Source organism: Vulpes vulpes, chromosome 14, assembly GCF_048418805.1.
Source record: "Vulpes vulpes isolate BD-2025 chromosome 14, VulVul3, whole genome shotgun sequence".
Lineage (NCBI taxonomy): Eukaryota > Metazoa > Chordata > Mammalia > Carnivora > Canidae > Vulpes > Vulpes vulpes.
The window spans coordinates 120,804,901-121,367,745 of NC_132793.1; the positions used below are offsets into that span (position 1 = coordinate 120,804,901).

Here is a 562,845-nt window from a genome sequence, read left to right on the forward strand (position 1 = left end):
ATAGCACCCATGGAGCTATTTCTACAGATCAAAATGATTCATAACAAGAATTCCAATATGAAGACACGGTTGAGCATCAGTTCTCTGCCAGTCTTTGCATTAGGAACAAAAGTAAAGAAGACATGATTCCAATCCTTAAAGAGGAAATGACTGACATGAAAACAAATTGCTAATGCAGTGTGATGTGCATTATAATAATCGCTTACCAAAAAAATATGAGTCTAGAAAAAATTTACTGTGCCTGAGAGGGAGTTTAAAGAAACATACAAAGGTTCCAGAAAAGTAATTTAGTAAAATAGGATTTCATCAGAAAGGAGACAAGTATTTCAGGCTGGGTAGGGAAATGGGGAGAATATAGATTTGGGAATAGTTCAAATCTCAGTTATATGATTCATTAACAACTTTTAATGACCTTAGGCAAATCATAATTCACCTTGAATTTCTCACCAGCAATATGAAATTTGCCTCAAAGATCTCATTTCTCCTACTGACAGTGTATAATTGCAGCCATCTATACTTCAGATAATTATTCCTTCAAAATAATTACAATACATACATTCCACTTTTCCTCACCAAGAGATTATTTTCCATCTTCCCAACATCTTCAACTTCTCTCTCCCCAGTGAGTTTTCTCCTTTTATCACAAAATGTGCCCATGCACAAGTTTCTCTCGCTTTAGAAAGCAAATAATTACAATACTTGGTAATTATTTTAGTTCCCTTTTTAACAATTGAATTTCTCTTTTAGCTCACCATTCCCTAACTTCTAAGCTGATTAATTCCATCAGTTTATCAAACTGCTCAGATACTTCAAGAAAACAAACAAAATGCTGAAATTATTGCCAATACGCAGTAACTAGCTTTCATCTGCTCCATCATTCTGATACCATTAATGTTAGCACCATTTTTAGTCCTATTTCCTCTGCTTCTCGGTATTTCTTAAGTGCACATTTGACATTTATTAAGCATCAAGATGTGTTTAAGGAGTTTACAATCAACCAGGGTAAACAACAAATAAGAACATAAAGTAGAATGTACATATGTCGTGGAACTTACAAATTCCTGTAAGATCTGGTAAGGTTCATTGGAGGTGGGAGCATTTGGGGGTAGATTTGAAGGATAGGATTTCAATTTCTAGAAATGAAGGAGAATCATATGCAAAAGAAGAAACAGTAATTTTATATTTATTTTTAAGTTTTTAGTTAAGAGAGAGAGGATAGGCAGGAGGGGCAGAGAGAGGGAAGAGAGAATATCAAGCAGACTCCCTGCTGTGTGTGGAGCCTGACTCCGGGCTCAATCCTAAGACCCTGAGATCATAACCTGAGCTGAAACCAAGAGTCAGATGTTAAACTGACTGCATCATCCGGGTGCCCCCAAGAAACAAGTTTAATTTTAAACATATAAAGGCAGGAAGCACAATGCATACTTAGAGAAACATTAGGGAGAAAATAAAAGATATTCTAATATAAATTCTTATTTTTATGCAAATAATAAAGTGGTTAAAGAAAGAACAGGTTTATAATGAAAATATCTCTTCTGCCCAGATCTTTCCAGTGTCTGGCCTATTCTTGAGAGACAAGCTTTCTTAACCATTTCTTTACAGAGTTGCCATATTTTAGTTTATTTGAGAGTGCCTACAGGAACGGGTGGGAGAGGGAGAGAATCTTTATCAGGCTCCTCACCTATCACACAGTCAATTTGGGGCTCAATCTTACGATTCTGAGATTGTGACCTCAGCTGAGGTCAAGAGTCAGATGTTTAACCTACTAAGCCACAGAGGCGCCTCAAGACTTGCCATTATTTTTAAATAATATCCTTTGAATACTATTTCTTACTATATAAATTCTGGATATATCTACAATGTACTCTAAAAGATGAAAGTTCGGCATTCTTAGAGGTCCCCACAACTTGCAATACTGATTTATCACTACTTTTGGTTAACTTGATTATCAAGTATTTATTGTCTTGCAAGTGTTCGCTCATGAGCTAAGCTGTGTATTTATTTTTAAAGACTTTATTTGAGAAAGAGAGAGTGCAAAAGCACAAGTAGGGGGAGGTGCAAAGGAGGAGGAGAAGACTCCCCACTGAGCAGGGAGCCCGACGGGCTCAATCCCAGGACTCAGAGATCATGATCTGCACTGAAGGCAGATGCTCAACCAACTGAGCCACCTAGGCACTCTTGTGTGTTTTACATTAATTATATTTAGAAAACTTACAGAATATTAGTTAAGAGTATCAGCTCTGCAGCCATACTGAAGTTCAAATTCTGGATGTGGCACTTTCTAGCTGTCTTAACTGTGAGAAAATTATTTAATCTTTCTGCCCATTTCCTCATCCGTAAAATGAGGACAGATCTACACGATTGTTGTAAAATCAAATTAAATGACTTAACACATGTAAAAATACTCAGAATGATTATTGGCATGTAGTATATAGGGTAAAAAAAAAGCTATTACTATTGTTATAGGATTTTTTTATTTTTAAAGATTTTATTTATTTGAGAAAGAGAGACAGCAGAGCAGGGGGAAGGAATAGAGGGACAAGCAGACTCCTCATGGAGCAGGGAGCCAAATGCAAGGCAATCCCAGGACCCCAAGATCATGACCCAAGCTGAGGGCAGAGGGTTTACTGACTGAGCCACCCAGAAGAACCTACTACAGGGTCTTGTCCTAATGTTTACAATGGTTTTTCTCTTGCGCATTTCCAGTTGCGTCATCCATGTAGAACATGAACTGCAAGGGCCCCACTCACATGATAAGAATAAATGAGGTTATGCAATAAGGCAGTCTGTTTTATCAAGTCCTCTTTTCTAAGAGTCTTTCTACCCAAAGCCCCGTGTCCTGCTCTAATAAAGCTGAGGGCTTTGTGTTTGTTACCATGGGTTCTTCCTGTATTAGCTCTTCTGGATTAGAAACTGTTTCTTTGACTCAACATATCTTTATTTTATTTTTTAAAAGTTTTTATGTATTTATCCATGAGACAGAGAGAGAGAGAGAGAGACAGAGACAGAGACAGAGACACGGGCAGAGGGAGAAGCAGGCTCCATGCAGGGAGCCCGATGTGGGACTTGATCCTGGGTCTCCAGGATCATGCCCTGGGCTGAAGGCGGCACTAAACCACTGAGCCACCCCGGCTGCCCAGTATCTTTATTTATGGATACATTCTCATTTTCCTACAGCAGAATATCTACAAGCAATTTCTTATAATGGTATGTAAGTAATACTTCTGAATCTTTTCACGTAAAAAAAAAAAAAAGGTTTTATTCCATCCTAATAAAAGACTAACATAAACTATACGGAAAAAAGTTTTTTATCAGCACTTAAAAACTGTTACACTGTCTTCTAGAATACAGTAAGTTTTTAAGAAGTCTGATGCTATTGATTCTTGCCGTTTTCTTTCAAGGGACATTTAGGATCTTTGTTTCTGCCAACTGCTCTAAAATTTGACAAAGATATGTTTCTTTTTTTCATTGATAGCAATGAGCTGGTGAATCTTTCAATCAGAAAATTTGTGTCCTTCAGCTCTGAGGTGTTCTTGTACTATTTATTTGGTAATATAATCCACATTTTAAAAATTCTCTTATGATAGTTTGTCTTTGTATTTTGATCCGTTGTTGACCCTTCTGAGTTGATTCAATACATTTCTCATATTCTTGCTTCTGTTTTCTGCCTCCCCCACACCAACAATTGACATATCTACTTTATTTACTATTCGTTCATTTGCTCAACAAGTATTTACTGATGACTGACCTACTATGTTTTTCTGTGTTCCCAGCAATGTTATGGGCATTGCAGATAAAGTAGTGAATAAGACAAATCTCAAATCTCAATCCTCATTTTGGACAAAACTTAAAAAGTAGGTTAATTTAAGTGCCTTTAAAAAAATTAACAAGTAGAGGGACAACTGAGTGGAGGCAAAAGTTGATTTAGTTAGGATGGTCAGGAAAGATCTGACATGAATGAAATCACAGAGCAAGATATGTCAGGATCCGGGCAAAGGGCATTCTAGGTAGATAAAATAGGCTTTTCAAAGGACCTGAGGTTGCAAGAAACCTGGGGTATTTGAAAAATACCATGAGGCTAGTATGTCTAATGGACAGTGAGCAAGGGAGAGGAGAAAGGGATAAAGCTGGAGAAATAGTCAAGAGCAGAACAGGTAGTAAAGTAACATAGAGTATTGTGGCCATGGTAAGGAACATGGCCAAGGATTTTATTCTAAGGAACATGGATTAGGTAAGGAACATGGATTTTATTCTAAATTTAGTTAAAAGTCATTTTGAACTGGAAGTATCACTTAAAAAAATAACATTCTGGCTGCTATATGGCAGATGGACAACAGAGCTCAAGAGTGGAAGGAGGGAAGATGTTTAATAGTTAAAGTAAATGTGAATAGTGGCTTGCTTAGGGACGTAGGGACAAAGTAAGGGGAAATCAGAACCAGAATGCAGTTGACCCCTGAACAGTGTAGGAGTGAGAGGTACCAAATCCCTGGGCAGCCGTAAATTCACTTACAATTTTTGACTCTGACAACTTATTTTTTCTTTTTAAAGATTTTATTTATTTATTCATGAGAGACACAGAGACAGAAGCAGAGATGTAGGAAGAGGGAGAGGCAGGTTCCCTGCAGGGATCCCAATGTGGGACTTCATCCTCGAACTTCAGGATCATGTCCTGAGCTAAAGGCAGATGCTCAACTGCTGAGCCACCCAGTCATCCCCTGCAACTTAACTTCTAATAGCCTACTGTTGACCAGAAGCCTTACAGATGACACAACAGTTGTTTAACACATATTTTCTATGTTACACATATTATAAACTGTATTCTTATAATAAAGATAGAAAAAATAATATGTTAAGAAAATTATAAGAGAAAATATATTTATAGTACTTGTACTATATTTGTTGGGAAAAAAAAAATCCAGAGTGGACAGGCACAGTTCAAAGCTCTGCTGTTCAAAGGTCAGTTTCATACTTAAAGCTTGAGCTAGTAAGAGTTACTAATGTATATGGGCCATAAGGCAGAGAAAGGGGTAAATGGTGATTTGGGGGGTTGGCTTGAGCAACTTGGTAAATGATGGTACTTTTCAAATGTCTAAGGAAAGATGGAGGAAGCAGCAGGTTTGGGTGGAGGTGAAGAGGGAACAAAGATTCTGTCTTTTTAAACTGAAGTTTGAAAAGTCCTGCATAGTGGTTAAAAGTGTGGAGATGATCTGCATGAGTTTAAATTCTGAATCAGATGGGGTATGGAGTCTATAAATAAATCTTTCCTTTTTCTCTTTAAGATGGAGATATTATAACTTTGCTGGTTGAAGTAAAAAGAGAAATTTACAACATAAGAGAAAGAGATGGAAGGAAAATCCTAAAACAGAGGAGATGGAAGACAGAGTATATAACAGCAGATGAAGGTTAGATACATTTGATGATGAAAAGATGCAGTGCTCCTTGCTCCTATCTTTCAGTAACATAAGAAATTAGTTCATTAGCTGTGAGGAATTAGAAGTAGCTGCTGGAGATTGGAGGCAAGTAAGTTGTACAATAGTCACTTCAGAGAACAGATTTGAAATGATCAGGGAGATAGAAGATTGAAGCTAAGAGCTAAAAGCACACTCGAAAATAGTGGTTATCAGCTCACAGTGAGAATAGTCAGTTTAACCACATGTGTTTTTCTCCAGGTAATTCTGATAAGAAAGTATAGGAGTTGAATAGGCAGACACATGAGGCTTTCAAGGAAGATCAGGAAGCAATAGATAAGGGACAATTATGATGATGGCGCATGGAATCTAAGTCAGGTAGAGGAAGGTGTATAACAAATATACATGTCTCACCTTCAGGAATTAGGACTGTGAAATTAAAAACAGCTACTGAGAATTTTAAATCAACCATATCAATGATCACATTAGATGTAAATGGTCTAAACACACAAATTAAAAGCCAGAGATTGTAAATAAAATCTCTTAAAAGGGTGGGGGGCTGGTGGTGTCTGGCTGGCTCCAGTTAGTGGAGCATGTGACTCAATCTTGGAAGCTCAAGCTCAAGCTCAAGCTCAAGCTCCACAGTGGGTGTAGGGATTACTTTAAAAAAAAAAAAATCTTTAAAAAACTTAAAAAATAAAGAGATTGTAAGACTGGATTAAAAAGCAAGATTCAACTCTATATACACTAATTATAAGAAATCCACTTTAAGTATAAAGACACAGATATGTTAAAAGTAAAAGTAAAAGGATGCAAACACTAGCCAAAAGAAAGCTGGAGTAGTTAATTTTAGATAAACAGACTTCAGAAATAGGAATACTAGCAGAGACAAAAAGGGACATGAGAGGGACGCCTGGGTGGCTTAGCAGTTGAATGTCTGTCTTTGGCTCAAGGCATGATCCCACATTGGGATCCTTGCATGGAGCCTGCTTTTCCCTCTGTCTATGTCTCTGCCTCTCTCTGGGTGTCTCTCATGAATGAATAAATAAAATCTTAAAAAAAAAAAAAGGGACATGAGAAAATGATAAATGTCAATTCTCCAACATAGCACAATCCTAAATTCATGCACCTAAAACTACCAAACTTCAATGTACACAAAGCAAAGACAGATATAAAAATTAAAATATATAAATCCATAAGTATAATTGGAGACTTCAACATTCTACTCTCAGTAATTGACAAGTAGGCAAAAAATTAATAAGGATAAAAATGACCTCAGCAACACTATCAACCAACTTGATCTGACATTCAGAATTTTCCACCAAAAAATGTCAGATTATATACTCTTTCCATGTACACATGGAACTCTTTCTAACATGGACCATGTTCTGGGCCATATGGCAAATCTTAACAAATTTAACTAATAAAAATCTGAAAAAAAATGTTCTCAGACTACAACAGAATTAAATTAGAATCAAATATTTAGAAAATCTCCAAATATTTGGAATTAAACAATAAACTATCTAGTTCTTAGATCAGAGAGGAAGTCTCAAGAGAATTTAACAATTTAGTCTGAAAGAAAATGAAAATACAACACAGTAAAATTTGTGAGATACATCTAAAGCGTTGCTTAGAGGAAAACTTAAAGCATTAAACGTTTCTGATAGAAAAAAAGAAAAAAGAAAGGGGCGCCTGAGTGGTTCAGTTAAATGTCTGCCTTGTCAGCTCAGGTCATGATCTCAGGTCTTGGTATTGAGCCTCATGTCGGGCTCCCTGCTTAGTGGGGAGTCTGCTTCTCTCTTTACCTCTTCCCACTGCAAATGCTCATGTGCCCTCTTTAATAAATAAAGATCTTAAAAAAAAATCTAAAATCAGTAACTTAAGCCTCCACCTTAAGAAAAATAAGCAAATTGGGCAGCCCGGGTGGCCCAGCAGTTTAGCACTGCCATTGGCCCAGGGCCGGATTCTGGAGACCCAAGATCGATTCCCATGTTGGGCTCCATGTATGGAGCCTGTTTCTCCCTCTGCCTATGTCTCTGCCTCTCTCTCTCTTTCTGTATCTCATGAATAAATAAATAAAATCATTAAAAAATAAAAAGTAAAAAAAGAAAAAGAAAAAGAAGCAAATTAAACCCAAAGCAAAGAAGATTAAAGGGAAATTAATGATCGTAAAAATAAAAAAAAATAAATGAACCCAAAAGCTGGTTTCACAAAGCAGTAAGATTGATAAACCTCTAGCCAGAATGACTAAGAAAAAAACGAAGAAGAAAAAAAAGAAAAGAAAAAAGAAAAAAAACCGAAGAAGATATAAATTACCAGTATCAGAAATGAAACAGGATGTATTACCAGAAATCCCACAGACATTACAAAGAACACTAAGGTAATACTACAGAAATCTCTCTATATAGAGATAGATAAGGTTTCATCTATAAGGTTTCATCTTAGATGAAATGGACCACCTTCCTTCTTTGAAAACAAAATTCACTCAAGAAGAGACAATCAGAATAGTTCTATATCTATTAATGATATCAAATTGGTATCTAAAAATCTTTCAAAAAAGAAAATCCCAGATCTAGACGGTTTCACAGAATTATATGAAACATTTAAGGAAGAAATAATACTAATATTATATGACGTCTTTAAGAAAATGAAAGAAGGGACAACTGGGTGGCTCAGTGGTTGAGCGTCTGCCTTTGGCTCGGAGCATGATCCCAGGGTCCTGGGATCAAGTCCCACATCCGGCTCCCTGCATGGAGCCTGCTTCTCCCTCTGCCTGTGTCTCTGCCTCTGTGTGTCTCTCATGAATAAATAAATAAAATCTTAAAAAAAAAAAAAAAAAAGAAAGAAGAGGGAACCCTCTCAATTCATTTTACAAGACCACCAAAGACATTTACAAATGTTTTAGCCATACCAAAGGCATTATAAGAAAACTACAGAACAATATCTCCCATGAACACAGATGTAAAAACTTTCAATAAAATATTAGTAAATTAAAAAAAATATTAGTAAATTGAATCCAACATCATATAAAAAGGATAATACTTAATGCCCAAGTGGAATTCATTCCAAGAATGTAATGCTAGTTCACCATTTGAGAATTAATCACATCAAAAGACCAAATAAGAAAAACCACATGATCATTTCAATAAATGTGGAAAAGGCATGTAATAAAACTCAGCATCCATTACTTTTTTTTTATTTTTTTTTAATTTTTATTTATTTATGATAGTCAAAGAGAGAGAGAGAGAGAGAGAGGCAGAGACACAGGCAGAGGGAGAAGCAGGCTCCATGCACTGGGAGCCTGATGTGGGATTCGATCCCGGGTCTCCAGGATCGCGCCCTGGGCCAAAGGCAAGCGCCAAACTGCTGCGCCACCCAGGGATCCCTCAGCATCCATTACTAATAAGCATTCTCAGTAAACTGGAAATAGAAAGAAATTTCCGTGGGGCACCTGTGTGGCTCAGTTGGTCAGGCTCCTGCTTTCGGCTCAGGTTTTGATCCCAGGATTCTGGGATCCTGCATAGGGCTTCCTGCTCAGTGAGAAGTCTGCTTCTCCCTCTCCCATTGCCCCTCCCAACAATATGTGTTATTCTCAGTAAATAAAAATCTTAAAAAGAAAAAAAAAAGAAATTTCCTTATCCTAATAAAGGTCATCTATAAAAAAAGCAACAACCAAAAACCTATAGCTAGTATCATACTTAATATGAGACTAAATGCTTCCCCCTAATATTGGGAACAATTCAAGGATGTCCTATCTCATTACTCATATTCAACATTACACTGAATAATTAGGCAATCATAAACAAAGAGACAAAATATATGCTGGAAAAGAATTATAACTTTCTATTCACAGATGACATCATAATAACAAAAGATAAAACTACCCAGGTACTTGGCTGACTCAGAGCACAAAACTCTTGATCTGGAGTGGTGAGTTCTAGTTCCATGTTGAGTATAGAGCCTACTTTTAAAAAAATTGAAAATTAAAAAAATTATAAACACCAACTAAGGAAACTGGTCTCAGTAAGTAATCAAGATTGAATATTGCTCCTGAGAATTCTATGAATTAGGGCATGGTGGAAGGAGGTGAAGAGAGGGCCAGTTATTAAGATTGGGTCAGATCAAGGAATAGCTTGATAGAGTTATAAGTCTAACTTATCAAATAACTTTAATCTTGAACTGGGTGAATAAAGTAAACCAAGATGAAAAGTATAATGGGATTAAGCCTTGTAGAGTTTTAGAAGTTGGATAATCAGTTATGACTACAGCTTCCTTCTTAGCATCAGTTTCTTAGGCAGTTTGTTGTGATAAAGTGGGTGACAGATGGTGGTGGTCTGATCAGTATTACAAAGAATGCTCTGGATGTCCTTAGAATGGGGGGAAATCTAATTTACTTTTTTAAACTATGCAACCATTAAAAAACTTCAAGAGCTTTTTGTTATTGTACGTTCCTTTTTCATAACATCTTGCTCTTTTTGGAGGGGTGCAAAGAATTCTTAAACATTAATAACTAGATTTCTGTTTCAACTACTCTTCTCTTCCCTGTATTATTTCCTCCAGGTTTTGTTTTGTTTTTTTTTTTTTTTTTTTAAAAATTTATTTATTTATTTATGATAGTCACAGAGAGAGAGAGAGAGAGAGAGAGAGAGAGAGAGAGAGAGGCAGAGACACAGGCAGAGGGAGAAGCAGGCTCCATGCACCGGGAGCCCAACGTGGGATGCGATCCCGGGTCTCCAGGATCGTGCCCTGGGCCAAAGGCAGGCGCCAAACCGCTGCGCCACCCAGGGATCCCTCTTTCTAATTTTTATCTTAGTTTTCTGCATGTGGTTAACAATGAGGCACTGAAAGATTAAGAGTACTGTGACTATAGTTATGGACTGTCAGGCTTTTTCTTTAAGATAATCATTCAGGGGAGGGGCACCTGGTTCAGTCGGAGGAGCATGTGACTCTTGATCTCGGAGCTTTTGAGTTCACGCCCCTTGTTGGGCATAGAAATTACTTAAAAATAAAACCTTTAAAAAAAAAAGAGAGAGAATCTGGGGATGCCTGGGTGGCTCAGTGGTTTGGCGCCTGCCTTTGGCCCAGGGTGTGATCCTGGAGACCCAGAATCGAGTCCCACATCAGGCTCCCTTGTATGCAGCCTGCCTCTCTTTCTGCCGGTGTCTCTGCCTCTGTGTCTCTCATGAATAAATAAATAAGTAAAATCTTTAAAAAATAAAAAAGAGAATCTGTTAACTAAGTAAAGCTCAAATTAAAAAAAAGATAATCATACAAGGTGGGGCTTATGAGTTATATATCTTCATTTTCTTTTTCTTAAGATTTTATTTATTTATTCATGAGAGACACACAGAGAGGCAGAGACATAAGGCAGAGGGAGAAGCAGGCTCCCTGTAGGGATCCTGATGTGGGACTTGATCCTGGAATCACGCCCTGAGCCGAAGGCAGATGCTTGATTACTGAGCCACCCAGGCGTCCCATATATCTTCTTTTTCATTTAAGTCCCATTTTTAGCCTCTTATCCAACTTGTATCTTCACACAGTATCTAGTTCCTTCAAGGCTCATCCTTCCCAACAGTTCAAAGCTCTCTGCATTATAGCTAAGCAGAGGCTTTTTCCACATGTAGCATTAGTTCACACTCACTGGTTCCTACTTTGCAGGACTTTGCTTCATCCATTGTTGAGTCTATCCTATTTTCTTCATTGTTATCAAGTTATATGCATTATTACCTTGTATTCTTTATATGTGGTCTTTTAGGAGAAACGAAGAATAAATATGCCAATCCATTTTAGCTTTACTCAGAAGTCAGCACTGAAAATGCTAAAAAGAAAAATCAGATGTAGTTTTGAATATAGTCTTGAAATAACTAAGATGTCTCTTAACAAGATGATAAAATAGGGAGATAAGTCTAAGTTTGATATCTGGTTAGGTTGGGTCACTATTCAATAAGTCCTGGTCAGTTGCTCAACCTGTTTCTTCAGTTGTAAAATAAATAGAATTTAAAAAAATTTCAAAGTACTCCATTTCTTTTGAAGTATTCAGTGAAATAATACATAATATCTAAAATGCCATATGATAAAGTAAAAACCCAATATTAATATTAATTCCCATTTTTTTCCAAAACAATGCTAAGATTGTTTTTTTTTTTAATTTTTATTTATTTATGATAGTCACACACAGAGAGAGAGAGAGAGAGAGAGAGAGAGGCAGAGAGAGAAGCAGGCTCCATGCACTGGGAGTCCGATGTGGGATTCGATCCTGGGTCTCCAGGATCGTGCCCTGGGCCAAAGGCAGGCGCAAAACCACTGTGCCACCCAGGGATCCCTGCTAAGATTATTCTTAAAGAAGTATTCTAATTTCTTGAAAAAGACTGCAAATTCAAGTGAACGAGGAACCTGAACAGAGAGGAGTAACAAGGCAAATTAAGCCTTGAAATGATGCCCAATCAGTGTATATTAAAAACAAATTCCCATTACTTGCACCTTCATAGTATTTTTTAAATGAATGCTTACATTTCAGAAAAAGTGGGGTGACCCTTTCATGTATGTTAGTGGTAATATTTATTAGTACAACATCATAGGAAAGTATCTTAGCAATAAAGCAAACCCCTGCAGATTGTCCTTTTTAAGTTTTATTTTTAGGGATACTCGGGTGGCTAAGCGGTTGAGCGTCATGCCTGTGGCTTGGGGCGTGATCCCAGAGTCCTGGGATTGAGTTCCCACATCGGGCTTCCTATGTAGAGGCTGCTTCTCCCTCTATGTCTCTGCCTCTCTCTGTCTCATGAATAAATAAACCAAAAAAATTTTTTAAATTTCTTTTATTTAAGGATTTATCTATTTGAGGGAGGGAGAGAAAGAGAGAGCGAGTGTGAGCATGGGGAAGGAAGGACAGTGGGAAAGGAGAGAGTCCCAAGAAGACTGGCTGAGCACGGAGCCTGATACAGGGTTCAATCTCACGACCCTGAGATCACGCATTGATCTGAAACCAAAAGTCAAGATGTTCAACCAACTGGGCAGCCCCGGTGGCAGAGCGGTTTAGTGCCACCTGCAGCCCAGGGCGTGATCCTGGAGACCCTGGATGGAGTCCCACGTCAGGCGCTCTGCATGGAGCCTGCTTCTCCCTCTGCCTGTGTCTCTGCCTCTATGAATAAATAAATAAAATATTAAAAAAAAAGTTCAACCAACTGTGCCACTCAGGCATCCCTTTAATTTTTACTTTTTAAATAACCTTTACATCTAACATGGGGTTCAAACTCATAACCCCAAGACCAAGGGTCACATGCTCCATTGATTGAGCCAGCCAGGTGTCCCTGCAGATTGTGCTTAATTAAGGAAATAATCTGAAATGCATACAAAATGGTTCAATATAGCATTTTTCATTTTATCAAAGTAATAGGTATAGTTTTTAAGTCAACTATTACCAAAAATCACCTTTAAAGGGGATCCCTGGGTGGCTCAGCAGTTTGGCGCCTGCCTTTGGCCCAGGGCGCCATCCTGGAGTCCTGGGATCAAGTCCCGCATCGGGCTCCCGGCATGGAGCCTGCTTCTCCCTCTGCCTGCGTCTCTGCCTCTCTCTCTCTCTCTGTGTGTGTGTGTCTATCATAAATAAATAAATCTTAAAAAAAAATCACCTTTAAAAAACATGATTAGTAAAGGCTGAGTAGTTTTGTTTTGAAGTAATAAAAATGACTAAATGTGAGCTAACACATGCACGACTCTGAATACACTAAAAGCCATCGAACTGTGCATTTTAAGTGAGCAAATGATAATAGGGTAGGTAAATTATATCTCAGCAAGTCTGTTAAAAACACATAGGGTAGCCTGGGAGGCTCAGCGGTTTAGCACCTCCTTCAGCCCAGGGCCTGGCCTGATCCTGGAGACCTGGGATCAAGTCCTGCGTCAGGCTTCCTGCATGGAGCCTGCTTCTCCCTCTGCCTGTGTCTCTGCTTCTGTGTGTGTCTCATGGATAAATAAATTAAAACACACACACACACACAGCATATCTTGACACACATATCCCATTTCATTAAGGCAAACGTTTTTAAAATAATATGCTTACACTACTATATTTGTCTTCAATGACTTAAAACATAATTTAAAGGTAGACAAGTTCTCAGCTCTCTTGTATCATCCATCCCCTTCCACTTTTCATGTCTTAGTTTTTGCCAAGTCTGGTATAATGGTTTACATTGTAACTATATGGTTATTGACTGGCAAATGACCATACATTTAATGTTTTTTTTACATCTTTGTTTTCCTAGAACAATTACGTCCTTTTTCTTTTTTTACTATTTTAGAGAAAAAGAGAGCACAAGCAAGCAGGAGGAATGGTAGAGGGGGAGAGAATTCTGAAGTAGGCTGCCTGCTGAGCACAGATCCCAACACCAGGACCAATCCCAGGACACTGAGATCGTGATCTGAGGGAAAATAGTCAGCCACTTAACCAAACTAAGTCACCTAGGAGCCCCAAATCTTTTTTTCTTTTTGATTAGTTTTCTGCATACCTACTACTGTCAGTTTTTTCCTTGCATTCTAATTCCAATGTAATATCACACATGGTAAAATATACTAGACAATCTATCAGTTCCTTTCATTTTGTTGATCTTATCCAGACTACTTCAGCTTTCTGGTCGGTCCTCTATGTAATGGAATGAATACTCAAGACTGCTACACAACTGGCATTCTGGATTTCTCTTCACTCATTCTAGAAACAACCAGTTCCTATGTTATATTCTATGCCTTTCTTTTGGATGGCTTATTCCTCAATTTTGGTGAATTTATCATTAAGGTGCTTCCCAAGAAAAAGACAATGAAAGACAAGTATGTTTTGAGACTTCAATATATCAAACTATCTTTAGTCTACACTGACACCTCAGCTAGGAATAGAATTTAGAAATAAATTTTCATTCAAAACTTCTCTGTCACTGCTTCATTGTCCTAGCTTCCCATATATATCTCTGTTGAGAAACGAGGACATTCTTACCCCAGTTCATTTAAGGGACCCATTTCCCACACTTCCAATGCCATTTCTTTTGGCGCTTTTCCTCATGTTTAGAAACCAAACATGCCTTACTGTGGATCTTTTTCCATTCATTGTTAGGATGTTCAATAGGCTCTCAAAGTAGAATGTCCTTAAGTGTCCCAAATTATTTTCTTAATACTTTGTCTCATTGCATTTTCTTTAAGTTCCTATTAGGGGTGCTTGGGGGGCTCAACTGGTTAAATGACTGACTCTTGATCTTGGCTCAAGTCACTATCTCAAGGTCGTGAATTTGAGTCTTACATCAGGCTCTGTGCTCCGTGAAGAGCCTGCTTGAGATTCTCTCTCCTTCTCCCTCTGCCCCTTTTCCAGTTTATGCTATCTCTAAAATAAAATCTTTAAAAACTTCCTATTAGGTGTTGACATTTTGGAGTGATCCCGTAATTTTAAAAGATTTTATTTATTCATGAGAGAGACAGAGAAAGGAGGCAGAGACATAGGCAGAGGGAGACACAAGCTCCCTGCAGTGAGCCTAATGTGGAACTCGGTCCCAGGACCCCAGGATCACAACCTGAGCTGAAGGCAGACACTCAACCACTGAGCCACCCAGGCAACTATTTATGGTTTACTTTTTGAAGTTCAAATGTTTTAGCTAAATTTTAAGCATTATAATAACTTACAAAATCTGGTTTTATAAAGCATTCTGTACTTTTCTCATGGACACAATAGCTGTATCTTATCTTTGAAAACGTTTTTTTTTCAGATTTTCATCTGCCTGTACTGATCTTGTTTTGGTCTTGATCATTAGTGTTGGGGCAATTTTCATAAATCTGATGATTCTTGGGGGCACCTGGGTAGCTCAGTCAGTTAAGTGATTGACTCTTGATTTCAGCTCAGGTCATGATCTCAAGGCTATGAAACTGAGCCTCACATTGGGCTCTGTGTTCAGTGCAGAGTCAGCTTGAGATTATCTCATTCCCTCTTTCCCCACTTTTGTGTGTTAAAATATATAAATAAAATCTTTTTAAAAAATCTGGTAATTCTTGAGTTTGTTCATACTTTGAGGTTCAGCTCAGGTCTGGATCTCACAGTCATGAATTTAAGCCCCACACTAGGCTCTATGCTGGGCATGAAGACTACTTAAAATAAAAAAAAAAAGGATCCAATCTCCTTTTCCCTGAGACATAACTGTCAGCATTCTAAAACTAGTAATCTATTATCCAAGTATACAGAATTTTACTTTTATTTTTTTTTTTAAGATTTTATTTATTCATGAGAGACACAGAGAGAGGCAGAGAGATACAGGCAGAGGGAGAAGCAGGCTCCATGCAGGGAGCCCGATGTGGGACTTGATCCAGGGACTCCAGGATCACACCCTGAGTCAAAGGCAGATGCTCAACTGCTGAGCCACCCAGGCATCCCAGTATACAGAATTTTAATTGATCTTCATTTTCAATGTAACTGGCATCTCAGTTTGAAAACCTATTTTAAATTCTCAAAAGAGTACTTCTCCTTCCATAGAAGATAGAGATAAGCTATTTACCTAACTGGGTAGAAAGGAATATATTTTCAACAAATACCCACTCCCAGCCCAACTCTCATATCCACATTCTGCAAGATCTATTCTGTCCCATTTCTAAGTCTGGGTTTTAAGGAACAAATCATCTCCCTTGCAAAATAAACACTCCTGTAAACAATTAGGTCCGAACTACATCTAATATACTAAATCAGGTTCTATTCCTCTATCTTCCAAAAAGTATTTTTAAAAATATTTAAGTAATGTCTACACCTAACATAGGGCTCAAACTCACAACCCTGACATCAAGAGATGTATATACTGATTGAGCCACCTAGGCACCCCCTTGAAAAAAGTATTTTGACATTGTTTTATTTTCCATGGTCTCTATTGATTTCCATTTTTAAAAAAGATTTTTATTTATTCATGAGAGACAGAAAGAGAGGCAGACACAGGCAGAGGGAGAAGGCTCCATGCAAGGATCCCAATGTGGGACTCGATTCTGAGATCCCAGGATCATGCCCTGAGCCAAAGGCAGACGCTCCATGGCTGAAATACCCAGGTATCCCTGATTTCCACTTTTAAAAATGTCATTTCAGTTGAGTTTTAGGAGAAGCTAGTATTAAAAGCATTTGTGGTACTCATCATGTTTAATCAGAAGCCCATGCAGCATAATGTGTAACTGAAAACAATCTACACATCCAATAGGGTAACTGATATGTAAAATATGATAACCCTATTCAATGGCTATCCTTAGCCAAAGTTTTTACATAAAATTTTAGTCAAGAGCTGTGATTGGGCAGTCCCGGTGGCACAGAGGTTTAGCACCGCCTGCAGCCCAGGGCGTGATCCTGGAGACCCTAGATCGAGTCCCATGTCAGGTTCTCTGCATGGAGCCTGCTTCTCCCTCTGCCTGTGTCTCTGCCTCTCTCTCTCCCTCTGTGTCTCTATGAATAAATAAAAATCTTAAAAAAAAAAAAAAAGCCGTGACTATCAGTTTTTAAAAGGTGAATATTGGCAATCATACACTATTACCTGCATAAAAACAGTACATTAAAATAAAATAATACTCCAGGATATTAAGTAAATTCTAGGAGGAAATAGGATTAGGACCTTTTTTAAAATTTCTTTTTTAAGTCTAACTTTCCTGAATTAGCACATTTTTATCACACACACACACACACACACACACACACACTTTAAAAAACAAAGTAAGAAGTGTAGTGGATAGTCTGGGCAAGTAAAGACCTCATTTTTTTGTATCTGCAATTTGAAGGACTGCAGAGTTTTCAGACCAATTTTAGCATTATGGAAGCCAAGAGCAAAATTGGGTGTATTAAAGAATAAAGAAAAGGTTAAGGAAAGAAACTATTCAGGAAGCAGCATTTTGTAAGTGTGGCAAAGTAGGGAAAAGAGAAAAGCATAAAGTTTAATGGAAAAAGGCATTGGGAAAAAAACTGCTGGATGATGGAAAAAAAAATCTAATGACCATGAAAAGTAATAAAGAGTATAAGGAGGTATATCTGGGAGAAGCTTCTCAAAGACCCAGTGAAGAAAATACTAATCTACTCAAGAGAGTTGGGGATAGAAGGTTAGAGCACATTTTGAGCACATTAAGAAAATTACCAAATATTTAGGGCTCAGGTTTTTGGTTGGACTCTCTACATGGATGTCTTCCAACATAGCATTTCTTTCCCTTCCTATCCTGCCCTCCTCAGATTTTTTATTTTTTTAAAAGGGGAGGCATCTCTTTTTTTTTTTTTTTTTTTAATTTATTGAGAAGAGAGAGAGGCAGAGACACAGGCAGAGGGAGAAGCAGGCTCCATGCAGGAGCCTGACGTGGGACTTGATCCCGGGTCTCCAAGATCACACCCTGGGTTGCAGGTGGTGCTAAACCGCTGCACCACCAGGGCTACCCCCTCCTCAGATTTATAACTAACTTCATCCTTTACTATATTTTGCCTTTTCTATCTCCCTTTCATAGTATCTCTCCCTTACATCTTCACCTAATTATTATCCCAATCTAATTATCATAATTTCCTTATTTCAGTTTACTTTTTTTTTTTTTAAAGATTTTATTTATTTATTCATGAGAGACAGAGAGAGAGAGGCAGAGACACAGGCAGAAGAAGCAGGCTCCATGCAGGGAGCCCGACATGGGACTCGATCCCAGGTCTCCAGGATCACACCCTGAGCTGCAGGCGGCGCTAAACCGCTGTGCCACCAGGCCGCCCTTATTTCAGTTTACTTATTCCTTATCTCTACTTCAGTTCCAAAGCAATTTCTGCTCCAATGAATATGATGTCCCTTATCTATACATGTCCTGCCCCGAAGTCACCCTACTTTCTCAATGCTTTCATACATGGAACAGCCCTCCCTCAACCTAAATTCCACTGTAGATCTTCCTCAATTTATGATAGAATTACATGCCAATAAAACAATAGTAAACTAAAAATATAAATTGAAAATGCACTTAATATACCTAATATCACAGCTTATATATATATTTTTTGAGAGGAAGTGAGTGATAGAGAGTACCAGTGGGGGAAGGGACAGAAGGAGAAGCTGATTCCCTGCTGAGCATAGAGCCAGACTCAGGGCTCAATCCCAGGACCCTGGGATCACCCCTGAGTCAAAGGTAGACGCTTAACAGACTGATCCACCTACGTGCCCCAGTTTAGCCTATTTTATTTTTTAAAAGATTTTATGTATTTATGAGAGACACGGAAAGAGAGAGAGAGGCAGAGACACAGACAGAGGGAGAAGCAGGCTCCATGCAGGGAGCCTGACGTGGGACTCGATCCCAGGACTCTAGGATCAGGCCCTGGGCTGAAGTAGGCGCTGAGCCACCGGGGCTGCCCAATTTAGCTCATTTTAAATGTGCTCAAAACACTTACATCAGCATATAGCTGGGTAAAATAATCTAACATCAAACCTATTTTATAATAAAGTGCTGAATATATCAAGTAATTCATTGAATACAGTACTGAAGGGAAAAACAGGATGGCTATTACATATACAGAATGGTTCTAAGTATTATTTACCTTCATCAAGTGGCTAACTGGGAGCTGCATGCAGCTACTGCCACTGCCCAGCATAACAAGAGAGTATCATACTGCATACCACTAACACAGGAAAAAGTCTTAATTCAAATCTCAATGTGTAGTTTCTAATGAATGCATACTGCTTTTACACCATCATAAGGTTAAAAAAAAAAAGTAAATCAAGCCATTCTAAGTCAGGGATCATCTGTACTAAATGAAGGTTATGGATAAAATTAGGGATACTATACGTAATTGTGGAACAGAAATGTAATTAATGTAGGTATTACAAAGCCTAAAGTTACTTACAGATATAAGTCTATGACTTAGAGACCTGGAAGTAATCTAAAAATGAAAACCAGAAACATTTTAAATCTGTTGTCTCAATGGATTAGTACTACAGGTAGGAAGAGGATTAGAGATTTCCCATTATAAATTCTTCACTACTTCTGGTTCTTAAAACTAAATGTTTATCATTTGGAAGCATATTTTTTAAAGGAAAATAAACCGTGTTAGTAATCACCTCAGCTGGGGTGCCTGGGTGGCTCAGTGGTTGAGCATCTGCCTTTGGCTTACATCATGATCCTGGGGTCCTGGGATGGAGTCCCACACTGGGCTCCCCACAGGGAGCCTGCTTCTCCCTCTGTGTTTCTGGTTCTCTGATGAATAAATAAAAAACCTTAAAAAAATCATCTCAGCTATTACCCTGAATTTATTTATTTATTTTTTAAGATTTTATTTATTCGTGAGAGAGAGGCAGAGGGAGAAGCAGGCTCCAAGCAGGGAGCCGGACATGGGACTCAATCCCAGGTCTCTAGGATCATGCCCAGGGACAAAGGTGGTGCGCTAAAACGCTGAGCCACCTGGGCTGCCTGTTACTTCTTTTTTTTTTTTTTAATTTTTATTTATTTATGATAGTCAGAGAGAGAGAGAGAGGCAGAGACAGAGGCAGAGGGAGCAGCAGGCTCCATGCACCGGGAGCCCGACGTGGGATTCGATCTCGGGTCTCCAGGATCGCGCCCTGGGCCAAAGGCAGGCGCTAAACCGCTGCGCCACCCAGGGATCCCCCCGTTACTCTTTTTTTAAAAAAGTAAACTCTAGGGCAGCCCTGGTGGCTCAGCGGTTTAGCGCCGCCTTCAGCCCAGGGTGTGATCCTGGAGACCCAGGATCGGGTCCCACATCAGGCTCCCTGCATGGAGCCTGTGTCTCTGCCTCTCTCTCTGTATCTCTCATGAATAAATAAATAAAAATCTTTAAATAAATAAATAAATAAATAAATAAATAAATAAATAAATAAATAAGCTCTACACCCAACGTGGGGCTTGACTGACGACCCCAATATCAAGAGTCACATACTCTACCTAGTGAGCCAGCAAGGTGCTCCAAATCTGTTTTTGTCTTTTGATTTTATTTCTATGTCATGACATCTTAAGGTTAATCTGAAAGGAGCTACACATCTCCTCATATACAAAGACAGATGGAATGATGCATTTATGAATCAAAGCACCTATAGTGGAATAAAATATTAAAATAAAAATAAAACAAATGGAATAAAATGGCTTTCAGGGCTAATTAGATTTTTGTGGTTTAAATGACCATTTTCTATGTGTTCCATAAACCAAGAAAATTGCTATTTATTCTATTACTCCAAAGACAGAGAAAAGTATGTTTGGTGCATGTGAAGTAACTTCAACTGAAGTCATGGAACCTTACAGTTGAAGCTAGTTTATCAAACATTCTGTTCACTTCATACCATTGATTTGACTGGTTTGGGTACACTTTCCTTGAAGACCTTACTCCCACCTGAACTGCTTTTCCTTTTCATGCTTGCAAATGATCCCTCCATATTTCCTATTTTCAAGGAAAACAAGAATAGCATTATAGGTCTTAAAATGCTACCGAGTTTAGTAGGCACATAGAAATACAATACCATGGGGTTTCTACAACAAAACCCCTGTGACTCTAGGTATCCAACTCATGTCATTCATCTCATAATATAATGCAAACAATAATGTGCACAAAAAGGAAAAATGTATTTCACATATTAAAAACTGAGGAATAAATACAGTAACTAAAGAGCTGTATGTTAGCTGTGTAAGTGAAGAAAAGGCCTGTGGGGGGGGAAAAAAAAAAGGCCTGTGACTAGTTGCTCTTACATCAAGTTAGTCATATTCTGTACATGCAGCAAAGCTTTTATGCTGTAAATGAGAAACAAAGTATTAGGTATATTAACTCTGTAAGAAAATACTTTGGGTGTCTCAAATGTCCAGTTTTATTGTATTTGTTTTACCTATATGTATTTATAAAAGGCTCTATATATTGTACACTGAGTATTTAAACAGCTTGGCCTTCTTGATTTTGGTTCTGTATCTTATTAAAAGGTCAGTTTACAACAGGGAGATTAAATAGAATAAAGTTGTGCTTTAATGTCTTTTTACTAAAATTAAATGGGGTAAAAGGAACATTACAACATGAATACATGAGTAGATAGTATATTACTATAGGACATTACTTCTAAAAGGCATTAGAGAATTCATGTTATTTCACTGAAAATTTTCAATTCTTCAATGATTGAAACAAAACACATACCAAGTGTTTACTACCCTTGAATCTGACCATCTTTTGCTAGGGGTTGGTATGAGACCTCACTTGAATTCCATCTGTTATTCTTGATTTAATATGTAAAGATCCAGCTTGCTCCATGAAAAGAGCACTTCATACTGGTATTCCAGTCAGGAGGAATTCCATCTCCAGGCTACAGAAAAGTCATAGGTCTGCTGAGAGCTGGTTATGAATGCCCTAGAGACATAAAGTAACAATCAGTTTTGCCATGTGAAAAAACTAGTACAAAACCTAACCAATAGAGCTTTTTTTAAATTATCAGTATTGGAGGCAGGGGGTAATCCAAGGATAGTAACCCAGGACTTCCTGAAACAATTCAGTCTTTTCCATGGGAACGGGCACCTTCTTTCCAGAATGACTTGTGTGCATATATGAAAACAGAATAAACATTACTTTCAGTACCAACTCACTCTGGATTACTCTGTATTTTGGATTAGAACCTAGCCAAATAATGTTCTATTTTCAAATAAATAACTTTAATTAAACAGTTTCAACACATTTTTAAATTCAAGGATCCAATATAATTTATCTCATTTATCATCATATCCTCATCACTATGAACCTTGTCTAGGAGACAGATCTACCTGGTTCTTTTTCTTGCTCAAAGTAATGTGGAAGCTTAACTGCCTATCCTTAGAGGAGTACCCAGAAAGAAGATATAAACCATTTTCAGGGGAAAACATGCATGCATTTATTTTTAAGAATTCCCAGTAAGGGGGGAAAAAAAATTCAACATCTTTAAAAATGTGTTTATTTTTAAAAAAATCAGTTGTGTACAAAAGTGTTTCGTAGTTTTTAATTCTCAAGACAAATACCCAACCCTCCACCCACAGCCCACCCTGCTTCAATGGTCTTTCTGGTAACCCTCCCATTTTCCCCTTACAGGAAGTTAATGGCTCAGAATAGACCCTCCTACAGAATTTATCATCACTAACAGATTGTTTAGAATAGAGATCTAGAGAAGCTAACAAGCAAGGTTCTTTTCTCAGTGAGGTTAATGAGAATCCCTATAATGGCAGTAGACTTCCAGCAGACACCACAACAAAGCACCATCAATTGCTGAAAGCTAAAAAATAGATATTATTTTCAATAGCATTTCATTTTCTATTGGAAAAGTCTTTAAATTACATTAAATAAGTCTCTTTCCCCCCAAAGAAATAGTCTAGCTTTTATTATGATGCCTGTAAAAAGTAGGTAACAGCAAGCACACAAGGATCGTTTAACAGCACAGTGCAATGATTTGTATTCACTCACCCCCTAGAACCAAACTGATAAAACTGTGCCACACCTGATATATATAGCAGCATGGTTGAAATAACCAAGCAAAAGGTGACACATTCACAACTTACATTTAGGTGAAGATCACAGGTTTATGAGGGTAGATCAGTCCAATAAAGCAGTAACAGAACAAACAGGACAAGGGAGATACTAACATTCCCCTATCCCTATGCCACAAGATTTTTGATCCATATTGCAACAGTGCAAACAGAACATGTGACATTATATGTTAGACACGGCAGAAAAGTAACATTGGGAAAAGGCTATTTATCAGTAAATACTTCAAGTTACCTTCTTCCCCAGTGATAGCAAACAGCTGATGTTAAGCATTTATATTAAACTGGTACTAAAGGAATGGAAATGCGAATTTTTAAAATCAATGGTTTGTACCCTGGAATTGAAATTTCTTTAACTAGAAAAAGTGATTAATACAACATCATTTTGTAAAAGTCCATGAAATAAAGTTAACTGTAAACAGACGGCTTCCTTTATCATCATATCCAAACATTGTTTCCATCTATGTACAAGAAAGTATACCTGACTCCAAAGCTTCCCTGCCTGAATCCATCTTAAATTTTTAAAACAAAAATGCTTTATTTTTTCCTGTGTTGCTATAAGTACTGTGGGAACATTATCATATCCCTACTGCAGAGTTTTAAAAGCTCAAATCAGGCATACACTTATAGCCAAGATCTGCTTTTCATAGCGATAAACTTATTAATAAGCAGCCTAAACAGTAACACAATATGCTGCAATCTATAGTGCATAAATAAGCAATATCCACTTTAACTGCCAATTCTTTCTCATAGATACTTTAAAAATTATTTTTGCATAGTTTTAAGCGCCACCAACAATCGTGAAATACTTCCAAAAAAAAAAAGTCAGTCTTACTTTCATTTCATAGATTACTCTCCTCAAAAGAAAAATACCCAGAATCCAAACATATATATATACTTGAATGTATTATGTGTTTAAGTAAACCACAGTCACAATTCCAAATATTTCGGGGAGCCAACTCAAAGAATTTAATTTAGTACAAAGTTCCTCAAATATTTATATACCACCTACTTTATACTTACTTGGGTGACAAATTGCTATTCATTCATTCAGTCAGTAATCTGTACTGAAATACTATACAACTAAGTATTTGTCTTTTTAAAAGTTGGGGACATACCCAGGAAACACCCAATTATAATAAAAGCCTACTGGAATATCAGTGACCTCTAGCAAATCTGCCTGCCCTAAATGAGGTATCATTTAATATATATATATATATGCATTAAATATATATATATTTAACCATCATTTTTGAGGCCTTTACAACTGATGAATCACAAAAAAGTCAGAAATATAAAAATAATTTCCACCAGGGTATCTTTTCTCTAGACCTGCACTTTTAGTGTCCTTTTCCCAAACACGTTAAGACCAGAGGGGGAAAAACTGCCTTAATTTTTATGTTTGGGGAAATACATTTATCTGTAGAAGAGTGAAAAACAAGAAACTGAAAGACGGTGGGAAATGCACCAGAAAAGAGAGAGGGATTATCACATTTAATGTAAAGGAGGTAAGTAAATTTTTGAAATGAAAATGCATTATGGAGAACCTCTCATACCAAATATTATTCTTTTCAATTTCCTGGGCACTGAGGATGTTTAAGTATAGTTGGATGAGATTACCTATGGGGCTAATGTGCATAAAAATCAAAGGCAAGGTATAAAGGTATAGCTGCCTCCAAGAGCTAAGTATGTAATGCTTGACCTTAGTAACCTCTGAGTTCATTCTCTTTTTCTAACCACAGGACAATTAAATATACCCTGATAATATAGGCAAATAGTTAATTGGGTAGATGTGTTTGATATTTAAAATAATCCAAATATTACCAAACCAACCCTCCACTAAAACAAAACAAAACAAAACAAAACAAACTAACCAATAGTGGAACAAAGCTGCCCACATTTTCACACAATCCCAACCTTACTTCAAAATATAAAGAAAAGTACAAGGTTTTAGCTATTTAAAATAAATAAAGAAAAATCTTGTTTCCTTTGGCATCTTTAGAAAGTAACTAAACTATAACAATTAAAGGAGGTGATTGTATAAAGAAATTTATGCTTAAGCAAATATATAGGGGAAAAAAACATAGCAACTTGTGTTTAGTATGCAATAATATCAACTACAAGAGTTTACTATTAATTAGGAAAGCCTTACAAGTTTTTGGAAGAACCTTCACATCTTTAATATTACAATATATTTAATAATGGTTCTTTTATTGCTTCTAAGATTATGGAGAAGTCAAATGAAATTATGCTGAATTTATGGTTCAAAACTATTTTCCAAACACTTAATGATTATAATTTAGGATAAATAACACTTGAAGAAAGCAAACCTTTTATAAATATGACTTTCAATATACAGCCTTACTTTAATTCATTCTCATTCCATTACATTTTTGTTATTCTGCATTGGTCCTGAAAATTTAATAAGAACTGTTTCTATGTATAGAACTGCCTGCATAAATCCATTTCAGTCTTCATAAAATGGTCACATTAGTGTTTGAGCTTGCAAAACTAATAATTTTCAAACTTTTGAACTTAGAATGAAATGTAACTTTAATACGAATAGAAAGTCTGACTATGTACAAGAAAAGGTAAAGTTTTCAATTCTCATATTATCAGAAACATCATAAAGAAAGCTAGATTTATAACACACTTCTATTCCTATGTGTATCTGAAGTATGTACAGTAGAACACCACACAGCTTTCATGTGTCAATAGGGGCAAATGCAATCAAGAGTGACTTTTAAAGTACCTGATAAAGTAATCTCTGTAAAGCCAAAATTAGGCTAAAAAACTGCCAATAGTTGATTGCATCATTTCAAGTTCTCAAAGAAAATTTCATCAGTTTAAAAATAGAAAGATGTCAAATTCACTGAAAAATTAAGTTAGGTTCTTTCATTAAATCTTGGGAATACTGCAACAAGTATTTACTATTTTTGCAAGAGGAACAAAATTGGCAGCTCCATTTTTACATTATTACTCACATTGGAAAGTTTTAAGAGTGAAGAGCTATAACAAAACATTCCAAATGTATGACCTAAAAATGGAGCAAGGGATACTGTCCCTCGGCATATTTCCCCACCAAATATAGAGAAATTTACTATTAGAATATTAGCTGTGTGTGGTAAGAAGGGGAAAAATAGATATGGTGTCCTAGTCTGTTGACAAGGACAAAAAGGCTCTGAATAGGTCACCATCTTCAATTCTGGATAAATCTCATATTAAGAATTCTCAAATGCTTAAAATGGTGGTCTTTTCAGCTACCCATCCTAAGAAGTCAAGTACAAGCATGCAAGTAAATTCACAGGCACAGAGGATCCATGTTAAAAACAGTTAAGGTAGCTGTGATGCAACACCAACAATTTGAATGGCCCTGACACACTCAAAATATTATCTTAATTATTCAACGAAATCCTGAAGCAAACTCTTGCTAGTCTTGGTACACTGCTAAACACTAAAGTAGCATGTTTTTTCCATGGTTTTAGCTTAGCTCAAAGAATTTTTACACTATTAAGAAAAAAAAAATTAAAGTATTTCCCCTTTTTAAATTTACACAGACGTTTAATTAGCTTTATTTACAGAGCAGGGATTTTTTTTTTCAGTCTCCAATGGTGCCTAGATAACATCATTAGGCAAGAATGCCAGTTTAAAAGAAATCTATGCAGAATCCTAAAAATAACAGATGTTGATGCTCCTCAAGAAGGGGCAAGCTTGACTATATCAGCAGCTCTTTCTCTATGCCTCAGTTACTCAGAAGCAATTCTGTTGCAGTCTCTACATCCCATGATTTTGAAGACAAGGCCACTATTACCGCATTCTGTAGGGAAGAAAGGGGACAAAAAAAAAAATCAAATCTCAAAATATTTTTAAAATACTGAATCATGCACTGTCTTCATATTGAAAAATCACACCTTGTATCTGTAGTGCATAACAAGCTTCTAAACCAATGACTGGAATTAGCCAAAGGAAAAAAAAATCACTGATTATAATAACAGAAGAAAGTTTATAAAACCTGATTTATAGCATCTTTGAACGACTTTTGTCAGCCAAGGATTTGCAGCAATAATTTGAAATCAATAACTACATCAGAAAAGCAAGCTTTTTGGTACTTACCCTATCAAAGCCCATAGCACATAGGTTTTCTATTTTTTTGGTGTATTCTGGACTAGAAACTGGTGCACCAGCATACACATGTGCCCAAAGTCGAGCTGTCTGTTTGAACATTTCGGGATTTTGTTTGTACTATAATGAAGAAAAAAATTGAACAACATGACAATGCAGTCACAATATTCAATACTTAATGACCTAAGAACTGGCTTTTTCTAAGTAAAAATAATTTACATTTAAAATATGATTGATTCTAGGTAGCCCTGGTTGCTCAGGGGTTTAGCATCGCCTTCATCCCAGGGCGTGATCCGGGATAGAGTCCCACATCAGGCTTCCTGCATGGAGCCTGCTTCTCCTCTGCCTGCGTCTCTGCCTCTCTATCTTTCTCTCTCTCTCTTTCTGTCTCTTATGAATAAATAAATAAAATAATAAAATAATAAATAAATAAATAAAATGTGATTGATTCAACTTTCTGTTGCAAACAAGGTCACTCAAGAAAAAAAGTCTGACCTGAAGCTCTGATTCACAAATGTTGACAAAAAAAAAAGAAAAGAAAAAGAGCAATTATACTTACCAATTTTAATCTCCAATTTCAATAGATGTAAGTAACAGAAAACTAATACCAGTGAAGTGATGTACACACATTTTTCTAAACACTGCAAAGTGTCAAACATTATACAACCAAAGAGAATTATTTGCTTCTAAAATTGTAGGGACATTAACTAACAAATGTGACCAACTTTCATATATATATATTTTTAAATTTATTTATTCATGAGAGAGACAAGAGAGAAAGAGAGAGGCAGAGACACAGGCAGAGGGAGAAGCAGGCTCCATGCAGGAACCCGATGCAGAACTCAATCCCGGACCCCAGGATTATGCCCCAAAGCCGAAGGCAGACGCTCAACCACTGAGCCACCCAGGCGAACCAACTTTCATATTAACCACAGCTCAGAATAGAATACAAGTGGACTTTGCTATTTTGCTGAAACTGTATTAGTATACAGTGATTCAAGAAAATACCATGTGCAAAGGCTTTTCAAAAAGATTTTATTTTGGGGGCACCTGGCTGGCTCAGAGGTAAAGCATGCAACTCTTTTATTTGGGGTTTTGAGTTCTGGCTCAATGTTGGGCATGGAGCCAACTTAAAGGAAAAAACAAGATTTTTAAGTAATCTCTACACCCATCATGGAGCTCAAACTTACAATCCTGAGATCAAGAGTTGCATGCTCCACAGACTGAGTCAGTCAACCAGATGCCCTAATATGCAGTATTTTAATTTATACCATGTTTTGAGATGTTTATGAACCCACCATACAGTACTTTTATTTTTTTTAAAAAGATTTTTATTTATTTATTTATTCATGAGAGATACAGAGAAAGAGAGAGAGAGGCAGAGACATAGGCAGAGGGAGAAGCAGGCTCCATGCAGGGAGCTTGACGTGGGACTTGATCCTGGGTCTCCAGGATCACACCCTGGGCTGAAGGTGGCACCAAACCACTGAGCCACCCAGGCTGCCCAGATAAATTTATTCTTAAATACTTTGGAACCAACATTACTTAATAATGGAAGTATATATATATTTAAAATAACTGTTCAATTCACTTTAGTATTCCTTTTAAAAGTACTTTACATGGGGATGCCCGGGTGGCTCAGTGGTTGAGCATCTGCCTTTGGCTCAGGGCCTGATTCTGGAGTGCTGGCATCCCTTGCAGGGAGCCTGCTTCTCCCTCTGTCTATGTCTCTGCCTCTCTCTGTCTGTCTCATGAATAAAGTAAGTAAAATCTTTTGAAAAATAAGTAAAATTATATGTATTGAATATTCTAAGACTGATATGCTTCTATTATATATTAAAATAATACATCTAGTTTCTACTTGTATTAAGAATTCTTGCGAATTCTAAACAAGGAAATATGTCAAATTATCGAACTGTTCTAGGAGCTGGAGAAAGTTCTATGTCCAGCCTCAGCCCATGAGGCTCATAACTCCACAGGAAATCAAAGCTGAGATTTCAAGCCATGCTGACTACCAAAAGCAAACGAACAGCACATATATATAGCATGTAAAACCCTAATTCTAAGCACTCTGAAACAAATATTATATTAATAAGGATACACACAAAATAAGGAGTGAACAGATTTTTTTTCAGATCTTAATTATTCATTCATGAGAGAGAGAGAGAGAGAGAGAGAGGAAGAGAGAGAGGCTAGCCTGATATAGGACGTGACCCCAGGATCACGACCTGAGCCAAAGGCAGATGCTCAACTCTGAGCCACCCAGGTACCCCAGAGCAAACAGCTTTTCAAGGGAAAGGAACAGGTTTATTAATAGGAACCAGGCAGAGGAAACATAGCAGACCAGGTGAACTGACGGGTAGAAATGAATGACATCTTTTTTTTTAAATCTTTTTTTTTAATATTATTTATTTATGATAGTCATACAGAGAGAGAGAGGCAGACACAAGGCAGAGACATAGGCAGAGGGAGAAGCAGGCTCCATGCACTGCGAGCCCGATGTGGGATTCGATCCCGGGTCTCCAGGATCGCGCCCTGGGCCAAAGGCAGGCGCCAAACCGCTGCGCCACCCAGGGATCCCGAAATGAATGACATCTTAAAAAAAGCAGGAGTCCATAAAAAACAGGAGTCCGAGGAATAATAAGAAATTAGGATATGAAGCTGGTTTTGTGGACAGTTCAAATCATGGAAAAACTCTGCAAATCAAAGAATCTGGATTTACCAAGTAGGTGATATCCGAGCTTCTAATAAGTTTTTAGTAGTAAAGTAAGATTTCTACTTTAAAAAGCTCACTGCTATCAAGTAGATAAAGGAAGGGACAGCTATCAGAGCAGTTGAACTAAGACATTTTTTAAAATGTGAACTAAGGCCAATCAGAGAAGTATGAGAGAGATATTGGGAATGGAATCACCAAGAGAAAAGAAGGCACAGAGAATTTCAAGTCTGTGGCTTGGATACTTAACTAAACAAGCGATGGTATCATAGAAGGATGGTCACGTTCGCAGGATTTAAGATTCTTTTTTTTTTTTTAAGATTATTTATTTATTTATTCATGAGAGACACGGAGAGAGAGAGAGGCACAGACATAAGCAGAGGGAGTAGTAGTCTCCATGCAGGGAGCTGATGTGGGACTCGATCCCAGGTCTCCAGGACCACGCCCTGGGCTGAAGTCGGCACTAAACCACTGAGCCACCCGCACTGCCCCAAGGATTCAAGATTCTACATTCAGTTTTGGGAATGCTATGCTGAGTTATCCATGAAACATATATAACTATTCAGTTCTGAACAGGCTCTTGCACTCAAGGAGAGGTAATGCCTAAACATTTTCTCAACTTACAGGTGATAGTATCAGTGTAGATATGATCATCCACGTGACCATATACAACAGTAAAAGTAAAAGGAATGAGGTCTAAACCAAGGAACTCTTTTTAGGAGGAAGAAAAGAAATACTTGTAGGAACTAAGAAGGAACAACTACAACTACCAAGATGAGAAGAGAGTAGTATGTTAGAAGTTAAGAGAAGAAAAAAATTCCAGGTGGGGGACAAAAAAAAAGCTCAGTAAATCCTAATGGCATAGAACAGGGTTTCTCACAGGACCAGATAAGTAAACAAATGGAATTGGTCGTATTCCAATAAAACATTATTTACAAAAACAGTAACTCTAGGTGTAATTTGCGGACCTCTGCCTTGGAGATCACATCAACTGAAAGATCAAAACTAAAAAATATTTATTCCATCTGGCAATTTTAAGATCCTTCGTAACTTTTACACTATGCCACTTCAGTCACAGCAAGAGCTGGTTAAAATTACCAGGGAAGGATTATCACTAAATGGAGGGATGGATAGATAGATACGCACATTATAAAGCACGTATAGTAAAATGCTAATAACAGAATCCAGATGCAGGTAGGAATATGCGTGTTCACTATATAAATCTTTTGACATTGTGCTTGAAAACTTCCATTAATAGTTTTTTAAAAAGCATCATATACTCAATTAAAGTAGTGTATTAAAAATCAGTAGGTTTTCACTATTACATCTGACAAAATAATCTTACCATGAGAAAGAAAACCATTTCCAAATTTAGTCTTTCTAAATAGAACTATGCTCATGTGTAAACACTGCAATCACTACAGTAATAGAAATTCACAGGTAAGTACAAGCAAGTCTTACCTGATTTGCTACTACTGCATCTTGTGGATCATCCGGTTCTGCAGCTGCCAAAAGGGCTTGCAATGACAATAATACCGTGCGGAGAGTCATTGCTGCAGCCCTAAAAAACAAAACAAGAAAATATCTCAGTTAAGAACATGCAGCGTGACAAAAGTTAAGTGATTTTCTGAATATAAAAACTACTGGAGCTAAAAATAATCTAGATTTTTATCTTAATCATATAACTAAGTTATAGAAATTTATATATCTGCCTATCATATTTTTTTCTCCTTGACTTTATAATGAACGAATGAGTCTTTCTATTTCTAAGAGCAATTCAAACCATCCTGAACTGGACTTACTTTTCTTATTGTTGCCAATATCCTTTTGGTCAGCTTTACTCACTGACTTGACTTTCTATCCATTTCTCTAGACATAAAGTAGTAAACTAGTACATGTAATTTTCTTTCAATGTGACTCTAAAAACACATAAGATACCATCAAGCAAATATTCCTTATTTTCAAGAAAGCCTGAAATCATTTCATAACATTCTGAACTAGAGCAAGTTATTTGCTTTAAATATATCAGTTAATTTATGCACCTATATAAAGCAAATATTTATCTAAAAAATGGTATCTACAATCAGCAAGGATTCTTAGCATTTCTGTTAAGGAACTCTTTGATCAATACAGAAATATTTATAAATACAAACACAACAATGAAATACATAAAATGCTGAAGAGTATTAAATAATAAGCCCATTTTATTAAGTCATTTCTACACCCAACGTGGGGCTCAAACTCAAAACCCAGATATCAAGAGTCACATGCTCTACTGACTGAGCTAGCCAGGCACCCCCCAATATACCCATTTTAACCATACAAATTAGATCATTCTAAATCTTTTTCAAATGGATCCTTCATTATAACCATGGAACAGAGAAAATTACTGAGTCACTTTTTTTTCTCAATTTTCCAGGACGTCACCATCCTAGATGATTACAGTAAAAGTTAATTTTTTTTACCAACAACGGACGCCTTAAGGCACTGTATCTCATAAAGTGTAGTTTCACCAACCAGTAGTGTCAACATCACCTGGGGAACTTTAAGAAATGAAAATCTTCAGTCTCATCCCAGACCTACTGAATCACCCAGAAACTCTAGGGTGATTTATAACAAGCACTCCAAGTGATTCGTATGCAACCTAATATCTGAGAAATACTGCTTTAACGGATTACAGTTTGAGCTAATTAAGAAAGGCTGTTCTAGGGGCATGTGGGTGGCCCAGTCAGTTAAGTGTCCAACTCTTGGTTTTAGCTCAGGTAGTGATCTCAGGGTTGTGAGACAGATCCATGTCAGGCTCTCTCAATGCAAAGTCTGCTTAAGATTCTTTCCCTCCCTCTCTAAAATAAATAAATCAAAGAAAAGGAAAGGAAAGGAAAGGAAAGGAAAGGAAAGGAAAGGAAAGGAAAGGAAAGGAAAGGAAAAAGAAAGAAGGAAAAAGAAAGAAAGAAAGAAAGAAAGAAAGAAAGAAAGAAAGAAAGAAAGAAAGAAAGAAAGACTGTTTTAAAACAATATAATAAAATCAGTACACAACTGTAGATCTGTATCTTATATATTAATTAAAAATCACTTACAAATGAACCATCTAAAATGCAATCAGAGTAAAATTTTTTATTGATCAATCTACCCTTTTAGAAAGGCTTACAAGAATAGGAAAAATTGGTCAGAACACAAAAATTAGCTGAAATGCTAAACTAGCATAAAAGAGAACAGAATTTTTTTTAAAGATTTTATACATTTATTTAAAAGAGAAAGAGCACGAGTCAGGGGGGAAAATGAGGGGGGCAGAGGGAGAAGAAGCAGACTCCCCTGAGTACAGAGCCCAATGCAGGGCTCAATCTCAGAACCCTGGGGCTCCCTGGTCAATGGGGAATCTGCTTCTCTCCCTCTACCCCTCCCCCCCTGCTCACGCGCACCCTCTCTCTCTCTCTCTCAAATAAATAAAATCTTAAGTTATATAATTTTTAACTAATACAATTACTTCTTTCAAGGAAATTTATCTGAATACTAAAGAAAAATCTTCATTCAAGGAAGGTTTTTTTTGTTTGTTTGTTTGTTTGACAATTTTATTTGACAGAGTGCACACAGGCACACACAAAAGCAGGGGGAGTGGCAGGTGGAGGGAGAGGGAGAAGCAGGCAGACACTTAAACCAAGACACACAGGCACCCTTCAAGGAAGTATTTCATACTAAAACAATTATTAAACTAACAATAATTTGGGGCACCTGGGTGGCTCCTTCTGTTAAGCACCTGCTTTTGGCTCAAGTCATGATCCTGGGATCTGGAATGGAGCCCCACATCTGGCTCCCTGATCAGTGGGAGGTCTGCTTCTTCCTCTGTCCCTCCCCTCACTCATGCATACTCAGTCAGATGAGTAAATAAAATCTTAAAAAAAAAAAAAAAAAAAACTCACAATAATTTTAAGTTGCAATAAAAATAAGAAAACATAAATAAAAGCTATTTAAATCTCACAAATCTGAGCAAAACCTAATAACACTACATAGCTTTATATATTATATCTCAATAAGCCAAAATATTTTTAAAACTTGAGCCCTCAAAAGCATGAATTTGGATCCTTGTTTTACACATACATAAAAATTAAGTGAAAATGGATCAAAGACCCAAGTGCAAAAGCTAAAATTATACAACTCTTTTTTAAAGATTTTATTTGTTTATTCATGAGAGAGAAGAGAGAGAAAGAGAAGAGAGAGAAAGAGAGAGAGAGAGAGAGAAGCAGACACAGGCAGAGGGAGAAGCAGGCTCCACGCAGGGAGCCCGACATGAAACTTGATCCCAGGTCTTCAGGATCATGCTCTGGACTAAAGAGCGCTAAACCGCTAAGCCACCTGGGCTGTCCCAAATTATCCAACTCTTAAAAGAAAACATAGGGGAAGGCTTCATGACACTGGAGTTGACAATGAGTTCTTGGATAGGACATCAAAAGCACAGGCAACAAAAGAAAAAACAGGGAAATTGGTCTAATAGCAAAATTAATTATGTAGAGAGAAAAACCTCCTATGCAAAGGATAAAATGAAAAGCACGTCAGAGAATGTGAGAAAATATATGCCAATCATTTATCTGATAAAGGGTTAATCTCTGAAATATATAACTCCTATCACTCAACAACAAAACCCAATTAAAAAATAAGAAAGGACCTGAACAAACATTTCTCCAGAGAAGATATACAAATTACCTGATAGGTGCATGAAAAGATGCTTAGTATCACTAACCCTTAGGGAAACAAATCAAATAATGAAATACTACCTCACATCTGTTAGGAAGTTAACAAAACAAAAATAACAGCTGATGGTGAAGATGTGGAGTCATTGGAATCCTTATGCATGGAACAATTACAGAAAACAGTATAGCAATTCTTTAAAAAAAATTAAACATAGAATTACTACATGATCTAACAATTCCACTTCTAGGTACATATCCAAAATAACTGAAAACAGGGACTCAGATATTTGTACACCCATGTTCATAACAAGCATTATTCACAATAGCCAGAAGGTAGAAGTAACTAATTTCCATCAACCCATGAACAAAATGTGGTATATACATACACACAATGGAATATTATTCAGCCTTAAAAAAGGAAGACAAATCAGACACATGCTGCAATGTGAATGAAGCCTGATGACATCTATGTTAAGTGAAGCCAGGAATACTATGATTCACGAAGTACTGAGAAAAGTCAAATTCAGAGAGACAGAAAGTAGAACGGTGGTTGTCATAGGCTGGAGGGTGAGAAAAATGGGAAGTTATTATTTAAAAGGTATAGATTCAGGTTCAAAAGATGAAAAGGTGGAAGGGAGTAGGGTAGAAGGATGAAGAGAGCACAGAGCACATTTTTAGAGTGCTGAAAATACTCTGTACACAATGATGGATACATGTCATCATACAGTTGTTCAAATGCACAGAATAGACAATACCAAGAGTGAATCATAATATAGACAAAAGGACTTTGGGTGACTGAGAGATGTCAATGCAGATTCATCAGCTGCAACAAATTTACCATTCTGATAGAAGATGTTGATAATGGAGGAGGCTATGCATATGTATACGGGAAGTTTCTATACCTTCTTCTCAATTTTGCTGTGAACCTAGTACTGCTTTAAAAAAATTAAGTCCTAGAGACTGGTAGCACGACACTATGAATATACTTAATAATACTCATCTGTACACTTACCACTTACTTGAAACAGTTAAGATTTCATGTTATATATGTCAATTAAAAAAACTAAGATGATAAATTGTGTCATATGTATTTCACAATATAAAAAACTTTTTTTTAAAGTGAGAAGCTCTTCCCTTACAGATTTGTAAATTCTTATTATAATACTTTCTACTTCTTTTATTTATAGTATCTTAATTTGGAATACACAAACTATTATAAACCCCCGGACTTACAACTTCAAAAAATCAGAAACTAAGGACCTAAAGATGAATGCTGAAAGGGACACTTTGCTCTCAATATGGAAGAAAGAAAAAAAATCTTAGATTTGATTCATAACAATCTCAATGAGAAAAAGTTATGTTTTTTTGTATGCTTAAAATTTTTCATAATGAAATATTAGGGGAGGTATTTATCAGCTATTAAGAATTAGTTGGTGGGATCCCTGGGTGGCTCAGTGTGGCGCCTGCTTTTCCCTCTGTGTCCCTCATGAATAAATAAATAAAATCTTAAAAAAATTAGTTGGCTAAAAGATACGTAAATGAAACCTGAAACTAATATTGTATGTCAACTACACTTCAATAAAACAAAAAAATGGACTCAGCTGGTTAAGTGTAGGACTCTGAATTCTCTCCCCTCTCCCTCTCCTTCTGCACCCCTCCCTTAAAACACACACACACACACACACACACACACACACACAATTTAAGAGTGGGTGCAGGTAAAATGAATAAATAAATAAATACTAGATGCTAGAGGGAAAAAATACCCTAAATGCAACGTTTTAAAAAGCTGGACAAAAAATTAATAACCAGTTGTAATTAAATTATTATCAAAGCAAAACCTAGTCTTCTGGCTTTAAATACTGTAGAAAATATAGCATCTTTGATAGTGTAAAGAAATGTGCGTATTTTTTGACTGCTCTACATTAATTTTTAAATCTAAATTTAGTAATGTGAAAAAGTATACAAGTGAAAATACAATCTTTCATTACATTTACTGTTCTTTTTACGTAGTACTGACTAAATTCATAATACACTGAGATTTTTAGGATTGTGTGGAAAAAACAAATCCTAACAGGCAAATAAGAATGTAAAATTTCAAAATGTGTCAGCTAATTTTAATAGTCAGTGGATGATGTACCTTGCAAACCTATCTTCAGTAAATTAATTTTGCTCAGATCTCAATAAACAGTTAAGAGGACTAATTAAATATTTATGCACACAGACTCAGTAGGGCTTTCAATCATCATAAATTAGTTTTGGTTTATTTTGAATTTGATAACAGAATCATACAATATTTGCTTCTTTGTGTCTGGCTTTGGTCACTCAGCATGTCTGTGAGAATTATCCATGTTGTTCATGTTAATATGCTTTTTTCTTTTAAACTGCTGTGTAGCATTTCATTGTATAATTATTCCATTAGTATCCATTTTCTTATTGATAGACATTTGGGTTATTGATTAAATGTGCTATAAATACTCTTGTACAAGTCTTTTAGTGGACAAATGCATTCATCTCTCTTGCATAGAGACCTAGGACTGGAATTGCTAGGCCATATCAAAGGTACATATTTAGCTTTGATGGATACTGCAGGTTGAGTGGTTGAACCACATTCCTACCATCAGAGCACGAGAACTATTTATAAGTGTGTAGTAGTATCTAATTGTAATTTTAATTTGCATCTCCCTGATGACTAATAATGCTAAGCACTGTTTTTCAACCATCTAGGTATTCTCTTAATGCCTGTTCATGTCTTTTAGAAGGACAATATCACTTAAGTACAATTTTTTTTAAAGATTTTATTTATTTATTCATGAGAGACACAGAGAAGAGAGGCAGATATAGGCAGAGGTAGAAGTAAGCTCCATGGAGAGAGCCCGACGTGGGACTCGATCCCAGTCTCCAGGATCACGCCCTGGGCTGAAGGTGGCGCTAAACCACTGAGCCACCTGGGCTGCCCACATTTAAGTACAATTTTTATGTATAGTTGTTTTCTTCTACTTCCCCAGGTAAATAGACACCTATAGTCATAATAGGTTGTCAGTGGAAAAACATCAGAAAATAGTTTCTACATAGGACACATTGTGGAGTTAAAAAAATAAACCATACTAGCATAGAGTTGTTAAACATTAAAGGTAACTCACCATCTACATGTATTAACAAAAGACCAAGACAAATTTTTTCCAGTACACCTAGAAATTACTCAATGTTTATTCAATTTATTTTCTTTTTAAAAAATATTCTATTTATTTATTCAGGAGAGATAGAAGTAGATTCCCCGTGGGGAGCCTGATGTGGGACCTGATTTCAGGATCCCACGATCACGCCCTGAGCCAAAGGCAGACACTCAACGACTGAGCCATCCAGGCATCCCTTGTTTTTCTGAATATTATTATCCTGTAGTTTTCTTTACCAAATTCCAGCTCTGAAGCTAAAGAAACATGAATAACCACTGCCAATTATACCTCAATAAATCTGGTGGGAGGCAGCTTAGGGTATTAGATATCCATGTATACCTAATCTCACCTATTTTTATCCATTGTGTCTTTGACATTTTTAAATATTACAATTATATAAATATGAAGTGAGACTAAATTCAGCTATTTCACACCAGCCTAAGGAAATGGGACAGTTGACAAAAAGTGTTTCAGTACAAAAGTGCCAAGTTCTCTTTCTACATAATATACCATAATCTTTCAACTGTCTATAGGGAGATAATCAGAAATGCAGTTATTGCTGGCTTAATTCTGAACAAAAAGGGAAGTCAGTGGAAAATTTTAGTCTGGAGCTTTATTTGTTTTTAAAAGGGGATGTCAGGAGGAGCAGAGAGATAAGTATCATTCTGGCTGCCGAGAACTGCAGAGGAGGGTAAAATCAGAAGCAGAGAGGCAGGCTACAGTAATCATCCAAGAAAGAGGTAATGTGACTCGGGCCAGGTAGTAATAGTGAAACTGCTAATAAAATTTTGGAGGTTTTACCAACAGATTTATAAACAGAGTACAGGGTACCAGAGAAATAAGAACCAAGGATCATGATGAGGTTTTGACCAGAACAAATGCAAGAATGGAGCTGCCAATAACTTAGATGAAGTGATACAGGTTTTGGGTTGGGGGAACATCAATTCAGTTTTCAACATGTTTGAGATGTCTACTACACACATATTGAAGTAGAGATGTTAAGCAGACATGAGAATATGAGTCTGGAGTTCAAGAAAGATAAATTTGTGAGTTGCTGGTATTTAAAATCAGATGAGCATACCAAGGAAGTGAGTACAGATGAAAAGCAGCAGAAGTAAAGAGAGGCCCAAGGTATTCTCATTTGCAAAGCTCCTAGAAACGAGGGAGGAAATAGTTAAGGAGTCCAGGAATAGGCACAGAAAGGGGAGAATAGAAGAACTAATGTCCCAGAAACCAAGTGAAAGAAGTACAATGTCTGCAAAAATTCATTAGTATCACTGAATGACCAATCTACTATAAGAGGACTCTGAGATAACTTTATGGATAAAAACACTGAGGCCTACAAAATGTGAAAAGTCACAAAATAAAAGAATGACAGAATCTAATCAAGAAATGGGCAGAAAACATGAAAAGACATTTCTCCTAAAAAGACATACAAATGGCCAACAGACAGATGAAAAAACACTCAACATCACTCGGCATCAGGGAAATACAAATCAAAACCACAATGAAATACCACCTCACGCTGACGAGAATGGCTAAAATTAATAAGTAAATAAAAGACAGATGTTGGTGAGGATGTGAAGAAAGGGGAATCTTCTTACACTGTTGGTGGGAATGCAAACTGGTGCAGTCACTCTGGAAAAAAAGTATGGAGGTTCCTCAAAAAATGGAAAATAGAGCTACCCTATGACCAAGCAATTGCACTACTGGATATTTACCAAAAGATACAAATGTAGTGATCTGAAGGGGCACGTGCACATAGCAGCAATTTCCACAACAGCCATCATGTCCATCAACAGATGAGTAGATAAAGAAGATGTGGTATGTGTGTGTGTGTGTGTGTGTATACTACTATTCAGCCATCAATTTAAAAAAATGAAATCTTTCATTTACCATGACACGGATGGAACTGGAGTATATTATGCAAAGCAAAATAAGTCAGAGAAAGACAATTACATGATCTCACTCAGATGTGGAATTCAAGAAACAAAACAGGATCATAGTGGAAGAAAGGAAAAAATAAAAGAAGATGAAATCAGAGAGGGAGACAAATCATAAGAGACTCTCAATCAAAGGAAACAAACTGACAGTCGATGGAGAGGAGGAAGATGGAGGGATGGGGTAACTGGATGATGGACACTAAGGAGGGCATGTGATGTAATGAACATTGGGCATTATATAAGGCTGATGAATCACTGACCTCTATACCTCTGAAACCAGTAATACATTATATGTTAATGAACTGAATTTAAATAAAATTTTAAAAATTATTCAGTATAGCTACTGTACAGATTTTAAAATAAATAAAAGAGTGACAGAATAAAACAAGGTCTATTACACACTATTCAATGTTTAAGGGTATGGACTACAGATCACGAAATCAGACCCCAAGAGATGTTCTGAGGGAGGAGGCTTTACTCAGATGTTCTATTAGAATGGAAAAGCAAAACCATACCAAGAGTTCTTGTCTGTTTATCCAGACTAAATAAACCAAATCACACAAACATTATATGTTATTCCTGTTTCACTCTGTTCAGGTTCCATTCTTTCCCTTTCTTAACAAATCAAACACATAGCTTATTAGTGTTTTTGCCCATTCTGATGTCCTTTTATATACTTCTTGTCTTAGTTTTTTATAGTCATACTGTTAGAATATGCCAGGTTCTACTCTAAGAAAATTACATAAAACAATTCACTTAATCCTTTTAATATCCTATGAAGTAGGTTTTAACCCCATCTTGTGAGATGAGGACACTAAGGCACAAAGTCTAGGTAATTTGCTCAAGACCCCAGCTGAATTAATAGGAGAGTGAGGATTTGAACTTAATGGCTCCAGGGTAGGAACTCCTAAACACTCTGCTACTAACAGCAAATCAGACAAAACATGTTGAAAGCACTATAAAGTGCTATGCAAATAAAGATATCACTTACAAAGATAGGTACTCGTTTCTTTGAATTTGAGAACCTTGACTAAGCTCACTTAACATAACTTTTAACATTTTTGTTGCCTATATTCCATCCAAATCAGAGCTGATTACTTCAATACTTAATTTTTTTAATCTTTCACAAGTATCTTCCAGAGATCGCAAAGAACCAAATTTACCACAATAAATGAAATCAAGACTTTTCAAAATATAAAGCTAGCATCTGACATTACCTAATAAGTCACTATGTAAATCACTGTGATCTCAATTCTAACACACTTCAAAAAAAAAAAGATTATTTATTGAGAGAGATCATGAGTCCAAGTGCGCATGCAGAGGTGATGGCAGGGGTAAAGGAAGAGGTAGAGAGAATCTCAAGCAGACTCTGAGCTTATCTTGGGACTCAAAGTGGGGCTGGGGCTATGACTCTGAGATTGTGACCTGAGTTGAAACCAAGAGTCAGACGCTTAACCAACTGCGGCACCCACACATCCCAACACATTTTTGAATATGCACTTAAGAGATGTCATAAAGTTTTAAAATCACAGCCCAAATAAGAGAAAGTATAATATATGCTTATGTTCTGAGGCAATTACATGTGTAACATTCTAAATATAGCCTTGGAATTGACTGAGAGGAAAGAAGGTGAATTCAAAATCTCTTACCATTGATCTTTCAGGATATCCAAACAAATAGCCCCTGTGACGGAACTAATATTAGGATGCCATATTTTAGTGATAAACCGGACCTAGAATATAAAGCACACTTGAGTTTTTAAGTAACAGAAATAAAACACATATAGTTCAAGTATAACTACAAGAAAATGAAAACTTCAGATTAATATTAGGATGCCATATTTTAGTGATAAACTGGACCTAGAATATAAAACACACTTGAGTTTTTAAGTAACAAAAACACATATAGTTCAAGTATGACTACAAGAAAATGAAAACCTCAGATTAAAAAAAAAATCCATACTTACATTACCATCATTTTGCCTAGCTGAAGGGAGGGACGTGGAAGACAAAGCATTCAGTAAACTGAATGTTGTCAATGACATAAATTCTTTTTAAACCTTTTAATAAATGCTCCACCTCTAAAGAAACCCAACAATTCCAGGTGTTTACAATTTATTTGAAAGGCACTGGCACTGAGGAGAGACTGAGGCTTTGAGTCTAAGAAATTTATCCAAAATCAAATAGCTAGTTAGCAATAGAATAACATGCAAACTTACACAATATCATTTCAGATTCTAAGTCTCTAATCACCTATTTGTCTTAGCATGGATGAATAAGAAGCCAACAAAGTGAAAATGCTAACTCTAACAGATCACCTTGAAATGAAATTGATCGAGTCCATCAGTTCTTACTTATGAGCATTTGAAGGACCAATTACAATTATTATTTTGGGGGGAACCTATTACTATTATTTTTATATCTGACACATATAACAGTCATTTGAGTCAAAACTCCTTTACAATTAATAGATTAATTACTACAAGTCAAGCAATGTCCTTTTTTTTTTTTTTTTTAAAGTAGGCTCCATGCCCAGAGTGAAGCCCAATTAGGGCCTGACCTCACCATACTGAGATTAAGACCCGAAAGGCAGATGCTTAACCAACTAAGCCACCCAGGTGCCTCAAGTCAAGTAAGTACTCTACAAAAATTAACTCGTCAATATGTGCTCCAAATCTAAGACATTTATGGAAAGAAGCTAAGCAGATGGCTTTCACTCCTTGTGACTCGATTTGTCTATACTACTTGTTACTACTTCCCTACCTAATTACTAACTTATATGCTAAAAAAACATTTCAAGTTACCAATTACTTCAAAACACCTAAAATTGATGGAATTTTTTCATTCCTTGATCCTTTTGAATTCTTAGAATAATTTTACTGCTTTCAAAGATATCTACTTCATCCACAGAATCACCAACTCATTAAACAAGACCATAACTGTATACTTGGGTTACTGTACAGTTTACAGACTTTAATACCTTCAGTTCTGCTTCCTTCAATCCATTTTCGATATTGAAACCAAGAGGATACTTTAAAGTATAACTGACTCATTACCCTACTTAAGGCCCCTGAATGACTGCTCATTCCCTTTATGTAAGCCTGCACCCTTAAACTAACCCCTAGCCTATATCTCAAATCATCTTTAAAAAAACTTTTTTTTTGCCTTGGGTCTTTTATATCTGTTTCTTCTCTCAATAACACATCTTGATGCCCTCTTCGAGTTAACTCCTATTTAATCCTTCAATTTTTAGTTTCCATATCACTTCTTCCTATCTGTTCTCATAGCACCCTGCATTTTCCTATGTCATCATATTGGTGACACTTCTATGATCTCTACCTTTTATGTCTGGCCTTCCCTAAAAGGCTGAGTATATATCCTGCTTACTAGATATATAGCATCCCAAGTATCTAAAGTGTCTCACACTCAATGAATATGCTATCAACATTATAACAAACCTATTACACAGCTAACCAGCATGCCTCTCAAATATAGAGCAGATCGAAGAAAGGCGAAAACGGCATATGTACAACAAATATCTCTTCATAACAGATATAACCACAATATCCATATCTTAATTTCTACCATTCACTGAGTTTAAAGCATAAAGATATAAAATAACCATATGCCATAATCTCAAGGACATAATCTCAGTAACTCAAGGACACTACAGCATTTTGTGACTTTAAGATGAAAATCGGGGATGCCTGGGAGGCTCAGTGGTTGAGCATCTGCCTTTGGCTCAGGGCATGATGCCCTTGCAGGGAGCCTGCTTCTCTCTCTGCCTATGTCTCTGCCTCTCTTTTCATGAATAAATAAATAAAATCTTTAAAAAAAAATGAAAATTGGTTTAATCTTTTCAACACTGGAAAAAGAATTTTATTTCATTTTTTGAAAAGTTTAAGTAACTTCTACACTCAACATGGGGTTCAAACTCACAACCCCGAGATAAACAGGCACACGTTACACTGGCTGAGCCAGCTAGGGGCCCCAAGAATTTTAAATTACTACTTAAGTCATTAGAAGGTTTATGGGATATGCAAGTGATCCAAGATGTCTTGATTTCTTTTTTTAGATGTCTTGATTTTTAAAGAAGAGTCTTTAATACATGATCTCTATAGAATCTATATGAAAACAAATATGCACATATGCAGGATCAAGAAAATTTTTAAACTACTTTGTTACTTTGTACTAATCTATAGTTTTAGGAATAGACACCTTTGAACTTGCAAATGATGTAATAAAAAAATTTTCAAGAGGACACTCCATTATCCACTAGTATGGATATAACATAATTATCTTAGTTTTTTCTGTGATCAACCACTCTTCATCTCCCATTCCTCTTTTGTTATTCTGTATCAACTACCTCATTTCTTAGATTTTTCATGTCTTTCTCTTTCTCAAGCCTTAATATCACTAGTGGTATCCACATGTGTCCCAGAATTTTGTCCTATTATTCCAAACCCAATTAATATCTACTGTATTTGTCACTTTCTCTCATAGTGCTAACACCTCTGTTGTATATCAACAAAAATGTAGAATAAAAAAAAACTTGGAAGGGGTGAAACATAAAAGTAAGAATTCAATGACATTTATTATAACCTACTTCATAGTTGACATTGATTAAAAAACAGGTACAGGGATCCCTGGGTGGCGCAGCGGTTTGGCGCCTGCCTTTGGCCCAGGGCGCGATCCTGGAGACCCAGGATCGAATCCCACGTCAGGCTCCCGGTGCATGGAGCCTGCTTCTCCCTCTGCCTGTGTCTCTGCCTCTCTCTCTCTCTCTCTCTCTCTGTGACTATCATAAATAAATTAAAAAAAAAAAAAAAACAGGTACAAAATATAGTATTAAGACGACTTACTAATTATAATTCAAGCTTCCTTATTTTCACAAATGAAACTAATGGCGCCATCTGGGTAACTTCAGAACACCTCATTACTTTTGAGGGGCACTCAAGGAATAGAAATAAATCTTAACGCCATGTACATAGTGTTACCAGACCAAAATGAAGGAAAGAGACTATTATTATCTATACTGGCACACCAATACTGAGGTCATCACTAATCTTCTCTTCTCCTGGAGGACAGTATCCTATTCATTCACTCTTTAGTTCAAACATTTCAGGAACTATTTCACGGTAACGTGAGTTCACACTCCCACATGAATTTCCGGTTTCAACCTTGGAACTCAAGGCTGTTATGATATTAAACCAGCCTTTACTAAACTTATTGTACAAAAAAAACTGCTATTTTAAATATGTGTATATAGATGGGCAGACGCATTAAAAGTTATTAGCAATGGTATTTAGGGATGCCTGGGGTGGCTCAGTGGTTGAGCGGCTGCCTTTGGCTCGGGGCGTGACCCCGGGATCCAGGATCGAGTCCCACACTGGGCTCCCTGGGAGCCCTCTGCCTGTGTTTCTGCTCTACTCTCTCTGTCTCTCATGAATAAATAAAACCTTTTTAAAAAAATCTTTAAAAAATGGTATTTATACTCAATTTCACATATAGGGACGCCTGGGTGGCTCAGTGGTTGAGTCACTGCCTTTGGCCCAGGGCGTGATCCTGAGATCCGGGACTGAGTCAGTCCCACATCAGACTCCCCTCAGGAAGCCTGCTTCTCCCTCTGCCTATGTATCTGTTTCTGTGTCTTTCATAAATAAATAAAATCTTAAAAAAAAAAAATTTGACATATACAACTACGTTTATAATATCAAGAAAAAAAACAGGAAAATTCACAACCTAACCTCTAATACATACTGGACAAATCACAGAGCTACAGTTTTCCTATTTTAATGAGTTTTTCATTAACAGTTTATTATAATTCACCTTAGAAATAAAACTGATTGTATGCATTGATTAAATTCCTTCTACACTATATTCAGCTGACTCAAAAGATATATCTTCTCTGTCTAGAAGCAAACATTCTGCTCTTCAGGTTAATAATATACTACAGAATAATAAACAGGAAATACTCTGTGACCACTGTTATCAATGTAAGTTTCAATCAATCTTGTACAATTTTAGTTGCACAGAAGAGAATATAATCAACTACCTTCAATACTTTTATCTCATGAAGCTTAAAATTAAACCTGAGCCTACATACTAAACATATATGAACACAATGTCTTCACAAGAAATTTACAAATACTCCCCACTTTTTCCATTATATTTACTAATCAGTAAAAATTTGTATCAATGTAATACATATCTAGAATATATTTATATTATGCTCGTTAACATTTACTGCAAGAGCTTAATGCCATAAATGGGATGAATATCATATTTAAAAGAATACTAAATTATAACTAAGGTTAATTAGTTGAAGGCAGAGGGAGACACATTAGAATGATTAAAGGAAGACTTTTCCAAATCTTGAAGCTACCTCAATATGGAATGTCTGGAATTAGGATAGTAGTGGCCTGAAGAGCAACAGTTCTATTTTTATATTACAAGAGATTGAGTCCCACACCAGGCTCCCCGCAGGGAGCCTGCTTCTCACTCGGCCCCCCACCCCCGCAGGGAGCCTGCTTCTCCTCACTCCCGTGCCTCTGCCTCTCATGAATAAATAAATAACACCTTTTAAAAAACAAATGAAAAAAAAAACTGATTTCAATGATTAAATAAAATATCAAGTCTTGAAAAAGAGCCAGGGCTATGTAATCACTTTGGAGCTATATAAGATTACAAAGGGAAATGTTTAAACACTTACACTGAGAGATCATAATTCATCCATTTAAAGTGCACAACTCCATGATGGTTTTCAGTATATTCACAGAGCAAACTGTGTAACCATCAGCAGTAACTCCCCATTCCTTCACAGAGCCCCAGTGTTAAGCAACCACTGACCTAATTTTTGACTCTCTGGATTTGCTTCTTCCAATGTTTCATATAAATGAAATCTTACAATATGTGAAATCTTACAATCTTTGTGTCTGGCTCCTTTCATGTAGCATAATGTTTGCAAAGCTCACCTATCTTATACCACATTATCAGTACTTCATTTGTTTTTATAACCAAATAATATTCCATGGTATATACCTACCACACTTTATCCATTCAGTTGATGGAGATTTATGTCATTTCCACTTTTTGGCCATTATGAATACTGCCGGTATAAACATTTGTGTACCAATTTGTTGTGTGGACATGTTTTCATTTCTACTAGGTAGATAACCGAGAAGTAGAATTGATAGGTCAAAAAGTAACTCTATGTTAGTTGTTGTGTGGACATGTTTTCATTTCTACTAGGTAGATAACCGAGAAGTAGAATTGATAGGTCAAAAAGTAACTCTATGTTGGGGCAGCCTGGGTGGCTCAGTGGTTTAGCGCCGCCTTCAGTCCAGGGCATGATCCTGGAGACCTGGGATCGAGTCCCACGTCGGACTCCCTGCATGGAGCCTGCTTCTCCCTCTGCCTGTGTCTTTCATGAATATATAAAAAAAATCTTAAAAAAAAACAGAAAAACCTCGGGATCCCTGGGTGGCGCAGCGGTTTGGCGCCTGCCTTTGGCCCAGGGCGCGATCCTGGAGACCCGGGATCGAATCCCACGTCGGGCTCCCGGTGCATGGAGCCTGCTTCTCTGCCTGTGTCTCTGCCTCTCTTTCTCTCTCTCTGTGTGTGACTATCATAAATAAAAATTTAAAAACAAACAAACAAAAAAAAACCTCTATGTTTACCATTTTGATCAAACTATGTTCCAAACAGCGCCAACATTTTACATTCTCACCAGCAATGAACGAGAATTTCAATTTATACAGGAAACGTAAGTATCAATGCTGTATTCTCAAATGATGTCACAGAAGGAAGTCAACAGATTACTTTAAGGAAGGACCTTTTAGAGTGGTAGTCACTGGTTAGTGCTAATATTTACATAATGCTTACTCTACGTAGGCAGTTATAAGTATTACTATTTCAGGGACACCTGGGTGGCTCAGTGGTTGAGCGTCTGCCTTGGGTTCAGATCGTGATCCTGGAGTCCCGGGATTAAGTATGGGTCTCCCTGCAGGGAGCCTGCTTCTCCCTCTGCCTATGTCTTTGCCTCTCTCTCTGAGTCTCATGAATAAATAAATAAAATCATTTAAAGAAAAAAAAAGTTTTACTATTTCATTAAATCTCAGATACCATGAATTAATACACCATTACTTTATGTACCCTAAGAAAAAAACCTGCAAATTAAATTATGACACGTCATCACCGAAAGGTATATCTTGATTTTGGAAATATTAAATATGTGAAATAAAGTTTCATAGAATTATTGTAATAATTTGTACATGGATTAATTCCTTTAATCTTTATAATCCTAAATGAGGATTTTATAGATAGGGCAACTAGGGCACACAGCAGTGATACAGCTTGCCTAAAATTATAAAGCCAGGGTGTTGGCTGGCTCAGTTGGAGCATGCAGCTCTTGATCCTGGGATACAAAGTTTGAGTTCTACATTGGGTATAGAGATCACTAAAAAATATATATATATAAAGCAAGTTAAATGACTGAAGTAGATTTGAACTTTGGTGGACTGCTCTTGTTCTTAGTGGAGTCATATGCACTGTTTTAGAGATTTTGCCCTCACTCCTTCCTTATTAGGATCAAAAAAGTAGTGCACACTGGGTCCCATCATTTAAAATTTTCCTTTGTTAAATTTATGGTATTCAAACAATTAAACTATCCTCAAGTGAGTATTCATTCCAATGATAACACTGAAACCTAGACTGAATCCAGTGGAGGGAAACCAAGATGAGGATAAAAATTAAGTCACAGATACAAGGTAACAGATCAATAGTGGTCATCTCTAAATGTCATGTTGAAAAATGTTCTCTTTTTTTTTTTTTTATAACTCACTACGTAACTCAAATTTCTATCAAAGCACAAACTATCTTTTCCCTCAAATGTATATTTATTTATTTTAGAAAGAGAAGAGAGGAACAGAGGGAGAGAATCTTTTTTTTTTTCCACCTTTGCACAAGTAATTTTATTATCTCCTGTGGGGAGGGAGAGAATCTTAAGCAGGCTCCATGCCCAGCATGGAGGAGCCCAACATGGAGACTTGATCCCCACGACCCTGAGATCATGACATGAGCCAAAATCAATAGTCGGATGCTTAACTGACTGAGCCACCCATGCGCCCCCAAACTACTTTTATAATAGGAAAAAAAGAATCAACCAGCTAAAAAGGTAAACAACCAAAATGTCCCCTTGATGGTTGGATGGATAACATGGCATATATGAACACTGACTACAATTTGACCTTAAAAAAGAATGAAATTCAGATATATGCTGTAATATGGATAAACTAAATACAAAAGGACAAATATTGTGTGATTCCACTTAATTGAGGTATGTAATCAAATTCATACAGAAAAAGAACAATGGTTACAGAGCTGGGGCATGGAGTAGGGGAAGTTACTGTTTAATTAGGTAAAATGAAAAAGTTCTGGAGATGGATAGTGCTGATGATTGTATATGACTGTATTCAATACCACTGAATGACACACTTAGAAATGGTTAAAATGGTAAATTTTATGTGTATTTTACAACAATTTAAAAAAATCAAATGGGTACTATGAGAAAATAGATGTACATAAGATACAGAATAAGAGACACTCCACCCAACAGATGATCCCAATGCACCCTGGAACTTCCATTACTATGCCTATTCTTAAATGGGAAAAAAACCAATAGACTGAATGAATTCCAGAACATTTTCTGAGTCACTGCTATCAGATGCTCAAGGACACTCAAGGAGCCACAGAAAATGCAAAGGCGTATAATACATGATCCTTCACCTCATTAATTGGTATTGTACTTGAGTTGGTACCATAGTTGACCCTCAAACGGTATGGGTTTGAACTGCATTGGTCAACTTATATATGGATTTTTTTTGATACAGTATAGTACTATAAATGGATTTCCTCTTTATGATTTTAGTATTTTTCTCTAGCTTTTATTATAAAAATAAAGTATACAATATATATACAAAATATATGTTAAATGACTTTGTTATTGGTAAGGTTTCTGGATGACAATAGGCTACTAGTAGTTAAGATTTTGGGGAGTCAAAAGTTATATGTGGATTTCTAAGGCACAGGGAAGTCAGTGCACCTAACCTCTGCATTGTTCACAAAGGCAATTGTATATAAATTATATAAAATGTTAGTGAAGGAGTAGAGGAACAATTTAATGGATACAGCTTAACATGAAAGGTGATACTTTACCTAGAACTCAAAAAGAATCTAGAATTTTAAGTGATACAGATAATGACTCCAGTGAAAATGAGAGAAAAGTATGAAATAATAAGCAACATCTACAAACAGCAAATAGTCTAGATTGGAAAATGAGATCTATGTTTCGGGTAGAGGTGGTAAAAAATTAGGATCGAAAAGACAACTTGGGTCAGGCTGTAGGAGGTTTTAAATGCCCAGTTAAGGAGTTTAGACTTATAAACAAAGAAAGAAAAACAAAACTGCACCTTAGGAAGATTTACAAAACAGCACTGCAAGGAATGAATAGGAATGGCAAAGATGGATTAAATTAATAGGCAAAACAGGAACATAATAAAGCTGAATTAGCCTAAAGTGATAATAGCAAAATTAAAGACATAAAGGAACTATTCAGTGAGAAAGTTTAGGTTAGGTCGTCTTGTTATACATGATCTAGGGCATTCCATTTCCTCTTTTAATATTTCTCTGTTGCGCTTATTTGTTCATGATTTTTTTCCTGCTAGAATGTGAGCTCCATGAAAGCAAGGACAGTATAAGTCTTATTTATCGCTACATTGGCACACAGTACTCAAATAACTATTGAATGAATTCAGAATACACTCTTCCCTAAAAAAACAAAACAAACCATCAAAAAAAACAAAAAACAAAAAACAAAAAACAAAACAAAACAAAAAACAACAAAACTTTTTCGAGGCAAGTAAGAATTTGTATAAGGATTCTCTAAATTTGGGAACATTGCAAATTTTTCCAGACCTAGAATTTAAGCCATTGTCAGATGAAAATCCTATTCCTGTCTATAGCCATTACTAGATGCTTCTGAGTAAGCTTGCTTTTCATTCTAATTCCAGAAGCAAACCATCTGCCATTTCCTGAAATCTTGTCCATACTAAATTCATAAGACAATTCAAAAAGCTGTAATCTTAATAATAATAAGCACTAAAATATAAATCAAATGGGAAAAAAATTTTAGAAGTTCATGCACAAAAAATAGGCTTACAATACCTTAGGGGGATTAAATGGATATGTTTCTGGTATTTTTATCTCTAGCTGATATCTTCCTCCTAAAAAATGGGGAAAACAGAAAGTTAAGAAGGCTACTCACCCCAAATATGTGAAGCCAAACATAGTGAAATAGCTTTTCAAACCATGTACTATTTTATATTCAGTTACAACAAATTCATTTAAAAGTTGATATTCAAAAAGTAAATAATAAAAACACTAGTTTTTCATTTAGAAGTTATTTAAAACATATAGCCATTTTACACAACTATATTAGTTTATCAGTGAAAAACAGAGCTAGAGATAGATGAATATATTAAATCCAAAGACAATGCAATGCGTCACTGGGACAATTAATACAGGTTCTGTCTCCTTTTGTTTCCTCTAGTTCACACTGAGGAGAGTCGCTAAGTAACAGAAAATACAGAAAGAATAAAAAGACATAAAGAACACAAGAAGTATAAAGGCATAAATGGTACAGAAAAAAAGTACATATGGTTATGTCATAAACTGGAAAAATCTACTTCGAGCTCGTTTCTCTCAAATACAAAAATGCCTCCAAACTTTTAACTTGTGCCCAAAATTAAAGGCCAACACTTCTTGTTAAAATTTTAAAAATAAAGTTCAACAATACCAGGTAGGCATAAAGATAAAAACAAAACAAAACAAAACCAAAAAACCCTATTATCGTCCTCTCAACAGGTATACAAAAAGAAACACTTTACAAAGAGGTTGTTTTTGGGGATCCCTGGGTGGCTCAGCAGTTTAGCGCCTGTCTTCGGCCCAGGGCGTGATCCTGGAGTCCCAGGATCAAGTCCCGCATCAGGTTCCCTGCACGGAACCTGCTTCTTCCCCTGCCTGTGTCTCTGCCTCTCTCTCTGTCTCTGTCTCTCATGAATAAATAAATAAAATCCTTAAAAAACAAAAACAAAGAGGTTGTTCTTGCCAATAATATGTAAAGAGAAGGCAACATTCTGTTTTGAAGTTATCTTGAGCAACTAGCAGCCAAATACATATTTTTAAAGAAGTTTATCTAGCATCCCGTAACTGGGTAATTCAAGGGGAAGATAACTGTCACTCAGGGAAACTCTGAAGGGGAAAGTCTTCCATTGGATGAGAGGGTGGATTTGAATTCTAACTTCAAGGAACCTTCCAATCCTAAGATTTTATGATTCTTTAACATAGAATACACACTATTCCAAAACGGAACAAATAAAACTGTCCTACTGAAACATATATGAAACTATGCCTAGGATTTGCTTCAAAATAATAAAGGGATGGATGAGATCAAAGACTGGCCTTAAGGTGATAGTTATTAAAGCTAGATGATGAGCACACCAAAGATTCATTATACCATTTGTCTTCTATATATAACACTTTCCACCATAGTAAAATAAAATAAAAGTATGCATTAGCATTAACTTCATAATTTCATAATTTCATAATTCAACTCTCAGTATATCCTGGGTTCTCTCAAATCCACCTCCCTCCATTGTTAGGAATACATGAATGTGGACCTGGGAGAAAAACAAAAGAACAATTCACTTGGTACCACTTTTTTCAAGTCCTTTTTGGTTCCAATTCTTATTTTCTTGCTAATTCTTTTTAATGGTATCCCACAATGACTGATGCATGAGTTGAACTAGATGCCTAAACCAGAGCATACAGCAATAGTGAAATCAAAATAAAGGAAAGTAGGAAAATAGGAAAGCAGGAAAAGAACAAAAAGAAAAAAAAGAAAAGAAAAGAAAAGAAAAGAAAAGAAAAGAAAAGAAAAGAAAAGGAAGGAAGGAAGGAAGGAAGGAAGGAAGGAAGGGGTAAAAGAAGAATACCGGAGAAAATTTTGTGTATATGGATACACCTGTTTTTGTTTAGAGTTATAACTGCTAGCTTCAAATAGAAGTTTGGCCTAAGTAATACATAGGTTCTTTTTCCTTTCTAAGAATCTTACTTTTTCTGATAAATTCTAAGATTACTGTCTCTATAAACTTTCATATAAAGTTCTTCCTTCTTGGATGCCTAAAAGAATTTCTTGTTAGTGTGAAAGTCCAGAGATACTATCTAAGTAATGTTGGACCCTAGAGTCCCCCCAATCCTATTTTTACTCCACATGCTATTAATACCATCTATCAATATGCTCTATCTTGCCTTATTATCTGACAACTCTCAATATATAACCACTGTAACATTAACCATAGCATTATTTGATATATATATATATATATATATATATATATACAACAGAGCAACAACTAAGAGAGCTTTATGATAACTACATTACTCATAAGTTTTCACTATAAACCATTTCTTTTTAAAGAATAGCTTTTTAATATTAAAAATTTATAATCTTTAACTTCATCTAAAAAGAAGATAGGGAAGGGATGGAATTTTTTTAAATATCAACTATTCCATAAATTCAAAACAACTATTAGGAAGAAAGGTTCAAGAACTAAACTGTTCCTTTGCCACTATTATAGCAAAAGAAGAAAATAGATTTAAGTATAGTATGTGCAATATGGTAATTTTAACATGGGTGTTCTACTTTTCAATTTGATTACTTGTAACACACATAAAATAGTTTCCTCATTAGTTAATAATTATAAACAGTTTAACATTACACATGGAAACACTTGCCTTGGCTATAAGATTGAAAAAAACAACAAAAGAATTCTCAAAAACTAGCAAGAACCCGCAATAAATATCAAATACTTCTCATGTTCATGTTTCAAAAAAAAGTACCTTAGTTTATGCCCTTCAATAGTGCTTTTCCTAAATAAAATGAACTTCTCAACAATCATTTTATTTATGATAAAAAGAATATGATTTATACTCAAAAAGCATATTGAAACTAGGCTTATCAAAACAAAAACAATTAGTATTATCAAACATTAATATCTTATTTAGTGGCAGCAGCAGAAATAAACACTTAAACATAACCAAACTTGTTTCTAATTAATAAAGAATATAGTACATTTATAACTCAATTATCAAAAAAAAATAACTCCATTGTACTATCCAATTTTTTAAAATTTGTCTACTTTTCTGCCTACCTAGCTTTAGTTCAGGAGGTGCTTTGTTTATAAATACCAGTTTGCTGAAAGAGTCCTAGAATGATAATGCTACTGCCATACTGTCTTTTAAAAATACATCTAAACAACCTAAAAAAGATTCAAGAATATTCATAATGCCTGCTTTTAAGAAGTTAGTGTATCATTCCATACAATATCTACTACTAAGAACTTGATTTTTATAAGATAACTAAAGATCTTTTTTCCATCTAATGAATTGTCAAAAGGACTAAGTGAACAGCAGCCATCAAAGTATCCAGACAAGGCCTGGCATATAGGAGGCACTCAATAAACAATATAATACTAAAGGATTTCAAGAAATGGTTCATATGAACTATAAAACAGTAAATACAATTTTATCATTTAAGATTTAGTAGAATATGCTAAAGACGTTCTAGGATCTTTAAAAATTTAAATGAAAACAAAGATATTCTAGAATATTGGACTTTTCTGATAACTTTTATCTGTTCATTACAGAATTATAGAACCACCTCAGAGTAGACATAACCACCATTTCCAATATTCAGTCAATCCTCATTTATTCAGAAGCAGAGTAATTGGAAACATTGGCTTTGAAGTCAAAGGCTATTAGGACTCAAATTCCAGCTGTGCCACTTAGATGTGTGACCTTAAACAAGGCACTTAATTTCTCTGAGCTTAAATTTCTTCATCTATGAATCAGTGATAACTACTTACCTCATAAGATTTAAGGATTCAATGAGAAAACGCATATAAAGCTCTATTACCACAAATTCTGTTATTATGATTTCTACTAAGCATATATTTGAATGCCTATTATATGCAAGAACCTTGGTTATGCTACATAACCCAAAATTACAATAATATTCATTACTGAAGGTTATGCCTAATGAGGAAATAAAAAGCTATAAAGCTTGTTTCTGTATCTTACCACCCAATTAGTCTAAAGTAGCTACAAACTTAGTTTGTGAACACAAAGTTCAACAAAGTTGCCTCCTTTCTTTTCTCGGTCTTAAAACGATAACTCAAAGCTTTCCTGAATAAAGAAAATTAAATATCTGGAATATAGCCTGTGTGAAGACATATGAATGAATGAAATGCTAAATGACAAACAAGGGAGAAGAGCTTTAAAAAAAAAATTTATCAGAAATTTAAGGCAAGGTTTGTTATAGATACCATATGAAGGGTAACTGAGCATCTATATAGTCCATATATTTGAGGCTTAACATGCTAGATGTTTTCTACTGCTAAATTCTAACCTGTATAACTGTAACTTGGCTCCACTAAATCTATATTGGGGAAAGAAAAAAAATCAGCTAAAATTCAGTAAGAAAAATCCATCTATATAAATATCTAAATTTATTATTTAAATGTTGTAATATCCTAAGCCAAATGAAGTTATCTTCCATGTAGTTTATAGATGCTTAAGATTATTCTGATTTAATGTTCCAGATAAGTTCTAATACGCACAATATTTTGATACAGAAAAAAGTACTTGCCTTCATATGGTGTGTCTGGAGGTCCTGCTATTTCTCCTCTTAATTCTGTAAAATTCTCATCTACAAGATCTACTTTAATTTGATTTTTGCTCGTCTTAAAAATAAACAGAAAATAAATGTTAGTTATATCAGCAAGAAAAAAGCCTGTTTTAAAGTATTATCTATAAAAAATTTTGAAACCCCCTCTTAAATAAACTTGATTTTCTGCTCTAGTAAAAATAATAGCCTGTGCTTTTCTAGAATTTAATTAGCCAATTTTAAGAATATTTAAAACAAAAAAACTAACAAATTTTCACTTCATTGTTTTTAATGAAATAACACCACTTTGAACAACACTACAATGGCTTGTTAACTTTATTAGAATGTTTAGAAAAGAATAGCAGACACCTATTTTATATTTGCCAACTTCATGTAAGTTAGGTCCAAAGTGATAAGACTATTCATCTGCAGATGAACACTGCTATACTATACCCCCATGTTACATGAGTTCTATCCATATAAACAGTGAGTTCTATCCACATAAACAGAAAACTCAGGATCATTAAAAGTCATTTAGGGTATAAGCTCTCACTTAAACTGCAACAACTTGGCTGTTCTGGTTAACTGAAATACTATTCCATCCACCCAGATGGTGAAAACTCTAAGCATCTAATTTCCTTTTCCATAAAAAATTACTAAAGCCTAAATGCCTCACTAGAATCATCTAATGCCTTCTTCAATTTAAGTTGCTTAAACTTTTTAGTTACTTCAGTGGCAACTACCTACTTTTCAAAACAGACTTATTTTAAATTTATCTACATCTATTTATTTTGCAATTTACATATCTCAAAGTCCTTTCACATCTACAGTATCATTTCAATTTCTCAATCCATTCTGAGTCAATGGTGACCTTAAATGATTTAGAAAAATCTCCAGTGGAATTCACATTAACGTTCAAAAGTACCTGTCTACAAACGAGCTCTCCACTTATATTATCTAATCTATACTAGTACCTTACTGGTCCAAGTCTATATTCCTAATATGGTAAATTTTCTCTCTCAATGGTTAAAAACCTAAGTCCTTAATTTACAAGTTATGTTTTCATTTTTTTGGTTAGGATTTCATATTTTTACCTAAGTAACACAATATAACCACTTTTATGAAAAAAAGCCTTGCAATATTTCAAGAGTAAACTTTTTGCTTTCAAACCTACCTTCTTAAGCTTGCTTACTGGATGTACAATGTAAGAATTACTGTTTTAAGGTCCTTGGCTTCCTCCCCCCAAGCCTCCAACAAGAAGATAGCATTTTACATTTTCTCTACTAGTTTGTATTAATACAGAAATGTTAAGAACTGAAAACATATATCTTAAAACCCAAGTTTTAAAGATTTCATGACTTCTAATTAATCTTTTAATGACATAAGATTAAAAATTTATTTTATGCACTTAAAATATTCTAATTAGTAGGTTTATTTCATAACCTTTTACATTTGGGATTGTTTTTCATATTTTTCTGAAGTTAGTTTTGCCCCCAAACTAAAATTAATTACAAATCGACACATGAAAAACTTTTCCCTGTGCTCTCAAAAATCATTATCACCTTTGGTATTTGTGGTGGAGGATGAAATATACAATTTTACCAACAATAAATACGTTTCCAGTATGCACAGGAATGAAAAATGTTAAAATGAAAATCAGAGGCATCACGCTTTCACGGACCAAGAAGCCCCAAGTAGAACTATAGGACTTCCATTTCTCCCCTGAAAGTTCTAAGTAAAACTAGAGTAATCGATCTTGCAAATCATCAATGCCTTCAAAGTTCTTTATAGCTTCCCACAATACCCACTTTCCAAAAGTACATAACCCTAAAATGTGAAGATAGTAAAGGATGATTAAAGTTTTGGGGAGGAAAAGAAGAGATAAGAGAAATAAGAGAAGCTGCCTTCCAGATTGCCCCCAATTCTTGAGTTAGTAAAATGCTAAATAAACAATTATTAATTTTATTAGTATTCCTCTGTCCTTATTTCTGTCACTACCTCCAAATTATAATTTGAGAAAAATAGGTCTTTTTTTTTTCCTCTAGAGAAAGCACACTATTAGTGTATGAAAAATGTACTAAATTAGCTAAAAAAAATACAATCACCATGATGAATCCATTATAAAGAAGAATCCTATATGGTCTAGAGTAGGGCCTTTATCTGCAGATAACCAAAGATAAAAAGAAAATGGAAAGTTAAAAACAGACTTTTCACAGCTTAATTTTTCTATCACACAACAATTATCCTTTATTATCTTCAGTTTAACATCCAATTACTCCATAATACAAAATTCTGTTCCCAGTGCCCAAACTACCTTAAAATCCGACTTAAGACCAAGAACTGTAAGGAATATAATGAAAAATGGCAAGAGATGTGACAGTATTTTAAAAAGTATGGCCTTTGAAGTTAGATGGGAGTTGAATCCAAGTTGTCACTTACTTGTGGCATTAATTTAGGTAAGTCACATAACATCTCTCAATTTTATTACTGTAAAATAAGAATACAAATCTCAAATTTAAATGAGAATCTTCTGGAAAGAAGCAGCATAGTTACCCTTTCTCTAATAATATTAGTTACAAAAACCTTTGATTTCAAAGCCCTATTTTAGAAATTTCTTTTCACAGCTCTGTTTCCAGTATAAGAAGGAAATGTTATTCCTAAAAATAAATAACAAAACAATGTGTTATTCATTTTAATGACCAGGAACACTATGGCTTTGGTATGAAACCTTGAAGAACTGTGTTACACATTTTTTGTGAGGACAGCTACAAAATCGCTTTTCTATACTTTCTTCTCCCAACTCAACTAAACACACAGTGGGACCTCTAGTAGTCCTGGTTTTTCTGATGTTCCTTTGTGGCTCCAATGTGTTTCTAACATGTAAAAGGAAAAGAGATGAATAAAAGCTACAGTTCCTAGTAAAAATTTTAAATGAACTATTAAAATGTAATACAAAATATGCAAAATAGCACATAAGATCACACCTAATCTGAATTTGGTAAATTAGCATTACTGCCAATAAGCAATAGTGTGGAATTTAAAGCAATTCTAATAGATTTCCAAGGCCACGGCACATCTCTTGGTGAATTGACATCATCATCACAAAATTCTTTCAAATTCCTTGAGTATACTATATGCCAGAAAGAAATCTCAAGTGTTGAAGTCAACAAAACTAAGTCCTTGCCCACTTAGAGCTTACATTCTAGTAAGAAAAACTAAAAACTAAAAGATTTCATCATAAAAGCGCTAAGTACATTGTTACTTAACCTGTTTAAACTTCCATGGGACCTCAAGAAAGTTAATTAACAACTATGAAACTCAGTTTCATCCTCTATCAACTGGGGATTATAATAGTACTTACTATATACAGTTCCTGGGGGACTTTAATGAATACAGTATATAAAACAGTATATAATAAATGCTGAATGTATAGTGGTCATTTAACACTGGAATATGTTGACTTTTGACAATGATGTAGGAGCAGAAAACTTCCACCTAAAGCAAATATTGGTTGTTGTTTTTTAAGGAGCCCTTGTCACATTATCCTCACGTGTATTTATTCTGTAAAATTTATTCGAAAACAAAATTTCAATCTAAATTTCAGATAGACAAATATAACTCTGAATTACCCCTAACATTACAGAACATTCTCACATTCTCATATGCTATAAACTATTGGTTTGTTTCCCAGTCAGATCACAAGAACCAAAATTGAGGAGCACTGTTTATCAGTATCATGCAAACAAATGTGAAATTCAATTCTCCCTAAAATTTGCTGAAAATGCAGATGAAAAGGTTTAATAGTTGCCATTGTTTTCCCCAAATTTAATATGAATGACTTATTTTCCCCTACTAAGGCCCCTCAGGGCCTTATAAGAAAGATTCCCTTATAGAATTTCCCTTTTAAGAAAGATTTCCACCTTCCAAGCAGTTAATAATATTAAAAAAAAAAAAAAAATTCTGAAGGTTAGGGCATGTCACAAATCCAAAGCAGGCTGACATGGAAACTGAGAGTAGAAGGAAACTGAAGCCATGGGGAACATTTACGACACTCACTAAATACAAGTTCTAGATCGGTTCTGTCTAACAGATAGCTAATATGAGCCACAAAATTTTCTAATAATCACACTAAAAAGAATAACATGCAATCAAAATAAAATTTCCTGAGATATTTTCATTTTGTAAAAAGCTCACGTCTTCAAAATCCAGTGTTTAATTTACAAATCATATTCACATTTCAATTTGGATTACCCACATTACATGTGTTCAAAAGCCACATGTGATATTCAAATTCACAGGTATAGAAAGTAAATTATTGGCTGTTAAGAAAGGAGAGGGAAGGAAGAGATGGGAAGGATCTGCTAATGGGCATGAGAATTATTTTAGGGGAGATGAAATGTTCTGAAATTTCATAGTGGTAAGAGTTGCACAACTTTGTGTGTGAATATACTAATGACTGCTGAATTGTACATTCTAAAAAATCAAGAACAATTTTTAAAAACTTGAAAAAAAAATCACATGTGGCTAGAGGCTACAGTATTGGACAAGTACAGCTATAGAGAACCAGGAAATAACAGCCTTTCCAATTAAAACAGTCTGTCATTAAAATTTTATTTTTTGGACTTCTGTCCTCATATTTCAGACAATATGTAATTCGGAATAATTAAAGTTCTGAACATATTAATCCCATGAATACTTACTGAGTACTCATACTATTCACAAGGTTGTAGCATTTAATAGAATGCTACAAACAAAAATAAAGGAGTATACTTCTGGTTTCCAATCCAACATGTAAAAACTTAGAAATCATCACTCCCATCCACAAAAGAAGCTAAACACACTGGAAATCATCTCTTCTAAAATCCACCAGAGAATTGAAGCCACAGGACAAAATGCTGCCCCCAAATCATGGATACACAATGGGTAGAAAATAAAACTCAAACTTACCAGGGCAAAAGCTCACAAGTATGAAGCATTACCCAGGCAGGAAAGCCTAAACTGTAATTGACAAACTGCTGGAGGCACAGTCTGGATGAATTTGAGACTGAAAAACTCTCAAGGGGCCTTCCTGCTTTTTGTTCAGTTTTTACCTCCAGGATCCCTACTGGTTCTCACAGTGAAAATCAGAAGAAAATGCCCTCATGCTCCTAGCAGGGGGAAGGTAAAGAAGCCATTTTGAAATAAACCTAGAGTTTTCTGATTTCCAAGGCCTGTCCTCAAGAGAAACTTCCAACAGGGGTCTTAACGTATCTAACCAACCTGAGGGAAGAGAAGTACCCTATTCCAAACCCCTCTAGTCTTCCAGTATTATATGAGGGGGAGGGAGAATGAGAAGCACTTTTGAAGGTCACAGCTTAGGGGTGTAGACTCCCTAAAACACTAAGACCCAATTACAAGACTACAGAATGCTTCCCCTCCTCAAACCACCACTTCAATAGGCCTCCTGTGTAATAACAGGGGATTACAACTCAAAGAACCTCGTCTCAGACCTGACTTAAGATGTCTCTAAGGAGCCTCAGAGGCAACAGGGAAGACAAAAACAAGAGCATCAGAGATTTTGGATTCTGATATATACAGCAAACCGTAAACAGAGACTAATCCTCCCTGGACAGATAGACATAAAGTCTCACACCAAAGGCCTATTTATTTACTTCAGTTCCTTTTACCCATGACATCATGTATGGCTTTGGCTTTCAAAAAAAAAAAAAAAAAAAAAAAAATTAAGGCATACTAAAAAACAAAACCACAGAAAAAGACTCAGAAGGTAGAAATGCTAGAATTAGACTAAAAATTTAAACTATGGTTAATATGCTAAGTGCCATTAAGGAAAAAGCTGACAACATCCAAATCAAATGGGTAATGTTAGCAGAGAGATGGTAACTCCAAGAAGGAATTAAAAGAACATGCTAGGGATCCCTGGGTGGCGCAGCGGTTTGGCGCCTGCCTTTGGCCCAGGGCGCGATCCTGGAGACCCGGGATCGAATCCCACATCGGGCTTCCGGTGCATGGAGCCTGCTTCTCCCTCTGCCTGTGTCTCTGCCTCTCTCTCTCTCTCTCCCTGTGTGACTATCATAAAAAAAATAAATAAATAAAAAAAAAAATAAAAGAACATGCTAGATAATTTTTAAAAATATGGTAAAAGAAATTAGAAATGCCTTTGATGGGCTTATTAGTAAGTGAACACAAACAAAAAATGAGTCCGTAAGTTAGAAAAAATGTCAATAGAAACTCTAAAAACTGTAATCAAAGGAAAAACAAATGAAAAAGATAGAATAGAGATGCTTGGGTGGCTCAGTGGCTGAGCATCTGCCTTCAGCTCAGGGCATGATCCTAGAGTTCAGGGATCGAGTCCCACATGGGGCTCCCTGCATGGAGCCTGCTTCTCTCTCTCTGCTTATGTCTCTGTGAGTCTCTCATGAATAAATAAATAAAATCTTAAAAAAAAAAAAAACCCACACAATATGATACACAGATCTATCAGGATGGCTACTATCAAAAAAACTGAAAATAACAAGTGTTGACATAGATATGGAGAGACCGGGACCTTGTGCACTACTGGTGGGAATGTAAAACAGTGCAACCACAGTGGAAAACAGTATGTTGTTCATCAAAAAATTGAAAACAGGTGCACCTGAGTAGCTCAGTCGGTTGAGTGTCTGCCTTTGGCTCAAGTCATGATCCCAGCATCCTGGAATCAGGCCCCACATTCGGCTTCCTGCTCAGAAGGGAGTGTGTTTCTCCCTCTCCCTCTGCTACCCACCCCCCCCCCCGTTGCTTGTGCTCTCTTACTTTCAATCAAATGAACAAACAAAATCTTTTTTAAAAAATGAAAATGGACTGACCATGTGATCAAGCAATTCCACTTCCAAGTGCATGCTCAAAAAACAGGGTCTCAAATAACCTGCACACTCATTTCATGGCAGCACTATTCAAAACAGCCAAAGGGGTGGGGGGTGCAGCTGGGTGGCTCTCAGTTAAGCATCTGACTCTTGATTTTGGCTCAGGTCATGATCTTAGGGTCCTGGGATCAAGCCCCACACTGTGTCCCACACTTGGCACGGAGTCTGCTTGAGGATTCCCTCTCTCCCTCTCCCCCACCAAAATAAATAAATCTTTTTAAAAAATCCTTAATGTATATATCAGTGTAACAATGGAGTTTCAGAGGTGTCTGGGTGGCTCAATCGTTTAAGCATCCAATTCCTGATTTTGGCTCCGGTTACAATCTCAGGGTTGTGAGATCGACCCCACATTGGGCTCCATATTCAACAGGGAGTCTGCTTGAGATTCTTGCTCTCCCTTTCCCTCTGCCCCTCTCTCTCTCTAAAATAAATAAACAATTTTTAAAAAGTGGAATATCAAAATACATAAGGCAGTAAGAACAAAACTGTAATGAGAGGGTGCCTGGGTAGCTCAGTCAGTTAAACGTCTGCCTTTGGCTCAGCGCATGATCTCAGAGTCCTGGGATCAAGTCTCACATCAGGCTCCAGCTCAGTGGGGAGTCTGCTTCTCCCTCTACCCATTCATTCCCTCTGCTTATGCTTTCTAATGCTTTGTCAAATAAATAAGACCTTAAAAAAAAAAAACTATAATGAGAAACAGATGAATCCACTACTATCGTCAATCTTTAACATCTCTCTACCACTATTTAATACATCCAGCAGGCAGGCATAGATGGATTGACCAACAAACACTAAACTGAACCTAATGTACATCTACAGACTACTTATGCAACAGTAGCAGAACATACACTCTTCTCAAGTTTACATAGAACATTCATTAGACCATACTCTGGGCCATAAAGCACAAATTCAAAAGAACAAGAATCATAGAAAGTATGCTTTTAGACCACAATGGAATTATGTTGGAAATCAGGGACATGGGGATCCCTGGGTGGCGCAGCGGTTTGGCGCCTGCCTTTGGCCCAGGGGGCCATCCTGGAGACCCGGGATCGAGTCCCACATCGGGCTCCTGGTGCATGGAGCCTGCTTCTCCCTCTGCCTGTGTCTCTGCCTCTCTCTCTCTCTCTCTGTCTCTCTCTCTCTCTTTCTGTGTGACTATCATAAATAAATAAAAATAATAAAAAAAAAAAAAAAGGAAATCAGGGACACCTGGCTGGCTCAAATGGTAGAGCATGCAACTCTTGATCTCAGGTTTGTGAGCTCAAGCCCCACATTGGTTGTAGAAATTACTTAAAAATAAAATATTTTAGGGATCCCTGGGTGGCGCAGCGGTTTGGCGCCTACCTTTGGCCCAGGGCGCGATCCTGGAGACCCGAGATCGAATCCCACGTCGGGCTCCCAGGGCATGGAGCCTGCTTCTCCCTCTGCCTATGTCTCTGCCTCTCTCTCTCTCTGTGTGTGACTATCATAAATAAATAAAAATTAAAAATAAAAATAAAATAAAATAAAATAAAATATTTTAAAAATAAATAAAAATAAAATACATATCGGGGCACCTGGGTGGCTCAGTGGTTGAGCATCTGCTTTTGGCTCAGGTTGTGATCCCAGGGTTCTGGGATTGAGTCCCACATCAGGCTCCTCGCAGGGAGCCTGCTTCTCCCTCTGCCTATTATCTCTGCCTCTCATGAATAAACAAAATCTTAAAAAAAAAAAAAAACAAACAAACAAACTAGAAATCAATGATGCAAAGAGAACTAGAAAACCTCAAAACACTTGGAGATTAAACAACATGTTTCTAAATAACACATATGTCAGAGAAGACATCTTAATAGAAATTTTAAAATATTCTGAACTAAATGAAACAATAAGACAACTTATCAAAATCTACAGGATGTGATAAGAATAGTACTTTGAGGGAGATTCACATTGAATGCATATTAGAAAAAAGTCAAAATTAATAATCTAAGATTCCACCTATGAAATCAGAAACAGAACAAATTATAAACAAAGTAAAAGGAAAATAATTTAAAAGATGGAGCAATGAAAATGAGAAAAATTAAACTGAATTCAATTAAACTGAAAATAAGAAATAGAAAAGCCAACTAAACCAAAAATTGGTTCTTTGAAATAATCAACTAAATTGATAAACCTCTAGACAGACTAAGAAAAGAGAGAAAACACAAAGTCCTAAATACCACAAATGAGAGACCCATCTCCACTAATCCCACAGCATTAAAAGGACAAGGTAATATTGCAAACAACACTATGCTCACAAATCTGATAACCTAAGAAGTGAACGGATTCCTTAATAGACACAATCTGCCAAAACTGAAGACAGACTATCTGAATAGACTAAATAGGATTATATGTATTAAGGAAATTGAATCAATAATGAATAACTTTGGGGCACCTGGGTGGCTCAGTGGATGAGCATCTGCCTTCTGCTTAGGGCGTGATCCCAGAGTCCAGGGATGGAGTCCCACATCAGGCTCTCTGCATGGAGCCTGCTTCTCCTCCCTCTTTCTATGATTCTGCCTCTCTCTCTGTGTGTCTCTAATGAATAAATAAATAAAATCTTAAAAAAAAAAAATAACTTTACAGAAGAAAAAGCACCAGCCACAGATACTGTTAATGATGAATTCTACCAAATATTTAAAGAAGAAATTATGCCAATTCTCTACCTCTTATAATCTCTTTTGTAAGGTAGAAACAAAGCAGGAAGTATTTCCTAACTCATTCTATGAGGCCAGTATTACCCAAATACCAAAACCAAACAAATACATGACAAGTACAGACCAGGGTCTCTCATGAACATGTCCGCAAAAATCCTCAAAAAAAATTAGCGACTTTACTCCAACAATGAAGAGAATCATATGGTTACCCTTGAACAACATGGGGGTCAAGGATGCCAATACCCTGCACAGTTGGATATCTGCATGTAACTTTGGATGCCCCCAAAACTTAAGTATTAAATAATAGCCCACTACTGACCAGAAGCCTTACTAGTCCAACAATCAATAAACACTTAATTTGCATGTTACATGCATTAATGCTGTATTCTTATGATAAAGTAAGCTAGACAAAAGAAAATACTAACAAGGCCAAAAGGGAGAGAAAATACATTCACACCACTGTATTATATTTGTCAAAAATGCATAAGAGAATCTGTGCAATTCAACTCTGTGTTGTTCAAGGGTCAATTGTATACCATGACAAGTGGAATTTATCCTGGGAATTTATGCTGGCTCAATGTTCAAAAAATCAATTAACATAACCCAATCACATCAACAGGCTACAACAAAAACCACACAATCATATCAATAGATGCAGAAAAAGAATTTCACAAAATCCAAAACCCATGCACAAAAACACTCTACACACTAGAAATAGAATGGAACTTTCTTAACTTGGTAAGTAGTATTTAGTATTTACAAAAAAACCTTACAGCTAACTAACATACTCAATGGTGAGAAACTCAAAGCTTTCTCAGTTAAGATCAGGTATAAGGCAAGGATATCCCCCTCTTACCACTCCTTTTCAAAATTACACTAGTTCTAGCTACTGCAATAAGAAAACGTATACAAGTTGAGGAAGAAAAAATAAAACTTTGTTTGCAAATGATACCATTGTAGAAATCTGGAAAACATGACAAAAGTTAATTCTAAGAATAAGCAATTACAGGAAGGTTGCAGGATACAAGGTAAACATATGAAAGTCAACCATTTTCTTATATATCAGCAATGAACAATTGGAATTTAACATTAAAACACAATACTATTTAACATTAGCACCAAAAGGGCAGCCTGGGTGGTTCAACGGTTTAAACACAATACTATTTAACTTTAGCACCAACAGGGCAGCCTGGGTGGTTCAGCGGTTTAGCACCATCTTCAGCCCAGGGCGTGATCCTGGAGACCCAGGATCAATTCCCACATCAGGCTCCCTGCACGGAGCCTGCTTCTCCTTCTGCCTGTGTCTCTGCCTTTCTCTCTCTCTCTGTCTCTCTCATGAATAAATAAAATCTTAAAAAAAAAAAATAGCACCAACAAGCCAACATACTGAGGTATATAAATCTAACAAAATATGTGCAAGAACTATATGAAGAAAACTTACAAAGCTCTGATGAATAATATCAAAGAACTAAAAAAATGGAGTGAACTTCAAGATTTACAGTAAAGCTACAATCAAAAAAATGGTATTGGCCAAAGAACAAAGGGATCCATGAAACAGAATAGACAACCCAGAAATAGACCCACCTAAATATAATATAGTCAACTTGACAAAAGAACAAAGGAAATACAACAGAGCACTGTCTTTTCAACAAATATTTCTGAAACTAGATACACACATGCAAAAAAAAAAAAAAAAAAAAGAGAACCTAGACACAAACCTTACAACACCCTTCAGGAAAATTAACTCAAAATGGATTAGAGGGGCAGCCCCAGTGACACAGTGGTTTAGCGCCACCTTTGGCCCAGGGCCTGATCCTGGAGACCCGAGATCGAGTCCCACATTGGGCTCCCTGCTTCTCCCTCTGCCTGTGTCTCTGCCCCTCTCTCTCTGTGTCTCTCTCATGAATAAATAAAATCTTAAAAAAATGGATTAGAGATGTAAATGTAAAATACGGAAGTAAAAAACTAGAAAAGAGCAAAGGGGGAAATCTAGATAAACTTGATATACCTATGACTTTTTAGATGTAATACCAAGGTACAATCCATGAAAGAAAGAAGTGGTAAGTAGGACTTCATTAAAATAAAAAACTACTCTGCAAAGGACAGTTTTGTCGCGAGAATAATGAAAAAAGGGACTGTGAGAAAATATCTGCAAAAGACGTATCTGATAAAGGACTATTACTCAAAAAACACAAAGAATTCATAAAACTGAATAAGAAAACAACACAATTAAAAAATGAACTTAACAGACATCTGACCAAACAAGATATATAGATTGCAAATAAGCATATGAAAAGATGGTCCACTTCATATGCCATGGGGGAAATGAAAATTAAAACAATGAGATACTGGGGCAGCCCGGGTGACTCAGCGGTTTAGCACCGCCTTCAGCCCAGGGCATGATCCTGGAGACAGGAGATCAAATCCCGCATTGGGCTCCCTGCATGGAGCTTCTCCTTCTGCCTGTGTCTCTGCCTCTCTCTCTCTCTCTGTGTGTCTGTCATGAATGGATAAATAAAATCCTTAAAAAAAAAAAAAAACCACTATTAGAACAGCCAAAATCTGGACCAAATGCTGGCAAGGATATGGAGCAGCAGAAACTCTCAATCAATGCTGGTGGGAGGACAAAATTATGCTGTCACTTTGGAAAACTGAGTTGTGGTTTCTTTCAGAACTAAACATACAAAAAAAAAAAATAACTAAACATACTCTTTACCATATGATACAACAATTATACTCCCTAATTATTTACCCAAAGGAGTTGAAAACTAACATCCACACAAAAACCTGCACACAGATGTTTATAGCAGCTTTATTTATGATTGCCAAAACTTGGAGGCAACCAAGAGGTACTTCAGTAGATGAAGGGATAAACTGTAATATATTCAGATAACAGAATATTAAATATATATTAATTACGTATACAACAAATATATAATAAAAAGAAATAGCTATGAAGCCACAAAGATACAGAGGAAACTTAAATGCTTATTGCTAAGTGAAAGAAGCCAAAATGAAAAGGCTACATATTGTGAAATTCCAACTATATGCCATTCTGCAAAAGCAAAACTATGGAGACAGTAAAAATGTCAGCAGTAGTGGTGGTGGGATGGAAATAGGATGACACAAAGTTTTAGGGCGATGAAAATACACTGGGCGGGAGTGGGAGAGTGTGCCTGGTTGGCTCAGTTGGAAGAGCATGCAACTTTTGATATTGGGGTCATTAGTTCATGCCCCATGTAGGGTGTGGAGACTACTAAAAAATAAACATTAAAAAAAAGAAAGAAAAGAAAATACTCTATAAGAATTATAATGATGCACACATGTCATTACATACATTGTTTCCAGAATAAAAACCACCAAGAGTGAACCTTAAGGTATGGACTTTGGGTGATTATGATCTATCAGTGTATGCTCATATTATAACAAATGTAACCCTATATCTTGGTGGTTTGTAGGGAATGCTGATAATCTAAGAAGCTATGCATCTGTGGGAGCAAAGGATGCCAAAAAGTTGTTAAGTCTTGTGATACTGCGCAAGCTTTCCTTTACAGTAACTGTCACCACACACAGAGCTGAAATACTTTTAGTGTGGCTGTACACTTGTTCAAATTTATGAAAGTTCATAAACTGAAAATTCCTGTATTTACTAAATATATAAATGCATAAAAAATTATTCAAAGTTACTACTGAAAGAGAGGATTAGGACTGAGGAGAGGAAGGAAAGAGTAAGTATGGATAACTTTTACTCTGGGATGCGTGGGTGGCACAGCTGGTTAAGCAACCATCTCTTGGTTTTGGCTCAGCTTGTGATCTCTTCCACGTTGGGCTCTATCTATGCTCAGCATACAGTCCACTTAAAACTCTCTCCCTCTCCCTCCCACCACGCGTGCTCTCTCTCTCTCTCTCAGTAAATAATTAAAAAAGAAAAAAAAAAGAAAACTTTTACTCTGGGGCAACCCTCTCAGGTCCCCTCCCACTTCAGATGCTTATCACTAAATAAACTTCATCGTCCACCAAAAACAAAACAAAACAAAACAAAAACAAGAAAAAACCAACAAAAGCTTTTACTCTGTATTTCTTCTTTGAAAAAATTTTCACAGGGATGCCTGGATGGCTCAGCGGCTGAGCATCTGCCTTGGGCTCTCAGGTCGTGATCCTGCAGTCCTGAGATGGAGTCCCACAGTGGGTTCCCCATAGGGAGACTGCTTCTCCCTCTGCCTATGTCTCTGCCTCTCTCTGTGTCTCTCTCATGAATAAATAAAATCTTTAAAAAATTACTGGATTTATTCCAAGAATTCAAGAATCATTTTTCTTTTCTTTTCTTTTCTTTTCTTTTCTTTTCTTTCTTCTCTTTTCTTTCTTTCCTTCTTCTTCTTCTTCTTCTTCTTTTTTTTTTTTTTGTCATTTCCCTTCTTTAGGAAAATAAAATTTTGTCTCAATTTCAGGTCTGTATTTGTCGGGGGTACCTGGGTGGCTCAGTGATTGAGCAACTGCCTTTGGCTCAGGACGTGATCCCGGGGTCCTGGGATCCGGTCCTGCATTGGGCTCCCTGCAGGGAGCCTGCTTCTCCCTCTGCCTCTCTCTCTCTCAAAAAAGGTCTAAGTCAAATTAAGGCATTTCCAAGTCCCTTTTTTTTTTTCTTTAATTTATTTATGATAGTCACACACAGAGAGAGAGAGAGAAAGGCAGAGACATAGAAAGAGGGAGAAGCAGGCTCAATGCACCGGGCCCCGACGTGGGACTCGATCCGGGTCTCCAGGATCGCGCCCTGGGCCAAAGGCAGGCGCTAAACCGCTGCGCCACTCAGGGATCCCGTCCCTTTAAAAAAAAAAAAAAAAAGATTTTATTTATTTATTCATGACAGACACAGATAGAGAGGCAGAGAGATAGAGGGAAAAGCAGGCTCTTTGCAGGGAGCCTGATGCAGGACTGGATCTCGGAACAGGATCACGCCCTGAGCCAAAGGCAGATGCTCAACCTCTGAGCCACCCAGGTATCCCTCCATGTCCCTTTATAAAAAAAAAAAAAAATTTTTTTTTGTTCATTTTTAATACTTATTGGGACACCAATAAAAAAAAAATCACTTCTACCACTTAAGACTAATCTTCCACCTAAACACTTTTATAAAATCCAACGTGCAAATCCAAGTTTGCATAAATGTTATTTTAACCACAAGAATATTAAACAACAGAGACAAAGCTCAAATTACTTTTGAAGCTGTAACTTGAAGTCCCCAACCTCCAGAACTTCGTGAGAAAACTAATTTCTGTTGTTTATGCCATCTACTTTATGGTATTTTGTTATGGTAGCCCAAGTTGCCTAAGATCCACACATTCAATCATAAAAGAAGAGAAAGGAAAAAATCATTATTGCCATTGGAGGGGACTATTAAACCAAATATTTACTCTGATAGTAAGTAATTTTCATTCCAGTTGATGATGGAAAACTCTTCTTTCTAGTAGAATATTAGCTAACCAAATTTAAAGTTGGCAATTAGGAAAATCAACTTTCTACAACCCCCAATGAAATAACTAATGCAGGCAATGATGAAATGACCTAGCATTGCTAACAGCTGAGGACAACCTGATATTATTACACATTTATTAATCATTGAATATGAAACATATACTACAAGTCTTTTTGTCAAAAACATTTATCCTGAATCTAGTCAAACCTTTACACATAAACTCCTAGTTTACAAGAATTATAAAAAGCACCACCATAAAGAAATCTCCAAGATTTTCAGTGTCAAAAAGAAAAAAAAGGGTGCGTGTGAGAGAACCACTGTAAATTTTAAATGACTAAAAATAACATTCACATGCAATTTGTAAACCTTAAATAGATTCTGCTCTCCCAAAAGGCTAATAAACCTGAGGAAATATGAATGTTAGATACCAAGGAATTAACATTTTCTCTGGTAGAATAGTAAAAGAATGTTATTTTTAGCAGATGCAAACTCAAGATTTTGGTAACAGCAATATTAACAATTGTAAAATCTCAGTAGTGGGAATGTAATTATACTTTAACTTTCCATTTGAAAATTTTCTTAATAAAACGTTAAGTAGGGATTCCCTGGGTGGCTCAGCGATTTAGTGCCTGCCTTCAGCCTAGGGCGTGATCCTAGAGTCCCAGGATCGAGTCCTGCATTGGGCTCCCTGCATGAAGCCTGCTTCTCCCTCTGCCTGTGTCTCTGCCTCCCTCTCTTTTCTATGTCTCTCACAAATAAATAAATAAATAAATAAATCTTTTTTTTAAGTTAAGTAAAATTAAAATATAAAATTGGACAATTAATTTTCCTATTTCGTTCTTAAAAAAGATTGTTTTAAAGGTGAGAATCTGATGAAACTGGCTGCCCCATTCAGGGCCAGTGCTAGAGTAATTTACAACAAACTTTCTGGGAAGCACTTTAGTCATAAGCATATGAAAAGTTCAGACACTATGATCCAGGATCTTTTTTCCAGGAAATCTATCTTAGAGAAATAAACTCATATAAAAATTATACAAAGATATTCCATTCAGTACACACACACATGCACATAGTGGAATAAAACAGAAACAACTTTTAAACATTCAACCAAAGAACAGTTTAGGGGTACCTGGCTGGCTCAGTCAAAAGAGCATAAGACTCTTGATCTCAGGGTTTTGAGTTCAACCCCCACATAGAAATTGTGTAAATAAGTTTTATTTAAATAAAACTTTAAAAAATATTAAATATATGAATTAAATACTATTAATATTTAATACTACTTAATATTTAAATATTTCATTTTTTAAAAAGATTTAAGTAATCTCTATACCCAACGTGGGGCTCAAACTCATATTCCCAAGATCAAGAGTTGCCCACTTCACCAACTCAGCCAGCCAAACCTAAAGAGGAAACATTTTAAAAGAATATTTAATGCCACATAGAAAATATAAGATGTCTCGGATGCCTTGGTGGTTCAGTCAATTAAACATCTCACTCTTGATATCAACTCTGGTCTTGATCTTATCAAGGTGGTGAGTTCAAGCCCCTCTTGGGCATAGAGCCTATGAAGGAAAGGAGAAGGAAGGAAGGAAGAAACTAATGAAAGAAAGAAATATAAAATATATTAAGAAAAAATACAAAACAGTATACTACACACTAAGACCTTGATTTAGTAAAAAGAAAAAGTATGTTAATAGCAATGGCTATATTTGGCCTATGAGAGACTGCTACTTCTATCTGTCATCTTTGTACATTTTTAAATTTTTTTAAAAAGGTAAGGAGACAGAGACTGTTTCTAATATTTATAGACTGTAAGCTCTTATCCCCATGGTCATACACATAATTTTGTCATCACCAAAAACTGTACTTTCTCTGAAATCCATTTCAAGTTTCTCAGATTTCCAACATCCTTAGATCAAGTTCACTATTTAGTATTCCAAATTCAGCTATTAGCTGGATTAATTGTACATCACCACTGTGTCATTATCAATCACTCCCTTGCTAACATTGATGCTTTTGTTCCTTCACGGTACTCATATGGCAAAGCCCCACTGCTAGTTAAACTCATTCCTCAATTAACTTAAAACAAAACAAAACTACCTCCTGTGTCTGCCCCAAGCAGCACTGCTGGGGAAAGAAACACACACAACCATCATTAATTGGTTTCATGTTCAAGTGAAGACCACAAATCCCAAATGAAAACTTAACATTGCCCTAAGTGTTTCTGCTCCTATTAAAGATTAATCCTTTCATTTATGCTAGTAATACCACTCCTGTTATTCTCAAGGACTCTGCAGGCTCAATTACTCCTCCTTCCTAGCATAATCAATTTCTCCCATCCATCAACATATAAACATCATCAATATAATATTAGAAAATTTTTAAGAGGCACTTAGGGGACTCAGTTAAGCACCTGACTCTTGATTTGGGCTCAGGTCATGATCTCAGAGTTATGAGATCGAGCCCCACATCAGGCTCCAAGCTCAGTATACAGTCTGCCTTTCCCTTTCCCTCCTTGAACTTGGGTACATACTCGCTCTAAAATAAATTAAAAAATTTTTGAAGCCATATTCTTCTGCAGCTCCGCCTCTTCTCTGCTCTCTGTCAGAGTACAACTTTAAAAAGTTGACTACAGCTGCCAGTTCCCCACATTATTCCCTCTTACTCTGTCCAATCATATATCCATCTTCACCATTCCAATGAAAATATTATAGCCAAGGTCACCAATGATAACTGCGCTGCAAATTCACAGTGGTCATTTCTCTCACTCAGCAGCATGACAAAGTTAACCACTCTTGGATCTGTCTCGGTTTCAGAGATACCACATTCCGCTGGTTTTCCTAATATATCACTAATAGCTCACTTTCTTTATCTTTCCATGTTTTTTCTAAGCTCAACTACAAAAGATGCTTGGGGTTCATGGTGAAAACCAGAGCTTTGTCCTACTAGGTTCCCTCCTTTTCTAACCAAATTCTCCTAGAGTTAGGTTACCCAGTCTAAGCTTTAACCTAACAAGAATGAAGCAAAAATTTTGTATCTCCCAACTTTTAATGTGCTCCACCCACTCTTTCCAATCTCAGAAATTAGCACCACCATCTGTCTGGTTGCTAAAGACAAAAGTCTAGGGGTTCTTCTAAGTTCTTAACTTTCCAACTACACCATCAGCAAGCCCTTGTGAATCTACCTTTAGGTTTTTTTGTTTTTTTTTTTTAAGATTCTATTTATTTATTTACTCATGAGAGACCCACAGAGGGAGAGGCAGACACAGGCAGAGAGGGAAGCAGGCTCCATGCAGGGAGCCCGACGTGGGACTCGATCCCAGGTCTGCAGGATCATGTCCTGGGCCAAAGGCAGGCACTCAACTGCTGAGTCACCCAGGCATCCCTGAATCTACTTTTAAAACATATCCCCAATACTCTTCTTTAGCCTCCTATTCAACTGTAACCCCCAAGCTACAATCATCTCTTGCCCTGGCTATTTAGAAAGACTTCACAAAAGGTCTTCCTAAGAGACACCTGGGTGGCTTAGTGGTTGAGCATCTGCTTTCGGCTCAGGACATGATCCCAGTCCCGGGATCGAGTCCTGCATTAGGCTCCCGCAAGGAGCCTGCTTCTCCCTCTGTGTATCTGCCTCTCTCTCTCTCTCTCTCTCTTGTTTGTGTGTCCCACCTTGCCCCACTCATCACTATATTCCCAGCACATATCATGGCACCAAGGATAAAAGGAGCCCTCAAATATTTGTTAAATAAATTAAAGAGCGGGATCCCTGGGTGGCGCAGCGGTTTGGCGCCTGCCTTTGGCCCAGGGCGCGATCCTGGAGACCCGGGATCGAATTCCACATCAGGCTCCTGGTGCATGGAGCCTGCTTCTTCCTCCGCCTGTGTCTCTGCCTCTCTCTCTCTGTGACTATCATAAAAAAAAAATAAATAAATAAATAAATAAATAAATTAATTAATTAATTAATTAAAGAGCTGTTGGTACTGAATATACAAAGATGAGCCACAATGCCTATTCTTGAACTTCTCAAGAATAGGGAGTCTAGTAGGGAAAGACAGCTTCAGATCACTAAAAAAAAAAAAGCACATTAAAAATTACAAATTTGGGTTGAAAGTCAGATTGGAATTATATTCAAAAGTCTTTTAAAAACTTCTATATAGGGATGCCTGAGTGGCTCAGCAGTTGAGCATCTACCTGCCTTTGGCTCAGGGCATGAATCCTAGGGTCCAGAATGGAGTCTCACATCAGGTTCCTTGCGGGAAGCCTGCTTTTCCCTCTGCCTGTGTCTCTGCCTCTCTCCCTGTCCCTCATGAATAAATAAAATCTTAAAAATAAATAAATAATAAAAACTTCTAAATAAGTGTGTATATATACATATGTAAAAAAAAAAAAATTAAAGAAAAAAAGTGTAAGGAAATAACCAAAATTAAGATGTATCTCTACATGTTTGAAATTTCACAGACAGACAAAAATATTTTAAAGGAAAGAATTAGGGCGGCCCAGGTGGCTCAGCAGTTTAGTATAGCTCAGGGCCTGATCTTAGAGTCCTGGGATCAAGTCCCACATCGGGCTCCCAGCATGGAGCCTGCTCTTCTCCCTCTGCCTGTGTCTTTGCGCCTCTCTCTCTGTGTCTCTTGTTAATAAATAAATAAAATCTTAAAAAAAAAAAAAAAAAAGAATTATCCCTGGGGTGTGATTACAGATAATTTTTCCTTTATTATAGTTCTTTGTATTTTCAAAAATTCAATAATAAGCAAATGTTTACTTTTGTATTCATAGAAACTGGGTATTTATTTAAAAGGAAAAAGCAATTAAATGGTTTTATATTCTTGACTGTATGATTACTCGTGCTTTTGGTATGCGTGAAAAAATCGATCAACTTAATATATGACTAAGTTAATTCCAATTTACCCTCCCAAATACCAGTTTAAGGGTTATTCCCAAGGATCTTTCCCTGAGGTTTAGGTTACCCCACCCCAGACAGTTCTCCTTACTTAAACTCAATAAACAAATAACTGTTGAATGTTTCACTGCCTTACTAGGCTATAATTTATTCCATAATAGCATGGACTATGTCTATCTTATTAACAACAATAGAGGGCATTCAATAAATATTTGTGGAACAGGGACAGCTGGGTGGTTCAGCAGTGGAGCATCTGCCTTGGGCTAAGGGCGTGGTCCCAGGACCTGTGATCCAGTCCCACATCGGGTTCCCTGCAGGGAGCCTGCTTCTGCTTCTCCCTCTGCCTATGTCTCTGCCTCTCTGTCTCTCATGAATAAATAATCTTTAATAAATAAATATTAAGCATGTAGCCTTAAAATAGTTAACCCATAGTGATACACCAGAGATCATAAAGAACACTAAACAGATGGCCCCTAAGATCTTTAACAGGGAAAACTACAGAATAAAGCAAAAAAAGGCTGCCTTCCTACCACCTTATTTCCCAGTTTTTGCCTTTTATATTATATCACTTCAAATCATGGCCTGACTACATTATCAACACTTAAAATGAACAGAAACCCAACTTCATCTACAGGCCACCTTTCTCAACATATTATAAAGTCCCTAGTCCCAGAAGTAGGATAAGTGGTTACACTTTCATAATGGTTGATGATGAGCTCCATGGCACTTAAAAAAAAAAAAAAAACAACTTAAACTCATTTAGGAAAACAAGTGCCTCCTGCTACCTGGTAATGAGCTAAGCAATGGAAAATTAAAAATATAAGATAGGTCTCTGCCTTCAATGACTCTCACTCACAGTTCGTAAGAGTAAATAAAACATTTAAGTAAACAACTAAAGATATAATCAAAGTATAACCAACCTACAGATATAAATAATGTCTGACACATATAACCACCTAATATCTTACCCAAATACCTAACATCTCATCCAAACACTCAATGGCCTAGTAATACGACTCTCAGATATACACCCAAAATTCTTATATATGTGCCCCAGCAAAAACTGGAAATTACCAGATGTTCAATAGATGAATGAACTTCAGTATATTCTACATATGTAGAATAAAACTGAGCTGGGTGGCTCAGCAGTTGAGCGTGCCTTTGGCTCTTCCCGGGATGGAGTCCCACATCAGGCTTCCTGCACAGAGCCTACTTCTCTCTCTGTGTCTCCCATGAATAAATAAAATCTTGCAATAAATAAATAAATAAATGAACAAAAAAAATAAAAAGATGGAAATACTACAGAAAGATTTAAGAAAAATGAAGCAAAGTGTATTATCACTGCTGAAAAGCAATAGTATCAGACAACCAACTCTTGAACTAGTTCACATAAAACATGGGCAGCCCCGGTGGCCCAGCGGTTTAGCACCGCCTTCAGCCTAGAGCGTGATCCTGGAGATCCGGGATCAAGTTCCATGTTGGGCTCCCTGCATGGAGCTTGCTTCTCCCTCTGCCTGTGTCTCTGCCTCTCTTTCTCTCTCATTTTGTGCCTCTTATGAATAAATTAAAAAATCAATAATCTTAAAAATAATAATAATAAATATAAAGTACCAACCGTCACTTGAGAGAGAAGGCTACATATACTAGCCCTGAATTTGTAATCACTAGAAAAATATGTAATTCCAAAAAGGCTAAAAATAAGTAACAGAGTACTAGGCCCTCCCTAAAACCTATGAAAGTTTATGCACTTTCAGCAGCAGCTCCAAAAAAAAGTACACGCCTATCAAAAATTTTTTGGCTTACGGTAAATGTCACTAAGCCTACTAATTCCAGGCACTATATAGAAAAAAAGATGAGTAAGTATCCTCAAGGAGCTCAAGGATATATAGCAGGAACAGAAAGACATATGTACAATTACCAATAATACAGTAACTACTCTTAACTAAATCCTCAGAAACTGACACTGGAGAAGAGGGGTAAATTGTGTTTTCACAAAAGGTTTATCAGGAGTGGCATTTTAGGATAAGTATATTTCAAAAGGCAAAGGAGGAGGTATGGGCTTGTTCCAGGCAGAGCAACTAAACAGTGAGTAATTTAGTGTAGCTGAAGATATGAGAGAGTGAAGTATGCATAGGCATGCAATTGTGTTGAGACTTGACAGGAAGTAGGTCAAGAAAAGTAGGCTAGAACAAAAGTATAAAAGTTTTGACTTTATACAACAGGCGGTAGAGACCCTAAAGGAAAATGATCATATTTTAAAAATTAAATCCTGTGGCACAGAGGCACCCAGGTGGCTGAGTCAGTTGGGTGTCTGCCTTTGGCTCAGGTCATGATCCCAGAGTCCCTCGATGGAGCTCCACGTTGGGCTCCCTAATCAGCGAGGAGTCTGTTTCTTCCTCTCCCTCTGCTTCTGCTCTCTCAAAAAAAATAAAATATTTTTAGGTTAAGTAAGTAAGTAAGTAAATAAATAAATAAATAAAACGAATAAATAAAACGAATAAATCCATCCATCCATCCATCCATCCATCCTGTGGCATGGCACCAAGAGGGCTGAACAGAAATTGCAGAGAAATACATGTAAATAAAACTGTTTTTACTATAGTCTATCTGAGATATGAAAACCTGACCTAGAGTGATTAATAACACAGGATGAAGGAAAACCAGCAGCATCAGAGCAACCCCAAGAGGAAACCTCTGAGAAATGAAGAGAATGGTATACAAAATGGATTGCTGAGAAGTTACTCTGCATTTGACATATCAGAAGATACTGGTAATGCCTGAAGAAATAGTTTCCATATGATATGGTAGAGACAGAAGCTTGAGTATAGAGGTTAAGGAATACAACCTACAATTGTTCCTAAAACCAAATATGAGGTATCTTTATGATAATCAAAGTAAAGATTTCTTAATGAAATACAAAAAGCATACCATACAAGAAAAAATAGAAAAATGTGACTTACTTCTTTCTTTCTTTCTAGGTCAACTCTACCCCCAACGTAGGGCTTGAACTCACAACTCCAAGACAGAGTCACACGTTCTACCAACTGAGCCAGCCAGGTGCCCTTCTAAAAATGTGACTACTTAAAATTAAACTTCAGTTATATAAAGAATATGCCAAAGTTAAGCCAAATAAAATAGTCACAAGAGAACAAATAACATATAATAGAGTAGTTCATAAAGACAAAAGTAGAACAATGAATGCCATAGGCTGGGCAACAAAGAAGTAACAAGCTAGCATTTTATAGATACAGTTTCAATTTTACAAGATGAAATAAATTCTGGAGATGGACAGTAGTAATGGTACAATAATGTACACTGAAACTGTACACTTCAACATATACAAGATAGTAAGTTTTACATGTGTAATATACCACATTAAAAAAAAAAGCATAAAAGTTAAAAAATCAAGCCACATAATGGAAGTAGACAAAATTACACAAACACATAAAGAATTCCTGCCCATCAGTAAGAAAAATACAAACCATCCAAATTTTTTTAAATGGATAAGAAATGAAAACACTAAATTTGCAAAAGAAAGTCTAATGGCCAAAACACAAAAATATGCTTAATATCTCTACTGGCAATGGAAATTAATTAAAATAAGCTACAATTTCACATCCATCAGACCGAAGAATGTTATCTTAAAAATGTCAGGTCACTAGAACTCCTATACACTGCTAGAAGAGCATAAATTGATACAATCACGGGTAGAATGAAGTAATATTCAGTAACGCAGAAGATGCAAATACGCTCAAATCCTACAATCCTATTTCCTAGGAAACTCATAAGTATAATAATGTTCAATCCTTTTTTTTTTTTTTAACACAACTAAAAGTTGAAACTACATGCTGTCCACAGAGAATAAACAACAACAACAAATCTGATGTGAGGGACTCAGCTGATTAAGCATCTGCCTTCAGCTCAGATCATGATCTCAGGGTATGGGGATCGAGCCCTCTATAGGTCTCCCTGCTCAGCTGCAAGTCTGCTTCTCCCTCTCCCATTGTACCATTGTGCTCTTTTGCTCTCACTCTTTCAAGTAAATAAATAAAATCCTAAAAAAAAAAAAAAAAACTGATGTGAAATACTACAATAATTTAAAGAACTAGGGATGCCTGGGTGGCTCAGTGGTTGAGCATCTGCCTTTGGCTTAGGGCATGATGCCCTTGCAGGGAGCCTGCTTCTCTCTCTGCCTATGTCTCTGCCTCTCTCATGAATAAATAAAATCTAAAAAAAAAAAAAAAATTAAAGAACTAAAACAATATGCATTGTCATAGATAAATTCTCAAAAGAATAACACTAAGAAGAAAAACTGCAGAAGATGCAGAATATTATAATCATCTATGAAAAAAATGTTAAACTTTTCAAAACACTAAAAAGTGTTTTCACACTCAAAAATACTATGGTTTCAATAGTAAAAACAAACGTATGAATGGGAAGAATAAAGGCATCTTCAGCACAGTGGTTACTTCTAAAAAAGAGAATGGAAGGGCGGCTGGGTGGCTCAACGGTTTAGCGCTCCCTTCAGCCCAGGGCCTGATCCTGGGGATACGGGATCGAGTCCTGCGTCGGGCTCCCGGCATGGAGCCTGCTTCTCCCTCTGCCTGTGTCTCTGCCTCTCTCTTTTTCTATGTCTATCATAAAAAAGATTTTATTTATTTATTCATGAGAGACACAGAAAGAGAGATCCCGGGACTCCAGGATCACGCCCTGGGCCAAAGGCAGGCACGAAACTGCTGAGCCACCCAGGGATCCCCAATAAATAAAATCTTAAAAAAAAAAAAAAAAACCGGAAAAGGGAAAAGGTTACAAAGTTAGCTTCATCTGTATGTTTTGTTTTATTCCTTGGGGGAGAGGCAAGTTAACCTAATATGAGAGAGTTAAGATCTGTTAAATCTATACCATGAACATAAAGGTATTCACACCAATGTTTTCTGAACTTTAAATGTAAATTATTCCGTAATTGTTTAAAATTTTTCAAAAATAATGGGCAGGTAGCAAGCAGCAGACATATTTGTATGCTATTCTTTCCACGATAATCAGTAAATATTTGGGAGACTTGGTTTCCAATCCCTGTTCCACCAACAAGTTCTTTGAGACTGAAAAAGTTAAGTAATTTCTTCGGAGCTGCAATTTTCTAATCTGTAAAACAAGAATAACATCAATCTCATAAAGCTGCCATACATATAAAACATCAGATAGTAGGCATTCAACTGTAGGTATTATTTTAAATCTGCAATAAAAGCAAAGAACTAGGGGAGAAAAAGGACAAGGGTTTGTTTTTATTTTTATTTATTTTTTATTTTTTTTAAATTATTTATTTATTTATGATAGTCACACACACAGAGAGAGAGAGGCAGAGACACAGGCAGAAGGAGAAGCAGGCTTCATGCACCGGGAGCCCGACATGGGATTCGATCCCGGGTCTCCAGGATCGCGCCCTGGGCCAAAGGCAGGCGCCAAACCGCTGCGCCACCCAGGGATCCCGGGTTTCTGTTTTTAAAGATTTTATTTATGTATTCATGAGACACACACAGAGAGAGAGGGAGAAGCAGAGACACAGGCGGAGGGAGAAGCAGGCTCCATACATGGAGCCTGACATGGGACTTGATCCTAGGTCTCCAGGATCCCGCTACCCTGGGCTGAAGGCGGCGCTAAACCGCTGAGCCACCAGGGCTGCCCAGGACAAGGGTTTTGAATGAAATTTCTCTCCTTTGCAAAATTATAAAAGAGAACACCATGGATGTCAGACGGATGTGACTGCCACTTTTTATCTTTCAAGACCAATTTTATGTTTTTATTTAAAAAAAAATTTTTTTTTTATTTATGATAGTCACAGAGAGAGAGAGAGAGGCAGAGACACAGGCAGAGGGAGAAGCAGGTTCCATGCACCGGGAGCCAGACGTGGGATTCGATCCTGGGTCTCCAGGATCGCGCCCTGGGCCAAAGGCAGGCGCTAAACCGCTGCGCCACCCAGGGATCCCTCAAGACCAATTTTAAAACAGGAATTTTAGGGTCACTTGAATGGCTCATTAGTTAAGCATCTGCCTTCAGCTCTATCCTGAGATGGAGCCCTGCCTCAGGCTCCCTATTCACCCACCCCAATAATCCCCACCCCAGCTCAGGCTCTCACACTCTCTCAGATAGATAAATATTTTTAAAAATAAAATAGGAATTTTACACGGGATTCAAGATTACATAAACCATAGGATTAGAATCTAGATTTCTTAGTCCAGAGCCACATGAAGAAATCCCAAATAATCCCATAAAGCTATATTATTTGAAAGGCTTCCAAATAATGTACTTTTTTTTTTCACTTAAAAAGGTCACATTTAGGGGATCCCTGGGTGGCTCAGCGGTTTAGCGCCTGCCTTCGGCCCAGGGCGTGATCCTGAAGACCAGGGATGGAGTCCCACATCAGGCTTCCTGCCTGGAGCCTTCCTTTCTCTCGAATACATAAACAAAATCTTAAAAAAAAAAAAAAAGGGTCACATTTTTTAAAAAGTCACATTTTAACACAAACTCTTCCTCAATTTATAACTGGCCCCTAAAGAAAGATTAATTAACCCCTTGAGAATAAGGCCCACATATATTCTTTTGTATTCCCCTTGGCCACAGTTGTTTGCACATAGATGACAAAGAAACACTATCAGAAGTACTAAACCCCCTTCATTTTAAATCTTTTCTTCAGGCAAATTCACATAGAGCTATCACTACACCACTGTAGGAAACCTTTATGATCCAAGAACAATAAGCAGAATATGAACATACAGGTAATTTTGACATCTTAAGAGCTATGCATTCACATAGCCCTGGAATTGCTCTGAGCACTGTAAAGACTCTCTTATATTCCTATATTCTTACAGATAAGAAAACGAAGATACAGAGTCAGTCCTGCAGGTATTAAGTAGAAAAGCCAGGACTCAAAGCAAATCTAATTCCAAAGCCCTCGCTCTTAATCACTAAGCTAAATTTACTGTATCATGCTTAAGGAGTGAAATATCTCTACCTCCTGCCAGATTTAAGTTCTCACACCAAGAGAGGAAAAAAAAAAAAGGTATACTTAAATACAATAACCAATTTTTTTTAAAGATTTTATTTATTTATTCATAGAGATGCAGAGAGAGAGAGGCAGAGACACAGGCAGAGGGAGAAGCAGGCTCCATGCAGAGAGCCTGACGTGGGACTCGATCCAGGGTCTCCAGATCACGCCCTGAGCTGCGGGCGGCGCTAAACCGCTGCGCCACCGGGGCTGCCCCCAATAGCCAATTTTTAAAAATTTTTTATTTATTTACTCATGAGACAGAGAGAGAGAGAGAGAAGCAGAGACATAGGCAGAGGGAGAAGCAGGCTCCCGGTAGGGAGCCCAATGTGGGACTCGACCCCAGGACTCTGGGATCATGCGCTGAACCAAAAGCAGATGCTCAACTGCTGAGCCACCCAGGCGCCCCTACGATAGTCAGTATTAAACGTCACTCCTTCTTGGAAGTTTTATTAGCATTCAGCACTTACAGTATTATGGGGGGGGTGGGGGGGTGGGAGAAGTCCCATAAAGCAACCATATATAATGGTTAGAATGGACCAGTATGCCAAAAGCCTGGGTTCATTAACCAGATCTGTATCACTGAATAACAATCAATGTCTTCGGGTCTCAGTTTCCTAATCTTTTAGGTGTGGGATTTGGCCTAGATCTAAGGTCTCTTTCAACTTGAATACCTAATGCATTTTAACACATTTTCTAAGATACCACTAATACATTTTTTGAACAAAGATTTTTTTGTTTTGTTTTTTAAAGATTTTATTTAATCATGAGAGACACACAGAGAGAGAGGCAGAGACACAGGCAGATGGAGAAGCAGGCTCCATGCAGGGAGCCCGACATGGGACTCGATCCCGGGTCTCCAAGGATCATACCCTGGGCCGAAGGCAGCGCTAAAATGCTGAGCCACCCAGGCTGCCCCTTGTTTTTTTTTTTTTTTTTAAAGCAGGCTCAATGCCCAGTGTGGAGCCCAATGGCAGGGCACAAACTCACAACTGTGAGTTGGAGAACTGAGCCAAGATCAAGAGTCGGAAGCTTAACTAACTGAACCACCCAGGCGTCCCCTGAACAAAGAATTTGAAGGGCATCTTTTGAAGACCTTTAGAATTAAAACAATCAGGGCAGGCGTGATGGCACAGTGGTTTAGCGCCACCTGCAGCCCGGGGTGTGATCCTGGAGACAGGGGATTGAGTCCCACCTGGGGCTCCCTGCATGGAGCCTGCTTCTCCTCTGCCTGTGTCTCTGCTTCTCTCTCTCCCTGTGTCTCTATGAATAAATAAGTAAAAAATCTTTTAAAAAATAAAAATATTTAGAATTAAAACAATCATATAGTATATACTTGTATCTATTCTTTTACTCAAACATATCCTAAGCTAATCTGTACTATTAGAAATCACGAAAATGCCTGGAAAGGGATGGCTGAGGGTTCCTGTGGTGCTGGTACTACTGTTGCACACCTGATCTGCGAGCTGGTCACACTTTATTGTTACCTTTTACTTTGACGTGAAAAAGATGTTTTTTCCTAAAGATAGTAGTGCAGATACTTAGGTGCTAATTCCACAACTATGTGTATATCAGAACTGTGCATATAACCTTTCTAAATATGCAAAAGTTTCTTGCCTACTTTTGTCAATAATCTCTGTTCCCTAGTTTCAATTCAGGTGCCTACAGAAAAAAATCATTTACTTATAAATTCCAGTACTCCTGAAATTCCTTTGGCACTGTCTTCTGAAATTTTAGGTCGGTCTTAACCCTCCTTTGGAACATGACTCAAAAACCTCCCTCCAATATTAAAGACCTGAAACTAATATAACCCTGTATGTTAACTAACTGAATTAAAATAAAAACTAAAAAAAAAAAAAAAAAAAAAAAAAAAAAAAAAAAAACCCTCCTCCATACACATACCCTCAAAACTCCCATAACATTTACCCTTTGCATCTAACATTTTTATCTATATCCAACAAAGTAAGTCTTCTTGGGATGTGGTCAATCTGCTCAATAACTATTGATAACATTATTTACTGGAAAGTAAATCTATACCTGACAGATAGAGATCAGTCTTTTTATAACAGTAAAATGAAACAAAAAAATGTACCCCAAACAATATTACTTGACAGGCACCATTTTTTAATCCAATCAAAAGCTTTCCTCACTCAACCCACACCCAGAACCCCGTAAGGTAGACTATTTAAATGTTACATGGAGCTGTAACTTACACAACTATAAAAACCGCTTTTTGACTGAAAAAATTGTTCACATTCTAGTTACATTCATTCTGAGCGGGGAATTTCACCTTTTCCTTTAAGTCAAAAAGGAAAAAGTTTAGAAGAAAAAATAATCATTAATTTACAAAGGGAAAAATATAAAATCTTAAAAACAAAACACCACTCAAAACTAGTAGTAGCCATACTACAAACTTTTTTTGTACCTTTACTGTCCATTCAACTTTTAGATAAAATATACTACATATCTTACACAGATAACTGTCTGAGATGTTCTTCTAAAGAGTTCTGTCTACAGCAGTGGTTCTCAACATTAGGCAAAGTCTGGAGACATTATTAGTTGATACAACTCGCAGGGAAAGAGGGCAAAGAGGTAGGGAAGAGCGTTGGTTGTGCTACTGGCAACTAGTGATAGAAGCTAGGGATACTACTAAACATCCTACAAGGCAAGGGAGAGCCATTCACAGCAAAGAATTCATTATCTGCCTAAAATGTCAATAGAGCTAAGGACAGAAACTATGGTCTACAAAATCAACAGACTTACTTCTAAAGACTCACCAATTAGTTTTTTGGATCAAATCATATGAAATATATTAAATTTAAAATGACACTAAAAGGGACATCTAGGTGGCTCAGTGGTTGAGCATCTGCCTTTGGCTCAGGTTGTGATCTCGGAGTCCTGCATCAGGTACCGCAGGGAGCCTGCTTCTCCCCCTGCCTATGTCTCTGCCCCTGTGTCTCTCATGAATAAATAAAATATTTTAAAAAATTAAAAAAAAAATTAAATAATGACACTGAATACAAAATCCACTGAAACAGAAAAAAACTTCACAATAGCAGTTTTCATGAAATCAACTTGTAATGCCATAAATTACATATGGGAATTTCACGAATCAACTTTTAATTGCCATATCCCTTATTATTTTTAAAATATTTTATTTATTCATGAGAGACACACAGAGAGAGAGGCAGGGACACAGGCAGAGGGAGAAGCGGGCTCCATGCAGGGAGCCTGATGTGGGACTTGATCCTGGGTCTCCAGGATCAGGCCCTGGGCTGAAGGCGGTGCTAAACCACCTGGGCTGAGCCACTTGGGCTGCCTAAATATACCCTATTAGAATCATAGCAAATGTTAGCAAAGTACAGCTACAATATGAAAAAACTACAGATAACACATAACAACAACAACAACAAAAACCCCAAGAGTCTGAGCATTGACTTGGGACATATTATTTTATTGAGCTTCAAATTTAAAAGTATTTTGCTGGGGTGTCTAGGTGGCTTAGTCGGTTGAGCATCTGATTCTTGGTTTTGGCTCAGATCATGACCTCGAGGTCATCAGGGCTCTGAGGTCCAGGGAGTATGCTTAAGATTCTCTCTCTCTCTCCTTCTGCCCCATACCCCCCCTCCCCCACCCCCTGCCCCTGCTGGCTTGTAAGCATGGGTGCTCTCTTTCTCTCTGAAGTAAACAACAACAAAAAACATGTTTTAAAGTACTTTGCATACTGACATGCAAATAAATATTTAAGTTACTTAACAAGTAATACTTCTTTTAATGTTTAAACTATTAAATTAGGTTGTGTTTATATCCTTTAATCAGTAATACAAACCAGTCTCAGTTATTTTTAAATAATTAAAGCATGCCTATCCTTGGAAAGTAATGACACTGTGTACAATATAAACACAAGCACACCTAGATCCAAGTCCCAAAGCTACATGTTTGCAGACAAATAATTTAACTTCTTTGAATCTCAATTTCCTCATCGAAGAAACAAGAAATCTAATTCAAAGAACTGTTCCTGAAAATTAGCAAGAATGCATAAACAAATGTTATTAAGAGTCAATCTACAAATGGTGCTTAGTTGTTAACAATAATACAACCTGAATATAAATTATGGTTTTATTATATCCTCACAACCAACATTTCACTTAGTAATTCGACTCATAAAATAACTATAAAATGTAGTTTAAAAAAATGTAGTTTAATCAATTTTCCATTCCTGGCAATTTGAAATATTAAAATTCACACAGATTTAAAATTAGTATCTGAAACATAGAGGATGGATTTCCAAACAGTCTCAAGGAAAAAAGACCTAGATGCCTTTATTATTTTATTTAAGTAAATAATATATATGCATGACTCCAAACTCAAAAGGGATCCTTTGATGCCCATTACCCCAGACCACCCAATTCCCTCATACAGAAGTAATCAATTTTCCAATTTCTCACGGAGAAAAATACACGTATTTCCCCCCTTATTCCAATACAAATGGTAGCCTCCTCCACACTATTCTGCACCTAGCTTTTCACATTTATCTTCAAGGTTAGATTTTAATTAACACACTCCAAGAGTGACTACTTATAACGTCTTATGGTTAGAACTCAGCAAACATCAGCTATCTTTAGAAAACAAAACACACACAAAAAAAATCCTTAAACCAATCAGTATTCTTAGTAAACAAGACCATATGAAACAAACTTTGGGAACCTAAAGATTTATGTAGATGACATGATGAAATACTTAATTACTTGACCAGACACTCAAAATACTACATTTCCACACTTAAAAAGGAAAACACGTGGACTCTACTACAAGTCATTCAATGAGCTGAAAATAATCAACATAATCCACTTATAAAACTGGACCTACTAAAATACCGATGAAAATAAAGCTATTTATTGGTTATAATCCAAGATTAAATTATCTGACCCTTTCCTAAATGTACTCTGCAATTTATTTTCTAGAAGAAATTTCCTTCCAGGTTTATAAAGGTACTCTTCTTAAAACAATTTATTAGCATTTCCTATTCTCTTTCTCTGAAATACCATAATGCTTACTTGAAGCAAGACTTCAACATCCCTTACAGAGCAGTATTGTTTTAACAATATGCATACTAGAGTTGATACAAGATTTCTTTTAAGCTTTAATTGAAGTACTAAAAATATAGTGAAAGTCACCTCATATGAAGCAAAGAGACCACATGAATTATGAAGCAGTAACTTACCATTTTTAATAGAAAATAAAGCATTAGAAAGAAGTCATATTAAGTCTCAGGCTTATACAACTTTATTAACAGAAGAAATGTTTTAGGCTGTTGGCAACAGTATTAGCTGAATATTTCATAGGATTATATATGTCGACTATCCTGGAATATATTTCTTGCGAATAAAAAGGTAGAATCATTGTTTCACTGTATATCAGTACAGACATTTATGACCCTATTTCTGCATTGTACCACAAAAATACAAAGTCATCCTTCCATTCAGAGTTTTGGCACTTGAACAAATACAGAGGTCAGAGTTCATACACATGCTCTGTAAAACAGATCATTTCTTATAGACTACTACATTAGTAAATCGCTAGTATTTGTTATTTTAAGTTAATCTTAAAGAATTATATTCTCCATGTCTAATTGGAGAAATGATTACTATAGAATCAGTGACATAAATAAAGCTCAAATACTACCACTTATGTCAATTACTCATTAGAATGCTGAATTTCACAAATCATTGAGATGATCAACGCTCCAACATAAAAGAAAAATACAAATAGTAATGATACACCCAATAATGGTATGTGACATCTTGAAAATAATAACTATTTCAGTATTACTTTTTCATCTCTCTCTTTGTTAAATCCAAGGAGAAAAAACTTGGCATTCTTGTTGTTGTGGGTATAAAAAATTGTACTGATCCTTGTACAGTTTTGAGTCAAATCACTAGAATATTCTGAATATACTATATAAGTAAATATGGCAAACAGCAGAGTATTTAAATTCTGCAGGACTCAAGAGCAGCTTGAGACAAAAAAAAAAAGTGTTTCCAATAATTTCAATTATGATACAAACCTACTCAATAAGGAGGTATAATAATATATTAATCCGGGGGAAATCCCATGTTTTTAATAGGGCTGGTTTTTCAAAAGTAAGAATCAAGTTAACTATGAGAGACATCATAATGAAGTTTCATGGCATAACACAACAGTCACAGAGCATTGTCTTAGGAGAGACTCTGCCCTGTAACTTGTAAACAATATTTTGAAATAAGCTACTCTTACCCTCCATTATTTTTTCCTATCGAAAAATACCTAAATGCCTTTAATACACCAAACAACATGCCTTCGACCCAATCAGAAAGCTTTAGATGTCAACAGAAAAGAGGCCTAGGAATTGGGGGTGGGGTGAAGGAAGGGTTGGGGGGGGGGGGAATCGGGAAAAATGAGATAATGATCTATTTTGGAATTAATTCCCTACCTCGGGTGAAAATTCCCTCATTCCCCACTCCAATAGAATAGTATCCCATTACGTCTCCTCTTCTCTCCCAACACCGAACTAAGGAGGGAGTAACTCTGAAACGTCCTTCTTTCATCAGTACCTAAGGTCTTTTTACCGCTCCTTCCCAAAAGAAAAGGACAGTGGAGGCCAAACAGGCTGTAACGTAGAAAACCCTCAAAAGTGTGGGCCTCGGAGCGGCGCGGCTCTCGGGATCCAGTTACCACCTTTCCCCTTCCCCCAACCCACTTCCCGGGTTTTCTCAGGCCCGGCCTGCTCCCTCCCCACCCTGCATCCACACTTCCAGCTGTTGCCACGGCCTCGGGGCTCTCTCTAGAGCTCACACCCCTCCAGGAAGCGCCCCCTTCTCCATCTGCCCCCAAACCGTGTTCCTCTCCAGACCGCCCGCCCGCGAGACTGTCCATCCCAGGGCCCGGGGAGGGGAGGGGAGGGCGACGGAAGCAGGGGGGAGACTGCTGCTTCCCCACAGGCAGAAAGGGCGACCGCAAAGAGGGCCACCCAGGGGCTACCGGGGGGGCCGGGGTCGCCGCTGGGAGCACCCTCCCGCCCAGGGCTGGGGTGGGGGCATGTCTGGGAGTTCATTTCTGACCTCCTCGCTCTTCAGCACCTCCTTGAACTCCCGCTTGATTCGCTGCACCGCGATGTTGGCCATGTCTCCGCCCGCAGCTGATTCGTACCCGCCTCCTCCGCCACCGCTACGACCACCGCCACCGCCGCCACCTCTTCCACCAGCGCCTCCTCCCTCGGCGATTCACACCCGAGCACACGAACGCTGCCACTGCCACCCCGGCCGCCGCGCTCTCCTCAGTGTGGAATCACCTCCGCGCCCGGCCACCAAAATGGCGCCGGGTCCGCGCATGCGCAAGACGCTGACCCGGCCGGGCGGCGCAGCCGCTCCCGTTGTAGCCCCATACGCCTCAAACGCGAGCCCGCGCCGCGCTGCGCCGCGCGTCTCTGCCGGAGCTGCGGCCGCGTGGCTCCGCCCTGCCGGCGTCTGAGGCCAGGAGGGTGCGGCTTCCGCGCTGGCCGGCCCTGCGCGGGCCTCCCGGGTCCTCTCGGGTGCCTCCGCCCCTCTTCCAATCGCCGTGGTGCGGCCGAGGCTTCCCACCCGCGGCCTCTGACGGAGGGCTGAGCGCAGGCTCGCGGGCTCTCGCGGCCCCAGTCGGCTGCGAGCGCCGTCCTGACTCAGCCAGACCCAGGACCCCCGGGCTTGCTGCGCCTGACTGTGTCGAGGGCACAAAAACGTTCCAGAACTCATCCGGCCCATTTTCTGTCGGTGTAGGCCCAGAAAAATCCCACGGCGGTCCGTTTTTGTTCTGAAGCCATTAAAGTGCCACTACTAACGCGATTGTTCCAGATACTCCACGTCGCTGAATTCAAAGTGGTCATTGTTGGGTCGCATCAGGTGTATTTGAAACAGGTAACTCCGTGTAGATGCCTGAGGTAGATTTCGAAGGCAGATGTTGATCTTTGAGCTACTTAGATCATCAGTACCGAGGTGTAATAGTTTTTAACCTTGGGGGCACCCTGGGTGGCTCAGCAGTTGAGCGGCTGCCTTTGGTTCGGGTCATGATCCCGGGGTCCTGGGATCGAGTCCCACATCGGGCTCCCTGCATGGAGCCTGCTTCTCCCTCTGCCTGTGTCTCTGCCTCTCTCTGTGTGTGACTATCATAAATTTAAAAAAAAAATTTTTTTTAATTTTTAAAAAAAGAGAACAGGGTTTCTTAACCTTGACACTAGTGACATTTTTTTAAAAGTTTTTAACATTGAATCTACATCAGAATCCCTCAAGAGTTTGTTTAAAAAAAAACGAAACAAAACAAAAACAGGTTGCTAGACCCCATCCCTAGAGTGTGGGGTGGGCCTAATAATTTGCTTCTCTAACAAGTGCTCAGATGCTGCTGCTCTTGCTGCTGGTTCAGGGACCACACTACCAGCACCACTAAACTAAAACATGTGAAAATAGTTTGTATGTTAAAGTGGAAAATGGAGAAATAAAATAAAATAAATAAATAATTTTTTTAAAAAATGGAGGAATAGATGCTTCTTGCGGAGGAATGGTAGCTTTACTTCTGTAAACCTAAGGGCCTATGACTGTCTCGCACTAGTAGGCACTCCATAAATATTGAGTGAACAAATGAAGATAAGAGTAAAATGTTTTACGTATATAGTAAGTTTGAAAGGCAAATTGAAAATGGTTGCTAGGGTTTCCGGAAGTGATATGGTTTTGGTGCTGAGCGGTACTTTACATAGAACATTCTGGAATAAAGTAATAAAGTTTATTTAGAAGTTTTTTATTTCATGAGCTGCTTTCTCCTCATCAGTTAGTAAAGTATCCTCCGAGAAAAATATCACAAATACACGGTCTTAGCAAGAATTACTAAAATTGTGTCACCAAAGTGATTCACAGGCAGTGAATCATTCAAGTGGAGGCACATGGAAAAAAAGTTCTTGAACTTCTGCCATCGGAACCAAGAGGAAATTTTTGATTCCAGCTCTCCTCCATGCTAGCTATCTTGGCCAACCTTGGTTTCCTCATCTGTAATATAAGGAAGCTGGACTGGATGTTCTCTTTCAGGTTTTAAGAGGTTAGAATTCTAAAGCATCGTTTGGAAACACCTCCCTAGTGGACTAACATAAATTATAAAAAACCCTTCCAGCAGAGCCCCCTAGTGGTCCGCAGAGGTTATACATGTGGGTCACGGTACAATGAATTATTGGTGTAATGTAAATCATTGCAATGCTATGTGTATTTGTGTCAATACATTAAAATTAATTATTTGGGGGGCACCTGGGTGGCTCAGTGGTTGAGCATCTGCCTTTGGGTCAGGTTGTACTCTCAGGGTCCTGGGATAGAGTACTGCATCACTGCTCCCGGCAGGGAGCCTGCTTCTCCCTCTGCCTATGTCTCTGCCTCTCTGTGTCTCTCATGATAAATAAATAAAAACTTGAAAAAATAAACAAATAAATAAAAATAATTATTTTGAAGTGTTTTGAGTACTTTACATTTATCAACTTCATTCAGTACCCAATCTTAATCTTGGAACTTCAAGGAGACGTGCAACATTCAAATCACAGGGGGACTACTTTGGAGAGTATGGTCATTTCTTTGATGGAGAGGGATTTGTTGGGGGTTTGTTTTTTTTGTTTGTTTTGTTTTGTTTTGTTTTGTTTTTGTTTTGTTTTTTTTCTTGAGAGAGAGAGAAAGAGGGAAAGGGGCAGATGGAAAGGGAGAGAGAGAATCTTAAGCAGGCTCCCTGCTTAGCATGGAGCCAGACATAGGGCTCCAACGCTTAAACGACTGAGCCACCAAGGCGCCCCATGTCGTTTTTAAATACACATAATCATTGGCTCTGAAATTCTACTTCTAGGAAGTCATTCTACAATCCTTCCAGAGAATGAGACAACTATATATTAGCTGATATGAGACAATCCCCAAAGTACATTTTAAGGGCAAAAAAAGCGATATGCTAAATGCAACGTGGTATCTTGGATTAAATCTTAGAACTGAAAGGACCTAACTAGTAACTAGTAAAATCTAAATAAATCCTGTAATTTAGTTAATGGTATTGTGTCAATATTAATTTCTTAGTTTTGATGTGGTACTATGGTTATATAAGATGTTAACATTAGGAGAAGTGAACAGTGTACAAGAATCTCTGAAACTTTTCTATAAATCTACAATTACTCCAAAAGAAAAAGTTTACTTTTAAAAAACCACTATGCAGTCCATATTGTGTATAGGATACCACCATATGTGTGAGGGAAGAAAGGAATATGCTTGTGTTTATAATGCTTGCGAACCCTCAAAATATCACTAGAAAATTGCATAAGAAACTGACAGTAGTGGATATCTCTGAGAAAGCAATTTAAATGCCTTGGAGAAGGCAAAGTGGGAGAATTTTCACCATGTACCCTCTTGTATATTTTACCTATTCAAAGCTAAATTTTTAAAAATGAGTTTCCAGGAATGTAGATTCTAAGTTCTCCACTATAATGATCTAGTTCCAGTTGATTACTTCATTAAAATTAACTAAACAAGTATGTATTGAGTGTCTACTATGAGCCAGGCATGATGTAGGCCCTAGAGATAAATCAGTGAACAAGAAACAGAAAACCTTTGGAATTGCAGGATTTACATTCTATCAGGGATAGGGAGAATTCATTTCAAAAGTATAGCCCACAGAAATACAAGGGTCCCTGATAATGTTTTCAAGGGTTGGGCTGCAATAACGTTTTAACTATTATCATAATACAACTAAGACATTATTTGACTTTTACTGTGTTGACATTTGCACTGATGACATAAAAGCAATAGTGGACAAAAACAATTACTGTACTAGTAATAATTTGATTAATGCCACCCACTCACTATTAAAAAATATCAGTTTTGGGGCTTTTGGGTGGCTCAGTCAGTTAAATGTTTGGTTTCAGTTCAGGTCATGATCTCATAGTTGGTGAGATGGAGCCCTGCATCTGTTTCTGTGCTTCTGTGCTCAGTGGGGAGTCTTTTGAGATTCTCTCCCTCAAAAAAAAAAAAAAAAAAGAGATTCTCTCCCTCTGCACCAGCGCCCCCGCCCCCTCGCCCCGCCAAATAAGTAAATCTTTAAAAAGAAAAAAGTACCAGTTTCCAGGGCACCTGGCTGGCTCAGGTGGTAGACCATGCACCTTGATCTCAGGGTTGTGAGTTCAAGCCCTGCATTGGGTATAGAGTTTACTTTAAAAAAAAAGAAAAACAGTTTCACTTTTTTCTTTTTAATAAGAATTGCTTGTTTGTTTGTTTGTTTGTTTGAGAAAGCACAAAGGGTGGGCCGAGGGAGAGAGAGAAGCAGGCTTCTCACTAAGCTGGGAGTCTGATCTGGAGATCATGATCTGAGCCAAACCAACTGAACCACCCAGGCACCCCTCACTTTTTCTTTTTTTTTAAGATTTTAAGTAATTGCTTACACCCGTGATGGAGCTCAAACTTAACAATTGCAAGATCAAGAATTGCATACTCTACTTACTGAGCCAACAAGGTGCCACTCTTTTTTTTTTCTTTTTACCAGTTTCACTTTAGAATGTGTTTGATGAAGCAGTAGAAATTGATTTTATCAAACTTCAGCTTTTGAATACATGCCTTTTTAATACTCTGTGTGATTCATGGGAAGGATCGAGAAAGCACTTCTATTGCATACCAAAGCACACGATAAAGCACTTGCCAAACTGGTTGAGTTGGGAGCTAAATTAGCCACTATTTCCATGGAACACCATTTTTATTTAAAATAATTATTGAAGCAAACTATGTTTATCAAGGGTTGGGTATTTGGCAGACATTTTATCATAAATGAACAAGGTAAGCCTGTCACTTCAAGGAAAACAGCTGGCAGAATTTGTTGCCAATGATAAAATTCAAACTTTCAACTGAAAATTAGAGTTTTAGAAAATATTTGTCACTGTGACTTGACAGCTTCCCAATATGCTTAAAGATGTTTCTGATTAAATTGGTGGTGATATTAACAAATGTGGTTGCTTGATATTGTACAATGAAATATATTAATATTTTAAAAATCTGCAGAAGTCAGTGAACAAATATTTTCCAAATGACCAATACATGATGTTACAAAACCATGCATAGGTATAACATCCATTCAAGGTTTGAGAGAGACCAATGCATTTTAATGTAACAGAGTACGAAAAATTCACTGGGTACATTTCAGATTCCACATTGCAACTAACCTTTGAGGAATGACCCCCCTTGTTTGGAGTTAGTGTAGTACTGAAGAATAATATCCACAATTATTTGGAAAAATTATTAAAATATTTCTTTCCTTTCCAACTGAATTTGTATGAGATTGGATTTTCTTTATATACTTCAACCAAAACAATATATGCACATACTGAATGCAAAAGTATATATGAAAATCCAGCTGTGTTCTATTAAACCAGGCATTAGAAAGAGATTATATCTTGGGAAATATAATTATTTTTCACTAAAGATATATTATTTATGTAAGTATGTAATAGGTTTATTATAGTTTTTTGTTTATTATAGTAACTGTATTATTAAAGGGGGAGAGGGGCAGAGGAAGAGAGGGAATCCCAAGCAGACTCTGTACCAAGCATGACCCTGAGATCATGACCCAAGCGGAAATCAAGAGTCAGCTGCCCAACTGATTGAGCCACGCAGGCACCCCTATTATAGTTATTTTAAAATAAATATTTCAATAATTTGTTTTAATTTCTACCACAATGTTTAACCATGTAAACTAGTGCTTTTTGGAATCCTCAGTATTTCCAAAGAGTATAAATGAGTCTTACATACATTTGAGTATATACTGTACTGCTTAGACACAAGGGTTAGATATAAAAAGTCACACACTCTCAGAGTATAATTTACAAAAACATTATATATGTGAACGTTTGTCAACTTGGTTTTAGACTGATGGAGAGTTAATCTGGTAACTCTTCTGTTGCCTCTAACTGAACAATGTGTTTTTATGTGTTGATTCACAGTAAAAAAAAAAAATGCAGCAAGGCGTAATGCTAATCCTTGGTTCATCTGACCCTGATAATAATCACCAGTGTTTGAAATGTGCAAGTCTTCCTTTTTGTAGCTCCTGCTACTGTTACTGCTCTTCAGATTCAAATTTCCTCTTCTTCCAAATGCAGAGCAATTTTTTTTCCCTACCACTCTTTCCTGATCTTGTGTTTACCAGCTTTTTGAGACTTTTTTCTTTTCTTTCTCTCATCACTGCCTGTTTTACCCAAGCCTCTCATTTAACTTTCTTTTGAAACACCCAGTCCTAACTCTGAGGTCATTTTGCCTTCTTCTTCTTTTCTTTTCTTTTTTTTTTTTTTCACTGAATTTTGCCATTCCCATCTTGTTAGCTTCTATCTCCTACTCACCCCAGCTGTGGTGAGGAGCTCTAGCGGCAAGAATGGAAAGCAGCATTTAGATCCACAGTCTGAACTTCTAAACTTTGCTCCAGGCCAGTGAGCACCACAGTATTGATTGTAATGCACGTTATATTATTCCAGATTTGGAGAATAGAGCAGAACTCCCACCATTGTGGCTTTCAGAATACCTGAAGTATGGAGTGGAAGGCTATTTTGATAGCACAGAATATGTTTCCTTGTCTTATGTTACTGATTTGGTTCCTGTTAGGCACAGGGATTCTTTAGTTGGGAACTTTTTAAGGGAAGAACTTTATAATTTCACTCCTTCCAAGGAATATCTGGCTATAACTGGGACATGGCTATAGAGCCTTCACACTTTAAGACACTGGCCAACTTTCCGGTAGACTGCCCTCTGCTGACCATCTCAGTTGTTTTTGCTGAGTTAGTTAATTAATTCTTTTCTGTCCTCTAAACCAGAGTCCTCTCTGTTAGACCAGACCCTAGAATCGCTGGGGCCCCAATGCAAAGATCCCAATCCTTTAGAAGCTGTTCTTCAAAAGCTGCCCCCTTCCTTTGGTCATATCAAAGGCCATGGACTTCCCACTAAATAAAATCCACAACCAGCTTCTACCTACCTGACCACTCAATCATGTCAATTATCTATCATCCACTTAGAATACAGAATTTCATAAATCATATAAGCCTTGTTAAGTTGGTCAGATAGTCTTCATTTGCTCCTGCAAATCCACTCTCCAACATTCTCTACTCTGTGCCCCTAGATGCTGGAAGTATCATCTGATGTCTTGACATCAATAAGACTTCATTACCTTCTGGATTCCAGCTGAGTGTGGCTAGGCTCTGGCTGGAGATGAACCAAGGATTAGCAATGCTATATTTCCCTACTAAAGGTTGCAGTTCTTGTCCAATAGCTCTCTCTTTCAGCTGTAGCTAAAGCTATTGCTATGGCTCTTTAAGGATTCTGGTAATCTTGGGGCACCTGGGTGTCTCAATGGTTGAACATCTGCCTTTGGCTCAGGTCATAATCCTGGGGTCCTTGGATTGAGTCCTGCATCAGACTCCCTAGAGGGAGCCTGCTTCTCCCTCTGCTTATGTCTCTGACTCTCTCTGTGTCTCTCATGAATAAATAAATAAAATCTTTTAAAAAAAAAAGTATTCTGGTAACTTGCTCCCTCTACCCCTTCAAGAATGGAGGTGCCAAGTGGCCCCTGCTATTGTTAGCATTTGTCAGCTTCCTGTAACTTTTATAGTCTCTTAAACTCTTCTGATTAACCACTAGCTTCCTGCCAGGACCCTATCTGATACAACAAGGTACAACCATAATTTCTTACTTTCCTGAATATTGCTGTTATGAGGAGGGCTACACTCTCCCTGCTGTTCTGTAGCCTCTGCATTAGGATTAGAGGAGCATGCTGTAACAACTTTCCCCACTAGGGTGATGACCTAACTCAGAAGGACCAAGTGAGAGTGACTACAGTAGGTAGTGTCCTATAAATAATAGATAAATATCTTTCCCTTTCTTGATGCTCCCTGGGGTGGAAATTCATAGCCACTTGCAGATCTCTGTAGCTGAGCATTCAACTCTACCATCCTAGGGAATGACTCCCTTCTATGTTGAATGATCCAGCTTTAAGTCTTTCTTCCCAGAGGTTTAGGAAAGCATATGCAAACAATTCTCCCTGTGCCCTCTGAAGCTAGCAAGCAGCATGTCTTAGGCACTCTCAGGAGATCCCACAGAGGCCAAGCTTCTCTGTATAGGAGAACAGTAATGAAAAGCATAATCCAAAGTAGCAGGAGATAGACTTATCATATAAAGATCTCAGCAAAAGCACTGTGTTCTGATTTGATGCAAGTAGATTTTATCCTCCTTTTTATGATTTCTATGTATTAACAAGGTTGTGAATTCTTACATATCTTTAACCTATTAATATAATATGTATATATATTTTCAGAGGTTTTATTCACAAGAGATACAGAGAGAGGGGCAGAGACACAACACAGGCAGAGGGAGGAAAAGCAGGCTCCATGCAGGGAGCCCAATGTGGGACTCGATACCAGGACTCCAGGATACGCTGAGCCAAAAGCAGATGCTCAACCACTGAGCCACCCAGGCGTCCCAATATAATATATTTTTAAGTTAACATTAGGAAAGACAGTTTTGTGTATTTATTTTTCATTTTTCCCTCCTCCCCAGGAAGTTAGTTAAAAAAAAAAGTTTAAATAGCATTTGATAATATATTATTCCACAATTTTGTATATTTGATTAAGAAAGATACATTCCCATATTTCCCCTCTGAAAAGTGCAGGAAAAGTATACTACCACAATTAGAGCTTCAAAAGTATCTGGAGTAGTATGTAGTCTTTTTTTTTTTAAGATTTTATTTATTATTTATTCATAGACAGAGAGAGAGAGAGAGAGAGAGAGAGAGAGAGGCAGAGACACAGGCAGAGGGAGAAGCAGGCTCCATGCCGGGAGCCCGACGCGGGACTTGATCCCGGGACTCCAGGATCGCGCCCTGGGCCAAACGCAGGCGCTAAACCGTGGAGCCACCCAGGGATCCCCTGGAGTAGTATGTAGTCTAAGCACACTTATTGATAAAGAGAATAACTTTTTTAAAACAACAAAACCTTATTCTCTGCACTAGACAATTAGATTTTTAGATTTCTGTCCTTATATAAAACTAAGCAACAAGGATTTCTATCAGGCTCACAAGGCTTTGTTCCAATTCATCATCTCAAGGTTTTGGGGTTTTTTAAAGATTTAAAAAATATTTATTTATTCATGAGAGCATACAGAGAGAGGCAGGAATATAGGCAGAGGGAGAAGCAGACTTCCTGCTGGGAGCTTGATGCAGGACTCAATCCCAGGACCCCGGGATCATGACCCAAGCCAAAGGCAGACATTCAACCACTGAGCCACCCAGGCACCCCAATCTCAAGGGGTGCACAAGGATTCCAATTTCTTCACATCCTCACAAAAACTTGTTATTTTTGTTGTTGTTGTTGTTAATAGCCCTAAAGGCAAGTGTGAGGTGATATCTTATTGTGGTTTTTATATGCATGTCCCTAATAGTTAATGATGTTAAGCATATTTTTATGTGTTTATTGATCATTTGTATACTTTCTCTGAAGAAATATTTAAGTCCTTTTCTTATTTTTGAATCAGTTGTTTGTTTTGTTGTTGTTGAGTTGTAAGAGGTTTATTTATTTTTATTAAAACTTTTTATTTTGGGGGGAATCCCTGGGTGGCTTAGTGGTTTAGAGCCTACCTTTAGCCCAGGGCATGATCCTGGAGTCCCGGGATCGAGTCCCACGTCGGGCTCCTGGCATGGAGCCTGCTTCTCCCTCTGCCTGTGTCTCTGCCTCTCCCTCTCTCTCTCTCTGTCTCTTGTGAATAAATAAAAATAAAATCTTAAAAAGATTTTTTTTACTTTTTAAATAAAGCCCTGTGGGACTCAAATTTACAACCCTGAGATCAAGATTTGCATGGTCTAGGGGGCCCTGGGTGGCTCAGTCAGTTAAGCATCTGCCTTCGGCTCAGGTCACGATCATGGAGCCTGCTTCTCCCTTTGCCTGTATCTCTGACTCTCTCTGTGTCTCTCTCATGAATAAATAAGTAAAATCTTTAAAAAAATAAAATAAAATAAAAAATAAAATAAATTAAAAAAAAAAGAAAATCCTTTGACCATATATGTAAGGGATCATCTCAAGCTTTTTTTTTTTTTTTTTTTTTTTTAAGATTTTTATTTACTTATTCATGAGAGTCAGAGACACAGAGAGAGAGGCAGAAGCAGGCTCTATGTAAGGAGCCCGATGTGGGACTCGACCCTGAGAATCCGGGATCACACAGAGCCAAAGGCAGGCGCTCAACCGCTGAGCCACTCTGGCATCCCGTCGCAAGCTTTTAAACACAGGTTATTCTCATCTTTCTTCCCAGGCAAAGCTTTACATGTGAAGAAAAGCTGCTATTATCAACATTTATGAGTATGCTCATAGATGCTCATAGATACATAGAAGAATAAGATGTAGATTCTGCTGAAGACTCTGAAACTATCAATTTATTGAGGGAAATAGAATATTTCATTAACATACATGCAAATAACACAACATATGCTAATTTAAAAATAAGTGCCACTTGGTGGCACCTGGCTCACTCAGTCGGTGGAGTGTGCACCTCTTGATCTCAGAGTTGTGAGTTCAAGCACCAAGTTGGGTGTAGAGATTACTAAAAAATAAACTCTTTATAAAGAAAAAAAGATAAAAAGAAATTACCAAACTGTCTTCCAAAGTTGTGATGCCATTTTGCATTGAGAGTTCCTGTTGCTCTACATCCTCACCAACATTTGGTATTGTCAGCAGTTGAGATTTTAGCCATTCTATTAATATATTTTATTGTTTTAATTCACAGTTCCCTAACAACATATATTTTTCTTATTGTTGAATTTTAGAGGTTCTTTCTATATTCTTTTTTTTTTAAAGGTTTTATTTATTTATTCATAGAGATGCAGAGAGAGAGAAGCAGAGACACAGGCAGAGGGAGAAGCAGGCTCCACGCAGAGAGCCTGATGTGGGACTCGATCCAGGGTCTCCAGATCACACCCTGGGCGGCAGGCGGCACTAAACCACTGCGCCACCGGGGCTGCCCTCTTTCTATATTCTGAATATTAAGTGCTATATCAGATATGGATTTTGCAAATATTTTCTCCCAGTTTATGGCTTATTTTTTCATGACTATCTTTTGCAGAAAGGAAGTTTTAAATTTTAATTAAGTCCAATTTATTAATATATTTCATAGATATCCATTCTTTTGGTGTTATTTCTAAAAATTCTAGTTTTACCTAGAATTATCTGAATATTACCTTCTAGAAGTTTTATAGTTTTGCGATTTTTTTAGTTAAGTCCATTTGAGGTAATTCTTCTGAAAGATTTAAGTAAGGTTAGTATCTAGATTCATTTATATGTATGTGTGTATCTAGTTATCCAGCACTTTTTGTGAAAAGACTATCTCTTCTCCATAATTTTTTTGCAGGATTGCCTTTGCTCCTTGTCAAAGATCAGTTCACTATATTCACTATACATACAAATATATGTATATATTTGCATATATTTGTATGGGTCTATTTCTGGGTACTCTGTTTCTCTTTGTCCATTCTTTCATCGTATCACCCTGTCTTGATTATTGTAGCTTTATAGTAAATTTTGAAGTCTGCTAGTGTCTGTCCTGCAACTTTGTTCTTCTTTTTCAATATTGTGTTGGCTTTTCTGTGCTTCAGCACTTTTTTAGAACATGTTAAAGTAAACTGCCCAGGGATCATCTCTGACTCAGAAATTGTAACACTAACCAATAATTGATTAGGGACTAGATGTCTTCCTATAATAGTTGAGCTTAATTTATAGAAATGAATAGGATGTAATTTTTTTTCTGTTAGGAGTAAGGATAAGCCCAAGATTATATTTTATTGTTCCTAGAACAGTAAAACTGACCGGTTTTGCATCTAATTTAGCAATCTTATTTCAGCATTATTTTCCCACTAACTCTATGCTTCTACTTCTCCTTTTCTTTTTCTTTTTTAAATATTTTATTATTTTTTAAACATTTTATTTATTTATTCATGAGAGACACACAGAGAGAAGTGGAGACATAGGCAGAGGGAGAAGCAGGCTCACTGCCAGGAGCCTGATGCAGGACTTGATCCCAGGATCCCGGGATCACCTGAGCCAAAGGCGCTCAACCACTGAGCCACCCAGGTGCCCCTTAAAGACTTTATTTATTTAAGTAATATCTACATACAACGTGGAGCTCAAGCTCACAACCCCAAGATCAAGAGTCATATACTCTGGGGTGCCTGAGTGACTCAGTCATTTAAGTATCCAACTCTTGATTTCTGCTCAGATCATGATCTCAGAGTCATGAGATGGAGTGTTGCCTGATTAAGATTCACTCTCACTCTCCCTCTGCCCTTACCACTCTCCAGTGCATGAGTTCCTCAAAAGAAGAAATAAAGAGTTATATGCTCTTCCAACTGAGCCAGCTAGGTGCCCATAGTTCTTTTCTGAAGGACCTCAATTTTACTGATTGTCTCATTAATGAATTAATTAAAACTTTGACATGAATTCACTATGTATTTGTATAATAATTTTAAGAATCAATTTCAGGGGCACTTGGGTGGCTCAGTTGGTTAAGTGTCTGCCTTTGGCTCACGTCATGATCTCAGGTTCCTGGGGTTGAACCCTGCATTGGGCTCCCTGCTCAATGGGGAGCCTGTTTCCCCTTCTTTCTCTACCATTCCCCCTGCTTGTGTTCTCTGGCTCTATCTCTCTGTCAAATAAATAAATAAAATCTTAAAGAAATAAAAAATTAATTTCATAATTGTGTTTTCATAAAACAAAACTAAAATAATTATCTAGCAATAAACATTATAATTGTATAGCACATAAACATAAAACTTTATTGAGAAGACTCAAATAAAAAGACACATTTCTTTATTGGAAGACTCAAAATTTTAATGATTTTCCCATCTACTTAAGATACTTTATAAATTTAATGTTATTCCAATTAAAATTCCAAGGGGCTTTTTTTTTCCTCATCTGAACCATTTCATTCTAAATCTAAGAATCTTTGCAAAAGAAAGACACTATTAGACATCAAAATATTTAAAGTTGTTGAGAAACAAATCATTTTCTGAACAGGTAGTAAAGCAGGAATGGGCTGATCTGACAGTTTATAAAGATTTAGTATGTAATACATGAGGCATTTCAAATAGGTAGAGAAATAATGAATTATTTAATAAGCAACTTGAGGATAATTTGAGAAAAACAATGCTACCCTCTACACTACAACATGCACCATGTACAACAGCTATGTCATTCTATTTACTGCTTCCCAAACATATGATGCTATTTTCATGCTTCCATGCCCTTGTGTATGCTATTCTCTTTGCTTGGAATTCCTTCTTTGCCTCAACCATTTCTTGATCCAAATTAAACACTTGTGAAACTTTTCTTCCTTCTCCAAACAAACTTACATTCTCTTGTGCAGCCACTGTATCTACCACATATATCTACTATTGCAGTCATAATGTTCCATTATGATTATTTATATTTCTACACCCTTTACTAGACTGTAATCATTTTATGGTCAGGGAGCATGTCTTTTTAATGTCTTTTTATATCTAGTACAAGGTGTTTCATATGGGTGCTCAATAAATATTTTTTAAATTAATGAATGAAATTAAATGTGATGATACTTTTTTCTTTATTTTTTACATTTCTTATTTAAATTCAATTTGCCAACATATAGTATAATACCCAGTGCTCATCCCATCAAGTGCCCTCTTCATTGCCCATCACCCAGTTATCCCATCCCCCACCCACCTCCCTTTCTGCAACCCTTTGTTTCCTAGAGTTAGGAGTCTCTCATGGTTTGTTTCCCTCACTAATTTTTCCCACTCAGTTCCCCTCTTTTCCCTTATAATACCTTTCACTATTTCTCATATTCCACCTAGGAGTGAAACTATATGATGATTGTCCTTCTCCGATTGACTTATTTCACTCAGCATGATACCCTACAGCTCCTTCCACATTGGCTATTCTTCTCTTCTGATGGCTGAATAATATTCCATTGTATATTTATACCACATCTTCTTTATCCATTCATCTGTCGAAGGACATCATGGTTCCTCCCACAGTTTAGCTATTGTGGACATTGCTGCTATGAACATTGGGGTGCAGGTGTCCCAGCATTTCACTAAAACGTGATGATACTTTGACTGAAATGTAGTGATGAATAAATAAATGGTTGTCATAAGCCTATGTGGTGGTCGTGAGCATGGGCTCTGACACCACACTGCCTCAGTTTGAATCTCATACTCCCACTTGCTAGTTGTGTGATCTTGGGCAAATGACAACCAGTCTGTACCCAGTTTCACCATTTGAAATGGCTATAATAATAGTTACCACATAGGATTGACATGAGGATTTTAAAACTTAGCATAGACTTCTACATACCCTACCTACTCTTTCCACTAAGTGCAACTAAAATCCCTGGATACATGGAGAGGATAAAGCAGACCAGCTAATGATGGTAAGTCTCAAGGAATAACATGGTGCTGAGTTGTTGGGTTTTCTTTTCACTGCATATATTCCGGACTGTATACTGGAAAAGCCAGCAACATGGAACTACCAATGGACACAGATTTAAAAAATAGTGTCCCCAAGAAAAGCCTGTTCTCTTTAGCCAAAGGACTGGGAAGGGGATATTTGCTAGCCAAAAACTCTTTAATTTTTATTTATTTAAAATAGTCACAGAGAAAGAGAGGCAGAGACACAGGCAGAGGGAAAAGCAGGCTCCATGCACCGGGAGCCCGACGTGGGACTCGATCAGGGTCTCCAGGATCGTGCCCCGGGCCAAAGGCAGGCGCCAAACCGCTGCGCCACCCAGGGATCCCCCAAAACTCTTTAAATAATAACTGCCATACTTGGGATCCCTGGGTGGCGCAGCGGTTTAGCGCCTGCCTTTGGCCTGGGGCACGATCCTGGAGACCCCGATCGAATCCCACGTCGGGCTCCCGGTGCATAGAGCCTGCTTCTCCCTCCCTCTGCCTGTGTCTCTGCCTCTCTCTCTCTCTCTCTCTCTGTGTGTGACTATCATAAATAAATTTTTAAAAAATTAAAAAAAAAATAACTGCCATACTTTATACAAACATCAAAGGAAAAAAATCTGTGGCTCCACCCACATAATCACCAGCAAAGGCCCGGTAGGGAGCCTAGACTTCCACTTTTTCCAGGCTGTAATGAATCATCCCAATCTCCCTGCTTGGGTAAGGGTCAGAGAAAGCCAAATGAAGAGCTTGGTGGTTAAGAACATAGGGATTCCCTGTGGTGTCAGTGAAGACCATATGGAGAGCCTGGACTTCCATCTGTACCCAAGACATCCCTCCTCCTTGCTGAGTGGTGTCAGAAGAAGCCTAATAGAGATTCAGGACTTTCACCACCTCTCAGTAGTAACAATACAATACACACCCCCATGGTGTCAGCAGAGGCCATGTAGGAAGCCAGAACTCTCACCCTTACTCAGGAGTAATCAAATGCCTCTTATCCACCCAGGGTATCATAGAAGATAGAACATAGAACACTTCCACCATCACCTGGCAGTAATGAAGTAGTGTTCCCCCCTTTTCCCACCAGCGCAGAGAGGCCTGCTAAAACACAAGATCTAAATAAGATCTGGAGTCTTGTAATAACTCAAATGTCCAGGTTTCAGTAAAAAAATCGCTCATACTAAAAACCAGGAAGATCTCAAAATGAATGAAAAAAGACAATTAACAGATGCCAACACCAAAATGACAAGGATGTTAGAATTATTTTACAAGGATTTCAAAGCAGATATCATAAATATGTTTTAACAAGCAATTATGAGCATGCTTAAAGAAAAAAAAGTTTTGCAAAGAAACAAAGTCTTAAAAGAGAAATAGAATATATAAAGGAGAACCAAACGGAAAATTTAAAAAAAAAAAGATTTTATTTATTCTATGAGAGACACAGAGAGAGAGAAAGGCAAAGACACAGGCAGAGAGAGAGAAGCAGGAGCCTGATGTGGAACTTGATGCCAAGACTCCAGGATCACGCGCTGGGCTGAAGGCAGGCGCTCAATCGCTGAGCCACCCAGGCATCCCCAAATGGAAATTTAGAGCTAAAAAGTTCAATAACCAAAATAAAAATCTTAATGGATGGGCTCAACAGATTAATGGAGAGGACAGATGAAGAATTGGTGAACTTGAAGATAGAAGAATTAGGAATTACCCAGTCTAGGGTGCCTGGGTGGCTCAGTCAGTTAAGTGACTGACTCTTGATTTCAGCTCAGATCATGGTCTCAGAGTTCCTGGGATGGAGCCTCATGTAGGGCTCTGCATTCAGCATGGAGTCTGCTTGGGATTTTCTCTCCCCCCTCTGTCAGCCCCTAACCCTGCTTGCACTTTCTATTTCTAAATAAATAAATAAAACGCTTTAAAAAGAAATTACCCAGTCTGAACAATGAGAGGAAATGAATTTTTAGAAAAATTAGCAATCTTGAGGACTTGTGGGCTTATAACAAAAAAGACTAATGGTCATGTTTTCAGAGTCCTACACAGAGAAGTAGAAGAAAATAGGGCTGAAAAAGTATTTGTTAAAGAACTGAAAAGTTCCTGAATTTGGCAAAACCAACCAACCAACCAGCCAACCAACCAAAAAACCCATAAGTAGTTGTCAGAAACTGACTGAACTCCAAACAGGATAAACTTAAAGAAATCTATGTCAAGGCATATCATAGTCAAACTTTTGAAAACTGAAGACATGGGAGAATTTTGAAAGCACTCAGAGAGAGAAATGAAATATTATATAGAGTAAACAATTGGAATAATAAATTTTGTATCAGCAACTGTAGAACCAAAAGTAAATGGCAAAACATTATGAAGTTATGAAAGAGAAGAAGAGTCAAATCAGAATTCTCTATCCAGAAGCAATATCCTTCAGAGTAAGCATCGATCAAGACATACTGAGATGGAGAACTAAAAGAATATGACATCAAATTCATGAAATTAGACCTACCCTAAAAGGGTAGGTAGCTAAGGGAAGTTTTATTTAGTTATTTTTAAAGATTTTATTCATTTATTCATGAGAGACACAGAGAGACAGAGATATAGGCAGAGGTTGAGAAGCAGGCTCCATGCAAGGAGCCCAATGTGGGACTCGATCCTGAGACTCTAGGCTCACACCATGGGCCAAAGGCAGGCACCAAACCGCTGAGCCAACCAGGGATCCCTGGAAATTCTCTTTTATTTTATTTTTTAAAAAAGATTTTATTTATTTATTCATGAGAGACATACAGAGAGAGGCAGAGACACAGGCAGAGGGAGAAGCAGGCTGCACGCCAGGAGCCCAACGTGGGACTCGATCCTGGGTCTCCAGGATCACGCCGGGCTGAAGGCGGCACTAAACCACTGGGCCACCCGGGATACCCCTGGAAGTTCTCTTTTAAATAGAAAGGAAATGATAAAAGAATCTTATAACATCAGAAAGGAAGAAAGAACACAGAAAGAGTAAAATAGGGCACCTGGATGGCTCAGTTGGTTAAGGGTCTGCCTTTGGCTCAGGTCATGGTCCTAGGGTTCTGGGATCAAGTCCTTCATTGGGCTTCCTGCTCCATGGGGAGCCTGCTTCTCTCTTTCCCTCTGCTCCTCCCCTGCTTGTGCTCTGTCAAATGGATAAATAAAATCTTAAAAAAAAAAAAAAAAAAAAAGAGGGATCCCTGGATGGCGCAGCGGTTTGGCGCCTGCCTTTGGCCCAGGGCGCGATCCTGGAGACCCGGGATCGAGTCCCACGTCGGGCTCCCGGTGCGTGGAGCCTGCTTCTCCCTCTGCCTGTGTCTCTGCCTCTCTCTCTCTAAATAAATAAATTTTTTTTAAAAAAGAGCAAAATATAGGTAAATAAAACAGTCTTCCTTTGTAATGGGTTTTCTGTTTGGCCATTGAAACAAAAATTATAACACTGTCTAATGTGGTTCTCAATGTATATAGAGGAAGTATTTAAGACAGTTATACTATAAATGTGGGATGGTAAAGGAACATAAAGGGAGGTAAGCTAAAATGTCAACACCAATAGATTTGATTGTAGCAGTGGTTACACAAATCTACACGTGAGAAAATGACACAGAATTAAACACACACTTTGTACTAATGTCAGATTCCTGGTTTTGTTTTTGCACTATAATTATGTAAGAGGTAACCATTGGGGGAAACTTGACTTTACATTAACCCATATTAAAATGCTTTTTTGTATCACCCTTTTCAGATCTTCTGGAATCTTGGTTTTATCATTAAGCTTGTCATCTATTCACCACCACCCCCCATTTTATATTAACTACAAATTTGATGAGCATGTGTCTAATACCCTCCTTTATGTTAAGTGATTCATGAAAATGTTTAACAGCATAGGATCATAGAGGCCTCTGACAAACTACTAGAAACTTCTATTTCACCTTTGTGAAATGTTTCAACTTCCAGTGAACTGTACTATCATCCAACCCTCCTCTTCCATGAAGATTAGTCAAACACCTTGAAAAAATAAGGATATACAGAGTCCGTACCATTTTCTTGCTCTATCACAGCAGTGAGAGTAGTGATGAATAATAATGGCTACTACTTATTGTGTGATGAGACCAAAACTTTTTCACATATAATTGGTAAGCTAGTCCTATCAAAGTTTCTGACATAGGTATTATAATTTTAATTTTTGATGTGACCAAATTCAGGCTCCCTAGGGTACACATGAGTATGGTCTGGTTTTAGCTAAGCACAAATTCATTTCCTAAATATTGGCATTTTATTGAAAGCAGAAATATACCTGGAGAAGCTGTGTAGAGTGGAATTTTTTGGTGTTTTGTCTGTTTGTTTTGAGGGAGTTAAAGTGAAGGAGATGATGTAGATTCCTGAGGGGAAGAATTTTAGGGAAAGAGTCAGGTTAGTTAAGGGGATTTTTGAGAAGTTTTGTTGTGTCATGTATAACATAATCCCCATTATTTATCAATGCCTTCAAAGTTTGAATTGTTTTGTAATAAGACCACACATGTGAGATTGGTCTCAAGTAAGTCCCTGGGTGAGAGCAGAGCCAGCTCAAAGAAGCTCCATCACATTTGGGTTAAAAGACAGGCTCCAAGAATTTGAGTGGCCAAGTCTCACTTTTGGTAAGTAGGGGAGCTGGGAAGGGAATTCAGCCTCATTCCACTCCTACGCCCACCTTCTTCCCTCGTGTCACCCTGAAGGGGTCAGACCAGGGAGAATAGGAACCCTATTAGAAAGGAAGAATGCTTCATTCATTTAGATCCACTTGTTTTTTAGTGAATTCATGCTGTGTCTTATTTTCACCACTTTTAAAAAGATTCACAAACCATTTGTCTAATTTTCCATTCCAGAATTTTGCCAAGGAAAAAAATGTGTTCACAGGCTGATAGTTTCTTCTTTTAGAAAATGAGGACATTTGTCCATCTCCAGTCTTCTGGCACTTTTCCCGTTCCCAACAAAGTTACCACCACATTTCAAGTTTTCTTAGTACACCAGAGAGGTGAAGTTACACTAAAGAGCTGGATGCTTTCTCACATCCTCACCTGCCTTTCATGTGTAGCTCTTACCTTTTCTAATTTGAGGATAATTCTTTGTGATGGAAAATGAAAGCAAAGTAGGAACTGATGAATTCTTTTTCCTCATTCATCTGTTATCATTACACCTTCTGTTCCTTGTTCTTCTTGCTGAGGACATCAATTTTCCTGACACTGCCTTTATGTATTGGTGCTCTTATTTTTTTTTATTTTTTTTTAAGATTTTATTTATTCATAGAGACACAGAGAGAGAGAGGGGAAGAGACACAGGCAGAGGGAGAAGCAGGCACCATGCAGAGAGCCTGACGTGGGACTCGATCCAGGATCTCCAGGATCACGCCCTGGGCTGCAGGCGGCGCTAAACCACTGCGCCACCGGGGCTGCCCTATTGGTTCTCTTAAATATTAATATTACAAGGTAGTATTTTTGGATTAATTTATTAAAACATATCATAGACAGTTTGGTACAAAATCTTGCTTTTAAAATTATTTTGCCTATCTCACAGCATTTTATTTTATTATTTTTAAAAAAATATTTATTATTTATTTATTCATGAGAGACACAAAGAGGCAGAGATACAGGCAGAGGAAGAAGCAGGCTCCATGCAGGGAGCCCAATGTGGGACCTGATCCCAGGACTCCAGGATGCCCTGGGCCAAAGGCAGACACTAAACCGCTGAGCCACCCGGGGATCCCCTTAACGCATTTTAGAGCTGTTCTGCTGCATAAAAAATAGTAGCTACAAAATATCCTATTTACAATGTTTCTTGTAAAATATAAAGTTTCAGGCAGTAATTCAACAACTTTATTGATGAAACAAAGACCTTTTTTTCCAGCTTCATTGAGATATCAGTGACATATCTTACATTGGGTAAGTTTAAACTATACACATATATTGCAAAAATGATAACTGCCAAAGAATTAGCTAACACCTCCATCCTGTCACATAATTACCATTTCTTTTTCTGTGGTGAGAACATTTAAGATCTACTCTTTTTTTAAAAAAAAATATTTTATTTATTTGTTCATGACAGACACAGAGGGAGAGAGAGGCAGAGACACAGACAGAGGGAGAAGCAGGGAGCCTGACATGGGACACGACCCTGGGTCTCCAGGATCAGGCCCTGGGCTGAAGGCGGCGCTAAACTGCTGGGCCACCGGGGCTGCCCAAGATCTACTCTTTTAGCAATTTTCAAATATATAATATTGTATTATTAGCTGTAATCACCATTCTATACATTAGATCCCTAGAAATTAGCCATCTTATTACTGGAAGTTTGTACCCTTTGACCAATATCTCCCCATTTCCTCCACCCACCTCCAGCCTCTAGCAACCACTACTCTATTCTATCTTTATCTGACTTCAGCTTTTTTAGATTAAAAAAAATCTAAAGGATTTTTTGGAGGATTTTTCATCTTTTAATTTTTTTTAAAGATTTTATTTATTCATTCGCAGAGGCACAGAGAGAGAGAGAGAGAGAGAGGCAGAGACACAGGCAGAGGGAGAAGCAGGCTCCATGCAGGGAGCCCGATACAGGACTCGATCCCGGGTCTCCAGGATCACACCCTGGGCTGCAGGCGGCTAAACCACTGTGCCACTGGGGCTGCCCTGGAGGACCTTTCAAATGATAGGAATAGAAATTGAGTTCTAGCTCTCAGAGAGTACAAAATGATAATGCAAGAAAAAAAGATACTATATTAATAATAGAAATTTTGTTTATACCATCTTGCTCCTTCCAAGTTATTCATTCTCTCTGTTCATAAACTAGCCTTATATTTTAACACTCGATTTGAATTTCCATAGATTTCCTGTTTTAAAAAAAAGATATTTGCCATCATTTTGTATTTCCCCAAGTAGCTAGCAAGAAATCCTCTTAAAAGTAAGTGGTTAAAATGCTACATTCAGTTGCTTCATTTATGTGTTTTCAAACCTCAAAAGATGTGACTCAGAGCTGACTCTTTGGGTGGGCATCCTAGAATTCAGCCACGCAAAGTTTATGCTTGGCATTTTCAGTATTTCATCTCTTCACTGCTCTTCCTAAATTCTCTTAATGTGACAAGATTTTTAGTTCACTTCAACGAGCTGTTCTAGAACACCTGCCACATGGAGTACTTGTCCTTTGCATTGGATTACAACTATGAGTCAGTCTCTGTAAGACACAGCCTCGTTGGGAAGACAACCATGTCAATAAAATAACGGTGTGTGATGTGTAAAACAATTGAAGTATGTGCAAGGCTATGAAATAGTGCAGAGGAGGAAATTCTCACTGCAAGGTTTGGGAAAGTGTCTCAGCACCAGTGAGTGATGCAGTCACCAGATGTGAAAGGATGAACAGGTTCTCGAGAAGTCAAAGTGGGAATAATATTCCAGACAGCAGAAACACTATGTACAAGAGTGTGATGTGTATGGGAAACAAAGATGTGACCATTGTTCTGGTGCATGTGTAAGTCAAGTGTGTGGTCCAGATCATGAGGCCATGTGGGCCATGTAAATGAATTTGAACTTTGTCCTGGCTACTGAGGGTTTTGAGTGGGGAAATGACCTGGTCAGAAAAGATCTTTGAAGATTATCCTGGCAACAATTTGGATGATGACTTGGAGAGGGCTGGATTGGAGGCAGGATCACCAATTAGGCTAATTTTATTAGCCTTCCCCTAATCTAAGTATTGGTACTGAAGCAGAGATTCTGCCCAAATTTAAGCTGACTAGGAGGTTACATTAACCCGGTGACCTGGTGATAGTTTGGATGTGGGAAAGAAAGTTGATAAAATGGCTCCTAGATTTCTGTGGTTTGGCTCTCTCCTTAAGACTTCCAAACTAAGATCCCTGCTTCAACTCTTCCCACTCTACTGTCTCACATAGCAGTCTGGGTGATATTTCCCTTTTGACTTTCTACTTTGTAAAATTTCAATTGAAAGAATAGTATAGGGGGAACCTGGGTGGCTCAGTCGGTTAAGCGTTTGACTCTAGATTTCAGCCCAGGTCATGATCTCAAGGTCGTGAGATTGAGCCCCATGCGGGCTCTGCACTGAGTGTGGAGTCTGCCCAGGGTTCTCTCTCTCCCTCTCTTCTGCCCTTCCCCTGCTCTCTCTCTCTCTTTCTCAAAAAAAAAAAAAAAATAGTGTAATGAACACCCACATAGCTTTCATCTGGATGTACCAATTGCTAACATTTTACCACATACTCCCTCCTTCTCTTGCCCCTTAGACCTCTCCCTTTGTCTCTCTGCAGTGGATTTGTGTTGTGATACAACACAAATTTATTGAAGCTGGAACCACATTTTCCAGATTTTACCCTCTTAAAAGTCTGCCAGAGTTCATGGATCTGGTGTAAGACGTGAGATACCCAGGTTAGAGATAGAGGACTTTATTTCTCATGGCATAAGCAGTCAGCATGAGCTTCATGTTCATACAGCTCCTTTTGCCCTCATGCCCACCCCCACCAAGCCCTGCAGGGGCAACATGGAGGTGGACTCAGGTGGGTGCTACATATGTCATAGGTTTGTGTCACAGCTAAGGGACTTTCAGTTTAGGAAAACTCCCAGTCTTTTATAATGAGCAGCAAGCAAACCTGCCCAACCTTTGCCTTGGAAATGTCATTATTACATTATTGTCTTATATTGGAGAGCAAGTAAATGTAACTTCTGTCCCAGAGGTAGACACTACCTCTTTCTTTCAAGGCTGTTCACTAGACAAATATCTCTTAAAAGATATTCCCAGGCATTCCCATGGCTCAGATGGTTAAGCATCTGCCATGATCATGCTCAGGTTATGATCTCAGGGTCATGTTGAGCTCCCTGCTCAGTGGGTAGTCTGTTTCTCCCTTTCCGTCTGCCTGCCACTCCCCCAAAATAAATAAAGAAATAAGAAATAAATGATATTCCCAAATAAAGTCTGACACTGCCTTTGCTCTAAAAATGTATAGAAAAGTGAGAGGGATGCCTGGGTGGCTCAGCAGTTGAGCATCTGCCTTTGGCTCAGGGCATGATCCTGGGGTCCTGGGATCGAGTCCCACATCGGGCTCCCTGCAGGGAGGCTGCTTCTCCCTCTGCCTATGTCTCTGCATCTCTCTCTCTGTGTCTCTCATGAATAAATAAATAAAGTCTTTAAAAAAAAAAGAGAGAACTATGGAGAATAGTTGCCCAACACATAGTTCCAGGGCCATGAGGGATTTCTTTGCATGAGATTTAGAAAGCAGAAGCGAAGTAGCAGCTATTTTCTTCCTATACTTGTAATGTCAGTGCAGAGCACCAGCAAATGTTACAGTTGTTTCTTATCTGCTGGTGTGGACAGTACAGCAACTCTAGCTCCTGCCAGATCTCCTCCTGCAGCTTCTTTGCCTCCTGGGGAGGGTACCTGAATAGCTCTTAGATAAAAGGCAGCAGCTGGATTCCTTGCATGCACTCCCATCATTAAAATTGGAAGGCGATAAAAGGCCTACCTAAGTTCCAGTCCATCTTATTGGCATCCAGCTCAACCTTACAAATTTCAATTTGTTCTTGCCTCCCCCACTTCACATCCATTTTCCTTTCCTGAGTACTTGCCCTGTGGACTGCAGGCTCTAGAACCAGTCATACAAACAACAGTCATATAGACCAATCAAGATAGTGTGGTACCAGCATAAAATCAATAAATAGATCAATGGAACAGAATAGCGCCTTAATAGATCCACACTTATAAGATCAGTTTTTTTTTTTTTTGAAGATGTCCCAAGTGTCCCAGATCAGTTTATTTTTGACAAGAGCATCAAAGTAATGGAATGGGGAAACAAAACTCTTTCAACAGATAGTGTTGAAATAACATAGGTTATCCAAAATTGTTTTATTTTAGTTTCTTACATTTCCATATAAATTTAAAAACGAGCTTGTCTATTTCTCCAAAGAGTTTTCAGACACTTAGATTAAGATTGCATTGATTCTATAGACCAATTTAGGTACAACTGATCTCTTAACAATTTTGAATTTTTCAATTCATGAATATGTTATATTTTTCTGTTATTTAGATCTTTAATTTCTCCCAGTCATGCTTTACTTTTCTTCAGTGAAGAAGTCTTAGGCACCTTTTGTTAAATTATTCCTAATTATGTTATTTTTAAATACTATCATAAATAGCATTTAAATTTTTTTTATTTTCCAGTAGTTTGTTGCTGTCATATTGACATACAAGTGATTCTCTAACCCTGATTCCCTGCGAAATTTGTTCTTAATTATAGCACTTTTGGGATCTCTGGGTGGCTCAGCGGTTTAGCACCTGCCTTTGGCCCAGGGCGTGATCCTGGAGTCCCGGATTGAGTCCCGCATCAGGCTCCCTGCATGGAGCCTGCTTCTCCCTTGGCCTGTGTCTCTCATGAATAAATAAATAAAATCTTAAAAAAATATATAGCACTTTTTTTGGGATATCCTCTAATTTTCTATGTAAGCAATCAATAATGTGATCTGTCAATAGAGACACTTTTATTCTTCCTTTTTAATTTCTGTATCTTTTTTTCTTGCCTTATTGCATCAGCTAAGACCTCTGATACAATAATACTAGATATGTTGAATGTGGATATCCTATCTTTATGCCCAGTCTTAGAGGGAAAGCATTCCTTTGTCCATCAAGAAGTGATATTATCTGCAGTTTTTGTACATGTTTCTACACAGACTAAGAAAATTTCTATTTTTAAAAAATATTTATTTGTGAGAGACACAGAGAGAGGCAGAGACATAGGTAGAGGGAGAAGCAGGCTCCCCCCAGGGAGCCTGATGTAGAACTCGGTCCCTGAGCCCCAGGATCACGCCCTAAGCTGAAAGCGGAGCTCAACTGCTGAGCCATCCAGGCGTCCCAGAACATTTCTATTTTTAATTTGATAAGAGAATTTATGTCATGAATGGTTATTTTATCAAATTCTCTTTCTGTGTTGATAGGAGATATATAACTATATATATTTATATATCTATACCTAGCTGTTCTCCCCCGCTGCTCTGTTGCTACATATGTATGTGTGTGTAGTGCTATATAGTTCAGTGTAACAAAAACAATATATAGCTTTATAGATCTAGATAGCTATATGTAAATGTATCTGAACCCCCCTTTATGTACAGCTGTACCTTTACCTCTCCAAAGCCTTGCCCCTGAGATTTTAGCCAACCCAAGGTGCCACAGAGTGTCATGTCTGCCTTCTCAGTTCAGCAGGATCTCTATGCTCTTTGCAAATTCAAACTCTCTGCACTATAGTTAGGAAATTTTCCCTATGCAGAGAGCTGACCAATCATGAGACTCACTTCATGAGTTTTCTTTCTCTCAGAAACTGCAGTCTACGCTGTTAATTGTACACTGTCTGAAAATAGTTGCTGAATATGTTTAACGCAGGTTTACAGTTGATTATTCCACTATAACCAGAAGTGAAATTCAAACACAGCAAAATTTTCAAAAGTAGTTTTCTCTTTCTCTTAATTAAGGAATAACAGGTTTATTTTTTCTTATTTCCAATATTTCTGTATTTTCCAAATTGCTTCAATGACAAAATTTTCCCTGTGTTCAGGAAAACACTATGGTTTTAAATATATGTATATTTATTTTCGCACAACTATACTCATTTTGATTCTACCCTGGGGTGAACACACTGTCTGTACTTTGAAGGCCAACATTAGACCCTGGAATGAAATTGAAAAGACTGTTAGCTAGGAGAACAGTAGAAAACAAATATTGCACCAAGGAATTGGGACATGCTGTTTCTCTTTTAGCATCATGTCTGAATTCAGGTAGGAATAAGGGTAAAGGTGAAAGTGTGTTAAATGAGTTTGTCTCTATTTTATTTGCAAGGATGAATAGGTTAATGGATATTGGGTAGATAATTGGAAATGTCTGCCATGAACTCTAACAATTGAGACCTAAGAAATCATCTAGTTTAAGGGCACCTGGCTGGCTCTGTCTGCAGAGCATGTAACTCTTAATCTCAGAGTTGAGTCTGAACCCCATGTTGAGTGTAGATTACTTAAAAAACAAATTTAAAAAAATCACCCAGTTCATAGTCATTTTGCAAATAAGAAATTTGCAAGGCCTTAAGAAGTTAATTAGTTTTCTTTAGTAATATAGCTTGTTAATGATAAATTGAGTAGAAAGAATATGGGCTTTTGAAATCTGTTTCTTTTTTTAAGGTTTTATTTATTTATTCATGAGAGACAGAGAGAGAGAGAGAGAGAGAGAGAGAGAGAGAGAGGCAGAGACACAGGCAGAGGGAGAAGCAGGCTGCATGCAGGGAGCCCAATGCGGGACTCGATCTGGGGACTCTGGGATCATGCCCTGAGCTGAAGGCAGCCACTCAACTGCTGAGTCATCCAGGCATCCCTAATATTGGTTTCTATTTCTAGAATCATATTCTGCTCCTTTGGAGCAAGTTATTTAACCTAAGTCTCCGTTTCTTTGCTCTAAAATAATAGTAATCTTACCTACCTCAGTTGATTATTGTGAAAATTAAATGTACAAACAACTAATTCCAAATAAATGGTTAGTACTCAATGAATATTATCTCCATATTCTTTCCAGTTATTTGTGGAGTAAAGACACTGTCTACAATAACTCATTTAGAGATTGTACAGTCTACTTCTTTGAAGAAAGAAATTTATAAGACTCAAACAACGAATACTAAAACAATATGCTCATTATAAAACAATTATGCAGTAAACATTTTAAAGAGTATGCAGGACAAAGAAACATATTTTAATATGTATATGATGATAATACCTGTGATTTTATGTATCTACTCGACTGGGCCATGGGGTGCCCAGGTATTTGGCCAAACATTATTTTGGGTGTATCTGTGAAGGTGTTTCTGATGAGATTAACATTTTTTTTTTTAAGATTTATGTATTTATTCATGAGAGACAGAGAGAGAGGCAGAGACCTAGGCAGAGCCCAATGCGGGACTCCGTTCCCGGACTCCAGGATCACAATCTGAGAAGAAGGCAGACGTTCAACCGCTGAGCCACCCAGGGTCCCGAGATTAAAATTTGCATCAGTGGACTAAGTAAAGCACATCCCCCTAAACGTGGATGTGCCTCAACCAAACAGTTGAAGGGTTTGAATAAAACACAAAGGCTAACCTTCCCTCAAGTAAAGGAGAATTTTTTCTGTTTGGACTCAAACTGAAACACCAACTCTTCCTGGAGTCTCAAGCCTGTCAGGCTTTGAATTGGAATTGAAAATTGGTTTTCCTAGTTCTCAGGCTTTGAATTTGGACTAGAATTGTACCATCAGCTCTTCTCCATCTCCAGATGCCAACTTACCCTGCAGATCCAGGGACTTGTCAGCTTCCATAATTTCATGAGCAAATTGCTTATAACAAATCTCTTTATAAATATAAATATATAGGGGCACCTGGGTGGCTTAGTCATGATGCCTGGGGTTTTGGGATCAAGCCTCTCACCAGGCTTCCTGCTCAGCAGGGAGTCTGCTTCTTCCTCTCCCTTTGCCCTTCCTCTGCTTGTGTGTTTTCTCTCTCAAATAAATTTTTAAAAATCTTTTAAAAATGTCATTAAAAAAATAAAGATATGTAGAAACAGAACCATTAGGATATGTGTATATGTAGATACATAAAAACATAGACATGTATATAATTATATATATATGTATATATATATCTATATTTGCATCTGTATATCTAGAGAACCCTAATACAATACATAGATAATACACATTCACATACTTATTCCTCATGTTTTCATAATAGTCAACAAGTGAGAATCCATTTCAGGGAATGCTTATCCAGCCACAGGAAATTGGGAAATACTGGACAACAGTTAACTTCTCACAAATGATAAATTGCGTAAGGAATATATTTGCTTCTCTGAGAGAACGGCTCTTCTCCCAAAGAACATGGCCAGTTGTAGGAGAAATAGAGGTGACTTAGGAGCAGCAGAACCAAAGAAGACATGTCAGTCAAATCCTTTCAAAACCCATGTCAAGGGATGCCTGGGTGGCTCAGCGGTTGAGTGGTTGAACGGTTGAGCGTCTGCCCTCAGCTTAGGGCATGATCCCAGAATTCCTGGGATCTAGTCCCACGTTGGGCTCCCTGCAGGGAGCCTGCTTCTCCTTCTGCCTGTGTCTCTGCCTTCTCTCTGTGTCTCTCATGAATGAATAAATAAAATCTTTAAAAAAATTTCAAAATCCAAAAAGGATACCTTGAGCAACCCTTCTGTAATATTTCCTGTTCATGGTGCCTTCAAGCATTTTTGCAATTCTCTATTTATGGTATCTTTTTAGAGTCCTGGCAATATCATGAATCAAATTTTTGTGATTTGTTTCCTCACCTGTTGGTGACTGATGTCAGTTAAATGGGCAATGCATTAAGTAGGATACATTTTTCTAATCCTTTCACATATTTGGACTAAGTGCTATTATCAACTCATTAAAGAAATGTTTTATGGTCCTTACTTTTAAGTCTCTAAAATGAAAATATTATTAATATATTTAACAAATAAGTAGAACTATGAAAAGTAACTATCATTTTACTTTTCAGAATGGAAATGGTGCAAATACAAAATGTTACTGCAAACACTAGAAGGCACTATTTCTCTACTGAGGCAGAAAATGAATATAACACAAATGTCTTGTATCCTAAACTCTTCCTTTTATCTATTAAAGAACAAAAAGTACAGCATAACAAATTTAGAAATATGCATTTCTACAATGTACTAAGCAGTGTAAAAAAAAGGGAAAAGGAGAACTGGTGAGATAAAGGACACAATGAAAAATGTAAATTCAATAAAAAGACAAAAACCTGCAAAATGCGATAAAGGAGAAAAGGGATAATGAGAAGAAAATGAGGTCAAAGCAAGTTTTATTATTTTTCTATATAACATAATATATGGGAACTGTTTTCCATGTCATAGCTCTCCATCATGTTATGTTGAAAAATGCTAATTTATAATTAATCAGTGGCTCTGTAGGAACACACTGGCTCCTCTTTCCAATTTTAGCCATCCTGTTTCTCTCAACTGTACCTTATAGGAAAGAAAGTGGAAAGGCATCAGAATCCATAACGAAGGGGATCCCTGAGTGGCTCAGCGGTTTAGTGCCTGCCTTTGGCCCAGGGCGTGATCCTGGAGTCCCGCAATCCTGGAGTCCTGGGATCCTGGAGTCCCGGGATCAAGTCCTGGGATCGAGTCCTGTGTCGGGCTTCCAGCATGGAGCCTGCTTCTCCCTCCTTCTGTGTCTCTGCCTCTCTCTCTCTCTCTCTCTCTCTCAAATAAATAAATAAATCTTTTAAAAATATATTTTAAAAAAAGAATCCATAATGAAGGAGGACAAAGGGGAGGGGTTTGGAGTTACCATGGAAATGCAAATACTGTTTGATAGTACTGGCTGGTAGGAAGAGGAGTAGACAAATGTCCTACTTATCCCTCACTAAATGATTGTATCTGAACACTTGGTTGAGACTTACAAAGGGATTGAAAGGAGTCTGAATGCCAGAGAACAAGACTGGCCTGGACTCTGGTTGGAAGCTCTCTTTCTTTTTTTAAGTGTGTGTGTGTGTGTGTGTGTGTTTTTTTTTTTCTTAAGTAAACTAACTCTACACCCGGCAAAGCATACCAACTCACAACCCGGGTCACATGCTCTACCAAATTAGCCAGCCAGCCCCTAGAGGCTTTTCTTTTCTTAAACTTTTGGGACTTTAGGTTCCACAATAGCTAAGATTCATTTGTTCTTGTTTTTTATTTTGTTTTCTTTTTCTCTCTCTCTGAAAGAATGCTTCCTGAACCTTTTAGTTCTTGGCAACCAAAGGCAACCAAGAGAAGGTGACATAGAGCTAGCTGCTTAGGATTTGATCTAGTTTTAAAGAGGAATCTTGAGTGGCACCTGGGTGGCTCAGTTGGTTGGTATCTGCCTTCTGCTCAGGTCATGATATAGGATCCTGGGATGGAGGCCCCTGTTGGGCTCTCTGCCCAGTGGGGAGCCTACTTCTCCCTCTACTTGCCACCCCTCCTGCTTGTGCTCGCTCTCTGTCAAATAAATAAAATCTAAAAAAAAAAAAAAAAAAAAGAGGAATCTTAGTCTATCTTTGAAATTGATTTAGGAAGCAGGAATTAAAGATCACATATTTGTCCAAATCAAATATTGTACACTTACGAATGTAGACTCTGAGGAAGTTTTACTAAGTGTGGACAAGGAATTTGAGGACAAGGAAATCAAAGGGGCTCACTTAGCAAACTGAGGATTAGACTGGAGATTAAAACATCTGGCCAAGCAATTTATCAATAATCAATCCTCTATTAAGCTATCAATTCTCAGAGAATCATGTGGTACATGTTTTACATCTTACTTGTCTTTGTACCCAGAATGCCTGCCATATAGCAGGCACTCAATAAATAGTATTTGAGTGAATAAACATGAAAATATTCTCCTGGAGTTATGCATTTAAGCTATCAACTTGTTTGTTTTTCTCTGATTTTTTTTTTAGTTCATTTATGTAATCTCTATACCCAATGCGGGTCTAGAACTCATGACCCAAAATCAAGAATCACATGCTCTTCTGACTGAGCCAACCAGATACCCTTTCCCTGATCTTTTCCATTCTTGCTTTCATTAGACCATGCCCTAATGATGGAAAGTATCAACAATTTCCTTCTCATCTCTTTTTTTTTTTTTTAAGAATTTATTTATTTATTCACAGAGACCCAAAGAGAGAGAGAGAGAGACAGAGACATAGGCAGAGGGAGAAGCAGGCTCCGTGCAGAGAGCCCAACATGGGACTCAATCCCGGGTCTCCAGGATCAGGCCCTGGGCCGAAGGCGGCGCTAAACCACTGCGCCTCCGGGGCTGCCCATCCTTCTCATCTCTTATCAGGAGGAGTGTCTGAGTCTAAAGAACACAACTGAGGCTGGTGCCAGTCTCTGAGTTAAAGAGAAGGAAGACTTTAAAAGCCACTAATTTTGTAATGGCTTAAGCTACTTGGAGGAGTAGGAAAGAAACCATTGGGAACTTATTAGCACAACAGGGAATCTTGATGACAGAGCGCACATTCTTTCTTCAGTATGAATTTAGACTTTGATATCTTCAAGATAAATCATTAATGCAAGGTCCTGGGAGATATACTTACCTCCAAATGACCAAAGGACTGGCAGTGTTGCTGCTCATCTAGCTGAAGTTCAGAAAATTACTTGAGACCAGAATCACTAAGAGTGGGTACCCCACAGATGAAAAATTCTTACTCAGCAGAAGATTAGTATTAATAGGCAATATAGGGATCCCTGGGTGGCGCAGCAGTTTGGCACCTGCCTTTGGCCCAGGGCGCAATCCTGGAGACCCGGGATAGAATCCCACATTGGGCTCCCGGTGCATGGAGCCTGCTTCTCCCTCTGCCTGTGTCTCTGCCTCTCTCTCTCTCTCTCTCTATCATAAATAAATAAAAAATTTTAAAAAATAGGCAATATAGTTAGACTTCTTGTAGTGATTTGAGCTGACTTCTTCTCTTAGAGTCCCTTTTTGAAACAATATGGCCTAGATTGTAGGGAGATGGTAGGAGAAAGGTCCAGAGAAGAAATCTTTTCCTATTGAAAGAGCAGGGCCAGGTTTTTTTCCAAGGATAGTGTGGGGTTGTAGGATTATCTTGAAGAGGAGATGTTTGGAGCAGAGGCAAGGGCAAGGGCCTGGACTATCCTGTTAGGAATGGAGGGAACAGCCCCATGAGGGCTCCCTCCCAATGAAGTCTTTGGATGCTTTTCCTTCTGGGATATAAAGGAAAATTCAAGTTAGTTGATATGTTAACTCTTGTCTCTTGCATATTATAGTTCTCCTTTATAAATAATTATTTTTCTATTCCAGTACAATCTGTTGTGTTAATCTGTGGAGGCTCAATGGACAGGGTGGTAAGGAGGGAAAGGCTCCTCCATCATTGCTCTTTTAAGCCCCCAGTAGAGAAAGATTATAAGCTTATCAGGTAGACCCTGGCTGTTGGCTGAAGGCCTTGGTTCTTTGCCATATGGATCTCCTCTCATGAAATGGCAACTGGCTTCCCCATGATGAGTGATCCAAGAAAAACCAATACAGAAGCTAACCTCTATGACCTAACCTTGGACTGACATATCATCATTTCTACCATAATCTAGTGCTCACATAAACCAATCCTGATTGAGTATGGGAAGGCATCACAGAACGGAGTAAGTACCAGAAGACAGGAAGGATCATTGGGGACTATCACAGAATTTGGCTACCACAGATGAAATTTCTAAATGTATTTAATCACAAAGCCCTTTCTTTGATATTTTCCTGAAACTATTGTTGTATGGAACACATTTAGGAAATATTGTTATAGGCAATGAAATCCATTGGAATCCTGCAAAGTTATAGCATCAATCTTGTCTATGTTTTATTTTTAAAAATCTGTTTTCATTCTATGTTTTAAAAACTTACTAGAAGAAAGAAACACGTTGAATGAATTGAAAGAAGAGGAAAGATTAAAAGTAGAGAGACTCCAGTTAGGAAGCATTGCAATGTTGTAGGTCAGAGGTAATGGCCATGGGGGATGACAACAGGGAATAAAAAAGAGGAGCTATGGTGAGATAGATTATGGAGTCAGAAACAACAGAGCAATGTGATTGTGAAAGAGGGAGGCATCTCCAGTGTCTTTGATTTCTAGTGTGAGTGTGTATATGATGATTCCATTAACCAACAATGAGTATATGAACTAGAATGCTTTTGGCTACAAGCAACATAAGCCCTTAAACAGGCTGGAATAATAAGGATAGTATTGGGCTCACAATCAGAAATCCAGAAGTGGGATGGGCTCCAGTTCCATTTCCCTTCTCTTGCTCTGTCCTCTTTCTTGTGTCAACCTCTTCCTTAGGCTAGTTTTTATGATTCCTGCAAATTTTCTGGCCTCATACCTGCATAAGACGTTTGATAGGGTTTGGGGCATGCTACCACCAAATATGCCACTTTGGCATCTAGATTCTTTTGAATTATAGTTACTTAAGAAAGAATCAGTGCACGAAAGGCACTCTAACCTTCTGTCCCCCTCAAGACAGAAAATAAATTGCCTATGTGAAGTGTGCCCTCCTTGCTCCTGGAGGGTAGAAGGCATCCTGATTGCCAGAGATAAGAAATTCGGGGCTGAGAAGGCTTTATAAACAAACTTAGTTATGCACTCACTCTTCATGAGTAGTGCATACAAACCTCTTCATGTATTTTACTATCCCATGCCCAAACTTGTCTTGTCAGTTCTTCACAAATTTATTTTCTTTTTTCTTTTTATTATTTTTTAAAGATTTTATTTATTTATTCATGAGAGACACACACAGAGAGGCAGAGACACAGGCAGAGGGAGAAGCAGGCTCCATGCAGGGAGCCCAAATGGGACTCAATATCGGGTCTCCAGGATCAGGCCCTGGGCCGAAGGTGGCGCCAAACTGCTGAGCCACCCAGGCTGCCCACAAATTTATTTTCTATTTGTCTAAAAGGTATAAAAACTGTCTGCTTTGTCACTTCTTTGAGCTTTATGAGCTCCCATTAGTATGAAATTAGATTTTTCTCCTGCTAATCTGTCTCATGTCAATTTTATTATTATACCAGCTGAAGAATGTAGATAGGAAGAAAAAACAAGTTTTCCTCCCTTACACTATATTGAGGAAGAAAGAGGCCATCTCTCCATGTGGTGCTCTCCATTTATTTGCTTGTCAATGCCTAGATTGAGTCTCAATACCCAGCACTAAATCAGTCTGAGACCTAAAAGAATGCTTTGTGCTCATTTAAACCAGTAACTAGCAAGAGAGGTAGACAGAATTCTTGGCCCAGTGAAGCCTAGCTCTGGACCTGGGATGTGATGCATGTAAGGAGATAACCACAAAGTCCACTGGAATGAATCCAGCAGGCAGTTGGAAATGTGATTCCACAGCACAAAGAGGTAGAGACATGGGAGTCATTTGCATTGACGTTAATTTGAAGACTTGGAAGAATTGAGATCATTTAGGGTGACCGTGTATAGTGAGAACAAGAGAACATTGAGGAGGAGTTACATTAAAGGGTGAGTGACAGGAGCCAGCAAAAGAAAGTGAGGGGTGGCCAGAGTCAGGTATTTGTGGAGTCAAGATAGTAATGGGATGAATGTTTTAAAAGGAATTCATTTTTCATTTGTTTTTTTATCTCTCCCACTCAGTGTAGTTCTTCATAGGCAAATGCCCTGTCATCTATTTCTTTTCTCTCTTACAATGTCCATCAAAGTCTTATAAATAGTAAATGCTCAGTAATTAGTATATGTGCTGCTGAAGCGAGCACATCAAATGCTCAGTAATTATCTGTTGATTGTTTATGGTGGGAAATTTGGCTAATAAAGCACATTGTATGAATGTATACGGAAAAGTGTAACTAACTAAAAGCAAGAACACTTGAAGAACTATGATCTTAGTTAAATTCAAGTGTGGGTGTCATATCTCACAAAAATTTTTTTAAACTAAAAGTTATTTTTGTGCTAGTAAAACCACTGGAAGCATCTCCTGAATACACACTGGGGACTTTAGAAATGTTGTTTCTAAATGTAATAAAATGGTTAATATAACAAAAATGGTTAAAATGTAAAATTTCAATTAAATGTATTAGATGCCTATCTGTTAAATTTGAAAACATCTACCTTACATAATGTCAATTCAGTGGTTCTCTTGTTACTTTTTTTCCTCTCAGAATAGGAGTTTAAATGTGTAATCAAAGAATCACCTCTTTATCAGACAGCTCAGTCTCTGTTTTACACATTTTAATTTTGCATTATTTTGTGTTGTGCATCTTCTCAAAATTTGTGTAGGTGGGGATTGTTTTGCTTTATTGAAGGGGAGTGGGGATCTGTTAAAATCCTTAGCATACCAGGAAAGCACAAGGTAAGGACTTTTTGATTGATTCTTTGACGAAGATTTAGTATATTAGTGCAAAGCACAGTTTACAGTTAACACTGAGTGATGATGAAGAAGAAAGAAATAAACGAGTGGAATGGAGAATAAAATACTTTATAAAAGTGGTAATTTAATTGGTGCTGTGATTCATATAAATTATGCATAATGTATAAATTAATGTATAGAAGAAGAGATAGAATAAATTCTTACGAATTCTTCGTTTGAAGTAATCACTTTTGGTGATGAAAGTCTAGTGAGCCACTTTTTTCCTTTCAGATACTCTTTCTCCTTCGCTGCCACTAGCCACTCTGCACAGATCATTAAACAATGGCCTGATGTCAGAAAACTGGAGTGACTTTATGGCTCTCAGTTTTCTCATCTGTGAAAAGGTAATAATAATGTTATCTATTGCATTATTGTTAATCACATCCTATACCTAGCACATAGTGCAAGAACTTGCATATCAGGGGCGCCTGGGTGGCTCAGTGGTTGAGCATCTGCCTTCAGCTCGGGTCGTGATCCCGGGGTCCTGGGATGGGGTCCCATATCGGGCTCCCCTGCTTCTCCCTCTGCCTGTGTCTCTGCCTCTCTCTGTGTCTCTCATGAATAAATACATAAAATCTTTAACAAAAAAAGTACTAGCACATCAAAAATGCTCAACTACTGCCGGCTAATGACTATCAGGTTTTATTTTAGACTGTCTCTGATGACCTATCTACTCTGCTTACAAGTAATTGGTAGACAGAGTCATCCAAAATTTAATGGCAGTTGCTCCTTATGTGTATTTGGGTGGAGAACTATTTATCAAAGCCAAGTACTGTATGTTCTTTTTCTGTGTCATGTTTATTCAGTCATCAAATAACCACAGTGTCTGTCTTATATTACTCAGTAGGTCCTATGATTTAATTGTTGAAAATGATATCAGGACCTAAATTATGTTTATAGGGTCAGTCTTCCAGTAGGAAAAGCAGGCCTCCACCCATATAGATCATTCAGTTAAGGAAAACTTTTGTTCCTAGTTCAGCTATGAATATGGTTTCTATGATTTTAGGGTAAGATTTTTGTTGCTTTCCCACTGTCCTTTCAAAATATTGTCACATACCATCTCTTTTTCATTCTTATCTGTTGGATCTAAGATTATGCTCTGTTGAAACTTTTGCTCTAGTCCTAGATAACTTATATTTAAGAACTGAAAATTTTTCTATGGTAGGGTTTCTAAATTCTTCCCATTTCAACTCATGTGGGATGCTACAAAATATTTCACCAAACAATTCAATTTATTCATGAGTATCTCTCCTTAAATTTCCCCACCGTCTATGTGAAACATGGTGCCCTTAGCTTGGAGTTACGGGAAACTCTAGGATTTAATAGGAAACTCTAAGTTTAAATATCATAAGATAATTCTCTGGAATCTGACCAAATTCTTGGTCAACCACAGTGTGATATCATAACAGCTGAAAGTTTAGTCAAGTTTTAAAATTTCAAGTTAACTACTATGTGTTGAGGATAGTTCTAATTGGAACAAGAACAGCCAGTTTTGACCCCCTCTTAAGTAGTGGGGTTCTGGAGTCAAAATATTCTGATTATGTTTCTCCTAAATTAGGTAATATTACAACCTTTTGTCATCCTTTCTATCTTTTCTTATCTTCTAAACAGAGTCCCTGATGATAACCTATATTGCACACCCTTATTTTCTTAGAATATTTTTAATGTATAATATCTATACATGCATTAACAGTGATAAACAGGGTTTTATTGCTCAAGAAAAGTCACAAGACTCAAAATCACAATGCTTACAAATTTATACTCTATTAAAAAAAGAATATATTGATGGCATTAAAATAAAGATTACATCACATCAAAGGCTGCCTCACTCTCAGGGGTCCAGAGAGGCTAGGGTAGGCTGCTTTGTTTGCCCTACGTAAAGGTTGAGGCCAGATGCAGTTTCTCTCCCAGATCAGGAGCCACTGATGTGTGCACAGAATATCATGGAAGCAAAAAGCCCAAAATAAAGTTTGGGTGGAGTTTGTTACATTTTACTGATCATATAGGTATATTCCTGCTAAATAGCTAGTCCCAACAGCAGAGCTGAGACCAGCTATAAAGCACTGGTCTCAATGATATTAATATTCAATGTCGACCAAGTGGTACAAATCACAACTACCCCAAAGTTCCTCAGACCTATGGTTACTAAACAACACTATCAATCAATATGTTTCATGCCTTGTCCAGGGGTCAGTGCCATACAGTAACTAGCAAAACAATGCAGGCTCATTTCTGGCCTGTGGGAGTCAACTGTCACAGTATATAGTCCACCATTCTAATCTATGGGTCAAGACCTCTTTATAACAAAACTATCCTTATTTTGAAAGAAATTAACTTTCTGTACAATTGAAATGCACACACAGGGGTACCTTGGTGGCTCAGTCAGATGAGTGTCTGCCTTTGGCTCAGGTCATGATCGGGGGTCCTGGGATGCCACCCTATATCGGGCTCCTTGGTCAGTGGGGAGCCTGCTTCCTCCTCTGCCCCTCTCCCTCAGCTCGTGCTCTGTCTCTGCTTTCTCTCTCTCAAAGAAAAAAGAAATGTACACACAGATTCTAAATAAGCATTTGCAATAACTAGTAAGGAAGAGGTATGATTTCAAGCAGAAACCAAACCAGTAAATAATATCAGCATACATTTTCTTATATTTTTATACCAACTTTTATCATTCTTCTGCCTCCTGAATCTAAAGCTATCTGAACTTTAAGCATACATCTGCTGAATGATTAAGAACTGTAATCAACCTATCATTAATCAAGTCTACCTCTTCCTTGGAAATGCCAGTTCTCTTCCATAGGGATAATGTCCTGTGATACAAAAACCAAAAGACACAGCCACATTAGTATTTTTCTATATAGTCATAGTTAAAACTTCCCACTTTTTGATTCATTTTGAGAATGTTAGACTGTTCCTGGTAGATTGTTTTTCTTCATCTCACTTCCTGGCTTTTCAAACGAGGAAGAGGTTTTGGCAGACTGCTTCCCCTAGAACAGGCACCTGAGTCTAAGCTAAGACAGAATATTATTCTCTTATTCTAAGTCTCTGTCTAAGCCTCATGGACACTGTTAGATTTTCCCTTCTGCAAAAGCCATTTGTTGGCTCCTTTCCCCTCAGCAATAATTTCACTTTTCTTTCAATAGTCATTAATTTTAGTTCAAACCTTTCCCCTGAAGAAGATCTCTCTGCTTTAGTGGCTAGGCTAGTCCATGTAGTTGGTAACAAGATGAGATGAGATGTGTTTGGACTTAGCTTCCAGTCTGCTCCAAATTTAGGGGATCAGATTCAAGAAGTAGAGAAAACGGAGCTATCTTGTCCACTAGCAACAAAACATTTGCATAGTTAGCCCCAATTTGGCAAAGTGGGGGAAGGGATAGTCTATCCCATCAATGTCTTTGAAATTCTTGCGTTAGGTTCAAATCAGTAGATACTATCTTGTTTTACATTGTTGGCCTTGGGAGCCCTTAACTATACATCCAGTCCAGGGACTACCAGTCCAGTGTGTTTGTTATGGACTGATTGTGTCCATACCCATCCCCCAAACTTATATCAAAACCCTCCCCTTGGGGCCCTTGGGTGGCTCAGTCCATTAAATGGCTGCCTTCGGCTCAGGTCATGATTTCAGGGTCCTGGGATAGAGCCCCGTGTCAGATCGCTGCTCAGCAGCAGGTCAGCTTCTACTTCTTCCTTTCCCTCTGTGATTTCTCTGGCTCATACTCTCTTTCAAATAAATAAATAAAATCTTTAAAAAAAAAAAAGCCCCTCCTCATTGTGATGGTTGGTACTAGGAGGTGGAGCCTTTGGGAGGTGATTAGGATTAAATGAGGGTTGTTCCCTCATAAATGGGATTATTGCCCCTATAAAAGTCGTAAGGGAAATTGTTGGTCTCTGCTCTGTGCCTTGTGAGGAGTCAGTGAGAAATCAGTGGTTTACAAACTGAAAGAGGGCCCTCATTAGAACTCAACCAAGCTGGCATTGTGATCTCTGACTTTCAGCCTCCAGAACTGTGAGAAACAAATTTCTGTTGTACATAAGCCACCTAGTCTATGGTACTTTGTTTTAACGACCCAAAGGGACTAAGACAGCATTAAAAAAGAAAACTGTCATGAACTATGAAAGACCTGTTCTTATGTTCCTCTATTATTCCCCACTCTCTTTTCCCTTCCACTGTAAAAGTGTAACAGTTTGTTTTTAACTGAGACCCAAATACAGTCTCCTTGATGTTAAGTTGCAAAACAAGCTACAAGTTTGTAGACCAATCCTTCAATCCATCGTCATCCCTGCATCTTTTTAAGTAGTTGCTGTGTTTAGTCCAATTCTAATTGTCTATTAATCTACTCCTTTGAGGGTAATAAGGAATATGATAAGCCCAGTCCATTAACTGGGATGTTTCTTTGCCCATTGTTGTACTATGTGGGCAGAGAAGTGAGTGCTTTGATCTGAGGAGGTGTAACTAAGAGGGCCAAATGGGCACAATATTCTCGTTCCAGCTCTTTGGAAATTTTAAAGACAGTGGCTTTAGTCACTAGGTATGCAAAACCCAACACAGAATATGCATCAAGTTCTGTCAATATTCATCTAATTTCCCCTAGAGCAATAGCTAAAGGGTCAATATTATCTACTTGCCAGCTCTGTACTGGACCTTCTCCCCTGGGAATACTTCCAAAGGCTAATTGTAAACAGAATTGTTATTAACAGCATTTCAGCGAAGGCCACCAGTACATTTTGTCATGTGGTCCATTGCTGCATGGCTTGAATTCCCTAATGTCAATTCATTTCGTGAACCCAGATTGCCCCTTCAAGAGATCACACTTCTTGACCCTTTGCATAAAGTTTCTTTGGTGAGCAGCAACATGTTTCACTTTTATCTGCCTTTGGAATTCATGTAAAGATTTCCAAAGAGCGGGTACCCCTTTTATCATCCAGTTATTTTTGGCCCACTTGCTAGACCAGATTACAAATCCATAGGTAACAGCCCAAGAATCAGTAGACACTCAAGAGTAGGGCTTCTATTTGTATCTAATTCTATCACTGCCAGGAATACTGCCTGCAAGTTAGCCCCCTGGACCAACTTGTTCTTTTTCTTCTTTCACAAGAATTTTGCCATCTGCTGGACACTGGGCCACCGCTTTCCATGACCCTGTGTTCTGGAACTGATACCAGTGAACCAGGTTGATTGGCAGATATCCTTGAACAATCAGTTGAAATGAGGCACCCAATTTTGCAATAACAGCAGGCAAGGGCTGGATTAAGTAACTCTAAATCTTCTCATTTCACATCCCCAACTAGTACTGGTTAAATAATCAATTAATATATTATTCTTTAAAATTTTACCCATTAGGGAGAGAAATAAATCACATTTTAATTTGTATCCCGGGATCCCTGGGTGGCGCAGCGGTTTGGCGCCTGCCTTTGGCCCAGGGCACGATCCTGGAGACCCGGGATCGAATCCCACATCGGGCTCCCGGTGCATGGAGCCTGCTTCTCCCTCTGCCTGTGTCTCTGCCTCTCTCTCTCTCTGTGACTATCATAAGTAAATAAAAATTAAAGAGAAAAAAAAATAATTTGTATCCCTTTTATAGTGGCATTTCATATCCCCTAAATTAATTCTATCACCCTAAGAGGCTGATTAGTAAGCTTAACCAGTATTGTACATTGTACTCCTATATTCAATAGAAATAAACGTTTATTTTTTACCCCCAGGCCACTTCATCCAGTCTTGGTGTTCATCTGATATACTAAAGCAGAACATGGGGGAAAATCCAAGTGATAATCTCGAGCTGAATATCGTAAAAAACAAGAGCTCACAAAAAAATTATTGGATAAGACATCTTCTGGGCAGGTATTTTTGAATAAAGAGTGAAGATCGTATAGGCCGTTAACTCTTCATTAATTATACACTTAGATGCCTTATTGACAGAAAGTATTCTCAAATTGTAAGTGTGTAATGATGTAACAGGATTTGATCAGAGAACAGTATCCCTGGAAATGATATAGGATTTGTTATATACAGGAATTTGACCTCACACAATTAATGGAAGCTGGTTAAATAGTTTACGCATGGCTTTTGCTTCTGTGGTGCTAAGCCTGATGGCAGGCAGTCTAGAAAGAAAATGGACCAATGTCAAAAACTAGTAGGAGAGGACAAGCTGGAACCTGCTTCGGTCCCTTACCACCTCTAAGCCTTTAACTTTAGTGGTACAGGTAACCACAAGAGAAGCTAGAATCCTTCATTATGAAGCTAATGTGCAGCTGACTCAGGAGTCAGAGTTGGAGAAGCTAAAGGAAGAGATTCAGCAGGAAGGTAGAGTTGCTTTACACCCGCTGCAGTTTCATACCTCCAAACGAGCCAACAAATGGGTGACAATGTGCGTGAACTGCAACAGTACGTAGTGCACTGCATTGACCCTTCCTGTGTAAAAAGAAGAGGATAATGGGCTAGTTATATGGTTATTTGGAGAGTGAACTATGTTGCCATAATATTTTTTTAAAGATAGCTCCTTTTCACCTCTGTCTTCCAAATTTTGCTCTTGTCCAAAATGTCTCCTGTGGCCCAGGTTAACCTGTAACTATGTAAAGAAGAAAATTTCTGGGACTCAGTTCTTGCTCAACTAAGTTAACACAGTACAAGACCAAATGTTTTCTGTTAATGTATGCAAATTTTGCTTAAAAGTACATTTTTTTCTGTTAACATAAGTAAATTTTGTTTATTTATTTTTTTTTTAACATTTTTATTTATTTATGATAGTCACAGAGAGAGAGAGAGGCAGAGACACAGGCAGAGGGAGAAGCAGGCTCCATGCACTGGGAGCCCGACATGGGATTTGATCCCGGGTCTCCAGGATCGCGCCCTGGGCCAAAGGCAGGAGCTAAACCACTGCACAACCCAGGGATCCCGATTTTGTTTAAAAGTAAACTTTGAAGCTAGTTGTTCTAGCTCTAATGAAGTTATGACTGGATATAAGTTAAGGTTCTACCAATATCTTTGCAATTTAAAAAATGATACATTTATACAAGAAACTATAGGACTAAATAATAATGCCAAGAGTTACATTTTCTTGTTTCTAAAGAATAATAGAGCTATTGCTGTACTAGGAAACATGTTTTTTTAAAAAAGCAAATCTAGCTTAGTTCCTGGACATCTTTCAGATGTGAAAGCAAACTAAACTATGACTATTCATGTTCAAGTCATAGGATGACAGATAACTCCGGTAGACATTAAAGTAAGTATGATGATACTGAGCTTTGAAATTAAGTGATGCATGAGTTTTGCACAGACATATGCCCAATTAGAGATTAAAACTATTAAAAAGATGTTGAAAGGGCAGCCCTGGTGGCGCAGCGGTTTAGCGCCGCCTGCAGCCCAGGGCGTGATCCTGGAGATTGGGGATCGAGTCCCACGTCAGGCTCTCTGCATGGAGCCTGCTTCTCCCTTTGCCTGTGTCTCTGCCTCTCTCTCTCTCTCTCTGCATCTCTATGAATAAATAAATTTTAAAAAATCTTTTAAAAAATTTAAAATATTAAAAAAAAAAGATGTTGAAAGTTTTTTCAACAAATGGTACTGGGACAACTGGATATCCATAGGCAAATGAATGAAGTTGGACCCCTAATTCATAATACATAAAAATTAATTCAAAATGGATCATAGCCCTAAGAGTTAAAACAATAAAACACATAGAAAAAACATAGGGGTAAATTTTCATGACCTCAGATTAGACAATAGTTCCTTAGGTATGACACCAAAATACAAGTGCCAAAGAAAAAAATACACAAACTAGATTTTACCAAAATTAAAAACTTTGAAGCATTCCATTTCAAAGAAATGCTGCTTCAAAGCCACTATCAAGAAAGTGAAAGGATAATCTACTGAATAAAAAAAATATTTATAGGGACACGTGGGTGGCTCAGTGGTTGAGTGGCTGCCTTCAGCTCAGGGTGTGGTCCCAGTGTCCTGGGACAGAGTCCCTGCAGGGAGCCTGCTTTTCCCTCTGCCTTTGTCTCTACCTATCTCTTTGTGTCTCTCATGAATAAATAATTAAAATATTTTTAAAAAATTTACAAATGATGTACCTGGTAAGGGAGTTGAATCCAAAATATACAAATAACTCTTACAGAGATGCCTGGGTGGCTCAGTGGTTGAGTGTTTGCCTTCGGCTCAGGGTGTGATCCCAGGGTCCCGGGATCGAGTCCCACATGAGGCTCCTCGCAGTGAGCCTGCTTCTCCCTCTGCTATGTCTCTACCTCTCTCTGTGTCTCTCATGAATAAATAAATAAAATCTTCAAAAAAAAATCTTTAAAACCAAACAAAAAAGAAAATCGCTAAAAAATAACTCTTACAAATCAAAAATAAAAAGACAATTTGATTAAAAGATGGGTGAAAGATATGAATAGACACTTCTCCAAGGAAGATATACAAATGACCATTAAGTGCATGCAAAGATGCCCTCACATAATTAGTCACTAGGGAAATGCAAGTCAAAAACCACATTGACATACCACTTCATACTCAATAAGATGGCTAAAACCCAAAAGACAATAACAAGTTGATGAGAATGTAGAATGTACGTGGAATGCAAGGAACTTCCATACATTGCTGGTAGGATTGTAAAATGGTATAGCCACTTTAGAAGCAGTTTGATAATTACTCAAATGCTGAACCTAGAGTTACCGTACGCCTGAGTAATTCTACTGCTAGGCCAGAATAGGCAAATCCACAGAAACAGAAACTGTAGTAGTGGTTTCCAGGGCAGAAAAAGGAGGTGCATGGAAAGTGATTCTTACTGATTATGCGGTTTTTTTGTTGGAGTGATGAAAATGTTCTGAAAGTAGACAGTAGTAGTGGTTGCACGAATCTATGAATATACTAAAAACTATGAATTGTACACTTTAAAAGGATGGATTTTATGGTGTATGAATCATATCTCAATAAAGTTATCATTTAAACCAACTATTAAAAAGGAACTCTTAGAGGAAATAGTAAATACCTGGAAGTTTAAGTTTTATGTTTGTATCTCTTGAAAGCTACTTCACTAAAATCTTTAGACTTACTTGACCAAAGACGGTATATAATATAGCAAATAAACACATGCTAAGATGCTCAACATCATTAGATATGAGGGAAATACAAATTATTATCACAATGAGATAACACTCCACACAAACATCTAAAACTGAAAAGACTGTACCAGTTACTGGTGATAATAAGAAGGAATTAACCCTCACACATTGCTGATGGGAATGTAAAATGGTACTTTGGCAGTTTGATAGTTTCTTAAAAGTTAAATATGTGCCTTCCATATGACACAACCATTCCACTCTTAGGTATTTATACAAGAAACATGAAAGTATATATTCATACAAAGACATATACACAAATGTTCCTAGTAGCTTTATTTTTAATAGCCCAAACTGAAAACCCAGAGATTCATGGATAAACAAATTATGGTATACCCTACAACAGAATGTTACACAGCAATAAAAAGGAATGAACTCTTGATACACGAAACAGGGATAAATATCAAAATAATTATGCTGAGTGAAAGAAGTTAGACAAAAAAGGAGTACATGTTGTGTGAATACATTTATATAAAAGTCTATAAAATGCAAAACAATCTACAGAAACAGGTAGTGATTGTTTGGGAAAGAGGGGATAGAATGAAGAGGAATTAGGGACTACAAAAATGACGCTTAGGTGTGATAGTTTTCTTGCATGTGGTGGTTTCATGGTTGTCTACATATGTTAATACTTAGGAAATTATACTCTTTCAATTTGTGCTATTTAAGTTAATTTTACTTCATTAAAACTGATCTAATGGGACACCTGGGTGGATCAGTGGTTGAGTGTCTGCCTGCGGCTCAGGACATGACGTGATCCCAGGGTCCTGAGATTGAGTCCCATGTCGTGCTCCTATGGGGAGCCTGGATTCTCCCTCTGCCTATGTCTCTGCCTCTCCCTCTCTCTCTCATGAGTGAATAAATAAAATATATATTTAAAAAAAACTGTTCTAAAAGATTGTTGATCTTTCGTGCACAGGTGTAAGAGACATCTTAGAGAAAGACTGGTATGGTTTTAAAGAGCTTCACTTCATGCAACAGATTTATGAAAACTTGTAACTCAATATGGATAACAAGGTAGCATTCTTTAAAGCATCAAGGATGCTTTTTATGCAGGTAATTATTTTTTCTGTCAAATAAAAAAATACATAAAAATTAATGTTTTCAGTGTATGTACAGATCTATGATATGTTATGCATATGTAGATTTTCTTTTTTGCACATGTATCTTTTTGTAACCACTATCACAGAGAATGAAACAATTCAACACCTGAAATAATTCTCTCCTGCTGTCTGTATGACCCTTTTCCACTCCTAATCTTGGAAACCAGTGATCCATGTGCATTATATTTGTTCCTATATTTTTTTAAAAAAAGACTTAAAATTTTTTAAAATGTTTTTTGAAAAAGATTTTATTTGAGAAAGACAGAGATAGCAACAGAGATAGTGAGAGAGAGAGCACAAGTAGAAGGGAGAGGGAGAACCAGGTTCTTCACTGAGCAGGGAGCCTAAAGTGGGGCTTGATCCTAGGACCCTGGAATCATGACCTGAGCTGAAGGCAGATGCTTAACCAACTGAGCCACACAGGCACCCCTATTTTTACTTAAAAAAATATTTTATTTATTTATTTGGGAGAGAGAGCAAGCATGAGTGGGGAAGTGGCAGAAGGAGAGGGAGAAGCAGACTCGCCGCTGATCGTGAGCCCACATAGGACTCCATCCCAGGACCCTGGGATTGTGTCCTGAGCCGAAGTCAGACGCTCAACTAACTGAACCACCTATATTTTTACTTTTATCAGAATGTTGTAAATGGAATACTACAGTATGTAACCTTTGACATGGGGTTATTTCACTTGGCATAATGCATTTGAGATTTATCCATGTTGTTTTGTATATCCACAATCCATTCCTGTTTATTGCTGAGTAGTTTTCTTTGTGTGTGGGGGGGGGGGGGGAAGGAGAGGCAGAGGGAAGGAGGGGGGGGAGGGGGGGGAGAGAGAGAGAGAGAATCCTGAGCAGGGCTGATCTCATGACTCTGAATCATGACCTGAGCTGAAATCAAGAGTCAGATGCTCAACTGACTGAGCAACCCAGGCACCCCTATACTTAAGATTTTAAATATGGATTCCCAGTTATTCCAGCACCAGCACTCCACACAATGATTTCCTTTTAGAAGGCACTATTTATTTGAACTTAACCATGATGCAGCAGCAGAAAGACTTGACCTTCTATAAGTGCTTTATACATATTTGTTAATGTTGCTGATAATGATGACTACTTGTATACTCTGAACTTTCTTATGGTCCAAAAAACATTTTGCCTAGAAGTCAGGTACATAATGATTAATTAAAATTACAGTTATTCCAAATGAGTACTTTTTGGGGGAAGGGATCTTCCATAAATATAACTTATTAGAGAGATAAAATATGTAACCCTTTTGCCAACTACAGTTATGTCATAATGGCAATTAAATTTTATATTAAACATTATTTGATATTATAGGACAATGACATTATTCTTCAGATTTTTACCTCAAAATGGAAGACTCAGTCAGGAAATGGAACATATCTTCTTTTACAATGGACCAGTTTCCCCAATTTTGTTATCAAAATATATGTATCTTTTAAGGTTTTGTTTATTTATTCATGAGAGACACAGAGAGATAGAAAGGCAGAGACATAGACAGAGGGAGAAGCAGGCTCCATGCAGGGAGCCCGATGCAGGACTCTATCCTGGAACTCCAGGATCACACCCTGAGGCGAAGGCAGACACCTAACCGCTGAGCCACCCAGGTATCCCATCATCAAAATATTGGTTGCAGATAACTGTGCTATCTCTTTTACCTTCCTTTCATTCACTTTTTAAAATGAGCTTGCCCATGCCTCCTTCTCTAAGAGTTTGCTCATTCATAATACTGCTCTTGAGCCCCTAGTTAATTGGACCAGGAATGGACTAAGCTGGGCTAATTGGTTTTTCTCTCCTCAGAATTTGGAATTGGGAGTTTCTTTTGACCGCTTGAGCTGGAAATAATACACAGCTGATATGGGTATGCACCGCACGTGCATTTGTGCATGTGTGGTGATGGGGCAGTTGTCTAGGGCCCTGCTATACCATCTAGTACAACTTGAGTCTTGGGAAACTTGCCATTCCAAACAGTAGGTATGCAGACAGCTCCACTACTCAGCTGATACCTCCCTCTCTCAGCTTTACCCAGTTCCTCATGTCTTTTTAAAAATATTTAAATTTTTATTTATGTACTTATTTTTTATGTTTCTTTAAGCTCTATGCCCTATGTGGGGCTTGAACTTATGATCCTAAGATCAAGAGTTGCATGCTCTACTGACTGAGCCAGTTAGGTGCCCCTCTCATGTCTCTTTTTCTACATCATCAGGGAACATCAGGGAAATAGCTTAGCAATTTTTAGACCAGAGGCAATCACTGATTCTCAACTTATTGAAGCAGGTAATAGTTCAGAAGGTTCAAGCGCCTCTACTTAGTGAATGGTTCTTCTTAGAAAAGGGGGAAATTCTCTACTCTCCCTCACAATGTAAGGAAAGAAAATACCCTCTATAATACTGTATTCCCTCTAAAAGGCAACTTTCACTGTTCCTTTCTTCTCTTACATGAGGGATGGAATAATGGTAGGGGTTGTGCTAATTTTCTTAACTGGTACCTCTCACTTAACCCAATGGCGGAAGGGATAGCCTCCAAAAGCTGATGCTTCTTCAAACACAGAATGAGTTAGGGGAGGATAATCTTTTTTTATTTTTTTTATTTTAAGTAATCTCTACACCCAATGTGGGGTTTGAACTCATGACCCTGAGATCAAGAGTCCCATGACCCACTGATAGCCAGCCAGGTGTCCCAGGGGAGGGTAGTATTTATCATGTATCAAGTATTTTTAGTTGTGGGGTCAAAATCAGGACTCCTTTTCACTTCAAATGAAACAATCCCTGATACAATGATTTGACCTGGACTCCTTTCAAACTGTTTTTTTCATTTTCTTCTTCTTTTTTTTTAAGATGTTTTGTTTATTTATTCCTGAGAGACATATAGAGAGAGGCAGAGACATAGGCAGAGGGAGAAGCAGGTTCCCTGTGGGGAGCCTGATGCACAATTCAATCCCAGGACTCCAGGATCACGACCTGAGGCAAAGGCAGATGTTCAACCACTGAGCCACCAGGTGCCCCCCCTTTCAAACTGTTTCATATAATTAGAAGTATAAGTACATCTTGCAAATATGTATATAAGACTAATTTTATAAATCATTCAGAATTGGTTTTTTAATAGTCTAGTTTATTATTGTTTACAGAGCATTTAAGATATACTGTGCCATTTAGTTACATGTGTGGGCTTGTTGCTGACTCACAATCCTATGAAATTGAATCTATGAACATTCCAGATCATCCCTGATATCCCAGTCTACTTTTTAATTATCTTTCCTCCTCAAGGTCCACAGCCTTCTTCCCAGAGCCCACGGATTTCTAGTCATAGCTAATCCTAGATTAAAGCCTAGTTAAGGAAAGGAACATCCTTTCATCTATTTTAATCTCCCATTAATTTGGCATTTAGATAAAGTTGATTTCCATTAGCAAGGAATTAATAGGTGGCATTTTGGAATGTGGCTGAAGCTAAAAGTCTGTGGATTTAGTCAGATAAAGAGATAATATAACAGCCAGGAATAGAAAAGGGGCACCTAAAATCCTCCTGCAATGCTTTGGGGTCTCCCAAGATTTATAGTTCTACGTATCACATTAGGAGAAAGAATATCTCCATAGCAGAATATGGTATCTTTTAAACTTTAAAGAAACTGAAATACTTTGGTGAGGAGTTAGAGATTGGGGAATAAAAACAGACATAGCTTACTCACTATTAGAATTCAATAATCTCTAGTTTTGTGTGTGTGTGTGTGTGTGTGCGTGTGTGTGTGTGTGTTTAATGTGTTCCAGAGAATAAGTAACATTTTCTTTTTTAAAATATTTTATTTTTAAGTGATCTCTACACCCAATGTGTGACTTGAGCCCACAACCCTGAAATCAAGAAGTTGTATGCTCTACCCACTGAGCCAACCAGGTGCCCATAAGTAATATCTTCTAAAAGGAAGAAATGTGGAAGGGCAAGTTGCAACTATACTGAAGCTATCACACTGCTTCTCCACACTTATTAAACATTATCCACATGTACTTCCCCCCCCCCCCACTTACTTATTAAACACTATCCCCAAGGTCAGGGGACAAATAGTTTGCTTTTTATTTTATTTTATTTTATTTTATTTTATTTTATTTTATTTTATTTTATTTTATTTTATTTTTTGCCTTTTATTTTCCTAACCCCTTAGAAATGTCTTTACTTTTCCAATTTCTACTCATGAAACTTCAATATTTTCCTTCACCAAGTCCCCATCTTCAATATCTATTACACAAAAATTTTGAAAAATCATTCTATAAATTCCATCTTTATTACTTTCTAAAAAATTAATAAATAGAATATTATCTATTCATTATTACATAGAAAAAGCAAACATACTAAATTTTTTTTGGTTCCCTTTGCAGTTTGAAATTATGAAGACACAACTTAAGTGCTCTATCTGAGGAAATAGCATGATAGTAATGAGACAGCAAGCTCTTAAAAATGTAAGAGCAAACTAATTTATTCTGATGACTGTAAAAGTGAATATACTTTCTCAAGATTGAATTCTCCTAGATTTAAGTTGTATAACTATCTTCAACTGGCTAACAGTGAAGGTTTTATACTGAATAATAAAAGAGGTCTAATGTGAATTTGAAGTGCCTCACTAACTTTCAAAAAAACTATAAAAGCATGTTGTCCAAAATTAATCCTAAGTAAATTAAGAGTTTACATATAAAAAAATAAATAATTGAGAATTTAGAACTAAATATTGGATCTGTATTTTCTTTGTAGGCCACATGATTTTCTTTCTTTTCTTTTCTTTTCTTTCTTTCTTTCTTTCTTTCTTTCTTTCTTTCTTTCAGATTTTATTTATTTATGAGAGTCAGAGAGAGAGAGAGAGAGGCAGAGGGAGAAGAAGGCTCCATGCAGGGAGCCTCACATGGGACTTGATCCCAGATCGCCAGGATCACACCCTGGGGTGAAGATGGCGCTAAACCGCTGAGCCACCCTGGGTTCCCCATGATTTTCATTCATCAATGTGCCCATAGTGTCCCACTGCATAAGAGGTATTTAACAAACACCTGCTGAACTGAAAATAACCTAGACTTAGGAGTAAAAAAACAAGGATGCCTGGGTGGCTTAGCAGTTGAGCATTGGCCTTCGGCTCAGGGCCTATGACCTGGGATCCAGGATTGAGACTGCATTGGGCTCCCTGCAAGGAGCCTGCTTCTCCCTCTGCCTATGTCTCTGTCTCTCCCTCTTTGTGTCTCTCATGAATAAATAAAAAATCTTAAAAAAAAAAAAGTAAAAAAACAAAATCAAACGAAAAGGAAAATAGAGAATATTGGACTAAATTTTAAATTTCAGCACATTAAAAATTATAGTTAAAAAGAAGACTGCAAACTGTAAAAGCATTGGAAGTAAATATAATAAAGCGCAGAAATTGTTAAGTATTTTATCCAAATTGCTAAACATAAAAACATAGACCTCTCTGAACTTTAAGGTATCTCAGGCATTTTAAGAGTTTGTAAACTGTTTTAATAGGTGCAAAACCTTCAGGTCTGAGATAAAACATCAATCTCCAATACTGTTTGAAATGAATGGATTAATTTTAAGAACAAAGCTCAAAATCTTTAGAATATTAATATTAAAAAGCATAGTAATTCTTAGTATGCTCAGTTCAGACTATAGTTCAGCTGTTGAAATATTTTTAAAATTTCAAACGTGAACAGGCCTGGGTGGCTCAATTGAGCATCTGACTGTTGATTTTGGTTCATGTCATGATCTCAGGGACCTGGGATCAAGCCTGGGTGTGGCCCTGTGCTCAGTGTGGAGTCTGCTTGAAATTCTCTGTCTCTCTCTCCATCTGCCCCTCTCCTGGCGTGTGCACTCTCTCTCTAAACAAATAAAATTTATTTTTTTTCTTTTAATTTATTTATGATAGTCACAGAGAGAGAGAGAGAGAGGCAGAGACACAGGCAGAGGGAGAAGCAGGCTCCATGCACCGGGAGCCTGACATGGGACTCGATCCCGGGTCTCCAGGATCCGGCCCTGGGCCAAAGGCAGGCGCCAAACCGCTGCGCCACCCAGGGATCCCTAAACAAATAAAATTTAAAAAAAAATTTTCAAATGTAAGATCAAGAATTATCTCACTTCCTAACACAACCATCTTCACTTTTTAATAATCCTCTTTTTAGTGTTTATTCATCGGTGTAATATTCTTTATCCATATATAAGTATAATGTGCATGTTGTGTCACTTTTTCCTTTAACAATAGGTCCATAAGCATTTTTCCATGTGCTGTATGGTAGTCATAATTAATTCACTTATGCTTTCTATTCAACATTGTACTAGAAGTCCAAGCTAGACTCAAGGCAAGAAAAATAAATAAAAGGTGTCCAAATTGGAAAGCAAGTAAAATTATCTCTGTTTGGAGGTGATATGATCTTATATGTAGAAAATCCTAAAGATTCCACAAAAAAACTGTTAGAACTAATAACTTCAACAAAGTTCCAGCATACAAAATCAACATTCAAAAATCAATTGCATTTGTATACACAAATAATGAATAATCCAAAAGAAAAATTAAGAAAACAATTCCATTTATAATAGCACCAAAAAGAATAAATTATTTAGGAATAAACTTAACCAAGGAAGTAAAAAACTACAATGCTGAAAACTAGAAAACAATGCTGAAAGAAATTAAAGATACAAATATATGAAAAGACATCCATTCTGTGTTTGTAGGTTGGAAGACTTTATATTATTAAGATGTCTATATTACCCAGACATCTGGGTGGCTCAGTCAGTTGGGCATCTGCCTTTAGTTTGGGGCGTGGTCCCAGGGTCCAGGCAGGGGTTGAGTCCTGAATCAGGCTCCCTGCTAATGGGGAGCCTGCTTCTCCTTCTCCCTCCCCTTGCTCATGCTCTCTCTCAAATAAATAAATAAAATCTTTAAAAAAAGAGACATCTATATTACCCAAAAGTGATCTACAGATCAACATTCCCTATCAAAATCCCAATGACATTTTTTGCAGAAATAGAAAAATCATTTCTAAAATTCATATGGAATCTCAAAGGACCCTAAATAGTTAAAACAATCTTAAAATAAAAAAGTTGAAGGTCTCACATTTCTGGATTTCAAAACATACTACAGAGCCACAGTAAAAATCAAAACAATGTGATATTGGCATAAAAATGGACACACACACACAATGTGATATTGAACCCAGGAATAAATACTCACATATATAGTCAGATGATTGACAAGAGTATTAACATTATTCAATAGGGAAAGTACTGTCTTTTCAACAAATGGTGCTCAGAGAGTTGGATATCCAAATACAAAGGAATGAAGTTAGAACCTTACCTTACAGTATATATAAAAATCAGCTGAAAATTGAACAAATATTTAAATTTAATAGCTAAGGCTATAAAATTCTTAGAAGAAAACAGAGGGGGGCACCTGGGTGGCTCAGTTGATTAAGCATCAGCCTTCAGCTTGGGTCCTGGTCTCAGGGTCCTAGGATTGAGTCTGTGTCAGGCTCCCTGCTCAGCGGGGACTCTGCTTCTCCCTCTCTTCCCTCTGTGTGCTCTCCCTCTGTGTTCTCTCTTTCTCTCTCCTTCTCTCAAATAAATAAATAAATACATTTTAAAAGAAGAAAACAGAGGAAAAGCATCATTGAATTTGACAATGATTTCTTGGATATGACACCAAAAGCATAGGAAACAAAAGAAAAAAATAAATTGGACCTTACCAAAATTTAAAACTTTTGTGCAAAGGACATTGTCAGAGTGAAAAGTGAAAAAGGACACTTTGCAACAGTGCAAAGGACACATGCAATGAAACAAAATATTCGCAAATTATATATCTATCTTATAAGGGATTAATATCCAGACTATATAGAGAAATCCTATAACTCAACAACAAAAGAACCACCCAATTAAAAAATGAACAAAGTAGTTGAATAGACAGTTCTCTAAAGAAGATATATACAAATTGCCAATAAGCACATGTAAAGATTTTCAACATCACTAATTATCAGGACAACACAAATCAAAGCCATAATGACATACCACCTCACACCCATTAGGATGGATAATATGAAAAAAAAAAAAAGTATCAAGTATTTGTGAGGATGCAGAGAAATTGGAACCTTCATACACTGTTGGTAGGAATGTAAAATGTCTAAAGAATGTCTAAAAGAATAACAAGCAGAGACTTGAATAGATATTTGTACTCATATTCATAGAAGTTTTACAATAAGCCAAATGGTGAAAGTAACTCAAGTTTTTATCAGTGGATGAACAAATAAACACAATGTGGTATATACATGCAATGGAATATTATTCAGCCTTAAAAAGAAAGGAAATTCTGCTATAAGCTACATGGATGACCCTAAATTATGCTAAGTGAGGGGCACCTGGGTGGTGCATGAATGTATTCAATGCCATAGAACTGTATTCTCAAAAATGGTTGGAATGGTAAACTTTATGTTATATATATTTAACCACTCCTATGGATTAAATTATGTCTCAGATTCATATATTGAAGCCCTACCACCCAGTGTGACTATATTTGAAGATAGGGCCTATAAAGAAATGATTAAAGTTAAATGAGATCATAAGGGTAAGCCCTAATTCAATAGCATTAGCGTCCTTATAAGAGACATCAGGAGGGCCTTTGCACAGAAGAAAGGCCATGTGGGGACACAGCCAGATAGTGGCCATTTGTAAGCCAGAAAGAGAGATCTCATCAGAAACCAACTCTGTGGGCACCCTGATCTTGGATTTCCTACCACCAGAACTTTGAGAAAATAAATTTCTGTTGTTTGAGTCATCCAGTCTGTGGTATTTTTGTTATGGCAGTCTGTATACAGACAGGCAGCCTAATGCAACCATAAAAAAAAAGTAAAAAAAATTAATAATTGTTTTCATTGCAAAACTAACGTATGGATCTGTAAAAATTCAAACCATACAAAGGGGTAAAATGTCATAAGGAGTCCCTCACCACTTACTCCTCTCCACTTGCCTCCCACCCCTAGTAACTAATGTCAGTAGTTTTAGGAAAATCTCTCAGAATGCTTTCTTTTTTAGATCAAGAATCAAAGTTGGGTTTGGTTCAGAAAGGGAAGAGACTTTTTGAAGTTTGTTAATCCCTAACACACAATTTAACATATTCATCCATTATATTACCATTATGTTTAGATTATTTCTAGATTTTTTCTCCATCATATAAAATGTGATTAAGTTTCTTAAAATCTGTTTTAAATTACTTCTATACTCAAAGTTTCTTAGATCCTGGGATCCCTGGGTGGCGCAGCGGTTTGGCGCCTGCCTTTGGCCCGGGGCGCGATCCTGGAGACCCGGGATCGAATCCCACGTCGGGCTCCCGGTGCATGGAGCCTGCTTCTCCCTCTGCCTGTCTCTGCCTCTCTCTCTCTCTCTGTGTGACTATCATGAATAAATAAATAAAATCTTTAAAAAAAACAAAAAACAAAGTTTCTTAGATCCTAACATACAATGCAACAAAGTTATTCATTCCATAACCATTGTTCAAATAGGTCATTTCCACATTTTTATTCCATCATATAAATGCAATTAATATCTTTATAATCTTACTAACCTTTTTTTTTTGTTAATGATTTTGTTATTCATGAGAGACACACAGAGAGAGGCAGAGACACAGGCAGAGGGAGATACTCCTCACAGGGAGCCCAATGCAGGACTCGATCCCAGGACCCCAGGATCATGACCTGAGCCAAAGGCAGATGCTCAACCCCTGAGCCACCCAGGCATCCCTCTTACTAACTTTTTAATTAAGTTCCTAATAGTGAAATTGAGCCAATGGCTGTGATTTTTATAGAACTTTGTATATATTCTCAAATTGACTTCCAAAAAGCTAAATGTCAACTTAAATTTCTACCAATAGTGCTAACAGTATCAATATTAGATACTATTTAAAAATATCTCCAGGGGTGCCTGGCTGGCTAGGTTGGTAGAGCATGAGATTCTTGATCTCAGGGTTGTAAGTTCGAGCTCCATGTTGGGTGTAGAGATTACTTAAAAACAAAAAATCTTTAAACTCTCCATAGAGTAGTAAAAAAGACCTTACTTTAATTTGCATTTATTTATTTAAGTAGGGTCCATGCCCACCACCAAGGCCAATGTGGGGCTTAAACTCATGACCCTGAGATCAAGACCTGAGCTGAGATTAAGAGAGTCCTGATGCTTAACTGATTGAGTCACCCAGGTACACCTTAATTTGCATTTTGATGAGATTGACAATTTTCAAAATTAGTTATTTGTACCTTTTTGTGTGTGAATCATCAGTTTATACTCTATACTTACACATAAATTACACATGTATTAGAGGCATTAATATTTTCCTTATCTATTTGTAGGAGTCCTTCATATATTTTGGTGTTACTCCTTTATCAATATTTCCAGCATTTTCTTACACATGTATTAGAGGCATTAATATTTTCCTTATCTATTTGTAGGAGTCCTTCATATATTTTGGTGTTACTCCTTTATCAATATTTCCAGCATTTTCTAAATGGTGTGTCTTTTAATTTTATGTGTCCACTCAACAAATATTTATTCAGAGGTGAGATAGAGCCCTGCCTTGGGCACTGGAGCTCAGCAGGAAGTCTGAAGAGATTCTCTCCCTCTGCCCCTCCCCTGACTCAAGCATTTGTACATAATCTGTCTCTAAAATGGATAAACCTTTAAAAAAAAGTAATTATTCAGTATCTACTATGTTCCAGGTACTGTGGTAGGAATTCTATATTATTCTTCAAATTATGAGTAGAATTACACACATGCTTCTTGTTTTCTAAACTGTTTCAAGTTTAGAAACATTGATTGAACTTTACTATTGTGCAAAAACCATGTGAGATCCCACATCACTGTGAGTAAAGCGGGCCCTTTCTGTCTCTCATGAGATTGCAAGCAGATGCTGGGGCAGGGATGCAGTCATCCAATGCTTGGCTGGGTTTACAAGATCAGCCCAGTCACTCACATAGCTGGCAAGTTGTTGCGGCCGTTGCTGGAGGCTCTTGTTCCTCTCTACATGGTCCTTCATAGAGCTGCTTGAGCAGAGTGCTGTATACACTAGCTCCCTCCAATGCAAGCAACCCAAAAGAATGAGGTGAAAGGCTGCAATCAGTGCCTTTATGACCTAGTCTCAGAAGTCACACACCTTCAGCTGTATTCTATGGATGGGACTAGTACTGATTCAAAGGGCTGGAGGGGACTACATTTCCAGAGGTGAGGATCATTGGAGGTTACCTTGGAAGCTGCCTGCCTACCACGGATCCTAATGTCTTAATTTTCCTATAAGTTACTTCATAAAGCAAGTATTGATAATTTTGCAACAGCCCATACAATTTTAGTTTTGTGACATACTGTTTTTAAACAGGGTTCTCAAACACATCTGTGCACATGAGTGCGCCCAAGCATTTAAGACTTTCTGTTCCACAAATGAAAATTCCCTCTGCTATAGTGTCAGCACCTCAACTTCATTAGGGTACTAGATTCCACCTCAAGCTCTCTAGATTTGAGTAAATCGAGTTCAAGATGGCAGATTCAGGGTCAAGTAGTTTGGCTTCTATTCACTTGTAATCTGCTAAATAACTAGGAAATACTTTGGAGTCTTACCAGAAATCTTTCATTTTCTAGAAGTCTTTATCTGTGTGCAACATCCACGTACATTAAAAAGACCTTGCAGATCCTACGACTAATGTGCCGCAGGCGACTCAGGTGAGAGGATTTAATAATAATAATAATTGATGGGTAGCAATTCGGAGAGGTGAAAAGCCCGTCCTGTCGGTGTAAGGAAGAGGTTTTGTTTTGTTTTGTTTTTTAACAGCTAACTTTTACCTCTTCTGCAAGATTGGCAAAGATACGCTTTTGTGAAATCTTTGCTTGGAATCCCGAGTTTGCCACTGGTCCTGTTCTCATTAAAAAGTCTGTTAACTCATGGTTCTAAAGCAAAGTAGCTCCAAGTTTTGCCAAACTGGGCATTTTCTAGGGCCCCAAAGGTTTAGCTGGGAAACTAGGAAGGCCAGAAGGGTGGGAGAGTAGGAAGCACCAACCAGGTCCAAAAGAAGCGAGGTTCTCACTCCTCACCCAGCATCCCTGTCCCCGCAACAAAGCCTCGCCCCTGCCCATTCTCCACTATCTCCCCTGCTCGCTGATAGTCCCTTTAACATTTCTCTTGAGTTTCATTTCATACAGCTCTCCGGCTGTGAGAACGTCAGGGAGGCTGAGGGGGTCCGGGGACTTCTACATTTGACATCCTTTTTTTTTTTTTTTTTTTACATTTGACATACTTTTGTGCATAGGACTAAATTCTATTTTCGTCGGGGCCAGAGGGGGGGGAAAAAAACAACCACAACAAACCAACTCTCCAGAGGTATCCTTCCTTCGGCAAACGCGAACTTGCGGCCGCCTCCACTTGTCCCCTCGCTATTCTAAGCCCTCGGGTCTGAGGAAGCCACCAAGTCCGGCAGAGGCAGACGCCCAGCCCACGACGTGGTTCCCCCAAGACGAAACAGAGGTCAGGCGGGCCACTTCCCCAGAGCCGCGGGGCCTCGCCCTCCTGGCTCCGCCGCGCTCGGCCCCACCCCTCCCAACCGGAACTGCAACCCCCGCGCGCCGCGCCCCCGCCGAGAGCGCGTCGCTCGCGCCCATAGCGCCCGCGCCCGCCCCGCCTCCCCCGACGCACTGGGCAGGCGCGGGGCGCGCGCATGCTCCGCAGGCGGGCCGCTGGGGTCTCGAGTCGCTGCAATCTGTTGCGCCGCCGCCCGCGGGAGCCGGCAGATCCGGGTCTCGTGGCTTAGAGTGACGTGGTCAATCGAATCAAAACAGAGGAGGGGAGGAAGCCAGCGGCCAGGAGCAGCAGCGGCCGCGGCGTCCCGGGCAGCCGCAGCGTTCCGGAAGCGTCAGGCGGTCTTTCTGCCGAGCCTTGGTCCCGGCCCCCATCCTCCCCGCCCCGTCGGTTGTTGTCTGGGCGGGTGAGTGTCTCCCCCTCCGCCACCGCCGTTTGCCGGCCCACCCTCCCCTCACCCTGGGGGCTCCTCAGGCTCTGGGGGACTGCGGCGGCTGCGGCAGAGCGGGGCTGGCTTCTCGGGCTCGGCGGTTCTCCCGCCGGGCTGGTGCCTGTGCACCGGGAGAAGCCCGCGGCCGCCGAGCCCGCCCCCCCCGCCCCCCGGCGAAGAGCGAGGCGGAGAAGAGCCTGCAATTTGGCTTTCTCTGCAGGAAACCAGGGTCGGGGCTTAGCAGGAAAAAGTGGACGGGTAGCTACGGGTGGTTTTATTTTTAGGGCAAGACCGTCAGCTCGGGTGGAGGCGTATAATGGGAGTAAAAAGAGAGTCGTAGCTGGAAGGAAAACCCCACAGACCCTGAAATCCACACTGTTCTCCTTTACCTCTTGTTTCTCTAGGTTTGATGAAGTCATTAGGACGCGTCCTTTGTTGTGATTGACGAGACAGGAAAGCTGCCATCCCGAAAGCGGGAGCTTTTTTGGTCCTGACTGTGGTGCGAATTGAAAGTATTCTTTTTCTGTTTGTTCAGTAAGTGGAACCAGAGCTGACAGTAAAAAAAAAAAAAAAAAAAAAAAAAAAAAAAAGAGGTAGCACCCTTTATAAAAGCAAACTGGTTACCGGAGTGCTTGCAAGTCCAGCGTGGCCGTTTAAAGCCAAAGTTTTCCAAAGTGGCTGTTTCTGTGTGCGGTTCGGGTTTGGGCCAAGATGGTATTTGCTAGCTGTAGAAAGTCAGTAGGATGTTTTGAGTTGTCCTAGTTTGGAGAATCGAAGGTAGGGCCTTACTAAGAGAATGTCTTGGTTTGGCATCAAGAAGTCAGATGAGCCTCACGCACGTCATACCTGTGTTTGTTGAGGAGACCTTCCAGTTCCTGTGTGTTGTCAGAAACCGTTGGCGGCTCCACATGCACAGTAACTTGGATGGTGTAAGACCTTTCGGGTGTTTTAGTTTTATCTTAGGAGGCGATCTCACCGCCCAGTTCAAGGGGTGCTGCAGAAAGCTTGCCTTCCCTTCCACTTCAGGTGATCTGCCACGCAGATGCCTCTGGTGTAGACGGCTTCAAGCCCTGCCACCCTGCGCGTCCCTCGACAGCACGGAGGAGACCAGAGGACCCGACCTTTTTGCCCTAACTTGGTGTTTGAAACCCTCCCCTTTTAAAAAATGTCCCCAGAGAAGTGATTAATGGAGGTGTTTCTTTGGTAAATGGCAAGAAAGAAGAAGCATGTGCCAATTGATTGCCCCTTATGAAATCCAGGAAGAGAGCTTAGGCATTTAGACTGCTTCCTTGAAGGGTATATCCTTGTGTGGTGTTCCAGGGACCTCCTCTTAACAGCTTGCTTTCTCCTGTGTATGCAACTGAGCTCTTTTTTTCTTAATACCACAGTTGAAATCCTGCTGATCTAGATAAATGAAATTGTTTTCTTGAGGTTTTTTTTTTTTTTTTTTTACCTTTTATGTAACTTGAACTGAATATTTTAGCTTATACGAAATAACTTATAATTGGTAAGTCATTACAATGGATAAGCAAAAAAAGAAAATAAGTCATTGATAATCCTGCCATCCAGAGATAATCAAAATGTTATTAGTGATTTATATATCCTTCCAGGCTTTTTTTTTTTTTTTTTTTTTTTTTTTTTGGGCCGTTAACACATTTTACACAAAAATGGTATCATACTGCATGTGCTTTTCTGTAACTTGGTTTTTCTACATGGTAGCACTTTGTTTTTTTTTTGTTGTTGTTTTTTTTTGTTTTTTGTTTTTTTATTTATGATAGTCACACACAGAGAGAGAGAGGCAGAGACATAGGCAGAGGGAGAAGCAGGCTCCATGCACCGGGAGCCCGACGTGGGACTCGATCCCGGGTCTCCAGGATCGCGCCCTGGGCCAAAGGCAGGCGCCAAACCGCTGCGCCACCCAGGGATCCCTACATGGTAGCACTTTGGAGTAAGAAAATTTCTATCTTCGTAGAGAGGGACTTTTGGACCTTAAATTTTAGGATGTATTCACTGTATGTTTGCAAAGCCATAATGATTAAAATATTGGTTTTAAAAGATTTCCTCCCAGACTTCTATGATAATATTAAGAAGTGAATATGCTTTGTGTGATAGTATAAGGTTTTCTTGTTTAACTCTTGGGAGAGCAGGGACAGAATAGCATAAGTTGATAATAGAAGTTTAAAAGGGTTTTGCTAATTTAGTGATTTGATTTGGGTAAAGCTTTACTTCTTTTTCCATGGCTGTGTTCTCCAAAGGCCGACCACCTGGCCGGGCCTCTGTCAGTAAGGTCCCGAAAGATTTTACTTTATGAATCACACGTAAGAGTCTTGGATGTATGCCCATTTAGTCCAGTGCCTTCTAGGTGGTGCCAAAAGAGAAGGAAATGTCCCCTGCACCTCAGCTTCAGAGGATACTTACTAGGAAGTATCGTCAATATACTAATAACCCATTCATGTCCCTTAGTCACAAACCTAAAACCTTTCAATCTCTATTTTCATTCTGTATCTCTTGGGTAATCAGTCTCAGGTGCTTACTACTTATGTGTGACTTAGTTCTTTCTCTCTGATTTGCCTTTAATGATAGTGTTTAATATATGCATTCTAAATTTGCCCACTACTTCTCATTACTATTGCCTCTACCTTTGCCAGCTCTCATTCTCACTCTCACCTCCTAGTCTCCCTGCCTCCACTTTGGCTTTTTATGGTGCATTCCTCTTAACAGCCTTAATAAGAGAATATCAGAGAATATAAGAGAATATTACAGCCTGAGATATCCTTTAAAATGTAAATCAGATTATGTTACCCTTTTTTTGGGAAAGCCTTCCGGCACGGTCAGAATAAAATCCAAACTACGTGTTTTGGCCCTGCCTCCTTCCCTTAACTCACCTTGCTTGTATCCCTCTGCCTACATTAGTAAGCTGGAGCCTGGCCACGTCACTTTCTTCCTGTTTTCCAGTCCTGTTGGCACTGTCCCTGGAACTTGCCAGGCTTGTTCCTGCCTTAGGGTATTTGCACTTACTGTGCCCTGTGGCTTCAATATTCTCCCAGACTTTCCAGTGGCTGATTTCATGTCATTCAGGTCTCAGTTCATATGTCGTTTCTTTGAGGAGTTAGCTCCCCAATTATCTTTCCATTTTCTTCATAACATTTTGTATTACCTGGAATTTCCTTGTTTTTTTTTATATTCCATTTCTTACACTAGGAATTAAACAGAGAAAATAGGGACCTTCTCTGTCCTTTTCACTGCATAGTAGGAACTCAATGGATGTTAGCTGAATGAATGAACTTGCTGAACAAGTGTGTATTTCTCTTGAACATGCTGTTTTAGATCAGTTCTTTATATGGAAAAACCCTAGTTTTTAGCCCCCCCCCCCTTTTAAAATAGGACAGTGCCTTGGTTCTTTTCAGTAATTCTTGGTGTTTGGGCCAGAGAACGGCCACATTGTATTATATTTTTTATTATTATTATTTTTATTTATTTATTTATTTATTTATTTATTTATTTATTTATTTATTTAAAGATTTTATTTATTTACTCATGAGAGACACACAGAGAGAGTCAGAAACACAGGCAGAAGGAGAAGCAGGCTCCAGGCAGGGAGCCTCATGTGGGACTCTATCCCAAGTCTCCAGGATCACGCCTTGGGCCTGAAGGCTCCCAAGTCTTCAGGATCCCTCCTTGGGCTGAAAGCGGCTAAACCTCTGAGCAACCCGGGCTGCTCCCCTCTTGATATTTTAATGACATTTCTCTAGGAGATTTACTTCTTGCTTTATAGTAGTAATGATAGCTACCATTTTGGGGAACACCCTTAAGTACTATGCTAAAAAATTACATGTTTTTCATTTAATTGTACAACAACTCAAAGGTAGGTATTCCTACTCCCATTTTACAAGTGAAGGAACTGTGACATGGTAAGTGATAGAAAATTGGATTTGAACACGTCTATTAATCACTGTACCCTGCTGCCTCTGAACTAGTGTTTAGAACTGTACATAGTACTTCGTTTTGAAAGGCCATGTTTTTGTTAAGGGCCAGATAATGTATTCTGCGCATTTCCAATCCAGTCTTTAATGAAGTCCAATTGTTTGTTTTTGGTCTGTTTGCCGAAGTTGGACAGGCAAAGCTGCAGAAGGAGGTGACGTCTGCAAAGACTTCTAGGTCTTCTTGCTTTGTTGTATCTAGAGCCTACCAAGCTTACAGTAAATTTAAAGTATTTGAAGTGTTTTCTCTTTGTGTTCCACATACCAAAAAACCTATCACTTACTATCTGTATAGTCATTTTGAATTCTTCCTACATTCTCTCCATTGATTTGGGTGATTTACTACTTGAACTATTATTGGGTCATTATAAACTGAATAGATTTCTCACTGCAAGACCCCTTTCCAAATAAGTTTAAAAAAAAAAAGTTAAATTTGATTGGTGTGTTGATTTTTTTGTGGTGGAGGAACTTAGTTAATCTAGAGAAACATTGGTTGTCTTTAGACTCTTCCCGGTCTTTTTTTTTTTTTCTTCCCGGTCTTTTAAGCCTGGCTGTTTATCTTTGGAGGCTCAGGTCGCACATGACCTTTACCAGAGCTCTGTCCTTGCCCACCTCAGGTTTCTGTAAATAGCCATATGTCTGCTCCCATCACTTCACCTTCTGTATTTAACTGTTTGTGGCTATCTTGCCTTTTTCTTTTTTCTTAAAGATTTTATTTACTTGTTCATGAGAGATGCAGAAGGAGAGGCAGAGACAGGAGAAGCAGGCTCCATATAAGGAGCCTGATGTAGGACTTGATCCTGGGAATCCAGGATCACGCCCTGAGCCAAAGGCAGACTCAACCATTGAGCCACCCTGGCGTCCCTATATTCCCTATTTGATTGGAAGGCCCATGAGGTCAGGGAGGATCAATTAGGTAATCAGTAGGCTTGCTAATGGACAAGCCTAATAAATGACAAAAAATTACAACTTTAGGTTTGTAAAAGGTGCATTGCTAAAAGAAATTATTTATATCTTTTTCCATATAATTTAATAGGACTTAGAACAAAACCTCAATATAAGACACTAAATTGTCTAAATTGGTAATGATGAATAATATATTAGTATGTGGAATGTGAAGATTTTGCAAAAAGTTTAGCACTCCCAACTGTTCTTTGTTATATTTTGACTTATATTAAGATTTTTTAAGATTGTAAAACTTCTTAGACAGTTATTTTATTTTATTTTTTTAAGATTTTATTTATTTATGAGAGACACAGAGAAAAGGCAGAGACCTAGGTAGAGGAAGAAGCAGGCCTCCAACAAGGAGTCAGATGTGGGACTCGATCCCGGACTTTGGGATCAGGCCCAGAGCTGAAGGCAGACGCTCAACCGCTGGTGTCCCAACTTCTTAGACAACTGCTACAGGCTTATAAGTAAAGGTATTTTTTTGTTTTGTATTTATATGTATATTCATGCTTTGACCCATATAATAAATACTAACCATATGAATGATTGTTTCTATAGTTGAGCACATTTGAGTTGATCCTGTATTGGGTAAAGAGCATTTTGGGCACTTTCAAAGCCATTTTGAAAAAGGGCTGAAAATTATTTGAGTCTGAAATTAAAAAACAGTTACCTGCTTGAATATCATAATGATATTTACTATTAATGGTTATATTTGCTGGTCCTTTGAGTTCCTTTACATACTTTGTTTACCTGGTTACATCAGTCCTCTAAGTCAGATACTGTTATCCCTAATTTATACTGGAGGAAATAGGCTCTGGCTGGTTAGGTAGGTTGTCCAGGGTAAAGGTACTGGTACTGTTGGGATTCAAACCCAATTCTGCCTTGACCCAAAGCTTATGGACTTCGTTACAGCAGTATTGTGTAGTCTTTTTGTCTTAGATTCTTGGAAGTTATAATAAATAAACCTACTTGTTACAGGTGTCAGAATAGGCTGGTAGAACTATTTTCATGAATTGTTTTGTTCTATTTAAACTTGAACTGGGGGAGAAAAAAAATAAACCTGAACTGGATATGGATTTCTAATAGCCCCTCTTTTTTTTTTTTTTTTTTTAACACAAGACATACTTGTTACTGAAAAGCTGCAAGAGATAGTACTATATCATGCGCAAAACAACAAAATCTATAATCTCATTCAAAAGTTATTTCTGTACATGTATTTTATTTCATTCTTATGTAATTATTTAAAATGCGTCTTTGGTGTAAATGAGATATGATACCCATATAAGCTTGTATCTTAGAATTTTGTTTGATTTAAAGATATTTATTTATTTGAGAAAGAGAACACCAGCAAGGAGGACAGGCAGAGGAAGAAGCAGGCTCCCCACTGAGCAGGGAGCCCAATGACAAGGGCTTGATCCCAGGACCCTGGAATCATGACCTGAACCAAAGGCAGACACTTAACTGTGCCACCCAGGCACCCCTTTTTTTTGGTTTAACTTAATGAGCTTTTTACCAAGGCCTTAGAAATTTTCTAAACTTCATTTTTTACTGGCTACATTTTTTTTAAGTTTTATTTTGTTAGTGATGTCTACATTCAGCAGGGGGCTTGAACTCATGATCCCAAGATCAAGAGTTCTATGCTCTTTGGATTGAGTCAGCCAGGCACCCCTTAACTGGCTACATTTTAGAAGATGCTTTGAATAAAAGGATTACTTAAAGTTTTCATTTGAGGTTGAATATGAATGTAGTTTCTGCTTTTCACCATTATAAGTGATGAAACATTAGCTTTAAAAGTTAACCTAAGCTCTGAATAATTAGAGCAACCAGTCTAATTATTTTTTGAAAAGTTCTATTTAAGGCATTTTAGTGATTTGAAAGATAGTGACTTTAATCATAATTTGATGAGTAATATACAACATACATATACTTGTACTGCCTAGAAAATTTGCATGTTTTTATTAGAGGTTGCTTCAGAAGAGAGGAGAGTTACCTTTTTGCATTTTTTTAACCTTTTTATATTTGAATTTTAAAACTATAAATGTGTATTGCTTTAAAAAAAAAAAAAAAAAGCTCCTGGGCAGCCCGGGTGGCTAGCACCGCCTTCAGCCCAGGGCCGGATCCTGGAGACCCAGGATCAAGTCCCGCATCGGGCTCCCTGCATGGAGCCTGCTTCTCCCTCTGCCTGTGTCTCTGCCTCTCTCTCCCCCGCTGTGTGTCTGTCATGAATAAATAAATAATATCTTTAAAAAATAAAAATAAATAAAAATAAAAGCTCCTTTGAAAAAGTAAAATCTTGGTTCCCAACTTAAAACCCAATTTTTAGATATATTATAGGGTTTTTATTTTGTTTATGACATTATGAACTTCAGTGCTTTTGTTTTGGAGAAAGTTACCTTCTCATTGCTTATTTTCATATTGAATTTTCATTTCCTTTTTTAAATTTAGATCAAAGCACAGATGTGAGTCTCAGCTTTGTAAAAATACAAAATGAAGCTGGTTTTTGCTTGACTGCACTCATTGACAAGTACTACATGTAGTGTTTTCAAAATTTAACAGCTAATAAAGATGTTTCAAATCAAGATAGGAGTGTAGTAAGCATCTTTATGGTATTTGCACCAAGCTTAGAGGTCAGTGTTCTGGCTGCTATCTTGCTTTATCTCTTATGCTATGCTTTTTAAAATACAAGTTAATTTCTTTTTTTTTTTTTTTTTGCATAGTATGTATTTTGTTTCTTTGTTACTCTTAGCAAAAGTGATGTAAAACAAACTGACAAAATTTTGAGGACAAAAAAATTTGTATTCTAATTTCATTTTTTGATAATATTGGTTTCTTTATCACAGTGGTTCTAAGCATTTTTCCTGTCATCATGAATGGCATTTATGTGCATCTATGTACAGACATGTTACCTAGCCATAGCATGGATGAGAGGAGTTCCGTGAGGTGGGAGAGCAATAACCATAACTCCTTTCTGTTCAAGAAATCATATAGGCAAGTAGATGAGTGAGAGGAAAAAGTCTTGATTCCACTCTAATTTACTTGAATGGTGTAAATCATTCACAGACTTGTAACATTCTTGTGATATACTTCACAATTTCAGAGCACCTTAGTATTTTGTAATACAGCTATTGAAAACTGCTTTCTTAACTATGTAACTTCTATCCACTGTGATTTGGGGTCACATGGTATGGAATTTTTGTGTCCTCTTCTGTTGAATTTTTCCCAACTTAGGGAAAAACAGCCTTTTTCCCTTAGTTAAAAAAATTTTTTTTAAAAAAGATTTTTATTTATTTATTTATGAAAGACAGAGAGAGAGAGAGAGGGGGGCAGAGACAGGCAAAGGGAGAAGCAGGCTCCATGCAGGGAGCCTGATGCGGGACTTGATCCCCAGACTCCAGAATAACGCCTTGGGCTGAAGGTGGCGCTAAACCGCGGAGCCACCCAGGGATCCCCAGTTTAAAAATTTTTTATTCAGAATATAACTAATAAGTACTCCTGAGTAGAAATTTTAGAAAACATTTTAGAATATGAAGATTTTGGTTATGATATTGAATATAAACCAAGATCATTCACTTGGAAATTTTTTTTCCTTTGACCATTCATAATAAATTTTACTCCAGACCTTGAGAGAATCTTTGGGATTGTAGAAAAGTAAGGAAAAGCCAGAAGAGGACAGGAAATCCATAGGTGAGGGGCCAAGAACAGAAGACTTCTTTCTGCTCTTTCTCTTGTATGCAGAAGAGTGATAGCTGAGCCCAAGGGGCATACATGCCAAAGGAGTATACAAAGATCTTGGGCTGAGAGTTGAAGATAAATTTCAAATCTAAGGGCTTAGAGTTGAATTGGCCCAGAGCATTTTATAGCTTATCAAGCACTCTTACACATTCTCACTTGATCCTCGAAACAACCCTTTAAAAAGAATAGTTTCAGTTATCACTCCTGGTTTATAGATAGTGAAACTGAAGTCACAGAGAAGCTAATATATCCTTTTCCCAGTAGTGCCATAACTTGAATTCTATATCTAAGATATATTCTTTCTGCTATCCCATGATGTATTAGCCTAAGGTGATTCCTAGAGTACAATCAAATAGGTAAGGGAGAAAAAGGTCACTGAGGAAATAGAAGGTAGTGTCTCAGATATAGGGAAAGTGGGTCACAGTAACTGAGTTTCTAGAAAAGTGTTGGCCACCTTAGAGGTAGACCTATAACAGAGCCCTGTGCTGCAGATACAGAGGAATTGAGCTGAGGAAATTCTTGACCTTGAGGAGTTAAGCTTTTAGAAGCAATGGGATAGGTTAGTTGAGAAGAGAAGTAGGTCCTTTCTTTGATTTTGAGCTTTCTCCTGAGAAGTCATTTGTCTGTGACATTTATTTTGGCTGTTAATTATATACTGGTATGTAATTATTATTCTATGAGTTAATTATAATTAATAATTAATTTGATTGCAGGCTCTTAGAGGTAGGGGATGCCCTTTATTTTTTTTTATATCCTCCTCAACTCTTCTGCCAGTTACTTAGTCCCCTGAAGACTTGTTAGATATATCCTCCTTAGGAAAGGAGAAGTGAGAGAAGACATGGGTTTGAATTTGACCTTTGCTTTGTGACAATGGTAAGTCCCCAAAGCTGTCTGGACCTCAGTTCTTTTTAAGTGAGTAGGTGAGAACTGCTGCATCCCCAAAGTTTTAATAGTACCACTTGTCAAGTTGTGATTTGTTGAATTATGAGTAAAGGACAACTTATCATCCTCTAGTATATATCTTATCTCTACAGTGATATCTTACATGAGCCTATTGATCATACCTTGTTTCTTGCATTCCACTCTGTGGAAAATAAGCGTTTTGTTATCCTTTCTAGCCTGCTTTAATCTCTTCCTTTTGAATAGTATGATCTCTCTGAAAGAGTGTCTTGAAACTTTTAGTTATTTGTAAAAATATTTTGTAAGAATTTCAGAGATGGTTCTTATTGTATTTTCTCTTACAAATGGCTCATTCTAGGTGGAACAATATATGGTCACCCTGTTGGATTAGTACAGGAAATATTATAAGGGATTTGTACCTATAATTGTTTGGCTAATAATTTGAGTTTTAAAACTTGTCATGTTAGGGCAGCCTGGGTGGCTCAGCGGTTTAGCACCGCCTTCAGCCCAGGGCCGGATCCTGGAGACCCAGGATCAAGTCCCGCATCGGGCTCCCTACATGGAGCCTGCTTCTCCCTCTGCCTATGTCTCTGCCTCTCTCTCTCTCTGTCTCTCTCTGTGTCTCTCATGAGTAAATAAATAAAATCTTTAAAAAAAATAAAAAAACTTGTCATGATAGAATTCAGGGAATCTTAACTCCTAAGCACAAAGAATTGATATTTAAGGTATAGATAATGGAGTTTATTTCAATATTTAAATTTTTAAAATGTCTTTAACTTCTCCCAGTCATAGCTTTAGCACAGTTTTTAGCAAATGATTGACCAATTTGAACTTGTGTCTGCATACTTCTGTGACTTCTTTCCATCAGAGATGCAAATGTGTTTAAAAGTACATCATTAGTAAGAAGTAATAGGAAGTCAGTTGATAGTTATGTAATTTCTGTACTGCTCTAAAGTGATCTTTGTAAGAGTGAAACAAATGTCACTAGCGTGATTGGTCATGTCAAGACAGATGTGGAATGAATCCGGGTCAGGAATTTACATTGTGACTTCCTGTCCAGAGTCTTATATTAGATGTGTGACTATGGTCAAATTGCTAGTTTCCCTTAACCTATTTTCCTCATTTAAAAATAGGGATAATTGGGGTGCCTGGGTGGCTCAGCAGTTGAGCATCTGCCTTTTTGGCTCAGGTTGTGATCCTAGGGTCCTGGGGTCAAGTCCTACATCAGGCTACCCGTGGGGAGCCTGCTTCTCCCTCTGCCTATGTCTCTGCCTCTTTATCTGTGTCTCACATGGATGGATAAATAAAATCTTAAATAATAATAACAGGGATAATTTTCCTGCTTTTGACTTTGTCAGAAGGGCTGTTGTTAGCATGTGAAAGTAGTTAGCCAAGCTACAGGCAAATATAAACTACAGGTATGGCTTTTTTTTTTTTTTTTTTTTTGGTATGGCTATGTTTGGTTGAGATCCATTTTTGATAAAAGAATAGAGTAAGTGGGGCAGCCCCCGTGGCACAGCGGTTTAGCGCCACCTGCAGCCTGGGGTGTGATCCTGGAGATCCAGGATTGAGTCCCACATCGGGCTCCTTGCATGGAGCCTGCTTCTCCCTCTGCCTGTCTTTGTCTTTCTCTCTCTCTCTCTCTCTCTCTCTCTCTCTGTCTCTCATGAATAAATAAATAAAATCTTAAAAAAAAAACTTTCCTTAAAAAAAAAAAGAATAGAGTAAGTGAATATGTTAAAAAAATGTGTTGTATGTTAAGTTTGAACACATTATTACATTGAGATGTTGGGTCCTCTGATGAAAGTAATCCCAAATACTTAATTGTAGTATATTAGTCTATAGCATCGTAATGATAGTATTGCTAGAAATGATAGACAAATATTTTGTTCTTCATGTTTAATATGAAAGATAGCCAAAGTTTTGGGATATCTCTCTACTCTTTTGTTTGGTCACTTATCTAATTTACTACTGGATAAAAACCTCTGCATAAAAACTTGGAGCGGGAAAGCCAAATAATGTTTCTAGAAACATTATTTTTAGAAGTGAACCGTTACCTCTGTGATATAATTGGGAATAAGGTTAAAAATAGAGTAGAAATCAAACTCAGGTGTGGGCTCTCTGAATGACCTGGAGGCAGTGCCAGCAGTTTCTGGCATATTTCACTTTCTTGGTTTTATAACTTTGGAGCTTTCATCAGTAGAACTGATACCTTTTAGAAGAAGTGCATAGAATACTTACTCTGAATTCCCCATTTCATTGAACATCCCCTCTGTTAGATTTTCTGTTTTATTTTTTTATTTTTTTAGATTTTCTGTTTTAGAAACAAATTGCATTCTAAATTGTTACTTTGCATTTTGCTCTTGCTGTGAGTTTTTATTTTTTTAATGGAAAGAATTTTGATATGATTCTTGATGACTGTAAAGATTTGGCTGACTCTTTGAAAGGATGATTTCATTGTAAGTCACTTTCTTAAAATCACAGAAGATAATTTTCATCCTCTGACCTTGAATCAGCCTGGTTATCCCTGATTTCTCAAGTAGAACCCCCTACCTATGTTTGCATGGGGAAAGCAGAAGAGTGTTTTGTTTTTCTGTAAAACTGTATTTTAAAAAAACTTTGAGTATGTTTGAAATTTTTGGTGCAAAAAGATAAAATAGTATAATGAGTTCTTGTGTACCCATCAACTGGCTTCAACAATTACTTAACTCATGGCTGTTTTTTTTTTTTTTTTTAAGATTTTAAAAATTTATTTATTCATGGAGACAGAGAGAGACAGAGACACAAGCAGCCTCCATGCAGGGAGCCTGACGTGGGACTCGATTCCAGGTCTCCAGGATCACGCCCTGGGCTGAAGGTGGCGCTAAACTGCTAGGCCACCAGGGCTGCCCACTCATGACTGTTTTATTTTGTCTGTGCTTCTCCCTTTGCAGGATTATCTTCAGCTAGATCCCAGGCATTCTCTTCCTTTAACTGAAAATACCTAGTGGGATCTCTCAGAGATAAGGACTCTTTTTAGGTGTGATAATTAACATTGCAGTTATGCTAAAAAAAAAAAAAAAGTATATACATAAATATTAGTAATTCCTAAATGTCTTTTAATCCAGTCAGTGTTCAGAGTTTTTGTTCTTAACATAAATGTTCTTTTACAGTGTTTGTTTGAATTAGGATTTAGGGACGCTTGAGTGGCTCAGCGGTTGAGCATCTGCCTTTGGCTCAGGGCATGATCCCGGGGTCCGAGATCAGGTCCCACATCAGGCTCCTTGCAGGGAGCCTGCTTCTCCCTCTGCCTATGTCTCTGCCTCTCTTTCTCTATATCTCTCATGAATAAATAAATAAAATCTTTTAAAAAAATAAAACTAAAAAAAAATTATGAATCAGGATTCAAATAAGATCTGTACATTGCATCTGATTGATGTCACCTAAACCTCTTAATTATATCCCTGCCATGTTTTTATTTATTTACTTTTTGCCATTTACTGATAAATCTGAGTTAGTTTTCCTGGGTTTAGCTGCTGCATCTGAAATTTTTTTCCCTTATTTTAAGAGTTAATGTATGATCATTATATGATACTTAAAACGTGTAAAGCGCAAATTAAAATCAGGTTACCCAGAGATACCCAATGTTGAAGTTTTGGTATGCATTCTTTCAACTTTTTTGAGCATGTGTTTTCCTGTGTTTTTTAACCGTGTACATGTGCTTGCTTATTTTTATATCCTTTTTGGTATATACTTTAATTTTGTATTGTGATCATTTCCCCATGTCATTATGAGAGAAAATGAAGCATTTGGCTGCATAATACTTCAGAGTATGTATCATAATTTAAACATTCCCTTTTATCTAGACATTTAGATTGTTCCAGTTTTTCACTCTTATAAAATTAAGAGAACCATCTTTGTATTTTAGATTTTTTTTGCTAGAAGCAGAATTAATTCAGAGGGCATGAATATTTTTTAACTTCTAGATTCATATTGCCTTAAAAGTTTTTATAGTTTGTCTTTTTTAAGATTTTTTTAATTTTTAATTTATTAATGAGAGACATAGAGAGAGAGAGAGGCACAGAGACTCAGGCAGAGGGAGAAGCAGGCTCCATGCAGGGAGCCCAATCCCAAATCTCCAGGATCAGGCCCAGGGCTGAAGGCGGAGCTAAACCCGCAAAGCTACCCAGGCCTCCCAGTTTTTATAGTTTTGTAATCTCAAATCCGGTCTGTAGCTTACTTAATCTGTTTGCATATGTTCTATGTTATTAAGATGTCTTTGCCAGCCATATTAGTCAAATCTGTTTTTTTCCCCAATTCTTTTGCTCTTTTTTATTTTATTTGGGATTTTCTTTTTTTAAATGCACACAGTATTTTTTTTTAATTTATACTTTTTTTTTTAAGGTTTTTTTTTTCTTTATTTATGATAGACACAGAGAGAGAGAGGCAGAGACACAGGCAGAGGGAGAAGCAGGCTCCATGCAGGGAGCCCGACGTGGGACTCTATCCCGGGACTCCAGGATTGCGCCCTGGGCCAAAGGCAGGCGCTAAACCCCTGAGCCACGCAGGGATCCCCTGCACACAGTATTAAGTTGTAGATTTGTTGGTGTTTTCCATTGTATGTAGTAATTCTTACACAACAGTCAAATAAATATTCGCCTTAATTGTTTTCTAGCATTACTGATGGGCTTTTTCCTTCTTAATTGCTAGGAGGTTTTCCTAGGACCATTTATTAATATATTGATACTGTCATTTATTTGTAATTCAGGCTTTGATGTATAAATAAATTCGTTTTGTCGTTGGTATGTTCAGAAAACTCTATAAAAAAGAATTTATTTCTTATTTAAGGTTATAGTTATTTCTTACCCTTACCCTTCTTCCTCTACCTTCTTTTTTTCCTTCTTACCATCTCAGCTATGGTGTGTATCCAGATGTCTTTGATTCTGGATATGCCTTGGGAAAATGCCTGAAGCAAAACTAGCTAGTCCTTTTTCCTTTTGTTCTTTTTCATGTGTATTTTTAAAATGAATTTAAAAGTGAATTCCCATTTGCCTTTATTTATTATTTTTAAAAAAGATTTTATTTAGTTATTCATGAGAGACACAAAGAGAAGCAGAGACATAGGCTGAGAGAGAAGCAGGCTCCCTGTGGGAAGCCCGATGCAGGTTTCTAACCCCAGACCCAGGATCACGCCCCTAGCTGAAGGCACTCACTCACCCGCTGAGCCATCCAGGTGTCCCCCATTTGCCTTTATTTTAAACTCGATTTGACAAATCATCATATCAACATTAGTAGTTTGTAGTATTTACAGTTTCAGTATTTTGATTTTTCTTGTTAAAGCTTCCACCAAAGAGTGACTAGGAGAAAAGAAAGGTAAACTCTTTTTTTTTTAAGTTTTTAATTTTAATTCCAGTATAGTACACATAGTGTTATGTTAGTTTCAGGTATACAATATAGTGATTCAACAGTGCTGTACTTAGAGCTCATCATAAGTGTACTCTTTAGGGAAAGGTTATCTTTTCCAAACAGAGTTTGCAAAGAATGATTATCCCAGATTTAGGACAAAGGCTGATTTTAAAAGTACCCTTTGTAATTCTAAACCACCTTTGTGTGGTCTGTTTATATACTTAGTCATTTCTTGATGATGGGATTTGGTTCATTTTTTCTTTCTAAGATTTTATTTATTTATTCATGAGAGACATAGGAGGCAGAGACATAAGCAGTGTGAGAAGCAGACTCCTCACAGGGAGCCCAATGTGGGACTCGACCCCCAAACTGAGCCGAAGGCAGACACTCAACCACTGAGCCACCCAGGCATTCCTGGTTCATTTTGTAATATGTTTACTTACAAAGTTTATTTTATTTTTTTTTTTTATTTTTTTACTTACAAAGTTTAGAAACCCTTTAAAAATATATCTATATATCTATATCTATATCTATTGCCTAGAGTGGAACCTGATACGACTATCTTACAACCCTGAGATCATGCCCCGAGGTAAAATCAAGAGATAGATGCTTAACCGATTGAGCCACTTAGGTGTTCCAGCTTTTTATTATATATTAAGTCTGGCCAACAAATTCAGTGATGACAAGGGGTCAGATAGAGGGTTCAGAAAATTTAGCATATTTAGTACAAGAGAAAATTGAGATGCAATTATTGTTCCTAGAGCTAATGGTCATAGTAGGGGGAAGAACAAGAAGAAGCTTATTGTATGGTTATTCTTTTAAAAAGTTAATATTTGTTTGAATAGTTCAGAAGCCACAAAATGGTATATGATGAAGTGTCCTTACTACTTCTGTCCTTAGCCATTTAGGGTTATATAAATATAATTATTTTTAAATACTAAATTCTTAAGATTTTAGACTATTTGCAAGCATCTCTCTATAGATAAAAATTTACTAATGTGTGGGACTTTCGACATCAACCCTTAGTATTTTGGGTAGAATCATTTGTTTAATGTATGTAGGAATGTTTACATATATATACAGATTTACATACTCTTATGTAAATAAATACATAATTGATTCAAGCAGTAAAATGTAGTATAGAAACTTAGGAAAACAAGAAAAAACATCATCTGATCACCTTAACAGAACCTAGACTATCATTTTAATGTAGCCTAATTCTTCCCTGCGTTTAATTTCTGGGCATATAGTAATTCTACATTACTTTTTTCCCGTAACCACAAGAATTTCACATTGAGCATACTGGATTTCTGACTCATTTCTTGTGAGGGAAATGAATTTTTAGTAATATTGCTCTTGGAAGCAGGGCAGAAAACTAACCTTTATTGAAGAAGAAAACTAGAGATTGGCAACAAAGTAGGGAGGTTGAATAAGGGCACATATTTTTATAATGCAGCCTTGAGAAAAATAAAGGAAAACTCAAGTTGCAGTAATTCTGGGTTCTTGGACCTGATTGCTTTACTTTGCTTTTGTCCTCTTCCTCCTCCTCCTTTTCTTCTTTCTTTCTTTTTTTTAAAGTAAACTCTATACCCAATGTGGGGCTTGAACTCATGACCCCAGGTTTAAGAGTCACATGCTCTACTGACTGAGCCAGCCAGCACCCCCCTCCCCCTTTAGAGAATTAATTTGAGATGTATAGAGGATAAGATGCCATTTTGTTATGTTTTGATGTAGGTACTAGGAGGATTTATTTTAAGAAGGAAAGGAAAACACCTTTCCAAGTCCTGCATTCAGTTTTCATTGGAACCTCAGTGGAGCAGAGGCAGCAGAGGCAGCAGAGGCCAGAGACTCCCAAGTTATAAAATGTAAAGGGGGTAAGGGGGAGCCCTGGGTGGCTCAGCGGTTTGGCCCCTGCCTTCGGCCCAGAGCATGATCCTGGAGTCCTGGGATCGAGTCCCATGTCGGGCTCCCTGCATGGAGCCTATTTCTCCTTCTGCCTATGTCTCTGCCTTTCTCTCTCTCTGTCTCTCATGCATAAGTAAAATCTTAAAAAAAAAAAAAAACTACTTAAATTACTTGGAATTCTATAGGGAAGATTTATTCCTTTCCAGCCTTCTGTTTCCCCTCCTCTGTTGGAGTATTTAAAAATAAACCACAAATAATACATGTCATTAGTAGGAATATTTTTATAGTCCTTTTTTTTTATGTTTATTTTTTAGTAACTTTACACCCAATGTGGGGCCCAAACTCACAGCCATGAGTCTAGAGTTTTTAAGAGTTGCATGTTCTGTGACTGAGCCAGCCAGGCACCCCTGTGGTTCTTGATACATATCCTCAAATTATTTTTTAGAAGTGTTGTAGCAGTTAACTATAGGACTAGCAGTGTATGAGTAAACTTTCATTGTACTGTTGTACTTTCTGTGTTCTGTTTAAGTGAAAGTTCACATTAATTTGCATGTATTCAATGACTTAGTTAAGGTGACCTTTACTTTTTTATTTTTTAAAGATTTTATTTATCGGGCAGCCCAGGTGGCTCAGCGGTTTAGTGCCGCCTTTGGCGCAGGGCGTGACCTGGAGGCTCTGCATCGAGTCCCACATTGGGCTCCCTGCGAGGAGCCTGCTTCTCCTTCTGACTATGTCTCTGCCTCTTTTTCTCTCTGTGTCTCTCGTGAATAAATAAATAATTCGTAAAAAAAAAAAAATTTATTTATTCACGAGACACACAGAGGGAGAGGCAGGCTCCCTGTGTGAAGCTTGACGTGGGACTCAATCCCAGGACCTCAGGATCACAACCTGAGCCAGAGGCAGACGCTCAACCATTGAGCCACCCAGGTGCCCTATTTTTTTTTAATTAAAAAAAAATTTTTTTTTTAAGTAAACTCTATCTCCAGTTTGGGACTTGAACTCAAGATCAAGAGTCACATGCTCTACGGACTGAGGCAGCCAGGTTCCCCCCAGGGTGACTTTTTTATGTTTGTTAATTAGCTATAGTGACTCATTTAGGAATTATCTTTTCTCTTGGGCTTTACCTATTAAAAAAATTTTTAGAGACTCTTGGCTATTTTAACTCTTTTGTCTCTTAGAGATTTAAGAGATTTATCTATCATTTTGCTTACAAGCCCTTAATTTTTAATGATCCTCACAGTTTTGTCTTTTTTAAATTAAATATTTTATTTATTAATTTGTTTATTTATTTATTTGACAGAGAGCACAAGCAGGGGGAGCAGCAGACAGAGGGAGAGGGAGAAGCAGATTCCCCATAGAGCAGGGAGCCCTTTTGAGGGGCTTGATCCCAGAAACCTGGGATGATGACCTGAGCTAAAGACTGCCGCTTAAGTCGCTGCGCCACCCAGGTGCCCCAGGGTTTTTGTCTTTTTTTTCTTTGTTTTTTTTTTTGTCTTTTATTCAGATTTCATGACCACATCTTTCTCGGTCTTGCTGTTTTTTTAATTTTTATTTTCCTGTTTATGTTATATTTACCTACTTGTAGGAAATTTGTTATCTGTTGGTGAAGCAAGAAGTAAACAGTTTAAGGCCATTTATAGGTAAAGGTCATGTAATGGTAGTTCCATTCCAAATTAATGTGAGAACTATTATTGGTTAATTTAGCATATGACTGGATTATTTCCTTTAAAAATTCATGACTGAGGGCAGCCCGGTGGCTCAGTGGTTTAGTGCCTACCTTCAGCCCAGGGCGTGATCCTGGAGACCCTGGATCGATTCCCACGTCAGGCTTCCTGCATGTGGCCTGTTTTTCCCTCTGCCTGTGTCTCTGCCTCTCTCTTTCTCTCTCTGTCTCTCTCATGAATAAATAAAATCTTAAAAAAAAAAAAAAAAAAAAGACTGAGTCTTCCAAGCATTTTGTATTAAAAGCATTTTTGAATATTTACTGTTTTGCCGTGTGTTATAAAAATCACTCATTTAAAAATGACTTTTATAACCTTCAAACCTATGTTAACATTTTATTATATTTTGGGATTTTTTTTTTTTTTACCCCTAGGCATTTGTAAAGTTCTCTCTCTCTCTCTCTCTCTCTTTTTTTTTTTTTTTTTAAAGATTTTGTTTATTTATTCATGAGAGACACAGGCAGAGAGAAGCAGGCTCAGTGCAGGGAGCCAGATGTTGGACTCAATCCCTGGACTCCAGGATCACACCCTGGGCTGAAGGCAGGCACTCAACCACTGAGCCACCCAGGCGTTCCAAGTTTTCTCTTTTAAAGGCTTTTCGAATTAAAGGCATTTCGAATATTATAAGTTTTTGGTTTTGTTTTTTAAAGATTTTATTTATTTATTCATGAGAGACATAGAAGCAGAGACACTGGCAGAGGGAAAGCAGGTCCCCAGCAGGGCGTCTGATGTGGGACTCTATCCCCAAACTTCAGGGTCACACCCTGAGCCTAAGGCAGAATCTCAACGCTGAGCCATCCAGGCGTCCCGAATATTATAGGTTCTTAAAAGGATCTAACCAAACCAAATATTTTCTTCTGTAAGAGGAACCAAAGTGAATTCACATACACATACTAACATAGAAATGCTTTTCTCCCTAAATCTTTAATGGCTTGGAAGACATTTTTTTCCTTCATGGGAGTCCTTAACCTCTATAGTAACAAAAAATAGCTCCAAAATGAAAGAGCTTAAGTAAATTATCAAAAAAAAAAAATCTAGAGTTTATTGTTACCCTTCAGTTCTGTCAGCATATCCCTGGAAGAAATCAGTGTTAGTTAAAATATTAAAGGAAAGTAAAATACTTTCCAAATATTATTTCATATTGTCATTGGATGTTATTTTCAATGACTGTCTTAGGATTTTAGATCTGTTTTTTATGATTTGTAATTTTAACTCTTTGGCTAATAGTCTGAGAAGATAGATAAATATTTAAATAGAAAAATATGTAAAAATAGACCCTTGCGAATCTGGCTTTGGAGCCAGCTAGAAGGAAGAGAAGCAAATAACCTATAAAAAGTTCTCAATCTGGGACGCCTGGGTGGCTCAGCGGTTGAGCATCTGCCTTTGGCTCAGGATGTGATCCCTGGGTCTGCGGATTGAGTCCCACATTGGGCTCCCTGCGAGGAGCCTGCTTCTCCCTTTGCCTTTGTCTCTGCCTCTCTTTCTGTGACTCTCATGAATAAACAAATAAAATCTTTAAAAAATAAAAAGTAACTAATCTTACTATGATACAACAGTGGTTTAATACCAAATAGAAAGCTGTAATAAATAAAAAGAAGCTATAAAGAACTGCTAACATCAGTAAGACAAGTTTGAAAAAGAAATATAAATGCCAATAAACTTGAAAAGATATTGCAGCCTTATTGGAATTAGGAAATAACAATGAGATATATTTTTGGGGTCTGACATTCTGGCACAAATTTTTTTGAGCGTATTCATGTTATTGTACTATCAGTCACACAATTAGTAACATGTACTACTTACTGTTGATAGCATTAGAATTGGCAAAAGCTCTTTGTGTATGACCTTAGGTCTAGAGATGTAATGTTTTTGTACTCAGCCCCATAAAAATATAAGCACAAAGATGTTTGTTGCTATGTTATATTTATTTAAAAAATTGTAAAGTTTCATGGGCGACTGGCTGGCTCAGTCAGTAGAGCATGCAGCTTTTGATTTCAGGGTCATGAGTTTGAGCACCACGATGGGGGTAGAGTTTGCTTAAAACATTGGCAAGTCCCTATGTAATCTCTACTAAAGGAATGCTAAAATTGTATGTTCATGTTTTTGGAGTATTGTGTAGACTTTAAAAAGAATGAAGTAGGGGCGCCTGGGTGGCTCAGTTGGTTAAAGGTCTGCCTTTGGTTCAGGTCCTGATCTCAGGGTCCTGGGATTGAGCTCCAAGTCAGGCTCCCGGCTCAGCTGGGAGTTTCTCTCTCCTGCCCCTGCTGCTCCCTGTTCATGTGCTCCTCTCTCTCTCTCTCAAGTAAATAAATAAATTAAGTAAATAAAAATCTTTAAAAAATAAGTGAAATCCCAATAAATAAAATATTTAAAAAATAAAAAAACAATTGAAGTAGAGCTTTTTATGTATTGACAGGTGTGAGGGCTTTTTATGCTACAAAAAGGCAAGTTGGCAGAATGTGTATCTTTAAGATCCACCAAAATGATTAATGTGTATACATATTTATAAGAGTATAAATATATATGAAAAAACCTTGGGTATTCACACAAGACTATCAGCAGTGGTACCTCTGGGGAAAGGGAGGAGAGTTGGGGAGGGAGGAATGGAAAAGTTGACATTTTCCATTTTACTTTGTATACTTCTGGGGATACCACTGATACCACGTGGTCTGATAAAAATAAGTAACACTGATAACTTTACAGTTTTATGATTTGCTACAAAGAGTGTTTAGCATCATTAAGAACCACTTTTAATGGGACGCCTGGTGGCTCAGCAGTTGAGCATCTGCCTTCAGCCCAGGGCGTGATCCTAGAGTCCTGAGATCAAGTCCCACATCGGGCTCCCTGCATGGAGCCGGCTTCTCGCTCTGCCTGTGTCTCTACCTCTCTCTCTGTGTGTCTCTCATAAATAAATAAAATCTTAAAAAAAAAAAAAAACCACTTTAAAGAAGTTTACTTCCTAAGGAATCAATCCTGTATACAAGCATGTAATTCCATGGCATAATTCTAGAAAATAGAGGTATGAGACCACACTATCTACTTTTTCACCTTTTCCAGAGTTATAAGTAGACAATTAAATTTGGCTCCCTGCTCGAACTTCAATTAAAAATAAATAAATAAATTTGGCTCCCCGAAGGTGAAATCAGGTAAATTAAACCCACACAGCATGAACTGGAGTGTTAAAGGTTCTAACAGCAGATAATAAACTGTTTAACAACCCTGGAAAGTTCCCTAAGCATGTAGAAACAGGATGACTCAACTGACTTCTTACTGCTGAACTCTACTAGGAAATGTCTGCGTTGCAGTGGAAGGAGGAAATGACTTGGATCTGAGGGATACAGGGAATTGCATTTGCCCTCCCAGCATTCAGAGTGTTTCCTTTCACTTCTTTTCTATGACAGGAGTTGTTTGAGAGCTTTAGATGTATGCACTTGTTTTGTCCTTTATGCGGCATAAAAAGCAACCTATAAATTGTTGGTTAACTTATGCCTGCAGTCAGATTGCTGTTGCAAATATTAATTGTAATAGGAAAGTACTGATGTAAAAGTTATATGCTTATTAAAAATTTGAAAATATGAAAAAGTAGAATTGTATAGGAACTCTGTAGAAGCTGTCACCCAACTTCAATAATTGTCAACAAGTGGCCTGTTTTATTTCATCTATGTTTATCTATGCCCACATTTAATTCCTTCCTCCTCTGGATTATTTTGGATTTTGAATTTTTTCAATGTATTCATATTTTCATGACTTAGGCATTGCAATAAAGCTGGTTGTCTTCATGAGTCAAGTCTGTGACTTTGGTATTTAGCATAGATAGATCTCTTGCATTAGGGACATGTTATTTAAGAGAAGGACATCAGAGCCATTGTTTTAATACCCTTATAAGTATTTGTAAAATACCCTCCTGTACCCTAAAATAAATTCTAGGTATTTGTAAAACAACCCAAATAAATTCTGATATACCAGAATTCTGATTTAGTAACCCAATTCTGTCTTGCCCACGATACAGCAGCTTCTTAATGTCTCTGGACACAAGAGATTTAAATGTGAGATGGGATTAGTTAAGTTTTTTGCTCTAGTGCTTAGCTGCTGGTGTGCATTGACACTTGTTCGGAGATCCTAGCCAAGAGAGAACTCTTTCCATTGTGTTTTCAGAAAAATAAGGAATCTTATTTTTTAAAAAATATTTTATTTATTTATTCATGAGAGGCAGAGAGAGACAGACATACGTAGAGGGAGAAGCAGGCTCCCTGCAAGAAGCCAGATGTGGGAGTTGATCTAGCATCCCAAGATCACATTGTGGGCCAAAGGCAGATGCTCAACCCCTGAGCCACCCAGGCATCCCCGAAACAAGTAATCTTAAAGTGGAAACTACTAAGTGAAAACTGCTGAGGAGTACTTAAAACAGCTCATTTATGTGAAGAAATCTCCACAGAAGCATAGCACTATTGAGGAATGTCCTATTTATAAATACATTTTTCTCATTTTACCGGAGGCTAATTAATACTACCATATACTTTAAATTCTTGTTGATTTACATGCTTCTGGCATATGTAGATGCAGAGAAAATAAACGTCAGAGATTCAGCAAATATTTATTCATTGCTGTGGCTTAAACAGTGAAGGAGGTATTTGGAGACAGTGATGACTAATACAGGTTCCTGCCCTCAAGAAGCTGGGCTTTTTGGAGGTGGGAGGTACTGGTGGTATTGGTGGAATCCAATTTTGTTAATCAAATGGATTAAGAGCTGTTTTACAATTTTTATAGGTGATAGAAACAGGTCTCCCTTTAGTTATAAAAGGCAAATTGTTAGCACTTCTGTGTTCAGAAGTTACAGAACTGGGTAGCTATTAGGCCTTTTAGTATTTAAATTTCATTAAAAAAAAAATCTTATGATACCTTTTAATTTCAACTGACATTTTTTTTTTTTTTTTTTTTTTGCCTGGGGTGGCACAGATAGGAAAGAAAGGAGGGAGGGAAGGAGAAGGGAGGACCAGTACTTGTAAGTGGACATTTGCTTGTGGATTTGAAAAGACAGGTGAGAAATAGGCTTTCAAGAGTGAATTTTATCTGTTTATAAAGATCTTATTTATTCATAAGAGACAGAGAGGCAGAGACATAGGCAGAAGGAGAAGCAGGCTCCCCACAGGGAGTCCAGTATGGGACTCGATCCCCAGACCTAGATCACACCTGAGGCAGACGCTCAACCGCTGAGCCACCCAAGTGTCCCTTATCTGCCCATAAAGGTGGGATATATTTACTTTCAGAGTGTTTTGTGTTGGATATGTGCAGTAAGTTCTCTGACATGAAAGCTAATCATTTTTAAGATTTTATTTATTCATGAGACAGACACACAGAGAAACAGGCTCCCTGCAGGGAGACTGAAGTGGGACTCCATCCTGCAACTCTAGGATCACTTCCTGAGCTGAAGGCAGATGTTCAACCACTGAGCCACCCAGGTGTCCCTAATCATTTTTTTTTTTTTAATGGGGCTCGCACAAAACAGTAAAGTAGTCAGAGTTCATTTTTGGAATTTCCTGCCTTCTGGAGAATTAGGCTCTCCAGCTTAGATGGCCTGCAACTTCTGTTTCCCCTTCCAGTTCCCACCTCCCCTTATCTCAGGCATACAGATCTCAGAAGGTACTAACTAGGTGGGAAGTAGGTTTGCCCCGACTGTTCTGCAACTTGCTTTCACCTCAGTCTATCTTGGATATTTCCCCAAATCATTACAAAGAAATCTGCCTTGTTTTTTTTTTTTAAGATTTTATTTATTTATTTGAGAGAGAGAAAAAGAGCATGAGCAGGGGGAGAGGAAGAGTGAGGACAAACTGACTTCCCGCTGAGCTCTGGAGCCAGCTGCGAGTTTCCATCCTAGGACCCTGAGACCATGACCTGAGCAGAAGTCAGATGCTTAACTGATGAAGCCTCCTAGGTGCCCCATGCCTCATTTTCAACAGCTGTGGAGGATTTCATAACTCATACTATTATTTATTTAATCAGAACTATAGTGATGAAGGATACACATTTTTTTGCTCTCATAAACAGTGAACATCCTTATAGCATTGTATGCTTATTTGGATATGGATATACAAGTTGACTAGATAAATTAATTTTTACCAATCTTCAGATAGATGAAAGTGATAATTTGCACCTCTTTTATTTTTTTGTTTATTGGCTCTGTATTTTCCTATGAACATGATCTTTGCTTTTTTTTTTTGTAAGATTGCCATTTCTATATTGATTTTTCAGAGTTCACTATAAATTAAGGAAATTAACCAGATATATGTTGCAAGTGTTTTTCCAAGTTCTTTGTCTTTTTATTTCACAGTATATTTTTGGTGTGTGAAAACTTTCATAATTTTTGGCTGTCAAACTTATTGATCCTGTATAGTGTCTTGGATTTATGTTGTTTTGCAAGTATTCCAGTTGTCTTCTTGTTACATATTTGTGACTTTAAAAAATTAAACTTCTGTGTTTTGAAAGTCTTAATATATTAATGCACACACATTCATTGTAAGAAGTATTTAAAAATTAACAAAGTGAAAGTCTGTTTTAAGATTATATTCTTTTCCCTAGAGCTAACCACTTACTAAGTTGGATGTATATTTTTCCAATCTTTTATATATGCATCATACTTCAATTAAAAAAAAACAGTTATCTTACCATTTATTAAATAGTTGATGGTTGGAAGTGGCACCTTTGTCATATTCTAAATTCCCCTTAAAAATCATGGGTCAGTTGTGGATATTCTAATCCATTGCTCTAGTTGCTTTAGTTGCTGTTTCTATGTGTGGCCTTATTTTAAGAAGTTAAATCAGTAACACGTCTAGAATTTATTTTGGTTTAAGGAATGAGGGTGGAGAACCAGCTGTGCCCTTCATCATTTATGGAATAATTTGTCAATCTCTGCCCCCCTGTGATTTAATATGCTGTCATCAAACCTAGATAATTCTAGAAAGGACATCATTATCTCTGACCTATTGAAAGAGCATTTTGTTTAGGCTTCCTATATTGACTAGCTTCCCTTATATCAGTTTTCCATAATACAGCCAAGGTGATCTTTTCAGAACATCCCCTTTCTGGGCTTCACATTACTATTTGGATGAAGACCTAATCTTGAACATGGCCTAGAAGACACCCAGTGTAACCTATACCCTTGACCTCCCTGGTCTCCTTTCAGACTACTCTTGTTCTCTGGATTCCAGCACATTCGTGCCAGGGGCTTTACCCTATTTTTCCTTTTGTGTCTGGAATTCCCTCTAGACCCCAATCTTCATACCTCTACTTCTGTCTTGCCCTGTTGTGTTCCAGTACATCCTTCCACTTTCAACTCAAAATTAACTTCTTGATAAAATCTTCTCTGACTTTCTAGCTAAGTTTTTTTTATTTTATTTTTATTTTTTTTCCTAGCTAAGTTTAGAACCTGTATGTGCTCTCTCTCTCTCTTTGTATATTTATTTAATCTCTACTTCCAACATGGGGCTCGAACTCAAGACCCTGAGATCAAGTCACACGTTCTTCCAACTGAGTCAGCCAGGTGCCCCTCCTTTTTTTTTCTTTAATGACAGCTTTTTTTGAGATGCAACTCACATGCCATATGATGCATCATTTAAAGTGTAAAATGCAGTGGTTTTTAGTATAGTCATGGAGTTGTGTGACCATCACCATAATCAATTTTAGGTCATTTTTTTAATCCCAAAAGAAAACAGGTACCAGTTAATAGTCCCCATTTCTCCCCAAACCCTCTAGTCCTGGACAACCAGAATTTAAAAAAAATTTTGGCAAAATATAAAATATGTATAACAAATTTTGCTATTTTAACCATTCTTTCAAGGTTATAATTGAGTTGCACTAATAACCTTCATGATATTGTACAATTACCACTATTGTGCATTTCTAAAACTTTATCACCCCAGACAGAAATTCTGTATTCTTTAAGCAATGACTCTCTATTCACTTCTTCCTCAGCCCCTGGAAACCACTGTTCTGCTTTCTGTCTGTATGAATTTTCTTATTCTAGATATTTCATGTAAGTGGAATCATACAGTATCTGTCCTTTTGTGTCTGGCTTATTTCACTTAGCATAATGTTTTCGTGGCATAATCCATGTGTCAGAACTACATTCCTTTTTATGACTGAATAGTATTCCATTGCATGCATATACCACATTTTGTTTATCCATTTATCAGATGATGGCCAAATGGGTTGTTTCTACCTTTTGGCTATCATGAATAATGCTGTTGTAATAGTATATAAATATCTGTTTGAGTCCATTTTCAAATCTTTGGGGTGTATACCTAGAATTGGAATTGCTAGGTCATTGAAAAATCTTTTTTTTTTTTTTTTTAAGATTTTATCTGTTCATTTTAGAGATAGAGTGCAAATGTGACCTGGGGTTGGTGGGGGAGGAGCAGAAGGAGAGGGACAAGCAAGATTTCTACTGAGTGCAGAGCATAACTTGGGCTTGAGATCAAGCCTGAGACCATGACCTGAGCCGAGATGGAGAGTCAGACACTCAGCCGACTGAGGTTTCAGCCCTGGATTATTGATAATTCTTTGTTTAACTTTTTGAGGAACTACCAAACTGTTTTCTAGAGAGACTACACCATTTTATGTTTCTACCGGCAATATAGAAGTGTTCTAATTTCTTCACATCACTTATTTTATTTTTTTTTATTACAGTCATCCTAGTAGGTATGAAGTGGCATCTCATGGTTTTGATTTTTATTTCCCTAATGATTAATGACATTGAGCATTTTTTCATATGCTTATTGGTCATTTGTGTATCTTTAGGGAAATGTCTGTTCAAGTCCTTTGCCCATTTTAAAATGGATTATTTTTTTCTTGTGTTACATTCTTCATATGTTCTGGATATTAAGCTTCTCAGATATATGCAAATATTTTCTCTTATTTTGTGGCTTATGTATTCAGTTTTTTGGTCCATTTCTCTTTTATTTATAGCATTTACAAATTTGTATTTATAATTTAAAGAATACTTAGGTTAATATTTGTCTTAACCATTAGAATGTGAACACTGTTAGGGAAGGACTGTATCCATTTTTGCCCATTTTTATATTTCTAATGCCTAATTAGTTTTTGAATGAATGAAGTTCCTTTAAGTTAATTTATGAATTGTTTCATTGATCTCTTTTTTCCATCTTAAGTATTAGTTATATTCCATCTTAGCTTCTCACTTGTTACTCTTATTTTTCAAAATCTTCCCAGTTATTTTCTGGCTATTGTTAAGTTACTTCATGCACCACTCAACATTGGTATCATTTTTAGATAACTTTGTCTTTTTTATTTCAGAGGGCTTTCTTGGTAGGATGAAGACTGCAGAGTTCTTTTTTTTTTTTTTTAATTTTTTTCTTTTTTAAAGATTTTATTTATTTGTTCATGAGAATACAGAGAGAGAGAGAGAGAGAGAGAGGCGGAGACACAGGCAGAGGGAGAAGCAGGCTCCATGCAGGGAGCCCCATGTGGGACTCAATCCTGGGACTCCAGGATCACGCCCTGGGCCGAAGGCAGGCGCTAAACCGCTGAGCCACCCAGGGATCCCCAGTTCTTTTCATTAGTTTAGGCTGTTACAACAAAATACCAGAGACATTGATTTGTCATAGTTCTAGACTCTGGTAGGTCCATGATCAAGGTGCTGGCAATGTCTGATGAGGGCCCTCTTCCTAATTTGTAGATGGATGCCTTCTTGTTGTATCTTCACATGGTACAGAAAGAGATCATCTCTCATGTCTCTTCTTTAAGGACATTTATTCCATTTATAAAATCCACTCTCATAACCTAATTACTTCCCAAAGGCCCTACCTTCAAATACCATCAAATTGGGGGTTAAGGCTTCAACATATTGTTAAATAACAAAAATTCAACTGAGTAGATTTATTTATTTTTTAGATTTTTATTTTTTTAAAGATTTTATTCATTTGAGAGAGTAAGAGCACAAGTTGGGAAGAGAGGGAGAAGGAAAAGCAGACTCCTCACTGAGCAGGGAGCCCAATGTGGGGCTCTATCCCAGGACTCTGAGATCAAGACCTGAGCCAAAGGCAAGGTGCTCAACTGCTGAGCCACCCAGTCCCCCAAGATTTTTTTTAAGTGATCTCTATACACAGTGTAAGCTCGAACTTATAACTCTGAGATCAAAAGCTGCATGCTCCACTGACTGAGCCAGCCAGACACCCCTCAACTGAGTAAATTTAAAAATGAAATTAGTTTTATCTGACAGTTCATGAATTAGACAGCATCCTGTGTAGCAAATAGAAAGGAGCTCTGCTGAAGTATAGAAAAAGAAAGATTTTTAAAGACAGAAATGGAAATGATTAGCAAAAGAATGCATTGTTTTAGGCAAGAGCACATTCCTTTTTTTAAGATTTTTTTTTTTTATTTATTTATTCATAGAGACGCAGGCAGAGACACAGGCAGAGGGAGAAGCAGGCAGAGGGAGAAGCAGGCTCCATGCAGGGAGCCCGACGTGGGACCCGATCCCGGGTCTCCAGGATCACACCCCGGGCTGCAGGCGGCGCTAAACCGCTGCGCCACCGGGGCTGCCCTAGGCAAGAGCACATTCCTAATGGGAATAGTAGGGTTTATCAGGAAGATTATCTCACTAGTGCTAACTAGGTAATTCCATGTTGACTGGTTAAAGGTTGTATTCCTGGGAAGTCAAAACTTCAGTTAGGTTGTATAGTAAGTTTTGGTTTGTTGGTGTGTGATTTAGCACAAGTGACTCCATTTTGGTTTGCTGTCTCCTTTTTAACAATTCACCTCTTTTGATGAGACTTGCAGCTTAACTGAGAGGTGTGATCAAAACTTAAAGCATTAGTGCCACTTTTAGCTCTGAGGATCTCACTCTTCTGTTTTTTGTTTGGGATATTCACAGGTTGTGACATTTTTTTTCTTTTTTGTTTAATCTTTGTGATAGGCCACAACTTGAGGTTCACAGTATTTTTTAAAAGATTTTATTTTTGGGGTGCTTGGGTGGCTCAGTCAGTTAAGCATCTCACTTCACATCAGGTCATTATCCTAGGTCATTATCCTAGCAACCTCAACAGGGAGCCTGCTTCAGATTTTATTTTCAGGTACTCTCTACATCCAACATGGGGCTTGAACTCACAACCTCAAGATCAAGAGTCATACGCATTACCAGCTGAGCCTCCAGGCACATGGATTTCACAATTTTTAAGTCAGTCATTCTCTTTGTTCCTTTTTTTTTTTTTTTCTTTTTTTATTTAAGCAATCTCTACACCCAACACAGGGTTCGAAATCATGATCCTGAGACAAGAGTTGCATGCCTCTTCTGAGTGAGCCAGCCAGGCACTCCTCTTTGTTCTTTTTCTGATGTTCTCATCTTAGATCATTTGCATGGTGGTTAGCAGCTAGGAACATTCAGGTAAAGCTTTTGAAAAAATACAAGGTCCCAGGGAGATTATTATGATTATTAGATTCAGGATGATTTCCCAATGTTTAGAATACGCTTTAAAGCTGTGGTTCCCAAGACTGAAACCATCAAAATCAACTAACTCAGAGAAAGACCCTGCTGAAGGAGGGCAAGTTTTAAAGCCAAGTGGCTTGCCTAGTGATCTTATATAACTGAGTTTCAATGTTCCCAGAAATGTTAATCAAGGTGCAGCAGGTAGTGGTGGTCACAGCATGCACACCTCCTTGCTTAGCTAAAAGATAAATAAGGGCCATTCTATTATAAAAAAAAAACAGCTGTAGGGGTTAAAAAAAAAAGCAACTGTGGCCAGTCAGCCTTAAGAACTGTTGGGTAACACCTTTGACTCAGCAGTTGAGCATTTGCCTTCAGCTCAGGGTGTGATCCTAGAGTCCGGGGATCTCCCTGCAGGGAGCCTGCTTCTCCTTCTGCCTGTATCTCTGCCTCTTTCTCTCTGTGTCTCTCATGAATAAATAAATAAAATCTAAAATAAATAAAAAAGAACTTCTGATGGACAGCTATTTGGATTTTGCAATACTTTTAAGAGTAAAGGAGAGGTTTCTAATTGTAGCCTCATTTAGACTTACTCCTGACTGTGGAAGTAGGGCCCCGCCAAAGAAACTGAATCTTGAATCATGAAAGCCTCCTGGTGGGTTTTTTCTAACTTGGCTCTGTAAATTCAGGGGAATTGATCAATGAAGTATAGCAGTTAGGGGCACACTGAGATAACCAAAGAGGCACTGCCCGGCTGTGTACCAGCGCTCTAGTCATTTACAGGCCCCCAGGATAATGATGACCACCATAGACAAAGACAAACCTTGTCCAGACACAAACCATTCCCATTAAGGTAGTACTGTTACTAGATTAATTCATAGGGATGACTGTGTTTGTTCATTCAAGGCACAGGTCAGTTAGGTTTTCTTTTTAGCTTGAAATAAAAAAGCTTTTTTTTTTTTTTTTTTTTTTTTTTTTAAGGTTTTTATTATTTATTCATGAGAGGCAGATACTGGAAGCCCCATGTGGGCCTTAATCCCAGGACCCCGGGATCACAACTGGAACCGAAGGCAGACATTCAACAATGAGCCACTCAGGTGCCCCTAAAAAAGCTGTTTTAAATTCCAGAGGTTACCCCACTTGGCAGTGGCCTGGGAAATATGGATGATGGTATTATGTTTCCAACCCAGTACCGCAGTAAAGAAGAGAAAGGGAAGAAGGGTTTCATGTTAAGTATGAGTGTTAATCCAGTGTTTGGGAGGAAGCACCTCCATGTCAGCTAATCTTCCTAATCAGCTTGATTTGGAGGTCTCCAGTGTTTGCATAGGCCCAGATGTCAGGTGCAGTTTTTGTCAGTTGTGAGATGTGTATCCAGGGTTCAAGTTCCTATCTGGATAGTGAGGAGGACCTAGTATAGTCCCTTCCAAGGAGATTTGAGGGCAGTCTTTGTTCTTAGTGATTCCAAATCAGGAGAGTGGAAGAAAACTAGTAACAGTAGCATGGTATGTTTTAGCCAGATATTTGAGGGAACCTGGAATTTAGGATCCAGTACCAATTTACATGCCTTTTTTTTTTTTTAAAACCAAAAACACACTTCCTGGTTTCCTTGCGTAGGGAGATGTTTCCCTTATTTCCTAGAGCTTAATTACATATGTTAAAGTCTTTCAGCTCTAGAAACCTTAATTTCTTGTGAAAGTAAATAGTGGTGAACTGTCATTGCATTAGCATCTGTGGCTTGGCAAACTTTAAATACTTTATGTAATTTCTAGAAACGTACTTTTCCCAAGTATCTTTAGTTCTTCTGTAAAAGGAAGCCAAAAATCGATAAGCCTATGTTCAATAATTAGTGTTTTAATATTTTATCTTATTTGGAAACGATCTGGATATTAAATGAATTTAACTTAAATCATTATCTAAATTAACAAAACTTCACGGTTTCAGGTTATCAAAAAGGTTTGGAGGAAACTAAAGTTTACCCTACAACTTTTTATTCTATATAACGTCTTTTTAATTGTTTTTAACAATCATGTTTAGATTATACACACAAGCCATTAGACAGAGTCAGCCATCACCCCCAAGCTTTTTTTTGGCTGACAGATTTTGTGAGAGATCAAATGAATTTATTTGATTAGTAAACCCAGGTAGAATAAAAGTTTTATATTTAATATGATAGCCCAAAAGATATGTCTGTTTTAATTAAATCAACATACTTAAGCTAGCTTTTATACTGAAAAATTATCCTAGATCATGTTTGGATTCATTTCTGAGATTTACAGATACTTAAGCACTTATTTTTAAGACTGTTAAACAGAATTCTTTTTAATTTTTTTTTTTTTTTATGATAGTCACACAGAGAGAGAGAGAGAGAGAGAGAGACAGAGACATAGGCAGGCTCCATGCACCGGGAGCCCAACATGGGATTGGATCCTGGGACTCCAGGATCGTGCCCTGGGCCAAAGGCAGGTGCTAAACCGCTGCGCCACCCAGGGATCCCAACAGAATTCTTTTTTAAAGTGAGCTCTATGCCAAACGTGAGGCTTGAGCTCACAACCAGAGATCAAGAGATGCATGCTTTACCAACTGAGCCACCCACGTGCCCTATAGAGAAGATTTTTGAGATTTGTATTTGTTGAGGCACCTGGCTGGCTCAGTAGGAGGAGCATAGGGTTGTGAGTTCCAACCCCATATTGGGTGTAGAGATTACTAAAGAAATTTTTTAAAAAGGTTTTATATTTGTAGAGACAGGAAATCTTAAGGAGGCTCTCTGCTTTAGAGTTTGGGCTAGAGAGCTTTGTTTGCAATTTGAATTTTAAAAAGTGTCCCCCCACCCCCTTTTATTTTCAGTCTTAGGAATTGGGATGGTCTAGATAAGAGTTACTATTTAATATCAAAGGCACAGAGGAAGAATGCAAATTCCTCCCAGGACTTTGGTTTCCTATGGTCAATATTTATAAGCCTTTTGAAATAATAGGGGAAGTTTTGGAATTGGTAATAAAAGGAATTAGGTAAACTTTGAATTGCCTCTGGAGTTGCATTTCAAATTTTGCCAAGATTTGTAAGATGTAGACAGTTGCTCTAAATTCCTCAAAGAATTTGTTTGCAATTTGAATGAAATCATAGGTTGATCCACCCATCTAATTACATTCTTCTCTCCCCCCCCCCCAGTAAATACTTTTACAAAGGCTTTAGGTGATTTTTTTCTTTCCTTCTGGAGACTTACTTTCATTTTAGCTTATGGGAGGAGTCCTAAAAAAATACTCTTACCAGGCTCTGAATATCAGCTCTCAGTCTGACCAATCTCCAGTCACAGAACTACTTAAAGATTCTTTTAGGTATCTTGTCAGTTTTCACCTGGGACCAACTGCAAGCATTTCTGCCATATCAGATAACCCCCCCCACCCCGGACGTCAGAGGGATCCCCGGGGAGAATGCAAAAGATAACTTATTTTTGTGTCTTTACTGGGTCTTACAGACAGATCTGGGAGAGCTGACTCTCTGGTAAGAATTTTTTTCCTTAGCCCACTTTACCAGTTTTCCTGGGATCCCATCTGTAGCTCTGTTTCTTACAGGAATTTGGCAAGATTTTTTTATTTTTAATGTTAGTTTTCCCTTGGCTATTTAAGAGAATAGTGTAGCAGTTTACCAGAAAATCTTAAGAGTCCCATTTGGGAGGAGCCCTCCTTTTTTTTTTTTTTTTTCTTTTTAAAATGCCTTTATTACAAATTTAAAATCTAAGGAAGCTTCTTTCCCCCCTACTCAAAGAGTTCATTAGTATAGACATCAGAACAAGTTCTTCATTTTATTTTATTTTTTAAGTTCTTCATTTTAAAATATTATTTATAAATTGTTAAAAGATGATGTCCATGGGCACCTGGCCAGCTTCTACCATGCAGTGCAATCCTCAGACAGCCACCATGCCAAGGGCCAACAAGGTTGCCTCACCATCCAGAATTTATAGGTCAATTCCTGCCCTTTGAGTGTAGCAGGATATCGGAAGGTAACCAGTGATATTTAAATTTGTTGGCACATAAGTGATTGAATTTTCGATGAGAATACCCCATGGGCACTCCTGCGGAGAGCTGCGGAGAACATAAATCTTCAGGAGTCTCACCACAAAAAAGAGCTGGTTAACACCTCGTCAGCTCACAAGGTGACCAGCTGTGCCGCGGCAATCCCGTCCCGGCACGTCCACATACCAGGTCCTCGCCGGACACCTTCCACTCACATAGCATGACTTCAAGTGCAGCTCAGATATGGGAGTGGTGTCTATAAGGTCATTAACGTGGTTTACAGTCCATAAAGGAGGCTCAGACAGTAGTACTAGAATGAATCCTCAAATAAAGGAAGATAGAAGGAAGCAGTAAGAATTAGGGGATCCCTGGGTGGCTCAGTGGTTTAGTGCCTGCTTTTGGCCCAGGGCATGATCCTGGAGACCGGGATCAAGTTCCGCGTTGGACTCCCTGCATGAGCTGCCTACATGGAGCCTGCTTCTCCCTCTGCCTGTGTCTCTGCACCGCCCCCCCCCCATGTGTGTCTATCATAAATAAATAAATAAAATCTTTTTAAAAAGATTAAAGCTTTTTGCTTTTAGGTATCATTTCTGTCTTAGTTTTTCACTAGCCTTTTACAACAAATCTTTTAATGAGGCTATTTTGGAATTTTGAAGCCTTTTGGTGTCTCTTGCATACCAATGAAAATAGGCATCCCATTCTGTTTGATTTGGAAGGCTTGCTTTTAAATGTATTTATTAAATGATCTTATCTAATTGGAACATTTCTTGAAATGGCCATTATAATTCTAGGTTGTAATTTCTTGGAGGGCAATTTGGTAGGACCTTAGCCACAATTAGAATTTAACCTGCCTTTTCTGTGCAGCCATATCTAGCCATAAATGGAGTAAACTCACATTTTTGTCTGGCCACATTTTGGGGCTGCCAATCTGATGGTTACCAAATCAGGATGTCAGGACCCAAAAAAGCTTAGTAAGATTTTGCCGGTTTTGTCGATGTATCTTCTGGACCATAGTTCTTAGGCATAAAATAAGCAGGAGTACCAGAAGGAAGTAAGCTTTACTCTCTAGAGTTTAAGGATCCCATTACCCAACTTTGGTTTTCTTAGAAAGCTAAGCCTAGTACCTAAAAGGGATGTGCTTCTGGATTGGGAATTGCACAGTGTTACAGTGTACCTCATTGCACAGAAATTTTCTTGAGGTTGCCAGGTGACCTAGTGTCAACCTAACTAGTTCTGCGACCCACTTAATACAGGAATCTTTGGGTTGGGTGATGAGTACTTTTAACAGCTTTTTTTTTTTTTTTTTTGCTTTTTTTTTAAATAAGATTTTATGTATTTATTCATGAGAGACACAGAGAGAAAGAGAGGCAGAGGGAGAAGCACGCTCCCTGTGGGGAGCCTGATGTGGGACTTGATCCCAGGACCCTGGGATCGTGATCTGAGCCAAAGACAGGTGTTCAACCACTGAGCCTCTCTAATAGCTCTTAAATGCTTCCATTGCCTACCAATTTTTGTGGCTTTTTCCCCCCTGAGATTCCTGTTAGCCATAACCCTTTATGCACACAAAATAAGACAAACAAACACATGCACCCTAACATACCAGCAGCAACCAAAAGATGTTATTGTGGACTGGCCAAGAGATGGCCTTGCATACCATCACCAGTTCTCAGCATGGATTAAACCAGCAGACTTCAGTAAGTGGAGACTGTGGATTGGAATTGAGGAAAGGACTAAACCACCAAATCCCAGTAAGTGGGTACTGTGACCAGAACTGAGGAAAGGAATTCCAAACAACTGGGGAATTGTGGACCAAATCAAGAGGTAGAGAATCAGGTTCCAGATGGAACTGTGTGTCAGATGAAGCTGACCCACTAAGCCCTGGATTAAAAAGCCAGTTAGTTTAGGAGTTCAAGAGAAAGAGAGTAGAGCTCAGAACTGACAGGAAATTCCCAATGGCCCTCAGAAATGACTGGAAAGAAAGTGAACTAACTTCAGCAGTTCATGGGCTCCCACACCTGTGTTTCTTGTCCCCAAAGCTGTCAGAAGTCTCCTTTGATCCTGTTGCTTTCACCAAATTTGTTAAATAAGAAAAATTAAACAGTAAATGTAAAGATCGTATTGGCTTTATTCAACAGTTCATGACTTGGGCAGCATCCCATCTAGTAAATAGAAAGGAGCTCTACCAAGCTGTAGAAAAGGAATTTTTTTTAAGATTTTATTTATTTATTAATAAGAGAGAGAGAGAGGTAGACACACAGGCAGAGGGAGAAGCAGGCTCCTTGCAGGGAGCCCGACGTGGGACTCGATCCTGGGTCTCCAGGATCAGGCCCTGGGCTGAAGGCGGCGCTAAACCGCTGAGCCACCCTGGCTGCCCGAAAGGAACGATTTTTAAAGCCATAAATGGAGGGGCTCCTGGGTGGCTTAGATGGTTCAGCATCTGCCTTCGGCTCAGGTCATATTCCCAGGGTCCTGGGATCAAGCCCCACATTAGTCTCTCTGCTCAGTAGAGAGCCTGCTTCTCTCCCTCTGCTCACTGCACCACCCGCTTGTGAGTGTGCTTTCTCTGTCTCATTCTTTGTCAAATATGTAAAAAAAAATCTAAAAAAAAAAAAAATGCAGAGGGAGAGTGTAAAAAGGAACTTATTAGCAAAGAATACATTTTTTTATGCAACGTCACCTTCCTAAGGGGAATGGAAGGAGTCTCTGGATGGATTATCTCACTAGTGCTGACTAGGTAATTCCATGTTGACTGGCTAAAGGTTACAGTTCTTGGGGTTGAAACTGCAATTAGGGGGCGCCTGGGTAGCTCAGTTGGTTAAGATCTACCTTCAGCTCAGGTCAAGATCTCAGGGTCCTGGGATTGAGCTCAGCTCCCTGCTCAGTGGGGAGCCTGCTTCTCCCTCTGCCCCCTCCTTGTGCTCTCTCTTGCTTCCTTTCTCAAATAAATAAAATCTTAAAAAACTCTGCAGCTAGATTGGGTATTAAGTCTTGGCTTGCTGACGTGGGTTTTAGCATGAGCGACTATTTTTTTGGCCCGCTGTCTCCTTTTTAACAATATGAATTTTAAGGAGGACACAAGCTTAGTCTTATGTACATTATATAATCAATTCATAAATATAGGTCATTAATAAATATGAAGTGTCCTTAATTTAAGAGAATTACTATAAATCTGTATGATAATATGAATTTTTCGTAGCTCAAGAGAATTAGTAATGATGAATAGTAGTAGTCTTACAATATTTTTTTCTTCCTCCTAGATTTCAACAGTCAAATTAAATCAAGCTGGGCAATCATGGCAGAAGGTGGATTCGATCCTTGTGAATGTGTTTGCTCTCATGAACATGCAATGAGAAGGCTTATCAATCTGGTGAGATAAATGGGATAGTCCTATTTATCAGAATTAAACTGTACCCCTTTCTGTCCTATTTCTGTGGGAATGTTGGTTATTGGAGGATTTTCATCTGATTGTCACTAAAATTATTTCATAATTGAAATTCCACAATGGTTGAAGTCATAATGGTCAAAGTTTGCTGACAATTCTTTTATTAGAGATAAAAACAGATTGCTGTCTTTATTTATGGTATATTTATGTTGGTGATATCACCATCATAGGTAAGTAACACGTGTATAGCCTTTTCTGTCTTGTATTATTGAATATAGTGTTTAGCTATATGGAGCTTATTTACCTGATAAATTGCTATGAAGACACAGTTCCTGTTGTGACATGGTTTAGATCCTACTGCAACAAATGACATGACAATAAAAATCTCTATAGAAAGCATTTCCAAATCCAAATCAATTATTTGATAGAGGCAGTTTTCTGAACAACAGGTTTTAGATAGTCTCATTGAATTGATGTGAGATTTGAATTTATAAGGTTTTTAAGACTCTCCTAAGTCTCTAGAATCTTAAATACAGGACATTTTATATATTATACTTTATACTTTTTATGTGGAAAAGAAGAAATTTGATTATTAAAAAAGTATATTATTGGGATCCCTGGGTGGCGCAGCGGTTTACCGCCTGCCTTTGGCCCAGGGCGCGATCCTGGAGACCCGGGATCAAATCCCACGTCAGGCTCCTGGTGCATGGAGCCTGCTTCTCCCTCTGCCTGTGTCTCTGCCTCTCTCTCTCTCTGTGGGACTATCGTAAATAAATAAAATTAAAAAAAAAAGACATAACATTTTTTTGTTCTAGAATATTATACACAGGTGTATTATCATAGACCAGTTAATAAAGGCAGGAATAAATATTTGCTCAAATATATGAATTGGTGGTTAATAAGTAGGTTTTTTGCTGAGTCAGTGTCTGTATATAGTGATCAGAAGTGTGTTTTCTGTGAATGATTTTCCTCTTAGAGTCAGCATATGTTAGGACTTAATGATCCTAAAGAATGTCTTAGAGGGAAATCAATAAAATAAGAACTTATAAATTAAATTAGACTTGTGGCTATAGAAATAAAATGGCAATTTCATATCTGTGATAACTTGATATACAAATAGATGAGTCTGAATAGAGAATATTTAAAGTATTTTCTCCGATTTGTGACATTAAATATAAAATTTTATGTCCAAATTTAAACTTAAGGCAAATTTTTTTTTTCAAATTACTGTGATACTAGGAACAAAAAATAGACTTGTAATTTAACTGGTAAATTTTCCCAGGAGATCAGTTTTTGATAAGAATTACTACCTCATTTTTTCTTAGTATAGTATTTTTATTTTTAACATACTACCATGCTTTTTTCTCTTAGCTCTGCTGCTTGTTTTTTAGAGATGGCTAAACCTAAGCTCTACTTTTTAGGATTTCCTGTACATTTCTGTTCTCTTTAGTAGAATGTCAGGAAACCATATTTAGCTTTTGTTTTGTTTTGTTTTAAATAGGTACATTCATGCCTGATGGAACATTGTTTATAGCAATTCTAGTGTAAAATCTATTTTATATGAAAATTTTACAAACCTTTAAAACTGTACACTTTTTAGTCTGCGCTGGATATTTTCACACGATGTAAATCACTGATGGGTGATCCTGGATAGGTGATCCACTGATGTATAACATGCTGATAGTAGTATGGAAGATGCCAGGAGAGAGGAGGAACTCATTTGATTCAATAAGGAAAGTAGCTGATTAGGCTTGATAGACATTTGCTTGATTTGAATTGTGCTTTATAATTTTTTTCCTTTTCTTTAAACTCCAAATCAAGCAGCATTTTGGAGCCATATCTACTTAGTAGATATTAAGTGCTTTCTAAAAACGTTTCTGAAAGAGAGTATCTTTTGAAATAACATCTCTAACTTCAGAAATTAAAAAATAAGGTCTAACAGTGTTTCAGTGTTGTATAATAGTCTTTATTATAGCATTATTTCTAGTGTGAATAGTTAAAAACAAACCTAATTGCCTACCAGTAGGGCACTGTTTATATCGTGGTATGTTCATATGCTGGAATCTTAAACAGATGTTTAAAATAATTATGTCTTTAAAGAATATATTAAAAAAATAATAATAAAAAATAATTAAAAAATAAAGAATATGTAATAACCTAAGGGAAATTCATATACAGAATGAATAAAAGCAAGATATAGAAATGGCATTTAGTTTGGTCTTGCTTTTCTGTACCCACACATACCATATATATATGTGTGCCTAGGAAGAAAAGACTTGAAGAAAATATGTCAAAATGGTATAAAAAGGTGAGACTTTTTTTTTTACAGTTTTCTGTATTTTCTGTGATATCTTATAATCAGAAAAAGGTTACTTAACAAAAACTATTTTTTTTTTTGTTTAAATATGGTCAGCACTCTTTTATAATACACTAGGCTTTTCTACTTCTCATGCATTCATTATCTTGTACTCTTATACTTTTTTTTAGTACCTTTATCTTATTACTCTGTGGAAGTCTAACTCCTTAGCCTATATTTTACAAGCAGTTTATCTGAAGGTATAGTTTTTCTGTATTAGTTATAACCACTAGGATTTAGATGTCTGCATGTTCAGGAAACTCATAGATGCAATAATAATGTATTACAGTATGACGATAGAGCAGAGATTTTTTTCTCATCTTTCTAAACATGGACATTTGATTCATCCTTGCAATAGAGTAGCATCTCATTAATTCTAAGTACTAATTTGGAATTTTTGTTTTGTTTTTACTTCATATAAACTGGATTTTCTTATAGGTTAGAATATTACCAATTCCTGAGGACTTAAAGTGCTGATAGTAAGTAAAAACCTGAGGAAACTTGAGGATTTTATGATTATTTATGGTTAGCTCATTAGTTGTATGCTGGGCTACAGTATAGTTTTGCCTACTCTATGGAAATAGATGGGTTTTGCTATGGCTTATATTCACCTTAGGAGCAGTTAAGATTTTACCATTATTTCCTTTGTATTTTAATAAAGTTCTTTTTATTTACAATTTAAAACTAACTTCTGTTCCTAGTGTAGTAACAGTATCAGTTAAGGTTCTTTATTATAGGTTATAGATGTTCTGGCTGCATTAAGCAGAAAAAGACATATTAAAAGGATATTATGTGGCTCACACTGAACCAGGCATGGAAAATGAATAGGATCAAAGGGAGGGTAAGTGCCAAAACAGAAAGAGCCAAAGTCATACCATAGAATGAAAGCAGCCAAGGTGCTGCTTGTTCCTGAATTCCAGAGTTTTATATGTCCAAGTGTTGATGCACTATCTCCATTTAGATAAGTAGTAGATATCTTATATCTGATATGTGTATTACCAAATTTTTTTCTTGCTCCCAAGCTTAAACTTTGTGTCTTCTCTTTTCACTCCATTATTCTGATTGCTTAGGCAATACCTTTTTTTTTTTTTTAAAGAAAGGATTTTATTTACTTATTCATTAGAGACAGAGAGAGAGAGAGGCAGAGACACAGGCAGAAGGAGAAGCAGGCTTCACACAGGGAGCCCGATGTGGGACTTGATCCCAGGTCTTCAGGATCACACCCTGGGCCAAAGGTGGCGCTAAACCGCTGGGCTACCGGGGCTGTCCCTAGGCAATACCTTTTATATCAGTTTTTAATCCCTCAACCTCATAGCTAATGCCGAAACATCCTTTTGGCTCAACTTTAAAAATATATTCAGAATCCAGACATTTCTCATACTTCTGATGCAACATCCTCATCTGGTCTACCATCAGCTCTTGCCTGGATTATTGAAATTAGCCTCCTTATGATCCTCCTTGTTTCTACCCTTCTTGTCATTCCCCACTTTCTTCAAGTTTAGTTCTCACTATAGCAGCTGATCTATTTTTGATAAATCAGATAATACTCCTCCTTCTCTCAATATCCTACAGTAGCTCTGCATAACACTTAGAGTGAAAAAACAAACAAACTTTATGTAGCTCTACATGATCTGTCCCCCCCCCACCACACTTTTCCACTTTGCTCACTTTGTTCTAACAATTCTGGCCTTCTTACTGTTATTGGAAAATACAGGTCACATACAAAGGATCAAGAGTATAAAGACTTCAGACTTTTCAGCAACAGAACTGGAAGGCATTGGAACAAGACGTTAAGTTTTGAAGGGAAATTATTACAAATACAGCATTTTTTTAAAAGATTTTATTTATTTATTCATGAGAGACACAGAGAGAGACAGGCAAAGACAGAGGCAGAGGGAGAAGCAGGCTCCTTGCAGAGAGCCTGATGTGGGACTGGATCCCGGGACCGCGGGATCACGCCCTGAGCCGAAGGCAAATGCTCAACCACTGAGCCACCCAGGCGTCCCACAAATACAGAATTTTGTATTCAACCAAAGTATTGGTCAAATAGGAGGGAGCCTTAAAGAGAAGAAGTGGTACCTCATGTACCATTTCTTAGATAGCTGTGCACCAGGACAGGAACGCAAGACAGCTGGTTTCATTAAGAGGGTGTCACATGGCTCTAGCAGAGATTTTTCAGAAAGATGAATTGATAGAGTATCTGGTGAGTCTATGTATCTGGTGATCTAGAAAACTGAAAGCAAATTGTCAAAAGTCATAGAAAACCAAGTAAATGGGGGAAAGAAAGAATAAGGAGGTACAGAAAAGAAAAAAAGTAATTATAATTCACTACATGGTTTAAGAGCATTTACATAGTGATAATATTTAAATTGACTATTGAGCTAAACTAATTTACCATGTAACTATTAGGAGATGGCAAGAGTGTACATGTGTGGTGAGTTCAGAAGAGAGAGAACTAAGAACTAGATTTTCATATTTTATACTGGTGAATCCATGGATATTGCTTAAAACTGAAAAATTAGGGGTCCCTGGGTGGCTCACTTGGTTGAACCATATGCCATTGGCTCAAGTCAGGATCCTAGGTTCCTGGGATTGAGACCCATGTCAGACTCCCTGTTCCAGGGGGAGCCTGCTTATCTCTCTCCCTCTGCCTGCTGCTCCCCCTGCTTGTGTGCTCTCTCTCTCTTTCTCTCTGTAGAGTAAATAAAATCTTTTAAAAAATGGAAAAATCAAGAAGTAGCAATAATGCATATTTATATATAAAGACATGGAGGTAAATACTAAAACGATCAGCTAAAAGTTGAAAGTTGTTGCCTCTGTGAGAGGGGAAATAGGAAGAGATGAGGAACTGCTTTTTTTTTTAAAGATTTTATTTACTTATTCATGAGAGACACACGGAGAGAGAGGCAGAGACACAGGCCAAGGGAGAAGCAGGCTCCATGCGGGGAGCCCAACATGGGACTCGATCCCAGGACTCCAGGATCATGCCCTGGACCAAAGGCAGGCGTTAAACTGTTGAGCCACCCAGGGATCCCCGAGGAACTGCTTCTTTTGGGAACAAGCTTATAGCACTGTTTAACTCTATAAATTGTATATGCGAATAGCTAATAAAAATTAAAACAATAAAACAAAAAGCAAAAATCTTTCAGTTTAGAAAGTAAAAACAAGAGGTATACATCTGTTGAGTCGCTGGGTGTGTTGCCTTTCTTTTCCCCTGCATGGACTATAAAGTGACTGGCTAAGGGCTTTGCTATTGGCTAAAACTAGATTACTGCTTTCTAAGAAAAGTAGAAGATACTCCTAAGGAGAGCTCCTACTTGGATGTTAAGGACAATAAAGAAGCCAGATCTCTAATGGTTGTAGAAGGGGAAGGAAAAGGAAGAATGCCTGGTTCAGTAATGAGGTGTACTGTATATATAAAGCCTTAGAATGAAGTGTTCCCTACTTTGAGCATTAAACGGTTCGTTCTCTAGCCTGCCTGCATGCTTTTTTGATAAGGGAAGCTGTCTGCGTATCCTAACTGCTCACCGACCGAGTCTTTGTTTAGTAACGCTGAAGAGAAAAACAAGAAAGCAGTCGAAAATAAGAGGAGCACCACAATGTGGTTGGACATTGCTACATTCAAAGACAAGATGAAATAATTAGGTTTGTCTAATAGGAAATCATTGTGAAGGTTACGGCTATCATTGCAGACTTACACAAGTAAGTTGTGCTAGTCTTAAATTTCACCAGCAACATGATTTTCTGAAATGCTAAATAACACTTCATAAAGTTGCACACAAAACTGAGTATAATCTTCCCTTGATTTAAATGCTGGAGTCTAGTTAAATTCCTTGATAATTCAGTGTGAAGTAAAAGCATACAAAAAATAACTATTGCTGTTATTTTTTGATGGACTTAGATTATAAAGGCTCCGATTTTTCCCTCATGTGAATATGTGGCAGGACATTTCTAAGTCATGTGGGATGTAAGCCAATCACAACAACCAAAGATCTGCCTCTCAGATCCAGGGTATCCTGGTACTCCCATATTGGAGAACATTTGAGTCAGGTGAAAAGTAGAGTTTAAAAAAAAAAAAGGACTGGCAACCCCGGTGGCCTAGCAGTTTAGCGCCGTCTGCAGCCCAGGGTATGATCCTGGAGATCCGGGTTTGAGTCCCACATCGGGCTCCCTGCATGGAGCCTGCTTCTCCCTCTGCCTGTGTCTCTACCTCTCACTCTCTGTGTCTGTCATGAATAAATAAAATCTTTAGGAAGTAAATAAATAAAATAAAAATTTTTTAAAAAAGGATGCCTGGGTGGCTCAATGGTTGAATGTCTGCCTTCGGCTCAGGGTGTGATCCTGGGGTCTGGGATCAAGTCCCACTTTGAGCTCCTTGCAGGGAGTCTGCTTCTCCCTCTCCTTAGGTCTCTGCCCCCCTCTCTCTGTATCTCTCCTGAATGAATAAATAAAATCTTTAAAAAAAGTCTATAAATAAATAAATGCCAAATAATCTTATGAAGGCAGGCAAGAATAAAAAAGAGAAGGCATAATTCATAGAAAACGTAAGTAAATTGTTATGTATGAGTGGGTTATAATCCCCTGTTAAAAGAGACAGATTGGAGTTTTGAAATGCTATTTACAGGGCAGACAGACACTGAAAACAAAATATCATAGATAAGGGATAAAGGAGTGGGAAGGAGCTATCTCAAAAGAATGGGATACCTCTAATCTCAAACAAAATATAATTCAAAGCCAAAACAAATGGAACACATAAATAATATTGACAAAAGATAGCATTCATCAAAAAGATATGGACCTCTATGTCTTGAACAACAGAAAGCACAAAGACTATTAGAAACACAAGAAGAAACATACTTTAGAAATATTTGAGAAATGATAGTGAAAGCCATAGAAATGCTTTTGCAGGTTGAGTATGAGAGTGTATATGGGAGGAATATGTGTAGGTCAGTATGTTTGTAAATACATAGAAATGAGGGGATCCCTGGGTGGTGCAGGGGTTCAGCGCCTGCCTTTGGCCCCAGGGCGTGATCCTGGAGACCTGGGATCGAATCCCACGTCGGGCTCCCGGTGCATGGAGCCTGCTTCTCCCTCTGCCTATGTCTCTGCCTCTCTCTCTCTCTCTGTGTGACTATCATAAATAAATAAAAATTTTAAAAAATACATAGAAATGATTTCCAAGGGATATACCTTGGCTCCTAATAATGCCTAATAATGCTTGAGGAGAATTTGAAGCTAGTCTAGGTACTAGTTTTAAGCCCAAAGGAAGTCTCTGTTGTAAGTTTTCCTTTTACAAATGAGGACACTGAGGCACAGAGAGGTGGTCACTTTCCCCAGATGTTAGAGCTGACTAGAGAGTGGCAGAGGCATATTCAACCCTGGCAGTTTAACTCTAGGCCCTGGGCTGTTTCTTTAATTCCATGTTTAGTTATGCTACTTGTTGGTCTACTTCAAGCACCTTTAAGAACACTATATTTGTGATCAGTGGGGCTCTAGGGGAGGATAGGAGAAAGCAGTAAGTCAGAGACTCTTGACTGCATTTTGACATTTTAAAACTATGTGAGTGCATTACATAGTCAAATAATTAACCCTAAAAATAAAACTTTTTTAAAAAAAGATATATTATTTGTGGGAGAGAGAGCGTGCGTGCACACACGTGCTTGCAAGCAGGAGGAGGGGCAGAGGGAAGAGGGAGAGAGACTTTGAAGCAGATTCCCCGCTGAGCATGGAACCTGATGTGGGCTTGAGGCCACGACCTGGAGATCATGACTTGAGTCAGAAATCAAGAGTTGGCTGCTTAACTGAGCCACTCAGGCACCCCTAAAAACAAAATTTTATAAGCTACTTCAAAGGCATTATAAGCAGTAAAATAATATACACTAATCACAGACTTTTTCACTGAAGAATAAAATTTTTGAATGTACTACTGTTACATGATTTGAAAAGAAAATACATTCTATGATGTTTACCTTTCCAGTAATTCTAATAAGACTTTTTTCTGTTTTTACATACTTTGATTACTAAATTGATAGACTTTTTCTCATCAGCATGTGAAAAAAATATATAAAAATAGAAAACCTTGTATGTTTCCTAAGGAAAGATGGACACAAACAGCAATTCAAATTCTTTACTATTGCCTCACCAGTGCTTATGTAAGTTCTGATTCTTTAACTGCTAAGCTCTACTGGTACAAAGAATATAAATCTGATTTTCATTTATTTTATTTTCTGTATGCAATATGGACTTTATGTTCTTTAACATTTTATTTATTTATTCATAGAGAGAGAGAGGCAGAGACACAGGCAGAGGGAGAAGCAGGCTCCATGCAAGGAGCCTGATGTGGGCCTCGATCCCTGGTCTCCGGGATCATGCTGGAGGCAGCGCTAAACCCACTGAGCCACCAGGGCTGCCCGCAATATGGACTTTATTTATTTATTTATTTATTTATTTATTTATTTATTTTTAAAAAGATTTTATTTATTTATTTATTCATGAGAGACACACATAGAGAGAGGCAGAGACACAGTCAGAGGGAGAAGCAGGCTCCCTGAAGGGAGCCTGATGTGGGACTCGATCCTGGGACTCCAGGATCACATCCTGGGCAGGCGCTAAACCGCTGAGCCACCCAGGGATCCCCGCAATATGGACTTTAAAGCAGATGACTGTATCTCTAATTGTTTTATAGGGGTGTTTTTAAATGATACATTATAAACAATTTAAGTTTGATAAGACTGCAGTACAAAGAATGCCCATTTTGGGGTGCTAATGACAAAGTTTTGCTTACTCGGCATCTCCTTCCAATGATTTAATTACTTCATTGAGTTACACACTTGTTCATAACAAGGTTGTATTTTACTAGGTGTATGTATGTATCAATTTGTCTCAGGAATGTTCAGAGACATTAATAAATAGAGGCAATATCTGACATTAAAGTCTATTTCTATCCTATTCTAATTAGTGCTTTTTCACTAAATACTGGCTGATCAGACTCAAAAGAAGTAGATAAGAATATATAGTGAGTTCCTTTCAATCAAAATCATATATCTTTATCAAGTTATTTTGTTTCATTACTTGATTTAATATGGGAATATGCCCAATGATAAATATGGATTTTTCTTGACATAGTAGTAGAATATTCTACATGTGTAGAAAGGTGCCAACACAAAATTTTAATGTAATTATAAATCTTTTTTATTTTAACTCTACTTATTTATTTATTGAGAGAGAGAGAGCACAAGCAGGGAGAGGAGCAGAGGGAGGGGGCAGTTCAGCTCTGGGCTGAGCATGGAGCCCTATGCAGGACTTGATCTTATGACCCTGAGATGATGACCTGAGTAGAAATCAAGATTTGGATACTTAACTAACTGAGCCATCCAGGTATCTGATTTAAAATTTTAAATCAGGGATCCCTGGGTGGCGCAGCGGTTTGGCGCCTGCCTTTAGCCCAGGGCGCGATCCTGGAGACCCAGGATCGAATCCCACATCGGGCTCCCGGTGCATGGAGCCTGCTTCTCCCTCTGCCTGTGTCTCTGCCTCTCTCTCTCTCTGTGACTATCATAAATAAATAAAAATTAAAAAAAAAAAAAATAAATAAAAAATAAAATTTTAAATCAATTTTTTAAATTTGGTATTTTTTGTGTGTGCCCTTTGGGAGCCTAATATTCTTAAAAATTTTTTTTAAAAAGACATTTCCTTATAATTACTGTATTTAGTTGTTTGGGGTTTGGGTTTTTTGGTTTCTGTTTTTTTTTTTTTTAATGATTAATATTTCCTTACAATAATAAAAGTGGCCTGCAGAGGGACTTTTTCCATTCCCATTGATGCCATTTGCAGAATTATTTGTGGGTTTACCCTTATTTACTCTCTTGCCACCTCCTCCTTCTCCTGTTCTCCTTGAATGGCTGTCTCTTGGCATAAAATTTCTTCTATTAATGATAGTTCCAGAAAGAGAGAACAGGTAGATTTAGTAATGTGAACTTGGATTATCCTCTGTATCTTTCCTGTTCTCTGTTGTAACCTAAGATTTAGAATACAGATAATCCCCCCCCCCCCTTTTTTTTTTTGGTTTGTTGAGCTCTATATTTCAATTCTAAACAGTGTAACTGAAGCATGAACATTTTTAATTTACTTAAATTTGTTTTCTTATTAAAGTAGTATAAACACGTGATCTGGGAGATCCTTGGTCAGATTCCTATTTATAGGCCCAGAGGCCTTGTAAATTGTGGCTAATGTTCATGGTACTTAAATCATTCACATTAAGATTCATTGGACTTTTTCCCAGATGAAAAATATGTGTGCCTGAAAAATTTTTTGAGAAACTTCTCTAGCAAATAGAGCTATTGCTAGTATCTTATTTAATTGTAAAACATTCAGTTATTGAAATAATATATAAATATGTTCTTTAAAAAAAAAAATCAATATGGGATGCCTGGGTGGCTCAGTGGTTGAACGTCTGCCTTTGCTCAGGTCATGATCCCAATCTTAGGGATCGAGTCCTACATCAGGTTCCCTGCAAACAGTCTGCTTCTCCCTGACTATGTCTCTGCCTTTCTCTTTGTGTCTCTCATGAATTAATAAATAAAATCTTTTTAAAAAATTCAGTACATTAAAAATAAGACTAAACTCCTCACTCCTCTATATTTGGCTTATTCCCTACTTCCCTAAATGAATTTGGTGTGCATCTTTTCAGATCTTTCTAACAAATACATATTTAAATACTATGGTATGTGTGTGTGGGGGATTGTGCGTGTGTGTGTGTATATATATGTATATATATATAATATATTTAATAATAATAATATATTTAGCATTTTACATGTTGCTCCAAAACCTTTTTAATCATCTGATTAACTTTTGGGTTCTTTTTGGTCAATAAAGGAAATTTTTGTCAATTTTTTTCTTTAAAACCATAATACTTTTTATGAGTATCATTCAGGCACTAGAAGACTAGTTAGTCCTTCTTTGGTTAGAGGTATAATTCACTTTACCAATTAGGAAGTGAAGTTATGTTTTACTTAAAAGATAAAACAGTGGGGGCGCTTGGGTGGCTCAGTTGGTTAAGGGTCTGCCTTCCACTCAGATCATGATCCCAGAGTCCCCGGATCAAGACTCACATCTTCACTTCAGGCTCCCTGCTCAGTGGGGAGTCTACTTCTCCCTCTGCCCCTCACTTCACTTGTGCTCTCTCTCTTTCTCAAATAAAGAAAGAAAATCTTGAAGAAAAAAAAAAAAGATAAAACAGTGATTGCACATCAGTATATTTAATTCAATAATTCAGGCAATGTACAGTAAATTTTAAAAGAGAAAGTAAAAATCTTGTATTTTTCAACCTCTCATGCTTCTTTACTGAATATGAACTATTAACAGTTTTTTTAAAATCTCATTCCAGTCACATGGCTACATAGCAAATTAGTTCAACACTTAGTGACATAAAACAACCTTTTATTAAATTGACAAACTGTGTATCTGGAGTTCATACAGTGCATAGTAGAGATGACTTGTGTGCTGTGCCACGTGTGGGTTTTTAGCTGTACGTCTCAGGGCTGGGAGCAGGAAGCGTCTGGAGGCTGACTTATTCACTGTCTGGCAATTGACAAACTGTGTATCTGGAGTTCATACAGTGCATAGTAGAGATGACTTGTGTGCTGTGCCACGTGTGGGTTTTTAGCTATATGTCTCAGGGCTGGGAGCAGGAAGCGTCTGGAGGCTGACTTACTGTCTGGCAGTTGACAAACTGTATCTGGATTTCATACAGTGCATAGTAGAGATGACTTGTGTGCTGTGCCATGTGTGGGTTTTTAGCTGTACGTCTCAGGGCTGGGAGCAGGAAGCGTCTGGAGGCTGACTTACTCACTGTCTGGCAGTTGATACTGGTAGATGACTGAAACCCTACCTAGTATTCTCAACCAGAACACCTACATATGGCCTTTTCATGTGGCTGCTTTGCTTCCTCGCAGCGCTGGTGGCTTGGTTCCAAGATTGAGTATCCATATTATACTATGGTTGGAGGAAGGTGAGAACCAGGCAACAGGTGGATACTTTTTTCTTTAAATTTCCTTAGGTAATCTCTACACCTAACATGGGGCTCAAACTCACCCAGATCCAGAGTCACATGGTCTCCTGCCTGAGCCAGCCAGGCACCCTAGCAGCTGGGTGCTATCTATGACCTAGCCTATGGCACTTCTGTTATACTTAAAGAAAAAAAAAAATATATATTTTATATATGTATTATATATAATTTTATATTTTTCAATTTTATTAAAATTTTAATTACATATATTTTATATATTTATATATATATATATATTTTAAGATTTTATTTATTTGACAGAGCATGCAGGAGCAGGCACAGCAGCAAGCAGAGGGAGAGGAAAAATCAGGTTCCTTGCTGAGCAGAGAGCCCATTGTGAGGCTCCATCCTCTGACCCTGGGATCATGACCTGAGCCGAAGGTAGATGCCTAACCAACTGAGCCATCCAGACATCCCTTTTTTTTTTAATTTTTTTTAAATTTTTATTTATTTATGATAGTCACAGAGAGAGAGAGAGAGAGAGGCAGAGACACAGGCAGAGGGAGAAGCAGGCTCCATGCACCGGGAGCCCGATGTGGGACTCGATCCCGGGTCTCCAGGATCGCGCCCTGGGCCAAAGGCAAGCGCCAAACCACTGCGCCACCCAGGGATCCCCCAGACATCCCTTTTTTTTAATTGTAATTTTAAGTAGGCTCCATGCCTAACATTGGGCTCAAATTCATGACCCTAATATTAAGAGTCATATGCTCTACTGACTGAGCCAGCCAGGTGCTCTCTTTATAAAACTTTTTTGTTTCACTTTTTTGAAAGTTCTTATTTATTTGAGAGAGAGAGAGAGAGCCTGAGTGGAGAGGATGGGCAGAGGAAGAGGGGAGGGACAAGAAGATTCCCTGCTGAGCAGGGAGCCTAACCTGGAGCTCTAACCCGGGACCCTGAGATCATGACCTAAGCAGAAGTCAGATGCTTAACTGACTGAGTCATTCAGGTGCCCCTGTACTTTTTTTTTTTTTTTTTTTTTTTTAAGATTTATTTGAGGGAGAGCCCGCACTCGAGCACAGCAGGGAAGGGCAGAGGGAGAAGAGAGAGAGCGAACCTCCACCAGACCCCGTGCTGAGTGCAGAGCCTGCTGTGGGGCTCAATTCCACAATCCCAACATCATGACCTGAACTAAAATCAAGAGTTGGTCATTCAGCCGACTGAGCTACCCAGTTGCCCCTGTTATACTTTTGATTGTAACAGTCAACAAGCCTGCTCAGGTTCAAGAAGAGAGAAAATAGACTACACTTCATTTTTTTCAACTAAAGTATAATTGACAAATAATACTAATCAGGTGTGTAACAAAATGATACTTACACATTACTAAATGATCACCATAGTAAGTCTGGTTAACATCTGTCATCATATGTAGTTACAAAGAAATTTTTTGCCGGGGACTTTTAAGATCTACTTTTTTAGCAACTTTCAAAAAAGCAGTGTTTGACTATATTATAATTGACTATAGTCACCATGCTATATCCCCTTGACTTATTTTATAACTAGAAATTTGTACCTTTTAACGCCCTACATCCATTTTGCCCACCCTCTACCACCAATCTGTTTGTTCTCTTTATATATTAGCTTGGTTTATTGTTTCAGTTCCACATAGAAGGCAGATTATACAGTATTTGTCTTTCTCTGACTTATTTCACTTAGCTTATGTCCTCAGGGTCCATCTGGATTGTCACAAATGGCAAGATTCCATTCTTTTCATGGCTGAATAGTATTCTTCTGTGTGTGTGTGTGTGTGTGTGTGTGTGTGTACACACATCATTTTTATCCATCAGTGGACACTTAAGTTGTTTTCATGTCTTGGCTATTGAAAATAATGTTGCAGTGCACATAGATGTGCACATATATTTTTGAATTAGTGTTTTCATTTTCTCCAGATAAATACCCAGAAGTGGAATTGCTGGATCATGTGGCAGTAATTCTATTCTTAATTTTTTGAGAAACCTTATGCCATTTTCCATAGTGGCTGCACCAGTTTACATTCCCATCATTAGTGCACAGGGTTTCCTTTTCTCTCTATCCCCACCAATGCTTGTTATTTCTTGTCTTTTTGGTAATAGTCATTCTAACAGGTAAGAGGTGATGTCTCACTGTGGTTTTCCTGATGATTTGATTTGCATTTTCCTGATTTGCATTTTCCTGATGATTAGTGATGCTGAACAACTTTTCATGTACCTGCTACCCTTTTTTTTTTTTTTAAAGAAACCAGGCTTTTTTTTTTTTTTTTAAGATTTTATTTATTTATTCATGACACACACACACACACACACACACACAGAGGCAGAGACACAGGCAGAGGGAGAAGCAGGCTCCATGCAGGGAGCCCGACATGGGACCCCATCCCGGGGTCTCCAGGATCACACGCCGGGCTGCAGGTGGCGCTAAACTGCTGCACCACCAGGGCTGTCCACCTGCTACCCATTTGTATGTCTTCTTTGGATAAATGTCTATTTTGAATTTTTAAATCAGATTGATCTTTTGTTGTTGAGTTGTAGGAGTTTTTAAAAATATTTTGGGTATTAATCCTTTACCAGATAGGTGATTTATAAATATTTTCTTCCTTTCAGTAGGTTATCTTTTCTTTTCTTTTTTTCTTTCCCTCCCTGCCTCCCTCCCTCCCTTCCTTTCTTCCTTCCTTAGATTTTATTTGTTTGAGAAAGAGAGAACACATGTATGTGAGCTTGTAGGGGAAGGTTGGCAGGAGGAGAAGCAGAGGGAGAAGTTGACTCCCCACTGAGTAGGGACCCCAGTGCGGGGCTTGATCCCAAGGCCCACGAGATCATGACCTGAGCTGAAGGCAACTGCTTAACCCACTTAGCCACCCAGCACCCCAGTAGGTTATCTTTTCATTTTATTGGTGGTTTCCTCTGTTGTGCAAAAGATTTTTAGTTTGATGTAGTCCCACTTATGTTTGCTTTTGGAGTCAGATAAAAAATTTATCACTAATACCGATATCAGGGAGCTTACTGCTTATGTTTTCTTCTAGGAGTTTATGGTTTCAGGTCTTACATTCAAATCTAACCCATTTTGCATTAATTTTGATTAATTTTAATTAATGTTAATCCATTTCTTAGTTAAGACCATTCACCTCTTAATAGGGAGTAGAAAGATCTGGAAGAGCCTGTGTGACTATAAGTAGTGCTGTGGCTGCTTTTGGAGAATACAGTCTGCTACATACATCTTTCTAGAAATTTGTTTTACATAGGAGGGATCCATAGTACACAAACATTTCTGCAACTTTTTTTTTTTCACCTCATAGATCTTTTCATGTTAGCAAATGTCTTAGTTTTTGGTTTTCTAAAACAGTACCATAGACTGGGTGGCTTATAAACAACAGCAATTTATTCCTCATAGTTCTGGAGACTGGAAGTTCCAAGATCAGGTGTCAGCATGGTTGGGTTCTGGTGAGGGCCCTCTTCCAGGTTGCAGACAGCTGTTTTCTCATTGGGTCCTCACATGGTAGAGAGAGGGCAAGAGCATTCTGCGGTCTCTTTTAAAAGAGCATGAGTCCTGTTCATGAGGGCTCCATCCTCATAACCTATCACCTCTGAAAGGCCCCACATCTGAATATTAGCACATTAGGGATTAAGATTTCAACATTTTTCAATAGTGTAATGGTATTGGAATCTTCTTTTCTTTTAGTAACACGTAAATATCTAAGTTGTGAGTACTTGAAATAATGTAGGAAATAGAGCAAAAAGTCAAAGTCTCCCTCTTGCCTACTCCTTACCACTCTGACCCCATGATCACTATTGCTTGCTTGGCCAGAGATTGGATTTAGTTTGTGGACTTTCCAATTATGTATCTATGTATTTATGTATCTCTACATATACATATATATGTGTATATATATATATCTTTATATTTGTATAAAATCAAAATCACTTGTACCATAAGGGTATAACATATGGATTATACTGTTCTCCTGTCAATGGCCTTAAATTGTATGGTGATTTTTGGTTCGATAAATTCAAAATAAGAAGATATTTTGTAGGAGTGGAAAAAGTATATGTTTTTCATTTGGGCAAAGTAGCCCAACCTATTAGTGTTAGAGGTTTAAAAAATATTTTCAGGGACACCTGAGTGGCTCAGCGGTTGAGCGTCTGCCTTTAACTCAGGGCATGATCCCGGAGTCCTGGGATTCAGTCCTGCATTGGGCTCTCTGCATGGAGTCTGCTTCTCCCTCTGCCTGTGTCTCTGCCTCTCTCTCTGTGTCTCTCATGAATAAATAAATAAAAATATTTAAAAATAAATATTTTCAAAATATTCAGACTTGCCTTTAACTCAGTTATTTGAAGTCTTGAGGCTTAAACATGCATGGATTATTGTGGGTTGCTGCAGATTATTTTTGTTTATGTTATAGGAAAATATGTAGAAATGCTACTTAGTCGTTAAGAACTAAGTTTGATAAAAAATACTAGGTTCTAGCTGGTCTCCCAGTTGAAACATTGGACTTCTGTATGGTGTGATTATGTAGGAATATTTTAATGTTCTTTATTTGTGTTTTGTCATTTCTTTAAAACATCCCTCCTGTAATTTGGCAGCATATATGAAAACCTAAAATGTGTATACCTTTATTCTAGCAATTCCTCTCCTTATCCTAAAGAGATTAAATACGTAAGAATGTATTTGTAGGAATATTCACTGCAGCATTGTTTTCATGTACAAATTTGGAGATGATGTAATTAAATGGAATGCTCTGCAGCATTAAAAGTTATATAAAGCTGGTTTTTGACCTTAAAAGATTTGTTACTAGGTGTGTGTGGGTGACTCAGTTAAGTATCTAACTTGATTTCAGGTCGTGATCTCCGGGTCATGCCCCACACTCAGCAAGGAGTCTAATTCTCTCTCTCTCTCTCTCTCAAATAAATAAATAAATCTTTTAAAAATTTATAACTAGTTTCTGACTATGGCAAAAAGATAGCAAAATAACATGGAGAGTGTTCTGTTTTGTAAAATTATATACATGTACATACATGCAATTAACTGTGTGGATCCACATATACACAGGGTTTTTTGGTTTGTGTTGTTTTTTTTTTATTTGTTCATGAGAGACACAGAGAGAGGCAGAGACATAGGCAGAGGGAGAAGCAGGCTCCCTGCGAGGAGCCTGAGGTGGAACTCGATCCCAGGACCCTGGGATCACGACCTGAGCCACCCAGGCTCCCCAAAAGGGTTTTTTTTTTATATAGATACAGTACTATGCTGTATTTTTCTCTTATGATTATCTTTTTTTTTTTAAGATTTATTTATTTATTTATTCAGAGAGAGAGAGAGAGGCAGAGACACAGTCAGAGGAAGAAGCAGACTCCGTGCAGGAAGCCCGATGTGGGACTCGATCCCAGGTTTCCAGGATCACACCCCAGGCTGTAGGCGGCGCTAAACTGCTGCACCACCAGGGCTGCCCTCTTATGATTATCTTAATAACGTTTCTTTTCTTCAGTTTTCTTTTTTATAAGAATACAGTATATGATACATATAGCATACAAAATACATGTTAATCAGCTGTTATCAGTTAAGTCAGCAGCAGCCTATTACTAGTTAAGTTTTGGGGGAGTCAGAACTTATACACGGATTTTTGACTATGCCAGGGGTCAACGTTCCTAACCACTCATTGTGTCATTCAGGTGTCATCTGTATTACAGATATGTATGTCTGGAATACATTAACCAGAATGTTAATAAAGAGTTATCATCATATGGTAGGATTTTATCCATTTTGGTCACTGCTCTATCCCTAAGAACTACTGGAACATGACTGAACCACATTAGAATGTAGGAAATGTTCTGTTTTGTTCTTTTTTTTTTCCCCCTTTAAATAGTGCTTTGTGTCATTATTGTCTCTCTACTAGTAGTAGGCTCTCTACTATGTCTACGGATCCATAATATATACTTGCTATTTTGTGACTGTATTTCCCAAACCTCACATTGGAACTCATGACCTGAGACAGATGATCAGTTAGAGTACCTAAACATGGGCATACCTATTTCTCGTCTTCACTTTTCAATATCTTGCTCTCAAGCTGGCAAGGAATTTAGTTGTTGCAAATGAAATTCATTTATATAATTCCTCTGAGGAGTTTGAGGAAAAAATAGTCTCTTAAAATCTTTGACAAAATGCGCATAAAAATCACTCAATATTTCTCAAAGAAATGAATACTTTGCTATATTTATGTTTTGAGAAGAGCCACAGGAATCTCACTGCTCAGAGATTTTCAAGCCAGCCTTACAACTGTGAGCTGTGTGAGGTCTGGTTAGAGAGGACATTGACTGAACTATTTAGTTACTGCTTTGAAAGTATTTTTTTGTTGTTGGTTTTAGAATTTCATTTTTTAAAAAATTGTAGTGATAAAGTTGAGCATGCTTATTTCACAAACAGGCAGCTCTGTTTAATTGTATTATTTTTTTAAAAAAGATTTTATTTATTCATGAGAGACACACAGAGAGAAAGGCAGAGATACAGGCAGAGAGGAAGAAGCAGGCTCCATGCAGGGAGCCCGATGCAGGACTTGATCCTGGGACTCCAGGATCATGCCCTGGGCCGAAGGCAGGTGCCAAACCACTGAGCCACCCAGGGATTCCCTCTGTTTAATTTTCTCCCCCTTTCCTGAATATTGCTGTGATGCTATAATCTAAAAACATTATCCCATGGGCCACGAACTGGATTTTTTATACACATGTTTAATTTTATATATGTTTAATTATATCATTTAATTCTTAGAATGCCTTAAGGTTCATAATGTTAGGTAGGTAGTGATGGGATGAGGGATAAAGCAGATGCTGGCCATGCTCTTGCAGCTACTTCTGAGGGTTAACAGCCACACCTTTGAAAGAGCTACCTCTACAGGCTAACAGAACAAGAAAGGCCTAGCCACAAAGCTGGCTCAGAAGCCATAAGGAGACTTTGAAGACCTGAACAGGCACACAAAAGGTACAGCTTGCTTTAGGGTCACAATAGAGGCTCGTAAGAATCTCATACAGTACATAAATACAATTATAATGACGCATCATGAATGGGGAGATGCGCAGAAGCCAAAATGATATCTGACCACCAACTGTCAATCAAAAATGTCAATTAAAGCCAAATTTACATATACAAAAACAGGCTTAAAAGAATGCAGCTAGAGCCACTCTTACTCTGGCCAGGCCCCGCCTTCTCACTTGAAAATGTACTTGGTTATCTACTCAATAAACTGTCCCCATTCTGGTCTCGGGTCTCTAATTCATTGGTGCATCTGGGACAGGAACCAAACAACCCATAACATCAATGACATCAATAGGTCATATTTATGTCTCTTATATTTTGAAGAAGCTTTATAGAAAGTGACAGACACAGAATTTGAACCCAAATACCTCTGACTTTAAAGCTTTACTTTTAATTTTTTTTTAATTTTTATTTATTTATGATAGAGAGAGAGAGAGAGAGGCAGAGACATAGGCAGAGGGAGAAGCAGGCTCCATGCACCGGGAGCCCAACGTGGGATTCGATCCCGGGTCTCCAGGATCGCGCCCTGGGCCAAAGGCAGGCGCTAAACCGCTGCGCCACCCAGGGATCCCTAAAGCTTTACTTTTAATAACTGTTCTGTTTACCAGTGCATAGATAGCTCCATGGGAAAGAAGGGGACTTCCCATATATGTGAAGTTCTTGGGCAGACATAGAAAAATAGCAAATAAGGGGCACCCGGGTGGCTCAAGGTTGAGCATCTGCCTTTTGCTCAGGGCATGATCCTGGGGCCCTGGGATCAGGTCCCACATCAGGCTCCCCACAAGGAGTCTGCTTCTTCCTCTGCCCATATCTCTGCCTCTCTCTATGTGTTTCTCATGAATAAATAAATAAAAATTTAAAAATAGCAAATAAGTTCTTGTTTAGGTAGTGTCTTAGCGCAGGCTGCTATAGCAAAATACCGTAGACAGCTGGCTTAAACAGCAAACATTGATTTCTCACAGTTCTGGAGTCTGGAAAGTCTAAGAACAAGTGCAGGCAGATTTGGTGTCTCATGATAACTCTCTATTTGGTTGACCAGATAGTTGCCTTCTTGCTATATATTCACATGGCATGGAGAGAATGAGGGCTCTAGTCTCTTCTTCAAGGGCACTAATCCCATCATGGGGACTTCACTCTTAGGACCTCATTTAACCTAAAGACCTCCCAAAGGCCCCACTTCCAAATACCATCACATTGGGGATTTAGGACTTCAGCATATGAAGTTGGGGCACAGACATTCAGTCTCCCTAACAGGTACATTTTGATAACTCCAAAGAGAAACATTCTGTTCTTTGTAATTCTTATCAGTAAATTTTTCCAAAGTAAGATTCTTCATAGAAGATCCATTTATCTCCTTTTTGTTATTAAAATCTCTTTGGTCTACATTTTTCCCATAGGCCGCCTCTGACAGCCAAGGTTTTATATCAGGCTCCTGGGATATCCTAACAAGACTGTTTGGATTCTTCAGTGTTCCCTAACGTGAAATCTCTGCACCAGATCTTTTTTATTCTTTCAGTTTCTTTTAATATCTGCCTATTTCCCTAATTTAGAAATACATTTATTCATACTGTGCTTTCTCTGTGATTTTGAAACTAACTCACTTCAAAAACTTTCCTTGACCATCCTAGTTAGGTAGAGAGATCTAAATCTACTTTTATTTCTTTTCTAGTATCCTAGGGTCAGTGTTGACATGAAATTTTATCTGGACAGCAACAGTAGGCTCTAGATAGTTCACATATGATTCCTCCCTTCCCCTCCACCATAATACGAAAAATATTTGAAGTCTGTGACCATCCTGTAGATACTGGCATTTCTGTTTCCTTCACATATTATCCTTTTTTTTTCTTTTGTTTTCACAAATAGTTTCCTTTTGGAGTAAGCCAAAATTAGCATCAATATGTATTCTCCAAATAAGTCCAGAGAAAACTGAGATGTATTGTAAATTAGGCCTTTGTTTAAAGAGTTCCATCAAAACAGTAAAATTTTCTTGTACTGAAAATACATGGTTTTTTGAATTTTTTAAAGAAAATTATTTAAAGAAATTACTTTTTTACTCATCATAGGTGTTTGAATCTGAACACTGAATATATATTCCAAAAACACTTAAGTGCTGGGCTAGGAATGTGATCATGCTACTTTGGCATCTCATTATTCAAAGTTAGCAGCGTTGCTTGCTGGTGAACATGAAGAATGTCACCAGGAACTCATAGAAAACCAGCCAGAAGAGCAGGATCCAATCACAGCTCTTGGTGGAATGTCCCAAAGATTCGATGCAGCTTGAACTAGGGATAAAGAGCTACCCTCAGCCAGGCTCCCAATGGATAAATTCTTCTCATTCTTGGTTGTGTGTGTGTGTTTGTGCACATGCTTGCAGGCACTCATTTTTAATTTTCTTAGAGCTGAAGGAACTCCTGCTTGTACACCATGAGCCAAAGGGTTTATCCTTGCGTGCTGAAAATCATTTGACTCCCAGTCTTCTGGCTGTCTTTACCTAGGAAAAATCACTTATTATGAGCCATTAGAGCTTCCACATTAAATTGATTTAATTTCTTGTTTTACCTTATATATGAATGAATTAATTTTCTAGAAACTCCTATAACAGGACAAATTGTACATTACCTTTTTTTAAAAAAAATTTTATCATAATCCCAAAGGGAAACCTGCTCTTTCTTCTCATGGCACTTTGTTCCCATGGTTCTCTCTCTCTCTCTCTCTTTTTTTTTTTTTTTTTTTTTTTGAGCAATCTTTATACTCAGTATGGGACTCCAACTCTCTACCCCATGATCAAGAGTCACTTGTTCTATGAACTGAGCCAGCCAGGCATCCCAAGAGAGATTTCTTTTAGTGCAGAAGGAAACATTGGTTATGTTGGTCTTATAGAGTCTATTTAATAACTATACCTATGGTTATTTTCACCTCAATCTGAATTTGCTTCAGTTCAGTTATACAGTTGGTCAATTCATAGAAGTATTTTGTAACCATAGAATTATGCTTGAGAGGATGTAATGATATGTTAACAAATTATGAAACAGAATTTTGTACATTGTGAAGTAGAATGGAATTGTGTTAAGAATTTAGACTCTTGGGGATCCCTGGGTGGCGCAGCGGTTTGGCGCCTGCCTTTGGCCCAGGGCGCGATCCTGGAGACCCAGGATCAAATCCCACATCGGGCTCCCGGTGCATGGAGCCTGCTTCTCCCTCTGCATATGTCTCTACCTCTCTCTCTCTCTCTCTGTGTGTGTGACTATCATAAATAAATAAAAAAAAATTAAAAAAAAAAAAGAATTTAGACTCTTGGGATGCCTGGGTGGCTCAGTGGTTGAGCGCCTCCCTTCGGCCCAGGACATGGTCCTGGAGTCCTGGGATCGAGTTCCGCATCAAGCTCCCTGCATGGAGCCTGCTTCTCCCTCTGCCTGTGTCTGTCTCTGTGTGTCTCAAGAATAAATAGATAAAATCTATAAATAAATAAATAAATAAATAAATAGGTGAAATCTTAAAAAAAAATTAGACTCTGGAAAAAAAAAATTGAGAATTTGAAGTTTATATTGGGTATCTAACCTTCTCCAAAACTCAAGTTTTATCCATTGGGAAAATAGCAATAATAGAATCTGCCTCCAGCCCTTGGTTGAAGATTAAAGAAGATAACAAGTTAAAGTGCTTAGTACAGTACCTATCACATACAGTTTTCCAATATTTGTTATTATAATTGTAATTATGTGAAAGTGTGCATATTTTAAGACTAGAAAAGAATACATGGGGCAGTGAGTTAATCTACATTAATTTTTAAATATTCGGGCAGCCCTGGTGGCTCAATGGTTTAGCACCTGCCTTCAGCCCGGGGCATGATCCCGCAGACCTGGGATCAAGTCCCATGTCAGGCTCCCTGCATGGAGCCTGCTTCTCCCTCTGCCTGTATCTCTGCCTCTCTCTCTCTCTGTCTCTCATGAATAAATAAATCTTAAAAATATTTTTTAAATATTCATAATTGGAGTACTCTCTCATTATGTAATATTTAAGATATATTTAAATAAAATATATTTTAATAATATGTTAAAATTCACAATTACTTTTAAAGTGAATTATAATTTAAATGTATAATTTATATTACATATTACAATAAAAACATTATCAGTGAATAACCCTACGATGACCTCAGAGTGTTCAAGTGAAAGGAAGAGTCCCATGTCTCACACTTTGATTCAAAAACTAGAAATGATGAAGTTTAGTGAGAAAGGCAGGTCAGAAACTGAGACTGAAAGCTGGTGTCTTGCTCCAGTCAACCAAGCTGTGAATGCGACAGAAAAATTCCTGAAAGAAAATTAAAGTTTCTACTCCAGTGAAAACATGAATGATAAGAAAGCAAAACAGCCTTATTGCTGATAATGGAGAAAGTTTGAATGCTCTGGATAGAAGACCAAAGTCACCACCTTCCCTTAAGCCAAAGCCTAATCCAGAGCAAAATCCTAACTCTTTAATTCCATGAAGGCTAAGATAGGTGAGGAAGCTACAGAAGAGAAGCTGAAGCTAGCAGAGGGTGGTTCTGGAGTTTTGTCTTTTTTTTTTTTTTTTAAGATTTTATTTATTCGTGAGAGAGGCAGAGACATAGGTAGAGGGAGAAGCAGGCTCCCTGTGGGGAGCCTGATGGAGGGGCTTGATCCCAGGACCCAGGGATCACGATCTGAGCTGAAGGCAGAAGCTCAACCACTGAGCCACCCAGGCTTCCCTGGTTCATGAGTTTTAAGGAAAGAGATCATCTCTATTAAAACACACACACACACACACACACACACACACACACACACATAAGGTAGAGCTGCTAGTGCTGACGTGGAAACTGCAGCAGGTTACCCAAAAGATCTAGCTAAGGTAGTTAATGAAGGTAACTACTACTAAATTATAGATTTTCAGTGTAGGTGAAACAGCTTCTATTGGGAGAGGATGCCATTTAGGACTCTCTTAGCCAAAGGAGAAGTCAATGCCTCGCTTCAAAGGACAAGCTGTCTTATTAGAGACTAATGCAGGTGGTGATTTTAAGTTGAAGCCAATGCTCATTTACTCTTCCTCAGATTCTAGGGTTCTTAAGAAGTATGCTAAATCTACTCTACCTAAATGGAAAAACAAGCCCTGCATGACAGCACATCTGTTTACAAAATAGTTTACCGAATATTTCAAATCCATGGGTGAGACCTATTTCTCAGAAAAAAAAGGTTCCTTTCAAAATATTACTGCTCGTGGACAGTGCACCTGGTCACACAAGAGCTGTGATGGTGATGTATGAGTGTTGTTTTCATGCCTGCTAACACAGCGTCCATTCTGCAGCTCATGAATTAAGAAATCATTTTAACATTCAAGTCTTAGTACTTAAGAAATACATTTCATCAGGCTAGAGCCTGATAAATCACAGATAGTGTCCTGTGCTGGATCTGGGCAAGGTAAATTGAGTCTGTTCTCTATCCTTAAGCTCTGTTTGTTTTTTGTTTTTAGATTCCACACATAAGTGAGATCATACAGTATTTATCTTTTTTGTGTGTGTGTGTGACTTTCTTCACTTAGCCTAATGTCCTCATGGCCCACCTATGTTGTTGCATATAGCAAGATTTCATTTTTTTAATGGCTGAATAATATTCCATTGTATATATATTTGCCACATTTTCCTTATCCGTTCATACATCAGTGGACATTTACATTGCTTCCATGTCTTGGCTGTTATAAATAATGCTGCAATGAACGGGGGGGGGGGCGTATATTTTCAAATTACTATTTTCCTTTTGGATAAATACCCAGAAGTGGAATTGCTGAATTATATGGTGATTCTTTCTTTTTTAAATTTTTTGAGGAACTTCCATACTGTTTTCTATAGTGGCTGCACCAATTTACATTTCCACCAACAGTGCACAAGGGTTACCTTTTCTCTACTTTCTCACCAGCATTTGTTGTGTTTGTCTATGGCCATAGAATGTATAATTTTTAAAGAATATTTTGATTAATTCCCTTCATATTTAGAATTAGGATATATGCCATATTTTTACATTAAGTTCTGTTTTCCTGGGATGCCTGGGTTGCTCAGCAGTTGAGCATCTCCCTTCAGCTCAGTGTGTGATCCTGGAGTCTGGGGATCAAGTCCCACATCGGGCTCCCTGCATGGAGCCTGCTTCTCCCTCTGCCTGTCCATGCAAGGAGCCCGATATGGGACTCTATCCCGGGTCCCCAGGATCACACCCTGGGCTGAAGGTGACACTAAACTGCTGAGCCACCTAGGCTGCCCACAAAACATATTTCTAATATAGATTATCCATTTTCGGTTAAGTCCAATGGCTAATTTTCCTTTCTTCTTTTTCTTTGTAGTTGAGGCAGTCCCAGTCCTACTGCACAGATACAGAATGTCTTCAGGAATGTAAGTAATGATGGGACAGGAGGAACCTTGGCACTGTGGACAGAAATAGAGGACAGATGACTATGAATATTTGTTGGAAGTTTTTCTTACACTTTGATGCTTAAGGAAGTGGTTTTCAGTAATGTGTTTCCTCATTAAATATTTCACTTTTTAACTTAACCTTTTTTGCCTCAGAAACAAACTCTGGTCATTGAAGAAAATTTTATTTATTTATTTTTTTGAAGAAAATTTTGAAGTCATAGATAAGAAAAAACTTCCAGAATACTAAAAGATAACCATTATTGACAACTTGGTGCAAAATGTTTCAGACCTTTTTCTTGGCAAATGTATGTGTAACAGTGAAGTTTTGGCTAGTCACACTGGAAAATAATCAAGGCTGCTAGGCACAAACCCCTCACCCTTTCTCTAACATCTCGTTGCATCTATAGCAGCTTTGGGAACTTCCGAATGAAGGAAGGAGGCCTTCTTTCCTATGGTTTGGAAGCTTTGGGCCTTTTGGCTCTGACATTGGCATTCTCAAGAGAGCATAGACAGTTGGGAGGTTTCTCAGTGTGGCTTTATGAGCAGTAGTGATGCTAAAGTGAGAATCCAAGCAGGAAGATGGACCCTGCATTGTTAATATAGCTGATAGACTTGGTGGCTTTTTTTTTTTTTTTTTAAGATTTATTTATTTATTTAAGAGAGAGAGAGAGAGAGAGGGAATGTACAGGTGTGTGTGCATGCATGAGTAGGGTAGGGGCAGAGGGAGAGGGAAAGGGGAGAGAATCTCAAGCAGACTCCCCACTGAGTGCAGAGCCATTTTGGGGCTTGATCTCATGACCCATGGGATCACACCTGAGCCGAAACCAAGAGTTGGACATTCAGCCAACTAAGCCACCCAGGTACCCCTAGACTTGGTCGCTATTAGGTGAGGCACCGTTTTTTTTTTTCAGGACACAAATGACTTTAGGGGAACTAATAATAACATTTAAGCCAATTCTGTCTTATGCCATAATAATTTATAAGAATGGAAGTATGACATTAACAGGAGGGTGAAATCTGACACAATTAATTTCAAATACACTAATGAAATGGGATCACTTTGTAAGTGTTGTTTTTCATTACTGTATTATAAACATACCAGTATATATTTGTCTTAAAAATAGTTACTAATATAAAGCATTAGGGGGATACACCAGTGTTTATTTTTTTTTAAAGATTTCATTTATTTATTTTAGAGAGAGTGCATGAGTGCTTGCATACAAGTGGGAAAGGAGCAAAGGGAGAGGGAAAGAGAATCTCAAGTAGACTCCATGCTGCGTGTGGAGCCTAATACAGGGCTCAGTCTTAAAACCCTTAGATCATGATCTGAGCTGAAATCTAGTTAGACACTTAACTGACGGAGCCATCCAGACACAGAGTTTAAAGTATTTGCTTTTGCTGGAATCTTAGGCTGCCGATACATTTTTTTGCTATTACAAATAATAGTTGAACACACATCCTTTGTATGCATTTTTAAATTAGTTAAATTGTTTTTTTACCTTTTCATTCCATTTTACCCATTTCTCCCACCCCACACCTCCCACCTCTGGCAACCACCAGTAGGTTCTTTGTGTTTAGGAGCTTGTTTTGTTTTGGTAGATTCCACACATAAGTGAGATAGATTGTTTCCATATCTTAGCTGTTGTAAATAGTGCTGCATTGAACATGGGTTCATATATCTTTTTGAGTTAATGTTTTCATTTTCTTTGGAAAAAAAAACAGAAGTGAATTGCTGGATCATATAATGGTAGTTCTTGTTTAAATTTTTTGAAGAACCTACATACTGTCTTCCATAGTGGCTGCACCAATTTCTATTCTTACCAGCAGTGCACGAGGGTTCTTTTTCTCTACATCTTCACCAACACTTGTTATTTTTTGTCTTTTGGATAATAGACTTTCTTACAGGTATGAGATGGTATCTCATTATGATTTTGTTTGCATTTCATGATGATTATTGATTTTAACCTGTTGGCTATCTGTGTCTTCTTTGGGAACATGCCTATGTAAATCATCTGACAATTTTTTAATCAGATTGTTTTTTGCTGTTGAGTCGTATGGGTTCTTTATATATTTTGGATATTAACACCTTGTCAGATACATGATTTGCAGTTTCTTAAAAAGATTTTATATACTTATTTGATAAAACACACAAGTAGGTGGAGCAGAGGAAGAGAGGGAGAAGCAGGCCTGCTGAACAGGGAGCCTGATGCGAGGCTTGATCCCAGGACCCTGGGATCATGACCTGAGCCAAAGGCAGATGCTTAACTGACTGAGCCACCCACACACCTCTTTTCTTTTTTTTTTTTTTTTTAAGATTTTTTAAATTTTTAATTAAATTTTAAAATTTTATTTAAATTCAATTTGCCAATATAGTATAACATGCTCATCTCATCACATGACCTCCTTAATGCCCGTCACCCAGTTACCCTATCCCTCCATCCACCTCCCCTTCTGTAACCTTTTGTTTGTTTCCCAGAGTTAGGAGTCTCTCATGGTTTGTCTTATTTATTTTAGAGGCCGCATGCATGGTGGGAAGGGACAGAGGGAAAAGCGGAGGGTGTCTTAAGCAGACTGCACTGAATAGAGAGCCTGATGCAGGACTTGATCTCATGACACTGAGATTATGATCTGAGCTGAAACCAAGAATTGCATGCTTAACTCACTGTGCCATCCAAGCACACCCCCCCTTTTTTAAATATATATTTTTTTAAATTTTTATTTATTTATGATAGTCACACAGAGAGAGAGAGAGAGGCAGAGACATAGGCAGAGGGAGAAGCAGGCTCCATGCACTGGGAGCCCGATGTGGGATTCGATCCCAGGTCTCCAGGATCGCACCCTGGGCCAAAGGCAGGCGCCAAACCGCTGCGCCACCCAGGGATCCCTCACCCCCCCCCCCTTTTTTAAGAGCAAGTATTTTCTTGTATTCAGTAGGTTGCCTTTTTATTTTGTTGTTTTCTTTGCTGAGCAGAAGTTTTTTTATTTGATGCAGTCCCACTTATTTATTTTTGCTTCTCTAGGTTTCACTTTTGGTGTGACATTCAGGTCATTGACAAGACCTTTGTCAAGGAGATAACTTGCCTGTATTTTTTTCTAGGAGTTTTGTGGTTTCAGGTCTTACATTCAGATCTTTTATTCATTAAGAGATCATTTTTGCGTATTATATAAGATAGGGGTCCAGTTTTCTACTACCATTTAGTGAAGAGATTGTCCTTTCCCCATTGTATATTTTTGGCTCCTTGGTCATAAATTAATAGAGCATAAATGCATAAATTCATTTCTGGGCTCTATTCTGTTCCATTGAGGTATTTTTTTTTAAAGGGAGAGATCATAAGCCAGAGGGGAGAGGGAGAAGGAGGCTCCCCGATGAACAGGGACCCTGATGTGGGGCTCTATTCCAGGACCCTGGGATCATGACCTGAATCACAAAGGCAGATGCTTGACTAACTGAGCCACCAGGCACCCCAACTATGTATCTGTTTTTAAGCCAGTAACATACTGTTTTAATTACTATAGCTTTGTAATAGAGTTTGAAATCAGGGAGTGTGATGCCTTCAGCCTTTTTTTTCCTTTCTCAAGATTGTTTTGGCTCTTTGGGGTCTTCTGTGGTTATATACAGATTTTAGGATTGTTAGATTTCTATGAAAAATGCCATTGGACTTTTTGGTAGAGATGGCATTGAATCTGTATATTGCTTTGAGTAATATGGACTTTTTAGATTTTTTACTTATTTATTCATGAGAGAGAGAGAGAGAGGCAGAGACATAGAGGGAGAAGCAGGCTCCCTGCATGGAGCCTGATGTGGGACTCGATCCTGGAACTCCAGGATCACGCCCTGAGCCAAAGGCAGATGCTCAATCGCTGAGCCACCCAGGCATCCCTAATATGAACATTTTAACAATATTAATTGTTCCTGTCCATGAGCATAGAATGTCTTTTTATTTGTGTCATCTTTAATTTCTTTCATTAGTGTCTTACTGATTCAACATAAAAGTCTCTAACTTCCTTGCTTAAATTTATTCCTAGGTATTTTATTCTTTTTGATGTAATTATAAATGGTATTGCTCTCTTAATTTCTCTTTTTGCTAGTTATATTTAGTATATAGAAACACAACAGATTTGCATATTGATTTTGTATCTTGCAATATTACTGAATTTGTTTATTCTAACCTCTTTTCAGTGACTTCTTCAGGGTCTTCTATATGTAATGTCATCTGCAAATAGTGACACTTTTACTTCTTCCTTTGAAATTTGGTTGCATTTTATTTCTTTTTCTTTCCTAATTGCTCTAGCTAGGATATCCAATATCATGTTGGATAAAAGTGGCCACAGTGACCCATTCTTATTGTGTTCCTGATTTTAGAGGAAAAGAGTTCAGGTTTCACAGTTAAGTATGTCTTACATACTTACACAGTTAATATATTGTTGAATTCTGTTTGCTAGGGCACCTGGGTGGCTCAGTGGTTGAGCATCTGCCTTTGGCTCAGGTCGTGATCCCGGGGTCCTGGCATCGAGGGGAGGGAAGAAGAAGGGAGCCTGCTTCTTCCTCTGCCTACGTCTCTGTCTCTGTGTGACTCTCATGAATAAATAAATTAAATCTTTAAAAAAATAAAATAAAAAGAATTCCATTTGCTAATATTTTGTTGAGAATTTTTGCATCTGTGTTCATAAAAGACTTTAGCCTGTAACTTTTTTTCTTGTGGCATCCTTGTTGGTTTTGGTATGGTATCAGGGTAATGCTCACTTCATAAAATGAATTTAGTAGGTTAACTCCTATCTTTGGATGAATTTGAAAAGTGTTGGTATTCTTTTTAATTTTTTTAAAAGATTTTATTTATTTATTCATGAGAGACAATGTTAAATGTTTGGTAGAACTCACCAGTGAAGGTTTTTGTTTTTGATTACTGATTTACTCTCCTTACTAGTTATCAGTCTGTTAAGATTTTTTTGTTTTATGATACAGTCTTAGTAGGCTCTGTTTCTAGGAATTTATTCATTTCTTCTAGGTTGTCCAATTTGTTGGTATATGATTATTCATACTAGTCTATTATAATCCTCTGTATTTCTGTAGTATCAGTTGTTACATCTCCTCATTAATTTCTGATTTTAGTTGAGTCCTGTCTCTTGTTTTGGTTAGTCTGAATAAAGGTTTGTCCATTTTGCTTATCTTTTCAGAGAATCAGCTCTAAGTTTTACCAGTCTTTCCTGTTTTTAATTTCTATATCATTTACTTCTACTCTAATCTTTGTTATTTCCTTCTATCTACTGACTTTGGACTTCATTTGTTCTTTTTCCCTAGTTTTTGAGATACATAAAGTTAGATTGTTTGAGATTTTTCTTATTTCTTGAAGACATTTATCATTGTGAACTTACCTGTAAAACTGTTTTTGCTGCATCACATAAATTTGTGTGTTATATTTCCATTTTTGTTTGCTTCGGGATATTTTTTATTTTATAAAAAATTTTTCTGGGGTGCCTAGGTGGTTCAGTTGGTAGAGCATGCAACTTTTATCCCTTAGTCCAGAGTTCAAGCCCCATGTTAGGTATGGAGCCTATTTTAAAATAAATAAATAAATAAAATTAAAATGGGTGAATACTGTCTTTAAATATTTTTTTTCTTTAATCTACTGGTTGTTCAGTAGCAGGTTTAATCTCTACATATTGTCAGTTTTCCAGCTTTTTTGTGAAATTAACTTTTAGTTCTATATTGCTGTGGTTGGAAAAAATGATTTCAGTCCTCTTAAATTGATTATGACTTGTTTTGTAGTCAATATCTGATCTATTCTAGAAAATGTTCTATGTGCACTTGAGAAGAAAGTGTATTGTCTTTCTTTTGGATGGAATGTTCTATATATACAGTTAAGTCCATCTAGTCTGGTGCTTCATTTAAGGCTGATGTTTCCATATTGATTTTCTGTCTGGGTGATCTATCCATTGGTGTAAGTGAGGTATTAAAGTCCCCTACAATTACTGTATTGCTGTCTGTTTCTCCATTTAAGTCTGTTAATATTTGCTTTATATATTAGGTGCTCCTATAAATATTTATAAATGTTATATCCTCCTACTGGATTTATCCCTTCAACATTATATAATGCCCTAATTTGTTTCTTATTATAGTCTTTGTATTAAAATTGATTTTGTCTGATATAAGTGTAGCTACCGCTTTCTTTTGATTTCTATTTGCATGGAATGTATTTTTCTGTGCCTTCACTTTCAGCTTATGTATGTCATTACATTTGAAGTGAGTCTCTTATAGGCAGCATATAGATGAGTCTTGTTGTTTTACCCATCGAGCCACTCTATTATGCCTTTTTTTTTTTTTTTAAGTAAGCTCTACACTCAGTGTAGGGCTCCTGAATTCATGACCCTGAGATCAAAAGTCACATACTCTACTGACTCAGCCAGCCAGGTGCCCCACCACTCTGTATCTTTTGATTGGGGAATTTACTTTGTTTTACAGTTAATTAGTGATAGGTATATACTTGTTGCCATTGTGTTCATTGTTTTCTGGCCATTTTTATAGTTCCTTTCTTCTCTTGCCCTCTTCATTTGTGGTTTGATGACTATCTTTAGTGTTATGCTTATATTTCTTTCACTTTATCTTTTGTGTATTTACTATAGATTTTTTTGTGTGTGGTTGCCCTGATGTTTACATATAACACCTTTAAGAGTCTATTTTAAGTTGATAATAGCTTAAGTTTGATCCCATTCTGAATCCCAACATTTTAACTGCACGTCTTACATTTTATGTACATTTTAAGGCTTTTGTCATATTACCAGATTTCATTTATTAATTTTATACTTAGCATTCCTGAAGCTGAGCTCCACTTTATTTTGTATATGAAGCTAAAACACAGTAAGGTACTATTATAAAGTGTTATATATAACACAGTAAGGTACTATTATTAAAATGTATAAAAAGTATACTTGTTATTACATTATTAATTATTATTACCACTGTGTGAACTGAGTGTCCCATTAAACTCTGTAAATATAACAGCTTAGAGGAATAGGAGCTAGTACAGTATGTTTTTAGCCCAAAGTAGAAATTTTACCAGAACATTGTCCATTGGTGCAGCAGGGTGGTGATGATTATATGCTCTGGATAGGAAGGTAATGGTAATGTGCAGATGTTGTGTTAGATTGTTAGGATGATGGGTGGTGGTGGTGGTTCCTCCACTCCAGATTTCTTTAAGTTGCTTTTTCAGTAGCATTCATTAATCTACAATGTGCCCTCTAATAAGCAGCTCAAAATTTTCTCCTAGCCGGTAAAGCTAAAACCTGTTTTTCTAGTTGAAAATAATCTTATTGAACTCCTTATGGAAAAACAAGTATTTATTACATTTGTGGTATTTGTGATGCTTGAGCCAGCCCCACCTTAAACCTCATTTCTTTGAGTGAAATTTCATTTCTTTAATCTAAATTTTATAAAGACAAAATTCTAGAGCTTAAATATTTACTTATATTGCCCAGCTTTTCTCCCCTGCTTCTTTTAGCATTTGATGGAAATCCTTTCTGAAAGCCATGTTTTTAAATGGTTTATACAGTTGTTTCCTGTGGGTGATAGAATTACTTTTCTTTGTATTCTAAATTATCTCTGGTGAGTTTATGCTGTTTTCATAAAATATATATTAATCTGGCGTTCCCACAATTACCTTCTCAGGTTAAATAATTTGCTAGAATGGCTCACAGAACTCAGGAAACCAGTTTACTTACCTTACGAGTGTATCATAAAGGTTACAATGCAAGAATGATCAGATAGAAGGGTTACACAGGGCATGGTATGTAGTGGAGGGGTGCAAAGTTTCCCTTTTTCTCTGGGTGTGCCACTTTCCCAGCACCTCGAGGGATTCACCAATTAGAAAGCTCTCTCAACCCCATTGTTTAGTTTTTATGGAGGTTCCATTCTGTAGACATGAATGAATAAATCATTGGCCACTGGTGATTAACTCTATCTCCAGCCCCTCTCCTGGCTGGAGGTTAAGGGGAGCTGAAAGTTCTAGCTCTCTAATTATATGGTCAAATTCTGGCAACCAGGCCCTATCCTGAAGCTCTGTAGGGGCCCACCAAAATCACCTCATTAGCATAAACTCAGGTTTATTATTAATAATAAATGACATTTCTCTCCTATGTCTCAGGAAATTCCAAGGGTTTTAGAATTTCTGTGCCAGGACCTGGAATGAAGAATAATTACATATTTCTTATTATGTCACAATACCCATTGTGCCTGCCATGGTGTGTTGCATGTATTTGAGATGATTTAATTGAATATGGAGCTCATTACTTTGTATGGTAGCAGAATTTAGCTGCCATGTATTAGCAGATTCAGTTGCTGCATGATTCTTTATATTGAACTAACCTCTACTTCACTGTGGTGTTCACCCATAGTTTTGTTCTCTAGAGCAGGACACCAGTCTGCTTAATCTTCTGAAAGATTGCCTTTCAGATAAAGTGTTGTATGGAAACCAGCTCTATCACTAGCTTACTTCTGGAGTACATCAACTTGAAAACAGGTAGCCAAGCTGAGGATAATGTAATTATTCTCTACAACCCCAAAATTGTGGAGTTAAAGCCTCCTGGTGCTAATACACCACTTGCACTGTTGTTCTATTTCTACTTTTCCCCTGGAAACCTGTATCAGTTTACAGAAATAATCTTTTGGGAGCATCCCTGTCTACTCTTCCGTCTTTCTGGTATCCAGCTAAGTTAAGAGCGTCATTGTGAATATTCCATTTGGCAAGCTATTTGTAATACATTTGCTTGTAACTAAACAGTTAAACCTAAAGCAAACAGAATGCTGTACTTTGATATATAGAGCCCTTTTATGTTTTTTGATTTGACATCTTACGAGACCATAGAATAAAAAGTGTTTACTCTCTGAAGGCAGATAATTTCCAGGCAATGAGAAAACAGATTTATATCTCCCATGTGATTGTGCCCATTAATATTTGTAAGCTTTACAAATATCATTGGTTCCTGATGGCATCCCTGAGCTGCTCCAGAATTTAGATGGTGTGAAGGTCCATACAATTTGTGGTACTGATGTCATCGTAAGCCATTCTGATGCATAGTCAGGCCAGGGAACCACTGGCTAAAGAAGGTGATAATGGGGTTGACTAGAGCAGGAGGATGCTTTTTCTGAGAAATATTAAGAGTTAATATGATGAGTAGGGCCAAATCATATGAGGTAAGACCAGGCTGAAGAGTTCAAAGTTGAAGCAGTAGGCAGTAGAGAATGTGTCACTGGGTTAGTCAACAGATGTGTTACAAGCAGGATTCTAAGCAGGGTATGCAGGAAGGAAAGGCAGCAATAAGAACCAAGCTAGGAGACAGTTAAAGAGAACTGAGAAACCGTAACATCACTATGAGAATCTTACAGGGGAGTAGGCATTTTGTTAGGGCTGCTTTGTCTAAGATGTGAATTAGTAAACTGATGATCTGAGGTGCAAAGAGTATCAAAAAATAAGAGACCTGGGGCACCTGGCTCTCTCAGTCAGTAGAGCATATGATACTTGATCCTCAGGGTTTTGAGTTTGTGTCCCGTGTTGGATGTAGAGTTTACTTAAAAAAATAAAGTCTTAAAAAAAAGGGAGAGAGACCTACTTTCCAAATTGTATAATTTGGGGTTGTACTTCTGGCCTATGCAATTAATCTAGCATTTTATTTCTGAAAGAGAGGGGTACTATAAGAAATGATAATGTATAGAAGTCATAGTTATCTTTCTTTGACTAGCTTTAAATAACCTGATTTTACCTAGTTATAAATTTATGCGTCAAAAATCCCTTTTAAACCATGAGAGACTCTTAACTCTGAGAAGCAGAGTTACAGAAGGAGTGGGGGGTGGGGGATGGGATTACTGGGTGATGGGCATTAAGAAGGACACTTGATGTGATGAGCACTGAGTGTTATATGTTGGCAAATTGAATTTAAATAAAATATTTTTTAAAAAAGAAAAATATCTCTTTTAAATCTGTATTTTCCAATTGCACTACTCACAGGACTAATACCTTTCAGGGTTCTATCCCACTCTGTGGTAATATCACTCTGTGGTATTGTCAGAGATTCTGACATGGCGAAGTGATTAAAAATACAGGCTCTGGAATGAGACCAGCTGTATTAAAATCCCAGCTTGGCTACATACTAACTGTATGACATTGGGATTTAAACCCCCTTTTCCCTAGTTTCCTCATCTATAAAATGAAAATATGATAGTACTTACATAAAATAAGATTGCTAGGATTAATAGTTGGGGTGCCGGGTGGCTTAGTTGGTTAAGAGTCCAACTGTTGATCTCAGCTCAAGTCCTGATCTCAGGGTTGTGAGTTCAAGCCCCATGTAGCCTACTTAAAAAAAAAAAAAAAAAGAAAAGGATTAACAGAGATTATGTCTGGTTCAAAGTAACCACTCAAATTTTAGGTATTAGTAATAAAAATAGTATTTGCTATTTTAAAAAACACCACTCTTGGAGCAGCATAGAGGATAGAATTAGGGACGGCAAGAATAGGTATAGGGAGATGAGTTAAGAGGCCATCACAATAAATCAGACAAGAAGTGATGCTAGCTTGAGCAGGTATGGAATGCCAGTATAAATAAATTTGATGGGGCCTCTGGATGGCTCAGTTAAGCATCTGACTCTTGATTTTAGCTCAGGTTGTGATCTCAGGATTATGAGATCAAGTCCTACATTAGATCTGCCCTGAGCATGGAGCCTGCTTAAGATTCTTCTCTCCCCTCCTCCCTCTGCCCCTCCCTCCACCCCATTCACATGTGCTTTCTCTCTCTCTCAAAAAAAAAAAAAAAAAAAGTAGATAGATTTGAGTGATATTTAGAAAGTAAAATTGACAGAAAACTTCATAATGGAGTGAATAAAAGGTCATTGAGAGAGAACAATAGATGTTTTCTTAAGTTTCTGGCCTAGGCAGCTGGATGAATGGAGACCCAATTTGGGTGGGGCATGGAGGATGGGGTTGGGAGAGATTTTCATGATTTTAGTTTGGGATATTGAGTATTTTAATTGCAAGGTGAATTTAGTCCTCTGCATTTTTAAGAAGCTGCTGAATGTCTGGAATGTATACTACAGTTTAAGACTATTGGTATGAAGATTAAAAAAATAGGCAACTGTTGATCTAAACATTCAGTTGAGTATTTGATCTGAAGTTCGGAAGAGTTGGGATTGAGTATATATAAATTTAGAGGTGGTCTGCATACAGAAGGTAAATGAAACCACAGGTGAGGATGACGTAGAGCCAGAAGAGAAGGAAACCTAAAATTGACCAAGAAAATTCCAAGATTTAAAAGCCAGGAAGAGGAAAACGAGCATGTATGGAGTGGTAAGTGTAAGAAAGAAAATGAGGCAGTGGTAAGGTATAGAAAACAAAGGAGAGAATGGTCATGGAAAATGAGCACTATAATTTAGTATAATGGGAGAGAACAAAGAAGGGAATGGATGTGGATATAGAGGGGAAAAAATACTGTTGCATTGTGTGATAACCCATTGTGTGATAGGGCAGTTTAGATTACCTGGAGTCCTCTGTTAGCTGCTCTGGGGAAGTGATGGAGGTTTGGGCAAGAGGCCCCATTCCTATCCAGCCTGCTATTGGGCCAACCCAGCAATTTGCTTGACTGCTGTTCCCTTTGGTCACTAACCCTTTGGCCTCAGTAATGCTATCCAACCCTTCCCTTCTTGGGAGTGAGATCTGGGTCCAAATACCCCAGTGCAGTACATCAGCTTCATTTGAATATCTTGCCTGGATTTCTTTTACTTTTTCTCCAGGCAAGGAAACCAAAACAGTTATAGTCCTGAACTTTAGTAACCACGTAGATATACTATGTTTTACTTTAGAAATCTAATCTATGGGGTCCCTGGGTGGCGCAGCGGTTTGGCGCCTGCCTTTGGCCCAGGGCGCGATCCTGGAGACCCGGGATCGAGTCCCATGTCGGGCTCCCGGTGCATGGAGCCTGCTTCTCCCTCTGCCTGTGTCTCTGCCTCCTCTCTCTCTCTCTCTCTCTCTCTGTGACTATCATAAATAAATAAATTTTTAAAAAAAAGAAATCTAATCTATAATTTTCATTTTTGACAACTGAGTTCTTTAATGTACATCAATTATAAGTCTGTTTCATCAGAAATTTGTTAAGCTCATATTGTGGGCCAGGCACCGTTCTAGGTACTTGTTACAATGGATTAAATAAGATATGGCCTTAAGGAGCTGGGAGAGACTACTATCAATACACATAGCCCTGACTTTTTTTCTCTTGATAATGCATAGACTTTAGAATATCTATATCTGAATCCAACTTCTTTTTACAAAAAAAGGCAGCCAAATTACTATCTCTGTTTGAGAATATCAGGAAAGGGATCTTTATATATTATACAGCCCAGATGGTCCCTTTTCCTTAAGCTCTATTATTTTTTCATGTTGCTTCTATAATTAAAATGCAGAATTTTCCTCTCCTGAAGGTAGAGTGTTTTTATTGTATATCAAGTGGTTTTAGCCTGGGTTTTGTAGATCTCAGTATATCTAGGAATTGGTGGTTTTGTGGGTTCATGAACCTTCCCAAATTATATGCAGAATTAAGAGTGTACTTGGATTCTTAGAGTAGAAAGAGTTCTTAATTTTTCTAAACTCTCAAAGAATTCAATCACACCAAAATATTAAAATCTTCATATAATAGGTTTTGTCCTATGACTATTTTATACTGTTTAGTATATAGATTTTCTCACAAGAGGAAAGGGAAATTGAAAATGTAATATTTCATAATTGTACTTCTTAAGATTATTTATAGTCTTTAAAAAGATTTTATTTATTCATTTGAGAGGGAGAGCACAAGCAGGGGAGAGGAGTAGAAGGAGAGGGAGAGGCAGACTCCCAGCTGAGCTGGATGCCCAATGCAGGGCTTGATCCCAGGACCCTGGGATCATGACCTGAGCCAAAGAAAGCAGCTTAACCAACTGAGCCACCCAGGTGCCCCTATTTATACAATTTTTAAATTTTAATACAATTTTTGAAATTGACACTTAAACATTAGAATTTCTTTTTACATTATCTAACAGTATTATAACCATGCTACAGTTTTTGTTGCAAATATATTTTTTGTTTGTCTTTAGTACCAGGGCCCTCTGGTGATAATGGCATCAGTATTACCATGATCTTGATGGCCTGGATGGTTATTGCAGTGATCTTGTTTCTACTGAGACCTCCTAATCTAAGAGGATCCAACCTAACTGGCAAGCCAACCAGTCCTCATAATGTAAGTGTTATGGATTAGAAATTCATTTGGGTAAGGGACGGGTGTGGCCTGGGAATGAGATAAGTTTGTTTCGACTGAAATACCAAAATTAGCAAAAGGAAGATTTAACTCACAGAATAAGTTCTTCCAGGGCAGTCCTCATAAATCTTGCCACCCCAAATGGCTTAGTCTTCATGGAGTTACATACAGAGAAAAGCACAGACCAGTAGCCCAAAAAGAATTTTAAAATAAATTCCAATCTTCACCTGCATTCTGGTCTTTCTTAATATAAAAAAGGATCCAGTTCATAATAATACACGGCAGTATTTCTCAAATATCAGCGTTCTACTCCCCAGTTCCTCACAGTTGACCCCCTCCTCGTGGTTCCAGCTCCCTAAATTCTCTTATCAGCTACAGTTCAAGTGTTTTTCCCTCTACTTTGGTTTCTCACCTTCTGTTCTAGCTATTAAATGCAACAGAGGCCGTGAGCCTATCTGGTGAAATCCTGTTTCCCCATCCAGTTTCTCTTAAGCTCTTCCAGTTCTGTAGCATAATAGATCAACTGAACTGACAAAGGAGAAGTAGGATGATTCATGTTGGTAACTCTTGATAGTCATGATTACTACCATTTTTAGAACCTTCTAGATAAAAAATATGATAAATAAAGTGACCCAATAGGGAGTTTTTGGTGCTGACTTCAACAGAAACTTCATTGAAGGATTCATTTTAATCGTTTTGAGAACCAGTATCTATATTTTTTTTCCTTTTCTATTTTTTTAAAGATTTATTTATTTATTTATTTATTTATTTATTTATGGGGGGGGCAGAGACTCAGGCAGAGGGAGAAGCAGGCTCCATGCCTGGAGCCTGATGTGGGACTTGATCCCGGGACTCCAGGATCTCGCCCTGGGCCAAAGGCAGGCGCCAAACCACTGAGCCACCCAGGGATCCCCCTCCTTTTCTATTTGACTTGGATATTACCTCTTTAAAGGTATTTATTTACATGATGAGTTCACTTGTTGAACACCAAATTATCCCACTAGTTCCCTTCTCCAACCTTCATGTGGAATTCCTAAAAGAATTTCTTTTCTATGATCTTATTTTGTTAATAATTAGAAGTTAAACTAATTTCTCATGTAGGAGAAAGCAGATGTGGATTGATAATTGCCCAGTGTTTTTTTTTTTGTTGTTGTTGTTGTTTTTTGTTTTTTAGGAATAAAACATTTAGATATGTAGCCATGTTGACTTTAAGAAAGAAGGCATCATTAGCTCGATATAAAAAGCCTAAATTTATTTTTTGTTTCTCTTGAAGAAAAGGTATCCATAAAATATTATCTTGATGAGATGCTTTCTCGTCAATCTTTTTTCTTACTTTCTACATACAGTTTTGTTCCTTTAATATCAAAGAGAAACTTCCTCAACATTTGGAGCTAAAGAAATCCAACTTAATAAGCTGGTCTAGAAGCCATTAAAAGTAACAAATTTAAGATGACAGCCCCTAAACCTTATTTCATTGTAGGCCAGTAGTTCTAGGATAGTAGGGCAAGAAATATACTGCCCTAAGAATAAGCAAGAAAACATACTGACTAATTTCAAGCAGAAAAATTGACCACTCTCAACTGGGGCCTCATATAGCACATCAGAGTAAAATAAATAAATGAAATCTTCCTGAAGATTCCTAAAAGCTCTGATCTTTCCTTTCCAGTTCAAATACTTCCTCTTGCAAATAAAAAAGATCAGCTCCGCCTGGTTTAAACAAGTGGCCTTATTGGTTTTCACATCAGAAAATCCAGAGAGGTAGGGTCAGTGTTTAGATTGCTTAACAGTATCCTCAAAAACCTACTTTCTTTCTTCCTATCATCAGCTTCATTTCAAAGTGGGTTCCCTTTATGGTCATAGAATGCTTGTCAGTAGCAGCTGGAGCCACATGCTTTCCTCATTGACATTCTGTAGTGAGAAGCAAAAGTCTCTGCCTTCACTTTGATTATAGTGTGTGCCCAGTCACCTTAAGCAGGAGAGATGCTTTGTTGGTTTACATGTCACCTGTGGTGCTGTGAGGGAGAGCAGTTTCTTCCAAGTCCTATTACTTCTGTGCTACAGGGAGGAATGAGACAACCATTGGTGAATTATAGTATTAATCTAAGTTCCTCATACAAAAACATGAAAAGTCCCAATAGGTATATGATTAGAGATTGGAGGGTGGGGGCACGCTGCTCAGTTCTTACTGTGTGTGTTAGATTGGTTGCACTGGGATTCAAGAAATCAGTTCCATAATTTCTGTCTTTCTAATGCCAGGGACAAGATCCACCAGCCCCTCCTGTGGACTAACTTTGTGATACGGGAAGTGAAAATAGTTAACACCTTGCACGACCAAATGAACGAAGATGACCAGAGTACTCTTAACCCCATTAGACTGTTTTTCCTTTTGCATCTGCAATATGGGATGGTATTGTTTCCATGAGCTTCTAGAAATTTCACTTGCAAGCTTATTTTTGCTTCCTGTGTTGTCACCATTCCTTTTTACAGTATATTTGAGTAAATAATTATATTAAAAAAGTTACATGGGCTTTTTTGGTTATCCTAAACTTAAACATTCCACTCATTCTATTTGTAACTGTGATCATAATATTTTGTGATGATTTCTGGCCTGATTGAAGGAAATTTGAGATCTCTGCCTTTAAATATTTTAAATAGTTTTGATAGGTTTTAAAATTGCTTTTTTTCATAAGGTATTTATAAAGTTACTTGGGGTTGTCTGAGATTGTATGAAAAAAAAAATTAGAACCACACTGTATTTACATTTACCTTGATAGTTTATTTGTGGGTGGCAGTTTTTTCTAGTTCTTAGGACTGTGGCAGCCTTTGGAATATTTTACAAATCTGTGTCATCCACTACAACTGGCTTTTGTGGCTAGGAAAGGAGAGGAAAAGAAATGAAATAGTTGTTTACTAAGTTTTTTATTCCCACAAAAATGTCTAATATTAGGAGAACTTTAAATAAACGTGATTTAAATATGGTGGAAGATTTACAGTCCATTATAGCCTTACAAGGTTTGCAAAAGGAGGGAAAAAGTTAATTCTTTCTGCCTTTGCCAGGTATATTCTATACAGTAATAATTTAAGCTATAATTTATTTGTTAAATGGGTGCCTCTCAGGAACCTTCTTTTCCGTTCTAACACTTCCCTGTTAAATGGAACTATCTTAAAGCTGTAATGGGGGCCTATTTCGTTACTGACATTTGAATGCTATTTACTTATTTAGTCTGTTTTTTTTTCTGTGAAGAAAAAATTGAGTCTTTTGTTATCCTTCTGACTTAGAAAATATTTGATGAATTCTTGGTTTACTCCAAGGGAAAAGGAGGAAAATGAAAACGCAATCAAGGATCTTTTTCTCACCCCTTATCTCATTCTTCTTTAGTAATAAGATGGATTGGGGTGGGGAGCTCCATTAATAAAAGTAAAATTTTGAAATGTATAAAAAGTAAAAGGTTGCATTGTTTTGCTCACTTTGAAAGAAAATGAATATACATGGCATAAGAAGTCTGCATGACCTATGTGGTTATGGAATTTTTTTCTTAGCAAGTGATTACAGATGGTTTATGGGGACTAGAAGATATTTTGCTATCAGTGTAAGGATTTTCCCCCCAGATCAGTCTAGCTTTTCACTGTATCGATCTGAGAAATTACTTGTATGAACTAATAAACTTCTCTATATCATTGTACTGTTTTAATAGAGTCTCTGATACAATTGTGTGACGCTCCTAGGGTATTTTTTCCCCTTTATTATGATTACATTTTAGGCCATACACTTTTTAAGGGCTTCATTTCATTATATAATCCAATATTGACTGCTTGCGTTCCTTCTGTGCATCTTAGCTTTGTGCTCAACTTCTTGACGTAATATAACCTACTCTTAATTAGTTGTGCTAATTGAGAGATATCATAACAAGGTAAGTGAAAACTTGGATAAATGAGCACCATAGATTTAAGGTTCTTTGTCTTGCTGTGGCCTACTGGAAGCCTTCCCAGCTTTATAGCTATTCTAGTATTTAATGCAGAAAGGGCAGGGATGGCATTTGATGGAGCTAAATCTCCATAAGCATTCCTTTTTCTGCCCTTGCCCCCAGGACTTTGAAGGCTTGCACATATATCCTAATACTCTGTTGTCTAAGCTGCTAGAAAGCCAGTCTGTGGCAGAGATACTGATGCATTCACTGAATCTGTGGCTCACAAATAATTGAGAACTGGCTTTGGTTGGAACCAGTTGGCCTTGACATGGAAACAGAATGTCTAGTGTTAGCTAGAGACCTACAAATCTAGATTCTTATTCCTGGTTCTTCATTTCTGTCACATACACTAAATTGACAGTACATCTCTAGTGTATTAACCTTTTCTATATGGACCATCTAATTAGTAACAAAAGTTCCTAGAGAAATACTTAGTTTTGGGTTTTTTGCTTGTAAAATTTCTCTGCATTCCTGAGAAAGACTGAGTACTACTGCATATAAAGTATTCCTGGTAATCTAACTAGTAACTTATATTATTCTATTTAATTCTTAAAGCTTCTACATGTGGCCTTTTTATTTAGCACATTCATATTCATTACTTGGCTTGTAAACATTCACCTGAACTGTGGCTATAATCATTTTTAAATCTGGAAAAAAGAAAGATAAAGCTTCATATTTTAATCACTTTTGGCTCTTAAATATTCCACAAATAATATTACGTTTATATTGTTTTAGAGTCATTTAATGTCCCTTATACAAAATGTTTTCTTGCTTTCCATATGGAAAAAGTTAACATTGAAACTGTGTATAGTAAAAGATTTTATCATGTATCTATCTAAGCACTATCCCATGGCCAGCAAGTCATTTTTTAAATAACTTGCAGAGATTTTCCAAAGTAAGTATTAGGTTCAGCTATTCCCTGGTTACTTTTAGTGTCATTGTGGTATGTGATGTGATAGTGTTTATAGAATTACTGATTTCTCATATTTTCAAAGGAACCTTGGAAATTGATCACTCTGAATTTGTCACTCTAAATAAATATGTGCTAAAATTTGACCAGCTTATCAGCTTAAGACATAAAACAGCAACTTGAAGGAGAAATGAAGAATTTACACATAATGGGTTAAATTTTTGTTGTAATAGTAGATTTAGTCTTAACATAATATTTCTAAAGGAAAAATCAGATGTATTTGTTGCCATGTCTGATTACTTTGTTAAAAGCGAAAGTGGTCATGTGATGTACTCAATATTAATTGCTGTTTTTAAATGTTTAAATCATGCCAAACAAATCATGTCTGTGCCATCCAGGGTTTATTGTAATCTTTTACTGAGTACTTGGACTGGGATAAAGGGCTTGTACTATGCACTTTTTATTAATGAATAAATAGAAAACATTAGTAATGTATTGTTTTGTTTGGCTTTTGTGGGAAATGAAGCAAGCATCTTTTGCTTAGTAAAATGCTTACATCCCTTATTAAACAGTTTCTTTGTAAGACTTTTTACCCCTAACTAAAAACATTCCATAGAGAGAACTTTAAGTTACAAGAAGAATATTTATGTAATAGCAATGGGGCCAATATTCAGAAGTAGGGATTCTGAGAATCTCTAGGAACTTAGATTGCAATTATGTTTCTTTAGTTCTTTTTTTTTTTTATTTCTTCCTAGAATACAGGATTAATGGACATTTGCTTTGAGAGAATAATATCTAATAGTGTTAAGACATGTAACTACTGAACACACACAAAAGTAAAAACTTTGCTTTTGTTCTATGACCTGAAATGCACCCAGATACTAAAGATCATTAATTCTCATATACATGTAAAAATGGTAAAATTGCTCTGGCATGGTTATGATGTCAGTGTCTATGTGATACTTAAGTATTCTTTAGCAAAATTTGTGAAATACATAATTTGCTGGAAATAATTAATGATTTTAGGCTAAAGTTTTTCATTTATATGTCAATAGATATCTGAACTCCCATAAAACTAAGTTTTCATTAAATGTTTTTGCAATATTAGTTTTCCTCTCGGAAAGAATTCTAATAAAATAAGTATTTTTTTTTTTGCTTCCTGCCATTTCATTTGATAGTTGTCTCAGTTCCAAATCTGTTTATAGAGTTGATTTTTCTCCCCACTAAAAAGTTCATAAACACTACATGTGATTATGTGATGCTCAGATTTTTAGAAACTGGAGTTATCAACGTGATCTTTTCCCCTGGGGAACTTAACTTTGCATACATATCTTTTCTCAAACAAATGGGCTATGTTGGTTCAATAAACATTTCAACAGTGTTTGTATTTACTTTTTGCTTAACTATTTCTGCTTTAGAATGGGTGTTAATCAGAATTATTATACAGAAAATATTTTTAACATATTATTTATTTGAGAGAGAGCAGGAGCAGGGTTAAGGGCAGAGGGAGAGGAAGAGGGACAAGCAGACTCCCTGCTGAGTGAAGAATCAGGTGCACTCTGGTGCCCCTACAGAAAACATTTTCAATCATCAGATGCCAAACTAAGATGTCTCTTGAAAGGGAGGTGGGAGAAGATGTTTGGGAAGCAGGGAATATGTAGAGATGAAAAATAGTATGTGTAGTTTTAAAAATAATTTTCATATCAAAAAAGAATATTCCCAGGGCACCTGGGTGGCTCAGTCAGTTGGGCATCCAACTCTTGATTTGGGCTCCGGTCATGATCTCAAGGTTGTGGGGGATTAAGCCATGTGTTGGGCTCCTTACTTAGTGGGGAGTCTGCTTGGGATTCTCTCTCTTTCCTTCTCCCTCTGCCCCTCCCCCTACTCTCCCTCTAAAATAAATAAGTCTGGGCAGCCCTGGTGTCACAGTGGTTTAGCGCCGCCTGCAGCCCAGGGTGTGATCCTGGAGACCTGGGATAAAGTCCCGCGTTGGGCTCCCTGCATGGAGCCTGCTTCTCCCTCTGCCTGTGTCTCTGCCCCTCCCCCACCCTGTCGCTCATAAATAAATAAAATCTTTAAAAAAATAAAATGAAATAAGTCTTAAAGCAAGGGGCGGGGGTTGGATGGCTAAGTCAGTTAAACATCAGCCTTCGGTTCAGGTTATGATCCCAGGGTCCTATTTAGCAGGGAGCTTGCTTCTCCTTCTCCTGTTCCCTCTGCTTATGCTCTCTGTCAAATAAAATCTAAAGAAAAGGAAAAGCATATTTCCTTGTACAAAACTGCTTCTTTCTAGGAAATATGGGAATGAGAAAAAAATACTTATAATCCCTATAATACCAGAGGCCTTACTTTAAAATATCTGGTTCCTATACTGCTCATAAGCTCAAACAGGCTATGTGTTCATGATGAATGGATTTGAATTGCATTGTTTTTATTTATTTTGAACTGAGCAGAATTAAAGAGCACGAGGGACGCCTGGGTGGCTCAGCAGGTGAGCACCTGCCCCTGGCTCAGGGCGTGATCCTCAGTCTCAGGATCAAGTCCCACATCAGGCCCCCTGCCTGGAGCCTGCTTCTCCCTCTGCCTACGTCTCTGCCTTTCTCTCTGTGTGTCTTTCATGAATAAATAAATAAAATCTTTAAAAAAAAAAAAAACATGAATACTACATAGCAGATTCAGCATCATGGAATAAGTCTTCTATGTTGTTTTTATTTTATTTTTAATCGCAATAATTAACATTTTTTATACAAAGAGCCATCTCTTAAGTACCATACACATTTTAAAAATTTTTTTTGAAACATTTTATTTATTTGACAGAGCAGAAGCAGGGGGTGTGGCAGGCAGAGGGAGAAGGAGGAGCAGATGCCCCTCAGATCAGGGAGCCTGCTGTGAAGCTCTGTCCCAGGACCCTGAGATCATGACCAACCCGAAGGCAGACACTTAACCAGCTGAGCTACCCAGACACTCCCCATGTTGTTTTTAAAGAAATGAATCTTTTGGGGTGTCTGGGTGGCTCAGTCATTTGAGTGTCCAACTCCTGATTTTGGCTCAGGTCATGATTTTGGGATTGTGAGATCCAGCCCCATGGGGCTCCTCCATGCTGGGCATGGAGCCAGCTTAGGATTCTCTTTCTCCCTCAGCCTCCCCAACCCATCCCCCCACCAATAAATAAATAAATACATAAATATCTTAAAAAAATGAATCTGTTACATAGTCACTCATTAATTCAGTGCCAAAGGAAGAGGCATTGTACATTAAAAAGGCATTACATAAAAAATAAAAAATAAAAAATAAATAAAAAAGGCATTACAGACCCTGGCCTGAATGCAGCTTTCCCTGATAACTAGTATATAAACATTAAACTGGAAGTCTGGGTGTCTTAAAGGGGATTCCTTACAATTAATCCAGCAAGTAGAATTTTGTGGTGACAACATACAGAACAGATACAAATCAGATAGCAGAGCCTACACTCCCAACAAATGGATTAAGATTTATATCCTTGCAAATTTGCTTAGCCTTCCATTTTAATCTAACATCCTTTTCTTAAAAACTACATTTTACTCTGTTCTCACATCGTCGTACCTCTGTCAACATCCTCTTTCCCAGAGGGTTTCACTAACCACGGCCTACTGAAAGCTGGTGTTCTCAAGCTTCAAGCATGATTTCCATTAGCCAAAGCTAAATCAGAAAATACAAGGCTTAAAGAAAGATTAAAGTATAATTGAAAATTATAATTTCTCCGTTGAAGAACGGAGATTAATTTTCTCTCTCCACAACATCCAAAGAATTCTTTTCATTGTGTCATAATATTTTAAGAACTCAAAAGTCACATAAATAGGTATAAACTGGCAACAGTTAAGGTTGACTAATTGTAATATACTTGTAATAAAAATAATCTTGTGGGACCCCTGGGTGGCTCAGCGGTTGAGCATCTGCCTTTGGCTCAAGGCATGATCCCAGGTCTGGGGATCGAGTCCCCCATCGGGCTTCTTGCATAGAGCCTGCTTCTCCCTCTGCCTCTCTCTCTGTCTCTGTCTCTCATGAATAAATAAATTCAAAAATAATAATAATCCTGTAATAAATTCCAATGCTAATCTACAAAAGTATCAGATATTGAAAGGATGTTTCTGTTGAAGAAAGCTAACAATTGGTGTTCTCTATCACTTATCTGTAATTTTTGTTCAATTCTTAAACTTCTATTTTAATTTTAGTGATTGTCTCATGTGCAATAAAAATATTTAGTATGGCTAATAGTGTTTAGCCTTGGGAAGAAGTCCTCAAGTAGCTTTGTGTGAGTTGGGGTTAATGTTAATGTAAAGAATTCATTCAGATTTTTAGCTTTCTTACAGCTAAAAGATTGCATATAGCCTATAGTGATTCTCAAACTTTCTGACTTGGGGACCCCAAAGAATTTTTGTTCATATGCATTGTTATATCTATCATCTATCTATCTATCTATCTATCTATCTATCTATCTATCTATCATCTATCTATACTGTACCCAAAATTAAAACAGAACATTTAAAAGTATTAAGTATTTTAAAATAACAGTAAGCCCACTACATGCTAATATAAAGGTTTTTATGAAAAAAATAACCAATTTCCAAAATGAAAATTCAGTGATAAGAATGGCACTGTTTTACATTTTTGCAAATCTCTTTAATAGCTGGCTTAAAGGAGAGCTGGGTTATCATATTTTTCCTCTTTTTTAAGATTTTATTTGAGAGAGCACAAGCATGACCAAGAGAGAATGGAAGGAGGGGCAGAGGGAATGGGAGAGAGAGAATCTCCAGCAGACACCATGCTGAGTGCGGACCCCCCACATAGGGCTTGATTTCACAACCCTGGGATCATGACCTGAGCTGAAACCAAGAGCCAGCGCTTAACTGACTGAACTACCCAAGTGCTCTGGGTTATCATTTCTACTATATTCATTCAGTATGTTACAACACATTCCCTTCTTATGAAACTATGTGAATGTTAGTTTTTGATAACTAAATGACTAATGGTATCTTGAGCAGCCTATATTAAGGGAAAAGAAGTTATGTGACTCTTTTCCTCATTTAAATATGATAGCACTTCACAGAGAGCTGAAGTAAAAAGATCAAATGAAATGTCTGTAAAAATGCTTTGTAAAGTCCTAAATAAATACTATTATGTAAAGGCCCCCACTGTTCCAATAACACATGTACATACACATACACACACACACACACACACACACACACTCTCCCTTTGCAAAACCTGAAGTTGTAATGGAAACAGGATATTTATTTGGGGCAGTTCCACTGAATTTCCATTGCAAAGAATTCACCCTACTAAGAATGGACAATGGCACCTTTAGGTCAGAGCTTGGCATGAGAAAAACATTAAAGATTAAAACATTAAATAGAATATCAGTTTCCAATCAAGATTTTAAAATCCTTGAAAGGTAAACTGGAAAGCAAATACATTTTGACTAATAGGTAAATAAACCCATTGCAATAAAAGCTAAAGAGCAAACTATTAGGCTAACAGTTCTCAACTTTGGCTGCCCTTTGAAAGCTTTAAAAACCTGGTACTGGGCAGCCCAGGTGGCTCAGCGGTTTAGCACCTGCCTTCAGCCCAGGGCCTGAACCTGGAGACCCAGGATCAAGTCCCACGTCAGGCTCCCTGCATGGAGCCTGCTTCTCCCTCTGCCTGTGTCTCTGCCTCTCTCTCTTTGTGTCTCTCATGAGTAAATAAATAAAATCTTTAAAAAATAATAAATAAATAAATAAAATAAAAACCTGGGCAGCCCCGGTGGCGCAGCGGTTTAGCACCGCCTGCAGCCCAGGGCGTGATCCTGGAGACCCTGGATTGAGTCCCACGTCGGGCTCTCTGCATGGAGCCTGCTTCTCCCTCTGCCTATGTCTCTGCCTCTGTGTGTGTGTGTGTCTCTATGAATAAATAAATAAATAAAATCTTAAATAAAATAAGATAAAAACCTGATACTTCGGTCCCACACTTCAGAGGTTCTGGTATAGGGTTTGACTTAAGCATCTATAGGTGCTAAGGGTAAGAACCACTGGCATTAAGAATGCTAAACCTTGGGGCACCTGGGTAGCTCAGTTGGTTAAATGCCTGACTCCTGATTTCTGCTCAGGTCGTGATCTCAGGGTGGTGAGATCAACCTGTGCATTGGGCCCCATTAAGCCCCACCTCGGCTCTGGGCTCAGCGTGTGGCCTGCTGGAGATTCTTTCTCTCCCTCTCCCTCTGCCCACCCCCTTACGCTCTCTTTCTAAAATAAGTCTTAAAAAAAAAAAGAAAAAAAAGCTAAACCTTGTGTTTTTAGTTCTAGAGATGAAAAAACAAAAATTAATTATTATTAAAAAATTAATTATTATATTTATATTAGCTGATTTCCATATATGGGTAGGGAACTAAGTGAAACCTTAAATTCTCCTGCAGTAGAGTTATTTTTAATAGTGTTATTTCACAGTTTTTCCTGATGCTTAAAAATAATCCATTTTTATTTTCTCAATTTTTTCTTTTTTTTTTTTTTAAGATTTTATTTTATTTATTTATTCATGAGAGACACAGAGAGAGAAGCGGAGACACAGGCAGAGGGAGAAGCAGGCTCCATGCAGGGAGCCCGATGCGGGACTCGATCCCAGGACTCCAGGGTCACACCCCGGACTAAAGGCCAGACGCTCAACTACTAAGCCACCCAGATGTCCCTCTCAATTTTTTTCTTGGGGGGATGAGGAAGGGAAATGTCATTCTTCATGGTTGGCCATAAAATAAGCCTGTTCAGTTCATGAGAAAGCTCTGTTAAAAATAAGAAGGGGGATGCCTGGGTGGCTCAGTGGTTGAGCATCTGCCTTTGGCTCAGGGCATGATCCCAGATTCCCAGGATCAAGTCCTGCATTGAGCTCCTTGCATGGAGCCTGCTTCTCCTCCCTCTGCCTGTGTCTCTGCCTCTCTTTCTGTTCTCTCATGAATAAATAAAATCTTAAAACAACAACTGTTTGTTAAAAAAAATAAGGAAAGGAAGAGAGGGAGGGAGGGAGGGAGGGAGGAAGAGGAAGAAAAGAAAGAAAAAAGAAACAAAGCAAGCAAGGAAAAAAACATGCCAAGGAAACAAAAACACCACTGTCATAATAAGGAATAAAGGTGGGATTATTACTTAGTAAGGACTTGGATCACAATTGTTAATAGGATGAATATTCATTCTTCACATAATAGACTTAATGGTCTTCAGGAAATATGAATTCTTGTGGTGGTAAGGCCATTTGTTTTTAGTCCCTGTGCTCAGGAAGTTTATATTGTATTTACAAGGGCCAGATAAATACAAAAACTAACAAGCTAATATTTCAGGGACTAATTGCTAAAGAGAAGTTAAGATATAATCATGGTGAAGGAGCTTTCTGAAGAGATGATATTTGGAGGGCGCCTGGGTGTCTCAGTAGGTTAAGCGTCTGCCTTCGGCTCAGGTCATGATCCCAGGGTCCTGGGATGGAGTCCTGTGGCTGTCTCTGTGCTCAGCAGGCAGTCTGCTTCTTCCTCTCCTTCTGCCCCTCCCCACCCCACTCTCTCTAACTCTCAAAATCTTTTATTTTAAAAAATTTGTTTAAATTTCTTTTAAGATTTTATTTATTCATGAGAGACACAGAAAGAGAGAGGCAGAGAGATAGGCAGAGGGAGAAGCAGACTCCACGCAGGGAGCCTGATGCGGGATTCGATCCCAGAACTCCAGGATCATGCCCTGAGCCGAAGGCAGGTGCTCAACCGCTGAGCCATCCAGGTGTCCCTAAATAAAATCTTTTAAAAGAGAGAGATGATATTTGGGGTAAGACCCAAATGATGCAGCTATACAAGAATCTGGGTAGTTTTCCAAGAGAAAAAAAGTGCAAAGACTGAGGCATCATTGGCATTTTCAAGGAACCAGAATAAGGCCAAATGACCTGTACAAGTTGAGATCTGAAGTAAGGTCTACAGGTGCGCCTGGGGGGGGGGGGGGGGCGGCTCAGTCACTTAAGCATCCAACTGTTGATTTTGGCTCAGGTCATGATTTCAGGGTTGTGAGACTGAGCCCTGCCTTGGGCTCCTCCTCAGTATGCAGTCTGCCTGGCCTTCTCCTTCCCGCTCTGCCCCTCTCCCAAATCACGTTCTCTCTCCCTCTCTCTCTCTCCCTCTCTCTCTCGCTCTCTCTCTCCCCCCCCCCCCGCCCCCCGTCTGTCTCTAAAGCAAAAGCAGTAGGGTCTACATCTTATAGGATCTTGAAATCCAAAATAAGGACTTCAGGGTTTATTATGAGTACAAAAGCCCTTGGAATAGAGGGTGAGGGATGTATGATTTGATTTATGAACTTAAAATCTCACTCTGGCTGCTATGTGGAAGATGAGCTGTGCATCAAGAAGGGAGGTAGGGGGAATGCATGGGTGGCTCAGTGGTTGAGCATCTGTCTTTGGCTCAGGACCTGATCCCAGGGTCCGGGATCGAGTCCCACATCAGGCTCCTTGCAAGGAGCCTGCTTCTTTCTCTGCCTGTGTCTCTGCCTTTCTCTCTGTGTCTCTCATGAATAAATAAATAAAATCTTAAAAAAAAAAAAAAAGAAGAAGGGAGGTAGGAAGCTAGTAAGCCATTGGAGTCCAGATAAGAGGTGCTAATCACTTTGACAAAGGTGTGGCAATGTGAATTTTAAGAAGAGATCAGATTTGGGATTTATGTTGGAGGTAAAGCCAATTGGCCACATGAATGGCCTGGCAGTGAATGGAAGGGAAGAGAGAAAACAAAACTCAAGTCTAGTTTTGGGGCCTGAGCAACCGAATCGTTGATGATACAAATTGAGATGGGAAGAGTTTATGGTAAGCAAAAGGATGGATGAGAAGCACCAATCTGGAACAATCAGGATACAGGTTAACTTGCTGGAATAAGGAGACAGACGCCAATGGCTTAACCCAGATAGACTTGAGTTCTTTCAGGTAAGAGTTCAAGAATATAAGCAGTGTAGGACTGAAATGCTTACTTTAGGTATTCAGAACTCAGGCTCTATTTTGTTGCTCCACTAACCCCTAGAGTAGTGTTTCCCAAACTGCTGTTGTCCACACTGCTGTTGTCCAAACTGCTGTTGTCCAATGTTGTCCTTCTCTGGATTGTCAATGATAGTTCACCACGATACCCACTGGGTCATTGCTCTAGCCAGAAGGGAGGAGGGGCAGGAAGCATGGAGGGCCTATCTGTTCATTTAAGGGTTTGTTCTGGACATGATATATATCCCTTCCATTCACATTCCCTTAGCTGGAACTTAGTAACGTGACCATACCCAAAGGAGGCTAGATGTAGTCTTCATCTTGGAAAATATCTGCTCAGTTAAAGTTTAGGAATTCTTACTAAATACGTGAAGTGTGACTATTAGAGTTAGCTGACAGCCACTGCCACAGAGGAAAAACAATACTTAGGTGTTGGCTATGATGATTTTAAGGTGCACACGACACATCCAAATCGAGCTCTTGAGTAGGTAACTGGCTAGAGAATATATAGAGCTAAGTTAGGTTCCATCATTAAGAGAAAGAAAAATTAAAGCCAACAGAATATATAGATAAAATGTGAATCTTTGGGAGTGAATGAAATTACTGAGATAGTAAAGACAAAGAAGAAATCCCAGGATGGGGACCGAAGGTCCTGCAATATTTAGAGCTCTAGTTGAGAAAGAGGAATCAACAAATGGAGGAGCATCCACTGAAAGAATACCATGTCTAAAGTCAAATCATGGGGATGGAGATTTGAACATTTTAGCAGAAAGGATTCACTGGTGAATTTGATAAAAGAGGTTTGGGTGGAGTGATGGGGATGAAAGCCCAGCTGGAGTAGTTAAGGAAAGAACTGGGGGTGCAGAAGGAGAGAAGTACAAGCAGCTCTTTGGAGGAGTTTTACAATGAATAAGGGCAGAGAAATGGGGCAGTTACTTGAATGGGATATGGGACTGGGGTGAGAGGGACGTGTTTTTATTGTTTTATGGAGATGAAAGAAAAGATGATCTGCAGAAGTGTTAAGATATACCCACAGAGCCCCTTCTGCTTCCCCAAGGTGGTATCACCTCTTTGTTGGCCTCAGGACAACTATCATCATGTCTGAAAGGAAGACCCATTCAGATCTATACGTTTTTGCCTCAATCCTGTCTTCCTATACTCGCCCTACACCGTGGCTTCACTATGATAATTGGCCTTAGAGATTATCATGATTAATCCAATCACATCCTATACCCCTATTTGTATCAGTGTTCACTAGAAGTCCAAGACTCCCAGGTCATCACTCAGCCATCCCCCTTAACGGATTCAACCTTATGCCTTTTCTCTTTTTTTTTTCTTATACCCTTTCTTATGCCTCAAACAACCTAAACTCAAAGGCCATCATCAGCAAAAGCCCATAACCTCCCCTTTATCTCTGAACATCCCCTTCACCAAACTTGGTATCTCCTTTAGGGTACTCACTGACTGTCCATTCCCCTCTCAAATGGGAGCTGTTGTCTTTTCCAGACTTTATAACCAAACAAGGTAACGTGAGCTTCTTCCCATTTCTCATTTTGGCTGCCAGGTGATTCCCATCTTCTCCCTAAAACTTTCCAATTCTTTGAAAGCTCCTACCGGCAGAGCATTCCAACATGATATTCTATCTTCCAAAGTCATAGACCCCTGGATCACTCCTCAGTTTAGCACTGGAGTTTCTGCTTGCCTTTTCAGCAGTTTTCCTATTGTGATTCTTGGGGATATCAATATCCAAGTAGACAATTCTTCTAATACTCAGTCCCCTAATCTCTCCTCCGGCCATCTTGTTTTCCACACAACTGCAGTCATCCACTCCCATCGGTATGTCCTAGACCTGTAATTTCTTTTTTCTTTTTAACGATTTTATTTGACAGCCCGAGAGAGCACAAGCAGAGGGAATGGCAGGCAGAGGGGAAGGGAGAGGGAGAAGCAGACTCCCTGCTGAGCAAAGAGCCTTATGTGAGGCTCCATCCCAGGACCCCGGGATCATGACCTAAGTTGAAGGCAGATGCTTAACTCACTGAGCCACCCAGGTGCTCTTAGACCTGGAATTTCTAACTTTTTTGTTTGTATATTCCCAAAAGAATTTTAAAAAACTATGTATGGTCTGGCACAGTTTTTCCTTTCAGACATACAAAGAAAAAAAAAAAGTGCAATGCAAAGCAATCTTCATGCTCTCTCCTAACAAAGGTTCATATGTATCCCTCTCACTTCAGTCACTTGCACAACTAACCATACTGTTGGTATCACTTAATTCCTTTCACTCTATTTGGCCAAAATACACAAAGAAGCAAAAGAAGATCTAAGCCTTAATTTGTACCATTTTCAACTAAACCTACTTGGCTCCCTCAGCGAACAAACCAAGTAGAATCTCTACTCCATATTCGAAATTACCTCTATTTAATACAATTTTGGGGTAAAGTGACAGCAAGATCACAATGCAGGAACTACAAGAGAATTTGCAAGACTTGTACACAAAACTGGATAGCTCTAAAGCATTAAAACAACTACAATCCCAGCTGCTGTCCAGAGTGCCAGAATCCATGTGATTAAACAGCTTGGAAATTTTGGAGAATGGCTCTGACTTCAGTCAATCCCTCACACATTTTAAGGTGACATTTAATATGTTCCTAGACTGCAAGTGAAAATATGAGAATTAACTAGGGGAAATGAAGAGAGTAGTTACAGGAATAAAACGAGTGAATGTGAGAAGAACAATTCAGAGATAATTACAGTAATTAAGAATTAGAAATAGCATGTCCAGGGTACTAGCCATGGAGATTCAGAGAAATGAACAGATTCAAGAGATGACAGGAAGATAAAAGCAGTAAGATGTTAGTAATGTTCTCCAACAACCCCTCAAAACCACCCCCATACACACACCAAGGGTGACACTATCTTAATTTCTGACAGTATATTTTAGTTTTGTCTTACACAGATGTATTTAAGGAAATAAATTTCCAGCTCCTCAATTTCCACAGGTACCCTTTCCCAAAATCATTAAGCCTAAGATATGAATGATATACCCATTTTACAAAAGAAAGGCTTACCTTTCATCCAAGTAAAACCTTACTATGGTCCATTACCCAGGGATAAAATTCTCCAGAGTAAACTGGACTGTTGTATGGGGGCAGTCCCTTATGGTGATTAGTCAAGATAACTCAAATCCACTTCATTTCCTACTTTTGCTAAAGCTGAAGTCCAGAGTTAGAAACAGGACATGTTGGCCTATGTTGGGATATCCTGAATTCCAAACAGAAAATGCCATATAAATTAGTGACCTTGATTCTTTTAAAAGTAACCTGAGAATTGAAGTGCCTGGGTGGCTTAGTCAAGTATGTGTCTTTTTTTTTTTTTAAGATTTTATTTATTTATGCATGAGAGATATAGAGAGAGGCACAGGCAGAGGGAGAAGCAGGCTCCATGCAGGGAGCCTGACATGGGACTTGATCCCGGGACTCCAGGATCCCACCTCAGGCTGAAGGTGGCGCTAAACCACTGTGCCACTGGGGCTGCCCTCAGCTCAGGTCTTGATCTCAGGGTTATTATCTCAGATTTGAAAGCTAGAACTCCGCATCATGCTCAGCATGGAGTCTGCTTGAGACTCTTTCCCCCTCCCTCTCCCTCTGCTCCTGCCCTGGCTCCTCATACCCCCTGCCCACTGCCCCACTCTTGAGCATGTGCACTCTCTCTCTCCCCCAAATAAATAAAATCTTTAAAAAAGCATCCTGAGTATTTTGCAGGACTACTAAAATTTTAAAAGATACTGGATAAAATTGAAACGGAGAAAATTTACAAGATTTATTCAGTAGTTTAACTTAGTTATATCAAATCTCTTGAATCTGTTCATTGCTCTGAATCTCCATGGCTAGTACCCTGGACATGCTATTTCTAATTCTTAATTACTGTAATTATCTCTGAATTGCTCTTCTCACATTCACTCGTTTTATTCCTGTAGCTACTATCTTCATTTCCCCTAGTTAATTCTATTTCCTTTAGAAGCTCAATTATCACAACTTGAGGAAGCATCCCTACCTACTATGTTAAATACTCCTATTGTATATTCTCATAAGAGTATATATATCCCACCTTAATAAAGTTGTAATTTACATTTATCTGTGTGATTGATTGATTGATGTTTCCCCAAAGAGTAAAGTTTATGAAGGAAGAGAAAGAGAATGTATTGTTCTTTACTCAATTGTATTCCTAGTGACTAGTATGTAGGAAACATTTGGAGATAAATACTTAGTCAATGAATGAATCAATGTGTTGTTTGTTTTTTTTTTAAGTTTTAAGAGGATCCCATATATAAATTGAAATCCTACACAAAAAAATTGATATATAAAGCAGACTAAACAGATAAAAGCAGAACTGCTCTGATGTGGAGGAAAGGGGAAATATTCATAGGAGATCCAGAGCTCCCCCACCTCCGTCTGTTTTAACCTTCCACTCATCGACTCTTTCTCTTTCCTGAGTGACACACCAGCACAGAAACTGAGAGCTCCAGGAAACATAATTTGAAAATAATTGGTCTACATCAAGCAGTTCTCAAACTTTTTGTTCTCAGGACTCCTTAACACATATAAAATCTGGAGGCCCCAAAATATTTTATCATGTTGAACAGCTATTGGTATTTACCTTATTTGAAATGAAAATTGACAAATTGTGAAAAATACATACATTCCTTAACGTTGATAATAAATTCATGACATGTTAACACTAACCACATATTATGAAAAATGCTGTATTTCCAAATTAAAAATTAGTAAGACTGGTATTGCTTTACATTTTTATGAATCTATAATATCTGTATTAATCTGTCATCATATCAAGTGTCATACAGCCTCTGGAAAATTCCACTGTGTACTTGTGAGAAGATGAGAGTAAAAAAGCAAATAAAATGTTAGTACTATTATGACAATGTTTTGACTTCCTGGGTGTCCTGAAAGGGTCTCAGGGATGGTCAGTACATTTTGAGAACTGCAGTCCTAGGTCCAAAGGTCCATTCTAGCTAGGATTGATATTCTGATTTAATTTCTGAGATTGTACTATTTCAAAGATTATGATTACTATCAAAATACTAATGAAGAATGTAAAGTGAACACCAGGTGGAAAAATGTTTAATTCAAAACAAAGGGAAGAATAATAGAAAAGTGGTTTTTATTACAAAGCTAACTGTAATAGGTAATTTAAATCTATGTGTATGCCAAGTTCAAAAAGATTACTATAGCACAGTATTTGTCCCATGTAATGCAATTACTTGTTCACTTATCTTTCCTACTAGCATGTGAGCTTTGGAAGAAGGAATTGGGTCTTAATCCATTTTGCATCGTGGCCTCTAGGATAAAGTCTAACACACGATCGGCACTAAATATTCGTTCGACAAATGAATTTACCTGCTTAGGATGTATGACACCTACGTATCATATCATACTTTCGACAATCTAGAGCAAACGGTCTAATCAACCTTCAACAGTTTTCTTAAAGTTGCCATGATCCTGTGAAGAAAACCATCATCTCGGGGCGCCTGGCTGGCTCATTCAGAAGAGCATGAGACCCTTGATCTCCTGGTGTTGAGCTAGAGCTCCATGATGTGTGTAAAGAAATAAAACGTAAATAAATGAAAAACCATCATCTATGAGGTATTTTAATGTGCCTTTATAAACTCCTAATCACGTTCCTCGTGACGTATTTGAAAAAGATCTTTGACTTCAAGTGCAGATTATGCAGCCTGACATAATTCTTAATGAGGAACACCAAAAAAAAAAAAAAAAAAAGTCATGACTGCTTTTTTCTTCTCAGATCTGAGATTTAAGATGACTTTGGAGAGGAGTAAGAGAACATAACTGGCCTCCTCATTAAAAACGGGCAGTCTCGGGGCACCTGGGTGGGTCAGCGGTTGAGTGTCTGCCTTCTGCTCGGGCGTGTCCCACATCGGGCTTCCCGCAGGGAGCCTGCTTCTCCCTCCTCCTGTCTCTGCCTCTCTATGTCTATCATAAATAAATAAATCTTAAAAAAAAAAAAAAAAAAAAACAGGCGGTCTCCATACATGAATTTTACTCTTCCTCATACACGGAAGTTGGATGTTGCACACTCTCAGCACAGACAAGCCAGACTCCGAATTTGGCAGGACTCTCTCTGGAAAAAACGACTGGAGAGCGTGGGTGTCCTGCGTCTCCTCCCGGGCTCAGGGCGGAGGCACTAACCGGTCCAGTCATGACAGGGCTCAGCATCCCACTAACGCAAGGCGCCTCCTTCCCAGAAGTGACGAGGGGAGGGACCTGACTAAACCTTGGGCCGCGGCGGGCCGGGAGGGCGTGGGAGGGAGTGTGCGGCCGGGCGCACTGACCTGCCGGGAAGACGCGGTGGGCCCTCGGGGGTGCTGCGGGGACCGGAAGGGGGGCCGAGACCTTCCGGTCCCCTCGGGCCGCAGCCGGCCCAGTACCCCCGCAGTCCCTGGATTATGGCCGACCTGTCGCGCACACGGCATCACCTCAGCGCCGACTGTCTGTCTGCCTGGACCGGGACACAGGGAGGGAAGCGGGACCAGACCACAAGCCATGGGGTTCCGGCGGCTGCGGACCCCCGACCCCGGCCTAGCTGCATCTGGAGCCCCGCCCCACGGCCGTCAGCGAACTCGCCGGGCACGTAGCTCCGCCCAGTGCCGCTCGCGGAAGGGGCGGGACCGCTGAGCTGGCCCGAGCCGATTCGTCCAGGCTCGGCCAGGGGCGGAGCCTCCCCTAGCTCCGCCCCGCCCCGCCCCCTTCGCCCCGCCCCTGGGGCTCGCAGGAAATAGGGGCGGGCCCGGGCCTAGCGTGGCGGGAGGAGGAGCAGGGATGCGGTGGAGGGTTGAGACCTGGAGGGCCTGGCTGCGGGGGAATGAAGCCTCCGCCTTCTCGGGCCGAATCCTTTAAATACGGGCTCAGGCCCGGGACTCTGGGTGCAGTGCGTGGCGGCCTGAGGGAGGGGCGTGCGGGGAGCGGAGGTCAGGCGGAGCAGGGCGAGCGTGCAGAAGCTGCTGCAGCGCGGCCCACAGCGAGGAGCTGTCCGAGCGGTCGGGACCGGAGCAGCCGCCGCGCTCGGTGCCTGGAAACGGGTGAGCTCCCTTCCCGGGCTGGCCCCGCCGCCGGGTCGGGAAGGTCCCGGGTGCCGGCGGGCGTGGAGGGGGCGGGGCGGGGCGGGGGAGTGCGCGCGGCTCGCAGTCGCGCTCCGCGCTGGGTCCGCGGCGCCGGGTCTCACCACCTCGGTCTCCTCCTCTGGGCTCTGGGCTCTGGGCTCTGGGCGGGAATCGCCTTTGGGTCGCTGCCCTGAGGATGGCCTAGCTCGGTCTTTTTATTCTATACGCACGAGTCTTCCAGCCGCTCCTCTTTCTGCTTTTCCCCCACTTTCTGACTTGAAACAAATGAGATTTCCCCCAGGAAGCCGAACGTCCACCGAAGGAAGCGGTCCTCCGATTAGGGACCCCATTTTGGTCTCAGAGTCCTGGTCTTTTGTCTGTGCTTAGTCGGCTCACCTGGGGAGCCGCTGCTTTCCTCCGGTCACTGGCCTCCCTTCTTAAGAAACTAAAGAGAAAACAAAGCCAGAAAGCCCTTTTGGAGGGCGAAATCCTAAGACACTGCCGTCGTGACATCCGTATGGGCTGTCCTGGAATCCATTGTTGGCCGCCACACCATAGAATTGCTTTACTTCATGTCAGGGAAGGGCCTCCCTTGGGTGCTGACCGTGAAAGAGCATACTTGTGTATATGGGAAGATAACCGAGTAGGCTTGAAAATGCTGGTATATTGAAAAGAGGGATTCACGGGTAGGGAGCTTTCCACGGATATACAGAGGCATAGCTGTCCACTGACTGCCCGCAAAGACACAGTGAGTCTTTGAGTTTCTTCAAATGCCCTGTGAAATGGAGAACAGTAGTCTGGTCTGTTTTTTCAGGGGGGTTCTGGAAATGAAAGCGCTTACTGTCTGCTGTGAGATGCGCTTGTTAGTACCCGCATCCAGTTAAGGTAAGCGGGAGACAACCCTGATTGAAAGGGCCTCATTTCTTCTCCCCTTACTATACTCCTTTTTTAAACATAGAATCTGTAACTAATATGCATATTTCATCTTCCCTCTTATTATTTCCACAGCTTCATAGGAGGGAGGCCCTTTAGATATAACATTAACACTGCCTTTCTCACTGATTAAATCTTTTTCCCCGGTCAGCCGTCTGTTAGTATCTAGTTTTTGTAAAAGACTAAGGTGATGTGCTTGAAGTTGATGTATCCAACTACAACATCCATTGCCTTAGCTCCTGGGTGATTATGGAGAGTATACGGAAGAGGGGTGGGGTGGGGACGAGAGATTATATTTAGCTTAGATTGTAATAGGACCTTCAGTATTTGTTAGCCACATCTTTTAGGTTGAAATCTTCATCTGAATTTATAAAACTTTAGATGAAGAGTAGTTTTGGAACAGCTTGGTTTGTTGAGATTTTCCCAAAATATGGAGGTTAAAAACTCATTTCAAACTGACACACTCAGTAAGCAAACATTCCCATTTCCCTGACAGCACAGTAGAGGGTCAGAAGGTACATAAAAGTAGAAATTCAATATGGAATCAGAAGACATCTGTGTTGAGCAAAGTATATTATTAATACTGTATCAAGCTCCATATAAAGACTGAAAGATTTTATTGAAACATCCAAGTAATGATTTATTGGGACTTGCACAGTTCTTCAGTAATTTTCCCATTATCATCTACAAGCCACACTTCATGTGAAATAGAACCACAGGGACACCCCAAAACACATGCAATTCTATAATATAGGTCCATCAGTGGTTTGCCCTGGCTGCTATATGTAAGGCAAGCTGAATACAGCCTGGCAAGCAAGGTGGATAAGAAGTAACTCTGGGAAGACATGCCAAAGTTCTACATAAAAAAAAGGATGATGGTGTTCTGGACAATTTCAGCAAAAATGCATTGATCAGCCATCTGAGCTAAAGATTTTCAAATAACAGTCTTCATCTCAAACAAGCCCTAATGGAGAGTTACTCATTCATTCAATTAGCATTTATTGAGAGCCTACTGTTCTAAGTGCTGAGGGAAGAGCAGCAGATAAGAACTGTTTGCCTGGGAGCACTTTATTAAACTATGAACTCCTTTAACCCAAGAGTGGCATCATGTAAACATTCAGTCTATGTTTATATAAGAATGTTATAACCTGGGATCTCTGGGTGGCGCAGCGGTTTGGCGCCTGCCTTTGGCCCAGGGCGCGATCCTGGAGACCCGGGATCAAGTCCCACGTCGGGCTCTCAGTTCATGGAGCCTGCTTCTCCCTCTACCTGTGTCTCTGCCTCTCTCTCTCTCTCTCTCTCTCTCTGACTGTGTGCTTATCATAAATAAATTTTAAAAATTAAAAAAAAAAAGAATGTTATAAGCTCTTGGCTGTTGGATTAAATGGTAACCCCAACAGATCCTCTGGTCCAAAAATACTTTGAAATTCTACTTTTTAGATATTCCAGATATATTGGTTGTAATTAGAGAGGCTGGCTAGCTGCTCAGTAAGGGTGTTACACTGTGATAGTTCTTTAGGTTCATCACAGTTCAGAACTTAATCATCAGCTTCGAAGATCTGGAAGGCAGAATTTTTTTTTTCCTCCTTGGACCCAGAGTTAATGAGGCTTTAGATGTTAGCTTATATGATTAAACTCATAAGAGACTAATGGTTTCACTAGAATGAAACTTTGATATTACAGTAGGGAAATTTTATTGCAGTTCCTGGAACACTTCTATCTCAAATCTGTGTCATCCCTTTCCAGTATTATGATTCCTGGGAATCTGAATTCATAGGGGAGAGTGTAATCAGAGCAAAGAATCTTCAGAGAACATGCCATCTAAGCATTGGGAAAGCCTGTTCTTCCCCCACCTCTCTGAAACCAGAACACTTCTGACTTCCAGATTCTGTGTCAGTCTTCTCTAGACTCTGTTGAAATAAACACATCATTCTTTTTTTTTTTTTTAAGATTTATTTATTTATTCATGATAGACATAGAGAGAGAGGCAGAGACACAGGCAGAGGGAGAAGCAGGCTCCATGCTGGGAGCCCGACACGGGACTCGATCCCGGAACTCCAGGATCTTGCCCTGGGCCAAAGGCAGGCGCTAAACCGCTGAGCCACCCAGGGATCCCCTAAACACATCATTCTTGTCTTTAACTCCCTCTTCCCAAGCTACAGGCTGATCCTCCCCCCCGCCCCATTGTTTTTTCCTTCAGTGGAGTTTATTAGATTTTAGCTACACAAATGTTGTTGATTGTTATGGTTACTTTTAATTATGTTGCCTTAAGTTATTGAATTGTAGCCTCCTGAACTGCCCTGGACATGCTTCCCTGAAAGGGTCATTTAAGACCCACTTTAAATTCATTTCTTTTTTTTTTTTTTTTTAATATATTTTTTTAATTTTTTTAAAATTTATTTATGATAGTCACACACACAGAGAGAGAGAGAGAGGCAGAGACACAGGCAGAGGGAGAAGCAGGCTCCATGCACTGGGAGCCTGACGTGGGATTCGATCCTGGGTCTCCAGGATCGCACCCTGGGCCAAAGGCAGGCGCCAAACCGCTGCACCACCCAGGGTTCCCTTTAAATTCATTTCTACTCTACAAGACAGTCATTACCTCTTACCACTTCTTAATACTGATATTTTTTTCCAACTAGGCTGATCTCCTCACTTTGGACTCATTTCTGTATATGAGTCCTTACTATTTTTTAAATCTGGAATGTTCTCCCCCACTTACCTTTTCTTTCTATACCCTATTTATTCTTTAGGCCAGGTTGAAATTCTACATTTCCCTTGATGTAGATACCTTCTTTTTTTTTTTTTTTTTTTCGCCTCTGGACTTTAGTACTCATTTTGTCATTTAATTGGTTATACTGCCTTATATGTTACTTGGGTGTGACAAATTCCATTTCATCTTTTTCTTTTTTTTTAAGATTTTATTTAGTGGAGCACCTGGATGGCTTAGTCAGTTAAGTGTCTGCCTTTGGCTCAGGTCATGGTCCCAGGATCCTGGGATTGAATCCCATATGGGGCTCCCTGTTCAGCAGGGAGTCTGCTTCTCCCTGTTCTGTGTGTGCGCTCTCTCTCTCTCTCTCTCTCTTTTTTTTTTTTTTTTAAAAAAAGACTATCTATTTATTTATTTGAGAGAGGGAGAGAGAGAATCTCAAGCAGACTCTGCTGAGTATGGAGCCTAATGAGGGGCTTGATCTCAAGACCCTGAGATCATGCCCTGAGCCGAAATCAAGAGTCAGTTACCTAACTGACTGAGCCACCCAGACGCCCTTCCTTTTCATCTTTTAAGTCAGTTTAAGAGTCACCTTTGCAGAGAGTCCTTTACCCTATCTAAAATAGTTCTTTCCCCATATTCAGTCTCTCCCTCTCCACTTACATATTTATTTCCTTTATACACAATGTATCACAGCTGCCATTATTTTGTTTTGTGCTCTCCCATGAGACTATAACTATGTAAGAGTAGGAACTGTACCTGTCTGTTCCCTATTGGATCCCTGTACCTGTCTGTTCACTATTATATCCACGGTACATAGAACATTAGTGGCTGCAACATAGTTGAGTGTTTAATAAATATTTTTCAGCTGGCCGAATTTTTCCTTAAATAAATTGTTGAATTCTTGAGTGTCAGGGCCTATATCTAGGGCCATATTCTCTGCTGTGCCCACAGGTAGACCCTTAAATTGGGAATATTAATTTTTCATGAAAGGGAACAAAGGACTAGGCCTGAAACAAGCTGAAGCAATGTTTCTGAAACCCGATGCCAAGCCCTTTCTATTGTAGCCGTGGGGACAGTGGCAGTGAGTGCTGGAGACACATCTATGGTAAGTATGTTCTAGGTTCAGCTGTCCCACAGGTGGGAGCTTTTTTAGAACATTCCCCTGAGCTTTAACCTCGAGGTAATCCCAGTGCAGTCCTTTCCCCCTAGAAAGTTCTCTTTTTTCTTGTGTACAGGGCACTTGAGGCCTGGAAAGGAGTAAAAGGCAGAACTGAAGAGTAGAAGAAGGTTAAAGAAATGGAAGACGAATGGTTGCCAAAAGTAAATTTTGTTAGGATCAGTATTTTTGCCGGGGTTAATTTTGGAACCCGAGAAGTTTAATAGGAATATCATGTTTGTGCAGCTTCACAAGTGATAATAGGGTACTCTTAACCCATTTATTTAGATTTTTTTTTCACTAGAAAAGGAGCCTTATTTTTTATTTTTTTATTTTATTTTTTTGTAATAAATTTATTTTTTATTGGTGTTCAATTTATCAACATACAGAAGAATAACACCCAGTGCTCATCCCGTTAAGTGCCCCCCTCAGTGCCCGTCACCCATTCACCCCCACCCCCCGCCCTCCTCCCCTTCCACCACCCCTAGTTCGTTTCCCAGAGTTAGGAGTCTTTATGTTCTGTCTCCCTTTCTGATATTTCCCACACATTTCTTCTCCCTTCCCTTATATTCCCTTTCACTATTATTTATATTCCCCAAATGAATGAGAACATACAATGTTTGTCCTTCTCCGATTGACTTACTTTACTCAGCATAATACCCTCCAGTTCCATCCACGTTGAAGCAAATGGTGGGTATTTGTCGTTTTTAATGGCTGAGTAATATTCCATTGTATACATAAACCATATCTTCTTTATCCATTCATCTTTCGATGGACACCGAGGCTCCTTCCACAGTTTGGCTATTGTGGACATTGCTGCTAGAAACATCGGGGTGCAGGTGTCTCGGCGTTTCATTGCATCTGAATCTTTGGGGTAAATCCCCAACAGTGCAATTGCTGGGTCATAGGGCAGATCTATTTTTAACTCTTTGAGGAACCTCCACACAGTTTTCCAGAGTGGCTGCACCAGTTCACATTCCCACCAACAGTGTAAGAGGGTTCCCTTTTCTCCGCATCCTCTCCAACATTTGTGGCTTCCTGCCTTGTTAATGTTCCCCATTCTCACTGGTGTGAGGTGGGATCTCATTGTGGTTTTGATTTGTATTTCCCTGATGGCAAGTGATGCAGAGCATTTTCTCATGTGCATGTTGGCCATGTCCATGTCTTCCTCTGTGAGATTTCTCTTCATGTCTTTTGCCCATTTCATGATTGGATTGTTTGTTTCTTTGGTGTTGAGTTTAATAAGTTCTTTATAGATCTTGGAAACTAGCCCTTTATCTGATACATCATTTGCAAATATCTTCTCCCATTCTGCACGTTGTCTTTGAGTTTTGTTGACTGTATCCTTTGCTGTGCAAAAGCTTCTTATCTTGATGAAGTCCCAATAGTTCATTTTTGCTTTTGTTTCTTTTGTCTTCGTGGATGTATCTTGCAAGAAGTTACTGTGGCCGAGTTCAAAAAGGGTGTTGCCTGTGTTGTCCTCTAGGATTTTGATGGAATCTTGTCTCACATTTAGATCTTTCATCCATTTTGAGTTTATCTTTGTGTATGGTGAAAGAGAGTGGTCTAGTTTCATTCTTCTGCATGTGAATGTCCAATTTTCCCAACACCATTTATTGAAGAGACTGTCTTTCTTCCAGTGGATACTCTTTCCTCCTTTATTGAATATTAGTTGACCATACAGTTCAGGGTCCACTTCTGGGTTCTCTATTCTGTTCCATTGATCTTTGTGTCTGTTTTTGTGCCAGTACCACACTGTCTTGATGACCACAGCTTTGTAGTACAACCTGAATTCTGGATTATTAAAGAGAGGATCTACCAGGGGCTCCTGGCTTACTCAGACAGTAGAGCATGCAACTCTTGGTCTCAGGGTCATGAGTTCAAGCCCCACATTGGGCTTGAAGCCTACTTAAAAAAAAAAAAAAAAAAGTAAATAAAGAGAATCTACCAGATTTAGCATGGTTTTAATATTTTCTGGTAGGTACATCCACACAAGGGAATACAGTGTAACTGCTTCTAAAAAAGAGACGGAGTTTTACCAGAAACAGAAAAAAATAAAAATAAAAAATAGAAGGGAGTGGAATAGGTCTTAAGAATACATTAAATAGGGGATTCCTGGGTGGCTCAGTGGTTTAACACCTGCCTTTGGCCCAGGGCACAATCCTGGAGTCCCGGGATTGAGTCCCACGATGAGCTCCCTGCATGGAGCCTGCTTCTCCCTCTGCCTGTGTCTCTGCCTCTATGTGTGTCTCTCATGAATAAATAAATAAAATCTTAAAAAAAAAAAAACCCAAAAAATAGATTTAAAAAATTTCTTTGTATGTGTATCACTAAGAATATTGCTTTCTTTTGTAGAATCAATAGATTCCAAATTTTGCTTATATTTTTACCAAATTTCTGGGGTTTTTTTTTAAAGTTTTTTAAAGGTCATTAGAGATTAGACTGAGTTGATATCTACCAAACATGACCACTGAAGATTGATTTATAAGTCAGATGCATTGTTTCCTCATACCAAGATACGTTGTTTCCTCAAGACCAAGATACTTGTATGGGTTGTTCAGCTCATTCTTTTCCAGTAGGAAAGTCTGCCCAGAAAATCAGTAATTAGAACATTGTTTGGTTTAATACAGATTCAGACTTAAGGGAATTGGATCATCTGAATTATGTGGCTGGTGTATCTTTTTTTCACAATAGGGTTGTGCTTGCCAGGCATTGTAATGAGATTAGCCTTCTGTAGTATCTTCTTTGATCCATGCAGGAATATATTAGCAAATTCTTAAACTCTCTGATTACCAATTTCCTTCTCATGGGAATCCATGAATGGATTAGATTAGATGATATCTGAGGTCTTGGCAAGGACTAAAATTCTAAGAGTCTGATCAGTTTGATAGTTTTTGTTCTCATTATAATGAATAAACTGATATTCTTATATATAAACCAGTACCTTGTCATTTTGATTAGTGTGAATCAGTTCACCTAAATGGCTTTTGAAAACCCATCAAAATCTGTGTAACAGCTTTGTTAACTACAGAAATTACTTTCCTTTAACCATCTCATAGTTTCTGATTAAAGTTGAAATGGAATTTAAGATCATTGTCAAGTACCTAAAAATAAACTACTGAAGCCAAATTGTATAGGGAATATAATCACAGAGGTCAATTCTGGACTTTCAAACTAATCTTATTACCTATCATGTGTTTTAATATCTGTCACGTTAATCTAAACCTGCCATAGGCTGACCTTTGTACACCGACATTTATTTAAGCAAGAATTGCCCTGGTGTAGTCACCCTTGCATTTTTCCTCAGCAATCAAAGTTACCCGAGTGGCCTTAGAGACCCAAGTAAGCTTTTATTTTCTTCCTTGAATTTTTGAATATTAGATCATTATAATCTTTGTGGCATTTCTTTAGTAATATCAGTTACTTTTTTCCCCCATGTTTTATGCTAATGCAAACTAGAACAGACATTCCAATTGGAATGTTATATATTTTCCCACTTTTAATAATTCTTAATAGTGTGAATGCAGGAAATCTTTCCGGATATCTGTCACCTTGACAGTTTTTATGAAGTGTGATAAATGTGCAATGTGATTTCTTTAAATTTTCTATTTTCAATAGTAGAACAGTCTTACTGCTTTTCTTCTAGTTTAATCATGTTTGAAATTAAGAAGATCTGTTGCATTGGTGCGGGCTATGTTGGAGGACCTACATGTAGTGTCATCGCTCATATGTGCCCTGAAATCAGGGTAACAGTTGTTGACGTCAATGAATCTAGAATTAATGCATGGAACTCTCCTACACTTCCTATTTATGAGGTAAACTATTTTAAACAACTCTTTGTTCTTACGTTCTTTGTTTTCTTACTGTTTTTATTAAATAAATTACTATTAATGTAAAAATCTATGACTGCAACTGGAAAGAAATTAAATGAGAAATCTAGATACACAATAATATGGACGTTACAACTATAATTATGTCAGATATGCCCAGGGAAAATGACTGGGAAGAAATATATTAGAATATTAATAATGGTTATAATAGTGCAGTGAGAATATGGGTATTTTTTTCTTTATTTTCTCATATTAATTAATTTTCTAATTTTGTTAATGTTATATTGTAATAGTAAAATTTTAGAATTTTAAGAAAATAATAAAACTTGATGTTTTTAATATTAATTCATATAAGTCCATTATATTTGGGGGTTATTGTACTGTACTCATATCAGGTAAGCCATGAGTGGATAAATGATGTCTTTTATATCTAGTGGTTGGTATTGCAAATTTGTTTAATTAGAATTTCAAAATTTCTGTGAATTAAGATATTGTATAGTTAGGAAAATATGCTTCAACTATTTTATAAAGCTATGTGGATCCCATTTTTTAAAAATTCATTGTAAAATGAGTTCATGATATTATGCTTTTGAAACCCAGCAGAGAAGCATTTGAAAATTTGATGGTAGCAGTTTTTTCCAGCATTAATATATTCTTTTTTTTTTCCTTCAGGAAAGCTTTGTTATTTGTAAGACTGTTATCAACCATACTCTGTCTTTATAATATTTATTAATTTATTTTAGAGAAAGAGCGTGAGCAAAGAGAGGGACAGAAGGATAGGGAGAGAAACTGAAGCCGATTCCCCACTGAGTGGGGACCCTGACTTGGGGCTCCTGTCTCATGACCCTGAGATCATGAGCTGAGCGGAAATCAAGAGTCAGTTGCTTAACCATAGTCTTTAAATGTGTTAGTCCTTTGGAAGGGAAGTCTCAACCCTATCAATATTTTGATAGGCATATAAAATATAGAAATCCATGAAAAAGCACCCATAGAGTAGTAGCTATCCAATATCATGGATTTATTCCTATCTGAATCAGACTTGGAATAAAAATAAATAAATAACCTCTGTGTGTGTGGTACCGTCTCTTTGTACTTTACCCTTTCTTTTTCTACCAGACAAACTATCTATAATAGTTCTCTAAAGATTTTTATTTATTTGAGAGAAAGAGAGAGAGAGAGAGAGAGATGGGAGAAGCAGATTCTACACTCATTGCAGAGTCCAACACAGGCCCAATTCCATGACTCTGATACCACGACGTCATCCTAGCCAAACCAAGAGTCTGTTGCTTCACTGACAGAACTACCTAGGTACCCTCCCTCCCTCCCCCCCATAATAGTTCTTTAAATTACTTTAGTGCTATAGCATTTCCTTTCCTGTTATTACCAATAGATTTGGTTTTGGAGGAATTTTTAAAAACATTTTGGAGGGGGCTGTCCCGGGCTCTGTGTCTTTCATGAATAAATAAATAAAATCTTAAAAAAAATTTTTTTGGAAAGATAATAAAAGAGTTTTATAATTCTGATATCCATAAAAGGGCTGTAAGTAAGCTGAAACCCAACAAGCTGTATTTAAATACAATCATTAATTAATTCTGCCAGTAGTGTACTCCAGTCTTCAGAAACAAAGGGCACCCACCAGAATGGCTAAAATTACTACTACTGACAATACTAAGTGTTGTTGACAAAGATTTAGAGCAATTGGAATTTTATACACTGCTGTCAGAATGTAGTCTGCTATAGCCAGTTTCATAACTGCTTGGCAGTATTTACTTTTTTTTTTTTTTTAAATGCATCATGTAAATTGTTGCCTGGCTAATCCACCAACCCTGTCATTCCTGTCTGGACCCTTTTTTTTTTTTTTTAAGATTTTATTTATTTATTCATGAGAGACACAGAGAGAGAGAGAGAGGCAGAGACACAGGCAGAGGGAGAAGCAGGCTCCATGGAAGGAGCCTGATGTGGGACTCGATCCCAGGTCTCCAGGATCACACCCCCGGCTGCAGGCAGCACTAAACCGCTGCGCCACCGGGGCTGCCCCTTGGCAGTATTTACTAAAGCTGAAAATATGGGTAGTCTGATTCAACAATTCCATTTGTAGGTGTATATCCAACAGAAATGCATTCTTAATGTGCACCAAAACAGGTATTAACAGTGCTATTCATAATAGACTCAAATGGGAAACAACCTTAAATGTTAATCAGCATTGGAATGGATACATAAATTATAGCATAATCCTGCAATAAAATACTATACTGCATTGAAAATCAAGGAAACTAAAAAAAAAAAAAAAAGAAAGAAAGAAAGAAAGAAAGAAAGAAAGAAAGAAAGAAAGAAAAAGAAAATCAAGGAAACTACTCCTACATGCATGGTTAAATTCTCCCCAAAGTAATATGTTGCCAGACACAAAGTAGTACATATTGTATAATTCTATTTGTATAAAGTTCAAATATAAGCAAATTGATCTCTGATGATAGAATTCAGCATGGTATTGATTTGGGCTGTGGTAGTAACTAGGAGAGGGCAAACTGCAGGTTCTGATTTACAGTTATGTTCTAATTCTCATTACAGATAGTGGTTACACTTACGTAACCACTTCTAATGCAACCACTCATCACAGATAGTGGTACACAAGTGTACAAATAAGTGTAATTTTCACTTATGGAAATTGAGCTGTACATTTTTCTATACTAATGTATATGCAATTTTATGTAGTGTTTTACTTCAATAAAAATTTTACTTAAAAACAAAAAACAAAGGTATTCTGAATTAGAAAAAGTACAAACTGAGGCACCTGGATAGCTCGGGTGGTGATCTCAGCGTCATGAGACAGCCCAGCATGGGGGAGTCTGCTTAAAGATTCTCTCTTCCCCCCAAAATAAATAAGTAAGTCTTAAAATAAAATGAAATAAATAAGTCTTAAAAAAAATACAAACCGTAATATATTGGAATTAGAGGTTTTTCGTGGAGAAAACAAAAAAATTAATTGGTCAGGCATGTTCCCTGGCCAGATTCTTATTGTTGGTATTACTAGTTATATTAATTGAAATCTGAAACTCTTCTTCCTAAGACTTTACTGCTTTAAATTTAAAATAGTATCTTCTACATTGATATTGAATCCAGTTGGGACACATAGTTAGATTGAGAAAGTTAAGATCTAAAATTTCTTTTCTATATCATACTTGTTTCTTCTCAATTTATAAACAAAGAAACAGAAGTATTATTTTTGATACCTTTGTTTCATAAATAGTTTTCCTCCTTTAATCTCTTTATAGAGAATATAAAAGATTTGAAAGTCTAGGTAGCCCTGTGCTCATTAGAATCCATGTCTGAGTTCTCAAAACCCTGAAATCTCATTGTACTGGCTTTATTTAATGGTTATAACTATTTAGCTTTTTAAAATGTATTTATTTGAGAGAGAGAGCATGTGAGAGAAAGCATGAGCGGCAGAGGGAGAGAGAGAGAAGCAGGCTTCCCACTGAGTAGGGAGCCAGATTTGGGGCTCTCAATCCCAGGCCTGGGATCATGACTTGAGCTGAAGGCAGATGCTGAACTGACTGAGCCACCCAGGTTCCCCAACTATTTAGCTTTTATTTATTTATTTTTTAATATTTTATTTATTTATTTATTCATGAGAGACACACAGAGAGAGAAGCAGAGGGAGAAGCAGGCTCCATGCAGGGAGCCCAGTGTGGGACTTGATCCTGGAACTTGGGATCACCCCCTGGGCCGAAAGCAGGAGATAAACCGCTGAGCTACCAGGCATCCCACTATTTAGCTTTTAAAGTCTTATTTTTATCTCTCTCTCTCTTTTTTTTTTTAAATAAGTAATCTCTACACCCAACATGGGGCTACCCCCACATTAAGAGTGGCATGCTCTACCAGCTGAGCCAGCCAAGCATCCCTATCTCATTTTTAATTTGTCTATTCCAAAAAATTATGTATACTGTAAACAGTTATTTTAGTTTTGCACTATTTAGTGTAGCCTACAAAAGAAATGAAATCTTTTTCCAAAACCCACTGGCTTTGTTGGTTAAAAACATGGCACTAGGGGCAGCCCGGTGGCTCAGTGGTTTACCACCTGCCTTCTGCCCAGGGCATGATCCTGGAGATCGGGGATTGAGTCCCACGTCGGGCTCTCTGCATGGAGCCTGCTTCTCCCTCTGCCTGTGTCTCTGCCTCTCTCTCTCTCTCTCTCTCTGTGTGTGTCTCTCATGAATAAATAAATAAAACCTTAAAAAAAAATCCCATGGCACTGCTACTTTAAAATTCTAGAAGAAATCATCTTAGCAAGTAAATGATTTTCCTTTTAGCAGGTAAATGATTTAGGCTTTTAATTTTCATGTGTCTGGGATCCCTGGGTGGCGCAGCGGTTTGGCGCCTGCCTTTGGCCCAGGGCGCGATCCTGGAGACCTGGGATCGAGTCCCACATCGGGCTCCCGGTGCATGGAGCCTGCTTCTCCCTCTGCCTGTGTCTCTGCCTCTCTCTCTCTCTCTCACTGTGTGCCTATCATAAATAAATAAAATAAAATAAAAATTAAAAAAAAAATAATAATTTTCATGTGTCTTTCTAAGATATCAGTTGTTAAAACATGCCTTATAAATTAAAGAATTTATAAGTCAGAAAATAATTTCTACAATGTTGCATTAAAAAAAGCAACAACTTAGGTAATGAATTGTGTGACCCATTCAATTTTCAGAGTTAGGCTTTTGTTCCATTTTTACTTCTTAATTTTATGTTGTAAAATTAACTATTCCTCTACATTGTCTTGGCTATCTTAGAGATGTAAAATGTTAGGTGAAACATCAAATGAGAAGAACTATAAAAGAAAAATGACCGTTTTTAAAAATATTTTATTTATTTATTCATGAGAGACACATGGAGAGAGAGGGAGCCAGAGGACACAACAGGCAGAGGGAGAAGCAGGCTCCATGCAGGGAGCCTGATGTGGGACTTGATCCCGGGACTCCAGGATCACACCCTGGGCCAAAGGCCAGCACTAAACTGCTGAGCCACCCAGGGATCCCCAAAAATGACAGGTTTAACTGGAATTCACATTGCTCTCTGAATTGCTTTATTGAGTAGCATATACATGTTGTTACTACTTGTAACTTTATACATACCTACCTTGGACAAGGCAAAAGAATATTTTTATGTCTAGCTTGGATACCTTTGCAATCAACTTTTTTTTGTAAATCTGTATCCTATAATGCATTTTAAAATATACAACTAAGTAAGTATTTGTTCTCAAGGATAATTATAAAAATCAAAGACATAGATTTTTCATTGTAAATACCATGTTTTCAGGTCAGAAAGTCCCTATTAGTGACTAATTTTAACTCATGGTCACTGATAGGGAAATTCTATAATATGTCATTATAGTATTTAATATGTTATTTGTGTACACAGCCTCCATCTGCTCTGAGACTAACTAGACTAATTGGAAAAATATTTAGAAAGAAAAATGACAGGACTTGATTGTTGATTATATAAGAAGGGTGAAGGAGAAGAAGGAGTCTCGAAAGATATCCAGGTTTCCAGTTTGGATTATGGGTGCATGATTGTGCCATTAATTTAGATCAAGGATGCAGGATGTTGTGGAGGGTAGTGGGAAATGAAATTTCAAGTTCTGTTTGGTCCTATTTAGTTATAAAGTCTTTGGGACCTCCAAATAGAGATGTTCAGGAGGCAGTTGGATATATATCAAAAGTGTAAGTAAATAATGCATGGCTCGAGATGTAAAGTTAGGATTATACAGGTAGTAGTTGAAATCAGAGTAAATGAGCTCTCCCAAGAAGAGTCTGTAGAGAGAGCGGAGCATGAGTCAAGGACAGAACCCAGAAAAACTCTTAATGTTTGATGATAGGAGAAGGAAATGCCATAGAAAAGCAATGAAAAGTAGTTCATCAAAGGTGAACCAAACCCAGAAGAGTTTTAGTAGTACAAGCCCCATAAAGATGTACAGTTGAGCCTTGACAATGTAGGGGCTAGGGGCACCCACCTTATGTTATATACTGTATTCTTACAATAAAGTAAGCTAGAGAAAAGAAAGTGTTATTAAGAAAATTATAATAGGGATGCTTGGGTGGCCCAGTGGTTGAGCCTTTGGCTCAGGTCATGATCCCGGGGTCCTGGGATTGAGTCCCACAACAGGCTCCCTGCAGGGAGGCTGTTTCTCCCTCTGCCTGTGTCTCTGCTTCTCTTTCTGTGTCTCTCATGAATAAATAAATAAAATACTTTAAAAAGAAAACAATATGATAAGAGAAAATAGATTTACAGTACTGTACTGTATTGAGAAAAATTCACATATAAGCAGACTTGTACAATTCAAATCTATGTTGTCAAAGGTCAACTGTATATATTTTGTTTATGAGTAACTCAGTGACTAGCACATAATAAGTACTCTGTAAACATTTGCTGAATGAATGAATGAGCTCTCCATTATGCCAGATACAGAAGAAATCAAGACTGGGACGTATTCATCAAATTTGGTGTTATGGGGGTCATTGTAACTATTGCAAGAAAAATTACATTTGCATCACTTGTATCTTTTAAGACCATAATTTTAAAAAATTCTCTTTTTAGCTGTTTTTCTCTTCAGTTTATTTGTTGAAGAAACCAGGTTGTTTATCCTACAGAAATTCTCAGTCTCAGGGGCAGTGGGGGTGGCTCAGTGGTTTAGCACCGCCTTCGGCCCAGGGCGTGATCCTGGAGACCTGGGATCAAGTCCCACATCGGGCTCCCTGCATGGAGCCTGCTTCTCCCTCTGCCTGTGTCTCTGCCTCTCTCTCTGTGTGTGTCTCTCATGAATAAATAAATAAAATCTTAAAAAAAAAATTCTCAGTCTGGATTTTGCTGATTGGACTGATCTAAGCAGATTTAGATCTGATTTTTTTTTCCTTTCCTTTCCTTTCCTTTCCTTTCCTTTCCTTTCCTTTCCTTTCCTTTTCCCTTTCCTTTTCTTTCCTTTCTTTTTTTTTTTTCCCTTTCTTTTCCTTTCCTTCTTTCAGACAAGAATACTTGTTAGGTGGTTTTTTGTACAGCTCAATATTCTTAACGTAACTATATTTCCTATTAAACTGTATGAGGAAAGTAATAAAATTCTCAGTGAAAGTGTGTCTTACATTAGGACTTAGAAAAAATATACGTCTATGTAGGCAGAGAGTAAATCTTGACTGACAACCAGTTGTATGACTTGAATTTTGGGGGGTAAGAACCTGCATTCATAATGATGATGCAAAATCAAATGTCTGCTTGAAATCACAGAAGACCTTGAATTTTCAGATAATTGTGTTGATATTCAGGTAATGGTTAACTCTTATAAAACAATCAGGCACATGGTAAACAATGACACATTGAAATGAGCCCGTGCTACTACTGTGGCAAGGCCAACTTTGCTCTATTTAGCATTGTTACATAATGTACACTTTTGGCCTTTGCTGTGTGATCTTAGATATCTCTACAAAGGTGTTGTTTGAGGGCAAGTCTAGACCTTTAAATTAAAATATAACTATCTCCCTCTGCCTGTGTCTCTGCCCCCCCCCATGTCTCTCATGAATATAAATAAATAAATAAATAAATAAATAAATAAATAAATAAATAACCACGTAAAATTCTATACTTTTAGGTTGTCTCCTATGACTGGTAAACTGTAACCACGACTCTTTCTTTTTAGCCTGGACTGAAAGAAGTGGTCGAATCCTGCCGAGGAAAGAATCTGTTTTTTTCTACCAATATTGACGATGCCATTAAAGAAGCTGATCTTGTATTTATTTCTGTAAGTATTTTCTTTCACTGTGTGAGTTCTAATACATTCTTGTCTACACGGGAGTTTCATTGTATTTTAATAGTCATCTGTGGGTATCAAGACTTGTCCAGTGGAATCTTGGTTGTCACTTTGCCCAACACTTGACCATACCCCATAGTCATCCGGTCAAACGTGTCACTTCCAGTCATTGAGCAAAAGAATTTGGAGAAAATTCAGTCTGGGACCTAAAATTAGGAAGTGCTGACAATGTGTGAGACCAGTGTGGTGATAGTATATGTATTTCATCATTTCTTGTTTCAACCACTGCTTGGGGACGTCCAGGTGGCTCAGCAGTTTAGCACCGCCTTTAGCCCAGGGCCTGATCCTGGAGACCTGGGATCCCACGTCGGGCTCCTTGCATGGAGCCTGCTTTTCCTCCCTCTGCCTGTGTCTCTGTCTCTGTCTCTCTCTCTCTCTCTCTCTCTCTCTCTGTGTCTCATGAATAAATAAAATCTTAAAAAAAGAAAAAGATTTTAACCATTGCTTGGTAGAGGTGAGATAAAGAGAATTGGGTAAAATGTGTGTGCAAACTTATGGGTATCTCCTATCTAGATGAATTATGTTCTAGAAGTCATTTTATTTCTTATTTTAAAAAAACTTTTTTAAGATTTTATTTTTACACCCAACATGAGGCTCAAAGTTGACATGAGGTCAAGAGTCTCATGCTCCGCTGAGTCAGCCAGCTCCCCCACCAGAAATCATTTTAAATGAACTCTTTGCAACTTGGCTTGTATTGGTTAGGTGACAGGCTAGTCACAGGCACCTTTGACTCATAATATGGCTAACCTGTTGTACCTTTGTAATGAAAAAATAGAGCCAATGCTTGGGAGTAACTCTGGTAATCTAATATTTGAACCAAGATATTTTTCTTCTTACTGTCCTCGTAGCCATTTACTCAAATATTCTGTATGTGATGGGATATATATTCTTAAGACTGAGTTACACGATTCAAGACCTTTAGAGCCTTGAAGAATAAAGGGGAAAGCCAGTGGTCTAGGCTTTGACTGAGTCCCATGAACTAAAGGAAGGAAACATCATAGGGTCCCCAGAGGGTAGATGTTAAATTGATTATGCATTTTGTTGATTATAAGTTGTTGAATTAGGCATTATTTTCGGACTGATAAGACAAAAGCAGTACTATAGAGGTATGTTAACTCCAGAAGAAAGTGGTAATGAAGCCAGTGGTGAAAGTGTTATGAGTTCAGTCTCTCATTTAGCATTCTTAATTACTTCAGGCAAACTGGTGCAGCTTCTGTGACTTGCCAACCCATCCTCTACTTAAGCTTAGAGAAGGTTAAGGTACAAGACATAGAAAATGAGAAAAGACTTTGGAATAACTAGGTACTTGGAGAAAATCAAGAAATTATCTAAGTCCAACTTTTGGAAAACCAGAGCTCAGATGTGAGTAGGGGGATTTTCTATTAAAAAAATTTTTTGGGGGGGGATCCCTGGGTGGCGCAGCGGTTTGGCGCCTGCCTTTGGCCCAGGGCGCGATCCTGGAGACCCGGGATCGAATCCCACATCGGGCTCCCGGTGCATGGAGCCTGCTTCTCCCTCTGCCTGTGTCTCTGCCTCTCTCTCTTTCTCTCTGTATGACTATCATAAATAAATAAAATAAAATTAAAATTAAAAAAAAAATTTTTTTTTTAAGAGAATCTATTCTCAGGCAGTAGAGTCCACTTTAGGGTGGTCTGGCCAGACAGTTAATTTTATAGTTGCCTCTGTGCAGATCTAGCTGGAGCTACTGTGAGTCTTTCCAAGCTACTGTGTATAAATGTTATGGTAACTTATTACTGTATAACTTGCATCTACTTACCATTATTCTCTGGACTAGCTTTTTAAAATGTATTTGTCATACACTTTTCCTTATGGAAAATATCAAATTCATATAAAAGATGAAGATGATACTATAATGAACCCCTGTTTACACATTCTGTATGGTCAGCAGTAACCATGGCTGATCTTGTTTCTTTACTGCTTCTCTCTCTTTCTTCCTACCACCAGCTATTTTCAGGCAAACTGCAGGTAGGAAGAGTTTTATGTGGATCAATTTTCAATTGTGATACTCAGAGCACTTTATAGGGGAAGCTCTCTGATCCACCTCATCTTTAGCATGTTCCACCTATCCTGTTAGCCATCTTGGCCTTTCTGAACTTGGGTACTTCCATGTCTAAGGCTTTTCCTAACTTGTTCCAAGCAGATAAACAACTTTTGTTCTCCTGATTTTCACATCTCAACACAGTCTTTGAGTTTTGGTTTATTTTGGCTTCCTTCCTTTATTTAGTCCCTATTAGGTTATAAGCTTGTCAAGAAATGAGAATTAGTATCACTAATTACTGGTTCAGAAACTATTCCTGTAAGGGGCACCTGGCTGACTTAGTTGGTAGAGCACACAACTAAATCTCAGGGCCCTGAGTTCAAGCCCCCCGTTGGGCATGGAGCCTAGTTAAAATACACGCACGCACACACACTATACCTATATAGAATTTTAGGCTTTCTGGAGTGCTTTGATTTTTACCAAAGCATTATAAAACCCAGATTAGATTTTATTTTTTTGAAATATTTTTATTTATTTTAGTTTTTAAGGAGAGAGAGAGTGAGTGAGCAAGTGGAGAGGGACAAAGAGAGAGGGAGAGAGAGAATCTTAAACAGACTCCATACTCAGTGCAGAGTCCAACATGGGGCTTGATCTCACAACCCTGAGATCATGACGTGAGACAAAATCAATCAGTTGTTTAATGGACTGAGCCACCCAGGCACCCCCCCAGATGAGATTTTAGAGAGCATACAAACCTCATTTTCCAGTGAGGTAGTTGGAGCAAAGGCAGCTCACTGGACTCATGATTTATTTTTCTTTCTATTTGATAGTCTTTGTCTGCATAGTATGGTGAGTCCTGAAGATGCTAGATAATATCTAGCCTTTAATGAGCTGAGAAAGCATTTGTGAATGATATTGCAAACATTTTTGAAAAGGTATTGATATATAAGTCTATTTAGGGATCACTGGGTGGTGCAGCAGTTTGGCGCCTGCCTTTGGCCCAGGGCGCGATCCTGGAGACCCGGGATCGAATCCCACGTCGGGCTCCCGGTGCGTGGAGACTGCTTCTCCCTCTGCCTGTGTCTCTGCCTCTCTCTCTCTCACTGTGTGCCTATCATAAATAAATAAAAAAAAATAAAGTTGTTTAAAAAAAAAAGTCTATTTAAAAAGGATAGAAAAGGAATTTAAAATTTGGTTTTAAAGACCAGGAGGGGATCCCTGGGTAGCTCAGCAGTTTAACACCTCCCTTTGGTCCAGGGCATGATCCTGGAGTCCCAGGATCCAGTCCCACGTTGGGCTCCCTGCATGGAGCCTGCTTCTCCCTCTGCCTGTGTCTCTGCCTCTCTCTGTGTGTGTCTCTCATGAATAAATAAATAAATAAAACCTTAAAAAAAAAAAAAAGACCAGGATAATATATTACACACAATAAAGAAAGGAAAGAAAACATACATTTCCTTTCAGACTATAAACTCCTTTAGGACAAAAACAGTCTTATTCATCTTTATATCTCCAGGGCTTAGCTTAGAACGTGTCTGTCTGATAACTGTCACTACACACTAGCTTCTCAACAGAAGTTTGCTGAATGAGTTCCCCCAAATGCTTCAGGCTGTTTTGTCTGGTGATTATAAAATGTATCATTTCCATGAATCTAATAGAGGGTTGAATTAAAACTAATGATGATAGTTAACTTCCCACTTAACTGGTTAATTGATGATTCAAGGTTCATCTTGAAATCACTGAATATCTCATAGATACTTTGTTTGTAATCCCATATGCTTTTATCAGGTGAACACTCCAACAAAAACATATGGAATGGGGAAAGGTCGCGCGGCAGATCTGAAGTATATTGAGGCTTGTGCCAGACGCATTGTGCAAAACTCACATGGGTACAAAATTGTGACTGAGAAAAGCACAGTTCCAGTGCGGGCAGCAGAAAGTATTCGCCGAATATTTGATGCAAACACAAAACCCAACTTGAATTTACAGGTATGATAAAAAGGAAGCACTAGAACCTGATTCTTATATAAATATTGACAACTTTTAGTTGCCTGTGGCTAATTCTAAGCTTAAAACTTTGCTTTGCATTGGGATTCTAGGTGCTGTCCAACCCTGAGTTCTTGGCAGAAGGAACAGCCATCAAGGACCTAAAGAACCCAGACAGAGTACTGATTGGAGGGGATGAAACCCCAGAGGGCCAGAGAGCTGTGCAGGCACTGTGTGCTGTGTATGAGCACTGGGTTCCCAGAGAAAAGATCCTCACCACTAATACTTGGTCTTCAGAACTTTCCAAACTGGTTGGTACATAGCATTCAACCCTCCATTAAATTTAAAGCTAAGGATTTATATCTCTTAAGCCTGATAAGCTACACAGGTACTCTCTTAATAATATTTAGAACATAATATTCCTGTCCATTATGAAATAATTATGAAATAAATTTCACAAGGGAAATCAAATATAAGGGTAAAAATATTCTGAAAAAATCTAAAGTAAAAAAATTATAAATTTTTAATAAAATGTGACATAAAATGGAGGATGCATTAAAATAGTAGTCTCTAATGGGGCTCCTGGGTGGCTCAGTTGGTTGAGTGTCCGGCTCTTGATATCAGCTCAGGTCATGATTTCAGGGTCATGGGATCCAGCCCTGTGTCAGGCTCTGTGTGCAGGGGTAGTCTGCTTGATATTCTCTTTCTCCCTCTGCCCCCCCCCCACCCGCCCCAGTAGTTGCTTACTTTCTCTTTCTCTCTCTCAAATAAATAAATCTTTAAAAAGAAAATAGTTTTTAAAATCATTCTTTTGGGGATCCCTGGGTGGCTCAGAGGTTTAGCGCCTGCCTTCGGCCCAGGACATGATCCTGTAGTCCCGGGATTGAGTCCCACATCAGGCTCCCTGCGTGGAGCCTGCATCTCCCTCTGCCTATGTCTCTGCTTCTCTCTCTCTCTCTCTCTCTCTCTCTCTCTCTGACTCTCATGAATAAATAAATAAAATCTTTAAAAAAAAATACAATAGGGTAGCCCCGGTGGCGCAGCAGTTTAGTGCCGCCTGCAGCCCGGGGTGTGATCCTGGAGACCCGGGATCGAGTCCCCCGTCGGGCTCCCTGCATGGAGCCTGCTTCTCTCTCTGCCTGTGTCTCTGCCTCTCTTTCACTCTCTCTGAATAAATAAATAAATAAATAAATAAATAAATAAATAAATAAATCTTTAAAAAAATACAATAAAATCACTCTGTTTTTAATCCCATTCTTAATCATCTTTCTCATCTTTCTTCTCTAGTTTAAAATACTTTCCTTTACCAGCACATCCATAGCCTCCTGAAATTGAGTCCAGTAACTTATATCTCCTCAGTAATTTGTATCAATTCAGTGATTTATTATAGAGACATATAAAATTGCTATTTTAACACATCATGCTTTTCCTGTTTTTTTTTTCCCCAAAGGCAGCAAATGCTTTTCTTGCCCAGAGGATCAGCAGCATTAACTCCATAAGTGCCCTCTGTGAAGCAACAGGGGCTGATGTAGAAGAGGTGGCAACAGCCATTGGAATGGACCAGAGAATTGGAAATAAGTTTCTGAAAGCCAGTGTTGGTAAATTGAAATTTTTCTGTACATAAAGTAGGTTCATCAGTAGCTAGGTCTCTAACTTTAAGGAAGTCTTTATAACATGTAACCTTTAACTTATCAGGAACTTTCCAAGTGAAGCAGTAATTAAAGTTATGTTATTTTAATAATTATTGATTGATTAGTAAGATAAATATAGTTCACTGTTTTAGGAGGATTAATTAGTATTTAGTTAAAACATTTAGGAAGAGTAAGTTCAGGAGACCACATAAGAAATAACTCAATACCTTACAAACAGGAAAAAAATTCCCCATCATTTGCTTTGCCTACTACACACGCTTTTGGAAATGTGGCTTTGGTGATATACAGTTGGTCCTCATTATTTGCCAGTTTTGTATGTATGAATAATTTTACTTGCTAAAATTTCTTTGTAACCCCAAAATCAATACTCAAAGTGCTTTCGTGGTCATTTACAGACACAATTGAACAGCAAAAAATTTGAGCCACCCAACAGAGACATTCCCAGCCAAAGTTACGTAAGGCAGTGATCGTATTCTCTTGTTTCAGCTCCTATTCTGTAAACAAGTGGTCTACTTAGTGTCACATTTTTTACATTTTTGTACTTTTTCTTGGTAATGTCACTTTTTTAAATGGCCCTTTGGGTAATATATAGAATTGTTGAATCACTGTGTTGTAAGCCTGAAACTAATATAACACTATATGTTCTGGAATTAAAATTAACATATATATATAAATATATATTTATATATATGAAAGATCCAACTTACAAAAAACATAAAATTTTTAAAAATTTAATAAAAATAAGCTGATAATGTATCAATTTGTTGGTGAAATGTGACCATTATAAGCTCAATAGGAACCTATTTCCCCTAGGAGCAATGCTTTAGTATTCAGTAATCCCATGTTTCTGGCACTTTTGCAGAATATAACTACTGGATAATAAAAATTGAGTGTATTTTTAGATTAAGTTAATAAGATTGATGTCAGAGTAAATAGAGTTTTATAGATTGGGCCCTGGGCAGCTTGTCTTGTATTTCTGGTCCCTTATGCCGTATCCCAGTACTATTTTCCCTGGCCCTTTTCTATCTTTTTAGTATTTTCCTTAAGCTACCATTTAGTAAAAATAGCTACTGTTTCTTGAAGGCTTATTATCAGAGTTCTGAACTAGTGCTTTATGTATCTCATTTATTAATCCTTGTAGCCTGTTAAGAAGGTGCTGGTATCTCCTTTATAGAGATGGTTGAGGTTTGGGAAATTTTTGCAACTTGCTCTAAGTCATATAACTGCTGAGTGGCTAGGTGTTTCTGACTTCAAAGCCCCTGCCAATCCTCACTGTATATTGAATTGCACTAGAACGAAGTGGGCAAACTATTGTCCTTGGGCCAAACCTGGCTCATAGTTTGTTTTTATAAATAGTTTTATTGGAATACAACCAAGGCTATTTTAGTACATATTGTTTGACTGCTTTTGAGCTACAAAGGCAGAATTGAATAGTTGTGCCAGAGACTGTGTGGCCCACGAAAGCTAAAATATTTACAATTTGTCCCATAAAAGTTTACCAGCTCTGTGCTAAAATAAGAGATATGGGACAGTGATACTAGATGAATGAAAAATAAAATAGAAAATGTAGCCATAATAAAACAACTAGATTATCTGGGAATTATTGTCGCGCGCGCTGGGGGCGACAACCGTCCAGGGATGAGGGTAAGGGAATGAGGAAAAGAAAAGAGACATAAACAGAGTGGGAGCAGGAGGGACATATGGCTGGATTCAGCCACAATGCCAACTTTATTTGTATTATTCACTCTTTTGTAAAGCAGGGTTGTATAACAAGCAGGATATTTTAAGCTTAGTTCTCCAGACATGTCCTTTCACAATAGATAGCAATAGTATGCGCCCTTGAATAGATAGCAATAGTATGCGTCCTTGAGCCACAAGCCTTCAACAACAAGGGTGAGACAGGTGGGCCGGGGTTGGAAGAGTCAACAGAGAGCCATTGCTCAATCCATTAACCCCTTCCTGGCACGCGGCTCCCAACAAATTATTTATAGAGTTGATTAGTTGCTTGCAGATTTCACACAATCTATAAACCCACTAAATTTCCAATATCCAAATTTTATTATTATTATTTTTTTTTAAGATTTTATTTATTTATTCATGAGAGAGAGAGAGAGAGACAGAGACACAAGCAGAGGGAGAAGCAGGCTCCATGCAGGGAGCCTGATGTGGGACTTGATCCCTGGTCTTCAGGATCACACCCTGGGCTGAAGGCAGTGCTAAATTGCTGTGCCACCTGGGCTGCCTGCAAATTTTATTATTAAAAATTTCTAGGTGTAGGGGTGCCTGGGTGGTTCACTCGGTTTGTCTGTCTTTGCCTCAGGTCATGATCCCGGGGTCCTAGGATTGAGCCCTGCATTGGGCTCCCTACTCACTGGAGAGTGCTTCTCCCTCTCCCTTTGCCCCTCCCTACTGCTGGTACACCCGCCCCTCTCCTTCTCAAATCAATCAATCAATCAATCAGTCATAAAAAAGAATCCTAGGGGCACCTGGATGGTTCAGTTGGTTAAGTGTTTGACCCTTGATTTCCACTCAGGTTTGATCTCAAGGTTGTGAGATCAACACTGGGCATGGGGCCTGCTTAAGATTCTCTCCCTCTCCTTCTGTCATTCCCACCCCTCCCCTCTCTCTAAAAAAAAAAAAAATTCCTAGCATGGGGCCGTCTGGCTGGCACAGTCAGTAGAGCATGTGACTCTTGATCTCAAGGTTGTGAGTTTGAGCCCCATATATGGTATGGAGTTCACTTAGAAAAAAATTCTAGCACAGGCCCTTAAATTTAGTGTGACAAATTTGTCATATGAATCATTTGTGATTCTTTTTTTTTTTTTTTAAGGATTTTATTTATCTATTCATGAAAGACACAAAGAGAGGCAGAGACATAGGCAGAGGGAGAAGCAGGCTCCCCACGGGAAGCCCGATGTGGGACTCGATCCCAGGATCCCAGAATCATGACCTGAGCTAAAGGCAGACACTCAAAAACTGAGCCACCCAGGTGCCCCCTCATTTGTGGTTTTTAAATGAAAATACTGTTACTTTTTTCTTCAGGTTTTGGCGGAAGCTGCTTTCAGAAGGATGTTCTGAATTTGGTTTATCTCTGTGAAGCTCTGAATTTGCCTGAAGTAGCTCGTTATTGGCAGCAGGTATTAATCTTTATAGTCAACAACTTTTGATTAATTTCTAATTAAAACCTGTCACCTTTTGTCTATAAAATGTTTTTGAAAGGAATTATTTATTCCGGGAACTCAACTATTATTACATTCAATTTGTTTATTTTAGGTTTATTTGTTAGGCCTCTATATTTTTAATTTGCCCTTTTTGCTAATGAACTCTGATGAAAATTTCTGATAAGCCATATTTCTTCTAGTTCTATAACAAATTTGCTCTCAGAGTAAAGCAGAACTGTTATTCTTTTTAGAGGGGGAGGAGCAGAGGGAGAGAAAATCTTAGCAGGCTCCACACTCAGCCCAGAGCCCCACATAGGGCTTGATATCACGACCCTGAGATCATGACCTGAGCTGAAATCAAGAGTCAGGTGCTTAACTGTGCTACCTAGACACCCCAAGAATTATTATGCTTAATTATAAATATTTTTGGGCACCTGGATGGCACAGTTGGTTAAGTGTCCAACTCTTGGTTTGGGATTGAGCCCAGCTCAGGCTCTGTGTTCACCATGGAATCTGCTTGAGATTCTCTCTCCCTCCACCCCACATCACCCCCCTGCACTTTCATGTGCTCTCTCCTTTTCTCTAAAATAAATGAATAAATCTTTTTTAAAAAAATTATAAATCTTTTCTATCTTTAAAAGCAGAAAGTCAAAAAAATTAAAAAAGAAAAACAGAAAATCAAAATAAAGGAGGAATCTGTATTGTAATTCTTTCAAGTGGTTTGTGTGTGTTGATACTTGTTTTGTCCTTTTGAAATTTGCAGAGCTAAAATTAGAGACCCTTCCCAAATTGAAAATAGAGTTAATATTAATTGAGTGCTTTCTCTGCACTGGGCATTTTTTTAGGTACTTTGGGTATAGTATTTCATTTAGTCCTCATCACTAATATTGGCCTCCATTATAGGTAAAGAAACTGAACCTTAGAGATGTTAAATAATTTGTCCAAGATACCAGCCAGTATAAATATCCTCCTCAAAAATTTTCCTGCAAAAAAAAAAAATTTTTTCCTGCAAGTTTATAGTTTTTAGATTTCAGCAGTGGGTGAGAATATAAGGAAATGCACATTTTTAAGAAAAATGTATGATATAAAAGTTTGTTTCACTCAATCCAGCAAGATGACTTTATCTTCCTGTCCGTCATGGCAAAAATGCAGATAAAGGCTTGGTTTTTCAACACTTGGAGCTTATTTCCGCAGCTCTCAGACTTTAAAACAGCCCCTAAAAGTCAGAGCCTTGAAAAAAAAGTAAAAGCCAGTCTCCTTCCTTACATTCATCTGGTCACTAATTTGAAGTCTTGTCTAAAAAAAAAAAAAAAAAAAAAAAATGAAGTCTTGTCTATACACTCTTAGGAGAGTAAAGGATTAGGTGATTGGAGACTTTTACTCTTATAATATTTATTTTAAAACTTTGCCAAGAAAAAAAAAAACTTTGCCAAGGGAGGGACACCTGTGTGGCTCTGTTGGTTAAGCTTCTGGCTCTTGATTTTGGCTCAGGTCATGATCTCAGGGTGGTGAGATTGCGTTAGACCTGCTTAAGGTTCTTCTGTCTCCCTCTCCATCTGACCATCCTTGCACACTCCTCAGAAACAACTTTGCCAAGGGTTAGTGATGTTCTGGTTCATCCAGAAGCAACTATAACTCTGTGCATTGTTCAAATGTTCTCTGTCCACTTTCTACTCACTGGTGAGGGGTGAGGGATAAGCATATAAGCATATGGGCTTTGGGATTTGACTGCTTGCAGCTTTGCTTCCACAGAGTTTGGAGAAGCTGACTAAGGAGAACACTAAGAGCCTTTTTTAACCTCTAATGGGGTTGAAACTTAGTCGTGCTCTCACCATCCATTCCATTCCAGATTGATGAACAGAAAGTTAAGCCAAATGGAAATTTTCATGATGGCTTTAAGTGGTGGGGTGCTAATTCTTTTTTAAAATCAATAGATACTAACAAGGTTGGTTAGTTTTTGCCTCCTGTTACTTTATAAAGTTGGTGTTCATACAATAGTACTATAAAACTCTGAACAGTGTATGGCATAGGCTGCCCCTCTGCACTAATTGTACATGCAACATTGCATAATTGTATGTGTAATTTCAGGTTATAGATATGAATGACTACCAGAGAAGGAGATTTGCTTCCCGGATTATAGACAGTTTGTTTAATACAGTAACTGATAAGAAGATAGCTATTTTGGGATTTGCATTCAAAAAGGACACCGGTGATACAAGGTATCAATCAGTTCCTTAAAATATTTCAACCCCTTTGAGAGTGTTAACTCGTCTTTTTTTTTATTTTTTATGGTGGGTATGTGTATGGAAATATATACATATATATAGTATAAAGAATAAAAATAAACATCCACGTCCTCACAAGAAATAGAATCTTACCTCTATAAACCCCTAGGTATTAGAATATATGCCATTTGAAAGCTTAGCAATACTGATTTTTTTCCTTCAGAGAATCTTCTAGTATATATATCAGCAAATATTTGATGGATGAAGGTGCACATCTCCATATATATGATCCAAAAGTACCAAGGGAACAAATAGTTGTGGATCTTTCTCACCCAGGAGTTTCACAGGATGACCAAGGTAAAGCTGTGAGTTCCATGAATCACTTTGAGTATGGGCCCTAAAACTTGTTTGTTCTCTAGAAACCTTTGGTTGTTTTGTCATTGTGTTTTCTTTTCTTTTTCTTTTTTAATGAAATGCTACATTTTTAAAAAGTTTTAATCCCAGTGTAGTTAACATACAGTATTATATTAGTTTCAGAATTATAATATAGTAATTCAACAATTCGATACATTATCCAGTGCTCATCATGATATTGCACTCTTAATCCCCATCACCTATTTTACCCATCCCTCACCTGCCTCCCCTCTAGTAACCATCAGTTTGTTCTCTATAGCCGAGAGTCTGTTTTTTAATCTCTCTCTTCTCTCTTTGTCCTTTGTTTTGTTTCTTAAATTCCACATAGAAGTGAAATCATATAGTATTTGTATTTCTCTGACTGGCTTATTTCACTTAGCATTATACTCTTTAGCTCTATCTGTGTCACTGCAAATGGCAAGGTTTCATTCTTTTTTATGGCTGAATAATATTCCATATTGAATATATATAAATATATAAAACACATCTTTAACCATTCATCTATTGATAAATATTTGTACTGATTCCATGGTGGTTCCATTTTTATCATTGGTAAAACCTCTTTTCAGCCTCATTTCTCTAAAATTAAACACTTAGACATTGTTCCATCAACTTTGATTTGAAGTGGTTGTGTGCAGCTTAGTCTAATGATTTTTCCAACGTATTTTAAAAAGCCCCAGAGGTTCCTAGGAGATGCTGCCAAGACAAGTTTTAGGTGCTCTAGGCCCCGACCTTTACTCTTATTCTCACTTCAATCATACCATTCCACTTCTGTTGGACCCTCAACTCTTCCTGCAATCCTAGTATTAAAGTGCATAATTTCCAATAACTCCTTTTTTATTGCCAGTTTCTTGTTGCTGTTGTTACAGTGTCCCGGCTCGTGACCATTTCTAAGGATCCATATGAAGCATGTGATGGTGCCCATGCTGTGGTTATTTGCACAGAATGGGACATGTTTAAGGTGAGGTGACAAAAGTAATATGAAAGAAGATTTACTGGGCAGCCTGGGTGGCTCAGTGGTTTAGTGCCACCTTCAGCCCGGGGCATGATCCTGGCGACACGGGATCGAGTCCTGCATTGGGCTCCCTGCATGGAGCCTGCTTCTCCCTCTCCCTGTGTCTCTGCCTCTCTCTCTCTCTGTGTCTCTCATGAATAAATAAATAAAAAATCTTAAAAAAAAAAAGAAAGAAAGAAAATTTATTATTTTTTAAAGATTTTATATAAGAGAGAGAAAGTGCATGCACATGGGCTGGGGGAAGGACAGAGGGAGAGGGAAAAGCTGGCTTTCCACTGAGCAGGGAACCTGATGCAGGGGTTCGATCCCAGGGCCCTGGGATCATGACCAGAGCCGAAAGCAGATGCTTAACTGACTGAGCCACCCAGCCACCCCTAAAGAAAATTTTAGAAGTATTCTGGTATCAGTTGGGGTTGAGTATGTATGCATATATATGTTCTAATTGTGATTTTGGTTCTGTCTTTATAGGAACTGGATTATGAACGCATTCATAAAAAAATGCTGAAGCCAGCCTTTATCTTTGATGGGCGACGTGTCCTGGATGGGCTCCATAATGAACTACAAACCATTGGCTTCCAGGTAATTATTAGGATCCTGGATTGGCTTTGTTTTGTTTGGTCATTTTTTTTGTAGTGGGTTTGACTTTTAGAATTTTCATGTTCCCTTCTTTAGCAATAACATGGGCACCATGTCAGTTCTCTGGGAAATCTCTATGTGATTTGCGTAATTACTTCATTCTCTCCTTAATTGTGATCTATAGATGATTCAGTATTGGTCTTCCTTATATACCTAGGAGTCAGCAGTTGCCTATTATATAGGGATAGAATGTACCTTGCCTTACTGTATTTAAAGATCAAGTAAGAAGATATAAAACTTAGAAGAAAATATTTTTCTTCCCGGAGCCACCCAGACTGTTCTGTCAAACTGTCTGGACCACACTGACCCAGGTCACTTACTCCTATATGAATGTTTTGAAAACTGCAAAATGCAGTAGAGTTGTTGTACAGGATCCTGTACCTTCTGAGTGCTCAGCACTGTCCTCACACCTGAGAGGTCTGAGTGAAAAGTATGGGAACTTCAGTGGGAGTTGCCCTTTTTAATTCTAAGTAGACATGAGAATAGAGTTTGAGAGAGAATGTGATTTCCTTGGAATCTGGTCTGTAAGTTGCTCTCATCCATGTGCTGAGACAATGGAGGCATGTGAGCCTGTCTTCTGAGGGGATCTGGCGTTGGGAGTGGCAGGAGTAAGAGTGTCTAGACATGGCTAGGGAGAGTAGGAGTATACAATGACTCTAGAAACATGAAAAATATGGAAGGAACCAAAGATCTTTCATAGCAACCAGACAACTTGAAACCCTCTTTTGCTTTTAAAAGGAAAAAAATACATTTTGTTTCTAAAATCTCTTTTTTTCCCCCAGATTGAAACAATTGGAAAAAAGGTGTCTTCAAAGAGAATTCCATATGCTCCTTCTGGAGAAATTCCAAAGTTTAGTCTTCAGGATCCACCAAACAAGAAACCCAGAGTATAGACATCGCCATTTTTATTTGTAATTTTTTTGGTACTTTAAGATAGTAGATATCTATCTGATATTAAATGATAAATGAACCAAGTGTTTTTAAGGAAACAAAGCTATTTTTTTAATAATCAAATTTATACTAGCAGTATGGGAATTAGCATATCTGGTATTACGAATCTAGAATATTTTTTACATATTTTTATAATGTTGTTACCTCAGTGATTGGATGAGTGATAATCATGTTGGTTTTAATTGTGTCAATTTTTGTAAAACAAAAATTAAACCTCAAACACTTTTGATTATACAAAATGTTCATAGGCAGCACTTTAATATCACGTCGTAAAGGAAAAGGCACTCCAGTTTTTCTGATCATTGGTTTATTTACTTGTCATTAAATCTGTATTTTAAACCATGAAATTGCTATTCTGAATACTGGGCTAAGCTGGCCAGCCTTTCTAAAAGTGTCCTGGAGACTTAGAGGCGTCTGGCTTAATTGGGTAACCTGTTTTCAAGCCTTTCTTGTCTCTCTGAACATGGAAGGAAGATGCAGTGGCAGGATGGGGCCCTGTGTGCTTTTCTCTCTTTTCTTTTTTGAATGTGCTTAAAACATCTTCCCTATACTTCCATGTTACCAGTGACCCTGAAAGTTTGGTTTGAGTTAATGTTCCTTTGCTCCTTTTGTTTTAAGGAGCTGTGTCGTTGTTGTTTTAGCCCAAGATCATCACTGTTCATTTCCAGTCAATCAAATAAGACTAAAAGGCAATTTTTTTAATCATGAAGAGTATATCAGTATTAGTCTAGTTTATTCTTCACTTCTCATTTTTTCCCACTGATCATTTTTTTTAGTGCAGGAGACAAAAATATTTGTTACCTTAATTTTGCATTTTGTTTCTGTAACTCATTGAAGTTTCCTTTTTCTTTAAATAAGAAAACCAATATAATCTCATGTATGAGCTTAAAGAAGTAGATTTTTAGAAATTATGTATGGCATAATTCTAAAATAAGAATTTCTGTATGTTTTCATATGCTCTTTTCTTATGTCTCTTATTTACTTATATTTTATTTTCTCTTGTGCTTTATCATTATTGAAATATGTCAGATGTCCATTTGTTGCTTGTACTATGCTGAGAATGTACAAATAAAGTTGAACAGATACATGTCTCATCCTTTAGGAATTTTGCAGTTCAGTACGAATGCAGAGACAAATATAAAGATGAGGACAGACATCTACAGATATCACATACATAAATAAAATATTCTGTACCAACAATTGCGTGAGTGTATTTTTTGTCACGGTGCAAGTAACAAATGAGTCATGACAGTCTGACATTAGACAGAAAAACATTACTCCTTAGTTTTGTAAGAAAAGGGTATTACATCATTCTTTCAAATGATGTCAGAAAGGGTGGGAATTTAGCAAATAGATCAGGTATGGACAAACCAAATCTCATGGGCTAAATCTGGCCAGCCCCCTGTAAGCTAAAAATGGTTTTTACATTTTTACAAGATTACATTTTAAATGGTTATGTAAGTCCCCAGTTTTGCCCGTTGGCCTGAAAAGCCTAAAATATTTGCTATCTGGCTTTTTAAGAAAACGTTTGCAGATCAGAGAGAAAAAAACAAAAAGCAAAACACCAGAAAGAGAAAAGCACCAGACGGATTCAACCTAAAATGATGCCTTACTCATAAGACCTTGAAGTGAGAATGAGCTTATTAATTAGAATTTGCTTTACATTCCTGTTTGAAAATATTCTTGTATTCCGTTGAATAGTCTAACGAAGGGATTATAACCCAGAGGTTTCTTACAAAAGCAGAATCAGGCACTGAATTTAAGTTGCAGGATGCTTCAATGCCTAGGATTTATAAGTAAATAATTATGTTTGAAGTATAGTTATTGACTAAAAAGAAGGAAAGATGAGCTAAAGATAGCTCATAGAACCAGTATATTTTTCTCTCCATTACAAATGAAGAGAAAAAAACCCCCAGTAACTGGGCAAGTAACAGCAATTTGAGTCTTTTGTGTGAAAAGTTGCAAGAAGGTGGTTAGCCTTTTCTCCCCCTGCTAAGAAAATTAAGGCATCTCTGTGTGTTTTATTTTTTTATTTTTTTATGATAGTCACAGAGAGAGACAGAGACATAGGCAGAGGGAGAAGCAGGCTCCATGCATCAGGAGCCCGATGTGGGACTCGATCCCGGGTCTCCAGTACCACGCCCCGGGCCGAAGGCAGGTACTAAACCACTAAACCATCCAGGGATCCCCAAGGTGCATTTTCTCATCTATTCTTCACTTAAGTCCTTTGAGAGAAGTTCTATTCCCATTTTCAGATGAAGGCAGGAGGCTAGAGAGATTAAGTAATTTGCTCAAGGTCGCAACAATTTGGAAAAGAGCTTTTCCTGATGTTGAAAGCATCCTAATTTTATTTTTTTTTCATTTTTTAAATAATAAATTTATTTTTTATTGGTGTTCAACTTGCCAACATATAGAATAACACCCAGTGCTCATCCCATCAAGTGCCCCCTCAGTGCCCATCACCCATTCACCCCCACCCCCTGCCCTCCTCCCCTTCCACCACCCCTAGTTCGTTTCCCAGAGTTAGGAGTCTTCATGTTCTGTCTCCCTTTCTGATATTTCCTACCCATTTCTTCTCCCTTCCCTTTTATTCCCTTTCACTATTATTTATATTCTCCAAATGAATGAGACCATAAAATGTTTGTCCTAATTTTAGAAGTATTATGAAAAGAGTGAGTACCTGTGGCCTTAGGCAGACTAGAGGAATAGCATCCTAAGGAAAGAATCAGAAGGTAGATAGGGTAAAAGAGCCTGAGCAGGGGTCCCTGGGTGGCTCAGTGGTTGAGCATCTGCCTTAGGCCCAGAGCATGATCCTGGAGTCCCAGGATCCAGTCCCACGTCGGGCTCCCTGCATGGAGCCTCCTTCTCCCTCTGCCTGTTGTCTCTGCCTCTCTCTCTCTCTCTCGAATAAATAAAATCTTTTTTAAAAAAGTCCAAGGAACAAAAAATTATAATAAATAAATAAATACATTAAAAAAGAAGAGCCTGAGCAGCAGCTGAGAAGGATGTGAGTCCTTCTCACATGCCTTTCATCCTCTTGAAGACTCTCAACTTGCAGAAAGGAAGGCATTTGAGTTGGATCTTAATAGACATGATTTGGAAGGAAACGATGGGTAGAATTAACACATCAGGGGCAGAAGCAATGGAAGCGAAAAGATGGACACAGGAAAATTCAGACTGGGTTTAAGGAAGGCAACTTGCCTTTTCTCTGGAGTTGAAAGAAGAGTGAAGAGGCAGAACTGATCTGGAAGGTTAGACTAAGAACAGATTGTAGGAACCCTTGAACTCCAAGCTGTTATGACAACATTTAGTTGTCAAAATGGAGACACCAGTGGCTACACGACATTTGTGAATGTACCTAATGCCACTCAGTTATGCACTTTAGAATGGTTAAAATGATAAAATGGAAACACTGAAGATTTTCTTTTTACAGAGTAGCCACTTTTTAACAAAAACTAGAGTGTGCAGCCCCAAACTAGTTATTACCATCTAGTTTATTCATATTCTGGCACTGTATTCAAGTTTTGGACCAAAACACAAGAAATACATTAGTGCCAGTCTTGCAAAAAAATATTTATAAATGACCTTTAAAAATATTTATTTTTTTAAAGATTTTTATTTATTTATTCATGAGAGACAGAGAGACAGAGGCAAGGGAGAAGCAGTCTCCATGCAGGGAGCCCGACATGGGACTCAATCCCGGGTCTCCAGGATCACGCCCTGGGCTGAAGTGGCATCTGGGTTGCCCACAATTTATTTATTTATTTTATTTTATTTATTTATTTATTTATTTATTTATTTATTTATTTATTTATTTTAGAGAGAGAGAGAGAACACAGGTGAGCTGGGGGAGGGGCAGGAGAGAAGCAGACTCCCCGCTCAGTGAGGAGCTTGACACCAAGCTCGATGGTGACCCTGAGGTCAGAACCTGAGCTGAAATCAAGAGTTAGATGCTCAACTGACTGAGCCACCCAGACACCCCTATAAATAACCTTTAAACTTCACAGGACAATTTGGATACAGTGACCTCTTGCTTCCTTCTGTCCTTCCTTTTTCTGAATGCAGACAGATAAAAGAGTGCTCATTGTAGATCTGCATTTTACAATGTGCCACTACTACCATGGGAGATTAATTTTAGATGAATATACATTTTTTTCTTGTTAGGAATTTATTTTAAAAATGTTAGAATAAACATTTACAAATGATATCCATTAGTACATATACTTGGTTGCTCTAACAGAGACCAAAAATTATAGTGTCTTAAACAGAACTGAAATACATTTCTCTCTCATATAAAAGTCCACACAGGTGGTCCAGGGCTGGTTAGAGCACCTTCACAGATAGAGAGGTCGAGGCTTCATCACCTGGTTGCTCTGCCATCCTTGACGGACTCTCCTATCTCAATATCCAAGATGGCTGCTCCAGCCCCAAGGTCATGTTCTCATCCTCACCAGCAGGGAGGAGGGGAGAGAAGGAAAGGTATGACCCCCCCTTTAAGAACTTATTTATTTATGTATTTATTTATATTGTATTTATTCATGAGAGACATACACAGAGAGAGAGAGACAACGGCAGAGGGAGAAGCAGGCCCCACGAGGGGAGCCCAGTGTGGGACTCGATCCCGGGACTCCAGGATCACACTCTGAGCCGAAGGCAGATGCTCAACCCCTAAGTCACCCAGGCGTCCCTAGGAACACATTTAGAAGTAGCACAAATCACTACCGTTTGCATACTGTTGGTCAAAACTTAGCCACAGGTTCACAACTATCTCCAACAGAGTCTGGGAAATATAATTTTTAGCAGGACAACCAACTATGTGCCAGCTAAAAATTCTATCATCGTAGGAAGGTTATAGTAATTGGGAACAATTAGCAGACTTACACATAAAATCAACATTTTCTTTGCTATTATTGTTGATTTTTCATTGTGGTGGGGGGATATCAAGTTTCATTTTAAAGGGATTTAAGTTTAGAAATTCAGCCTATAAAAAAAAAACAATAATAATACTGTAGTTCTCATCAAGATAGGGCAAAAATTGTGAAGGTTGTATACGAATGGGTAGAGTTTAGGAAACACAGTCGTATTTTTTTTTTTTTAAGATTTTATTTATTCATGAGAGAGAGGCAGAGGCATAGGCAGAGGGAGAAGCAGGCTCTCCGTGGGGAGCCCGATGCGGGACTCCATCCCAGGTCTCCAGGATTACGCTCTGGGCCAAAGGGAGGTGCCCAACCGCTGAGCCACCCAGGCGTCCCAACACAATGGTAGTTTTAATTAGTAACACCAACCTTAGGAAACTACCAGGGAGGATAGTTCTTCTAACACTTAAAGACCATGTCTACGTAATGTCAAACACACAGATGTAAAGTAAAAATTAGGTGTTATTAGTTTTCTAGCAATTATTTTCAAACTGTGATCCAAACATCTCTACAGAGGTGTTTCAGGATTCCTGCAAATGACTGGTTTAAATATAAATGCATATGTACACACATAGATAATTACAGTATATATGTAAAACTATCTGCAAAGCTATTATTAAAAAGACAGCAAGCAGAGCTCTCTGTCAGCATCGTATACTGAGCACACACTTATGACCTCTCCCTTCTTAGAACCCCATTAAAATTACAGCAAGAGGGGGGAAAGACATTATCCAATAAAACATAGAGAATAGGAAGGGGCTATCCGTGGTAAAGAGATTTAAAGAAATTTCTGGAAAGCTTTGGTCAGATGGATATATATATATTTTAAGATTTTATTTTTTTATTCAGAGAGAGAGGCAGAGACAGGCATAGGGAGAAGCAGGCTCCCTGTGAGGAGCCCAATGCAGGACTCAATTCCAGGACCCCAGGATCACACCCTGAGCAGAAGGCAGACACTCAACCACTGCGCCCCAGATTATTATTTTTTAAAACTTTGAATGGCTTTAGAGAAATAATCCAAATATTTGGGAGTCCCCCACTGAGAAACACCTCCACAGTGAAGCTCCATCAATTAGATGGCTCCCTCCACCTCAGCTTTCCATCAACCGTAGGGTGGCTCATCACTCATATGCATGAAGAACCAAGGATCACCAGACAGTTGAGAGCCTTCAACACAGAAGGCAGAGATAAAACAAAGGAGAGACAGGGCTCAAGGTGAAGAAACACAACTTCAAAAGACTAATAATCCTTAGAAAAATAGAAGAAATGCAGCTAGGAAACAAGAACAGGATGCTGTTTTAAAAAAGAAAGAAAAAAAGGCATCATCAGAATCATCACAGAACTCTTGAAAATGAAAAGGCAGCGGCCAAAATTTTAGCAAGGAAATCATTGTCAAAGGAAATTGTCATGTAAAATAGATTAAAATATTTTATCAGCAAACATGTCTGTCTTGACCCTCAGGGGGATGAAGGGCATGGTCTCACACCTCTCTCATGGCTGTAGCTGCTACTATGCTCTACTTACATTCTGAATCCTTCTTTGGAATTTTACTCCCAATTTTCTGCAAAGCCACTGGTGCTCATGTTTGTTAAAGTAATAATATTGATAATACTTCCAAAGTTAGATGCTTTCAAGCTTCAAGTAAGAGAAACTCCTATTCAAACTGGTTTCATTTTTTAAAAAAGATTTTACTCATTAGAGAAAGAGGGAGAAAGTGAGGCATGAGAGCATAAGCAGGCAGAGGGGCAGAGGGAGAGGGAGAAGCCGATTCCCTGCTGAGTAGAGAGCTCCATGTGGGGCAGGGGATCCCTCAATGTGGGGCTGGATCCCAGGACTCTGGGATCATGACCTGAGCCAAAGGAAGCCGCTTAACTGACTGAGCCACCCAGGTGCTCCCAATATCAGTTTCATTAATACAGACATTTATTATCTCACCAAACAGGAAGTGGGTTTCAGGGTTGGCTGATTCGGTGGTTGGAAAAGAGGCTGGGACTCCTGTATTAGTTGGTATCCTAAAAACCATATGCATTTATCACTTTTCTTTTCTTAAAAATGTCCTTTGTGCTTGCTACAGAAAGAAAAAGATCAGATATGGCAAAATGGGCACGCACCAAACTTTATTACATTGGAGACCACTGATGTGTTAACTTGTCCAGCTCAAGCAAGAATTTTTATATAGACCTCTCATCATGTCTGGGCATTTAAATGGCCCTATTAATGCATCATTGCTTAGGAAGGTGAAAGCTCTGTCCTGGCCTTTTAAGATTCAAGCCTGTCCATTCTTGTACAGTTGTGCAACTATACAACATATATTAACCACACTCAAATGTCCAACAAGATCCAGGTACTTGGTCACATATTCTAGTCATGTCATATGGCCAGTTATGTAATGAGTGAAGAAATAACAAATCCAGAAGCTACAATTTGTGATTCCATTTTGAAACAAACATTTCTTGCTATACTTCTTTCAATTTGGGGGATTAAGTTTAACTGGAGAGTGTCCTGAGATTGCAAGAGTAGGCGTTTTAAAATTATGGGCAGCCCAGGTGGTTCAGAGGTTTAGCGCCACCTTCGGCCCAGGGCGTGGTCCTGGAGACCTGGGATCGAGTCCCATGTCGGGCTCCCTGCATGGAACCTGCTTCTCCCTCTGCCTGTGTCTCTGCCTCTCTCTCTCTCTCTCTCTCTGTGTCTCTCATGAATGAATAAATAAAATCTTTTTTAAAAAGTATAAAATTATACATAATTCACTATTATTTCACTTTATCAATTTTCTCAATACTGCGCTAATGCTGGGGCTGACCAAAATGTCATTCATGACTCCCAATTTCACATTTGTATCAAAATAGCTTCATTTTATCATTCACTGTTTTTATAAATAGTTACAAATATGAAGCCGCAACATATATTTGCACTAATAAAATGCTTTTAGGGAACCCTGGGTGGCGCAGCAGTTTAGCGCCTGCCTTTGGCCCAGGGCGCGATCCTGAAGACCCGGGATCGAGTCCCACGTCGGGCTCCTGGTGCATGGAGCCTGCTTCTCCCTCTGCCTATGTCTCTGCCTCTCTCTCTCTGTGTGTGTGACTATCATAAATAAATAAAAATTAAAAATAAAATAAAATGCTTTTAATTCTTTTACATTGAATTCTATGAAAATTTCATTTGACAAAATTATTCTTCTGCTACAAATGTTTCATTACCATTCACCTACATTGTGCAAAATTAGGAAATACCCAGATTATGTCATAGAATCTCAATAGTAATCCATTTTTCCGTGACATAACAGATTTGTAAAAACTTTATTTATTTAAAGATTTTATTTTTAAGCAACCTCTACAGGCTGCATGGGTCTCAAACCCATGAGATCAAGAATTACACACTCCAATGACTGAGCAGCCAGCTGCCCCTGAAGCAACAGATGTTGCTTCCGGAGATGTTTAAAGTTGGGTTAATTTTACACGGCAAAATTTATTAGAATCTATAAAGAAAGTATAAGTCAAAGTATATATGGCTCCCCTGAGATAAATTAAAATGTAAATAATGTTCGAAGTTATGCATTACTTTTATAAAAAATACTAGTTCACCTACTTAGAAATTCAAAATAGAATTGGCCTTCTACATTGCAGATTTTACAATATAGCCATCTAAAAACTTCTTTGCAAGAATGTAGTAGAAAAACAGGATTAAAATTTAAAAAAGAAAAGATGGAAGTTGAGTTCTAGTACCTAGGGAAGGAAATCCTCCTTCAGGTCATTAACATCATATACAACCATCTCACCAATGTGGTGTGAAAAAGAGAAGGAATAAATGGGATAGTGCACATGAATGTAGCAAACTACTATAAAATGAGGATTAACACCCTTTTTCTTAGGTTATATTTCTGTCTTCAATAACATCATAATCTTGATTTCACAGATGTCGTAAACAAGTAATTAATGTAAAACCATTTTCCATTGCTGAAGAATCAGCATTCAAACTCTTCAGCCTTTCTAAATTATTCCAGTGATGCTGTAGTACTCTGTAAAGGACATAGGCCAACTCTAAGTAATCAGATCACAGCCTCGATCTATACTTTTTTTTTTTTTTTTTTAACATTTATTTATTCATGAGAAACACAGAGAGAGAGAGAGAGGCAGAGACACAGGCAGAGGAAGCAGCAGGCTCCTCCCAGGGAGCCCGATGTGGGATTTGATCCCTGAACCGGGATCACACTCTGAGCTGGAGGCAGGCAGTCAATTGCTGAGCTACCCAGGTGTCCCTATACTGACTGTTTCATCAACGGTGTCATTTTTCAGAAATGAAATGTGATGACGATGTATAGGTAACAGGCTTGGAAGCTTTTCTCCAAGTTTTTCAAGTATTTTTAATTATACTGTTAACAGTAAAACTCTTAAAAGATATTTTATGATCACATCACAGCAATCAATTGTTTAATAGAACACAGAACATATGCTAAAAGACAAGTGAATTACTTAATTTAAATATGCACAGCTATTGACATGTTTCTTAAAACAAAGAGACTGAGGTATATCCACTGAAGTCTAGGCATTCTGGTACCACTTCTATTACCATCCGGAATCAGATATTAAAAATTCCTGTGATCTTGAAGGTCTCATTATATTTTAGAGGACTTTTTTCTTTTGGCCACTAGATTTTTCAGGAAAAATTCACCTATTTAGGAAAAATGAAAACACGTTAATATCAATTTAACATAAATTTCAGAATCATACTTCAGTGTTTCCCTTTTTTTAAATGTTAAGCTCTATACCCACCGTGGGGCTTGAATTCATGACCCTGAGATCAAGAGTTGCATGCTCTACTGACTAGAGTCCACCCAGCACCCCATTAGCTGTATCTTTTTTTTTTTAAAGTAAACTCTACACCCTATGCTTACAAAATATTTTAACACCAGTCTCTATTATTCTTTCTAGTAACTCAGTATTATAAAGGGTGGCCCTTTTGTATCTACGGGTCTGCTTTTGAACATTTTTTCTACTTTCTGTGCACTATCTATTCCTCATCACTGACAAAGTATTGCTGTTGGCACGATTCATTTTAGAGAGCAATTCTGCTATGTTATTAGCCTGGATCTGATGTTTATAAAACAGACCTCACTGCAGTTGAGCAGACTCGTCTGATGGAATCCCTTTAGCTTATTCCCCTCTAGGGAAGCAAGAGCTCTTCATTTATAATGGGTTTTCTCTCCAGCCCCACAGTTGTGCTTGTGCATTAAGTTAGCTGTTTAGAGGGGGCACATTCCCTTTTCAGGTCATGAGGATTCCATTTAGTCTCTCACTGTTACAGCACGGCTCAGTTAGTGGCAGAGACCAGCACCGTGAGCCTGATTTTATGAGGAGTCTAATGAACTTTGCTTTGTCATCTTAATAAACAAGTATAACCACAATGGCCATATCTGTACACAATCACCGAGAATCCCAAGGTTTATAACCCAGCCAAGTAATGGAGATAGTCATGCCTCTCCATACCTTATCTAAATCTGGCAGGAGTAGAATCAACATTTTCAGGCCCTAGCCCATCATCTGAATCTAATGTTCTACGTAGTAGAATTTGCTCTTATCCTGGTAACTTTGTTTTTTTAAAGATTTTATTTATTTATTCATAAGAGACAGAGAGAGAGAGAGAGAGAGAGAGAGAGAGAGAGAGAGAGAGAGGCAGAGACACAGGCAGAGGGAGAAGCAGGCTCCATGCAGGAAACCTGACATGGGACTTGATCCCAGGTCTCCAGGATCACGCTCTGGGCTGAAGGTGGCGCTAAATTGCTGAGCCACCCGGGGTTGCCTCCTGGTAACTTTAAAAACATTACAAAATTCATAATTCACTTTCTTATAAATGTTAGAAAATTCTCTTAAAACAAAATAAAAACTCTTTCAAATGATTTTACTTTAACCACTCCGGAAGCTGATGTTAGTCCTATCCTTTACTTATGTTTTCAGCTTGTCTGCAGAATTATTCTTGCTGGAAGAATACATCACTTTATTGGCTTCCAAATTCCCCACATCCTGTGAGTCAGTGCTGAATCAAAGTCTTAGATTTTATAACTAGGATAAGCTGTTGTTAGTTCATTAAAATGTCTTGAATTTCTTTATAGGAACACACTGAATATTACTAATATACAAACATTAGTTTTTGCCAATGTGTGCCTAATTTAGATCTATAATTTAAATGCAATATATAAAACAATCATCTAAAAGATAATTTAAAGTAATCATGTGGTTTAGACCTATCCAAAAAATAACTGTTTATTCTTCAAGAAATTATAATTGTTAAGTCCAACTGGCAGGGAAAACATTATAAACATTTTTTGGATTAAATCCAAGCTTTAGATATGTTCTTATAGACTTTTTGATGGCCATTATCACATGACTTTTTATCCCTTGAAGAGGCTTTCCTTTTATATATATAAGCCCAGGGTGTGATCCTGAAGTCACAGGATCAAGTCCCACACTGGGGTCCCTGCATGGAGCCTGCTTCTCTTTCTGCCTGTATCTTTACCTCTCTCTCTCTCTGTGTCTCATGAATAAATAAATAAAATCTAAAAAAATAAATAAATACTTTATTTATTTATTTGGACTTGATCCCAGGACCCCAGGATCATGCCCTGAACCAAATGCAGATGCTCAACCACTGAGCCACCCAGGCATTCCAAGGCTTTTCTTTTCATAAGTCAAATCAAGCTACTAATCAAAATAAGAGCTGAAATTACAAAGGTGAAAAACTGCAGTGTAGCTAGAAAAAACAGTAAAAATTTCTTTCTTTCTTTCTTTTTTTTAAAGATTTTATTTATTTATGACAGACACACAGAGAGAGGCAGAGACATACGCAGACGGAGAACCAGGCTTTCCATGGGGAGCCCAATGTGGAACTTGATCCCAGGACCCTGGGATCACACCCTGAGCCGAAGGCAAATGCTCAACCACTGAGCCACCCAGGTGTACCAAAACATTAGAAATTCCTATATGGAAAATAATCTTACAAATTTTTTTTTTGTTGCTTCTGGGAGGAAAACCACAAAGATATTAATGAATAAGCAGCAATGCAGTCAGATACTTTTTAGGATTTAAACTGATCTGAAATTAGCAGTTTAGAGATGCAGCTGGCATGACTGTCAAATGAATATACATTTTTCAGAAAACCATGTTATTTACTTAACTGGTATTTGTCATTTCTGAATAACCTACTATTGAAATCCATACAAAGAATAAGCTGATTACTCCTGCTTTCGTCATAGTAGCTGAGCTATAAACGGGGAAGAAATTCCTTTTTTTTTTTTTAAGATTTTATTTATTTATTCATGAGAAACACAGAGAGAGAGGCAGAGGCATAGGCAGAGGAAGAAGCAGGCTCCCTGCAGGGAGCCTGATGTGGGGACTTGATCCTGGGATCACACCCTGTGCTAAAGGCAGATGCTCAAATGCTGAGCCATTCAAGTGTCCCTGAAGGGATTATTTAAGGAAAAAAACAGATTTAAGATAAATTTTTCCTTAACATGAGCCCTATGGAGCAAAGTTCCTAAGGATGTTCCAGAAAAAACTTACTTTTCCTACAAAAGGCAACCACAGCTATTATAATTTTCACATGGAAAGTTGTGGTCTAAATAAAACCATCCCCTGCAGTGTAACTTACCTGCTTTATATGAAGAACGCACCAGAGGGCCACTTGCAGTATAATGAAATCCAAGTTCATTTCCTACTTTTTCCCAGTATTTGAACTTTTCAGGAGTAATGTATTCTTCAACCTACATTTAAAGAATTAATTCAGATAGATTTTAGAATTTCCCTAAATAATTTTGATTCTGTAAAAAATCTATGCTCATACATTCATGAGCATAGTTTCCTGGTTTTCACTTCATAATTTATCCAGTTGCCCGGAGGCTTTCCTCCTTTCTTTCCTCACAGACTACTTGTCCACTGGTTACTACCCCCTCTATCAGGACTTGATTCTGGGGAATTAGGAGAGAAAATACCAATTTTGTAGTTTGTTAACTATTCCAAAAGATAAAAAAAATGAGACTATCTATAGAGATTATGTATCTGTATTACTCCTTCACTAACAGGTATGAACAAGAATTAATCATACTTGTAAGATTCCTGAGGCCCAAGACTTCCTTGTCTTGTCTTGTATCTTGTGCTTAGCACTGTGTGTAGACAGTGTTACCAGCACCTATATTATAGACCAGATGTGCTGTATTCACAGTTACTACTCAGCAGAAGTTTCTTAAATCAATGATGTCCAATACAGAAATAAGATTGACTTTTCTTTTTTACATCACCTCTGACTCTAAAACAAGTCACAAGATGACCACATGCAAATGAATGCAATTTCTCAACTATTTCTTTTTTGTACATTCACTTAAGTTGTACAATTTTCAGGGCAGCAAAAAAAGTGCCAGAATATCTGTTGGCTTTATCCAGAAAATAAAATGGAAACTGGGACTTGGAAATAGACATGGAACATTCACTAAAAAGCCAGCAGCTTCTTAACTGTACCTATGGACAACAAAGACTTAATTCAAATTACCAACAAACGTTCAGCAACTCAAGATTGCAATACCTTAAGATGGCGCTTTGTTGGTTGCATATATTGTCCTAAAGTCAAACAGTCCACGTCAGCTTCACGAAGTGCTATAGAAAAAAAGGGCACACGTTATGTTAGCATATTTTAAAAGGATTTTTTAATTAAAAAACAAAACAAAACAAAACATTTTAAGTAATCTCTATACCCAAAAGGGGATATGAACTTACAACATTGAGATTAAGAGTTGCATGCTCTACAGACTGGGCCAGCCGGGCACCCCAAGATTTTTTTAAGTAATCTCTACACCCAACGTGGATCTTAAACTCACAACCCTGAGACTGAGAGTGATATGCTCCATTAGAGATTTAGATGCTGAAATGGTTGAAATGGTTGATGCAAGCATAATTTCCCTGGGCAAAATTTTACTTCAGAACAATGTGAATTTTACCCTGGCCTATAATCCTGATGTTGAGAGGTAAGATTATATCCATTTGAAAGTGCCAGGGAATATGAAAAGATTGAAAAAATAGGAATGAGTAAGACCATGGAATAAATACTAAAATATGAGTGAAGGGTGTTTTGAGCAGGAGTCTGTTAGAAAAGGTGAAAGGAACAGTATACAAAAGGCTTGAAATTGGGGTGCCTGGATGGCTCAATGGTTAAGTGTCTGCCTTCTGCTCAGGTGGTGATCCCAAGGTCCTGGGATTGAGCCCCTGCATCGGGATCCCTGCTCAGCAGGGAGTCTGTTCCCTCTCCCTCTGCTGCTCCTCCTGCTTTTGCTCTCTCTGTCAAATAAATAAATGAAATCCTAAAATAATTTTAAAAGGCCTGAAAGCACCCATATTATAGACCAGATATGCTGTATTCAGTTTTACTAGCTGTGCAAGACATGCTCTAGAGGATGTGATTTGACCTATCATATGAGAGTCTTTCCAGTAAAACTGTAATTTTATTCTAGTAATAAGGACCTTTTAATTACTATTTGGACTTGTTACTCTTAGAACCAATAAACAATGGCAAGTAGGCAAAGGATCCTCATCTAAATAACAACCTTTTTTTTTTTTAACCAGTTTATAAAGCCCAAGAATCACAAAGCAAATGGGCTTATGAGACTAAGATTCAGTAAAGTCCAAAGCACATCATATTATGTGACAGTGTTACCAGCAAGCTCTTCCTCAAAGGCCTGGCTTCATTTCATTCATCTTGTCACTGCCTGTCAGAGCTCCTGGTACCTGGCACCTGGCTGGCTCTTAAAACTGCAATGACTAAATAAGAAAAGTGGATAAAATCTTATTTTCACTTGATTAAAGGGTAGGGAATAAAATGGGATACAAATTTCATATCCTGAGTTTTCTGCATATCATCCCATAAAGTTCCTAAGAAAACATACTTCCTTTCCTTTTTTACGCTGCTATAAGAATAATATCCTGTACTTTGTTTTTAAGGGCACTTTCACTGAGACCATAGAGGAGGCATAACAGGGTCTTTGAAATGGGGTTCCTCAAATTAAATGAAAAAGAGTTTTCATTTTTTATTACCTTTCATTGTTGCATATATTTGCTCATCATTTTCACCTAAACCCAACATGATAGAGGTTTTAGAAATCACATCGGGCCGAACTTCCTTGGCGTGTTTCAGTACGCGCAGAGACTGGATGAAATTGGCCCGGGGATCACGAACTTTCCTTGAAAACAGCAGGGCTGTTGTCAGCAAGAATAACCACAAGCTCAACTAAGTACATAGTTATGCAAGCAATCTAAAAGACCAGGAAAGTACATTCTGAACACTGTATTATATCATGTGGTTTGATACTAGCATTTGTTGCACAAGTGTCTAGCTGTTACTTTGATAAAGAAAATCAGGCTTCACTGGGCCCCTTCATTCTGCCTACTTTGAAGGCCTTTTAAGCCTTGGGCAGAGAAAGCTAGAACAGAAGTAAGTTATGAATTACTCACTGAGAAACCAGAATTTGAAGCTGAGAATGAGTGATTGCAAGGGATAGTCAAGAGAGAAGGGAAAAAGAGAAATAAGAAAATCTCAATACTGAACAAAGGAAAAACTGTTTAACATGAACCCACATTTCAGAGGCCTGAAACTTTTATGTTCAGTTCTTTTCTAAAGACCAAGCTGCCCTCTGCTGGTGAGTATATGACACTGACATCTCTTAGGTAATGCAGGATTCTGGAATTTTCACTGGAAAGGATAATGTTTCTTAAGTGAAACCAGGGAAATTGGCACCCACTGGTGGTAGTATCATGAGAAATGACAGGGCTGGAACAGGCTGTGTGTTAGACCTCAACAGCAGCCAAACCACCATGTTTTAAGTGGCGAGAATGCCAAAAGGACAGAATTGCTGACTAGTTGATGTTAATCCAGTGTTTGTTTGAATTTCTAGTGCACCTTTATTTTGTGTAACTGACTTGCTGTTGTTATTTTTAATCAGAGACTAGCTCAAAGGAAGAAAGGAAACCAGTTTGTGAATTTAAAAACAACCACAAAATCGACAATAGTGAACATAATTACTCTTGAAAGTATGTCTCCACTGACTTTAAGTTATGTTCCCTTAATGTTTATGATTTAGTGGAAACGCTGGTTATTGTTTATCATAGTTTTTTCAAGTTCTATAATACAGATAATATGTAGTGGCCAGTAACATCACTGCCAAATATACTTTACTAAAATTAAGATAAACATACTAATCTTTCTGAAGGTTAAAATAATTTTTATCTTTCTGATATAATAATGAATTATTAGTATGGCATAACAATCTGGAAATTTTCCTCACTATTAACATTATTAGAAAGAATAGTACATATTTTTTTAAAAGAGATTGAAAATACATCTGAATGAGAACTCCTTTTGTATCACTTATTGAAATTTTAGTGCCAAAAGTATTTTTAAAAGTCTTTTTTTAGGGTAGCCTGGGTGGCTCAGCGGTTTAGCACTGCCTTCTGCCCAGCTGTGATCCTGGAGACTGGGGATCGAGTCCTACGTTGGGCTCCCTGTATGAAGCCTGCTTCTCCCTCTGCCTGTGTCTCTGCCTCTCTCTCTGTGTCTCTCATGAATAAATAAATAAAATATTTAAAAAAAACCCATATACACATACATATAAATATATACATTTAGGTTATAGTAATCAATATTACTGGGTGGAAATATTACAGATGGTGCTTATGCTCTTTTTGTTAGGAATATTTTCTGATTTTCAGAAAATATTTTATTACAAAAGGAAAGAGAGTTCACTTTGTAAAAGTCAAATAGAAAGTTCTCCCCTGCAAAAAGTAAGAAAATATAGCAGATGCTGGCCCTCCAAACTTGCCAGTTACTCTGTATATGTAATCACCTCTGTAATTCTGGAACTGTTTCTATATTATGTGCATACACATCTAATCCTGACAGAGCAACTTTCTCTATTGCTTTTAGGTCTCCTCGGAAATCAGGGGTGAGACATTCCACAAGAATTTTTGGATTCCTATGGGGAAAAAAAAATAAGTATCAAACTTAGGCAAAGCATTGACATAATTATTACTCAAAACAGAAATTACTAGTACTCATTAAGTATCAGTTTCAACACAGGCATCTTTGGAGTCTTGCCAAGGAAAGCATGAACACATAACTAAATGCTCACATATAAACTGTTTTATGAAAAAATAAACCCTGAACATCAAATATATTGTACATAGTAGTTAAAATACATCTGCATGCAAATAATGATCAGAATAAATTTTGAGGTTAATAGACTTACACTTTATTGAGAAAGTATTAAGAAAAAATTGCTTATAACAATTATAAACATTAAAACATGAAATATAAAATATCTTTTTATTCTTTGCAAAGTAAATTGGGACATTTCTTATGTGAATGCAAGGAGCATTTGATTGCTTTAATTCTGATTTCTTTAAAAATTCATCAAATAGTGTCATCCTCCCTTCCTCTACACAAATATTTCACAAGTGCTGTGGGTTTAAAAAACTATTTTCTGAGTTGCTGAGTCATGAGCTTTGCTTAAATGAAATACAAGTTAAACATTAATCTTCTTATTTATATTCTGGCTATATCTATGCATGCATTCAAGCATGAAAATGTGAACTAGGTCACAGTGCTGTTCCTTTTGAGAGCAGTAGAAATGACTAGGACTACTGATAAATTTTTTCATAAAACCAATGGCAAAGTTTCTGGAGCTGTCTCCTGAGAGAACAGATGTAGAAAGAACTCATACATACCCTCTCACAGATATAAGAGATGCTGAAAGAACATAGCTTATAACTCCCTGTTTTTTTAATTGTAAAGTTGAGACTAATTTGTGAAATCAATTTAGTGGGTTGCAAACAGAGCTTTTTAAAGTAAACTATAAAAAAAAAAACAAAAAAACACTGGGGAATCATTAGAAAAACATTTACTAAGTGCCAGGTGCTCAACTAACACTAAGCTATAGGTAGTAAGCATAACACCCTTTTTTAGTGCTTTTTAAATAGATGGGATTAAATATTAATAAAATGTAATGGGTAAATTTCCCAGGGCAAATGCATATGAATAAAATCTATATCAAGCATTGCATACTTTAACAATGTGGGAGTTTATCTCATTCCATATACTTTTAGAGGATGATTTATTCAAAATTAGTGCTGGAAGACTGTAGTTTTATAGATTTTTTAAAAAATCACTCAAAGTTTAAACTAACACTCAAATATGAAGGACAGCTTTTATGGACTAAAGGTCTAGGGCAGCCTGGGTGGCTCAGCAGTTTAGCACCGCCTTCAGCCCAGGGCGTGATCCCGGAAACGGGGATTGAGTCCCACATCGGGCTCCCTGCATGGAGCCTGCTTCTCCCTCTGGCTGTGTCTCTGCCTCTCTCTCTGTGTCTCTCATGAATAAATAAATAAAATCTTAAAAAAAAAAAAAAAGGCCCATAAGTCTGTGCTGCTGAATCCCTAAAATTTTATGCAAATATGTATCTGCATGTTTAAATATACTTTTTCTGGAAAAAAGACTACGTAAATTTCAGGAGATTATCAGAAGGGTTTATAATCCCCTAAAAGGTTAATAACCTCTGCTTTAAGGTAACCACCATTCAGTAAACTGAATTTATATGGGCTTAAAAAAAAAAAAGCCCTCAAATTACACAAGCAAATGAAAAACATGTACCTTTCCTTTAAGTATGATACAGTCTTTGCAAAATGCTCCGCTCCTCCATCAGGCATATCTAGAAACAAAAGAATCCACTACTCAAGATGATATCGCAACTTAGTAAGAGCCAATTTTCTGGAGGAGGCAATGATGGTACACTAACCATCTCGATCCACAGACGTCAGGACAACATAATCCAGACCCCACTCTGCAATTGCCTTTGCAGTATTGTAGGGCTCACTGGCATCCAGTGGAGGCGGATTTCTTGCAGTTTTAACAGAACAAAATCTGCAACCTCTTGTACATGTGTCACCCATCAACTATAACAGAGATGTTACAATTTAAATCAAATACATGAATGGCCCTAAAGAACATATATTGAGAGAATAAAGCAAATTACAAAACATGAGTACAGTTTGATTCTTACAGGAAATTTGAAACATTCAAAGGTAAACAAAATATAGTTAAGGAATACAAATATATGTAATCAAACTAGAAAGAAAATGGTTCAGTCAGTTAAGTGTCTGACTCAATCTCAGTTCAGGTCCTGATCTCAGGGTCAAGAGTAAAAGCCCTATACTGGTTCCATGCTGGATGTGGAGCCTACTTTAAAAAAAAAAAAAAAAAATTGTTAAAGGGGGAAAAAAAGGTGATGTACAGGGGGGTTCAAGGTAATGTTAATGTTCTACTCTCAAGCTGGAGTTATCAGGCTGTGTATTACTTAGTTACTCTTTAAACTTACATATAATTTATATTCTTTTGTACCTATTTAATATTAATAAAAATGATTCTAAAGGAAATAAAATATTCAATTAACATATCAACATGGGGGATCTTGGGTGGCTCAGTCAGTTAGGTGTCTGCCTTCGGCTCAGGTCATGAGAGCTTGCTTAGGGGGAGAGTATGCCTCTCCCTCTCCCTCTGCCCCTCCTCCCCCTGTTCGTACGCAGGTGTACTCTCTCTCTCTCTCTCTCTCTCTCTCTCTCTCTCTCTCTCTCGGCACATGCCCTCCACTCTCTCTTTCTCTCTCAAGTAAATAAATGAGATCTTAAAAAAAAAATCAACATGTAGGTCTCTGGAGTTAAACAGAAGTTCCTTCTTGTTAAATAGATGAAACAACACATAAAATCTGCTTCCTGTGGGTTATTCTGTAGGACACTTGTTTCTGCTGCTACAGGTCACTATTACATTCTGCCCTATGCCAAGCAAAGCCACTGCAGATGTTCTGGGGCCACTGGAGTTTCAAAGCTGCAAAGTAATAGGTTGAGATTTGGAGTAGAAAGCTCTTCTTTATGTTTAACCCTTGCGGGGTGGGGGTGGGGGGGACTCATAGCTATGTCCCAAATCTCATAAGGATTTCTTGAAACCTAAACTCTTCCCAGAAATCAGTCATAAGTCAGTGAGAAAGGGCCAGGCAAGGGATGAAACCAGTTTTCCATCATGGAGTGTTCTAAATCACTCCTGCCTTCAAGAACAGAGGTTCTGTAACTTGGATAAGCTTCAGGGCTAGCTCTATTTCATAAGATTCCTTGGTTCCTCAAGTAAATAGCCTTCTGCTGGTACAATTCAAGACATTCCCAGACAACTATGACCTTTCAGTTGCACAGAATTTAGATTTAACCCCAATATCTCAATCTCTGAACCCCTCTGGATATATATGGTAGAGTACACAGTTAATGGCGATTGTTATTCCAACACACTAAGATTACACATCTCACCCTTTGCCATTTAACTTGCAGGGCCCTCCTATGGGGGAGGAGCTTATGTCTCTACCTCCATTGCTATTTGGCTTGGCCATGTGACTTACTTTGGCCAAAAGAATGATAGCAGGCATGACCAAGCAGAGGCCTCAAATGTGCATAGATGGTTGGTTTGCCCTCTGGTGCTCTTTCCATTCTTCATGATAAGAACATGGCTTGGAAACCTGCTGGTCTAAGGAGAAAAAAGCTCTGTGGAGCAGACCTAAACCCTGAGACCCCAAACTACTTCCCGCAGTCCATTTTTAGCCCAGTCAAGATCAGCTATACTCCAGGCAACCAAATGGCCACGAGAGACAAAAATAAATGCTTATTATTGTTTAGGGGGGAAAAAGTTAAGCAATCATGAATAACATTTCCAAAATGGAAGTGATATCTTAAGGCAGCACATGATTAACTGTCACATACATGGAAAAATCAGTAATAGATTTTATTCAGAGAAGGATGAAAGCATATCAGCTAGATTATTCTGTCAGGTTTTTTTCCTCACATTTCTCATAAATTCACATGTAACAAAAAATCTGGTCACAGATTCATAATGCACATTTTTAGGAGACACAAAATATTCCTTTCAGTTTCTAGACTAAAACTTTATAGTCTGAGGTTGTTCTTACCATGATGGTGGCTGTGGCGGTGGCATATTCTCCACCTCCCCAACACTCTCCAATGTTGGGACATCGAGCTTCCTCACACACCTGTGAGTAAAGGGAATGGAATAGAATCAAGTTAAAAATATTAACTAACTGAGCAAATTAGTGATCAGGCATGTGTGTATGTGTGTGTCTTTATTTTTTTCCTTTTTCTTTTCTTTCTTTTTTTTTTTATGACAAACAGAGAGAGTGAGAGAGAGGCAGAGACACAGGGAGAGGGAGAGGCAGGCTTCATGCAGGGAGCCCAACATGGGACTTGATCCCGGGACCCTGGGGTCACGCCCCAGGCCAAAGGCAGGCGCTTAACTGTTGAGTCACCCAGGCATCCCAAGGTCCCATTTTTAAATTAAAAACAACATGAATGGAGACGCCTGGGTGGCTCCACGGTTTGGTGCCTGCCTTCAGCTCAGGGTGTGATCAGGGAGTCCCGGGATCAAGTCCCACATCGGGCTCCCTGCATGGAGCCTGCTTCTCCCTCTGCCTGTGTCTCTGTCTCTCTCTGTGTCTCTCATGAATAAATAAAAATCTTAAAAAAATAAAAATAAAAACAACATGAATGTATATATTTCATATATGCAAAGAAGGTCTGGATGGAAATATGCTAATATATAAAACTGGTGTAGTTAACATTTGGGATTGCATATTGACACATTTAATATTATATTCTTTCCAATAAGCATGTACTTAATTTGTAACACAAAACACACACAAAAGGCAGCCCCGGTGGCTTAGTGGTTTAGTACCGCCTTTGGCCTGGGGTGTGATCCTGGAGACCCAGGATCGAGTCACGCGTCAGGCTCCCTGCATGGAGCCTTGCTTCTCTCTCCGCCTGGGTCTCTGCCTCTCTCTCTCTCTGTCTCTCATGAATAAATAAATAAAACCTTTAAAACACACACACACACACACACACACACACAAAAAAAAAAAACTCCTAATATTTTTTGCACTATTAAATGTGAAATTAAGAAATACAATTTCTTATTTCTTTTGCAAGGAAAATGATTTAAAAATTTTTTTCAAAGATTTTATTTTTAAGTAATCTCTACACTCAATATGGGGTTCGAACTAACAACCTCAAGATCAAGAGCTGCATGCTCCACTGACTGAGCCAGCCTGGTGCCCTGAGAAAATGATTTTTAAATGTATTTCCATTACTGATAATACTGCATCCCTAAACATCTTTAGTCACTTTCCTTGTTGCTTTTGATTTGTAGTTTATTAAATTTTAAGTTACACATATGCAGAAACACCATGACTTTTAGTTAACAGAGCAATTTAACACTTGAAACTTACCGTATGAAGATTCAGATTCCGCAATGTATTTTTCAGTTTATTGTAATTTTTCCCCATGGGAATCTCTGTCTTTAGCCATGGTGGTAGTCTTAACCTGAGGAAAGCCAAACATAACTATTAACCAAGAAGTTTTTGAATATCTCATTCCCCAGTGAATAATACTAATAAAAAGTTCTGTATTTGTTCAGAGAAAAGAGAGATCCCACAAGTATACTTTCTGCTCAACGTTCTAGATTCATGATGGTTATTAAATGGGAAAAAATTCTAAAATTTGGAGTGAAGACTATGTATCCTCAGGTTCCCCTTGTTTTATATCCACTTGTGAACTAGAAGTTGGGGTAAAGTATCTCCCAAAACAATTTGCCCTCTGTGTGAAATTACCTCACCATTCTTTTGAATAAAGCAAGGTATCCATAGGTCATATGTACATTGAATAGGAGGAGCAACAAGTTAGATCATCAATACCCAGTAACATGAAAAATTTATCAACATCAAATCAACTAGTAGCAAAATGATGTTTGCTCTATGAAGAAATTTCATGCTACATGCAAAATGGGAGATGGTGGTATAGGATGGCTAAGTCCTAGGAAGACTGAATAAAAACTATCAAAAGGCACAGAGAACAGAAGAGAATTCCACCAATTTCAGCTATTTACCTGTTCTACGTCTGATCACTTCTTTCTAAGGATTTTTAGCTAAATATACCAAGTCTAAATAAAATTATAATCTAGGGCTTGGTTATATCTGAAAATAATGCACAATGAAGGAATTTATGTCAAAATTTCAATTACCTCTCTCCTTTCTGGCGTTTTAAGTTTCCTTTATATTCATCCCACTTGCTCTTGTCTGCAAGATCTCCAGATACAAAATCTTGAAGGTCTGGTCCATTTTGTAAGAATTCCTTTTTTTTATCTGGCAAGGAACTTACTGTTCGGAATGGACTGCATAAATATCTTCCCAATACCTAAAGACAGAGTTCATTATGACATGTATTTAGTGGGGTTTGAAATAATTTAGTTTTAACCCATTTTAATACCTAAAAAGAAAGTGTAAAGCCAGAGAATACAGAAATTACGTAGAACAATTTACAAGCTCTGTGTAGGAGCTCAGAATCTAGAATTAAAGTCACAAGAACAAACGAAACCTAAAAGAGAATGGCAACTGTTTACTGCTGGAGGTACAAGAGATTTGGAAACCTTTGGACCTGGCTAACATATATCACACTTTTTTTTTTTTAAGACTTTATTTATTTATTCATGAGAGACACAGAGTGGGAGAGAGAGGCAGAGACACAGGCAGGGGGAGAAGCAGGCTCCATGCAGGGAGCCCAAGTGTAGGACTCGATCCCGGTCTCCAGGATCACAACCCGGGCCAAAGGTGGCTCTAAATCACTGAGCCACCCAAGCTGCACTATGTCACACTTTCTTGTAATCCACTTAACTACTAACAGTCTGTCTTTTATAAAGTTTTAACTGCAGTATCTGCAGATGTCACAACTTTGAATTTTCTACTCCAGCGTCCAGTCAAGGACGTTTAAAAGGAAAATTTGCAATAACCCTCTCTTATTTGGGCTTTGGAGAAGCATAGGTGTTAAAATATAGAGGGAGGGACCCCTGGGTGGCTCGGGCGTTGAGCGTCTGCCTTTGGCCCAGGGCATGATCCTGGAGACCCGGGATCGAGTCCCAAGTCAGGCTCCCTGCATGGAGCCTGCTTCTCCTGCTGCCTATGCCTCTGCTTCTCTGTCTCTCATGAATAAATAAATAAAGTATTTTTTAAAAAAATAATAAAACAAAATACAGAGGTAATAGTTGGTTTCAGAGAACTGAAAGGCAGGAAACCAAACCTAATATTTTAATTTTCTAGATTACATTCTATGTTTCAAAACGGTAGTCACTCAATATACGTTTATTGACCGTAAGCAATCACTGGCTTCTAGATCTGAACCAGAACAGTAAAATTCACGAGTCAGTACACGTAAGGCATGAGAACCTTCAACAATTGAAGAGTGCCTGTTGGGGTGCTGCGGGATTGCTCCTGCATTTGATGAGTCTGCCCCTAAAGAAGAGCACAGGTTTGCGTTCTCATCGCTCAGACTGGGGTCTACTACAAAATAAGAGCCCCAACACAAAGCAGGAATTTGGGGTGCTCATCCCAGGCCTCTATAATGCTCCCACTAATACAGGGTTCAGTTCTCTCTGATAAGCGGTGGGGGGGGGGAAGCCCTCCGCATCTGCCAGAAAGACCTCCCTAGAAACCAGGATCAGAGACCCTACCTGACCGTGGGTCCGGAGAATTAAATGAGATACTACACGAGGAATTTTGGAATAGCGCCTGGCTAAAGGTAAACGCTGAGTAAGAGCCAGCCTCATTACTGGGCGCTCTGAGAGATGGGAAACCGCCCACCCGAGCCCGCACCCTGCGGTCCCCGCCGCTCACCCGGGGCCCCACGGTGCAGGCGGCGCCCCCGCAGCGTAGAGACATCCCTCTCTTTTTTTTTTCTAGCAGGGTGGAGGGATCATGAACTCCCGGGAAAGACAGATCAACAAACCGTCGCTCTATTTATGACAAGGACCTGAGCCGCCGCGGATCCAGCGGAACCGGAGCTGCTCCGCCATTGGCTGCATTAGCCTGGTAGCGTCGCGCACTTATGACGCCAGACGCAGGGCCCTTACGGGATACAAGTACGTGATGACGAATGACGCTCTCTCTTTGCCGCATCTATTGCGAGGTGAGGTTGTCTCTGAGTTTTGGGGGTTTGGGGAATCTGAAGCCATCGGCTGTGGGAAAGCCAGTGGCGCGCGTGTTTGGCCCTCGGAGCCTTTATGCCCGTTGTTCCTCCGCGCGCCGAGCGCCATATGGATCTGGCGGCGCTGGGATTCGAGCCCTGTGTTGGGCCTGTAGGGCCTACCCCCGCCCCTCAGCGTTGGCGTGATGGCGCCGCCTCAGTGGGGCGCCTAGGGTTGCGCTGAGCGGGAGCTCGCCCTCTGTGCGCCTGATGTCTTCTTGGAAGCTGCTCGTTCCTGGTCAGGACCCAGCGGGGGCTGCTCTCCCGCTCGGGCCCCCTGCGTCCTCCCCGGGGTTTCTGCTTGCCCGGCCTCCGGTGGCGGGGAGCTCCGCGCGGGCCACTGTGGTCGCCAGCAGGCCCTGCGCCCGCCTCGTAACGCCACGCGTTTGTGTTTCAGAATGAAGACCATTCTCAGCAATCAGACTGTCGACATTCCAGAAAATGGTAAGAGACCTCATGTTTGTGTTCTTACGTCTTTACTGCCTGCTTTGTGCCTTGTTCCGAGGCCTCACTGGTATGTTCTCTCCCAGTCGACATCACCCTGAAGGGACGCACTGTGATCGTGAAGGGCCCCAGAGGAACCCTGCGAAGGGACTTCAATCACATCAACGTAGAACTCAGTCTTCTCGGAAAGAAGAAGAAGAGGGTGAGATACGGGTTTTTTGTTTTTTTTTTTTCTTTCCTAGCATATCCGTTGCTTGTTTGGGAGGTAGGGATGGATTAGCTCCGAATTTGGTCGCTCTGAGAATTAAAGAATTGAGGTTCAGTGTCTCAGCTTAAAAATTTTGGTGTCCACAAAAGTGTGGCTAGTCTCGGTGTTAACTGCCTTCGTGAAGTGGAGAAAGGAAATAGTGAATAGGTTATAAAGCTCGATGTTTGTACGAGTCATCGTTTGTGTCGAGGTCTTAATACTGTTAAAAGTTAGGCTTCTTTCCCTCCTGATTATTTCGTGGGAATCTTGGGGACCAGGCAGGTCTTGCAAGCTCTCCAGGCATGAAGTATGAATTTTTCTTTTCAGGCTTCCTTATTAACTGGAAAGCATCTCACAGAAGTTTTGTTCTGTTACAGCTCCGAGTTGACAAATGGTGGGGAAATAGAAAAGAACTGGCTACCGTTCGCACGATCTGTAGTCACGTTCAGAACATGATCAAGGGCGTGACACTGGTAAGCAGACGGATCAGACAGCTTGGCTTGGGAGGGGAAGGAGTTCCTCGGCTGTACTTCACCTATGCAGCATCAATGTCTACTTCAGAACATAGATTATGACTGTAACTTATTGAGGTCTTGGGGAAAAGGTGGTCTTAGCAGTTTAATAGGTGTTCGTTGGTCTTTGGGATTAAGTGATAATAGTGAAGACAAGATGGTCTTAGTAGTAGGCTGATGGTGTTTTTTTCACACAAAATTCACATCTTTGGGATGTGTGTTTTGTTTTGTTTATAGAAAACGTAGCATATAGGGTACGCTTTGCTTTTTTTTGTTGTTGGCTTACCTCTCACCACCAGGGCCCCTTGAGGGTATAGAAAAAGCTGGATCTGCTTTCTGTGCTCCAAGTCTACTAACAAAAAACCTATTTGATGTCACTATTCTCTATAACTCCCTCTCCCCCCAGCCTTTAAGATCATGTTGCTGTCTTTGCTGAAACGATTTTCTTTGCATTAAAACCCAGCCCATTCAGAGTGCACCTCATAATGGCACTTTTCAACTCCATTATAAACCTATTAGGTCATGTTTCCCCTGTTTACCTTGCTACCAGAGTAAGTTCCTTGAGGGCACAGAGGCCTGTCTGAATTCTTACCATCTGGCATACCGTAATAACTCAAATGTTAGTCACACGTTCAAGATGAAGGGCTTTGGGGTTCTCATTTTTAAAAGCTGACATTGGGGCAGCCCCGGTGGCGCAGTGGTTTAGCGCCGCCTGCAGCCCAGGGCGTGATCCTGGAGACCCTGGATCGAGTCCTACGTCAGGCTCTCTGCATGGAGCCTGCTTCTCCCTCTTCCTGTGTCTCTGCCTCTCTCTCTCTCTCTGCATCTCTATGAATAAATAAATAAAATCTTTAAAAATAAATAAATAAATAAAAGCTGGCATTGTTTACTGCGGTCATGGGGGGGGTAGTAAAGTAAATGCTCCTTTAAAGGGTTTTACAGTCTTGAAGAGTCAGAAACGTGTTTATGTATACAATTTGGAAGATTTTGGTCAGGTGACAATGCATTCCTATGTGAAGACTTTCATTTTTTAAATTTTAAGTAATGTTAGCATCCTACAAAATTTAGAAACTCGTTTTGTCTTTGAAATTGCTCAGTTTTGCAAATTGTTTACCTCACAGGGCTTCCGTTACAAGATGAGGTCGGTGTATGCTCACTTCCCCATCAACGTTGTTATTCAGGAGAATGGTTCTCTTGTTGAAATCCGAAATTTCTTAGGTGAAAAATACATTCGCAGGGTTCGGATGAGGCCAGGTATGTGCATATGGTTCAGAAATGGTTCCTTTTACTTGTGAAGACTGGTGTTTTGGGTTGGCTATAAATCCATACTTCATAATTGTACATTTTGATTATGCTTGTAATAACTCTTGGTGCCAGTTATGGTTTTATATCCTGTTTGTACTGATTGTGATGTCTAGAGGCTTGTGCACTAGAGTAGTTTCAGGGAGTGTTAGCAGTGTTTAATTCTCTTTGCAAAATGTGAAATCCTAAAATTTTGAGTAGTGATGAATAACAGACTCAAATCTCAGTTCTCCTTTCAACCTTGGGCAAAATCATCTACCTTTGTGCGTCATTGTAGTGCTCTAAAATCGGGAACATCTATGGTTAAATGAGTTAAAATCAAAATGCACTTGCAATAGTTCTTGCTTGATAACGGTAAACACAGAAGCATTAAAAATTTTATTTTTAAGCAATCTCCACAATCGTTAGATCAAGAGTCACATGTTCCATTGACTGAGTCAGCCTGGTGCCCCAACAGTTAGAAAATTTTAAAGCTTAGTGCTCTCTCTTTTTTTTTCTTCCTTTTTTTTTTTTTTTAAAGATTTTATTTATTCATAGAGAGGCAGAGACACAGGCAGAGGAAGAAGCAGGCATCATACAGAGAGCCTGACGTGGGACTTGATCCAGGGTCTCCAGGATCACGCCCTGGGCTGCAGGCGGCACTAAACTGCTGCGCCACCGGGGCTGCCCAGCTTAGTGCTCTCTTGAAGATTCTTGATTCCATTGGGGTGGAAAGAAGGAATTCTTAGTATCAGTTTAATGAACAAAAATAATTGCGTGGTATTAGCTGTGATCAACAGCATTTAGTAGGGATTGTTATATAACACTTTATAACGAAGCTTTGCACAGCTAAGTTGTACTAGCTGAATACCATCTTACACTTCTTGACTGAAGCACTGAAGGTCTGACTACTCTGGAACAAATTTGTTCAAGCAGGAACACAAACCAGATGTTGTTGCCCAGATAAGTCAGGTCCTATAAAATTAGAATCTCAAGAAGTTTTATTTGTTGTGTGGAGTTTTAAATGGAATAAGCTGCTACTTTAAATGTTTTTATTTATTTTTTTTTTCTTTATTTTTTTTTTCTTTTTTTTTTTCTTTTTTCTTTTTTTTCTTTTTTTTCTTTAAATGTTTTTAAATTGAATATACAGATTTGATTTTATGTTGACATTATGTGAATGCCTTTTTCTCTTTTTAGGTGTTGCTTGTTCGGTATCTCAAGCCCAAAAAGATGAGTTAATTCTTGAAGGAAATGACATTGAACTTGTTTCAAACTCAGGTTTGCATGTTTAGTATGCCTAATTACTGCCTACAAAGTTTTGTTTAAATCTTGTAGTTGAATACACGGTATTCTCTGAGCTTTTTAATTTGTGGAATTAAGTAAAACTACCAAGGTACATAGGTTTTTAAGTATGGCATTTAGTAAAATCCTTTTAAGATGAGTTTGGCTATAACGTAATCTACTTATTTTTTTCGCTGTTAATAGCTGCTTTGATCCAGCAAGCGACAACTGTTAAAAACAAGGATATCAGAAAATTTTTGGATGGTATCTATGTTTCTGAAAAAGGAACAGTTCAGCAGGCTGATGAATAAGCTCTGAGGTAGGTTCTTGGCAGTGTCTGTAAGTTTCCTTACTGGTTTAGTTATAGAGGTCTTAATTTACTAAGTCTGGAACTGGAGTTGTAATGGCAGAAAGTGAGTTATATTCTGGAACACACTAAATTTGGCAGAATAAGAAAATTGCCATGCATTTTTCCTATGAACTCTAGTAAGTCAGAATCTTAGACAATGTTTTCGATTATTTAGGGTAGAACATGTTTCAGAGGGTATTGATGGGAATTGACAGATCTTTTCATTTCTTTTTACAGTTGTCCAGCAACAGAAACAGCAAGATGCCAGATGATTTTTCAGACTTATTTGTGATACCTTAAGAATGCAATAAAAACTACACTGATTTGGGGCTTTTTCTTTCTTTTTAAAAATATTTATTTGAGAGAGACCGAGAGCATGAGTTAGAAGCCTGATGCAAGGCTCCATCCCAGGAACCCAGGATCATGACCTAAGCAAAGGCAGAGGCTTAACCAACTGAGCCATCCAGGCACCCCTGTGGCTTTTTCTTAAACCAATAATTCTTTCTAGCTATTTGACAGTTAAACCATTCAGAAGTAAATTGTTTTGTGCCAAGAACAGTAACAAGGAGTAGAACAGGAATTTTTTTCTAGTAAAACATTATGGGAGAATTGGCTGAATTTGGTTTTTGAAGGAATTTCAAAGGTATTTCAGGCAAGAGGAATACAGTACCAGTGACAGGCAACACGGTTCATCATTGGATGTAGAACTTTGGGGGGAGATCCTGAAGGTATCTAATTCTACAGAGGCATAAATTTGAATATTTGTGAAGTAAGTATGCTTGAGTCTGGATACTGGTAACTTGTGTAGAAAGCAACAGAGTGGAACAAAGTGATAAAGTTAATTTGTGTTCATGATAAACAGGGCTGTTGTGTCCAAGATACTCTCTTCTTCACTCTCTACACTACCTCAGCTTTTTACTCCCATATTGTCCGTGACTTTTTTTAAGAAATTGATAACACTCAAAATCCCCCAATTCTGTGTGTCACACTTCAAATATGTGACCATACTGGACTAACAGCAGGGTTGCTCCCAACCTCTTTCTGCAGTTCTCCCATCTCAACTGATGGAAACTCCAGCCTTACATAAAGTTGTGAAATTTTTCATAACCTAGGAAATGAAAAACTACATTTTGCCTGGATTTATATATTTGTATATTTTAATAGCTGGTTTTAATATAAAGTTTTGAAATTTTTCATAACCTAGGAAATGAAAAACTACATTTTGCCTGGATTTGTATATTTGTTTTGGCTGGTTATCTGTTTTCAGCAGTACTGAGAATGCATTTCTCAACCTCCACTGTGTCTGATTGAGTGACTGAACTGGCCTTGCTATTCTTCAGTACCACTGTCTTAAAACCTTCAAGTTGTCTTTTTAGAAGTCCTTTCCCTTTGTTTTGAAGTCCTTTCCCTTTAGAGTGGCAATTTAACTTTCAAGTCTATTGTCAGATATTTTCAGTGAAGCCTGCCTTGATCACCCTATTGTGTTGATTCCTCAGCCCCATCCTAGCATACATATCCTTACCTCTGCTTCACTTGCTTTTGTCCATAGCATTTATAATGTAATGTGGTTTACTTTGTTGTGTATTGGTTGCTTTTTTCCAGTTAGAATGTAACCTTTGTGAGGATGGATCTTTTCTCACTGGGATATTCAGAGTACTAGGGACAATAGTGCCTGGCGCATAGCTGTTTGCGGGTGAATGGTACCTAGGTTGCCAGGGAGATTGAAGACTCACCAATGGGACTGGAAAGAAATGTTTTGGGAGGTATTGAGGATTACATAACTGATTTTGAAGGTTGAAGAAAATTCTAAATGGCAATATTTTAGAAGGATAAAGGTGTTATAATTGAGAGTGTCAGTTGTATAGGTGGTGGAAGCAGCTGTGGGAGTAATTTCTCACAGAGATGGATTAACATGATGGGTGAGACTTCACAGCATAATAATTGGAGGCTGGGATCCCTGGGTGGCGCAGCGGTTTAGCGCCTGCCTTTGGCCCAGGGCGCGATCCTGGAGACCCGGGATCGAATACCACGTCAGGCTGCTGGTGCATGGAGCCTGCTTCTCCCTCTGCCTGTGTCTCTGCCTCTCTCTCTCTCTCTCTGTGACTATCATAAATAAATAAAAATTTAAAAAAAAAATAATTGGAGGCTGGTTGTAGCAGCAGTGTTTTTTTTCACTTAAGTTGAATGTGGTAGGGGGTGCCTGGATGTTTCATTTGGTTAAGCATCTCCTCTGCCTTAAGCTTAGGTCATGATCCTAGGATCTGGGATTGAGCCCCCGCATCAGGTTCCTTGCTCAGCGGGGAGTCTGCTCCCTCTCCCTGGTGTTCCCCCTACCCCATTTGTGCTTACTGTGTCAAATGAATAAATTTTAAAAAGTTGAAATTGGATGTGGTAAGGGAAAATCCAATTTCTCCTGGGAAGAATCGTCCAATATGTCTACAATGGATAATCACTTGTGTGTTACATTTCCCAACTTTGAGGTTTAGATATCCATGTTTTATATACTCCAAAGAAAGTTATTCAGGATGCACACAGCTTGGGAAGATGGGCAGAGGCAATGTTGGGCAGAATCCAATTCTACACCAGACCCATTCACATTTTATATGGTTCTTAAAATTGACCAGATAAGGTTAGTGAATATAAATATCAGCATAAAGCAGTGTATTTGGAATAAGTTAGATTAAGAAATTAGTCAATGTACTGACCACCTCATTTTACAGAGGATCTTTAAACACTAGAGTTCTATTTTCCATATGTACCAGACTTGTTAAAGATGGGGTTGTTCCATTGACTGCAAATTAATACCACACCAAAATAGAACACCTGATTTTTAAGAGGCTTTCCACCATCCGCGCCCCCCTCCCCCAAGTCCCAGGCTTAAATTCTAAAGGTCTTACCCTGTCAAAAAGCTGTCCATTTCAAATGACTTGGTTTTTAAATCAGTTTGGGATAGGGATGCCTGGGTGACTCTGCTGTTGTGTCTGCCTTTGGCTCAGGGCGTGATCCTGGGGTCCAGTGATCAAGTCCCATATTGGGCTCTGAGAAGCCTGCTTCTCCCTATGCCTATGTCTGTCTTCGTGAATAAAATCTTAAAATCAGGGGGTCCCTGGGTGGCGCAGCGGTTTAGCGCCTGCCTTTGGCCCAGGGTGCGGTCCTGGAGACCCGGGATCGAATCCCACGTCGGGCTCCCGGTGCATGGAGTCTGCTTCTCCCTCTGCCTATGTCTCTGCCTCTATCTGTCTCTCTCTCTGACTATCATAAATAAATAACATTTTAAAAAAATAATAAAAAACCCTTTTAAAAAATCTTAAAATCAGTTTGGGATAAACCTGAGTATTCAGTATAATTATCATGATTTAGATTAAATATTTACTTAAGGATTCTTGTATGGTGATGGTTTTAAAAACTTGTAATTCCCTGGTGGTCTAGGACTGTAAGCATTAGTTTGGGACTTGACAATTTGGGGGAGTTTATGGCAAGGTAACATTTGAAAAAAGGACACATTTTAACTTCAGCTCTGAATGTAAAGAAAGACAAAGTACTAAAGATTTAAATGATAAACAATACAAGATACTTTTTAATCAGAACACAAAGTATTTAGACACCAGAAAAGCAAAACCTTAATTCTAAACTTTGTTATTCCTATGACTGAATATTCATTACTTTTTCAAGATGTTGGATGTTAGAGAGGTTGAAAAGTTGGTAATAAGTTGTTCAACTGATAACTCCTATAAGGATATTCACTGGAACTCGGGTCAATGAATCCACGTGGCACTAAGGGAAAAACAACCATCAACCCAGCCAAGTGATTCTTTTAAATGACAGTCTTTCTCCATAGTTAACATTAAAACAATCAGTTGTAACTGCGGATAGCCTTAGGCTCGCGATATGAGTTTTCAAAGAGGAAATACCAAATATTATTCGGAAACATAAAAAGCATAATATAAAAACTGCCAAAGCTGGGAGAATGGATACAGTGGGGGCGACGAGGATAATAAAACACAATTACTGTTTGAATTTGGCCAGCCAAAAAGTAAAATTGATTTCCCATCACTTTTGTATTTACCTGACCAATTGTATTACCTCATTATGGCATGTTTGAAACTTCCTATTATCAGAATCTCCATTACCTGCAAAATTTGACTTCTGACATAGTCATTTGTGGAAAGCACAATTTATTCAATTTAGGGTAGTTTCCTATCAAGGTTTTTTTGGACAAGAACGCTTTCCTTTGACTCAAAGTAAATTCCTGGAGCATGTGGACAGTGATTAGCTACTAGGTGAAATGGGTGGTTAAATGTTTACTAACCTAAAGAAAGGGTATGAATGGGTTTACATTCAGGTTTTCCTTAAAATTAAGAATACACTGAATAAATCAAGCACAGAGTTCAAAAAAGTCAAACTCCCAGTTCATATTTACTTAATCCCAGCTTCAAAAGGTGCAGTGAAGAAAGTTTTAAGTCCTTAAAACATTTACATTCTGAATTGTATCCAAAGTTGCAATGTCAAGGTGCAGTTTGAGTGTCCCCATATACACATAGTGTCAGAACAGTGGAACTCAGGAGAGAGCAAGTCTTACAGAATAATATGGTCCTTTGAAGACTTGATAATAAAAATAAAACTTTACATCTTTTTAGAATATTTAACTTTCCTAAGTATGTTAAGATCTTGTGTGCTGCCTCAACAATCCAAGTGCGGAAGATTGCTGTCAGTTTGTCCCAAGGAATTTGCTGTACTGTGAGGTTGAGTGCTGTCTGTCTCCTCAGGCAGTTGATGGGTCTAACTCTCCTTAATCTTAGTCCTGTGATCTTCCCATGAGATGGGTTATGGAAATTAAGTCTTTTTAAAAAAAAAAAAAAACAACAACAGATCTAATGCAAGGAGAGACCTCACAAAATTCCATGTTTTCTAAGTGATTTTTATTTCTATTGAGAAAAACTAGGATCAATGTGTTTAAGAGTCTATGCTGGAAAAAAAAAAGTGCTGGAATGGATGATAAAGGAGCACTATTTACCCTATTGTATATCTTCTAAAGGGGAAAAGCACCTTGTTAGAAGTGATAGAATAATCACTGAATATCCAGTGTTAAGAGTTTTAGATTTCTGCTGTGGAGTCTAGCAAAAGTTGCACTTTTTTCTAAGTAAGTTGCTATAAGTAGCTATTGGTATTTCTAGAAGGAAGCCAGAGAAGAATGATGGATAACAGCTTATTAAACTTAATGAAGCATTGTATCAGATAATCCTCCTAGCTTACTCTCTGGGTAAAGCCTTTGTCTTCAGATCTAAAAACTGTATTCAGTGATGTCAATACCTAATGGAAAATTCATTTGGACCACACAGCAGAGACCTCGATTGTCATCACCTTGGTTAGCACTAGTGTTTCAAATTGTCTTCTATGTTACCAGTATTTGGGACTGGAGTGAATTTTTAGACTTTCTATCATGCAGACAGAAATAGGATCAGTTTCACTAAGAACTTTCTGTGGCCTCACTTTAATGGTATATGTTGTAAGTTCTTTGCTTTCCAAATTTTTCTTCTCTTTCTCTTATGAAGAATGGTAATCGATAAAAGTAGAACCAGGGTAGAGAAGAAGCAACAACTAAAGAAAATCAGTGGTTTCTTTTGCACAAGAAATAAGCAGACCATGCACTCTGTGTTTCTTTGAGTCTCACTGCATCTAGGACTCCTGTTCTCAGAAGGGAAGCCACTGTTGCTGATCAGTTTGTTGTAAAGCTGAACTGAGGATTTAGCTTTGAATTCAGACGTGAAGAATCCAAATCTGGGTTTAGATTTTTCTTCAGTCAGTTTGAATGCATAATAGCCTTTGATTTTGACTTTATCAATTAGGTGTGCTGAAAAATATCAGAATTGAACATTAATCACAAATGGGCTATAAAATATCTGAGTAAGAATTTAGTTTCTATTGAAATAAGCTAAGTTTATTAAAGTAGCAGTAGGGATCCCTGGGTGGTGCAGCGGTTTGGCGCCTGCCTTTAGCCCAGGGCGCGATCCTGGAGACCCGGGATCGAATCCCACATCGGGCTCCCGGTGCATGGAGCCTGCTTCTCCCTCTGCCATGTCTCTGCCTCTCTCTCTCTCTCTGTGACTATCATAAATAAAAAATTAAAAAAAAAAAAGTAGCAGTAGTCACTAAAGGGTTTTTGACATTCTTTTATGATTGGTAAAAAACGGTGAAAATATGTGTAATTGAGTTTTAAAATTTTTGAAGTAAAACTTTATTTTTTTTAAGAAGATTTTATTTACTTACTCATGAGAGATACAGAGAGAGAGGCAGAGATACAGGCAGAGGGAGAAGCAGGCTCCACGCAGGGAGCCTGATGCGGGACTCGATCCCAGGACTCCAGGACCACACCGTGGGCCAAAGGGAGGCGCCAAACCACTGAGCCACCAAGGGATCCCCTTGAAGTAAAACTTTGATCCATAAATAATACAAAAACACTGGGATGGTGTGGGGAGGGCACAAAAACAAATTTAAGAATTGGAGCCACCAAAGTGCAAAAGGACTTACTGTCATTGTGTTCATTTGGTTACAAGCAGAAAAAAATCTTGTCTATTTGGCCTGATTCCAGACCTCAGATGTGCTCTTGGTACTGCCCAAAACCATCTTATTGGTTTTCCCCTAGTCATTTACTTGCCTGATGACACACCTTTCCCTCCTTAAACATACAGCACCTTCTGTCATCTTGCTTTGAAGGGATGATCTTCCTACCTATTTTACTTAAAACCTGAAGTACTCAGGAGAATTCTTCAATTTCCCACAATCACATCTGTCCACCTACTGTCATACTTATGTTACTGTGGATGACCTGTCCATGTTCCTGGAAGAGGCTCTTTCACCTATACACTAAGTTTACTGTCTCTTGTTTACTCAAGGACATCTCCATCTGTTCTCCCCTTCTTTCATGTATTTCCCCTTACTAACGGGTCATTTCCATATGAACATGCTTTAACTTCTGATATCTCTAGCCAAAAACAAAAGCCCCCCCACCCCAACTAGATTGCATACCCTCCTCTAGTTATCTTTACAGCACTGGCTCCTATTAACTCTTACTGGTTTCTCATCTCTCTGACCTCTGAATATTGAAGTGTCCCAGGGCTCAGGCCTCTTTGCTTGCTCCCTTGTGATATCATCCAGCCTTATTGTTTCCAAACACCATTCTTGCTCTTAACTCCCAAATTTGTATCTCAGCCTCAGACCTCCCTCTGAACCTGAAACTCCAAATAGCCTATTTGACATCTGTAATTGGATGTCTGATAGACATCTCAGATTTAACCTGTGCAACACCAAACAACTCCAAAAATTTGTTCTACCAGTCTCTGACCCACTCACTCTTTAGTTGCTCAAACCAAAACATTCATTCTTCCCTCTTCTTCACACCCTCCGTCCAATTCTGTTGACTTTACCTTCAAAATAAATCGAGAGCCTAGCCACTTCTTAACCATCTCGACTTTTTTTTTTTTTTTATGATTTTTATTTATTCATGAGAGGCAGAGGCAGAGGGAGAAGCAGGCTCCATGCAGGGAGCCTGATGCGGGAATCAATCCTGGGACTCCAGGATCACGCCCTGAGCTAAAGACAGATGATCAACTGCTGAGCCACCCAGGCATTCATAACTATCTCCACTTTTAATAACCTAATCCAATCCCCCATTATTTCTTACTTACACTACCCCAACCCTCCCTGATTCTGTTCTTGCTCCTTTATAATGTATTCAAAAAGAGTAGCGAGAGTGATTCTTTTAAACTGTTAGATCATGTCCCCTTCCATGGCCTGCCTATCTCAGAGTAAGAGCCACAGTTCTTGTACTTCCTTGACCTCATCTTTGATTACTTTCCCCTGTTGCTCATTTCAACCAGGTTGACCTCCTTCCTGAACCTCAAACAGCCAGGTATGGTCCCACATTAGGGTTTTTGCATTTGCTGTTCTCACTGGGAACACTTCACGGATAACTGGATAGTTTTCTGCCTTGCTCCTCCAGATCTTGGAAGACTTCCCCAACCACGCCTTAGAATAGTAACTACTCCCGTACCCCACTTCCTGTCACCCTCTTCCCTGCTGTTTTTTCTCCATAGAGCTTTTTGCCTCTGACATGTTATATATCTTATTGGTTGACTCCTCCCACAAAAATATAGGCTTCATGAGGACAGCAATCTTTATTTTGTTCAGTGGTGACATAGTGCCCAGAACAGTTTCTGCCTATGTTAGGTGCTCAGTAAATAAGTGTATTTCTGGGATGTTTTTGCTGCTTCAACAAACCTATTATGAACTTTAAAAAAAATTAAAAATGGTACCCAATACTGGGAAGAGTGAGATGTCTCTCAAACACTGATGTTTGCTTCTATCAAAATAGATAAAATTGAGGAATTTTTAAAAAGTATTTAAAAATTATAGCTTGCTTGGGAAGGGGGATGGGAACTGCTGTTTATAACATTTGACCCAATAATTCCATAGTGAGCAGTCCTGTTAGGAAGATAATTAGAAATGAAGACAAAGATTTATATCCAAAGGTACTTGCTTTTTAGTTTAAAAAAAAAAACAACCCAAACAAACAAAGGAATGCTTAAATGCCTAAAAGATAAGTTCATGGGCAGCCCGGGTGGCTCAGTGGTTTAGCGCCTGTCTTCCGCCCGGGGTGTGATGCTGGAGACCAGGGATCGAGTCCCACGTCGGGGTCCCTGCATGGAGCCTGCTTTTCCCTCTGCCTCTCTCATGAGTAAATAAATAAAATCTTTAAAAAAAAAAAAAAAAGGAAAGCTTCGTGGCATATGTAGATGCCCTTTAAAAAAAAAAAAGATGATATGTTCATATGATGGGCTTTTAAGCAACCATTAAAATAATATTAAGGCAATTTTAGAAACGTTAGAAACGTGGAACACGTATAATGTGATATTTAGAAAAAAATTGGATACAAAAACTTCCACTTGTACTAAAAATGTCCAGCATGCGTACTGGGAGTAAATAATCCAAAATACTACCAGTGCTTGTTTGGGGGGAGTGAGAGTTCAGGTAATTTGCATTTTCTTGATCTTAAAAAAAGAAAATACTTGCCCATACGCGCCAAATTCTGGCTCAGGAGCTGGCCCTGTCACTAAGGCACCTCCTCCCCTCGTCCTTCCTTCGCTCACCTCCGCCGGTAATGTCATTTCCCAGTATCCGGGTGGGCCCGGACCTCACCTTTCAGAGCCTCCTGGATGTATCTCTCCAAGTAGTATTTTCTGAGCTCATCGTTTTCCAGAGACTGGTCGTCGATGCCGCTGGCCGTGATGTACACGTCCACGTCGCCGTAGTTCTTCCGGATCCACCTGAGCACCTTGCGCTCCCCCCAGGGCAGGACGGCCAGGCGGCTGGGGGAGCTCAGGCAGGTGATGTCCTGCAGGAACTGGACGTCGCGGTCCGCGTCGTAGCGGCTGCCGTTGCGGCGCGCGTGCATCACGAACCTGGTGGTGAAGTGGTTGAGCGCGTAGAAGTCGGCGGCGCCCCTGACCAGCCTCCTCTCCTCGTCGGTGAAGCGGGGCAGGGAGGAGCGCGAGAGCCCCTGCCTGTTCTTGGAGGCGATGTACTCCCTCATGGCCGGCGGGTAGTCCCCGGTCTTGAAGAGCGGCTCGGCGAACCAGGCGATCTCGAACTGCAGGAAGCGCTCGGCCGCCTGCCAGTGCGAGTCGGCGAAGGGGTTGGCGGGTTCCGCCCAGTCCGCGTGCAAGGACAGCGACACGGCCCCGCGCTGCGCCGGCCGGTACCGCCGGTCGTACAGGCGCCACACCAGGGCGTGGGCGATCAGCAGGTTGTGCGCCGCCCGGTAGGTGTCGCTGCTGGTGTGGCTGTAGACGTCGCTCAGCCGGTTGGGCTCGTTGATGGTGATCCAGAGCTTCACCAGGTCCCCCAGCTCCTGGAAGCACAGCGCGGCATAGTCCTGGAAGGCGCGGGCGGTGGACGCGTTCAGCCAGCCCCCGCTGTGCAGCAGGGGCGCGGGGAGGCCCAGGTGGGCGTGGGTCGGGTAGTACAGCGTGACCATCGGGGAGATGCTGAGCTTCAGCGCCTCGCTGACCACGCACCTGTAGTAGCTCAGGGCTTGTCGGTTAACCGTGGACAGGTTGCCAGTGGGAAGGATGGAGGGCCAGTCCAGAGCAAACCTGTAGTGAGTGACGTTCATCCTCGCCAACATCTCAAGCTGTCTCTTGATGCTGACAAAATCTGTGCATTGAGCCGGCCGTGTCTTCAGCCTCACCCCTTCCACTCGGTGCAGCAGTCTGTTGCCTGTCACATTCCACACATACAGGTGAGGGTCGCTGAACTGTGGGGAGGAAGCCACGACTTTGGGCTGTGAAAAACAAGCACATTCAGGTAAAGCACACCCGGCTAAGGGCCTGTCACGGGCCGTTGGCATGCACCGTCGAAGAGGAAGAAGAGCCCCGGTCTTACTGTGCTGCTTACTGACAATGGAGAAAATGAATGAAGCGTGGAGCCTTAACCACCTGCATGTTCTTGCAGCGCTGGTGATGTCATGCAAGAGGCCTGCTGGATTATCCTCCCATCTAGCTCTTGCAGTCTCTCAGGGAGACCAGAAGACAGGGAAGGGACCACACCCACGGCTTGGCTTCCAAGGCAAGTTGTTTTTCAGAAAACACTGAGAAACGGTTTTCTAGTTCGTTTGTCCTAAAAACTGAAGTGACGTAGTGGGGTCTCACATGATTCTGTTCAAATGCATCTGGAAATTTGGCTTGATACCCTTAGTTAGAAGGAAGGTTGACCTTCCAAACCCTCCCATAAATGGACAGCAAAGTTGAAATTCCAGCTGCAAAGGATTTCACTGAGATCAGAGTGTGGAGTTATTGGTGGCTGGTTGACCCAGCCAGAATTCTTAAAAGAGGCCAGTGGGATGGCGTAGGGAACAACCCCTTACCTTGTACCTAACGCAACTCTCTAACACCTTATATTTGAAAAGTCCAAGGGAGACCACATATGCATCATTATGTTGTCCCCACCCAGGTGCCTGTGAGAACACGGCATGTGTTCATCCAATAGGAAAATACCAAACACCCTCTTTATGCAAGGTACTGGGATTATGACTGGAAAAAAACCCATAAAATATCCCCAAGAAACTCCCAAATTGACTTTGGATCTGATGGTGTGTCATACCCTGACTCCCAGTAAGAAGATAATCCTGGACTCCTGTCCTTATTCTGCCCCCTTGAAACTCAGACTTGGCAACTCTGTATAGTGACAGAGCAATCTCACGCACCGCACAGGTGTGTTGTGAGGAGTCAATGACTCTGGGAAAGCACTCTGTCAACTCTAAAGCAATCTATAAACATAAGGTAGTCATGACTTGGGTTTAGTTTTCCACGGTTGCAATAATTTCCTGTTAGGCCCTTGAGTCTACATTAAAACAGAAAAGGGCTTAAGAGAAACATTTCCAACTTCAAAATTAATAAGAAAAAATAAAAGTTCTGTACTTGTTTTAAAGTACTTTTCCTTCCGATGGCTGAATTTAAATACACCTGGAAAAATGGTAATTAACCTTGGGTAAATATTTTCCCTCTAATTGTTTTCTCGTGTGTCATCCTTCATAGTCTAATTACAAAACCATATCACTGCCCACTTACCATCTGCCAGCTAGTTATCTAGAACATTAAACTAAGAGAACATTGATCATGTGAGCATGAAGTTAAATCTGCATATAATTGAGTAAAATCCTTGTAGCTTAGATTGACAATCCCAGTGTTTTGAAACCTCAGAGCATCTTAATGTTGAAAGGATGTTCAAAGAGCAATCTTGCTATGAGGTAAGGCAAGCCAAATGCAAATCTTTTAAAAACCTCCAAAAAGCATTCGGTTGAGAAGTGGGTGTGATTAATCTGCTTAGACATCTGGTTGGAAATGGTGAACTATGATCTCAACCCTAGCTCCCAAGAGCTTAGTTCTAAAATTCTGTTTCCCACTAAGAGGATCCTGGACTCCTTGGAGAAATGGCTTTTTCCTATCTGGGGCAGGAAAAGAATGAGGTGATGCTGGTACATCTTATGCCAGAAAAATAAGGATGCACTTAAAAACTGAAAAGGAAATGTCACACAGGAGCAGTTTGAAGGAGTCCCACTGGCCACCTTTGAGATAATTTGAGCATCAAAAGGACTAATGAAACAATTACAGCAATGAATTATATATAATGCATTGAAATTAAAAGAATTACCTAATATACGTAGAAGGAATAACAATTAGAAATTCATCATTTTGCAATCTACAAAGTAATCATTCAGGTAAAGTTTATGAATCAATATTAAGGCCATTAGTAGGGTGCCTGGATGGCTCAGTGGTTGAGCATCTGCCTTTGGCTCAGGTTGTGATCCTGGAGTCCTGGGGTTGAGTCCCGCATCAGGCTCCTTTCAGAGAGCCTGCTTCTCCCTCTGCCTGTGTCTTTGCCTCTCTCTCTGTGTCTCTCATGAATAAATAAATAAAATCTTAAGAAAAAAAAAAGACCATTAGTGATATGTTGTTGGGAAGCAGGATATGTATATGGTCTCTAAGTGTAACCAGCTGATTATTTCTTCTTCTTTTTTTTAGATTACTTCTTAATTGCAAATGGAAAAGTTACCTTTCAATTAAGAGATCTGGCAAATGCTGCCTTAATCAAGAAATATGGTAACTACTACTTCAACACAATAACATCTTCCATAATGAAGCAATGACACGTGCTTCCTTTTTTTTTTTTTTTTTTTTTAAATTATTTATTTATTTATTATAGTCACAGAGAGAGAGAGAGAGGCAGAGACACAGGCAGAGGGAGAAGCAGGCTCCATGCACCGGGAGCCCGACGTGGGATTCGATCCCAGGTCTCCAGGATCGCGCCCTGGGCCAAAGGCAGGCGCCAAACCGCTGCGCCACCCAGGGATCCCCTGACACGTGCTTCCTGATGCAATATATTGGGAAATACAACCTCATCTATGTAGTATATTTACAGAAGTTTATCGTTACAGAAGTTTATTTATCTTTACAATAAAGAAACAAAGAAATGGAGAACATAAGACATTCTCCAATCAAATGTTCTGGGCTCTTCAAAAGTGATAATAACATGAACTTGGGGGAATTATTCTGAATTAAAGGAGGCTGAAGATAAATGACAACCAATGTGTCATCCTTGTTTGTATTCTTGATCTAAAAATCTTTATTTTTTTAAATTTTTATTTATTTATGATAGTCACACAGAGAGAGAGAGAGAGAGAGGCAGAGACACAGGCAGAGGGAGAAGCAGGCTCCATGCACCGGGAGCCCGACGTGGGATTTGATCCCGGGTCTCCAGGATCGCGCCCTGGGCCAAAAGCAGGCGCTAAACAGCTGCGCTACCCAGGGATCCCTCTAAAAATCTTTATAAGGACATTTTGGGAACATTTAGGATAATTTGAATATGGAATGTATGTTAGATTATATGAATCAATATTAAATATTATGGGTTTGATAATACTATAATGATATAGGAGAATGTTCTTATTTTTAGGAGACACGTTTGAATAGAAATATTTTGGGGTGAAGTGTAATAATGTCTGCAACTTTTCACTGGTTTATAAATGTTTTTTTTTTTAATTTATGATAGCCACACAGAGAGAGAGAGAGACAGGCAGAGACACAGGCAGAGGGAGAAGCAGGCTCCATGCACCGGAAGCCCAACGTGGGATTCAATCCCGGGTCTCCAGGATCGCGCCCTGGGCCAAAGGCAGGCGCCAAACCGCTGCACCACCCAGGGATCCCTTTTCACTGGTTTATAAAAGAGAGATAAAGCAATTGTGGCAACATGCTAACAATTAGTCAATCTAGATGAAGGGAATATGAGTGTTTATTGCACTAGGTTGAAATTTCTCAAGACAAAAGGTGAGAGGGGAAAAGAATACTGAGAGGCTGGAGGAAAATAAGATAGGGATGTTTATAGGTAGATATACTAATATTTTTTAAGTGTTACTTTCATCTTGTCAGTCTTCCTATAGAGGACATCTAGTTTTTTGGCATCTACTCATACATCCTCTGACTGTGTTTTCTTTCTTTTTTTTTTTTTTTCTGACTGTGTTTTCAAAAAGCACTCTCATTTTTCTTGGCAAACAATACATCCTCACTCTTAGTCCAAGTTCAAGGGCAGCTGATGCCTCCCTGGGCTTCAGGTGTAAGCATGAGACTCAGAACTAGTTGATCATAGAATTGCTTTCCTCTGACCCAAGTGATTCACTCTTCCTCCTAGGAGTAGGGGTAGGGTCCCCAGGTAGGATAGACATTCACAGTGTCAATCACTGGGGCACAAGTGGGTCTTTAGATGAAGCAGAAACTTGCAGGTTGGGTCATATACAGGCAGGAACTCTTATCTCTCCTGGGATCTTTCTTTGTTGGGTGTGGAATTATAGAAAGTATAAACCCATTTGAAGTAGTAGGGGAAAGATGGCCTGCCTTTGCCATGTGGAAGAGATAGCAACCGAGTAAGTAGCTGGCTCTACAGGAGACACAAGTTGAAGATGAGTCAGTTCTGTATTTAGGTTACTCTATCTTTCCCCCCATATTATCTCTGAGCCTTTACCAAATCATGTTTAAGTATCAACAGGGACTGAGATTCATAATATGTGAACTTTGTTCATTCATGGTTTGAGCCCTTTTGTCTGGTCTCATCCCTTGTAGATCTTGCTGGCTTTCCATATGCTTCTAGAATATAGGCCATAGTGTGGTATTGTGAGGTCTTATAGCATGGTGTCAGGAAGCAGACAGATCTGGGTACCCTGAACAAATTAGGTAACCTCCCCAAGCCTCAGTTTCCTTGCTTGTAAAATGAGGGTTTTAAGATTTAGGAGAGAGAATATGCATATATACAAAGTTATATGCTTGGCACATAATAAGGACTTAAAAAAATAGCTGCAGGCAGCCCGGGTGGCTCAGTGGCGCCGCCTTCAGCCCAGGGTGTGGTCCTGGAGATCTGGGATGGAGTCCCATGTCCTGCTCCCTGCATGGAATGGAGCCTGCTTCTCCCCCTGCCTGTGTCTGTGTCTCTCTCTCTCTCTGTCTCTCTCTCTCTCTCTCTGTGTGTCTCTCATGAATAAATAAATCTTTAAAAAATAGTTGCTATTATTTTGAAAAGAGCACTGTAAATGTGGGGGCTTGGGGATGCCTGTTACAGTCCTACTACTACTTACGTTACCTTGGACTCATTTATGAAATGATAGATCTCACTTTCCTTATCTGTGAAATGAAGGATTTGGAAGAGGAGGTCTCTAAGGTCTCATCTGGCTCTAAAAGTTGGCCTTAACAAATTCACTTTGCATGGTACATGGCCGGTGCTCAGTGGTCCATGTACCTGATGCTGCCCTAGTAAGGCACACAGCAGGGAGCAAAGCCTCAAGCATCTCCACCCTTCTGCAGAAAAAGCTTGCATTCTAGTAGGGTGAAAAAATGACATAAGAAAAATCTGTAGAGCAGTTACAAGAGGCTGTGGAGGTGGGGGACATGGGGAGAAAGGGTACAAACATCCAGTGATAAAATTAAGTTCTGAGGATCTGATGCACAGCATAGTGATTATTAGTAATCATGCAGTATTACATAAAGTTGCCAAGAGAATATATCTTAAATGTTCTCACCACAAAAAGAAATGGGAATTTTGTTATGGTGGTATTCATTTTGCAATATATAATTGAATCAAGTCAATGTGTTGTACATGTTTAACTTACATAATGTGGTAGTCAGTTGTATCTCAATACAGCTAGAGAACAAAAGAAATGTGTGAAAAGTACATAGTATTATGTTAGATAGTGATGAATAGCATATATGGGGGGGTAGGAATAAAGGGGAATGAGAGGATTGTGATTTTTTTGGAGTGGAGGGAAGCCTTATTGAGAAGGTGGCATTTAAGTAAGTCATGTGATGAAGGTGACAAATGAGGCTTGGGAGTCCCCACCAGGACATAGGGACCTCATAAGGCAAATTGTTCAAATCTATCAAATAACAGGAACCACTTAAATAAAGGGCCACTAATAATTTGCGTTTGGCAAAACAAAATCTATAAAAAAAGTTTATAATTTTGATACTACTGACCAATGCCTCTTGCAAAAATAGCTATAAGTTCCCTGGAGACTGTATACTTCTTGAAGGCAGCCTCCCATCTCCATCACCAAAGATAAATTCTAGCACATGAAAGGCTCTCCGTAAGCCTTGATTCTCACCTTCCTTCCTCTTACCCCAACTCCCCTCTATAACCTCCAAATAGTCATATTTGCTATTGTCTGACAGATGTCACTGAATAAAGGAAATAAAATACTGTGTACTATTTGCACCAATTTATGGTTACTTTGTAAGCAGTCACTTACCTTAAGGACAGATTCGGTGACACCCCATGAGAAGTCACAGGGAAACTGACCCTGCACATCTGGGGTGGACTCTTTGAAAGTAAAACCATTTTCTTGTATGATCTGTTTATAATAATATGCTGAAGACTTGGGCTTTCTTTCTTTTTGTTTACTATTAAAATCCACATAAAATAATCCTCGGCGAGTGGAGTAAGCATCCTGCCATTCAAAGCCATCCAGGAGAGACCAAGCAGTGTAGCCAAACACTTGTATTTCGTCAAACCTTATTGCTGCACAGAGGAAGAAAAGCAGAGATGTTCACTCTTGCTCATGTTTATGATTCGCTAACAATCTGCCAGGGGACATGTTGCCAGGAGCATATTGTGAAACCAACTTTTTTCCTAAATTACAGGCTCATTATATAAAATAGAAGATTCATGTTTATACTTGAGAAGCGGCAGTCAGTTTCATCCAGAATGGTCCTCCCCCTACTCACAACAAGTAAAAGACACAGTTAAAAGATCAATTTTAAAACATTCCTGAGAATATTAGTGTGTGAATCTGTGTCAGAAGGCATAGAAATTCCCAGAACCCTTTGGGACCAAGGCAGATGTCTGCTCGTGACCATGAGTTTTTCATTGCAAGCTTGGGTTAGTTCCCATTTGTGCACAAACTATCTTCTATGAAACCACCCTTTAAGGACTGAAAAATCAGCTTGCGGAATGACCATAAGTGAGTGTCCATGAGGAGAAATAGTATAGTGCTTTAAGAGAACTGACTGGTGAGGGACAGGAGGTAGGAGAGTGCTATGCTCCTGGGAGGGTGCTATTGGGCAAATTTCTTGACCTCGTTTGTTAACAGAAAAGATTGGAAAAGATCTTTCAGGATCTTTAAAAACTCTGATTCAATAACGTATTTTTTAAAGATCTATTTTTTTTTTTCGAGAATGTGGGACTTGAACTTACAACCCCAAGACCAAGAATCACATGCTCTACCGACTGAGCCAGCCAGGCACCCCTGATTCAATAACTTTTAGGAATTGGGTAGAAATGAAATATGAGAATCAACAACAGCAATAAAAGCAACAAATACCCAAATCAATTAAGAACTATTTTTCTTTTCCTAAAAGCTTCCATTTCTCTCATAGAAATGCATCACTTCCGCATTTTTGGGTTTTTGTCACTGATGTTCTTTTCCTAAAAGGTGCAAGATCCAGCCCAAGAGATTCTAGTGAGATCAATACATTCCAGTAGGCCCCGGTCCTAGTCCCTTTGGTGTTGTAGGGCCCTCAGGGGAGATGGAATGGTAACACCTAGGGAATGGATATCCCTTCTGCCTAACTGCATGGTATTTGGCCAAGGCTCTCTAGGCAGAGTCCTTTGCTCTGGAGGCCTCCATGTGCACATGCCCATGGCTGGGCGTGGCTGTTCCATGCTGCTCCTTCCCACAGTTTGGGGCAAAAAGATCTTGCTCTCCCTGAGGACCTTCCCTGAAGGTACTCCTGCAGAACCTGTGTTTTCCTCTAGGCTTGTGACTTCTAAATTATAATTAGTTAATTAGTTCATTTATTTTTAAGTAAACTCTATCCCGAATGTGGGGCTGGGACTCAACACCCTAAGATCGAGAACTGTATACTCAGGAGCGCCAGGGTGGCTTAGTTGGTTAAGCATTTGACTCTTGGTTTAAGCTCAGGTTGTGATCTCAGGGTCTTGAGATCGAGCCCTGTGACAGGCTCCACACTCAGTGCAGAGTCTGCTGGTTCCTCTCCCCCTGCTCTAATTCCAGTTACTCTCTCTCTATCTCTGGAATAAATAAAATCTTCAAAAAAAAATAATTGCATGCTCTACTGACTGGGCCAGCCAGGCACTCCTAGGCTTGTGACTTCTAAAGAGGGCTACAAACTTTTAGAAAGATCTACTGAGAATTTCTTTATATTTGGGTGAAATGGAACCCAATTCTGTAGGGGACAGACCCATCATCATTTGAGTTTGTCTTCTCCATTATTTCAATCAGCCACCTGTAGATGTCACTACTTGAGTAGCGGAAAAGGAATGAGGGGGTTAGTAGGGGTCAGAGAAACATCCAGGAGCAATAGAAATTACTCAATTTTGCCATTCATGGCTCACTCTCTAGACCTTTTCACCATTTAGTCATGTAATAGAATAAAAAGAGCACAATTTATTTTTTCTTTAAAGATTTATTTAGGGATCCCTGGGTGGCGCAGCGGTTTAGCGCCTGCCTTTGGCCCAGGGCGCGATCCTGGGGACTCGGGATCGAATCCCACGTCGGGCTCCTGGTGCATGGAGCCTGCTTCTCCCTCTGCCTATGTCTCTGCCTTTCTCTCTCTCTCTCTCTCTCTCTCTCTCTCGCTGGGTGACTATCATAAATAAATAAAAATTAAAAAAAAAATAAAGATTTATTTATTTACTTATTTGAGGTAGATCAAGTGGGGGGAGGGGCAGAGGGAAAGGGAGACCAAGAAAAGCAGGCTCCCCACTGAGCACATAGACCTCCACAGGGCTCCATGCCAGGACCCTGAGATCACAACCCGAATCCATATCAAGAGTGGAATGCTTAACCAACTGGTCATCCAGGTGCTCTTTTTAAGGAGCACAATTTCAAGAAAAGCTTTCAGTATCTTAGACTAAGGTACTACTGTTGGAAAACTTTGGAACATATCTCTTGTAGCATGTGTCCTTTTAAAAAGGATGATTGAGCATGAGGGCAACTGGGTGGCTTAGTCAGTTAAGTGTCTAACTCTTGATTCAGGTCATGATCTCAGGCTTGGGAGATCAACCCTTTCATGAGTCTCTATGCTCAGCGCAGAATTTGCTTGAGAATCTCTCTCACTTCCCCCTTGCTCCTCCATATCTCAAATAAATAAATACATTTTTTAAATCTTTAAAAAATAAAAATAAAAAGAATGATACAGCACCTTGTTGCCAAACAAGGGTGTATATCTACAGTCTAGTATTATTTTGTTTTCAAACTTTTATTTAAAAAGGACATGAGAGTAACACAGAAATTCTATCAACATTGCACAATGGGAAAGCCCAACAACAATAATATGTTCAAAGATGACTTTAAGTGTCCTATAGGATATGTATTCCAAAGTTTTAAAAAATTGAGCTAATGTGAAACCAACCTTGAAGAACCTGGTTGAGGAAATTCTTCATCATGTAAATGGCTGTGGTATCTTCTGTTTTCACATGACTGTCTGTGAACCAGCCATTCTCAGCAATCAAGATTCGGGGGTTGCCATATTCCAGTTTAATCCAATTCAGCACTTCTCTTAAATTGAGTGACACATTTTGTCCCATTTTAGCCATGGTGTTCTGGGGCTTGAAATTGTTGGGTCCAAAGGAAAAGGCAAAGAAGTCAGCTGTGCCCCTCACTTCATTCTTCTCTGCTTCAGAGAAAAGGGGTAGAGTGGAGAGCAACTTCTTTTTCATCACTTCTGGATAGTCTCCATTCCCATGGATGGGGTTGGCAAACCACCCGAGCACTGAAACCATGGATTGTTGACATTTGAGTATATCCATCATGTTTTCTGATCTGTTTGGTTCAATCCAATGGGATCCCAACGTGATTGATAACAAACCCTTCTGATATGGGCGGAAATTTGTGTTGTAGTTATGCCAAACTTTCGAATGAGCCTAATAAGAAGAAAATATCATTAATCTTTATGGTCCTAACTCACAAGGATTGTAACTTGGCTGGTAGAAGGTCTTTTCATGGACAAATTAGTGAAGCACACGATGCAGCAGAGAGCTGTCAGGGAACCCTAATGATCTCAAAGTCTGCTCTCTGTCTGCTTCTGCTGTGCCTCCAACGTAAAGCCTCTCCTATTGGATTGCCAGTGAGCAGGCAAAGAGCCCTGGTCCAAACTCCATCTTACTTTTGCTCTCCCTGGCTCCTTTCATGCGCCCTCTTGGTGCTGAGTGTAGGTAAGGTGTGGATTACAGAGTTTCTTCCTCTCCTTAAAAAAACAAAGAGCAATGATCTTTCATTGTTCTACAGAATCTCCTTTTAGCCCTAACTTAGAAGTCCTAGATAATGCACTCTCAAAGCCCTGTAAATGAATAATAGAGCCCATCTTCTGGGCTTGTGAAGATTGAATGAATTAATACATGTAAAGGACTTTAGAATAGTGCCTGGCACAGAGTAACCCCTATATAATCCATTGTTATTACTACTGTTATTATTATTTTTATAACACTAATATTGTTAATATAACTTTTATTTTTATAACTCTTCTTTTATAACAATATTATTATTATATATATAACAGTTATTCTTATATATAATATTATATATAACAGTTATTATTACTGCTATTGTAAAAGGATGACAGGGATTATACCCTGCAGGAAAGAGTGTGGGTTTTGGGTTCAGCACTCTTGGGCTTGAAGTTCAGATACTTACCATGTGGCCTTAGATAATTCACTTAAACTTTCTGAAATCTCTTAGTATCTTCAGCTGTAAAATGAAGTTAATAATAATAATAATAATAGCCTTTGTAAAGTTGTTAGATGTGACGCTAACATATATATTAAATGTGTGGCACACAATGAAGCATGTAGGAGGTACTGCTCAAAGATGCATGTCGTTGCTATTGGTCCTCCCACAATTTACATTTCCAGTTGGGTTTTCTTGTAACAGAGCCTCATGATAGGTTTCTAGTCTATTTAAGAGGTACTCAGTGAGCACTAGCTTAATGCTTGGTTTGCCTTGACCTGCCCTGAGAGGCTGAAATAAATGGTACAGAAATGTGCCCTCAGGAGCCAATAATCTTATTGAGAAAATAAGATGGAATATGTGGAAGAAAACATGTATAAAACAGCATAAAATAGGTCATTAAATGAAAAAATAATTAAAAGTTTGGTAAAGAGTCATGAGCTATTTCAGGGAGAGTCAATATCAAGGCCTACAATTAAGGACTCTAGGCCAGTTAATGCTCAGGGTCACTTGGTTACCCGGGCAGCCTTAGAATTGTCCTTTATCTGTGTGACAGTATCTCTTCCCCTCAGACTTGCTTGCCTCCTGACATCTCTTCCAAGGTGTCCCAATTCCTCCTCTGTTTAGGTGTTTCTAAAACAAGTGCACAAACCCTTACTATTTTTAACTCACAATATCTGCTTTCCCTTTTGTTTCTTAGTTTGTCTTTTGCTCATTAGAGCTGTATTTTGTACTGGGTTGAAGGATCTGAAATGCCTTTTTGTAGGCCAAAAACAATCATATCTGAACAATGGTTCAAACCTCATAGATCCTGGGTTGCTCAGTCAGTTGAGCGTCTGAAGCTTGATTTTGGCTCAGGTCATGATCTTGGGGTCCTGGAATGGAGCCCCGCAACCAGCTTCCCACTCCAAGAGCCTGCCTGTCTCCTTCTCCCTTTGCCTCTCCCCACCCATGCTCTCTCTCTCTCAAATAAATCTTAAAAAACAAAACAAAAACAAAGCAAAACAAAAAAACCAGAACAAAAAACTAATAGATTCTGTGGACACTGAAAATGTTCCATAAATTGTGTTAGGATGGGGAGAGATAGGTTACCCTAAGAGGTAAGGATTCCAGAACAGATGCCTCCTTGCTTTATGCAATAGCTAATTTAAATCCTTCCCTGAAAGATTTTCTGAAGGAGTAGATGCTTTGAAGTATTACCACTATTCCACTTGTCCTTGCTCAATTTTCACTGGAAGATCCTGGAATCATTCAGCACCCAAATATTCAGGATGTTCTTCTACTAGAGAAGTATTTAGGCTGTGGCCTTCTCCCTAACCCAGAACCTGAGTTCTGGTTTCTGGAAGGAAACACAGAGGGAGTCTGGGACAGACTTCACCTGAAATGGTCTTAGGTGCTCTTTCTAGGCTTTTCTGGAGCTGAAATAACAATAGAGAGACTTGGAAGCTGCTCCCTTTTCTTTCTTCCTTTTTTTTTTCCTTCTGATTCGCTACAAAAGCAATCATGCATGACTAGAATTCAAAGGCATCATTCTTTGCTTTATTCCAATCTCTCTTTTATTTTTTTATTTTATTTTTTTTATTTTTTCCAATCTCTCTTTTAATCCTTTGCTATCCTCTGTAATTTCATTCACAAACACCACAGTGATCAGTACGTCTCTTCAGGGCTGTTGTGCCCCTCTGATGTGTAAACTGTAAAGCACTGGACACACAAGATTCCAAGTCACAATTAGTTGCCTCACAACTACGATGCCGTCAGACACTAAAGGGAAAGATGGAATCAGTATACATTTATTAAATCAGTCCTCAGAGGAACAAAAAAAGGAGAGGGGAATTTCTTTAAGATAGATGATCTAATACCTATTTCAGGGAGTATATGAAAGATGACCTAAGCACTGATAAAATCTTGGTTACGTCAGCATTTTATTTTATTTTTAAATATTTTATTTATTTATTCATGAGAGACAGAGAGGCAGAGACACAGGCAGAGGGAGAAGCAGGCTCATGGTAGGACTCCATCCCTGGATTCCAGGATCACGCCCTGGGCCAAAGGGAGGCGCCCAGCCACTGATGCACCCAGGCATCCCTAGGTCAGCATTTTAGTGAGAAATAGGATAGCTTGGAAGACAACAGATACATAGATTTGCAATTCCCTTCCAAGCAAGTTTTCTGGAGATATGTATATATATATATATATCTCTATATATACCTATATATAGATATGTGTTGTCATGCCCCAAGGTGACCTTCGTATTCCACAGTGTCTCTTTCACCTTTGCTGCTGTTTGCATAGGCTATCAAGGTATCTAAGGTTATCTGTGCTCTGGCCTGAAGACAGCCTCTCCATGCTTATGTGGGGAATGTGGGGGAGGTTCTTTGTGTGGCGCTTATGGTTATAACTTGATGTTGTTTGCCAAGTAACAAGGTAAAAAGTATTGCTTCAAGGTATGAGTTGGACGTAAATCTAGATGTAACAGAGATATCTAGGGGTGTCCTTTGGTCTGACACTCATGAAGGAGGTCTACTGGGAAAACTAAAATGGGGTGCAGGAGTGCGGCCCGGGCTCTGCAACCTTGCACAACAGTCCTTGTGCGATTTTCAAGGTTACCCTCTATCTTGTACAAGGCCATCTACCTTTGGAATGATTGATTTAAGGGAGCTTCAACCTTTGTTCTTTAGATTCAGTAGATTCAGTAGCTTAAAGGGGAAGTCAGCAGCTTTTTCTTTCCAAGCCAGCTATCAGGACCTGATGTCATTGAGAAACAGCCAGGGGCCTAATATCTCGTTCTGTTCCCTCCTCTAGTCTAACGTAGCAGCTTCTTTGATGCCCCTAGAAGACCAGACTCAGATAAGTTCTATGAATGATAGGAAGCAAATAAGATAGTGGGCATGACTTTAGAAACAAAGTGAAGATGGGGTCAGAGGTCAGGAAGACATGGTGGGACCCTGTGGACAACAGGGGTTGAAGACAGATGAGCAAACCTCACACATCACTGGCGCCTGTTTTTAAGAAAGCCCCAAGCATTTGTCGAAAGCTGTGTATGATTTTAGTCACATTGAGGTTGAAATACCTTCATGTGAACTATAAACTTGTTTATGGTTAAAGTTATTTCATAAAGTCTTAAATAAAAACCGTTAAATAAAATTTATTTTATAAAATTTATTTTAAAACTCCACAGAGCAAACTGTTTTCATATTTCTGTGTTCCCTTCCAATTTTTCCAAATATATTTCCCAGCTAAAATCACTTTGAGCATTTTCCATCTTCCTAGTCTTCATAACCATTCATCAATTTGATGAAATATAGTTTACTTAGTTATGTCTCTTTTGATATGAATTAGCTTGTTTTTCTTTCCTTCCTTCCTCTATTTTTTTCCCCCATCATAAATAATGTCGTAATATCTAACTTTGGACATATAACTTTTAATTTGTTTGGATTATTTCCTTCTGTTAATCCCAGGCATGGGCTACCTATTTTCAAAATTGTTTTACATAGTTCCAAATTGCTTTTCACACATTTTGTCCATTGGTGTGAGTGTTCTTTCACCAACTGCTTCAAAACATTGGTTGCTCTATTTGGGGATATATGGTTAGCAAGAACGACAGGAAACTGCTATTTACCTACATGCTACTATAGGAGAAAGGGTCTTGAAAGTAAGAGACCCAGGCTCTAGTACTGGACCTACTGCTAACTGGCTTTATCACCTTGGATAAATCATCCCCTCCTACTTGCCTCAGTTCTCCCTGTTATTATAGCTAAAAAGAAACACGCTAGAGAATTGTGAAAATTGAAAGAGGTAAACATGTCAAGACCCTATGAAGATGACACAAATATAAATTTGAAGTACATTAAAAGACTCAGCTGAAAATAATTTATCTTGCTGTGAAAAAACAATGGTGGGTAGTCTGTGTGGCCTGGAAGAGTGGTCTGCAGCTAGCTCTCCCTACCTCTTGAGTTTCATGGCTAGATATGTGTGTTCTCATTTATTTCTTGCAGCTGATTGAATTTTAGTCATTGTCTATTTGAATTGGGATTAATTTCAGTTTGATTGGATGGAGCTCGAGTGTATTATGCTGGCAAAATGTTAGAGAAAGTCAAATACCATATGATTTTCACTCAGATGTGGAATTTAAGAAACAAAACAAATGAACAGAGGGTAAGGGAAAAGAGAGAGAGGGAAGCAAACCATGAGAGACTCTTAACTATGGGAAACAAACTGAGGGTTGATGGAGGGAGTTGGGTGGGGGATTGACTAAATGGGTGATGGGGATTAAGGAGGGCACTTGTTATGATGAGCATTGGGTGTTATATGTAAGTGATAAATCACTAAATTCTACACCTGAAACCAAAAATAATAGCAATCATAATTTCAGTTTGATTCATTGATTCATTTGTTTCTTCTACTAGCACTTTATATTAGTATCAAGTTTTCTGTTAATTAAAATTGTTGTCCTTCATTCTGCATTCCACAAATATTTATTGAGGGCTTAAGGTATGCAAACTTTTACTGTTCATTGCTAAAAAATATATGACTATCATTTCATTAAAAATATGTGGGGGTACCTGGTTGGCTTAGTTGGTGGAGTATGTGACTCTTGATCTTGGGATTGTGAGCTTGAGCCTCATGTTGGCTGTAGAGATAACATAAAAGTAAAATCTTTAAAAAAATAAAATAAAATATATGACTGTTATTTAAAAAAATTTTTTTTGAATCTTGACATTCTTGGAAACAATATCTTACCCTCATCTGTCTTAGGAGGCAGCTTAAATATTAATAAAAGTTCCCACCTTTCATAAATAAAATTTTTACCTATCCTATTTTTAATGGCTCAAATTCATGGTTTTGTTTTTTTTTTAAGATTTTATTTATTTGTGTGCATGAGAGCGGGAAAGAGTGCACGAGCAAGCCAGCATGAGCAGGGGGAGGGATAGAGGGAGAGGGAGAAGCAGGCTCCCCGTAAGTAGGGAACCCAGGACTCTGGGCTTCATTCCAGGACCCCAGGATCATGACTTGAGCCAAAGGCAGATGCTTAATCAACTGAGCCACCCAGGCAGGCATCCCTCAAATTCATGTTTTCTATAGTTGGAATAGCTCAGTAATAATCATATTAAATTTTGTTTTAATGAGTTTTCTTCTTATTTTCTTTTAAAAAAAGATTTTATTTATTTCAGAGAGAGAGAGTGAGTGAGAGAGCACAAACAGAGGGAAGAACAGAGGGAGAGGAAGAAGAGGGTCCCTCCTGGGCAGAGAGCCCACACAGGGCTCCATCCCAGGACACTGGGATCATGACCTGAGCCCAAGGCTATCGCTCAACTGACTGAGCCACCCAGGTGCCCCCTCTTTTTTTTCTTTTCAATCATCATATTTTCAAATGATTCTAACAAATCTTTGCTTGTTATCAATTTGTATAGTTTCAGGGTTTCCCCATAGGAATCATGTAAAAACTAAACTCTAATATATTTGTTCCTTCAAAAATGGTTTTAATATTCTTATAGAATCCTAATTTCAATGATAATATTAGTAAATTCAACTAATGCTTGAATCAGAGGCTAAACCTGGCAACACAGAGGGGATAATAAAGTCTATAATAAAGCTTATAATTAATTAAGTGAAGCATCTGTGGGTTTCCCCAGATATTAGAAGGGAGCTTTAAGAAATCAATATTAGCAAATTGATGCTTAACTGAAGTTCATTTCCTTGCCCAAGAAGAACATTTGCATGCCAACTCTGCAGAGGTTGGAATGCTATTTTAAGCTTCCTGTTATTATTACATTAACAATTGGGATCCTGTTAGTAATTTTTTCATGCAAAAGGAGCATATCTCAGAGTATAAATGAAGCTAAAATGGCCTGGGTGAGGGACATGAAGCCTTTCCTCAGGATTTAGGAATGAAGAGTTAAAGACAGTCCATGTAGAAACCACTCTGGAAATTACAAATAATACAGTTATTACAATAACAAAAATAAAACCTACTAGTTTTAGACCTGGCAACAAAGGCAGATTTCCCGGAACTGAAGGAAGCGGAAGCCTTAGGACTCCTCACTTGCATGGGTCCCTATAAAATGTTCTAGGTGGGTTGGAAGCTGGTTGCATTTAGAAGTATTTCTAGAAAAGTATTGCTGATGAATTTCCAAAGAGACCTCAGAAAAGAAGGAATATGAATCTCTAAGATTACAGTAATCTGTTGTAATATTTTTCTCATTCCAAATAAATGTTCACTTTTGTACTAACTTTGCATCCATAATTTTGTTTTTTTTTTCTCTTACAGAGGGTCCCCCGGATTGTACATCTCAGGCCCATGTATTGCAGAACTGTACCTGGCCTACCAGCTTCTTGGGGGCAGAAACTGTATCTATTTTGCTGACCGTTGTACATACAGATGCCTGAGAAGAGCCTGTCACAGAGTACTTGCTGAATGAATGCCCACTATGGATCAGCTAGTTAGCTGTCATCTTACATACGTTGTTGATAGCACAGCCCCTGCAGAGCTATTTTTCCCATTTTAGAGAAGAAATTGAAGTTCACAGAGGCTGAGCACTGGTAAGGGTAGCATCTGAACCCAAGCCTCTCAGATCACTTTACTAAAACCATCTTGCTTTCTTTCTTTCTTTTTTTTTTTTTAATGTTAGCCATCCTGCTTTCTGTATGTCCATCAGTCCTAAATTTTGAAGCAGCTGGGGACCATTTGACATGAACCACAACATACTATTTTAAAATTATGTTTTATTTTCTTTAAAGATTTTACTTATTTATTTGAGAGAGAGCAGAGAGAGAGAAAAAGAGAGAGAGAGATAGTGGGGATGAGGGACAGAGGGAGAGGGAGAAGCAGACTCCCCACTGAGCAGGGAACCCGATGCAGGGCTCAATCCCAGGACCCCAAGATCATGACCTGAGCCAAAAGCAGATGCTTAACTGAATGAGCCACCCAAGTTACCCTAAAATTATATTTTAAATAAATTTCTGCTGTACTTGATTATAATTGATAAAAAGAACTAAACAGTGATAGAATGAGTGATAGATAGTTGCCTATGCTCAAATGCTGAGGAGAAAATATCCATGTATGTCTGAAATTCTAGATCACCTAGAAAGGTCAAGGAGGACTTGCCAGGAAATTTGGGGTTTTCAGAAAGCCATGTAGTTGTCCAAGTGCCTAGCACAGCAGAGAACACTTGTGTGTAATTCCCTGGGCCCCTTTCCTAGAACCAGCAAAATTGGCATTAGATATTGTCCTTATTGGTGTCAGAGGCTAAATGAATCCTTAGGGGCCACTTCCACATGCTTGACCATCTTTTTTTTTTTTTTAAGATTTTATTTATTTATTCATGAGAGGCAGAGAGAGAGACAGAGAGATACAGGCAGAGGTAGAAGCAGGCTCCATGCAGGGATCCTGACATGGGACTTGATCCTGGGTCTCCAGAATCAGGCTCTGGGCTGAAGGCGGCACTAAACCACTGAGCCACCTGGGCTGCCCACGCTTGACCATCTTGATTGAGGATTGAGATCTTTATACCACTGTGAATGTTAGACCAAGAGGGGAAGGAGGATGTCGTTGTATAGCATTCAGCACAGCACAATTTTCTTTCTCATTCTCTCTTTCTTTTTTAGAGACTTTATTTATTCATTCATTCATTCATTCATTCATTCATTCATTTGTTTGAGAAAGAGCACACATGACTGGGGGAAGGGGCAAAGAGAAAGGGAGAGAATCTTAAGCAGACTTCTCTGAATCAGGGCTTCATCCCAGGAGCCCAAGATCATGACCTGAGCCAAAATCAAGTTGGCTGTTCAACTGACTAAACCTTCCAGGTGTCCCTTCATAGCACAATTTTCAAACAATTCATAATTAAATGGTCTTAAAGATGAGTGACTTTCATGATCAATTAGAACAGTGATTAAATTACAGAACCATGGAAAATTAGTAATATAAATAGTAATAAGAACTAACACATATCTAGTGCCACATGTGCTGAGCACTCTTCTAAGTGCTTCCCATGTATTACCTCATTTAATCCCATTTTGGAGAATTAAGGTAGGTGCTATTAGCATTCCCACTCAGAGCAGAGGAGATGAAGGGTAGAAGGCTAAGTTATTCACTTGCCTAGTTTCACAAACTAAGTCAAGCCCATGCTGTATTGCTCTAGGTCCTGTGCTCTTGACCGATGATAACTAGGGGTAGAAGATGGACCTTAGAGGCCAGTTGATCCATTCTTCAAAAATCTCCTATTTATAGATGAGAGGCTGAAGCCCAAGAAATAAGTGACTTGCTCAAGGTCTCAGTGGCAAAACCAGAATTAGAACTAAATCTTTCAGGGGAGCCTGGGTGGCTCAGTGGGTTAAGCATCTACCTTCAGCTCAGGTCATGATCCCAGGGTCCTGGGATTGAGCCCCGCATTGGGGGTCCCTGCTCAGCAAGAAGTCTACTTCTCCATCTACCCCTCCCTGCTGCTTGTGATCTCTCTCTCTCTCATACTCTCCCTCTCTCAAATAAATAAGATCTTTAAAAAAATTGTATAAAAAAAAGAGTAAGTCTTCCTGCTTTCTCAGTCACTGTCATTTCCAGGACATTACACACATTTATTTATATGGCTTTGAAACATACTTTTAGGCAGCCCAGGTGGCTCAGTGGTTTAGCACCGCCTTTGGCCCAGGGCCTGATCCTGGAGACCTGGGATCAAGTCCCACATAGGGCTTCTTGCATGGAGCCTGCTTCTCCCTCTGCCTGTGTCTCTGCCCCTTTCTCTGTGTCTCTCATGAATAAATAAATAAAATCTTAAAAAAAAAAAGAAACATACTTTTATGCCTTAAACTCAAAGGTGACTGAACAGGCAGAGACAATGTAAGAGGTATGTTACAGACAAGGCACCAGGACATCGTGAAAGCCATGTGACAGTTTTTGGGTCCCAGCAATACTCAAGAGAAAGAGGGTAGCCGGGAGTGGTGGCTTTCATTATGCCTTCATTCAGACTCACCAGCTGGGGTACCATATTAGTACCCAGTCAAACTGAGAATTCATCAGCATTACCTTCTGGGTTTTTTTTTTTTTTTTACCTTCTGTTTAATTTCTTTTTCCCCTATAGGAATTATACACATCAGCAAAAGCAAGTTTCAATGAATCATTTTATCTTTCCTTCGACCCACAGCTATTATGAGGTTCTTCTCTCTTCATTCATTCTCATTGATTAATTGCTTAAATTCAAGTCTACAAATACTTATTTAACAAACACAAGGCACTTTGGTAGGCATTTAGGAAAAAAGTTAATAAGATAACTCCTGCTTTCAGATGAGCTATAATCTCTAGTAGTAAAGAGAAGTACAGATATATGTAGATAGAAGCAGAACACTTTTGCATTTCAATTAATCAGAGACAATAATCAAAATGTAATGTAATAATATGATGTAAATTTTGTAAAGAAAATGACTATATGTATGTGTTCATATACACATAGAAAAGTATTTGGACATTGAATAAGCTGCTAACAGTTGCTACTTCCAGTGTACGGGGTCAGGGAGTAAGGAAAAAGGAGACTGTTCATTTTTTACTTTATGTCTTTCTATATTGTTTGAATGTTTTTCAGTACAAATTCACTATTTTTGTAATTTACAAAAGTCAGGAGAATTGGTTGAAACAAATGGTTTCTGTCAGTGGATTTAATTGTTGTATGTAGTTACTCTTCAGTTTCTCCAAAGTTCCAAAAATCTCAAAGGAAAAAACAGAAACTGAAAGAAAAAGTTCAGTTATTCTAGATTTCATTATCTATTAAAGAATGCTTCTTACTCCACAATAATATGTTGATAATCAAAGGTAGGGGCAGAAGACGTACCATACATACGTGATTAACACAAAAGAACTGATAACGGTAAACACTAGGCCTCTTTTTAAAGACTCAGTCACATAATTCTGGCCAAGATATGACACTATGAAGAACCAACCAATCAATATACTGCCCCCAATACTAAAAGATCTGGTTTTCTCCATTCTCAAGAGTCACCTCCAACATTTTCAGGTAGATCACCCAAGAGCCATTTTAATTACTTTTCTGATTCACTCTTTCCTGGTTAGTAAGTTAGAAGGTTCGGGTCTTTTCTCAGCCTTCCTACTAATTTTCAGCAACACAATCCTTCATGTTCAGTGGTTTAATGACTCCCTCTTCTTTGAATATAGACTAAATGAGTTTTGAGTTTTCTCAGTAAGATTTTTTATATACAATAATTTTATATACAATTAAATGACTTAGTTTACACTGTAAGCTAATGTAAAGGTTTCCTCAGTTCATTTCTTGCATCATATCTAGCACTGCTTCACTGCTTATAGTATTTTCCAATCTCCAGCTGGGCCATATTTTCTATGAGAGAGTCTGTTTCAAATCAAGCTGTTTAAATATGATCACAATGTTATTCTCTGAACATTTATAATTACATTTATTTAAACTCTTGTTAATCATTCACTGAAGTATAACTTTTTCTACTCAACGATTAGAAAAAGTAAATATTGCTCTCTTGAAGGTTTTAGAATACCAATTGTCTTCTACAAATTGGTTTTTTTTTTTAATAGAACTTATATCTAGCAATGGTATTTTGGTTATAGAAATGTCTTTGGCAATTCTTATCAACAAGGAGTTTTTATCTTTTTATTCAAATTTGATTAGAAATGTCTGAAAGAACACTAGTCTTAACTTGTTGGATCATTATTTCCTATATTTTGTTAAAGGTGTCTTAGATCCTAAGGGAGATGAGTTGGGATTATAATATAGGTATTATGGATTAGCTAATTCAATGAATAATTGTGTTAACATTTATTTAAACTTCAGATGGTTTTGACAAGGGCACACACATGATCTAACATCACTTTAACAGGACACTAAAGTTTTGAGCGAATAAAACATTAAAATCATGGGGACACATGGAAAACCTCATGATTAATGTATGAGTCAGGGATAAATTGTTCATAGATTTTGTGGAAAAATAAAACATGTCGATGGATGGTTCTGGTCTTTAAATAGGCAGAGTGAAGTTAAATATCTGTGAGTCAGCATCAACGCAAGCAGATGCCATGGGTTTTAAGACTGTAAATTGCTCCTTTTCACTGAAGCTAGGTGGCTGATTCATGTTGTTAAACCTTGTTAGCTTGGATTCGGATGGATAAAATTGGAATTTTGGCTCTGACAATCATTGTGGAGTCAAAAAAACCCACATACAGCTGCATAACCTCAGGGGAATTTCTCTGAGCTTCAGCATCATCAATGTAAGTTGGCTCTGAGAGTACCCTACCTGGCAGAGTTGATGTGCAAATTAAATGAGATAATACATGAAAAGTACCTAGTACAGTTTCGGACACTACGGTGGGTATGCAATATTCTTATAGTAATGATTAGTAAGAGTAGTATGATAGAATGTCAAAAGGTTATCTGCAATAATTGCCTCAATCTTCCACTTTACTGTAAAAATTAAGACTAATCTCTGTCCTTTCTCCCCATCTCCTCCTTTCTGTGTCCTTTTTTTGTTTGTTTTGTGTGGGAGAGGAAAGTGGTAAAAGGTAGCAAGTAATAAGGCTTTTTGTTCTTTTTAACCTTCTTTTTTTCTGTCCTTTGGCAAAAAAGCTTGGGCTAGTTTTTAAATCACAGATTTAGCAAAAATTAATTTTGGTATGTTGTTGCCTTAGAACCCAACTTTAACGAGGGAGTTTTTAAACATTCCTTTATTTTTCTCATGGAAAAAAAATAATTTCAGATGATCATTGGAGACTTTGTTTCTGTCTGACCAAGACAAACTAAAGAAGGCTCCTGAAAGCTATTTCCATTTCAAAATATGACACTTAGTCTTCAAGTTATTGGTGGGGGTTTGGGCAGAAAAGGTTTAAAAATGACATTTAATCTACTTAAATGTGCCTGTGAAACACTGCAGTCCTCTTGTTCAATAAAGCAGTTGCAGCATCCTGTTGGCAAAGAAGGTTTGGCTATTAATCATGTGAATGGTGACTTTTTCACATTATAGCTGTGTTTTGAGTTTTAACACTGAATTTTGGTTAAGACTTCTAATAGTGCTTTTAAGAGGTATACTACAAAAGACAATTGTTTTCTTCTAAAATATAAAATAATCCTTTACTTATTTTATTTTTTACTTAAAAAAAGACTTTATTTATTTATCTAGGAGAGAGGGAGAGAGCAAAAGCAGGGGCAGAGACAGAGGGAGAAGCAGACTCCCCACTGAACAAGGAGCCTCTCGTTGGGCTCAATCCCAGGACCCAGGGATCATGACTTGAGCCCAAGGCAGACGCTTAACAACTGAGCCACTGGCACTCCTATTTTTTACTTTTAATTGTGGAAGTTTATGTAACATATAAAAATAAAAAGAATAATATAGTGAACTCGCATGAGCACATCACTCAGCTTTAAGTGTCATCAATATTCTGCAGCTTGTTTCAAGATGGGCTTTGGATATAAAATTTTTTATAGAAACAGGCATATGTATTGGTAATTTGCATGTTTTGAAAAGCCTGTGTGTTTATGCCAGAGTCTGTGATGGGTGTGTGTATGTGTGTGCGTGTATATGTCTGAAATCCAATTTTATTCCATTGTAGTTTTAAATCCTTTCTAGAACAAGGTAGAGCTTCCTTAAATAGAAAATAATCAATTGAATTATTTATTGAATACTTAATACCTACCCAGCCTTGCATGAACTTCTCTGAGGGAACGATGCCTAGAAATGGTAAGACAGCATTCCTCAAAGAGGTAGAAAAATAGGGAATAAATCAAATCTTATCCCAGGCTCAGGAACAAGTTGGTGAAGTATCAACCTCGAGCAGAGTTTCCCAACATTTCTTGTCCTGAAATCCTCTTTCACAGTATTAAGCAATCTCGTGAACCTCTAAGGAATTTAAAAAATAATTTCATCATTTGTGTGATATACAAAAAAGTGTTGACATATATTTTATTTTACATAAGCTTATTTTTAAATTGTTTTTTTAAAGATTGTATTTATTTATTTGACAGAGAGAGAGAGAGCATGAGCAGGGGGAGGGCCAGAGGGAGAGAGAGAAGCAGACTCCTCATTGAGCAGGGAGCCTGATGTGAGGCTGTATCCTAGGACCTTGGGATCATAACCTGAGCTGAAGGCAGATGCTCAACTGACTGACCCACGCAGATGCCCTATTTTATTAAAAATTGTATTAAAATGTTTGTTTTAAATAAATTGAAAACATTCAGAAAACAAATTATGAATATTTAAGATGATCATATATATATATACATCAATATGGACATTATTCCATTTAATAGTCTTACAGTATTCAAATTAAATTTTTTTTAATTTATTTATTTATTTATTTATGATAGTCACAGAGAGAGAGAGAGAGGCAGAGACACAGGCAGAGGGAGAAGCAGGCTCCATGCACCGGGAGCCCGATGTGGGATTCGATCCCGGGTCTCCAGGATCGTGCCCTGGGCCAAAGGCAGGCGCCAAACCGCTGCGCCACCCAGGGAATCCCTCAAATTAATTTAATTACATAAGAAAAAACATTTTTTGACACCTTTTAAGATGGCACATTGTATGTATGTATTTATTTATTTATTTATTTATTTATTTATTTATGTTGTTTTTTGTCTTTGGTTTTAGGAGAAAATGTATTACAGTGCTATTTCCAAGTCCGACAGACCTACCTCTTTTTGTATGGGACATGACATTAGGTGAAGCAAAGATGAAATTTTATGGTTTACATGTTACATGTTTATTTTAAGGGTATTTGAAAATACTAGTCACGTGTATTGTAGAATTAAAATTTCCTTTCAAAATAAATATTTTATTCTTTTTAGGATTTTATTTATTTATTCATGAGAGACACAGAGAGAGAGAGGCAGAGACATAGACAGAGGGGGAAGCAGGCTCCATGCAGGGAGCTGACATGGGACTCGATCCCAGGTCTCCAGGATCATGCCCTGAGCTGAAGGCAGGTGCTAAACCGTTGAGCCACCCAGGTATCCCTCAAAATAAATATTTTAAAGAAAAATATTTTAGCAAATAATAGGCTACGTGTGGCACTTGGATATGCAAACAAACAACAACCCCCCCAGAAAAACAGACAAAGACCCCAGCAAAAAAAGCCAATATGAAGTGATGCACAAAAAAACCAAATTTTGTGAAACACGATGTTTTAGCATCAAAGAGGGATAAAAATTGCTTATATTTGTTTGAATCCTTGAATTTTCTTTTTAAAAAGTACAAGTTTTCAAAATATAGGGTTAGTTTTTTTTATCACAAATAACTATATCAGAGAAATGATTTGGGGCAGCTCTTGCAAGTATCTCACAAATAAGGCAGACGGGTAGAGGCAGTGTCTATCCTCAATGTGTGAAAGCCAAACTAGACATAAATTAATTTAGAGTTTATATAGGCAACTTACACTTCTGGTGAAAATCTTTTTTTTTTTTTAATGTTTTATTTATTTATTCATGAGACACAGAGAGAGAGAGAGAGAGAGAGAGAGAAAGAGAGAGAGAGAGGCAGAGACACAGGCAGAGGGAGAAGCAGGCTCCATGCAGGGAGCCCGATGTGGGATTCAATCCTGGATCTCCAGGATCAGGCCCTGGGCTGAAGGCAGGTGCTAAACCGCTGAACCACCCAGGGATCCCTTCTGGTGAAAATCTTGAGGCAGTTTTTAAAAATCAAGGTAATTTTATGTCCCTAATACTAATTATATTTCAATGTCCTTGATCTTTATGCATCATGTCTTCAGCCAGTTGTCTAGTAAGGTTTTCAGTGGTTTTCAGGAGAGGGAAAGGAGAGGAGTTGTATGTACCTCCCACTTGCTGGGGACATTTGGCAAAGTCTGGAGACAATTTTGGTGTCACAACCCTGGAGACCAGGGTGTTGCTGTCATCTAGTGGGTTGAGTCCAGGGACACCGTTCAACGTTCTACAACGCATAGGACACCCCACCGCGAAAAAGAATTATTTGGCCCCAAATGTCAATAGTACTGAGGTTGAGAAATCCTGATACTCTGTAAACAGTACACGTCTATGAAAGACACAAATTGAAAGTGGTGAAGTCAAAACTATCATGGAAGCTATTCTGTGGAGCAATAAACTGAATGACTTACCGTCATATGAGCAAACTCATCTTCCCTAACCTCTGTGCATGCTTACTCAGAGGCTCTCGGACATTCTCTTTTAAGCAGAAGGGGGACTTAAATTATTATGCCTATTTATGGACATAAAAATAGAAAGAAAACAGATATCTTAACTGCCTTTACTTTTTTTTTTTAACTGCCTATACTAATGTGAAACCTTGGGGCTTTAGAGCAGTAGGCCACATAGGCTGGAATCTGTCTCTGGAAATTAATTAATTAATTAATTAATTAATTAATTAATGAGAGAGTGCACCTGATAGCATGAGCAGGGGGACGGGCAGAGAGAGAAGCAGAGGATTAACCCCAGGACCCTGGGATCATGACCTGAGCTGAAGGCAGACACTTAACCACTTAACCAACTGAGCCACCCAGGTGCCCCCTCCCTACCCCCCATTGTCTCTGGGGTTTTAAAAGCTGAACCTGAAAGAAATATTTCCTCTACAAAAGAGAGAATCATGCCACCCACCCAAGAAGAAAAGGACCCTAGAGATCGAGATAAAGAGCTTCTGGCAGTGTCCTCATTACTGGGTCCATTCATCCCTGTGATTTGGTTCCTGAGCCAGGAAATTGTTCATTTTTGCTTAAGCCAACTTGAATTAGGTTTCTGTCACTCACAACCAAGAAGTCCTGACTAATATTCCAGTGGATTAACATAGGCAATATTTTAAGAATCAGCCATAGTGCAACAAAATGTGAATTTCGAACTTGAGATTGGTTTTTAGATTACAAGGTTTAAGATAGAAATCCTGAACCACCCACTCAACCAACATTTCTACCTAGCATGTACCTAATATTCTGTGCTGGGTGCTAGAAACACAAACACAAAGAACAGTCTTTCTTTTCATGGAGCTCTGAGGCTACTTGGGGAGAAGAAGAGTACCAGATGGTATGAGTACTAAGGTAGAAACAAGCACATCTCACTATGGGAGCCATTAGGGTGGACGCTAACCTAACAGGTCAAGGATAACTTAGAGGTGGTGACTGCCTAAACTAAGTCTGGAAGGACATTAGGTGAGTGAAGTAAGGAGTACAAAGGGCAACCTCACTGGATAGAACACTGGCAAAGACTGAGTGGGGAGAAATAGTGAGGTAAAACCGAGATACTGCTAGTAGTGCATCACAGTGGAATATGGAGTACAAGGGGTTGGCATTAGTGATGGACATGGGAGAGTGTGGCCAGGAAGGAGGCTGAAATGGAGGCCAGGGTTGTGGGTTGAGTTTCTTGATGAAAAATCAGGACTTAAGTCCCAAAAAGCTTTGGAGAGTTACTTCATGGATTTTATGCAAGGCAGGAACATGATGCATGTTAGAAATAATCACTCTGTGATAAAACAGGGATAATAATTGTTGTCAAAATTACAGATAATATTTAAAGCCATGATTACCATGCTTAGAGATGGGGAAGTCAAAAAATGTACTCTCTCTTTCTGTTCCAAATACTGTTCAAAATTCAGAGTGGAGCATCCATTAGTAGGTGTGATTATGGCAGGTTTTTTTTTTTTTTTTTTTTTACACCTGAGGCTTAGACTCACGGTAATCACTGAATCTGCAATAAAGTTGAAATTTAAGTTCCAGATCCATCTCAGAACTGGCTAGGCCTTTCAGGTTTCCTCCAAACCAGGACTCTGCATACTGAAATGGAGTTTTTTCAAGGTTATCCCAGAACTAGAGAGACCCTAACAGCCACTATGAAATCTTTTCAATGTCAGAGGAGGGGGAAATAAAGTGAATTTAGTTTTATGTTAGCCTGTTTTTTTTTAACTCAGTAAAATGTGTTAACTTGGACTAAAAACCAATCCCCAAGAATGCTGTTTCCGGGCCACAGGGGGCAGAATAAGGAAAAAATACCTGATTGCAACATAAAATGTCAAATGTATCTTTTCCATGTTAAAGGAAGAAGAGAGAAGGATCAAATGGGCAAGAGGAGGTCATGCCAGGCTACCAAACCATTGCAAGATTTCTCTCTGGAGCTATATGTCACTGGGTTATGAAGCATATTTCACTTTCTGACTGATTTCAAGAGACTCCTTCCACTCCTTAATTAGGTTAGTGATTTAGAAATTTTAAAGAGATAGAAATTATTTGGAAAATGCAATAATCAAAAACTGTAATCCCTTAATTTAGAACAATAAAATTTATTTCACCATCAGAGAGCGCTAATTTTGTGTTAAAGGCAGAATTCATCTCGAATGAGGGGAAAATGAAAAACATCTGAAAATACGGCATTTTATATGCTAAGTTTGAAAGCAATGTCTATTTGCTAGTTACCACTTTTCCTGTGTGTTTTTTTAAATCAGATAGCCAGTTTTGAAGGTTTTAAACTAACCCCCAAAACATAGTGTTCATGAAAATTCCAATTGTTAACCTTTTTCCGGGTAACTGAAAACTTTTCAACAATTCAGAACATTTTTCTTTATAAGTCTCACTAAACCTAAATGTGCATGTATTTGCCTATTTAACATTAAAAAAACTGTATCAGAAACCATCAACAGTAGCTTCCTTGAGGTTGGGATTGTTGGGTGGAGAGGGAGAGAGGAATTTAACTTTTTTGCTCTATAGCCTCTGGTACAATCTGATGTTTCTCAATCTACACAAGCATGTAGTAATCGAAATGTATAAGTTTTAATAATTTAAAGAACTAGATAAAAGGAATATTTTTCTGTCATATATATAATCTTCATAGCTATAAGTTTTTTCCCCTTTAAAGTCCTCCTTGCCAAATCACAGTACACTCTCACATTAATCATTTCTTACATAGACAGCCCTAATCAAAGATATGTAAGTGACCTTGAAATCATAATGCAATCTGTTTACTGCGAAGGCAGATGTGACTAAACCATAGTATGACACACATGTATAGTAGGCCAGAAAGTTCAAAAAGAAAAGAATGGGCAGATATTTTTCTATGTGCAAATTTAGACACGGAATAATTTTATGTTCCTATACATTTTTTCTACTTCTGTGCATTTCCTATTTGATTATAAAAAATCAAATTACTCCTCCTAGCACATTATGAAACCCAAATAAAGTGTTTTCATTTTCAAAACATAACAGATGTCCAGAGTAATTTATTTTCCCCAAGGAAATTATTTGACTCAAAAAGTCAAACCTGATTCTAGATATTAGCCTGGAAGTGAGGTAAAGTCTTTTTGAAATCCCTGAAAGATTGCTCTTTTAAAAACATTCTTAATACATTTGGTGTTTAATTATGTTGTCATTTATAAATGAATTTTATTTAATTCCACTAAGCTTCAGTTTCCTTATCTTTAACATGGGGATACTAATAGGACCTAGTTCATAAAGTTATCATGAGGATTAAATGTGATAATGTACACAGAATGCTTAATATAGTCTGTGGCACATAGTAAGCATCGAGCCAATATTTGCCATTATTTGCTTACATTTTCACCACTGTTTTAGTAATTTTAACATCTCCCAGCATTAACTCTAGCTTTTAAAACATCCTGAGTAAAAAAAAAAAAATAAAATAAATAAAAAAACCATCCTGAGTAGAGCATATTCTTCCCAGCTTTTATATTCTTAGTTTAATTGTAACTCCTAGAAGAGTTAACCTCATCTTCTCTGCCATGTAATACAGACAAAACCAACAGTGAAGTACATTTATCTCAATTCCTGTATTAATATGTATCAGTTATTTACCATGTGTTTAGCTTATTATTGCTGAGTATCATCAAAAATAGCAATACTGACAACAAACAGTGATTGGAAATGGCCAGCCGTAAAATAATTCTGAAATGGTTGCATGTTGTCAGAAAAGGGTTTCAGCAATTAGGTTTGTAAGGTACTGTGTTTTCACAGAATGAAAGTAAACTCATGTTCTCACACTCTAATGTATACTTGTAGATTTTGAGAGTTGCAAAATTTTAAAAGCACATTTAAGGAAAATAATTGGCTTAATACATTACTCAGAGCTTAGATAAATACAACACAAGCTTAAATGTGAATTTGAGGCTAGAACTTGTGAGTTAGATCCCAATTAGTTGAGTTGGTGTCAATAAAAAGAATTATTTAAATAGAAGACACATTTCTTAGTGTTTCTTTCATTCTGAAGCTATAACACGAAGCCAGCTGTACAGTACCTTGATTAGGTTGTGTCCCACAGTGTAGACAGCTGCTAAGTTTCCCTTCTCTCCAGGCGCATGCATACCTGTCCCATACCCATGCCAAGCAACTAGATATGGATTGTGAATTGTAATCCAGTATTTGACACGATCCCCGAACGTCTGGAAACAGTAGGTGGCATAGTCATTGAAGATATCCGTTATGGTTTCATTTTTCCACCCCCCATATTTTTCTTGTAGTGCCAAAGGCAAATCCCAATGGTATAAAGTAACTATAGGTTCAATGTTCCTAAGTACTAGAGCATCGAGAAGAGAATTGTAGTACTGGAGACCTTTTGCGTTGGCAACTGCTGCTATTCCATCAGGGAAAAGCCTTGGCCAGGAAATTGAAAATTGATAAAAAGAAACTCCGATAAAATCCAGGGCTGATAGGTCTTTTTCCAGAAAAATGTAACTGTCACTGGAACTATTCATGCTGTTGACATTTTTAAGGTGTGTGTGGATGAAATGATCCCATATAGAGGGTCCTTTTCCATCTGTCTTCCAATTCCCTTCCACTTGAAATGCTCCAGTCCCAACGCCCCAAAAAAAGTTTTTAGGAAAAGTGTCATAGAGAAACAGCTGACTTTCATTTACCGGACTAAAATGAGGATTTTTAGACCATATAGCTCTTCCGTCTCCAGAGAATCCAGGAACAGCTCCTAGGAGAATAAATGCTGACAGGATGACAGATCTCTGTAGCCCGTGGTTGCACATTGTTTTCCTATAGTGTGTGTTGCTTTCATCGGTGCTGAGGAAAATCCATTCATTCCCTGGAGATCCAGCCGCACAGCCTGGCTTCATTTGCCACTAACTGCTCGCCTGTCTTATCACCGCTTCAGTAAAAGCTTGTGATTGTAAAGCTCTGTCAATGATTAGCTTGAACTGTGAGACTTAGGATGGGTCATGGAGAGCAACGTAATTTGAGGGAGGTGGCTCTACTACGCTCACCAACACGTTTCCTTCTCTCTTACTATGGGGAAAGTGATATGAAAATGCATCACTGACAGTAGTTTGAATGTGTGACTAAAACACAGATAAACAATCAATAAAAATGCCATGTTCTCTTTGTAAGTCTTTCATATTGGCCCAGATCTTTCCTAAATGTTTCGAACATTACTGAATAAAGTGTATACTCCTCCTATTTTTATACTTTTTGCGTGGTAATAGTTTTCTTTCACGTTTCAGGAGAAGCAATACAAAGAAATAGCATTCTTCTATGTCGATAATACAGAATTAGAAAACACAATAAGATGTTACACTTCAGGGCACCTGGGTGGCTCAGCCGGTTGAGCATCTGCCTTCCGCTCAGGTCATGATCCCAGGGTCCTGGGATCCAGCCCCACGATGGGCTCCCTGCTCAGTGGGGAGTTTGCTTCTCTTTCTCCCTCTGCCTCTCCCCCTGCTTGTGCTCTCTCTGTCAAATAAAGAAATAAAACCTTAAAAAAAAAAAAAGATATTATACTACCACAGAAATTACATGTTTAAGAATAACCTTGTCAAATGCTACCTATGTTAAGAAAATTATAGAAGTGTATCAATAAACTCGAAAGAAGTGAATGCAGAAATATATAACACTTTCTGAGTGGACAAATTTAATTTATAAATTTAAATACACCTTTGACCTCAATCCTCTAATCCCAAATTTTAGTTCAACAAAATTATTGTAAATGTTCACTTGACGAATAAATAGGCAATAATTACCCAAAAGAAAAGCAAAGAAAAAAAACCCTGAAAAGAAAAATAGTGAAGGCATAGATTACCTTTAGATATGAAGAAAAAAGTACAACTGAAACAGCATGATTTTGGAATAAGTAGAAAGAGAATACTCTACATAATCCAGAGGCTCTAAATAACTTTCTAAAAATTTAATCTTTTAAATATTTGAAGTATCCCATAATAATGAAAGGCAGAGTGGTTAAGAGTTTGGCCTCTAGAATCAGACTGCCTGAGTTGAAATACTGCTGTGTGACTGGGGATAGGTTATTTAACCTTTCTGCACCTCAGTGTTTCCTGTGATGTAAGAAAAGGTGCAATACTAGTATCTACTGCATGGTTAATTGTGAGAATTAAGTGACTTAATACTCTTAAAGCACTTAGAAGAGACACTGACATATAATAAGTGCTCAATAAACATTATTCTTATTTCTATGTGAAAAGGAAAGATTCTTCAGAAAGAGACGCTAAGATTCAGCACAAAAGATGCTATATTCTGGCTCCTGCCCACATTTTGAACTTCATTTCTCTTTGCTTAACTACATGTCATACACTTCCCTTCAGCCATAACAAACAATTTTTAATAAGTTGGACACATGTGGAGGGCTCACATCCTTTGTCTTAATATGTGTGCTCTCTGCATAGGATGTGTCCCCCTCTTTGTCTAGCCCATGTCCATGTGTTCTTCAAAACTGCAGTACCTCCTCTAGCAAGACTTTCCGGTTTCCTAGTTTGTTTTGAATTACTTATTTATTCAAATTTCAAAAATTTATAGTGTTATTAATCCTCTTGTGAAAAATCCACACAATCACTGTAGATAAAGTCATTGTAGAATCTTTACTCCTTCTGTGTCTGATCTCCAGTTCACTTTTGCCAGCACCAACATTGGCCTTTGCAATCCCCCTGACTTCCTTTCACTCTTTCCTTGATGTCTGTTTCTTCTCATACAGGCCGTGTCCTACAGGTCTATATCTGGGTTCATTTTTGGAGGTGTAATCCAAGAAATCATAAATCACGCTAAAGCCAGTTGTCTTCCCATCACCAAAATAGGCTCTGGATCCAAATCCAAAGATGACATCTGGTGCAGTCTTGTACATTTGGGCTAGTTTTTCCTGAATTTTTGTCTTAGGGACTGTTGTATTCCTTGGGTGAAGTAGTCAGTTAGTCATGAACTTCCTGGTCTGGACAATAACCATGTCACTCATGACTGATTAGTCCTCAGGCAGCCAGAGAGGAAATAAGACAGTTTGATTTGATATAGATATATCTCCTTGTTCCATGTTTCCATGGCAGCCCATACTTTCTCTGTCATGACATCACACTATAAATTTACAACTCCTATTTGACTTAAATTTCTCTCTTGGTCTCTCTTTAAAAACAGGGGACATTACTGTTTGGTCTCTATGGAATATCTGGGGCCTAGTAGTAACTAAAGTTGAATTATTGTGCCTATTTTATAGTATGTATACTTCTATCACTGCATTTACCACATAATCCGAGAATTGTTTATCTCCTCCACCAGACTTCAAGAATGTCTCTCTCTCTCTCTCTCTCTTTTTTTTTTTTTTTAAGATTTTATTTATTCATTCATGAGAGATGCAGAGAGAGGTGGAGACACAGGCAGAGGGAGAAGCATGCTGCCTGCGGGGAGCCCTATGTGGGACTCGATCCCCGCACTCCGGGATCACACCCTGAGCCGAAGGCAGACACTCAACCCCTGAGCCACCCAGGCGTCCCTCAAGAGTGTCTGTTATCCAAATTTTTATCATCACCTATCTGAGTAAATGCTTAATCATTAAATGAATGGAGTTGATGCAATTAATTCACTACTTATAAAATGCTTTTTCCAGATTTAGTGAGATATAATTGACATGTAACATTATATTAGTTTAGATGTACAACATAATGATATATGTATATATTGTGAACGGATTACTAAAAATAAATTTTTAAAAAATGTTTATTTATTTATTCATGAGAGACACAGAGAGAGAGAGAGAGAGAGAGAGGCAGAAACACAGGCAGAGGGAGAAGCAGGCTCCATGCAGGGAGCCTGGCATGGAACTCCATCCTAGGTCATCCAGAATCAGGTCCTGGGCCAAAGGTGGCGCTAAACTGCTGAACCCCTTGGGCTGCCCAAAAATAAAATTTTTAAATGTGATAATTTACATCCTCATAAATATATTTAATTTAAAAATATATAGCTACAGAAACCTAGAAAAAATGAAATATTAAATTACATTAATATATACTTTATATAATGGTATTTATATACTTAAATATGAACCTATATAAATAATTTAGCTATAATTAAGATATATGAAAAAATTGAAAGGTCAATAACAAATTTGGAAAATATTTGAGCAAATCTAAAAGTCAATTTTTTATTATATAAGCAACTCAGGCAAATCAATAAGAAAAACACTGCAAATTAGAGAAATGGCCAAACAACATGAATAAAAAGTATGCAAAAGAGGAAGTGCAACTGTCTCATTAAAAAAAAAAAATTAAATAACCAGTAATTAAAAACACATATAAAAATAACTCTAGCGATGCCTGGCTGGCTCAGCTGGTAAAACATGCAACTCTTACTCTAGGTTTGAGCCCCACGTTGGGTGTAGAGATGATCTAAAAATAAAATCCTGAAAAAACCCAAACTCCAAATATTTTCTCTTATTAAATTAGCAAGAATAAAAACAAGTGATGAAAACTACTGTTAATGAGATTGTAAGACATTGCTGATTAAAACATGAATCTGTATAATACTTAAAGAAAGCAATTTTCCCATATATAATTAACTTTAGATTTTTTTCATATCTTTTAATTCAATAATAGCAGAAAATTATCATAATAAACTAATTCTGAATACATAAAATGCTGTATGTGCAAATATTTTATAGCAGAATTATTTATGACAGAGTAAAAACTTTGAAATTATTTAATTATTTATTAGATTTTATTTCTTTATTTGACAGAGAGAGAGCACAAGCAGGAGGAGTGGCAGGCAGAGGGAGAGGGAGAAGTAGGCTCCCCACTGAGCAAAGATCCTGACAAGGATTTGGATTCTAGGACCCTAGGATCATGAACTGAGCTGAAGGCAGATGCTTAACCAAATAAGTCAATCAGGTGCCCCAAAATTTAAAACAATTTAAAGATCCATTCACAGGGGAATAATTACGTAAGGCATCGAATATCCATTTGCTAAAACATCATAGAGTCATTAACATTTTTTAAAAAGATTTTATTTATCTATTTGACAGAAAAGAGCAAAAGAGCACAAGCAGGGTGAGTGGGAGAAGGAGTAGCACCAGCTAAGCAGGGAGCCCGATGTGGGACTTGATGTCAGGACCCTGAAATCATGACCTGAGCCAAAGGCAGACATTCAACCAACTGAGCCACCCAGGCACTCTTCTTTTTTTTTTTTTTTTTTTTTTAAAGATTTATTTATGTATTTTAGAGAGAGAGAGAGACACATGAACAGCCAGAGAGGGAGAGAGAGAAATCCTCAAATAGATTTTTAAAAAATCTTTAAAAAAGAAAAAACTAACTGAAAAATATCCAGATAATAAATTGAATAATCAGTATGATTATAATGATGTAATGAAAGCAATAACCAATACATAGAATTGTAAGAAAATACCCACATATTGCTATATTGTGTTTGGATGGTGAATAATAGGTTATAGTTATTCTCCTTCTTTTACATATTTAATCTAAACTTTCAATTAAAATTTTTTTAACTCCGGACGCCTGGGTGGCTCAGCAGTTGAGCATCTGCCTTCGGCTCAGGGAGTGATTCCGAGTGCCAGGATCAACTCCCACATCGGGCTTCCTGCATGGAGCCTGCTTCTTCCTATGCCTATGTCTCTGCCTCTCCTTCTCAGTCTCTGTCTCAAATAAACAAATAAATTAAAAAAAATTTAACTCAATGATTTTTAAAAAAAATTTATTTATCTGACAGAGAGAGCACAAGCAGGGGGAGTGGCAGGCAGAGGGGGAAACAGGATCCCTCCTGAGCAAGGAGCCCAATGTGGGACTCAATCCGAGGACCCTGGGGTCATGACCTGAGCCAAAAGCAGACCTTAACCAACGGAACCACCTAGGTGCCCCTCAGTGACTTTTTTAAAGTAAGCTCTATGCCCAATGTGGGCCTTGAACTCATGACCCTGAGATTAAGAGTTACAAGGTCTACCAAATAACCCAGACAGGTGTTCCAATTTTTTAAAAAATTTTATTATTTTATTATTTTTTAAAGATTTTATTTACTTCTTCATGAGAGACACAGAGACACAGGCAGAAGGAGAAGCAGTTTCCCTGTGGGGAGCCCAATGCAGGACTCGATCTCATGACCCTGGGACCATGACCCAAGCCAAAGGCAGCTGCTCAACCACTGACCCACTTAGGTGCCTCAATTTTTTATTTTTATTTTTTATTTTTATTTTTATTTATTTTTAAAGATTTTATTTATTCATAGAGACACACACAGAGAGAGAGAGGCAGAGGCACAGGCAGAGGGATAAGCAGACTCCATGCAGGGAGCCTGACGTGGGACTCGATCCAGGGTCCCCAGGATCACACCCTGGGCTGCAGGCGGCGCTAAACCGCTGTGCCACCAGGGCTGCCCAATTTTTTATTTATTTTTTATTTTTTTATTTTTTTATTTTGTTTTAAAGATTTTATTTATTTATTCATGATAAACAGAGAGGGAGAGAGAGGCAGAGACACAGGCAGAAGGAGAAGCAGGCTCCATGCCGGGAGCCCGATGCGGGATTTGATCCCGGGACCCCAGGATCGCGCCCTGGGCCAAAGGCAGGCACTAAACCGCTGAGCTACCCAGGGATCCCAAGCTACCCAGGGATCCCCCAATTTTTTATTTTTAATAAAAAAGAGCATAAAAGGAAAAATTAGTCAATATTAGTAATAAAAGTTTATTGGTGAGGAACTATATTTTCCTATAAAGATTAGGGACAAGGCAAAGAAGTCTACTCTTACCACTTCTATTCAACATCATACTAGAAGTCCTAGCTAATCCAATACAACAAGAAAGGAAAATAAAAAGTATAAAAATTGGGGAGTAAAAACTAAAAGTCTGTTCATAGATAATTATTGTATCTATAGAAAAGACCCAATAAAGGAATCCTGGAAATAAGAAGCAACTATAGCAAGGTTGCTTTAGTTATACATATACATATTATACATATATATCATATATGTGTGTGTATATAGTATATAGTATATGTACTATGTATACTATGTATATGTGTACTATACTATGTGTACTATGTATATGTATACTATATACTATATATCATATATATGCTATATGTATATATAAAATTTTATTTATTTTTAAAGTTTTTATTTTAATTACAGTTAATTAACATACATTGTTATATTAGTTTCAGGTGTACAATACAGTAATTCAACAGTTCCATATATCACCCTTTGCTCCTAACAAGTGCACTCTTTTAAAAAATTTTTTATTTATTTGTCAATCTATTTATTTATTTATTTGAGAGAGAGAGAGTGTAGGGTGAGGAGCAGAGGGAGGGGAACAAGCACACTCTGCACTGAATGTGAAGCTTGATGCAGAACTTCATCCCATGACCCTGAGATCATGACCTGAGCCAAAATTAAGAGTTGGATGCCCATCAACTGAGCCACTCGGATGCCTCATAATGCACTCCTTAATCACCAACACCTATTTAACCCATCCCCCCCCCCCACATATCCCTTCTGGTAACCATCAGATTGTTCTCTATAATTGAGTAGAATTAATATATAAATGTCAATTGCTTTCTTATTTACCAGAAACAAACAACTAGAACTTGAAGTTAAAAAGACACTTCTATTTACACTAGCACCAAAAAAATTACTTAGGTATAAATCTAATAAAATATGTACAAGATTTATTTATTTTAAAAAGATTTTATTTATTTATGCATGAGAGACATAGAGAGAGAGAGAGGCAGAGACACAGGCAGAGGGAGAAGCAGGTTCCATGCAGGGAGCCCAACATGGGACTCAATCCTGGGTCTCCAGGATCCCACCCTGGGTTGAAGGCAGCGCTAAACCGCTGAGCCACCAGGGCTGCCCTGTACAAGATTTATATGAGGAAAGCTACAAAATCTACTGAAAGACATCAAAGAAAATCTAAATAAATGGAGAGGTATTCCATGTACATGGATAAGAAAATTAAATATCATTGAGGTGTGAGTTCTTTGTAATTTGTTGTGTAGATTCAAAGCAATCCCAATAAAAGTCTCAGCCAGTTGTTTCATGGATATTGATGAATTGTTTCTAAAGTTTATATGGAAAGGCAAAAGACCCAGAACAGCAACAAAATATTGAAGGATTGATAATCCAAGGACTGATGCTACTTGATCTCAAGACTCTAAAGCTACAGTAATCAAGACAGTGTAGTATTGGCAAAAGAATAGAGACATAGGGGGGTCCCTGGGTGGCGCAGCAGTTTAGCGCCTGCCTTTGGCCCAGGGCGCGATCCTGGGGTCCCGGGATCAAATCGCGCATCGGGCTCCCGGCATGGAGCCTGCTTCTCCCTCTGCCTGTGTCTCTGCCTCTCTCTCTCTCTCTCTCTCTCTCTCTCTCTGTGTGTGTGTGTGTGACTATCATAAATAAATAAAAATTTAAAAAAAAGAATAGAGACATAGAAAACAGAAAAAGTGATTCAAGGAAGAAAGGTTAGCCTTTCCAACAATGATAATGGAACAACTGAATTATTCACATGTAAAAAAAAATGAATATAGAGACACAGACTATACATACCACCCAAAGATTAACTCAAAGTAAATCATAGACCTAAATCCATTGGTTCATAAAATGCAAGAGTATAAAAGTCTAGAAGACAGCAGAGAAGAAAATCTAGGAGACCTTGGGTTTGGTGATGACTTCTTAGGTGTAACACCAAAAACATAACCCAAAAAAGAAAAAAAAAGATACATTGGACTTCATTTTAAAAAATTCTGCTTTGCAAAAAGCACTGTTAAGAGATGAAAAGACAAGCCACAGACTAGGAGAAAATCCTTGCAAAACAGATACATATCAGATAAAGGACTGGTATTCAAAATATACAAATAACTCTTAAAACTCAACAACAACAAAACAATTAGAAAACAGGCAAAGATCTGAGCAAACACCTTAGCAAAGAAGATATTAAGCATATGAAAAGATATTCCACATCATATATCATTAGGGAGTTGCAAATTAAAACGGCAACAAGGTACCATTACCTACCTTTTAGGATGGTCAACATCCAAAACACTGACAACACCAAATGTTGGCAAGAATGCAGAGTAACAAGAACTCTTATTTATTGTTGGTGGGAATGCAAAATGCTACACTCTTTGGAAGACAGGTTGGAAGTTTCTTACAAAACTACTTATAAGTTTCCTTTTACACCATCCAGCAATGACAAACTTTGGTATTTCCCCCAAAGAATTAAAAACTTGTGTCCTTACAAAAATCTGAACATGATTGTTTATAGCACCTTTAGGCATAATTGCCAAAATGACCAACATGTCCTTTAATGGGTGATTGGATAAACAAAACTGTGATAAGTCCATACAATGAAATATTATTTAGCAATAAAATGAAATGATCTATCAAGCCAGATAAAGACATGGAGAAGACTTAAATGTATGTTACTAAATGAAAGAAGCCAATCTTTAAAGGCTATGTACTGAATGATTCCAATTATATAATAATCTGGAAAAAGTAAAAGAGAACCTGTATAAAGGTCAGTGATTACCTGGGAATGGGTTGAGGGAGGAACGAATAGGTGGAACACAGTGCATTTTTTCGGGCAATGAAACTATTATTCTGTAGGATACTCTACTGGTGGATCTATTTATCAAAACCCATAGAATGTACAACACAAAGAGTGAACCCTAATGTACACTATGAACTTTAGTTAATAAAGTAATAATATTGGCTTATCAATTGTAACAAATGTACCCCGCTGATGCAAGATGTTAAAAATAGGGGAAGAGTTGGGGCTGGGAGGGAAGAAGTAAAGGGGTATATGGGAACTCTGTAACTATAATTTCTCAGGAAAAAGTCTACTAATTAAAAATTTTTTACTGACAAAAACTGTTTTTTTCTTTTTTTTAAAGTATGAATGCATGTATTTGAGAAAGAGAGAAAGAGAAAGAGTGTGAGTGAGGGGAGAGGTGGGGGCAGGGAGAGAGAATCCCAAGCAGACTCTCTGCTAAGCACGAGCCAGATGTGGAGCTTGATTTCACGACCTCGAGATCTTGACCTGAGCCCAAACCAAGAGTCAGACACTTAACTGACTGAGCCACCCAGGTATCCCTTCATTTCCTTCATCTCCTTCTCTTCTTTTTCTAAGATTTATTATTTTCTTTAGAGAGAGGGTGTTAGCAAATAGGAGGAGGGGCAGAAGGAGAGGGAGAGGGAGAGAATCCTCAAGTGGTGAGTCTGAGCTCTGAGCCTAATGTGGGGCTGGATCCCAGGATCCTGAGATTATCACCTGAACTGAAATCAGGAGTTGGACACTCAACCAACTGAGCCAGCTAAGCATCTCAAAGTTAAGTTTTTTCTTAAGTATGTTCCACGCCCAATGTGGAGTCCAATGCAGGGCTTGAACTCACAACCTTGGGCTCAAGACCTGAGCTGAGATCAAGAATTGGAGACTTAACCAACTGAGCCATCCAGTTGCCCTGACAAAGGATAAGTTTTGAAATGTATACTGAATGTTTGTTTGCTAGTGGCCGATGATTTATCAGTAAACTATTTCAGGTTTTATAAAGAAAACAAAGGAATTGGATAATTGTCAGGGCAAGTTCATTAAGCTGGCGAAATCAGAACACATTTAGATAAAAATAACATAACTTCACACCCATTAGGATGGCTACTATGAAGAAAAGAAAGACACCAGAAAATTACAAGTGTTAGAGAATATGCAGAGAAGTTGGACCCTTTGTGTATTGCTGGTAAGAATGTAAAATGGTGCACATATTGTGAAAGATAGTATGGCAATTTCTCAAAAATTAAACATAGAATTACCATATGATTCAGCAATTCTACTTCTGGGTATATATTCCAAATAATTGAAATCAGGGACTCCAACAGATATTTGTATACCCATGTTCATGGTACCATTATTCATAATGGCCAAAAAGTAGAAACAATCTAAGCATTTATCAACAGACAAACGGATAAACAAAATGTGGTATATATACACAGTGGAATATTACCCAGCCTTAAAAAGGAATCTAATTCTGACACATGCCACAACATGGATAAATTTTGAAGACAGTATGAAATAATCCAGACACAATAGACAAATATTATATGATTATACTTCTATGAGGTATCTGCAATAGTCAAATTCATATAGACACATAAAGTAGAATGATAGTTTCCAGGGGCTGGGGAGTGGGGAGAAAAAGGAATTGCCATTTAACAGATACAGAGTTTCAGTTTGGGAAAATGAAAGAGTTCATTTTGGGGGGATGGATGGTGTTGGTTGCACAACAAAGTGTACACCTAAAAATGGATCAATGATAAATTTTATGTGTGTATATTTTGCCACAATGAAAACATTCTTTTTGAAAGAATGAATGAGGAAAAATATGAAGACATTTTTATGATAATGACTTAATACTGAAGCTTAACAAATTCTCAAATATTTATGAAAATAGGGTATGAATTTTTGAAATGTTTATCATGATTTAATTAATTAGAATAGGGACTTCATTTTTGCTGAAAAATTATCAAATATTTATTGAATATTTTACTTATTAAAGGGCCCATATGAAGAAGAATAGGAGAGAATATATATGTTCCCACCTTCAAAAAAAGAGCTTACAGCTTAGCCAAGATGCATAATAAAAACCATAAAATGTCTAAGAAAAAAATAGTATTTCCCAGGTATCAAGTGAGTGGGACAGACATATGTGGTCTAGGAATTCTGTATTCAAAACATCACTTCATAATGCTTCATACAAGTGACAGAAGTTTACAGTGAGAAGGGTCCTTAGAAATCATCTAGTTTAGCCTTTTATTTTACAGATAAGGGTTTTGAGACACAGTAGAGTCCAGAAGTCATCATTCATTTATTCATTTCAAAAAATATTTATTGAGTATCCCCTTGGGTCAAGCACTTTGTTGGAGGTTGGGATTTAAAATTGAAGATGTTGGTAACAAAGTAGAGGAAAAGGAACCCTCTGATACTGTTGGTGGGAATGTACGTTGGTGGAACCACTGTGGAAAACAGTATGAAGTTTCTTCAAAAAGTTAAAAGTATAGGGCTGGCTTCCTGAATGGCTCAGAGGTTTAGCGCTGCCTTCAGCCCAGGGTGTGATCCTGGAGATCCGGGATCGAGTCCCACATTGGGCTCCCTGCATGGAGCCTGCTTCTCCCTCTGCCTGTATCTCTGCCTCTCTCTCTCTCTCTCTCTGTGTGTGTCTCTCATGAATAAATAAATAAAATATTTTTTTAAAAAGTTAAAAGTATAAATACCATATGATCCAGTAATTTCACCACTGGATATTTACCCAAAGAAAACAAAAACACTAATTTGAAAAGCTATACGTATCCCTGTGTTTATTACAGCATTATTTACATTAGCCAAGATATGAATGGAACCCAGATTTCCATCAATAGGTAATTGGGTAAAGATATGAGATATATACACATACATACACACATGTATACATATATATATACATATATTTACATATATATATACACACATATACACATATATGCACGCACATATATACATATATATGCAATGGAATATTAATCAGGTATAAGAAAGGATGAGATCTTGCCATTTGTGAAAACATGGACAGATCTAGAGGGTATTATGATAAGTAAAAGAAGTCAGAGAAAGACAAATCACATGATTTCACTTATAAGTGGAATCTAAAAAGCAAATGAATAAACAATCAAAAAGCAGAAATAATCCCATAAATACAGAGAACAAACCAAAGATTGCTGGAGTGGAGGTGGGCAGGGCCTAGGGAAAATGAGAGAGAAAGTGGGAGATATGGGTTTTCACTTATAGAATGAATATGTCATGAGAATAGAAGTACAGCATAAGGAATATAGCCAGTGTAATAGTGTTGTGTGGTGACAGATGGTAGCTACACTTGTGGTGAACACAGCATAATGTATAAACTTGTTGGATCACTATGCTGTTCACCTGAAACTACTGTAATTACTGTGTGTCAACTATACTTCAATTAAGAAATAGAAATAAAAAAAATAAAAAATAAATAAATAAAAAAAGAAAAAAAAAGAAAAAAAAAGAAATAGAAATAGATAAATAAACAAGTAAATTGAATATGTTACAGTATTTACAAATTTTATAGGAAAACACAGGAGGGATATACAATCCAGTGGGACATGTGCTCATGAGCATGCACATATGTGTGTAGGTGGAAGGATCGAGTTGAAAACTCTAAGTCCTCAAAAATGAAGAATGATGAGATGTCAGCCAGAAGAAAGACAGTAAGAGAGAGGAGGCTATCCCATGTAGACGGAGTAACATATTGGATGTTCCAGAGATAAAGAAGTTTGACAAGTGGTTCAGGACACCCAGGCCTTAAGAGTTAGTGGGGAATGGCAAGAAATAATTTGCAGAGATTGGCAAAAACCAGATCATAAAGGACTTTGTGAACCATGTTACTGGAAAGAGATAGGCAGCCATTGAAAATATTTTAGGCAAGTATGTAAGTTAGGGTAATAGTGTGTAAATAGACTCCAAAATATGAAGTTGAGGCCCAAAAAGGTCATTTTTACACATTTGTCTGAGGAAGGGGTACCCAGTTTTCAGATGGCTTATTTCCACAGTGATTCAGAGACCCAGGGTGCTTATGCCTGTAGTTCTGCTACCCTTGAAGGCCTCACAAGGAATCTTACCCGCTGCACTCAGCATGTAGAAGTGGAAATCTTCTGAAAAGCTTTGGCCAGGAAGTAATGTACGTAATTTCTAATGACATTCCATTGGAGAAAATTAGTCATGGGGCCACCTGTAGATGCAAGGTGGGCTGCCACATGAAGCCTCTGCCTGGGCAGGCACTCTATATTCTATAGTTAATGGTATGGAGGGAGACATAAAGTTTAGTGTTTAGTTGGTGTTTTCTGCCATGAGAGAGTGACATGATTAGATCTGCATTTTAGGAGAATCCCTCTGGCAGCGAGTGCATGGAGTAGTTAATAATGGGGGAGGGGCGGAATCCCTGGATGGCTGGGTGGTTTGGCGTCTGCCTTTGGCCCAGGGCGTGGCCCTGGAGTTCGGGATCGAGTCCCACATTGGGCTCCCTCCATGGAGCCTGCTTCTCCCTCTGCATGTGTCTCTGCCTCTTTCTCTCCCTGTGTCTCTCATGAATAAATAAATAAAATCTTTTCTTTTAATAAATAAAATCTTTAAAGAAATAATGGAGGTGGGGAAAACAGGTTAAGTGGCTCTTAAGCTGAGCGAAAAATAGCATGGCTTGAACAAAGGTAGTACATTGTAGATGGAGAGAAAGAGACAAGTTCAGGAACCAGTTGGAAGAAAATATCACCTGATCTCGATAACCAACTGAATATTGAGACTGAGTTTAGGAGAGGTAAGAGTTTATGATGACTCAGATTTCTGAGTTGGGCAACTGGGTGAAATTGAGAACACGGTAGACTTTGAAAAGAAGATGATGGGGGCACCTGGGTGGCTCAGTTGGCTAAGCATCCAACTTTTGATCTCAGCTCTAGTCTTATCTCAGGGTCGTGAGTCCAAGCCCTAAGTTGGCCTCCATGCTGGGCGTGGAGCCTACTTTAAAAAAAAAAGAAAAGAAGATGGTGTTTTAAATATAGTTTTTAAAGGTTTTATTTATTTATTCATGAGAGACACAGAGACAGAGGCAGAGGGAAAAGCGAGCTCCCTGTGGGGAGCCCGATGCAGGACTTGATCCCAGGACCCCGGGATCACACCCTAAGCCAAAGGCAGACATTCAACCACTTAGCCACCCAGGCATCCCTGTTTTAAATATTTTAAAATTTTGAGTTTGAGGTATTAGGTATCCAATGTGGAGGTAGCTATTTGAGACTAACTTTTGAGGAAAGATTTCTTCCAAAAGAATAATGTGGACATTTTTAATATATTAATAGTGGTTGGAGCTCTGGACATAAATGGAGATAAATCATGTAGTAAGAGGTAAAAATGTCATTTTTCTCAAGTCTTTAAAAACATTTTTTATAGTATAAAAATATATGATTTTCCATTTTAACTTTTTTTTTTTAAAGTAAACTCTACACCCAACATGGGATTTGAACTCATGACCCCCGGATAAAGGGTCCCATGCTCTACCAAGTGAACCAGCCAGGTACCCTCCCCATTCTAACCATTTTTATATGTGTGGTTCAGTGGCATTAAGTACATTCACATTTTTGTGCAACCATTATTATTATCCATCTCCAGAACTCTTTCATCTTTCCAAGCTGAAACTCTGTATCCATTAAATGATAACTCTCCATTTTCCCTTCCCTTAGACCCCAGCAACCATCAATCTACTTTCTGTGTCTATATGAATTTGACTATTCCAGGTACCTCACAGAAATATAATCAGACAATACTTGTATTTTGTGTCTGGCTTATTTCACTTAGCATTATGTCTTCAAGTTTCATCCATGTTGTGGCATGTGTCAGAATTTAATTCCTTTTTAAAGCTGAATAATATTTCATTGTATGGATATACTACATTTTATCTATTCATTTATCTGTTGGTGATCATTTGGGTTGTTTCTACCTTTGGGTTATTGTGAATAATGCTGCTATGAACATGAGTGTTTAAGTATCTGTTAGGGTCCTTGCTTTCAATTATTTGGAGTATATACCCAGAGAAGGAATTGTTGGATCATATGTTAATTCTATGTTTTAATTTTTTGAGAAATTGCTATACAGTTTTCCAAAGTCTTAATCTTTGTTGTGCATCAGAATCACTTCTTGAGCTTTAAAAACTACCACACTCAGTCTTCATCTCTGGAGACTAATTAGTCAATCTGAGTAGACACTTGACTCCTGTTTCTTTTTAGAATTCATATTTTAAAAATACTAGAAACAAATTGTTAAGATGTGGTTTTAAAAAAATATATTTATTTACTTTAAAAATTCAAGTTCAATTAGCATACGGTGTTATAGTAGTTTCAGGTGTACAATATAATGACTTGATAATTCTAGGGACACCTGGCTGGCTCAGTTGGTAGAGTAAGCCACTCTTGATCTCTGAGCTCCATGTTGGGTGTGGGGACAACTTAAAAATAAAATTTATAAACAAAAACAAAACATAATAATTCTGTACCTTATTAGTCCCCTTTATCTATTTCACTCATCCTCCCACCCACTTCCTCTCTGGTAAACACCAGTTTGTTCTCTATATTTAAGAGTCTGTTTTTTATTTTGTCTCGTTTTTCCTTTGTTTATTTGTTTTGTTTCTTAAATTCCACATCTGAGTGAAATCATATGCTATTTGTTTTTCCCTGACTGATTTATTTCACTTAGCATTATACCTTCTAGATTCATTCATGTTGTTGCAAATGGCAAGATTTCATTCTTTTTTTCAATTTTTAATTTTTAAAATCACTTTTTTATGACTGAATAATATTCAACTATATATATAGATAGATTCTTTTTTTTTTAAATTTTTATTTATTTATGATAGTCACAGAGAGAGAGAGAGAGGCAGAGACACAGGCAGAGGGAGAAGCAGGCTCCATGCACCGGGAGCCTGACGTGGGATTCGATCCCGGGTCTCCAGGATCGCGCCCTGGGCCAAAGGCAGGCGCCAAACCGCTGCGCCACCCAGGGATCCCTAGATAGATTCTTCTTTGTCCAATAATCTATCCGTGGACACTTGGGCTGCTTCCATATTTGGTTTTGGCTATTAAAAATAATGCAGCAATACACATAGGGGTCTATCTATCTTTTTGAATTAGTGTTTTTGTATACTTTGGAGAAAAACCCAAAGTAGTGGAATTACTGGATCTGTGGCAATTCTGTTTTTAACTTTTTGAGGAAACTTCATACTGTTTTCCACAGTGGCTGTATCAATGGACGTTCCTACCTACAGTGCATGAGTTTTCCTTTCTCTCCATATCCTTGTCAATGCTTTTTTAAAATTTTTAATTTTATTCATTCTGACAGGTGTGAAGTGATATTTCATTGTGGCTTTGATTTGGATTTCCCTGATGATGAGTGATGTTGAGCATCTTTTCATATATCTGTTGCCCATCTGTATGTCTTCAGAAAATATCTATTCATGACTTCTGCCTATTTTAATTTGTTTTTTGTTTTGTTTTGTTTTGTTTTTTGGTAATGAGTAAAAAATTCTTTATATATTTTGGATATTATTAGGAAGTGGTTTTAAGTGAGTAAAAATAAGAGAACATGGAGCAGAATGTTGAGGTCCCCTCGATTAACATTTAGAGTGTATCTTTATACACATACACCTACTCCCACAGGCCACACACATTTTTCATACTTTTAAGAAACATAAATATGATCACACACCATATACAGTATGCCACAGCACACTTTATCCTCTTAATAATTTATTGTGAAGATCTTTCAATGTCAGTACACATGTCTAGTGCAATCTCTCAGAATAGATGCATGATATTCCATGGCATCAGCGCACATATTTTATTTATTTAACCATTTACTTACTGAAAAACACAAGTTTTTCCATTTTTTTCTTTTCTTTTTTTTTCCTTTTATTTATTCATGAGAGAAACACAGAGAGAGGCAGAGACACATGCAGAATGAGAAGCAGGCTGCCCACAGGGAGCCTTGTGTGGGACTCGATTCTAGGACCCCAGGATCATGACCTGAGCTGAAGGCAGTTGCTCAACCACTGAGCCACCCAGGCGCCACTCCATTTTTTTTTTCTATTACAAACAATTCAGCAGCAATTACCAACTCTGAATTAATAATTCTACATATTGTTGAGATACAAGAAATTACTAAAATTGGAATTTTTGGGGCTAAGGGGTATGTACATTTTCTATGTTTATGAATATTTCTTTATTGCCCTTTGGAAAGTCAATTGATACTTTTAAGCTCCTACCATTAGTGCATGAGAGCAGTTTCCCCTACTCTCCTCAATATTAAGTGTTACCAGTACTTCTCTTTTTTGTTAGTATGATAAAGAAGATATTTCATTCTTGTATTCATTTGAGTTTCTCTGATTACTAATCTTATCATATTCTTATTGGGCATTTGTACTTCCTCTCCCGTGGGTTGTCTTTTTACCTCATTTTTTAACTTCCCTATTTTTTGCCTTTTTCTAATGAAGGAGTTCATTATACATAAAGCATTAAATCTCTGATATATATGTTGCAAATATTTTCTTTCTACATTTTGTCTCTTAACTCTTTTAAAACAACTTTATTGATATATAATTCCCATGCCATACAATAATCCACTAAAAGTATACAACTCAACGGTTTTCAGTGTGTTCAGAATATAATATAATCAATTTCAGAACATTATTTAATGCTACCTTAATGTACTCACAAGTGAAGAAGTTTTTCATTTTTGTGCAAATTTATTATTCATTTCCCTTAGCATTTCTGGGTAGGAACACAGTCCCCAAGTTCTAAAGATATCCTCTCATATTTTCTTTCTTTCTTTCTTTTTTTTTTTTTTTTTAAGATTTTATTGATTTATTTGACAGAGAGAGACAGAGCACAAGCAGGGGAAGGGGCAGAGGCAGAGAGAGAAGCAGGCTCCCTGCTCCTGGTACTGGATCCCAGGACTCTGGGATCATGACCTGAGCAGAAGACAGACACTTAACTGACTGAGCCACCCAGGCACCCCTCATATTTTCTTTTAAGGACTTTAGTTTTGTTTTCTATGTGTGGTCTTTTTAAAATTAATTTTTCTATATATCAAGGTATTTATTCCCCCCCAAGCCCTTTCCCCCTTTTTCAACTTTTTAGTTGTTCTCCTAGAATTTGTACATCTCTGCATTTATATTTTGCATAATATTCAGGTACTGCTATCTTTCAATTCATTAACTTTAGACTATCTATTTGCTGTTAGGGTAGATAAAGATTTACGTTTTTTATATTATCATTTTGTGTTGGTAAAAAAATTACCTTTTTGGTTAAATTGATATTTAGGGTTTATGTTATTTTTACATAAAGATTATTTATGGCTGAGTATTGTAGTGTACTATGATTGGTTGGGTTTAGAATTCTATGTTCAGGATCGTTTTCATATAAACTGTTGAAGGGAGATGGAGGTGGTAAAAGAAGCTGATGCACCATGTCCAGCATCATGAGTATTTGCAGCAGTCAGTTCCATGGTCCATGGACTGGCTCCAAGTTCTTAAGTGTGGGAGGCTGTGGCATTGGCAGTGGTTGAAACAGCAGCACCAGCAGTTACAGTTTCTAAGTGTGACCTTTTTTTTTTTAAAAAAAAAAAAAGATTTTATTTATTTATTTGAGAGAGTGAGAGAGCACAAGCCAGAGACAGAGGCAGAGACAAAGGGAGAGGGAGAAGCAGACCCCATGCTGAGTAGGGAGCCTGACTCAGGCAGGGCTCGATTCCAGGATCCTGGGATCATGAACTGAACCAAAGGCAGACACTTAACCGTCTGAGCCACTCAGGTGCCCCTCCAAGTGTGACCTTAAAGCCAAGAGTCTGGCTTACGATGTCTGGCTTCATTTCTTCAATTCCTGCCCCTCCAACATATTAAGTACCAAATTAACTCCCTGCTAACACAACAGCAAAACCCTTTTCTGAAAGAAATATCCAGAATGATTTCTGTTTCCTACACTCAAGTCTAACACTTACAAGGTTATTTGTTGTGATTATGTCGGTAAAGTCTCCATACACAGCTGTTCTGTATTTTGAATTGCTAATTATCTGGAATTTAAATCTATTTTATGTTTCTGCTGACCTGACTCGCACTCATAGTGCTGGTGCTTAGTCATCCTTGATTGCGAGTAGAGACTTTGTAGTGGTGAGGGATGATCCATACAGTTATCAGGGGGAAGAGTGCTCTAGGTACATAATGAACAGTGAGTGAAAAGTCCTTGAAACATAATCATGTCTGTTACCTTCCAGAAATAATGAAGAACTATGGCTGGAATGGAATGATTTTGAGTAGAAGTCAGTAATTACCGAGGTAAGGGGACCAGATGGTGCAGGGGAAAAGGGAGGGATTTGTTTTATACTCTTACCAAGAAGAGGAGCACTGGAAAGTTTTCAGCTGAGAGTGATATGATCTAACCACATTTGAAAAGAATCACTCGGGCAGCCTGGGTGGCTCAGTGGTTTAGTGCCACCTTCAGTCCAGGGCGTGATCCTGGAGTCCCGGGATCAAGTCTCATTTCGGGCTCCCAGCATGGAGCCTGCTTCTCCCTCTGCCTATGTCTCTGCCTCTCTCTTTGTGTGTCTCTCATGAATAAATAAATAAAATCTTTAAAAAAGAAAAAAAAGAAGAGAATCACTCTGGGTGCCGTGTTTAGACCATACTGTAAGTGGAACAAAAGCAGAATCAGGGCAATCAGTCAAGAGACAATAACTGGGGAGACATGATGGTAGCTTAGACCTGTGTGGTATTGGTAGACGTAATGAGATTAGTTGGGTTCTGGTTGGATTTTGAAGGTGGAGCCAACAGAATTTGCTGATGGTTTGAATGTGTGTGCAGTGGTGGTGGGGCTTGAGGGGGAGGAGAGATAGAGAGAGAGAAAGTCAAAGATTATTTCAAAATTTTTGGCCTGAGCAAAGACAAGGATGGAGGTGCTATCCTTGAGACACAGGTTTGTGGGAGAGGGTCAGGAATTTAGTTTTGAACACACTAACTTTCATATATCTCGTAGACAGTCAAGTGGAGATGTGAAGTTGGAAAATGAATATACAACTCTGAGGTCTACAGGAAAATTCAGCAGTTAATAGAAATTTGGAAGTGTCAGTATTCAGATAGTTTATAAAGCTATGACATTGGATGAAGTCACCAGGTAGTGAGTAGAGAAATGGGCCCTAGGGCAATTAAGGGTTAAGACGACAGGAAAATCAGGAGCAATGAACACAACAGTCCTAGGGCTGGCTGTCAAAGAAGGAAGAAAACCAGGAGACTACAGAGACCCTTGAAACCAAGTAAAGAAAGTATTGGGATCCCTGGGTGGCGCAGTGGTTCGGCGCGTGCCTTTGGCCCAGGGCGCGATCCTGGAGACCCGGGATTGAATCCCACATCGGGCTCCCGGTGCATGGAGCCTGCTTCTCCCTCTGCCTGTGTCTCTGCCTCTCTCTCTCTCTGTGACTATCATAAAAAAAAAAAAAAAAAGTATTTCGTCAAGAAATATTTCTAGGGAGGGATACCTGGGTGGCTCAGTCAGTTGAGTGTCTGACTCTTGATTTTGGCTCAGGTCATGACCTTGGCTCCACACTTAGTAGGGAGTGCTTGAGATTCTCTCTCTCCCTCTGCCCCTACTCACTGTGCATGTGTGCATGCTCTCTCTCTAAAATAAATAAATAAATCTTAAAAAAAAAACTTCTAGAGAAATGTTTTGTTGAAATCATAGAAATATAAATTCCAGGTTATTAATAATTTATTAATTATGTCTTCATTTTTTATTTTTTATTTTATTTATTTTTTTCTGTTTTTCTGTTTAGTTTAATTTAGAAATATTTTATATATTACATGTAGAGTACTTAGAAAATTTCCAGGCACATGGTATGTTCTCCATATATTTACTTACTGTTATTATGGAAAGCAAGCTACTTACATTGCCAGTCATCCTGTATAATAATATTGGAGGATATAAAATTTCTGAAAAGCATAGTCTCAAGAGAAAAGTAAATTATCAAATATATATGTCAACTTTCTTTTTCAAAAATAGGTGCTTCTACAACAGAACAAAATATTTCCAAGGATATTCTTGGTGGCATTTTTTTTTGGTATTTTATGCTAAAGATTTTATAATCAGAATTAAATTGAGCACACACATACACACACACAAACAAACTTAAATGTCTTGTCTTAAGGTGCCTTACTTTGCTCCTTAATCCATGCTAATTCCCATAATATCAATTAGGAAATTTTGTTCTAGTGGCTTGTTTATATTTCTTTTTTTTTAAATAAATTTATTTTTTATTGGTGTTCAATTTACCAACATACAGAATAACACCCAGTGCTCATCCCGTCAAGTGCCCCCCTCAGTGCCCGTCACCCATTCACCCCACCCCCCCACCCTCTTCCCCTTCCACCACCCGTAGTTCGTTTCCCAGAGTTAGGAGTCTTTATGTTGTCTCCCTTTCTGATATTTCCCACACATTTCTTCTCCCTTCCCTTATATTCCCTTTTACTATTATTTATATTCCCCAAAAGAATGAGAACATACACTGTTTGTCCTTCTCCGATTGACTTACTTCACTCAGCATAATACCCTGTCTTCATTTTTTAAAGCAAAGAATCCTTCTTATAATTTCATTATGCTTCATAACCATCTTATACATTATTTAGACATAAGTATAAATTTTCTGATTTCTTTGGTCAGGACTATTTCTTTTGTCCCAAGTCTAATTGACAAGTCAGCTTAACATGTCCCTGAACCAATTCTTTTTATTTATTTATTTATTTATTTATTTATTTATTTATTTATTTATTTTTATTTTTTAATTTTTATTTATTTATGAGAGAGAGAGACAGAGAGAGAGAGAGAGAGATAGAGAGGCAGAGACACAGGCAGAGGGAGAAGCAAGCTCCATGCGGGGAGCCCCATGTGGGATTCGATCCCGGGTCTCCAGGATCGTGCCCTGGGCCAAAGGCAGGCGCTAAACCGCTGCACCACCCAGGGTTCCCCCGCCCCGAACCAATTCTTGTTTCCTACCTCCAATCCTGTTTGTTCAACCACAGCCATTTACCTTGGGGGAGTCTTTTCTTTTAACTTAAAAAAAGTTATAGAAAAGTTGAAAAAACAGTACAGAGAGTTCACACATATCTTTCTGTTTAGCTTCATGTTAACTTACATAGTCATTTACAATGATCATTTACAATGATCAGGATACTATGCTATGCTAGTATTCACTAAAGTGAATACCTTATTTGAATACCTTATTAAAATTTTACCCATTTTCCTTCTAATGTCTTTTTTCTGTCCAGGATTCCACACTTAATTTAGTTAATATGTATTTTAGTTCTCTCCAATCTCTAATAGTTCCTCAGTCTTCCCCTGTTTTTCATGACCTAGACACTGTTGATGAATCCTGGTCAGTTATTTTGTAGAATGTTTCTCAGTTGTGGTTTATCTGATGTGCTCTCATGATCAGATTTAGATTGCCCCATGGTGGAAGAAGGGAAAAGAGGTGAAATTCAACTATAGTATGGAGTTTCTTTTTTTATAGTAGTGATATACAACATATAGTAATATTAAGTTTTTGCAAATTCCACTCAAACTAAAAGAAACATTTTCTAAAATATGTCTAGGGAATCCCAGGTATTAGTGGTCTGTTTTATTTACTTTACCAATTACAATGCTTATCACCATCCTAGAGCTAATGATAATATTTATAAAAAGGCATCAAGCCAAGTATATTTTAAAATGTAGAATCCAAAGCATTTGACCTTGTCTTCAAGCAAGATTAACCCTCTCTGTCACAACTAGCAGTTTAAATGGATATGTTAAAAAGTATTGCTTATATCTTTTTTGTGGCAATGAATTAGACTTTATCTGAATAAAATTTTTGCTGTATATTTTATGGAATATACGAGTTTATTGGAATTTCCTTTTCATGTGTCTTTTCTATTCTGATTTGTGTTCATTTACAAGATTTTTTTCTTCTCATATACAGTACTCTATATAAACAGTGATTATATATTCAACACTATTTAAATTGCATGTCAAGAAAGATGATATGTAAGATTTCCAATGAAGTTAAAAACATTTTTTTATTGCAAACGTTGTAATTCGAATGAAGGTTCAGGGTACATATTATGGAAGCTCAGATTCTCAAGAGTCTTAAAGGTATATAATTTACAGATATCTGGTCATTCTTACTATAGCATCAATTTTCAGATAACTGATGGTAGTTTCTTTTATTTGCTATGCTTCACATTAATTCCATAAAACAATAAAAATAAAAATCCTGGAATTACTTTGAGTTGTAGGATTTGGAGAATGAAAGATTATCCTAACCATAAAATCAATTATTACTACAAAATGCTGTTGGCATTCTTGTTGCTCTGTCTATAATCACTCTTAGACTTGCCAATTAATATTTTAGGAAGTTAGTCTACAAGTTGAGATATGGCATAACCAAATGTGTTTGTCAGCAGTGAAGTTATATGCTTTTTGTTTAGTTTAGTACTTTTTTTTTCAAAGATTTTATTTATTTATTCTAGAGAGACACACAGAGAGAGAGGCAGAGACATAGGCAGAGGGAGAAGCAGGCTCCTTGTGGGAAACCCGATTTGAGACTTGATCCCGGGACTCCAGACTCCAGGATCACGCCCTGAGCTAAGGTGGATGCTCAGTCACTGAGCCACCTAGGCATCCCTAGTTTAGTACTTTAAATGTAAATGTTTCCTCTAACTTAAGATACTGATATACTTGAGACAAACTTTTTATTATTATAGTTTATAAAAATCATCAGGCAAGTTTATATAAATTTATATTACTAAAGCATAATCATATTAAGAAGGCTAATTGGATATCATTGAAGAATTAAGATAAATGGCATAGTGCCTAATTTCCTAAATTAGAATATATGCACTATCATGGTGACAGATTATGACTTAATGATTATGCTTATAAATGGATTACAAGGTCAACATCACTGGGCTGGATCTGCAGTCATCACAAACACCGAAAAGGATAAGCTACTTTGCTGACTGTTTTCTATAAGGAATATGTTCCAATAAACCTTGACAAAGCAGGACATGCTAATATTTATCCAGAGGGCAGAAAGTCATATTTGTTGTTGCACAGTGAAAATTCGATTGATTTCTGTTGACTTATAAAAGTCTATGTGAAAGACAATGTAATTATTGTGCTCCTGAAAAGGATTTTTTAGAAAAGATTTTATTTATTTATTCATGAGAGACACACAGAGAGAGGCAGAGGGAGAAGCAGGTTCCCTATGGGGAGCCTGATGTGGGGCTTGATCCCTAGACCCCAAGATCATGACCTGAGCCGAAGGCAGATACTCAACCACTGAGCCACCCAGTTGTTTCCATTCTGAAAAGGATTTTAAAGATATTCCAAGTGAAGAGGTATTTCTATCACACAGATATGTTAACTAAGGCAGTGGCATTAACACTGAGAATTTACATTGAACAGCTGTCTTCCACTTAGACATGGCAGTGGTTAGATTATAGTGGATGTCCAAAATTCAAATCATGTACTTTCTAACTAATACACAGTTTTTAGTCATTTCAGGAGGACAATTATTTAACTCTCTGTATATGTTGAAAGAGAGCCAATTATTATATGCATACTCCAACTATTCACAAGTTTAGAAACATACCAATAAAGATGTTAATGTCACTATTCTAATTTCTGTGGTAAAAGGTTCTTCATTGAATAGAAATAATTCTTCCACCAGTGATAGACCCCTAAGTTGGGGGAGGGAAAGAGATCCTTGACTTTCACAAAATTGACTTTGTTGACAAAGTTTTCCCTGAAGCCCTTTCTTTTAAGGATGCACAATGCCAGTGAGCATCGGGTAATCAGAACCAATATATAATCCCTTAAAAATCCCTTAAAAATGTGTCTTCTTTATGGTAGGTCTCAAATCATTATTAAATACATTTAAGGGGCACCTGGGTGGCTCAGTTGGTTGGGCGTCTGCCTTTGGCTCAGATCATGATCTTGGGGTCTAGGGATCAAGCCCCACATCAGGCTCTCTGCTTAGCGTGGTCTGCTTCTCCCGTCCCCTCTGCCACTCTCCCCTACTTGTGCTCGCTCTCTCTCTCAAATAAATCAATAATATTAAAAAAAATACTTGGGGCACCTGGGTGGCTCAGTGGTTGAGCATCTGCCTTTGGCTCAGGTCCTGATCCTGGCCAGGGTCCGAGAATGGAGTCCCACATCAGGCTCCTCATAGGGATCCTGCTTCTCCCTCGGCCTATGTCTCTGCCTCTCTCTCTAGGTCTCTCATGAATAAATAAATAAAATCTCTAAAAATAAATAAATAAATAAATAAAATTACTTAAAAATAATTTAGGCTTTTAATAGATGCCTGCCCTTAATTCTGGAAACGGTAATACGTATCCAATTGCTGTATTATCTGTTACCAATGTCATTCTACAATGAATTAATAGTCTTATTTATTCATCAGCTTGGTTTGAGAAATATTTATATGAAGAAGAACTAAACTCATAAGGAGGGCATGAGGAAAAACTTGAAAATATTTTTAAGAAAACATGCCAACAATCTTCGTTAGATTATGTTTTACATCACCAATAAATGACTTTTCTATGTCTCTCTGAAAAACTATCTAAAAATCAGCAACCCTAATGTGTTATGTTCTTTGTATACCCTCAATTTCTTGGAAAGGCATTATTGCAGTCTTTCAATTAATACTGAGACATGCAAGTAGTTATGATCTCCTATCATTTTATTCTCATTGTCAAAGAGAGGCCACAGAGATGGGAGGTACATATAGGCTAGTCTTTTGCCCGGAACAAATGCAAACTGGACACTATAATAGAGTAGTGCCCAGGAAGGGTTAAAGTCCAGATGTGGTTATTGTGGAGAAACAAATTTAGTAAGAGACACTGTTGCCCTATAAACGAGTAAAACAAATCATATTTGGTAATCTTTTTAGCACTCTTCAGATTTCTCTACCATGGAAAACAAATGGGTATCATCTTTGCCATAAAACACATAGTAGGGCAGCCCCCGTGGTTCAACGGTTTAGCGCTGCCTTCAGCCGAGGGCGTGGTCCTGGAGACCTGGGATCGAGTCCCACATCAGGCTTCCTGCTTGGAGGCCTGCTTCTCCCTCTGCCTGTGTCCCCCCCCCCCGTATGTCTCATAAATAAATAATCTTTAAAAAACAACACATAGTAGTCTTTTTTTCTTTTTGGTCAAAAAATACCAAGTGTAAGAATGATGGGATCATAGCAATCGCAGAGCTTACAATCTTACAAATCCTTCCCATTACACTTAGAATAAAATTTAAACTTCTTGTTGGGGCCTAAGACTTTAGAGGATCTCTCCCCTCACCTCCACCCAAATTAATGTCTTATCACTTCCACTTGTTAACTCTGCACCGGGCGTAGATTTGGCTAGCTGCCTATTACCTGCATGTTTAACTCATAATCATGTCAGGGCCTTTATACTTGCTGGCCTCTTCTTAATACTCATGTCCCAGCTCAATGACTCCTTCTCAGGTCATTTATATACAATACTTCCACACCCTTCTTAGCTATCCTCTAGCTCATTAAGCTGCTTTATTTTCTGTATAGCGCTTAACCCTTATCTGAAAGTACAGCCTTTATTTTTGTCTACTTATTTATTTTTCTCTTTTCCTCAAAGATAGAAACTTCAGGAAAAGTTGGGATGGTCTCTCTTATTAACTGTGGGTTCCTAGCAAGCACAGCAAAAGTGCTGACACACACTACATGTCAATAAATATTTGTTGAATGATGCATCAATAAAAACCACCACAGTGGAGAAAAGAAGTATGAATATTCTGTTCATGCTTAGTTTTGATTACATTTTGGGTTCTTTACACTTTGGGTTTTGTTCTGGTTATTTATCACTTCACAGCAAACTACCCCAAAACTTACTACCTTAAAAGAAGAATAATTTTATTATGCTTACACTATTGTCAGAATTTAGGCAAACCTTGATTTTTTGGTGACTTTTCTGCTCTAAGAGTGTTGATTGAGGTCATTTAGTAGAATAGTAGAATTTCACCAGCAGTAGGTATGGTGGGTTTAAGATGTTTCACTGGAAAGCCCGGCAGCTTAGGTTCAGCTGGCCCCTTCTCTTGCTTCCCATGGCAGCTCAGGGGGTCCAATAGAGCGAGGTAGGAACCTGCTAGTCCTCTTAAAGTTTACGTCTGGAACTGTCAAATCAGACACACTAGCTCAGATGAGAGGAGGAGTATCAAAGCATACGCAGCATTTTTAATCTGGTACATTTCTGAGATAGAATATTTCCAAGTAAATGTTCCTAAAGAAAACAATCCAATAAGTCTCACTGGAACTTACAGGCTTCTGACTTAAGTCTCACCTATATTCAAGGAAGTCTTCAAATCCTGAAAGAGAAATACGAAAGTTAAAAATAATATAATGTAAAAAATGGAAAATGTTGAATATGCATCTTATTTACTTATTCACAACACAACAAATATTTTACATTGGTTTAGATCCTCTGAGATTATAAGCAAAAATTTCTGTGATGTGTCTGCTGTGTACATTTTTCTGGAGAATAGGTTCATAGTTTCTACTGATTTTTCAAAGGATCTAATGATCCCCACCTCCCCCATTAGGTATTTCCCTAAGAAAAATCATGGAGTGCATAAGTTCATTTTTAGAATTATCCACCCAGCCTTGCATAATAATGATAAATAGTAGACTTAAAAAAATTAGTATCTTATGTGCCAGCAACAACATAACAGCCCTATGAGGTACTATTATTATTCTGATTTTAAGGATGAAGAAACTGAGGCTTAGTAACTTGCCCATGGTCACTTAATTAGCATGTTGTAGAGTTGGGATCCCCTACCCTACTGGCTGCAGGAGGTCTGATGCAATGAGGCCCTCTTCCTAATACTTTACTCCTTTGTAAATTGGGGATAATAATAGTAGCCAGGATCACTGCGAGTATTAATTACATGAGCTGAACTAGGATAGTCCATAGCTGCACGCCTGGCACATATTAAATTTGGTATTTAATAAATACAAGCTCTGCACGCTTTGCCTCTGTTGTAGTCCAGAAGCCTTTACTATCTTTCATTGAAGAGCTATTGGTGTGATAAAAATGCAAGACCTAAAAAGCGGAGGGAGTGTAGGTGATGAGCGAACATCTCAAAGTTTCGGACCAAAGCCAGAGACACCGCTTTTCCCCCACTAAACTCCGGAGGGCCTCCCGTTTTCTCTTAAAATTGTACGCAGATGTATCATTCTCTTCCACAGCTCGTAGCTTATCTATTAACATGGAACCCGTTTACCCCAAAGCTTTTGGGGTCATTGTTTTTCTTATCGTGATACACCTTGCTTATGACTTGGCTTCACCCACCCCACTGCTCTGAGGAACTTAGTGCAGGTGTGGGAATGGAGAGGCCCAGACTCCCCGCCTGGACCCCTTAGCTTGTTGGGGCCTCCCATTCTTCATTTATAAAACGGAGTGGGTGTTGATGATGAGATGATTTCACCAAAGTCTTTCCTGGTCTGCAATTACACAACATAAAATTGTCCTTTAGCTTGGTTTTCAAACTGCGGCTCTCCACTTAGTAGGTAAAAACAAAACAAAACAAAGCAAAACAAAACAACAACATTTCGGTGGGTCAAACATTAAAAAAAAAAAAAAAAAAGAAGCCTGGGTGGCTCAGTGGTTATGCGTCTGCCTTTGGCTCAGGGCGTGACCCTGGAGACCCAGGATCGAGTCCCACATCGGGCCGCTTGCATGGAGCCTGCTTCTCCCTCTGCCTCTCTCATTAATAAAAAAAAAAAAAAAAAAAAAAAAAATGAGGGTAACTCCTCTTTGGAGAAACTCTTGTTAAACAATAGATATTTAAATATAATGTGCGGAGAAAAAAAAAGAAACGTAGTACGTCGAGACCTCCACGTGAAGCGCGTATTTCCACCGCGGGGGGGGGGGGGGGGGGGTCAAAACACTTGCAAGCGGGGCGCAGGGCAGGGCACCCTCCGCACGTGTCGCGCGGGGAAACGCGCTCCGCCCGCCCTCGGGGCTCAACCTCGAGCGCCCCCGGCAGAAGCCCCCGACGCAAACGTGCGCGCGGGCCCCGCTCCCGCGGCTCCTCGCGATGGCAGCGGCCCGCGGGGCCTGCGGGGCGTCACCTGGGCCGACGTCGCACCTCCCGCCTCCCGCCCGGGCTGGAGCCGAGCTGCGCGCCTTCTGACGTCATCACCGGGCGCCGAGACCCCCCCCCCCCTCCCCGCGCCTCTTTCCACTTCGCGGGAGAAGTTGTTGGCGCGAATGGATCCCGAGTCCCGGTAACGGATTCCCCAGCCGACAGGCCCGCCGGCTCGCGCCTTAGTCCGTGGGCTGCGATGGTGAGCCCCGGGGGGAGGCTGTGCGGCTCGGGGGCTCGGGGAGTTGGCAGGCCGGGTGTGGACCGGGCGGTTTTGGTACGGAGGGTGGGGGAGGATGGCGGTGCGGGGCTGCGGAGGGAGCGAGGGCACGGAGGGGCCGCCGAGGGGGCCACAGAGGGGGCGCTGGGCGCACAGCTTTCCGGGGCCGCGGGGTTACGGCGCCGGGCGCCAGGCTGCGCGCAGGGCTTGTGGTGCTGCGCAGCACTTTCATTTTTTTTTTCTTTCTTCATTCTTGGGGGAAGGGAGGAAGGAAGGGAGTAAAAAGGTGATTTGGGGGCTCAGCGATAAAGTTGTTTTCCTGTTTGGCGTTGCCCCAAACCTCTGTGTGCGTCCTGCCCTAAAGCATTTATTTCAAGCTTTGGTTCAAAGCGGAGAAAAACGTAACAAACTTTTCCTTTCTTAGGAGTAAGCTGTCTCAGGCCTTCAACTTTCGTCATTAATAGCGCCATGAAAAGCTCATCACACAGCCGTTTCGAGACCGAAGGTGTAGGGAGGATGCTTTATTTTGTTTAAAGAAGTTCAAAGAAGTTAATGGGATAACACGGCTTACTAGGAAAAAAAAGAAAACAAAAAACAAAACCCAAACCCCGCAGATGTAATATGTTTGACAGCTGTCATCGCTTATCACCTGGTGTTAAAAATAATCTTAAAAAGAAAACCCCACCTCTGTGTGACTCTGCATAAAGCATGTAAATTGAGAGAGAAATGATGATGCAGCCATCAAAACAGACCTTCATAGAGAGGCGTGTGTTTGAAATACTGTATTTGAAGGACAATTCATGATGTCCTGTTAAGCTAGAATCTACTTCGTAATCAGACATAATTTTTTTCAACTATTTTGTAGCTCATTTGTCACAAGGCCAGCATTCAGGAGGGAAAATTTTTATGCCAAATTGGGAAGCCTTGCAGCCCTTTGTGTTTTTTTCCTCAAAGGATGACATACTAGGCACTTTGTACCAAATGCCAGTATTGGAGCTATTGGTTTTATAAACCTTTTCTCATTTAAACCTCACGGGAGTCTAGTTGTACAGATGGTAAAGGAGGCTTTTAGAGTTTAAACAGTTTGTCATACAACTAATAAATGGTTGGATTAGAATTCTGGCCACTGTATTATCCTGCCTCCCTAAAATGATTATCAAATATTACTTTTTGGACTTAAGGCACTATGGTATTGTGGAAAGTTGATGGGATTTGGAGACTGGAAGGTAAGAGTGAGGTGATGATTTAGCCTTGCTCTACCATTTACTAGTTATGTGGTTGTGGGCTTTATTTGATTTAAGTAAATAGCTTAACTTAAACCTTTTTAAAGCCTGTGTTTTCCTTAACTGTTAAAAGGGGCAAAATATAGCTGCCTTAAGTGATTATCTTGAGGATTAAACAGAATAATAAAGCTAAAGCTTCTATTGTGGAACCTGGTATGTGGAGGTATTCTGCTACTATGTGACTACCAGTGATTTAATTTTCTTAGGAAGGACTCTGTGGAATGTTACACTGTTTAAGGGGCATCAGAGATGCCTCTGCTGTCAGTTTTGGCGAACAGTGTCTTGTATAGTCAACTTTTGATCATTCAGATACTTTAAATTTTGGTTCTTAGTACTCTTGTTCACAATACAGGTGAAAAATAAAGCCCTTCTTGGAAAAGAAGTTGGAGTCAGAAGGAGTTTTGCTGTTTGTTAAAGGGAAAAGGTTTTATAACATAGATAGGAATTTTTGGTTATATTGGTATTTAATTTGGTCCTTCTATCTCTAGTACAAACATTAGCAAAACCTCAGACTAAAATTCTGTTTAGCATAGGTTTATTGAACATCTGTGTACATGTTATTGTATAGAACAGTAGTTCTTTGGGTTACAGTTATGTGATAATGTGATGAGTGGTATGCAAATTTTCTGCCCACAGAAATACATATGAGCATATTACAGCATTTAAGAGGATTTGCAAATCTTCTGAGCCCTTCCGTAGATGTTAACGACTTTTGCCTTGGGAGCTACATTTTTTTTTCTTGAAGTTATTAATAAAGGAATAAAATACTGTATCCACAAAATGGAATACTCTGTGAGCATTAAGAAAGAAAACTTTATACTCTGATATAAAAACAATTATCAGGATAATTCAGTGAAAAATGAAGGTGTAGGACAGTAAGTAATGTATGTGTCACTTTGTGTAGAGAAAGAGAAAAGAATATATACACATTTGCTTGAAGTCTGGAAGGTTACACAGGGAACTAACTGATAGCATTTGTTGCCTCCAAAGGTGGGAAATATGTGTCTTGAGAGGCGGGATGGGAGGGAGACTTTTTACTCTTGAATTTTGAACAATGTAAATATAATGTCTTCTAAAGGAATTGTAACAAAATTAAAAATGGAAAGAGAAAAGAAGCCATTTAAACAATTTGGATTGCTATGAGAGTTTAATTATTTACTCAAAATGTGAATAAAACCTGAGCTGCCATTTTAAAGAAGTTGGCATATATAATTCATTGGCTGGTATAATTTATTGAAAATATGCATAAGATTGAATTAAACACACATGAGACCTAGAGGATATTCTAGGGGATACCTTTCATATTGTAGTTTACTATGTGAATGCTCTCCCTGGAGTGTGCTGTCACTCTATTATAATGTAGATTTTGCCATATATACTGGTAGTTGCCCTGTAAGGCCCCTCCCTGCCTCTCTTATCTGTCTTTTGAGTATCTTATGCTGTTCTGTCCCATCTTTTGTTCTTGCTGTTTCTTATCCTTGTTGAGATTCTTCCTTGTATATCTGCCTTTTTCTCATCATTCAAGCCTCAGTCATCACTTCCTCAGAGCTTTTGGTGTTATATCTAAGAAACCATTGCCTAATCCAAGGTCATGAAGATTTATGCGTGTCTTCTAAGAGTTTAACTTTGAAACATTTTGAGTTAATTTTGGTATGGGATGTGAAGTAGAAGTTCAGATTTATTCTTTTGCATGTGTGTGTTCAATTGTTCTGGCACCAGTGGTAGACTGTTCTTTCTCATTGAATTATCTTGTCTCCCTTGTCAAAGATCAATTGACTGTAAGTGTGAGGGTTCTTTTCTGGATTCTCTGTTCTATTTCCCCTATGTATCTATCTTAATGCCAGTAATGCATTGTATTTGTTACTGTAGTTTTTTGGTAAGTTCCCCACCCCCCCTTGTGGTAAGTTCCCCACCCCCCCTTGTGGTAAGTTTTGAAATCAGGAAGTATTATTAGTCTTTCAACTTTGTTATTTTTCAAGATTGTTTTGTGTTCTGGTCGGGGGCTGTTGAATTTCCACATGAATTTTACAATTGTTAAAGAGGCCAGCTGGGATTTTATTAGTGATCATGTTGAATCCTGTAGATCATTTTGGGAAATACTGCCATCTCAACAGTAGAAGGTCTTCTGATCTATGAACATGGACTATCTTTCCATTTGTTTAGGTCTTCAATTTCTTTAAACAGTGTTTTATAGTTTTCAGGGTATGGGCTTTACACTTTTATTTTTTCCAAGCGCTTTTTTCTTTTTGATGATATTGTAAATGAAATAGTTTTCTTTTCTTTCTTTTTTTATTATTTAAGAATTTATTTATTTATCAGAGACAAAGAGAGGCAGAGACATAGGTAGAGGGAGAAATAGGCTCCCTGCAGGAAGCCCAACTTAAGACTCAGTCCTGGGACTTCGGGATCATGCTCTGAGCCAAAGGCAAGATGCTCAACCACTGAATCACCTAGGTGTCCCTGAAATAGTTTTCTTAATTTCAATTTTGGATTGTTCATTCTAAGAGTATAGAAATACAATATACTTTTGTATATTGATCTTGTATTCTGCAACATTGCTGACCTCATTTAGTAGTTCTAATAGTTTTTTCTGTAGAATTTTTTCTATATAAGATCATTTCATCTGTAAATAGAGATAGTTTTGCTTCATCCTGTCTAATCTAGGTGCCTTTTATCTCTCTCTCTCTCTCTTTTTTTTTTTTTTTGCCTAAATGCTTTTGCTGGAACTTCCACAGGATTGAATAGAAGTATTGGGAGTGGTTGTGTCTTTTTCCTGATCTCAGGGGAAAGCATTCCAACTACTTTTTGCTTTCAAAGGCCTTAATGTAGTTTTAAATACTTTAAGTTTATTTCATAATTTGTTTCTATTGTGCTGCTACCAGTTAAATCACTGGGTATATTAGTCAGATATAAAATTTTGTCTTTCAGTGTTTTTCAGGATGAAAGATTTTTACATTTGGATAGAGCTTGTGAATTTGATGATGGTAATCAGTTTCTGGTTGTGGATTTGGTGGGTGGCTTAACATTATTAATCAAATATTTATATTTCTTTGTTACTTTTAGAGTAGAGAAGTAAAGCCAAGATACAATATTTGGCAATTACTCTACAGAGCACTGTAGTACTTATTTGCATAAAACCCTGTACCCTTCAAAGAAAAGTGAACAGAGTGACATAATTTACTTTCTTTTTGCATTTTTTGATAGACAAATATGACTTGTTTATTGGTTGAGCTCATCAGCAGTGGAAATAAGTAATTAGAGTTTTTTGGTTATACGTCAAAGTAAATATATAGCAGCTTTTGTACTTTGACCTTTAAAAGCTAACGGTCATTATGAAAGCTTACTTTGTGGGTTTAGGAGTGTTTATTGCAAGAAGAATTTTTTCTTCATCTCTAACTCTACTAATAGATTTATAACCAACCAAATTGGAAACTGCTTGGTACAGGTAAAGGGCTAAAAACACAGGAATTTTTTTTTTTTTTGTACTTGGCAAAGTTGGGTACTTTGTCTTGACTTATGCATATTAAAATTGCATTTGGCTGCTTGCTAGAAGATGCTTCTAATAGAGTTGTAGAATTGTTTGTTACACCTTAAAGTAGAAAATGCAATAAACCTTTTTTTGCTTACATTTAAGCATCTTGAATTTCAAAACTTTTACTATAGAACATCTTGTTGGCATTCTCAATTTTTTTCATCTATTAATTGAAGTTAAAAAACTTCATAGGGTGGTTATGAGGATTGAATAAGTTAATTTTTTGAAGTGCTTAAATTATTGCCTGTCAGAGCAAGTCTATTTGAGAGTTTATTAAATAAGTAAATAAATGAAGCTTTGAATCTGGGCATTGGCAATAAAAATAGAGGGAAGAGGACAGCAGTATTTGGGAGATAGGTTAGGTGGGTTGAATAGGTAGAGTCAGATTGAGGAGGAAAAACAGTGCCCATTTTTCTGGTTTGGGCAAATGATGGTGATATGCGTTGAGGTGAGGAATAAAAGAGAAGCAAGTCCCAGAGGAATATGAGCTTACTTTTGGACAATATGAATTGGAGGCATCTTTGAGGCATTTGGACAGAGATGTTTCTGGCAGACTATTGGTTACGGAGCTTAAAGGAGGAGTGGAGACACAAGATTTAGAGATGATGTTGAGATGGATGTGAGTTAGCTTACACTGTGTAGGTGGATCAGAACTTTTAAATTTCGGGTTCATGGGGAACCATTAATAGGTTTCATGGGAAAACCTCACTTTTTTTTTTTTTTTTTTAAGATTTATTTATTTATTGAGAGAGAGAGAGAGAGAGAGAGTGCAGGCAGAGTGAGAGCAGGCAAGTGGAGGGACAGAGGAAGAGAGAGAATCCTGAAGCAGACTTCCTGCTGAGTGTGAAGCCGGATGTGGGGCTTGATCCCAGAATCTTGAGATAATGACCTGAGCTGCAATCAAGAGTCGGCTGCTCAACTGACTGAGCCACCCAGGCACCCCAACTCTGCATTTTAGGTTACACGAAGTTTTGTGTGGGGGGTGTTTTCTGACACCAATTGGTTCTCTAGTTCTCTTGACACCAGCTGGGTGTCCTACAGTTCGGTTCAATTTGGACATTTTTCGTAGTTAGTGCAGATTGCACAGGTTAAGGGGCTTAATCCCATTGACTGCTCCCACTTCAGAAGTCAATTGAGAGTCGTGAGACACCTGTACTTCTGCCTCTAAATTAGTTATTCAGGACCTTCTCGGGTTTGATAATTTGCTAGAATGGCTCACAGAACTTGGGGAAACACTTTACTTATATTTACTAGTTTATCATAAGGATATAACTTAGAAACAGTCAAACGGAAGGCAAAGATCCACAGTGTAAGATATGGGAGATTGGGGGATATACAGAACTTCAGGCCATCTCTGGGTACACCACCCTCTCAGCAGCTTGATATGTCCACCAACCCAGATGCTCTTCAAACATCAAACGTTGCTTGATTGAGAGTTTTTATAACTCAGTCTTGATCTTCCTCTTCTCCCTATAGCCCTAGGAGTGGGGCAGAGAGTTCCCATCCTTGGCCTTTCTAGTGACCAGTCCCCATCCTGAGTTGCCTCATTAGCATTAACTTAGATGTGATCCAAAGGGCTGATTGTAAATAACAGGATACTCCTGTCATTTAAGTCCAAGGGTTTTAGGATCTCTGTGCCAGGAATATAAAGGCCAAATATGTATTTGTAATATAGTGTTTTGTGGAAAATATTCATAGCTTTTGTCAGATCTACAAAAGCATAAACAAAGCCTGGTATGTTTAGTGTTGTCTTGGCACACATTTTGGATATTAATAGTCAACCTGTTAGTGACAGCTTCTTATACTAGCATATAAGTTCTGCAAGGATAGGGGCCATAAGGATGGAGAACTGCTATACAGTGCCTGGCACGTGGTACATTTTCAATAAGTATTTGGTGAATGAAGAAGTATAAATAAACTTTATGTTTCCAATAGAAGAGAAGTCAACCAGAATAAAATTTACTGGTATGGAAACCTCTTCTCTAGTCCTTTCTATTTTATAGTTAATGTATTGAACATTTAATGACAATGAATAATATAGCCTAGAGAAATACAGTATTTATTATTTGATAGGTCTATTTCCTTTCTTTTTTTAAAATTACGTATTTTTTGAATTGAAGTATAGTCGACAATGTTACGTTCATTTCAGATGTACAACATAGTGAATTGACAATTCTATAGTTTATGCTGTGCTCATGAATGTAGTAGCTATTTTTTTTTTGAATGTAGTAGCTATTGTGTGTCACTGTAAAACACTGTTACAGTACCATTGACTATATTCTCTATGCTGTACTTTTTGTCTCTGTGACTTACTAATTCTATAATTGGAAGCCTGTATCTCCCACGCCCCTTCACTCTCTTTGCCTATCCCCTCAACCCTCTCCCTTCTGGCAACCACCGGTTCTCTGTATGTATGGTCTTTTCTGTGGTTTTCGTTTGTTTTATATATTCTACATATAAATGAAATCATATGGCATTTGTTTTTTTTTTCTGACATATTTCACTTAGCATAATACTCTCCAGGTCTATCCATGTGGTCACAAATGGTAAGGTCTCATGCTTATTCATGACCGAGTAATATTCGTGTGTGTGTGTGTACACACCACATCTTTGTGTATTCATTTGTCAGTGGACATTTAGGTTGGTAGGTCTTTTTGATTTGAACATATTTGTAATATTCATTCAAGTAGATTAAATTTAATTTTTAGATTAGAAATCAATTGTAAGAAGTTGATTTCTGAATGAATAAAAACCATAATCAGACTACAATAACCTTGGTGAAAATGTCGAAATGTTGAAATAAACCATTATATCAGGCATAAAGAGTTTTAAATGTTTCAATTATCTCAATTATGCAGATTTGAAGAACTTATTTTTAAAAAATCTGCATTAATTAATTTCCATTTTCTGTTTAATTTTGCTAGTGTTTGTTAGTATTTTTGGATCAGGTATACTTGAAAACTTTCTGTGATACACTGTTTCATTGAAAGAGTAGTCTAAGGCCCATATGGTATACATACTGTGGCTTCAGAATTTTACACATCTTCCTCACCACAACTAAGAATAGAAATGGGTTTCTTCACTGTCTTGGAAGCAACGTCTCAGGTAGTAGACTGAGTAGATTCCAAGGCAAGGAGGAGAGGTAGATATTTCCCTTAATCATATATTCTCCATTTCTGTTCCTTTGCTGTGCTTTATTTTGTCTGTTATTTCCTGTGTTCTGCTTTATTTCCCTGAAGACAGACCAAGAGCAGAGAATAGAATGAAGTTCCACAAGAACAGACACTTTTGTCTGTTTTATTCCAAACACCAAGAATAGTTCGTGGCTTGCGACGCCTGGGTGGCTGAGCCGTTGGGTGTCCGCCTTGGGCTCAGGGCGTGATCCTGGAGTTCTGGGGTCGAGTCCCACATCCGGCTCCCCACGGAGAGCCTGCTTCTCCCTCTGCCTGTGTCTCTGCCTCTCTGTCTGTCTCTCGTGAATAAATAAATAAAATCTTAAAAAAATAGTTCTCGGCTCATAGAAGACTCTCAGTGAATGTTTGTTGAAGGAAGGAAGGAAGCAAGCAAGTTAGTTGATGCAGGTTCTTAAAATTCTTCCTGGTTATAACCTGTTATTATTTAAAAATTTTTCAGACCACACTTTTACTCACTGGTATCTTCCTCAGAGAATTTCATGAGTCCAGTGCTAGACTTGGCTGTATCATTAACATCAGTTATATGTAGATATATGTGTAAATTTCTAAAAGCCAATTCGTGGGGATCCCTGGGTGGCTCAGCAGTTTAGCGCCTACCTTTGGCCTGGGGCATGATCCTGGAGTCCTGGGATCGAGTCCTGCGTCGGGCTCCCGGCATGGAGCCTGCTTCTCCCTCTGCCTGTGTCTCTGCCCCCCCCCCCCCTTTATGTCTATCATGAATAAATAAATAAAATATTAAAAAAATAAATAAAAGGCAATTCGTTTGGTTAAAAACAGGAGATATTGTACTAAAAGTGGAAGCAATTTTTTCTTTTAAGTAGCCACAGTATTATAATGTGACAAGAGAATACCATATTGCAAGGGTCAATTATAGAAGTCACGTTATTTTTACTTTTTAAAAATATTTTATTTTTTTAAGTAATATCTGTACCCAGCAGGGGCTTGAACTCACAACACTGAGATCGAGTCCCATGCTTCACCAACAGCCAGCCAGGTGCCCCTGGAACGTCAACTTTAATAATGTACTTAAGAAATAATATGCAATAGGTGTTAATTTAATATCCACTTTAAAAAAATCCACTTAAAATTTCTTAAAGCCAAAAGCAGTAAGGTAAATTCATAGCACAAAATTAATTTCAGTTAAATATTATTTTAATACTTAATCTTTTAAAAACAAATCTACCATGAGTTTCATTTTAGGTAATGAAGAACCTCTTTTGGAGCCCAGGTGTGAAGGTCAGTGACCTTAGAAATAACTACTCATGTGTTCAACTGATTTTTTTTTTTTTAAGGTTTTATTTTTAAGTAATCTCCACACCCAACGTGGAGCTCAAACTCAAACCTCAAGATCAAGAGCTGCATGCTTCACTAGCTGAACCAGCCAGGTGCTCCTTGCATTGAACCAGTATTAAGCATCTACAGGGTGCTGTTCCTGTACTTGAGATAGAGTGGTAAGATAAACAAGCCTGCTATGTGGAACTTACAGCCCTGCCTTCAAGCTCAGATTTCTATGACGATCAAAAGTATGTCCTACTGGGGCAGGTGGTGGCCCAGTCAGTGGAGCTTGTGACTCTCGGTCTTTGGGTTGTGAGCTTGTGTCCCATGTTGGAGCTAGAGGTTACGTTAAAAAAAAAAAAAAGGAAAAAAAAAAATCTCCTCCTAATCACTCAGTTCAGGTGTTGCTTCTGTTGGAAGCTGTCCCAAAGGCTATTTGTGTTAGTGCTCCTGGTCCTCTTTAGTGATAAGATCTATCTTAGCAGTTTTTTTATCTAATTCTTTATATATTTATCTCTTAGGTAGCTGCATGAAGGCATTTTCCTGTTTGTGTTCTGAGTCCTGCCTGTAAGCACACAAATGTATCAAGAATGAGAAGGGAAAGACCATACTGCTAGTTGTAGGATATGGCTACCTTTGCATAGATCTTAGAATTATAGGGAAACTCTGAAGGGACAGTCATGGTCAAGTGGAAAACTATGAAAGAGATTTGGAGTCAGACTACCAGGTTCCATAGTGGAGGTTTTGGTGTACCATCTTAATCCCCACAGGAATTTTATGAGGCATGTGGTATCAAGAGGAAACTAAAGAGCAGAGAAGTAATTCATCCCAAGTGACCTGTAGTAGTAAATGGCAAAACTGACAAAGCTTGCATTCGACTTAATTTTATTCATCTGTAAGATGGAGATGTTGTTTGCCCCTGTATACTTCGTAGAGTCATCAAAAGATATATGTCCAGTAGCTATAAGTAAAAACATGAAAAACTTATTAGCTATTTGTGCTAAAATTTGTTTTAACTTTGTGATTTTTGCCTAAACTTTTGCCTCATTTGAACTGACTTTCTTGTTCAACTAATAACTGTTGAATAAAATAAGAAATAATTACTTTTTTTTGATTTCCCCAAATAAAAATAATATTATTTTCTATTATCATTTCTTTTAGAGGTGGAATTCCTGGGACAGTGGGTATATACATTTACAATTTTGATGAGTGTTGCTGATTGTCCTCTGGAACAGTTTTTGTCTTCCATTATACTAGTTTTTACTTTTATAGCAGTATAGTGTGTGAGCATCTGTTTTTCCATACCTTTGACAAATCTAGGCATTATAAATATTTTAACATTTAGAGAAAAATAATCCAGTTTCAGTTTATCTGTTATTTTTGAAATTGAACATCTCATATTGTTTGTTGGTTATTTGGATCTTTTATATAATATGCTTTAGCTGCCTTTTGTTTTTTCTACTCAGCTATCTTTTATTGATTTGTAGGAACCTTTATATATAATAAATATTGTAGATATTTTGAAGTTAGTTGTTTGTATTTTAACTTTTGCTTATGGGATCTTTTATTTTTATGGAGTCAGATATTTCTTTATGGATGGTTTTTAGCCTTGATGCTCTACTTAGTCTTTCCCTTTGCCAAGATTATAAAAGTAAATTTAAAAATCTGTTTCTTTTTTTACTCATAGACTCAACAAAAATTATTCTTTGAAGGGAAAAGTGCTGTTTAGATCTGTTGTTTGGGGATATGATTAACCATTAGAGATGTTCATCATTTCACAAAATCATGAAAACTGGGAATGCTAGACAGAGAGTGTTGAGGAGGAAGGTGAAGTCATTCTGAATTGAAGCCAAATTAGTGACCTTTAGATATTTACATACATGATGGTTGCTCATGTTGGAGATAATCCTTAAAAGGTAGAGTCTATTGGCTTTCATTCTGATGAAAATTCTTTTCCAAGAGTTTAGATTTTCAGTGTATATTGAGTTAGATCATGTTGTAATTTCTTTAACTGCTCTGTTGGTGTCAGAGTATAAGGGTGCGGGGAGTGAGAGAGTAGAGTAGAATAAAGGAAAGGAGGGAGATGTTGGGGTGGTGCAGTGGGTTAAGCATCTGATTCTTGGTTTGGCTCAGGTTCAGGGTGGTGAGATTGCACCGCATGGGGCAGTGGGCTTAGCTCAGTGTGGAGTCTGCTTAGGACTCTTCCTCTCTCCTCCCATGTCTCTCTCTCTCAAATTAATCTTTAAAGAAAGATAAAGGAAAGGAAGAGAAAGGAGATACGAATAGAAGGGATTACTTGGGAAGGAAGATTTTAACAATGCTAAGGAGTAGCAGTATGGAACAGACAGAAATCAGACAGTCTCAATATAACCAACAATTCCTTTCTTAAATTATGTTTTGTTTTCTTTGTCTTTGTGGTTTTAAGCATTTGTAGTCCTAATACAGATTGAAAACCAGCACTGACTGTAACCTCATTATTAATACTCAGTTTTGGTATTTCCATGGTGCATGTGCTGTGCCATGCTGTGGAGGGTGTGCTTGCAGTTACCACCATTTGAATGAAGAACCATTTGGTAATTTTAAAAGTGAAACTCCAATGTGAAACTTTCATTTCCTCCAGAAACAATAAAGTAAGTGGTTGTCAACCTCAAACCCAATTTTTTGCAAGTTATATGGAAGACTGTGGCTTTCTTTATTGTCCATCTTTCTTTAGCACCTGACACAAATGTCTTAGTTTTTCATAGCTGAGGTATCCATTTCATAAATAGTATTTTTTAGACTTAGATTTTATTAGGGTGGGTTTGTGACTTTTGTGAATTAAGAAATTTACAAAAGCACATAAAACCAGGAAAGTCGGGATCCCTGGGTGGCGCAGCGGTTTGGCGCCTGCCTTTGGCCCAGGGCGCGATCCTGGAGACCCGGTATCGAATCCCACGTCGGGCTCCCGGTGCATGGAGCCTGCTTCTCCCTCTGCCTGTGTCTCTGCCTCTCTCTCTCTCTCTCTCTGTGTGACTATCATAAATAAATTAACAAAACAAAACAAAACAGGAAAATCTATAATCTTAAAAAAAATTTAAGGTGTCTGTGTACCTCATTTATTTGCTTTATTTTCTTAGGCACACGGCTATTTGTGTGTGTGTGCATTACACACTTACTTGGGATTTTTGACATGTTAAGAGTATTGTTTCTTGCCAGGATTTAGGAAATAATTGTTAACTTTCTTATACTTCACAAAGTGCCTTTTTTTTTTTTTTAAAGCTTTTATGTATTTATTCATGAGAGATACAGAAAGAGAGGCAGAAACATGGGCAGAGGGAGAAGCAGGCTCCCCATGGGAGCCCTGATATGGAACTCGATCCCAGCATCACAACCTGGCAAAGGCAGATGCTTAACCACTGAGCCACCCAGGTTCCTGCTTCACAAAGTACTTTTAACAGTCATTTTCCTCACTATAATAAAGAGAGAGGTTGAAAAAGGTAAAAAGGATCGAAAACTCAGGAGTGTAACCATTAAGGATAGAATGAGGAGAACACCTGGCTCTTGAACCTAGTTCTTAGGAATTCAGATCCTTATTTGGATCTCATTTTTTTGTGTTCCTTATATCCTTACCTGGGAGCAGAGGTAATTGTAAATAGAGATGTGTCTGTGATGTGAAAGGATAATAATTCATAAATGAGGAGAAGGGCAGCTTTTTGCTGAACAAAAAGTAATTAATTCTCATAAAGTGTAGGCAGTATTAGTTCCATTTTACTGATGGGAAAACAGATTCAGGTAACCTGCCCAATGTCACACATAAAAAGCACTACAGCAGATATTCAAACCTAGGCTTTTTGATTCTAAGGTCTATTCTTGTTCTCTACACTACACTTTCTTCAAAGCTAAAATCTAAACAAGTAGGGAAGGATATGTATGCAAAAGATAAAAGTGATTTAAATTGTAAATTACATTGTAAATTTCATTATGATTAATTTTAATTCAGTATAACACAAGGGGATAGAGCAATAATAAGCATCAAAATATTTTTTCAGAATTTGAAAATATCATAAAAAATAATTTGTAAGGCTTTTAGTTATTAAGGTCTTAAATGATCAAGGTTGAAAATTTGAAAGAATAATAATGAAGTTATACTGGGAATATAAATCCCATGGGCAAGGATTATACTCTTCAACATTTGTCTTCTCCCTCACTGGGCCTGGATTGGTGGGATGAGTATATGTATGTATGAACAATAAATACTTGTTACTTGCCTCTTTAGTAATTGTGCTGTTAAGAAATATTTCACTTGCTCATTTTTGTTCTGTTTTTGGCCAAATTCTGTAAGTTAACATATTTTTCATTAGGCAAATTATTTTTAACTCAGGTGATTTTATCAGTTAACTTTTGCGTGTGAAAAGAATGCTGTTGCACACCTGGAACTATCTCATTATGAAGAAATTGAAGGTAAACCAGTGTGTGTGTGTAGAGCTGTCCCATTTTGTAGTTGGAATTCAAATTTTGTGCAGTTAGTATTTGTTTATGCATGTCCTTTTTTGCTTTTAGGATATTCGGAAATTCTTTGGGGTTATACCAAGTGGAAAGAAACCTATAACCGAAACAGTAAAGAAGAATGAGAAAACAAAGTCTGCTGAAGAAACTTTAAAATCAAAGAAAGGAATAAAGGAAATTAAGGTCAGTTTTCCAGATAAATGTTGAATTGTATAAAAAGTTAAATAAATTCAGTTCCTAGACTTGATGTAGTGGGAGCCTAAAATAAAATAGATTTCAACTCATTTTGCAGCAGAAGGTAAGTGTATTTCTAATTAATGTACCTGACTGCATTCATTGCTTGTTTTTCTGAAATAGAGGTGGAACCCTTTTTAATTGTTAAAATTTTGCATTTTATGACCAGAGTTTGCTCATAGAGATGTGAGCCCCAAGTGAAAGGTGTTGGACTAATGGTGAAGGAAGGCTTTGGAGGAAAGCTTTATTCTTTTCTCTGTCTTCTTTGGGCCTCAGAAAAGTTAAGGTACAGTGTCGTCATAGAAAGCAGGCAAAGGCTACAGTAGTGTGTCTGAGTCATATTATTCCACTTCGAGTAAAATGTAAGAATTTTGCAACTCTACAGGTCTGTTTATCACCACTTCATCTTTTATGTTTTAGTTGTCATATGTATTATATCTACCTATGTTAATACTCCACATTCAGTGTAATACTTTTTGCTCTAAACACATATTTTAAAGAAATTAAAAGGAAAAAGTTGATCTTTTATGTTCACCCACATATTTGCCATTTCTGGTGCTTTTCATTTCTTATTGAAGATAAGAATTTCTGAATTTCTATGTCTTTAAACCTGAAGAATTTTCTTTATCATTTCTTGTAGTGTAAGATTTTGGTAATAAATTCTGGAAGCTTCTATTTAATTATCTTCATTCTTGAAAGATATTTTTGCTGGTTACAGAATTTTGGATTGATACTGTTTTCCTTTAGGATTTTTATGTGTGTTTTTTAGCTTTGACTGTGGTGTGCCTGGGTATAGTTTTTTTGTGTGTGTGTGTTCTGTTTATGGTTTCTGAGCTGCTTCAATCTATAAATTTATAAATCTCACCAAATTTGGGAACTCTTTGCCATTACTTCTTCAAATATATTTGTCTCATTCTCTTTCTCCTCTTCTGGGATTCCAGTTATACACATACTAGAATTTTGATATTGTCTCATAGCTCATCAAAGCTTGTTCATTTTTATCCTTCCTTTCTCTGTATTTCAGATTGTATAATTTCTCATCTTTAAGCTTGTCTTTAAGCTCCTTCCTCTCTAATATGCTATGAAATATATGTGGTGAATATTTTATTGTGAATATTGTGTTTTGCAATTCTAGAATTTTAATTAGTTTCCTTTTCATAGTTTTAATTTTTCTGCTTTATGTTCTTGAATGTAGTTAAACTAGCTACTTTATTTTTAAAGGTTTTATTTACTTTTATTTGAGAGAGAGATAGAGCACAAGCAGGGAAATGAGGGAGAAGCAGGCTCCTTGAGGGGAGCTTGATGTGGGGCTCCATTCTAGGACCCTGGGATTGTGACCAAAGGCAGATGCTCAGCTGACTGAGTCACCCAGGCACTCCTATAATTGCTACTTTAAACTTTTGTTAATATTAACATATGAGGATTGGTCTTTGTTGAATTCCTTTTCTCTTGAGTCTGTGGCTCAAGTATTAATCAGTTTCATCTACTGTAACAAAAATATAATAGATTGGATGGTTTAAACAACAGAAATTTATTTTATTGCAGTTCTGGAGACAGGATTATGATTAAGGTTTTAGCTAGTTCGGTTTCTGGCAAGAGCTCTTTTTCTGAATTGTAGATGGCTACCTTCTTGCCATGTCCTCACATAATCTTTTCCTGGTGTGAGCACATGGTGGGAGAGGTTGAGACAGGGAGAGAGCTAGTGAGTGTGTGTACATATATGTATGTGAGTGAGCTCTCTAATATCTCTTCTAAGAGTATTAAGCTTATAGCGGAGTTCCATCCCTATGACCTCATTTAACCTTAATTGCTTCCTTAGAAACTCCATCTCCAGATACAGCCACAATGGGGGTATAGGGACTCAGCATATGACTTTGGAGGAATACAAGCATTCCTTCCAAACATTTTGCCAAATGGCCCCCCAAATCATGTGCTTCTCACAAAAGTTGGAACTCACTGTAACATCAACTCTAAAGTCCAAAGTCTTATCTAAATATTATTTAAATCAGATATGGGGAAAAAATAAATCAGATACGGGTGAGACTCCAGATATGATTCATCCTGAGGCAAAATTTTTCTTCACCTGTGAACCTCTGAAACCGGACAATATGTGTTTCCAAAATAGAGTGGTGGGACAGGCACAGAATAGACATTCTCATTTCAAAAGGAAGAGATCACAAGGAAGAAAGGGGTGATGGGTTCCAAAGAAGTCCAAAAACCTCACAGGGCAAATTCTAGTAGATCTTAAAGCTTGAGAAAATCTTTAGCTTGATGCCCTGCCTTCTGGATCCACTAGAACAGTGGTCCCACCCTGACAGCTCTTCAGGATGGTCCCATTCCCAAGGCTTCTTGATGGAGTCTGATCTGTTGAAAAAAGAAATAAGACAGCCCTGATGAGCTCTGAATCACCTTTATGGTCTCATCTCCTTTTCTTGGAGAATAGTGCAGGTTTGCAGTTGAGTAGCCTATTGTCCTGTCCTGTAGAATCAAGAAGTCTGACAGCCTTTCCTTCATTTTTTCTCTTTCATTTTGAACTAGCAGTGTTTCTGCTTGTGTAATGCCCCCATCTCTTTATTGAGTGATAGTCTAGCCACACTTTAAGTATTCTCTTTAGACGATTCATTCTCATTTTTTGCAATATAGACAGATTGAGTATTTTCCAAATCTCTAAGTCTTGGTTCTTTTTGTTTAACAACTCAGTTCATTTCTCTCCTCTTAGATTTTACTGTAGAGGACCTTCCAACAGCCTGTACTTTCCAACACTTAGAAATGTTCTCAGCTAAATATTCAATTTCATTATTCACAAGTTCTGTCTTTCACAAAGCACTAAAACACAATTTAGCCAGTTCTTTGCCATTTTATAACAAGGATTGTCTTTTTCTCCAATTTCCAACAATATGTTCTTCATTTCTTTCTGAATCCTTACCAGAATGGTCTTTCATGTTCATATTTTAAACATTCTATTTATGATATGTATATTCTCAAGGTGATAGAAACTTTCACTATAGCTCTTATCTTTTCTCCCTAAGACTTTGCTGGAGTTGCATTTAACATCCGTATTACTACTAACAGTCCCTTCACAGAAGCCTACATTTTACAAAATTTTTCTTTTTAATGTATTTATTTTGCTTATTGAACTATATAGTTGACAATGTTACATTAGTTTCAGGTGTACAACATTATGATTCGACAACTCTGTGTTTACTATGCTCACGAGTGTATCTGCCATCCATAACTATACATTATTATATTATTATTATTATTATTACACTATCATTGACTGTATTCCTTATGCTGTATGTTTCATCCTCGTGCCTGATTCATTTTATAATTGGAAGCCTGTATCTGTACTTCCCTCCACCCTTATTTGCCCATGTCCCCAACCCCCTTCCGTCTGGCAACCACCAGTTAGTTCTCTGTATTTATGGATCAGTTTTTGCTTTGTTTGTTCATTTTTTTTTTTTTTTTTAGATTTCATTTATAAGTGAAATTACATGGTACTTGTCTTTTGTTGTCTGACTTAGTGTAATACTTTCTAGTTTTTACAAATGGCAAGATCTCATTCTTTTTATGGATGAGTAATAGTGTGTGTGGGTGTGTATATGTATGTGTGTATCTCAAATCTTTATCTGTTGATGGACATTTAAGTTGTTTTCATATCTTGGCTATTGTAAATAATGCAGTAAATGTAGGGGTGTATATATCTTTTTGAATTAGTGGTTTGAGATTTTTTTGGGTAAATACTCACTTGTGGAATTACCAGATTGTATGCCTTTCTATTTTTAGTGTTTTGAGGAGCCTCCGCATTGTTTTCCACAGTGGCTGTACTAGTTTGCATTCCCACCAACATTTATGGAGAATAGTGACAGAGAGTATTAAGCTTATAGCGGAGTTCCATCCCTATGACCTCATGAGCCTTTTTTTTTTCCTCCACATACTCACCAACCCTGTCTTTTCGAGTCTAGCCATTTTGACAGGTAATAGTGTAATATCTCATAGTGTTTTTTATTTGACCTAATGATTAGTGATGTTGAGCACCTTTTCATGTGTCTGTTGGCCATCTGAATGTGTTTTTGGGTTCTCTGCCCATTTTCTTAATGAGATTATTTGAGTTTCTGTGGTGTTGAGTTGTAAAAGTTCTTTTTATACTTCGGATATTAGCCCCTTATTGGATATATCATTTGCAAATATCTTCTTCCATTCAGTAGGTTGCCTCTTCATTTTATGAAGGAACCATTTATGGTTTCCTTTGCTATGCAAAAGCCTTTATTTTGGTGTAGTTTCAATAATCTTATTTTTGCTTTTGTTTCCTTTGCTGAAGGAGGCATCTAGGAAAAATTTCCTAAAAGGCTGATATCAAAGAGATTATTACTGCCTGTATTTTCTTTAAGAAGTTTTATGGTTTCAGTTCTTAACATTAGTTCTTTCATCTATTTTGAGTTTATTTATGGTGTAAGACTGTGGTCCAGTTTCATTCTTTTGCATGTAGCTGTCCAGTTTTCCCACCACCATTTGTTGAAGAGACTTTTTCCCATTGTATATTTTTGCCTCCTTTGTTGTAGATTAATTCAGTGTATAAGTATGGGTTTATTTCTGGACACTCTCTTCTGTTCCATTGATCTAAGTGTCTAGTTCGTGCCAGTATCATACTGCTTTGATTGCTGCAGCTTTATAGTATATGTTGAAATCTGGGATTGTAATACCTCCAGTTTTGTTCTTTTTCAAGATTGCTTTGGCTCCTTGGGGTCTTTTTTTTTTTTTTTTTTTTAAGGATTTTATACATTTATTCATGAGAGACACAGAGAGAGGCAGAGACACAGGTAGAGGGAGAAGCAGGCTCCATGCAGGAAGCCCGATGTGGGACTTGATCCCAGGACCCCAGGACCATGCCCTGGGCTGAAGGCAGGCGCCAAACCGCTGAGCCACTCAGGGATTCCTGCAACCCTGCATATTCTTATTCCAAACAGAACCTTAGATACAAAGCAGCCCCCGGTGACTTTGGCTGGCTAGCTGACGTTGTAGCTGGTGGTCCTGGGGCACTTTTTGCTGGGGTTCACTGGTGGGATGGCCTGAGCTGAAGTGGATGGGGGCAGGGTGATCCTAGGGCTCTCTGCATAGCAGGACTGTTGAGGCTGAAGTACATACAAGCTGGGTGGTTCTGGGGCTCTCTGTGCACACAGTGCCCTGGTAGGACAGTTGAAGCTGAAATGGAGCCAAAATTGTCTGGAGTTATCTGGAGCCAAAGGGGTATGGCACTGGAGTGTTCTGAGGTGCCTTGCACTTGTGTCACCTTGGCGAGACAACTAGCACTATAGGAGGGAGCTAACCAGGGATGTTGTGGTGTGTGTTGTACTAGGGTCACATGGGGGGAGTGTCTGGGGCTGGTGTGGGATGGGGCCTGGGGGATACTGAGGTGATAGGTCACCAAGGGCACCAGCACCCTACTCCTGTCCATGCTATCAGGGTGCAGAGAGAATGTAAACCGTGGCCCCTTCAAGGGGTTTACCTTGGCCCACCAACCTGCAGAGTTCCAGCAGCTCCCCCACCATTTGGTGGAATCCTAGGGCTGGATATTTTTATAATCTAGTTACTCTTTTAAACCATGACCTTTTTTCTCTGCTCCAGGGAAGACAAATCTACTTATGGTCCCTCAGTACTATCCTTCCCTAATGCGGTTTGCAGTGACAGGGGTGGGGGTTCCTTTCGTTAACCATGTCTCTATTTCTCTTGCTATTCTCTATGTGGTCTCTCTATCTTTTGTAGTGCAGAAGCTGTTCAGTCAGCCCCCAGTTCTTCAGGAGGAATTGCTCTATAAATAGGTATAGATTTGGTGTGTCCTGTGGAGGTGAGTTTCAAGGTCTTTCTGCATTGCCTTCATGAATTAGAAGTCCTAGGCTTTTTAAAGCATGCACATCAAAACTTTTCCAGCCTTCACAATAACCCAGTTCTAAAGCCACTTCCATATTTTAGGTACTGCACCACTCCATTTCATGGTAGCAAAATCTGTACTAGGATTCTCTAGAGAAGTAGAATCTAGAAAGAGATTCATTTTAAAGATTTAAAGATTTCATACACATAATTACGGAGACTGACAAGTCCCTAGACCTACAGTTGGCAAGCTGGAGACTTATGATAGCTGATGGTATAGTTTAAGTGTGAATCTGAAGTCCTGTGAACCAGGAGAGCCAGTAGGGTGATTGCAGGCTCAAGCCTGCTAGCCAAGGTAGGAACAGGTGATATCCCAGGTTGAAGGCAGTCAGGAAGGAGGAATTCTCTTATATAAGATAGGGTTAGCCTTTTGTTCTCTTCAGACCTTCAAGTGATTGGATCAGGTTTACTCACATTAGAGAGAATGATCTGCTTTAATCAATTTATTGGTTTAAATGTTAAAATGATCCAAAAACACCTTCATAGAAATACTTCGGATAATGTTTGATGTAATAATCTGAGCACTTTGAGGCCCAGACAAGTTCACAGGTAAAATTAAGCATCATAGGTCACATTTCCTAATTTTTTTGTGTGTGTCTGGTTATTTTGGACTTATGTTGGACAGTGTGAATTGTATAGTATAGGAAATTTGGACTCTGTTACATTCCTCCAAAAAGTGTTAATTTCTTTTGGTTTAGCAGGCAATTAATTTGGCTGAACTCAAGCTCTCAACTCTTGTCTCCCCTGTGATGGGCAGCATATGAAATTTTTGTTCAAGTCTTTTATACTTAGCTGGGCATTGGGAGTTGTTCCGTTCATATGTAGTTCAGGAGACAGCCACAGATTTGGGCTAAGTTTATTGGCAGAATTTGAGACTCCTCTTCTATTGCTCTCTCCCTTCTGGGAGTTAATTTACTTGATTATAACTCTGTCCTCTAGTCTGGTGGTGCATTTGAATTAAAATAGTTCTTTTGTCTTATTTTCTTGCAAGCTAGTTGCTTATTGTATTTTCCAAGTTTCAGTTTAATGAATAGAAGCATATTTCATTTTTAAAAGATTTTATTTATTCACTTAAAACATTCACTTGGATTGATTGATTTATATAGAGAGAGTACACACGAGTAGGGGTGGGATCAGAGGGAGAGGGAGAGAGAATATTAGCGCAGAGCCTGATGTGGGGCTCAATCTCATATCTATGATATCATGACGTGAGCTGAAATCAAGAGTTGGATGCTTAACCAACTGAGCCATCCAGGTGCCCCTAAGATTTTATTAAGTAATCCGTACACCTGATGTGGGACTTGAACTCAGTCTTGAGATCAAGAGTCACATGCTCAGACTGAGCCAGCCAGGTGTCCCTAGAAACATATTTTTATCTTATAATTGATTACTTTTTTTTTTTTTTTTTACTATTTGCTTTCTTGATGCACTTTGGGAAAATTTAAATAGGTTAGAAATGTATAACTACAAAATATAAATAATACCTTTTGCCTCGGTTATCTTTAGTTTTCTAACAGGAATTGGTTGGTGCAGGGCTCACAACTCCTTAATTTTTATTTGTCTCTATCATTTTCAGTAAGCATTTGCTTTGTAATATCTGACCTTCTTTTATACTTTGTTATATGTAAATTAGTGGTGAAAGTGGAGCTGATTAATAATACAGCTTTTTCTGCAATTCTTTCTTTCCCATCTGTTAAAATTATTGTCTGGATTCTTTTGTTTTCAGTTTTATTAAGAAATAATTGACGTATATAGCTATATAAGTTTGGTTATATAGCATGATGGTTTGATTTACATATATTGTGAAATGATTATCACAGTGGATTTAGTTAACATCCATTATCTCATATAAACACAGAAGAAAAAAATTTCTTCTTTAATAAGAACTTTCAAATCTACCCTCTTAATAAGTTTCCTGTGTATCAAATAGCAGTGTTAACTATAGTCATCATGTTGTATATTACATCCCTAGTACTTATAGCTTAAAATTTAAACCTTTTGTCTACTTTCCTTTAGTTGTACCTCCCCTCACTCCCTGCCTCTGGTAACTGTAAGTCTAATCTCTTTTTCTATGAGTTTGGTTGTTTTTTGTTTTAGAGTCTATAAATTGGTGAGATCATATAGTGTTTGTCTTTCCCTGTCTGACTTATTTCACTTAGCATAATGCCTTCAAGGTTCATCCATGTTGTTACAAGTGGTAGGATTTCCTCTTTTTTTTTTTTTTTTTTTTTTTAATGCGTGTCACAACTTTATCCTTTCCTACTTTGATGGTCACTTAAGATTGTTTCCATGTCTTGGCTATTATAAGTGATTCTGTGAACATGGGGTGGGGGGTGGGGTTGGTGCAGATATCTTTTTGAGTTAGTGTTTTTGTTTCCTTTGCATATATTTCCAGAAGTGGACTGGTTGGTCATATGGTAGTTAAAAAAAAAATTTTTTTTTTTGAGGGGTGCCTGGGGGGCTCAGTGATTGAGCCTTTGGTTCAGGGCATGATCTTGGGTTCCCCATGGGGAATCTGCTTCTCTGTCTGCCTGTCTCTGCCTCTCTCTCTGTGTCTCTCATGAATAAATAAATAAAATCTTTAAAATTTTTTTTTTCTTAAGACCCTCCAGACTGTTTTCTATAGTGGCTGTTCCACTTTATAGTCCTATCAGCAGTGCAGAAGGCTCCTTTTTCTCCACATCCATGCCAACATTTGTTATCTTTTCTCTTTTTGATGGTGGATCAGGCTTATTCTTCAGTCTAATTAGGGCATTAATGACATTTTAGGCTGTATAATTCTTTGTTGTGGAGGACTGTCTTAGGCATTGTAGGATGTTTAGAAACATCCCTGGTCTACCATCTACCCATTAGATGTCAGTAACAACCCCCTCTTCCATTATGACAAGCAAAAAATTCTCCATGAGGGCGAAATTACCGAGCTCAAGTTTAAAGAGAAAAAAACTAAGTTATATGGACTTTTTTTGTATTCTAATAATACTGTACTGTTTATAGGTAAATAGTTCTTGTAAAGAAGATGACTCTAAACAGAAGCAACCAAACAAGAAAAAGAGGATCATCTATGATTCAGGTAATATTTCTTCTAGGAGCTTTAAAGTTTAAAAAGAATTTTATATCCCATAGAACAGTGTTTTCCAAACTGATGTTCTGAGACACACAGCTCTCTCTGATGTTATAATAGGTCCTGTGAGGGGAGGGCTCTATGCTCAAAAAAAGTTGTAATAGTTTTAATATCAGAACTTATCAGAGCTGAAATACATTAATGTATTAAATATGTTCAGGGGGGTATATAGTATATATAGTATGTCTTAGACTCACTTTGAATATGCCATATTTATTAAAAAAATATTTTTTTTGTAAAGATTTTATTTATTCATCAGAGGCACAGAGAGAGAGAGAGGCAGAGGCACAGGTAGAGGGAGAAGCAGGCTCCATGCAGGGAGCCTGATGTGGGACTCCATCCCAGGACTCCAGGATCACGCCTTGGGCTGAAGGCAGGTGCTAAATGGCTGAGCCACCCAGGGATCCCCATTTTTTAAAATATTCATACTACTATTGTGACTGAGCTTAGAAACTGAATTTGGAAAATAGTGCCTTAGAATATTGCTTTAAAAACAAAGATCTTAAAATTTATTTTTTGTGCTTTTAATCTAGTCTTTTTTTGTTGCATTTACAATGGAAAAGCACCATATAAAATATTTGAATATACTTTTAAAATGGAGAATGTGTATTTTTATGGATGTCTTTTATGATAGTTTAAAATAATGGTGAAACTCCAAGTTTTAGGTTTTGCTTTTGTGGAGAAGACTCATCTGGTGTGAATTCTTAAAAGGGTAACCTAAGGAAGCATTTATAGATTGTTAGGATTTAACTGTGATAGCAAAGATTCTGACTCCATCCTAAAAATATTTGAATGTTTATTGTGAGTTTTTAACTGCTGTATACTGTAAGGAATTTGAAATAAATACACATCCTCATTCCCTGGGAGTTTGTCTTTTGGGAAACTGGAAATTTAATTGTTTGATGCAGTTTAGGATTGTATGAAACAGGATTTATAAATGCATGGCAGAGGAAAAGGAAGGATACTAAAGTTTATGAAACTTCTGTTTTTGTCTTGGTTTGTATTTAAGTGTCTTGGGTGATTAGGTTGTGGTAGATAGACTAGTGGCTCCCAGAGATGTCCATGTCCTAATTCCTAGAACTTGTGAATAGGTTCGGTTCGGTTACATGACAAAAGAGAAATTAAAGTTGTAGGTGGCATTGAGGTTGATAATCAGATGACCTTAAAATAGGGAGATTGTCCTGGATTCTCTGGTGGTGGGCCCATTGTATTCACAAGGAAGAGAAGAGAGAACACGAGAGAGATTAACTGTGGAAGAAAGAGAACCAGAGAGATGGCAGCATGAGAAGGATTTTGCCTGATGTTGCTGGCTTTGAAGATGGAGGAAGGGAGCCATAAACTAAGGAATGTTAGCAATCATTAGAAACTGGAAAAGACAAGGAAATGAATTTTTCCCTAGAGTAATCAGGAAAGGATCGTAGCCCTGCTGACACTTTAATATTAGCCCAATGAGACCCATATGGGATTTCTAACCTTCAGATCTGTAAAATAATACATTTATGTTGTTTTAAGCCACTAAATTTGTGGTGATTTGTTACAGTAACAAAAGAAAAAGACAAAGACTTAATACTGGTAGGAGTAACCTGTGAGAATGCACGATAAGAGTTTTACCTCAAATGGGCCTTGAAGAATTGGTTAACAGTCACTGTAAAAACACACTGTATTTTATTGTTGAGTTTTGTTTGATTTTCCTTTCATGTACAGATTCAGAATCAGAGGATACAGTGCAGATTAAAAATGCCAAAAAGCAACCAGAAAAATTGCCATTGGCCTCTAAACCTGGTAAAATTCTACGCCAGGATCCCGTTACATATATTTCAGAAACAGGTAAGGTACTGAATATGTTTATTGTTTTAGAAGAAGAGTAGTGTGTGTTATGTTCTTGAGCTTCTCATTGGTGTCTGGGTGTACCTCCTTCACTTTGAATAGAATTCCTGTTACCTTTTTTGCTTTGTTGGTTTATATTTATCAGAAGAAGTCTATAGTCATTATCCTTGGCATTTTCTGTGGGGCAATTTCAGGGCAATTGGCTTTGGAATTTTTTTAGGTGTTCTTTTTTAAAAAAATATTTATCTGTTTGTTTTAGCACATGTGAGTCTGAGTAGGAAAGAGGCTGACGGAGAAGAGAATCCCCAAGCAGACTCCCCACTGAGCACATAACCTGATGTGGGCCTGATTCCAGGACCCTATAATCATGACCCAATTCAAAACCAAGAGTCAGCTACTTAACCGACTGAGCCACCCAGGCACCCCTAGGTGTTCTATATCGAATAAGTTGGAAGTTCTTTCTTTAATCATATATTAAAATATTATTGGTGTGTTTTAAAACTTCTTTTTAACGTTAGTATTTTATGTTGCATTCTAAAGTCATAATCTAAGTATATAATGGTATTCATATTTGTGGTTTATAATTTAGCATGGGGTGCCTGGGTGGCTTAGTCAGTTAAGCATCTGACTTTGGCTCAAGTCGTGATCACAGAGTCCTGGGATTGAGCCCTGCATCTGGCTCTGCACTCACCAGGGAGTTTCCTTATTCCTCTGCCCCTTCCCCAGCTCGTGTGTGTTCTCTCCCTCTCCTCTCCCTTTCTCAAATAAATAAATAAATCTTTTAAAAAAATATAGTGCAGATGTGACCTGAATTCTTTGTATTCCCTTGTGACCCTAGACTTTAGCATTGACTTTTTAAAAGATAATTGCTTTTGTACTTAAATTTATTTGTTCGATCTGTTTTGAATGGTCAAAAAGCAAAAGTCATAAATGTACACTAATCTTCAAATGGTAAAATATATAAATGATTGTGTCATTTGGTAAGGAACTCTGAATTGTCATCTGAGGAAAAACTCAGATGTGTTCATTGTAAAGTCCTTTTGATTCTGACATTATTAACTACTAGGGCAGACAATAACAGGAATAAAAATGTAAATGTATTAATCTTCAACCCTTTGAATTGGTTCCTATACAGAAATGCTTGAAGGGGCCGTGAAAGCATTTCATAGGTTACTGATTTGTTCATATTGAAGAAAACCTCTGAAACCATTATTTTTAGCACTCTGTTATTTTTATTGCTATTGAAGTGAATACACCTGGTTTGAAGAGATAGGGTAAAAGCCACATAATTATTTTTGGCATAGCATAGTACAACTTATATTCAACAAACATTTATTGAGTCATTTTTACAACCCAGTTACTAGGTGCTGGGGATATAATAGATGATCAGAGACTCCCAAGTACTCTAGGAGTCTCTTGAGGCAGCAATAAGCAGTAGTCAGGCCGAGTGCTTAAAGGGTAGGATTTGATCTGGCACTTGAAGGATGAGCAGATGATGGAGGAAAGAACATGTCCGTTTAGGCAGATGGGATTACTTAAGGCACAGCATCCAGTACAGGGATTGGTGTGTTCATAGGACACAGAAGAGACTGCTTGCCCACATGACAAGGAGTGGTGGGAGGTAGGATGAGGGACGACCTTGAAAGCTAGGCAGATGAATTTAGACTTAACATAGCAGGGGAAAGGGAACCATTAAAGTTTTATTTATTTATTTGAGAGAGAAAGAATGTGCAAGGGAAAAAGGGTAGAGGGAGAGGGTGAAGCAGACTTCCTGCTGAGCAGGGAGCCCCATGTGGGGCTTGATCTTGGGGTCTTAGGATCATGACCTAAGCTGAAGGCAGATCCTTAACCAGTTGAACCACCCAGGTGCTCCTGAAGTTTTTTTTTTTTTTTTTTTAATTTTTATTTATTTATGATAGTCACAGAGAGAGAGAGAGAGAGGCAGAGACACAGGCGGAGGGAGAAGCAGGCTCCATGCACCGGGAGCCTGACGTGGGATTCGATCCCGGGTCTCCAGGATCGCGCCCTGGGCCAAAGGCAGGCGCCAAACCGCTGCGCCACCCAGGGATCCCGCTCCTGAAGTTTTTGAAGAGAGTTGTGGCATGATGAAAATGGTATTTAAGGATGATTGCTAGATTGCTAGTGTTCAAGGTGGGATGGAGTATAGAAACTGTAATTAGGGAAGTTGAGGCTTTGACTAGGAGTGAAGTAATGAGAGACGTAAAAAGTTTGCAGTAGTGATTTATAAACTTTTTTGAGAAATGAGTTACATATTAGGTGTTTGGATTACCTATGATAATTAGGATAATTGGAGAGTTAATGTCTTTAGCATGTTTCAAGGGTTTTTTGTTTGTTATTTTAAACATTTTTTTGAAAATTATTTTTTAAGTAATCCGTGCACCCAACATGGAGCTTGAACCCACAACCTTGACATCAAGAATTTCATGCTCTACCCACTGAGCCAGCCAGGTGCCTCTTGATTTTTTTTTTTTCCCCAAAAACAGCTTTATTGATTATACATATCACCTCTAAGATTTTATTTTTAATATTTTATTTATTCATGAGAGGCACAGAGAGAGAAGCAGAGACATAGGCAGAGGGAGAAGCAGGGTCCCCACGGGGAGCCTGATGTGGGACTCAATCCAGGATCCAGGATCATGCTCTGAGCCGAAGGCAGACATCCAACCACTGAGCCACCCAGGCGTCCCCACCTCTAAGAGTTTAATATTATTGGAATTTGCAGATAAAAGGTCAAGGTTTTTAAAGATATGAGTAACTATAAGGCTTTAGTTAAATGTATGGGCTATTACTTGAGAGTGTGCAGGTACTCATGGTAGAACCACTGGTGGTTGATAAGTAAGGAATAAAACAGAAAGGAAAGTCCTTCCTGTTGAAAAAGGAACATGAGTCTGGAATGTCAGAAGCCCTGCCTGAGTGTCCTGTCTAATAGCTTGTTTGAGTCTGTCTCATTTTCTATAAAGCAGAAACACCAATTGAATAGGCTTGTTGGAGAGACTTCCCTGGATGATGCGTAGGGAAGGGCCAGACCCGGTGCCTGAGGCAAATAAAAACAAGCAGTCTGAAGGAAAAAGGAAAAGCCCACAGATGAGTTTTGTAGGTTCTCATTTGTTTGATAAAGTTGTTCAAATGATCAAAAACAATGTAGGTAACTGAACGTATTTTCTGTAAGCTTTTTGGTAAGCTGAGATATTTCTTCATTATGATACAGGCCTTAACCTTTTTGTTCTATTGCTAAATATCTGTTCAGGCACATTGTGCAAATGCACTCTTCTATTCAGAGATCCCCCTCTGAGATCTGGCCACCTTTGTGAAGTTTTGAATATGTGGGAGGGATACTAGAAACAGTATGGTGATAGGTTTATTATGTAACTGAAGGTGGTGTGATCAAGCTTCCCAGTGACAGCCTGGAAACGTCAAAGTTAGTGTGCAGACAGCCGTGCCCTTCAACTCTGGTTCAGTTGGCTATCCTTATCTTGTGATTTTAGGTACACAGAAGGGTCAGACGATTTAAGCTCTGATCACAGATTTTCTCTAACACAGGATTGTTTATTTCAGACTGGGTATTTTCAAATGTTATTTTCTGAATAGATACCCAGCATTTTATCTGAAATTTTTGTGAACATTATCAGTGTTTTATGTCATTCTGCTGGTGGCACATATATGGGAAGGTGAACATCATCCCCTGTTTTAGCTGAAAATCTTGAAGTGTGATGTACCCATCTAATAGGATGTTGAATATTAATTATATAGTATTCTGTTTTTTCTTAGAATTAAGATAGAGGAAAAAGCTAGTTCTTTCCTTGCCTATATTTGTCTTCTCATACTTTGTTATTCCTTGAAATGACAGGTGCATGGGAAGAAAAATAAGTCATTTTTTCCCTCTTCATAAGAGAATGAACTGTTAAAAAGCAGCCCATAATAAAATTAGAAATATAAAGAGTTTTAAGAAAGGTGTAGCTTCTTGAAATTAATAAGCTGGAAAATGCTTCATCTTAAAATAATTTTAAAAAATTATTATTTTTTAAACAAAAACTATAGTTTTTCAGTAGTGGGTCATGAAGAAATATTCACATTATAAATATAAATATTATTAGTATCAGGTTAAATAGAATATTTATGATAATAGTTTAAAAATAAAAATTCTAACCTAAAATTGTACTGTTTATTTGGAGATTGGAGGTTCTTGTGGAAGAGGGTTATATGACAATGATTTGGTTTTAACAGCCTATTGATAACAAAAGAAACGGGTGCCTGGGTGGCTCAGTCAGTTAAATGGCTGTCTTTGGCTCAGGTCATGATCTTAGGGTCCTGGGATGGAGCCCCACTTGGGCTCCCTCCTCAGCGGGGAGTCTACTTTTCTTCTTCCGACTGCCTCTCCCCCCTAGCTCATGCTCATTCTCTCTCTCTCTCTAATGAATAAAATCTTAAAAAAATAAAAGAAACACTTTGTGGTTCATTATTCTATAGTTTATTTTTTATAAACCAATTTTTGTTTGGTATTTTTCTTGCAGCATAGTATTTGTAGTGTTTAAGAGCATGAGCTCTTGATTCAGTCTGGGTGGGTTAACCTTCATTTACCTTCCCCGTGGCTTAGTTTCCTCATTTGTGAAATGGATTTATTACTAGTACGTATGTCAGAGGCCTTTTGATGATCAAATGAGATAATTCTTGAAAAGCATTTAAAACGGGGTCATATGGTAAATGCTCAATTATTATTAACTGTTAGTCTTACATTTTAATTTTGTTGTATCTCTATATCTGCCTTTAAAGACTATGCTAAAGACATTTTGTTTTGGCTTAAGTACTTAGGACTTTCTGTTGATTTTGTAACTGTACTTCAGAAATTTAGAAATTGTATTTGACCCACTTGTTGTGGATGTGTGCTGTCTAGTATGGGAACTACTAGTTACTTACAGCTTTTGAACACTTGAAATGTGACTAGCCCAAACTGAAACTCTTGTAAGTGAATTAGTACCAAAATGAAGTAAATTATCTTATTAATATTTTTTAGTATTGATTACATGTTGAAATGATAATAATTTGGGTATGTTGGGTTGAATAAAATATATTATTAAAATTAATTTCACTTGTTTCTTTACTTTTTAAAAATTTGGTTATTTGGATTAAACCAAACATTTAAGTTAATTTTACTTGTTTCTTTTTACTTCTTTTAAATACGGTTATGAGAAAATTTAAAACTACATATGTAGCTCACATTCCTGTTGCACAGGGCTTTATAAACAATGAGAAAAATAGGAAATAACCTTAATTGAGAAAATAATGTACTTCAAGTACTTTTGTACATTCACGTACTTCATTCAGCTCTTTAGGCTTGTTAGCTTGTTTAGCTTCATGATGTATTTTTCATCACTTTTATTAAATCTGTCTTCTGTTGATTTTTAAAGTACATTTAATATATTTATCTTCCAAATTACAGGGAAAGGAAAAAATAGCATATAAACATCTTCATAGCTAACCACGGACTCTAGTAAAATGTTCTTGTAAGTTGGTAAAATCCCAAATACTTGTTGTACTGGGTAAATATATTTACTTTTAGCTGTTTAATGAAGTGAGATACCTTGAGTTTTGTTTGGTCAAGATGACCTTTTATTAGGCAGTTTCATCAGGGGCTGGTGTTTGGTTGAAAATGATGGGGGTTTTCCCTGTCTTGAAATTTGTTTATAACGGGTATTTTTAATTGAGTACATAATTCCAGAGACAGTGCTCTTGAAATTATAATTATTTTGGGGATGTTAAATGGGAAAAAAATTGAGAATGTGGTGGTTTCTATTTCACCATGTAATATTAGCAGTCCGTGGCTTTGGAAAACAGTAGCAGAAAATACTGCTGAGGATGTGTGTGTGTGTCACATTCTCTTTTGCTGATCTTTAGAGACATACAGTTTTGCTTACCAGTCAAATAGGAATAGATTATGTATAAGAGAACATTTCTTAGATGTTTTCAGGGAAACCAGAGTGATTGAGACAAAAAATTTCTCTTAAGTGAGAGGAAAGTAAGAACTGTGTATTACATTTCTTTGATTATACTTGTTTATAAATTAATATTGATTTGTGCACTAAGACTATAAAAAAAACTAAATTTATCATTTTGGGGGATGAGTATTTAGATTAATATTATTTTAAATTAAGTAACACATTCTCATTGAAAAAAGAGAATTCAGATGGAAATGTTTCATTCTGTCATCCATCCCTTTGCCTTACGTAGCTATATAAATAATATATACACGCACCCAAATGTACATACATATCTGTATATTCAGCTTTGTATTTATTAGAGTGGCATTTTATTTTGACATTTCTGTAGCTTCCTTTTTCATAACTTAATGTCTTTGGCTTGCTCTTTCCCTCTCTTCCTCTTTTCCTCTCCTTGTCTCCCTCCTTGCCTCTTCCTCAGCTTCTGCCTCTTTGTTTCAATACAGAAAGATTTTTATCTCATTCTTTTAAATTTCTGTGTGGAATTTAATAGTATGCACTTAATTTTATTCACGTTCTTATTTGGGATATTGGATTACTGATTTGTGAACATACCTGTTTATGCTTCATTACAATATATTTTACAATAAATGAGTGATTCACAGTGAAGATTATGATTACCTAAAAGAGAATAGTATTTGTGAGGTTCATTTTAAGAATGTAGCTTACCTACCTATATTATGAAGAATAGATAGGGCTTCCACTTTCTGCTTCTAGGCATAGTGCTCCTTTGAGGGTTCTCCCCATTCCCTACCAGTAGCATTTTGTTTTTCCTTTTGACTTTTATTAATCTTATGGATCAAAGCACCACTAATAATAAATTTTTTTGAACATATGCTACTATTAAGCCAAGTCTTTTCCAGTTTTCAGGTCCAGAAAAGGGAGACTTTACAGTTACCTTTATTAAATTTCTTTCTGAAAGAAACTCTTACATCGTTTTTATTTTTAAAAACATTTAAAAAATTGTATTAGCGCATGCGTACCCGTGCACACATGCTGTAGGGTTGGGGGAGGAGCAGGGGGAGAAGGAGAAAGAGAACCCCAAGCACGCTCGGTGTCCAGTGCAGAGCCCAACTGATGCAGGCTTAATCTCACGGCCCTGAGATCATGACCTGAGCCAAAAGCAAGAGTCAGACGTTTAACCAACTTAGCCATCCAGGTGCCCTGAAGCTCTTGTATTTTTATTAGATTCCAGGCTTTTGTATCCTGATCCATTCATTTATTTAACAATATTTAACAATATTAAATCCTCACTAATTTATTTATTCAACAAATGTCATGTGTTCACTGTATGTACGTAATAGTGTACTGAATATTCTATGAAATAGATACCAGAATAAAAGCATAGTCTTGTCTTCAGAGCTTAGAGTTCATTGGGAAAATAAGTCTTATATAAAAATTATTTAAGGAAAAAATTAGCAGTGATAAAAATATCTTCCAAGGATATTGAGGCATGGGAGTGGTAACTTTTGTTTTGGAGGTTCAGGAAACATTTCCTGGAAGAGACAGAAATTTGAGATAAATGTGAAAAGTTTTGGAAGAATTTATCATGGAAACTTAGGTACTGTGTGCTAGAAAGAGAATAATGTGGAAGCATCTGCTATTTCATATCCATTATTCATTACTTTCTAACCTATTATAGAAAGAAAATCTATTTTAAAAATTCAGTGTGTAAATTTTTACAGATTTACATGATTAATACTACCTAGTATTGTAGCTCATATATATTTTTTTGATGGGGAAACATTTTTTAAAGATTTATTTATTTTAGAGAGCTTGAATGAATGGGGTTGGTGAGGAGAGAGCAAGAGAGAGAATCTCAAACAGACCACGTGCTGAGCATGGAGTCTGATGTGGGGCTTGATTTCACAACCCTGAAATCATGACCTGAGCTGAAACCCAAGAGTCGGATGCATAACCGACTGAGCCACCCAGCACCCCATGGCTTATATTTTCTTAATTATGGTATCTTCTACATAGGAGTCTTTTACTTTATTTGAAACACCTGTGTCCAGAGTGAAAGAAGTCTACCACAATGATGAAATAAATTTCATCTTATATACTGTAATTTTTTTTCAAAAACACTTCTACTGACTTCATGAATGGAATAGCATTATTTATTATAAGGCTTATATTTCATATCCATCTCATTTGAACTTCAGATCTTCCTAATATTAGGGATGACTTACATTTAGAAAGCTTCCTTTAGAAACTTCTTTTTGGAAAGGAAGCAATTTTCAATCTAAAATTGCAGAGTTTTACTGTGGAAGAATGCAGTAATTCTTTGGATGTCTTTCATCTACTTGTTTTTCCATATCAGATTTTATAGCTTCTACAAATTTGATAAATATATCTTTGTATTTCTTTCCAAGTCATTGGTAAAATTATTTAGTGTTAAGAGACAGGTAAATGTACCTTTTCCAAAATTGACACAATCTATTAATCAGCGCCTTGGATATAGCTTTTCTATTTCTCATGAATAGTTGTTCAGTTACTTATGGATCTAATAGCCTCTGTTACTTATCTCGTATTTCATCTTGCCATGAATCAGTGCTTCTCAGTCAAGGGTGACTTGTCTCTCAGGGAACCTTTGGCAAGATCCAGAGACATTTTTGGTCATCATTAGCTGGCAGGTGTTATGGCGTCTGGTTGATAGAGGCTAGAGATGCTACTAAACATTGTACAGTGTGCAGGAGAGCTCCGTACAGAAGGAATATTTGGCTCAAAATGTTAATGTAGAGGTTGGAAACCTTGCCCTACCCTATCAGAAGAGAATTTGGTGAATGTTTTGTTGAACTCCAGATAACCCTTATTTCTAGATTCATTTCGTCTGCTAGTCCTTTAACTTACAAAAAGAAGCACTTAGGTTAGCATGGTTTATTCCTGTGATCCTCGTCTTGTTGAATATTCCATTTAATCTGCTCTTGATATTATTGCACAGAATTGTCACTAAACCTTTCCTCTTCTGTAGTTCTGTGTTTGGGGACCTGCCATTCACTTTTTGGCAATTGGAATTCCATTTCTTGTTTTTAACCTTTAGACACTTCTTCCATTTTATAGATGAGTCAAAAGTCACGGTTACTGCTTTAGCAATTTTATTCACAGATTGACATTAACTGAAACATCTTTATAGGAGCTAGATGCTTTCTTACAATCTTTTTTGCCTAATAGTTTGTTCATTAGGCCTCTTTTAAAAGTGCATATTCTGAGACCTGAAAAAAAAAATTAAGTGGCATAGGGGAGCACTAGAGTATCCAATGATTTTTGAGGTTCTGAAGCATCTTTCAAAATGAACAGACTGCTGTTTGTTCTTGAGACACATGTTTTACTGTCAGGCACTTGTGAAACTTTGAGAGACACAGGATTGTATTCTAGAATGCCAAGGAAGTAGGATTATATTAGGAAAGTATAATTAAATAGTAATAAAATAATATAGAAGTGATTTATACTTGGCTCTGATGCTGAGACAATTTTGTTACCTCCTCTCATATGTGGGAAAGTGGAATGTGAATGAAAGTCGGGAATGGCATTGTTGAACCACTCTCTTTACTCTTGATGGCCAATCAGGTTTCCTCCATGCTGCCTGTTTCATACCTAAGAATTGTAAGAAGCTCTGTGTGATGTACCTGTGTCCCATTGTCCAAGCCTCCCCTTGACTTCCCCCGCTACTTTCCTTTTTCTGTGAGATCCAGTGGAGAGAGAGGGAGGGAAAGTAAGTAGTAAATTGTTCCACTTTCTCCTTCTGTGTTACATTTTCTTAGTAATTGAAACTGGCTGTGACTTTCCATGGACTGTTATTCCTACTCTGGTGGGGAGTTGGGACCTATGTGGTGGATAACATCACAACGCAAGCCGGTACTTTTTTCCTCTTATATATCATTACTCACCTCACTAGGCCTCACAAATTATGGGTTTATTTAAAAAAAAAATAATGAACTCTGTTCGATTCTAAGAGGATTTAGTGGTACTGAATCATGAGCTCTCTTACTTTCTTGAGTAAAAATGGTCAATCTCAGAGGTTTTATTTAATTATACTAAAGTACAGAATATTTGATTCACCACATAAATGGTGTGAAGATGGATGTTTAGTTTCTCTTCCATCCACTTAATTAGCAAATACTTATTAAAGGCTTGGCATATGTATGAACCTTTCTCTACTTCCAAAACCAAAATGACAGTTTAGGTTTTTGACTCAAAGAAGTATTGAAAAGGAATTTTGTAGGAAAAGGCTCTCTGATTCCTTTCGGGAATTTTGTAGGAAAAGGGAACTCAGATTCCTGTTTTAGTTTTTGACTAGTTGTTGCAAAATAAATTATTTTTAATCTCTGTAGCCAGATCTCTCTAGCACGATCTCCATTAATTTGTTTCTTTTGTGTTCCAGACGAAAGGAATGAACGTCAGAATCCCAAACTCTAAGTAGGATGAACTCCATAATTAGATTTTTTTCCTTTTTGGCTTGTAAATAGATTTTTATATGGACCTGCACATTATTTTCTTTCTCTTTCATTTGTTATCTTTTCTAAATAAATGAATGTCTCTAACTCAGAGTGGCAAAGCAATCTTCTTTCCCAGGCAATTCCTCTGCTGTATATTGGGTAATGCTCGTTTATTTGGTGATTGTTACCACATTTGAGGTTATGTTGTGTATAAATAAAAATAAATGGTGTTTTTATAAGGAGACAGATATCCTAGAGGGAGATTCTAAGTGTTCAATTGCCCATGATTTTCAACTAGGTCTGAGAAATTGGACTTAGATCTATTTATCATTATTGTATTATAAGTTTCTGCGGAGAAGGGAACACAAGTTGCCTTTGGCTTCTGAAGGTGCAAGAACAAATTTAGGCTTATTAAAAAGAACAAATGTTTAAAAAAGAAAAATAATCATAACTTTATTTGGAATGTTTCATTTCTACACTTTAGGATCATAAAATATTTATGTGAGGATGGTGACAGCAGCTTCTGTTAAATGACTGTCTTCGGCAAGCATTGTTCTCACCTTTGGCCTCTTTTGCCTTCTTTTTCCATAACGTATTGGTATATAGCCTTTGAAATATTAAGGACTAAAGAATTTTTAAGACAGCCAGTTTAAAAGTCATAGTACAGACAGTAGGACTCTTGATTTCTTCAGGTTTTCTGGTTTTGTCAAGGCAAGATGACCAAATGCTTTCAGATATATCTGCGACTTTATAGAACACCATATTTTTCTATGTTCTCCTTAATGAAACCCTCTGTATTTATAAGAAATACCTTAATGCTTAGGATCATGAGTTTACTTTTTTGTTGTTAGTTTTCCCAGTCACTGTAAGGAGTATGGGGAAGTGCATAAATCATGGAGTACTATGTAAGTGTCAAATCAAGGAAGCCAGTCTTTTCTCTTTTTATAGCTGTATTTCACTCAAATTGCTTCTACTTTCCAAGGGGCCTGAAGAGCTATTTATTTTGTGGTTAGCAGAGTAAAAGGGGCCTTGTATGTAGTTTTAGCTTAGTACAATATAAACACAGTTGAAATTTTATGCAGAACACTTCCATATTTTTTGAAAATTCATGTGTAATTCCTTTTTTACTTAAATTATGAAAATGCTTATAAAATTATGTCTGTGTTTGGGGTATAGTACATCTTTTGGATCTATAGCTTGAAGACATTGTTAAGTTTGAATTTGTGTATTCTAAACCAAAAATTCAGAGAAAGGCTCTATTACCCTCCACTGTTACAAAGAGATCTCTAGCAGAGAAGGCTCGTGAAAAAGAAGACCCCCCTTTTAGGGGTGACATTTATACCTATAATGGTAAGGCTAACCTAAAGGAAAAGAGTGATGCATTTTTGTTTTTTTGCCAGCTTAATTTTACTGTTCCCATAATATTTTTGAGCTTTGAAATTCGAGATGAATTTTTAATGACTGCTAAATGTTCGTGTATACAAATATTTGTCAGTACCTCTGATTATCTCCAGGAATTACTGGGCTAAAGGTTATGAACATCTTTAAGGCTCTGCATATATTTTGCCAAATTGCTTTCTGGAAATTCTTACTGGTTTACATGTTTTCATAATGAGTGTTTATATTAGAACTAATAATACATTATAGGTGATTTTTATGGTTGGTGTACTTAAGTGGAATGGTGATAATGTCACCTCTCCTTTGCAAAACCATCAGAATCAGACGCCTTTTCCCACATCTGGCAGGGGCAAAGAAGGATCAGGCAGGGAGAACAGATACATCAGTTACTGAACCTAATCTGCTGGCTGACTCTTGTTAACAATAGTTATACTGAAATCTGGTAAGTATATCAAGCCGTGGATGTGCTTAGAAAAATTTACGAATGAATTTTTATTTTAAGCTTGAAGGTAGATTGACTGTAGTTGAAGATAAAACAAGTATGCTTTAATTAAAATCTTTTGGTTGCAGGTTAAAACCTGCTTATTGTAAAAAGCCTACTTTAAGCAAAATGGCATTTGTTAGGCCATTGTCACATCTCACTGAATGCAAGAATGAATCTTTAGTACCTAGTTTAAACATGTTCAGCAAACTGATCAAGGGTAAGATTGGCCCCCATTGTGATCCAAGTGCCCACTCCTGGTCCAGTTGTTGGTGGCAAGGAGTATGGAGTCATCTTACAAATTTACCCATGATTATTGCAGGCCCTTGGAGGGTAGCCTGAGGTGTAAATTTCTGGGAACTTGTAGTGAACAATTCATTTGTGATGAATTTGCTTCAAGTGGTGGATTACTTTTTATATTTAGTAATCAGAAACCTGGAAGGGTTTCTAGTTTGTAGAGTTCATAGTTTCATTTTAACTTAGTAATTAGAAAGTAAGACGAAGTCCTTTTTGATTTTTACATATCTTAGGTATTTTCCTCTTTGAGATGGCAACCACATAGGAATAGCACAGTACCTGGCAAATGCTCTTGGCTGAACGGAGGACTATTTGAGAGGAAGTGACTCACTCATAATGTGGCCTTGCACACCAAATTTATGAAGCGGTCCCCACCACCCCTAGTGACCCAGTCTTCACAAGTGCCTTTTAGATTTTTCTTTTTATTGGATGTCTTTTGTCATTAGGCCAACACAAAGAGCTTTTTATCTTGTGAATCACAGAGCCAAACAAAATTTTTTGAGGCCCTTTTGAGGTACACTGTTGTATCCAAGTTAGACTAGAAAGACTAGAAAGCTTAGAAAGACTTTTAAAACCAGATGTTTAATGGAAACTTTTTAGAAAGATAAAATGTAACAAAGTGCTTAAAGTCTTAAGTGAAGGCTTAGATATTGCTAGACAGCCCACTTCATATAAGCTAGACTCTGACAGCTTCTTGCCACCTCTGCAAATACCACCTAGTCCAAGGCGTCAGCATTTCTTCTGTAACAGCAGTAGCTTTCAACATGGTCTTCCTGCATTCGCTTTTGCCTCTTCACGGTGTGTTCTCCAAAGGACAGGACTTAAGTATGATCACTGATTGCTGAAAATTTTTCAGTGGATTCTTATTCTAAAATAGAACCTAACATTCTTTGCATGACCTGAAAAATCCCACGTGATTTGACTCCTACCTCTCTCACCTTAACTCCAGTGCTATAGCCCCTTTGCGCTGCAGTCACAGTAAACTCCAAGCACACTCACTTGAAGTTTTCTGCACTTGCCCTTTTCATTGCCTGAGGTTACCTCATTGCTTATCAGAGAGGCTTTCCCTGACAACCATAACTGAAAGAGCATCCCCCATTGCTCTTTAATTCTTTCATCCTGTTTTACTTTTTCTTTATAGGGGTTATAACTTGACAGCATATATTTGTTTACTTCTATCTTTTCCTTTTCTAGACCCCAAGCTTCATGAGGTCAGGGATTTTGTCTTTTTTATTCATTGTTAAATCCTTAGTGTTGGTTCATAATGGGTGCTCTGTAAATATTTGTTGAATACATGAGTAAATAATTATATTTGTGTGCTCTGGGTGGTAATTGGCGGGAATTGTTTATTACATGTGTGGCATTGGTAAAAGTGAGGATAAGTATTGAATTCAAGAGATAGGAAGAAAAGAAATCAGCATTCTCTAGCTCTGGTGTGCTTTCTATAAAGCTGATGGAAGTGGTTGCTTTATAAAATTAGAATCGATGTTTTATAATATTTGGTTATATTCCATTTAAGATGAAGAAGATGACTTTATGTGTAAGAAGGCAGCTTCTAAATCAAAAGAGAATGGAGGATCTACACATAGTTATCTTGGGACATCAAACATGAAAAAGAATGAAGAAAACACTAAGACCAAGAATAAACCTTTATCACCAATAAAACTTACCCCCACGTCAGTGCTTGATTATTTTGGAACTGGGAGTGTTCAAAGATCAGATAAGAAGATGGTAGCAAGCAAAAGAAAAGAGGTGAGTGTTCTACATGCAAGCAAGAATATTCAGGGTTTGTACCCATTCACTGTTTTTAATAAGAGAAATTTGGATGTTATAAATAGGTCTGTGTTTTTATTAATGATAATTGTTTTTCTGTGATAATGGATAAACCATATTGCCATCATTTTAGAGGGTGAGGAAGTTAAAATATTGCACATTTAATTTTTTTATATTTGAAATTGGGAAAAGATAATTTAAATCATAAGAATAAATTGTAACTCTTACAATTTAAATACTCAGAATGCAAATTCATGGTATCATTGACCTCAGCCAGACAGAATTGGACAGTAAGCTTATTCCCAAATGAGGTCATAAGTATATAACTTATAAATAGGACTTACCTGTTATATTTTTGACCTTTCTACTTTGGCTGCTGTTGGATTTATTTTTTTCTGGACATTTAAGAAACAAATACAGATAAATAAAAGTGAAAGTAATCTTCTGAATTCAGCCCTGCCAAATGGTGTGTGTATATTGATTTCATTAGTGCCTCTATCGGACGAATGTAACCATTTACACAGACACATTGGTTTCCCAATGCTCTGGATTATTCTGAAGACTATATGTTTATAGGTTTTTTGCAGGGTACTTCTTTTGAACACGTCAATAGAATTAACTGAGAACCATCTGTTTATAGGATATTTGCTCATTAGGAAATTGGATATGGTTAGGGAGTAGCTGTGAACATAATCTTCTGGCTGGTGTGCAGTAAGACTATTTTATAACATAAACTTATCTCTCACTGGTGTATTTAATTAATTAGCTACAGTAAAAAAAACAAAAAACAAATAAAACCCACCTTATTTTTAACTTAAGGTTTATGCTGATCTTGCTTGATTTTCTTTGAAATAGCCTTCACAAAATGCAGATGACTCCAGATTAAATGATGAAGCCATTGCCAAGCAATTGCAACTTGATGAGGATGCAGAGGTATTGGCATTTCATTTATGTATCATTAACAACTTGATGTTGTATCTTGCTATTTAGTCTATTAGGCAAACAGTTTGGACTGTCCTAGTTTAATTTTGGATTGACTCTCATTGTAAGAATTATGTGTAAAATGAGTTAAAATATAATTTATAAAAATTTAATTTTATGTAAAAGATAAATAAGAGCAAGGGATGGTTATTTAAAGATTTATTATTAGATTTCTTTGAATAGAAGCAATTGTATTTAGTAAAGTTAAAATAATTTAATTTGGTCATATCCTTTTTCTTTTCACTATGGGTAATTTCATCCACTCCTGTGGCTCTAAATACTATATATATGCTGATGACCCCTAAATCTGTTCTAGTTCAGAGTGCTCTCTTGGGCAGTACACCTGTTACATTCACTCAACAAATATTTATGAGCCCTTACTGAGTATGTGGCACAGTTCTAGCTTAGGTGTTAAGGATACTACAGTAAAAACAAAAAGAAATGGGGATCCCTGGGTGGCGCAGCGGTTTGGCGCCTGCCTTTGGCCCAGGGCGCGATCCTGGAGACCCGGGATCGAATCCCACATCAGGCTCCCGGTGCGTGGAGCCTGCTTCTCCCTCTGCCTGTGTCTCTGCCTCTCTCTCTCTCTCTGTGACTATCATAAATAAATTAAAAAAAAAAATTAAAAAAAAAAAAAAGAAAAAGAAAAAAGTCAGGTCATCATAACTACTGTGAAGAAAAGTGAAGGTATAGATAGTTTTAGGGGTGATTAGTGGGGTTATGAGTGTTCCATTTTAAATAGAGGGGTTGGAAAGGCCCCTCTGAGGACGTGACACTGGGGAACAAAATGAAATGACAGTCTGACTGCCTGGAGGAAGATTTCCTCTAAACAGAACTGCGAGTGCTTTTCTTAAGGTAGAAACATTTGATTTGATGAATTTGGAAATCTTGTAAGTCATGACAAGTCTCTGTAACCTACCAAAAGGACTTGGAATGGTAAGGGTTTTGGATTCTAGTTTTTGTGAGATGAGAAGCCATTGGAATGGTTGAACACAGAAGTGGACACAATTTGATGGATCTTAAAAGAAAATTATTCTGGCTACTGGGAGGCTAATAAACCATGGTCTGGCAAGATCAAAAGCAGATTAGTTTGGAGACTACTATGGTTGGATAAGTGAGAGAAGATGTTGCCTTGTACCTGGGTGATAATGGAAGGGGTAATGAGGAGTGGTCGTAATCTGTATGTGCTTTGAAGGTGCAACCTTCCAGTTGTTGACAGATTGGGTGTGAGGTATAAGGGAAAGAGAAGATGAAAAGAGGACTCTGTTTTTTGGCTTGAGCAACTGGATCAATGATGATACCATTTATTTAAGAGAAACACTGGTACAAAGAATTCTGTTTTGGACATGTTAAGTTTGAGATGTCTAATAGATTTCCAGTGGAGATGTGGAGTAGGTGTTTCTATAGAGGAATCTGGAGCTGGGGAGCGGGGAGGTCTAAACCAAAGATGTATGTTTGGGGGTCATTAGCATTTGAATGGTATTTAAAACCTGTGTAACTGGATGAGAGTATATAAACAGAAAAGAAGTCTCAGGATTGAACTCTAGGGTACTATTAATATGTAGAGGTCAGGAAGAGGAAGATGATCCAACGACGGAGATTTAAGAAAATGACTAGTGAAGTAGGAGTTTGAGGAAAGCTTGGTATTTTCTGGAAGCCAAAAGAAGAAAGGATTTCTATGAGCAGGGTTTGTCTCCGTCAGAGGCTCCAGACCTTGATACCTAATGCTTGAACCCCCTTGCTATTAGCTTAAGTGTCACTTTCTCATACTTCCTAAACTATATCAGAAACCCCTCTTATATACTGTGTTGCACCCCATTGTAGCTACTTTTAAACACTTCTTATAATTAGTATTTATGTGTCTTCCTATATGTAGGTTCTAAGCTCCACCCACCAGGGCTGTTTATGTTTTGCTTAACTTTTGTGACATCAGTGCTTATTTTAGTGCTTGGTGTAGAAAAGGCTCTTATTAAATACTGTGAGAGAACAGTATTCCAGTTTTATGAAATACTTTGGCAGTTTGGAGTTTGTGTTTTCAAAATCTTTTCCATCTTATTTGATTACACTGAGTTACATAAACCATAAACAGGTATCTATATGACTGAAGGTAGCACAAATGGTTTAGGTAAAACTGTGATTTTAAGGATATGACTTCTTATCTGTCCCGTATACTGGAGGTCTGTCCCACCCTTTCCAAACTTGCTGTGGTACTTCGTATCATAAAACCATATTTTCCCATTTCTGTCACATTCTTTTAGAATCTTGTTTGAGTAATTTATTACTCTGATGATGGACTTTGAGGGTCTTTAATAACTGTGATGTCTTTAAAAAAAAAAAAAAACAACACTGTGATGTCTTTTCTAATTACCTTTCCAAGACTTTTTTTCTCTCACTTTTACCTCCTTGTTTATACATTTAATAAATTATGAGTCTAATATCTAACAAGTTAATATGTTAAATACTACCTGTGCTAAACATTGTATTAAAATCAGGACTTTTGATCAAAGGATGCCATAATTACCAATAATGAATTTCTAGTGGGAGTATTTACATTTCTTCTGTTCTGGCTTCTCAAATTCTCTTTACTAATGTATACTACATAGTGTGAAATTTTGGGAAAATGATAAGAGTTTCAACCAGAAATCCTTGCAGGGCACTTGGAGGTTTAGAGTTTGAAGGACCTTTCAATGATGAAGATTTTTCATATATATTTTTTTAGTACTTAGATGTGTAGTTCAGATATGGTAAGTAAATATTAGGCAACAGAGAATGTATTGATGTGCATATGTCTGGCTTGCTTATGGTTCTGTGTAGCTCAAGATTATTTTATTAAAAAACAAGAAAAGGCTTGGTTACTGTGTTCTCATAAGGTATATGCCAATTTCCAAACCTTTTCTTTTCGATTGGGTGATTTGAACATTCTTTCCTTTGTTTGAATAATATAAGTAGGCTTTTATTTGATGTTACATTAAGCTGTTTTATCAGGGGGCCTAATACCAGTGAGTTTATAAATGAGAAGTATATTCTACTGCTACACCTTCTTTTCTGGAAAACCTCCATTTTGCTGCAAATGAAAATACTAGGAATAATAACAAAGTAATTAGAATATCTGTGTGTTATATTAGCATGTTAGGAAAACTTCTGTGATATGGTGGCTTAAATTCTCAAGTCAGAACATATATTTGAATTAGTGACTGAAAATGGAAATTTGATGATTATATTGTGTGCAAGGAAATTACATAATTTTCTTTATTTCTTAGATTTACTCTTTTTTGTGCCCTTCAGACTATTGTTTTTCTATTAGGATGAGATTCTTTTCAGAGTTCTTTATAGAGTTCAAAATAAATAGAAATAAGAGATCTATAAGTGTTGTATTGGGACTCTTAAGACAAACTATAGACTTTGAACATTATAAGGGAGAAATGTGATTTAAAAATATGCACAATTTCTCTGTTTCACCTGTAAAACTAAAAATAAGTGTTCTGAAATCTAATTTGACTTAATGAAGCAATCTGTGATACTGAACTATTAAGTGGAAGAATGTCATACTTTGTGGAAAATGTTTTTTCCAGTTTCTTCTAAGTATCATGACTCAAACATTTAAAAACTTTTATTTATAAAAAGAAAAAAGCTTACTCTCTTGATACTTTTTACAGTTGGAGAGACAACTGCATGAAGATGAAGAGTTTGCCAGAACATTAGCTATGTTGGATGAAGAGCCCAAGACCAAAAAGGTGGCATATCACCAGATTGTACTCTGAATATATATTGCAGATCAGTGTTCCCTTTCAAACCTGTGTATTCTAGGCTCTGGAGATAACAACCATGAATAACTCTTCTAGAAAGAAGCTAAATTATTTTAATTTTTAACGATGTTTTTGGGGAAGCTCATTGAGAAACTTATTCTTGCTCTAAAAGGAAGGTTAATTGATCCAAAGCCAACCAGAATCTTTCTTAACAGTACAATGAATTTTAGCTTGTACTTACTCTCTGTCACAAATGAGCTCTTATGTACTCGTTTAAAGAACACAAAGGTTCTTAAGGAAATTTAAAGTTTAATAACTTTATTTATTTATTATTTTTAAAGATTTTATTTATTTATTCATGAGTCACACACACAGAGAGAGAGAGAGAGAAAGAGAGAGAGAGAGAGAGGCAGAGACTCAGGCAGAGGGAGAAGCAGGCTCCACACAGGGAGCCTGACATGGGACTCCATCCTGGGTCTCCAGGATCACGCCTTGGGCTGAAGGTGGCGCTCAACCGCTGAGTCACCCAGGCTGCCCAAAGTTTAATAACTTTAATGCTAATTACTGGTTTCTTCTTCCTGGAACACATTTTTGCTAATTTTAATTAGCAATTTTAATATCTGTGTTAGGACAGCCTCCAATAATAATGAGTTTATTTTTGGGAGTCTTTAAAAGAATCTGTTTTTTTAAAGCACCTGATCTCCAAAAAGTTAGCCTTGTTTCCATGGAACCGCATTCTGTTAATATTGTGAATATTAATACCTATTTTAAAAGATTTATAGTAGGTGGATATAAGACAATAAGGAATGGAGGGACTTTGTCGTTTGAAAACCCTTACTCCCCCTAAATGCATTCAAGTTATAATTATTTTTTTATTTTTATTTTCTTAAAATTATAATTTTTTAAAAAAATACTATGTTATGCATCCCAGTTTGTAACCTCTTTGTAAAATGGAGTTTTGAAGGAGCACTGGAGAAAAATTTTTTTTTTCCTCTCTTGAGAAAGTGTCTGTCTTCTTTTGAGCTTTAGATTGTTTTTCAAATTTAGTCTTTTGGGTTTGGATTTTAGTTTTTAACTGCATAATACTAACAATTTAAGAATTGAGATGAAAGAAACAGAAGCAAGTCTTCCATTCTCACAAGTTGGGAACAACTGTGATAATTTTTATAGATGTATTTTTCTATAACTTTTCATCAGTTTCCTTATCTGTAAAGTTAAAAGTAAGAAAAAAATGCTTCATTTTTCCCAGAAACTTTATGGATGAATGAATGAGAATTTATTATATTGTCTTCTTGCTTTGGAATGTGGCCCTTAGAATTAAAACTTAATTAAATTAAAACTTTGGTCAATCTTAACAACATACTTTGTGATAGTAGTTTTCCCATTGTCACATTTGACACTTTAAATTTCCTTAGGCTTGGAAGGACCCAGAGGAGCGAGAAACGTTTTCATCTGTCCGAGCCAATTTAAGTAAAGCAGGAAAACATAAATCTCCTCATAAAGGTAATACTAACAGAGAAAAGTAAGCTAGAACATTTATTTACCTTTACAGAAGAAAATTCATGATAACCCGTTTAAATATTCTATTCAGTAATTGCCTTGTATTGTTAGGTAGACATTATTTCATAGGAATATTGAAATATGTTCTTAGATACTTTGAAAGCTATATTTGGATATTAGCTGTTGTTGAATGCCCGTCTATGATTGTTGTAAAAAATGTGTTTCAGTTCTTGGTTTCATGTTAATGTTAATTTCCAAGTGCATTGCAACATGTGGGCTTCAGCATAGATGGCAAAGATGTTTCAAGCTCATAGAGTTGACTTATAGTTGTCCATGTCATCAGAATCTTTCCTGCTGATTGTCTGTAGGTTTTATTTTTTACTGGTCCTGATAATCTGAGCATCTGCTAGTATAGATGGTCTTACTCCTATAAGTAAATTCATTTATATAGTCTTGAAATTACAGAATTTTGGGCTTTCAGACTATATTACAAACACAGACATTTTTAAGAAATATTTATTTATTGGGATGCCTTGGGTGGCTCAGTGATGAAGCATTTGTCTTAAGCTCAGGGTGTGATCCTGGAGTCCTGGGATCAAGTCCCACATTGGGCTCCCTGCATGGAGCCTGCTTCTCTCTCTGCTCTGTCTCTGCCTCTCTCTCTCTCTCTCTCTCTGTGTGTGTGTCTCATGAATAAATAAATAAAATCTTCAAAAACTTATTTGAGAGAGAGAGAGAGACTGTGTGTGTGTGTGTGTGTGTGTGTATGTGTTTGTAGGTGGTGAGCAGGGGAAGGGAAGGGGGGTGGAGGGGTGAGGGAGAAAGTCTCAAGCTGACTCTGTGCTGAGCAGAGAGTCTGACACAAGGCTTAATTTCATGGCCCTGAGATCATGACCTGACTGAGCCACACAGGTGCCCCTACAAACACAGAATATTTTTTTTTTTAAAGATTTTATTTATTTATTCTTGAGAGATAGAAGGAGAGACAGAGCCAGAGACACAGGCAGAGACAGAGCCAGAGACACAGGCAGAGGGAGAAGCAGGCTCCATGCACCGGGAGCCCGACGTGGGATTCGATCCCGGGTCTCCAGGATCGCGCCCTGGGCCAAAGGCAGGCGCCAAACCGCTGCGCCACCCAGGGATCCCCAGAATTTTTTTTTTTAATTTTTATTTATTTATGATAGTCACAGAGAGAGAGAGAGAGAGGTAGAGAGAGAGGTAGAGACATAGGCAGAGGGAGAAGCAGGCTCCATGCACCGGGAGCCTGATGTGGGATTCGATCCCGGGTCTCCAGGATCGCGCCCTGGGCCAAAGGCAGGCACCAAACCACTGCGCCACCCAGGGATCCCCAAACACAGAATTTTTATGTGACATTCTACTCAGTAAGTTTTCTCAGTGTAAGTTTCAGGTCATTGAAGTTTATCTGTGGAATAAAGGCCATGGCCTTAGATGTTTATGATATCATTTGAAGTAATGAGTCATTCATTCATTCATTTATTTTATTTTGAGGAGGGAGGGGCAGAGAGAGGGATAGAATCTTAAGCAGACTCCACATCCAGTGTAGAGCCCAGCACAGGGCTGGATCTTACAACCCTGAGATCCTGACCTGAGCAGAAACCAAGAGTCCAGTGCTTAACTGACTGAGCCACCCAGGTGCCCCATGAGTCCTTTATATTTAAAAAGACAGATCCTTTAATTTGAACTGGTTATACAAAAATGTACAAATGTTTAAGTTTTAAAAATAAATGTTATGTATAAAGAACTAAAATCTTTTCTTTTTTAAAAATATTTTAAAATATTTTAAAAAGATTTTCTTTTTAAAAAATATTTTATTTATTTATTCATGAGAGATACAGAGAAAGAGAGAGAGAGGCAGAGACACAGGCAGAGGGAGAAGCAGGCTCCATGCAGGGAGCCCAATGCGGGACTTGGTCCTGGGTCTCCAGGATCACGCCCTGGGCTGAAGGCGGCGCTAAACCGCTGAGCCACCCGGGCTGCCCAAGAACTAAAATCTTAATATGAATATTAAGAGATCACCATATTGTGTGCTACTAAGATTATTTAATTGAAAAATGAAAAAAAAAGGTCTTGATTTGGAGTATCATTTTTTCCCAAAACAACAGTCATATTCTTTTCTTTCTTTCTAGTAAAAACAGAACAATTTTCAGATGGCAGGAAGAACTGTAGTCCTAACAAGCAAACTAAATGTGAAAGTTTGATAGGATCTCAGCAACATTTGAAGTCATCACCTCACAAAATAGAAACTTCTCCAAAAGCCAGTTCCAAGTTGGCCCTTTTGAAAAAAAAAGGAGAGAGTTCTTATAAAGAAACAGAGCCTATGACTTCAAAAAGAAAAAATGCTGTTGAATTAAAAGGACAGACAAAGACTCCTAAGAAACCCAAAAGTTCTCCAGCTAAAAAAGAGGTAGAAATTTCCTAGAAGTTTATCATTTGGGGGCTGTGTGTTGGCTTGGGTTTGACTGTTTTCAAGTTTACTTTTAGCTTTATAAGTCATGGTAGTACTTTTAAGCTATCTGACTTAGATGCTCTTGCAGAATATAGCTTATTAATGTAGCTAAATTAGCCAATATTTATTGAGTGTTAAACTGTATTAGATATTGCAGTAATACATACGATATCTCATTTAATCTTAACAACAACCCTGTAACATGACTTTTATTATTCAGTTTTTAATGATGAGGAAACAGGCTGATGAAAGAGTTAAGGAACTTTTCCAAGATCATCCAGCTAGTAAGTAGCAGAGCCAACTTTTAATTCAGTTCCTCTGAGGTAAAAAAACAAAACAAAACGAAACAGCAATATAATAACATGGTGGCTTTTGAGCACGGACTCTGGAGCCATTTTCAGATCATATAGCCCTGCCATTGAGCAGATGTGTTACTTCTCTCTGCTTTGGTTTCCTCATTTGTAAAGTAGGGGTAATAATAGTACCTGAGTTAGTATTGGAATTTTGGAACAGTGCCTGGTACATAATAAGTGCTATGTTTTTGTTATTATTAAAATCATTTGAATTTGTCCTGAATGTACCCCATTTTGCTCTTGTATAACAGCATTGAGATAATGAAATCATTTGGAAAGGCAAAAAAGAATGAAATAATGCAGAATAGTTTTCAAAATTTTTGTTTTTATATATATTTGAGAATTGAATGATTTCTTAAGATCTCTATTTGGACCCACGTTAGATTCATAATGAGAAACCACTGTTCCTTCAAGCCTCTTAATGCACTTCGAGTTAAAAGTAGAATATTGTCCATTTTAACTGCTTATCACTGTTTTTTTTTAGTGCAGAATAGTGAAATGGTGATTTCTAGATGCTTTTGTTTGTGGCCATTGCTCATAAATATGCTTGAGGGAACAATTAACATTTGGTTTCAGATTCTTTTTCACTAAATGCTTATCTGGTAGATGAATGTTTTTCTTCAGGCATACTAAACATGTTCATTTTATAGAGGCTAGTCTATTTTTATTAAAGGAAAAGAAACCTTTAAATGTTGCTTTATTCTTCACCTTATTTTTCAAAGTTAGAATAGAAATGACTTAGAACTTTTATTTTAGCATTTGGGAATATCAAAGCATTTAATAAATTCAGTCTACCCTGGTTAAATAATAATTTTCCCATTTTGGTATGCCTTGGATTCTCCTTTGAAGCTTATTAAATATATGACTTTGTAGTCTGAATAGGTGTATTTTAATAAGCTCAGATGGATATGAATGCCCACCAGCGTTTGAGAACCACTGTTAAAGCAGTAGGATTAGAGTCTAGCAGCTTCTAATGGCTTACTTAGCTTATAACCAAAGCAGCTTACTTATTTTATTGATTAAAATAATTTATTTGTATAAAAGTAATATTTTTATTCTCAAAGGGATTTGAGCTGGCTTATAAGTTGAAAGAATATGAAATGGGAAGTAGAAAAAACAAGAGACCTTTCTTGTAGTGGTTCTGAAATCAGAATTATCTAGGGTGGTTTTCCCCCAAATACACATGCCCTAGCCATATCCCGTATCTCTGAATCAGAAACTTGGAGTAGCTTTGCGCAGTGGCAGTATCATAGCCAATGAGGTTTATCCGAGATACAATTATTGCTAACGGAAACTTGGAGTGAGTCCAGGGATATATAGTTTGAAAAGTTTCCCCCACGGTTTTCTGAGATAGACCCAGAGGTCTATATGAGAGAAACAGAATAGGAGACATTAAACCTAGAAAGGAGGTGGTGGCATATAGAATGTGTCTACTTTTTGGAGTAAAGCTTGCCTGTTGTTTGAACAGGCCTGTTGTTGCTGTGTATATGAAGCCCTCAATCGTCAGCCTGTAGTACTCATATACTCAGAGGTATAGGGCCATTTATGTTGCTTTAGGGGTGTGCAAGGGTATATAGGATAACATGAGATATCTTCTTGTGTGATCAGGTATACCTGGGGGGGAAATTAATTTTTTCATTAAAATACACATGGTTATATTATGGAAAAGAATTTGAAATTCACATGAATTTTTGAAATGTACTTTTTTTGTTTCTTCTCTTGGGGCTAGCAGCTTGGCTTATGTACTTAATCTGCCCTTGCATATGTGCCTTTAGAGAGTCAAAAGGCTTGAGAAGAGCTGATACAGGGATGTTTATAAGCCAGGCTTATCTATACTGGGGAGTACTGTGTAGCTTAGCTAAAAATGTTAATTTCAGGACCAAACACAGAAGTGACTTAATGTGTATTTATTGATACGTATTTTGAATTTTACATGAATTTGCATGACTTTATTCAATTTCCCCCCCTCTCCCCAAAGTCTATAAGTCCTGAAGATTCTGAGAAGAGACGCACAAATTATCAAGCTTATCGAAGCTACTTAAATCGAGAAGGCCCCAAAGCCCTGGGCTCCAAAGAAATACCAAAGGTATGAGTGCTAAGAGAGCATGCTGTTTTGTTAGGGCCTCTGGTCCCTGGGTCCGTGCATGTATTCACTATGTTCATAGCAGTAGAGAATTTATAATTAAAAATGAAGAGGGGTCCCTGGTTGGCTCAGTCAGTGGACTGTGACTCTTGGTCTCAGCGTTGTGAGGTCAAGCCACCCAAATTGAGTGTAGAGATTACTTAAAAAAATAAAATCTTAAAAAAAAAATTAACAGAAAAGCCTTAGTCACCATCTTTGTGATTTAGGGATTTTTATTTATAGTATGAATTACTGCTTGATACTATTAGAAAAAATTTCCCTTAAATAACCAGTAACCCTGGAGGGGCTCAGTTTTGAGGAATATGGTAGTCATAAAACCAGAGCTTTTTGCTGATAGGTGTGGATCCACCAGAAAGGGAGATAGAAGGTATACCAGAAAGAGAAGGATAAGGTAGAGAGGAGGGGATTCAGGTTACAAATGGAGATTAGTAGTTCCTCCTAATAAAGAGGGGATGAGGATGAACCTTACAGGGCTGCGGGGTTGTGTAGGAGGCTAGAGGAGGATGTCAGCCCTGCCTCTTGCATGTGGTGTAAGAAAGACTGTAAGACTCAGCAAGCTCCTGAGAGGACTTTTTTTTTGTTTGTTTGTTTTTTTTAAGATTTTATTTATTTGAGAGAGAGAACATGCACAACTGGGGGAGGAGGTGAAGGAGAGGGAGAAGCAGACTCCTTGCTGAGCAGGGAGCTCAATGTGGGGCTCAATCCCAGGACCCTGAGATCATTACCTGAGCCAAAAGGCAGATGCTGAACCGACTGAGCCACCCAAGTGCTGCTGCTTGAGAGGACTTTAGGCAAAGTGAAGTTCTTAGGGGACTCAATGAAGGCAAGATGGTGGAGGAAATACTGAGTAGAGGTTGAGGATATTGGGTAGGTTGCTGGTCCCACATGTTCTAGAGTGGAAGAGTTTGGTCAAGAGGCTAATAATGCTGAGATTGGTTGTAAAATAGGTATTCAGAGCCGCAATGGTTGATAGTTCAGGATAGGTGATTAGGGTGTGGGATAGAGGCTTGTATGTGGACTTTCCCAGGGTCATTTTGAATTTTTTGAGAAGAATTTAAATTCCTTAGTATTCACAAGATTATTTCAATCCTAGAATCATAGGGCTTGAAGGGACCTTGAGTCATTAATCAAACTTTTTCTCTCCAAGCAGATTCATAGCTTTTTTTCCCCCCTAAGAAAGATTCTTTAGCAGGATGGTGAAAGATTGAACTTGTATTGGGGTAGTCTTTGATATTTGCTTAGCTTCTTCATTTCAGGCCTGTTTTAAATCTATATTGATCCCAATTCTCTGTTCAAAGGGTAATAAGTAACTTGGAATGGTTTTTACATAATTTTCATTTTCCTTGGTTATTTTATTGAACCATTGCAAAAATTTGAAAAAATCTATAAATATACATAGTTCCAATTAAGATTAAGTGTCTCCTTCATCCAGTTCTCTTTGGTTAGTATCTTTTGTATATTAAGTTATCGTTCTAATCAAGAGATAATATATATGATTTTGCCTTTAAGTTACTTACAGTTTGTTCGATTTACTATCACACAGAGAGAAGGGCAAGAGCTCAAACTTGCTTAGCCTTTTTAGAATCAAATTTTTCTTTTTTAACAACAAGAAATTCTGTAGGTGGATTTTATCTAGTTGTTTATTTAAAGTTTTGCAAATTAACTAGTGGTTTAAATATTAAAAAGACATGAAAGTAGTATGAATAGATTCATAAGCTTTAGTGAAGTGTAGTGGATATATATTTTTCATTGCTGGTTTTTTAAGTTTATTAAATGCTAACCTACATGAGAATTTCTCAGGATTTAATTTCAGGTTCTACTTACTTGCTGTGAATTTCCTGCAAATTTTTCATGCTGAGATTATTTATGATGTCAAATGAGAAAAATCAACTTCCTGCAGTTTTGATGCCAAGTATTTCTTTGGAAGGTTACCATGTAATTTCCTCTCTGCTTGAACATTTTGGTTTTTAGGGAGCTGAAAATTGCTTGGAAGGCCTTACATTTGTAATCACAGGAGTGCTGGAGTCCATCGAACGAGATGAGGCCAAGTCTCTAATTGAGCGTTATGGGGGAAAAGTAACAGGAAATGTCAGCAAGAAAACAAACTACCTTGTTATGGGTCGTGATAGTGGACAGTCCAAGAGTGATAAGGTGGGTCCTGCTATCTTTTTGACACAGTGAGATAGTCTGCTTGCCTTGGCAGGCTCTTACTGGGACTGTTTGTAGTAATGCCCTCTACACAGAATTAAATGAAGAGAAAAATAGAAAAGTAATTTCATCCCTATATTATTTCTTCTGCAGATGTGCTCTGGCTTCAACTTCAGGATTTTGGCTTTCCAGTTGAAGGCACAGTTCCTGTTCAGTTGAATTTCTCAGTGTAGTATTCTAGTTTAGATCATTTTTCAAAGATAGAAGCAAATGCAGTTTTCTTTTTCTTCTAGGCCTAAATACTTCTATATATGCCACTGTGAGACTCCATCTTAACTTTTGTTTATTGAAAGCTCTTTTTGTGCTGGGGAAAATTATGTTTAGCCAAGTAACAGAGTATCTGATAACTGTGGTTTGGCAAATAGCTGCTTATTTTCTTACCTGACAAGAATCCCAGAGATAGGCAGTTGGAGGGGATGGCCCAGCAGCTCTGTGATGTAGCTAAACTACTTGCATTCCCCATCTGTGACATCTTGATTGTGTTAGCTTTAGTCTCTGTGCACCTTGCTTTGTGTTACAAGGTAACTATAGCTGTAGGCATTCAGGTCCCCATTTAAGGCAGGAAAAAGGAAGCATGGCATGATGTCACACTTGTTGTGATTGGCTTTATAAGAGTTTTCCTGGAAATACCTCTTGTAGAACTCCCCCTAAGTCTCATTGGCCAGAGCTGTCACATGGCTGCTGTTCATAGCTTATAAGGGAGTTTGGGGAGGATGAGGACTTTTCTGATTCTTCAATCGTAATTCATCACTTGGAGGTGGACACATTGGAGTTATTTTAACAGAGAAGATGGTGGGGGAAGACAAAATCTTCCAGACAAGTCCATCCTGGAAGGCCTGGAGTGGCCTTGTCCCTCCTAGGGTAGAAGAAAAGATAAAGCAACCCACAGAAGTGGTAATGTGATGCCTTCATTGCCAGCTCATAACTCTTAGGGGATAGATCTCTTATTTTCTCTTTTTAATGGTACTTTTTCATGAATATGGTTTTTAAAACGTATATTCCAGTTTTTCTAATTTACAGATGTGTTCACCTATGAACAGACCCTAATCATTGTTTTTTTGACAAAAGGTAATGGTTAGGGTATGGTTTTAATGATTTGTATTTTTAATCAATAGGCAGCAGCCTTGGGGACAAATATTATTGATGAAGATGGCCTATTAAATCTGATTCGAACCATGCCAGGCAAGAAGTCTAAGTACGAAATAGCAGTTGAAGCTGAGGTTTGTATAAAATGAACTTGATTTATTTCAGTTGGTATATATAACAACTTTCCTATCTCATAGAGATGTTTCGTGAGTGGCTACAGGCCTGTTACCTAAAAGATTAACTTCCCTTTCCACCACAGATGAACCTACCTTATTTCCTTCTGAGCGGGTGGATTTTGATTTAGACTGTCTTCTTTGGTGTATTTTCTTACCTTTCTTAAAGGAGTATGAAGAGAGCGAGAGCACAGTATAGTGCACCTACCATATCTACTTATTAAACTTTCCACATCTTGCAGTGATTTATACAAAGGTTATTGCTTTTAAGAGTTCTTTGAAGGATATGTCATAGATACCAGCATGTTATGTCCTTTTCATTTAGAATTTATTAACTTATTAGGGCTTTTTCAGGATAGAGGCCCGTATTAGTTTTAGCAAAAAGGAAAAAACGTTGTCTCATATACTCAATTGTGGGCTGGCCGCGTCTGATGTCAGAACTACTGGGTCTGGAGACCACAGTGCTATCAGGACTCTTTCAGTTTCTGTTGCTGTTTTCTGTTTTGTCGTCCTCATTCATTTCCACTCTATTCAGGACTTTTTCCACATACAGGACACAAGGGTGCCAGTGGTCCAGCTTTAATGTCCCCAAGCTCTGTCACCCAGGTAGTGAGGTGGTCTTCCTACTTATTGCAGTTAAATAGTCTTGGGGAATTATTGGGATTGGCCCTTCACCCAGTGTTCCCTAATGTGAGCAACTTACATAACCAACCAGAAGTTATCAAAGCTGGGAAATTAACATTGATACCATACTATTAATTAAAAGTACCGGTGTTATTCAAACTTCACATTTTTCCCCAATTGTCCTTTTTCTTTTCTAGGATCCCAAACTGTGTTTAGTTGTGGTCTGTTCTTCATCTCCTTCAATCTATGACAGTTCCTCAGCCTTTTCTTGTCTTTTTATGGCCTTCAAGAGATAATTATTTTAGAGAGGGAGTGAGTATGTGCACATGAGCAGGGAGAGGAGCAGAGGGAAAGGGAGAGAAGAAGACTCCCCACCAAGCACAGGACCTGTCATGGGCCTAGTCTCATGACCCTGAGATTATGAACTGAGCTGAAATCAAGAGTCAGAAGCTTAGCTGACTAAGCCAGCCAGGCACCCTGGCCTGAGACTTTTTTTTTTTTTTTTTTTTTTTTTTAAGATTTTATTTATTTTAGAGCAGCGTAGGTGGGCAAAGGAGCAAAGGAAGAGGGACAGGAGACTCCATGCTGAGGGCAGAGCCCAGTGTAGGGTTTGATCCCAGGACACTGAGATCATGACCTGAACAGAAATCAAGAGTCCAGTGCCTAACCAACTTAAGCCACCCAGGCACCCTCCAGACTTGAGACTTTTGATGAGTACTAGTTAGTTCTTTTGTAGAATGTCTCATAGTTTGTGTTTTTTGATGTCTTATGATTAGATTTGAAGTTACACATTTTTGGCAGGAATTCCACAGAAGTGGTATTTTGTCCTCAATGTATTATATTAGATGTGTATGTTAATATGCCTTTTAATTTTTTTTTTTTTTTTTTTTTTTTTTTAGAGAGGTGGGGGCAGGCAGAGGGAGAGGAAGAGAGAATCTTAAGCAGGCTCCATGCCCAGTGCAGAGCCTGACTTGGGGCTTGATCTCATGACCCTGGGTCAGTATGTCTTCCTGTTAGTGAGGTTAACCTTGATTAAACTGGTTTCTGACTGGTTTCTCCACTAGTAAAGTGACTATTTTCCCATTTGTAACTGATAAATATCTTGGAGACCATGTTATTACTATGCTAATAACCTGTTTCTCCTCAAACTTTCATCCACTAATTTTCAGCATCCACTCACTGGCAAAGAGGCATATTTTTTTTCTTTTTTGAGACTTTCACCCATAAAATTCAGCCTTTTAAAATGTATGTCAGAGATTTTTAGTATATTCACACAATTGTACAGCCATCACCAGTATCTAATTTTAGAACATTTTCATCATTCCCCATACCCAGTTAGCCCTCATTCCTCATCCCCAGCCCCTGGCAACCATTGTTGTATTTTTTGTTTCTATGGACTTGCCTGTCCTGGACATTTTAAATAAAGGGAAACCTGCAATTTGTGACCTTTGTATCTGGCTTCTTTGACTTAGTATGTTTTTCAAGGTTCACCTGCACTGAAATACATGTGTCAGGACTTTGCTCCCTTTCTTTTGGTGATTAAAATTCCGTTGTGTATGCATACCGCATTTTGTTTATTCATTCATCAGTTGATGGCCATTTTGGGTTGTTTCTTTATTTTGGTTGTAATAATAATGTAGTTTTGTAATTAATTTATAATCATAATTAAATATAATGCTGCTGTGAATACTTGGGTACAAGTTTTTGTGGAGGTGTTAACTTTTAATAAATCAGAAAGCTAGAAAAAAATTTACCTTGGATTTCAGGCTGATTATGGAATACTTATCATTTGTAAACTGATATGTTCTCACCTAAAAAATTGCATTTGGGTGTTTTTTGGTGTGTTTATTGATAATTTTTATAAAGTTGGGAAAGTGGTGATTCCACAGCAGCAGGGTTCATTGTAAAAGTGAGACCCACGTTGGGTGGCTCATTTGGATATCCTGGGTTGCCCTAGAGAGTACAGTTAGCAGGATAGACATTTTGTGTATCTTATCAGCTTTCTATTTTCCTCACTTTTCCAATTTTAAAGATGAAGAAAGAAAAATCCAAATTGGAAAGAACACCTCAAAAAAAAGACCAAGGAAAAAGAAAAATTAGCCCAACTAAGAAGGAATCAGAATCTAAAAGAAGTAGACTTACTCCCAAGAAGGACAGCTCTATAAAGTCAGTAAAAAAGGAAACAAGTATGCTTTGGAGATGCCTGAATTTTGAGGAGCAGGTGGCTGAGGAGACAAATGACGACAGCCGGGCTAGGAATTTGGCCGGTGACAGCAGTGAAAACAAAGTGGAAAATTTGCTCTGGGTGGATAAATATAAGCCAACTTCTCTCAAGACCATAATTGGACAGCAAGGTGACCAGAGCTGTGCCAACAAGCTCCTACGCTGGCTCCAAAATTGGCACAGGGGTCCCTCTGAAGACAAGAAACGCGGTGATTTTACAGCTTCGTTCATTTTGTGTGTGTCTGTCACTGTGTAATTGCTCAGTTCCACATACGTAAGAAAGTAAAATAGTGGTTCGTTCATCTCCCAGCAAACCCTTGTTGAAAACCTGCTCTGAGTCCAAGTGCTGTACTAGGCCTCAGAGGTGCTGTTGTGAACAAAACCATCTCCCTCAAGGAGCTCAGTTAGCCACAGACATAGATGAACCAGCAATTAAGATATGTTGTGCCAAGTACTGGTATAGGGGTCAGCGTAAGGTGCTAAGGGCGTGGAGTGTGTGGAGGAAGGGAGAGCTAAGCAAAGACTTGGAAACTAAGTTTCCTAGGGGTTAGCTAGGTGAAGGGAGGGAGGAGCATTGTGTGGGACAGAATACAGGTACCAAGGTTCGAAGATGTGTGAGTGAGCCACTGAGAGTGCCAAGGAGACTTGGGGGCTGGCAGAGTGTGCAAATTAAAAGCCAAGGCATGCTTACAGAGTAGGCTGCCTAAATATCCTGGCGGTGTTTGCTTTTAGCAGGTCTGAGCTCTGGTTTCTGTGCTTCTTTACTGTGTATTTGTCGTGCAAAATGAACAGTACAAATCTGTATTTAATGTCCAGAGTATTATTGAAACTGAGGTTTCAGATCACAGATGTTAATAGTGTTTTCTTGAGCTTCACCAGCAGCCTTAGAGGATATTGTGTGAGAAATAAGGCAAAACTTAGTGAGCATCACAGTGAATTCCCATGGTGATGACTGGGTTGTCTGTGTCCAGCTGGTCACTAGACATTGGCCAATGTTGTCATCATGTATGTATTGAGCACCCCTGATGTGTCAGACACGCATGGGATAAGAAGAGAAGAATGCTCTAGAGTTGGGCTCTACAGGATAGTTGCAGACACACCATCTTCAATTCATTGTTTTTGTGATCATGTAGCTGATGATGCTTGCTGACATTTATTGAGGCATCTGGCTCTGCGATCAGAATGTTTATCTTTACAATATCTCTGCCAGGCACATTGCCATCGTTACCCTCATTTTACAAAGGAGGAAATAGGCCCAGGAGGTTAAATCACTTCTCCCAGTTGGTGAGCGGTGGAATTAGGATAGCTGGAGTTAGGATTGGAGCCCAGATACTCTGCTTCCTCACCTGTGCTTTTATAGAATAGGAAACTCCTAAAATTATGGTTTTAAATCAGAATTTCAGAGTTAGTTGTAGTGTGTTGTTATGGGTATAAGTGAGGTGGGCAGTAGAATTTCACTAAATGATCTGGAAACTCGTTTATGGTTTGCAGAAAATATTCTACAAATTTAGAAGGAGGACTGGAGGACTGTGCTTGATTTTCAGTGTATGCACAGTGATTCCTGCCATTCCTGAATTTCTCTTAGATAACGTAGGCTAACACTCTGGAAATTCTTTTTTCTTAGCAGCAAAGTTTGGTAAGTTTGCTGGCAAAGATGATGGCTCTAGTTTTAAAGCAGCGCTGCTCTCAGGCCCTCCAGGTGTTGGCAAGACCACCACAGCTTCTTTGGTTTGTCAGGTGAGTGTTCTGTTATAGTGCATTTGGAAAGCTAACCCAGGAAGAGGCATGTGTAGGAGATAGACACGTGTGTGTTAGTAGGTCTGTGGTATATGTATTTTAACCTTCTGTGTAGTATACTTTCTAAAGTCAAACTGTTAGAATTTACTTTGGTTATGGGGATATTTGTCATTTTCATCCTTTTTTAATATTGATAATTAAAATAATAGGTCATATTTATGTATGTGTCAGGCAATGTGCTAATGAGCCCTTGGCTGCATTATCTTTTAGGTAACATAAATGTGTCTTTATAGATTCTTATGGATATAAGTATCTTATATATTCTTGTAAAAATTCTTTGTACTGAATATAGGTATTCTTACCATCCTCATGTGACAAATGAAATGGGCTTAACAGAGGAAGCTGGTGGCAGAGTATGAACTCAGGTAGTCTGAGCCTGCCTTTGCTCTGGTCTCTATGGCTTCCTTATTGAGACAGAGAGAGGAGGAGTCCTTAGAGCAAACCAGAGTTCATGTATCAGAATGTGAAATAATAAAGTGGTATCAGAATGATAAAATGAGGGATTTTAAGCTTGTTTTAAATTTATTACTGAGGGGATCCCTGGTTGGCGCAGCGGTTTAGCGCCTGCCTTTGGCCCAGGGCGCGATCCTGGAGACCCGGAATCGAATCCCACATTGGGCTCCCGGTGCATGGAGCCTGCTTCTCCCTCTGCCTGTGTCTCTGCCTCTCTCTCTCTCTCTCTCTCTCTCTCTCTGTGACTATCATACATTAAAAAAAAAAAAAAAAAAATTAAATTTATTACTGGATTTCCCAACCCTTGTCCTATAAGCTGGTGGTTTTGTTTTGTCCCTGTTTTATATTTTGAGCATAAATGTTTAGCTGGTTGTATAACGGCTATATATTTTCTATTCTATTATAAATATTAAAAAAACAAAAAATTTTTTTTTTCCTGGTCTCTACAAATTGTGAACATGACTCTTTTCTTTTCTCCCTTTATTATTATCATTATTTTGGAGGGGAATTGCTTTAAGGCATTTTATAATGCTTATGATCAATATAATCAAATTTGGGAAATAAGCCAGAATAACTTGATTTTTCACAGCTTGGTAAGAAGATTGTGTATTGGGATGGTTTGAAAATGAATGATTTATCTTTATCTTGAAGAGTCAAGAATTATTTTTGGTAACTTATAATTAATTCTATATCTGCTATTAAAATCTTGGGATGGGTGTATTTAATTCTTTATAGGACTTTAAGAAGCAAACTTATTAGTAAAACCGCTTCTAGAGGAGTGATTTATCAGCTATTGTTTTAAGACCGAACTTATGTTTGTGTATGTGTGGTATATATGTATATATTTAAAAAATCTCTTTATATTATGAGGCATATTATCATATCATCTTTGTCTTTTTTATGCCCTCTTTCTTCATTAATTGCCTTGTTTTTTGGGAAAGTTAATTTGCATTGTGATAGTAATGGTTTCCAATATTTTGTTTAGGAATTGGGATATAGCTACGTGGAACTGAATGCGAGTGACACTCGGAGTAAGAATAGTTTGAAGGAGGTTGTTGCTGAATCACTGAATAATACCAGCATCACAGGCTTTTATTCAAGTATGTGGGTATTTGAACTGTTTTTCTTTGGTTATGTAAGGAAAACAAGTTCACTTCAACATTTAGAAACCAGAATTGAACATTATGTGCCAGGCACCCTGCTAAATCCTGGGGCTAATGATGGAACTCTTACAGGACAATAGTCCTCCCACCTTTTTTTCAGGTCTTAGAGGTTTCTGAGAATGTGTTAAAGTACATATATGGATATGTTTATGCATTTTTGCACATTATTTTAGAGGATTCATAGTGAATTCAGGGTGATGAGTGAGGTAATAGAGGCCTGTAGATGAAGTGATTCGATTTGGAGCACTAGGGAAAGCCAGGATAATGGGTGACATTTGTTTGACAGATCTTGAAGGATGGAAGAGGATCATATGTGGTAAAAGAGTTCATATAGGCAAAGATAGTAGCAGAGGAGAAGAAACTGTGAAGGTGCCACTATGTTTCTGGCTATAGCTGGTGGTCTACTATGGCCAGAGGTGATTGGAAAAATAAGATGCTCAAACTACAGACTCACTAGTGCAGATTTAGAACCTAAAGTGGCTATTGCATGATCACCTGAATTCTTGGTATTTTCAGTGGTGTAGCAAATCATTATTAAAAGGATTTGCTCAGGGGATCCCTGGGTGGCACAGATGTTTAGCGCCTGCCTTTGGCCCAGGGTGCGATCCTGGAGACCCGGGATCGAATCCCACATCGGGCTCCCGGTGCATGGAGCCTGCTTCTCCCTCTGCCTATGTCTCTGCCTCTCTTCTCTCTCTCTCTCTCTCTCTCTCTCTCTCTATCATAAATAAATATTTAAAAAAATTATTAAAAAAAATAAAAAATAAAAGGATTTGCTCAGGAAACGTCACTCTGGTTGGTGGGAGTGTTAATTGATACTACTCTGGAGAGTAGTCTGGCTGTATTTCTCAAAAGTGACATTATACAGACCCTTTAGCCCAGAAATTCTAGCCTTGGAATTTAACAATTGATATACTTCTATATATCCAAAATTACATATATAAGGATATTCATGTAGTATGATTTATAACAGATGATTGGAAGCATCTTCATATTTTAATAGATAGTGGTTAATTATGATACATGTGTAAAATGGGATATTATTAAACAGCCTTAAAAAATGAGGTGTTCTATATTTACAGATAAGGAACAAATCACCAAAATATATTGAATGATAAAACCAAGATGTGTATTTTTACACACATATGTTTTTAATATGTATAGGGATACCTGAGAGGGCAAAGGTGGGAGGGAGAATTTATTTTCATCTGCATATGCTTGTACCTCTTGCATTTTGTACTATGGACCTATGTATTGTCAGTTTAAAATGTTTATGTGTTTCTTTAATAAAGCAGCAGTATTTGAGCAATTGCTCTTTTTTGTTGCATCCCATAGCTTCTCAACATGGGTCAGATGGAGCAGCCCATTCAGTAGGCTCGAAACATGCTCTTATCATGGATGAAGTAGATGGCATGGCAGGCAATGAAGACAGGGGAGGAATTCAGGTAAGGAAAGCACTGTAGTTTTGCAGTTTTACCGTTGATTTTTTAGTTGTAGGTTTTTTTTTTTTTTTAATATTTAAAGAACTAATTACACTGTGTTATTTACAACAATTAAAGCATTTTGCTGAAATTTTCAAAAACCTAAAATACTGTGTAGTATTATTGTTTTTTTAATTATTTTTGTGTTGCAAATTTGCCTTTTAGGAATTAATTGGCCTGATAAAACATACAAAAATTCCCATTATTTGCATGTGCAATGATAGAAATCATCCTAAGATTCGTTCTTTGGTTCATTATTGTTTTGATCTTCGTTTTCAAAGACCTCGAGTTGAACAGATTAAGGTATGATGATTGGAATTTCTCCATCACCCTATCCTTTTTACTTTTTGGTCAGTTTTTAAAAGTATCTGATAAACTTTTAAAAATACCTGATTATGTGAATTAAAAAAATTTACGATTCCCCTTTGTTAATTTCAGGGTGCTATGATGTCTATTGCATTTAAAGAGGGTTTGAAGATCCCGCCTCCGGCTATGAATGAAATAATTTTGGGAGCCAATCAAGATATCAGACAGGTAAATGGGATAGGTATTATTAACAGTTGCTGATTCTTTTGAATTAATGCCTTCGACTTTTCAGAGTTTCACCTTGACCATGTCTTATTTATGATTTCTGTTAGGTTTTACACAATCTGAGTATGTGGTGTGCACGCAGTAAGGCACTAACCTATGACGAGGCCAAGGCTGATTCTCATAGAGCCAAAAAGGATATCAGACTGGTAAAATAAATTTCCATTTACTTTCTCAAGCTAAAGCATTTCTTGTTTTGTTCATATTAACTTAATAGAAGTAGTTATTATAGTTCCTTGATAATACCTATTGAACCTGTGGATATTGATAATAAGAAAGACAGCTGCTATAAAAGATTTTCTATTTCAGATTAATTTTTCTTCAAGGACTGTTTGTTAGCGTATATTATGTATAAATTATGAGATATAGAAGTTTTAAATTATATTCATGCTTCAGTAGTTATAAAATGGCCTTTTCAGAGTCCCTTATGTATAGATTTCATGTTTTGAAGTTTTGGAACTTTGAGAATAATCTATTTCAAATGGCTTATCATTTAATAACCTGTCTGAAACTTGAAACTAGAAGTCTAAGAGCAGTTTTAGTTTCATAGCGAGATTTAGCACACAGTACAAAGACTTCCCTTCTTATTCTCTGCCTCCAGACTCCTGCAACCTCTTCTTCTATCAGTACCCCCACCAGAGCGATACATTTGTTATAGTTTAACCTACAACATTATCACCCAAAGTCCATAGTTTACATCAGGGTTAGTTCACTCTTGATACAGCTTCCATGGGTTTTGACAAATGTATCAAGCTTTTATCTACCACTGTATATCACACAGAATATTTTCACTGCCTCCTGTTTATCCATCACTTCTTCCAACCCCTGACAATCACTAATCTTTTTAGATTTTATTTATTTATTTTAGAGAGAGAGCATGAGCCAGGGGGGAGGAGCAGAGAGAGAGGGATAAGCAGGCTTTAGGCTTAGTGTGGAGCCCAACACAGGGCTTGATCTCATGACCCTGAGGTCATGACCTGAGCCAAAATCGACTCAGCCGCCTAGCTGACTGAGTCACCCAAGGCACCCCAATCACTAATCTTTTTATTGTCTCTGTAGTTGCATCAGTTTTCACAATGAGTCATGTAGTTGGAATCATACAGTATATAAACTTTAGGTTGGCTTCTTCTTTTCTTTCTTGAGAGAGTGAGCGAGTATGACTGGGGGAGGGGCAGGGGGTTAGGGAGAGAAAGTCTTAAACATGGCTCTATGATGCAGGGCTTTATCTCACGACCCTGACATCATGATCTGAACCAAAATCAAGAGTTGGATGCTTAACCAACTACCACCCAGGGGCCCCCAGATTGGCTTCTTTGAATTAGTAATACTCATTTAAGGTTTCTCCATATATTTTCTATGGCCTTATTATAGCTCATTTCTTTCTGTGCTGTATAATATTCCAGTGTCTGGATGTACCAGTTTATTCACCTTTTGAAAGACATTTGGATTGCTTCCAAGTTTTGTCAGTTATGAATAAAGCTGCTGTAAAGATCCATGTGCAGGTTTTTTGTGTAGTATGTTTTCAGTTTATTTGGATAAATACCAAGGAGGACAATTGTGGATGGAATGGTAAGAGTATAGTTTTGTAAAAAAATACTGCCAATCTGTCTTCTAAATGAGTATACCATTTTGCAATCCTGCTAGCAATAAATGAGAGTTCGTATTGCTCCACATCTTTGCCAGCATTTGATGTTGTCAGTATTTTGGACATTGGCCATTCTACTAGGTGTGTCCTTTCCTTTTTTTAGGGCCCGTTTGATGTTGCCCGGAAAGTGTTTGCAGCTGGAGAGGAGACCGCTCACATGTCACTTGTGGATAAGTCAGATCTCTTTTTTCATGATTATTCAATAGCACCCCTCTTCGTCCAGGAGAACTACTTACATGTGAAACCTGTAGCTGCAGGGTGAGTGATCAGAGTTAGTGAGGGATAGAATTCATACCCTCCTGGCACAGTGAAGGCATATACCTGGGAAAGAGGGGTATGAGATATGGACAGTGGTGTAATCCAGACTGGTTTATTTATGCAGGGGCGACATGAAAAAGCACTTGATGCTTTTAAGCAGAGCAGCAGATAGCATATGTGATGGTGACCTAGTGGACCGTCAGATCCGGAGTAAGCAAAACTGGAGTCTTCTGCCTACACAGGTAAGCACAGGGCTCTCCTTAAAATGCAGACTCTGCTTTAGTTAAAGAGAACAAAATAGCTTTTTAGTTCCTGGAGTTATTTGAAATACCAGATAAACATTATGGCTCTTAGGGCAAAAATAAAGTCTTGTTCTAAATTAAATCACTCTGTGGTCACAATTGTGATTTCTTAATAAAAATTTTTTAAAAAGCCTTATTTTTCAGGGTTTCAAAATGTTTTATGTAAATTGACATAGGGAAATAGGAACATTAGATTCTTGACGTAAGTAAGATATCAGTCAAAAGTTTTATTTGCTCTGCTTTACCTTAAGAGTCCATTTCTTTTTTGTCATTTTTTGGCTCTCCTAAATGGTTACTAAGTAGCTCCTAGTTGAAGTAATGCAACCAGGGCAGGTCAGCAGCTGATATGTGAGTAATAATAAGCAAGGGACTTTTGGGAGGCCTCCTCCTCTCTTAATTCTACTTATACATTGTTGGAAAACAAAAAATAAAGATGCATTCTGGATGTAAAGAATCCTTTCTATTATGTTTTACAAGTGTTCACTTTTATTTTTTTATTTTTTATTATTTTTTAAAAATTTTATTTATTTATTCATGAGAGACACACAGAGAGAGAGAGAGAGAGAGAGAGAGAGGCAGAGACACAGGCAGAGGGAGAAGCAGGCTGCATGCAGGGAGCCTGATGTGGGACTCGATCCCGGGACTCCAGGATCATGCCCTGGGCCGAAGGCAGGCGCTAAACTGCTGAGCCACTTGGGGATCCCCAAGTGTTCACTTTTTAAACTAATAATTGTACCTTTAAGAATTTATCCTAAAGAAATAACTTTAAACATAGGAAAAGATTGCTGTACAAAAATACTATATTAGTTTTGATACTGTAAGACATTGGAGAAAATCTCCATGTCTAGCAATAGGAGAATGATTATGATAAATACTCTTGATGGACTATTATGCAGTCCTTAAAATTATTTATAAAGATTGTCTAATATGAAAAAATGCTTATGAGAGAATATTGTTAGAATAAAGCAGGATACAAAATTTATGTGTAATTCCAACTTCAAGAAAGTCTAAGCCCTGGATAAAGAAGATATTCAAGAATACCTTTTTAAAAATCTTTTCTTGGGGCACCTGGGTGGCTCAGAAGTTGAGCATCTGCCTTTGGCTCAGGTTGTGATACCAGGGCCCTGGGATCGAGTCCTGCATTGGGCTCCCTATAGGGAGCCTGCTTCTCCCTCTGCCTATTTCTCTGCCTCTCTCTCTCTCTCTCTCTCTCTCATGAATAAATAAATCAAATCTTTAAAAAATAAATAAAAATATTTTCTCAAGTGCCGGTTTACTTAATATTCTATTCAGTTTTCTATGCTTTGATCTACCTGTGCTGTTAATAGTTTATGTTAAAGACAGTCATGTTCCTCTTAAAATCTTTTGTGCATCATCAAGTTTCTTGGGGTCAGTTGGTGTGGAGACCTAGTAGCAAGATCTCTCTCAGGGCCATAATGTGTTTTGGACTGATCTGTTGTGTTGTTTTCTCTGGGAGTAGCTTCCCTTACCAACAGATGAGAGACAGAGGGAAAGGGTGTGATGCCCTGGAATTAGGTGCCTAGGACAGTGTGGCTTCGTTTGCCAGAAACGACTCAGAAGCCAACAGCTGTGTAGGAAGCAGCTTTGTACTGAATTCAGATTGTGGACTGCAATTGATTTTTTTTTTTTTTTTTTTTAGGCCATTTATGCCAGTGTTCTTCCTGGAGAGCTAATGAGGGGGTACATGACCCAGTTTCCTACTTTCCCAAGCTGGTTAGGGAAGCACTCATCTACTGGCAAACACGATCGTATTGTACAGGATCTAGCACTGCACATGAGTCTCAGGTAAGTGGTATTAGTTCATGTCTGGCATTTTATCAGTATAGCATATTTAGCTTTTATCCAGTGAGGATAGTGTAAATTAAAAGATTTGTGTTTTAGTTGTGATTTTATTGCTAACTAGATAAATGACCCTGGATAAGTTCCTTATATATTGTGGGCCTGAGTTTTATTATCTATAATAGGTATAATACTTGTTTTATCATTTAAAAGGATACTTTGAGGATGAGCACAGTTGGTAGATGTGCCATAATTTTAAGATAAATATTGAAGCTACGTAAATCTGAGGTAGTGCTACTATTTATTATTGTGATTACACCTATTACTCGTAGGGATACATAATGTCTCAGCTTCCAAATAATTTAATAGGAAAAAAGAGACTATTTAAATAAATGAACTAGTTTTTACCTATCCTAGTAATAAACTGAACTAGTCATTTAGGATCGGGGACACAGTTTAGCATATAACAACAGGAGGCAGATGTGCAGATGATTGAAAAATCAGTGTGCTTGGAGAAGTTTAATGAAGTCCAAAAATTCTTGTTATTTGGTACAATTTTGTTAAAGTTGAAAAACTTAGAAAATGTGCACACATCCAAATATTCAGTGAACTTTAGGAATTTATTTTTAACCACAAAGAACTACTTGAGTAGTCTTCTTTCTTTTTCTGATCTCTGGAGGGAATATTCGTTAACATTGGTCCACTCTTAACTTCTGTTTGAAGCTGAACTGAAATGCTTCCTTTCTACTGTTCCTATAAAATTCTGACTCTTCCTAGCCTATAGCATGGCGCTTTTTTTGCCACTCTTGTATTAGTTTCCTATTGTTGCTGTAACAAATTGCTAAAAATTTAATGGTTTAGGGGTGCCTGTGTGGCTCAGGCAGTTAAGAGTCTGCCTTCAGCTTAGGTCATGATCCCAGGCTCCTGGGATGGAGCCCCACATTGGGCTGCCTGCTCAGCAGGGAGCCCGCTTCTCTTTTGTCTGCCACGCTCTCTTCTCTCTCTTTCTCTCTCTGTCAAATAAATAAAATCTTTAAAAAAACCCTTAATGGTTTAAAATAACACAAATTTATTGCTGTCTTAGGATGCAAAGAATGTCCTGGATTATCTGGGCAGGCACAGTGTAATTACAAGGATCTTTACCAAAAAGAAAGAAAAGGGAGACAGCAGTATCTAGTCAGAGAGGGAAAGAGATTCTAAGATGTTACATTGTTGGCTTTGAAGATGGGAAAAGAGACCATGAGCCAAGGGATGTCTATGGCCTCTATAAACTCTGAAGAGTTGCTTTCCCCACTGCTCATGGTCAAAGTGCAAGGCTTGGCTCTAAGCTCTTTTCTACTCCCTGCCCTCTGCTTTTAAAAAAGGTGATGCATCCCTGTGCCCTGGTGGTAGGTATTCATCTTTGATGCCCCCACCGTTTTCATGTAGATCATTGGCAATGGACTTCCATCTTGTTTTGTGGCTGTGCTTTTGTATGTCTGTCCCCTTTTCCTGTTAGACCGAACATTTCTGGTGATAGGAACTGAGGCCTACTCATCCAGCACATTAAATTGCTCCATGAATGTTCCTTAATGAATCATATACAGGACATTGTCATTGTCAAAGGACATCTATAGTGAATTCAGAATTTTTAGAATAAATTAGGATCTTCCTATTTAATTTTTTAACCCTAAGTCCTTGAACTTTTATAGATCTCAGTTTATCTTTAAAAATGGAAGTACTATTTTAGTATTAGTTCTAGTTAGGGTGATAGATGCCATTGCGAATCTGAAAGCTCTTTGATTTTTATTAATCCCAAAGGCAGTAAAGTACAAATAATGCTAGAGGAATTACAGATTTCTGAGGTTAAGAACCCTTGATTTAGGAACACTAGGTGATACCTTTAGACTTTTCTAGAGGTATTTTCTGTGATTCTAAGTAGAAGGTAACAGTAATTAACAAAATATGAGAGAATACTTTTGAGAAAGGTTTCATGATTTTTGTAGGCACTGTGGCTTAGGGCTTGTCTTCAAGCACTAATAGTGCTTGGTTATGGAAGACTACTGAATCTAGAGGAAACGGGTGAATTAAAAATACGAGTTTTTGGATTCTTTGACAGGAGCAGGGTTCTAGATTTCTGATCAAGAGAACTCTTCAGTTACCTAAAGGCAATAGCAGGGCCCATTAATAATTTAAAAATGTTTATGGGTTCTGAAGCCCAGCAACTTTTGAGGTTTCTTGTTTCCTTATTTGATGATGGAAGCAGCTGGATTGGAAAGGTTTAGATTGGTGGCATTTTGTTCTAGTTTTGAGTGACCATATTTTAAGAGCGAGTGAGAAAGTCATTTCATGATAGCATTGTTGTTCTCAGCAGATGTGAGATTTTTTCCTGAAGCCTTCCTCTCACAAGTGTGGACTACCTTGTGATTCTGCAGGGACATTTTTGGCAGTTTTCTAAGTTTGGGGAAAGCCTTGCTCTAGAACTAAAGATTTCGGAGTAACCTCATATTAGGAAATATGAGGGAAACATTCATATATAATTTTGCGTGTTATAATCAGAGATCAAATGGTGTTACAAGCCCTCATGTAGGAAGTAGAACTGGTACTTGAGGTAGGAAATCTCACTGCCTTTTCCCGATGCTTGTAATATTTGGAACTGGGAATGAGTAATATTTGGTTATAATGAGTATGAGCACATAGAAGTCCTGTTGTTGCCCAGGCCTTGAGAGTAGGTTGGAAGTAGAACCTACATTTGTGTTTTTCATTCACTGATGCAGATAAGTAGGAAATCCATTCCCTTTGAGCACACTGGTGTGTATCCATTATCCTGATGTTGTAGTGAGTGCTAGGCTTTCTCTACCAGCTGATTTATTTTTATTTTTATTTTTTTTTCTCCCAGCTGATTTAAATAATAGACATTACATTGGGCATTATTAAAGGTGGATTGAAGTTGAGCATTTATGTCTTGAGCTTGGTGGTAGTTTGCCACTGACTACAGTTATGCCTCTTTTGTTTTGGTTTAAGAACTTACTCCAGCAAAAGGACTATAAACATGGATTATCTGTCACATATAAGGGATGCACTTGTACAGCCCTTGACCTCACAAGGGGTAGAAGGAGTACAGGATGTTATTGCTCTTATGGATGCCTACTACTTGATGAAAGAAGACTTCGAGAATATCATGGAAATTAGCAGCTGGGGAGGGAAACCTAGTCCCTTCTCCAAGCTGGATCCCAAGGTAAATTACGTAACTAACCCACTGGTTCTCCATCACTTGTAATTACCAGGTTTATAGTAGGAATATTTCAGAAATGTTGTAGGTGCTTTAAAAAGATTTAATTTTTCCCTCTTAAATGCCTTTTTGCCTCTTATGGTCTATGCTTTCCATATTTGAGTGCAGTATTAAGAATGGACTTCTGCATTTGACCTTAACAATTTGTAGTTCTATCATTGCTTTACATTGAGTGAAAAAGCAAGACATAAAATCTGAGAAGCAAATATAAATGTATTCCTTATAAAAGTGGGCAGATGAGCCTGGGAAAATAAATCAGGTGGTGGTAATACGAAAACAAAGTTGTTTGTATTGGCTGAGGATTTTGATACTTTTTCTTAGTTTGCCTAATCTATGAATTTAGTATTTATTATAGTTGGACATTCTATTATGTAATAATGTATTCCTTACTTTCATTGTATAAAGTGACATAACATGAATTTGTAATATCCAGTACTTCATACTTTGCCTGTTTCTTTTTTCTATATTTCTAGATGTATTCTCTATGGCTTGCCTTCTCTAGAATTTTGACCTGACTTTATGGTTATGGGTAAATTCTCATGAGAGACCTCCATTGTTAGTGTTCAAGGACTGAATTGTACAATTATGTTTAGAAGTTTCAAATTAAGGCTTTTCAAGTTACTTAGTATTTTGAATTAACCACTACTATTATGGTAAAGGAAATTTATGTATTTTGTGATAATTTAAGGCCAACTTTTAATTTGTACCTTACTGTAAGTCTTTTTTGATTTATTGATTCATAGGCTTCTCACTTTGTAAAACTGTGGAATGCGATAAGCAGGCAAAAATGAGGAGTTAAAGTTCTTTTTTTTTTTTTTTCCTAATGTTCCCAAATACTAGTTCTTGTTTTTGAGTCATGGGCTTTATTAAGAATGTCATGAAAAATATAGACTTCTCAGGGGATCCCTGGGTGGCGCAGCAGTTTGGCGCCTGCCTTTGGCCCAGGGCACGATCCTGGAGACGCGGGATCGAATCCTACATCGGGCTCCCGGTGCATGGAGCCTGCTTCTCCCTCTGCCTGTGTCTCTGCCTCTCTCTCTCTCTCTGTGTGACTATCATAAATAAATAAAAAAAAAATTTTTAAAAAAATTTTTAATAAAAAAAAATATAGACTTCTCCATAGAAAAATGTATGTAAATACACTTACATGTACATGCATAAATATTTTGCTAAATATTTCAAGGACCCTGCAGGAACTCATGAAACCTTTAAATGTATTGTTTAGCACTTACATTTTTAACAGACTCTTTCTGTTCCTTTTCTATAGGTGAAAGCAGCCTTCACAAGAACCTACAATAAGGAAGTCCACCTTACTCCATATTCACTTCAAGCAGTAAAGACACCCAGACACAGCACAGGCCCGGCACTGGATTCCGAATACAATGAAGAGTTAATTGAAGATGACTCTCAATCTGATGAGAAAGACCAAGACTCTATGGAAACTGATGGAATGATCAAGGTAGTATTTTAAGCTATAGACAGGAAATGCTATGATACACCCTCAGTAGTTTATCTTTTCTTGTGTAGAACTTGCCTTCTGAAATTATTCAGGGCCTATGTTTAAGCTTTTACGTTGATTACTTTCAGGGTAGAGAAGTGTAGATTTTATTTTATTTTTTTAATTTTATTTATTTATTCATGAAAGACACACAGGCAGAGACATAGGCAGAGGGAGAAGCAGGCTCCATGCAGGGAGCCCGATGTGGGACTCAATCCTGGGACTCCAGGATCACGTGCTGAGCCACCCCGGTGTCCCAGATTTTATTCTTATAGTCAGCTGCTTATAATAGTGGAAGAGCCAGATAGCAAGAAAATAGGCCATCATATTAATGGTCATATGCTGTGTTAGAAAAAGTACCATTTTTATTTGGCCATTGTTGTGTGCTTTACCACAGACACATATTTCTACAGTTTAAGAAAAACATTTTCAATGAAACCATTTTCCTCTTCCATAATTGGTGTTTTACTATAGCCATTGAACTGCCTATAGAAGTTTCTGAGAATAAAACAATCTTGTCTCGTGCTAGGAAAGATTAAAATCATTTATGGTGTCAGCCCACTGTTTACCATTGGCTAAGGCAAAGGAATCTAGTCTGTTCTCTTCTATCCTTAGTGTGTGTCATCCTTGTCCCTCGTTTCTGTTTTGTATATGCAGAGGTAGGAAAAGTGGCCTGCGGTGTAGCTCTCTAGTCTTATGTAGACATATGAACAGAATTCCAGGCTCAAACTAACTGAACCTGTTTAGATCTCTAATCTGAAACCGAAAGGAAAGGAAATTCACTAAAATGTTACCTTATTAGTAAATTATCTCCTACTCATTTTGTCTTTCCTAAATATACCTGTGTCCTAAATCCAAGAAACTGTATGCCTTGGAAACATATCTTAGTTCTAGATTCTAAATAGCTTTTCAGTAGTTAAAGGCTCCAGATAGCCTAGTTGTTGCTTGAAAGTAAGCTCATCAGGCCTAGTGGTAGTTGAAGATGTTTGCAACCTTTCTTTTTACTAAGTTGCAGGTAAAGATTTGCTTTATTTTAGAAATTAGTTTATTTCATTTACTCGTAAGTATAGCTATTAACTGTTTTGTGCATTCTTTCCTCCCAACAGAAGAAGACAAAATCTTCAAAGCCTTCAAAATCAGAAAAAGATAAGGAGTCCAGAAAAGGAAAAGGAAAAAGTTCAAAGAAATGAAACTGTTTTTCACTACTGACAGCCACTTTTTACTCACCCTGTTGACCAGTCTAGCTTGTCTAGATAATGCCTTGTTTTTTCCAAAGGAATCATATTTTAGCATAATGGGGCAACTCAGTTATCCCATTATAAATAAGTGGTGGTACAGCTAGAGGGATGTAACCAGTAGGCTAACATACACCTCTTATAGAGGTTGATAGGACTGCCTGGGTCCTCCACTGTCCCCTGTTAATCTACTTGGATTGTGCTTCAAATTGTGTATAATCCAAAACTACATGTGGGCTTTGGAGTCAGATTTTAGTTGACAATAATATGCCTGGGAGCATTGGTACTTAAGGCAACTTTTGTAGGCTTAAGAATTTATCCTAATGGCCTTTATAGGACCGGTGCTGATCTTTTTTTTAAAAGGTAGTTATTATTAATGTGGTGAAATTTTGTAAATAAATGCTAATACAAAACAGTCACCACCTAGAACTGGTATTCTTTGTATATTGTCAAATATCTTCAAAATATAAATTAGGAATAAAAATGTTCCATGTGATACATTTGCAAATTCTTAAGAATGTCAATCTTGTACAGTAAAATAATATGTTGGTATATTACATTCCTTACAAGTTTGCAAATGATTGGGTAAAAAGCTAATTCCTCACTAACGAGCTATGTGATGCAGAACTATGGCGTTTGGACAGTCAGAACTCGAGTGCCAGCCATCTCTCTCTCATGAACATTGTGTCATGGAGAGGCCTCTGTGGTATTATTACTAGAAGGTATGAGGGGCTGGCTGTTAAAGGATTGGCGCATTTTTATATTTCCAGAGTCTCAGCTCATCGGGTTCAGACCAGTAGGGTCTAGGCTGGGTCAGACATAATCTTTGTCTCACTCTGGCTTGGGACAAAATGAACACTGGCTTTTGTTTACTTTGTCTCTGGGAGAGCTGGTTCTGCTCTGTGACTGATTCTACAAACTGTACTGGAATTTTAGATTATACCTGTACTTGCTGGGTGGCTTTGAGGCTGTGGAACTAGCCTGGAGTTTTGTTGTCTATTTGGAAATTTTGTCAGTAAATGCTCAGAGGTATGTGCTAAAAGGAATGTAAAATTAGAATACTATTTCCTCCCTTTAATTTAAGTAAACAAACCTCTTGTTTGGGAGGTGAGACATAAAGTTCTTGAGACCTATAAAGTGTATTTACCACTTTAGTGTGAAAAATGTCTTTCATGTAGACTAAGTTCATTATGGGAATGAAACATTGCCTTCAGCCTTGCCCCTCTCTGTTAAAGCCCAGCTTGAAACTTCTGCTTCAGGGAAGATCTCCTTGATTGATAACTACCTCACCTCACTAGTGGGGTGAGCATGGCTTTCTTTTGCATATTCTTCCCTTTCTATTGCTTTTTGATACGAAAGTCATGTCTGCCTACTTGTTTTTTACTCCCTAGGAAAGGGAGTGTAATCTACTTGCAGCCAGAACAATGAATAATGTCTTTTACTGTAAATTATGATTTTGTTATTAATTCTAAATGCTCTATGATTGGCATAATCAGTGTATAACTTTTAGAATTAGAGATTATATATATATGCTTTAAAATATGAGGAGAACAGCGTGGGTCTCCTGAAGCTACGTGATGCCACATGCCTTTGCAGAATAAAACTGCATTACTTCATTTGAGATCCATTGTGTCTTGGCCATTTTGGAAGCTATAACAAACTACCGTGCTTTATTGTTCATCCTGTTAAGTTTTAGCAGTCCATTATTGTAGCAACATTATTTGGCCTCTTGAAGTTATTAACAAGGAACAGTGTTGTTGTATGTACTAGGAGGAGTATCTTCCTAAATAAGTTCTGGTGTCATTATGCTTATAGTGAATATTTAAAGCCTGTCACTCCCCAAATATGATGTGCTTTATTCTCACAGATCCCAACTGCCTATGGCTCTTATTCCTGTAACTTTACAACATCCCTCCAGTGATAGCGGGAAAACAGGATAATAGGTGGGTTTACTGGTAATGACTAATATCACTTAGTAAAGCCAAGGCCTCTGGGCTATTCTCTAGCCAGCCTTTGTGGGAGGAAGATCAGATCATAAAGTTGGAGGCATTATGTATGTGGATACTTGGATGCAATAAAACATTATTGGCACTTGGGTACTACCATAGGCTTGCAACTACCTCTGTAATACTCAGGATGCTGGTGGCTGTACTGTAAGATCCTGTCATCGGAAACATTCAAAATTAGGCTACATGACTCATTTCTGCCAGCTGCTCAGACTTTGGTAACATTGGCTTTGGATAGCAAGGAAGCATATACTGATGTAAGAAAAATATGGAGTAGTGTGTGGTATCGGGAAGATTCTGAATAATGTGTGTCTTCAGAGGAAGTCAAGTGATTTACTTTTGTGAAAGGAATTAATGACTCAGGAGATACAAGCTTATGATTTATAGTTTCATTCTTTCAAATTGGTGTTTTTATTCTAAGACTAATTCTACTAAACTTAATATCTGTGCTGCCCAAACTTCATGATGTGCTGCAGAGCTATTTTCCTTTCTTCCTTTTTCTATCTCCAAATCCAAGAAAACAAACATTACAATATCTAGTCAACAATTTTATTTTAAAGGAGATATTTCAAAATATAAAAGTTATCAAAAAGTTGAATATTTACAGTTACATCATAGGCTACTATTAACAGTGCAGAGCATAGAATATATAAGACTTTGAAGAACTCCATGAAGATAATAAACAGCGAGGTTATATGTCATTGTTTTGCCATTCTACAATGGCACCTCTACAATGTCTGTGACTTGGAGAGTCTTTTCTGTATCCAGAAACCACAGGGGTAAAAACTTGGCTTCCTGTGGGGAAAAAGGTATCTTTTCAGGAACATTATATCTTGGAGAAAAAAAAAAAACACCACATCTTAGAAGTGTTTCACGTAACTGGCATGCAGTAATAAAGCAAAGCTATATTGAAGTTTTTGCTCATTTTTGGAACGTGAAGCAGAATGACCATATTCAAGTTAGAAACCGCTGGTCTATTATCAATACTGAGTTTAAATCTTGGCCTTGACTGAAATCGTACAGGCAAGCTGTTGGACTGTTACTATAAAGTGAGGGTGGTGATAATAGCTACCTTACTGGAAAGAATGGGAAAATACAAGGTAAGTGCTCAGCAATCTGTGAAGATTTTCTTGAAATTAAATGGTCATTAATGATTCCTTGTCTAAGAGGAGTCAGTGAACAGCTGTTCCAACCAGTACTCATTGTACAGTAAGACATTTATAGTGACTTCTTCAAAAGATGGTGCATAATCATAACTTTCTGAAGCATAATCTGCAATATATATGAATCATGGGTCTAAGCATCTACAATAATGCAGGGATACCGTTTGGAGAGAGTGTATGTAGGATTAAAAACACAAGAAAGATCCTACTTTGGCAGAATTCCATATTATCCTCATGCAGATACTGGTTACAAACTTGGGACAAAATATAAGTATTCAAAGGCATTGGAGAGCAACCAAAAGCTGGTAGAAATTGGAAAAGGTGTCAACTCTTGAAAAAAACAGAAGTCTGCTGGGTAAGATTCATCCTCATATGTGTTTGCACCTGAGAGTAAGTCTATGACTTACTAGTTCAGACTCAGAGAAGAGACTTTGGATCTGCCAGAACTACTGAAATGTGAAGGAGAATATCCTGAAAAGAGCAATGCCCCCCAAATCTGCATATAAACTCCACGTAAACCCTTTTGAACTTCACAGGCTTATTCTGGACTAGAAGCAACACAATTCCATGTTGTAGGGAATGCCATGTGTTAAGAAACTGGGCTGTTTCTAGGATCTGAAGACCTCAGTACTCTGACAGTAAAGAATGGAATTCCATCAACAAACAGGCTAGACAAGAACCTCACATTAGATTGCAGCTCCAACCAACTGCAGCCTTGTGAGACCTTGAACGGAAGACTCTGCTAAGCCACGCCTATATTGCTGATCCACAGAAACTGTGAGATAGGTTCTGGTTCAAGATGGCAATGTAGGAAGATCCTGAACTACCTCTTCCCGTGGATGCAGTGCATCTATAGCTACATATAGAACTAGTCTCTGAAAGAGAGCCAGAAACTAGCTGATCAACTCCTGCACATCAGATGAACAAGAAAACACCCAAATCAAAATGGTAGGAGAGGGTGAGAAAATCTTGCCGTAAGCCCCACCCCCAGGATGATGACACCCAACCGGGAGGGAACTCAACAACTCCTAACTTCTCCCTGAGGGGTAAAGGATCTGGACCCCACATTTGGTGTCCTGACTTTTAAGACTACCACCTGAGAGATGGGCTTCCCAACACCTCTAGCTTTAAAAGGCAATGGGCCTTGTGTCCATGAGAAGTAGAGGACATAGCAAACTGAAAAACAGTTCAAAACGAGTTCACATGATCCCGTGGCTAATCCCCCGAGGCCTAGCTCAGAGGCAGCAGACTGAAATGCATCCAGTCTGTGAAAAAGGCCTAATAATCTTAAAAGCTTTGACCTGAAGGGCAGGCTTCTAATTTAACACATACTTAGGGACTAACTGCAACACACTGCAGAGTCTAGCAGACACCATCTTTGTGTTCTCTCTCTGCCTTGTGCCAGGTGGCCAGTATCTCTCAGGAACTTGTGCACAAGTCTGGCACTCCAGTTTTTACAACTGCCACCCAGGGGACACCCCTTCATCACCTAGCTCTGGTGGCTAGTGGGGCTTATGTTTGCAAATCCAACTGGACTGTCACAAACAGTTCTTAACAAGCTAATCTGCCAGAGCTTAATGCAGAGGCAGCAGACAGAAATGCCCAGTCTTCCCACAAAAGAGGTTTATTTGCTTATCCTAATAACTGTAGGTCCAAGTTGCAATCAGCCTGCATGCAGGTACTGACTGATCCCCCCCCCCCCCCCCTTTAGGATACTGACAGGTCTTGGCATACCCTCAACTACTGGGAGCAACTATGAACAAAGAAGAAAGAACCAGGATAGTGTTGAATGGCTAGGCTTATTTCCTACATGAGTCCACTCCAAGATTGGGGGAGGTGGCTGTTTTAGCTAATGCATAGAAACCAACACAATCAGTGAAAATGAGGAAACAGTTCCAAATGAACAGGTAAAACCTCAGAAAAAGACCTTAACAAAATGGAGATAAGTGATTTACATGATAAAGAGTTTACAATAGTCATAAAACAATTCATGAACAAAGTGAAGAAAGTACTAAACAAATCACAGAACTTGAAGAATACCACTGCTGAACTGGAAAATACAAAGAACGGTTCAGTAACACTAAAACAGGATCAGTGAACCTGAAGACAGGTCCATGGAACTCATCTAATCACAGCAAGAAGATTTAAAAAAAAAAAAAAGTGATTACAGCTTAAGAGATTTATGGGATAACATCAAGCCAACCAATTTTCACATTATATGCGTCCTTAAAAGAGATGAGAAAGAGGGTGAAAATTTCCCAAAGGAAACAGACATCCAAATCCAGGAAACCCAGTTCCAAACAACAGGAACCCCAAAAGACCCACAGCAAGACACATTGTAATTAAATTGCCAAAAGCTAAAGGAGAGAAACAACTTGTTATATACAAGGAAACCTTGTAAGACCCTCAGTAAATTTTTCAGTTAGAAACCTTTGCAGACCGGAATACCGTGGCATGGCTGCTGAACGAAAAGTAATGTGAACCAAGAATACTCTACCTGGCAATGGTGTCCTTCAGTATTGAAAGAGACAGTTTTCCAAACAAGGAAAAGCTAAAGGAGTTCATCATCACTAGACCAGCCTTACAGGAAATGTTAAAGGTGCTTTAAACTGTTTAGTAAGAGGAAAACCTATGAAAATATGTATCTGAATATTTAAAGGTTAATATATAAATTCAGAATAATCTTATATTGTAATGGTGGGTTAATCACCTACAAAAGTAGTAAAATAACCATAATGACAACAGTTTAATGGACCCTCAAAATGTTAAAGATATAAACTATGACATCAAAAATAGAACAGGGGTAAAAATGTAGAACCTCAGAATTTACCAGCTTACAATAGGTCTAATGTAAGCCTCATGGTATACACAAAACAAAAATCTACAGTTGATACACAAAATATAAAAGTAATCTAAGCATATCACTATAGAAAACAAATCATAAAGAGAGCAAGAGAAGAAAGGAACAAAGGAATTACAAAATTTCCAGAAAACAATAAATGTGGCAGTAAGTCCATATCTGTCAATAATTAAATACAAATGGGCTAAATCCTCTGATCAATAGAGTGGCTGAATGAATGAAGAAACCATATCCATCTATCTTGCTGCTGACAGGACACAGTTTTAAGGACAGACACAGACTGAAAGTGAAGGAATGGAAAAGATAATTCAGGCTAATGGAAGCCAAAACAAAGCTGGAATAACTTTATATTAGACAAAAAAGGTTTTTGAAACGAAGACTAACCAGAGACAAAGAAGGTCATTACATAATAAAGAAGTCAACACAAAAGTGAGTATAACATTTGTGTATGCATCCAACATAGGAGTATCTAAAGATATAAAGCAAAAAGTAACAGGTCTAAAGGGAGAAATAGCAATTATAATAGGGGCAGGGGCAGACAGTGGATAGATCATCCAAACAGAAAATCAATATAATGAAACAGTGCACTTAACAGACATTTACAGAACATTTCATCCAAAAGCAGAATACACAGTTTTAAGCACACATGAAATAGTCTCCAGGACAGATTGTAGGTTAGGCCACAAAAACAAGTCAGTAAATTTAAGAAGACTGAAATCATAGCAAATATTTTTTCTAATCACAAAGATACGGAACTAGAAGTCATAAAAAGAAAACTGGAAAATTAAGAAATAGTGGAGATTCAACAACATGCTGGAACAATCAGTGGGTCAGAGAAGAAATCAAAAGAAAAAACATACCTTGAGACAAGTGACAGTGGAAAGACAACATACCAAAACTTAAGGGATGCTGCAAAAGCAGTTCTAAGAGGGGAGCTCATAGCAATTAGTGCCTACATCCAGAAACAAGAAAGATCTCAAGTTAAACATATCTTACTTTATACTCCAAGGAAAGAGAAAGATAACAAACTAAGCCTAAAGTTAACAGAAGCAAGAAAATAAAGAGCAGAAATAAAGGAAATAGAGACTAAAAAGACAATAAAAGAGCAATAAAACTAAGAGCTAGTTAAAGAAAATAGATGAAACTTGAGCTAGACTCAAACAGAAAAGAGATGTTACAACGGATAAATACAAAAAGACTACTATGAACTATTATACATGGACAAATGAAACAACTTAGAAAAGAAATGGAGTATTCCTAGAAACGTACAACCTTACAAGACTGGATCATGAAGAAACAAAATCTGAACAGACCAATTACTAGCAAGAATATTAAATCTGTAATCAAAAAGCCTCCCAGCAAACAAAGTCTAAGACCAGATGGCTTCACTGGTGAATTCTACCAAACACTTGAAGCATTCATATCAATCCTAAAAATAATCTTCCAAAAAACAGAAGAGGAGGGAACACTTCCAAACTCATTTTATGTGGCCAGGAATAGTCAGATACCAAAACCAGACAAGGATACCACAATAAAGAAAATTACAGGCTAATATCCCTGATGAAAATAGATGCAAAAATCCTAAGCGGTCTATTAGCAAACTGAATTCTTTTTTGTTTTTTTAAAGATTTTATTTATTTATTCATGAGAGAGACAGGCAGAGAGAGAAGCAGGCTCCATGCAGGGAGCCCGACGTGGGACTCAATCTCAGGACTCCAGGATCACACCCTGGGCCGAAGGCAGGCGCTAAACCGCTGAGCCACCCAGGGATCCCAACAAACTGAATTCAACAATATGTTAAACGGATCATCTACCATGATCAACTGAGATTTATTCCAGGGATGCACAGATAGTTTAGCATCCACAACCAATCAGTGTGATTGGTCACATTAATTAAATGAAGAATACAAATCATATGATCATCTCAGTAGATACAGAAAAAAGCATTTTAACAGTATTCAACATCCACTGATAAAAGCTTAACTAAAGCAGGTACAGAGGGAACATCCTCAACATAACAAAGGCCTTATAGGGTAAGCCCACAGCTGTCATCCTCCTCAGTGGCTAAAACCTTTTCCTCTGAGATAAGGAAGAAGATAAGGATGCCTACTCTTGCCACTTTTTTTTTTTTTTTTAATTTTTATTTATTTATTTATGATAGTCACAGAGAGAGAGGCAGAGACACAGGCAGAGGGAGAAGCAGGCTCCATGCACCGGGAGCCTGACGTGGGACTCGATCCCGGGTCTCCAGGATCGCGCCCTGGGCCAAAGGCAGGCGCCAAACCGCTGCGCCACCCAGGGATCCCTACTCTTGCCACTTTTAATGAAACATACTACGAGTCCTAGAGCAGTTAGGCAAGAAAAAAAGGCGTTCCAATTGGAAAGGAAGAAGTTAAAGTGTTACTATTTGCCAGAGACATGATATATAGAGAAAACCCTAAAGACCACTAAGAAACTGTTAGAGCCTAATAAGTTAATTTAGTGAGTTGCAAGATACACAATATACAAAAGTCTGTTGCATTTCTATATACTAATAACTATCAGAGGTTAATAATCCCATTTACAATTGCATAAAAAAGAATGTATAAATTTAACCAAGGAGGTGGAAGACCAATGGAAGTTTTTGCTGAAAACTGTAAGACACTGATGAAAGAAATTAAAGGCAAATAAATAGAAAAATATTCTGTGCTCACAGATTAGAAGAATTAAAATTGTTAAAGTGTTCATACTACCCAAAACAATCTACAGATTTGATGCGGTTTCCAATGATGTTTTTCACAGAAATAAACAATCCTAATATTTGTATGGAACCATGAAAGACCCTGAGTAGCCAAAGCAATCTTGAGAAAGGACACAACTGGAGGCACATTTCCTGAAACTATATTACACAGCTATAGTAATCAAAAATGGTATTGGCATAAAAACAGTAAGTCACAGGCAGCCCGGGTGGCTCAGTGGTTTAGCGCCGCCTTCAGCCCAGGGCCTGATCCTGGAGACCTGGGATTGAGTCCCGCGTCAGGCTCTCTGCATGGATCCTGCTTCTCCCTCTGCCATTCTCTCTGTCTCTCATGAATAAATAAAATATTAAAAAAAAATAAGTCACATAGTAGATGTGAAGATCAATGGAACAGAGAGCTCAGAAAAAAAAAACAAAACTATATATGGTCAGTTAATTTGTGACAAAGGAGCCAAGAATATATAATGGGGAAAGGAGAGTCTCTTTAATAAATGGTGCTGGGAAAACTGGACCACTAGCTCACACCATACATTAAAATCAACTCAAAATGAATTAAAAACTTGAACGGGAGACCTGAAAGCATTAAAACTTCTAGAAGAAAAGATAGGGGGTAAGCTCCTTGACATTAGTCTTGGTAATGATTTTTTGGATTTGGCAGCAAAGCAGATATAAACAAGTGAGACTACACTGAACTAAAAACCTTTGCAACAAAGAAAACCATGAACAAAATGAAAGGTCAACATATGGATTGGGAGAAAATATTTTAAAGTCATAGATCTGATAAGGGGTTAATGTAAAAAAAACTCACATAGTTCAATTAAAAATGGGCACCGGATCTGAATAGAAATTTCTCCAAACAAGATACACAAATGGTCAACAGGTACATGAAAGGGTGCTGCTGCTAAATATCACCGGTTATCAGGGAAAGGCAAATTAAAACCACAATGATGTATCACCTCACATCTGTTAGATGGCTATTACCAAAATGACAAGAAATCACAAGTGTTGGCAAGGATGTGGAGGAAAGAGAACCTTTGTGCACTGTTGGTGGGGATGCAAACTGGCAGCAACGGTGGAAAACAGTACAGAGGTTCCTCAAAAAATTAAAAATAGAATTATCATATGGTCCAGCTGTTCCACTGTTGGGTATTTATCTGAAAAACAAAGTCACTGTCTTGAAAAGATATCCGCACCCCCTTGTTCATTTTGGCATTATTTACCATAGCCAACATAAGGAAACAACCTAAGTGTTCATCTATACTGGATAAAGAAAATGGCACAAGTGTATGCAGTGCACACACATAACACAGGAATGTTACTCAGCCATAAGAAAGAAGGAAATACTGCCATTTGCAAGAACATGGATGGACCTTGAGGGAGGGCACTATGGTAAGTGAAACTAGCTAAAGACAGTACTGTATAGTCTCACTTATACATACAAAAAAATTGAACTCCTAGATACAGAGAATGGTTTGTTGTTGCCAGAGGCCTGGGGTGGGGAGTGGATGGAATGGATGAAAGTGGTCAAAAGGTACAAGGTCATAAGTCCTAGGGATGTAATGTACTGCATGGTAACTACAGTTAATCATATTGTACATTTGGAGGTTACTAAGAGATTTAAAAGTTCTCATTAAAAAAAAATGTGTACCTCTGTGTGGCGATGGATGCTAACTTATTGTGGTAAAATCATTTCTGTATATATAATCATTATGTCATACACACCTAAAACAACTGATGTCAATTATATATCAATAAAATTGACATAATTAATATATATTGTTTTAAGATGCTAAATTTGTGATGTTATACAGCCACAGGAAAATTAAACATCCCAATTAAAATTTGAGCAAGTTTTAAAAATAGAATTTGACAAGCTGATTCTAAAATTTTATAGGGAGATGGAAAGGATTAAGAGTAGTGAAAACAATCTTGGAAAAAATGATAACATTGTTAGATCTAACATTGTTGGATCCACAGTACCTGATTTAAAGATATACTAGAAAGTCACAGTAGCTAAGATAGCGTAGTATTGCATAGGGGACAAATACATCAAAGGAAAAGAAGAGAGGTCCAGAAATAGATCAATATTTAAAACCTCATTGATTTTCAAAAAAAACCACCCAAGTAATACAATAGGCAAAGAAGACTTTTCAGCAAATGGTGTGGGAAGGCTGGATATCCAGCTGGGGCAGGGGGAATCTCAATCCTCCTCTCAGAGTGTAAACAAAAATAATTTCAAAATGGATCATAGACCTACAGCTTCTAGAAGAAAACATACCAGAATAAGCCCGGGACTTGTTAGAAGGCAAATACTTTTTTTGACAGGATACAATAACCATAAAACTTAAAAATGTATAGATTATAATTCATCAAAATCTCATCAAAAGACAGCATTAAGGAAAAGAGTTGGAAAGCCACAGAAAAAAAACTTGAAAAATATATCTGACAGACTTATATCTAGATACAAATAAAAGAAGTTTTACAACTCAATAATAAAAAGACAACCCAGTAACAATGGGGAAGAACAATCTTTTCAGAAAAAGATACTGGGACATGTACATGCCAAAAGAAGGAAGTTCCCTCTACAGAATGGGAGAAGGTATTTGCAAATCACGTATCTGATAAAACACCCATATCTAGAGTCTGTTAAGAATTCTTATAACTAAAAAAAAAAAAAAAAAAAAAAAAAGAATTCTTATAACTCGGGACGCCTGGATGGTTCAGTGGTTCAGTGTCTGCCTTCAGCCCAGGGTGTGATCCAGGAGACCCGGGATCGAGTCCCACATCAGGCTCCCTGCGTGGAGGCTGCTTCTCCCTCTGCCTGTGTCTCTGCCTCTCTCTGTGTGTCTCTCATGAATAAATAAATAATTTAAAAAAATTCTTATAACTCAACAATAAAAAGACAAACTAGCCGGTTAAAAATGGACAAAGGACTTGAATAGACAGTTCTCCAAAGAAGATACACAAATGGCCAACAAGTACATGAAAAGATGCTCCAAATCCTGAGCCATTAGGGATATGGAGATCAAAACCACAATGAGATACCACTTCCCACCTACTAGATGATTATAAACAACAAGGCTGACAAGTGTTGATGAGGATGTGGGGGCAACTGGAGCCTTTGTGGGGGAAATGGAAGAGTTGCAGGTGCTGTGGAAAGCAGTTTGGAATGTTCAAGGAACAGCAAAAAGGTTAGTGGGGCTGCTGCACAGTGAGCAGTGGTGGTGGCCGGCAGCCTTTGTTTTTGCACATGTGATTAAAAAATCCCGGGGGGTTTATGAAGGAACTTGCTACACTGCAGGTAGTCTGAGAGGACTCACCATGGACTGGGTGACGGGGGTGAGGGTGAGGGGAGTCACACCTAACGACCAGGTTCCCACCGGAGCAGCTGCTTGAGCGGAGCTGCTCCTGACGGAGGGCAGGTTGTGAGAAAAGCCAGAGTCCCATTTTAAGCAGGCTAGAGAAGATGCCGTGGCAGGGACTGAGCTCCCTGCTTCCCTTTGAAGAGTCTGCCGCATGTGGGCAGGCTTTTGGCTTCCCAGGTAGACACATTTCCCTGCCTCCCTTTGCAGTATGTGTGGCCACGAGTAAATTCTTGCCAATGGAATGCAAATTGAAGGGGTGTGTGTAGCTCTCATGTGACAAAAAATGAGACCTGGAAAGAGGGATTTTTCAGATCTATGGATGCTAAAAGTTTTATTCAGAATATATTTATTCTGAACTTTAAAAAGCTCCATTGTTATTAGTTGGCTCTAGTTTTAATGGACTGATTAAAAAGAAGCCCTTATAATTTGATAAAATACATTATAGTTGGAATCCGTGATGCTGCTTGGCCAGAAAGCCTTTGTCACCATGGAGATTGTACACTCTGCATGTCAGCATTGTTTAAGGACATTAAAGTTTTGTTGTCAAGATAATTCAAATCTGACAAGTTACACGATGCACAAAAAGGAGCCACTGCCAGTACAAACTGTAAAACTGTCTACTCTGTGGACCCTCGTGCCCTGGGAAAGTGAGTAGATGGTCTGGCACTTACCTGCACATGCCGCTCACTGCTCCACCTCTGTTCGCAGGTACTGGGTACAGTCTGAGATTTTTTTTAGTTGAGCAAAGTTTAATCTTTCTGAACACATAGGACATGTGCTTTCAGTGTTTAACAAACTGTTTGGGGGAGGGAAAGCAGAGTAGATTAAATATGTAATATTCGTTAGCTTTGGGTTATTCTAATGAGAAAAACAACCATTCCTGTCTATACCTCCTTAGTACATATTCATCACGTAATTTAAGAATTAGGAATATTCAGTCTCATGCAAGATCCTCTTTAAGGAAAATGTTCTTAAAGGTCATAGAAGGTTTGGGTCTTTAGAGATCTATAGGAACATGAATAAGGAGACCTTAGAATAAAAGAGTGATTGAATGAAAGGCCTATTTTTGGGTAACTCTGTGTGACTGAATGAAACAATGCACACTTACATCTTAAATTCTGAGTACAGAGCAGGGAAATCACAATGTGGACACACAGTCCAATCATCTTTCAACATATGTCGACCCTGGAAACAGTACATTTAAGAGTAAAATTCACTGAAAAAAATTCCCGCCATTATTCAATTATAATAAACGTATTAAGATTAAAAGCCAGACCTCTAAATTAGGCGAGTAATAGAGATGGCATCAAACAGACTGAAGCCAGATATCACTTATCAAATTCATGTATAAAAGAATAGTCTTGAATTTTGTGACATCATTACCTAAATTTATTTCCCTTTATAATAAAGTTTAAGATAGTCTAGTGATGAACAAATAATCTGGTATTTAAAATTTCCTAATAGGGGGCACCTGGGTGGCTCAGTGGGTTGAGTGTCTGACTCTTAATTTCAGCTCAGGTCATGATCTCAGGGTCATGGGATTGAGTCCTGCAAACCCCATGTCAGGCTCTAATGCTCAGCGTGGAGTGTGCTTGTCCCTCTCCCTCTGTTCCCCCCCCCCCCCCCCCAATCAGTCCCTTGATTGTGCTTTCTGTCAAATAAAATAAATTCTTTAAATTTTTTTCTACTAGATAAAAATTAATAATAAAAACCACCACTTATTCAGTATGGCCAGTAGTATACTAAGGCTTCAGACTGTTCTGTCATCAGCCTGCAGTTTATCTCAGTAGGCAGGCATTGTTATGGTTGGACCTAGCAAAGTAAAGCAAATTGCAGGTTATATAGCCAATCAAGTGGCAGAGAAAGGATTTAAGCCCAGGACCATCTGATTGCCAAGTGTGCTTTATACACATCAGGTATTCAAATGGTCTCCCTCCCCCACTATATATATATATGTGTGTGTGTGTATGTGTATATATATATATATATTATAAACAAACTTACTGTTGCAATGCAATATGGGATGTTATTTTTACAGCCAGGACAGAGGAGTTCACATTCTGGGAGAAGAAATTCACAGAATGGACATGGGGTTGTGGCTTCTTCTATCTCAGATGTATCAGGTCTCCTGTGAGAAAGAATCCTGTGTGACATGCCTGCTTCTTCACAGTCAGAATCTGACACTAGAGATAAGCTCACTGTCGGTCTGCACTCCAGAGCTCCGGGAGGAGGAAGAGGAATTAAGATGGGTCAAACTGTAGCATTATACAGGCACTTGGGGGCTGCAGTTCTTAGCCCGTTAAGAGGCAGACAACATGGGTGGGTCTTGCCGTCTCTTCTCTTCCTGTGCCACTGACATGGTAAGCCTGCTTCTTCCCGTCTCTCCCTTTTGTGTCCTGAAGTGGTAAAGGCTATGCGGGGCTGTGCAAGAGAACTTTCTGTGACAATGGCAGTGTTCCAATTCTGTACTCTCCAACGTGGTAACCATGAACCACATGAAGCTTTTCATATGGATAGTTTGAGGAACCAAATTTTAAATTTTTTAAAATTTTAATTAATTTAAATTTAAGTTAGGGATGCCTGAGTGGCTCAATGGTTGAGCGTCTGCCTTTGGCTCAGGGTGAGATCCCGGAGTTCTGGGATCCAGTCCCAGGTCAGCCCTCCTGCAGGGAGCCTGCTTCTCCCTCTGCTCGTGTCTCTGTCTCTCTTTCCGTGTCTCTCATGAATAAATAAAATCTTTTAAATTTAAGTAGCCATATGTGGCTAGCAGTTACCATATTAGAACTCCTAGTTGTGTAGGAATCTTCTGTGGGGGGAGAATGCCTAGCATCTCTTCCAAGCTAGTGCCCAGGCCACAGTGGCACTAAATTGTCAGGGGAGACGTGCTCTAGCATTTCCCCCCCACCTGACTCTCCAAGGGAGGAGACTTCTGTGCTCTGGAAGACGCAGGGCTCTCTGCTTTCCTGGCATCAGGACACAGCAGCACCCACCCTGAGCCATGACACTTTGTTTAGGAATCAAATAAATCCTTTTTCAAGTCATTGTTGGGTTTTCTGCAGCTGGTAGCTGAATACAATTCTAATTGCTACTCCCAATCCATTCTCTTACTGAGCCAGCACATTGGCAGCCATATTGTAAAAAATATGTTTGTAAAATGTGATTAGATAGTAGAACCAGTTGTCACTGCCTACCTGACCATTGCCTCAATCTTCTTTTTGTATTTGGGGTCTATTTTGTTGCGGTACTCGGGCCTCATCAGCATAGCTGCGAAGCTGAAAGCAGAGTTCTTCAGGCCTGCTCTGTGACACTCGATCACAGTAGACGTCAGGATTGGCACAATGTCTGCAATAGAAACGGGACAGCAGAATGTACAGTGCCTCTACTGTCGTGATTCCATCCTCCTTCAGGAGGAAAACAGGATCACAGCTAAGTTTGCTTTTTTCTGGCAAAAAAACAGATATGACCTGTTTGTTGAATGAGGAAAGGGCATAGCAGTGCAGTCACTGCTTATCACAATGTCCTTCCTGTGATGATCCTATGTTTTGCCTTGTGACACCAGGACCTGCACTCCCTTGCTGTCACCTTTTGCATGTATCCTCTGATACCACTGAGATGCATTTTTGCCTTTGACAGGGCTGCCCGTGAATGGTAAGGGAGATTACTAATTTTATGCACTGGCCTCTCTACATGTGTCTGTTTCTTCAGGACAGATACCCAGAAGGTGAATTACTGGATCAAACAACATGACTTTTTAAAAAATGCTCCTAGCACAAACTGCCAAATTGCTTTCTAGAAAGGCCATACTGTTCCCTGGAGCAGTCATGAGAGTGCCTGTCCTATTACATGGTACAGAATTATTTTAAAGTCTTTTTCATGAGACAAAAAAGAATACAGTTATAGAAGAGGGGTTGCTGAATTTTGACCTGTGGGCCAAATCTGGCGCCCTGTTTTTGTATAGCTCATGAGCTAAGAACGGCTTTTATGTTCTCAAATGGTTGAAAGAAATCGAAGAAGAGTATTCTGTGACATGTGAAGATTAGATGAGGTTTAAATGTCAGCATCCAAGAAAAATAAAGTTCTGCTGGAACACAGCCATGCTCATTCACTTCCGTACGGTTTATGTAAAAATAGTAGTTGTGACCAATCGCTATGGTCCATGAAGCCCCAGACATTGACATCTGTACCTTTATAGAAAGATTTTGTTGACTCCTGTTGTAGAATGTGAGAAAGTCTATTAATTGAATGTTATAATGACGTGTCTTTTAAAATAATGGGACCATATTTATAGCAGCAGTGGCCTTTCATGGTTGAGGACAGAGTCAGACTTATTAGCTAACACTGTGATCTTGGGCAAGTGGTACTTCACTTCTTTTGCCTCAGTTTGCTTCTCTGTGAAACAGGGAAAATAATAATAGTACCCATGGGTGTACTTTTGAAGCTGTTATCCTTAGAAAGATCTGCTTGATCTTGGCTGGCATCTTGGAACTTGGATTTTGGGGAAGTTTCTGCCATTTCCAGGTAAGAGTGACTCACAGTGCCTAAACTCTTTGTACAAACAATGTGGTTTATGCCAAACACCTGCTTTCTGGGAGTTTGGAAATTTAGTGCATGCCAAGCAGGGGAGGCCTACATACCCAGCCCGCAGTACAACCCCTGGGCATCGAGTCTCTCATGAGCACCTCTGGTAGATACCATTTTATATGTGCTATCACACAACTCACTGCCGGAGGAGTCAAGAGTGTCCTAGGTGACTCCACTTGGAGGGGACTCCTGGAAACTTGCCTATTTTCCTCCGGACTCCGCCCCGAGTGCTTTTTCCCTTTGCCAATTTGGTTTTTGTATTCTTTTGCTGAAGTCAGTCTTAGCCTTCAGCACTACTACTATGTTGAGTTGTGTGAGTCCTAGTGAACTGTCAAACCTGGGGGTGTCTTGGGATCCCATTATACTGCTTCCTGGGGGGTGACTGTGAGGATTAAATAGGTTAATTTATGTAGAGAACAGTGGCTGGCTGAGTTAGTGACTGCTATTAATGCAGAAATATGGATGACAGGCTCTTCTCAACAGTACTTACGTGACGGAAACTTGCTGATGTTGTTGGCCACCCGAATAAGCATACGTGCCCCTTTCATATGATCTCCATTTTTAACGTGAATCTGAAATAAATGACGTATTTTACTAATTGTAAGATATTTTGATTAACCCTAATTCATGCTTTATTCCCTTAGATAATCAACTCCTTCATTATCACCCTGAACAGGGTCGTCCCATGATCCTCACAGCCTTTCTTGGCTTACTGGACTTGGGATTTCTCCTTTATTTCTCCTTCCAGCAGCTGCTGCCTGGCACCATGGCCTCACTGGCCTTACCCCTTCTCTGTGCTCTGCTTTTTACTTTACCCTAGACCACATGACATGAGTTCAAATCCCTGATCTATCTTTTACTGGCCATCGTTGGAGGGTTAATAATACCAACTTTGCCAAGTTATTGTGAGACCTGAAAGTGGAGTCTCTCAGGCAGAAAGGATGAGGTGTTAAGGGAAGAGGGCACTGCTGTGGTAAGGCCAAGGGGCAGTGGTGGCTGGAAAGCCCGAGACTGGGTGAGTACGGAGTGTGTGGTCTGTGATTATGGCCAGGCCATGATGTCACAGTATCATCCAGCAAGATGGGGTAGCCCACAGAGGTGAGGCAGGATATAGGGGTGGGGGTGGAGAGAAGTAGACCCAGTAGGAGGCAGAACTGGTGGTATTTGGTGAGAATGTGCAGGGCGAGTTTAGAGTAACTCCCAGGCATCAGGTCTAAGCAAAAGGAAGATAGTATAATTTACTGAGCTATGCAACATAATAAATATTAACTGAATCTCAAGAAGGGGTAGGGAATCCCTTGCTGCTTGTCCTCCACTGACTCTCTGGGCCTCAGAATGTTTGGTGTTTGCATTAAGAGTTGAGAACTGTGGCAATAGGGAAGAGTCACAGGGGTGCCCCTCAGTGGGAGGGGAGCAGGGTGTCTGGTTGGTCCTATGTAAGTGACAGGCCAGCTTTTGGGGCCAGAGGAAAAGACTTGAGAGCCATCCCTGTAACGAATGGTGGTAGAAAGCCCTGGTTCTGGAGGGCTTCTTAGGATTCCCTAACCCTTGCTTCCCGTCTTCTACCCCACAAAACTCCATTTTGCTGGATTCTGTGCTCCTAGCACATTGGCATCACCACTCATGCCTGCAGTTGAGAGAAGTCTCCCTTCTCCCTTTCTACTTCTTTCCATGTGAGAAGGGATGCTCCTGCTGCTCTGGAAGCAAATGTATTCTTGGGGGTTGCAAGTTGGAATTCTAGGGTTTTTTCTTACAGAACTGTGTGGCCTAATATGGTAGTCACTAGCCAGATACAGCTATTTAAATTTTAAAATTAAAATTATATAAAACAAATTTGGCTTATCAGTTGCACTAACTGTGCTTCAGGTGATCCACAGCCAGGCCAATGGCTGCTGTAGGGGGCAGCACAGACGCAGTACACTTACAAGGCTGTAGAAAGTTCTGGGGGATGGTGCTGTTAGAGATCATATCAGGATCTAAATAATTTGTAAGAGGAGTCCTCTATCCTAGGTACCATCAAAATTAAATAAGCTCTTGTAGACTGGCCTGAAAACTAAATCAGCGTTAACATGGGAAGATGTGCTTTGATATAATGAAAATATAGAAAAATACCTAAGTTGAATTCTACCTATATCTTTACAGAGATGCTGTGTGTGTAAATGTATTTATACACATAAAACATTTAAGTAAATGGTACATATGAGCATTTGAGGTCTGCATGCTATATTTTTTTATTAAAACTTACTAATTAAAAAAACAAAATACAACTGGACATAAATATAATCCTAATGTGATTAAAAAGTAAGAGTGCACCCATGTATGTATAGAAGCATAAAGGATGGGGATCCCTGGGTGGCTCAGCGGTTTCGCGCCTGCCTTTGGCCCAGGGCGCGATCCTGGAGTCCCGGGATCGAGTCCCGCATTGGGCTCCCAGCATGGAGCCTTCTTCTCCCTCTGCCTGTGTCTCTGCCTCTCTCTCTCTCTCTCATAAATAAATAAAAATAAATCTTAAAAAAAAAAAAGAAGCATAAAGGATATTTACAGCGCAGTGATAGCAGCTGTTACGTAGGGCAATGGACTTAGAAGGTACTTTTCCATTATACATTTCTACATTCTCTAAATCTTTTCAGTGAATATGTGTTTTTATATTGAGATGAAAACTAAATGGTATCAAAAATTGTGGGATTGTATAAAATCTATCTTAGAATTCATAAACTAGTAAGCTCTGGTTAAATGTCTTAGGTAAATCTTTTTTTTTTTTTTTTTTTTTTACCAGGTGATTCCCTAATATGTACACAGAGAAACCTGCTTTCCCTGGTTTCTTATCCCCTTATCCCCTCTTATCCCCTTCCTGGGGATTGGTCCCCATGCCTCCTCTGCCCCATGTCTCATTCCCTTTAGGAAACTATTTTTGCTAGCTAGACTTTTAAGTATATTTCTAATTTTATTTGCAGTGAATATATATTCATTCTTATGTTTTGCCCTTTTGTACACAAAAGATAGCATACAGTGTAATTATTGTTTTTTTCACTTAACAGTATGGAGATCTAGAAAATGGCTCTAATCCGATGGAGAGGTGCCCATGAGAAATCCCTTCAGGTGATAAACTCACTTGGCAGATTACGTCCCGAGTCACTCGAAGGGCCTCACCTTCACTAGTATATAGCTGTGCAGAATCATGAGGTTGGTAGCCATCTCCGAGGGAATCTTGATCTTCTGGGATTTAAGTTCTGCGTACATACTAAAGAGAACATCGTGGGCATTCCGATAGTTTCCTTGAAAAAAGGTGGCAGAATGATATTATTGCAGAGGATGAAATCTGAGGACTTCCTGTGGTCCTTATTTTTTTGAAGTTTTTATTGAAATTCCAACATACGGTGTAATATTAGTTTCAGGTGTACAATATAGTGGCTCAAGATTTCTATGCATCACCAGGGGCTCATCACCATGTGGACCCTCACTGTACAGGCAGACTTTGTTACCAGCATTATCTTTAAAATTTCTCATCTAAAATAACTTAATAGTTTTTTCTGTGCTAACTGATGATAGTGTCCAGCCAGTCCCTCAGGGAGAGAATGGTGTCATCTGAGGCATCTCCTTCCTCAGGGCACTACCTGCTCCCAAAGCCAGGGGGTCAGCCCAGTTCTGAGTCTACCTTCTAAGCCTCCAAAGTCCAGCCCCGCGGGTAGCTTTCATGCTTCTCGCCAGCACCATTCTGCAGCAGCATACTAATTGGCACTCCCCTGGGCTTGTTCTGCCGCCATTCTCAGGTCAGAGTGTTCTGGAAAAATGTCAAATTCACACTCCAACAGAAAACCCTCCAAGGGCCTTGGGGATGGAGTACAAGTTCCTGAGCAGAGGGCCCGAGCCCTTCAGGATCTGCCTCTGCCTGCCTGATGGACCTGCCTCTGAGCCCTGGTAGGTGCCCCTGCACCCCCTGCCGCTGTTCTCCTTGGACACCCCCTTCTCCCTCAGCTCCTGCCTGAACCTCGGCCTTTCAAAACTCGGGGGGAACTTCTGTTGCCTTCTCTCCTCTCCATCCTCCAACTCCCTGTACATCCACACCTCAGGATGAGGTGGGTCTCCCTCATGGTGCCCTTCTAATGGGTTTCCTTTCCACTCTGGCACTTCTCAGCCTGTATAACAACTCTGAATCTACTTTCTATGTGTCCCACTTAACCAGGACATCCTAAGGGCAGAACTGGGGCTCAGTCCTCTGAATCCTGAGCCCGCATCATGTATCCCTACAGTAAGTGTTGGATCAATGTAAAATGAATAAAGTAGTGATTTTTTAAATTCAATATTTGCCAAAGCTGTGTTCCATATTTATGAACATCTAAAAGAATCAGCTTGCAAAAATTAGTCAATAAATATTCAGAGAGCATGTGAATAAGTGAGTAGAACCATTCTGGAGGTTCTATAGATAGTCCCTGTATACTCTTAAGAGCTAGGTCAATAATCATACCACATCATCTCCCATCTTCTAACATCTTTTATGTTGTTAAAGCCCTATACATTGGATGGGAAGGAAGTGCTGCATGGTGTAGGAGAGAGGCTATGTGCTGGTTGAGGGTAGAGAGGCTGCCTTCTTGGAGATGAGAGCCTTGAGGCCATTAAGGGAGGATGAAACAGCACAAGCAAGGACACATTAATGGGATTATTCTGTGATGGGGAATTATTTTACTTCTCTCGAACCCAGAAATGGTTATTTCCTTAATCTTCTGGGTTCGGAGCAAACCCAGATCAGAAAAGAGGATGGGGTTTGATTCTACTACTTGAATATGAGAAACAGATGAATTTCCAGGACCTACCTGCAGACTGCTCTTCTCTGGCAATGATGATGGCAGTCCGGGCAGCTTCTCGGGATTGTTTCAGGGCCATGTACAAGCGGAACAGGTACTTGGCATCCTGACATACAAACCATTAGAGAAACATCACTGTCCTCATTAGCTAAGGGGAGAAACGCCTACAATTTTGCATTTCAGTTGAAATCCACTTTTGATACTGTTTTTAAAAAAATCCATTCAACAAAGAATTTGCTTTATCAAGTATTTATTTATAGTTCAGTATGTGCCAGGTCATATTCTAAGTACTTGAGAAGTATTAATGTGTTTAAATCTTCATACCTTCCCTGGGAGGAAGGCACAATTATATGCCAATTGCACTGATGAGAAACAAACACAACAGGGCCTCTTCAGAGTCTGGATTTGACCCATGGTGATTGGGCCTCAGAATCTGTTCCTAACCCTACTCCATAGAGTAACCTCCTGTGTACTTGAAATCAAGTTGGTACAATGTACTAACTTTGCAAAATTTCAAAAACTGTTACACCTATATAAATTTGGCCTTTGACTATTTTCTATTCCCATTCTCTTCACCTCTAGACAATTTCATATACTTGATGCTGGTTTCTGATTTTGTTAAAATAAGAGGACATAAGGTGAGCTGGTTTGGAACAGTCTAAGGGCCTGGGGCTCCACATCTCTATCTGTGAAATACTGGAAATGGACTCGGGGATCAAGTTCCCTATAATCCTCTCCAGCTATGACATTCTTGCACCTTCGCTCCAAATCAGTAAGCTGACTCCCTTCACAAGAAAATCACCTCAAACATCACAGTAAAAGGCAAGAAAAAGCTCCCAGGTATTCTCATAGGGAATGAAAGAGGATCGTTGTCTGTATAAACTCCCAAGAGTCACATACTTTGAAAATATGTTCTTAATGATTTATTTCTACTTTATATTTACAGTGAGTTACTTTTACTCTAAATAGGATTTTTTTTTTAAAAAATATTTTATTTATTTATTTATTCATGAGAGACACAGAGAGAGAGGCAGAGACACAGGCAGAGGGAGAAGCAGGCTCCATGCAGGGAGCCTGATGTAGGATTTGATCCCGGGACTCTAGGATCACACCCTAGGCCAAAGGCAGGCTCCAAACCGCTGAGCCACCTGGGGATACTGCTAAATATGATTGTTATTAGTTCCCCAATATTTGAAATATGAACAAAGTATACTGATTTTTAGGGATTAATGCTAACTCATAATTCTAATAATATTTCTTATAGTTCCCAGAATAAATAAAACTCTTTAACCTTTGAGGAAAATTGTGGGTGGTGAGAATTGTTATCTTGATGATGGTTGTGCCTATTGCACAGGTGGCAATGCCAATGTCAGAGTGAATATACCTAATATCCTCTAAAATGCAGGGTCGGTTTAGAAGACTTCAGGCTAAAACTGTTTAAGTCTATGATGCAGGAGCCATAATAGGTAAAAACAGGGCAGAATAAAGTCAAATCATAACTAAAATACTTTAAAAATCCAAGTGACAACAATATTCCTGGTACCTTAGGCATGCCATCACTCTCTCCCATAAGGTGGTCTATCAGCTGATTGGTCAGGAGTTCATCTTTGGCTTGACCAACCTAGTTAGGAAGAGAAAGAAACCATAAATTCAGCACCTTAAAAAACTAGGAAGGAAGAGGAGTGGAGGAAATAAATAATCTTGTGCTAAGGAAATAGAATAAAAAAATTGTAAAAATACCTATAGTTAAGAACCTGACATGATACAAATTCAGAGTCCTTCATTCATTTATAAAGTCTCCATTAATAAAAGTCTCTCCTTAGAAGCTATAGCTTCTCTAAGTTGCTGTATCAAAAGGCTGCATTTTTTTTTCACACACAGAATACACTTCTTGAATGTTTCAGTAAAAACTTTAAGGTAAGTGACATCTAGACAATAGGGTCCTGAGTGCAGGAACTGGGCCGTCTGTGACAACATAGCACCAAGTGCTGCATCTTCAGCATTTTCAAAGGAAATGAACTTGTCCATGGCCACATGCCATCCAAAGCAGAAAAAGTATGGCTGTAGGGACCCAGAAGAGGGCAGGCAACTGGAAGTGTGGGTGGAGTTTTGGAGAGGATGCTGGCCTGGAGATCTAGATCTGAGAGTCACTTCCATGAAGGTCAGCATTAAATCACTATTGTTGCATAGTGTAGAAGAAAACTTATGTACAATATTGGAGGATGGGAATGTGTTAGTTGGAGTAACTACTGACATGAGTAGGAGGCTTAAGACTCTTGTGTCTATAAAAAAGGGGTGAGCCAAGAATACAACTGGAGGTACACTAGAGGGGAGGAATACTGAAGAGTATAGCACTGCCTTCACTGTATTAGTGATACAGTAAGAAAAGCCACTGGAAAATGAAGGTAATGGTCATTAGGACAAAGCAACACATGGCCTAGCTTGCTACAGGGGAAAGAATAAAAAGAAGTTTGAAAGTTCCTTGTGCAGAAGGAATTGTTGTGAATCTGTGGAGTAGAGGGGCTCTTGTGGATTTCTACACACTTGTGTGTCATCAGTGCAAGAAAGCTAAGCTTTTATAAATCTATTGCCTTTACTTTTACCATTGCTATAAGGAAAGGACGCTTGCTGTATGGAAGAGAAATCCTTTATAGTTCCTCATGTGTACGGTTTTGGGTGAATAAGCCAGTATAGAGACATGGTTAAAGCAAAGAAAGGCCCTGGAATCAGCCTGCTTGAACTCAAAAGATCACCTGGGTGATCTTCAGGTTACTCTTGGGACCTCAATGAGGATAAAGATAATACCTAACTCACAGTGTTAAGGATTAAATAAGTTAATACCCTTAAAGTGCCTGGACTGGTGCTAAGTAAATCGTGTTGCCAGATATAGCAAATAAAAATACAGGACATCTGGTTAAATTTGAATTTCAGAGGCTTGAGCACACCCAAAATGTTAGGATAGATGGAAAAGGTAGCTGGTAAGGAACAGGTGTGGCCACTAAGAATTAAAATTAAAAGGACGATGGAAGTGGTTTGGCGCCTGCCTTTGGCCCAGGGCGCGATCCTGGAGACCCGGGATCGAATCCCACATCAGGCTCCCGGTGCATGGAGCCTGCTTCTCCCTCTGCCTGTGTCTCTGCCTCTCTCTCTCTCTCTGTGACTATCATAAATAAATAAAAAATTAAAAAAAAAAATAAAAAAAATAAAAGGACGATGGAGACAGAAGGCTGAGGAACACTAACATTTAAGGAGCAGAAAAGTCAGTGAAGGAGGCTGAGAAAGGACCATCTGAGAACTAGAGAAACAGTGTTCTAAGGGAGTAATAATTTCAAGAAAGGTGTAGTATAATAGCATAAAATGCTGCCATAACATGGAGTAAAGACTGAGAAGAGACTCATGCATTTAGCATGTAGGAGATCGTTGGGGACCTTTTAGAGAAGGTTTATAGAAAGGTGAAGGCAGAAGCTGACTGCAAAGAGGCAAGAAGGCCTGCAACATGGCTACCGGATACTGTGAAGACCCATCTTACTCAACCATCTCCTGGGTTCACTCAGATAATGATTCCCCACTAGGCCTCTACTACACACACATCAACACACACACACACATGCCAAGAATGTATTTCAGCAACTTGAGGGGTAGAGGATGGGGGTGGGGTTGAGGTGGATGAAGTATGAATATTTTAAAGATATTCTCCATTATGGGGTCAGCAAGTAAGAGTGGACAGACTATAAGAAAGTTCAATTAGGGGGAGGGTGTCTCAAGGTAGAAAGGAAAGAAAAGAATGGAAGATTGGAAAAAAATTTGTATCATCTATACAGTGCTTCTACTGAGCTGGGAACCAACATGTGTTCAATTCAGCAAATATTTACTGAGTGCCCACAATGTGCTAAACCCTCTATGAAAAAATGAGTCCTTGACCTTGAGGAGGTATTACTCTGAAGGGGCGATAATTGTAATGGTAAGTGATGTTCAAAAGTACTTAGAGAAGATTCTAAGGAGGGTGAAATTTCAGGAAAGGCTTATGTGTGGAGTGGGTCTTCTGTGTTGTGTAGGAGCATGAAGACAAGGGTGTATTTAAAAAAAAATAAAAATTAAAAAATTAAAAAAAAATGTCCCTATTACCTAAAGCAATTACAGATTCAGTGTGATGCCTATCAAAATTCTAATGGCATGCTTCACAGAACTAGAACAAATAATTCTAAAATTTGTATGGAACCACAGAAGATCCCAAATAGCCAAAGCAATGTTGAGAAAGAAGAACAAAATTGCACGCAGGAATCTTCGCTCCCTGATTTCAAATTATACTACAAAGCTACTATAATCAAAACAGTATGGTATTAGTACAAAAACAGACAGGTCAATGGAGAGAGCCCAGAATAAAACCCACACATATAGGAACAGTTAATCTATGATAAAGGAGCCAAAACCATACAATGAAGAAAGGACAGTCTTATTTTTTTTTAAGATTTTATTTATTTATTCATGAGAGACACACAGAGAGAGGCAGAGACATAGGCAGAGGGAGAAGCAGGCTCCCTCTGGGGAGCCCAACATGAGACTCGATCCTACGACCCCAGGATCACACCCTGAGCCAAAGGCAGACGCTCAACCACTGAGACAGCCAGGCGCCCCAAGACAATCATTTTAATAAAAATTGGCTCAGCTGGCTAAGTTTCTGGCTTTTGATTTTGGCTCAGGTCATGATCTTAGGGTTGGGAAACTGAGCGCTGCATTGGTTCCATGCTGAGAGTGGAGCCTGCTTGGGATTGTCACTCCCTTTCCCTCTGCCACCTGCCCGCTCATGCTCTCTCTAAAAAAATTAAGAATAAATACAAATAAAATAAAAGTGAACAAGATAAGTGCAGCCCCTACCCCCACTCCCACAAACTTGGGAAAAGTGGAAAGCCACATTGAAAAGAATGAAACTAGACCACTTTCTTACACCATACACAAACATTAACTCAAAATGTATTAGGCTTAAATGTGAGACCTGAAACCATGAAATTCCTAAAAGAAAACATAGGGGGGTAAATTCCTTGACATCACTCTTAGTGATGTCTTTATGGATCTGACTCCAAAGGCAAGGCAAACAAAAGCAAAAGTGAACAAATGGGATCACATCAAACTAAAAAGTTGCACAGCAAAGGAAACCATCATCAAAAACGAAAAGGCAACCTACCAAATAGGAGAAGGTATTTGCAATCTATATATCCAATAAGGGGTTAATATCCAAAATATATATATAAAAACTCAAAATATATATATAAAAGCCTCATGCAACTCAACTCATCCAAAATATATGTATAAAAACTCAAAAAATATATATAAAAAACTCATGCAACTCAACAACAAAACCAACCTGATCAAAAAATGGGCAGAGGATCTGAATAGATATTTCTCTGAGGAAGACATACAAATGGCCAACAGGCACATGAAAAACTGCTGCACATTACTAATTATTAGGAAAATGCAAATCAAAACCACAATGAGATATCACCTAACACCTATTAGAGTGGCTATTAACAAAAAGACAAGAAATAACAAATGTTGGAAAACAGTATGGAGATTCCTCAAAAAATTTAGAACTACCACATGCCCCAGCCATTCCATTGCTCAGTATTTATTGAAATAATATAAAAACACTAATTTAAAAAATATGTGCACTTATGTTTGTTGCAACATTTACAATAGCCAAGATATGAAAATTTACATCGATTCATAGGATGAATAAATATGTCATATATATATATATATATATATATATATATATATATATATATACACACATACACACACAATGGAATACTACTCAGCCATATAAAAGAATGAAATCTTGCCAAATGTGACAACATGGATGGTCTTTGAGGGAATTATGCTAAGTGAAATAAGACAAAGACAGATACTATAAAATTTCACTCATATGTGGAATCTAAAACAAAATAAAACCAAACAAATTCATAGATACAGAGAATAGACCAGTGGTGCAGAAAGGAAGGAGGTTGGGGGATGGGTGAAATGGGTCAACTATATGATGATGGATGGTAACTAGACCTATGATGGTGATCCTTTGTAGTGCATACAGATATCGAATTATAAAGCTATACAACTGAACCTTATATAATTAAAAACGAAATTAAGAAATGTAATATCTGATATCTTATTGTACCTGAGGGCAAGGAAGCTATTAGAGATTAATTAGGATTGTGTCAAAATGCAATAATCATTAATGCAAAGAGACATTTGAGCATAAAAAATATCAACTGCAATGGACTGAAATCAAATACGTTAAAAACCTATGATTTCACAATGATATTAAAAACAAAAGTACCTCTGGAGGTCACCTACAGAGGTCATTTACAACCCCTAATGAAATAACGGATCTAGGTAATAAATATTAATGGCTGCTAAAGCCATTAGGCGAAAAGTTGATGGGAAACCTTATAATGGAGGGATCGGGCTGACTGCTCCAACATCCAAAAATCCATTTTAACACCATAAAAACAAAGATGACAAATTATGGGCTATTATAGGCTGAATGTTTATGTACCCCCTACCCAGTTCATATGTGGAAGCCCTACCCCACAATGTGATTATGTTTGAAGATAGGGCCTTTGGGAGTAATTACAGTTAGATGAGGTCATGAGGGTGGGGATCTTATGATGGGATTAGTGGTGTTATAAAAAGGGGAAGGGAGAGAAATTTCCTGGAAAGGTCATGTGAGGACATAGCAAGAAGGTGGCCATCTACATGTCTGGAAGAGAGCTCTCAACCAAACTGGCTGGCCCCTTGACCTTAGCCTTCTCAGCCTCCAGAACTGTGAGAAATAAATTTCTGTTTTTTAAGCCACCTAAACTCTGTGGTATTTTGTTAGGTCAGCCTGAGCAAATTAAGATATTAGAAACCTACTTAAGTGAAATACATAAATCAAGAAAGACAATTATCATATGATCTCACTCATGGGGAATTTAACAAACAAAATAGAAGATCTTAGAGGAAGGGAGGGGAAAATAAAACAAGATGAAATCAGAAAGGGAGACAAACCATAAGAGACTCTTAATCATAGGAAACAAACTGAGGGTTACTGGAGGGGAGCGGGGGGGCGGGATGGGGTAACTGGGTGATGGACGTTCAGGAGGGCACATGATGTCATGAGCACTGAGTATTATATAAGACTGATGAATCACTGACCTCTACCTTTGAAATTGATAATACACTACATGTTAATGGAATTTAAACAAAAATTTAAAAAAACTATCCAAAGTAAACCCAAGTGAAATCCTAACAACAAAAAGATATGAGCCTACTGATATGATGAAATATGAAGTACACAGTACCATCTATGAAGTCATTTATCTAAAAAGATCAAATCTGTGTCTGATCAAGTATCTAGATTTAATTACCAGTTGGTGGGAAATACAGGAGATGGAGAAACTGGCATCCTAACTAGATGCTCAATAATATCAAGAAATGACTGTTGGAGAAATTGCAAGGCAATGCTGGAAATGTAAAATGGTTTAGCTTCTTTGGGGAAACAGTTGGGCAGTTCCTCAAAATGTTAAACATAGAGCTAACTCATGTCCTACCAATTCCTAGGTATATACCCAAGAGAAATGAAAACACATGTCCACACAAAAACTTGTACACAAAGGTTAACAGCAGCATTATTCATAAAAGCTCGAAAGTTAGAAGTAACCCAAGTGTCTACCAACTGATGAATGGATAAACACAATGTGGTAGAGTCCTACAATACAGTGTTATTCAGCCAAAAAAGGAATGAAGTATTAGTACATGCTACAACACAGTTGAACTTTGAAAACATTCTACATGAAAGATGCCAGACACAAAGGTCACATATTGTATGGTTCCAGTTATATAAACTGTCTAGAATATGCAAATCCACAGATTATAATAAAGAATACATATAACACAGCAATTAAGACAGTGTCATAGTGGCACAGGGGAGACAAATCAATGGAAGAGAATACAGAATCCAAAACCAGACTCACACAAAAATGGTCATTTCATCTATAACAAATGCTCCATGGTAATTCAGTGGGGGGAAAAATGGTCTTTTGATAAATGGTGCTGGATCAACCAGATACTAATATGGGAAAGAAAGATTCCTGACTCCTACCTCGCACCATACACAAAAGTTAATCCAGGATGGGGATAGGCATAAGTAAGAAAGCTAAAGCAATCAAATCTCTAGAAAAAAACAAAAGAGAAATACCTTAATGACCATGGGATAGGCAATGATTTATCAAATAAGACTAAAAAAACACTAACCATTAAAGAAAAGATTCATAGGTTGGACTTTATTAAAACTTAGGAATTTCTATCAAGACACCACTGAAGAATAAAAAGGCAAGCCACAGCTTGAGAAATTTTCACAATACACATTTTGATGAAAAGACTTGTATCTAGAAATTATTAAAAAAAAAGTCCTACAAATCAGTAAGAATAAGGTGAGATGATACAATTAAAAATTAGAAAAAAAGATTTAAAATGCACTTCAGAAAAGAGGCTATCCAAATGACCAATATACATATGAAAAGGTGCTCAGTAATCAGTCTTTAGAAAAATGAATTAAAACCATAATGAGATACACTATACATCTATCAGAATAGTTACAATGAAATAGACTGGTAAGTGTTAGTAAAGAGAGCAACTAAATTCTTTCACACTGCTGGTAGAGTGTAAATTGGTAGAACTATTTTGAAAAAAATGTTTGGCAATGCCTGCTATGCTAAAATATGTGTATCTTATGACCTAATAATTCTACTCCTGGAAATATACCCAATAAGGCAAAGTGCTACGTCCATCAAAAGACATGAACAAATTTATGGCAACCTTATTTATAACACGCCCAAATTGGAGACAACCCAAATGCCTGTTAACAGAATAATGGTTAAGTGAATTGTGGTATCGTCACATAGTGGAATACTACACAGCCACGAATAAGAATGAACTCTTGCTGCATGTAGTAACACACATGTATTAACAGACTGTTGATTGGAAGAAAACTGGACATAAAATAGTACAAAGTATGTATGACTCCATTTATCTGAAATACATAGACAGATAAAACCAATCTATTAAGGACAGAAGTCAGAATTGTGGTTACCCTTGGCTGGGGGCACTGACTGGGAGGCAACATAAGAGAGCCTTCTGGGGAGCTGGAAATGTTCTATATCTTGATCTCAGTAGGGGTTTAACCAGTGTACATATCTGAAAAAATTAGTTATATACTTAGGATTTGTGCACTTTATTGCATGCAAGTTACACCTTAAAGAAAATCCAAAGGTTCTTATCTTTTATAGACAGATTTTGTACCCATAAATAAATGACACGGTGTCTGTGATTTGTTTTAAAATAATACTGGGAAAGAGGTGGGGGTATGAATGACATAAGATTGGTTCTATGTTGATGGCTGTTGAAGTCAGATGATGGGTACATGGGAACTTGTTACACTATTTGGTCTACTTTTGTATGTTTGGAAATTTCTTCAAAAAGTTTTAAAAATATTGGCAGTCACAAAAGTCTGCATTACAGAGTTTACTTACAGTTTCAATTGCCATTTCTATTGCCGCATTATCTTCTGAGCTTGGACATTTCAGGAAATGTTTAAGCGCCTGAAATGAGAATCGCATAGCAATTAAAAATTTTCAGGCTGCTTTCACACTGGGGAAAAACAAAGCTTTCACATACTTAAAGTAATTATAGTTTGTGAAAGTATCTTCCTCTCAGCCAGGGGCTTGCATAGTCTGGGTCTTAAAACAGACACTTAACAGGCTGAGTGCAGTTTAAACAATGGAAGGATCCAGCAAATCCTCTGAAGAATTTAGTTCTGACTTCTGGTGAGAGGAGAATAAAAAATCATCCCTCTTTCATTGTGAAGATATAATTATTTTCATTCATTTCTTCATTCAACAAATATTTGCTGCCCACCTGCTACTATGCATATGAGATTGTGCTGGATGCTGCAGAGAATCCCAGGAAGGATATGATATGGCCCCTCTTGTATTATGCACAATCTAATTGGGGAGATCTATGTAAAATGATACTATAAGGAACCAATTATTTTAAGTCATAACTGTCTGATTCCTGAACACTACACCACCACACCTATGAAGAAATTTAAGGTTATAAAAGTTTAAAAGACAAATGGGCAGTATGGCCTAGTTTTCATAGGTGCTCTGAGGAAGAAAAGTTGATTAAACATAGGGATGACCCTAAAGGTGCCACCAAGGAAAAAGGACTTGAGATGAACAAGTCTGTGGTAGATGGGGAAGAGGACGGAGAGGAATCCAGGTGAGAACAGGGATGGGGAATGGCCAGCGGGAATACAGGTTTCTGCAGTGGAAACAGCTGGATGCCAACAGCTTGTTGGGAAGTTCAGGCTTCTTGATCAATTTGTGGGAATTCTCTTGTGTGCCAGCTAAGGAGTCTGGACTTTAAGTTCCCAGAAACAGTAAATTGGTGGCCAGAAGGCTGAGTTCACACACAGACATGTTTCTTCAGTGGCTGAGGTATTCTATGAATATCTGGGCCCATATTTTAAAATTGGGAGACTGAGACTCCTATTTCTCATGAAAAATCCTATGATTAGGCACTAGTAGGACCAACTCCTGAAAGGCAAGAATTTTCTGGAAGCAGAAGCTATTTCCTTCAGACCAAACAAGTGCCACCCATTGGCCCCTGACCTGACATACAATGAAGGCACAGCTTCAATTAGTTACATCCCTTGCTGGAACACCGTAACCCCTGCTGTAGGGGCTCTGTAGCAAAGAAAGTATGTACTGTCTGGGGAACAAAATGCAGGAGGAGTTACAGGGACAGAAACTAAAAACAGGGAAAGTAGAAATAATATTGTATTAATCTAATAATAAGTGAGGTGAGTGACCCAGGTTTGAATTAAGTTGATGATCGTTATAATGAAACGGGACAGATGTCAGAGATACTACAAGGAAAGAATGTGACCAGCTGTGGGAGAGAGAAGATGATTTAAAGTTAACTCAGATTCCAGATCTGGGTGTCTGGGAGCATAATATATTTCTGGGGCACCTGGCTGACCCAGTTAGTGGAGCATGTGAGTGTTTATCTCAGGCTCATGAGTTCAGGCTCCATGTTGGGCATAGAGATGATAGATAGATAGATAGAATATTTCCTATAAGAATTGTTGTGGAATTCAATGCATATTTTCTTGGGAAATACGAACTCGTGAATATTGGCCACACAGCAAGAAGAATTTTCCAGCCTGAAAATGTCTTTTTTCTCCTTCAAAATATAAGGCAATACTTTGATAGTCTTCATTAGTAGTATCTTCAGAACCTACAACAGAAATTCACTGAGTAAAATATCTGAGTAAAACTTGCTGACCTTTTATTGCTAACTTAAAAGTAAGATCTAAAAACAGGTGATTGAAAAAAATTTAACTGAATATCAGTGTTGTTTTCATCACAAAAAAACATTCACCCTCATTATACCAAATATCAACTCTGTTCCACCTTCTTTTTACTCAACACAGGAATCAGGACAGGAAATGATGAGGCCTTATGAGAATCTAGGCTGTGGTTTGACATTACCCTTTGTGACTGTTATCCATCTTAAAGAGTCTCAATCTCATTTCCTGAAACAACAGGAACAACCAGGACCATAATCACAATCATGATGTGCCTAGAGCTTCAGAACAGTCAGAAGTCAAACATAATACATACAAGTGTAATCCATCTCCCTGTCTCAGCAATGCCTGGTTTAGACAACTGTCTGTATTTATCACACAAGTAAGGAGATAATATTCAAGGAGCCCATAGATGCCATTTACAGATAATAACTTTTTCTTTTGGTTTGAAGCTTAAATATGTTAAGCACAGAAGAAGAAGAATCTCAAATCTGCAGGAGTTCCGACTCATTGTTTACACTTACCCAGGGGAGTTGGAGGCCCATTATGATGCCAAGGTATAATGACAGCCCTGGACTTCCAGCCCCAAGGCACACAGGGAGTTTATGAGAGAAGAGGGTAAAGAAAGGTGGAGAAAAAGTAACTATGTGTATGATGCAGGATAAACCACATCCTTCAGAAATGGAAAAAACCTAAATGTGTAGTGCTATGGTGATTTGTAGTGTTAAGACAGAAATGTCATCTGTCAAGTTAAACATTAATAATTCTAATGTTGCTTTTATCTCTATTTCCTTTTTTTCTTTAGCTTTTTATTTTCTCCAATTATATGAATGGCTTCCTAAGATATTAGAAGATGCTTTCACCTGTTTGAAAGACTGAAATAAAAATTTTCTAATAAATTCTATCATTATTTCTTATGGTCATCTTGTGAATTTTTAAAACCAAATAACACAAGGGTGTCTGGGGGGATTCAGTCCATTGAGTGCCAGCTCTTGATTAGAGCTCAGGTCTTGATCTCAGGATCATGAGTTCAAGCCTCACACTGGACTCCACACTGAGCTTGGAGCCCACTTAAAAAATAAGTAAATAAATAATAAACAAAAATAAATTTTAAAAAACCCAAAATAACACAAAGGGACAAATATTTTGTGACTCCACATATATGATGTACCATGAATAGTCAAATTTATAGAGACAAAGTAGAGTAGTGGCTACCAAGGGTTGGTGGACAGGGAAGTGGGGAGGTGCTGTTTAATGAATACAGGGTTTTAGTTCAGGATGATGAAAAAGCTCTGGAGATGAGTGATGGTGATGGTTGTACAATAATGTGAATGTACTTAATATGACTGAGCTGTACATGTAAAAATGGTTAAAATGGCACATTTATGTTATATACTTTTTCTACAATAAAAACAAAACAAAACACTACCACAAATAACATTATGTATGGCCCATAAAATGAGAATCTGAAAATTATTTCAGTAGTTTCTAAGAATAATTGCAAGCAAGGGAAGAAAACCTATAAGCAGGTGTTCTCAGACTATAAAATTCTCTTTTGGACTTTCTTTTGGAAAACCACATCTTGTGTATATCACTCTTCATCAAAGAATAACCATATAATCTTAATTTGTAAGTCACTTTTAAAAATTCATGAAAATATTTCTTAGAAAATTCTTTTGTGTTTTCTATCACCTTCATTTTGGAACTTTGTTTTACTACTGGTTGACAAACAGAATTTGGGAAATCTGGCCTCTTTTAGAGGTTACCCAAAAAGCTTAATTTTTGAAAACGGTCTTATAATTCCATTTCACCTTTAAGATGGTAGGAATCTTGAAATCTAACAAGTAACATATAGATATGCATGTATCTACGTATAAATAGTGTGTGTGAGTGTGCTTATGGGCATGCCAATCTGATAATTAGATCCTAAGGGTCAAGTATTTCTATGTCACATATCTTTAGGAGAAATTTGGGTAAACAATGGTATTTACCAATAATGTCTGCATAGATTTCCATTTTGTTGTGCTGCTGAGCCAGCGTGAAAGCTTCATTATTACATTTGGACATAACGAGAAACTGGATGGCAGACCCGTAGTCACCCAACTGTAGGAAAAACCTAAAACAAAGTACTTTAATCACCTTGATTCATTTAAAATAAGTTTGTCATTTACAAAATCAAATCTTTTTGCAACTATGAGAAACCACTTAAAAATAAAAATTAGGGGGATCCCTGGGTGGCGCAGCAGTTTGGCGCCTGCCTTTAGCCCAGGGCGCGATCCTGGAGACCCAGGATTGAATCCTACATCGGGCTCCCGGTGCATGGAACCTGCTTCTCCCTCTGCCTATGTCTCTGCCTCTCTCTCTCTCTCTCTCTGTATGTGACTATCATAAATAAAAAAAAATTTAAAAAAAAATTAAAAAAATAAAATAAAATAAAATAAAATAAAATAAAATAAAATAAAATAAAATAAAATAAAAATTAGGGATCCCTGGGTGGCGCAGTGGTTTGGCGCCTGCCTTTGGCCCAGGGCGCGATCCTGGAGACCCGGGATCCAGTCCCACGTTGGGGTCCCTGCATGGAGCCTGCTTCTCCCTCTGCCTGTGTCTCTGCCTCTCTCTCTCTGTCTCTGTGTGACTATCATGAATAAATAAATAAAATCTTTAAAAAAATAAATTAAAAAAATAAAAAATAAAAAAATAAAAATTAGTCAAACTGCAGTTCTACACGCTACATATGCTTATATTTGAAAAATGAACTCTTACACTCTACCAGAAACAGACTTTGAATTTAAACACTTAGACCTACCAAAAAAATGAAAAGGAATAAATATTCCCTTTGAATGTATTTATTTGATGAAGGGAAGGGGCACTTTCTTTTAAGGCTAGTTTTTGGAAGTCCAAAAATAATGCATTCTGTTACCTGGCTACCATTTTGGCGCCATCCAAAGACTGGGTCTCTCTGACAATACTGACAGCCTTTTCGGGATTGTTGAGGTGATCCAGATAGATGCGGATTACGCTGTTCCATTGTTTTGCATTCTCATAAGCCACAACAGCTTCTTTGTATCTATAAGAAATATTTGCTTCAGAAAAGCTTTCTTAACACCGCCACATTTGGGGGGAAAGTGTCAATAAATTGGACAGTTTTTTTACTGATGGTGGTTGCTTATTTTTCTTGAACTGTGTTCTTCATAGGAGAGAATATAAGGAATCATCTCACTAAAATGTGTTCTTTTTAGAGGTCTGATAAACTAACAGTAAAGTGTTAATATCAAATTGCTTTTTCTTGTCTAAACCGTATCATTTTTTACACTTTGCTTTTTTTCCTCACTGTGCTGTTGTTTTTTGAGTGGGAATGGAAACTTATTTTAAAGAAAATACAGACTATTTCACATTTATGGATACAGCTGAGGGTGATAGAGAAAATCTTTGCACGTTGACCTCTAGATGGAGCTCAAGACTTCTCTTCCAGACGAGCTCTCCAGCTCTTTCCCTTTTAAGAAGATACTTAGTGTTATATCTGTTTCCTAAGGTTGCTTTTCTAAAAGTAGATGGTACTGACCTTTAAAAATCTTTAAAAAGATTTTATGTCTTTTAATGACTATTGCCAAATAATTTTCCAAAGGCTATAGAAATTATACTCCCATCAATCATGCATACAGAGTACGTTTTGATGATTTGGTGATTAGTTTAAAATCTTCCATGATATGATAGGTTAAAAAATAACATACTGTCACTTTAGCTATTATTAGTGAGGTAGAACTTTTGTATGTTTGTATGAAAAGCAATTTCATAATTGTGTTTTCTACTCTGGGATTCCTTGACTTTGAATTTCTTATATCAAGTTGCAGGGAATCTTTGTATATTTAGGATATTAACTCTCCAATGCAATATCTTGACACTGTTTTGCAGCTCATACTGTGCAGTCATAGGTGTGGAGTTCATATTTCTTCACTGCTCTTGTCTTCTGCATCTGTAAGTTATCCTTCTTAATAAAATGAGGATCACTTTGTTTTAATGCCATATTATATCAAAATATCAACTTTTAGTATTTAATTCTCAAAAGAGACAGTAGCCTATATATCTGAACACACAAAGGATCAATTGAGGGATATAAGATATGGGAGAAACTGAACAGTCTGGCACTTCAGGCCTGGCAAAGGGTAAAGATGTTTTCTTCCTCCACTCTGTCTTTCGTAGAGGTACAAAGGTGGATGGTTAATTTATCAAACTTTCAATTTGTATGAATTTGAGACAACGTACAAACCTTCCATCTGCTTCTTTTGCTTTGGCATACTGCAGGTGAATCTTTGGGGAAGCAACACGAGGCAGAAGCTCACCAACTTTTGCCCTAAAATGTAGGTTTAGGACAATAATGTCAGCACTATATTCACTCCCAAAGTAGCTCCTTACAATCAGATGTTAGTTTTTAGGATTCAAAACACAGTTCTCATGATCTTTAAAAAAAAAAATCTTGCTTCCTACGGATAAAAGCAGACATAACTGCTTTTCCTTATGACACCCCACCCCTGTCCTCCTTCTCTGTGAGAAAATGAAGGTTAGTTCATTAGCTCTTCGAGGACAATAGGGCTATTTTCCCTAGTAATGTGTCTGATCAGGGATGTCCCCACACCAAACTGACAGGATGTACTGTTTTTTTTTTTTGGAAAGCAAACTATGAACTCCTCTAAGAAGAAGGAGAAAAAGAGAAGAGGGAACAGGATGTACAGGCAGGAGGGCAGACCACCAGGACCCATTCATTTCCACACCTGCTCAGAACAAACTGTAGCAAATTCTTACCAATTCTTACAGCGGATGTAAACAGAGGCTGCTTTGTCAAAATACAGGCCTTTTTCATACAGTTGGGCTGCTTCTGAAAATTGCTAAAGTAATATGAGATTATTAAAACACTGAATTTGTTACATATAAGATTGCAGGAATATTTATTCAGAGAAAAGTATACCTTCATATTCTCCAAGATGGCTCCACAGTCTCTTTTCAGGACCCTGCTGGGATGCTTCAGGGCCTGGTTAACTCCTCGGCGTATGTCTCCCATTCGTATGGACATCTGGGCCACTCCAGCCAGACAGAGTTCATCATGTTCCTGGAATTATCAGGCAAATAACTAACAAATCAGACCCTGAGTTATACTAATGTATTTCAGCCAAACAATTACTTTCTCAAATGAGCCCAAATGTTACTTCCATTAATCCTTTCAGGCAAATCTCTCAAGATTATGAAATAACACTGAATCCTTTTTTTTTTTTTCTAAATCACCTGTTACAAAGTTATATATATATATTTAGAAGTCTACATCTTTTCTAATACCATATAATTTCACTCATATGTAGAATTTAAGAAACAAAACTGATGAACATAGGGGAAGGGAAGGAAAAATAAGATAAAAGCAGAGGGGGAGGTAAACCATAAAGACTCAACTCTAGGACAAACTGATGGTTCAGGAGGGGAGGTGGATGAGGTAACTGATGACAGGCATTAAGGAGGACACTTGATATAATGAACACTTGGTGTTATATAGAACTGGATTCACTAAATTCTTCCTCTGAAACTAATAATACACTATATATTAACTAACATGAATTTATATAAAATAAAAAAAACAACTGAGGGTCACTGGAGGCAAAGGGGATGGAGGGACGGGGTAATTGGATGATGGACATTAAGGAGGGCACATGATATAATGAGCACTGGGTATTATATAAGACTTGACCTACCTCTGAAACCAATAATACATTATATGTTAATTGAATTTAAATAAATATTTAAAAATGTTTCAAAAAAACAAAGTCATCACCCCCCCAAAAAAAGTCTAGATCTTTTATGTTTAAGAACAAATTTTTACTACCCCTTGTCATAATGCCTTGTATATCTTTGTATGTCTTCTTGGTATAAAATTTTATATAACAGGTAATATACACAGCATAAATGCTATGAACAAAATTATGGAAAAACCATTTATCAAACTGAAGATTTCTCTACTAGACATGATTAAACATTAAAAACTTTATGTAAAATTAAAATTGTTTAATTCATTAAATATAACTAAATAACTTTCAAGTAACCAATCTGGACTAGTGAAATATAATGTCAGATTGCATCTTATGTGAAGCAGCATATCTGGTGGAACACTGTGTGATGATGGAAATATTCTATATCTGTTTGGTCCAATATGGTAGCTAATAGTCACAAGTGGCTATTGAGCAGTTGAAATATGGCCAGTGGGACAGAGAAACTGGATTTTATTTTATTTTTTTAAAGATCTTATTTATTTATTCACGAGAGACACACAGAGAGAGAGAGGCAGAGACACAGGCAGAGGGAGAAGCAGGCTCCATGCAGGGAGCCCGATGTGGGACTCGATCCTGGGTCCCCAGGATCATGCCCTGGGCTGAAGGCGGCGCTAAACCACTGAGCCACCAGGGCTGCCCGAGAAACTGGATTTTAAATTTGATTTAATTTTCTTTTCTTTTTTTTTTTTTTTTGATTTAATTTTCAATAATTTAAATAGCCATGCAGTAGTAGTTACTGTATTCACTAACATAGATGTAAGAAAGCACATAAAATATATGTAGCCAAAGAAAATATCAAAACCCCGAGTTACAAGGGCAAAGGATATGATCAGGCAATTCATTAAAAAAACAAAAACAAAAAAACCATATGCTTGACCAATAAATAAAACATGTTCAGCTTCACTAATAATAAAATACACACAAAATACCTTTGTTTTGGCTTATGAATTGGTAGATGAAGATAAATGATAACATTCTGTGTTGTGGGAAATGTGGGGGAAAACGAACACTGTCATATATGGCCAGGAGCTGTGTGAGTTGCTATAAATTCTTCTGGAGAGCAATTTGACAATAAAAAAAAATTAAAAGCATACATTTTATGACCTAGAAATCCCATCTGTAAGAATATGTCCTTCTGAAATACTATCTCAGGTAGTTATTGATACATGCATACTCGATAGAATATTCATTGCAGTATTTTGATAGTAAAAAAGCAAAGACAATTATAATTCAATAAAAGAGTAGATTAAAAAACTGTGCTATATATTAACAACAGAATATTAGAAACTCTTAAATGATTAAAATTGATTTGTATGTATTGACTTCAGAGACCATCAAGAAAGCAGAATGCTGCTTTTCATAGAACAGATTTCAGTTGATCTTTGCTAAATGAATAGAAATGAATGATTTCATATTTAGTAAAAACCCACATTTCATACATGTTTGTATGCTTACAAGAGATTCTGAGTGGAAATATATAAAACTATTAACAGCGGTTACTGGGCAGCCCTGGTGGCCCAGCGGTTTAGCGCCACCTTCAGCCCAGGGTGTGATCCTGGAGACCTGGGAAAGAGTCCCACGTCAGGTTCCCTGCATGGAGCCTGTTTCTCCCTCTGCCTGTGTCTCTGCCTCTCTCTGTGTCTCTCATGAATAAATAAATAAAATCTTAAAAAACAAACAAAAAAACAGTGGTTACCACCGATTCCTTCGTGTGATAGAGGAGAGAATGGTGGATTCTCCTTTCTCATGTTACACTATAGCGATTTTTAAAATTGACTATAATGAAATTGTATTACTTTTGTAATAAAAATTCTAGATATAAAACAGGAAATAAAAAGATTTTCAATCTTTGCAAGACATCACGTAAAAACATCAATTTTTACTGCAAAATTTAGTTTCTTGAGCTAAAATTCTGGGATGGGAGAATGAGCTGGAATAGTGTAAAGTACATGCTTTCCAGGATCATCATAAAAGATACAGTGTGGGGATCCCTGGGTGGCGCAGCGGTTTAGCGCCTGCCTTTGGCCCAGGGCGCGATCCTAGAGACCTGGGATCAAATCCCACGTCGGGCTCCCGGTGCATGGAGCCTGCTTCTCCCTCTGCCTGTGTCTCTGCCTCTCTCGCTCTCTCTGTGTGACTATCATAAATAAATTTAAAAAAATTAAAAAAAAAAAAAGATACAGTGTGACAGATGAAATGGCAGAAAGGACTTTTATGGACTGGGAGTTCACTTTACAGTGGTTATTGAAACTTTTTAAAAGAGTGAAGGAAAAGCCTCGTGAAAATCAGTTAGCCTGTAAGTGGGAAGGGATAAAAATTTTACTTCCAACATTAATAAGCATCTCATGTTTAGCATACAAGGGACGATGTATTTTTTTCATACTGACAAAAATATTTTCATCTTTAGTTTGTGTTTTTAACTGATTTAACTATATCCTTGAAAAAGAGTTCACCTACTAGATATTGAGTAAATAAAATGCGATTCACAGCATGGCTTTTTAAATAAAACTAACAAACCTAAGATAATTAAACATATCTTTACTCAAGGTTACCTTATGATCACCAGTTATTCCTTTCTCATAATGAGCCAAAGCATTTACATAATCACCCCTGAAAGAAAAGTCAGAGTGAATTTTAATACATATTGAAATATCTCATTTCCATATACAATATTTAAAAGATAATCTTTGTCACTGAGTTGTTTGAGCTCACAAAAGATGTGATACACAACATATAAGATACTTTTTCAAGTGTAGTTCATTATTATTTTGCTACTTTAAAAATAATTATAGGAGTGCCTGAGTGGCTCAATTAAGCATCCGACTCTTGATTTCAGCTCTGGTCATGATCTCATGGGTCATGAGCCTGAGCCCCATGTTGGGCTCCAGAGCACAGAGCCTGCTTAAGATTCTCTCTCTCCCTTTCCCTCTGCTCCCCACCTCACATGCACTCTCTCTCAAAAAAATAATTATTATAAAGCTGGATTATGCTACATTGTAGGGTACTTACTTTGTAGCATGTTAGGCATTTTGGGGAGCTACATTAAATGTGATGGGCCACTTTTGGGGGGAATCCTTTGTGTTTAAAAATTATTTTTAAAATTCAAGTATAATTAACACACAGTGTTATGTTAGTTTCAGGTGTATAATAAGTCATCTATTCTATACACTCTTCAGTGCTCATTATGATAAGTGTACATTGCATTTCTCAATGTAATGACCCCTTTCCCTTCAGCACAGAAATTTTGTGCTCTAAGACTGTCACCCTCAGGACACAGATGGAGGGCCAAGGCATTTGTCCCATATGTTATACAGTAAGTTTGCAATCAGTCCTTTTTAATATATAAAATTACTTTTTTTTAAAAATAAGATTTTGTTTTTAAATGATCTCTACAACCAACCTGGGACTTGAAATCACAGCCCTGAGATCAAGAATTGCATGCTCTAAAAAAAAAAAGAATTGTATGCTCTACCAGCTGAGCCAGCCCAGGCGCCCCTACGGAGTTATTTTTTAAGGGGCAGATATGTAAATTTAAATTTAAATCAATTTAAATTGAAGTTGAGTACAAAAGAATTAAAATCTCTAAAAAGTTTTAATTTGTAAAAAATAAAATTTCAAATAAGGTATTGTGGTTAGAAGTGAAGGACTACTTTTTGACAGAATAATTTCTAGAGCTATAATTTGGGTGTCAATATTGGCAATGAATCTAAAGTCTGCACGAAAAAAAATAAAGTCTGCACTAAAATAGTGGAACTACATAAAAATATTTTTTTTCATAAAAATATTTTAAAAAGACTATTAGGAACAAATTTTCTTTGTTCAAAGATCAATACTTTTCCACATTTTATTATTTTTGAAATTGGAATGTATAATAAATGTCAAAAGAAATTGTCCAGTTGTGATATAGTTGTTATTGTACATACCTGTGTGAACTTAATTTGCAAGTAAATTATTCAATTGAATTCTCTCTATGGGTGTTCGCATTGGTAGCACCAACCATGGCTGCATGTGAGCTTAAAAATGGATCTTAACTGCTTCTAAAATTACACCTTTATGTAGCAATGAAATAAAAATCTACAGTCTGTCAATTAAGACTACTGACAATTATGACTGTGGAGCAATGAAGAGCACCAGAAAACTCTAAACTCTATTGGAATAGATTATGGAATTTCCCAAGGTAGGAGAGATTTGTAAAGCCTAGTCATGCAACATGAAGGATTAATTACTCAAGTGCTGAATAAACCTCCTGTAAAAAGCTTCTGGCTTGACTTTCTTTCTTTCTTTTTTTTTTTTAAAGAATTTATTTATTTATGAGAGACACACACACACAGAGAGAGGCAGAGACATAGGCAGAAGGAGAAGCAGTCTCCCTATGGGGAGCCCAATGTGGGACTCAATCCCAGGACTCTTGGATCATGACCTGAGCCAAAGGCAGATGCTCAACCACTGAGCCACACAGGCATCCCTGGCTTGACTTTCAATGCTAATTTTTATCCCCACACAATTCAGTTAAAAGAAAAACTATAATTTTAAGCAAACAGAAGATGTAGACCAAATTCTGTTTTTTTTTTCAATATGAGTTGAAATTTTACTGCAAATCCTCAAAGTGTTCAAAGAGGTCACGATCACAAACACAGGCTATGAAAAGCAGTACATCAACCCGGTGCTACATGTAACTGTTGCTGGCCCAACGTTATTCAAAACAGTATTTAGACTAAGTGTAGAAAAGGCTGACACTCAGACTTCAATTTTGATGCTGGAAATAAAAGTGCACAAAGGCCTGGACAACCTTCATTAGTGAGAAAAGACATTTTTTGGAAGTACATATACATAGCTTTTTACCCTCCTCTTTCAAAAGATTTTTTTTATTTATTCATGAGAGACACTCACAGAGAGAGGCAGAGACACAGGCAGAAGGAGAAGCAGGATCCCTGCAGGGAGCCTAATGTGGGACTCGATCGCAGGACCCTGGGATCATGACCTGAGCTGAATGCAGATGCTCAACCACTGAATCCCCAGGCGTCCCTGCTTTTTACCCCTAATAAACAATTATTAAATTAATGGAGGGCCTTCTAATTTGGAATTGGAGATACTCAGCAGTTAAATACTGACTGAAAAACAGAAAGATAAGGACTTACGTGAATTCAAGCTGAATAGCATATTCTTTTGATATAAATGGTATCTGGTCTGGGGCTAACCGCTTGGCCAGTTGCAGGGCACTGTCCCAATGCTGTAGATCCCTTCTCATCTATTGGGAGAGAGAGAGACCTTAATTTCAAATGAACAAATTACTTTGCATAGTCACCACACAGTGCTAGTTTTACTAGAAGCAATTAGAAAAACTTTTGTTTAAAAAGTGGGACTTGACCTTGGCAAGGATAATATATTACTAGAGCACACATTCTCAGTATACTTGAAGGGGGTAATATTGGTTCTGGGAGAGCAAAAACATCTTACTATTACAATGGTTTGTGGTCTTCCAAAACTCAATCCTACCTAAAAATAATTATCCTTTATTATTTAATTTCTACCATAAGAAAGAATTAAACTGAATTAAAATGAATCCAATCAATTAAGATTAATTTTTATTAGAGGGGAGCTGATAAAAAATGAGAAATACTTTACTATAGAATTGATGTTATTTTCTGAGAAAATGTGAAGCTATATTACAACATGAATAACAGACATAAATATAAAATGTGAACGTGTCTTTTTTCCTGGTTCTTATGGTCTTTTTATCTGCATCTGGCACACAATTCCAAACATAAACTAATCATTAGAGAATCTTTTACAGTTCACTCTTCACTTTATTCACCCTTTGTAAAGATAATAACAGGTAATATTTTTCAAGTGCTATTATTTGCCAGGTACTACTATTCAAGGGCATTAGCTTGTTTACTTTTCCCAACTGGGCCTTTTGCAAGAAACCTTCCTTGTACCCATTTTAGAGATCCAGAAACTGAGGCAAAGAGAGGTTAGTTTTATATACAAAGTTATACTGCTAGTATCTGGCAAAGCTGAGCTGTGCCTCTAATCCCTTTACGTAGCTATCTCCTCAGCCTTCAAAGTTAGGTTAAAGGAATGACACTGGGAAATCAACACCTCAAATCCTTTACAAATCCAGTAGCACACATGTGCTCACAGCTAAATGCAGAAGAATTAAGGGGACATTTTCGCCCTCATATGACAACCATATTCTTACTTCCATGCGTACTAGTAGTCTAAGTTCTGAAAATTTCTCAGGGTGTCCCTAATTATTACAAATAATGTAAAATTATTTAAATTTTTTTTTGTTAAAACACAATTCAGTTTACTTAAAATTTAAAAATGAAAATTCGCTGTAGACCAATGTGAGAAAATGAAGTTGTAAAACTAATACCAAGTATGTTTTCAAAACACCTCCTCTAGGTAGTTGTGGAAATGCTGATTTGAGGTAAGATAACGTTAATGACAAAGAGCTACCATTTTGTGTCTTTACTACTGATCAGGTCTAGCCTCATTTTTAAATCTTTACAACAACCTGTGGGCCAGATTTTGTCACCCCACTTTAGAGAAAGAGGACGTAGGACATAGAAAGGTTAAATAAGTTGCCCAGGGTGACAGAGCTGGGATCTGAACCCAGACATGTCTAACCCTAAAGTTCATGTTCTTAATTGCTATTCTATATAGCCACTTTACCCTAGCATTGACCTAGGTCCTTCCCTCTGTTCTAGTCCTTCCCCTGTAATGCTCACCTCTGGGAAAATAAGGTCCTTATTCCACCTCTTAACCCACAAGAGAATCTCATTGCCAAGTAAAAGATACATGTATCTCATTTTCCCCATTTCAGAAATGGAGAAAATAACTATCTCCTGGGATTATTGTAAGGGTTAAATTAGTTAAAATACATTAAGTGCTTAGAAACGTGCCTGGTACCATGTAGGCTCTCAATAAATGGTAGCTGTTTCCGTGTGTGCGTGTTTTTGTAAGTTACATAATCTGTTCTCTTTGGACAGAGTGAGACTTTAAATTATTTGGTAATGTTACAATAACATGCCTTTTATGGTTCCACAGAACACAAAATGAAAGTACTTTTGAAGTTAATGAATACTCCAGGGTTCTTAAAGCTTTCTGAAATGTCTAAATTCCAGGAGTGGGAAGGCATATGGTTTCTGTTGCTGAGAAATTTTAAATTTTATTTTTTTTCATTCTTTTTTAAGATTTTATTTACTTATTCATGAGAGATACAGAGAGAGGCAGAGACCCAGGTAGAGGGAGAAGCAGGCTCCAAGCAGGGAGCCTGATGTGGGACTCGATCCTGGGACTCCAGGATCACACCCTGGGCCAAAGGCGGGCACTTAATCACTGAGCCACCCAGGCGTCCCAAATTTTAAATTTAATTTTAAATTTTTAAGGGGGATCCCCCCCCGTTGCATGTGCTTCCCATCCTTATCCACTGCCATACCTCCAGGGCAGCAACAGGACAGCTGGACGCAAGGTACAGGTCTTGAGCCAGGTTGAAGTCATTAGTAAACATGGCAAGATGTCCTGCCAAAAGATTGTAGTCATCTATTCCCTACAAATAAAAGCAATTTTAATGAGAAGGAACACAGGGTTTCATTTCTTTTTTTTCTTTTTTTTTTAAAGCTTTTGCTTAGTAGGAAGTAGTAAGGTTTCATCGGTCAATTTGCTGATGAGTTATGGAAGACTCACTGCAGAAACAAAATGATTGAATAACATTTAGATCCTAATACAGTAAGTCTCATGAGATGCTGTTTACCTTTATCTGTTCCAAGGACATCACTATGCCCACATTTCCAATTGTCCGATAGACGCGAATTGCGAACTCCACTTCCATGTGATGGAGACAAGCTCTGGCCAGCTCATTCCAGGCAGTGTGATCATTCAGAATTTTGCACATTTCCCAAGCATCTGAAAACCTAGCATTTGAATATGTTGGTTTAATTGGGGAGCTCTACTTGACCCCTAGTTGGTAATTTTCAGGTTATATATAATTTAATGTTAGGTCTTATATTCTGCAAAACAGTTCTTCATCCTTAATCATCATTTCCAAATTATAGAAAATTGCATAAACTTTTCTTTCTTTATTGTACAGATACATGTTTTTTTTTTATTTTTTTTGGAAAAAAATTTTTTAAAGATTTTATTTATTTATTCATGAGAGACACACAGAGAGAGAGAGAGGTAGAGACACAGGCAGAGGGAAAAGCAGGTTCCATGCAGGGAGCCTGATGTGGAACTAGATCCCAGGACTCCAGGATCACTCCCTGAGCCGAAGGCAGGTGCTAAACCACTGAGCCACCCAGGGATCCCCTCTTGAATTTTTTACTAATCTGAATCTACTCTGTGTAACCACCTCCATCATTAACAACTAACTCTTTTTATTTGTTTTTGGGTTTACTTCACACATAGATGAAAATTATTTCTGTTCTCACATAAATCTAATGCAGTACTCTCTCTGTTCCTACATATTGGGAAGTTTAAAACAGGGGCCAGCAACTATGGCTTACACCCCAAATCCAGTCAGCTGTCTGCTTCCATGACTGAAGTCTGAGTGGAACATAGCCACTTGGCTTAATTTTTTATGGGCTGTCTTGACTGCTCTTGGGTTACAACAAAGGCTTGAACAGATGTGACAAAGATTTCATGGCTTTTAAAGCCTGAAATGCTCACCGTTTGGTCCATAACAGAAAAAGCTTGCTGATCTCTGTTTTTTTTTTTTTTAATTTTTATTTATTTATGATAGTCACAGAGGGAGAGAGAGGCGCAGAGACACAGGCAGAGGGAGAAGCAGGCTCCATGCACTGAGAGCCCGACGTGGGATTCGATCCCGGGTCTCCAGGACTGTGCCCTGGGCCAAAGGCAGGCGCCAAACCGCTGCACCACCCAGGGATCCCATGATCTCTGGCTTTAAAGCACAACCACAAATGCCAATTGAACTTTTTGTGGAACTGCTACATCAATGAATGTATTACATCTATCCATCTATTCACTTATTGCATTTTCCCACCCAATGTGCATTTATTGAGCACCTCTTTTGTGCCAGAAACTGTGTTTGGAACCAAGGTACAAAGATCAAACACACATTCACTGTCCTTTAGTTGGTCATGACTGGGGAAGGTGGAAGAGACAGATAAGTCAACAGATGACCCTGACACAGTGTGACAGAGGTTAACTGAGTGCTTCTAATATGTGAATCTGTGCCAAACACTTTGCATAGATTCTCTGTGTTACCCTAACAACCCTAACCACTAAGGAATATTATAATTTCTCCTTTATAGATGAGGAAGAGTGAAGCTCAGAGGCCTCCCAAGACCAGCCCATCACACAGCAGCAGGGTGCAAAGTGCTCTAAACCACTGTGTTTACTGCCTGGAGGCCATTCACCAGGAGGGCCAGCAACCCAGGCCACCAGAGGTTAGGGGGCTCTGGGGAAGGCATCCTTGAGCAGGAGAGGCCTCAGCTGAATGTGAAAAATAGGAGTTACTGCCTATAGACACAGAGGAAGGACATTCCGGGAAGGGAAAGCTGTATGTGCCAAGGCAAAGAATCATGAAAAATATTGAATTCAAGCAGCCAGCAGAACAGAGAGGGAGTAGAGGCACAGTTGAGACTAGTAATAAAACAAGGATCTAATACGTCCTGCTGAGGTCCCTGAGGAGGAGGGATTTCTTCCTCAAGGCAATGGGAAAGATCTCCAGCAGAGGGGTAAGAGGATCAGACTGATATTTTCAAGTGTAGTGAATAAATGAGATTGTCATGAGACTATCAGTAGAGAGAGCAGTCAGGGAGTGGTTCCATTATACATTACTCTGAGTGGGGGCCTGAGTTAATGGGGGAGTATGGGGTGGGGGTGGGGGAACGAAGAAAAGAGTCTGGTGTGTGGGTGTGCGTAGATATAGGTATAGGTGTGTGTGTTGGGACATGTACACATGGGATTAGGACCAGGGGAAGCGAGGGGGCTGGGGAAGATTAATTGTTTTGTTATTTTATTTTATTTTATTTTATTTTATTTATTTTATTTTATTTTATTTTATTTTATTTTATTTTATTTTATTTTATTTTATTATTTTATTTTATTTTATTTTATTTTATTTTATTTTATTTTATTTTATTTTATTTTATTTTATTTTATTTTATTTTATTTTATTTTATATTTTAAGATTTTATTTATTTATTCATGAGAGAGACCAGGGAGAAAGAGAGGCAGAGACACAAAGCAGAGGGAGAAGCAGGCTCCACGCAGGGAGCCCGACGCGGGACTCGATCCCAGGTCTCCAGGATCACGCCCCAGGCTGAAGGCGGTGCCAAACCGCTGAGCCATTCAGGGTTTCCCAGATGAATTGTTTTAAACAGAGCAAGTCTGAGGGGTTCATGGGCTTCCGAACACACAATTGGCAGGCAGTGGTAAATATACGTTTAAGTGAAAGATGGACATTTTGTTTTTTTTTTTTTTTTTTTTTTTTTTTTGAAAGATGGACATTTTGGACTCAGCCTCTTATGAATGCTATTGAAGCCATGTAAGTAGAGGAGATTCATTCAGAAAGAATCATTAGAGAAGAGAAGAGGGGGCTCATGGGACCCTGAGGAACAGCAACATTTAAGACAGGGTCAAAACCACAAAGAAGACTCAAGGTGGCTAGAACAGGTAAGACGAAAAAGCAGAAAAAGGAAATCCCAAGCAAGGCAAAACCAAATTTCTTATGTTGACATTAGGATACTGTTGAAATAATAGGTTTATTAGAATTTCACAGTAAGTATGCTATTTGGGCTTAGTACAACAGTATTTCCTTTAGGACTTACATACATTCTCACCTGGGCCTCACAATAATCCTGTAAACAAGATAAATACTATCATCTCCATCTATTTTAATAGGATTTGACCTTTAAAATCACAAAAGCAAATGAGACGCTCCAGAGAAGTGTTTTGAGTCCTACCTCTTGAGCATTAAAGTCTGTGTCAGCATTTGCCTCAGCTCATTAGGCTCCACATCTTTTAAACTGTCGAGGAACCTGTGCGTGCTCAGGTACATGTTGTTGATTTTTCCACTCTGCGTCTGGCAGGTCAGCTCTCCATTATATAACAGCAAAGGTTTATGAGAGAAGGGGACTTTGGTGCCTCCAGCCAAAATGACCTTGGATCCTTAGATTTTAAAAGACATTTTAATGCTGAAAGCGGATACCAGCACATAAATCAAAAGGAAGGTTTTAATTTCACTGTCATGGAAATCTGTCAACAAATGCACAAAAAGTGATTAAGTACCTTGTATCGTGTCCTTGTGAAAGACGTAAGTGTATACCTTATCATCATCGTATGCAATAAATACGCCTTTATCCATTGGCCAGTTTTCCCAAAGAACACCTTTGATGGTTGGTGAAAAGTCTGGAATCTCATAGGTAGCATCATTAACCTACAAAACAGGATTTACAGATTTGCCTCAAGACTGTACTTAAATGTCATCACTTGCCTTGGTAGGAGCCTGTTCCGCTGCCTTGGCTGGCGTAGCTTTTCCAGCAACCCAACAACACTGCAAGCACATTTCCTTTTTCTATTCTTGTACTAGATCTGGCTTGAAAGAAACCCTGTGTTTTATACGGCAAATTAAGGTTTTTCTCTAAAACTTGGTGAATTTTCAGGAAAAACTACAAGTATGGACACAAAGCTTCAGCTTAGGGGGAAAAAAAAGTTGAATCTGCTGAAGACAAGAGATATTTAAACTATGAACACACTGTGTTCAGAAAATTTTCAATACCTGGTAGAGAAATGCTCTAGCTAGAGAAGAAGCAGATTAATTCCTACGTATTTGAAAATCAAATTCCACTGGGTCTGTTTTCTTTCAAAAACTTCTCTATAATGCATCCCAATAAACATAAAATGTGCTGTTAGTGATATAAACTATTAAAAAAAATCAATCCACATATTCCAGGGACCTTGGCAGACAGGCTTATATATTTCCTGAATGTAAAGCTGAGGGGGGATCCCTGGGTGGCTCAGCGGTTTAGTGCCTGCCTTTGGCCCAGGGCGCGATCCTGGAGTCTGGGGATCGATTTCCACATCGGGCTCCCAGCATGGAGCCCGCTTCTCCCTCCTCCTGTGTCTCTGCCTCTCTCTTTCTCTATGTCTATCATAAATAAATAAATAAATCTTTAAAAAAAAATGTGAAGCTAAGAAATCCACCTCCACCCTACCTCATCTTGTTCTCAAAATAAGAACGAAATAGAAGACTCTTGTGAATAATACTATAGAGCTGTGCTGTCCAACACAGTAGCCACTGTTTCACATCTATATGTGGCTATTTGAACACTGAGATTTGTCTAGTCTGACTGAGATGAAAGTTTAAACTACCCACTAGGTCTCATGGAGCTAATATGAAAAAAAGGGTAAAGCATCTCAGCATATTTTTTACATAGATGACATACTGAGGTAGCAATGTTGGGTTAAATACATTAATTTCACCTGTTTCTTTTTATCTTCTTTTAAAAAAATATGGCTAGTAGAAAATTTAAAATTATATGTAGTTCTAATTATATTTCTATTAGACAGTGCTACTTTTCAGGTATCGTGCTAATTTTTTTTTTAATTTTTTTTTTAATTTTTTTTAATTTTTATTTATTTATGATAGTCACAGAGAGAGAGAGAGAGAGAGGCAGAGATACAGGCAGAGGGAAAAGCAGGCTCCATGCACCGGAAGCCTGACGTGGGATTCGATCCCAGGTCTCTAGGATCGCGCCCTGGGCCAAAGGCAGGCGCCAAACCGCTGCGCCACCCAGGGATCCCTCGTGCTAATTTCTCATATAAACGCAACCTCATTTAATTCTAACTCATACTATACAAGACAGGCATTCTTACTCCCATTTTGCAGATGAAGAGATTCAGCCACAAAGAAATTAGCCCAAAGATAGATAGCTAGGGGGGTGAGGACTTGAACCAGAAGGCAGTTTGGCTCTACAGTCTGCTTCTGACCACTGTGTTATACTGACCCTTGCTTTGTGCAGATGAGACAACCAATGTCACTCGACTGGTGGCAAAAGTCTTTTTTTTTTTTTATTAAGTTATTTTTATTTATTTATTTATTTATTTATTTATTTATTTTTTTTTTATTAAGTTATTTTTTAAAAAGATTTTATTTATTCATTCATGAGAGACACAGAGAGAGAAAGAGAGGCAGAGACACAGGCAAGGGAGAAGCAGGCTCCATGCAGGGAGCCCGACGCGGGACTTGATCCCGGGATTCCAGAATCACGCCCTGGGCTGAAGGCAGTGCTAAACTGCTGAGCCACCGGGCTGCCCCAAAAGTCTTTTTAAAAAGGCAACCATTTGTGAGTGCATACTACATGGCAGGCACTGTAGTAAAAGCTTTACGCACATCATCTTGTTAGTTTTTACATAGCAACCTACAGAGTAGATAGAGCTGCACCCATTTTATAAACGGTGAAACTGGGAACCCAATCAAGGTGAGAGCTCTGGAGGAAGCCACCCAGGGCTCATACCACGGATACCGTTTTCTGACTGTGTGACCTTGGACAAGGTACTTACCTTTTCTAACCTTAGTTTCTTCACCTTTTCTAACCTTAGTTTCTTCTTAGTTTAAATGGCCAATAATATGATTATTTGTTGGGGTGCCTGGTGGCTTGGTCAGTAGAACATTGTGACTCTTGATCTTGGGATTATGAGCTTGAGTCCTAGACTGGGCATAAAGTTTACTTTAAAAAAATATGAGTATTTATCTCTAGGGCTGCTTTAAGGATTAAGAGATAATTTATACAGTTAAGGAGTACTCAGCACAAAAATATTAGTCGTAATTATTACTAATCTTAAATCCAGGTCTGTTCGCCTGTCTTCAAAGTCCACGCACTTAACTACTACACTCTACATATTATGAACTTCCTGTAATACACAGCAAATCATCCTTAATGGGCTTCTGGAGTGTGACGTGGTACAAGGCTGTTTTATTAGGGTGTTTGTAGGGAAAAAGTCATCTCTCCCAATTCTACGGTACCCCATCAGTCACAGGGTGGGACAGCTGGTTGAATAAATATACATATGAAGGGAAGTGGCAAGGACATGTAAAACTTGACAGAGGAACAGCAGCCATCAGAATAGATACACATTTTCACATATGTACGCCACAGGAGCAATGTTTCTCTCAAATTTGTTGAAATGGAGTAGTAAAGTAAGCTGTAGGAGTAACAGACTTTGACAGGGTGAGTGATCAGATCAGATCAAATGCACAGCCCTCCGGGCTGGAGTCCAAAGGCCCTCGGTGGTGGGAAAGGCTCCGCACAAGCCTGCTGTTCCCTGCCCTGCCCAGCTCGCCTTCCCTGAAAGACTGTCTGGTGTCATTTAAAAGAGGAATTCACTCCTGTACTCCCCTTGGACATCTTGCCCACAACCGCCTAAGAGTCTAACCCAGCAGGGAGATCTTCATTTGGATAAAAGCGAACACCGCCCAAGGGCTGGGTTAGGGAGAGTCAGTCTTTTGTGTGGATGTTGTTTTACCCAGACTCTTTTTTTCCTTAACATGTAACTAAGCTGCAGGTTAGAGTTGGAGATGGGAGTGGGAATGGGAGGAAACAGTGAGATAGTTCTGGAACTTAAGGGGTTTAAGGGTAGTAAAGCAAAACAGAGGCAGGGCTTTCACTAACACCTGCTAAATAGCTACCAGATGCCTGATCATGTGTTTAGAAAAACCAACTCAGGGGATCCCTGGGTGGCTCAACGGTTTAGGGCCTGCCTTCGGCCCAGGACGTGAACCTGGAGTCCCGGGATCGAGTCCCACGTCAGGCTCCCTGCATGGAGCCTGCTTCTCCCTCTGCCCGTGTCTCTGCTCGCCTGCGCTCTCTCTCTCTCTCTCTCTCTCTCTCTCTCATGAATAAATAAAATCTTTAAAAATATAAAATCTTTAGAAAAACCAACTCACTGAAACCTCATGGCAACTCCATGAGGAAGGTCATGTAGCCTCTTTAACAGAAATTATCTAGGAAAGGAGAACTGTAAAAGGAGAAAGAAAAATGTGTCAATTCATTTAGACTGCTTTAGCTTTTCGCCCTTCCCCTAGCAGTCAGACCCCAGTTCTAACTTGGACTCTTGTCAGATCCCCGATTTCCCCACCTGCTTTCACAGGACCCTCAGCAGCAGCTTCCCTCTGTGGTGAACCCACGCAGGGAAGCCAGGCAGCTGGAATAACAGCCCTGTTACAAAAAGGGGATCTGTACAAGAGGAATTTCTGGGTCAAGAAGAAAGAACTCAGGGTTATCCTTCTCTTGAGGTCATTTTCCCTCATTTGTTTTATGACTGGGAGAGGAATGGCGTGAACAAGAACTGGCATATTGGGAATTTTGCCTAGATAATCCAGGTGCTCCTGTAGAAACCGGTTATATTTATCAAAGATAAAAAGAAGAGAAAAAAAAGAAAAAATTAAAGGAAGAAGAAGAAGAAGGACAAACAGGAAGGAAGGAAAGGAAGAGAGAGAAAAGGAAGGCAGGCAGGCAGGGAGGCTGGCTCAGTATCTTGTGAAGTGGCCAGTGAGGGGAAAGTGGTCTTCATCAAGTGGCTACTAAGGCAAGGGGAACAATTATTAGGATGCATCTCAGAGCAACTGTAGTCTCTGTGAACTGTGACCAAGAACATGCTAAATCATTAACTGGGTATCAAAAGTAAATGAAAAATTCAAGTACAACAAATGATGTAAAAAACTATCTCCTTCTAACCTATTTTTGAAAAAGTTAAGGATCTATAAAAATAAGAGTAACTGATTCTAAAAAGGGCCCATCTGTTTTTTATTATCTTATACAAAAATACCTTTTCTTTGTGTTTAGGATTATTAAGGCAAAAGGAAAATCAAGTGAGGTGGGCAGAGAGGAGTCCTTGCCTTCTCAAGCTTATTGCACACCTGGAGAGAAAAGTCATGCACATCAAGATGTACTGTAATACTGTGCAGTAAATAAGGTTAAAGCAGTACAGAATATAACTATTTTTCCATTTAAAAAATCCTTCTGGGACTGACACTATGAAAAACTATAGAATAATGGAGAAAGTTTTCTTGATGTAAATAGTTGTGAAAATGGATCACAAACACTATAAAGTACTACAATCCTTGAACTGTTTAAGAAAAAATTATTTTATATATAATATATATTAAAATACTTTTGCATATCACATTTAAAAAAAATGAATGCTTAAAAAAAATCTCCCAGACTTACTGGACAGTAGACAAATCCATCACTTTTTTCATCAATGAAAACTAATCTGGTCCCATTTGGGTCAGGAAAAATCTTTTTCACGCTGACAGGATGTCGATAATCATTAACAAACTGCCAGTCTTCAATGTAGAAATACTGAATAACACCAGTCTAAAAAAAAAAAACCCAGTAATAGACATAAAAGGTTGTCAAGAAAATACTGTAAGCATTTAAACATACTTCCAATTTTAAGAGAAAATATACCATATTTTTCATGAAGTCTAAAATAATATTTATTACATGTAGAGGTATAGACCCAAGAAAATAAGTGAGAATGTACATCTGATTCAACAATTAGTTCTAACATTCTTAGTGATATTAAAGCATAACTGATTTTTAGATTTTCATCTTACAGGAAATATCCTTACTGTTTAAGAATAGCTTTCCAAATCATGCTATTTTTAAACATTTTTGCTGTTAAGACAAATTAGAAAATTAAACAAAACCATCTGATGCAATCAATTGTATTTCTATATATTAGCAATGAACTATAGATACCAAAATTTAGAAATATATTACCATTTATAATCATTTAAAAAATGAAATATTTAGGTATAATATTTTGCTAATATTTATTAGCAAAACTTGCATAGAATTTGTATGCTAAAAACTATATAACACTGATGGAAAAATCAAAGAAGATCTAAATAAATGGAGAGGTATACTCTATTCATGGATTGGAAGACTCACCACAATAAACATGTTAATTAATTCTCTCTGATATACAGGTTTACTATAATTCCAATTCAAATCTTAAGACTTTTTTTATAGATAGAAACAAGATTATTCTAAAATTTATATGAAATGGCAAAGGAACTAGAATAAAGCAATTTTGAAAAAAAAAAGAATAAGATGGGAAAATTAGTCTATTCCATTTCAAGACTTCTTTTTTTTTGTTCTGCTACAGTAATCAAAACTGTGTAGTATGGATGAAGGGACAGACACATAGATCACTGGAACAGAATAAATAAGCCCAGAATAGACCCACCCAGATATCCCCAGAGATTATTTTCCCTTTTTAAAAGATGTCTGCATTTTAATAAAAAAAAAAAAAAGCATACTGAAGTATAACTCACATACCATGTAATTCACCCACATAAAATGTACAACTCCATGGTTTTTTGTCTTTTCACAGAGTTGCATACTTGATCACAATTCATTTAAAGATATTTTATCACTTCAAAAAGAAACCCCATTTAGTAGTCTTTCCTTAATCTCCCCAACCCCCCTCCCACTCCCCTGCCACCCTGCAGTCTTAGGCAACCACTAATCTACTTTTTATCTCCATAGATTTGCCAATTCTGGACATTTCATATACATGGTATCATACAGTATGTGGCCTTTTGATTGTCTTCTTTTACTTAACATGATGTTTTCAAGGTTCGTCTATATATCAGTATATATCAGTATTTTATTCCTTTTTGCTGCCAAACAAGTCTATTGTACAGATATGCTATATATTGTTTACTTATCAGTTGATGGACATTTGGGTTGTTTCCAGCTTTTGATTATTGTAAATAATTTTGCTATGAATACTGGTATACAAATTCTTGTGTGGAAATATATCTTCATTTCTCTGACAAAAAGGGGGACTGGTATACCAAAAACTCGAAAACACTAAGAGAAATTAAAACCTAAATTAATGGAGATAAAACCTAAATTAATGGAGATATATACCTTGTTCATTGGTGAGTAGATTTTGTTAAGATGGCAACTGATCTATAAGTTCAACATGATCCCTTTAAAATTCCCAACAGGCTTTTTGTAAAAATTGACAAGCTCAAAAGTTGAGCAAGTTCAAATGGGAATGCAAAGTACTGAGAATAGCCAAAACAACTTTGAGAAAGGAGCTCAAAATTGGAGGGCTAATGCTACCTGATTTCAAGACTTATTATAAAGGTACAGTACTTAGAACAGGGTGATAGTGTTATAAACACAAACACACATATCAATGGAATGAGCAATTCCAGAAAAATATCCACACATTTATGGACAATTGATTTTTGACAAAAGTACAAAGAGGAGTGAGTGGAGGAAGGACAGTCTTTTCAACAAATGGTGCTAAAACAATTGGAATATCTATAAACAAAAAAATAAACTTTGATCTATAACTCACAGCATAAATAAAAATTAACTCAAAATGGATCATAGACCTAAATATAAAACATAAAGCTATAAAGCTTACAGATGAAAACACAGGAGAAAAACTTTGTGACCTTGGGTTAGATTACTTAGATATGATACCAGAAGCATGATCTGTAAAAAACAAATTAGTAAATTGACTTCATCAAAATTTTTAAAAATGTCTTTTCTTTAAAGACACTGTTAGGAGAATGAAAAGACCACTGATACACTGGGAAAAAAATACTTGCAAAGCATGTATCTGATAAAGGACTTGAATCTAGAATATATAAAGAATTCTCAAAAATCAATAATAAGAAAACAATCCAATTAAGAAATGGCCAAAGAAATTTGAACAGACACTTCACCAAAAATATACAGAGAACAAACAAGCATGTGAAAAGATGCTGGTGGGGGTAGGGAAGGAAGAAAAGAAAGAAAAGATGCTTCACATGAGTCCATTAGGGAAAAGCAAATTAAAATCACAGTTAAGATTTCATTCAGTACACACTTAAGAGTGGCTGAAATTAAAAAGACTGACCATATCAAATGTTCGTGAGGATGTAGAGGAATTGGAACATCCACACAGTTGATGGGAATGTAAAATGGTACAAGCAATTTAGAGAATAGTCTGTCAGTTTCTTAAAAACTTAAACATACACATGCCATATGATGTAGTCATTCTACTTCTTAGTATTTATCCAAAAGAAAAGAAAACACATGCCCATGCAAAGACTTGAACATGAATGTTTATAGCAGCTTTATTTGTAAATACCCCATACTGGAAACAATCCAGGCTGGAAACAACCCCAAACTGAAAATAGCCCCCAATGTCCATCCTTGGGTTCATGGTTAAGTCAATTTTAAGTGTATTCTATAAAATGCAAAAAAGAAAAAGTAATCAATAATTGATACACACAAGAGAAATAAGCCTCAAAATAATGATCCTGGATAAAAGAAGGCAAATAGAAAGAAGTACATACTCTGATTCCATTTACATAAAACTAGAAAACAGAAACTCACTTATAGTGACCTCAGAGGGGGCGGGACAGGAAGGAGGAATCATATAGGGGCATGAGAAAACTTTTGGCAATGATGAATACGTTCACTATTTTGATTAAGTTGATGGCGTTTCGCAAGTATATACACATCAAAATTGTTATATAATTGTAGACTTTAAATAGTGCAGTTTGTTGTATACTAATAACTTGATAAAACTTTAAAGTCATATTTTCAGAATTACTCAAGAAAGAGACTGAGATAAATGCTGACTTACTGACAGACTATAACACTTCAAGTTTTTTGTTTTTTTTTTGAGAGAGAGAGAGACAGAGACAGAACACAGGCAGAGGGAGAAGCAGGCTTCATGCAGGGAGCCTGATGTGGGACTCGATCCCAGGTCTCCAGGATCATGCCCCGGGCTGAAGGCAGCGCTAAACTGCTAAGCCACTGAGGCTGCCCTTGAGTTCTTTTTTAAAAATTTATTTATTCATGAGAGACACAGGGAGAGAGGCAGAGACGTAGGCAGAGACAGAACCAGGCTCCTCCTAGGGAGCCTGATGCGGGACTCGATCCCAGGACCCCAGGATCATGACCTATGCCAAAGGTAGATGCTCAACCACTGAGCCACCCAGTCATCCCACACTTTGAGTTCTTATTTCAAAATGCCATGTGGAATAGTGGTTCAAGTGTCACATTTGTCACAAACTTACTAACTGCTTAATCTTCACTTTTCTTTAGTCTCTAAAACTTCTCTGCTTATTTTATAAAACTAATGAGATAAAATAAGTGAGATTAAGGCTTTACAAACTGTTATGTTATCATACAAATGTATTATATTTACTATTATTTACCATATCCCTTACCACTTAATTTGACACATGAAACCTACCCTATTGGTATATATTAGTAAAAAGATTATTATTTTATGTCGAACTTAAATTTAAAGTCTCTCTTATGGCAATAAACATGTTTTAAAACATGCTTTAAAAAAAAACAGTTTAATGTGAGAAAATGAAGCATTTGAAACTGTGAATAATTGTTTTTCTAATGCGGAAAATAGTGCCCTTCCTACCACCTATACTAAATTCTTTTAGAGACTGAACAAGATAATAGGCATGATATGCTCTGAAAACATTTACAAATGTAAGATGCTACTACTAGAATGTTCATCTAGCTAGCTTACTATGTAGAGGTATAGGGTACTGGTAACTCAAAAGACCAAAAGCCAGGGAGGGGCATCTGGGGTGGGTCAGTCAGTTAAGTGTCCAACTCCTGATTTTTGCTCGCATCATGATCTCAGGGTTGTGAGACTGAGCCCTGCATTGGGCTCCACACTGAGCCTGGTGCCTCCTTAAGATTCTCTTTCTCCCTCTCCCTCTGCCCAACCTCCAACTCTCTCTTTTTCAACACAATCCCCAAAAGATCAAAGTAGGATTCTCAATATTCAATTTTACTATTCATTAAATGCCTACTAAATGTAGGCCCTGGAGATCTAAAGCTGAATAAGCTACCTTATGTTCATCATCAAATTAAATTAGCATCTAGATAAGGAAAATGAGGCTTGGAAGGGGTTAAGTAGCACCTAGCAAGTAATAAAACTGGCATTTGAGCCCAGATTTTCCAAACTCCAAAGTCTGCTCTTTTTACTCTGCCGTCAGAATTGTTTATAATCAAAAGCACTTGATACTAGCAAATTATGTGATCTATATGTTGGGCTGTACATAAGTGTGTACGTACTGTACATAGCAATTTAACATAATGTATACAATACACATATATATATATTACAAAGTAAAAATTAGAAATTTCCCCATGTTCTATATCAAAGAAGCCAATACCTACATCTGTACCATAGATGAGGAAATCACCAGTTAAGGCATGGCATAAAATACGGCACTTATCATCCACTGCTGGGAAAAGCCGAGTCTCACGTTCTTCTTGAGCATCCAAGATCTCACTTTCTATCTAAAACATAAAGAATCAGAGTATCTTATAGATTTGAGTAAAGTGGGTCCACACCATCTTGGGAGATAGGGGAAGGTCCTCTCCTGAAGTTCAATTAAACATTCAGACTCCTCAGGCTACCAGTCTAATGAGAAAGACATCAGACAGGGATCACAGCTTGCCAGCCGGGCAGCATTAAACATCCCTCTTCGGTGGGAATAATCTTTGTGGGAGGCTCTACAGTGGTCTAGTAGCTATTCTCTGGCTTCCCAGAAGCAAAGAGCCAAGAAATAGATGTAGGAGATGCCCTTGGTTAGAAGCCAATATCTTCTTTTTTAAAGTCTCTATTTCTTTTTTTATGCTAGATCCTTTTTTGAAAGTTTAAATTCAATTAATTAACATATTATTAGTTTCAGAGGTGGAGATTAGTGATTCATCAGTTTTATATAATACCCAGTGCTCATTACATCACGTGCCCACCTTAGTTCATCACCCAGTTACCCCACCCCCCGTCCCTCTCCCCGCCTCCCCTCCAACAACCTTCATTTTATTTCCTATGATTAAGAGTCTCAATGGTTTGTCTCAGGAGCTACTATCTTTTGAACAATTTAACCGGCACAGTTTCAAGGATTCCCCGTAAGTGATATGCCCAAATATATAAGTCAATTCATTTCAGGAAGCTCAGACATAGAACTTTCCAATCAGTTTTTAATTTCTTACTAGATGCATTTTCCAACTGGGTCATTTTTACCATGGCAATATTGTGAGTAGCATAGTTAAAACTTTGTTGGCTTTCTTGGAAAAGAATAAGAAAATTAACTGAACATCTCATCCAGAAGGGCAAAGAGTTTTGTTAGTCCTTTTTTGTATATTTTTTTATTGGAGTTCGATTTGCCAACATATAGCATAACACCCAGTGCTCATCCCGTCAACACACTTGATTTTCTAGCTAGTCTGTATGTGGTTGCTTCCTGACCAATGTTCTTGGTAATATGACATTAAGCTGTTCATTATCATCACTAAACCGGGTCATCCATCAAGAGTCCTGAGGGCTCCAGGACATCAAAATTATACTTACCAAATGCAACTGGACTTTGCCTTCAAAAAGTGCAGCAGCATAGTCAGAATGAAGACAAACACTGGCAACTGTCCCCAGATACTCCACATCTTTCAATTTTTTAACAGCTGTAGCAATAAAAAAACACACATGTAGAAATATAATTACAAAGATTTGCAAATAATTTTTAAATGAGTGCATTTTTTAAATGAGTGCATTTTTAAGGATATTCTAAATCTAAAATTTTTATTTTAGCCACTGTAAAGAAAATCTTAGTTGTTACATAAATTTGCCTTCAGGAATTCCATAATGAATCACATGAAACAAAGTAGTAGAAAATAAAATTACACGTGAAACAAACAAAAGTTTCCACTTTAGTGACAATAAGCTTAATGGAGGCTAAATCTCCAGCTTGTTCTACTCCTAAGGGATATCTGACCTCCAGTGGGGAGAAGAAAAAGCAAGGCTCCCTTCAGATGCTAGTGGTCATTACCTCAAGAATAAAAGGAATAGGGAGGAACTCAATTACCTGACCAAGGAGTGCCTAAGAAGGACATTGTGCAAAAGTGGATCACATCATTTTATTTCATTTAGTTTTCCTCATGACCCCTTACGTGTAGAAGAATCCTAATATTCTGGACGAAGTCTTCTAAACCAAGGCTCAGAGAAGTAAAGAATTTATCTAGTCACCCAGCTAGCTACAAGAGGCAGCTGGGGAATTTAAACTCAGGGCCTAATTCCTAAGGTCATACTCTGCCCACTATACCATGCTGTATTCACTACAAAGGTAAAGAATAAGATCTTTCCAAAAATTATGCAAAATTTTTATTTATTTTTATTTTTATTTTTTTTATGCAAAATTTTTAGAGGATTCACAAAACTGTTTAAGCTTAAGAAAGAGACAGCTGAAGGAAAAGAGTGAAAGACATGGTGCTTCCCAAACAGTAACAGAATTTAAATGCTAAGTAAGAAAGTAAGAAAACGACAGCTGGATTGATACTTGCCATTCTCTCCGAGGACATAAAACCAAGCCCGATTATTCATTCCCACGGCCAGATGATAAAGCCCTACTGCTACAAAATTGGGTTCCACGTCAACAGAAACTGTGATTGGCAGCTCCTATAATACAGAAAAAGCACAGTAGCAAATCAACTGCTACAACTGTTTTGATTTTCCTAATAAATCAAATCAAAATAACACCATGATCATACTCCTTCAACAGGGTTGGCTACGGTGACTTCAAGGAGGGAGGTGAGGTACGCGATCCTTGTGCTGCAGGCATCCCCGAGTATGGGAAGCTTGGTCAGGAAAACATGCAGAGAGCCCCTTTGGGTAGACAATGCCAGCAACTGGCCATCATCTGTCCAGGACAACGTGCCCAAACCTGAAATATTTGACAGAATCAAGGATTAATAAAAAACAAGTTATATTGGTGCAAACAAGCAAGTATTTTCATGTAAGCTGCAGACATAAAAATCTTCAAGTGCTATCTTTAATAGTTTAGTCTATACAAAGTAAAAATTCACCACGGGCAGGTATGCATGTGAACAGGAGCACTGATTCATTCAGTAGTGGATCAAAGGGAAAGAGTGTAAGAATTTAGGTTTTATAACTGAAATTGAGATTAAATTTGGATCAAAGTGGACTTACAGTCCTCTATAATTACTAAAATAAGTAAGTTCTTTCAGGGAACTCTAATGAAGGGTGTTAGTTTTATTCCTCCTATGATTAATGTAAATCAAATAATAATAAACACATTACTCTGTCACTGCAGTGATAAAATGTCACTCTGCTTCAGAAAAATCAGTACCTTTATTTTCATCGTCCAGGTTGATTATAGCATACATGTCTTTCAGTTCTGCCAAGTCATGAATTTTAATACTGAAAAATGAAAAAATATGTATATTGTAAATACAGGTGTTAAATAAAATAGTTTTCATTCACAAAAAATTGTACGCTACAGAACAAGTCAGTGTTCTCCAAAAAGGGATATATGTAGGATAGATAATCTATTGGGTTGAGGTAAGACAATAATAGAATTTCTGTAATTTATTTTATCTTTAAAAGAAATCTCTTAGGGGTGTGGTGGATGTGCCTGGTTTAATTCTCTGATTTGTAGTTTCAGGAACAAAGAGGCTGAAGTTGCCCTGAAAAAAAGTATGAGTAGGAAAACATTCTCCCTAGCTGTTAGAGGAAAAAGGTTTCTTTTTGCAATGTGCTCCCCCCATCACCCTGACTTTCTTCATACAAAAAGTAATGAGGTATAGCAGAAAGAGCATTCGATTTGGAATCACAAGACATAGGTCAAAAACTCTGAAAAATTGGGGGCATTTTACTGCATAGGGTCACAGGGAAGATAGGTTGGCCAAAGAAAGCTGTGTAGCAGCACAATGTTGGCACCTAATGGCTATATCTTTCTTCCTGGTCTTAACACCCTCCTCCCTTCTGCCCTCCCAGAGCTTTTCCCCTTAATATTTTCTCTCATTGTTTTCATTTAACTTTTTATTTTGATATAATTATGAATCTGTATGCAACTATAAGAAATAATACAGAGATCATACATACCCTCCACCTTTCCCTCAAATGGTAACATCTTGAAAAACTATAGAATAATATTATAATGAAAATACTGACATTGATATAATCCACTGACCTTTTTCAGCTGTCCCAAGTTTTACCTGTATTCACCGTGTGTGTGTGTGTGTGTGTGTGTGTGTGTGTGTGTGTGTTTAGTAGTTCTATGCAATTTTATCACATGCAAGATTCCTGAGATCCACACCACAGGGTATAGAATAGTTCCATCACCACAAGGATCCCTTGTGTTGTCCTTTTATAAACACACTTAACCTCCTGCCTACCTACCCTAGCCCCGTCCTTAACCCCTAGCCACCACTAATCCATTCTCCTTTTCTATAACTTTATCATTTCAGCAATATTACATAAACGGAATCATACAGTATGCAGCATTTTGTGACTGGCATTTTTCACTCAGCACCCTTGTTGTATCAATAGTTTGTTCCTTCTAAATTTTTTTTTTTTAATTTATGAGCAACAGAGAAAGAGAGAGGCAGAGACACAGGCAGAGGGAGAAGCAGGCTGAATGGAGGGAGCCCGACATGGGACTCAATCCCAGGTCTCCAGGATTAGGCCCTGGGCTGAAGGCGGCGCTAAACCGCTGAGCCACCTGGGCTGCCCTAGTTTGTTCCTTTTAATGGTTGAGTACTATTCCATCATATAGATATACCAGTTGAACCACTCACCCACTGAACGGCATCTGGATTGTTCCTAGTTTTTGACTATTACAAATAAAGCTGCTGTGAACACTCATATTCAGGTTCTTCTGGAAATAGAAGCTTTTATGTTTCTGAGAAAAATGGCTAGGAGTGAAATTGCTGGGTCATACGATAATTGAATGTTCAGTTTGTTTAAGAAATTGCCAAACTATTTGAGTGATCTAGGTTCTCCTCATCCTTCCCAGCATTTGATGTTATCACTGTTTTTAATATACTAATACTGTGTGTTTCTCTGTTTATTTCTGTCTTTTTAAATTTCATTCAGCAGCATTTTGGAATTTTCAGCACACAGATCCTGTATATGTTAAGTGTATATCTAAATATTTCATTTTCTTTGGAGTGATTAAAAATGGTGGTATTTTTTAAAAAATGGTGTATTTTTTATTTGGTTTCCACATACTTGTTAACATATAGAAATGTGACTGATTTTTGTATGTTGATCTTACATCCTGAAATCTTGCTGCACTCTCTCTCGTTTTAGTTCTAGATGTTTCTTGTTTGTAGATTCCTTGAGATTTTCTACACAAGCAACCAGGTCATCTGCAAATAGAGATGGTTTTACTTTTCTCTTTCCAATCTGGATGTGGCTTATTTCTTTTTCCTGTCTTACTGCAGTGGCTAGAACTTCTAATATTAGGTTGCATTAGAGTAGTGAGAGTAGGTATCCTTGTCTTGTTCCCAATCTTAGGGGGCAAGCACTCAGTCTTTTTCACTATTAAGTTTGATGTTCGCTATAGGTTTTTTATAGACATTTTTTATCAAGTTGAGGTAATTCCCCTCCATCCCTTACTGAGAATTTTTATCATGAATGGGTGTTGGATTTTTTAAGACTGTTTCTGTATGTCATCTGATATATTCAGATGGTTCTTCAGCTGTTGATAGAGTAACTTCATTGATTTTTGAATGTAAATAAGCCTTGTGTACTTGGAATAAATCCCACTTGGTCATGAGGTATAATTCTTTTCGCATACTGCTGAATTCAGTGCATGAAATTCTGTTGAGGATTTTGTGTCCAAATTCATGAGAGAGATTGATCTTTCTTTTTTTTATACTTTGATTTTGGTGTAAGGGTAATACTAGTCCTTATAAAATAAATTGAGAAATGTTTCTTCCAGTTTTATTTTTTGAAGAGGTTTTATAAAATTGCTGTAAATTCTTTTTTTAAATGTTTGGTAGAATTCTCCAGTGAAACCATCTGAGCCTGGAAATTTTTCAGGAGCTTTAAAATTATTCAATTTCTTTAAGAGTTACGGGGCTAGTTAGGATAGATTATCTGTTTCATCTGGGTTGAGTTTTGGTAGTCAGTGATTTTTGAAGAATTTTTCCAATCATCTAAGTTGTCAAATTTCTAAGTTGTTTGTAGTATTCCTTTGTAATTCTAAACCTGTAGTATTCCTTTATTATCCTTTTAGTTGCTTCCATATCTGTAGTGATATTCCTGCTTCATTCCTGATATTGGGTATTTGTGTCTTTCTTGTCATTCTTACTAGAGGTTTATCAATTTTTTTTTCAAAAAAATCCAGCTGTTAGATTTTTTTCCTATTCTATTTTCAATGTCATCAGTTTCTGCTCTTTATTATTTTATTCCTTCTGCCTTACCCTTAGTTTGCTCTTTTTTTTCGAGTTTCTTGAGGTAGAAACTTAGATTATCAATTTGAGATTTTTTTCTTTTGTATGTAAGCACTTAATACTATAAGTTTTCTTCTCAGTACTGTTTTAGCTGTATCTCATATTTTGATATATTGCATTTTCATTTTTATTCAGTTGTATGTATTTTTAAATTTGCTTTGAGATATACTCAGGAATTATTTGGAAGTGGGTTAATTTCCAAGTGTTCATTGAATTTCCTGTTGTTTTCCTGTTATTCATTTCATGTGTGATTACATTACGGTCAAGGAACACATTTTGCATGACTTCAACTTAAATCTGTGGAGGTTTCATGGCCCAGAATATGGAATCTAGGTGCATGTTCCATGGATCCATAGAAAAAACATGTATTCTCTTGTTGGGTGGAATGTTCTATAGATGTCTATTAGGTCTAGTCGGTTTATAGTGCTGTCCAAGTCTGTTCAGAGTTTACCTAAGCTACTCCATGGTATTACTACCTTAGCATCCATTCTGTTTGGCCAAGTGGCCTGCAATGACCTTAATCCTACTAGTCCCTCCTGCAAATGCACACCCACAGAGTCACAAACAAGTGTTAATTTCCTAATGTGACTTCCCTAAAAGCCCTTTTGATCAACAGTCTTCCCTGCCTCCCAACACCATATGCCTTATGTGCCCCTTGGATAAGATCACTGGAGCCTTCCAAATACTTACTCTTTTGGTTAGAATTGACCAATCTAGCCTTAGCCTGGAAATCCTAAAGCAGTCTATTCACGAAGCCTGGTTTTCTTCTATGAACTCTCTTAAAAGCACATGCCCTTGGTTCTGTCTCTTTCTGTCTGCACTGTGCCTTGATCTCTCTGTGAGGCCCTTCAAGACAAGCCAGTTACTTCGTCTGGAAGTAACTTTTCTATTTCAATTTGTCTTGTGTGTGTTGAACTACAGCTCATGATCTGGCAGCCTGTGTTCCACTTAGTAAGTCTCAATTTGACACTTTTATTTCCTTTTTGATCTCCTATCTAGTTGTCCCATATATTATTGAAAGCAGGGTTCTGAAGACTTCAACTATTATTGTTGTCTATTTATTTCTCCCTTTAATTCTGCCAGTTGTTACTTCATCTATTGTGGGGCTCTGTTGTTAGGTGCATACTCATTTAGCAGTATGCTATCTAGTCAGTATGCAATATGCCTCTTCATCCCTGGTAATTTTCTTTCTTAGTCTGATATGAACATAGCCACCCAGCTCTCTTCGGGTTAGTGTTTGGATGATCTTTTCCATCCTTTTACTTTTTAATTTAGTTATTTCATTATATCATTACATTGAAGTGAGTTTCAGCAAATAATAGGGTCATTTAAAAATTCTATTCTAAAAAAAAATTCTATTCTAATAGTCTAATAGCATTGTCATTTACACATTTAACATAGTTAATTGATCTGTATGGTTTTGTTTCTCCCTTTTGTTTCCATTTCTCCTTTCTTGCCACCTTTTAGATTTGAACATTTTCCAGTATTCCCTTTTAATTTACCTATTGGGTAAATTATATTTCTTAGTGATTGCTGTAGATTATAACATACATATTTAATTTCTCATAGGCTCTTTAGAATCAGTATTTTACCACTTCAAATATTATAGAAATCACATATAATAACTTTAGCCTCTCCTCTTTTTTTAAACATTTTATTTATTTTTTAAAGATTTTGTTTATTTATTTATTTGAGAGAGAGAAAGAGTGCATGCAGGAGTGAGCAGAAGGGGCAGAGTGAAATGGAGAAGCAGACTTCCCACTGAGCAGGGGCCCTGACATGGGGCTCAATCCCAAGACCCTGAGGTCATGACCTGAGCTGAAGGCAGACATTTTACCAACTGAGCCACCCAGGAGCCCCTACCGTCTCCCCTTTCTATTGTGGTTGTCTTATGTAATGTATCTTAAACACTGAAAACACTATCAAACAATATCATAATTTTTACTTTAAACAGCAACATATATGTTTAAAAAAAATCTCAAAAGAAAAAAAATGAGCTGCTATATTTACCATTTCTGTTGCTCTTCCTTAATTCCTGATGTCCCAAATTTCCTTCTGTCATCTGTTCTCTTCCATTTGAAGAACTTCTTTCAGCAATTCTATAACAGGTCTGCTAGCAATAAATTCTCTTCATTTTTCTTCATCTGAGAAGAAACCACTGATGGGTATTTCACTGTGTAATGAATTTCAGCTGACAGTTCTTTTCTTTCAGCACTTAAGTCACGATGCTTCCTTGGAACTGGCCTCAATGGCTTATGGTGAGAAATCCACTGTCATTTAAAATGTTGCTCTTTAGCTGCTTTCAAGTTTTTTCTTCGTCTTTAGTTTTAGCAGTTTGATACTGATGTGTCTGAGCTAGGTTTTTTTTGGACTTATCCTTTTAGGGACTTGCTGAGCTTCTACAATATATAGGTTTATGTCTTTTGGAAGATGTGAGCAGTTTCTAGCCATTATTTCTGAAACCTTGTGACGTAAACGTTAGACTTTTTTGGTATTGTTTCACAGGCCGCTGAGACTGTTTATTTTCTTCCAATCTTTTCTTTCTCTGTGTTCACTGGGATATTTCTATTGGTCTATTTTTAAGTTTACTGACTCTTTGTGATTTCCATTTTGCTATTAAGTATACTGTATTAATTATACTTTTCAGGTCTAAAAACTTCCATTTAGTTATTCTTTAGAGATTCTATTTCTTTTTTGAGACTACATTTTCATCTGTTTTGAAAATGTTGGCCCTTATCTCTTGGAGCATTTTTATAATAGCTGCTACGTGCATCATCTTGGCATTGGCATCTTTCAATTGCCTTTTCCCAAGTAGGTTGAAATTTTCCTGATTCTTCATATATCAGATAACTTTGGGTTATATTTTGGACATTCTGAACATTATGTTTGAGACTCTTGTTTTAAATCCCATGGAGAAGGTTAGCTTTTTGTTTTTTTTTTAACATTATGTTTGAGACTCTTGTTTTAAATCCCATGGAGAAGGTTAGCTTTTTGTTTTTTTTTTTAAGCAGGCAATCAACTCTGTTGGGTTGAGTATCAACCAGCCTTCTGCGGGTTGTGGTTTCAATGTCAGTTCCAATTTGAAAGGCTTTGCAGTTGTATTCAGATATGTCCCTATTCAGCCCAGTTTGTGATCTATAGGACTTGTATTATGATCTATCCCTCAGTTCAGTTCTCAGAGTCTTTGGTTTATTTAGGATGAGATATGCATATATCGTTAAGAAGTGAAACTGGGAGTTCATAAATATCTTCAGAGGGTTGCTTTCCAGAACTTCTTCCTCTTCAGGATCTTCCTAGTATGTTCTGATTTCCTGGGGCTCCCATTTTTTATCTTCCTGCAGGAAAGCTGGGGCTCTAGTTACCTATAGTGCCTTGTCCTTCCCACAACTGCACCCATGCCTGTGGCGACGCAGTATGAGGGCAGAGAGAAAAAAAAGCAACAGAGTTTGCCCCCATTCCTGGGGCCATAGATCCTTTAATTAGAGGAAGGTTTACCCTGTGTCAGAGTAGGTGTCTGTAGGTCCTTCCTGCCATTGCTGTTGCTGCCATTGCCATAATGAGGTTGCTTGGTGGCTGGGGCATGAAAGAACAAAGAAAGAAAAAGAAAGGAAACTGGGAGATTTCCCCAACTAAGTGTTAGGAGTTCTCTTTCCTGCAACTTGAGCCAGAACTACAGGGTTTCTCTCAGAGCTCTCTCATTTATGCTTTGGTGTTCACTTCCAGATTTTGGCTGTCTTGAATCTTGAGAGAGTAGAAGACAAGTAGGAGACTCCTCGCTGGTTCAGTGATACTTCAAATTCTGCTCTTCTTCTTCTTTATTCTGCCTACTATTCACTTTTCAGAGTCCTTAAATAACTGCTCCATACATTCTGCCCAGGTTTTATCATTGTATTCAGTGAGAGAGACAGGGTGGAGTGTGCTGACACCGTATTATTCGGAAGTACCTATTTTAAGATTGATTTTCAAGCATTCTCCATTTTAGGTTTTGTAGTTAGTATACATTTAGCATTTTAGGTTTTGTCCTATGTGTTACAGCAGGAGTCTTAGGAATTTTCAATTGCAAAAATGTTTTAAAAGTGCAGGAGAGTATCGCTCACAGATTCATACTAGCTATCAAAGTCTTGTTGAGCCTCTTAAATATTCCTTACATAACGTTTTCTGAGATTTTTGAATATAACTTACCAATTATCACCACATGTAGCAGCTTTACTAAGGGTCTGTGATACTGCAATACTGGTTAGACGATCTTTGTGGTCACGAGCCTGAAATACCTCTTGGCCAATCTCTCGAATATAAGTGGAGAGGACCACAAAAATTCCACGTGAAAAACCAATCATGATGTAGCCATCACCATACCTATAGTAGCAAAGGCAATAATATGGTAAATGGATGGTTAACTATCATTGGCAATACAATAAGTTAGCAAGTACATTAAAACTAAGGAACTATAGAATACAATTTGTTGAGGGCCAGATAATATGTTAGGTAGTTTCACATATTAAATCATAGTCTATGATCCAGAAAATGTTACACAGAGAAGTGAAAATGCTATGGGCAAAAATTAGATATAATTAGTAAGGAAAAACACATGGATATGTTTTGGTAATGAGCTTCTTGTACATACCAGCTATAGGAGACAATGTTCCCATAATGCTGCTGAAATTCCAGATCAATTGGGTTATCTGGTTCATTCAGATTATAAAGAAACAAAGTTTTCTTGCCAACCACTACACTGATCTGCCAGAAAAGATTAAGAGATTGTGAAATGAATTATTCAGTACTTCATGAAGACCAATAAGCAAATTCAAATAGCTGAACCTCATTTATGGAAACAGTAAGCCAAGTTTACATTAAACATTATAATTAATAAGATAACAATGTGACTTTAAAAAATATATTGTACTAATATACAGTCTGAGAAGGGTCCTTGGCTTTACACGTATCCAACACAGCCTTTGAGAAGACACTAAAATAGCTAGATGGATTAACTTTTTAAACTCCTTTATACCTCTCATTAGAGTACTGTGCAGTACTGGGCTGGAAGTCTGACATAATTCCACTGAAACTGAATTTATATTCAGAGTACAGAGGGTCTTCCCTCTTAAGAAGTCATTCTGATTTTGAACCATTGGGGAGGGATCCCTGGGTGGCGCAGCGGTTTGGCGCCTGCCTTTGGCTCAGGGCGCGATCCTGGAGACCCGGGATCGAATCCCACATCGGGCTCCCGGTGCATGGAGCCTGCTTCTCCCTCTGCCTGTGTCTCTGCCTCTCTCTCTCTCTCTCTGTGACTATCATAATAAATAAAATTAAAAAAAAAAAATGAACCATTGGGGATTACAGTCCATACTGTGTGGATAATTGAGCTTGGCTTTTTGGATCATTATTTCCATCATCTGCAGATCATTGGTCAACGTGGCTAGATAGTGTCCCTCTATTACTCATGGAAGCCAATACTTAACTGTAGTTCTCAGTGGAAGGTATAACCATGTGAGGGAGAGAAAAGAGTATATTACTTATTTGAGCTCATTAAGAAGGATGGATTTATATAAGAGAAACACTTTGATATATTTCCTTGACTTTCAATTAAGTCACTATATCAAGTTAATAACAGCTTTTTAAGAAATAGAAACATTATTTCATTTCATATTTGTATTAATTATAAAAATCATCTGGATTTTAGAACAATAAAATGTGGCAGGTAAAATGCATCTAAGGTATTAAGAAAATAAAAGCTACAATTTCTAGAGCTCTGGTCACCACCTCCAATTGAGTGAAAATAAAAAATCATATACAAATCAAAATTTCTGTTTATAAAGGGACCCTCACTGTTTTTAGTACCACAAGAATGAGAAGAACAATGCCAAATGTAATAGGAAGGTTTCCTCATTTGCTGTGATACCAGGTAGCTAGCTGCTGCCAGAGCAGCAAAAGTAACATATGCCTGAGACACTGGAGTCTAATACTAATTTAATAAATGACAGATAATAATTTATCACTACACATTCTGAACCATCCTAGAAAAGGAGAAAGTATAATCTACAAAATTATCAAAATAACGGATATGGATTTGACTTAGAATTCTTACTGTGCTTTCAGTAGCAGACATTCGATCATCAGTCTTCATCATGGAAAACTGCATGTTACTAGGCTCTGATCTCACTGGTGTCTGTAGGGATAGAAATATTATCATTGTGAACAAGCACAACACTTAAATTCATTCTTAATATTAATAAAACCAGTAACTTGCTTTCACTTCTGTTATACCTAAAAATCCCACTGTTACAAACATCTAGAAATTCTGGATGAAACAGAACACATGTCTTATTAAATAGATAAGATCGAAAAAAGGTAAGGAAAATTTCCAGGGACAATAAACAAAGATTAAACCATAACCAAAGTATGTGTAGAAACTGATGCTGTAGTAATCCAGAGCAGTTGGTAAGGAGACAATAAAGAAGCCCATTTGAGTCTGGCTGAGCTTTGGGTCAGAAAAAAAAAAGCTGAAAAAGTTCTTTTCAAATAAAAGACTCTCCATCCTCTCTTGCTTATGCTCTGAAGTTCAAATTTATACTTTGAGTGGTCTAGAAACTCCTTGGAGTGTTTATCAAAAACAGATCCAAAGCCTGTTCCAAAGCTCCAAAAAATTTCCACATACAAGCCCTGCTGGAAGATGAGCTCACAATTCAAAATGAGAAATGTCACAAGAAATAATGCATCAAGAACAAAAGTTAGTGGATCTAAAAATAACAGAATTATCACAGAGATCATAATAAAACTTTAAAAATGACTGAAAATACAAAAGGACTCATAAGTATGACAATAGACTTAAAAAAAAAGTCCAGGCAGATTTTTTAGGGAACTACAAAGTACTTTTCTTTATTAATTTAAAGACAGATGACGCTTGAACAATGTGTGGGTTAGGGGACCTAAGCCACTGCACAGTTGAAAATTCAAATATAACGTTGACTCCCCCCATATTTAACTACTAATAGCCTACTGTTGACTGGAAGCCTTACTAATAACAAACACTCAACTCATACAAGTTTTTTATGTTATGTATATCAAATACTGTATTCTTACAGTAATCTAGAGAAAATATTATTAAGCAAACCTTAAGAGAAAATATATTTATGGTGCTGTATTTACCAAAATATATCTGCCATGTGAGTAAATCTACACAGTTGAAACCAATGTTGTTGAGGGATAAACTGTATACTTGACATACGATATCCTATTAGCTCTAGGGGTACATCATACTGATTCAGTATTTATATACATCACAAAATGATCCCCATGGTAAGTCTAGTTACTATCTCACTATACAAAATTATTATAATGTTACTGACTATATTCCTTATCCTGTATATTATACCCTTTATACTTATTTATTTCATAATTGGACTTTTTAACCCTGTTTGCCTATTTTGCCCTATAATACTTCCTAAAAATAAAAAGTAGAATCATTAAAATAAAAAAAAACTCAAAAAGATAGAAGACCAGACAAATTTGAAGAAAGAGTAAGTACATTGATTAGGTAAATTATCCACAAGGTTGTACAGTGTTACAAAAAGATAGATATTATGAAAGAGAGGAAAGAGAGACAAAGAGGAGTGCTTGGGGGCTCAGTTGGTAAAACATCTGATCTTGGTTTTGGCTCAAGTCATGATCTCAGAGTCATAATCTCAGGGTCATGAGACTGAGCCCCATGTTGGGCTCCCCACTCAGCACAGTCTGCTTGTCCCTCTCTCTCTCTGATCCTCCCCCTGCTCTCTCTCAAATAAATAAATAAAATCTTAGAGAGAGAGAGAGAGAGAGAGAGAAGGTCCAATGTATGTCTAACAGATACTCCAGAAGGACAGAATAGAAAGGGCAAGAGACTAATACTGAAAGAGATGACAGAATTTTCCAGAATCGATAAAAGAAAGCAATCTTCAGATTTAAGAAATAAGACAATTCCTTAGTAAAACCAAAATAAATTCACACAAGTAACAATGGAGTGATCTGTAGAATAGTAAAGTCAAAGCAGTTCAGAGACAACACCAAATAAAGCAATACTTTTAACGTATGCTTTGCTTACCACATGACAACTTAAATAGTATGTCTAATTCTAGAAGCATACTTCTTAGAGATCAAAAAAGGTAAATAGCTATCTTGTATGTAAATAATAGCTGAATGTAGTGATTTCCTGGGATGTTATATAGCAAAATATTGTAAGGCCATGTCTTGAGGAGGAAAAAAAATGCCAACACCTACTGATGATGTCTGATATGGATATATAAGAATGAATGGGGAGGTAAAGCATTTGGACTTGTATATCTATCATTCTAATTCAAAATGGCACCAAAATAGAATGATCAAAATTTTAGGTTTCTAGAAAATTTTAGGTTTCTACATTAATCAATCTTAGAAACCAGTTTAATTGTGCTATGGTTCTACTCAACACGGTTGAGTTACTTCTGCCTCACTTTTGGAGCTTTCCAAGTACAGGAAACAACCAACCAGCCTTATTTTCTATAAATGCTGAAAGCCCCTATCTTCAGTCAAGCCAATCTTGAACAAGCCATGAACAAGGTAGAAGTTTCTCCTCATATCTCTGTCCATGCTCTTTTGCTTGGGTTAAATGACAGACTGTTAAATGTCTTATGGTTTCCACTAAAACAAGTTCCAGCACAGCACATGATTACCTACAGAGACTAAATTTGCAGCTTCACTGGCAGCAGTGGGGTGTGACTATATGAGTAGGTTCTAGTGATATGAATGGAAATAATAAAATGCATCTTCCAGACTAGGTCCTTTAAATATTTCTTGCACTCCACTTCTCTTTCTCCCTTCCCTGGAGTGGAAATGCAGATGTGGTGTGGGTAATTATGCAGATGAAGACAAAACATCATTGCAAATGGTAGAGCAATAAGAAGATGGAGGAAAACCTGGGACTATGTATAGCGCCCTGTGAAAGCAAAGATGCACAAATGATTTGCCTATCTGTCTCTGTTACCTAAGAAAGAGAAAGAGGGAAAAAACACCCAAACTACCGTATCTTAGATCCCCTGTAAGTCTGGACCTGTTACAATTTATCCTATACCTTAACTAATTCAGATCATCTGTCTTTTAAAGATTCACAATCCAACTTTCATTGATCTCCTCCATCTCAAATATTATAGAACTTGTAAACTATACCACAAAATATGGCAATCATATAAGACTGTGTGTGTTTTAGCATGATTTGTTTGTATTTTCTTAGAGTAAGGGCCTATGGTCACCAGCTTCTAAGATGATCCACAGTGATCCTGGTTTCTTTCTATAATCCCCATCTCTACACCTCTCTGAGTGTGGGCTGGACCTAGGGACTCACTTCTACATAACAAAATATAGCAAAAATAATTTTGAGATCAAGTTATTTGTTAAGAGATTGTGGCTTAAGTTTTAAATAGCGCTCTCATTCTCTTACCACCTGCTATATTGTGAGACACTCTATGGAGAGATCCATGTGGCATGGAAATTAGGCAGGCTTCTAATCAATGGCCAGAGAGGAACTGAGACCTTAAACCATAACAACCTGTAAGGAATTGAACTCTTGGGGATCCCTGGGTGGCTCAGCGGTTTGGTGCCTGCCTTTGGCCCAGGGCATGATCCTGGAGTCCTGGGATCGAGTCCCATGTTGGGCTCCCTGCGTGAAGCCTGCTTCTCCCTCTGCCTGTGTCTCTGCTTCTCTCTCCTTCTCTGTGTCTCTCATGAATAAATAAATAAAAACTTAAAAAAAAAAAAAAGGGAATTGAACTCTTGTCAATGACCATGTGATTGAGCTTGGAAACAGATTTTTTTCCCAGTCAAGCCTTCAGATGAGACTCCAACCTTGACCAATAAAATGCAGCCTTGAGATCTTAATGCAGCTAGGAATGCACCTGCATTCCTCATCCACAAAAACTATAAAACAATAAATGTATATTGTTTTGAAACTGCTACGTTTGGGGGTAATTTGTTACGAACCAATAGAGAACTAATATAGGACCATATTTCATATTTCTTCTAAAATGCATAGCACAGTGCCATATACCTAGAGGGTATTCAAAGAACTTGCTAGTTAAAAAACTTGCCTCAGAAATACTAAATCATAAGCCAGGTAGTCCAAAGTAAAATTTACCCACTGGTGAGATTATGTAGTAACTATAAATAATACAAATTTCCTTAAGGAGGAGCCACTGAAGATCTAATCAATTGGGAAATTTGAACAGTAGTAAACTTCATCCTAAAATTAAATTATGGTTAGTTTGGAAGCAATTTAACATATCAGTTAAATGTATGGGCTTTAGAATCAGGCAGATCATGGGAAATATGAGTGGCTCAGCAGTTGAGCGTTTGCTTTCAGCTCAGGGCATGATCCTGGTCTGGGATCAAGTCCCACATCGGGCTCCCTGCACGGAGCCTGCTTCTTCCTCTGCCTATGTCTCTGCCTCTCTGTGTCTCTCATGAATAAATATACAAAATCTTAAAAAAAAAAAAAAAAGAATCAGGCAGACCAGACTCTGAGTCTAGTTATTAACATTTATATTATATATATAAAATACAAGCTATCTCACAAACATACAGCCTATAACCATAGAGCTGGTAGTCCATGTTAATTCTAGGTAACAGAAAATGTACAAAGGAAGATATTTGGGTAAAGGACTCCAATGAAAGAAAAGTGTTCTAATATATAAAAAAGAACAGCTTTTGTTGTTTAGAATATGAAGTTATTGCATATGTATCTCACATAGGGATTTAAAAATTTCATAGATTGGTTTGTTAGACAAACTTTATTTCAGGAAAAAATTTGAATATATCATACCAAAGATGTTATTGTATTACCTGTCTTATCGTGTCACCTTCCTGATTGCTAATTGTAATCATTTTATCTTCACCACCTAAAGCAAGCAGATTTTCTGCATTCCAACATCCACATGTGATTCTCTTAGTATGTTTTCCTGAAAAAGAGATGATTTGTGTATAGACACATAGGTTTCTCAAAATAAATAAATAAATAAAAGATCTGTGATATCAATCTGAAAGTCTAAGTAATATGTCATGGATATTAAACAGACAAGGAATATTAAATCTCATCAAAGCAGTCAATGTCTAAGCAACCTTATATAAAAGTCTATTACCAAATTCTAAATCAATATAACTCTATATAAGAGCAATACTGCTTTTCAATATTATGTGGATATGAGCATAGGCCCTAACACGAAAAGATACTCCTCCACTGCTTGACAAGTTTATTTACCATACCACCAAACCTATAACAATAATGTCTCAAGAGAAGTAAATCCCAAGGCACTTGAGTTATCTTTACTATACTCAGCTTCACAGTATGGTAGACCCTTGGTATAAACAGATTCAACATTCAAAGTTTTGGATACTCATGTAAAACTAGAGCACATATGACTTCTGATAACGCTGAGCTCCAAATCTGAATGTACCCTAGTGAGACTTATGTTGGGAACCGAGTCACTTAACCAGTCAATGATATCAGATGGAACCAATGAGTATCAGGAAACTTTTTCATTGAGGAACCTAGCCAGTGCAAAAACTGAATTTTTTTGGGTGGGGGAAATCATATACTTGACACTGTGTACATTTGTTGAAGGTCCTAGGATAGATAAATCCTTGAGTCTCAAGATTAATTCTACAATGAGATGTAGAATGGTTAAGTATACATATTCTGGAGCCGGACTGCCTGGATTTGAATCTTGGCTCCACCACTTACTGTAAAACACTGGATAAGCTACCTAACATTTCTATTCTTTAGTCATATATCCATAAATTGGGGATAATACTTAGGGCCTGTCTCATAGAGTTGAAGATCAAATGAGTTCAAGCACTTAGAAGAGTGCCAGGCATATATAAAGTGCTATAAGAGCAGAGACCATACTCATTTTATTCTTCCTACCCCTGACAGAACTTAATACAGTACCTATGCAGGAAGGAGGTTCTAAATAAGTAGTTATTAAGTGAGTAGAGCCTGAGGCAGGAGAGTGTCTGGTGTGTTAGAGGCTCAGCAAAAAGAATAGTGTAACTGGAGCAGAGGAAGTAAAAAGAGAGGAATATGAGATAAAATCAGGGAGTTTGCAAGGGCCAAATCATGCAGGTGTTGGATGGCCATTGTAAAAACTCTGGCTTTGACTCTGAGTGAGATGGAGAGCCATTGGAAACTTCTGAGCAGAAAGCTCACTGGTACCTAAGCTGAGAATATTGTATAATGTGGAAAAAGCTGAAGCAGGGAAACCAGTTCAGAGATTGCAGAAATTCACGTGGAAGATGTCTGAGGCTCACACATAGTGGTAACATGAGAGGTGTTGAGAACAGGCTGGATTCCAGAAATATTTGAAGAAAGAGCCTACAAGATTTTCTGGCAAATTAGATGCAGAAGGTATGACAAAGAGGAGAGTCAAGGATGATGTTAAGGTTTTAGCCTGAAGATCTAAAAGGATGGGATGTCATCAATGGTGAGGGGGAACAGCTGTGGTTCAAAAGGGTTTTAGAGATATTAAATTTAAAGTGTTTACTAGACATCTCATCAGAGATGTTGAATAAGCAGTTGGATACATGAGCCTAGGGATAGGAAGAGACAAATATAAGACTGGTCAGGATATAAATGGCATTTCAAATCAGGAGACGAGGGCACAAAAGAGAAGGGATCATTCAGAGAAGACACTGAGATACAGGAGAGTTTAATGATCATAGATTAAGGGACTTGTGTGGTACATTGCAATTGGGCCCAAAGAGATGGGCATCAGGAAAGAAAAAGAATGCATGAAGAGAGGTGGGAAATGTTAAAGACAGACTTCTTTCTATACCCCAGAAAGGGAGAAAAAAAGCTCTTCTTTCTTCTTCCTGTATAGATGATGGCCTTTTGGCTTCCAGAGCTCAGAACTCAGGTTAAACTTAACATCAAGACAGTTAACCTGTTTTGTATGCCTCCTTACAGTGTTCTGGGCACTTCACATGTACTGACTTATTGACATAATATTAATTCACAATTAATATATTCTGGTAACTGAAGTTTGAATCATGTTACTGGGAGGCTGGCAATATTTAATTAAACCACAGTAAATGAATTTCATGTATACAAGAACCATGCAACATGAGAACTGCCTGTATCTGGTCTAGCTGAAGGAAATAAATGAGTACAAGATGTAACAAGATTAACAGATTTTAGTTATTGTGAAATGCTGGCAGACTATGCTACCATGTAGTGACTATCTAGAGTGGAAAAGCTTGGATCTAGGAAAGTGAGTTATTTAAAAGCGAAAAAAAGTAGAGCCACAAATCATAACCAACTCCAAGAGAGGCAGTATGTATTTAGCCAAAGGACCTAAGATACATAATCAGCCTGAATCTCCTCAGGCCCATTTTACACAATAAATGACTGAGAACAGACTCAATATTTATATTAAATACAAAGATCACATATAAAATCACATATATGTAATAAATACCTGACATGAAATAATCATGCTTTGACAACTTATTTTCTCATATGTCAAGTGTCAAAATTTCTGGGGCCTGTAAGTTAGCTGGTAGGGTATTCTTACAGATTGAAGTGAGATACAAAAAATTGCCTAACTGAAGTCAAATGGTCAATTTACATTGATTTTCGTAACTCAAAATATCTTTAGTTTTATAGGATCAATGGCATTACCTTTCAGCTGGAGCACCAAAACCACTGATATTAAAGATAGACATAAATGTGCGAAAAATGGAAATAATTAAGTGTCCTTAGTTGATAGACACTTTCTCAAGTATTCTGTGGGCACTCTTCTCTGCAGAGTTTAATTCCTTCCTTAGCAATAAATGATAATTTTTCTGGCCACCTGGGTATAATTAAGCCTACTAGTTTTACCATTCACCAGCATGATGTTCTAATCATTGAGAAGAATTCATCTGCTTCTTCTTGGGTATTCATTCAGAGGACAGATGCTAAGTGACCAGAGATTGGGGGAATCAAAGAACCTGAACCAAGGTCAAACAAGGAACAACACCTTCTCTAGTCATATACTCTGAGGCAAATGTAACTCACAGTGCACACCTAGACTAAATTGGTGTTTGGAGAGAGTAAGAGGTCAGAATTAAGAATCTAATATATTTGGACCAAATAGTCACCAAATGTTTCAGTCCATCTACTAAGGTATTGATAAACACCAAGCTATTCCATGTCCACAGGTACAATCTAGGTGAGAAAGGGACAAAGGGAAGCCATGCTATTAAAGTCCTGGTGTCCAAAGGCACAAGCTGCCATTAGAGCAGCCATTCTAGGTAGCCTGGATAATTCTTAGTAGACAGTGAAGAGGGATCTTGTAGGTTAGCTAGATATATGGCTTGACCAGGGGAGCTTTATTACAACATAATTTCCCTTGCAGTGTCAGAAATATCTGGGATGCCAGGGTGGCTCAGTGGTTTAGCACCTGCCTTCATGCTCAGGGCATGATCCTGGGGTTCTGGGATCGAGTCCCAAATCAGGCTCCATGCATGGAGCCTGCTTCTCCCTCTCCCCGTGTCTTTGCCTCTCTCTCTGTCTGTCTCTCTCATGAATAAATAAATAAAGTCTTTAAAAAAAAAAAAAAAGGAAGTGCGAAGGGGCTTCCAACTTCCAGGACACAAATGCAAATATCGCCTTCCTTAAAAAAAAAAAAATCTGAGGCAGTAAAACATGACATCTATCTAAAGCATCTTAAGTATTTAGCAGTGTTTCCAGATATAACCTACCCAGCACAGGAACCTTTCGAGATGTCTGACGATTATAAATAAGCAAATTTCCTTTAACAGTTCCAACAGCCAGGACACTTCCAATTTTTGACCAAAGAAGAAAAGACATTTGATCCCTGTAACATTAAGATATAAATCACTAAAAGATTCACAATCATAATATCCAAAGAGTTCTTTAAAAAAGCATTTCATGAATAATTTTAATATCTACTTAGAAGCTAGAGAACAAAATAACAACTTAATGCTTTAGGACAAAGACTAAGTAAGTGCTAAAGACATTCTGGAGATGCTTTAAGATGATTTTATGGTCAGTTAGACCTAAGATACATATATAATGAATACAAGCTCTGCTTCAGTCATGATGGAACCTCAGATTTCATAAAATGACTCATGATGAGATAGTTTAGTCTAATGACAGTTGTAAATGTGGAAAAATGTTAATGGATGATTAACATCACATGCTTTATTTTTTTATTTTTTTATTTTTTAACATCACATGCTTTAAAAAAAAAAAAGTGGAGTCTGGGTGCCTGGGTGGCTTAAATGGCTAAGCATATGACTCTTGATTTTGGCTCAGGTCATGATCTCAGGGTTGTGAGATTGAGCCCTGCATCAGGCTCCACAATGGGTATGGAACCTCTTAAGATTCTCTCTCTTCCTCAGCCTCCTTCCCTTAAAAAAATTTGAAAAAATTTAAAAGTAGGGTCCTATAACATATTAAATTGGGGAAATCATTGGGAATTCACCACCTTAAGTAGGACATATCTTTTCCAACTCTGTCACTTTTTAAAATTCTTATTTAAATCCCAATTAGTTAACATACAGTATAATATTAGTCTTAGGTGTGCAATATAGTGATTCAGCACTTCTATACAACACTCGGTGCTCATCACGCAACTGCACTCCATAATCCCCATCACCTATCTCACCTAACCTCCACCGCCACTGCCATCACCTCCCCTCTGGTAACCATCTGTTTGTTCTCTATAGTTAAGTCTGTTTCTTGGTTTGTCTCTCTCTCTTTCTTCCTTTGCTTGTTTCTTAAATTCCATGTAAGACTAAAATCATGTCTTTCACTGGCTAACTTATTTCACTTATAAAATTTATAATTTGTCTTTCACTGGCTTATTTTGCTTATGCAATTTATAATTGTTACACCTTCTTGTCTCCTTTATTATGTAGTGTCCTTCTTTGTCTTGTTATAGTCTTCATATTAAAGTCTAAAAGTCTAGTTCATCCCATATAAATATTGCTACTCTAGCTTCCTTTCAACATCCATTTGCATGTTGTTTCTCTATCCCCCTCATTTTCAATCTGCAGGTGTCTTCAGATCTAAAATCTCCTTTAGGCAGCATATAGACGGGTCTTGCTTTCTTAATCCATTCTGACGGCCTATTCTTTTGATTGTCTTTTGATTTAGTCCATTTACATTCAAAGTAATTACTGATAGATATGTATATATTGCCATTTTATTACTTGTTTTGTGGTTGTTCCTGGAGATTGTCTCTGACCCTTTCTTGTCTTTCTCTCTTTCATGGTTTGATTTTCTTTAGTGATAAATTTGGATTTCTTTCTCTTTATTTGTTGCATGTTTATTAGTGTTGTTTGATATATTGTTCCCATTAAGTCTGTGTATAACCTCTTTTGCAAATAGCAGTCTATACTAAGTTGATGGTTGATTAATTTTGAACTCATTCTTTTCTCCTCTCCTTCCCATGTTTTAGGTACATGTTATATTTTATATCCATTTTTTGTATAAGTTCCTTGACTGAATTTTTTTACAGAAATATTCTGTAAAATTGTGCTTCCTGCCTTTATATTGTCATTTTTGGTTTCTCTTTTGCATTCAAAGAGTCCCTTTTAATATTTCTTGCAGGGCTCTTTTAGTGGTCATGAACTCCTTTAGTTTTGTTTGGGAAATTTTTTTCTCTTTCTCTTCTGAATGCTAGCCTTGCTAAATAGAATATTCTTGACTGCAGAGTTTTCCTATTCAGTACTTTGAAGATATCATGCCACTCCCTTCTGGCTTGCCAAATTTCTGTTGAAAAAAATCTCCTGCTAGCCTTATGGGTTCTCCCTTGTAAGTTAGTGACTTCTTCTGTCTTGCTGCTTTGAAAATTTTTTCTTTACTACTATATTTTGCAAGCATAATTACAATATATCTTGGTGTGGGTCTGTTTTGTTGATTTCGTTAGGAGTTCTTTGTGCCTCCTGGATCTGGATGTCTGTTTCCTTCTCCAGGTTAAGAAAGTTTTTAGTTACTATTTCCTCAAATAAATTTTCTGCCCCCTTTTCTTTCTTTTCTTCTTCTGGGATTTCTATAATGGGAAAGTTATTACATTTGACTAAGTTCCCTATGTTTATTCTCATGTTGCAGAATTCATCTTTTTTTTTGGTTCAGCTTCATTGCTTTCCATTACTTTGTCTTCTAGGTCATTAATTTGTTCCTCTGGGTCTTCCAGCCTGCTGTTCATTGCATCAAGTGTGTTTCTGACCTCATTTATTGCACTCTTCATCTCTGATTCTTTTTTAACTCTTTTATCTTTGTGGTAGTGTCTCACTGGTGTCTTCTCAAGCACAGTGAGTATCCTTATAATTGTTGCTTAAAATCTCCATCAAGCATGTCACTTATATCTACTTCACTTAGATCTCTGGGTGTGGTCTTATTTTGTTCTTTTATTTGGGATAAATTCCTCTGTCTTCTCATTTTTTTCTAAATCTCTGCTTTCTTTTTTTGTGTTAGAAAATCCAGTTATATTTCCTGCTCCTGAACATAATGACTTTATAAAATAGATGTAGTGCCCAGGGCCTGGAGCTTTAGGGAATGCCCTCAATGTACATTCTGTACCCTCTGCTATTGTGTTTTGGCTACTCTATCCTTCAGGCCAGTCATCTGCAGAGGCTCTTCTTGTCTGCTGTATACAGTGTTGGTCACTGACCTGAATGTGGTCAGTTTTAACTAAATGTGCTTTGGTTTGCTTGTGATATGAGACCTGTCACCACCACCACTAGAACTGAGGCTCTGCAGCACTCTCTGGTTGGGAGACATGGTGTGGGCAGGGGTCTGTGCTGGTCTGGGAGAGGAGCCGGGCACACAGGGACTGAGGTAAGCATGACTGAGCAAAGCAGTTCCACTAAAGCCAGGGAGTGCTTAGTATAAGCAAATTAGGCAGCCAGTAGCCACACTGCACTGCTTCTGTAGATGGCTCTGTGTTTATGCTGAAGGGTGGGAGAGGGAAATGGCTCACAGAGAGGTGTCTCTCTGAGTACTATCTTTCAGGAACATGCTCTAAGAAGAGCAAATAATCTCCCCACTTTCTGCCCTGGGCTCTCTTCAGATGTTGTTTTCATGCTGTATGTCCCAGGGTTGTTTCCCTGCCTTCTTCCCAGGAGTAGGGCAGTGCCTTCCAGGATTGATCCTAGCCAAGGCCACGGACATTGAAAACCCCAAGCTTTAAGCACCAATGGTCATGAGAATTCATGAAATTCAGCCCCATTTTCCAAACCAAAGGCTTGCCTGCTGCTCTTCTCCATGACCACGACTCCTTCCCCTCCACAGCAGTCAGGATCCGTTTCTCCACTAGACCATGCCTCCACACTTACCTTCTTCAGTGTGGCTTCTTCTCTCCCTTTAGTTGTAGAGTTTGTTCTGTTAGTCTTCTGGTTGATTACTGGGCTATTTAGGATGATTTGATGGTTATCTAGTTGTATTCATGGGATGAGATGAACCTAGGGTTCTTCTACTCCATTGCCATCTTCTTGTTTTTCCCATCTCTGCCACTATTAAGATTAGCTCACGGGGGAATCCCTGGGTGGCTCAGCGGGGCATCACTGGGTGGCTCAGCGGTTTAGCGCCTGCCTTCAGCCCAGGGCTTAATCCCAGTCCTAGGATCGAGTCCCACATCAGGCTCCCTGCATGGAGCTTGTTTCTTCCTCTGCCTATCTCTCTCTCTCTCTCTCTCTCTGTGTCTCTCATGAGTAAATAAAATTAAAAAAAAAAAAAAAAGATTAGCTCACTTGGAAAGAGGCAGAAAGCACATTTGCCTACCATCAGTTCTTAAGTACATTCTAAGATCTACTGGTTAAACTTTTATGTAATTCCCTACTAAATGGAATCAGGACTCCTGAGAGAGTAGATCATTTTATATATCAAGGAAAGAAATCACAGTGGGTATAGAAAAGTGGTTCTGAAAATGCAATCCCAGGACCAACAGCATCACTTGGGAATTTCAGAAATGCCAGTTCTCTGATCCCACCCCAGGCCTACTGAATGAGAAACTCTGGGGGTGACATTCAGCTATCTGTGTTTTAATAGGCACTCTGATGCAGCTAAAGTTTGAGAACCACTGACAGATCATTCACTGTTTACAAAAAGCAATACTGCTTTCAAGAATGCTCATACCTAAAAGACAAAAATTCATGTAAAGTATACAAAAAGTTCATTGTAACAATAGGTGAATGTAATAAAATATTTAGTTAGAAAAATTATTTCTAATAAGTACTAATATCCCAGGCTCCTGGGTTTCATCTATTAAATATATGTTTTTAGAAGATTAATATGCTTGTTTTTCTGTCTGCTTAAGTAGGTGTGACAGTCATGAAAATATGCCTCTCAGATCTCTAGCTACGGAAAGTGTAACTGATGAAGGCCCCCACTGGAATCTATTACCTTGATGTGCTGGGGCCATACCTTCCCACAGCTTTCCAGACTGTAACTGAGTGGGCAAGGATACTGTTGAGGCCCATTCCTGAGAGACAGAATTCCACTGATGGGTAACGTTGGCTGAAAGTCTCCTCAGAGGCCTACCTGAACTTTCTTAGAATTGGGCTCCAGTATAAGATGTTTCTACCCAACGTTTCTTCCTTCCCTCTCCCCTTTACAAGGGTCAGATATGCACTGTGGTCTGATGGCTCTTCTAACCTGCTCCTTCTATGTTTCCTTACAGGCATTTCCTGTAATAAATCTCACACACTCAATCCTGTTTGGGAGTCTGCTTTTCAGAAAACACTAATAGAAAGACTTGTGAGCCAGCCAAATAGCACCAGAGAAAGGAGGAACTGCATGAGAAGCCCAAAGTGTGATCAGCAATAGTGGTTACATTTAATAAGAATAGTGTAACAATAGTCCATTCAATAGTTTATCATTACCAACAGTCACATAACAACCAACTAGAAAAAGAGTTAAACAGTATGTTCCAAGAAGATCAAGTAACCAAATATCCTCAAAAGAAGAGCCAGCTGAACAGACCCCATCTTTCTTTTCTTCAGAGATAAGGCCTCTAGAAGGCTCTACAAATACGATAAGATATTGTGACACACATAAGTTCCCAATAATGCTAGCGGATGAGAACAATATATAGTGATTACATGTATTTTTGGCCAAGTTAAAGAATATATTATTCTAGGAAAATGCATGTGGCTACAAAAAAAAAAATGCAACCTATGTGAAAGGCACAGACTTAAAAAAGTCTTGCTGATATAAAAACTGAAGATCAATTAGAAAAGAGACTGAGTAGGATGACTAGTACTTAGGTCTGAATGGCCTTTGGAAGAAGCAACCATGTCCAATGATCCAACCAGAAATCAACTGGTTCACAAATAAGATGTTGTATTTAGTTCTCTGGAAAGATTGCTGTACCCCAGGGACATAATTGCTATAAGCCTAGGTAAGATCAGGGGATGTACCACTATAATTCTAAGAAGTTATAAAAATACACTTAGTAAAAACTAATAAATTCAATCTGTTGTGTTAACATAATAATTTAAGATAGTTAAGTGACACTGTAGTAAGTTTTGCAATGATTATATTTGAATATGTTTTGTGTAACAAGATATCTGAAGTGCTCAAAAGAATAAATTCCAACTAAATTTGCAAATGGAATTTAAATTTTTTAAGGAAATTTGTTTGCAAAATTAATATACTTAAAAAAACTGATATTAAAAATTATGTTTAAGTATCTTAGTGTAATAGATTGACCTTTAAATAAGAGACAAATAATAGTAGCTGTACCTATGTATACACAAAAGTCTTTTAGACATTAAATATTAATATCAACAAATATTTAATTTGTTCTACTTTGATAATTACAGTAACATCTATACTATTCATTCAGTTCCTGATTTTATGCCTGGCCATGACATGCAATTAAACATCACAACAACTCTGAGATGATGTAAGGAAATGGATCTGTGGGAAGACAGACAGCAGAGGCAGACATATACCAGTCTGAAACACCTCAGATTAATTATGCATTTTTCTCTGCGTGAGAATGCATTCTCACTGATGCTTAATTTGGTTCAAGAACCACTAATTGATATTTATAAATATTCTCTTGAATGGAATAACAGATAGTATGTAAAATCTTTCTAAAAAGTGATATATACCCAAAGTATAAAAGGACAGAGCAAAAAATGAAGGCTCTCAAATCTAGCAAGACTTTATGATGGGTGGACAGTATCATCTGTGAATTGCATACCTCATTGTCAATTTGGAGGCTTAGAGTTACCTCTGGTCCTGTTCTACATGGCCACCTTACTTCCTTCGGGTTGTTACTCCTTAGTAAACTGGAAATATACAGTCTAATCTTGCAGTATGTGTGTGGCCTACCTGCATGTCATATGACACTACGTGGGAATTATTATTCACATTCCATATAGTCGAAGAAATTGAAGTTTAGAAAGAAGTAAAGCAAGCAACTTGTTCAATGTTGAACTGCCAAGTTTCAGTTGTGAATAAATTTTTCTATTCCATATGGTATAATAGTTTCTATTTTAGCAGAAATCTGTCATTTCTTCTATTACCCAGTATATTTTCCATTTGGGAAGTGTCTCATCTTTTATCCCACTCTTCACCTACAGGAATTTTCAATCCCATGGCCCTGCCTACTCTACTCAAGAGACCTTTTGAGTAACGGAGTGGATGTGATGGGGACATGCTCTTCTCTTTGGCATAACTTGCTGTGAAGAATGATATAACCCAATAGCTGGCAGCAGCCATGGGGAGAGTCTGACTTAGAATAAAGTCAAAAGAGAGAAAGGAAGACCTAAGAGATGGAGAGAGTCTTGACTGCATCACTAGAACCCCTGGACCCAGCAATGTCTGAGGCCAATCCTATTTGCAGATTTTTCCAGATGTTTTGTCTCATCTTTGAACATTTTAGTCTGTTCCGCCAAAAGCAAACATTCAAGAAGCTATTTATATTTTACAATTTTAACAATTTTATTCTAATTCATTTGGCAAAATCAATAGGATTATATGCAATAAAAAATAAACTTTCATAGGAAAATAACTCACAAACGCATATTTATAATGAGAGCAGTATTATTAGCATCAAACCTACAAACAATCTTATTTCTAAGTGAAGATTTAAAATAAAAAAGCTATTCTTACCTCATACCACTGTCTAATTGGCTGGTTTTATTTGTGTTGGCATCCCATAGATAAATGCAACTAGATTTCTCAGCAATCACTGCCAGGATATCTCCATCTTTATCCCAATCCATAGCAACACAGTTACTTTTAAAAAAAGAAAGCAAAATATAACTATACGTTTTCTTAAAGTAGGAGAAAGAAATTTAAATATGTATTTGTGATTTTTATCTATAACAAGACCATTCAATCTATTTTGAATAGGTCATAAACTCTCTAAAGTGGAAAATACAACTCACTATTCACTGCTTAGATAATACAGATTTTTTTTTTTTTTGAGAGAGAGCATGTAAGCAGGAGGGGGAGGGGCAAAGAGAGAGAGAGAATCTTTAGACTCTACACTCAGTGTGGAGCCCAATGCGAGGCTCGATCCCATGACTCTGAGATCATGACCTGAGCTGAAGCCAAGAGTTGGACACTTACCTGACTTAGCCACCCAGGTACCTCACTAAGTTAAATTTTTTATTATTATTGAGGGGATGGGAAAATTTTAAATTCTATTTTAAATATTTTTTATATATATTACATTAAATAAAATCACACCTTGTAAGCACATTTTCTTAGATCCTATAAAGAACCTGGCCTTCTGGTAAAACAAACTCATCAAGTACCCCTACAAAGAAATCACATCTGGAATCAAGAGGTAATTTGTATGACCAGGTGTTAAAGGTTATATCAGATTTACAGAGAGAGGGATCCCTGGGTGGCTCAGCAGTTTAGCACCTGTCTTCAGCCCAGGGCGTGATCCTGGGGTCCTAGGAGTCCCATGTCGGGCTCCCCGCATGAAGCCTGCTTCTCCCTCTGCCTCTCTCTCTCTCTCTCTGTCTCTCATATGTAAATAAATAAAATATTAAAAAAAAAAAAAGATTTACAGAGAGAAAAAGGTTTCAGCTCAGATCGTGATCTCAGGGTCACGGGATTAAGCCCCATGTTGGTGCAGTCTACTTGAGACTCTCTCTTCCTCCCCCTCTACCCCTGTGCTCACACACACACACACACACACACACTCTCTCTCTCTCTAAAATAAATAATCTTTTTAAAAAATGCTTATGTTTTGTGTAATCTAAAATGATTTACTGAAAACTGATAGGCCTTGTCCTTTAAAAAAGTATGTCAAGGGGCACCTCGGTAGCTCAGTCAATTAAGCATCAGACTGTTGATTTCACCTCAGGTCATGATCTCAGGGGTCATGAGATTTAACCCCACATTGGGGCTTACTCAGTGTGGAGTCTGCTTAAGATTCTCACCCTTCTCCACGTCCCCTGCCACCCTGCTTGCAGGCATGCACACTCTTAAAAAAAAAAAAGTTTAAAAAGTATGTTGAAAGTAATTATTTTCCAACAATTTATGAGAGGAAATATTACAGTGATATGGGCTTATCTTCTCTGCTATACACAAAATAAGGCTTGTTTATAATTAAATAAGAATCTTTCATTTGGATTCATTTGTAATTGTACATTAAAGCTTCCCTGTGAACGTATGGAGGTTATAAAAATCAACTCTAACTCATATGCTATATGTCTACACACTTCACTAACAACTTATGTGTTAAAAAAATCAAATCCCTGGGGTGCCTGGGTGGTGCAGTCAATGGTCTTTGTTCAGGTTGTGATGTCGGGGTCCTGAGATGCAGCCCCAGATTGGGCTCTGTGCTGAGCACAGAGTCTGGGATTCTCTCTCCTGTTCCTTCTGCCTCTCCCACTTATGCTCTTTCTCTAAAAATAAGTAAATAAATGTTTAAAAAAAAAAAAACAGAAAAACAAATTGCTTTGCAATTGAAGAAAGCAAAAGAGGACATACAGATTCTATATAAGTTGTAAAATTCTATTTGATTATAGTTTTAAGGTAATACTTTTTTATCTTTTAGGAAAGAAAGCTTGAAAAAGTTTTTTTTTTTAATTTTTTTTTTAATTTTTTTTTATGATAGTCACAGAGAGACAGAGAGAGAGGCAGAGACACAGGCAGAGGGAGAAGCAGGCTCCATGCACCGGGAGCCTGACGTGGGATTCGATCCCGGGTCTCCAGGATCGTGCCCTGGGCCAAAGGCAAGCGCCAAACCACTGCGCCGCCCAGGGATCCCTTGAAAAAGTTTCTGATCCACCTCTGTACTTACCCAGGTAAGTTAATTTCACTTCTTTTTTGACCATGGCGATCAAAGATTTTCACAATATGATCAGCTCTAAAAGCAATCAAAACACAAAATTAAAATTTAAGTGTTTCTTTTTATAAATGTATATCAAAAATATTTAAGCTGCCATCCAAATGATTTCAGCATTCTCTCAGGACAGTTTCATAATTTATATCTACAAAGTTAGTACCAGGGAAAAGATTTTATGAACTGTGATGTTCATGCAGGTGAATGTATTATTCTTCCCACTATACAACCATCACACAAGAACTGCTACTAAATAAATTGTGTGGTTATGCAGGCATACAACCATTTGAAGTCAAGATAATTTACTTAAAACATTCACTGATTTCTTACCCTGTTACTGCAAGGTAGTTTCCTGATGTTTTTTGCCAGGTGAACTGTATTGGTGTGCCAGGCCCACTCTTTTCTAGCAGTGAGAAAACACGCTAAAAAGATAAATATTTTTATATTTTCAAAACATACAATTAAGGGTTGGTCAAAGATATCAAACATGATCATGAAAACAGTAGGATTCAGATGTTAAAGGCTTACTGTTAGAGCTTATCCAGAAAAAGTCAACAATGTAACAGACAAAATAATCAGATCAACCAACCAACCAACGAACTTCTACAATCTGGTTGTTAAAGTATGGACCTCAACACATAGGCAAGGATTTATTATAAAGTCTTGGTTTAAAATGTTTTTGAGGGACACCTGGGTGGCTCAGCGGTTGAGCATCTGCTTTTGGTTCAGGGCATGATCCTGGGGTCCTGGGATGAAGTCCCACATCGGGCTTCCTGCGTGGAGCCTACTTCTCCCTTTCCATCTACCTGTGTCTCTGCCTCTCTGTGTGTGCGTCTCTCATGAATAAACAAATAAAATCTCAAAAAAAAAAAAAAAAGTAACCATGATAAAAATACAAACTGTCCTTCATTCAAAATTATTTTCTACCTTTACCCACTAGTTATATTTACTTAATCATTAAGTGCTCACTTTGACTACTGGGTGGACAGTGTCAACTCAAAAGCCTTTCTTTTCACCCATACAGTCAAGAACTGGGGTACCCAATATAAAAGCCACAAAACACAGGTGGACTTGATTTTATTGAGGGCTTGAAATGTAGGTAGTCCAAATTAGAGGTGTTGTAAATATAGAATACACACACATTTCAAGGACTATGAAAAACGTAAACTATCTCATTGATAATTTTTTGTTGATTACATATTGAGATAATATTTTTAATATACTGGATAAAATAAAATATATTATTTAAATTAATCTTACCTGTTTATTTTATTTATTTATTTTTAAAGATTTCATGTATTTATTCATGAGAGACAGGCAAGAAATAGGCAGGAGAAGCAGGCTCCCTGCCAGGAACCTGATGGGGGACTCAAGCCCAAGATACTGGGATCTGCCCTGAGCCACCTACGCATCCCTGTTTGTTTTTAAAACATTTTAAGATGGCCACTAAAAATTTTAAATTACAGTCGCTCACAGTACATTTATATCAAACAATACTGGTCCGAAACAATTACGAATATAGAGCTTGAATAAGAAAATTTAGATTTTAATATTAGGTTAAATTATAAACAATTAGGTTAAATCATAGACCACAGCCAGGCATATGAAGTTCACATACTACTACAGGTGGCTTGACAATCAGAGTGGCCATACAAAACTCATTCAATGCTTAAAATGAAATACCAAGGGTCACCTGGGTATTGGTGCAGTTGGCCAAGTGTCAGGCTCTTGATTTCTGCTCAGATCATGGTCTGAGGGTCCTGAAATTGAGCCCTGCACTCGGCTGGGAAAGTGCTTGAGATTCTTTCCTCCTCTCCCTTTGCACCCATGTTCTCACTCTCTGTCTTAAAAAATATAAATAAATGTATATATATAATTTTAAAATTAAATACCAATCATTAGTCGTTTGGTATGTTAAGGAGATGAAATCCACCTCTATTGGAAACAGAAGTGTATTATAATTACAAGTCCATCCACGTTTCGTGGAGCTTGAAAACACCTTGGAAAAAAAAGGTGTGACCTTTGTGACCAAGTGTCCCTGGAACCCCTTCCTGCAAGTGAGGGATCCTTAAACTTCAATTTGACTAGCTTCCGGGTAGACCTCTTCTGGCTGTGATCTTACATCTTAGTTTTCTTCACATACAGTATAGTGCTCCATATACAGTAGACTGAAAAAGCGCTAGCTTCAAAACCAGAAAACCAAGATCTGAATTGTACTTTTTAAACTTATGATCAGCTGTAGGGCTTAAAACAAGTCGCTTAAGTTGCCTCAAGCACAAAATTCTCAGTTGCGAACCAAGAGGAATGCCTCCTCCGTGCTGACAACTTCAGAAATCGTGAAAGGCTTTAGAAATATGAAGTCATGATCGATTACCAGCCTGTCAATTCCAATTTCCATGCTAAGAGCCACAAGGAATCATTAGGTCTTCAATTTAAAATTGAACTATCCATTTCTTTGCCAGATCGGGGCGGAGGGCTATGGCTGTGGTAAAGCGGGGCGCGAGGGCGCTGTAACCGGGGGCCGGGGATGGGGTCGCCCGAAGCCCAAGCGCAGGAACGGTGCGTGCAGAGGATGCTGCTCTCCAGCAGGCCCCGCGCGTGCAAGCGCAGATTTCCCCGCGAATTACATCCACGAGCCACTGCGTGATTTGTACATTAGTCACCGGCGATACACTTTGACATTCTTCTTTCGGAAGCTCTTCACTCTTTTTAAACGCTGAGCGGTTGCGCGGCTTGCGAGGGGTTCAGCTGCTTGCGGGGGCCGAGCCTCCCAGCATACCGGTCTCCCCGCCGTGGGTAGTTCGCGGTCTTTTCCGACCCGGTCTGCTCCTTTCGGGCCGAGCCCGGGTTCCCTCCGCCCGCCCCGCTTCAACTCCGTTCGCGGTCCCAGAAATGAGGCCTCCCCTCTCCGCGTTCCCCTCCTCCTTCCTTCAACTTCGCCCTCCCCCCCCCTGCCCCAGGTCACCCAGCTCTCTTCGCCATTCCTAGCCCCCCTCGGGAGGAGGGAGGGGGACACAGGCCCCCTCTCCTCAAAGTGACGCTCAGCGGGCCCAGCGCCTGTGGTCGCGTTTCCCCGCCGCGCCCGCCCCGGGGTCTGTAAGTTATTTACCTTCATCTCAAGGCTAGAGCGGCCGCGCGATCCAGCAAGTGCGCAGGCGCGGAGAGTCCGCTCCAGGAGGGCTAACGCGTTCCCGTCACCCAGGAGACCGCGCGAGCAGTGACCAATCCTGGAGCTCTACCCGGGGGGGCGGAGCCTCGTGGGGCCTTCGCAGGGGCGGCCGGGAGGCGTGGCCTGGAGTCACGTGACACTCGCGGAGGCGGGCCCCGAATGGTTGTGCGTCAGGAGCTCCGGCCCACCCTCCCTTCCTGCTTGGGCTCTGATTGGACGAGGCCGGGGGACGCCCTTGGGACGTCCTGCGTCAATTTCTGCTCCCGGTGCCGAAGATGCCGATGGCGGCGTGCGGGGGCGCCCGGATTCCAGGGAACGGGAAGGCCCTGAATGTTGCAAGAACCGAGAACCGGGATTTATTTGCTCTGGGGCCGGATACTCGTGCAGAGTACGCACAGGGAGGACTTGGGCGGGCCTGCGCGTCATCTCTCTCTCTTCCTTCCCAGGCTTCTGGGCTGGAAGACACAGGATGTGAGAAGTAGTCTTTTTCAAGGCGTTAATAGGCCAACTAAATTGGGCAAGAAAAACGAGCACTGATTGCTTCTCTGTTTAGACTTCGGACCTGGCAGCTTTTCCCCAAATATTATGCCCTGCCATAGATTTGTGCTTCGTTCGTTATGAAAGTACTTCTTTTGCCCAAGTGCCCACCCTTTTTTCTTATCAGCATTAGGTAGGAATCGTATTTGCTTCAAAAAATGATTTCAAAGAACTAATGATAGATGTTACCGTTCTTAAGGAGGGTACTGTTCCCTTGGCGTCGGGTTTTGTTTAGTTAGTTTAGTTTCGGGTGCAAGACCTGCCCATTATTATTATTATTTTTTAAGACGTGCCCATTGAAATGAAAATATCATTACTAGGTGATTGAGTGAAAGAGAAAAAGGTTGGAGAAGTAGAAATTGGCCATCCACTATTTAAAGGAGTGAATGGGACTTTCTAGCTTTAGGGAATGTAAGGGAGACAAAATTTTACCCTCTTAGGGTTTTTCAGCTCGGCCTGAGAATTAGACTAACTCTAAGACAGATTAACGAAAAAAAGCCTACAAATACGTGTTCCTTTTCCTAAGGAAAAGACCCAAAGAAATGACACCTGCGTGCATGCATGCTTTTATATTTGCCTGAACAAAGAGAGGCGACTGTGGGAAAGCAATTATAAACTATGGTGAGGAGAAGGAAAAATAATTATGTCAGTAAGTTCCGTTTGTATAGACTTCAATTTCAGCGTCTCCTTGATGGTAAGAATGCCATTTCTTATGGTACACGGAGGGTATCTTTCACATGAGAGTTTTTAATCCCCGTTTTCAGGAAGAAAAGAAGATTAGTCTTTTGCATCTGCTATTTTTTAGGTACCGTTAGCTCAAAATAATCCTTATGTCAAAGTAGCTTATTTTGGAGTGGCATATTTTGCCACTCTTCAGGGGAAGTCTACAGAACAGAGAAATAAAATTAGGCCAGAAAAATGAAAATCAGGAGAATGCAGAGTTTGCCCTGCAAACCAGGGCAGAGCATTTCAAGAGACTCAAAGCAGATATTATTTAACAGACTATTGGGTTTGTCTCAGAAAAGGTAGTTAAGGTAAAATGATAGAGTAAGGATATGAAGAATTGAAAGAAGTGGGATTATCTGGATAGAGTAGATAATTAGTCTTACTAGGCTTTGTGTGTGTGTGAACTTGTTTTTTAGTTAGAAATTCCATGTCTTGTTACAGGTCTAATCAGATTTTCGACTTCTTTTTGAGTCAGTTCTGATAATTTGTGTCTTTCTAGGAATTTATGCTTTTCATCTAGGTTATCCAGTTTTTTGACATCCTGTTGTTCGCAGTATTCCTTTATACTTTATTTCTATAGGGTTAATAGTGATGTTTCCTCTTTTATTCCTGATTTTAATGATTTGAATGTTTTCTCATATTTTTCCTGTCTAGCTAAATATGTCAATTTTGTTGACCTTTTCAAGAAACAGTTTTGGTTTTGTTTTGTTTTGTTTTTTTATTTTTTTTTAAATTTTTATTTATTTATGATAGTCACAGAGAGAGAGAGGCAGAGACATAGGCAGAGGGAGAAGCAGGCTCCGTGCACCGGGAGCCCGATGTGGGATTTGATCCCGGGTCTCCAGGATCGTGCCCTGGGCCAAAGGCAGGCGCCAAACCGCTGCACCACCCAGGGATCCCTGGTTTTGTTGATGTGATAAGTTTGTGTCCCCCAAAAAGATATGTGGAAGTCCTAAGCCCTGGTATTTGTGAATACAGGTTTATTTGGAAATAGGGTATTTGCAGGTATAATTAAGATATCATTAACATCGCCATAATTTAATATGACTTATGTACTTACAAGAACAGGGAAATTTGAACACAGACACAGAGGGAGAAAGCCATGTGATGATAGAGGCAGAGATTGATAGATGTAGCTGCACCCAAAGAATGCCAAGGATTGATGCTCACATCAGACCTAGGAAGAGGCACATGGTCATGTCAGACACCTTGAAATGGACTTCTAGCTTCCAGAACTGTGAGACAACAAATTTCCTCTGTTTTAAGTTGCATGGTTTGAGGTATTTTGTTATAGTAGCCCTGGGAAACTAACATAGATTTTGGTACCAGGTAGTGGTGTGCTGCTGTAACAAATACCTACAAGATAGAAATGGCTTATGGATAGAGGCTGGTAGAATTTTGAGGTACTTGGTAGTAAGCTTAAATTGCTTTAAAGACATTGTTGGTTGAAATGTGGACATTAAAGGTGTTTCTGATGAGAGCACAGACAGGAGAGCTATAGAGGAAGTTCCTGAATTTTTAGAGAATAAATTGTCATAACAGAATGTTGCTGAATGTTCACAGTGCTTCCGGTGAGGTCTCAGATGGAAATAAGGGACATGTTATTGGATACTGGAGGAAAGGTGATCCTTGTTACAAAGTGGTAGAGGGCAGCCCCGGTGGCGCAGCGGTTTAGCGCCCCCTGCAGCCTGGGGTGTGATCCTGGAGACCTGGGATCGAGTCCCACATCAGGCTTCCTGCAGGGAACCTGCTTCTTCTCCCTCTGCCTGTGTCTCTGCCTCTCTCTTTGCTCTCTCTGAATGAATAAATAAACAAATCTTAAAAAAAAAAAAATAGTAGAGAAGTGGGCTGAATTATATTGTGTTGGGTGGAAAGCAGAATTTGTAAGTGATAAATTTGCATATTTAACTAAGGAGATTTTCATCTAAGGTGTTAGAAGGCACAGCCTAGTTTCTCCTTGCTGCTTATAGTAAAATGAGAGGATAGAGGTAAGTTGAGAATGAGCTGCTAAGCACAAAAGAACAAGCACTTGGTTATTTGGAAAATTCTCAGCCTATCCAGATAGCATGTTCTGGAAATGGGGTCACGGGTATGGACAACCATTTACTAAAGAGATTAGGCATGTGACTCATTAATCCAGTCAACCATCAGCAAAAACAAAAGATGAGTGAACTTCGAGATATGGCAACATAAACATCCCTTTGTGCCCTCCTGTACTCACCCCCCCCCAAAAAAAAAACAACAGCCAATCACTGAGAGATGTATAGAGCATCACAGAATTGGGAAACAACATCATGAGCCTAATTTATGTGTAATTGGAGTCCCAGAAGGAGCTAGGAGTGAAGGAATAGAATATTTGAAAAAGTAAAGGTTGAAAAAAATTTCCGAATTTGATGAAAATGCTAACCCTACAGATCCCAAAACTCAATGGACACTAAGCATAAGAAACATGAAAAAACTAAAAAGTTATTTAAAACCTGTGATGACAGAAAATCTTAGAAGCCAGGTTAAGAAAAATGCATAGAGGAACAAAGATTAGAAAATGAGTAGACTTCTTGTTGGAAACCACGCAAGCCAGAAGACAGTGAAGCAACATATTAAAGTACTGAAAGAAAAAAGCTGTCCACATAGATTCTATACTCAGAAAAAGATCTTTCAATAATGAAAGTGGCTAGCAAACTAACTCCAGTAATGTATATAAAAAAAGAATGTACAACATGACCAAGTGAAATTTATCCAAGGAATGTAAGCAAAGGCCTGTAACTGAAAATCAATTAATACAATATGCAATACTAAAGGACCAAAAAAATGTATGATCACAGTAATAGACACAGAAAAACACTTGACAGAATCCCCAACCCTTAAAACTCAACATTCATTCATGATAAAAATACTCAATAAACTAGGAGTGAAAAGCAATTTCCTCAAACTGAGAAAGATCATCTACCAAAAAACCATGTAACTAATGTTATACTTAATGGTGAAAGACTGAATGCTTTCTCCCTAAGCTCAGGCAGGGGGAAGGGATATCCACTCTTGCCACTTCTGCTTACCATTGTACTGGAGGTTCTAGCCAGGGGAATTACTGACAAAAAGGAAGTATAGACCATCTAGATTAGACAGGAAGAAGTAAAACTATGCAGATGCCATCATCTTGTACATAGAAAATTCCAAGGAATCTGCTAAAAACCATTATAATAAATAAGTTGAGCAAGTTTGCAGGATATAAGATCAATACACAAAAAACCAATTGCATTTTTCTATACTAGAAATGAATAATCCAAAAATGAAAATTAAAAAATCTATAATAGCATTAAAATAAAATACATAAATTTAATGAAAGTACAAAATTTGTACTCTAAAAACTACAAAATTTGTTTTAAAGAAATTTAAAAAGAAAATGTGAATATATACCACATTCATGGATCAGAGACTTAATATACTTAAGATGGCAATAACTCCCCAAATGGACAGATTCAATAAAATCTCTATTAAAATACCAGCTGTCTTTTTTTTATCCTAAAATTCATAAGGAATTTCAAGGGAATCAGAATATACAAAATAATCATGAAAAAGAAGAACAAAGTTGAAGGGCTCACATTTTTCTATTTGAAATCTTATGCAAAGCTACAGTAACCAAAACTGTGTTATTAGTATAAGGGTAGTTATATAGATCAATGGAATAGAATTGAAAGTCCAGAAATAAAACTATGCATTTGTGGGCAATTGATTTTCAACAAGGTTATCAAGACAATTCAATGGAGGAAAAGAATTAAATTTAACAAATTGTGTTGGGACAACTGGATATCCATACAAAAAATAAAGTTGGACCCCTACCTTACAGAATATATAAAAATTAACTCAAATAAGTTAAAGAGATAAATGCAATAGTTATAATATTCTATAGAAGAAATAGAATTATTTCTTATATATAACTATAATATAACTATAATATTCTTAGAAGAAAATGTAGGAATTCATTACTTTGGTTTAAGCAATTGTTTCTTGGATATGATACCAAAACCACAAATGACAAAAGAAGAGAATAAATTGTGGACTTCATAGAAATAAAAACTTTTGTCCCTCAAAGGACATGACCATGAAAGTGAAAAGACAGCCCACAGACTGGGAGAAAACATTTGCAGATAATGTTTGATAAGAAACTTGTATTTAAAATATGTAAAGAGGGATCCTGGGTGGCTCAGTGGTTTAGTGCCCGCCTTCCGCCCAGGGCGGAAGTCCTGGAGTCCCAGGATTGAGCCCCACATCGGGCTTCCCGCATGGAGCGTGTTTCTCCCTCTGCCGGTGTCTCTTCCTCTCTCTCTCTCTCTCTCTCTCTCTGTCTCATGAATAAATAAATAAAATCTTTGTAAAAAAATAAAATAATAAAATAAAATTTGTAAAATAAATAAATAAATAAAATAAAATTTGTAAAGAAGGGGAATCCCTGGGTGGATCAGTGGTTTAGCGCCTGCCTTCAGCCCAGGGCATGATCCTGGGGTCCTGGGATTGAGGCCTGCATTGGGCTCCTTGCATGGAGTCTGCTTCTCCCTCTGCCTGTGTCTCTGCCTCTTTCTCTCTCTCTCTCTGTGTCTCTCATGAACAAATAAATAGAATCTTTTAAAAAAATAAAAAATAAAACTTGTAAAGAAATCTTAAAACTCAATAATAAAAAGACAACTCCACCAAAAATGGGTAAATAATTTGAACAGACATTTCTCAAAAAAAGGTATATGCATGACTAATAAGCTCATGCAAAATTGCTCAACAACATTAGGCATCAGGGAAATGTAAATGAAAGCTACAATAAGATATCACTTTACATGGCGTTCATTGTCAGTTTACTTTGTATTTCTCTGGGTGCTAATGAATGCGAACACTTTTCCGTTGGTCATTTGTATTCTTCTGTACATTATTTAACAGTATTCACTAATTTTATGGTGCTGTCTTTTTAAAAATCAATTTGTAAGAGATCTTTTGCATGATCTGTGGTTAAATAAGTATTTTTAAAACAGCTACTTGGTTCTACTTTTGGTTTTGAAGTTTTCCCTTGCTTATAGACTTTCTGGAATAATTTTTTTATTCTAATTTTTTACATTTAAGTCTTTAATATATAGTATTTATTTTTGTATATGGTATCAAATTGGGGTATTCTTTTACACTAAACATGGCCCAAACTCTTTGCCAGACTTTCACTCAGGGTAGAGCTTGTTATACCACGTGTATTTTTATTATGCCCAAGAAAAGATCCTTCTGGCCAGGGCAACTTACAGTTACTCAATTTAGTTTCAGAAAAAAAAATCATTTTTATCAAACTGCTGCTGTATACTTTTGGCTCACCATTCCAGTGTTGGCAAGAATGCAGATATTCTACATTAGTCTCCTTGTTTTGTCTTTTTTTCTTCTCCCCTACTAGATCTTGGTAACTTGCATAATTACCCTAGTTTCACTGACTTGACTTATTCTATTTTCATTACCTAACCTTATCATTCTGTACTCCAAGCCATTTCCTTATGATCAATATTGCCCATTCAACAATTCTTAGTTCAATCAAGGACTTTATTTCAAGCCTTTTAGGAATGATAGAAAAAAAAAAAAAAAAGGAATGATAGAACTTCATGATATAGTGTACCCATTTTATCTTTTCTTTGCTATATTATAAAATTGTATTGTTATCTTAGCTTTTTATGTTTATTTTTAAATCTTTTTAGGTTTTCATTTTTAATATTCACTTTTATCTCAAATGTGATGCAAAAAACATAACTGGTCAATTTTAGTATGTTTTCAAGAAGTTGGCTGAGAACATTCTTAGGCTTGTGAACTTAATTTTTCTAACATTGCATTAACTTAGTAACTAAACAAAGTTGGTAAGTAATGGCCATTGCATATTTAACTTTATGAATACTAAAAATATTTGGATTTTTCAAAATTTTAATTTTTGTGCATTGGCTCATAATATGTGTTTATATATTTAAATGCTTTTCAATTTTAAAATGATACGACTCTCTTAAGGACTGCATAATGTAATAGCAAATTGAACTTGGTCATAAATGTCCAGTTTAAACCCAGTTCATGACACTAGTTTGTTTTAAAGATTTTATTTATCTGAGAGAGAGATACCGAGAGAGAACACGAATTGGGTGGAGGGGTACAGGGAGATGGAGAAGGAGGCTCCCTGATGAGCAAGGAGCCTGATGTGGGACTGGATCCTAGGACTCTGGCATCATGACCTGAGCCCAAGGCAGACACTTAATAACTGAGCCACTCAGGTGCCTTGTTTTGTTTTGTATTGTTGTAAGATTTTATTCTTCAGTAATCTCTACACCCAATGTGGGGCTCAAACTCACAACCCTGAAATCAAAGGTCACACACCCACCTACTGAGGCCAGCCAGGCACTCTAGTTTTTTGACCTTGAGCAAATTACCTCCTCCAAATCTGTGCTCTGAAGTTTAGAATGGGGATAACAATACCTACCTTCATTTGATTTTAGAGAAAGTTAAATTAGTTAAAAAGAGGGGGAAAAAAGAAAACATAAACTTCCACTATCAATATATATTAATTTTTTGTGTATATTTCCTTTTGGGTTTTGTTTCTATGTATACCTATTTTACTATGCATTTATAATTAAGCTGGGTGTGTATTTTTAACACATTTATGTAGGTCAAGTAATAAATATAACATTAGGCTGCTCAGTACTGAAAATAGAAAAGCATACAATCCTAATAAAATGGATTTTTAGTTTTCCCATACCTGGTTAAGTCAATTCTTTCTTCTTCAATTCCCTTCTGCTGTTTTAGAGGCTGAATCATTTAAATCATTGATTCTCTAACTTTTCTGTGTATCTAATAAATTCAGTGTGTAATAGAATCACCTGGTAAAGGGGGCCTGGTGAAATAAGATTGCTTGGCCCCACCCCAGAGTCTCTGATGTAGTAGGTCTGGGGAGCATCTGGAGAATTTGCTTTTTTTTTTTTTTTTTGCATTTCTTACCTTATAGTAAGGTTTTGTGTGTGTGTGTGTGTGTGTGTGTGTGTGTGTGTGTGTGTTTAAGAGTTTATGTATGTATGTATGTATGTATGTATGTATGTATGTATGTGAGGATGTGAGGGGATGGGGAAGGGCAGAGGGAAAGACTCCATGCTGAGTGCAGAGCCTGACGCAGAGCTGGATCCCATGACCCAGATGAGCTGAAATCAAAAGAGTTAAATGTTCAACTGATGAGTCACCCAGGCACCCCTGGAGAATTTGCGTTTCTAACATGTTCCCAGATGATGCTGATTATGCCCATCTGTGGATTGCCCTCGGAGGCTACTGATCTCTCCAGATAGTTTCCTAAGTCCCCTTAATTTTTTGTCATATATTACACTAAAACAGCCTGTATTATATTTGATGTTAATTAAGTTTATGAAGCAACAATACTTTTCTTAGTATATGCCTTCTGAAAATTTTCAATTTATTGTTTTTAAGTTGCAAGGAGCATTTAGTATTATTTTATATAAGTTGGGGACCCTAATTAATGCCTGGTTTTTTAAAAATTTTTTTTCAATTTATTTATTTATGATAGTCACACACAGAGAGAGAGAGAGAGGCAGAGACACAGGCAGAGGGAGAAGCAGGCTCCATGCACCGGGAGCCCGATGTGGGATTCGATCCCAGGTCTCCAGGATCGCGCCCTGGGCCAAAGGCAGGCACCAAACTGCTGCGCCACCCAGGGATCCCAATGCCTGGTTTTCTATTTTTTGTTATTCATATTTTTCTCATTAGGCTGACAGGCTAGGTATGATTTCAGTAGGGGGATAAGGAAAGATATTGAAAGGTAATGAGGTACAGTGGAGGATGCAAGCAAGGTGATTTGAACTCAAGAACAAACGCTTATAATTTAGATAATATACTTCCTCGGCTACACTTTTTTTAATGAAATATATTTGGCATACAACATTGTGTGATATTTAAGGTATATATATGTTAATTTGATACATTTATAAATGTATGTTTGCCATTGCAACAATAATTATCAGCTTTACTTTTCTTATCTATAATGAGTTTAAAAATTAATAAAAATATTTTTGTTGTATTCTTCGGGAAATATTTATATCCTTTGCAAATTCTTGAATCCTTTCCTGAATGCAAAATCTTTTGTTGTAGGTAGGATATTTGGGAAAGAAGGGAAATCCAGCTCCCCATTCTAAAATTTAAGAGCCAAGAACATGATTAAACCTGTTCATCTGGGAAATGATCTGGTGTCCACTTATTTGGGAGACATTCATTGAAGAGTTAGTCAAGCCATTTACACAACCTGTGGGAGGAGTAATTCTAGAATGCACAGAGCTATTTTTGTTTAAGCTATACAATTTAAAATTGATTGCTTATTTAAGTGTAAATAAATAGCTGTTATTATAGCAATCTTTGGAAACCCCTAATTTATTTGGAAAAGCATGGCATTATGAAAAAGTAGTATTTTCAGAATCTGCTATAAAAATTGGTAAAGATTGCAGGAAGCTTGTCAAAAGGACACTGAAAAATGAATGTAATTTGCTATATCAGAAAAATGTTTTTCCAAAAGAGAAAGTGAGAGAGACAAACAAAAGGGAGAATTTCCATGATGAAGAGAGAGAGATGGCATGGGATTGGGGATGAGAAATAATGATGTTGATACTAGATACAGATAAAGGAATAGGAAATTTAGGTAGAATTCAGATTTTAAAAATAAATAAACATATAGAGTTTGTTATTGCACATTACATTTACAGTAAATGCCAGTATTTTGATCATCTTACGTTTTTGGCTCCAATTTATCTTTTAGATTTCTGGCCTTTAAAATGGCCACTTGAAAAAATTTTTTTACCAATATTCTATAGAAAGGAAGTCTAATAAGCATACCAACTAGGGAAAGACAGTCTATTCAAAAATAATACATGGCTGGAGATCCTAAATTGAACATTTCATTTTGGTTTCCTAATTAATATCAGTAGCTAAAAAATTAATGTCATTTAAAATTATTAACTGCTATATGATTAATTTTACGCTTAAGATAAAATTGGATGTTCCATGTTAAGCCACGTATTTCTGTCCAGTTGCACGATTCAAGGTACAGATACATGGCTATGAATCAAATAGCCAATGAAATTAAGAAATTAAAATTAGTTCTGGGTCCATGACAATTTAATGATTCCTATTCTTTAGGGGAAATTTTTTGCATTACTTCCCCAGGATTCATATAGAGTAGTACTTCTCAATGTTGGCTGCCATTAGAATTACTTGGGGGTCCCTTGGGATGGCTCAGGCTCAATCCAGATTTATTGAAACAGAATTTCTAGAGATGGAGCCCGGATGGAGCATTCTTGCTTGATTTCCCTGTGGTTGTTATTGTTGTTTTAAACTCTTGGTGGTATACAGCCAGAATTGGGAACAACTGATTTATTCTACAGTATGCTAAATCCAAGGAAGCAGATGGAAATCCTGTTTTGTTTCTGAAGGCAAATAGCTTCGTCTCTTAACAAACCTATGCTCAGAAATGTAAAGGGACTCTGTCACTTTGGAAAACAGTTTGATGGTTCCTCAAAAAGTTAAACATAGAATAACCAGAAGACCCAGTAATTTCACTCCTAGGTACATACTCCAAACAATTGAAAAAAGGGACTCAAACAAATACTGTACACATATGTTCAGAGCAGCACTATTCATGTTTGCCACAAAGTGGAAACAGCCCAAATGGATAAACAAATTGTAATAGTTCACCCATACAGTGGAATATTACTCTGCCATTAAAAGGAATGAAGTGTTGGTACATTTCACACAACGATATGGATAAATCTTGAAAATATGTTAAGTGAAAGAAGCCTGACATAAAGAGTGGGCTTCATAGGATTCCATATGAAATATCCAGAATAGGTAAATCCATACAGATAGATTGCAAATTGTTGGTTGCCAGGAGCTGGAGAAGAGGGAAGGGGGAGTACTGCTTGATAGCTATGGGGTTTTCTTTTGGGATTATGAGAATGTGCTGAACTAGAGAGCAGTGGTGGTTGAACAACATTATGAATGTAGTATCTGCTACTAAATTAATTGTTCACTTTAAAGTGGTTAATTTCATGTTATATAAATTTTGCTTTAATTTAAAAAAAAAGCTATGCACAAACATCAGATCTTTACATTTAATAATGTGATCTTCAACCCTGCACACCTTGGTTGTGGAGCAACCTATGGGGGTCTCCTCTGCAAATGGGCTCCTAGTGTCTCTGTCCCCGCCACCTGTAATTGTGTGCTGATGCCTGGGAGACATCACCCTCAAGGTTTCCATCAGCCCACAAGTGACAGCATGACAACCTTCCCTTCCAGTGGTAGGCTCATGGCCCCTTATAACTATCACCAGCCCTGCCTGGGTTCCAGTTCCAGTAACAGCTCCTGCAGAAGTGCAGAGCATCCTGGGGAAGCCATCCCTGACCACCCTGGTCTCCCCACGGCAACCCACACCCCACGGCCTGGTGAGCAAGCTTCTTTTTCCAGAAATCCACTCTCCCATACAGTCTTGGAGTCCCCAGAATGCTTGGACTCTTCCCAGGCCTCCAATAACATGATCACCTACCTGAGACTTGGCTCTGGAAGCCATGAGGGAGCAGCCTGGTGGCCAGCCTGGCAAAGCCAACACCAGACCCCAATCTAGAGTGGCCACACCAGACTTAAGGAGGCACTAAACCCTCCTTTGTCCCTTCTGCCCCTCCCTGTAGATTAGGCAGGCTGCAGCAAGCAGAAGCAATTGGGTTCTTTTTTTTTTTCTTTTTAAGATTTTATTTATTCATGAGAGACACAGAGAGAGAGAGGTAGAGACATAGGCAGAGGGAGAAGCAGGCTCCATGCAGGGAGCCCGACGTGGGACTCGATCCCGGGTCTCCAGGATCAGGCCCTGGGCCGAAGGCGGCACTAAACCACTGAGCCACCAAGGCTGCCCTGCAATTGGGTTCTTTTATATCAAAACAGCAAAACAAAACAAAACAAAACAAAAAAACAGCAAAACATCAAAAAGTGAGTTGAGAGATCCTGTAATTATGTGCCTTGCACCAAGTGGAAAATAAACTCCAAGCAGCCAGTAAATAAAATAAAATAAAATAAAATAAAATAAAATAAAATAAAATAAAATAAAATAATAAAATAAAATAAAATAAAATAAAATAAATAAAATAAAATAAAATAAAATAAAATAGTGATTTTCCTGTTAAAACTAGCTCTTCCAAAAATTAGATTAAAGCCTGTCATTAAATACAACTAATGAACCTAATTAATCATGTGATCTCATAGATAGCCTTAGGTAGAAGCTGTGACCTACCTGTTACTCAGAATATATTCTGAACATATCTAAGAATATACTGTATCAGTATCTGGAGATTTGAATTTCTTTATAACTGGGTGTTTAGGCCTTCAATGAGGAGCATGCAGGGTCCAAAGGGTATTACTTGTCCCAATAATTAGTGATTTCATAATTTCTGGCCCTGTCCTCAAAGGGTAAATGATTAATGATACTGTTTTCTCTAAAGGGCAGAGAAGAAGCAAAGCAAAGAGAGAAAAGGAAATTAAGGAAAATAAGGAGAGAATAGGAAAAGTCAGAGCAGTAGGGTTGAGAGATGTGAATATTGTCTTAAGTAACTGCAGACTTAGAGGGTGGTTTTGTGTTTTTTTTTTTTAAACACACCAGAAATGTGAATTTTTCTTAAAAAAAAAAAGATATAAAGATGTTCTTATGATATTTTAAAATGCCAGGCAATGGGATATATTTGGAACCTAGGAAAAAGTTGCTGTTTGAGAAACAATCTTATGAAAGAGTGAACATTGTGGGTAATGTAACTATTCTACTGCAAGATTCAGTGATCGACACACAGGATCACACACATAGGGCAGAAGTGGTCAGAGGCCTGGCACCTGCCCTTGGATTCTTTCTAGCTGAACCCCTCAATCCTCAGGAAGATGCTAGGTATAACATGGAGCTGAGGCCTTAACATACCCTGGTTACATCAGCCCTTTTAAACCCTAAGTCTAGTCCTGAAGATAGAACACATTTTGACCTTCCCAGTTAATGTGTACAAAATATGCTATTTGTAGGAAATCCTATATTGCTATATTATAATATTATATTATATAATATAATGCTATATTGCCATTTTGATTCATAAAAAGTGAATTGCCATGCATACCTAATAACTAGCAATTCCCTCCCCTGTTCTCCTGCTAGTCTTTGTCTTTTCAAGAAAATCATGTTAAATGTAAAAATTTTGTAACATAAGCTTCTTTTCCTTCAAAATAATTATTGATTTATGGGAGAGTGCAAAGAAATGTGCAGGGAATTCCCATATACTCTTCCCCTGGCCTCCCCACAACATTAACATCTTACACAACTATGGTATAGTATCAATGCCAAGAAATGAATATTGGTACAATCCACACAGTTTATTCAGATTTTCAGATTTCACCAGTTACAGAGATACTTGTGTGTATGTGCGTGTGTGTGTGTGTGTGTGTGTGTGTGTAGAGCTGTAAGCAATTCTATCAGACTTAGCCTTGCATAACAACCACTGCAATCAAGATACTCAACCATTTCATCCCAAGACTCTTGTAATATTCCCTTATAGCCACATTCATCCTCTCCTTCACCATCTCTAACCTTTGGCAACCACTAATCTGTTCTTCATCTCTATAATGATGTTATTTCTTGAATCTTAAGTAAATGGAACCATGTAGTATGTAACCTTTCAGCACTAGCTTTTTTCACTCAGCATAATTTCTTTTAGGAGTTTCATCCATGTTGTTGCATGTGGCAATAGCTTGTTCCTTTTTATTGCTGAGTAGCATTCCATGGTATGGATGTACCACAATTTGTTTAACCATTCCCCAAGGGTGGGACATTTAGGTGGTTTCCAGTTTAGGGTTATTAAGAATAAAGCTTCTGGGGCATATGGGTGGCTCAGTGGTTGAGCGGCTGCCTTTGGCTCAGGTCATGATCCCGGGGTCCTAGGACTGAGTCCTGCATCAGGCTCCTCATGGGGAGCCTGCTTTTCTCTCCTATGTCTCTGCTTCTGTCTCTCCTGAATAAATAAATAAAATCTTAAAAAAAAAGAATAAAGCTTCTATGAACATTCATATACAAGTTCCTGTGTGAAAATCACTCTTCATTTCTCTAGGATAAATACCTAAGGGTGCCACTGGTACATAGTATGTAAGCCTATTTGTAGTTTAAAAAGAATGGCCAAATATTTTCTAGTATATGCATAGGCTTTTAAGATGGGAAAATTATCACTTTTAGAAATAATGAATCTCCCAAATGAAGTCTCCCATATTTCCGTAAATAAGAGAGATTTTTAAGGAAGAAGAGAAAGGAAATTTGTTCTTAAAATATAGGGGTGTCTGAGTGGCTCAGTCAGTCAAGTGTCTGACTCTTGGTTTTGGATGAGGCCATGATCTCATGAGATCAAACCCAGCAGCAAGCTCCTCACTCAGCAGGGAGTCTGCTTGAAGATTCTCTCCCTGCTCCTCCCCCTACTATCTCTCTCAAATAAATAAATGGTTTTTTTAAAAGATTTTATTTATTTATTCATGAGAGACACAAAGAGAGAGGGAGGCAGAGAGAGACACAGGCAGAGGGAGAAGCAGGCTCCATGCAGGGAGCCTGATGTGGGACTCGATCTTGGGTCACCAGGATCACACCCTGGGCCGAAGGCAGCGCTAAACCGCTGAGCCACCCCAGCTGCCCCTCAAATAAATAAATCTTTAAAAAAAATAGATATAGTGCTTGGATTAATTGTATGCTAAGTTTTGTGATTTGAACATTTTATTTTTGTACTTCCTCTGTAATGATTCAGATGTTGCTGAAAGCAGTTGATCCTGTGTGAGTTATGATCTTACAGCATGTGAACATAGCACAACAGCAGAGATGGTTGTCAGTGAGTCAGCAATAAAAATAATTTTTTTGTCTTTGGTTACAATAATCATGAAAACAATATTTTCAAAGAAAGATTTATGAAAGAAGAGAATAATAGTTACTATTTGCCCACTGACTTGTAAATAAAGAATCTCTCCTGGTTCAGGATTATAAAACTTCATATAATCAAACTGTGGCAGCCGCTAGCCTTCTTAAATAATGAAGGAGGGAATGAAGGACATGGAGCATTTAGTAGTTAGTATATTAGACCAGGGGGATATGGCATATTTAGAACGGGACAAAGTAGATGACAGGCTAGAGAAATAAGGTATTCAGCATAAATTAACCTGTTCCTGAATCTTGTGATTTTTAAGTTTAAACTTAAAAAATTTTCTGTGCATCTTTTCACCTTCTTCCTTTCTGTCTCCTTGTTACTTTTTCTCTGCCCTGGAAATCATAACCATCTGAAAAATAAGCTTTTCCCTTGGCTCATCACTAGCAAAACGTTTTAAGACGCAAATATCACCTTATACTCATAAAAATGTTAATTCCAGAGGTTTTGGCATTTCTTTCCATGCCTTCAGTCACTTTCTCTTATCTCTTCCACAGGAAGGAGGATCAATTTTCTGCAAAGAATTTCTTGAAAGGAACAGAAAACTAAATTTTGTGTGCTTCATTTGTTCTATCACAAACATGGTCATTTTCATAAACTCTATCTCATAGGGATGGAGCTATATGCAGAGAAGCTGTCTTTGGCAATTTGAAATTAGATGTGCAGTTTTCAAAAATCAATTATTTGCAGATGATTTGCAGTTCCACTCATGTTTCCTACGCATCTAAGGAAGGCAAGAAATTGACTTTGTGGAAAACTGAAAGGAGGAGGCCTAAAATACAGAGAACATATGTCAAGGTGAAAACAGCCTTTTTAAAAAATATATTTTACAAATTGTGAAACAATTGGAGAGTTACAGAAACACGACTTTTTTTCTGAAGTGTATGAGAGTACGTCGCTAGCATAATGGTCCACACCCCAGAATACTCTGTATTTCCTACAAACATACTTCAGTATAAAACCACAATACAACCATAACACATCAGGAAGTTCACACGGATACATTTCTGTCACCTAATTGTCTCTAAAATGTCTTTTATGGTGAAAGCATTCAATTCAGGTTTATGCATTTTATTTAGTTGTCCTGTTTCTTTAAGTCTTCAAGCTGGTATAGCTGCTCAATCTTGACTTTCAAGCCTCATCACATTTGAAGATTCCAGGCTGGTTATTTTGTAGAATGACCCTCAATTTTACTTTGTCTAACATTTTGTCATGATTAGATTCAGGCTATGCATCTTTGTCAGGAATATCACAGAAGGGATGGTGTGTTCTTCTCATCCCATCCTCTTACGTGGCATAAGATTTTGATTTGTCCCATTACTGATGATAATCACTTTGATTACTTGATTAAAGTGGTGTCTGCCGGGCTTCTCAAATTAAAATTACTCTTTGCCCTTTGTAATAAATGAATATTTTGGAGGGAGATACTTTAAAACTATGTAAATGTCTTGTTCCTCATCAAGCCTTCAGTTTCTGTGTTTTAATATCTGTAGGGGTTCATATTTTATTCAAAGGGTTATAGTTCATTACTGTCATTTATTTTTTTAATTTTTCTTTTAAAAGATTGTATTTATTTATTCATGAGAGACACAGGGGGGGGGGGGGTTGCGGGCAGAGACACAGGCAGAGGGAGAAGCAGGATCCATGCAGGGAGCCCGATGTGGGACTCGGTCCCAGGACCCCAGGATCACACCCTGGGCTGAAGGCAGGAGCCAAACCGCTGAGCTACCCAGGTGTCCCCATTACTGTCATTTATTTGTATGCTTAAATTGGCTCCAGTTTGTTTAGTGGAAGCCCCTCCAAGCTGGCTTCCATGTCCTTTTGCCATGTCCCTAACATTTTTTGAGCACAACATTGTTTACTGACACAATAAGATGTTTTAGGCTTGCTTGTATTTCTCCTGCCCCAGTTCTGGAACCAGGCATTTTGCCAAGAATCTTTCATTTCCTGTTAGAAAATGGTATTTAGAAGCCAAGATCTGGGCACAAGGTGTGATCACTGCTATTCTCAGGCTCTGTGGGGAGTGCTAGGGAATATTTGTCATTTGTCTATCTATCTAGCTAAACTAGCTTGAACTGTGAGTTCACACAGATGCATCCAATCCCAGTTCAACACCAGGATTCATTCTAGTTTTTACCTTTTCTGTATTTATAACTCCCTTTTTGGGATGGCTGGGTGGTTCAGTGATTGTCTACCTTCAGCTAAGGTTGTGATCCCAGAGTTCTGGGATGGAGTCCAGCATCAGGCTCCCAACAGGGAGCCTGCTTCTCCCTCTGCCTATGTCTCTGCTTCTTTCTTTGTGTCTCTCATGAATAAATAAATCCTAATATATATATATTATATGTATATATAATATATATATATATATATTCTCCAACAGTGAGAATCTGATGTTTCATTATCCTTCATGTAATTACTATTTGATTAATCCTCTTTAACCATTTTGGGACCAATCTCAATGTCTGTGGGAGTTTTTTCCACATCATCAAGTAATTCTCAGACACCAGCTAATATCCTACAATTCAACTCAATTCTGACACTATCTGGAGCTAGTGTCAGATCCCACAGGTTAAGGGCTCAGTCCCACAAGATTGTGGCTCCCATTCCCCCAATTCAGACACTAATCACAAGTCCAAGTTGCCACCTGTGCTTCTGACCAACTTGGCTGTAGATTGGAGTTTCCAACAACCCCTCCTAGAGTGGCTCACAGAAACATTTTACTTAACAGTTGGTTAGAAAAGGATAGAACTCAGGAAGAGCCAGGTGGAAAAGATGCATAGAGTAGGGGAACTTACCTCAAGGTGTGGAACTCCTAATACACTCTCCAAGCTGCCATTTTCCTCAATTCTCCACCAACCCAGAAGCTCTCCAAACGCCATCTTTTGGTTTTTTGGGGACTCGTGACTTCTTAGGCAAGATTGACTACATCATTGGCTTCTAGTGATTGAATTCAATCTAGGTCAGGGGGTGGGGCTGAAAGTCCCAATCATCTATTCATCTGGTAGGTGCCCCTGGCAATCAGCCCCCAGCCTTTGGGTTTTCCAAAAGTCACCTCATTAATATAACAAAAGACACCTTCAGTGCCCTCTTGTAATTGGGAAATTAGAGTGTTTTAGGAGCTCTGTACCAGAAACTGGAAGGAAGACAAAAAGATGTATGTTTCTTATAAATTACAATATCTCACCCTTGTAAGCACACACTTTCCAATCCCTGTCCCAACTCTCTCTGTGCTGGGATCCCTGCAGCCACCTGCTGGGCTCTGACTCCCCTTTCTAGGCTGTCCCCCTGGGATACCTTTCTCACTCTACTCTGTCTCCATCTTGCCAAACCAGGCTGCCCCATGGTGTGGTTACCCTCCTCACCCTGCTTGGACCCCAGCACCTGGGCCACCCTGGGCCACCCACATTGGGCCACCCACACTGGGCCACCCTGTCCCTCAACACCACTGCTCATGCTATCCTTGTCATGTTCCACTTAATAGCTTTAGATCGCATTATTAGGGAAAGAAAATGCTTTTTTTTTTTAATTAAAAAATTTATTTATTTATTTATTTATTTATTTATTTATTTGATAGAGCGAGAGAGCACAAGCAGGAGTAACAGAGGGAGAGGGAGAAGCAGGCTCCTCAACGAGTAGGAAGCCGGGTGTATGTGGGGCTCAGTCCCAGATGCTGGGATCATGACCTAAGCTGAAGGTAGCTGCTTAACCCACTGAGCCACCCAGGCATCTTGGAAATTGCTTTTTTAAAAAATAAGTTATAAATTACTTAAATACTATCTCTGTGTTTGAATAGATTCATTCTCTAGTCATTCAGGGTCTCTTACCTAGTTTTAAATTGGCTCGGCAACAAAATCAGATGGTACTTTAGGCTGACATTACTAGTGAGCAATGTGCATTTTGCAAGCGCTGTTGTTTTTACTTTCAGAAGCCATATAAAGCTTGATATTTTGTTCCCTGCTCTTTATTTTCCCCTTTTCTGTTCAACTCCATGATGTCCCCTGTAAACTTTTTTTTTCCTTTGTCATCTCATCTTCTTTCATTTCTTTCTCTTTTCTTCCATTATTTAGTGAGCTCATTTCTTCCTGTTTCTCCAGGGAAGGGCCCAGAGGTTGCTATGACAGTCGAGATTGCCAGAATGGGTTTTGCTGTTATTATTAGTTCCCACGGAAAAGGAAGAGAACATCTCTTTCCCCTTCCCCACTGACTTCTGGTAGGGAACATGAGATTTATCTCCATGTCTGTGTTGAATTTCTAAGTCTGAGGTTTAATTGGGGATGGGCGAGGGAATCAGATCATGGAAGAAGAGAAATAGATGCTACACATTTGTTTTTTAAACTGAGATATAGCTTAATCCAGTGCCCCACTTTTAAGTATACATGTTTACATATTTATACACCTATCTAACCATTACCAGATCAAGATGTCAAACATCCCATCACCTCAAAAGTTACTGTCTTGTCCACTTATATTAATTACTCCTTCAAAGCTAAGAACTATTCTGATGCTACATCTATGAGATTCACCCATGTTATATGAATTAGTTGGTTCTTTTTTATTGGTGAGTAATTGTTCATTGTGTCAATAAACCACTTCATCCATTTTCTGTTTTAGGACATTGGGGTCATTTCTAGCTTTGGACTATTATACATTAAGCTGCTATGAACATTCTCTTTCATGTATTTTGATAGAGATAAGCACTCATTTCTGTTTAGTATATATTCTGGAGTGGAACTGCAGGAAGGTAGGGTTTATTTGTACTTAGGATTAGTAGGTACTGAAAAACATTTTTACAAAGTGGTTATATTAATTTAGACTCCTACCAACAATGTGTAAGAGTTTTAACTGTTCTGTCCTTAAACCAACATTCAGTATTGCCAGTTTTTTAAAACCATATTTATTTTAGTGTGGTGTACAGTGAATGCTATGCCAGATTTAACTTGCATTTATCAATGACTAATGATGTTGAGCACCTTTGCGTGTATTTATTAGATACTTTAATATTCTTTTTTGTGAATTGCCTTCATGTCTTTTGCTTAAGTTTTAACTGAGTTAACCCCACAACTTTAAATCCTGCAGAGGTTCTTTCTTGTGCACAGAAACATGGCACTGTTGCATCAGATCAAGCACTTTCTGCTGCAGGCAGTCATGAACTCAGTTTGGATAGTATGAGAGGCAGGACAGAAACTTCTAGCACTTTCTGGAAATGTGAGGGAAATGATCAAGCCCAGCATGTTTCTATCCTAAGTTCTGCAACTATCAGAACACTGCTGGGGATCCCTAGGTGGCGCAGTGGTTTAGCGTCTGCTTTTGGCCCAGGGCGCGATCCTGGAGACCTGGGATCGAATCCCGTCGGGCTCCCGGTGCATGGAGCCTGCTTCTCCCTCTGCCTATGTCTCTGCCTCTCTCTCTCTCTCTCTCTCTCTCTCTCTGTGACTATCATAAATAAATTTTAAAAAAAAATTAAAAAAAAAAGAACACTGCTGTATGTCTTGAAGGAGAAAAGAAACAATTTTCAGCAGACCTTTTTTTAAAAAAATATTTCTATTTATTTATTCATGAGAGACACACAGAGAGAGAAAGGCAGAGACACAGGCAGAGGGAGAAGCAGGCTCCATGCAGGGAGCCCGACACGGGATTTGATCCCGGGTCCCCAGGATCAGGACCTGGGCTGAAGCGGCGCTAAACCGCTGAGCCACCTGGGCTGCCCCATTTTTTTTCTTTGTTGACAACATCCATGACTCAATTTAACAGGAAAAGTTAAATTCCTTTCCGGATGCTTTATAAAAATAAGATAAAGTTATTTTTGGGGGGATGTGAATCAATGAAATTACAGTCCCATCAGACCTCACTTAGATTCCTAATTTTTCTCTGGGGGATGAGTCACACACTTCTCCATTATCTACACAACCTGGCTCAGTGCGGCTCTTGGACCCTCTTCTTGATGGTGCACTGGTGCCCACAGCACCAGCGCCTGAGACTTGCTTGTGCACCTCTTTCCAACTTTGCATTTCATGACATCAAGTTGGTAGCTTGAAATTGTTACCTGGTGGGAGTATTGATAGCACTAAAATTGGCAAATGCACAAATCAGAGAATGTCCCCCCCCCACACACACACTGAGATTCATTGTTAAACATTTACCAAGACACAGCTGCTTCTTCTTCATGCAAACTGGTCATTGCCAAAGCAGTGGTCAATTTTAAATTCCCCACTTTCCCGTATATTCAGGTTTTTAAAATCTTATTTTATTTTTATTTATTCATGAGAGACAGAGAGAGAGAGGCAGAGACACAGGCAGAGAGAGAAGCAGGTTCCCTGAGGAGAGCCCCATGTGGGACTAGATCCCAGGACCATGGGATCACGATCTGAGCCGAAGGCAGATGCTCAACCACAGAGCCACCCAGGTGCTCCCCGTATATTTAAGTTTTGTAGCTGTCTTGGCTTAGGTCAGGTCATGAGGGTGCAGGGTGAGGGCTTGTATCATGATGGCAATATGCCCCAAAGTAGGGAAAGCACAGAAGTATAAGAAAGTAGAGGAGAAATAGCTCATATATGAAAGAAACTTAGTGCGAATCTTCCCCAAACCTAAATATTTACACAATATGACCAATAATGAGTTGCAAAGCTGGATGGAGTGTTTATAAACTA

The 562,845-nt window shown here is 38.0% G+C and overlaps 8 protein-coding genes, 1 long non-coding RNA gene and 1 other non-coding gene across 24 annotated transcripts; 5 read left to right on the forward strand and 5 right to left on the reverse strand.

Moving 5' to 3' along the window:
• Positions 1-22,292: 22,292 nt before the first annotated feature.
• UBE2K (ubiquitin conjugating enzyme E2 K) lies at positions 22,293-148,471 on the reverse strand. Of its 5 annotated transcripts, none has more exons than XM_025997843.2 (7): positions 89,403-89,794; positions 55,303-55,396; positions 50,760-50,818; positions 41,187-41,269; positions 31,195-31,294; positions 27,012-27,140; positions 22,293-26,715 (listed from the first exon to the last, which is right to left on the reverse strand). In XM_025997843.2, the coding sequence occupies exons 1-7, from the start codon at positions 89,463-89,465 to the stop codon at positions 26,641-26,643; spliced, it is 603 nt and encodes a 200-aa protein (XP_025853628.1). In that variant the 5' UTR covers positions 89,466-89,794; the 3' UTR covers positions 22,293-26,640. The 5 variants fall into 5 exon arrangements, with proteins under 5 accessions (XP_025853628.1, XP_072593960.1, XP_072593959.1 ...); XM_072737858.1 differs by lacking the exon at positions 89,403-89,794 and adding an exon at positions 148,355-148,471 and having other exon boundaries at positions 24,995-26,715; XM_072737860.1 differs by having other exon boundaries at positions 24,995-26,715; positions 89,491-89,736.
• Positions 147,626-229,833, forward strand: SMIM14 (small integral membrane protein 14). Its single transcript, XM_025997830.2, has 5 exons — positions 147,626-147,941; positions 185,241-185,350; positions 211,129-211,177; positions 224,304-224,446; positions 226,721-229,833. Exons 2-5 carry the CDS (start codon positions 185,276-185,278, stop codon positions 226,751-226,753), a joined length of 300 nt encoding a protein of 99 aa, XP_025853615.1. The 5' UTR covers positions 147,626-147,941; positions 185,241-185,275; the 3' UTR covers positions 226,754-229,833.
• On the forward strand, positions 185,272-277,180 carry UGDH (UDP-glucose 6-dehydrogenase). 3 transcript variants are annotated; one of them, XM_072737856.1, is made up of 13 exons: positions 185,272-185,350; positions 211,129-211,177; positions 253,917-254,085; positions 261,774-261,875; positions 265,729-265,929; positions 266,040-266,237; positions 267,377-267,524; positions 270,621-270,715; positions 272,828-272,958; positions 273,188-273,321; positions 274,248-274,339; positions 274,862-274,972; positions 275,812-277,180. In XM_072737856.1, the coding sequence occupies exons 2-13, from the start codon at positions 211,164-211,166 to the stop codon at positions 275,920-275,922; spliced, it is 1,506 nt and encodes a 501-aa protein (XP_072593957.1). In that variant the 5' UTR covers positions 185,272-185,350; positions 211,129-211,163; the 3' UTR covers positions 275,923-277,180. The 3 variants fall into 3 exon arrangements, with proteins under 3 accessions (XP_072593957.1, XP_025853590.1, XP_072593958.1); XM_072737857.1 differs by lacking the exons at positions 185,272-185,350; positions 211,129-211,177 and adding exons at positions 245,124-245,447; positions 246,283-246,353; XM_025997805.2 differs by lacking the exons at positions 185,272-185,350; positions 211,129-211,177 and adding an exon at positions 244,706-245,447.
• LOC140595513 (uncharacterized) lies at positions 220,641-244,806 on the reverse strand. The gene is made up of 2 exons (XR_011997198.1): positions 244,701-244,806; positions 220,641-221,538 (listed from the first exon to the last, which is right to left on the reverse strand). It is a non-coding gene; the product is annotated as an uncharacterized lncRNA (long non-coding RNA).
• Positions 277,181-285,231: 8,051 nt separating the features above from the next.
• Positions 285,232-300,885, reverse strand: LIAS (lipoic acid synthetase). 5 transcript variants are annotated; one of them, XR_011997200.1, is made up of 11 exons: positions 300,692-300,875; positions 299,047-299,219; positions 298,256-298,349; positions 296,927-297,007; positions 294,719-296,487; positions 294,574-294,631; positions 292,772-292,900; positions 290,967-291,112; positions 289,465-289,535; positions 288,538-288,649; positions 285,232-285,564 (listed from the first exon to the last, which is right to left on the reverse strand). XR_011997200.1 is itself a non-coding variant. In XM_025997797.2 (11 exons), exons 1-11 carry the CDS (start codon positions 300,734-300,736, stop codon positions 285,509-285,511), a joined length of 1,122 nt encoding a protein of 373 aa, XP_025853582.1. In that variant the 5' UTR covers positions 300,737-300,840; the 3' UTR covers positions 285,232-285,508. The 5 variants fall into 5 exon arrangements, 3 of the variants coding, with proteins under 3 accessions (XP_025853582.1, XP_025853576.1, XP_025853583.1); XM_025997797.2 differs by having other exon boundaries at positions 294,719-294,875; positions 300,692-300,840; XM_025997791.2 differs by having other exon boundaries at positions 294,719-294,875; positions 300,529-300,816.
• Positions 300,886-300,887: 2 nt separating this feature from the next.
• RPL9 (ribosomal protein L9) lies at positions 300,888-305,477 on the forward strand. Its single transcript, XM_025997799.2, has 8 exons — positions 300,888-300,983; positions 301,438-301,484; positions 301,571-301,686; positions 302,109-302,204; positions 303,365-303,497; positions 304,722-304,802; positions 305,010-305,124; positions 305,392-305,477. The coding sequence occupies exons 2-7, from the start codon at positions 301,439-301,441 to the stop codon at positions 305,114-305,116; spliced, it is 579 nt and encodes a 192-aa protein (XP_025853584.2). The 5' UTR covers positions 300,888-300,983; position 301,438; the 3' UTR covers positions 305,117-305,124; positions 305,392-305,477.
• A 3,225-nt stretch (positions 305,478-308,702) lies between these two features.
• On the reverse strand, positions 308,703-346,079 carry KLB (klotho beta). The gene is made up of 5 exons (XM_025997781.2): positions 345,158-346,079; positions 324,624-325,134; positions 321,500-321,768; positions 314,350-315,493; positions 308,703-311,005 (listed from the first exon to the last, which is right to left on the reverse strand). The coding sequence occupies exons 1-5, from the start codon at positions 345,980-345,982 to the stop codon at positions 310,641-310,643; spliced, it is 3,114 nt and encodes a 1,037-aa protein (XP_025853566.2). The 5' UTR covers positions 345,983-346,079; the 3' UTR covers positions 308,703-310,640.
• Positions 346,080-374,744: 28,665 nt separating this feature from the next.
• Positions 374,745-450,326, forward strand: RFC1 (replication factor C subunit 1). Of its 4 annotated transcripts, none has more exons than XM_025997758.2 (27): positions 374,960-375,116; positions 386,907-387,048; positions 388,779-388,858; positions 388,958-389,086; positions 398,060-398,135; positions 399,891-400,013; positions 414,159-414,391; positions 415,268-415,345; positions 419,050-419,127; positions 420,555-420,642; positions 422,787-423,064; positions 425,438-425,545; positions 427,574-427,753; positions 428,926-429,030; positions 431,726-432,125; positions 433,544-433,653; positions 435,152-435,266; positions 436,665-436,774; positions 436,976-437,113; positions 437,249-437,344; positions 437,449-437,547; positions 439,147-439,301; positions 439,426-439,543; positions 441,264-441,409; positions 444,407-444,620; positions 445,942-446,133; positions 447,279-450,326. In XM_025997758.2, exons 3-27 carry the CDS (start codon positions 388,814-388,816, stop codon positions 447,360-447,362), a joined length of 3,498 nt encoding a protein of 1,165 aa, XP_025853543.2. In that variant the 5' UTR covers positions 374,960-375,116; positions 386,907-387,048; positions 388,779-388,813; the 3' UTR covers positions 447,363-450,326. The 4 variants fall into 4 exon arrangements, with proteins under 4 accessions (XP_025853552.2, XP_072593963.1, XP_025853543.2 ...); XM_072737861.1 differs by having other exon boundaries at positions 375,033-375,116; positions 433,541-433,653; XM_025997767.2 differs by lacking the exons at positions 386,907-387,048; positions 388,779-388,858 and having other exon boundaries at positions 374,745-375,116; positions 433,541-433,653.
• On the forward strand, positions 424,687-424,825 carry LOC140595561 (U4 spliceosomal RNA). Its single transcript, XR_011997293.1, has one exon. It is a non-coding gene; the product is annotated as a U4 spliceosomal RNA (small nuclear RNA).
• WDR19 (WD repeat domain 19) lies at positions 449,949-541,279 on the reverse strand. Of its 2 annotated transcripts, none has more exons than XM_025997729.2 (37): positions 540,858-541,279; positions 538,079-538,170; positions 537,707-537,772; positions 535,555-535,680; positions 528,165-528,280; positions 524,268-524,383; positions 519,508-519,588; positions 518,047-518,159; positions 517,605-517,778; positions 510,311-510,381; positions 509,712-509,884; positions 509,505-509,619; positions 508,522-508,628; positions 507,342-507,464; positions 502,338-502,487; positions 497,398-497,545; positions 497,073-497,277; positions 493,895-494,054; positions 493,580-493,690; positions 491,274-491,383; positions 488,688-488,745; positions 485,289-485,429; positions 485,126-485,208; positions 484,593-484,676; positions 483,246-483,392; positions 482,317-482,441; positions 480,143-480,255; positions 478,488-478,556; positions 470,465-470,542; positions 468,931-469,027; positions 467,270-467,394; positions 464,610-464,691; positions 462,730-462,880; positions 461,543-461,666; positions 460,647-460,723; positions 460,210-460,334; positions 449,949-450,208 (listed from the first exon to the last, which is right to left on the reverse strand). In XM_025997729.2, exons 1-36 carry the CDS (start codon positions 540,861-540,863, stop codon positions 460,223-460,225), a joined length of 4,029 nt encoding a protein of 1,342 aa, XP_025853514.1. In that variant the 5' UTR covers positions 540,864-541,279; the 3' UTR covers positions 449,949-450,208; positions 460,210-460,222. The 2 variants fall into 2 exon arrangements, with proteins under 2 accessions (XP_025853514.1, XP_025853521.1); XM_025997736.2 differs by having other exon boundaries at positions 539,641-540,866.
• Between the last annotated feature and the right edge of the window lie 21,566 nt (positions 541,280-562,845).

What these genes read in the sequence shown, in the direction of transcription:
- UBE2K (XM_025997843.2), bottom strand. Translation starts at nt 89,465, where the DNA reads ATGGCCAACATCGCGGTGCAGCGAATCAAGCGGGAGTTCAAGGAGGTG. An exon ending in TCCAGACACACCATATGAAG is followed by an intron (nt 50,819 to 55,302) that starts GCAAGTACTTTT and finishes CCCATTTTTTAG; the next exon opens with GAGGAAGATATCAGCTAGAG. An exon ending in GATATCCTGAAAGATCAATG is followed by an intron (nt 31,295 to 41,186) that starts GTAAGAGATTTT and finishes TTTGTTTTTTAG; the next exon opens with GGCTGCAGCAATGACTCTCC.
- SMIM14 (XM_025997830.2), top strand. Translation starts at nt 185,276, where the DNA reads ATGGCAGAAGGTGGATTCGATCCTTGTGAATGTGTTTGCTCTCATGAA. An exon ending in TGAGAAGGCTTATCAATCTG is followed by an intron (nt 185,351 to 211,128) that starts GTGAGATAAATG and finishes TTTTCTTTGTAG; the next exon opens with TTGAGGCAGTCCCAGTCCTA. An exon ending in TACAGAATGTCTTCAGGAAT is followed by an intron (nt 211,178 to 224,303) that starts GTAAGTAATGAT and finishes GTTTGTCTTTAG; the next exon opens with TACCAGGGCCCTCTGGTGAT.
- UGDH (XM_072737856.1), top strand. An exon ending in CTGATCTTGTATTTATTTCT is followed by an intron (nt 261,876 to 265,728) that starts GTAAGTATTTTC and finishes TGCTTTTATCAG; the next exon opens with GTGAACACTCCAACAAAAAC. An exon ending in AGTTTCACAGGATGACCAAG is followed by an intron (nt 273,322 to 274,247) that starts GTAAAGCTGTGA and finishes CTGTTGTTACAG; the next exon opens with TGTCCCGGCTCGTGACCATT.
- LIAS (XM_025997791.2), bottom strand. Translation starts at nt 300,624, where the DNA reads ATGAGGCTGGCTCTTACTCAGCGTTTACCTTTAGCCAGGCGCTATTCC. An exon ending in CCGCCACAGCCACCATCATG is followed by an intron (nt 294,876 to 296,926) that starts GTAAGAACAACC and finishes TCTCTGTTATAG; the next exon opens with TTGATGGGTGACACATGTAC. An exon ending in GTATCATACTTAAAGGAAAG is followed by an intron (nt 292,901 to 294,573) that starts GTACATGTTTTT and finishes TTTTCCCCATAG; the next exon opens with GAATCCAAAAATTCTTGTGG.
- RPL9 (XM_025997799.2), top strand. Translation starts at nt 301,439, where the DNA reads ATGAAGACCATTCTCAGCAATCAGACTGTCGACATTCCAGAAAATG. An exon ending in TCGGAAAGAAGAAGAAGAGG is followed by an intron (nt 301,687 to 302,108) that starts GTGAGATACGGG and finishes GTTCTGTTACAG; the next exon opens with CTCCGAGTTGACAAATGGTG. An exon ending in TGATCAAGGGCGTGACACTG is followed by an intron (nt 302,205 to 303,364) that starts GTAAGCAGACGG and finishes TTTACCTCACAG; the next exon opens with GGCTTCCGTTACAAGATGAG.
- KLB (XM_025997781.2), bottom strand. Translation starts at nt 345,982, where the DNA reads ATGAAGCCAGGCTGTGCGGCTGGATCTCCAGGGAATGAATGGATTTTC. An exon ending in TGGGACACAACCTAATCAAG is followed by an intron (nt 325,135 to 345,157) that starts GTACTGTACAGC and finishes TCTTCTTATTAG; the next exon opens with GCTCATTCGAAAGTTTGGCA. An exon ending in CCTCAACCAGGTTCTTCAAG is followed by an intron (nt 321,769 to 324,623) that starts GTTGGTTTCACA and finishes TCCTCTGTGCAG; the next exon opens with CAATAAGGTTTGACGAAATA.
- RFC1 (XM_072737861.1), top strand. Translation starts at nt 388,814, where the DNA reads ATGCTGTTGCACACCTGGAACTATCTCATTATGAAGAAATTGAAG. An exon ending in AACTTGATGAGGATGCAGAG is followed by an intron (nt 415,346 to 419,049) that starts GTATTGGCATTT and finishes TACTTTTTACAG; the next exon opens with TTGGAGAGACAACTGCATGA. An exon ending in ACATAAATCTCCTCATAAAG is followed by an intron (nt 420,643 to 422,786) that starts GTAATACTAACA and finishes CTTTCTTTCTAG; the next exon opens with TAAAAACAGAACAATTTTCA.
- WDR19 (XM_025997729.2), bottom strand. An exon ending in GCTACATGTGGTGATAATTG is followed by an intron (nt 510,382 to 517,604) that starts GTAAGTTATATT and finishes TTCATTTTTCAG; the next exon opens with TATTAAAATTCATGACTTGG. An exon ending in GCTATTCAGCTTGAATTCAC is followed by an intron (nt 488,746 to 491,273) that starts GTAAGTCCTTAT and finishes CTTTTCTTTCAG; the next exon opens with GGGTGATTATGTAAATGCTT.